Source organism: Anser cygnoides, chromosome 16, assembly GCF_040182565.1.
Source record: "Anser cygnoides isolate HZ-2024a breed goose chromosome 16, Taihu_goose_T2T_genome, whole genome shotgun sequence".
Lineage (NCBI taxonomy): Eukaryota > Metazoa > Chordata > Aves > Anseriformes > Anatidae > Anser > Anser cygnoides.
The window spans coordinates 7,727,512-8,215,098 of NC_089888.1; the positions used below are offsets into that span (position 1 = coordinate 7,727,512).

Consider the following 487,587-nt stretch of genomic DNA (forward strand, 5'->3'; position numbering starts at 1 on the left):
CTGTTTTGCATTATGTCACATCCTCCAGCGTTAAAACCACAGCTTTCCTAACATGATTCATCAGAAATCAGGGGGGAAAAATAGTTGAGATCTGATATACTGAGTACTCTTAAATTACATGGCAGCTTCAAGTATAGTGTATGAGGAGATAGAAGCAGAGTGAATAAGTATGTCTCAGGCTGTCATGTCCATGAACTGGGAAACTCACTGGCTCACTGAATCATTTCCTGGTACTTCTGCTCATCCATCGATACAGAGAGCAACCAGACTGGGTTTACAGAGATGAAAGCCAGAGTAATTCAGAGCCAGCTGTAATTCTTTATAAAACATACACTAAGTATTTTTGTTGACTCCTGCATGACATTTCCAAGGTGGCTGGGAAACCAGGCCATTTGTTACACAGAATCTAGATCAATAAGCACGGAGAAAAACAAGTAAAGTTAACATCCAGTGGAAAGGACAGCACAACTTCCAAGTTTGCACATCTCAGATGTGCACAGTGTACGTTTCATGGGAACATCCTGTTCTTCACTGCATGTAGCAGAACATTGTATTCAATTTACTAAAAAATATTAAGCATGAGGAAAAGCTACTGCCTTATGTATATGTCATTGTCAGGTTTTACCAGTGTATTAAACAGAGGCATTTGCACACACTTTTTCTTCTAGCTTTTCTGTGCAATTGTGATGCCACCCATGTCTTTGTAATACATATTCTGCAAATATTTTGAGTACTCTGACACACCTGAATTCTCACTTCCATGACTGCTGTCTGCCCTATCACTACAAAATTGCTTCATTTTAGCATATAGAATCACAAAGTACAGTAAAACCGAAGTATGTTTTTGATCAGACAAGATCTATCAAGGATAAAAATCATTTGCTACAATATCAGAGCTCAATCTTGCTTAAATTTCATGGTGCAGAGCTTGTTGAATTTAGTGACCTGATGACTCAAAGTTTACAGGGAGTCTGGGCTCATGTTTCAAGACCTGATTTGAGAGCCAAGTTTTCAAACATATCTCATACGTCCAGGCTTTTACTGTATTCTCCATTAAAAAGAGGAGGAAGAAAATAATAAACTCCATTGGTTTGTCTGCTTAAGATTACTTCTTGTTAGGATTTTAAAAAATTAAAACCTGGACTTTGCATGTAAAGGTTTAACTTTTTGATAAACAGCAAACTCATCTACTGCTGTGCTAGCTATTTTTAACCCACCTTGTGAGTATGCTTTTTTATTGCTTTATACAGCATATCTGATTCTCTCTAAAGCACAAACTAAAAAATCTATCCGGCTGTCATTTGCTGCATAGTGCCATCTATCATCATGCAGCTTGGCAGCTGTAGTGCATGAGAGAGGGGGGAGCTGAAGCAGGAGGCACAGTCAAGGACTTTCACATGTAACAAAAAAAAAATCCTTGTCACAATTATTTATGGCTCTTGCTGGGGCACATAATAGGACACATAAAACCTCTGTTTCAGTTTCAAGCACCCTCACATCCCCGCTCCCTTGTCGAAGTTGGTCGCAGGCAGTTTTGCTTTACACATACAATTTCCTGAACAATGCCGAGCACTTGTGAAGTGACAGTGACAAATACTAGAGATGCTGGCTGCAGCTCTGCAGGCCCTTACAGGAGCGGTGGTGTCAATAATCAAGGAAGGCTGCCAATGATACCAAAACGCCAGTGTGATACTCCACTTGTTCAACCAGCTATCTGCAATGCTTTTATTTTGAAGTTGCAGGAAACTTGTTGTGTCCCTGTACTTTCTAGACTGTAAGGAAATAAAGTGTCAGAGGAACCTGTGCCAGGAAATAATTTTTCATTATTTGATCTTCTGTGTAGTTGATTTTGCAGTTGCTAAAATATTGCTATTTCAGAAAGGCTTAATGAACATTTAGCAGTTTCCTATTAGTTTGGCCTTGTGTGAAGTCTTTTTGTTAGGGTCTGTCGTCTGAGCCCTCTGCATGGTGTTCTTGACTTTGTTGTTCATGATATAACCTTTGGTTCAGGTGCCAGATGATGGATTTCATAGAGATTTTTGTCTGCTGCCTCTCTAGATGGCAGGCAATGGAGAACTGTGATGCTAAAGAATCCTTGCTTTAGATAATTAAACATAAAACTTAGGTCCACTCCAATAAATTGTCTTGCCTGCAGTTTCTGAAGAAAGGGTGTAGATAGATATTAACCTTGATGTCCCCGTTAAAGTCCTCTGATGCACTTTTTATTTCCCATATCTGATAGTATTTCTGATCTCCAATGTTAAGGAGCAGGCTGTTAAATTAGCAGCAGAGTGGCCAGGATATATTTGCTGCTATGGAGCAAACCAATTTTGAAGGTAAAATTCAAATTCACAAAAACACCAGGAATACAAATTGAACAGAAGCCTTTGAAAAATGCACCACCTTTAAACACAGCAAATTTTCATTATTCTTAATGCAGCCACGGTGTTCAAATATGCAAAACAACTGTCTGTTGTTAAATGTGCCTATTAATAAATCAGCTATATCTAATTAAGTGAAACACACCTGACCTCTTCCTTAAAATGCAGACAAAGGTGGTAGCTTCTAGGATGTCGCAGTAATTTCAGATGTTAAAACATGCCTAGAAAAAAAAAAAATCTGAAAGACGATGTTAACAAGAGATGAATTGTTGTGGTTTTCTGTGTTTTAGTTCCGTTGTACTGAGAACGCTGTCAATTATATACAGAAGTTCATTCAAACTTATAACTCACATGACCTCATTCCCAGAGCAGTTCCTACAGGTCAAAAGTGCTCTTACATGAAGAAGGGTTGTTTTAGGAAACAGTGGTCCTGCTAGCTCAGTTACATTCCACATCCATCCTCTTGCTGCTGCATAAGAAGTGTTATGAGAAACTGTTCCCATATGGCAAAGCACATCTCTGTTTTCCTGTGACTTTTCATCCCATCATCAAACCTCTCTAATTCTGTAAAGTGAGTTCCTGTTGAGTAGAGGTGGTCTGAATAAGTATAAGTTGAAACAGCTGTGTGCTCTCTACTTCATCTGCCTGCGAATCCTAGCCAGTTTCTGCTCATTGCTTCTTTGTTCCGAACCTAATTAAACCTCTATATGTGCATTTTTTTACTGTATTGTTTCTTTTTAAATTTCCTGCCCTGCTTGGATTTCTTTCCTCACCTTACTGAAAATAAGGGTGGGATCAAATGTTGGTCAGACCATATTTACATCCATTACAGATAAGAAGGTTGTTTCCTTAAGCTCTCTGAAAACTGAAAGAAATATAGCCTCTTTTGCCATTTATCTTAGTAACACCTTCAGGAGATGTGTCTCCTAAGTCCAAGTGATTGCACCATCTCAGAAAATGTTGTCATGATTTTCCTACGTGGGGGCATGGAAGTTAGGATCATTATATATTTTGCAATCATCTGATTAATTGAATGAATGTGCTCGCTTACGGGATGTCTGAGATCATGGAGTTTCAGTCGGGTTTTCTCTGCAGTGCTTTATGAAACCTGGGAAATATCCACTGAAGCTAGCAAAACCAGGTAGATTGAGGAGACCTGACTTTAGATAGCTTTGCCAGTGCTTGCCCTTTTCCAAGAAAAGTATTAGAAACTGTATGAATTCTTTTGCTGCATCTGATTTCGTAAGAGCAATACATTGTGAAATGGGGCTGCTGTAGATCAAACTAATCTTTTATGGATCACCTGTTGTCTTTAATTTCCATTATTTCTTCTCTTTCCTACACACTTGTAACATCTCATGCTTATGGCACTTTTTGAAGACGAAAAATATTTTATTGGAGTTTACAGACATTATGTACAAAAAGCGTAAATACTATTAAGAAACTGCTTTAAAGGAAACAAATTATACTGGTAACTAAATGATCTATATAGCAGAAATGTCCATATCATTTCCGTTTATTTTTAGTGCATTCATTTTTTCTTGAGTTTCTTGCTCTGATGTCTATTTCCATATAATTTGGGGATCTTTAGAATTTGGAATTTTTGGATGTACAACTAAGTAATGTTAGTACTAATGCCTAGCTAAGGAGCTGAAAAAGGGAAGGCTTTTCTTGTGGCATCTCTCATTTTCCTTGCACAGGTTCCCTTTCAGCAGCTCACTTCTGGAGAAATTTCTGCTTTCTGATGCTATTCTTCTGTTGTTTTCTTATTCCAGGTTTCAGTTACTCTGTGTAGAAAAGTGTTCACTGTCCCTCCTTTTCATATGAATTATAATGTGGTAAAAATGTTGCAAAAAATGCTATTTTCCATAGTCTGGGTATGTTGATTCCAGACAAGACAGCTTGAGTGGGACAAAATAATGGCTTATTGGGTCATTTGGGAAAAAGCACAAATATTGAACCACTGTTTGGGCTTTTTTTGTTTTGTTTTGTTTTCTGTTTTTATAGAACTATAGTAAGTCTGTGAGTAGCTATAGAAACGATGTCGGTATTCCTCAGTGTGGTTCATCTTGTAAAATTGATCTTATTCTTCAGCCGCATTCATTGAATTTATTTCATAATCATATAGACACGATTTGGTTGGCTCAGAGTCTAATGTGGAGATATATACCACAGTTAACACTATATATTGAGTAGCATGGCCTTTAAACTGGCATATTTGAAACCCCCCCCTTTAAAAAATTCTGCCCCAGAAAATTCTTGTTGCTGCTAATAAATGCATACCTGAAAAGCAGAGGGGAGAGGAGGTACAACAGGATACAAAAATTGGCATTCTCGATCATTTGCTCACAAACGGTTCCAATAATTGTGCACAAGTGTATTTTCATACTTTGGGGTTTCTGTGAGTGCTCTTATAACCTGTTTCACCTGCTGTAAGGTTGTAAATTACCATATAGTTTAATGTTACATAGCAAAAACATCATTTATCATTTGTATCAATAGGAAGCAAAATAATGCCATGGAACCCCCTCTATTCCTCTGCACAAAACTAGCTGCCAGATAAGTGAAGCACCTGATATTTTCAACAAGCTAAAAAGTAAATTCTTAAAAAAAAAAAAAAAAGCCTTTCAGATTTTTTGAAGGTGAAAGATTTTTATTTACTGTACAGATGCATTTACCAATATGGGCAGCTAGTGACTCTTTCGCAATCAGTGCTTTTCAGTAGGTTATTGCCTCGTGATTTCAGATTTCTTTTTTTAATTATTATTTAATAAACTTTAAGCCTATTTGGGTTTTTATTTCTTTTGATGCCACAACACATTGTTCTTTGCTTGAGATTGACACCAATTTAGTAAGATGTGGCAAACATGCAGCTACCAAGGAAATAGTTTCCGTAGCAACAAGGAACCTATTGACAACGCTCAATGCGGAACCCACTTTAACCCCAATCTGTGGAGTTTGTTTCCTAGCTGTTCTTTGCAGCTGTACAAATCGGATGTTAGAGGCCCGAATTTTGCTCTTATATACACACGGGCAGCGTTGTCTTCAATGTATTTGAAAGCAAGAGTTGGCAAACAACCACTTGCACCATCAAAACTTTTGAATTTAGGATTGCAAGTTAACATGGAAAACGTGCAGTGTGCAAGAATGAGTTTAGGTAAGGTTACACCAACTGTAAGCTGAGACTGACTGATGTATCCAGGATTTAATAAAGTTTAAGGTAAAGTAATAGAAGGAGAAAAGAGTCATGATGTGTACTTCTGACACATTTTTGGCCACGGGATGCTTATATGCCCCTGATGCAAGAAACCTGTGTAAATGAAACATTAAGTTTAGGACCAATAAAAAATACTGGAAGAAGCAAAAGATACGTTTCAAAATATCATGAGGGAATTGTTCCATCTAGCTCATCTACCACATAAAATAGCAATAACAATGCATGTCTTTGTAGGGAGAGGAAAAGACTTAATCCATTTCAATGGAATTCTGGTTTAAAAAAAAAATCCAATACATGTTTAAAAAAAAAATCATTTCATCATGAAACCCCTTGTTGGTTATGTTTATACTGATTGTCTTAATGCATCTCTTATATGTTGTCTACTTTTTTGATTTAGGCCCTAGTATTGTATGCGATGGTCCAGTATTATCCATAGTAGCCTAAACCCAGAGGATATTTGAACGCAAACCCTGGTCTGCCACATCTTTTTTTGTGCAAGTCCCTGTGGACTCAGATTTCTAAAGGGATTAGCAATTCTGAATGTTCCCAATTTGGAACAATCACCTTGGGACCCATTACAAGGATTTGACTTTCAGGAAATATTTAATGCTCTCCCTCTCAAAATCAGATCTCTTTAAACTGTCCCCAGTTAAGCACCCAAATTCAAAACACTGTCTATATAAGAAACCCCAAGAATCTTGGCACAAACTTCTCCAGCAGAGGAGCAAAGCACAGAGACAGCCAAGGCAGAGATACCTCAATCAGCCCCAAACCTGCGATGGGTACTGGAGGGCTGCTCAGTCTTGTGCCCAAGCTGAAGATCCACGCCACGAGGCAGCATGGGGTGAGCAGGGGCAGAACAACATTTCTGCTGGTCTGCAGGTCTGCGGCAGTATTCCTGCCAAGCTGGGCTGCCCGTCGCTCCTAGCAGCCTTCGTGGAGTTAGGTGGGTGCTGGAGGCTCTGCCCCTCGCATCATGAGGGCTCATAGTCCTGCAGCGGGGTACTGCTCACACAGAGGTTTTATTCTGGTGGGTTTTAATGCTGCTCAGGGTAAGGTAACACTGAAGCCATAAATCCTAGTGCTTAATGTATGTGTAGACTACCAGTTTTCTAATTCCAGTGTAGGACTCTGCTCCATACAGAATTGGAAGTTAACAAGGGAAATAGTAGTAGTGTTATTTAAAGGGTAGTCATGTTTAATAATTACATTTTTCTTTTAAAAAGAAGAATACAGAAATGAAATAAGCTTTGTGCCATGCTTTCTCCAACAAAAAGCACTAGGGATTGCCATTAGTGCCACTTCCAGATAGCTTCTAAGTAGAACTCAGTGGTTTGTCTTTGCCAGCTTTTAGAATTAGGACCAAATTTTCAGTAAAGTCTCTTAGGAAATTTGCAGCAGCACATACTAATCTTACAAGAATAGGAATTAGATCCATTTTCTCCATGATCTGTTGCATTGTTTTAACACTCTACAACAAAAAGAAACAATTACAAAGGTGAAAAACAGTATCTGTAGTAGTTCAACCATGAGAATCAGTAAAAACTTTTGAATCAATTGGAACCTTTGTAATGGCTTTGGCCATAATGGTCTGATTTTGAGAATAAAAGTCCTTTTATGTTGTTGTACATGAAGAAACATAGAAGGCATTGAACAAATACCTGTAGAAGTACATTTCTGATCATTAATATTTTCTTAAAGGAAATTATTAGTTTACCATTAATCCCACTCATCTGAAACTACTCATGATGCTTGCTTCATGTTGGGTACATGGAAATTATTTTTCTCTAAGAAAATGTTAACAAAACTGCATTAAAAAAAAAAAAGGTACTTTTGTGTTTTGGTTTTTTTTCATTTCTGTATGCTTTTCTGTACTCAGAAATGTTAAACCTGTGGCATCTATTGAAGAACTTTACTTTTTTGCTGCTAAACTGCTGCAATGAAATTGCTGTATCAGCAGTTCCACATTGAGCATCTCTCTCATTCTGAATGGTTGTGATTTGATTATCTCTTCCATGAACCCTTGCAATTCTGTGGATATGCTTTTGTATAATTAGATGAAGTGTGGTCTGAAAACCAACAGTATTTCCTAGCCACTGGTTTTAGAAATCCTTGCTAGAAAGAACCTCAGTGATAAACCGATTTTTTTTTGTTTTTATGCAAATTACAAGTATTATAATCCACCATACACTTTAGCATCAGTTGTTCTTCAATTTGAGAAAATGCTGATTTAAAGCATAACTTAATACAAATTATTCTGTGAAGCGTAATAGTAAAAAAAAAAAAAAAAAGAAGAAGAGAAACTTTCTTCTTTACAATTATCACAGTCGTTTGGTCAAAGATATAGATTCATTAAAAAATTAACTTTCAGCTAGGGTAGTCTTTAAAAATATATATATATAAAAAATTCTTGCCATGAAAATCACACTAATAATAGTTAAAGAATGTATTTGTAAATACATACCAGACATATAATTTAGGGTCAAATCTGGGCTTTTTTTTTTACTCACTTATTATTTGACTTTAGTAGAGACAAACCAGCTAGTATACTAGTGTACTAGAATAACAAAAAATAATTACAACATAATTTATTCCCTACTCTAACTAATTTCTCTGAGGCCCTTTGCTAAATTGTTTCTACAAACTTATGTTCTGGAATGTTGGCTGCATCTGGAGCCTGAAACTTTGCTGACTTATGCCCAGAATGTATACTGGAGAGGCTTTCTTTCAGATGTGCTGTCAGCTTGTTTCACTCATAGAGATCACCACATTTTCCTCCCTGCTGTATGTATGAAAGACCTGGTTATCAGTCACTCACAAATGTCTATGATCCATACCGCCCCGTCTCTTCCTCTGCGCTTTAAGCTGAGAGATACAGTCTCTCTGTTTCCCCGTGTCCTATTGCACAGGGCACAGTGTCAACTCTAGACATAATAAATACTAATGCAGTCACCTCTTCATGAAGCCAGCAACTAATTTCATTGGTAACTCATCCCCAAAGGCAACTAAAAAGCCTATTTCCAAATGTGTGCCTTTGTGGATGTCAAATAGTGATAATTTCCAATTGACCCCTGCTGGATTTGAACAAGCGAGTTGGAAGGGATTTAACCTAATCCTCATGCAGGTTTCTTGAGCCATTCATTCCCTCACACTCAACCCAGGTGAGACTTCTTTTTTTTCTGGAAACAGACATTTCAATTTCATTCTTTCATCTCTAGTGGATAACGATGCCAAAAAGTAACATTAGGGATACGTTAGTGCTTCAGGTTTTCTGACACTTATTAAAAACTCCATATGACTACACCACTGCCTGTCGAGGTCGCTCAAGCAGAAATTCTATGGCATGCAGCCATTGAAAACTGTGGATTGGGCACTAATGAACTTGTGCGATCAGTCCCGTTATGCTTTAAGCTACAGATGTTGAAATGTTCTCTAACAGCCCAAAAAGGGGATAAGAAAAGGCATGCATCTCTTGTAAAGTTTCTTCCAAATAATGGACCAGAGGAAACTTTGAATTATGAAAGAAGAAGTGGAATCCCCAAAGACAGTTTCTACCAAGGAGGAAAACAGCAGCTATAAAAGTTGCTCCCCGCTCCCAGCTTGATCCACTGTCTGTTGGACAAGAATCAGTGCTTTCTGCTGTTTCTCCAGCTCTACTTTGTGCCCATGCTCACTTCAATGAATGTTAAATAAGAAAACAAATAAATAAATAAATAAAAAGAAAGAATAAAAATCTTCAGTAGCTGTGTTTTGGTAGCAAATAAAAAGTCTTCAGGCAAATTAGAACATGGATTCCTAATATTGCATTATTAAGAGTATTCAACATATACTGGGAGAATTGCATCTTATCAATATGTATATTTCTGTTGCTTTCTGTTTTCTTCATAAATATAGCGGCTTCAAATTCAAGCATTCCGCCTTGAGCAAACTCTACACAAAAATATTAACATTCATTAATAGAACATAGCCTAATATGTAAATGATGATACAAGACAAGCTACTCTTTATAATAATAATTGCTAAACACAAGAGGGTCACGAAAGCTGAAATTTCAGTGAGCAGCAGACCTGGGACATGTAATTGTACTGTAAGCTACTGGTTTTACTAACAACTTCAAAAGCAAAGAAAATCCAGTGACTTGTGGTCTGAGTTGGCTAGAAATTACTGTGTGTTTCTGAGGTTAATGAGAGAGGAATTAAGCACGTTCACATATGTGGTATCTCTGAGCTGTTTCTGTAAGAGCAGTTAATGTAGGACACAAATAATAAACCAATTAAAGGTTCTTAATTATCATTAGAAAATACTACTATCTTTAAATGCAGATGCAAACTGAGGGGAAAAAAATAAAGAACTTTGTTTTCAAATTAGCATGAATTAAATAAAAACACAACAGATTTATTTTTTTTTATTTTTAGCTTTAACTGGGTAAATACTGAATATGCAGTGATTTTTATTTTTATTTTTATTTTTTACATTAATAATAATAGGAAATGGTAGATAGTGGCATCTCAGCACAATTCTAATTTAATGAGAAACAATAAAATAGTTTTCCAAAGGGGCCTATTTAGGCCCAAGAAAGGGGGATATTAAAATTTCAAGATTTATTTTACTTTCGTTAAGGTATGCTGATGTGCATTTTCTATGGCTATCTTCTATCTGCTGATTAGATCTTTTATAATTTCCTTAGTTGGAAAAGAGCTGATAGACTGGATAATTTTAGTTGTGGTTGTGTTGATCTATGCTGTAAAACATTTCCTTTGGCTTGGTACAAGGTGATGTCATGAAAGGAAAGGGAAGCCAATCTGAAGACACTTGCACAAGTCTAGATCTTGTAGAATTTAGAAAAGGAGGAGAATCATAACAAGAAAACCCGGGGAAATATCATACAAGCTTCTTCACACCTCTGCCAGAAAAATTCAAACACGGTGCAGCACACCTCGTAGCAGGTCAGATATAAAGGGAAATGGACTTGCAGTGAGTGGCTAAGTGTCTGTGGGGCAGATCAGAGACATTGCCTTCTACAAAGGAATCTTGCATGAGCTTGCCAAAACTCAATTTGTTTTATACTCCATTAAGCTGATAAAATAGATTTTATTTTCCCTCTCTACCTCTGAGAAAAATTTCTAATAGAAGAAGTAGCTGCACTGCCTTACAGAAGCAATAGTTAAGCTTGTATTCTCCCTGCTGGGTTGGCTTCCTGATGTTTTATATGTATATATACATATATATATATATATATATACACTCACACACACATACATATACATATATATATGTGTGTGTGTATATATGTGTTTTTGTGTGTGCAAATGCGTGTGCATCTGGAATAGAACAGTTCTTGGGTGTGAAAGTAAGGAAGATATCTCAATGAAAGAATAATATATATATAGGGTAGATCACATAAACTTGGAGTCCTGCATAGTGATTGAGGACTTTGCTTTTTTTGTGTGTGTGTACATAATAAGTGTGCAGGAATAAGAAGGAAGCCGTTTGGTTTCTAACCTCTGATGCACTCTGTGTTTCTTAGACATACCGAAATGGCGCCGTGCTTGTCTAAACCATAGGTTCACAAGCCTGCCATGTGTAACTGGTTACTTGACGCACTGCTGTGTGGCTTCCTCATGTTTGTTTGTTGTTGTTTTATTCTAACTTATTTTAAGAATAGAAAATACAATACTGTTGACTGAAGACAGGTTACTTGTAAGGGAATCCGAGGAGCATATTTTCTTCAGTGGTCCAATAGGTGATTAGAGATTTTATTGTATCTTGCTTCCTTTGTAAGTCCCCTTTGTACAGTTTTTAGGCTAAAAAGCTTTAAATCTTTCTTAGGGAACCTCTAGAAATCTCCCTCAAATATTGGAAACATAAGTATTACTATAATTATGTCAATATATCCAAGTATATATTTTTATATCTGAGCATTAATTATTATTTAGTATTTTAACATTTAACCAGTTCTGTGCTAGTTTCTGTAGCATTCTGTGTTTGTTTCCAACCTTTGCCTTATCCTGGAAATCAGCAACGTAACATTTTCTCAAGAACACCAAGAACGATGGTTTTCGATTATTCCTTGCTGACTTTGTTTCAAGTGATTCTGTCTGACGTCGATATCTTGAGAGACCTTCTTGGGTAAATTTCAGTAGACGTCAGTATGATCAAAAATTAATATATATTTATATTGAAAGCACATAATTAACTATTGGAATTCATATTTAAAACATCATTTGTTGGTTTCTATGTTCTGTAATGTCTCTTTAGTTCACATAATTTCTTTTTTGTTCCAAAGGTCTGTGTTAAAAAATGCTCTTTCTTCCGAAGGACACTTGCTGTATAATCCTTTGTTAGGATAACAGGACCATCTGGTCCCATCCATCTCTTTACAATTTGATGCTGGGTTAATTGCACCCTGTCAGCATGCATGATTGACACTGTGTTTTCTCTCTTCACTAAGAGTAGTCTATTAACAATGCAGTTTTTCTGAATTCTAGGAGATCTTTTCACAGCTGCTTGTGTGGGACCATATACTCCTCCTAAGTTTTGCTAGCAGCCATTACAATAAAAATACATAAAAAGTAAATTAACGATAGATATTCTCACATTTGGTGGATAGGTGCAACCCAATGCATTCTTCTCTAAAGTAAAATAAGCTGGTTTTCAATCAGTAAATTAGAGGCTCCATTATTTCTCTAGCAGAACAAGAATGGGTATCTCTCTTAATCCTGTTGTTAGCATACTCTCACTGCAGCATGCCATGAATTAACGGGCACAATTGCTCTGATTTGAAGTGAGTTATATTAATTTATCCTAGCTTTCATTTAACCTCGTGTTGAAAAATACTTAATACTCCATAGTTATAGTTTCTTTGTAAATATAACCGACTGCGTAACAGTCTGGATAAGTGCTCAGTACACCAAATGTCATCTCACTGTTCTGACTTTAGCAAATACCATGACAGATAGGAATGTAATGTTTTTAAGGTTTGTTGAGAAAAGTTTTTCATCTCCAGTATTGTCTGGTCAAAGTAAGACACAGGCTAACACACGAGGTCTTATTAAGAGCAGACATAGCGTTCCTCACGTCCAGGATGAATGTTGTAATCACCCACCAAACAGATATGCTGTGATGAATGGATATCTCTGACTGTGGAGCTGGGGTAAAGCTCTGTATCCCTATAATTGTATATCCAACTGAAACATAGCATACATTGTTTAGTTCATATATTTGCACAAAATTATTCCAAAAGAAGAAATGGAATGATCTCATACAGTATGTCTTTGTAAAACCACAATGCAGAGAACCACGAACTATGGCATCCCACATCCCAACAGGTGCCAAAACACCTAGCTAACATATCATCTGGGGAAAGTATTCTTTTATTTTTTGGGTGAAAGAATGAAAGATTGATGAAAAAAATTAACTCTTAATGAAAGAATGGCAGGAGAAAAAGTAGAGATTTCATTCTGACTGAGAACAGATTTTTTTCTTACCACCTCTACTTTTGATAATTAGTTATTTTTTTCTGCCATAGTTCTCTCCTTCCACAACTTCAGGGAACTATTTATAGATCTCCAAATCCCAATTCTCTGGTACACGCAGCTGAAAAATACTTCTTTATCCTCAGTGAATAATAGGCCTTTACATAACCTCTGAGCTTATCGCATACTTGCTCTAAATTTGGGTTTTATAAATGTATATATATACACCTTATGAAAATGTTAATCTGCAAACCATTTTATAATTTTTTTCTAGTATTACTGGTGGTTATTTATATTGTGAGGTAGTGGTAATTTATGTTGTGAGAGAGCATGAGAGAGGTCATTGTCTCTTTGCGCTAGATACTATAGCTCTTTTAATAGAAAAAAAAATCCTCTTCTTCAAAGATCATTCAGTTAGGAGCTCTAGTTTTGATTGTCACATCCTAACTGACAAGGCAAGTGCTGTTCCCAATTGTGCTGTAACTGAGGCTGGAATGGGGCTCTTTGTTTTCCTCTTAGATGTTGGATAACTGGCACATCTCCATGTGTGAGGAGATGTGAAGGCTCTGCGATATTATCAAACATCATTTCTAAAGGAAATGACAATTCTTTTTGTTACTTTCATTGGTACTTTTACATGGCAGTTGCTATAATTTAATGTAATTACATCTTTCACTGTTTTTTTTTTATTCTTCTTTTGTATATATATTCATGCTTCCTCTGATGATAGTTTTCATTGCAGCTCCTGGTTTTCTTATGGAGAAATTAACTTATTACCTTGCTGCATCTCAGGAGATATGACCCCCTAATATCCTTGCTGGATGTTTTTCCATCTCAGGCTACTCACTGATGAAGCAGTAAGATGCCCTAAACATTTCTATTCATACTAGCTCTGTCCCCTACTGTATTTTGCAATTGTCATGAGAATCGTAGTTCATTGAATTAATCTTGTTCCTAGTCATCAAATTATTATAACTTAGTTTCAGCAAATACAGTAGCTACTCAAAAAACACATTACTTTGTGGAGCTGCTTGAAATATTGTGCACATACAGCAAATGCGACAAAATTTGCCACTTCACTGGGTTTGCAAAAAGGGAGAAAAGGAGAAAGAAATCCCCCCCTTTTTTCCTGCTGTAATATCACTAATTACCTCATTAGCAAAAGGCCATTCCATCAACAAAAATGTGCTTTTTGTACATTTTATGCAAGTGCCCTTGAAAGTTATATATGAAACAGTGGTTTTGTAGCACATTTTTTTGGACCAAAAAAAGCAAGTACCTGATAACGCGAAAGAGAGCAAAGAAGAAATTACTCTAGATTCAGACTGGAGCCAGTAGCAGTGTGCTCAGGGCTGCGGCAGTGCTGGGTATGCCACTAGACCTCAGCTAATTTCCTGTTGTCTTTGTGTCTTTGGGGAGCTCTGTTCATGTTCCTACAACTCCGCTTCTTACTCCAGTCTTCCGTCTATCATGTTAAATTAAATGAGGAGAACTTAGGGGCACAAAATTATCTTTTTATTATTCTTTGTATCTTGCATTTTGTATAATTACAATTTTATTTCAAGTGTCTGGTGGAAGCTATATAGATATAATAATATGAGATGTAACATAATATTCCATAAGTCTATTATAGTATGTTGATTCATACTACCTAAAGAACTGTCCCTCACAATGATTTTCTATGTGTAGGAAATACTCTTTTTCCTGATTTCTGTGGTGAGAATATGAAATACAATGTTGGAAGTAGTGGCAGCCTACCAAGTAAAGCATTGCTCTCATTGCAACATAACATTTACAAAGTTCTACCGATTCCACAGACATTTGCAGATGCTCTGCCTAGTATTTTGGTGCGAGGCAATGTCTTTTATGCTCACCACTACACAGTTGTGCAGAATGTAACCATACAAGATGTGATCATAATGCTATTCATGCCTATTTTGCCAGATAATAAGTATTTGATTATGCCACATATTGTAACAGTAGGTACTACAAAAAGTAGATGAGTTGAAGGCAAAGATTGTGACTGTGCATGTTTCTGCAGTATTCCTGAGACTATAGGTATCATGAATATATGACAGATCACAAAATTAATAATCTACTGACTCAGTTATCTTCATTTTGTGACTCAGCAGCTTGAATGCGTACTGTTCTTGTAAATATAAGGCACTTATTGACCGAGTCTTATTGATATACCCATATTACATGTCAGAAGTTGGTACATTTGATCCTTTCTATGGCAAATAACCATATACACTGCTAGGCTACTCTTGTATTCTTCCAGTTCACATGGATATAAAGCTTACTCTGTCAAGAATTGTAGAATCATTTAGGTTGGAAGACCTATAAGATTCTCATTCAGATGAGACAGGTAAAGAAAATCCTTATATTTTTATGAACCAGCACGAGGTTAATGGCTAAGAATCTGAAATACATGCTCAGAAATCAGTCCTGCCAAAGCAGGAAAAAAAACATAAAATATTATTGGATTATTTACTATTAGATCTAAAGTTACCCACAGAGGTGGGTGGGGTTCTTTTGTTTGTTTTGCTTTGTTTTGTTTTGTTGGGGGGGGGTGGCTATTATCTTACTTAATTGTATTACAGTCAAAATTGTGAATACTTTGAAACAATGGCAAAACATGCTTTTGATGGGATCAAAACCAGAATTTCACTGTTATTTCTGTTACTGATGAAAGTAGTGCTTCAGAATCATGCACCAAGAGAAAATAAATGATCTCTCTATCTCCTTTTCCAGAGAGCTGATCACTGGGACATTTAAGCTTCACTGAGAAAGGTATTTGTAGCTGCTTTCAAACTGATACTCTCAGGAAAGCAAAGTACAATTAGCTAAAATTGCAAATTTAAATCTCCTCTGTAAAATAATTTACATTTCTGAAGTTTCCTATGCAGATAGAATCCAGTTATTTTGTTGTTGTTGTTTTTTTCTTTGTTCTTCTTTTTTTTATATATATATTTTCATACTTAACTCCTGGGACCAAACTGCTCTTGCTAGGTTTAAACTTTCGGCTTAAATAGGGGCTCATGCTTCTGACTATTTGTTGGCTCACAAGTCAGCTTCTGTAAGCAGGTAAAGCAAAAGGGAGAAAGCATCTGGGGAAGGAATGACCAACTTATGCCCAACTTCAGTCTCTACAGACTGGAGCAATCTGACTCGGTTTACAAGACTGAATTAAATCAGAGCTACCAAAACCAGAGAGGTAGCCAGTTACAAGTGGGGAAATACAGAGTCATTCTGTTCGTGTTAATGAAGATAATCTGGGCATGCAGCAGTGGAAAGCCCAGCATTCAATTTTTTGTTGCTTCTGCATACGAAGATTTAAAAAGAAATCAAGTAGCAGGAATTCATATTGGCTTGTCTCCCCTCTCCAAGCAAGTATGAGATGCCCCTGCCTGTGCTTTCTTTCTTACACAAAGCCAAAATGGGCTTTTATTCATGGAAATCAAATGAAGCAATACAGTGGTAAGGAAAAGAGTGTAGGCAGTAAAACATAGCTTATATGGGATCATACATTCCTGCACTAAAAAAATCTAGGTAAGAGTATTTAGCAATAGATGCAGCTTATAAGAACATGCTTTTTTTGTTCTTAAGTCCAGAGACTGTAAGGTTTCACTTTTTGAGACACGGTGATTTTTACAGTGCACTTTCATACTGTCAGAGTTGCTGGGGAAGAAATTCAGTCAGCCATTAAAAGGTGGGAAAGCATCCTGCTGTTATGTATATGAGAGCAGGGCTTTGTCTTGTCACATGTCAGATACGCAGCAGTAGAGGGAGAGAAAATCGTATTGGTATATGATGGAGTTTGCAAGATGTCCTCCAAACCTTAATTATTGGAATGTGTCCTGGGATAAGTGATGCTGTCATTGAACCCTGATTAGTTCAGAGGCAGGGTGTATGCAAGAGGGAGGAAACATAATGTCAGGCTGGTTAATTAGCAAGCAAGTAAGAGCAACCCAAATTGTACAATCTGATGAGCAATTTGTCACCCACTCATTTTAAATGAGAAACGTGGTATCATTTTGCATTTCCTTTATATTTCCCATTTTTGGATCTCTTTATACATGAACTAACTTTGTGACTCCTCTGTGGGGTAAGCAAGCGTTAGCACGCTCACCAACAGATGAGATAAACTGAGGGCTGAGAAGAGTAAGTGGCTTGTCCAGAGGTTACACGGAAAGACCACTAGTGAGAAACCCACAAGTCTAAACTGGCAGCCATGCACTCTACCGTGGCTTAGAGATAAGAAAATATGGTGCAGAAAAATTAGAGAGATGGAGAAGAATGTAAAATTCAAGGTCAGACTGTTTCATGTATAGATTATACTGTCCTCAGCACACTGAAGGTTTCAGTTCATCTAGCATTCCTCACAGACATACCAATTTTTAGGACATGAGCTCGGGGTAAATAAATTTTGTGCTTTCCTGGTGAAACAAAAGATACTGAAAGCTGATTTAACTAATGCACAGGAGTTTCTGTCTGCACACAGATATTCTTCAGTGACACGGTGCTGCCAAATGGCTTCTGTCACACTTTCAGCATCAGGAATCTGCATGGCGGAAACCAGCACTAATGCACTCCTGCACTGTGCAATCTGTAGGGTCTAGAACAACCACACAGAATTGAGAGGAATTTTCTTACTGTAGGGACGAGTCTTGCTCAGAAGCAGAGAAATGCTAAGCATTCTTCCTCCCACCTGTAAATTCCTATGCTACATCTCAGGCACTGTTCAGGACCACTCACAAATGTTAAACTTCTAATATATTTGTGAGCCGTTCTTCCTGACATTAATTATTTGAACATTTCTTGATACTAGTTATTTGAACATTTCACGAAAGCAAACCTAGCTCTCAGCAGACTGCTATTTCTTTGTAAATGCTCAGTAAACATTACCCTTTAAAATGGAGAAGGGTAATCATCCAAACATGTAACTTGGAAGGTGTTCAGCCAAAAAAAAAAGAAGCAAAATTATTTTCTATTGTTCTTTCGCAACAGGAAGATTTTTTTAGCCTTTGAAAAGTACAGAGCACTTTAGTATTTCCTGGATCACTTTTGAAGACTTGCAGCTTCTGAAGGAGTCCAAGGAGTGATCCAAGGAATGAGCATTGCTTTAAAGCATCATATCAAGCTTTTATAATAGTGTCTTCAAGATGGCTATTACATTTGAAGTCTGAAGAAGGGTTTGTCTTTCTGAAAGTTTGTCTTCTTCCTCTATAATCAGTTGATCTAACAAAAAGTATTGCCTTCACCTACAAATTACATATTTATTATACCTTTGGAGCATCTCAACCATCACATTATTACTATTACCACTGTAATAGGTGTATGTGGGCATGAATAACTGTTTCTGGGAAGTATTGTAATTGACCAGTTCAAAGATTTTCTTAAAGAACAAGAGGGGGGAAAACAAAAAAAAAAAAAATGTTAATTATAAAGCAAAATATTTCTTAAGGGTAAAAAATTCCTCTAATAAGTCCGCTGTTGTTACACGATTCAAGAATCATGCACTGTGCTGAACTGTTTTGCCCTTGTAGTACCTAACAGTTTGCTGCTCTTTCAATTTATTAATGCTTGCTGTTGACAATTATTTTGCAGCCCAAAGCTTTGAGCTGGTGTGGGTCTTCTGTACTGAAGACCTTAAGTCTGGGATGCCAGCTATCTTGATCCTTCAGTATTCCCTTCCTTTCTGTATCAATATAACTCAGGATGTGCTTGTGACTTCTGTGTAAGGAGGGAAATATAGGGAAGCCCTCTTTGTATCTACAGAGCTTCAGAGACATATATTAAGAGCCCCTGCATGAACTCAGCTGAGCCCAAAAGACAATATTCGGTGTCGTTCAGGATCTTGGCAAATAGGTTTCTGTGACAATTCCTGGATGTATTCCAATAGGTACAACTGCTCTCCACTACTGAGTAATGAAACGCAGAGTATCTTGTGATAGTCATAGGGTAAATTTTGTTTTTCTTTCAATAATTTTATCCTGGTGATGTATACAAAATGATTATGTGTCTAATGTGATGCTAGACCAAGCTCTGCACACATGGAATGTAATCCCATAGAAGTCATCTGGAATACAAGAGAGAGCTGAATTCAAAAATGATATATAACAAGATAAAGGAGAGGGGAAGGAGTTTCTTTCTCTAAGTCATTCTACGTTTCTTTGTTTTCCCCTAAATCCTTCAACACACTTTGCTTCCAATGCCAGATGAATTTGATAGTAGAACAAATAACATTTATTTCAGAAAATATTGGATTAGATTTCAGATACTGAAAGCAATATGTAACCAGTAAAACCAACATGAATGTAACTAACCATCACCTATTCTTAACCATTAGATGCCTTTCTACCGGTTTTGTGTCTTTACTTATGAAACTCCTAAATAAGTCCTAATCATTACGATTTCAAATAGAAAAACAGAAGTTTGAGGGATTTTGATGTTGGTTCTCCCTTCTAAACTTAAAACTAGGCTGGAGACATACATCTTGCTTGTCTGTCCCCAGACGGTTCTACCTGAGCCCTCCCTCGCTCCGTGATGTTAATGCAGGCTGTGGAAGTCTAGCTGGTGGTTAAACACGTCTCGCTTCAGAGTCCAGAGTCCTGTAGCAAATTCTCCTATGTTGAACGTGAACTACATAGTATGCCTTCCAATTGGCTTTATTTTTGAAGAGATAAAATATGGCATGGTCAGATTTAACCTGATACACTGCTGCACAATTGCTTCTGATTGTTTTAAGTTATTTCAAGTCAGTTACTTATTATCATTTTGGCTAACAAATATTGACACATCAGTATTCCACCCATGGCTGAACTGACATGAGCATATAAATACGATGCTAAGCAAGCTGGCAAGTACCTTTTGTTCACAGCTACTCAAATTAAAGACAGGTACTTTGGTGTGTCTTCAACCAGAAACAAACTGTGAAAATTCATTTCCCAGTGCTATTTGGATATTTTTGTGACTCACTATGATCACACTGCATATGCAGATACAAGTTAAAAATAAGCTTTTCAACTCTTCCTTGTTTACACAATATTAGAAGCACTTTATAAAAGTGGATGTTAATTAATGCTGTATTTTAATGACATTCCTATGAATTTGTAAGTACATTCTGGAGAGACTTTCAAATACAATTTACTTTCAAAACAATTGGGATTATCATGATCAAAATAATTCAAATATTATTTTTTGATTTCCACTACCTTTATAATGAAATTGGTTAGGCTTAGATGTCTCACACACAGAGAAAAGAAAAAAAAAAAAGTTATTTTCTTGCATCTTTTCAAGTGTTTTTAAAATAGACTTTCACCTTCTTCATTTCAATCTACTCTTTTTCAAAGAGAGCTAGGTATGCATTAAGTTTTCAAAAAGATTAGCCACCCATTTGTGCTAATGAAAAAGGCAGTTATATATTAAAGTATCTATTTAAGACATCTCGCATGCACCCAGCTATCAGCCAACTCAACTGATGCAGTCATAGGAATTATTCAAACTTGTTAAGTACAGCAGCACTTACAAAAACCTTCTCCACAGAGATGCACTTTTTGATAACTGTACCTAAAATATTTAGAAGGGCATTTAAATGTTTTCAGAGGAAATTCTTGAAGTTGTTAAAACTGTTGTGCAGGCTAAGGTGTGAACTATCCTGTTTTGGAATGTCTTCTGTAGGATTGAGGGGAGAGCTCTCCAGTGTGAAGTCTTACATTGTGAGCGGCAGAATAACGGGACCATAAACTGCTCCAAACAGTGAAAATATAGGGCTACACCATATTCCATGTCTTTGAGTGCAGCCAAAGGGAAAGGTGGGGAAATGTGGCTTTATGCACAGCTTTAGAACAACCCCTCAGCTCCCCCAAATGCTGTACACCTTTGGCCCATATCTTCATGCTCTCGGTTCCATTATGAACCAAGAGCAGGTGTCATTGTGTAATTGTTCAGGCTTTTGGAGAAAGTGCTCAGGGAAGTGAGTCAGTTAAATTATTTCTTGCTGATAATAGGACCAATTTGGTTAGGATAAATAGTGACCTTAAACTCACCCGAGTATGTCATTTATATTAACTACATTTTTGTATTTTTTTCATACTTGTGATTTCTGGATTGGGCGGAAGCCAAAAATGCCAAAATATTTTGAAACTAACTGTACTTGTGGTCATCTTCTTGTCAGAGCACTTTAGAAATATTAGTAATGATATCTTTTCTCATAAGATTTTTCTCTCTTGCACAAAGAAAATGTTCTGATAAGCAGTCATAGTCCTGGGACCACATCTGAGCAGGCTGCACAACCAGACATAAGCTGTGATCTAAACGATTGCTTAACTATGTGAAGTTTAGACCTTGAGCTGAGCTTAGAGTTTCCATCTCTATTAACAACAGACTGGAACCAAAAATCCTTTATACAAATGTCATTGAACTGCTGAAAGGTTACACACACGTGAAAATACAAGTTCTTTGGTTTAGATCCACCTCTTTTTTTGGGGTATTACTTCCAGGATCCATTTTCAATGTGTTTAACCAATACTGAAAAGACAGTCCCACTGTATAACGACTTCTGGTAATTCTGATAATTCTCCAAAAGTTTAAAGGACATGTGACCAATTTTTATTTGGTTTGGGGAAAAGGAGCATCTAAACTGTGCATCAAGGGCAGGGGATAGCAAACATTTGTACTTCTATGTCTATCTGAAACACAAAGAGAATATTTTGTCCAAAGAAGTAAAATATTAATCTCTCTTTTTAAAGACAGAGCCAAAATCACCTGTTTCTTGTAATTATTTTCCCAAGATTCCTAGGAAATACGGAGGAAGCAGACTTTCAGGAACCACTGAAGGTCATCGGCTTCCAACATTTCTGACTAAGAACTGCATAGGAAGTGCTTCATCTGTTGTCTATTAATTAGAAAGGGAGGTAATGCTTTCAAATCCTACTTTAACTCTTAACTGGAACAAAAGTCTCAGAATTTGTTATCCAGTCTCCATCATTTTTGAAACATCAGGAGGGGAAGGGGACATGTCAAGTGAAGTAAACACAAAGATTGAAACAGCATAGTCAAAAATCTTCAAGAAGTGGTGTGCTCTGTGCAAAAATGATTGCAAATGCAGAGACAATAAAACTTGAAACATGCTAAAATCCAGCACGGTTACACATCCGAGTTTCCATTTATTATGGTTCACTATTTTAAAATGGATCCTGAGTCATAAACATGGCTGCCAGGAGGTCCACCTGGGTCCCATGAAAAAGATAATAAATACCCCTCCCCCGACTTTCTTCTGTCATATTACAGATATTGCAGTGATTGCTTTGGGGCTTTCAACCAGGGCCCTAGGAACTGTGTCCCCTGTGCTTTCCTCTGCTCCATAAGTCGTGGTTATAAAACATTTTCATCTGTGTTCTGTATCAGAAAGCATCTGCATTTTATTATATTTCATCTTTGTGCCAAGAAAGGAATATGTTTTGGAACTTCCGAGCACCATCATATAATTTTCATTAATAAAAGGAGGAGGGAAGTACCATCATCCAGCACTTGAAATGACCTTAAAAGGGGACCCATGCAAAACTGCACAGAAACAAAAGATCTGGACTAGCAGAGCCCAGGCTATTAGTCCCTTGATGTTACACCAATAATCACTTAGTATAAACAAAAGGTATCAATATTTTGATATTAAAAAAAAAAAGGAAAAAAAAAGAAAAAAAAAATTATGCTGATTACTCATAGAACATAAAATACTATATCCTGTAGTAACCATATATCAGCTCTGCTTAGATATGTTCAGCAGTATAACTAAAAAGAGCAATGACTGTCTGCATTTTTTAAATCTTGTAGGAGAAAGCAAAGCCTTTACAATGTTTCTTGGTATCATTCATTTCTAGAATAATATGTCCCAGAATAGTCCACTGTCAGTGAAGAGAAGGCTAAACTCTCCTTTTTATTTTTGGTGGAAGGAAGCCGTTATGGTGCAGCCACAAAACCAAGAAATTCCCTGGCAGGACATTCAGGGATGTTGGCAAGATGTTAACAACATCTTGCTCTTTCTTGGTTTCATCCTTCCATTTGTTTTTGTTTTTTGGTTTTTTTTGGTAGAATAAAGTCTATCGACATGTGCCAGCATGTGGTTTGTGTGGCGTAGACGTTCGCTGGAGCTGCAGAGCTCGATGTGAATGGACCAGCTCTCTGCAACACAGAAGGGTGAGTTCAGCCTAGCTTCCTCCTGTCCTGTTGTGGTTTTTTTTGGTGACATTTATTTTCACCATGACCATAGGAGCTCATTTAATCTACCTCAGTTTCCCAACCTGTAAGATGAAAAAATACTGCTGGTCTTCACTAGACCATTATAAGGGCAAAAAGGTCAATAAGAGCTCTAAGCTGAGCAGTGCTTTGCAAGTGCAAATTATTTTTCTGACATTGACTTTTCTGCAAAGTTATGGAGCTAATATTTTAGCTTTTTTTTTTCCCAGTTTTAAATTGTTATCTTGAAAATGCACAATAGCAAATTTTTACAAACTTTAGCCAATCAGGATCAGCCCTCCCAGATAATGTAAATACAATTAGTTGATTTAAAGCACATTTCATGTTATGCTTATCTGCTAAGTGTTTCGGTTATGGCGTTCATAGAGAATGAGTCACTCATACATATTCCTCAAGGAAGAGCCAAAAGATGGAAGGAAAATACAGCCTGAGGAAAAAGTCTATAAAGATTTCTCGCTTTTCTAATCCCTTCTCTCTAATGTTTCTTTGTAAATTTGTCAGATGGGAATGAAATTGCCTCATAACTCTCCAGACGTGAAGAGCATCACTGCACAAAATTACGTACTTGTCAAAGCAAGGGGGAATTTATGTTGGTGTTCCTGAGATGTGATTTTATTCAGTCTATTTCCTTTGTGCACATCATAGCAACTAGAAAGACAAAAACAACTAGTTTATGTATATCTTCCTTTTTTTTCCCCTTTTTTTCACCTCTGGTGAATTTTTTAGCTTCTATTTTTCCCTTTTGTTTTCTTAAACCTCCCCCCCCCATCCTTTTATCTACTGCTTATTGCTAGTGACAGTAAACTTCCATCCAACAATGCTGTGATGAGAGCAGCTATGATTCTACCAGCACCAGGCAGTTCAGACAAGTACTATGGTAATTTCCCTATGGAGCATGGAGAAAGGTGTGGCTTCTCATCTGGTTAGGAAAGATTTTGATTTATAAATCTGCAACATTTCTTACAGGCAATCAAATAGTTATCTAAGTTAATACTTTCCATTATATATTTTTTTAATTTGAACTTTGTGCATTTTCACTACAAAGCTTCTGCTTTTCTATTTAACCATATCGTTAAATATACTGAAAACTCCTCAAAATATGCAAATCCAGGTTCTTCGTGCTATTTTGGATATTATAGTTCTTGGTCTTTGTGCAGTATTTCTTCCTTAAGTTTAAAGCTCTGCTATTAAATGAAGTCTAAAGCATTAGGTACATAAACTCTGTTGAATTTCAGCTACTCCTGGCCATGACCTTCTCAAGACATTTAAAAAATTCAGCCTTTTAATCCTCCTGTTTGTGTTTCTCCAAAACACCTAAGATAGTTTTAAAACAAGTATTGATGGGGAAGAATCCAACAAAATTAGGTCTTCAAAGCATTATTTGTGGTGGATCTATCAGCCTCTTCCAAGCAGTTGGGATGACTCATCTCACCTAACAGGGCCTTTTAGGCTTCCTCTCGAGGCAGAGGATGAGAAGAGATACAGATATATCCATACTTCATCCTAGCTGTCCTAAATACAGTCCAGGGCTTCCTCCCTTTCATGCACCTTTCTATCATCTATCAGAAGCTGAGGATGTCTAGATGCCTGAGCGTCTTTCAGGTGAGAAGAATCCATATGCAGCTTCTCAACCAGTTTGTTTCATTTTTCTCCATGTCACTCCTCAGCTCTTGTTGGGCCAGGTGCCCCTCTAGTCTTATTTTAGGAATAAGCAAGATCTGGATTTGTGTTACTTTAATAACAAATACAATTTGGCTGTATTGGCGTAGCCAAACATGAAGCTTTGTATAACTGAAAATGGGCCCAAGTTATAAAAATCAAATGCCTCATCCCTCCCCACACACACACAAAATAGTGTTCACTTCTCTGCATCTATTTAAATCTATTCATATTCCAAGAATATTAAAAGGGTAAACTTCAGTTTGCTTGCACACTAAGACCCATCTTGTTTTTACAAGTAAAAGAAATATTCTCAAAATGATGAATGTGGTGATAGAAGAGTAGGTGATATGCTGAGGATGTCGAGTTTTTGCAAGGCAATGTTAGGAAAAAATGATTTAACTGGAAACTAAGTTTTTTGGGAGATGGACTATGAGGTTATTCATTATCTAACAAAACAGTCTCCTGATATATGCTTTTCAGTGCTGTTACAGTATAAAAATAATAGGTAGTAACACCCAATTTTAGTACCATCCCTACTAAGAAGGTGTATGTAAAAATACATTAAAACGACTTCTCACACTGGTTTTAAGCTGCAAACACCTCTTGTGGAGTCACCAACTCAAGGATGATAAACACCTGGGAGGCTATGGATATGGCAGTCTGTGCAGATCCTCTGAATCGAGCATCCTGTCTCTTTTTGTATTACTGGGATCTTCAACTTAGTATGATCTTCCAAATATCCTTATGCAGTCAAAAACAATCACTCATTGTACGTGATCTCCAGAAATAAATGCATGCTGTACTACACAGAGTGGTAATAGGAAAGGTAGTATCTTCTCCTACAGAGTTGCAGCTACTAAGGAATGCATTCAGGCCAGTACCAGCAGTGAAATAACTTGCAGCTGAGAACAGTCAATCACGCCCTGTATACCAGGACAGAGATGCTTTATGCTACCTGTTGGACAAAAGATGAGTGTATTTCTTTTGCCTTCATCGTGGTCTGGTCCTGTAAGTGTCTGTGTGTGAAACGGTCCTTGAAGTCAATGAGCCTTTAATGCTGTTGGTTAATATTAGATACCTATCAGCATTTTATCTTGCTGTGAGTGTAAAATACTGGCTTAGAACAATGAAGTAGAGTTCCTGGAGCCGTCCCAATGACTTCTTAAAGTAGTTTCCCCTGCAGTATATGAGGTATAAAATTATCCCAGCATCTATGGAGGTGTGAGCCTGGTCCTAGCAGCCTTGAAGAGGAGTTCGGATATCCCTGCAGAAAGCATTAAAGTAAATGCCAGGCCACATATTGTAGAGTAACAAGAAGAATTTTTATTATTGCTTTTTCTTCCCTTTTGTATTTTCCTTACCATTTTGATCAGATGTACGTTGTTTATAACCCCTAGTTTACTGGCCCCAAATATCATTACAGCGTCTGCACTATGATATATGTTTGGTTGTTACCCTTTTAATGGATAAAAAAAGATTTAAGTACTTCATTCTGTTGCATTTTGACAGCTGTTAGCCATCATTTTTCCATTCACCTGCATTTAGCAATCCCATAAAGGGAGGCAATCTTAGAACTAACAAGAGCTGGGCACTGCAAGGTGATAATTCTGTATCACTTTGGCCTATAAATACCTGACAGGCTTTGCGCTGAGTCAGCAGTCTGTAACAAAGTGGCAGCCATGCCCTTTTATCTGTGTGAGTGTTTCACAGCAATTGGACTATCAGCCCCTGCAGTGAAAATCCATAGTATCGATCAGGCTATTTCTCCACTGTAATTCTTTTGTAGGAAATCCCTGATGACAAATTTTATCTGCACCACTTTTTGATCGCTGGTTTGATGTAAGCGATCTCCAAGGGCAGAGTTAAGCTCCTGGCCGTTCCACATTATCAAGCACTAGCTTTATTTACTGAAACTACAGTCGTGGTCACCAACAAAAATAAAAAGTGAGAGAGAAAGGAGGAGGCAGAGGAGGACAAAAATTAGTAGTGAAATAATATTTCAAAATACAGGAGTGAAGGGGAAAAAACAGTTGCATCAGCTATTTGATTGTTAAATGTAAGTTATAAAAGCATGTGACGCATTTATAAACACATAAATAGTAGAAATATGTTTTGATAAAAATGTCTGCATGATATAGGGCTGTGTCGCAAAAGTGGAATGGTTTTGGACCTGATCCTGCAAGCTCTTGATCATATGAATGATCCCACAGGTCGCACTAGGACTTCACTGCTAAAAAAGGGCCGTGGACATAAGCAGGAAAAAAGAAAAAGAAAAAGAAAAAAAAAAAGATTTTATTCTGTTTTCAAACTGATAAATATACCTTTTGAGTTGTTTCATTTGTACTTATTGCAGTATGTCTTGGGCCACACAAGACTTTTCTACTGGGTTAAGAATGCACGTTTTTTCAGTAGTCTTGAGGGGTCCGGAGGTGGTTGAGATGTGCATTCAGAAGATGAGATACAAATCTTTTGTTTAAAAGTTTGACATGGTAGAAACTAGTATTAGTGATACCACCCTGTGGGTTAGTTTAGGCTCTTTCAAGTCAAAAATTTGACTTGAAAATCCTACAAATGGAAATCTATGAATTTCCAGCTACTTTTGTTAAGACCAAGAAGCATAGGACATTACAGAACACAGGAAATATTGTTAATGTGGATTCAGGATTTATTCCACGTGTGATTTGAATGTGGGTTATTGTCTTAGCAGAGTTCTTATCCCTTGAACACCATAAGTTTCTAATTTTTCAATTCTTGATGAATGAACCCTTTACTCTTGTGCTCTGAGGGAAGTTTTCTCACTGATAGTTGTTGGGGTACTAGGTTGGTGTTACTTGTCATGACTTTGCAAAGATGTTTTCTTTTTACGTAAGTAATGCAGCATGAGGCAGTGAAATGGTGCCTCATATTTTTATTTATAGCCCTGAGTCATTGACATATCCAAAACCTAGCTTGTAATAGTCTACCTCCAGTTTGTTTTTTTTCACCCAAAGCATGTTAAAAACAAAACTAAAAATATGTTGCATAGCAATGAGTTCTCCATCAAGAAAATATCTGTTTGGATTGCTGGACTCCTGCATACAACTATGTCACTCTGCTAAAATTCAGTTGCCTGGTAAATGTATATCTAAAGATATATGTTTACTGAGCAACGTATATCAGAATAGGCATGGAGACATCCTAATTTCGTGACTACTCCTTTGAAAATTTGTCTGATTAATATTGAGAGGAATAATTCTATGTGAAGGGAATAGTAAACATTACCCACTTGAATGAGTTTTCAGTAGATGATGTGAAATACTCTGTCCATTCAGAACCCTATCCTGAAGAAAGTAATCTTTTTTTTTTTTTCAGCAATAACTCTGATTAAATAAATTTATACATGATTAATACAAATTAAAAATATATAGGAGTAACTATTTTGGCTTTACATATGGTTGAACATGTTCAAAGTTTCAATAAGTTCAATCTATAAAAGCAGAATCATAAAACCAGAAAGAGACAAAAAGATTTTCAGGGGGAATCAAAAGCGTTTCAGAATCAATGAAATCCTTTATTTAGGTTTTATGGACTACACATCTCTATCTGAGATTTTTGTGATAATATAGTGAACAAAATTCAAAGCATACTGTTTAGCCTAATGTCTGTTGTTATTGCTGAATTATCATAAATCCCAAACACACTACACAACAGTTTTCCCTGAATTATCACAGAGTAATCATTCATACTTTCATACGGCCATGAATGCAGTTTTGCCTTGCGCCTAAAAGGTTAGCGTATCTGTGACTGGACTGACCAATGTAAGATCTAATTCATTAATTACCATTATAAGTTCCAACCTTGATTTATAATAAGGCATTTCTAGTGCAGTTGCCTCCAGGATCCTCATAATACCAAAAAGAGAAAGTCTCTTGGGTAGTGCCTAATCCCCTTTATGTCCTTGTAGGTTAATGTCATCTCTGACGTACAGATGACATATCTGAAAGAGGATGTGACATGTATTGTTTATAAATTATTTTGATTTATTTTATGTTTTATCTTTAAATTTATCCCCGATGAAAAGTACTAAATTGACATCAGTAACGACTCCTTTTGTGTGTGTGTGGTATAGACAGGTGTTCAGTAGATGTTACATTAAGACCACCAACCCATGTCACTTAAACTACTGAACAGCCATCAAGTAGTAATAACTTCCAATTACTACTAACCTGAGCTGGAGTTGAACCAGTGACCTTGAAATACTCTGTATCCCATTAACAGTTCCCTAAGCCATCCAGTCCCCTGGTGTTTGATTGTTCTGAATACAACAAAAGAGCTTTCCTTCATTTTTCTTTATTTCATTTTTTAAAACTGCTTAAAATTAGGGGTGGGTAGGTATCGAAATACTCAATTTACAGTTTCTCTGTATCTCTAATACCACGTCTAGAACAGCTTTCATTTTCACTGAGAATGCCTCCCGCTGAAAAGAAATTCTCTTTTCTCAGTCCTTGATGCCTTGTCTGTCACTGATGTATTTTGCACACCTAGATCTCAAGAATCAGTAAAAGCTGCCATGCATCTGCCTTACATTACATTACACTGTGGTCTCAGACTCGCATGTTGAATCCTTGCATATCCTCTCTGTTATGTTAAAAGTGTGTTAAAAGCTGACCAAATAATGAGAAATGATAAATTAGGTGTTAATTCCTGTTTGTGGAATACCTGTCATTAGAGTTTCTTAATCGATTTTTTTTTTTTTATCCATGCTCGGAAACAGGTACTTGAATATTTGATATTTTTCCTAGGTCAAACACCATGCTGGTGTGTTAGAGCCCAGCCCCGGTGCTCCTTGTACCACAGCAAGTGCTTGCAGGGAGGGAGAGGGCAGTGGGCACCGTGGCCAGGGCTGGGCTCGCCTGTTGGGGCGGCTTGGCCTTGCCTTGTGTGTTCAGGTAGGTGACCTGCTAATGGCAGAAGCAAGGGCGGCAAGACCTTCATACTTGCCCATTAAAAAATAAACACTTTCTGTAGCATCCACCCAGCTGTAAGGTTTTGCCAGTTCATTTACACTTTTACAATCTAAAATAGTTTCAGCTGCAGCACTTTGGTGTACCTTTGTGACACCTTCTGTGAAGAAAATGTGTCAGTTCATTATGGTTTGTAACCCACCACCTGCCTGTCTCGTATCCGCATTAAGAGATCTAGTGATATTGCTGGAAACTTTCATCCCACACTTTCTTCTCCAAATTTCTAGTGCTTTGGGGCAAATTCAGTGTCTTCATTAACATTTAAGATAAATCTGGAAAGAGCACAGACATTAATGCAGATTACAGGCCAGAAATGCTAAGCAGTAACAGCTTCCTTTGATCTGCTGAGATATGTCAGTTGTAAATACTTTGCACTCCTGAAAATCAGCACTGTGCAGCCCTTGTCCAGATAAATGGGGAATTCAGCCATCAAAGTCCTGGTAAATCCCGCGCTGCTGAGCACATCTATACTACAGTCCCTTTCCATACCCTGTCATTTGGGTTTGATTCTAGACTGATACAAGGGGAAAAAAAGTGCATTTTGACAGGGATGAGCAGGCCAATATCCACCTCACACCCGAGCGTGATGTTGGTCTCTGGTAAGCAGGTCCCTCTCTGAGGGACTCACTCCAGGAGATGTTTGCATCTCACACTGCCACGTTCTCCCTTTGAAAATGCACCAGCAGCATATGCCCTCTATTACATCATGGGAGGAGGTAGGCAGGTGTCTTTTACATAATAATTCCTCCTTACAGTACTTGCCTAGCAAGCAGCAGACCTGAGCTGAACTGCTTTAACAGAGGGGATTGAATTACATCAGGGCTCCCCCCTGGAAGAACATCCTCCTCCTTCAAACTTTACATTATTTTGCACAGAACAAGGACAATTTCCGGTTTTCCTGCTGAAGCTGTGCTACTCTGCAGAAAAAATAAATAAATAAAATGGGGATTTATAACACTAGAAGGAAACCTACAAGGAGTTTCACAGGCAGTGTACACACCTTGGAAAAAGACCTTCTGAGGGTTTGGGTCACTCCTCCAAGAACTGTGTTTTATTCAGCGGCTCTTTACTGTAAAATGTAGAATCATTCTTTGGAATCATTCCCCCAGATAGCAAGGAAACCACAATTTCTTTTTCAACAACCTCCCATCCCCATCTCCCCCTTTATTAGTCAAGTGAAACCTATGATGAAAACTACCCTTTCTTTCCAAGTCATTTACTGACTGGCCCCAACGGCACTTTCCAGAGGGAGGGAGTTAAACCTGGATCCCCATCTCTGCCTGAGTGTGCATTGATGATGTTATCAAGTTTAAAATAATAATAATAATAAATAGAAGAACTTAAGCCCTCTCTCATTTACAAAAAAAATGTTAGGGATAGTTTTGGACAGAGGATCTTGAGCAGGCAGAGAGCATGAAAGACAGGAATATGATTCTTAAGGGCAGGATTTAAGACTCATTCATGTCCTTATTATTTCCTCATTGTCTGGATTTCTGCTCTTCCATCATGGTACTAGTTTTGGCCCCATTCTCAGGGGTCTTGTACACACCATATACTTTACAGTATGCTTAAGTGCCTAACCAATATATGATTTTACTAGAATAGCCTCAATTTAGGCTTCAAAATTGAATCCTTTCTTTACAAGCACATTAAGAGCAGCAGTGTAAAATACTAAGCACAATACGTGGAACATTATTCACTCTGGAATTTACACCTGGGGCTTGCTGTTCACATGGAGGTCTCTGATTTACCCCTGAAAAGGGAAACAACGCTAATGCAGACAGGGTTTGGAAAGTAAGATGTTTCCTTCCCTGCACCAGACTTCTCATCCTGCGGGTGGGTGTTCCTGGCTACATGTAACATTTGACTACAATTTTAATATGAGACAACAAAGTAGATCCAGTTTGGTCAGGTCTATATAAATACATTCTCAAAGGTTGCTTTACCTTGGCATTTTGTATGAGAGAAAATTGTTCCTTTAAGCACAAGGATGCTTAGCTGGAGCAAAACTAAACTTTTACAGCAAATTTGTCTTCCAATAAAATTACACTTACGAGTTAGGTGGTTTTTTTTCCTTTAACACACAGATGATATTAATTGTAATTGTAAACTATGTCAGGTTTCCTCAGGCCTGTCTTCCAACCATCAGGCAAAAATAGTCCAATGTCAATTTACCAAAGTCCCCCAGCTGCCGGAAATTCCACTTCCCATCTCCAAGTGTTTTTCTTTACCACAAAATAACAAGCAAGTCTCCATGTGTTTGTATCAGTCCTGAAAGTGCTGTCTGTAAAAGTCATGTCATAACCTCAATCAATCACTCACCATTGGCCAACACTTCAGTAGATGATCCAGAAATACTACTTATTGGGATTATACTTCAGGAAATAACGTATTGCTGGCTGACAGCAGCAGCAAAATACTTTATAAAGAGGTCAGATAACCCAAAGTTGTCCAAGTAGTTTCTTTCTGTAGCTTCTGGGGCTGAATCTATTTACACACCCCTAAGTATATGTCACAAAGCACTTGGAAACTGGGTGGCAGGAAGAGCACTTAGGGCTATTTAGTGCCATGAATATATACAACCACTGATGGCAACTACTTTCCAGTATTCCTTATCTTTCCCGAAGGAGTGCTGAACTTCTCAGCAGAGCTACAGAGACAGCACCAAGGACTGTGTGCTATAGAGGGTGACGGAAGCAGGGTGCATTGACGCAGGAAGGAAGTAGGGTGCTGCTGAGCACTGTAAATACAACAGCTCAGCACAGAGAGGGCTGAATCCTTCACGTTGCCATGCTGAAGTGGTCCTTGGTCAGTCTTCAGCCTCCTTGTGATCCTACAGGCAGTCACCAATGTTAGAGTACATGGGAAGTACCTGAGAGCAGCAAATCTACAGCCACTCATTGGAATCACTTTTCTGGAACTATTTCCCTCAAAAATCCATTTCAGAGAGGACTTTAATGTGGATCTCTGAAGCCTGGAAAATAAGTAACAGTTGTGGGGTAATTAACCTAAATTAGCTATTACTAATTTTTTTTGTAGAAGTAAATTCCTAGATGTAGGTAAGTAGTTATTAATTTCTTTCACTTGCTCAGAAATATGCATATTAAATTTTCTAGATGTCAACATAGTTCACTCATTAATTAATCTGTTATGTACTACCAAAATGCCACTGACCATTTAGACCCATGAAAAATGCAACCTGTAGATTTCGAGTCTGCCCTTTCTTAGACTGGATATTCAAAATTTATGGATCTGCCAGTCAAGATATAATAAAATGCAGAAACATGCTTGTAAAAAGAAATGTGATATTTACTGTTCAGCCATGTAATATCTTCTACTTATACATGTCCCTTGAGGATAACTTGATGTTATTGGAAGTGTAGTTTTCTTAGGCATGCTCCATTTTCCTCTTTCAGGTTCTCTTCTTCCTTTTTGTCGTTTTCTCTTTCTTAGAACTCCTTTGGAAAGTGTCAGCCCTTGAAAAAAGTAGCATTGTAATAATAGTAGAAATGAGTAGTGTTTGAAACGTAATAGCAGGCTTATTTTAAATAATTTGAAATATAAAGCTGAAGAGCAATTTAGAATGATTATGTTTAAGATCACTGAAGATTTAAACTTTGGTTCTTACTTACACCAAAGCCAGTCTGAACAGACTATATGCATTTCTGCGATTGCAAAATCAACATAACTAAAGTCAGAATTGGGGCTTTTCGGTGTTTTTCTGATGATTTAAGCCAGTAGATAGGGTTCTGGCTCTGTTTCCCAGCAAACTTTGGGAATTACAGATGTATCACTAGCAGGTTTAAATGAGGTTGAATAGCTGTACACAAACCAGAATACAGTTCTGAATATAAAATCGTCATAAATTGTCTCTGCTACTCTAGCATCCTATACATATAGGAGCCACGAGGTCTCTGGTGTTACATCTGTCTGCATACGTAAGTCTGTCTGTGTATGCACATCATATTCCACATATTGCACGGATGAAAGAATGCCAACTTAAGGTCTTAGAGGAAGCCAACACTGTGTTTTTTGTGATACTCGGTAAAACTGATTGTCGTTTGATAATGCCTGTTGGTGAAAGAACAGAGAATACGCCCTGCTCCATGCTGTAACTTTAGGTCTCCCTGCTTTTATCACTTTACTTGCTTTTATGATGTGTGCAGTGAAAAAAGTCTCTTGTGAATGAAAGTCTAGCTTTCGCTGTAAGGGTTATTAAATGTGGAGAAGCAGTACAGGCCCCTCTGCTACATATAAAAGGTGTTGCTTATGTGGTCAGCCAGCTGGGGAGCAGTATGGGACTGCCTTCTCACCACGAAGCCAGTCTCCATAACAATTTACATAATAGTTTGGGGAAATCCCTGTGATGGGCCAAAGAAGATGAAGTGGATCTGCTCTGACTTGAAGCACTACTACCCAACGCAATAATCTGGTGATGTAACTGCTCTTCCAGCATCCACAAAGGACTACACTGTATGCCAGATTCGTTTCATGACTTTCTTTTCTCATTGCCTTAAGCACAATTACAAATACATTATGCAGTGTGAATTTTCACCCTTTTTTAGCATTCAGTGGTTCTGTGAAACACAGTCCTTTCCCCTTAGTATGCTGGGTTGAAATTAGTGCATTCCCCAAATATCCTGCTGCCTGTGCCATCCCACTGTGACCCAGAGAGGGGATGCTACAACCAAACTGATGGGATTTAGTCAATCACATCCACAATATCTTCTGACCTCAGCTTTCACACAGGTCAGGAATCCAAGTCTGCTGCTGTTCCCAGGTCAGTGCACAATGAGTTGCTGCCAGCCTCTGAGTGATAATAAGCTCTTGATTTTCAACTGGGGGAACAGTATGATGCACAAACCAAAACACAGTCAGACCCGTTTGGTTATTGGAATGGACATATGCTTCTCCCTCCTCCTAGAGGGCTTTGACTGTTCGTTAGATTGCATCCTTTTATGTATATTTTTGGCAGAAAGGCATTGCACAACACCAGGCGTTATGCTCAACTTCAGCGTGGTGCAGAACGTGACATGGTGTATTGGCATCTCCGGCATAAAACAGAATTTGACGGAAATTTAGAAAAAGTTGCCTTTGGATTGAGAGGCAGTGATCAATTCTGACAGCGTCCTGCTCGACTCAATATTATCTCTGAACCGCCTGGAACAAAATGCCAGCGTGCAGTGCATTTCTTCCCAAAGTTCAAGAGGGTAGATGTAAACACAGGCCGTAAAAGACCTGCATGTCTTGAGCTTGTAGGGGTCGTAATTCTTTCCAGCAAAGTTACCTTTCCTGTTTCTATGAATTACTCTTACATTCTTGTAAGAGATACGGTTTGAGGTATTTATGGTGCATTCAATTCTGCTATCATTGATTTACTGGACTAAACCTGCTCCAGGATATGATGTAAAGCCCCTAATTCCAAAAAACTCTTACATCTCAGCGAGAACAGCATTTTCTGCCCTGTTGCCCTCCAGCAGATGACCAACGGAGATAAACAGAGGGCACTCCACTCTCAGTTGCAATGTGCTTGGTGATGTGAAGGAATCAATCAGACAAAAGCAGATTATTAGAGTGTCTGAGAGAGATCAAACATTGCTGGCATCTTCACCCACACACGGTTGATTTACAGGCAAGCTGATAAAGTGCTGCAGCTCACTGTCAGAAGTACATGACAGCTCCTCTAGCTCTATGGATAAATTATTGCTGAAGCCCATGATAACATTTCTCCACCTAGCAACCAAACATAACAGGATGTGGCTTTTAGTACTAGGAGCCAGAATAATACAAAGAGAAAACACAGAAACTCTTCAAGCAGTGAGGTAGCGCACGAAGAAAGGAAGGCATGAATAGATTTTCACGCAAATGCACACGTGCACGTTGTGTATATCTATATCAGCTCTGCCTGCATAAAATCAGTGTTGTGTTACAGCTGTGTATTTGAAAATACACATGCCAAAACGTACATAATTGGTGCAGGCAGTTGCTGCAGAAGCGGGGTGGTAGTGATGGTAATCATGCAAGTGAACACACATGCAAACTGAAACTTAGGGCTATGGGAAGAGTACTTTGGATGTCTGTGACTGTACAGCTCGCATATATGCCCAAGGCTGAACTACACAAGAGCATAAATACATATATGAAAAGCAGTAGGTATTTCCTTTTACTTGGAAAAATGCCAATGATAGGAAACCAGCAAATGAACCGGACTTTAAATAACCCTACCTTGCTTTTTTAAAAAAAGGCAAATCAAAATAGTCTGATTATTCAGAAGACAATGTTAAAGAAAGCTGTAAATCAAATGCTTTATATTTCTCTAATAACTTATAAGATAATAAGAAATATAATCTGCTAAATATTGTATCATGGCTATTTAGACATTAGTATTGCTCTCAAAAATTAAGTTGGGTTAATTAGAGCATGTACTATGTGCCTATAAAAGACTGAATCAGGCTCTGTCTCAGGAGCCAGACGTGAGTGCTTTTCAAAAACTGAATGTGACCCTGACAACTTAAAATGTGAAGTATATTGAAAGTACTTACAGGTTAGAGCTTCTGCTGCATCAGAAGCTCCTTTAACAGGGTTGTTTTGTTTTGTTTTTCATTATTTTGAAAGGTCTTTCCTTACTTAAAAATATTTTTTCTTTAATACTTTAACAGAAATCAACCCACAGAACAGTAGGAAAATGAATATGGAAATACCAGTATGAAAGAAATCAGGAAACCTGTTTATCCGCCGTGTTCTGCCGAATGAACAATCAGAAAATGTGGTGGTTTTTTTCTCCTCATGGCTTTTTCAGTTACAAGAATTTAGGCAAAGTGAGAGGTAAGTGAGAAATTCTGAGATGCAAAAAATGTAAGTTGATGGTATCCCTTATGTAATTCTTCATATTTGTTAGTTTGTCATATTAAGGACTCAGTACTGCTTACATTAAGCAAACTTAGTATTGTTTATCTGAAAAATAAGATCTAAGACCAATTCACATTTGTACATTTTGATTGTGCATCTTTAGTCATTGCTGTGATTGAGAGTAGTGCCAGCAAGCGAGCTTTCCAGTTGGCTTAATTAACCATTTGCACTTGTAAATACCTGCACAACTACATTAGTTGCACACACCCTTATGAAAGTAAGGACCTGACTGGAGTGTTTTCCTTATTAATAAGTATGTTTTTGGCTGGATTACTTGAAGTACATCATGCATTTCTATCACTGGAGGTTAAGTGCAAGGGGGGAACCTGTATTTTCATCACATTTTAAAATCTCCATCTAATTTTAACACGCACTGCACAGACTTGCAGACACATTACAGATCAGTTTCTGCTGGACCTCATGGGGAGGATTTAACAGTGCAACTCCTGTAAAAGTCAACAGAAATTGCATGGCTTAATCCTTGCATGCTGCATTGAAAAATTACCCATAAATATTTCACCATTATGTTTTATTATTACAGTCAAATTTGTTTTATGTACTTATTATTTAAGGGATAATAGGGCAGGTGTCCCATTTTATGAGGCAATAATCTGGTTCACGTTGGCTCCATAGTTTATCCCTACCAGTGAGCTGCATTATCGCCAAGAGACATGGGGAGCCTGTCTTATTATAGTAATAATAATACCTTACATTTCTACAGCACCTTTCCTCTAGAATGATCCTAAAGCACTTTACAAATCCTATTAGATTTTTGACAACTGGGGTCATCTCAAGGATTATTTCAATAATGCCTTTTCTGGAGTCAAGACAGAAACCAGACTTTAGACCATCCAGACAGTCTCTCTTGAATCTCTGAAAACATTTGCTTTTTATACATCTCTTGCTCAGCTGGCTGGGTGTACACATGCAGAGGAAGAGGTTCAAGATATTGATGAATGTCCTGGGCTGTAGGACCAGAGGTTCACATACATTGGAAATTGAACATGATGCTCTTGTTACTCAGATGTCTTGTAAATGTCTCTTTGTAAGGTACATCAGCAACAGCTCTCTGAGGAGAGGTTGTGTGAGCTGGACTGCAGGCGTGCGGAGACAGCCTTCACGTTTATTGGAAGGTTTGCTTGAAACCGGATCAAAGGGGAGTGATTCCCACCCCTTCGTTAGGTAATGTTCTTCCAGATGATTGAGATTACATATCCTCAATCTGGCCATGAGGATAGTTAATGTTAGTGCCCTTCTGGTAGATGCAGGTGCTGCTGACAAAGAAAATCATCCTACTCTCTTCCATGCAGCTTGGCTATGCACTGGTTTGGTTTTACATTAGTGTAATAGCTATATTTAAGTTTGGGCTAGGCTGCTGTTATTTTTCCTGAATACTAGTTTCCTAACACTAGTGACAAGCTAAGGTATGAAAGTGAAGTTGCCTTACAGCCAGATGTGTCTGCGTGTGCCTGTTCCCAGTTCTCATTTATGAATCTGTTCCACATGAAGTCCTGCTTAGGCTCTGAATAACATTATCTAATGTATGTGCCTTGTGTGCCCAGCCCTTTGGCTAATATTGTGTACCACAGTCACAAAGTATGGCATCACTGAATATTTCAAGCCTCTGCATGACTTCAGAGCTTGTGACTGCAGTGGTTCCTCTCGGGTACAGCCTGCCCTAGGGAAAGGAGTTGCCACACTGAGATTAACCTTGCATTTTATCAAAAGTAAAAAAAAGGGGATTTACCTATAAATGTTGTGGCTTTTTGCTTTTTCTGATCCTTCTCTTTTACATTTTTTTTTTCTTCTGTTCTCTTTCTTCAGCTATAAATCCAGAAAGGTAAAATCTTTTATGTTTTGCTGCAATATGAGTATCTGATCATTTTCAGTAATAGAAGTATTTTATTTCTACTTGAAATTTGAAGCCTGCCATGATTAAATTACATATTCTTTGGTTAAATAAGATATATAAGGCTGAGATATAAGGCTGTCTTACCATCCTACAGTCACAAGGGCATTAGCTACTCAGAGACAGTTACTCATTCCTCCTGTAACCAAAATTCCAGTCTGACATGAGAAACCTTAGCAACTGTCACCTCACTGAAATTGCCAGATTTCCAGGCTAAATTATAATTTTACAATTTGAATCTTCTCCACAATAATAATAATAATAATAATAATAATAATCTTAAAACAATTCCAGAGTTTTGTTTACTTGTGTCTCGTATGATTCAGCATTCTCAGAATATACTAATTTTTTTTAGTATTGGAGGAAAAAAGGATTGGTTTCTGCCATCTTCAAAGAGAATTATTTGACCAACCAGATTTTTAAAATATTAGTGCATAACGGTGTTAGCGGTTGTTTAAAAGGATTATTATTGGCCCCTACCTGTGTTTTTGAGTACGTAAACACCTCAGAATGTTTCCTTATAGCAATTCACTCAGGATAAAATACTCCAGCACTGTGGCTAAGGGATAGTGCTTTCATTAGATCTATCATCCATTCACAAAATATAGCTCTGTGCGACATTTACATCAGTAAAACAAATCATACTATGCCTCAACTTTCCCCCATTAGTAACTGAATGGATGTCTTGCCTCACCCAGGCAACAGGATATGTCAAAAGTTCATTGGATTTACGGATAACAAATCACTAGCTATCTTTCAAGCATTGTGCAAATTATCAAACATTATTTTATGTCACAGAGTGAGCTGACTAGGCCATGATTCAGGCATGTGCTGAAGCACCTTGTTGACTTCACCATCTAAATATCTAAAATGTGTATTTAGAATGCAAAAAAGAGATATGCTTTTCTTCGCTGGAATGGTGTGTAGGAGATTAGTTCCTTATCTCATGCCTTTTTTCTTTTCTTTTTTTCTTTGAAATTTTTCTTATTACAAAATTTCATGTTTTCATAACTTCAAGAAAGTTAACATTACAAGAACAAAAAAGTTGCATGTATCTCATTATATTGAAATATTAACATTTCTAATATTTCCTAACATCACCACTGTAAACTAAACAGTGGAATGAAAAGATCTGTGATAAAAGTGGAGCCTAGAGACATTTAATGTGAATGTGCGTTTCTGGGGTAGCTCAGGATTTGTTTGGGGAAAGTATAGAAGATTATAGAAAATTGGTTCAATTATGCCCTCAATTACAATGTGTAAAGTCATTGTACCCTCCAACTGATGGTAGAATTGGGACCAAGCAGTATATATTGAGAAATATGAAGTAGCTTTTATGTTGATTTCATATTTTCTGCCCGTGTATCATGTTCTATGGTACTGTCTGTTATTAATGTGAGACAGTTATCCTTTGTTATCCAACTGTTATTTTTTGAAATAATAACCCCGATAGAGCCTGGAGGGTATGTCTCACGAATACCCATATTACAATGCTTTATTGACTGGTGAAGGTCCCACACCTAGAGGAAACAATGTGTTTTTATGCCACATCCAAGTCCAGGTGTTCAAACTCCATTGAAACCTCTGTTGCGCACAAATGGTAGAACTATTAAAGCAACGGACATGTCTCCTTTTCTCAGAAAACAGCCACAACACAGGCAGTAACGTACAAGCACTTCTTGCACTACCCTGCCCCTATTGCCAATATCCCTTAACCTTCTTGTCTGGAGCAGTCACCTCCGAGCAAGCCAGTCTTTTTAATCTCCAACAACCATTCAAATCCAGCTGCCAATGAAGGTGTGCCACAAGTCGTTTTGCTGGTTTTGTAGGATGGTTTTCTGCTTCATTAGACACTTCTGAGCAACCGTTATTAATAGTCATGGAAATCTCAGCTGTGCTAGGAGACTGACTACGATGGAGGTGATAGGAACTTGACAAACACTGAGGTTTTTGTTAGTGCTCATGTCACGGGACTCAGAACACTCCCAGGAATTAGAAGGTTTTTTGAATTCGATACCTATGGCCAGAGCCAACCAATCCCCAACAAACAAAGCATGCTAGCACATGTACAAAATATGAAACAAGTACTGTGGTTCGTATTTGCAAAGAACATTGTGAACATAAATCACAACTTACAAAGCCAAGGGAAGATGTCAGAACAGTTAACAAATGTTGCTTGTCACCTAAATACTACGTTGATTGGCTCTAAGAATACATGGATTCGTGGTTTTCAGTTAGGCTTGCATGAGTTAGCTAATCATATTTAACAAAATCTGCCAAGATCTTTTTGTACCCCATAAACAAGCTCCCAAAATTTATATCAGATAATAGCCTCCTTTTTTTTTTCTTTTTTTTTTATTCTTTTTTTCTTAATGAAAGTCTCTAGCAGCCAGGAGATTCAACACTTCTCTGAATATTCAGACAATTGAAACATGATTAAATATATATATATATTTTCTGTGGCATCAGGATTTTTTTGAAGCTATGGATATTAGGACTTAGATGTGTGATGCTTGTGTGATCAGCAATACAATTCTATATTCATGAGAAAGTAAAATATGAAGTATAGTGTAAAGTAGCTGTTGGATTCGTGCTTTATCTTGAAGCAGTAATTGAATAGCTGCTAACTGCTGAATTCTGAAGGGAAAAAAAAAAAAAGTATGGTTCCTTGGCATTCTTTTATGCTACAAAAGTTCATCCATCCATCCTAATTTATGAAATGCCTTCATATTTTGTTCTTCCAAAATTTGACCAAATATGTTTCAGAGGTAATGTCTTTATTATCTTGTGCTTTATCAGAGGGGAAGAAGGCACTGAATTTCCATGAATTCTCGTTGTTGTTATCTCTTCGAATATGCAGCCCAGACAAAGAGCCCTTTGAATGTAAAGTAAGAGGAGTGCTAATGCTCAACTATAGGTTGATGCTGAACTCTTACAAGCATGAAAATCCTTCTCACATTTCAGTGCACGCAGCATCTCTGGCTGCTACTATACAATAAAGGAAGGTACAGTGAAGCCCTAGCACCATGGAAAGTTTTTAGTAGTCTGCTGAAGGTGCCATTCATCATGTTATTGAGTGCCTTTGTGATCTGATCGGCTTCCTTGACTCCCATTAAAATGGAAAATAAGGTCTGCATAGGTTCAGTACCTTATAGGTCACCAGAAACTTGCAAAACCTGCATGTCCTAAGGGTGCCTGACCTCCTGTGGAGGGACACTGTGCTTGGGCTAATTTGTCCAGGACAACTTTATTGCTATTTTCTTCTTGGCGCTTGAGCTACTTCAGCACCAGTTCAGATGTTGCTATACTGCTGTGCCGGATGTAAACAAAACTAAATCGTGGTGCTTTTCCAACAGGACTTCTATCCCAACACACCTTTGTTGCCTGCAGTATTTCACAGGAAATGTAAACAGCCTGCCTCTGCCTGGAATTCAGCAATAGCCAAGTTCCTGGCAAAAATATTGACAAAAAACAAAAGCTCCCTGTAGTCACAGAGGGTCTCATACAGCTTAGGTTAGATCTATGGCCTTCCAAACCACTGCAGGCTGAGAGAATTGTGGAATTTGGCTCAGCTGGGCTGCCTCCTTCCTGCACCAAAATTTCAACACAAACATAAAATGAAAATTTCTTTCTTCAAACATACTTAATTGCTTTCAAGTTTTGGCACTTCTGTTACTATTGAATTTCCAGGGTGTCCCATGGTAATGATTAGAACTAAGCAAATACCTCAAAATATTTTCCATAAAAACTCCCTTGAATAAAACATTGAATAGCCTTCAGCTGTGTTCACACCCCTTTCATATTTGCTTTCTCTGAATATTCCAGTGACTGATATATGGGCAGAAATGTTAACTGAAAAAGCAATTTTTAAGGGAATATTGCAGAACATTTATGGAAAGCAGATTTTTAAAACCTTAAGTATGGATATAATAACCAAATGCAGTCTAATTGAAGCAAAAATACCAGGTGATTTGAGTCCACTCAGTGTAAGTAATCCATCTGTGTTCAAAACAGCAAAGATCAATAACAAATAGGTATCTGTCAACCACAAAAACCAAAAATTAGAAGTAGATAAAACTTAGGAGGTTCTTAACAACTTTTGAAAAAGCCCCTGAGCAGCTTTTTTGTCCAACTCCTGTTGACAAAATACCTTTGCATATTTGGTCATAATTCAAAATAAATGTTGGATACAGAATAAAGCTGAAAAAATTTAAAGTAATTCAAAGTTAATTATGAACAAGAGACGAGACTGAGCTCATTTGCTTAGTTGTTTACTAGGAATTAGCTGATTGGCTTTACTAATGATACAAGATTCTTGGTTGCTTCTTCAAGATGTCATTGACAAAGAGCAAATTTTTGTAATTTTTTTCGTATTGCTCTTCAACAACAATAGTTTTTTTTTGAAGATGTCATTAGGAACTACATTTAAAAATCTATAAAGATTGCATGTCTAATTTGCATCAATGACTAATATGTACATAAATCAGGTGAGATCACACAGAAATGACCAGTCATGGCATCCTTGGATGTGTAAGAATATATAGACAACTCACTTTATCAGTTGCATTCAAAAAGGATGAACAGTTTTAAAATACGGTCTTTAAACTCTCTCTCTCTCTCTCTCTTTTTTTCTTTCTTCTTTTTTTTCTTTTTTTTTTTTTTTTGGCATTTGAAGCTCTTATCCATTCTGTAGCATGTTCCAGAGAGAGATAGCTTTTCTAGTACAGAGAACCTTAGAAAGATCTGCATTATTCCCCTATGAGTGCAAAAATATCTTCATGCAATATCTGAAAAACCTCATTTAAATGCTCTGTGAATACAGCCCTTCCCAAAGGCCAGGATGTATTCATGTATTTTGGATGATCTTCAGCTAGAAAACTGTGCAGCTAATGCACCCATCTTACCACGTAAAAGATTTAAACTAAAAAAAAAAAAAAAGTAAATGAGAGAGAAACTGAAAAAGCCAGCCTAAAGCCTCTAACCCAGATTCATGCTTTTAAATAATGATGGTCTGAGTATGTGCTTACTACCCAATTCCAGCAATGGCTAAGGTTCATTCTTCAAAAATGAAGAGCCCCAAAGTATTTTCTTAGGGACACTTACACTATATCGTACCGTTAAACCATTCTAGTAAAATCATTTAAAAATATCAGAATCAAATGACAATTTCAAGGAGGGAGCCTTGTTTTCTTTTTTGCAGAACAACGAATGAAAGGATTTCTAAGGATAGAAGTTACGAATGGCTATTACAGGTTCTTTACCCAAGGACTGGCCAAATTCAAACTGAGACTAGTTATCAGGTTATTAAAGACCAAAGGCTACCATATCTTAGGTAGAATGCATAAACAAACACACTTCAGTTTCCCTTTCCCTTCTTAAAATATAATTTGTTTACTGCCATAATAATCTAAATGAAGTCATGTCTTTCTTTTATTAATAAGACAGCTATTTTCTGAGTATCTTAAATTTTTCTGAATTTTCTTACCACAAACACTGTTCATTTCTTATCCTAAGACTGATAACAGGGTTTCTATAAAAAATGAACATTCATGATCAAAGAGCAACTCTGTATCATAAACAAATTACAACAACTGGGCACGCTTTGAAATAGCTTAACCTAATTAAGCTCAAACACTTTCACAAAAGCTTTAAAAAGAAAAAAAAAAAAAGATTGTAATTGGAGCTCCATTCAGGTTCAGCTGACTTCGTATTTTTAGTTTGGAGTTGTTGTTTGATTTTTTTTTTTCCTTTTAGAGCTTTGCATAAACAAAAGATTTTGACAGTGTTGCCTTCCTGGGAAAAATGTTGTTGATGGTGAAAATTCAAATTTCCAAATAAAATGTCATTCTAATTGCTCACTTTTACAGTCCTTTTAATTCACATGAAGTGTGCATGCCAAATGCAGATCTAACGGCATGTGACTATTTCACAACTGTGCATATCCAGTACTCGTGCAAACCAGTAAGTGTAATGGAGTTCATGCCCGTCGTGTGCTGGAACATCAGTAACTCTGTGTGCATATCTGAAATGCATTTTTCTTATCAAATACATTTAAAAAATAATGGTTTGGTTTTGAGGATTAAAATGGAAATCCCTATGGCATCATCTAATGCCACCGCCTTAAACTGTTTTGTCTTAAGCGTGTTCAAGGGTAGTACATGTTACTCCAGCCACAGGATGCTTTCATCATTTTTGGTGCATGTTGCTGGTTCATCATTCATTCTTTCATTAACATTTAAGCTGAGATAATCAGACACTCAGATTTTGGTATCTAATTTATAAACTCACTTTTTATCTCCATTTTAAAAATGTTGCATAAAACTTCAGGAGTTTATAGATTATAAAACACCAGGTTACCGGGATTGATCATCTCCTTAAGTCTGAATCTAGGCCAATATATGACAGTATTTACAACTGAATCCTTTCTTACACAAGTCTGTCATTTTAAAGGTACAGAAACACCTCCGAATGATAAAATAGCACAGAAAAAAAATCTTTATTGAAGGATCAATTATCTTAAAAGTAGAATGAATAGATCTTTCATAAACTATATAGAGTTCAGTATTTCCTTCATCACCACAAAAAAAATGAATGTTTTCTAGTAGAGCTTTAAGTATCAGTTTTGTTATCTGTTGTGTGTTATCTGGTCTAGTGTAAGATTTCCTGCTTTTGATAAACTTTTAACTTTATTGATTGTTAATGTCATAATGAAAATAATTTTCTATTTGCGTGGCTGTAGAATTTTTTGAATGCTCTTCATTTTTTTCTATGTCTGTTCTGCACTCAGATACTGAAATACAGGCTGTGATTAGTGTGTGGATAAATGTCTGATGAGTACCTCATAATATGTATCTATCAGGAATACTCGTGGAAAAAGAATTTCAAATTCATTCTTATAATCTACCCCTGGTATTCCTGCATAACCTTTAAAACAAACTTTCATTGTTTGCATATACATGCTTGTAAAATTTACTATACCAATGATTACCGAAGGCCTTCATTGAAATAAATTTATGTATTCATTTCAACAGATATTTGTATTCTTAAATGCGCAGTTCCTCCCTATTTATTATTTCTTTTCCATTTCATGAGAAGAAAATCTGCAGTGAAATTTATTTTAATAATTGGAAAGTATTAGAAGTGCTATGCCAAATTACCTGTAATTATATAACCTTCTGATTCTGACTGTGTTTAACAGATTAAATGTTCTGTCTTTACAACTTTCAAGGTTAAGTGCTCATAATGGGACATGCTGGTGAGTAGGTCATATAATCCACAGCAAGTGGTACTCAGCAAACCAAATGGAAGATAGTTATTAAAATCTATAACATACAACTTTAATCTAACACTCAAATTATAAGGGAACCACTTGGAAAGAGCTAAAGGCTATTTGCAGGTTCAATATATTCATTTTGCTCTCAACAGTGATCAAAGTTTGGAACTTCACATGTCTTGGACTGGTGTAAGAGCTAATTTGGAAGAGCTGCAAAAATTCTACTGTTATATCCCCAAGCTACAGTGGTTTCATAATTGGAGTCTCCTACCTGTGAATGAGCAGCTGCTTGCATTACATAGCTCTCAGTAGCCTTACACCATTGTATTTGTAAGGGTTAAAAGTCAGTGAAATGAGTCTGAACACTAAGACAAATTACACTTCTATTTTTTACACACAATTTTCTAACTGAAATAGTTCTTTTTTAATTGTTGAATATTACTTTAAATTGAGATGCAAGATTTAAAGTCTATTTGCAGAGATGTTTCAGTCACTGTCAAGATCTTCAGATAAGTTTCTGTCTGACTTTGTCCCACATATTTTACTTTTTTATCTTGAATTTGCTTTAGTTTACTGATATTTTCTTTTCCTAATCTAACCTGAAAGCCATGTGAAGTCTATAATTCAGGTCCAAAGCCTCCTTAGCCTTGGGGTAGCACATTAAAAAGAGGATGGTTTTCTTTTTTCCAAAAAGGCCAACCTTGTATAACTATCACACTGAAATAAGTACATTGAAAACCCTCTATCAAAACAACCACACCACTTTTGCATTGCTGTTTTTCCTCAGTTGGTCCTTGAAATGACCTTGGTTTAATTACCTGCATCTCAATGAGTGAATCTACATAGAAAGTGAAGGTTAATTAATGAAGGATCGTTTCTGACTTTAAACCCATCAGGCAGTGGCTGACAAGCAAGTCTGGTCCATGCAGTATTATCCTATATCTCATTAGAAATGGTCAGATTGATGTGCTAGCCCTGGTATAGAAAAAGGTACAGGACAGTTTGTTAATGAAGAGAAGTGATGGTACTCTTGCAAAAAATTTGAAAGCCTGTGTAGGAGTCCATTATTACCAGTGTTGTTGCGATTCAACTTCTTTAACTGGCTCTTTAATTTCAAAAGAATTTAATTTACTCCTTTTAAACTTACCAAAGTTTAACGTCTGCCACTTTGGCCAAAACTAACCACAGAATTAGATCCTCTGTCATACATTAGTGTATCTGTCACAAAATCCAGTCAGGTTGCGTCATTTTACCATTGGTGGTTACAAGTATTTATACCTTTGGCCTGTACTTCTATATCTCTGAGGAAATCCTTGCCAAGGAGTGAACAGCTACATTTTAGAGCTGGCTGCAGCTCTGTTAGCATTTCTCATGGTGTCCAGCAACGCATTCACAGCCATGGCTGACCCAGCCTTCCCATTAGGATGGGCCTTCACATACACTCAAGAAAGCTATTTTACAGCTCTATAAAGGCATGAGGAGAAAAGTAAGGAAACAAACTGAGGAGGGTCTTGCTGTCATGCTGTCATTCCTGTAGGTAAATCCATTAAATTAAATAATGGTTACTGTCAGCTACAGCACATTGAGCGATGTGCCACAGTCCAGGCCTCCTAATCCACTACTTCTCTTGTATCCAGCAAAGCAAATTGTATTACTGTGAAAACTCTTTGTTCATTAAAGGTTTTAGGGTTTTTCCTCCAAAACCAAAAAGTAGGTTATTGTGAAGATGACAATGAGATGAATCTTGGAGTTGCACCAAGTCTTGGACAGCACGATGCTTATTGTGGGGCAGCCAGTGGGATCACTCCTAGCAAGGGCTGAGCTTCGAACGGGGGGGTTTATCTGTTAGCTCATATGGCCCTAGCCCACATCCTGCAAATATTTGTTTATTAAACTGTGAATCTTTTTCCATAGAGAAATGTAAAGCCTGACAGATATTCTGCAGTAAATCGTAAGTCATAGCAAATATCTTGGTTAGATAAGTTATTGTCTTATTTGGGTTGACTGTTTTTCATTTGTTAAATAATCTGTTGGATGACAACGTACTGATAATCTTCATGGCGTAAAATACCCACAAAGAATATCAATGGCCAAAACAAAAATCCAAAAAATATGGCTTGGAAGAAGACAGTTTCTCAAAATAAGCAGCTTAAACCGAAGTCCAGAAGTTTTACTGAGAGCCCTAAAAGCCCTCTGTACTTAGACTCATAAAGAGACAGACATGCACCACACATAAATTTTTTATTTCCAATCACTCGTGTTGTCAGTATAAACTAGCATGTTCGTCATTTTAGAAAAACACTTGCAGTTTGTTTATTTTGAGGACCATGGTGGAGAATGTATTTTTAAGACAATAAACACTGTGTCTTACATCTGGCTGTAGCTTAGTATGATAGAGGTAGCTTGGTCATATGTCACAGGGACCTTTTCAAAACATAAAGTGAGACTCAGTTTACACAGGAGGTCTTTTAATAGACATTTGCAGAGAGATGAATTACACCTGCACTGATTAATTGCACTCTTAATAACACATCGGATTGCAGAGCTCAAACCAGAACTTACTCAGACAAAGGACCTAACTTTTAAAAGGCTTTTGACTGGGTTTACAATACCCCACTAGAATAAAGAGCAGGAAGATTTCTAGGCACTGTACTCAGATCAAAGGGATCCAGCTTCATCTATGAAACCATCTTTGGGCATCTTGGGGTGCAGAGCAATGATGTTCTGCAAATGAGATCACAAGTTTTCCTTTTAACCTGGGAGTCAGACTGTGTTCATACCCACCTGCTGTGTGGACACTAGGCACGTGTTTGCCAGTTTTCACTCCGATGATAGTTTTCCAAATCCAAAAGCGGTCAGAGAGGCAAACACTTCTTATGTTAGTGAACAAAGAATATATCTACACCAGAGGTTTATTTGCATGCGTGTTTTGGTTACATTTGATCTTGCAAACATTACAGATTGTGGCTGCTTTGCAGTTTGAGAGGAAAACATCATTTCTTTGCTTTAGACTACACATTGCTCTTCAGCACGTTGTAACGCCTATTTTTACAATCTTCCTTTTTCAGTCTTAACCAGTGATTAAGAAATAATGATGTTAACGAAACAAGTCTGAAAATTTTCATCTTTTTCATCATCTCCTTTGAAGGTTTACATAAAAGAAGGTAGGACTGAGCTTAGACATAAAACTTTTCTTTAATACACTGCATAAAACCATTTTTCTAAAAATATTTAAATGGTAAATTACTCCCACCTTTTCTTAAGTAGAAAATGTCTTGTGAGATCATGCTTCTCTCTTTTCTATAAAACATGATTTTTCTATATGCAGAAATATTAGGAATTGTTTCTGTTTTGGGTATGTGCCAGAATTTAACTCCTCACACTTTTATGTTTTCAAGTACTGAAAGAAAAATGATTTAAAAAAAAAAAAAAGTTTTCTGTGACTGAAACAGAGCTCATTTACCTTTGTAATTTTCTATTAATTTACTACTAGGATTCATTTTGCATTTAATTCAGTCCTCTAATGGCTTAAAACTGTGTCTTTGGTCTTTACACATTTGTGGTCTCAGTCGTGTCAAGCTTTTTCATCTACTTTATGTTCATTTATTTTAACTTTTAGTGGTCTTCTAGCCAATTCTTTATCCTTTTTATTACAAGAGCATGAAATTTTATAATGCCCTAGAGCTTTGTTAGTCAGCTGCTACAAGGTTCTTAACCTTAGTTAATTTATTCTTTCACTTTTGACTTTCAGATATGGAGCATGCTTTAATATTTTGGTTTTGAATATGAAAGCAACTTTTATTAAGTAGGTTTACTGCATTAATAGATCTTTATTTCATTTTACAGTAGTGTTTAGCTATACAATATATCATTTTACATAATAATTTATAATTTGGGGTAATATAATTTAAACTTTTTCTATATTAAAATGTTGCTAATATAAAAATCATAAGAGCATTATGTATTTAAAAAAAAAAACTTATAAACAAGCATAAATATATTCTTTTTCATTGTAATTCCAGATTTTTTTGTTGTTGTTGTTTATGTTAGCAAATCCTAAACAATGGCAGTTTGTTTAAGTGCAAAAAGTAAAAATAAAAAAGGGAGTACCACTAAAATTGTTATCTGCCTTAATTTTACATGATTATTCTGAACATATCTTGTAGCCCCATCCTATGACATAATGCTGGCTGCTCTTGTGATTTGGGTAGTCCCACGAGGATTCATTAAATCCCTACAGCCACATTATTATCCAAGAGTTTCATATTTTTATCTTTCAGAAGTAATTATTAGCATTCCCAGCCTTAGAGCAAAGCTTGGAAATATAAATGTTCATCTCCAACTTGAAAAGACTAATCAAAAACAAAATATTAAAAGAAAAAAATATTAATTTATATTTTTAATTCCCCCTATTTTAAAGCAGATCTTCAAATTCTGTGTAGCTTACATTATACCTGGAGTGGGACCACTGTAATAAATATCAGTATCAAACCCAGCAGAAGGAATTCTGAATTCAGTTAGGAACTAGATTTGGATCTAATTTGAAATGCAGTGAAATGAAGGCAAAGACTTCATTCTGTTACAGACTTTGGGTTCTGACTTAGGCTGTAGGGACTGACTTAATGACCAGTCTGGAAAGATTTTGCTGTGAAATTCAACCTGCTGGGACACAAGCCAGCTTCTCCACAAGCCCCATGCACCATTTTTATACATTATCAATTCTGCTGTAGGTGGCATTGGGTCAGCCTGTGCAGCTTCCGTCTGTGGTTTACTAACAGGGTTTGGAGATCTGGACAGGAGAAAAATAAAGTTGGACAGGAAAAAATAAAGCTGAAGAGCAGGAGATGAATGTGATACTAATGAAAGTAGATATTATTTTACCCAAGTTACCCAAGATGTAACATGATAAAATTCTTGTCTCGTTGGAGAGTGTGTGGAAGAGAGGGGCTCAAAGGAGAAGAGGTTGGAGGTGTCTGAGAGGTGGAGCTGGAATTAAGTTGTAATATATCCATCTCTAAATGTCACAGCCTTTGTCACAGCCAAACGTTATTATTAACACAATACCAACAGACTGTTTTTATTTGCCTTCTGAGTCTTCAGTGTTCACTCCCACTGTACTTCCCTCATAAGGAGGCTTGCTTCATTTTGCCTACAAATCCTGTTAGCCTTGGCTACAGATGCCATGGGAACTCTTTTAAGAAATATTCAGGGACTTTCTAGGGACAGTAATGGGTCTAATCTGCCTGGCTAGTCTATGTGTCCCCTTTGTAAGGGCAGCTGGAGACTGCTAAACTGAGGCAGAGAGACAGGCTCCTTACCCAGCAGAGGTGAACACACTCCTAGGTATGCCTGGAAGTGCAGGGCAAGAGTTGCTTTGCTCCATGGATCCCACTGAACCAGAGCCAGCAAGTGTGGAAACAGCTGGCGGGACCAAGCCTGGAGGGATGTGAGAGAATGGAGTTGTTCAAAATGGGGAAAATGAGCAAGGTCTTGAAGTTCAGTGTTTGGCTTTTTTACTTTACTTTTGGGACAGGATATAGCAAGAGGCCAAAATATCAATTTTATGTTTGCTTCTAACAAGCATGCACACATCCTCCCAAACGTTTAAGCAGGAGGGGCTTTTAACACTGCAGAGAGCATCACCATTACACTGCTTTTTGCTTTGATGAAAGAGGGCTGATGCAAAGGTGAGACCATTTTAGGAAATTAACAGCAAAGGAGAAAAGAGTTCTCCTGACATGCACTGGCTAGACTTACAATAACCAAAGTTCTCTGTATTACTACGTTTTTATACCCTTTGTCTTATACGAATCTCTATTAATCTGTAATTTTAATAAAAATGCATTTTCATTTCAAAACAGATAAGAGTGTTTCCTATAATTCTCATTCTCAATGTGGTATAGTTGTTATTCCACCTACATTATTTACTTGTGTATAAGTATCAAACTGACTCCAATGCCTTGGAGTTTCGTTTCTGTTCTACCGGGAGCTAACATTTAATGTGATTTTATATATATATATATTATATATATATATATATATGAACACTTCTTTGTCAGGTAGAAGCTTTTAGTCATTCTGACATGAGGCTTTCATACAGCAAAAATATTACTAATACTATTTTGCCTCTAAAGTGCATTTGTTATCAATATGCACTTAAACTAGTGATCAAGAGTTGGTGGGAGAGACACCTGCTCTGCATTTCTTATCTTTTTAATACCTTAGGGATACATCACTTAATAATTTAGTGCTAAACCATTTAGCATTTTAGCCCATCATCTCTTATATTACACATAGGATTTCAGTAATGTCTGATAAAATTATGTGTTAGCTGCCTTATGTGTGTGTAAAACTTAATAAGTCTTCTTCCCCCCCTCAAGTTTAATAACTGATTTCTTACATTTATGGATGTGAAATTTTATTGCTCATGGATATAGTTTGAACCTAAATCTTCATATCTTATAAATTGATTTTTAGTTTCCTTTTTGACCTTATGAATTTCAATCAGACATTGACCTCTTGTTGCTCATGAATCTGACTGATTTAATGCCATATAACAATAATACTGTAGAAAAGCATTATCATAAGAGCCCACAGGGTTTGCTGAAACCCATAACTAGATTTTGGAGGCCTCTAGCAATAATAATTCTTGACCCAAGACTATTCTCTAATGCCTTCATCCGTTACTGTTCTGGACTGGCCAATCCTTGTTTTAGTACATTCAAGGAAAGTGGTGGAGACTCCCAGGAGAATAGGAGCTAAAACTGTATGGAGAAGATAATGCTGAATATACTCCAGTAACGTGAAGCTTAGGAAAGACCAATTCTGCCTGAGATCTGTCACATTTTGAAAAGAGAGGGAAAGACTATTTAAAAGGAATCTTTTGTGGCAAAAAATGAGTATTTACTTAGTGTTTAAGATTTTTCAAAAAATAAAAATTTAATACTAATTGTCTTACTGGAATGTATTGTTAATCTTCAGTCTATCATTATGGCTGCAACCTAAATAGAGGACTTGAATGATTACTGCTTTGTTTGCTTGGCTGTGCTAATTTAATTTAATTTAATTTAATTGCTTATATGCTTTGGTTTACTGAATAACTAGATGTTGATGTTCATTATTCCTTATTTAGAATCTTAAAGGGAAAACAAAAGTGTGAAGGACATGTGACTGTGGCATTATTTTGTGAATGTTGCGTGTGACTGACTTTGGGCATGGATGTTTACTCTATTACTATATTTACTGTGTGTGTACGTATATATGTATATGGGAGTTTCATTTATTAACTGATTGTTAGGAAATAAGCAGGGAGTCAGCACCAAAAATCTAGATAAAACTACTTCTGGTAAACGGGGCAGGGGGTTAAGAAACAACGCATGAACTATGAGCTGTGAAATACTCCTTCCAGGCTCCAGCCAAAATTATACAGGTGTTTCAGCATGACAGGGGGCAAACAGATCAAAAGGGCTATAATCAGTTAAAAACTCCTTCTGTTCTAAGGTGATGGCCAGTTTATCAGGGATTTATTTATGAGGAGCAAACTGACACAGTCACTGTCTTGGAGGGCTAGAGGATAATAGGTCTCAGCACCCAGCATTAGGTAAAACTTAGGTAAGAGAGGGAACACTCACATTAAACCTTTTCTTTTATGTTTTGTTATATCTTTAGGTTTAATTGCAACTTCTATCACTTTATGAAAAATGTCTGCTTGCTGTATTATTTACTGATCTGAGTGCCTGAAAGAAGTCAAAGATAGCCAACTGAATTGGGCTGCTTGTATAATATGTTTAAGGCCCAGCTGATGTAGTCAAGACCTAATCTTACAGCAAAAAAGTCTTAGAACCTGCTACAGAGAAAGGCAGAACTTGCACTCTAACTTGAAAATCTGTATCACTCTTCATTTTGGTTGTAGACTTGGATCCAGAACATTTGTAGTTTATGAAAGCCTAGAATTTTCTGATCACTTTATGGTGATCTGTGAAGCAAATCTCCAACCATAGTGTTTCCTGCAGGATAGGTGCTGATCTGGTCCCATCTATGTTATTTATGTTTTATTTTACTCAAGCATATACATATGGAGGTGCTCTTGTATTATAGCTATCAACTGTTGTTTCATGTAGGAAGACAAGAGAAATGGGAGGTGGTCCTGTACATCTCATTAAGGCTATCATGTCCTTGATGCTTTGTATTTAAAAATTAATTAAAAGTGAAGACCTCTTCATGGCAGTCCAAAAATGCATTGGCACAGAGCCATGTCTGTTCATCTTTCTCTAGAGAACTGATCTTTGCATATTGATGGCACAGGACATTATTGACATATTTTATCTGGTTCGTATAACTGTCTGACCAACTTCCCAAAGCTTGCAGTGCAGACTTTAAGGTTAAAACTTGCATTCCCACAGTGTTACTGAAGCTTTATCCAGTCATCGCTTACAAGATGTAGGGTGTAAAATGAAGGTTGAAATTAGTTTTAAATAAAGGATGCCAAGTGTTGTTTGAGAACCAAAAGTTAGACTAGTTGTAATCCAGCAGTGAAATCAGACTATCAGACTTCAGATACTTTTTTTTTTTTAATATAAACAGCACAATGCCACTTCCTCATGCAGTGGGCAGTGAGTTTTTTAAAAGGGAAGTTTGTGTCTGATATACTAATGTTCAAAGGTTTCCAGATTAAACATATAATACAGTAGGTGAGTAGTTTAAAGTACAAATACACAAGTGGAGCTATATGCTATTGCTACTCCATTTAGGATGCTAGAATCAAAACCCAGCTAAGCCATTCTGTTCTCTTATAAACTGATTTATTTATTGTCATATAAAGTTAACAGTTTTCTGTATTTATTCCAGCTTGTGTTGATTTCTGATATGAACAAGGCTCTTTGGACTTTGCATTTTTATCTAATTCTCTCAACATTGGTAATAATTTTGCTGTTTCAAAAACTGATCTTATTCACCTGCTGCTAAAAACACGTGTCATGTTGAATTACATACCCTGCACAGATATTGTTGCAATTAGCAATTCCAAAATATCACAAGAGAAGTGTACAAAGGCTTGGAATCCAAATTTTTAACTGTATGTAATCATGTCCTAATTTGCTTAAGCACGTGCCAAGTAGTCCTGTTCATTTGTACATGCTGTTTATTGATCCGTGTTCACAGATGCAGTAATTTTACATGGAAATCTGGAGCAGTGTGATGCAATCGTATAACCAGAATTCTATATTATGTCCCCGGTGCCCGGCATTTATGGTCGACTGCCACCCAGCCTGTCAGAAACGTAGGGCCTAGGGGCCTGGCATGAACCATCTGAATTCAGTGCATTTGTTTTCTCCATTAGAAGATTGATGAAGATACTTTTCTTAGGATGCTGAGTTTGAGTCATCTCCTGTCCACAATGAAGTATCTCCAAGTATCTTCAACTGATGTTGGAGGTACAAATTAGCTTCCCTCCTCCTTACCACGTCTCCAGTAGTATTCCCAGGTGTGACAGATGTCCCCTTGCACATGACAAGGAAGCAGCTGTGGAACCATGTAACTGCCTTCAGGATGTAGCCAGAAGAAATGCAATTTGAAATTAACCCAATGTAAATAAAATAGATGTTTTTTAGTGAGGCTTCCTGAACCCACCAGAGTCCATCTACCACACAGGTGCCTAGCTTCTCTGTTGGTGTAGCTGCGGGAGGGTCACACAAGGGCAGCATCCCAGCATCCTGCTTTGGTAGTGGGAAATGGAGAGCTGTGCAGATGGAGACTCTGCGGGAAATGCTGGTCCGAGTGAGGATGGACATAGGCTCAGGGAAATTGCCATGTTTGAAAATTAGTCCAGAGTGTGAGGACTTATTTTCCCCTCAGTATATGTAGTGCGCACAGAAATTACCCAAAGAGTGGTGCATATATATGTGTATAATGATTATATATTATCAAGAAAAAACAGATGGAAGGGGAAGGGAGACTTGAAATGTTTTCTTGCTGCTGTTCCCAGCCAGTGTCTTGACACAATACTGAACAGTCAGATACTGGGGATTATCAGATATTTCTTCTTTTTTGGTTCTCCAGCAACTAGAATCTATTTTGATTTCTTGGTGTCCTTTCTAGTTATGCTGTATTACTCATAACTGCAGCGCAGTGGTAGCTGCCAATACAAATTTAGTCTTTTCTGTTTATTCCATACTGTCCTGTCAAAGCAGATAAGTCTGCTTTGCATTAGAGCTCAAAAATTTAATTGTAGGAAAATGATGAGTCACTCCAGCTAAGGTAAACCAATGTCTGTGTCAGAGGACATTCTTTTGATGTACAAAGCAATGATATGGTATTAGAACATGAGCCAAAATCACTAATTCTCACACAAAGGTGTCATTTAAATTTCCCTGGGACAATGAGGCTTTTTGAACCAGAGATAAGATTGGTTTGGGGTCAAGCTGGAAAAAGAGAAAAAAACAAGAAGAGGGAATTTTCCAAGCTTAATTAACAATTCAAGCCACCTACTTTTGAACATCTAATGAAATGCTCTCAAGAGATTTATTTTCCTTCCTTATCACCAAGAGATTTGGAGATTGGTAATGAAACAGTAGGAGTGACCATCTCTAGGAACCAGGAATGCGATGAAGTTGAGAGGAGCACAGTCAGTCCACAGTTTTGACAAAGTTTGTGGGAATTGTGCTGCAACCATCATTTAAGGCTGTTTCTGTCTCCTCCCCAGGAAGGAGGTGTGGCAGCCCTATGGCTGACGTTATATATTCTCTGGCATCATCCTCCATCGCAGAGCTGCATCTCTGAAATCCAGTTCATTTCAAGAGTTACAGCAGTCTGAATAATAGAAGTAATGTACCTTAGGAATCAGAGAATTGGGCCTTCTACCTGTCTGGATGTGCTCTATAAAGGAAGGACTCATATACTAAGGAACCTCAGTCCTGGTGGTTAAATGGGATTTACATGCATAAAGCCAGATTGGCAAACAAGTGTAAGAACCCAAGAACAAAAACTGGAACAGAGTGCCTGAATACATAAATAACTGAAAATCAAACTGATATAGATCCCATCAGATTTCCCTCTACATTTTGAACTTAAATATCAATGATTCCTGCCCTGGTAATTAGTTCTCTTTTAACAAGATTTAACAGTAAACTGTTTAAAGGCTGTGGTCATATAACCATTGTATTGGTCATTTGCAGCATAGCAGTGCCCACATTTATAGAACTGCTTGAAAAACCCAGCCAAGCTGTCCTCCGGTGCTCTCCCTACCTCAGACATACTTGGAATTCCCTCTTTTTTCCAGGTTGAGTGTCACAGTCATAAGTCCTTCAATGAGTACTGGAACCATGGCTGTCATCTAGTTTGGTTTGAGTGCTTGTATTGAATATACGTTGCTGAGCTTCATTTGCCTTCCCCTGCATTCTGGTTTGTTGAAGCAGATCTTTTCAAAGACAAATGTAGCAAGGCACATGACTAAATTTTCTGCAGGATTTCTCTGTGATACGATAAATTTTCAGCAGAAGAAATAGCAGAAATTGAGCAGAAATGCATAGGGAAAGCTCATGAAGGAATGACAGAAATTAATTCAAAACCTTTTGTTCAGCATAATTTGGACAAGACATAATAGAGTCCACAGTTTACAAGTGAGAAGCAATAAGTGAGAAGTATATAACTGGTAAAACAGCACTCAATTAATTTACATTTTCTGTTGCATCTTTATGGTGAAACTCAGCTCTGTGTTAATGGTCCGCAGAAGAATCTAGACAATGCTGATTCTCTACTTATACTTCGTATTAAGGGTAAAATTCACCCTATTGAAGAGGACAAGCTTAAGATCTATGCACCCACTTAGTACCACTTATCCCAATTTTCACTTAACAAGGGCGTAAGTAGTGTATACGTCTGGATTGTCCTTCTGCACTAAAGTGAATTTTCTCCCTAGTAAATTAGATTGGTCTGATGTGTGCTTAAAAGGAAGAAAATCTTTGCTTTCATGAGGGGTTGTTCTGGGAAATTGCTGCTTGACCTATAACTTAAACAAAAAATTTCAGTTCTTTAAAATTGCTTTGACACTCATGCGTGGTGTATTTACATGATTTACCATTTGATCAAACAGCAAAGTTGAAGTAATGGAGCCCATCAATCATGAAGGGGAATGAAGTTTTGAGGGAGCTGTTTGTTCCTTTGCTTTTCAGATCCTTCCTGTGGATGGATTTTTTTTAATTTTTTTTTTTTTATTTGAGTAAAATTGGTATAGAGTGGGTTGAGTAGCATCATAAGACCATAAGCATATCCCTCTGCAGAGAGCACAGAAGAGTGGAAAGTAGTTATATATTTAACTTGGATGTGAGTGAGATAAACATAAACAGGATAGTTTTGCAAGCCAAGAAGTCATGACAAACCTTAATTAAATTGAATGTCTTGTGTGCATGCAGACCTACGCTGACTTTTCTGTGCTCAGTTTGCTACCAAGATAGGCTAGACCCACCTGGGTGTGCATCTATCTTATTTCACAAGTCCTGCAATTGTACAAATACATATTCACCCACGTAGATGCAACTATACAGAGCCCTCTAGCTTCTGACTTTAAAATAGGCAGCTAGTTGGACGCATACACATTAGGGCATGCAGAATACCTTCCTGTGGCCTCAAATACATGTTTTTATTTGCAGGAACACAGGCACTGCAAGATATTCCAGTCACAGTTAATGAAGTCCTTAATGAACTGATGGGCCTGTTTCTTATCTCACTTATGCCAGATTTAAACCTATGTAACTCCATTAACTTGTTGAGTTGATCCTAATTTTATATAAGTGTAAAAAAGATGAGAACCAGACGTTTTATGTCCTCATTATCTGAGAGAATACAAAGTATGAAGTTCTTAAAAACCTTTTTTCTGTTTTCTATCAGTTACACAGAGCCTTATGCACTCACCCACCTTTGACCCTTCCTACTTTCCCTATGTACCAGTTTCTCCAGCTACTTACTGTGTTTTCCCACAGTTACACTGATCATGCAACTTTTGATCTCATTGTGGTTTTGAATCTCCTGAAATGAGTTTTCTAAACTTTATTCCTAGTAAGCATATTCCTTCTCACATGAATCAAAACTCTGCATTCCTCGTCGTTTTCCACAGAGCCCTCTTCTAACATTTCTAGCTTTTCTCTAACGGAAAAAAATTTCCAGTACTGAAATCATTCATATAACATGAGTGTAAAGTTGTGGAATTTAAGACAAAATCTTTTCCCACTTACAGTTTAACTTTGGTAATGTTTGATCTAGTCCTGTTCTCTTCAGCTCATTATGTTGAACTTTCTCTGTCTCCAGTAGTTTACCTTCCACGTGAACTCTGAATTGAAAGATCGGTTTTACTCCAAGGAGACATACTCTGCGTACACAGAGAAAATTATTTCAGATGTTTTGTTTAACTTTTACTCTGTTTTGATATTGCCCTGATATGACTTACAATATGGTAATGTAGTCTACATTTAGGTCTTCATAGCCAAGTTCAAATACCAGCATGAACCTGATCTCCAAGAAATTCAAGGCAATGATTTTTGTAAGAAGCTTACGTATCAGCTACTTTTGCCAGCTTACTCTAAGCATATACAAAACTGAATGGAAGAAGTGGCCAGCAATGCAACAGGAGCCCTAGTGAGACATCTGAAATCCCACAAGCATGAATCTGAGCTGACCTACACCATGTTAGCACTGGAGTAATGCCTCTGACTTTGATGGAGTCACTCATAATTTACAGCTATGTAAGATCAAATATATAGCCCAGAGAACAGAAATGTTAACATGGATAGTCTCAATCAGGGAAGGGATGCTTATTCTAATGGTACCTCCTGTCAGTCAAGTCATAGTCTAGATGTCACTTATGAGGACAATGGGTCACCCTATTTCCTCTATTCTGAATATGATTAAAAATATAAAAATGAGAGTTAGAATGGAAAAATTAACTATTATGGAAATAAATAAGAGGACTGAAAAAAGAAATCAGAAAGGAGAATGAAAGGCAACTGCCCTAAACAGCCCCAAACCAATTACCTCGGGCTTAGCAGAGGGTGAGGTGGTTGTCTGAGCAGCTTGAAATGAACCACATTACTCAGCTGCGTTGCAGTAGTCATTTCCTATTTCATTCTCCCAAGCCTTATGCAAGACTCCTCCAGAAAGTGCCAAGTTTCTGCCAACAGAGGCAATGAGAGCTCCAGGATTCCTCTGCAGCCAAAGCCAATGTGTGATGAGGGCAATCCCCCTCCAAGAGTCACATATGGTGAAATCAGACCAAGTCTGTGAGAACAGAGCAAAGGCCACCTAGTAAAGTTGTGTCAGATATGACTAAATAAATGCAGGATTCAGACCATGATTGAGCTGGGGGAAAAAAAAATCAGAAGGTTAAATTCTGAATAGGTGATTATTTCCCCTTTGTGGTAGTCTTGCAGTTTGTCTGACCCTTTATATTCCTTATAATAGTAACCAAAGGTTCAAGTCAAGATATAACCCTTTGTGATAGCTCATGCATAAAAAAAATAAATAAATTTAAACATTTAAAATAAAAAAAGTAATCTGGAAAAGAAAAGAGGACCCAAGTTTATCACTCATAAGGTTCAGGGCACTGTTCCCAATTGCAGACCTAGTCTGAGATGGCAGCTAGCTCACATCAGTTTAAAGATACATGAATTTTGCTCTCTGTCATAACCTTATGATGCCAAAATGCCTGCAGTTTCAAGTGACTGCTCATCTGATGGGTTTCATTTCTGAAGTCCAAAATGAGATGCCTCTGCTTAAGGACTGACTATTCAGAGATGCACCTGGAGTCCCGCAACTGCTCCTGAAATCAGTGGGAACTTGCTTTAAGCACCTCTGAAATACAGTCTTGGGTCCCTCCTACTGGAATTTTTAAAATTGAAGATACCTGAAAGTTACAGGGCACTTCAAAAAAGGTAAGCTAGAGATGACAGTGCTTTTTAAAGCACAACAATACCTAAGTATGACAAATACTGTAGAAGTGCTAATGCTGTTTGGCAATTTCCTGGAAGGTCTGTGGAGTGGAAATTCTGTTCATTAACTGATGCTGATACCTCCAGAAGTCATTTCAAATTGTTTTCCTGAAATAAGACTTGAACCCAGATGGCAGAGGTGAACCCGCTTCACTAGCCTCCAACAAGAGATGTTATAGGTTCAGAAACAATATTTATATTCCCAAATCTCTCTCTCTCTCTTCCTCTCTCTCTCTTTTTTAAGCTTATTAAAATTAAAAGCATGACCTGCCACATCACATTACATCAAAACATGATGTAACTTCTTAATTTAAAAAAAAAAAAAGTTTTAATTTATGATGTTGCATTATGCCACAAAAAGCTTTTGTTTTCCCCAGAGTAACTATAAATTTTTTACAGCGACTGTTTTTCCAGTATCTTTGGCAGACTGAAACAGTGAGCATTGGCAAAAAGCAGATATTTAACAGCTACTGACGAACAGCTTATGAATCACCAGGCTTGAATCCTGGCACACATCTCCCTGTAGGTACCTTGCTGAAATCACCCATCTTCCCTTCAGCTTCTTCTAACTGCAGTAACATTGAGTAACTGACTGATCCCGAACCACTAAACTTGATCTACTTTATCCTTTCAAGCCTTTATATTTTTGGAGGAAAGTACTCTTGCTGTAAAAGTGCCACTGAAATAACATTCCAGGAGCACAGTGTCCAGCATGGATTTGCCACTAATTCTGAACAACCCACAAAAATATTTTCATTATAACATTTAACATTATTTTGTTTTTCATTTACAGATAGAAAAGTGATTTGCAAAATAGTTTTACCTATACATTTCTGTAGGTGGGGAGAACTGAGACATAAGCAACAGAAGATGTCATCAGTAAAGCCAAAAATAAACAGATCCTGGTCTGCTCTGCTGGTCCATGTATCTTCCAGATGATGAATTCATAATGTTTGGCTTCTTGTTTTACATGCTTCTGCAAGGCAAGCTGGACTATCCATGAAAGGCTGTATATTTGTTGGCCTGGATCTCTTACAGACTGTTTACTTGTCTGGTGCTTTTTCAGGGGATTGTTCTGACTAAAGGAAGGGAAGTTCAATGGAACTTGAGAACAAGGACTACTTGTCCGAACAAGGATTTTCGAGCCCTTGGTTTCCGAACAATTGCTTTATAGGGTGGACTGTGTACCATAAATCTGTAGCATAGGAGTATGGTCATATTGGCTTAACTGTCTTACTAAGACTGGACTTATTTCTCATACAACTGATAAAAGTCATAATGCTGTCAGTCCCTGGTATACTAGCTGTACTCAACTTTTACTGCTTCCTAGTTCCATGATCCATAGTGCACATATGGGGTATAAAGCCTTCTTAAAATCATAGCCCCTTAACTAAAAGCTTTTTCTGAAAGATAGTGTGGTTTGAATTATATTGAGGACCCCAAATAGCAATTGCTCTTGGGCCACTGCCTTTGAAATAGATCTATTTTAGGTAGATATTCCTCTTTTGAAGGGGTACTTTTACCCCTATTTATGAGCCTCAGTGCTTGTACCAAATAACCTACCAGAGGAGTGAAATCTCCCTGAGTATTTTTGATGTAAACGCACCTCAATGATCTTCATCATATGTGATGTGTTGGGTGAAAAAAAGGGCAGTTTTTTCACCATTATGTAGCTGTTGCTTTGGGTGCCCTAGTGAGAACCAAACCAGAGGGCTACGACCTGTTTTGCATGAAAATCCTAGAAGACTGTCTATTTTATCTCAGTGTTGAGCAGAGGAAAGTTCTAATTTAAACAAATGTCCTTGGCTCAGGAAGCCATTCCTTGTGTCATTCCTAGTAACGAGCACCTATTACATTAGTAGCATCTCTCCCAGTGACAGATTGGTGAACTAACCTGCATTGTTTTTACTTGAGATCAAATCTTCAGTATGGTTCAGTGAGTGTGGTGCAAACAATTGCACCAGCAAAACTGTCAGAGCACTGAGTCTGAAATGAGCTGGGGGGCTGTTTAAAACATGTTTGTTAACCTTCACCTAAAATGTGGTTGATGCAATACACCCTAAGACAGAAGACTCAGCCAGTAAGAGCATGATGGAAAAGAGAAGAGGTCTTAGGTGAAAATGTTGGATGAAGCTGAGCTAAAGACTCCAAACTGTCTTGTAAATACGGAAGGAATTTTCTTGAAGGAATCTCCTGTTGACTTGACATAAGCGGTTTCAAGTTTTATGGCATCTTACATTGTTGTTTAAATTTGTTTCAGGCAAGAAACATACTTTTTAAGGTCAGGCATACAGATTTGTTAGATGCTAAGACACCTGAAAAGCAAGAATACAGATTGTAGGATGAATATTTTACGGAGTAATTATTTAAATATATTCAAGTATGAACATCTTTAGATCCTAAATTTAGTATTCCTTAAGAATATAATCTTACAATAAAATCTAGCCCACTCTCCTATTGTTCATACCATTTCAATTTTTTGTTTGAATTAGCTGTTTTTAAAATTTGTTTTTTGATTGTTTATTTAAAGTGCCCCAGATATTTTTGATATTTTTGCCCCATCTTTAATTTTTGGCATAACACTTGCACATATGTTGATGATGATACATGTCTGAAGTTCGCAAAACATGATCACGCACCACGGCTGGTGTGAGAACCACTCAGATGTGATGTGCAGAGGAAGCTCCCTGTTTCCTATAGAGCCCTTGCCTAAGCTGCAGGTTAAGGGCCTGCCTGGGGCACAGAGCAGCAACCCAGTGACTGCAAGATCCTTCAGCAGCTCTGTGTGGCTCAGGAGCAGTCTGTGCATTGAGAATTCCCTTGGTTGGAGACCAGGATCAAGGCTGAGACACAGTGCCTGGAGGGGTCTGACTGAAAGAGATGATGGGTGTAAGTAGTTAAGATATAAGTAGTTGATAGGTCTGCAGATGCTGCTGGACAGAGGGAGTTTGGATTAATATGCAGAAAAGGTGAGAAAAGAAAGGACGGCTACATACCTTCATCTCTACATGTGCCTTGGAAATCAATAAAGAAAAAGTTATCAAGCAGTAACAGCCACTATTGCAAACTCCTTAGTAACCTGGATTTGGGGAACCTCACTGCTGTAACAGAGATAAATCCACTGGCTGCTGTGAATTGCTGGATTATGAATCACATTTTCAGGTAAATTCTCCAGATCTGCACACCAAGTTGAACTCAAATTTTAGGGTTCACCTCTTTTGTTTAGGCACTGTAAACAACTAGATCTCAGAGTTTTATACCTCTGATTGTACCTCTCATACCTCTGAGCTTTATGTCTTGTTATATGGATAAAACAGGCACCTGCAGAAATGTGAGCCTGCCTGCATCTGGCTGAAAACAACACGGCTCAAATTTAACCACACCTGCTCTATTTAAAATCAGTAGTAAATGTTTAATACACTGAAATTGAGATAGCCTCTATTATGTTATGTAAAGATATTATAGAATCACACAAAGATCTTTTGTTATTCTTGGCATCATGAAGCCTAATAAACAGCTTCAATTTCAGTTTTAAGTAGGGACACCTTATTGTCAAGTGTCGGCTGTGGTATTTGTTGATAATTTTTCTGGCCACCTGTTTTCCTGCATGGTCCTTGGTGTGTCCTGACTGAACCTTAGCTTGCTCAGCTGTATCCCAAGATTCTTACTCTGGATCTTCTGCTCTACTATCCCAGCAGGATTAAGTGTAATGAAGGCAAGAACTGAACTTCCTCCGTATGTATCATGCACACTTATTATTTTATATTGTGGCCAGTTGGACAGAAGTAGATGCAGCAGAAACCTTCAGTCTGCCACGTGACCATTTTCTTGGAAGGTCCTTGTAAAATATTTTCAGGGCATTTGCATGTTTCAAATACCATGAAATCAGAGGAATAGTGATGGCAGACAATGGGAGAGTCTAAAGAATAGGTCTATTGCAATGGGTGCACGTACACTATTCCTACATTTCAACTCATTCAGACACAGGACACAGAAGCTTCTAATTCATTAGAACAGTGCTGAACACACAAATATGTGTGTTCACATATGTGCAGCTAGGTCATCATTAAATATATTGACACAAAGATAATTCTGCAGTAAAACAATCACAGAATTGAAAATATACATGTGTATAACCCACTACTTTTAGCTCTCACACTCCTGGATGGGGTGCTGGGAGGTTATGGTACTGCTCATTGTGAGTAAAGCTGGAAGAACCTGAGCCACAAAACTTACTATGTTCTGCTTTGTTTCTGGAGTGTTCAAAACTAAATCTGTGGACAAGACAAAAAGAAAAGAGCTGTGAACTCTTAAAAATGGCAGTTGCGTGGAACTCTGTAGACATTGTTTTCCTAAGTGATGTATTTGGTTCGTAAGAGGATGTGAGTATGAATTTATCCCATTCACCTATTTTGAACCCACAAATTTGGAGATGCAGTCAACTGCCTGCTGTGCGGGTGCAGGCAACAAGTTAATTCCTACAAGTTGTGCTCACAAAATTAATGGCTGTTAAAAAAAAAAAAAAAAAGAGAGAGAGAGAAGGAAAGAAAAAGAAAGAAGGAAAGAACGGAAAGAACGAACAAACAGCCCACACTCCATTAAGTTGTCTCTAGCTTAGTTTGTCAGGGATTTGTCTGAACCAGAGTATGTTCTCCATAAACAAGCCTCTAAAACAGCGAACTGATACCCAGCTCCAGTTGCTCACCTACTTTTTTAGTTCTGCAAAGTAAAATAAGAATTTTTCATTCACCCAGTCAAAAAGTATAACCAAAGTTATCCCTCTTCCAACATTTTGCTCTAAACCAGAAAAGGTATTTTTTTGGCAGACCTGTTACCTCGTAGATGTGCTTTTCCTTTTGCCTCTTAGCCCAGCTTGGCTTCTCCTGCCCTTGTTTCTCCAGTGTACAACTGCTGCAGTTCTGTTTCCTGTACCTCTGCCTCATCAGGTGCCCTCTCTGCATCAGTTTCAAGTAGTGTGCAAAGATGATGGAGATGGTGCAAGAGAGCTCCAAAACTTTCATACCTTCAGTATTATCTGATGTCTTTCTGGCCAGTAAGTCTACCTGATTTGTGAATATCCAGCAGGCATTATATCCTTCACAGCAGGTATTGTATATGTATTCTTAAATTTTCTACTGTAAAACATAATACTGTAGCCAGAGAATGATCACATACACTGTATCACGACCTAGGTCTAGGTTTTGTATCCCCAGTTTTCTGGAAGTAGTAGGTAGGAGTCACAGAAGAAATTCTAGTCTCAGCCCTCCAGGGTGTTAATCAAAGGTTTCCATGTGGACCCTTGTCTTATTTCTCCAATTTGTATCCCTGTTACCATGCCCTCCACTAACCCGAACTGAATCTTCCATAACAAAAAGGCCCTTTCTCAACAAGATTAAAAGCAGAATACTTTAAGTAATTTAGAATACAAATGTGCAATGAAATATCAGCCTGGGTGATGCTATGAGAAGGAAGAGTGTACAGTATGCTTTATGTGCTTTTAGCTGTTCTACCCTACACTGCAACATGTGCACCCACTCTTGTAACCTTTACCGCTGTGCAAAGATGATCTGTCATTTCTATAAAATATATATATATACACACTTACACTGATGCAGCTTTGAATCCGTACTGCCCTCTAGAGAAATTCTGCTAGAAAAGCTCAAACTGACCGAGTCAGCAAAAAATAATTGCAGTCCTAATCTTAATGAAACCAGCTGCGTACAGTGTCTGTAACAAGATCTGTAGACACAGAAATGCACCTAAAAGACCCTTTTTCCCAAGCCTCTTACTGTCACTTGGAGTTGTGGCCAGAGTCGAGCACACTTACCCCATTCACTGCATAGGATAGTTCAGCAAAAAAACAACTTTCTGTTATCCATGGGTTTAACTGAAAAAGAAACTAAAAGATTTTTTTTAGTGAAATTGCAAGGGCAAAAGCTACCTTATGTTCTCACCACCACCAAGGGAAGCTTAAATTATTTAAACTACACATCTGTAACTATACGATTTTACTATGTCATTCTCACACTTCCATCCCATGTTAAACAGGCAAGCCTAGTGGCAGTGGATGAAACCAGCAGTGACTGAGCATGGAGTCGTGCTGCAAGGCTTGAGCAAGCTCTCTTGTAGAAGCTGAACACCTCCTGCGTGGGTAAGTGAGCTCGTAGAGGTACGACTGACCATGTGCACTTATAATTGCAGTCCCAAGAACATCTTTTGATAAGGCATAATTCTGTAAAATCAAAGTATCAGAAGACATGGCAAAAGGTATGTATTTTACCATGCCATGAGAATATTATTTCATCTAGTTGGGCCAACACAGGCAAAACAGCAATCACAATGCTAGCAGTGAGTGATAGCACAGAGCAGCTAAGAATATATTCAGCAAACTGAGATCCTATTTTTACACTGACAAAAAAAAAAAAAAAAAAAAAGAGAAAAAATGTAAAGTGTGTGTCTGTATGTGTATCTTTTTTCCAAAACAGCTGAATCCCACTATCCTGCAGAATCTTATTCATTTAACAGGCTGTCAGTGCAAGTTCCTTTACATAGCTCTGCCTTTTCATGCCTAATGGGGTTTGCCCTGTACCAGACAAAGCCTATTAAACATGGCAGAGAAACAGATGATTTTAGAGGCTACTGGAAGCAGTGTTGACTGCCCTCTAATGGCATGTGTGCCATGAACACACTCCTGAGCTCCCTGGGGACTCCTGCCAGGATGCCAGCATGTTACAGATGTTTTCTCAGGGCGGCTCTGTCCCAGGGTTCCTGGTATTCGCTGCAAGAGAACTGTTCGTATCCAGAGCAAAAATGAAAATTTTGTATCATGCATTCAGTTTTTCAGGCCATGACGGCAGGATAGTTAGAAAACACAGCCCAAAAGCAATGTCAGCACAGAGCAGACGTACAGTCAAGGAGGCCAATGAACTAAAGGACTTGCTTACTTGCAAACAAAAATTGTTCGGTGTGTGAGTACCAAGCACTGTGCCTTGCAGCTAATCTGTCAAGGGAAAACTTTAAATACTGACTAGTGTCAGCATTTCAATTCTTTTGATTCTTGGGGGGGAAATTCAAAAGGTTTATAGGTTGAGATCGAGTTAAAACGCCTAATTCTGAATGTATGCTGAGTCAGATGTTTGTAAATGTTTACCCATCTGGTTTGCATGTGTGAAAATATCATAGCACATAGGTATGAGTTGGGCATTTAGTCCGTAAGTCTATTGAATAATTGTAAAAGCAACTGTATGTACAGAAGAAAATCACACACACCCCAAGCCTGTGAGTGCAAGCCAAGTAAGAATCATCACTCAGAGACACACAAAAAAAAAAAATAGTGACTATTGTTATTGTTGTTTTGTTACAATAGCACTAAGGGATTCAGTGTGCCTCTCTCTACAGTCAGATTCTCTTATACTCTAAATAAATCAGGGCAGAAAAGGAAGTTAAGGCTTCAGTAGTAAATTACTCTGCCCACTCTCTAAGCAGCTCTGTAACAGTGCTTCAAACTGAACCCAGATCTTTGAATCTCAGGTTTTCCTTTATTCACCGGACTTTTAATGTCCTTTCATGTTCTTTGTTTTTTATAATGCTTTACTCACCATGCTGTTTTAAATCTCTGAATCAGGGAGTGAAGAAGAAGCAGAATTATTTTTCATTTCTAGAAAAGATTATTGAAATTTTTCAGAGATTTGAAAAAAAAATCTGCTCAGGAAAAAAAAAAATCTTTGCTCTCAGGCAAAGATGCAGTCAAAATTTTGCTTTATCCGAATCATATCTTATTCCTTATTTTTGTTTATTGGCATTTGTATTGATTCTTTCTCCTCTTCTCCACTGAGTAACCCAGAGGTCTGCAAAGGATGAATTGAGGCTTTGAGCTAACAGACAATTTTAGTAATATTTTTATTTATTTAACCAGTATATTTGCTCTGAAGTGAAGGTTTATTTTGCTCTCTGAATAGAGAACATCATTCTGACTTTGTTATTGCTGCTTAAAAATCATTTCTGAAGATCCTGTGCACAGGGAAATGTTTCCCCCAGTGTGTTGATGTTCTGCAGGTGAGTATTGGTACAGAGACCGAATAAGTACTAGTTCAGAAAGCAAAATTACCATTCCCAAAATGTGTCCTGCTTGTACAAATTAAGTTCGTATGCTCAGGTGTAAGAAGACATTCTCCAGGGCAACACTTAGCTGCACAGGCAGGAGGTTTGATGGTGCACACAGGAATGGTCCAGGGCTATCTGGCTCCACTTAGAAGGAAATTGGTGCCAAGGGGGGAAGAGGACATGATACCTCTGTGCCTTCATCACTGGCAAATGGCATTCCCAAACATCAGTTTTCAAACCGATCACAATTATTCACCTGCGATTTGGCCAATGCAAGCGTGCAATGGGGAATTGTAAAAGTTGGTGGCTGCTGTTGAACTAAATGTGATGTGGAAGTATTGCCTAGTTCCCACCTACCCAGCCAGAACTTCTGGACAGTGTTTTGCTGTGCTGGAAAAAGTATTCCAAATATTCTGATATCTAATTTATTTTCCTCTCTCTATTTGGCCTGTGGAAGGAGAACCTGTGGCAGAGGAATTTTAAACAAGCAACCAACATCGTGGAGGCATCTGAACTCTCATCTCCACCACTGGTGAGTGTCTTAGCTACTTGTGGTTCTGAGGTTTATTTTGCTTTTTACCAGAAAATCTACTTGAAACTCAACAAGTCTTCCTGACAAACATTTATTCAAAACTGACACATTTCCACACAATAAATTGTTTTAAATAATCAGCAATTTCCAATGAATACCTGTTAAGGCAAAAAATAAAAAATAAAAATACCCAGATAGCTCTATTAATTGACCAGTTCCTGCACTGCTAGCAATAACTATGCACATGCTCAGCTCATTAAAAGGACCAACTGTCCACAGAGGAGCTTTGGTCTGGTACCACTGTCTGTCAGCAATCCATTCTCTACTACGCCGTCCCGTCAATAGTCACTGTTGGTTTTAAAATACTTTCTCATCTTTTCATTATTAAATTTTTATCTTTTCCTAAAACCCTTCTAACCTGATTAATAAGGAAAACAGCAGTCTAGTAACTTGTTTGCAAATCAGATAACTTTTCCGTGGCAATTCCTACTGATCTTAAAACAGCAGGACACTCCTCCATTGGTTTCCCAGCATAGCTGAATTTCTGATTAATCTTATCACTGGCATGTTTCAAACAAATGTTTGTATTTATGTCAGACACAGACTAAATTGGATACTTCAAGGTGGTGTCCAACAAAGGCAACTTTTCTTCATGACAGTTGTCAGTCGCGTTATTCAAAACAACTTAATAGTATAAGACTTCTCGCACAAAAATGTAACATGCTGATAATATCCCTTCCCTTCTTTTCTATCTTTGTTTCTCCCCACTATTATAATCCTGTCCTCTAGCTTTTTCTCTGCTGAGCTTTCAGACACCTTCCTAATCAACATTAGACACGGTGGGTAAATGGGTGGCACCAGCACGGGTAAAAGGCTGTATCATAATTTCAGGGGCTCTACAATCATCCTCATGAGTGACGGCACAACCCAAGCAGCAAATAGAGCTCACTCACTCTGGGGAAAAACTATTTGATTTTAGATATAAATGTATTTATATTTATGTGCATATGTTTGTACATGTCAAATATTAATTTCTTTTATTCTATTTTTTTTCTCATTTGCATCTGTCCCAGTGCCTCATCATTCTGGGGCTGGGGTGGCTTTGCACGAGCCTTGCCTTTGAGGTGCCACAGAGCAGCATTACCCCAGTGCAGAAACTGTGGCCCAATTCTCACTCTGTTCATTCTTGTCAAGGGCAACTGGCATGGCTTGGTATGATTCTGTCACCCTGCACACCAACCAGTCACCTCTGTGAAGTATTTGGATAGATGTTTCCAGGTGCAAAGGAGTCAGCCTGAGTGTGCCAAGCTGAACAGATGTGCCAAGGGGTCTTAAACCCCTTGCCATGTATGCACAAGGAGGTTTCCTGCAAGTACCTCGTGCAGATGAGAGCAAACCTGGGAGCACACCCTGATCCAGGCAAGGATCCCAAAGAGGTGCTGTCAGAGCCTAGACATTTCAGTGTGACACAAACCACCTCAGACTATTAGCCCCTATAATTTGTAATGCTTGTAACAAATCTTTCCATTCCTTTTGATCTGTATATGAGATCCTTTTTGTCCTTAACAGAGAAAGAACCACCTTGCTTCCCTCAAAGCTGTACTGGAGGCCACCAGGTTAATTCCGTGTTATATGCATGGATGAAAAGGAGGATAAGAAGAAAGAGCAGGTCATGAAGTGGCAAAGGTTGAGAAGCCCGGCTTTAAACACTTTATGGGAAATTGTAAAACTTCTAAACAATTTAATAGATTAACTTCCCCTTCCAGTGGCATCAGTAAAACTGAATTATCATCCTCACTTTTAACTGATGCCTAGACCCAATACTCATCCATCAGGGATCATTTAGTGATAAAGCAATCAATCCTACCATGGTGCAGAGGGGACAAACTGCAAGATACCATCACCAAATATCCTTTCCACCCCAAAGCATTCTGTGAGTCTTTGTCAATGAAAGTGCATTTGTCTAGTCTTATCTGTTGCAGTATACGTGGAATACAAAGGAAGAAAGTAAAATATGCATTTGATGTACATGTGCAGATGCCAGATTTACAATCAACCCAAGGAGGACTGCCTTTATCCCAGGAACTGAACACGACACCTGAAAACCAGCAACTGCACCACTACCTCAGGTACCAAATTAAAAGAAATTAAAGCAAACGTGAACCTGCCCTAAAATAATGCTGTGACATATGAATGACTGGAGAAAACAATGAGAAATAATGTTTAGGGAAAAAAAGTTTGTCGTACCCTTGTTCTAGGAAGTCTTCTGTGACCTAAGCCAGAATCTCTAACATAGTGGTCATCTTTTCATCATCACAGTATGCAAATATACTTCCCTTTTAATATTCATGACTCCTCACCAGTAACAGCTATGTTTATTGATGTTTCTTTTTCAGATATATTAAAGATTTATATGTGTATTAAGACGATTACAGATCAGAAAGAACTGGTAAAAGTTACAAAACTTTAATTATCTTAATAGACAATTGGATTTTATTAAAGTATGCGTGTTGTGTACAACTGTCCTTTGAAGAAATAACCTACAAGCAATTTTTTTTAATAGAAATATCCCCACTTTGGGTAAGAAATTGTCCGTTTCCACTGCAAAACAGATAGATTTTTAGCAAAAGGAAATTGTGTTTGAAAGAAACCTATAATAACTTATTTTCTAAAACAGAAAGACATGTTTAATTTTCCTGCTAAACGTAATAAAATTTCTATATGATTTTGCTATAGGGTAAAAAAATTGAATAAGTCTATTTGTCAGCCAGATATGAACTTTACTAAGGCTGAACTCCTTGGACGTTTTGTGAATGATAATGTGGCTACTGGAGCAAGATTAAACCTTTACCTACAGCTGCCTAGGAGTTAAGATTTTCATCAACAAACACATTCAGGCTAAATTAAGAGGTTCAGTATAGCAGAGTTCTTCAAAGGCTTTGTAGTTGTTCAACTCCAATTAAAAGTCAATTGAATTGGACACTTAATTCCCATTTGTGCCTATGAAAATCTCTCCTCTATAATGTACTGTGTTACAATTCTAGGCTGAAATGCAGGTACACAGAAATGTATAGAGAACACAAGGCATGTCCTTATTTTAAGGAATAAAGAAAATAATATCTATTATATCAAATCCTCAGTATTTACAATATTTAACAAAGAATAACAACTTAGTAGTACATAAATAACAGGAAAGAAAAAAAATGTTTCTATTTGTGTATGCGATCTATCGCTCAAGTAGCCATATGATTTTATGTCCAGAAAAATTGTTTTATATTCTTTATCAAAGCAATGAACTATCTAGCCCTAAGTAGCATGTGTAAGACAGACAATAGAATCCAGACCTGCTGGTGACACATAACTGAATATCTTTTTAAGGGAATTAACAGGGGCAGCAACTGTAGTGGGGCTCAGAAGTGATGACAATAGAAAATTCTTCAGGGAAGATAGTCTGACTCTGCAAAAAGTTACTGACATATGTAGGACAGTAGAAACAGCCCAAGAGCAAATACAAATCCTATCTGAAGATCATGTGGTGAAATGTATCAGAAGGAATTACAGGAGATGAAAATGCAAAGGTAAAATGCAACACAGAATTGTATGCCTCCTGCTGCAGAGAAAACTGACATATCACATAAATGTGGTCTGAAAGAAGCCAGCAGTGCCAGAACTACAGGAGACATTAGAAAGGTCAAAACCTGATATTCAGTCTCAAATACTTTTGAATTTACATGTGAGTCAAGCCCAAGTGACCAGACCAAAACCCACCCTGGAGGATTTGATTTGGAGAGAGTTTCAAATATGGAGGGACTTTATTTCATGCTTCTGACTTGGATGTGACTGAAAACTCCCAGCAGCAGCCACTCCCAGCAAGTTTCTGTCATTCGGGGCTGAAACACTGGAAGAAATGTTCCTGAAGTTTCAATTCCCCAGACTAGTCTTGAGCAGACCAAGCTGCCAGTTTGTGCACCTAGAGAGGATTACAGCAATCCTAATTCAAATTTCAGGCTTGTAAATCAGTTAAATCCTGAAAAGAAAAAAAAAAAAGAAAAAAGAAAAAAAAGGTGGCTACTGTACTGTTCTCATCATCCTCCTCTGTTACTGAGTAGCATTGGTGTCAACTGCCATGTCTGCCAAAGATCTGCTAATAGGAAACGACCCGCTAGGACAGCTGGGTCTTCTTTGGCTCTCTCCATCCTGACTGTGCTCATGTTGAGTTTCTGAAGGTTACTTCTTGAGTGGTTTTGTGTGGTTTTATTGAACCTGCAGATAAACTGTCTTTAAAGGGACTGTCCAGGCTCTGAGAACAGAACAGTAATTATAAAGAAAATGAATTGCATCCACATCCTTGAGGTGTGACCCTGTTGAGCACCATTTGGTCAGCAGCAGTTTCAGATGCTAACAGCATGAATAAGAAGTCAGCCCCACTGTCTGAAGAATTATTCCTGCAAGCTTGAAGTCTAGTTTTAGACCTGGCAGTGTCAAGCAATAAAAACCTTCTGCTATCAGTATGCTGCTCGCTCATTTTATAGAGGACGCTAACCAACACTTCTCTGTAGAGCAAATACACGAGGCATTTCCTAGTCCTGCTAACCAGTCACTGGCTGATACGGATTTCTGCCAAGAATTTGTTAACAATGTAAAGCAAGCTGGAGAAGCATAAGCATTCCCAGTAATGTAAAGTATGGCATAATATTCGTGCATTTTCTCTTGGCAAACAGAAAGGCACAGACCTATAAGCAAATAAGTGAAAACCTCACAATAAACACAAATGGGGCAAAGAGAAGCACGCGAAGATAAGGAAAATTACTTCTCCAGAAAATCAGACAAGAACCTGGTTGTCATGTTCCTTGGTTGTGGGTGTTCGTTACCTGGGGGAAGCCTGGATGCTCACCCAAGGCAACGCAAACTTAATCTGGGGGCCTGTGGATCTCAGGGCCTATCCCCGTTGTGCCGCACTATGACTGCACTTTCTCCCAAAAGAGCGAGGCAGGAGGAATGTGAAGAGAAGACATGGAGCCTGCAGAGACCCTGCAGGAGCCTCCTACAGCTCCTGGGCTTGTTCCAGCTCTGCGCTGCCAAAGGCAGGCCTGTGTGTCAAACACCCAGTTTATATCCAGCCGATTTTAATTGTTGTTGTCACCAAAGTGTGAGCAGTATCTATATGCATAGGCTGTCATAAAATCTTACTCCAATATATCTTTCTGCAGGCAACTTGTTTCTTAAATAGTTCCCCTGGCCCCCGTGCAACCCTTCCTGAGATCGACTTTTCAATATTTTTAACAGTATTAGAACTGACTTCTTGCCTCTGTGCATACAAATGATTGTAACTATCCTTGTTTATCACTGCGACAGATATGTGCACTAATTAGATATTCTTTTATACATGCAACCATATCCCAACTATTTTGAAAACCAGAGCCTCCATTAAGCTCGCCAGAATGGCTTCTTCCTCTCAGAGCACCCTGCATCCTGCCGCTAGGAAATGGTGATGCTGAGGGTACACGAATGAATGTTGGTCAAGAAGGCCACAATAAAACAAGCTTTTGAAGTGTGATGATTACTAAATATGAGGTAAAACTTACAACTAAGACAAGGAACATTGGGCAGGAGGCAACACGTCGGTGCCCACCACACTAACGACCTCTGTGCTGACTGGGCACAATTAAGAGAGCCAAAAAGGCTCAGGGCTGAGGAGCCTGACTGGCCCCTCAGGACCAGGCGCACGACCACAAGGTTGAAACTCGCAGCAGCTACCACACCACTGGCAGGGAGCGTGTCCCTGCTCGCCTGTGTGGGGGGAAGCTGCAGCCTGTATTTGCCCCACACATTCTGGCAGCAGAAGTGAAAAACGATGAGAATGATTAAAGGTCTTCCAAGAGAAATGTTAGGCTGGTATTTCTCCATGCCAGGCAAGTTCATGCGCTTGAGACTTGATGCACTTTGCAAGAAAGCAATGGAGTGATCCTCACCGAGTGCTCCAGACACTCAAAGGGTTTGGGATCCCACCATAAAAACCTGTGAGGCACTTCCATGCACACGTTGCTCCTAAATGAAATATTTCACTGCCTTCAGTATGAGCAATGGGTTGGGAATATGGCCACTTGGCTTCCAGGACACTGGTATGATTTTGTACTCAGAAGAAATGTGCTTCACTGACCTGTTGGGATGACTTGGAGCCTCCACCACAAGCAGGTGATGGCACCAATATGGACCAAAGTTTGCGTAAACTTGTATGTGAAAGCAAAAGGTACAGAGAAATAGTAGTATTGAAAGAGGACTTGGGATAGCAGATACAGCAACTGGTATTCATTCGCTTTTCAAGCAGAGAACCGACAAAAAATTTCTGCTTCTTGAAGCTGATGGGAATGATGCTGAGCCTTTAGGAACACAGTGCAGAGCGGGGGCACTAATATTTTCTGGGTAGCCCCTGAGAAATGGAAATGATTTTTGGGAACTGATCAGGATCAACAAATATTAAGAGATGTAAATTTGCAAAACACCTTAGGGGCATTTTCTGTATGTTTACTACTCATAATCAACTGTAGATTTCCATAAGCACTTTGTTTCTCTTCAATTAAATAAGTAAGAGCCAACTTTTTCAAAGTGCTTCATATATCCCACCCTGCTGTGATACCATTGCTGAGCTGTTCTGGGAATCTGGCTCCAAGGGTGTGTGGTGAGTACTTGGAAAATATAGCTCATTCAGATCTGGCAGGCTGATTTTGAAATAATATCTGGAAATCCACTTGCAACATTCGTAATAACTATCCATTTGCATATACAAAAGCTGACTTTTGGCATGAATATAATTTTCTTATACCTTTCCTTTGAAAAGCTGATCCAGATTGTCTAGACAAGTCAAAACTCTCATTTGTGCTTAATATTTTATAATTTATTATTTTCCTTTCCTTTCTGATTAATTTGGAAATGTCCTTTAGTAAGATCTAGCGATAGGAGGATATAGTTTTATAGGCTCCTCTCATAATCCCACTGCTCTGGTCATACATATTCTTGGAGTTTGCTCTAAGGCTTACACATGCAAGGTCAGCCTCGTAAATCTAATCCTACGTATTGGCATGCACTTTTAGATATCCACAGTTCATCTGAACACACACTTATATGCATTTGCTTTTTATTTCTTCCTACACTTTTTTCAATAGTAACATTGTAAATGTTTAAACAGGTGAACATTGTAGAGCTAAAAAAAATTTTAATCGTGCCATGTATTTGTTAAGTACAGATACCACGGCAAGACACTGAGACACCTTTAAAAAGGTCTGCCTCTCTTTTTCTCTCTCTTTCTTACTCAAAATACAGCTTTTACAAATATGACATCTTAAAATTAAAATGTTTGTTCTGAAAGTAATAGCCAAGATCATAGAATATTTATGTGATCATTAATATTTGAATTTTGAATAATGCATACTTATATATTTCCACAGAAGAATGCAATGTGTGTTTTATACCAAAGTCATATTATTTTCCCTGTAACAAGTACAGAAGCAGCTTTATTTGCATTACTCACTCGCAGGTATGTAATATCAGATTACACCGTTAATTCTCTTTGTTTCCTGGAAATATCTATGTCAGACTTTTTTACTTTGCACACAGGAGGTCCATATTTTAAAAAGTCTATTTTAAATGTAGAAAAGTTCTGTGCACTTAGCTGATAATTTTGAAGCATTGCAGTTGCTTCTTTTCTCATTCCTTCTATTCCATTTTTTGCTAATTGTATCTGCTTCTTACTAAAAGTTTGTCTCTGGGAAATCTAAACCGTATTCTACTACTTCATCAGTAATGGTACATCTCTGTGCAAGGACACACAGCTGCATATCAAATAGCACTTCCATGCTCTGCCATTCACCATCACTCTTCAGGATGCTGATGAATGTGCTGACAGACAAAGGCTAATTGGCAGACTGTACGGAGTCAGTTTTTGATGACACAGTAGAAATAATAGGAGACGGAGCAGGTAACAAAGAAAGTTTAGAGGGAATAATAAGAGAGATAGACAGAGAGCATTTCATGCAAGGAGAGCATGCAGTCTGAAATACAGCAGGAGGGAACTGAAGAACCCCAGAAAAGCACAAAAGCATGAAAAAGGGAAAAGGTAAAGGGAGCTAACTCTGCACTTACTGCTGTTACAACAGAGACAGAGAAATACTCTGATATGAAACTAGGTTTGGCATTGCACTTTCGAAACTGTGATCTGGTTCACTGAAATGTTTGCTGAGGGTTCATGAACCTACTAAGCAAATGTGAACCCATTTTCGTAACAGTCTGGACTTGATATGTATTTTGTATTTCAAATTGTGGGCTCGATATGTAGCAGTTTCACCTGATTTTTCACCTTGAGATTTGGGTGCAGACACAGTAGTTACAAATGCAAACATTCATTAAAATATTTTTCTGGACTTTCATTGGCAAGCATAATTACGGTGCGTGATTTATAAGCACAAATGTGCTCATGATTTTTCTGAAGCTACTTGTGAATGGGCAGTTCTGAGAGGGTGGACATGGAGTTCATTTGAACACAGTCCAGCTTTTACACTCTTTGATGCTGAAGCTGTCTCCTACTCTGGATTTCTACAGCACAAAGCTCCAGGACAGCTGATGGGGTCTTTTAGCCCAACCATAAAACTAAAAACCTGAGGAAGGAATCCTGTGCAAACACCACCTGAGAAAGATGTTGCAAAATAAAACAAATCCACTAAATCATCCACAGACAGTTCTTCTTTAATTGCAACTGATTGGTGAAGGATTTCCTATACTTAACTCTGTAATTAAAAGATTGACAATCTCTGGTGCATTCTTCCATTAGAAACCTTGTATGTATTTCCAAAGCTGAATTTTAAGCCTTTAGAAAATGAGTTTGAAATATTGGCTAACATAAATCACCTTTTATCCACTACTCTCAGCAAAGCTGCACAAGTTGAGGACACGGACCTGTATTTCTAAATCTGTTATATGCATAAGTGCCTACTAGCAGGAGCGTGGGGAGGGTTTACATGCTCGGTCAACTAATGGATGTAGCTGACTGAAGAAGAACATGTGCATTTGAATTAGTTGAGCCTGTAGCTGAAATCTTTTGCCTTGGTTTCTGAAGGGAGGCAGAGTGCTTGGCATCTCCTTCCCCAGCATAATCCCATTGAGCCAAGCAGACTGTGGCCAGACAAAGCGTCTGCACTGCTGACTGCGCGCTTCCATCAAGGATTTAGACATCTCCCTGATCTAAACTCCAGTTGTAAATAATTGCAGGTGAAATATGCACCCTTAATTATTGTTTTCCTCACACAAAAAAAAATGTTGGCATTTGATCCTTTCTTTCTTTTTTATCATAAAGCACAAACATGAGAAATATACCATCACATGCTGCTCTGTGCACACAGACATTTTATCCTTTAAGCCTCAAAAGAAATATCAGGCCCAAGTAAATGACCTAATTACTGTATCTCCACTCTGTGCGTCCCAGGTCAGTGTGCAGATATATGCATAAAGGCAATAGCAGCTTTGGGAAATAATCTTTTGATTATAAAGCAGCCATATACATGTTCTCTTGTGTGCAAATGTGTGCCACTCACCAAAATGTAATCACACAGTCTTGCTGATTAGGTATCTGAAGGGATGGGGAATATATGTATCTTTAAGAGGGATTTTTTAAGCTATTTCTCTCCTAAATCACAGGGAACATCAAGTCAGTGGGAGTTAGCCTCTTAAAATCTGACCCTTGCATCATGCATAATGTCTTTAAGTTAGATGTTTTTCTCAAGAACATATTCCAGAGGTAGCTGAATAATGCTCTCTGATAAATGTAGCAAATATAATCCATGCATTTACTTTTATTTTCCAGTGTCCATAATTTTCAGGTTTATTGTTCAAAAATGAGCATTTACTACTGCATTGAGGTAACTAAGAAGTCATGTCTTTTTCTCTTCTCTTGGCATATGAATCGGCTTTCTAAAAATTCACTGTAGTAATCACAAAATGCTGCTGCAAAGAATTACTTGATAAAACCTTTTGAGATTTCAGCCTACCTCGTCCCTTTGTTTCATAACTAGAAGGAGTATAATGAATGCAAAAACTCTGTGAATAGAGCTCAGCAGGGCCTACTTTTTTCTCATGACTCCTGTGATTATAATAATTTGATTTTATAGGTGTCTATCCTAAGACCCCAGCTAGGGAGCAATCTTTACTGAGTCATGAACTTTCACATCATTAAATCTCTCCACATTTATTTTAAACATATCAAAAGTGTCAAATAACTTTAGATGTACTAAATTTTATTTGCATTGGGTAAAATGAAGTTTAGCCACTTGGGAAAATAAATGAAATAGTTTCCTTAGCACTCAGGAAGGCAGTTAGGCTCTCAAGTCTGCAATTCCCCCCAAACGGCAGTGCAGCACATCTCCTGTATAGGCCAGGACACATGTTTACAAGGACAGGAATCTGAGTAATTTCCTACCAGTCTGAAGGGAATATTAAACTCTTCTGTCAGTTGGATGTATATTATTTATGTTCCTTTTTTTTATTATTGTTGTTGTTGTTGATTTCAAAAAATATTTCTTTGTTGGTTCAACGCTGACTCCCGATAGAAAGTGATGAAATGCCCAATATGTTAAAAAACCTTATCACTAAATCAGAAGCAGAACTATAAATTTTGGCTTTTGAAACTGAACTGACTGTTGAGGATCATTTTGCTCCTGAAATATTACAGCAGTGATCAATTTGCTGTAAAATTAAGCAGTTTAGCTCTGCAATCTATAGATGGAAAACATGTTGTTCTTGAGCAAAGTTTATGCCCTGCCCAAGGGATAAATTAAATTTTATGGGTAAGACATGCATTATTATATGCTTATCTGTTTAACATATCATTCTTTTCCACATCAGTATTATAAATATTTTTAATCATACATTTGATCTCTTGTGCATATAGTGATATGGTAATTCCCCCTGCCCCCCTCAAAAAATATGACCAAACACAGTTAATTCATCACAGAACAGGGGAGAATATTCTAATCTTCCTAAGAAATATGCTGAAGATTGAGGCAAAGGCACTTAAAATTGGGGCTACTTTGCAATCATTCAGTGGAATAAAATTTTCCTGAAGGAAGGGGTGGATCTACATTACCCATTTTTATTATGGTTATTATTGAATATTTATATTATAAGTCTCTAATCAAAACTGGGGGCAGCAGTCTAAGACAATTCACTTTAAAAAGTTAGGGAAAGCCATCAAATACATGCTGTTAATAACCTCGTTACTGGTTTTAGACTTTCTGCTGATTTTCTTTGAATTGTCTAAACTGGAATCAAAGCTCTCAAACTGACTGTCAGCCCAGCTTTCAACCGCTGGGCAATTCCTCTTAGAAGTTCCAACAGAAATTGGTCTTCTGAAGGAAAGAGAAAGAAGAGTGAGAAGTTGTGAACTCCTTGCCTTTCATATACAAGACAGCACAGCAAAGACACTTACGGTGTTTGTAGGAAAAGGAGAATGAGGAGACCTGATACAGTGGCAAATAAAATCTTAGGTATAATCAGCCGCTCAGCGTTTACAATACGGACACTATAGTGCTCAAATTAGAACCAGAGGAACTCCACTTACCCATATTTTATCAGCCACATAATAGAATATATTAAAAAAAAAGAAGTGAAGGCGGACAAGCTGGGTCAGTCATCTTCAGTATTTTATTTTTTTTTTACTTCTGTTAAAGGATATTAAAGAGGATAGAATCAAACCACCTATTACTAGTTAATTCATTTGGTCAGTTTGACTGGGAAGAATACAGAGCAAAGACATCTTAATTTAGATATTTGCTCACCAAATGCCTTCAGCGTCTGTTATCCCTACTTGATGCTGTGCCTTGTGAATACTCCATGTCATACATGTGGAATCTCTCCCCATATGCAGTTTTGAGTTGAGATACATGCAGATTCCACTAATTTCATTTGGAACTGTGTGGATTAATTCTTTACACAGCTTTGAAAATCTAAAGCGTGGGTCCTTGTAACATCATCTTCATGGTTGACAGCCCTTTTCTGCTCTCACCGCCCACTTGCTTCCTTTCAGTCATACAGATCATCAGTCTTGTAGTTTTGGTGACATGGGTATCACTGACATATTATTTCTAGTCATCTTAATCTGCACTTGTTTCTTACTTTTTCTTTTCCATAGCATGTGCTCCCAGGATTTTTTCTAACCTGATATAAATGCTTTAAACATGTACATTTTAGCCCATATTTTAGGCTGTCTCTAATATTTTTCCATGTGAATAACCTTTTCACATTTTTATGGAAAGAGAAATTTAAGGTGAATATCTTAACAAACAAAAATGGGAAAAAACGCACCTTCCTTCAAGGTGAGACCTATTCCACTGTGGAGGAAGAGCTGGATGATAAACTGTAGGGGACAATTTTGCCTTGTCAGGAAGATGAACATGGTGGAGGTAACTTGCCTTACTGGCATGCTGTGAGGATTAATCAGTTAATGTTTTATAGTCCTTGGAAGTTGTAGAGAGCTATGCAAGTGCTAAATATTATTATTTTATCATATCCTCACACTTTATATTCAAAAGTGAGCCACTTTGAGGAGACAATGCAAATGTGTCGCTTATTATCCCTGTTCTCAATCACTGCAAGGTATTTCTGCAACATACATGCTTCTCAAGAGTATGCTGCTGAAATGTAATTACTGCCGGCGTATAGAAGGGCTGCCTTCTCAGGCTTTTTGGTAAACTTTAATCCTGCTTTTTATAAAATCACTTCTTAAATATAGCTCTCTGGGGCAGGCACTGTCTGTATGATCTGTGTTTGTACAGCTCGGTGGGATCTCGATCTGTGACTCAGTGTCCTGGATACTAGCATACAAAAATAAAACAAAAATATACAAAAATGTTTACTCACTGAGCAGAAGCTTTATCAAGCAAAAGATTAAAGTCCGAAACATAATAAAGTCAAAGTGAATACCATGCTGCAAGAGATTATAACTTGTCTTTGTGAGGGGTGTAGAGCTGATATGAAATTATATTGTGAAAACTGATTTGTAACAAATTTAAGAGCACAGTCATCGTGCATTTGGACTATAAGTACAATCACAATGATTATAGGTAAACAGAAACTATTTTAAAAATGAGCACACAATAAAAGTAGTGTTCTCTAGATAAGCACTCTGATGGCAAATACCTCGGGTAAATGTAAGTGAATAACATTCTTTTACTATGAGGTGATGTGACTGTTTTCTACATTGAAGATCTAGAGAAGAGAACACTGAAATGCTAGAAAGACTTCTGAGGAGATGAAAGAGGAGGACAGTCAGTGTGTTCTGGCATGGGAAGAGGCTCTTCAACTTGTCTGCAAGAAGCATCTCTATTTGGAAGATGACTACAGATCAGGTAAGATGAACACACATATACATATATGAAAAATGTGGTTTTTTGTAAGAAGTAATTTCTCTAAAATACTTTTTAACTGAAAAAAAAAAAAAGACAATGTTGAGTCTCTGCTTGCTAATTAAATAGACTTAAAGAGAATGACACTGATTAAACATGCCAGATCCACTCAGATCTTTTAAATCTCAAGGTCAAGTCTGAAGATAGGAGGATAGCGTGAGCCACCCTAAATGAAATGACACCTGAGACTATGGACCTGAGAAATATGAGGCACCAGCAGACTCCAGACATACTACCCATATGAGATGGGGTTTCTGTCCTACCTTACAAAATAAATATCTATTATAAATTTACAACACATAATGTAGTAATTTCTCATTTGTAAAAGCCTTCCTACGTGACCTACTCAGTCTTCAAATTCCTAAGGTACATGTGTTATGCACTGTGGGCAAGCATGAATTATTGCACCAGGATATTGATAAGGACTTCAGTTCCATGCATTGAAATCAATGATAATTTGCCGTCTTCTTCACTGAAAACTGGAATGAGTGCTCAAACGGGACAGAGAAATACCCTTATACTCCTCCTCATCTCTTGGAGAAGAATGAGACAAAGGAGGTGGTTCCAGGACTCCAATACCTCACACAACTCAACTACACTTGATTATTATTTGCTTCTCACAACCTGAAAAGAAACCTACTACCAGATTTGTCTGTCTCAACCCCGCTGAAGCTGAATACTTTCATACATATGTATGGATAGCTTAAGTTTTTATGAGCATAATTTGGGCTTTTCAAAATAGTGACACAATAACAAAGCAAAATTGAGACATGCATGTAATTTGAATACTGATTTGGTTTTATCTCTTCCTGTTGCTGGCACTTTTGATGCTGTTCTTTTCCATTCCATCTCCTTTCTGTTCTTATTTCCCAATGAATGGAATTAGTCGTGAGTGCATTTGCTGCTTCCACCAAGTGAATATCAAACCTGAGAAAATGTGTATCTGTGACCTCCCTAAGAGTTTTGGACAGTTACTCATTTGCTGCTACCTCTCCGAGTTTTCTGCTGACTACTTAAGGTGCGTTCCTGATCCTCTTCTCAAATAGGAAAATGAGCACTGTCAGATGGCTATCACCACGTTTCTTGGCATTTTCAGCACTATAAGCCCTGATTTTTATTTACAGCTATGCAGCATTTCAAGGAGGTTATTGCAAAGGATGCCTTCTGCTTGTATTTCAGGTCAAATACCCTCAGTAAGCTGTATGCATCAATTTGCAGACTCAGGGCAGTGCTCCCCACGCTGCCTTAGAGTGAACAGAAGGCACTCAACCAGCCATTTACTGTTTCACAGTATTCAGGTTCATGTCTGCCTTTGCTGCTGGATTATGTTGCAACTGTAGAGTTATTAAAGGGTCCTCTATAGTAGAGAATTAGGTCTAATGAAGCTCTGCCATGTCTCCTCACCCTTTCTTGGTGTGTACAAGTAACAGGCAAAAACCCCAGACTTATCACATTTGTGTTAAAGTACAGAGGCTCCTCACAAGCAGCTGCAGCTAGATTTGAACAGTTTAATGTTGCGGAGAATTTGGTCCTAAAAATTATTCATAGAAAGTACTCAGTGAATAATTTCAAAGAGAAAATTAAAAAGTGCTCAGGGGCAATCTATGAAGAACAGAAAAAGGGGGTTAAATTCACCTAATAAATTATTTGCAGACTGAATAATTCATAGAAAATATGGGACACGTTTAGAAGGGCTTGATTCAGTGTGTCAGCCTACTCTGCAAAGTGCAGATACCTCAGAAATTGCATTTTCTAAGGCATCATTTTGGTATGTTACCACAGCTGAATTTCCATCTCGAATCAGACGAGTGCTTCGAGTTTCGTGTACCTGATGGCAGCCAGTACTTGATGTTGGAGGGAAATTGGCAATGAAAGTCTTGTAAGTGGTTTATTCCATCACAATCTAATAAGAACTTCTTTGCATTGGGCAGAAACTAGAATATGGGTTTCTTCATAACTGTATTTCCAACCTGGCAGATATTTCTGCATGTTTCAGAATTTCCGAATTTGAACAGAGATTTGCTCACTTGTTTAAAGTTAAGCAGATAATGTAGATCATGTGCAAGACTACACGTGTATCATTTACTGATTGCCTTATCACTTGAAGAATTGCTACATCCTGGACAGGCAAACTTAAAATTACTCACATGTAAATGTAAATGAACATCTAAGCCAATTTTGAAAGCTGTTAAACACTTGGCTTCATCTTGTGGCAATGAGTTAAGTTCAGCAAAAACACTAAGATTTTTTAATGTTAAATAACATTTTCAAAATGCACATAAAAATAGGCTAAAGTATGTTCAAAACAATTGAAAGCCCAGCATTTTAATACATCAAGTAGGTAACAAAAGAAGCATATGTGACTCTGTAAACAGATATTTTAAAATAAATTTAGTAATAGACTTTTTAAACTCCCAAATCACTGTCAGAGCATATATATGTTAAAAGACCTATAAATATATTTTAAAACAATCTATTTTCCTTTCACTAGCTGCCAAGATCTCCATTAGGAGGTTTGTGTTTCCTCCCAACATTAAAGAATATCTCTAACATCTGTAGCAATGAACGGTGAGGAGTGTCAGTTCTGCTTCTGAAACAAGCAATGCCACCATTTGAAGAAGGAAAAATGTGGCATAATGAATATGCCTTCTGTGAGCAGTCTGTTGTGTAACAGAAGATGTGCAAAGCCTCTTGCTGGGCTTGTTTTCCTGAGTTTGTTCTATACACCTCTAAAGAGTGCAGTCAATTATGCAAAATTTGGTCAGTGGGAAAAGTATTGCCCAGAGATGCTAAACCCAAATATAAAGTGCCAGAGAGCACAATGCAAGAACGCTGGTTGATGTGTCCTTAGGTATCAGGAAGGAGAGAAACCTATCACGTTAAAACAGAGAGCCAATCTCTGCCTAACTGCAGCAGCCATGACTTGAAAGAGCACTTTTTTTTTTTTTTTTATCATGAATATTCCCAGAAAAAAATAGAGAGAGAGAGAGAGAGGAACGTTGTGTTTGCTGGGGATTCGGGAGGTTCATGTTCCCCGTTCTTTTCCACAGTTGCTTTCTGTGTTACTTCGGTCCCTCTGTGCTTCATTTCCCCATCAGTGGACAAAAGCAACATCATTTTCTGATGTTTTAATAGCCATCAATAAACAGGTGGATATATTAATGATTGCAAAATGCTCAGACATTATAATAAAAGGGAGGTATGTACAACTATTGGTGAGTAATAAAAATAATGTCTGCAGGAACTTTACTGGAACCACAGAACAGAGGGCTACAGATCCTGTTATAATCCGATGGGCAATATTTTATCTTTGTAAATATCTTTTAAAAGAAAGTCCCCATGTCTAATCTATAACCAAGAAATGTAATAGGATCTGCAGAATTTACGAAGCAAGTACTATTCACAAACACTTCCGAGCAAAGTGACCTCACCCGATTTCAAGAAAAAAATGCAAACAATTCATGCTAGGTGTTTTCAACTGTGTAAACAATGCCTAACATTCTGAGACAAAGCCAAGAGCTCCTCACTTTTTCTAAAATTGCACAGGTTTTTTTTGGCATAAAGTTTTATACAAATATTTCAGGTTTTCCCAAATTTTATGTGGTAAATTTCTTGCAATTATGCATGGAAATGTATCTTAATCTAGTTGAGGGGTCCCAACACTTCTGCAAGTAACAATGAAAACAGACTTTAGTGACATTCTAGCTTTAAAATAACTAAAATTATAAAACAATTTTTTGACAAAGTTTCCAAAATCTTTGGGTGCACTTTAATCTCAGAATTATATTACCCAGCTGTACTTCCATATGCAAGTGTGTAATTCATAAAGATATAGGGGTATTCAAAGGATATTTGCCAAAATTTTTTAGAACCTGATTCCTAATACTCATGTGTCAAAGACAAAGACTGAAAACCTCAATGGTTAAAAAGAAAGATAATATACTGCTTGCTACTCAACCTGAGCTACAATGGAAGGGGGAAAAATCAGTGTTAATCTTGCTAGTCAAACCTTAATCAATTTTATATTTTGCTTAGCTTTTCCTTTTTCAGCATGTATATAATTTTATATATAATATATGCATGGTTTTACATTTATTATCTGTATGCGTGCTCACCCCAAAACATTAATTCATCCTTAATTTTTTTGGTTAAAGTTACACCCTTAATGTTATTTTAACATAGGGCTTTTTTGTAATGTAATGATATTTAATTTGCATTAGCACAAGTGACATACAATAGATCATGCTATTATCATGATTGATATCAGATGAACTGGCATAAATTCAACATTATAAATTGAGCCTATAAATGAAACTATTATTTTACAGGAATTACTGTAGTAGAAAGGCTAAGGACCCTCAAGTCAACCTTAGTCAAACCCACTCTTTAGAGTTTTATATTTTATGCCTGCAATAAATGCTTTTGTGAAAGCCCATAACCTGAAAAAAAAAAGTCATTGGAAGTCTATTAATTATAATAATACTATCCAAAAAGCTGTGAGGGCTTATTTTTGTGACATCACTCTTTGATTTCTTACTGTCTTAAATTATCCCTTTGTTGGCTGGGTGAGGGTAACAGTCATACTTTTGTCATTAAATATAAGGAGTTTTAAAGCCTGATCCACCTTAGCTCTAATTGATATTGCTTTCATTTGGCAGATAGTGACCTGATTTATAATTTAAATATGCATCATTATATGCACCTCTTCTGTATAATGAAAAAGCGAAGTTACTCTCATCTTTTCCTGCAATGTTAACATCAAGGAAAAGTATCTTTCTTTTTTCCCTTTTATACTCGGAGCCTAATTGAAAACTGTTCATTGAATTTCAACATGATAGAAAAGTCTTTTTATCTCTCAATTTGTCCATTAGCTATTATAATTGAAGTATCTGCTACACAGCTGAATTGATATTGTTCTTGTTTAAATTCTGGATTTCTCTAAATCTTCTATGAGGCATCAACTAAAAAAATATGGGTTAGGAGACATTAGCTAACAATATTGCCTAAATGGGACATTAGACTAGCACTCCACATGTGTAAAGCTACAGAAAGTAGGAAGTCATCTAATTTTACTGGAGAACGTGTTGCATAATAATCTTAACAGCATGACCATAAGGTTTGCTAATTGCCACATCTGTTTAACAGCTGTCAGATGTTTGCCATATGCTGCCATCAATATTACAACAGAGTACATTACAGGGAGTTTTATTGTGTTCGACTGTTATTTATTTGCCACAGACATTACTACAGCCAGTGACGTCTATTTATGTTAGATCACTAATTATATTTTAAAAGCTGCATGCAAAATCCATGTTTTTCAGCTTCCTTAGACCCTATTTCTGATGATGTAACTAATATTTTTTCCTTACAGATCTCTGAACTGATTTATAAATTTCTCTCTTCTTATGGTAAATAATTCTTCAGTAAAATAACTTATTTATGCTGTTTTTGAAGGGTGTTTGTTTCTAAACCCAAGTTATGTTTCAATGGTGATGTTTGTAAGAACTCAAAAATGAATTCCTTTTTCAAAGAGCCCACTTCATCCCATGCTTTTTTTCACCAGTACACAGGTCAGGGATGAAAGATAATTCAGTGCTTACAGCTCGGGAGTTTGGGTACCCTAACTCTAGAACCAATCCCACCATGGACTCATTATATGATTTTGATTCCTCATACGACTTTAATTCTGATTTGTCTGTCTGTAAGCTAAATACCTGCTGTACAGCTGTAACATCAGAACTCATCCATTAGATGTCTAAAAAGTAAAAGGTGATAAAGGAGCATTACCATGAAAGCATAGAAATAGAGTTGATCTTCACTGTTCTTTTAAACATTCTTTCATGTTTTTTTTAAATGACCTTTCAACTGGTCCATGCATTACTTTTTTGTTACATGTAGCTACTACAGCAATGAAATAGGAAGCAGAGATTGACAAAGTGCAGACTAGGCAAAATATGCATGATGTGATTTAATATGAGTTGATAGGTGTCACTGATCTCTATTATAAATAGACTGTGTGAATTCCATATGATGTATTATTTATCTATTGTAGATGCCTTTTTGTTTCATTAATAAAGCTGGAAATCAGACGTATACATTTCCAATGATGAGTTTTTGGCAATAAAAGGCATTGTGGTATTTGTCTGCAATTGCTCAATTATTTTGATGATTTTCTTCTTATTTATGTATAAAAGATTAATGCTTGAGATGTTTGTTCAAGATTATTCTGATTTTAGCTCATTTGTCCAGCTGAATTCTTTTTTTCTTCTCTAATGAAAGAAGATTATTGCAGCGTAAGAACTTCCACTTTGACCTGAATTATAGCTCCTTTGAAACGTTGCACCAGAGTACGCAACGTAGGTCCTCTTACTTAAGTTTGTGAGATCGGATAACTCCAACAAATCTCACATTAACAACGCGTTTTCAGTTTAAGTCTGCTTCAAAGGAGAAACTCTTATGCTCTTGTTCTACCTACAGTTAAAAATGTTCCCCTGGTATGTCTGTGCTTGAGAAAGTTAACAACATACATTGCTGCTTATATAGGTAGGAAAGAAGACAAATTTTTCAAAATTCTGAAGGGAGCAGTAAGCAGCAGCTAGCGCCTTCCGTTTACTCTTTCTAAAGACGTGAAAGCAAAAATATCCTTGAAGACATTAAAGGGCAAAGAGTTTAAAATAAAAGGCAAAACTGCGGGTTATAACTGTGGGAGCCACATTATCAAGCCTCCAAGCCCTCTGAGATGGGCGAGGATGATGGGGGTTCACTGAAGGAGGGCAATGGGGCTGTGTGCTCAGCAAGCACATGCCTTGAGGAGAAGTAGGTGCTCAGTTCCCATGAGAAATCAAACTTCCTTACAAGAACGCCTCCATCAGTAATCTAAAATTTGTCTGCCTTCTGCATTTGATCTCCTTATTTTCTTCTTATATGCCTTTTTAATGCTGTTTGTAGCCATTTCAATTATGTGATTTCCTTATCTGTATACCATAGAGAATACTGTACAAGACTTTATAAACAGCTACTAAGTTTATCTGCCTGTCATTTGGTTTTCATTATGCGAGATAACAATCTTTCTCATATCTTATAAGAAGATATAATGTGATTGTTTCTAAACGGGAAGGGGAAAAAAGTCTAGTCTGCATTATCCTTAGCCTCATAGTATTTTTAATGTTAGTGGTGTCAGCACAATTTCCAACATTTTTCCTTGCTGTGGTCCAGGAAGAATTATCTCTCTAGTTTTTTTGTGTTTGCTGCTATCTGCTCTTTTTCTCCATTTTAGACACAGTGAGTTTCTTATCTGGAGTGTGGTTATGTGGCCGTGGATTTGCCTATATTCAGTCTGATCATTCCTAGCTGTTTCGTGGGGCTGATGCACCGAAGGGAAGGATGAGAGGCAATTGTCAACAGCTCACTGTATTAAATATGGATAGATATTATTCATGTAATTTGACAGTTCTTGACTTTCAGCTGTATAATGACAGTGAAATGGTAGGAATTTCAGCAGCCGAACTTCTGTCTTACTTCAAGATAAGCTTATCAACTGTAGCCTGAATCCATTCAACTCATAAGCAGATCAAAACTCATGTCATGCTGAACTGCTGTACTGATTGCCGCTTCCTACTATTGCTTTACACATCCATATGGTCTTAGTTGTTTGCCATCTTACAGTTATTTTGCGAGGTTTTTAGGAGACAGACTGTCTCTTGTATTTGTTCAGCACCTTGTACAGTGAAGCCATGGATCATGCTTGATGCCACCAAATGCTTGTGTAACACAAATACTATGTAATGAAGTGATCATAGGTAATGGTCAGCACTTGTGTTTTCTTCTCTCTTCACCAGTTGTGTGCTTGAACTACAAAGAGTAGTTGCTTTATTTGGTTTCCCATTTAACATGGAAAACCACCCTGAGGTTTATCTTGTGCTGTTTATCCCAGAGACTCAGCTGGATCTCTGAACAACATGTAGAAATCATGCATTTCATTCACCATTCATGCACTCCCACCACTGCAGCATGGTGTGGCAGCTGCAGACTAAACAATGTCTTTAGCTTAAGGATTGATCAAGTGTCTGTGGAATTTCCATGCGCCGTTACATGCTTTCCAGATTACAGCACTCTTTCCAAACTGGTGGGACTGGGAGGGAGAGGCAGGGGGGGACTGTGGATTTGGAGAACTTTTGGCAGCTGAATGTTCAATTTAAAAATAATTTTAGAAAAACGAATTGTAAAAGCACATGTGAAATCTCTCTTTAGTCATCTCTACCTTCATTTTCTTCTCTACCAGTTCACTGGATTTTGATCTTCTGGGCTGTAAGGTCCTCCAGGCAAGGATTGTCTGTTTCTGCCTGTACAATGAAGAGTGTAAGAACATATAAAAATGTACTGATGTTGCTGATGGCTCAGGCCATGGGCTGGTGTCCTGTCTTCTGTCAGACCTGGTCTGCTTGCCATTTTGTAGTGTCCTACCCATTGTTGGAAATATGGCACACTAAAGGACGATGATTACTACAGACTTCACTTGAACATTTTTCAGTAATTTACATTTATTAACTCATCATTGATGCGTTTTTCTTCTCTGATTTTTTTCTGGTCACTTTTTAAGTACACTTCTGGGTAGCAGTAAACAAAAAAATTATCATTATCAGAATAACTGATGATACAGAAGTTTTGCAATTTCTTAACAGTAGGAAACCCTTAGCTATTTGCCTTTTTACTATAATATATCAGTAGAAATATGACTTCAGGTTTCAGAATTAAATGCATGCCTCAGTGGCTCAGTTTATGCATTCATAATTATATTTACAATTAGAAATAATGTAATCGGGAATAGATTTTTTTTATTTTTTTTTACTGGCTGGCTGCACAAAATGAGTTTGGGAGAAAATGTAGTTTTAAGCCATGCTTTCTTCCCCACAGTTTAGGATCATTTAAGCTTCATCTCCATCATACATAAGGAAATTATAGGCTAATGAAGTCCATATGTGGCTGTATTACATCTGAAGATTGCTGGGTCCCTCACTAGATTCCCCTTTGAACAGCAAAGCCCCAAATACTGAAGATGCAATAGCAAAAAGACATAAAACCACTGCAGTGATTCTGCAGTTACACTGTGCAATGGTTTCCTGTAAATATTTTAATTCCTTTATTAGGGAAAAGAGAAGCGTTAAATGGAAAAGCAGATGGGGAGAGAGTGCATGGCATCATGTAATTGAGAATTCACGTGCCCTGCTAGGCAGGGTTAATGGGCATTGCCCTGCAGTAAACCAGCTCCTGTGAATCTTTGAAATGTCAAAGTGGTACAAAACAAGACTGTGAACCAGGTCCTTCTTGTTTTAAATGGAGGCTGCAGGGCAGCTCTGAACCCAAATGCATATTTTGTAGACACAAGAGGTTATTTACAATTGCTTACCTCTCATTAAGACTAATCAGAATGTTTTTGTCTGTGAAAATTTTATTTTTAATCAAAAAAAAAAAAAGTTAAATCTGTGAACCTGTTTTATTTTTCCTTAAAAAGCTGGAAATATTTCACTGGAAACTGATGGCAAATATCCTTGTTTGCTGACAGTTTCAAAAGTATTGAATGACCTTTTTCTCCCTTCGGCCTTTGTCCAAAATACGCAATGAAAAATATGCATTCACATATTTTGCACAGTGATTTTTGTCAGAAAAGTCATTTCCCATCAAAAAGAAGATTTCAAGGGATATTTTCACTTGCCAGATTGAAAAACACATTAATGCTGGGATGCAAACAGGAGGGCAGACTTGTACAGTGGGCTTCCACACTTCTGATGATACTTTTCAACAGGACTGTCACTAGCAGCACAAGGTGCAGCAATGTCAGTTTTAATTAAAACCTTTCGTTTTACCTACTGCACAGAACAGCTGCAGCATAAACTGAGAAGCAAAGGCACCACAACATGTACAAGTTCAGGTTTTGTTGAACATAAACAGGAGACATTACTAATGTGAACTCTACACAAAGCTGATTAGTCCAATAAATTCTAGAAAATGTTGATTGCATCTCCCTAAAACATTCCACGCAAATGTTTGCTGATTTTCAAAGAATGTTCACTAGAAAAACATGCAGTTTTTTTCCACAAGAAGTAAAAAACAACCATTTTATACCCTAGATGTTCGTGCAACTGGCTCACGTTCTTTACTGCTCACTGCTAGATACCATTAAATAAGAAGTTGCTGAAGCTAATTTAGTAACAATTATAAATTTAAGCTTGCTTCACAGACTTTCCAAATAAAACAATACTTGAGTAGATAATAGTTGTTTGCTATTATTAATCACAGTCTAACTTTGAAGATATTTAAGATGAAAAAGATTTAGGTAATAAATATTTGTAGGTATCAAGTTCTTTTTATATTTCAGCATGACTGACAGATTTGGTAATGCAAAACCTTAAACCTACATAAATACATGGTAACTCTCAGTCTTTACTCAGAACTATCCTGTGTGCCTTCCCTGCTGCGCTGATTCAGCTGTCACCTCTCTAGGATGATCAGCTTTGTATTTTGAAGTGGTCAATATATAGTTCTTCAATTCCCGTAGCCATGGAGTCAGAAGAATGACGTGGGAGTTCTGGGTAAAAAGGCCAACATTAGAATATGTTTTATGCTTCCCCCGTCAAACTTGTTAATTGATCGCCTTGAATTGATTGCCAATTTGAGTATGTGAAGAAGGAGACAGATGAGCAGGTATGAGCAGTGGAGAAGATGTTACCTCCTTCCCTCCCTAGTCACTGCAATGGGGTTAGAAGCCAGGGGTAGGCCCTAATCTCTCCAAGGACCCATTATTAAGTAATTACTACAGGAGATCATAAGCTGGTGTGCCTGATAGTCCTCATCTTCTTATCTGAGTTGTGGCTGTGTGGGCAGAAGCAAAAATGTGCTTCGAAGCAGCCATTTGAGTGGAAAGGCCTACACGGGCCTGGCAGCCAGGCCTCACTGCGGCTTTGGAGCCATCATGTTTCCTAACCCCTTCCCCCAAAACCGATCCAAGTGAGCGAAGGCTAGCTACACAAACATGCAAACTGAAACACAGCAGGGAGCGTTTATGATTACTGCTCTGTTACAACCTGGTGGAGGTGGAAATACCCTCTGTGGGGAGCGGTGACAAAGACCTGAAAATGGCAACATCTTCTTTGGCAGCTCAATCTAAAGGAGGAGGCCATTCGCCTACAGCCTCAGCCCCGCTGCTAAGTCCCTTTTGCCTTGGTTTCCCATTATATGCAAAATCCAGCTAAGCATATTCATCTCCAAGGAGGAGGAGATCATTAATTCAATAATGATAATCAAGCTGTTATAAATTGAAAAATTACTAAGTCCAGTGTGCAGCATATTTGTATTTCTTTGCTTGTTTTTCAGAGATTATTTTTTTCTTTGTGAGCATTCACAGGAATAGTTTTGCTAGATGTTCATCTCATTTTCATGAGAATTTTATGAAAACCCCAGGGAGGAGCAACTATATTACCTGATGTTACCTTTATATCATAAGATATAGGTAGCAACTAGTTAAGAGACACAAAGGACCCTTGGAATTTAAACTTGTTAGGTGTTCTGCCTAATATAGCTGAGCAAGAATTTATACTGGCATTGAAGTTTTCAGAGCTAGCCTATGCTATTTAAAATGGAATTTCACACTAATGAGCCTAAAATAAAATAATGTGTGGAAGGAGATTTCAAAGTATACTCAATTGTATCAGTCATTCCATATAAACAGAAAAAAAATACAAATACAACCAAATAGCACCCTCTTCCGGACAATACCATCCATGCAAAATGTTTTCTCGCACAGATTTTTCAGTCTTAAGAGCTATGCTGGTCCTAAAGGAGAAAGGGAGAGAAGGTAAGATGCTGTAGCTAACCTTTTATATCAGACTTTCCAAGGAAAACACAAGAAAAATGTTACTATACTTTTATTTTTCTGTATGTTTTATATTAAAACATGAAAACTGGATGGAAACAGACTCAAATTTGCTTCAAAAGTAGACCATAGTTATGAAAGGATCATTTTCATTAGTTTTATCTTTACTGTAAGACCTTTCAGACAGGTCACACAACAGATGTGGGTTAATAAGTTTATGTATCCAACAGAATGTTCATTTTTCTCTATTTCTGAACTTATAAAACAGTTTTTTTTTATTTTTATTTTCAGAATATATGTTTTGAAAATAGTTTGTGGAGCTGCATTTTAGTCTATAGTTCTTTATGAGCAACTTGCTTTATGTATCTGATATTCTTCCTTCTTCAGGAAGATGCTCTTATCTTTCTGGTACCTTACTGCATAAATTTAATTCTTAAGTTCAGGTTTCCAATGCAAATTCAAATTTTGCCATCAATGAATATATTGTCACACTCTCTGAAATTCATGAAGCCTGATAATAGATTAATGAATTTGTTACAGGATTCCTAGAAAGAAAACACATATGACCATGGGGAATATTACCGTGATAGAGGGAGATTTAATTGCGAACTGAAAATGAGTAATAGTGGAAGTCAGAAAATATTTCCCTAGCTGTGATTTTTGCATGCAGATATTACTCTAAAATAACTTAAGATGTTACCCCTCACATTTGTTACCCTCTTCATGGTATTTTCAGTGTCTGGAAAAAAAAAAAAAAAGTACATCTTGTGACATGATAAACACCAAGCTAAAGCCTTCTTTCAGAAGGATTTTTTATTTTGTTTTGTTCTTGCATCAGGACTGAACAAGCTAAATACCTTGATATCTACAGATTTGTAGATAAAATTTCCTAGCTTCAATGTCCTCCAAGACTTTGTAAAATAACAAGGAAGATTTGGGAGTCATACTGTCTTTCAGTGTGATGGCCAAGTTAATTAAAATTTGCATGCAAAGAGTATCATATACTTTGTTTATTCTTCTAACAAAATCAAAAACTAATCTACAATAAAGTAGAGAGAAACTCAATTCTTGCTTGTTTGGATAATCCCATTAAACTCTGAAAAGACTTTTCCTGTAAGAAAAATTTGCAGTTGTCAGGAGCTGTAGCTCCAATGCCCAAGTCACATGATATTTAATAAATGATGTATAATTACGCAATACAAAATGATTTTTTTTAATCTGTAATCAGCTAATCTAGCTGAAGAAATTTTTAATTTAGAAGTTGGAAAGGTTTATCTTTACTAGCTAAGATTTAACCAGAAGTTCTTCCTCCTGTCATGACAGTAAAACATTCCTCTTTCGTAGCCCTTTGCGCAAACTGTGGTTGTGAGAAGAGGAAACACAGTAAAGGTGTTTTGAGCAAATTGATAGGCATTGCCTGTACTGAAATTCTGCAGTCTTTTCTATATGCACAGACTTTGTGAAAGATGGTAAGATTTATAGACAAAAACTGAAAGAAGATTATTATTTTTGGTAAGCTTTGGAGTGTATGAATTAATAAATTCTAGTTGTCCTGGCTCCTAGGAATTCCATTCTGTCTAAATTTCAGTTTTGTTTTCTACTTTCCCTCCCCAGTAGAGTTGAACCTGGGAATAGCATCACTCAATGGCTCGTTAGTTTGATAAAGTGGCATAAGTGACTATAGCTACAATGGGTACTTCTAGCTCAGAAGCATTTATAGGTCTCAAGGGAATTCTGAAAAACACCAGAAAGTCTTTAGGTACTGAATCACAGGCAAGTATTTTGAATCTTTAATTTTTTTTATATATTCTTTTCTATGAGAATGTCAGAACTAAAATATGGAATATGCTTTTCCCACTTGGTTTCTATTACTTGTAAAGCATTCAAAAGCTTCTAGAATAAAATTACCTCTATGCCCTGCTAGGGAGCAGGCAAAACTCCACTGAGTATCAAGGGAGTCCCTCTGCTGGTGTTGCTTTCCATTTTTAACCCAAATATAATAATAAAAATGACTAAATATTAGAGTGGAGCTGTAAAATGTTAGATTCTGCATTTATTTGTTATCATGTTTATCCCAGCGGAGTTTTACTGTACTTTTATATTTGTACAGAATGTGCTGAAATAAATTCCACAAATTAACTAGTTTATTTTCAGATGTGGCATATGCATCACCATAATAACTTAAGTTTGCTTTAAAAGTTTGTTCAGAGGATGATAAAAACCAATTTGTATTTAGAAAAAAAAAAAAAAAAAAAAGAAACAGAAATGTAAAGGAATGAGAGGAACAGGAAGGAAAGGCAAGTACTGCCAAGAAACAACTTGCAAAGAAAAAATTGAATTACATATAATAGATTTTGAAAATAAATAAATAAAGTTTCAATTGTAGAATAGTTTAGGGATACTCCAAATCAGCAAAAACCTAAAGTCTATGCAACTCTCAGGAAAAAAAAAAAAAAAGGCACAAAACATTTCCTTAAGGATAATCAAAGCCGGATATCAGAACAGTATTTTCACACACAAAAACCCAGGCCACCAAAGGCTGCCCATGCACCCGGCTTAGGTACACGTCCACTGATGCAACTGGTCATTTGTTCTTGCACCCTGCCACACATCCATCATGCGTACGGCATCTGAACAAGAAGCTTGTGCAAACCAAGGCTGCCAGGCATAGGAAACAGACAATTTATGCTGAGAAGCAACTGCAGATAATCAGAAATTCCCTGAGAAACTGAATTCAATACTGAAACAATAAAGCTAACTTTTCCGATCATAGCTGTGTATTTTCCACTGTGGGACAGATGTTGAAATGCAGTTGCATGGTTAACCCCATAAAACCCTTAAAATTTTCCCTTTGTGGATTTAGGTCTGGTTTCTGACAAAGACTAACTAGACATCTCAACATAAAAATGTATTTCTGTTTTGCTACAGGATTCAATTGAGGCTTAATCACAGTTGTCAATGTGCTATTTCGGTGAATAATATTTTCATTTTGAGTTATTTTACAGCTCCTACAACAGTAAGAAATATCTTAAGGTGCTAGCTGATTATTTAGACTTTATTTATTGTAGAGGAAAGCAATGACATTGAAAATATTGTACAAATAGCTAATACGTTAAACAGCAAAATACCTACTGTGCATTATGAGTTGAAATGACATTATTTTAAAACATTTGAAAAACATCATCATAATTATGTTATCAACACAGAGACAGATTACCTATTAATTTAACATAATTAATTTGAGCTCAGTGGATTTATGTTGCTGTGTATGTCATTATCCATCAATATAATTATGAAATGCTAAAAATTGGTTTTTGAATCTTTAAGTTATTTTAATTGGCTGGGTTTTTTTTGTTTTTTTTTTTTTTTTCCTCTAAATCCACCCTTCATTTGTCTCCATCTTCCATGTCTGAAATTTTTAATTACAATTTATACTTTTTTTTTTTCATCTGTCCCCTAGGCCGCATTTCAATCTCACTTGCGATGTTTTTGCACCATGGCCTTCAAGAGAGATAAGCTTTCCCTCTTCAGTGACCGCAAGCTTAGAACCAAGTTTATATTCTTTTCTTGCAGTACTGTTGGGGTTTTTTTTCACATTTTATTGGTATGTTGTCCTTTGTTTATACTTTTTATACCTCTGCTTTCTATTGTGTGTTGTTTTTTGTTGTTTTTTTTTTCTTTTAAAACTATTCTCCTGCAGCCTGTGTGAAAGGCAAATGAAACAATAAAAGGTGTAATATTTTAAAGGGCTTTCTCTATTTCTCTCCTGTCTAGGCAACTGATAGCTCTCTTCCCATTACTTCAATAAGTTAGGTTTTTTCTTTTTCTCTGAACTTGCAAGGTAGGATACGTTGCCCCTGTGTGATCTCAGATGACAGGGGGCTGGATGGAAACGCTGTGTGAAGGTAGAAGTCTACACATTTCTTGTCGTACATAAATGTCTGTCTCCAGGAGAGCGTTCAGGCCATATCTGTCCAGCACAGTGCCCGGAAATGTCTGTCTCGGAGTCTCTGATGAGGCCTGACTTTTTTGCGCCTCTGTCTGATTTTTTCTTTTTCTCTCATGATTGACATTTGTCTTTTCCGGGCCTTGTTTGCTTGCACTGCACTTGTAGGCAGCCTGAAGCAGTGCAGTATTTTCATTTCAGTCAGGTTAAGGGTGACGAAGATTACACATGCATACTGATTTATGCCTTAAAGGCTGGAAATAGTGTCAAGTGTGATCTCAGCTGAGCTCTGCTCGATGACTCAAGTGCTCAGCACAATGTTATACTCCCAGACATCAATCGTCATCCAGTGAAATGAAAACTCTGTCCAGAACATCGTTCAATAAAGTCCTGATCTGTAAGTGTTATTAGTTATTAATAAGATAATAATGATGCTTTCCATGTTCATGCCAAAGCCTGAATCGAGCCTTTATTGGGCTAAGTACTGCTGAAACACAAGGCAGTGAGCAGTGCCAGCCTCAAAGAGCTCTCAGTGTAAATGTGCACTAGGTAACTGGTATCTCTGCAAGTCATGGTATGCACAACCACATGTGCTCCTGAGAACATTTCACTGTGAAGGCCTTATGCGACGAGGTGATATAGCGGTCAGTCCAGTATCTTTAGAGGTGGGTCCTTACAGAATTATATTTGCAGGTGCCATATATCAGGAGTTCTTTGTAAACAGCAGTGGATCAGATGGTAGATGTTATTTGGAAAAATTAGGCATTTTTTTTAAAATATTTCACAGTCTGTATTATGTTCATCAATGCCTATTGACTGTTTTTTTTTCTCCTCCTTCTTCTAACCATACAGGTAAAACAAAAGCAAAATAAAGGCCAAAGAGAGTGATTGGACAGTTAGTATTCCCCTAAGGGAAAAAAGGTCAAGGAGTTGAACCACAGGCACCAGGATTGCAAGCTACTGGTTATTCTCACGCAGGTGACTGTCCCCCTCTAGTTTAAACCTCACGTAGCTGCATGGACCTGAAAAACTCTTCCCAACACAGACATCACCAAAATTCTAATGGCCGTAGGGAAAGTGTTCATTTGGCCACACCTCCTCTTCCCCCACTGAAAAAAAAAAAAAAAAAAAAGTCAGAAAATTCCCAGCCGAGCTGTATTGCAGCATTCCGGGAAATACCAGAGATGGGAAGAACAATGCACAAGCAGCCAAGACTGAGCACTTCCAATTGCCTTCAGCTCTTGCCAACACAGGGAGCTAAGCAGTTTGCTTTGCTACTGACCAAGCACTTTCTGCAAGATAGCTGGAAAGAACGGTGGAAGGGGGTGGAGGGAATTCCTCTTTCAGATGCCAGTTAGCAGTATATTTAGCTCTGAATCTTTTCCCTTAAGTTAACGTATTTCTTCAAGTGTCCGTCGGAAAAACGAAGCAAATGTTTCTAAAAGAGCTGGTAGCACACCAGACATGCAGTCATTCGTATTTGAATGTAGTGCAACCTCAGATCATTCATGTATCAATTAAATACTGTTACCCTGACACCCAGTCTGAAACAGCAAGTACATCAGCAAGTACAGCTGCAGTGCTCTTACCCTGCTGTATTTGTTCTGGCAATCAAAAGGGGGCACATAGCCTGCCTAACTGTCATTACAGGTCCTTGGATGAGTGAAAATTCACTTTTAACAAAACACAATGACTATTCTTTTCTAATCAAGTCAAGCAGGCTTGTATTCTAATGAAAAGGCATTAAACCAAGGGAGAAATAGATTAAAATAAGTTATGCTATACTCCAAAATACACCTGTGACTGCAACTATAATTGGTGGATAGACAGACAGGCAGTCACTCTGTCAGCTTTGGAAATGGGTCATGGTGTTCTAGAAAAAAAGGCAAAATGAGTTAAAATTCAGCTTTCTGTTCTACAGCTCTGTCTGCACTGTGGAAAAATAGATTCAGGTTGATTGCTCTTACTCAAAGCTGTGATTTCTTTTGGATATACTCCCAAAACAGTCTCATCAGCACTGACCAGATTCCTATTTCTGTTCTATACTTTGTAGGTACTGGCTGTGTAGTCATGCTAACATAAAGCCATCTGTATTTCCTGAATCAATGTAAACTCCTTAATTTTTATTATTTCAGGGGAGAAGGTGTTTCTGAATAAATTTTGAAGCTGCTAGTAATGTTCCACGTTCAATACACATTGTGTGGTGTTCACTTGGCTTCCTTTTTCTTTAGTATTTAATGTATTTATCAAAATTTAAATTTAAAATTGGATTAAAATATACGCGAGGTCTTGAACTGAGATAAATTTGATCTTTGCATCCAGCACTATGATGTGCTATTGAACACAGTTAGCAGGTTTCAAAGGCCGGAACTAGGATTATCACCTTTTGTGTCTTATCTTGGCCCCCTAACAATCCCATGTCTGTGCTATATTGTTTTGGCAAAATGGGTCAACGGAAATGTCAAGCGGACGCCGCTTTCCCAGGAAAATAAAACTTCAACTGTAATATGAACTGGCATCTGAAATTCTGGGTATGTTCAGTGCCTCTGCAAACTATTTTATTAATGAATGTGTATTCATTACACGTTTACGTCTACACGGCTACATCCACACAGCTATAAAATTGTTCAGTAGCAAAATCAAACTCACAAGGAAATACCAGAATACTTGTTTTTTTTTCCCACTTATCTTCAACTGTATTACGTGATCTTCAGTTACCCGTTAGTCCGCCCTGCTCCTGCAGCAGCTTTACGCTCTTATCACCAGGTGTTTTCCTCCCTACTGCTAGATGGAGCACACAGAGCACAGAAGAAACATTGGTGTCTAACACAAGTTTGAAGGTGTCAGGAGCCTGAACTGGATGCAAAGCATGCCTGGATGGATTGTGTCCATCAGAGACTACAGCTGCCACTGATCCTTTACTGACCACAAGCAAATACATTTTTTTGTTTCTTTCAGCTTGGTGAAATTTAAGTAGCAAAAGGAATCTACCAGAACTAAAAGCTATGTGACTTCCAAATTTCCATTTTCTACTTAGTTTACATACAGTGAAGTGAGTCTTCCTTGAATAACTGCATTTTTAATACAGGACAAAGCAACATTTCAATAATGTGGCACTCCAAAACAGCTGAGCCAGTTTGTTGCAGCAAACCACTAAAGGCTATGCTTCAAATAAAAATAAATAAATAGAAAAATAAATAAATAAAGTAATAACTTAAAAAAAAAAAGTTAACACCCCCCTCCACCACCCCTACCCCCATCCCCACCCCACCCCCCCTAAAAATGGTGTCATCTTAGAGGAAAGTTTTCTACAGCCCTAAGTACAAGGAACACCAACTGCCTATAATGGACATTTAGGCCTACATCCAGAAATCCATGCAAATGAAGAGGCTTTCCACTAACTTCAGTGGGCATCAGATTCTTATTGGGCTGTATAAATGATATTAAGTTAGGTTTGTCTTTGAGATTTGGGGTGAACATGACTGAAGGACAGGTGAGGGCTTGGGGAGGACAAACGGCCTGTAAAATGGGAGATGTAGACATGAAGGATGGTTTTCTTGTGATGATAACCATGCAACCAGTTTGGTTCTCAGCAGTTACTGCAGTGTTGTCCTAACAATCAGCAATCTCGCAGTACATGGTTTTGCATGATGACTAACACTGAGCACGAAGCACGACACTTCTACCCAGTCGAGGGAAGTGACTGCCTCACTCTACTCTGCGTTGGTGCAGCCTCACTTTGTGTATTGTGTGCAGCTTTGGGCAACACAGTTTAAGAAGGATGTGAAACTATAGGAGAGCTACAAAGATGGGGAAAGGTCTAGAGGAGAGGACGTATGAGGAGCAGCTGAGGTCCCTTGGTTTGTTCAGCCCAGAGCAGAGCAGGCTGAGCAGAGGCCTCATGGTGGCCTACAGCTCCCTCAGAAAAATCATAGAAAAACAGTTGGAAAGGGCCTACAAAACCATCTAGTCCAACCGTCCTCCTGTCACCAGTAAGCTACTAAATCACATCTCGTAGCACCTCATCCAGGCGCTTCTTGAACACCGCGAGGGACGGTGACTCCACCACCTCCCTGGGCAGGCTGTTCCAGTGCCTGACCACTCTTTGAGAGAACAAGTTTTTCCTGATATCTAATCTAAATCTCCCCAGGCACAACTTGTGGCCATTTCCTCGAGTCCTATTATTAGTTATCTGGGAGAAGAGGCCAACCCCCTCCTCATCACAACCTCCCTTCAGGAAGTTGCAGAGCGCAATGAGGTCTCCCCTGAGCCTCCTCTTCTCCAGACTAAACAACCCCAGCTCCCTCAGCCGCTCCTCATAAGACTTGTGCTCCAGGCCCCTCACCAGTTTTGTTGTCCTTTCTTGTAGTGAGGGGCCCAAAACTTAACACAGCACTCGAGGCGCGGCCTCACCAGAGCTGAGTACAGGGAGATGATCACCTCCCTGCTCCTGGTGTCTACACTATTTCTAATACAGGCCAGGATGCCATTGGCCTTCTTGGCCACCTGGGCACACTGCCGGCTCATGTTCAGCCAAGCATCAGTCAATACTCCCAGGTCCCTTTCCTCTTCACAGTCTTCTAGCCACTCTGCCCCAAGCCTATAGTGCTGCATGGGGTTATCGTGGCCAAAGTGCAGGACCCAGCACTTGGCCTTGTTAAACGTCATCCTATTCACCTCAGCCCAGCAGTCCAGCCTATCCAGATCCCTCTGAAGGGCCACCCTACCCTCAGGCAGATCAACACTACCTCCCAACTTGGTGTCATCTGCAAACTTACTGAGGGTACACTCAATCCCCTCATCTAGGTCATCAATAAAGATAGGAAACAAGATAGGCCCCAATAGCGACCCCTGGGGGACACCACTTTCCTCCTGAGGGAAAGGCATGGAGTTGTGACAGGGGAGGGCCAGGCCTGGTGTTAGGAAAACATTTTTCACTGAGAGGGTGGTCAGGCACTGTAACAGGCTCCACAGGGATGTAGTCATGGCACCAAGCCTGTCGGAGTTTAAAAAGCATTTGGACTATGCTCTGTCATGTGGTCTGAATTGTTGGGTAGACCCTTTATGGAGCCACGAGTTGGACTCGATGATCCTTGTGGGTCCCTTCCAACTATGATTCTATGATTGGGACAACACTGTCAGACACAGGGCCTGATTTTTGGGTGGTCCTGTGTGGAGCCAGAACTTGGGATCGTGATCCTTGTAAGTCCCTTCCAACTTGGGATATTCTATGTTTCTGTGACTAGGCACATGACTGAAGTGAGATAGCCAAAACTGAAAGACTACCTTGAACCGTAATTCTAGCACCTGCCCTGCCTCATTTCCAAATGTGCATTTCCAAATTGACACACGCCCTGCCGGACACAAAAATAGCCCGGCTCAGGACGATGGCCTCGCCAGGAGGTAGGGCTGGCTCACACGAGCCACCTCTGCCTCATGGACACGGCTGCGCAGCGCAGCCGCCTCAGCACTAAGGCTTCACTGCCGGCTTCGTCAGGGCACGGAGCCCGGGCTCATGAGGCCAGCGCAGGCCGTTACGGGGGGCAGGAACGATCGGGCTGAAGAAAAGCCCAAGGAGCCGAGCACGGCGCTGTTGTGAAGGGGTGACATGACGGAGCCCTGAGCGCGGCGGCAGGTGAGGGCAGCCGCAACCTCGCCGCCTCCACTGAGCATGCTCGGCCCCTCCACATCCGCCGCCGCTCGGCCGCCGAGAGGCGCGGGGGGGGAGGTTCCCCGCCGGTAATAAGGCCCTTGGCAGGTGGCAGGGGCGGCGTGCGGGGCTCGCTATCGCCATGAACCCCGGCGGCGGGGCGGGGGCGGCGCCGGCGTTCCCGGGCCCCGTGCAGTGTAAGTGGCGAGGCGCGCCGGGCGGGTTATGCGCGCTCCGGGGCCCGCGAGGCGGAAGCCGGCTCGAACCGGGGCCCGGGCAGGCCCCGAAACCTGAGTAGCGCAAGAAGCGAGGCGGGAGCGGAGGAGCCCGGGAACCTGGCTGGGGGGGAACCCGGGAATCTGGGTGAGCGCCCAGGGGTTGCGGGGCCCGGGCTGGGCCTGGGCAGGGCCCCCCCAGGGGGTCCGGGGCCTGCGGGGAACGTGGCCGCGGGCATGGGCATGGGCCGCAGCGGGCAGCTCCGCCCCTGGGGGCCCCGGGCGCCAGGTGCCGGGGGTGCTGGTCTCCTTAGAGTCATAGAATCACGGAATCACTGCCCCTTCTGCTGTCGTTCCAGTTCCAGGAGGCACCACGGTGCTGGTGGAGCTCACCCCGGACATCCACATCTGTGGCATCTGCAAGCAGCAGTTCAACAACCTCGATGCCTTCGTCGCGCACAAGCAGAGCGGTTGCCAGCTCACAAGTGCGGCAGCTGGGGCCACCAGCACGGTCCAGTTTGTGTCGGAGGAAACGGTGCCCTCGACACAGGCACAAACTGCGGCCAGAACCATCACCTCGGAGACCCAAACCATCACAGGTATCGCAGTGCTTCAGAGCACTCTGCTCGTGCAAAGCAGTGTTACATTGCTCCCTGCACATGTCCCCATCACACTAAGGTGAACAAACTGGTCACATTAGTTGACATATTTGTGCAAAGGAAGGAAGAAAACGAGTGGTGTGCAGCCTCGGTTTTGGTGTGGCAACAGATACGTAATTGAAATACGAGTTCACTTACAATAGCTCTAACATGTTGTATAACCAAGTTGTGCAAACTAATTAAAATTGTCAATACTTAGGAAAAGTAATCAAATTGCTATGCATTTTATTTTTTAAGAGTGTTTTTGATGAGAAACAGACTCAGAATTGCTGTCGGGCTCTAATCCAGGCACTTTTATGTGAGAACACTGCATTCCCTAATATTGCTCCCACAAGTAATTGGCAGAAAAAATATTACTCAAAATTTCTGTGTATGCAAAGGCTTAAGTAAGGTCCTGATCCCGCAAACGTGTAAATAAAACTACAATTTTGTTCAATGTATGAAGATTTGTCCTGCTATATATTGTGAAGTTTTGTTTTAGCTTGGTCTGGGATTTTACTAAAATTCAAATTACATGATTTTAAAGTTGTACAGATAGATTAGGACAGCAAATCTGAAAGAGCAGTGAAGCAAAATGAATTCAGGGCCCACTTCCAGGAATTTTTGTATTATAAGCCCTCAACTCAGTGTGGGTTTTGGATGAGTCACTCTTGTGCTTCGTATTTACTCATCTTTAAAATGAGGGCAATTATATCCTTCTGCCCTTTTGGGGTGTAACGTTTAATTGATTTAAAAGCTGCGACTTTGCCTGACAGTTTTACCCGTTATGAGTAATAGTTAAAAACAGTATAGTTGAAAGAAGCTGAACTTTTTGATTTTTTTTATTTGTTTATTTACGTGATGCCTTTTTGACAATACTAGCCATATAATTTTTTTTTCCCTCCTTTGGGCTGTAGCACAGCCAGTGTTGAAAACCAAAGAGAACTTTATTAATGGAAGACCTGGACAGGCTTCGGAAGAAGCAGAATGTTTTAACAATGCAGTCAGATAGGATTCAAACAGGGAGACAAGTGGGCCTACGTAGGGTCATATGAATCTCAGCATGGCTCATGTGGTCTTTACAGAGTTTTCATCTGATAGCAGGATAGCAAGGGAGAGAAATGCCTTTCTTCTTCCAACTCCCCCATATTAATAAGAAGCCAAGAAGAAAAGTCTTGCTGGAAAAGAAAACAGAGTAGAGGAGTAGTTTATGAGATGGAAAGTAATTAGAAAGGTTTTACTGACTGGACAAGCTAATGTTATCAAACTGAGCTATTTTATGTGTTTAGTTTCTGCACCAGAGTTTGTTTTTGAGCATGGCTATCAAACGTACCTGCCTAGCGAGAGCAGTGAGCCTCCAGCTGCTGCTATTGTCTCTACACCACCAAAAGCACGTTCAAGAAAATCGACTTCCTCGCTTACACAGAAGAAACTAAACTGTTGCTATCCAGGTAAGGTGGATTATGTTGTCTTCATTATAACATTGATAGAATTGGTATAGTTATATACAAAGTAGGTCTGTCTGTCTTAAGCACTTAAGATGCATGAAACTTGGAGGGCAGCCAACAAAGGGTGTGGTATACTACCATTGACATCAGTAGTAGTTTTGCTATTGATTTTGCACGTCCTTAGACTTTGGTCCTGTACGGTGACATACCCTGGTGATGCTCCAGTGGGCTTGCATATTGACACTGGCCTGTGCATACTGGCCCGTGCTGTTGAAGGGCAGAGTCTGGTTTCCTTTTTGCCAGCTGCCATTGTTGCATGCAAAAAATATTATACGTGCATTTTGCATTATATGCTTTGTCTTTGATCAGTTAGCTTGTATACAAAGAGGTCCCTGCCCATGGCAATGGGGTTGGAACTAGATGACCTTTAAGGTCCCTTCTACCCAAACCATTCTATGATACTATGATGGTAGTTTGAACCAAAGTATGTGGAGACCTTAATGAGTAAAAATCATTCAATATGCGATAAATACGTGGAGACAGCCATGTAGATGAGTAGTGATCATTAATGGGAACAGAAGTTGCAGGCTCTTTTTTGCTAGCCTGCCTTCACTTGAAAGGCACAGTTAAGATGTATGGCATTCATTTCTGGGCTTTAAACCTGTAACATTTTCTGCTTGGGCAGAATTCCTGAATGGTGGGCTGTTACCTAAGTTCCCAATAGCACTAACTTGAAATCATATGTGGAATTAATTAGATACCTCTGCATCCCTTGTGTATTTTAAAATGCATCTCAAATCCTAGGCAGAGAGTACAGAGAACTTGTTTCAAAGCTTACAGAAAATGGTAATGTAGAGGGGGAATTGCCTCCCCGGGGAAGCATTAGAAAACTAAAGTTCATAGGTAAGCCAGTTTTAAGCAGTTGTAAGGAAATGAGATGGGGAATTTTTGTTTTTTTGTAAATACTGAATTTTAAAGAAAATCTTACTGAGAAGAAACCTAATGCCCAGAATCATAGAATGGCTCGGGTTGGAAGAGACCTTAAAGATCATCTAGTTCCAACCCCCCCGCCAGAGGCAGGAACGCCACCCACTATATCAGGTTGCCCAGGGCCTCATCTAATATCGTAGTATATTGTTGTTGTTATTTTGTTAAACTGTCCATTAATTTAATGGTGTTCTTTTCTTAATCTTACTACTGTCAGGTTGCCAGTTCAAGACTTCCTATGGTATGAAGGATATGGAACGTCATCTGCGAACCCACACAGGTTTACACAGTCACTATATTTTATTTTTGGTTGGTTTCCTTTCTGGCTTCCTGCTAAAAAGAGTTTTCCTACAAAATAACATCTACAGATAAATCAGATAAGTTATACATGTATATGTATATACTGGAGGTTTAGTTCTTAGTGCCTAGGGAAATGCCTTTTTTGGTAAGCTACGGCCCAACTGGGCCCTAACACTCACAGCTATGAAACATGAGCACTTTACGTAGGTTAAGGCACTATCAAACTTCGTAGATGCAGACCATGTGTTTATCAGGGTGCAGTGTGGTGGTGTGTAAACTTAATTTGCCTTTGATATCAAACAGTGATTTCAACAGTTCACCTGCCATCCCCCAAAACACTAATTCAGAGTTCTGAGGGGAGACTGTGCCAAAAGGCCGCCTCAACTTTCTGCACTTGCATATGCAGCCTTCTGGAGCCTTAGCCGACTGGCTGTCAGCTGAAATCCTATATCCAGTTTTTGAAAACTGGCCACATTGCTATTAAAGTGTTTAGTGTTTTTTGTTTGCTTGTTTGTTATTTAGTAACAACTTTATGATGCAAAAATTCTTCATGTATTGATGCTGTCTTGTTTGTTTTTTGTTTGTTTGTTTGTTTTTTCAGGAGACAAGCCCCATAAATGTGATGTTTGTAACAAATGTTTTAGTCGCAAAGATAAGCTGAAGATGCACATGCGGTCCCATACTGGCGTGAAGCCTTACAAATGTAAACACTGTGACTATGCAGCTGCTGACAGCAGCAGTCTCAACAAGCACCAGCGCATTCACTCCAATGAGCGTCCTTTTAAATGCCAAATCTGTCCTTATGCAAGCCGCAACTCTAGCCAGCTAACTGTACACCTCAGATCCCACACAGGTGAGCTTATACCAAAATTCAGATCTGTAAAAGTTTGGAAGCCATTTGGAGGATTTTAAAAAGGTATACAGGGTGTTAAGATGCCAGGAGGTGCCTACTTGAATTCTCAGAAGCATTTAGGCATCTGGCTTCTCTCAGTCTCTTGGGCATATAATCTAGTAGGGCAAGACAGCTCTCCTGAAAATACCTAGAAGCAATTGGAAGACAGATCTGACTCTTGGTAGTTGTTCTTTTAAATTGACTTTGGAACTGCCTGTTAAGATGTTCTTAAACCAATAGAACTTAATAAATCAATAAATAATTAGGTCCTTGAGAGCGTCTAGGGTCCTATTTGTGTTTCTCAAGTCTGGTCCACCATATAAGAAACACTGAAATTATTTTTGAACTTTGAAATTATAGTTAAACTAGTTGTGTCAGCGGAAACTTAAGATGCATAATTTATATCTCATTAGTAAACTTGCAAGTAATTAGCAATTTAAGTTGCACCTTTTTTGACCTTTCTTTGTGGTGCCTTCCCCGTTCAGGCTAATGGACGTTAACTGTGGAGTATGATCAGTTGGAACTATATTTTTCCCATATCATATTTGTTCTGTGGATAGAAAACTTTGGCCTCCGGGTTTATAAACATTGTATTGTTTTATACTTACACTATTTGTTTGGTTTCCTTTTAATTAGACTTCTCACTTATAGGTTGTTTCTATAAGAGTTTTGCCATAAAGATACTGTTGTACAGTTGTCTTTGTACAATTTTCTCTGTAGGTTGTTTTTCATCTACTCCAGGTTTAGGTTTGTGTGTTGTCTTCTATATATTTGATTAGTTCTGTGAATTTTAGCTGCAAGGTGGTTATGGTTCATTGATTAATAGATTAGCTTTGAACCTATCCTGCGTCTGATTTGGAATTCAAGTACTAAACAACATTAGTTCAGATGTGTGCAAGATGGGATTTATTTCAAACAGATAAAAGAAATAAATCCCTTGTGCATTGTGAAGGAGGGGAGGGTTAAACCAATCTGTCTCTAGCAGAAGAGAATCTTTTATACTTCACAAGTCTGCTGTGATGGAACAGGCAGGATTATCAGGCAGTTGTTTTACAAGCATCCTTCTTTCTGTTGCTCTACAAGATGATGTGATGGTCAGTCAAAATAGTACGGGGTGTTGTGAGAAGGTAGCTGTTAGTAAACACAGTAGTTACAGAATATGATGTTGAGTTTTCCACATGTAATGTAGGAGTGTGCCTGTGTTTGCATTTATGAATGTGGACAGGTATGCTTTGAATTTGGCCGTGGGAGAACCTCTGAATGATGATACTCACGCATTCCCAGTAGAGTTAGATTTTTGTTCCATTAAATATTGTGATAGTTGGAAAGGGTTTCTAGGCTGCCTTCTTTCTTTTTAGCAAATTATTCTGTTGCATTTTAAGCAAACAACGTTGTGCTGAAGTTCAAGCAAGGTGTTAGTTTGCTCGTCTCTTCCATTTCTCTGAAATTAAATCCTTTTGTTGTTTTTTAAAAAGAAGCTTTTTTGATTAACTGAAAGGAGGCACAAGAATTTAGACAGTAATCATTTCATCCTTTTTAGGTTAAAAAGCTGTTATGCACACAGCCAATTTTAGGAGAAAAGTAAGACTGGTTTCTAGAATACATTCCTTACTACAATAAAATTAGTCATTCTGTAGGAGGTGAATGTAATTTACATTGCTCAGAGTCACATCATCTACATGACATTACTTGAACTAGTCATCTGAAGAGCTGTTTCCTGTTAATTTGAGTAGAAATACTATTAAAATTGTTAATTTTAATTCCAGGATCAGACACTCTTTTTTTGTTTGATTCTGTCAGCGTTAATAATAAATGAACAGAAATGTAAAGAAGCAAGTAATAAACCACTCTTAAAGTAAACAGAACAGTCTTTGCTCTATTCAATAAAACTACCAATTCTTTTTCTTATTGTGCTATGCAGTATGTGAAAATTAAGCCATTGAAATACATACAATGCCTTCATCAGTGAAGTAGATAAAAATTTCATGGCAGAGTATGCAGCTGCGACTGTAAAATAAACTAGATGAGCAAACAGTGCATCTTCATTAATAAAAATCTGTTTAATATAGATAATACACTATGTATCTCTATTATTAAACAGATACATGGATTAGCACAGTAGGCCGCAACTTGATATGAAAAATATGCAGCTAAACCTATGACATATGTAGCTGGATAAGCAAATTATGCAAAACTATACAGCTATTGTCATAGCTGTAAGAATTGTATGAAATATTAACTTATAAAATAGCTATTTGTGGTTTTCTTAAAGAAGAAAAGGCTTGTTAAACAAATACACTCTTTCTCCTCCCTCCACCAAGCATGTCTTAGCACTCAGGAACACAGTTCTTCTCTTTCAAAATAACTCTTTTAAACTTTATGCTCAAGTAGTTTAGAAAACTATGTATTTAGATTAAAGAAAATGGTAAAGGACGTTTTTCAATAGGATTGGCTTGCTTGCCCTAGATTTTTTTTCAATGACTTCAGAAAAGAGTCCTTTTTTATGCTGTAATTGACTATATGGATTGACAGATGTACAGCTTATTTTGACCATACATGTGACACAAGCCCGCAAATAAAGAAAATGCAAAACAGTGGCTTAGATTCAGGCAGTTCAAATGGTTATTTGCGTACGTGGTTTGACATAAACAGGCTACTAACGATCTTACAGATGAGTACGTTCATTTTTCATGCTTTAGCAGTTAAGAATTTAACCTAACTTTCAGTTAAATAGGTTTTGGGTCAGGATTGCGCTCATAAAAGTTATGCACTTACGAATATTTTATGTATCTGTTTGCATGAATGTGAACTGATACCACGTGAATACAAACAGATTTTCTTGAATCTGTAGAATATTATTAGGTATGATGTAAATATCTTGGTTGCTGTAATGCTGGAAAAACAAAAGCTGCATGTTATTTCTCTGTATAAACACATTTCCCTGGAGTCCCATACTTGCATGCATATTTCATTAGTCTCCCATTTCTCTCTTGCAGTTACGTTTACGTATCTGTGATTCTTCTGTTTCTGTATAACTGCAGTACCACCGTGGTTTGGCAGCCACCTGACACTCATCAAGATACGGACTTTTGTCCATACAACTCCCCACATTCTGGACAAAAGTTTTCACTGCTTTTCTGTGCATGCCAGCAATAGCATTTGTGCTGCACCACATGAACCAGGGCAAGGAATTAACCAGGCCAGAAAGTAAACCAGACCAGCTTTTCTTGTCAGCTAATTTAATTCACCATGTGAATAAATGTCAGTACAAGAAAGGCAATAAGGACTGTATGGTTGAGCAGTGAGGTTGTTGCCCATTACTTGTCTGCAGTAGCCTGAAACTTACCTAGGCTTAAAGTTAACTTAGGAATCTCACTGTAAATCTTGTACTGTAGACCTGAGACACACATGTGTTTCTGTTGATTTTTTAGACTTGAAAAATGTAGCAGCTGTTACAGTGTTTATTTTAATGAATTTTAAACCCTGGTTGAGGCATACTGTTGCCAAAGAGGGACAAATGAGAAAGAAACTCCAGTTGCTTTTTGTGAGCACACTGTACAGTTTTACAAAGTGAACTAGAAAATGAGAACATCTAAATATGGAAAAAAAATACATAGATGTGGGCAGGCATTCTCTTGGAAAATCTGCATACAGATACGTTAGAGCAGGTGATCAATACTGTGCCCTTAAAGTCCTCTGCATCTTCTAAATACCTGTAAACTCCCAACATATTTTCAACAAGTTGGCTGTGAATGTTTCACTATGACCTTTTGTCTCCCCAGAAATAAAATGGATCTTGGTGTCTCATCTGTAATTTGTAATGTGCTTTTTGTTGACAGGAGATGCTCCTTTCCAGTGTCAGATGTGTCCTGCTAAATTTAAAATCAACTCGGACTTGAAGAGGCACATGCGTGTGCATTCTGGTGAGAAACCTTACAAATGTGAGTTCTGTGAGGTCCGGTGCGCCATGAAAGGAAACTTGAAATCACACATTCGTATCAAACACAGTATGGAAAATACTCTGAAGTGTCCAGAGTGTGAGTTTCAGTGTGGAAACAAAACAAGCCTTCGACACCACATAAGAACTCATCAGCCTGAGCAGCCAGTGAAGTGCTCGGAGTGCAACTACTCTTGTTCCAACAAGGCAGCTCTGAAAGTGCATGAGCGAATTCACTGCAAAGATCGTCCTTTCAAATGTGAATTTTGCAGCTTCGATACCAAGCAGCGGAGCAACCTGACTACTCATGTGAGGAAAGCTCATGGAGACAAAGTCAAGACCAAGAAGCAAACAGTGGAGAAGAAGGAAGGAGACAGGCCAAAGCAAGGTGGCTCCAGGCAAGTTGCCAAATTAGATGCCAAGAAGGCATTTAAGTGTGATTTGTGTGATGCTTCCTTTGTCCGAGAAGATTCTCTTAGGAGTCATAAGAAGCAGCACAGTATGTACAGTGGATCTAAAAATAATGAACTGGCTGTTCTACAGCTCCAGATGGATCCCAGTCGACAGACCAGTGCCCCGATTACTGTCAGTCACCTCCAGGTCCCAATTCAGGCTGCTCAGGTTTCTCCATACAACGAGGGAAGGGTCAAGATCATTGTGGGTCACCAGGTTCCTCAGAGTAACAGCATAGTTCAGGCTGCATCGGTGAATGTTGTGCCCCCCACACTAGTTAGCCAGAACCAGGAAGATCTCTCAGGCAACAGCCGCTTGCAGCTGCTGGGCCAAGTCAGTTTGCTGGCACCACCTCCACCTCCAATATCACAAAGCGAAGCAGTGCCTGTGGCACAGCCAGCAGTTCTTCTAACAACCCATGATCAAACTGATGGAACTGCTTTACATCAAACTCTGATTCCTGCTGCACCTGTCAGCAGTCATGAGGCTTCAGCAAACCAAGCTTTCATCACCAGCTCTGGAATCAGCTGCTCTGACTTAGAAGGCCTTAATGCTTTGATACAAGAAGGAGCAACAGAAGTGACTGTGGTTAGTGATGGAGATCAGAGTATCACGGTGTCCACTTCAGCTCCCCCTCCTCCTATCTTCTCCTCATCTTCTCACACAGAAGCCCCTAAGCAGACCTACTCTATCATTCAAAGTGGACCACACACAGCTTTGCTGTGTCCAGCAGACTCAATACCAGATTAGTCACAAAGTAACTAACAAATTTCAGCCTTGGAGGCACTGGTGATTTCAGCAGAAATGCATAGAACATAAGTGAATACAGAATTTGTCCTACAAAGCCAAATACCTTCCACATACGTGTTCTGCTTGTCTGTACGTGGAAACATACACCTTGTATGTGGCAAAGAGGTTGTGTATGTTTGTGCTTCTATTGAAATCGGAGGCTATGTTCTTCATAAAATCTGAGCATCAAAGCAACTATTGAAAGCTTCACCAAGCAGTAAGCTTCCTGGACCAGGATTCTTGCATTGTGCTGGCAAAAATAAGAAAACCTCACCTTATGATGAAATATCTTCACAGCAGACTTTCATGTATACACAAAAGACAATAGTCCGAGCCATTCCAAGCTATATTTTTAAGTGAGGTCTGTTTTGATTACATGCTATGTATGGATTAACTGAACCTGGCTGGTTGTAGACATTTCTTACAGATCAATAATGGAGCCCTACTGAAGGCCATGGGACCTGTTGCTTAATATGAGTAGAAGTGGGTAGCATGTGACACTTGATCTGGTAATGCTGATGCAGAAGACCAAGTGATGGTTTTTAGAAGACAAAATAATTTTGTCCATCAGTAATAACTAAGTTTGTTAGCAAGAACACTATTGCAAATTATGTATATGGCACAGTGATGTGTCAGAGGCACCTGTGTTTTAAAGAACAAAACAACCACAAATATATTTTTTACAAACACTACTTAAATTTTGTTTTTATTTTGATGTTGCTTGGGTGGAAAAAGTCCATTCCATTTTAGTGCTGTTCTTTTCAGGTTAAAGGGGAAAAAGGAAAAGGTCGAATTCATTCAATTCAAAACAATAATTAAAAAAAGATTCTAATCTGAGGTTTGCAACACTAGCATTAATCAGATTGGATCATGAGATAGACACGCATCATTTACTGCTAAATTAATGAATGAATGCTGGGCTGTATTTTGAATTATACAATATTATAGTCCTATCTGATGAGTATTCCTGTAATGGTAGCTAGTAATATCATCACTACTCTACTATCTAGTTGAAAAACAGAATGTGTAGCTTGAGAAAATAGACAGCTTTATAGGTCCCTGGATCTGCAAAAATGAGTGATCGTTCACAGCCAGACAGTATCCCAAGGACAGTTGTTAATATTTGTGAAGTCTGGAAAGAGACTTATCAAAACCAGCTCTGAGATTCTATCTTGGGGAATCAAAATCAAGTTAAATTTCACAGTATTTGCTAGTGGAAGACATTGAATGATAGCTTTACGTGCTAGAAACATGCTTGGAAAACTTACAGAGAATCACCGAATCAAGATTATATAGCTAGAGCCACTTTCTGAATAGGCCTTGTTTGATTTTTTTTTTTAATTTTTTTTTTTAATCTTTTTACAGACTTTATTTTGCATATCTGGGGGTGTTCCCCCACCACTTCTTTATGTGTGGTATGCACTTTTATGTACAGTGTGAGGCTTTCTGCTTTACAATATGTCCAGGAAAATTCAATCATGGCTTGCAAGCACAAGTTGTTCTTGAAAATGTGACCTTTGTCTTTTGTTGAAAGGTTGCTTAAATCTGAGTCTTCCAGTATCACTGACTTAATAATTTATGGGAAATAATATTTTTTGGAGAGCTATCCTGCCTTCCTAATTCTTGATTCATAATTAATGTTCTTTAAAAAAATAAAATCCAAATAATCCAGGTTTTAAAATCTGATCTTTGATTTGAACTGGCTGACAATGTGTCCTTCCACTTAGGGATGTCAGAAAAGACCACACATCAGTTAGGAGAAACTTCATGAATGCTTAATTAAAGAGGAATTATTAAATATTTATTTTGTTGCCCTATGCTGTATTGAAATGAGAGGTAAAAGTTCTGAGTTCACCGACAGCTGTATTTCAGGGTATATTATTCCCTGCCCTTGTTCTCCAACTTTTCTAGTGGCACAGGTTCATTGCCTGTTGTTAATTATCTCTTCCCTACAGATAACTGATTTCTGGAGCTGACAAGACCCAGTTCCAAGTCCCTAAGCACACGTATTTTTAAATAAATTAGAAGTAGGCGGGAGGGTTTTACTACGTTAGATCACTGCAGAATATTCATTGAGAACAATAAATTGAAAGCCTGGACACTGAATTTTAATGCTGGCATTGGTGTTTTGTGGCTCTCAAGTCATGCTTCATTGTTGTGCCTGTAGCACAGACCTGATCATCACAGCTGTGTTGAAACAGCTTGTAAAGCACTTGGAAGATAAAAGGCATCACAGGTAAGTGCTTGATCTTGTTATGTGTGGTCCCTGATAGCCAGGTTGTAAATGATCACTGTAGTAGCATAGATCAAACATTTTGTGATACCTTTGAATTAAAATGCACGACACAGGAACAGTTCTTTGTTATTAACTCACCTCCAGACATATGTGTACATGCACAAGTTAAACCATTGGGCTGTGTACAGTGTTTCTGTGCACTTCTGTGCAGCAGTTACTGTAAGCACTAGCGATAGATGGTGCACTTCAGTCACACATCAATAAATATGCATTTCTTCCGCAGCTCACTGTGTTTCTAGGCCACATTGCAGGGGAGGTGAAGCTTCCCCAGGAGCAAAACTTACACTACCTTGTAAGTGCAAATATAGTACAGTTTGGCAACTAGAAAGTTACACTGGTTTTCATACTGTCCTTGGTGTATACAAACTCTACGTGCAGGGTTTCGTGAACATGAAATATTTTGTATCATCTATAGGTGGTGCAAGAGATCCAGATAAACTCTAAAGTGTGGTTTGTTCTGCCTGATGATGTTTCCTGTTAAACAGTTCCCTGTTTTTAACTCTACCAGGTTCAGATGGTAAAAATATTTCAAAATCCGCCTTTATAGAAGTTACAGAAAGCTTAGCTGTAAACACTTTCCTTTCACCACTTAAGATAAAAAGCAACTAATAAAAACAATTTTCTGCTGTTAAGATCCCATGAAGCAGATTTATGGCCAGAACTTAATCTCATAATTTAATATTAATTGATAATTTTTGACTCACTGTCAATTAATTTGAGCCTGTATACTGCAGCTGCAGAATTGTAGTACAGTGCAAGAATAATAGGGAGATGTTCACAAAGTGGATGGTCAGAATAGCAATTATCTGTGTTTGCACTTGGCCAGTAGACCTGCACCCAGGGGATGCACCAGTACGTCCAGGAATCTAATGTCACACTTAATGATATACAGCTCTGTTATCTGCATTTCAGTTTTAAAAAAAAAAATAGTTTACCTTCTAAAATAGGAAACCAGTAGATTTGTCATAAGGCAAAGACTAACCTTCATTCTGGTCCTATGTGTGCCTCTAAGATAAAGAGGAAAGATAACAAAATGGTGTGAATGAATAGACGAAGCTTAGTGCTGCTGCTTCAACGTTGTTTAGCTGATTGCATTATGTTTAAGTGAACAATCTAGAGAGACTTCTTCCCTCCACCCCAAAAAAAAAGAAAAAAATGCTGATAAGCAAGGCTGAAGTTGGGGCAATTTTCATCAGTTTTCTGTTCAAATAATCTTGCTTTACTTTTGTGTTTGACAGTAATGGTCTTTGTGTTTTGGAGCTGGTAGAAGCAGATTGTTTTAAACTCTGATATTCATTTAATACATTCTTCATGTTATCAACAGAGCTATCCCTTGAGAGGGCATGGTAATTCATAACAAGTGTCTCTGGTAGAGCTTCCTTGCTTGCATGCATGTAGTAAATAAATCGTATACCTTCCGAGAGTTCTGCCACAGCCACAGAACCCTGTAGCAATTTATCTCTTTCCAGGAGAAAATACTTGGATGGATTTTGTTCCCCTTGCCACGGGATCTCCAGACCCTCTCTGGTAAGACACCCTCTGCTTGTGTGGCACAGAGCAAGCAAACCTGGCTGCTCGTCAGGAGCACATCATGCTGTACAAAATGGATGATGTTTACACGGGGTTATGTTTTCCTCTTAGAGCCAGTTCAGTGCAAAACTCAATAAGCCACAGATAGGTTCCTTCCACACATTCACAGCAGTTTTTGTTCTCTAGATAGCCTGTGTTTTTTGAGGAGTTTGCTTGTGGAGCCCCAGACGTGAGTTACAGTGTGTTACAGTCCTCCCTTTTCTGTGAATGTCTCTGTCTGCTTAAAGAAGTGAGGTTAAACAGCAAGAATGTTAGCAAGAACACTAAGAAAGCAGTGGTGCATAGTGTGTATGCATTTCAGATAAAGCAGATCTTTCTCTTTTTTGCCTCCCAACCTTTTTTGATTTTGTCTTCGTCGTTACTCCATAACACTGCTTTTTAAAAACAGACCTGAGAATCACATGGGCAGAGACTTATCCTCTGCAAGGCCTACCAGAACGTGCTTTCCCTCTGTTTTTGTAAGATTGAAACATGCAGCAGGAAAAAATCCACAGTCTAGAGAAAATTTCGTCTTCAACACCTTTAATTGCCCTTCGGTGTGGCAGTTATCTGTGCGTGATCCTGCACAACGTCCACAGAAAGATGCGGTGTTGAGTTGTAACAATAAACCAGCAGCACCCTGGATTAAGTCCTCTATCAGTGTTACCAGTATCTTATGCGGTTTTGATAAACACTTTTAACTGTCATTTGCATCAAAATGGCAGATTCCTGCTCAAAATCAGCATCAATTTGTCCTGTGCACAGGGGGGTTACTGGGGATGCAGATGCACTCCTAGGTGATTGAATGGGATCAAGTCCTCTTGTGAGAGGAGGCACAGAAATGAGAGAACTTGGCCCAAAGCTAGCTCCTTCAGGATCTGGGGGAAAACCAAACTTACGTTGAACACACATGGGTTTTTTCATTTAAAAAAATAGAATATTTCCCAATCATTTTGGCAAAGTTATTTATTGCTCTTATGATCTGACTGCAGTGGAAAGTACCTTCTGTTTTGGGATTTTAAATTGTTCTTTTTAAATGATAGAAGCATGCCAAAACATTTTTATCTAGAAGACAAACAACTGGGGAAAGCCTCCTTTTTCTAGATGCATTTATTTTATTCCATACTTTTTATTTTGGGGATATTTATTTGTGTTTGCATAGTCTATCATCCTTTTGGAATGTGATGCTCTGGTGTTTGGAAAAAAAAAAATTGCTATGTCCTCAACAGAATGGCTTCTATCCTATAATTTCAGGCATATTGACTGGATACTCTAATGGCCTTTTACATCTCCAGTTGGAAAATCTTTAGCCTTGTTATTTAAATTTTAAGAAGAGAAACCAATATTGTTAAGAGAAACTGATGTCTCCTGTCACTTATCCAGATGACCTTTCATAAGGTGATAAAGGTTTCTATAGTGACCTGAGGAAATAATGTCTCAGGTATCATTGTGAATTAAAAGTCTGCAGCAGGAAAAGCTTTCTTCTCTCTCTCAGGTATCCAGTTCTGCCTTCGCCTTTATTCCAGTTGCTAGACACGGAGAAGGTCTCATAAAACATACAGTATTTGGTTACATGGCTGTCTTTCATCTTTTAGAGACTTCACAATGTTGTAGGGAAGTGGAAAAAAAAAAAGTATGACAAAGCAAAGGGTTTTTTAATGCTATGTACTATTAGAATAGCATATAATATGTATGTTCGGGGTCACATTGTCTGCTGCTGTGAAGCCACTGAACTTTGTGACCCATGATATGAGGTAAATTGTTGCATAAGCTTCAGGATTTTGGTTTGCATCTATAAGAAAGAGGAATTATCTAGTATTGCAGATTCAGCTTTGGCAAAGTTGTTGTGGGGATTGTTCTCAGTCCCTGCTCTCAGACTTCAAGTAAACTTGTTTTTAATGCCTGAAAGTGAAAACTTTCCCAGTTAGTGCTAACAGTGGGTGAATTCTGCAGGTAAAAGTTGAATGTTATCTGGAAAATAATTCTTTGGGGACCTGAGGCTTTTTTGTTTGTTTGTGTTTAAGTTTACAAGGATAGAATTAAGCCTTCTCCTCCTCCTACATGAAATACTGTATAATGCCATGAATGCCTTTCAGTTTATCAAACCCAATATGACAGATGCCTAAAACAAAGCTTGGAGAAGCCCCCAACATTTTCAATTTGACTTTTCCATTGATACCTTCCAAAATGGAAGAGAACTGTTAAAATATTTGTTAAAGGCGATACTTGGAAATAAAGGCTGGCCCTATAAAACAGCTGTACACTACATATCTCTGTTGGTCAGAGCTCTTGAGACAATTGTCTAACAATTTTATTTTGTTCGCAAAATGGAAGCTTAGCAAAGCTGGAAGTCCCTGTCCCTTTTTTAGATGTCAGGTTCTGAAAGAAAATATCCACCCTCCACCTCTTCTTAAGCCAGATCAGAATTTCATACTTCCAAAGTGTGTCTGCACTTACTGGACATGTTTATTGTTATGTTAGTCATATGTGTATTGGAATAGTGCTGCTGAATTGCCCACCCAGAGAAGTGACGTGCATCTCAGAAGTATGTTATGAGGCTGAGTATAACTTGGATACCTCAGTGATGAGCAAGACGCAAATACCTAGATGGATACTAGAGATAGTCACAGCTCACGGTGGCCTAGAGGAAAATTTGAAAGAACAGGAATGCATAAAGCTGAACTGCATAATGCATAACAATCATAATTAATAGATTAAAGTTCTTTGCGAAACAAGCTTTTTATTTTAATAAAGGAAAGGGACTACAAATTGTGACATCGTTTGAGAAAAACAACAATGTAAGATGCTGTGTGAATGTTGTAAAGCTAAGTAGGTGTAGAAAATGTACCTTGTTTTTAAATTTTTGCAAGACTGACTTAAAGTTTATCACCTGAAGTAGTAGCATTTTCCCTCATCTTGAGGCACATAGGATCATTTTGTTTCTGCAAGTACATACAGTTGCTGAGGGGTTATGAAGATATTACCAATCTTTGCTTCTTGTTTCCTTAAAAAATAATAATAATAATAATAAAACTTCAGGATGTATCATACGAATCAATTTACCTAAGCAACGTTATTTTTTTTCTTAGTTGTAAAATCACATAGATCAGCCATTGATATAACTTTAATTGGATAGGGATATTTGTGATTCTTTTTTCTTTTTTTTTTTTTTAAAAAAAAGCCTGCCAGCAAAATTGCTTTTTGGTGATGACTCTGCTTGAAAAGTGCTCTGCAGGGGCCCATTCCCAATTGATTATCTTTCACAGCTAATAGCTTCAAAGGCTATTTGGTGGACAGTCCAGTTTTACATTTAAATGTAAATCTTGATAGCCTTGACAGACTGATGATCAGAAAAAAGGGAGGAAAAAACAGTAAAATAAATGTACAGCTGGTATAACTTTCACCAGCTCCTCCAGGGGCAATTGTAGTAAAATTAAAATGGTTACAGTTTGACAAAGCTCTTTATAGTGGATGGTTAGTGAAAACTTTCCTCAAAAGATCCAGCATTAATAAGTTGCTAAATAGCGTGTCAGCCCTAAAAGTTCAGTACAGTGTCAATGGCTCCCATTTGTGCTTCATTTGGATTCAGGAGTAAAGTTCAAAGCACTGGAGCCACCACCGGGGTAAAGCCAGTCTTTTGATGAAGCTGCAGCGGAGAAGGCCTCTGGTAAAAACCAAGTTCACTTTTGCAGCCAAGAACTGGTAGCGGCCCAGGTGGTAGCGGTGTGAGAAGACGCGGGGCCTTGCCACCATTTCCTGTGGAATGGGAGAGGTGCCTCAGCTCTGCCTTGGTCCTAGCTGGTTCTACCTTTCGGGCACACTTAGAGCTGAGCTGTTGCATCGATGTCACAAATTATATATGTATTTTTCCCCACCATGGTCATATGTGCAGCTGCAGTGGGGTTTGGTTTCACATTGTACCAGAAGGAGGGCTGGCGGCCTGGCCGTGCCCTGGTGGGAGTAGGCACTAGGCCTGGATTTGTGGAGGCACAGCCTGGGGTTTGACAGCTCTGAAAAGACTTGCCCATGTGGCCCTGGACCAAAGCTAACAATGATTGGAGAGGGCCAATTTTATGAATTGGGGGAGATTTTGGCATGGGGACATATAGATTTCAAACTTCTGTTGCTCTTCGCAACAGAAAACTACTGATATAAAATCTTGTCCAAAAGTAATTCAACTTTCTTACTTCATCGTTCCCATCTTGTTTAATATCTAGTGTGCTCTAGGACTCCTTGCATAGCAGCAAAGTGAGTTTTGAGCTGTTTGTGTGAGTCAGTGGTGGGTCCTTGACTACCAGCACTGCTTGCAGGGTTACAAATGCAACGGTTTCTCTGACCTCCTTAGACATCCTCTCCACCTGCTCCCCCTGGTTACATAAAATGCTCTGAAACTGTTGTTAGTCAGGAGCGTTACCTCCGTCTGGCACCAAAGTGTGCTGTAGAGAAGCTGTAATCTCAGCCTGAGAGTCTGTGTGCGTGCTGCTGCTCCCTGTGCTGTGCTTCCACAGTCTGTGGGAGAAAAGGTGGTAAAGGAATTCATCTCTAAAACATCCCAACAACTATGAGTAGATGTCTTTTTTTTTTTTTTAATATTTATTACCATGGAAACTGAGCCACAGACACTCACTGAACATTTTCTCCTACTTAGTCCTCATGTATCCAGACACTCAAGAATACCAGTTAACCGCTGTCTGGCATTTTCCGGACTTCTGAAGGAAGAAAAAAGGGGACAAATAGGGCAAAATGCTTAGTACAGAAGCCACCAAGGAACAGGAGATCAGGGAAAGAAAGTGTCTCTTGCAAAGAAAAATGGGAGTGTAAAGACTTAGGGATACTTGGTGATGAGGAGAGAAAAAAAGTGTTGACCCTGAGCATGGGACTGGCACACAATTCCTGCATAGCAAAGATCATCTAAGCCTATTAAAAAAAAAAATAAATCCATAAATTCTTTGTGATAAATCACATATTCCCCAGAAGCAATGACTAGTGCTCAGACCACAGTAAAGTAGTATCAAACCCATCCAAAACCTCACCTGCCTCCTTAGTCTTCCTTCAGTCCTATAAGGCAGGACTGTGAATTAGTAATGACACCTTCCCCACAGTGAAATCCTAGCCCCCTTCCAATATAAAACTAAGACAAGTACATAAAGCATGTTTAACAAAAACTGACATGTACCCCCTCTCCTCCCTGCTGAATTCACTCTTTGGCTTTTCTATTTACTCAGGATGTACAGAGCCAAGCAGCCAACACAAAAAAAAAAAAAAAAAACCCTCACCTCATTGATTGGCTACAGCATTGAAAAGGCCCAAAATGAATAGTCTTATGTCAGGAGAGAAATCAGAATATGTTTTTTTTTGAGCCTGACCCTCTCCAGGTGCTGTAACATTAAATGTCTCCTGGCACAGGCTCTGCCAGGGGTTTCCTCATGCCAGGGCTGGGTGCATCCCTTGGGTGGAAGCCCCCACATGCGGAGACCATGGCTGGAACAAGAAGCCAGCTGGGTCTGTGCACAGTTAATGAATTCCTGCTAGCACTGAGCAGTTGCAGAAAATTATTTAAATTTGAATTAATCCTCTTTTCCTTCCCTTATAGATAAGTCTTTAATAATAAATCCAACTATCAATCTGGCTTATATGGAAAGGCATGATCTATAAAATCCATGTGCAGCAATAGAAAACTCTCTCTATATTAAGCTCTGAATACAAGCTCTCGCTATATTAAGCTCTGAAAATATTGTTCATGTGGTCACTGAACTATGTATGAATCTCTTCCATTGACTTCTCTGGGCTCTGTGTTAGATCCTAGTTAAAATGTGCTTGGTGGTATGGTTGGTACAGAAACTAGCAGTAAGTAAAAACAAAATAAAACAAAAGGAGTTTGTTTTACTTGTTCCTTTTGACATACCACTTTCCTGTTCTGGGATAGGTTTTCAAAATATTTGTTTCACAATTTATTGATTCATGCATGCATAATTAGTCTGTTTGGACATGCAAATTTCTATTATTTGCCATGCGTCTGCATGTTCCATTGTATGCACTCAGTGTTTGCATTTGTTAAACAGAAATACTTTGCATTTGGAGGAAGACTATACTTCCATCACAGTTCTTCTATATACATAGATATACATGATATCTAATAACAAGCACGCACACATACACAAAACACTCAACATTACAGGAGTATTAATTCATGAAGAAAATCAAATTCATCCAAAGGTTCTCCAGTCTGTACCTACTATCCATGCTTTAAAGATGTTAATTTGTTTAAATCACAAAGACTATCATTATTTTAGTTCATATTTAGACATAAAGGTTTTACCACAAATTAAAGCATTTTCCTCTCTTTCTTTCTGCACTGTTATTAGGGGAAAAATAAGAAAGCACAATTTCTCTGGAGAGGACTTCTCAAAAACTTAATCCTTATTCCTTTTCATTTTGAAGACTGTCTGTTTAAATGGTGTATATATTTTTCTTTGTTCATGCTTGGTAAAAATCTGGGTTCTAACCAATGGAAAATATTATGTGACCCTTGTTCTCCTTGTTCTTTGAGCTAGCTTGTCTGAAGGAAGAAGGTCTCACTATGGTAATTGAGAACAGTTTAGCAATAAGGGGCCAGTTAGCATGGCTGATGAGTTATGCCATCGATACCAAACTGATTTCTAAGATAAATATAACCCTGAGGCATAACAAAGCACAAGTTATGGCCAACTGTCTCTGTATGTGATCATCTTATAGTGATAATACAGCTTAAAGCTGCTTTTATCACTAGCATTGTGAAGCATTTATTGTGTTTTTTTGAAAGAAAAAGATCAAATTAAAAAGACAGTGCAGTGTTACCAGCTAAATTCTTTAGTTCAGCTCCTAACAGTTGAACAAGTGGCCCAGCTGACACTAAATGAGACCAAGAAAAATTGTAATATAAATGATTTGTTAGAAAAGCAAATAATTTGGGTTACAGTTACAGAGATGGAATTTGAGGCCCCCCAGTGACCACATCATCTTCAATGTACAAACAGTTGATAATCTTATCAATGCAAAGTTGCCTCCGTGCTGCATTTAAAAGCAAGTTACCTTTATTCCAGCTTCCACTCCATTGAAATCTGCTATAAATACCTACTTTATAACACTGACCCAATATATAAATTACTTAGTTCAAAAGAAAAGCTTTTTTGGAGGAAGGGGGGAATGGAGTAAACACAGTGTGTTGTAAAAGCTAAGTGGTTTTATTGGCACTTTAAAATACCCTTTTATGCTGAACTCTATCAGCTCTGATTATATATAACAACAGTAGTTATGTATTAAAAATGTGTGTCAATAGTTCCACTAACATTGTGATTTGTCATTTCTGTGCCAGAGGTCCCAACAGGCTTGATTGACAAAATCTACCCCCGGCTCAAAGGGATCAGATGCTGGAGTGTGTTGTTTGTTCAGTAAATTGATAAGAGGTACCATCTCTGTTATTTAAATAAAAAACTTAATATGTCAACCAAAAAAATGCTAAAGCGTTCTGCGCTCACAAACCTCTCATGGGTGCCCATTTGTGATGCCAGCAGAAGAGTCCAAAACTGAAGTATCATGTCAGCGTGCCTGGTACAGGAGGTTCTGGTAGGAAGTTTATCAATCAAATAATAAATTAAACCTCTAGTAAAGCCTAAGGAATAAGTTTACTTGTGTTTACGTAGAGTGGCTGATACTCTCCTGTGCTCAGTGGTTTAGTACCTGCCCACATAGCTGTGTGGCTAGATATCAGGGACTAGAGAGCCTACGAACTCTTGCTCCCAAAACATTTGCACTGCAGGAGATAAGTGCGTGTCTCACTAAGGTATTAAGCTTTATATTTTCCATAGGTGAACAACTCAAAAGTAGCATGCATTTTTTGTGTGACTGACAAGGCAGAGCGCTACTTGCACTGCAGCCAGGATGCAGGCACGCAGACGACTTGTCTCACCTCTGCTTCCTAAAGAAGCAGCATTTAAAGCAAGCAATAACACCAGTGCCTGCAAGACCAGTCAAGCTTTTAAAGGGATAGTTTTCAGGCAGTACTGTGTATAAAATTGAAACTAAAGTTTTATTGCACTTGACACAAATGAAGATCCCCTCGGACAGCAGGTGCTGAGCCTTGTTGTTCAGTGAGGGGAACCTCCCCTGTAACTGCCTCATCCTGCCTGTGTGCGAATGCACAGGCTGCGAGCTGCAGCATCCCTCAGGACAGCTTGTTCTGTGAATTCTCTCTGTGTATAAATTACGATACTCTGAGACCAGAGGAAGTAATTTAATGATAGAATTCTCCAAAAAGTTTTGCCGAGGTGTAGCTATGTTATACCATGCATATAAAGCAGTGGGGTTTGATGACCCTCTCTTCTTTGCAGTCATAACTACTCTCCTGAGAATTAGATCAGTGGCTTTATATTGAGAATTGTGGGGTACTTGCTACTTCATTTTCTTTTCATACCACCCTCAGCTGAAGGCCAAGCAGAGTGATGCCTGCAGGGGCAACCAGCTGCTTCTCACCCTTAGTGAGTGACCAACGGGCCAGAGCTGGGGAACGTGCACCTTCCTTCCCTATATATACCAGCTCCCACCACAGCTGAAGTCATGTATTTAGGTAAATCATCCTGTCTCATCTCATCCTTGTGGTATACAGTGATGAAAATCTTCCCTGCTGCACAGCTTTTTGTTACCTCCTGAGGCACAGGTACTCTGCTGGTGGCTGGAGCTAGTTGTACGCAATATTTGGCTGCCTTGCTGTTGTTCAGATTTTTTTTTTTTTTTTTTTAAGAAAATAATGTTGTCTTCAGTGGTTAGAGCTATTGTGCTGAGCAGTGATGTTTTAGCTCCTTCTGGGAGCCTCTCAGCTCCCTGCCTGAGCTTTGGGGTGGCTCCAGGAGGGAACATCTTGTCATACGCTATTAGTGGCTGATAACAATAATTCCCATGCAGATGGGAAGTTTTCAGGATTATTTCCTTAGGGTGACAGCAGTGGACTTGCTCTATTTGTAGCGTACCTACTACTCTTTTAGTCACTTACAAATAGAAGGTAAAAGAAATACTCATTACAAAGTACTTTTGTTTTTAAATGCCATTTATAACTTTGCAATCTGGACCACTGGGGATAGTCACAAAGGCTGGGCATCACCTAATGTGGCTAATCACACCCTGACGCTCTGTGTCAGTGGAGGGAAGCAGTTTTCTCCGGGGCTGAGTCAGCACAATGTTAGCTTTGACTCACCCATTGGAAATGGTCACCTCTTTGCATTGATGCAGGGTGAAATTAAGCTTGTGTGGCTCGAGCTGTGCTTTGCAAATATTCCTTGTAAAGACAAGAGACATTGGAGAATTTCTTCCTCTACCCATGTATGCTTAGTTTAGATGCACTCTTTGTCAGTTTTATGAGTAGAAAGGCTGTTAAATGATGACTTTGATTTTGAAATCAGCTGAGTTTTCTTTGAGCTGCGTGCCTCAGCAGCAGCCCCTGGGTACCATGCCTGGTGATCAAGCAATGCCCAGGTGCTTCTGGCTGCAAATACCCTGAGGAACAACGATATTCTTGTTCTTATGTGCAAAATGCAGCAAAGAAAATACATAGCCAGTTCTGTAAGTAGCCTTAAGATGTCACTAACTGACTTGGCCTTGGCTTTTTCCGCTGGTTTGCAGCAGAGCTCGGGCTGGAGAAGCGGAAATAGGCTGTTATTTTTAACACATCTCCCCCTCCTACAGTGAGTGACAGACAAGGTGCTGATGTCAATTGGCTAGTGTTACAGGCATTAATTAAGTCAACTAAAAGTCCTCTTAGTTTCTATTTCCTTCTGCAGGGACAACTAACCTGCAGAAAGGGGAAGCGCAAAAGGCGAGGGGGAGCTCAGGGTGAGCCGCATGAAACAGCATGCTGCGAGGGGCAGCTGAGCGCTGCTGTACTGTGTAAGCTTTTGGTGGTTCTTTTACTCCTCTTGCTTTCAGCCCCCCCAACTTTTGTTGTTTCCATTTCCCACCATTCCATGATCTCCTCGTGCCTTGTACTGAGTTGTCAAAGTTACCCCTGATGTTTTAGCCTTCAATTCTGCTCATTTCAAGAGTTTGCTGATTTCCCCTGTTTTGCCTTAATTGAGTCCTGGTCACAATGCAGTTCCCTTGGATGCAGTGCTGTGATGGCTTTTCAGTTTCTGCACTGAGATATTTGTATTGGGACAGTGTAAGGATGGATAAGACTGGAGGCAGGTATAAAGCTCCTGTGTAGGAGCCTGCTCCCAAGGGGTCCTTGCAGCACCTGGCACCGCAGGATGCTGTAGGGGGTCTTCTGGGTGCCTGGATGAACCTCCTGGAGTCAGCCAAAGGTTGGCACAACCTTACTCCTTATCCCTTGTGCTGCTGCAACTGACTATAAGGATGGCAGCTGTGGTAAAATCCACAAGTGCAAACCCCTGTAAACAGTGCTGATGGTCTATTTTACATCTGCGGTGATCTAAGCCCATCCTAAACCAGCTGATGTGTGATAACCAGCACCAGGCCTTGGACTGCTGATTCTTTAGTTCTTCATTGCTTCAAATCTTGTTGGTAAAGTTCGGGATGGTACCAATGTAAGAGAGACCGCCAACAAATTCCAGTGATCATAAAATGAGATCTGCAGTAGCAACCATCATGCTGACGTCCGTGTAGCTGGGAAGGGTGCCGGAATTGTTTTTTCAGTTACCAAGTGGTTGGGTGCTACGAAGGCATGAAAGTAGCACAAAGCTGCTACTATAGTGCATCAGGACTCTGCATCTCTCCTGAGCACCAGGCAAACAACTTGGGAAAAATATTCTCTCTGTTCTTTTACCTATATCTGAATCTATATAATATATAATATATATTATTTATATCATACTTCTGTAAAAAAAGTCATTATGACTTTTCCTAATGTCTTGTCAGATCCTACAGTTCCAGCTGACCCTGCACTAAATTACTACTTCCTCTCTAGCCAAAATAACATAGTATGAGCAATTCCATATCTGTACCTTCATATAACAGGTAAGATATACCTATAACTTTCCAAGCTTAAAGCATATTTCACTGAGGTACAAAGCCTGTCAAATCTGTTAATCTCTAGTTGTTCTCCTACTCCACTACCCTGTCTCACAGAAACATTAGCCCTACGCTATTTTTGTATAATTCTGTGGATGTTTAATTAGTTGGCGTCTGGTCTGCATGCTAATTCTTTACCAGTAGAACTATTTCATGTGTTTTTAGGCATCACCTAGTGCCTTTTGCAAGAGATGTCTGCTGTTCCTGTATAATATATTCCCAGTAGCAAACAGGACAGCCATGAGTTGAATATTAGAAGCTGAGGTGACGTGACAAGTCATAAGTCAACAAGGCCATCAACACACAGCTCAAGTTCTGCCTCTTTCACTCAAAAATGACTCACAGCACACGTATCTTGGCACCGGTTTGCCAGCACAGAAAATGCTGTGGTCAGATTCCTATCTTTACTGGGGGAAAATAAGCAAGAATAAAAATAAGTGCTTTTGTTTTGTAAAGTGAAATCTTAAAATGTGTTAAAAGTTTAGATCTTTAAGAAATAAATGTATTCACGCTTTGTAAGCTTTGTTGCATGGTTGTTTGTTTTTTTTTTTTTAATAGTAAACAGCAGGCAATGTAGAAAAGCATAGTAAGAGAGAGCATACTGGCTCTGGGTTATAGCAGAGGTCTCTGATTCAAGGTTTACTGCTCTACCATGCTTTCGTGAACCTTTTTGTGACCCCAAGCAAGTTACTCCCATCTCACTATTCTTCTATTTCCTCTTTCTGTAAAATGATATTAATAGCACTTCAGCTGCAGAGCAGGTTTATTGTACATGGCTTAATGAATGTTTGTCTCTCTCTGATTGAGATTCTTTCCTGCTGGAGGCAAGAATTTTAAGCAGGTTGATTAAATATAAAAGGGCTCTAACTCTGAAGCTGCTATTAAAAGTAGAAGGAATGATTTCTCGGGGAATTCTTAATTTGATGTCTATTAGAACTGTCTAAAACACAGCAGCTTCAGTTCTTCTGTTATTTACCATCTTTAATTTTAATCCCCATGGGAATTCTGCTGAGGGGTGCTCTGACTGTTGAAGTGATCCAAGACACAGCCTTGACAGACACTGCTAAACCGTTATTGCCCTGAGGAAGAGCAAATCACAGCAGTTATGTGGTCAAAAATGTGTGACTGTATGAGCACTACATCTGGAGTTCTTGGAGTTGCAGGAAAAAATGAGTGTTTGGCCAGATCCAATCCCTATCCCGGAGGCACGAGGCTGTGATATTGGTGTAACGCCTCTGGCATGAGGGCTCAAATGCTGCCAGAGGTGCGAGGCCTCTTGGTGGCTGCAGAGAGAGCATTCAGCAGCCCATGACAAGATGGATGAAAAAGGTTGTGCGAGTATGGAGCACTAACTAAATTGGGCCAATAGGAAATGCTGAGGATAACTTCAGTACATCCCAAAAACTCTGTGGAGAGCAGTGTGGTACCTGTGTTCACACATGGCTGAAAACCCAGAAAGATAATAAAAATCTTCCTTGTTGGAAGAGGGTTCATCCTCTTCCTTTAGAAGAATGCTGCCAAGAGATATGGTTATATACTCCTCTGTGTTATTTTCTCAGTGATGGCTCTTTCCAGCAGCTTGTGACTTCTACTTTCTGTTGCGAGGGACTTGGATGCAGCTTCATCCACCAGTGCACTGTGTGCTATGAGCTGGGCAGCCCTTCTATTGCAAGAAACACACAGATACAGGTCTTGGGGCCCTGTTTCTATGGCTTTCTGTGCCTTATGTTGAACCGTCTTTGGACAAAATATAGAAAGAGTCCTAGAAGCAGGGGCCCAAGCCCAAGGGCTTGCCCTCCTCAGGTGGCACCTGCAGAGCTGTGGCAGCCCAGGAGGTGAAGCTCTGGCAGCATGTGGTTCCCTGGGCTTGCGTGTTGTACAGCTCATCTTGGCACAGCCCATGTTGCAACTCAACAGCTGATTTCTGTATCATACATGGAGTTTCTCCTCTGAAAAAGAAGCTGTTTCCTGGCCCTTGTTCCCTACTGTAAAGTTCACGGCTGATTCCCTAGCATTAATTGCATCAATTATTTATCTGGTCATTTTCTTTCCCCATTTCATGTTGTCACTTAGATATCTTTTGCCACCGTAAATGTTAGTTAAGTGACTGGTCCTGTTATTGCACCACTTTTCTGGGAGAAGGAAAAGTATCAGGCCTCTAAAGTGAGTTCTTAATCATCTCTTCTCATCTCTTCTCATGAGATTAGTGTGTAGCTCACAGAAGAATATGAAGTAGGCATAGCATGAATTTAATTTTATGCATACTACTCTTGTGTATTTTGCAGCTGTGGGCGAGTAGGATCTCCAAGAGCCAGGCTGCCCACCATGGAAGTGGTATGTGGTCACTCTGTTCACCCTCTGCTCAACCCAGCAGCATGCTCAAAAAACAATTGTGTTAATATTAAATTTCATGCATACCCAGGAACCTGCTACAGGAGCTGAACACAGCTCTACCACTTCTGAGAATTGTACTTTATAGGTATTGCATACTCCATAAGTATGCCTCCATAAAAATAAAGTCATCTTTATCACAGTAATAAAAGCATAACTATGGGATCCTGTCTTGCTTCTTTGTCATGAAAGTAGGAAATTGTAAACACTCCTTAAACTTTCAAAGAAAACATTAAGAAATTCCCTAAAATCTAAGCATTTAAAATGTTTTCATTCCTTTCTGATATCGGTTCCCTTTGACTGTGAGATGAAACAGTAAAGGTTCTTAAATATGCACATACAGGCTGTTTTCACACTTGTATATAGTGTTCTTCATAACTAATGACTGGCAGCAAATCAGTTTTTGTAGGGAAGTCTTAGGGCCAGATCTCCTTCAACTGCAGTTTGTACAAGCAATGAATCACAGCAGACTGCACCTCTGACTGTAACACATGTTTAGGCAAGGAGTTAGACTTAATGGTCTTCACTGGATTCAGATATTTATCAAAAAACTGACCTACAGGCTTGACTAAGCAATTTTTACAAGCAGCTGTATGAACTGAAGTTAGCAGTTATATGAATTTAATCTCTCTTCTGTGCATATGATGAAAAGCTTGGCAAGAATTTAGACAGTAGCTAAGGCAGATCACCACTGTGGTTAAGGGATTATATAGCTGCTGCTGGTAGCCAGAGACAAAAGATGTGATGTTTTAAGTTAGCCCAAATAGAAACCACAATGTTTCCATTATTATACAATCAGGGCTTAAAGTCCTTGCCTTTCTTCCTGATGTGTTAAAAGCAATTACACTGGTTAATAAAATTCAGGGATGAGTTTTGTTTTTCTCAGAAAATGGAGTGTGTGGAATCTCTTTAGAAATCTGTATGATGTAATTTTGCTAATATCTGCAACTTTATAACTAAGAAAACAAGTTCACATGTTTCTCATGTTAAAAACAGAATGGCCAACAGAGGCTCTATAAACCAGGTAAAGGGAGGAATGCCCAAGGGAATGTATAAAGGAAGATTTTGCTTTGGGAGCGACAGCTTTAATACACAACACACACGTGGACAGCAAACCTTCCATTTTTTCTACTTCTCTTTGATTCGGTGACCTCACATTTACTCCTAAGCCTAATCTTCCTCTCTTGTTCAAGATATCAACTACAGAATAAATAGATCAATGGGGGGAGTCAGCGTGATGACATGGGAGCAGTGCTTAAAGTGGCGGGATTTATAGGTGGTCAACGGAGGCAGATATACAACACGCTGGTGAGGACGTCGGCAGCTTTTATACCAATGGGCTGGGAAGGCAGGAACTACAATGCACCTATGAACCCCCAATAAAGCAAGGAAGTGTGTTTTCTGTCCTCCCTCCTTAGGTATACAAAAAAATGGCAGAAATTACTGAAATCATCTTCTGTTATCAAGCCTATGAAGAGAACGGTCTTGTGCAATAATCCCTGTATGCATCTGGAAGGCTGTTGTTTTACAGCTGTGCAGAACGATTACCATAAAATCTAAACGGTGCCAGTTTTGTTGGTTTGGATTCCAAGTAACAAATTAGATTCAGTTCAGTGAGAAGACTTTTGAGGTTTTAAATGAATTCATCCTTTACTTATATTTCTGAATTAAAAGTAATATGTGTTTTTTTTTTTCTGTTTGGCAAAGAAGCATGTAGTCAAACAGTTTAGTGTCAGCTTAATCCTTCTGACGTTTGAGAGTCATTCATTTAAGAAATCCTCAGGTTCTTCATACCATGCTCATGTAACGTTAGTTTAACATTAGTATCAAATCTCCCAATAGAAATTGGGGTTTCATGGAGCTTTTGCTATGAAAGAATAATAACAATGATCATTCCTTGAAACTTGACCAGAATCACATATTAAGTTTCGGATGTACTAAAAAAAATCAAATAGATCTTACCTGTCATTCAATTCACTTGAAATAAATTGTGAGGGTTGCTCTGGTAGCCTAATTCATAGCTTTTTTTTTTTTTCTTTTTTTCTCCATTACATTTTGGCATGCTTAGGCAATAACACCAATAATCAACCCCAAGTAAAAAAAAAAAAAGAAAATTAATAAGTTATGAAACTACGTTCTGTTCTATCTTGCCTGTTGTGGGGATCTTTCAGCATCAGTGCAGAACTGCACATACAGAAATGTATGCAAATGGACTCTGGACTTTTTTTTTTAACTATCTTCTTTCCCTTTTTTTTTTTTAGGTTGTCTACAGAGGTGTCAGAAACTATTAAAAACAAATTTAATTTTTTTACCATCCTTTACCTAGTCTTCAATTTTTCAGACATGAATAGAGAGGTTGTGCCTTCTTAACAATTGTAGTAGATGGTTAGAGGCGAACTGCACATCTATGAAGACACTTCAATACAAGTTTTTGTTACAGGTTTATTAAAGGCATGTTTTCTGGCACATATCTTTAGAAAAATAGCCCATATTTGTAGTTTTCCTTGCCTATATATATATGTATTTTAGTTGCTGTTTTCTCTCTAACTATTGCATTCCCAATCACTTTTCTTCCATCAGAGGAAGCAATCAGAAAAAGCTGTCATTGCCCCTCAAGGTTTCTTCTTGGCTAATTGGAGTTTTTGGCTCTTTATCCTGATGATTAAAAGAACAGCTGAGTGGAAGTCAGAATGCATTTACAGAGCTGGCACACCCAGCTCTGCTGTTTGGTTTACTCTGATTAATTTAGCAAATGAAACTCCTGTAAACTCACATAACATTTTGCCTATACAAAACTACTGTTGCTATATAGTTCTAAGTGAGTATTGGGTAAACTATCCTGTAGATAACTAAATCAGTATAACAAAAGCTTTTGTTGAAAAGTGGTTTTCTGTAAAGTAACATTTTGTGCTGGGGCATATAGATTGCATGAAATGGAACAGCTCTTTTAAAGAAGCTGCCTTTATTTTAGTGTATGAGAAAAACAACTGTTACTGTTTACACTCTTCAATCAAGGTAAGCATGTTTGTCTAAAGTATTACTACAGCTTGGCTTGCAAACACTTCAGGATTGCTTACCATTTTTCTATATTTAGACTACTCTGTGAAATTGTCTTTATCAAAACTTTTGAGAAAATCTTTAACAGAATCTGAGGAACTTGCCTAATTTATGCAGCCATCTATTCTCCTTCTATTGATTCCCTACATGATATATGTTTATCCTCCCTGCCTGTGAAAACCTAGAATTAAAACCGAATCATTTCTATTTTATCTCTGTAATTGCTGGTAGAAAACAGATGTGATGTTTTTTTGTGAGTAAAAGCCATAATCTGTTTAGTGAGCTTTAAAAACAAATATCTTGTGAAACCGAATACAACTCTATCCCAAGTGTGCAAGGCAGAAATTTCCAAGCAGACAGAGACTTACTTCACTGCGATTTTTTAGAAAGTGCTTTTAAAGATCTAACCATTCACACACCTTTTGTAATGAAATAACACAAAGTGAAGCAGCCAGCTCCTTGGGTTTGAGAGGAGAGAGTGTTGGGGACGTGGTCCCCACATCAAAACTGTCCTGGAGAGATCAACCATTGATGATTTAAATCTTCACTACTTTATCTCTTTGTTTGCTGCTTGGAATGCTATTGATACCTTCTTTGTCTTTGTAATTGTTTTAATTAGCCACCCAGCATGGGCCCCTGACAGTGCTTGTGATAGAGTATTATGGACAACCCAGCAGGACAGTGAGCCTGTTAACATGAAACACAGACATTATGGCAAGCTTAATTTCTTTTATTTGTGTCATTTTTTCCCTCTCTTCTTTGTGTGTGTGTGCATGCGTTATTACTTGTAGAAGGAAAATAACTTCCCAAGTACTTTGCCATTTAAGGGGGAAAAGAAGCGTGAAAACACCATCACAAATATTTCTCGGAGATTGTACAATTAAAGCTGATATTACCACATATCATTTCTGGAGTCAGACAAACAATGAAACGTTGACCATATTGATTAGTCTTTTCATGCGTCATGTCTTCAGCAATTAGACCGATATTTATGTCAGTTACTGTACTCTCGACTCTGCAAATTTCTTCTTAATTATTATTTTTTTGGCTCTGTGGCAGTATTTGTTCTTGTTGACCACATCCTTCTTTTGTAAATGGAAATCTGGATGTTCAATTATGATGCAGATCTGCAACTCATTAGCAGTAAGCTTTGGTACTGTTGCCATTTGAAGACAGCTCTGTCATTTAACTTGTGGGAACTTTTGGCAACGTGTATGTTCTGGGGAAAAAAAAACAAAACCCCAAAGTTCGTTTTTAGAGGACTGATTCAACAATGTCAAAACCTCAAATCCTTTCGTAGTATAGATTTAAAAAAAATAATAATAATTTTGTGCTTGGAATAGCGGGATGTGAATAGAAAGAGAAGTGCTTCATGAAAGCACAAGTTTCCTTTGAATTTAGTTTGTTCAAATTAGCCCAAGGTCAGTCCCTGCCAATTATTGCCCCACTTCAGTTGTTCTCTGGACATTAATAAAAGCATCTGCTTTATTAACCAGGAATCTAGATTTGCACCTTCAAAGCAAGGAGTTTTTGTTGTTGTTGTTTTCCCCACTGTGCTGAGTTTCTTCCTTGTTAGCCTATTTGTTTCATTTTGTCAGCCTCCTTGAAAAATATCTATGATAAAGTATTACTTTGTGACTTGATGGACCAGATTGAAATCACTCTCCAATGTGGTAGAGCTGAATGTAAATCCTAAACGCCTGGGAGTTCCTATGTTGTGTTAACCTAAAGGCACTGCTTGTTTTCAGTGTTGCAAACTCTTGCACTTTTTCCACATCCCTCAAGCACAAGGAAAAGGTGTGCAGCGGGGGAAGGATCGAAAGGGAGCGAGGGGTGTTTCTTAAGGAAGATTTCAATTGTGACTCTTTTGAAGAGAAGCTGAAATACTGCCTGTAGTGTCCAATGCAAGCAAAAGGGAAACTTGCATGGAGGAAAGGAGAGGGAAGAAGGGGCCTGCAATACCGAGGTTTCATTTCAGTGTTCATTGTACACTGAACTGAAATCTTGAAATCAAAGGATATCACCCCAGAGCAGAGGGCAGCACAGGAAGCATATCTGCTCCTTCCACAGTTTGCAGCTCAGCATTTGGAGGTGAATTATCCTTTCCTATTTATGTTAACATACCAGCCATGGTGGTGGGCTCCGAGCCCTGGTCCAGCTGGATGGAGCAGCAGCCAGAGCCTTTTTGGCTTCTGTTAGCGCTGTAAGTCAAATGCATGTTGGCCAGACCTCCATAATAAAATATTTGAGATAACCTATTTACATTGGGAGGGTTAGAAACCTCCATTGTCATTAAAGTAGTGAAGAAATGTCCTTTATTACAGCAAGATGACAAATAATGTTGCCTTACATCCATTGTGAGGGTTCCTTTACGAAAGCAAGCAGGAAGATATTCACTGGGCACATTTGACCCATCCTCAAGCTAATCTAAAATGTGATAATGTTAAGTTTCTCTGCATCACGGCCCCGTTTCCTTTGCTGGCAGATATGAGGGGAAGGAGACCTCTGTAGTTTTTCTCAGCACAGCTCACTTGCACTAGTGGGGGTGGTGTATGGCGGAAATTAAGTTGTCTTGAGATTTGGTAATTTTTATTTAAAAGGCACAAGCAGCGTATCAGCCTTGTCACAGATTCCTTTTTTCACCTTGGGCAATTTACACAGCCCACCGTGTACTTTAGCCTTCTCCCCTATAGTGTAGATGCCGCTTTTTGTTTTTCTAGATTGTTATAAGACTAAAAAGCCACTAACGATTGCAAAGAGCTCAGAGGCTGCTTTAAAGAAGGCTGTTGGGGCTGAATAGAAGGGAACTGATAGTATCTCTGACTCCAGTACTTAGCCATCCTTTACAGTAAAAATATATCATCTTTTTATGTCTGTTTATGTCTATTTGTCATCTTCAAACAGAAACATTACTCTTTCGTAGCATATGGAATAGCTGTGGCATGTCATGCTTGCCAAACTGAAATCCAAAGTACACATGGTATTTCAGTATTTTAATTTAAAAAAATAGCTACAATTGCAAACATCTTCATTCTGTGAAATTGTTACTCCTGCAAACTTTGATTTTTTGAATTTTTGAAGTCTCCATTCTGATTACTTTGAATTAGGATGTGCATTTATTTGCAAGCATCAAATGGCAGTGCTAATTAGACAATTACACTTAGGTTTTGATTGACTCATTTCTTTATCTAGTCATGGAAAAGGGATGCACAAGTTACAGGTACAACTTGGTGGTTAGTGCTTTCTATTTCCCCAATACTGTACCTACTATTTTTGATAAACCTGGCTGATTGTAATGTAAATATTGCAATTTATGTGATACCATAAACGCAGCTGGCTGTAGGTAGCATGAGTTCAGCCATACCATTGCTTTAATTAGCTTGGATTCAAAATTACTTATTTGGAACCCACAGAAGTCAGTGATCCTTCTTTCACTGGTCCCACCTCATGGGTGCTGAGGCTGCTTGGGGCACCTCAGCTCGTGCATTGAAATGGAAAATTGAAACTGCAAATGGAAATTGAACTGCAAGGAAATAGTAGCTTCATCAGCAGCCCATTTCTCCATCATTTTCAATCTCACTGCTGTGTGCTGGCCCCTCTGGTAGGTCAATACAGTTGCTAGGCTGTGTTGAGAAGCAGCTTGAGGAAAATAAATTGGCCTAAAAAAGTGCCGATTTTTTTTTTTTTCTGTTTGGACCACTTTCTTGGTAGAGTTCACAGCGCAGCTGAATGGGAGGGATGGAAAGATGGAGGGCAGGGCCAAACGTGAGGGACAGTTGAGATGACAATGCCACCATAAACTGTTTATCCTTGCTGAACGGTTTGTGATATTGGACCAATGTTTAAAGTGGACATCCTTCAGGATGCCCTACAAAGTCAACAGGAAGAGATGGGCACCCTCGGAGAAAGTGGCTGAGCACCTGAGTTAAAGGCCTACTTTGAAAATGTGCAAGCAAAACCAGAGCAAACTAAAGCTGAAAGAAATACCTTGCACTCTAAAAGCGTGAGGAAGGAGGCAGAATTTGTCCAGTTTAAATGAAGTTTGATGTACTGTTAGGAGACTCTTAAGCTCTGTGTGATTAAGACAGGGTCACTGGTCTGGAGATGATTTTTGGTTCAGAACAACAAACTTTGCTCACTGGCTATTTACTGGATGATGAAGGCTCCTCTAAAGCACCAGTAGAAAGGGTTTTTTTGTCTCTATATCTGACTCATGATTTATAAATAATAGCTGTGTTTACAAATCAACAATGAGCAGAACTCTCCTGGGTAAGCAGAGACAGTTTAATTAGTTCTTACTCAACAATTGGTAGGCAACAAAGGCCCATCCCAATGCCAGTGGAAAATACACTTTGTCTTCATGGGATGCCGGATTAGCAATCTGATTTGACCGCTTTGGATGAGGAATTCTATTTTTGTCAGAAAACTTGTGTGGGAAAGCCTTGGAAGTAACCCATAAACTCCAGACATTGGCACATATTAACCTAGCCTGAATCATCTGGGTGACTCTTCTCCTCAGGCAAACTCACATGTTGTAGAATTTAATAAGGGAAATAATATCTTGTACATCATGGCTTGAAGTCCTCTAGTAGCAATAGCTACTAGAATGTATTTAATCTTGGATGCCCATTTTTGTACTGATTAATGTTCAGGCCTGTTATTAACGACCACACTATGTGGGCTCCCAGTGGCCAGCTGCAGACTGGGGCCATCAAGATGCCCTTCACAGGGACATATGTGGGGGGGAGCCACTCTGGGATGTGGCATGGTGGAGCGGGCAATTCCTCTCCACCTTGGAGAAACAAACAGCTTGAAAGACGCTTCCATGGCAGAGAACAGATTTCTTGTTCTCCAAGCAGTGAGGAAGCTCTTGGTAAACCTGTTGGGCAGAATGGATTTATTTCTGAAACAGGAGTAATACATGACATAGCTAAAGCTATTAATTTCTTACACAAGAATTCCTGTAGTAATGCATTTACCAAAAGGCAGCTTGAGTGTAAACAACTAATTGTAAAGGCTGAGTGATTATTTTCTGGTTTTCATTTTGAACTAGATGGTGAAATGTTTACATCTCCTATAGATATGATTGATGTGGAGAGCAAACAAGAAAAAATCTTTTACTGGGTCAACAGGTTACTTAGAAATGTGTGGAAAGGTTAATCCCAAAGCTTCTGTCCTTCTTAAGTGACCATTGTTATTTATGTATTCATAACCCTGGAAAAATCATAAAGACCTTTCCCCCCACTCCAGGAAGTTATACTCATGCATTTACCTGTTACAAATGACTAACTAAAGTAATCCACAATTTTTATGACCTCTCACTGCACTTTCAAATGAGGTTTTTTCTTTGTGAGAGCTTGGTGAGGTATTACTTTCTGCTCAGGTGTAACTGAAATCCTGGGTCATCTATTCAAGAATGTTGTTGCCTACAAGATATTAATTGCTTCTCAAACCTTAGAACTATTCCAACTTCCAAAGGTTAATGGAGCAGATAGATTTAGGACATGTTCCTAACCACACAGGTTATCCTCCCTTCCAGAAATATGACACTTGCTGGAGATGGGTCATTCATTTTTATTGTTTAAAATGTAACGAAGCATGGCATTTATAATCTGCTGGCTGGGAACATCTTACTTGTGAAAAAAGAGGCCACAGTATACGCTGCTTTTATGGATGCTAGCACATCCACCTCTGTTCCCGTTCCTTGGAAACTGGCCACAGAGGCACGTGTTCTGGTCAGTGTCTGGTTACCCTTGCAGGGCAGGCCTGGTGTGCCCAGCTGGGACACTGGTGCCCACAGCCCTTTCCCCGCTAGGTGGTTCCCCAGCCGATGAGAGCTGCAGAAGCTGGACTGATGAGGAACTCAAAAATGTACAATAAGCGAATATGCCAACGAGTTAGTACTAGTGAAAAGTAGCTAATTTAGCTCTGCAGGTACTGAATGTAGTGGCTTGTCTGCTTTGTTTATAAGCGAAGTCCTCCAGTGTCGATGTTTGTGAAGTTCCCAAGCTTTCCTGGAGTAGCCTTACACCGGACAGTGGTGTGCTCTGGGTTACATTACACTTGGTTGACACAAGCTTGCTTTTCTCTAGTGTAAAATATACTCTGCTGAAATTTGGAGTGTAATGTTAGTTTCTTTAAATATCAGTAGGCCAGGACCCTTGAACTCTGCGCCAGACGACACTCTTGAACAGCAACAACAAATTCCTCATGTGAACTTCATTATCCACTCCTAATTTTTAGAAGTTATCTAAATTCTATCTATCATAAACCTTTGGCAAAACAACTGCTAAGTTTTGATAAATATTTGATAAGCCTCAGGATTTACTAGGAAGATTCATGAGGGTCCCCTCATCCCTCCCACACACACTATAGGCTCTGGAATTCTCAAAATATTTGCACAGGTTGTGTGCAAGCAGTGCGTGTGGACACGTGGCTGCCCACTGCATGGATAACCTCCAGCTTCTTGTCTTTGTTTAATACAAACGGATGCAGTATTTTGGCTTGCCAAATTCTCCAACCCACTGTGTACTGAAATAAGATTGGGAAGGTGAAAAAAAGTTTTGTATTAGTTTAAAACCATATTTCTTTGTCCCAGTTGATGTTTTGACTAGTAAACTTAATCTGTGCTCCATGCGAAATAATAGAAATAGTTTACCTTCTGTGTATGTCAGTGAAGTCAGATAATTTAGTAGGCTGAAACTGTGATATAAAATACCTGTTTAATAACCTGTCATACCTGTTGTTATAACAGGTTATTAAAAATAATGATTAAAGATATTTTCAGAATGATATGGAAACAAGAGAGAATCTTGCTCTTGGTTTGGGAGAGATCTTTGCACGCATTCAGCATCAGTTACCATCCCAGGGAAAGCAGTCAAATTCTGTGTAAAAGCAGGTGTCATCCAAACTTTTTTCTTTCTCTTCTTGATGAAGGCCCAGATAAAGACTTCCCTCAAGTCTGACAGTTATTTTTCTTGGGAGCTGCTTCCAAGCTTTATGCTTCAGAATTTGATCAAGCAGAAAGGTTGTCCGGCATGTTTGACTGCAGTGCCTCGGTGCACTACAGGCTGCTTCACAGGTTCTACCTATCTTGAGGTAGAAACAAGAGTTTTTCATGTGTTGCTCATTAATTCTCAAGAATATTCAATGTAGTCTTACTTAGAAAATTTATTTTTTGAAGTTTTTATTTAATGTATTCAAATTTCTGAATTTTGAGTGTATTCACCTTTTCCAAGCATCTTAAAAGATTTAGGATTACGTTAAAACTCCATTTCTGTTGCAATAAATAATGGACTTAGGGAGACTGTTGAAGAACTTGGATCCAGCACTACAATTTCACTATAGATCTGTTATAAGAGCCTACAAGCTTTTGCTGAGGACTGCCTGTCCTCCTGGCCAAGGACACTAGGAGTGGGAAGACCACAGGGATCTCAGTTTCCCATAGGGCATTACGTGCTATTTAATACGAAAACCTAACCTGGTAGACTAAAAAGCTGAGTAATACATTGCAAAGTCTGAAGGGGGAAACTTTGCGTCTTCATTTCAGATGATTTTAATACTTAGGACAAATAGTAAGTGGGAGGTCAGTAGATAAAGAGATGAAGAGCGCTCAAAAGGTCAGCACATCTTACTGTGGAGCCAGGAAGAAAGTAGATGAAAGAGATAAGAGTGCTAAAGAGTGAGATGTTTGCTGGCTCCTGATACAGTACGAGCTGCCTCTACAGCTGCTTGAAACATAGCCCCATCAGGGTAGTACAGAGTTACATAGATCACAAGAAGAGAGCAGTTGTTTAACAGAATTTCTTCACTACTGCATTTGGATTAATTGAATCCTGTGCAAGACCTTATCAGGAAGAGCTGTCAGCAAAGAATTCCAATAATCCAATCAGGAGGTCACAAGTGCAAGAATAAGTATCTACAAATCGGATTGGGAGAGCCAAACCTGAAGCCAAGCAATATTCCAGAGATGACAGAATAGATGATTTCACCACATTGCTGATATAATTAATGGAGATTGATAAGTTCATCACAACACCCACATTTTGTTTGTTGTGCTGGAAAGGTGGTAATCTAAAACTCTGACAAAAAGGCAACAGAACAAAACAAGAAGAGTAAATCAGGTAAAAATAGCAGCTAAACAATTGTCTGTCATGTTAGATATGTCAAAAATTATGACTATCAGATATTTTTAAGTAGGTGGGCCCCATGCTAACCACAACATTAAGTACAAAGATAGAGTGGTAGATGAGTTAGAGATTATAATTAAAAATAATAATAATAAAATAATAGGACTGTGTCAAATAGTCATTTAAAATCAACAGTTACTCTGCAGTTTAGATATTTATGAATATTGTATCAAACTATTCTTGGGAAGGAAGAAATATTTCAAGTGGATGACTCAAACCTTAGTCACTTCTCACAGCTCCTACGTGTTTCCTGTTGTATATATCAGAGAAGTCACTTATTCTGAGATATTTTATATAAAAATAAGGCTGTCCATAACTGAATGAAAAACAGTAAATCCAACTTTTCCCAGTCTGTTGATGCAAGGTGTTTTGTTTTTTCATATAGAAAAGGTTAGTCTCAAAAAGGAAAAGGCAAAGTGTGCTCAGGACCAGGTCGTGACTAATGAAAGCAATGTGAATAATGTGTATAATTTTTGGCCCAATTGAAAGCTGGTATTCAACCAGAATGTGGGGATTCCTGGCTTGAAAGGAAAGGAGGATAAAAGCTCTCTGATTTGGAGCAACATTAGCTCCGTGAATTACCAAGGCGTAAGAAAATGCCATGATATATGCTGTGAATAGGTCTTCCCTGACCTATGTTTGTTGAAGCAGTATAATGTGATGTTCTTTAATTTTATGACTACAGATGCAGAAACTATAAACGTACACCTACACGTTGTTTGTTTTATTTCTGTTTGAGTGTTGCAAGATAGTAAAATCTGCCTGTGCCAATAAAACAAAATGAACCAAACATGAGAACAAGGGAAATATGTTAAGTTCAACTTCCCTCTCACAGGGAGAAACTTTGTGATTTAACCCAGTGTGACTGAGGGGTGATTTGGTCTGTTGCTGACTGCAGAAAGGTTTTCCTGATCCAAGAGGTGCCTCTGTATTGTAAAACCTTGTATTTCTAACCTTTAACATCTTTCCAAGAATACTGTCCATTGCTTTCACATCATTATCTGAGTTTAAATACCTCTGATCTGAGCTTGTTCTTCCTTAATCTTTAAACCTTGCTTAGTGCTACCTTCATACTTAATCATTCTCCCACCTTGCAAAGCATTTGGGGATCATTCCGATGATAAATTTCAGCTTCATCAGCTACTGACCCACATACGCTCTGCAGCCAGACTGCAACCGCTTGTCCCTGTAGGTCCTGGGGTAATGGTATAGTTAAAGAGCAGCTGCTGGCATATATATGCTCTGTCATCAAAGGGCAACTGATGTCCCACATTAACCAAATGGACCTCTAAGGAATTTCAGTGATAGAAATCAACTTTCCTTCCCAGGAGAAATTATAGCACATCTGCTTTATCACGGCTGGACACTGCGCTTATCCTGACAGTTGTCTCATCCAACACTACAGCTGTGCCTATAGGTATGGCACTGAGGTTTTGACAGTACACGGGGACCTCCATTCATCTTGCTAGGATTCCCCATGACTGTCAGAGATGTTTCTCTGTGTGTCACCAATAAAACAATGTAGTTAATAACATGCATCTAATGATTAAAAATAAGTGGCAGTTGAATTTAAAATGTCTTTTTACATGTCGACAAAAATGCATAAAAGAAAATAATCTTGTGCTTGGTATATGATTAACCTGTGGAATTTACTGCAGTGGATATTACTGAGGCAAATAGTTTAGTAGGATTTAAGGATTAGACACATGAATAAGAAGAGCATTTGCTAGTTACCTTTTCTAGATTTGAGAAAGGTAATTTCTTCCTGGTGCAATTTGATACATAAGGTGAGCAAATGATCACTACATAAGGCTGGGTAATGTTTTCTCCAGCCCATGATTCCCGGCAGGTCTCCAAGACAAAGGTTCTTCCTTCCTGGAGGAGGAAAAGGTATCAATGTGCTTGTCAATCAGGCAAAATACTGTACTGGGTGCACAACTGCTCTCTTCTGTTGAGGGATTATTTTGTGCCTGTGGGTCAGGTCAGGACTATTTCACAGCTCCAGCAGTTCAGGGGTTTGCCCTCCCACCTTTTCTTTTTCCTTTCATAATTTCAGAAAGCCTGACAGTGTGGCCAACGCCCTTCCTCAACGCTCATTATAACTAATGGACAAGCCTATTTATTATAAAGTCTGTTAAAGAGTAGTTAACAAGCCCTGATTTCTATTTAACTGTCACTCTGTAACCTGCTTAAGAGCAGAGCTGCACTCTAAACATAATCACCTCTTAATGCTTCTTATTTATTTATTTAGAGCCAGTATAAACACCATAGGGCAAAACCTCGGCTGATACATCAGCGCGCCCCCAGCAGCAAGGGTCTGTTGAAATCAATGGGGCTTTGCTGATTTACATCCCCTGAGAATCTCCACATAAAATAAATTCCGTCCAGGAGGTATGAGATACATGTATATGCAGAAGTCAGATAAATTGGTGTGTTTGTGTGACACACAGCCGTTTCAGGGTCAATGGTATGTACAGAAATCAGGGTTCCTTTAAAAGAAAACTTAACGACTAATCCAACTTATTAAACCTGATTTATGTTTGTTAAAAAACAGTCAGGTGACAACTAACTGATGCATATCTTTATTTGCTTTGGTGTAATCCTGCGTTTTTGTTTTGCACTAGTAGATATGATGTTTCACTGTTTTAAGGTCAGAGTCTAATTTCAGATGTCACAAGAAAGGTAGTGTACTAAAAAGCACACTGCAGCTTTGTGTGCATGCAAAGAAAAACAGATATTTTGCAACACCGAACTTCTCTGCAGTCACGGTAGATATAAACTGTCCTGTCAACCTTAAAAACAACAAAAATACCTTTAAATCAAGAACTTGCAAAATGTTTTTAAAGCTGTCATCCTAGCCAGCCAAATTTTTAGTAAGTTGCAAAAGTACTAATTTATTTATTTTACTTGTTGATGTTAGTCTTCAGAAAAATATGTGAAGATTTTGTTCTAACGGAAATGAACGTGCGTCCAGTTTTGGGGGGCCATGGTCCATGACGTGCACAATTAGAAGTGTAAGTTGAAATAGGTGGATTTCTATGAAGTAACATTACCATTTGTATATATGAAGTATCTTGACTAATTTTTCTGCTGCTTCCTCCCCTCCCCCAGGAAGAAAAGACAAACGGAAACTTTTGACATAATTATTTTTGTGTTTTTAGTGATATAGCCCTGACCCTCAAAACATGACTACTGTACTATGACTTATTATAATGCCGTGCCATGAAACACCTCATAAAAATAATGTTATTTCCTCTGCTTTCTTCTGGACCTTTACAGGAAAATTGCTCTCAGTCTGCTTAAATCCTGTTACTTTTCATAACAACCTCCTACAAATAAAAGCAGCGTAGTTAGCTAGGTTGACATGCACAAAACAGAAAAATAAGGTAGAAGTTTGAATTTTTTCCCCGTTTTGTTTATTGCTTTGTCACTAACCAACAGTTGGAAGAAAAAAAAAAAAGTAATTGGATGTTTTATAATTTGTGACCATTTAAAAGAATAAATGACCTGAATCAAAGGTCAAAGCCTTTGTGCTTTCTGCAGTAGAGAGGTTTTTGTTTTGTTTTCCCCTGAATCTTGTTATACTGGAAAAAAAAAAAAAAATGAGGCAGACTAAAATAAAAATCTCCCCTGTGCAGATTCCCTCCCAAAGACAATTCGTAAAGGATCTTTAAAGCTTCTGATTGAAACGCCTTTTTCCTTAAAGGTTGCAAATATCAACAACATTCCTGCACACTGTAATCAAATACTTTCCCAAAAAGCCATGGAATGTGCCATAATTTGTCAAAGATCCTCACTGACAAGTTTTTAGTAAAGTCCACTACAGCAAACCCTCCTCGGCCCCCTTGACCCACGTAGCAAGGGACCTTTGACCTGATTTGGGCCTCTTTTATGAGCTTCTTTCACTCTGACCAGATGGCTAAACTATCAAAGGTTTTTATGAGTAAAAACTGCTTTTCAAACTTGCAAGTTGTATATTTCTCTCCATGTTAATGTGAACTATCAACCCAGAGGCTTTAAATTGAAAACACAAAAGGTGCTCTGCAGCTGCCCGCTCTGCAGCAGCACCTCGCATTGTGCTGGCTGGGTGGGGATGTTTGCAGAGTAAACAGCTGATGTCCAGATGAAGACAGTTTAAGGCCAGATAGTTTAAAAAACACCCATCGAAACCCTAATAAATTATTTCTTCCCTCCTCCGCCTCCCCCCCTCCGGATATAGTTTTGAGCCTCTAATGTTGTGTTTGCATATTCATTCACAGCTACTGCCAGCCCACCCTCTCCTCTGCGCAGAGACCACTACCGTGAGAGGCAAATTGGGACTAATTAGACCAAATTGTGTCAGAAACAAAAATAGGGAGATTACAGACTTCTCAATCAGTTTGAATTTCAGTACAAACATCTCTGAACACCTGGGCATCGCTTTCTTAAAGGCAACTGCGCTGTGGCGTTCCTTGCTGTCCGTGTGTTTTCAGAGAACCTCTGGCTCTGATTTTTGATCTAAGATCATTAATGGAGGTTTGTCATTACTGTACCATTCATCTGGTCCACATTATTTCTTTACAGAAAAGAAAATCAACATCTTTTAAAAATGTATTATACTCTTATACTTTTATATAAAATAGTAATACACAACGTATATTTTACAGCATCTGACCTCCCTTTTTTTTCTTTTTAACAGATATTTAATAATTTTAAAATCAAGCTAATATAAATCATGGAGGGATTAATAAAGAATAATCATACCTTCATAGGGTTTCCCAAGAGAACTAGAAATATAATCTGCTCTTCCTCTTTCTCACAGGTTTCCAACAGCTCTTTTTTTAACCCTTCAGGTTCTGGCATGCTTTTCTTGCCATGTTGTATTTGTGTACATTACTGGAAAGTCAGATATTGTCAAAGTTGCATAAATGCACGTAGTACAAATTTGGGAACAACCTTATTTTAATATTGTTAATCAAATGTCTCTCATGAAGGGTATATCTCTAATTCAGTTTGAAATGAGGGCCTTAAATAGTTCTGTATTTTTAAAGTCTACTGTCCTTTCTCTTACTTTAAATCACAAAAGGTTTTGTTCAAATGGAAATAATGGTGTCAGAGTAGGATTAAAAAAAAAAAAAGTGTAGGTTAGAAGTGTCTGCTTAGTGAAGCCAAGGTGGCTGCTAACATCACACTCCTAGCTCGTACAGTTGTCCATGCATTCCAGAACCACGTAGACCATTCCTGTGTCTTCTCTTCAGTAGTTATTCAGACCTACTGTACTTAGAGCTGTCAGTCATGCCAGCATATTACAAGTGACAATAATGTAGAGAAAAATGTGTAAAAATATTTTTTTCTCTTACCTCAGAGAAAAATTCAGCTTATCCTTACCTTCTGTCTAAAGCTTTTCACTTTCTCAGATTTCTTTACATGTGACTTGTTAATCCATCAGTCTTGTTTATCCAACCAGGTTTATTAATGACAAATGTTGCTGGCCTTGCTGAGTTATGACTGTAAACTGAAAGAATATGAGGGCCAAGGTGAAAAGGTGATTTCTTTATAACAGCTGTAATTTATCCTGGGCTTTGGCCAGGCCTTTGATTTTGGACTGGCCCTGGATATAGTATTCCTACTGATTGCATTAGAATAGCCCTCAGGGGTCATGCTGAATTCCAGGGCCCTGGAACCAGTTAGAAGAATGGAAGATGACCATATGTGCAGGGTTAGAGAATGATAATAAGGTGCAGCACAATACAAGCCCTGGTGTTGTGGAAATCCTCTGCTATGCCTTGTGCATGCTGTCATTCATACAAGCATTGCATAAGAAATGCATCCCAGCTTGGGCAAGAGGAGGAGAAAAGAAAGCAGGAAAAAAGAAATTAAGTCTCTTAGTTAGTCTGTGGGTTCATTAAATGTCTCCTGCAATGAGAAGTTTTAAGTATTGTGTTACTTCTGTTTAGATTTTGAAAGGATGGGAGAGGCCAGTGCCACCTAAAGCAGTTTCAGCAATTGTTGTTTCCAAGTGTTGCTTCTTGCGCAAAAGCCATGCGGTCCTTGTCCTGCAAAGAAGGAAGAGATGGAGAACATGAGGGCCTCTTCTCTGGTTTTCACTTACTTTGGCAGTCCTGAAGTCAGGTTATGTCCTGTTTTATTGCCAGCGCTTGTTTTAGAGACAGGACCTCAGTTTGTCTGGAGGTGATCCTCTCCATCCTTCCCAGCTGTGGTTCTTCACTTGTTTCACTTCTCATGGAGTAAAAGGAAAAAACAGTTGCATGTATTATTGTACTCCTAGTTTTCCTAACTAGGGGCTAGGGCACTGTCTTGGGAGTCTTGCTTCAGCAAATATTTACATATTTTTTATTAAGCAGTCACAGGTAAGTTACCACAGGAACTTTCTTCATCTTTTAATGGTCCATTCTATGCAATAAAATCATAAGAAACTTCAGGAAACATGTCTGGGCTCACCTGTCCTGAAGTCAGCTGGATTGCAACTTTGTAGGTGCAAACAGATGATTACACTGCCCTAACAATTGTACAATTCAATGATACATACTACCATAGACAAGTTTTCACAGGTGCAAGATTGCCTTTGAAGAGAGATCAATCCAACCTCTTAAAGTACAGTTTTATTAACTGTTGACAATTCCCATTATTTTTCAGGCATGGCTGATTACACTGTCACTTTTGGCAAAAGCTAAAATAGCTCGTGATCTCTGCAGACTTCAAAGGCTTTGGAGCAGGGCAATACTGTACCTGAATTCTACAAAATGCATCTGGTGCCTCAATGAGGGCAAAACTGTTAATTGCAGGACTATAGGTCTAGGTCTCTGGCTACGTCCATGGTACCGCTAATCCCTCTACCTGCCAACCTGTCATTAAGTGTCGAAACCATGATTTGCAGCCATCAGACATGCTTGCCATGACTCAAGTGACCACTTTCACATGAGATCAGTATTGCAGTCAGTCTGTATTATGACACTTCATTAGCTCTTCCTTGTATAGGCTGCCTTTTAGCCTCTGCAAAGTTTTATCACTGTTACCATATATTAAATTATTAATGGTCCAGACTTTATCTGCTGTCAGTGTGAACCTACACTTTCTAAGTTCTCACATAGTTGACCTTGGCAGGAAGCATCTGAACATCTTCTAGCAGTGCAATAGTAACGTCCCTCATTGTCATAGTGCATTTGTCCTCCTCCCTCCAAGGAAAAACATATATGATGGAATAGCTTGCTTTCAGGATGGAGAGATAGGGTTTTTTTGAGAGGTGGGAAGGAGAGGGTAAATATTCATAGTGTACTTACTGCAGTAATGTACTTTACAAAGGCATTCAAGCCTTTGGACAGTTCCTAAAAAAAAAAAAAAAAAAAAAAGGCTACTGCCCACATACCTTCCCCCCAGATGCTTTTCTGATCCTGTGAGAGGTGTCAGTAAATGACAAGACAGAGATATGAGTAGCAGAGGGAGAGCTGTACTCGAAGAGGCATGTGATTGCACGGGCAATTGCATACTTCATTTGCACAGGATGACTCTTTCAGCTCCTGGCGAAACAATTGCTCTTGCAATGTGCCAAGAGAGCAATAAACAGCTGTGGTCATTGTTTGGGCCAAATGCTAGTGGTTGTGTTCTTCACAACCAATATTTCAGAAAATGCAGCTTTGAATTCCTTTGTGTTCAGAAGGCAAAATGAACAGTAAGGCATCAATCTTCATTGGCAGAAGCACTGCAAGTCATTTGAAGTTTTGTTAAAAAGTATATTACGGCTATAGTTTTTCATCTTAAAAAAAAAAAATCTAATTCTAATGAAGAGCACTAGAAAAACAATAACCTTCATTATACGTTCCTCCTTCTGTCCTCTCCTATTATCTGTAGTACCCACAGACTAAAGGCAAGGCAATAAGGAATACCTGAAAATTCGGAGAGTGGACACAGAATGATCTTGCTTGCTGGAAATGCTAGACAGGAAACATGTATAACTGATCCAAGTATTAACATCTCCTGTCAGGCATCATTTTAAATAATGAGATTTAAAAAATGACTCAATAATTTTTTACTTTGTTCTATCATTTTTGAGCCCTTTCTTGATACATGTTACAGTTTGTCTTTCCATCAGGCATGCAGAAAAGATCATCTTTTTCTTAACAAAAACTAAAATTTTTAATTCACTTTTGCACCAATTTCTCTTAAAATGAGGAGAGTTAACACTGCTTTGGTACAATGCAGCTATGTTTCCAAACCATTGTACAATTAAGGTGTAGACGAAAGTACCTGAACAAGAGCAGGCCACAACTGGGATGCCAGAGCTGCAGTAGTCAGGACAAAGAGCACTGACTGACAGACTCTTGCAGCCCACGCCGTTCCTGCCGGCTGCTCTTGGTGATAACTAGTTGAGAGGTGGGAGCAAACAAACAGGGGTGGTAATTTCTCCAATTATTTCAGATAGATCCATTCAAAAAGTGCCAGCCTGCATCCTGATGTGGGCTCAGTCTGTTGAGACTTTTTTTTCCCCCTTCTCTGAATTTTGTAGCAACTATTTTAAACAGCCCTTAAAAAGAGCAGTAACAAAACTCCATTTCTCAATTCAGTTCCTAGGAGGGTTGGGCAGAACACTGAAAAGAATGAAATGAAATCCCTCCACAGGTAACTGCACCATGGGCTCACATAATGTGAAGCTGTTGTTTTATCTTCTCATCTGACATACCACTAGCCTTATTTGCAGAAAGCTGACCTTGTGTCAAACAAGATGATCTGACTGACATTTTCTATTTCTGGAAATGATTAATCTGTTTATAAAAAGTTCAGCTAAGAAAACCCTTGATGTTTCCCTCTACATTTTCATTGATTTCTTAAAGCTTGAGTTACATTTTCCATTTGTTAGAAGATGTAGAACTCATTATTCAAAGAAATGCTGATCCCGGTGCTCGGCACATACAATGACTGGACGGCTGCTCTCTTACGCTAGGGCATGAGTTACTTATCCTGAGCAGCCAGTTTGTGCCAGCACTATGACACATTTCTCCATAACCAGCAGAGGCTTTTCGTTCCAAGCATGGTTGAAAATTTCACAGTGAAACACTAACAAAAAACATTCTCTCCCTTCATACTTGTAAAAATCCCACTTGGAAGTTAATTTGTGTAAGCCTGTTGACTACACTCAAATGTTCACAGGCACAGCTGGATCTCTTGGACCATGTCCTCTCCAGAGAAACTCAACTCTTGTCTGAAGTTTGTAGTCATGTATAAGGAATGGAGCTCCTTCAGCATTTGTCAGCAACTGTAGCTTTATTTTTATTTTCATATACAGTCTGGATAACAGTCCTGTCTACTCAAAAGCCATGTGATGCCTCCTTCACCCCACAGAATGGCAGTATGTGTTCTCTTCACATTTGTTCATATTTTATTTTTTAGCCTCTTCTGAGCTATAAATACTCTCAGGATCCATTAGGCTCATTTGGACTTATTCATATTTCCTCTTCTTGTGGCATTCCAGTTCCTAGCTGAATCTGATAAGCACATTAGTCACTGCTATGTCAGCAAGGAAGAGCAATGTTGTACCTTAATATTTGTCATCGTTACCCAACACACTCATGCAAAGCAAGCTGTGAGGAATGCAGGTTTTCATGCTTTATCAGCTCTAACTAAACATCTGGTTACTAAAAAAAAAATATATATATCACTCAAAGTTAATGAAGGTTATGATTTCATATAATCCCTTTCAAGCAAAACAAATTCCATTGGAAGAATATAATAGATTGACTGTGGAACTGAATCAATTGAGGTTTTAACATCAGTGTTATTTACAACCCATCCATTTTCCATTCTAAGCTCAAACTTTGTTTTGTCATTGCCAGCAGGGCTTTTACACTTCTCTTTAAAAGCCCCCTAAAATGCCTTCATTTTGTAGTTTCTTAGAAATATAACCACTATTCTAACCGTGAGTTCAAACAAATTAATTCACTTTGCATTACTGAAACGCTGACTTAACAAAGCAAAAGAAAACACCTACATTGTTTAAATTCAGGTCTCGTGCATTCATGGTGTAGGGTCCAGCTGCAGATGAGGAGTAATATGGCCTTGTATAGCATCGCTAATCAGTTTGAAGATCTTAGCGATGTCCTGCCCACATGAAGAAGGAAAACTTAACTTCCCTTTTGTAGGTGGGAGGAACTGGGGCATGTGCTGCAAGAGGCGGGAATAGCTGAAGCTGGCAGAGCTGTGCACGGAAGGAGGCCGCCATTCCCTGGGGACATGAGGTGATTGTACTCCTCATGTGTATGTTTGTGTGCCCATCTCCCTTATCCTCCTCTGCACTGCAAGACTTTGGCCAATTTCAACCAAGTTGGAGAGACAAATAGAAGTCCCAAAGGAAGATCAGTTTCCTAAGGTTTCTGTGAGTGGAGTGGAGTGAAGGAGATGACTTGTTAGGGCAGTGTGCTGATGGAGGCAGTGGCATCTGTCTGGGTTTTCCTTGATAGAAACAGAAAAAACACGGGGGGGGGAGGAAAAGCATCTGTGTTCCCTGTGCATTTGTGTTGTTTTTAGTTTGTGGCATGATAGCATTGTAGGTGCTCGAGGTAGGAATCAAAGGCAAAAGCCCAAGTGACTGTTGACCAAACCCATCCCTCAGCTGCACCCTGTAATTCCATTCCCAGCCATTGCTTCCTGGTCCAGGAGAAGCTGGGAACAAGCACATTTATCCAGACATCTATCCTTGCTTTTAGTGAGTACAAGGGGATTGTTGTGACATGGAAGGAGGTAATAGCACAGAAGCGTGGTACAGCATCAAGGAAAAAGCTGCTGTGAATGTGTACATGCTGCTGGGAAGTCAAGGGCACCGCAGCATTACGCATTCTTCCAGCTGTCAGCAGAAATGATGGTGTGTGGACTGGTAGATGATGGAGCTTCACTTTGCTACCCATCATTACAAATTGAGAAAGCAGGGAGATATTTCATGCTGCTGCTGTGTAGGAGGTGGCTGGAAGTGTTAAAAGAGCAGAAGAGAGGATAGGCAGTCTGACGGCAGCCTTGAGCTGGGCAGGAACAACAAATGGCAGTGTCATGTTTTTTTTGGTGACAGGGAGCAAAATAAGAGAAGAGCAGCCTTTTAAATTAAAAAGGGATGTAAAGTACTTTAAAATCATAAAACAAATATTTTTTTCCTGGAAAACTGGTAAGAAACAATTCTGGAAGATATGGCAGGGAGGAAATCTACTTCAGCAAAACCCTTGACTTTCACTCATTATCAAATTATGATTTGTCTAAACATACCTTAGACTATTAATTTCATTTATTTTTAAAGCAAAGCTGTATGAAATTACCAGTTTCTTAAGAATGCTGCTCTCTGCACCCCTGAGTCTGGGATTTAGCAGACTAATGGGATCAGTCATCTCCTACTTAAATACATCCTGGGCAGCATTCACAGGAATGTCCTTGTTTGTGTCTAAAATGCACTGATGTCCTCTTTTTAGCATCTCTGAAAATAAGTGAAAATCACAGCATCTGTAGACCACACCAGGTTTTGGCAGGCGGTGCCATCCCGCTACGCCTGCAGGAACACCTCTCCCACCATACTGGCCAGGAGTCTCTGCTGTCCTTGGCTTATCCTTGTATCTCCTTGGGGTTTATAACCTGAGTTCAGCAGGCCCAAACCCTTCCCTGCAGGCCCAAATTCTTCCCTGTACATTGCTGGTGTCACAGTTTCAGACATTGCCCCCCGCTCTGTACTGGTCCTAATGTACTCGTCACAAGTGGGGCCATGCCAGCTGCCACCCTGGGGTGGGAGTAGGTGGGTGACAGACATGAATGCCTGGATTAGGAGATAGGCAACAGGTAAAGCCTCCCTGCATAATGGTAGGAAAAATGCATTGGCATCCACTCTGAAAGAGAAAATACTTCCTGAGTCCTGACAAACTTGGCTTGGCTGAAACACTGGGTAATTTATGTTAAAAAAAAAAAAAAAAACAGTTTGGATACACAGCAATTCAGCTTCTGACCCCTAGTAGTAAACTAGAAGTTCTAAGCGGAGAAATCCCACTGGGCTCAGCTCTGCCTTGTCGTGCTGTGATACAAATTCAGAAAAGTTTGTTTTAATGAATCTGAGGACAGAAAAATGTCATTCAGCATCAACTGAAATTAATTGTTTAGTGGGGAAGCACAAAAACAAATAGATTCAGGACCCTTCTGGAAGTAGAATATGAGCCACAAACACAGACATGCTTTAACAGCCACCTTTTGCTGGATAGAGTTTCACATCCTCCCAAATGACACCCAGTTGTCTTCACAGCGTAGCAAAGATCTCCAACTTCTTTCACAAAGCTTCCATGACTTATCTATTTTTGTTTTTTCCCAGCTGTTGTTGTAAAATCTGTTATCTTTAATGTATTACCCTGAAAAACAACACACCTTTGAGAAGGCCAGTGGACTGTGACATAATTAGATGCAAAATGCACATCTAAAAGCTGTTTACTTCCTGTAACACTAGGATAACTACTAATGAATCACCGACTCTGGGGATTCTCAGTTTGTAACTGGATACTCCACAAACTTCTTATCAGATCAACAATGATTTCTGTCAAAAAAAAAAAAAAAAAGAAAAGAAAAAGTGGGGGTGGGAGGTTTTTTCTCCCTCAAACCAGAGTTTAGCCTATATGCACCAATTCTAAAGCATTTTTAGCATGTCAGGCAGAGTAGTCATGGTGAGTTTGAAGGGATAAGGGAAGATAAAGTGTATCAAAGCAGGATCTGACATTCGTGATGCTATGCAGACCTTTCTTTCTGAGAGCATCTTGCAGGCCGGACTGACAGCAGGGATTAATCCATGCAATGGCAATAAACAATAGTTGAAGTGGGGTTGAGGCCTAACACCTGGATGTTATGTTGCCATCAGTAAAGAAGCCTGTTTCATGCTGTGGATGAATATATATGATCCTGGCACTGTTGCTTTCACAACGACAGGTAAGGCTTCTCAGATCTCTTTTGTGAACTGATATTTTTTTCCTTTTTGTATGCGAGAAAGCTGCAGGCTGTCCAATTTGAATTAAATGCTTCAGGATGCTTTGTATATGACCCTCGTTGCCAGGTGTGAGCAGCTTAAATGCATGGGCCAACATTTTATGCTTATCTATATGCGTGTATTTACTCTTTTTAAACCAACTCTTGCCAAATGAGAAGGAGCGAGCATTCCCTTGCTGGACATTCACACTTCCAGGTTGTTCAGGTGGCTCTGAGGGGCACATTTGGGGTTTTTGTGCAGGACACTGGGAATGTCCACCCGGCAGAGCAGGCAAGGCGTGCCAGAGCCACCAGGGCCACGGCGTCGCGTTGTCCTCAGCACAAGCGAGTTTGGCACATCCGCTCAAGCGTGCCGGCATTGCGGAGGGACGAACTAATGACAGTATGAGGAAATCTTCCCTTGTTGCCCTCTCACTCAAGTTACCCTTTTTGGCAATAAAACATGCCAAAAATTTATGTAAAGAATCTGAGAGGCCTTTAAAAGGACACAGAGAGGTTGAAACTTATCCGCGAGCCAAGCAGCTCTCAGGAAGTCGTGGCCCAGCAAAACCTTGCCAGGACGTTAGCCGCATGGGGGCCTTTTTCACTATTTTTGACCTCATTTACTCTGGTGTATTATCTCTGAGTTCTCAGGGTCAGCCTATGTAGGTCAGGGATTCATTGACATAGATGTTCATCTCTCTTTTTTACAAGAAAAAAAAAAAAAAAGGCAGGGGGAGAAAAGAGAAAGTGGGTTGGACAGATTGACAGAAGGCCCCAACAACCATGTCCAGAAACCAGGCCTGTGAGAGGCCATAAGTGCAGGCATGGTAGGGGGGGAGGGCATGAAGGAAAGGAAAACGTGCTTCAAGGGGCCCTTTGAGCCAAGCAGTGGAAAAAAACATGCATGTAGGAGCTGATTGGGAAGTACTTCACCTGGGCCATCCCCACACAGACCTGGGCCTACTAGCCTGGCAGCACAGAACTGGAGACATGGCACGCAAAGAGCACCAGCTTGCTCCTATTCTTACCATGTCAGACTCTCATTTGCTTTATGAGAAAAACTCATCAGCCAGAAAACTTCCAGGCAGAAGGTTGTGGAGAAGCAGAAATGTCAGTGAAGGTTTCTCAGTGAAACACTGCCTCCTCTTGGAGCCAGTTCTGTGTGCTAAAATGGGAAAAATGAGAGTGGTCCTGCTTTGAGTTTTGAATTTTCAGATGAAGAGACATGTATCTGATGGTGCTATAGGGTTTCAAATCTCAAAAGCAGACACAAAAATGGCATTAAAAGGATTTGCTATTTTACAGTGTGTTTTCCAGAAAGCAGAAATAAAGCTCATCTCGTACAACATGTTTTATGAGCTTACTCAAATGATGGATGCTGGTCCAGATCCAGACTGCACCAAATTCCCAAATGTAATTTCTCATGTAGTTCATTTTGCAATCTCTTGGCAATGAGCTGCCGCTAGTCCTGGCCATGGAGGTGGCAGTCACTGCCTGACGGGCCAAGCAGACCTGGGGCTGTGTTGCTCTTCCAGCTAGCTGGCTTCAATAAAGTTACGCAGAGGATTTAATTATCCTAGCCATGTACCAGGTTATCCCCTGTGAAAATAAAGGGAAATGCAATGGATTTGTCAATTTTGTGCTTTGATGCAAACATGTTTTGCATTCAACATCCCTAGACTATATTTATCAAGGGTCCAATTTTGAAGTTGCTTGGCCAAGATCAAGGAAGATTTTGCTTAGAAAAGTGGGGAAATAAAACCTGATTTCCCAAAGCCATGCACTAACTCCACCCTCGCCAGTCGGGACTCATCCACACTAAATATAAATCAACATTTAACAAGGAACAAGATAGCTTTCAGCCATAGTTGTCATCAAGAGGTACAAATGGCTCTTCCACTTTCACCTACCTCATCTAGCTCTTTATAACTAGCAAGTCCTTCATCAGAAATACCACTGGAAAATATTAAATGTGACTTCTTTGTGAACTGTTCCATTTGTGCCAGCTCCTGCAGAGTCATTCATTTAAATAAGTAGCTATGATGTTGTTTTCTTCCATCCGTTTCTCTGCCTAGACAGATACTTAATACAGTTTTGCCTCCTTCCTCCGCTAGTTGGCTGGTGTATTTAGATGTTACAGAAGAGATTTTAAACATTTTGAATGCTTTCGAGGGCCAAGATCTCAGGCTGGTAGCCACTGGGGTATCTGGAATATAGAAGTCAGTCTGACTAATTCAGTCCTGCTCATCTGTTACTGGAAGCTTTTCTGCTAAATTCAGGCTTACGATCAGCCTGTTAATGTTTACAATGTGGCTCTTTTGGAATAGATGGGAAGGATTTGCAAAGTGAATGTGCCTATAAAATCTCGTATTTACATGCATCATTTGAGTGATTGTGTGTGCAGAAGGACAATGACGTGAGTTGTTTCCTATGCAGTGTATTCAGCAGTCTTTTTCATGCAGCAGCGTGGGCACAATGGGTTTTTCGGGGCATTCATTGTGCCCTCCTCTGTAACCCGCCTCACACAGCTTACAGCAACTTGATGCCAGTGTGTTAGACTTCCTCCATGCCGAGCAAAAAAATGCACCAAGCAAGGCTTGGAAATCTGGCCAGGTAGGGCATTGCTGTAGCACCTGGGCAGGCATCCCATCGACTTCTGACAAGGCTGTCTGCAGTGGATTGTGCTCCGGCCCTCCACATCCAGAGACAGAGCTGTATGGCTGCTGTCTGCACCTCTTCTGGGTCTTGGGGTTTATTTTCCCCAGGTCCTTCAGTTGTTTAAAAGGCTGTTTTTAGAAAGAGTCTGTGCTTGGGAAGGGCACATCCTTGTTGTGGTTATGAACAGGGAGATCACTGCTGGATGAGAGCCAGGTTCAGCTGCAATTAATAGGTAACCATGCTGCGAAAAGTCCAGTGGTGAAGCAGAACGAGGACCCTGGTGATGTGGGTTTTATCCTTGGCTGTTTTCCAAAACACTTTGTAACTGAGGTACCAACTCATGCCCTTCTCCTCTCCCAGCCTTTGCCTCTCTGGTCCTTCCATGAGGGCACAAGATGGATGGCTCATGCTCATTCACATGGGCTGAACGGCACCCAGCACACACAACCTGATCTGAAAACTCTGGAAGCTGTTGTCATACAGGTAATATATTTGTAGTATTGGCTGACCATATATATCTAATGAAACCTTTAGGCTAAAGAAGCTCTAGCAGCAGATAGATGCAAATCTCACTCCCAAAATTTTATATAGGATTTATTTCTTGATCTAATAATAATACAGTTTCACAAATCTATAATTCTTTTTCTATTCTGTTCCAAAATACTTTCAAAACATTTATTGCTAAGGTCTTACACCAGCCCTGAACGGTAGATACCCATCTCATTCACTTACATTAATTGACCTACTGTATTAAAAATAAATAAATAAATAATCTGCATTCAGTTCTACTCAGTGATGAAACCCTCTTGTCACTGCAACGGAAATTAACCTTTTGTCAACAACTGTTAACAGGAGGTTTGCAAAGACCCTGACTTTCCAAACTGCGGAAATAGCAGAGAAGCAGCAGTACTCTGACATCTGAATTTTAATACACCAACTCCTTAGGAAGCTTATCAGAAGGGTAGGGGGAAGTATTTGTGCAAAATGCTTTTATTCGACTGTTTTCTCTCCATTCAAAGAGAGTAGTTGCTCTAACAATGGCATGAATCCAGTGTATCGGTGAGTTGTATCCCTTGAACTCCAACTTACAGAACAAAAGACTTCTAAGAAGCATCCATGCAGCAGATGTTTAGTTATCTGAAGTGTCAGAATGCCAATTAGATATTGAACATGGCAGGAGGAGGGTGGAGTTTCCAAAACAAATGAATGATGAATAGGAACAGTTCCCGAGTTTGGTCTAAAGTCCTGCTGTTCTTTTGTAAAATGATTTGTGGCAAATTTGTTTTGTCACTGAGGCATAGTTCCCCTTCAGGATTTAAGTGATTTTTATAATCACTCCAAGGAAACTTTAAAAAAATAATAATAATAAAAGAAAGAATATGAGGATAGAATACCCTATTTGTTCTGAAGAACAGGCTCTAAAAATGAACGTGATTTAAAGTGTAACCAAATAATCCTGTCTTCCATGTGGTTCATACATAGGGGCTACTCCCCCACAGTGAAATCCTAGCCTTGTATTGAAATAGAGGATTCTTTTTGGGGGGTCAAACATGAATGGATTTAGTGAAAATTCTTTGTTTCAGAGATTAAATTTAAAATTTAATTTTAATTTGGTTGCTCCTCAGTGCCAGGGTAATCTTGTACAGCATGAAGGGGGTTAAAAAAAAATCAACTGGGTTACAAAATGCCTCTATAGCTGACTTGTATTTTTATTGTCATTGACCTCAGTAAATCATTGTTAGAAATTAATATAACGTGGACATTTTTAGTTCAGCGTTTTACGTGGCATTGGGTTTAAAATAGTCTTCTCTGACTTGCAAAATGCTCTGGATTATTCTTGCTTAATAATCACAAACAACTTGTAAATGTACTTAGGACAACTAGTTCTGTGTGTGTCTCTGTCAAATAAGAATAATACTGGACAGTATAAAATACCAGGCAAAGCAGCAGAGAGGAAATTGGACTTGCATTGACTTAAATAAGCAAGTGCTGTGACAAAATTGTTTAGTTCTCTTTTGACCTTTTGAGGTCACGTTTGACTATTTATGCTATCTCCTAATGCTCTACTTCGCCCTGCCTGGTAACAATTATGTGTTTATGCTGTTCTTTGCCTTCCCAGTTGGTATATTAAACAATTGCTAATTACTGCATAAAAATATACATTCCTGTTTTGGAGCTTCCTGTAAACAGCAAGCTACTTCCAAATACCTTATTTAAACAGCTGGATGAAAACCTGCATGTTTTATCTATTTTGGTTTATTTTTGGTTTATTTGTTTAAAATTACATATAAGCCGAAATATTAAAAATTGACATAAATTGATTTTCCATCCAGGTATTGACTATACAGAATTAATAGCAAAAACTATTCTGGGGAGGGTGGAGACAAAGCTGAATGATTTAGGCAGATCGAGATTTTGTTCTTGGTAGTGTTAACAGAGGAAAAACTCAGCTGAGCACAAGATTAGCATATGTTTTGTGATCATCTTTATTAAGGGAGGTATTTGGCACTTTTTCCTAAGGTGGAGTATTGCTAAGTCTGAGCGTAAAACCTCTCTTACAGTCCTACGTATGGCCATTCCTGTCAACCTCAATGGAAAAGGCAATAAGAATTAAAGGTTTCAGGACTTTCTTTAAGAACTTGATCTTATAAAGTGCTGAGTGAGTTCTGCTGTTTCAGAGCGTTCTCCATTCCCATTGATTTCTACAGATGTCACTTAATTCAAAAGGCCACCAAGCCAAAGCTTTAAAGTACAGCTAATTTGAAGTTGGATCTTGAGACTCATAGTTAAGTACTCCAGTGAAAGAGATTTGATATTTAAGATATTTGGAGATCTCATCTTCTACTAACTCCATAAAAGCAGTTACCGAATACTGGTAATACTTACTGGTGATAAGTTTTATGTAAGGTATCTGGAAAACTTGATTTATTTCTTCTTTTTTTTTTAATTATTTTATTGTATGTCATGTAGTTCAGTGCTGCAATTTTAAAATTGTTCAGGCAACTTATAGTTTCTCGCATGCGGAGCCAGAGCCAGCAATTCCACCAATCTCAGTATCTCAATGCATTTCAATAAGATTGTTAAGCACCAAATGGGTCATGCACTTTGCCCACCTGGTTCTTTGTGCTAGTGCTTAAAAGCATTGAAGTCTCATGGAAAATTGTTTACAAAATACAAATTCTTGTCTTGCACTCTTAGTTTATGGACTCTACTTCCAAACTGAATGTTCCTTTAGAAAAAATTAGTTTGTGAAAATGAAAATGCCAGGTGAATCATCTGCTTCCTGGCTAGACTAAATCTTTCCGCTTTTACTTTTAAAAATGTATGCAAGGGCAAATTGTTCAAAGTGAGCATTAGTTGTGTCTAACCAGCTCAAACATGTCTAGTTTTTCAGTTAACCACATAAACGAATCACTGTTGAAAACTGAACATGTCTCTTGCTGTCTTGTACTGAAATTAAATCAACACTGTGTCTTTTAATAGATCATCTTAGTAATACAGCAGCGGAGAACAAAGAGATATGACATGCACACCCCAAATCAAGTATGCCAACATAAACTGACAGAATCTCTGCACTCGATGACGTTACAGTACGTAAAGCAGTGAAATGGGACAGGAAAGCCATTTCCCATGCTATTTCCTGATTTCCTGCTCTCTGCATTCCTGCACATAAACCTTTAATTCATTTCAGAATGCAGAGGTCATGACAAAAAGTCAGAGGATAAATATACCCTTTTGACAAACAGAAGGTTGACAGCAATTTTTACCCGAATGTTTCTGAGGCCAGGTGTTTCCCATATACTGTATTGAAATGTGTACCTCTAAATGTGTTGTTAGTATTTTAACTGTAAACACTCTTAAGCATTATGCTCAAAAATAATTTCTCTGTGGAAAGCAGTAACATTCACATCTGTATTTGTGCAAGACCAGTGGTCTATAATACCAAAGAGATCTGGTGCTCCAGTGAGCTAGGGATTGCACGGTATAAAACAAATGTCCCATTTGAACACCATGTATGGCAACTAATTACACACGTAATGTTCTCTTAGTATTAATCAAAGCAGATATGTGAATATTTTTTGAGTAGCACAGCTGCTATCATGAAGGAGATACCAGTGTTGAAAAAGAAGCACCCTGCTCTCACCAGTATCCTGCCACTCCTGGGGTCCACAGAAGACAAACGCGGACTCTAGGGCAGAGTCCCACAACAGTGGGCTCTATGTACCCTTTGCAGCCTGTCAAGCCTTTTATAAATGCACAGAAAATAAACTTTTAATTGTGGAAGCTGTGGCAGCTACAAGGATTCCCTGGATGTGTATGAGAGGCCAAGGCTGAGAGCCATCCAGAGAGCACGCCGGAGCCCGGGGTGTCCTCCCCCTGCGGCCAGGCTGTTCACCCATTAAACCTTCCCCCTGTGTACAGTATTTTGGAAACTTTTGTTGGCCTTCATGTCCTGCACAGCTTAATATCTCAGCAGCACTGCACATTGCAAAACTGCATTTGCCTCTGTGAAAATATAGCAGGGTGAGAAAACATTCATTTTGTCAAGATCGGTATGTGTAAGATGCACTTGTTGGCAGGTGTCACAGAATCACAGAATCATGCCTGCTCTAAGGAACCTGCTTTGGCAGGGGGGTTGGACCCGATGATCTTTCGAGGTCCCTTCCAACCCCTACAATTCTGTGATTCTGTGAATTTACTGCAAATATTCAATTTCTATAATATCCATATTTAATTCTGCTAATAGCAACTGCAAGAAATGCTCTCCTAAGAATTTTTCTCCCTGTTTACAGACTCTTTACTGTCCACAGCTGCAAAGTATGAATGAAAAATGGGGTAAAATAATAACAAATCCAAATGAAGGAGAGGAACCAGCTAAAAGTTTGCTGTGATTGCCTCACATGACAAAGAACTACCAAATGCTTTCAGTATATTGATCTTTGATTGAGTTTCAGCATAGCAAAAATGATTTAAATAATATAACTTGGAATCCCCAGGTCATTACATTGAAGTTTTTTTTTTTATTATTCTGGTTCCTGGTGAGAACACTCTTGTTCTCATAGTCAGCAGGAGAATGCATACATGCACCATCCCACTGCTGTCACCACTGTGAAGCAAACGAAATGTCGTACTTGCAGCGTGGTCCTTTGCTACCATCCCCTATAGAGAATGGATGGCAAAAGAAAAATGTGTTCATAATCTTTACCTGTTCTATTTAGCTTCTTTTTCAACCTTCTCAGGAGTGTATATTTGTAAAGCTATCCCCGTGCTGAGGATTTACAGCCATACATGGGACACAACTGAGTTTCACACAAGAAGGGAAGGGTGGCTGGCAGTGAGGAGCTGTTATTGCCCAGATAATTGCGTCCTGCAATCAAAACCCCTGAACTTTTCTTGAAATGAATTGATAGCAACTGTCTGAATGTCATTGGCTCCCTGGCATTAGCCCTCCTAGCATGCATCTTCCAGAGTGACTTTTCCCCTTGAAAATTAAAGACTATTATCCTGCTTAGTCTCATACATTAGGTCTCCCAAGGAACATCTGTGAATTGCTGGGCCTTAATTTGGCAAGGGTGTTTGTAATGGCTGACCTACTCAAACACCCTCTGCAAAAGGTAAATCCTGTGTATAGCTCCAGCCTGTTTCAAAACTTGTTTGATGAAGCCTGGAAAATACTATGGAAATAATAAAACAATACTCTTTGCACATAATTATTATTTGCTTTAGAAGTCAACTTAGTTTCATTAGATACCAAAGTTTGAAAGCAGCCTTCAAAGACAACCCTCCTTGCCCCCATTCCCGAATAAAATGTGAAGGAGATAAATAGATTAGGGTCCTGTTTGCATATTGATAAGAAAAAGTACATTTACATCAATGTAACCACATATCTTATCACAGCCATTACAGACTTCAAGGTCTCTATTAATATGAAGGGAGGGAAAATCTTCAGTGGCGAAATCAGTGAATTCAACAGGGTGGTTTTGGTCCTCTTCAGTTTTTATGATGTGATGTGAATTACTCTGTCATGGGTTAAATGAATTTGTGGTATCCTCTCCGATTATTCAACTGACCTAAGGCTCCTTAAATTCCTCATGTGCTTTAAAATGACTCATGCACAGAAATGTTTCCCCCCATTTTTGCAGCAGGGCCACTCTGGTTTCTGTGAGACTGGACCTGGTGTTTTGTCTGTGCTGTAAGGAAGACCTCACAGCCTCTTCCCACAACGGTGGGCTTTGATTTTTAAAAGATTTTCGGCTAGTAGGCGACAAGGGATATACAAAGGAAACATATATGATAAACTCCACAGGATAATGAGGAACTACATGAAATTCTGGCATGTTTCTGGCAATTTTTAATGGATTCTAATGGCTGTAAAGCAGGATATGGAGTGTTATTTGGGGTTTGTTTCTCTTCATTTCTTATGATTTAAATCCAGAACCTTGAATCGTGATGTGATTGCTTGGAATGCATTTTCAAGTGTTGTGTTAAATTTTGTGAAACTAGAAAAAGTAGAGAGGGAGAAGACCTACTAGATTAAGAATTTTCTTTTCCTTTCAATACCATCTCCAGCGGTCTGGCTAAAGAGGTGTGAGGGGATAAGAAGAGGACTTCCTCAGGTGGTACACTGCAGCCTCCTTGGTGACAGGGTTAGGCTGAGGGCTAGAAAATATTTTGGTTTCTTTAAGACATCTTATGACATCTTTCTGAGAAAAGCCACCGGCCTCTAGGGACCAGGTGCCTTTCTGAGCACCGTTTCTGTCTTGTCAAATGAAAAAATCACTATAACCCCTTTCCCAAAACAAGACATTCATAGAGGAATAACTGTAGATAGGAACTTGCTGACATTATTAGGTCTCTTTGAGTTTGCTCTGGACATGCAGCAATCCCTGAAAGCCATTCTCATTTTCTTACTATTTAATGGTCTACTCTAAGACAATGGTAGTCTCACACTAACTGCTGTGTAACATTTTTATTGTTGCTGTTATTGACAATTTTATTAGGGAGTTTATGGAGTATTAAACAGCTTTCTTCTCAGTAAGGTGAGGACCTCTCTGGGACAGGACAAGTCAGACTGACCTGAGGGACTGTTATCGGTTTTAGGTACGTAATGCATGCTCCATCTTTAAGCTGCCAGTTTCGCATCTTTCGTTGCCATCAGTTTCTGGCCATTTTTTTTTCCAAATGTCTGCAATCCACAATGTGGTTATTATCTGACCCCAACCTCCTCTGGAGTAATATGTAATTAACAGATAAGTTACAGGCTGTGAAACAGTTCTGCTGATGCACTCTGGAATAATAACTTACACTGGGAAAGCAAGTCTGAAACGTTTTAGGTGCTACCTGTAGAACTGGCATGACAAGGAGGTGCTTTCCATGACAGACTCTTATGGCTTAAATATACCAGCACAATGACACTGTCATGAAAACTGTGCCCAGGGTCCGCTTACTGCCTTGCATGTCTTCAGCTCACAAACTGGTCGTAACTATGAACAAACCCCCGTGTTTGCCCCTGGCAAACAGCAGTTTATGACATTGACATAAACCATCAAGCCTTACCTGCTACAGAGAAAGGACAAATAGATTTTATTCTCTGCTCCTGTGCACCAAATTTGAGGTTCTGCTTTATTCTCCATCTAACCTTCAAAACAGAGAGGTGGTCCTGTTGACTCTAAATTCACGAACAATTGTGTAGATGAGAAAAGCTGTCCTGCATATATTCTGCAAGGCTAAAAGGAGTAAAACGGTATCTTAGACACTGGAGTAATCAGGTACAATTTAAAATATGTTCCAAAAGATGGATTGTGTCCCAAATTTGGCAGAAATTTGGCACTGCGATTCACAGAAACCTACTGAAATGAGAATAATTCTTGTAAGGTCTGAACCAGTGCAAGAAACAGAACTTCAGGGCACAAAAATGCTTCGTTGTGTGGCTGCTTCTCAGAGTACAAACTCTGTAAAGCAAGTTCTTCTGTTAATTTTTGTAATGCTGTAAGGTAATGTCAGTACTGGATAAGTTCCCAATACAGTAATTTAACTTCAAAATGCACTTAGTTTATTTCTCTGTAAGAAAATTATCAGCAGCACACAGCTCTGTTCCCACTCTCACATAAGCTAGATGTCACAAATTATCTTCTGAAGGAATAGAGTTAGTTTTTCTATACATATTAGTGTATTTCAGAAGATTAGCACATCATTGAAAACGCACAACTTCTATTGCTTCTGTTGGCTCCAAGAAATCATTGGGGTACCGTCTCCTTCGCTAACTCTTTAGAGGAAATGTTGTGTAATTCAAAAACAAAAATGCATGGGAACTAGTGGCATATGAGTCTTCACAAGCTCAGGGCTTGTATCCACTGTAGATAAGTGTGTTTTTCCCAAATCTCTCAACCTCCTGAGTCTGCAGAATTGGGCCAGAAAATCTCATTTGAAAACAAATGGTTGCTTTTTTGTTTTATTTAAGTTTAATAACACGTTTTAGATCCAGACCAAGTAGCATTCTCTCATCAAGTTTCAGAGCGCATGTAAATATGAAAGTGGTTTATACCTGGGCTTCACCAGAGCTCAACCAGAGCTCACTGAAATTATGAAAGCATGACAGCAAAGACAGATCTTCTTCAAAGGGCTTTGGGACAGCTCTCTGAGTTTTCAGACCTCCAGGGCAGGCTGGCAGTTTCACTCCCAAATTGCATAGACATTTCCCAGACCAGTAAATGAGGATGGAGAAGGGGAGTTGCAAAACGTTGCTTTAATTCAAACTACAGAAAACCATAAGGGGGGATAGGGGAGAGAAATTTCCACTTCATTTCTATTTCCCTTTCTCTGCTGAGGTCCGTATTATTTTTGGACGACCAGTCTGTGAGTCTTGGCATTGAACATCTGTAGCTGTACAGGCCAGCTGTACTGGGACCAGGGCAACTGGGACTCCTGGTTCCTTCCCACCCAGCTGGGAGCCAGGATGAAGGTCTCCAGCTCAGAGCAGATCTCTCTAAATCTCTTTCCCCCTTCCTAGAAAACAGGAGAGTTGTTTCTACTGGGAGGGTGGCCAGCAGAGCAGCCAGCAGAGCAGCATCTCGTTCATTCAGTGACTACTTAAGACTAAGGCACCCTAGTTATGTATTCAGGATTTCTTTTTTTGGAGGCTGAAGGGAATTTAATGTCTTTGGGAGAGGAATTTCTAAGTCCCGGATGTCAGTGTTGCGAGAAGGAAGTTGTGGGCTTTGTTCAGCTCTTCATCTGACTTGGTTTTCCTGTCCAGCCACCTCTACAGCTTCTGGTTTTGTCCTTTTCTCTGGACAGTAAGAGATTTGGTGTCCCTTCTGTGCATTATCTTTCTCAGCTCCAGTGGTACAAACTGAGTGCAGCATTTCTATGCAGATACTGTTTCTAATGTCAGTGATGATTTCTTTCAGTGTTGATTGTTTTCTGCCTGAAACAACCACCAGGAGCTAAACAATAACAGTTGGTGGTTTTCATATTTTTGTTGTCGTTGTTCTGTTTGTGTGTGTGGTGTGATATTTAACATTCAATGCAAGAGCTGTAAAGAAATTACTATCTAGGAAATGGTCAGACACGAAAACAAGTTTTGTGACCTTCCTTCTTCCTCTCTCCTTCACAAATTGGGTAACACAAAGGAATTCAGCTCAGGGCTTGCGCTTTAAACATTTGTGACAGTTTTCAATTTCCAAATTTCCCCTGAAAAATAATGAAGTGACTGTAGGAGTGTTGTGGGTTCTGACACAAAGAAAACCTGCAAGACTGCTCTCAGAAAAATGATAGAAAAATAGGTAAAAACAAAACTTGTCTATATTTAACAAAGATCTAGCTGGAGCTTTAGAGAACTAAAAACCAAACCCCATGTATCAACAGGGGTTGATGTGTCAGCCTGTCCTTTCCAAACCAGATCTGAGTGAGGAGCTGTCCCGGGGAACAGGAAAGCAATGTTTTCAAAGTTTCCTTTTTCCGTCCCGCCTCAGAAAATCCGGGACTCCAACCTGAATGATTGTTTCATGCTAAATAATATTAGCATTTAAATGGCCCAGCATTGTAGTTCACAACAGGGTGAGAGTAATAGGAGGATGGCAGCGCTGGGTTCACACCTCTGTCCCTGGCCCTTGGTCTGGAGATCACTGCCTCCTCCTACCCTCAACCATGTACACAGGAGGCAGCACGTCTGCCCCTTTGTTTGAGCTTTTTGCCGGGATAATGAAGATCCCACTGCAGCTATAAAAGGCCAAAATCCTAGCCCTGTGTTTAGGTTTTGCTTACAACCATGTACAAGCTCATGTCTTCTGCCTGAGATATTGCTCTGATCAAGTAACTCACAACAAACTGCTTGAAAGATGTTTCAAAATTCTCTTTTTGCTTCATTTAATAAGCTTGACATGCTTTTGCCTATAAAGAGACTACACAGAATACATGTATACTCAGGTGTCCTTATTGTCACAGTTAATATGTTGCCATGGAGGAAGCCTGTTAATAAGAGGACATTAAATTAGATCACCTCTGTGTGCATTTATCTGCACCCAGCGCAGCTCCAGTCTTAAGGAGAAGGAGTTCTTGTGGGAAAGCAATTAATAGATGCAGGTGCACAGAAAAAAAATGCATTTCTTATACACCTCTGAAAGATGCAGATGGTATTTGGGCATATGCTACTCCTTGGCATGCTAATCACTTCACCAGATTTCACAGATACAAGGTGATTTATCTCACACAATTTTATAATTAGCAAAACTTTTTTTTTTTCCAGAGTTGTCTTCAGGAGATAACAGAGATGCAGTTGTTTAAGAAGGTAAATCATTTGCAGTTTGAGTGGAAGCCTGCTAAAGACATCATAGTCTTGTCTGATGCAGTGTCCCACAGCAGTCTGTCGGATACAAAAGGTGTCCTGATTCCAAAAAATCCTGAGGTCTTGGCACAGCTAAGAGTGGTGAGGGCAACCTGGGAAAGATTTAAGTGTGTGATTAGCCGGGGAGAAGCCTGCATTTAAAAGACTATGGATCTTCTGAAACATGGACAGGAGTCCACAAGAAGGGTCTTTGTGTCAAGGAGAACTTCCTGCCTCAGGTCTATGGCCACGAAGATGAGACATGGATGAAATCTAAACCAGATCCTCAGTGCAGATAGATCCAATGCTTTTGTTTCTTTCTGTCGCATCTTTAGCAGCATCTCAGCCCATAATATGTGAGTGTAAAGCACTGGCAGAAGAATTAATCCCATGAATGTGCAGCTGATAGGCTAAAGCAGAGGACTGTTATCCCAGCGCAGGCACCTCATGAGTGCAGGCTGGGAGCAGATGTGATGGCCGCAGCTGGCCGAGAAGTGTGCGACAGTGACTGAGCACGTAGCGGTTCGTTCAGGTTTCTAGATAACATGGGGAGCAGTAACCCCTGGCCCAGAGATCAAAATACCAAAGATTGTGGTAGTCGTGTCTTTAATTATGTATTTTTTAGTAAATAGGCCCTGAGCACAGTTTCACGTGACAGTAGCGGCCACGGAAAGCGGTCGCAGTGTATCTGTGAGGAGAGGCCCTGTGGGACCATCTCACCTATGCGGGGGTGACCAGCGGCTCCCCTGCCTTGGGAAGAGGGGACCGTAGGGTGTCCAGACTGCAGATCAGATCGGGGATTGGGCCAAGCAATGCTAGCTTAACATTAATACAAAATTAATAATTAAATGAATATGTAATTAATACACAGTGGCTCTCCAAGGAGACAGTTAACTCACTAAAATGGAGGAAGATGGTTTTAGGAGAAAGGTTTTTCTTGTTTGTCTGTTTGTTTTCCTTCCAACTTGAAGGAGTTAAATTTGCTCCTGGAGTGGGCAGAGCAGGGCAGGATCCGTCCCTGGGAGCGGGACCCTCCTTGGTGAAGGCCACCCCTGAGCACAGCGCCCCGGTGCCCAGGCGCCTCTGGGAGCTGTTTCATGTATGGATTTCCATCCTTTTGATTCCGTTAACGAGGTAGGGAGACTAATTATTAGCCTTTTGAATCTCTGACCAATCAATTCCTAGTCCGTGACAATGATTAGCACTTATTTTGCTTCATGGAACGACAGATGAAATATTTTATAACTGGAGGAAATTGCCCTCAGTTTGAAAACAAGAAAATTGAACCCCAAGGTCACCAGAATGACAAAGTCAGGTACAACACAAGGTTGTACATATATGTGGTAAAAACTCACATTGTGAACTGCGAGCTCAGTAAGAAATGGAACAAACCGTTTATTCTAGAAGTAAAATCAGTAAATTATGGAAAGAAAAAAAAAAGCAAAAACCCTTAATTCATACCTAATACATATATTAATACATATATTACACAGTAACAGTGTTTTAACAATGAGAAAATACAATAGGTAGAGCTGACTTAGGTACCTAAGTTTCCCTAAAAATTAGCGATTTTTTTAAATGACTCTTGGACTTCTAAGTTTCTTAGGATGTGTATTCAAATTAACTTGCTATAAAAGAAATGTACAGTATGTTTTCTGAGGTTTTGTGACAAAGGAGAATTAATTAATGGCAACTTTTCTTTCTTTCTCTGCTCAGGCGTAATCCAGTCAAAATCTGTACAATAAATTTTGCTTCTGGGCTGAAATCCTGTATGACAGCTTGCAGCCCAGAGCGAGATTTCAGAGATGAGCCATGTAAGCCCTGAAAATAGGAGCTGATAATGATAACAATCACTGACCAACCTTTAACTATGCCTGCGCTAGTGTGTGTCACTATAATACAATTTTGTATGTTAAACAACAGATGTCAAACAGAAGAAAGGAAAGAGGCCTTTGCTTTTCTTCTGTTGTGGACCTTGTTCTTCCAAAGCAGCCATTTTTTCAGTTGCCATGACAGTGTTAATAGGAGTTTATCATTTTCCCATGCCTGCTGCATACTAATGAGGGATCAATTCATGAATGTTATCTGTAAGGCTAAGAAGGGTCCAGCGCCACAATCTCGGGTGCATTCAGTGCTTGGCGTGGCACCCCTGTTCGCAGCCCTTCGGCTGCAGCACGGTGTTGCACAGAGCAGGGTTTCTGCTCCTCAACTTTTATTTGTGGCAAGATTGGGATATGCAGCAGACCGACCGAATGACTGCATTGACCAAAAAGTTTGACTCACTATTTCCTGATTTGTCATGGGGAAAAACAGCTGTGAAGTATTCACAAAGATAAGGGAATGGCTTCAGATGTATGTCAGAGGGAAAGCCGAGATTTCTCTCATTTGGGCATAACTTTGGGAGCTGGAAACTTTTAAGTTTCTGGTATTTGAGCACTTCATTTTAGGTGGTCAGTAAAAAAGCAAATCACACCTTATGCAGGAAAGCACTGGGGCCTCAGATCATGCATTTCAGCAGTGTATTGTGTGCTGTGGGATTGATCCTGCCCCTGCCAGCCATTTTCCTCAACTCCCAGTGATGAAAATAGATGAAGAAACCCAGAGATTAGGAGCTGATTGGAGAATTGGTGGAGGTGCAGTTAAGCAATGATAAGCAGTTTTTCTTTAAAAGTTAAGGAAAATACTGCAAATTCCACACTGCAAACACAGCATAGCAGCATACACTGGAAGATCTCTGTCCCACATAAAGGTTTTGGGATTTATTTCCTTCATCAGTTATCAGCTGCGCTGAGAAAAAGCTTTTGAATTAATTATTATTCATAATGATGTTATAATGTATTATAGGTAGCAAACTGAGAGCCAAATGAGCTACATAAGACTTTTCAAATACATTTTTTATTATCATATTTCTCATTCCATTGATTTCTATATGTAAACCTTTTCAGCTTTGTGAGTTCTGGTTATATGGTTTTGTTTGTTTGTTTGTTTTTGCTGTTTTGGTTTTCCTTATAAAAAGCCAAAGAAGTGAGGGGACAGAGGTTTCCCCTTTTCTCCACACCCATCACCCCATCAATTATTTAAAAAGAAATCTTAAGGCATTTGGGGCTTTTCTTTTTTTGTTATTTGCAGTTGTTCTTTTATCATTATCTTCAGGAAGCAGCATTACCATGTTGCAGATAAGAGGCACATCCAGATGTGCATATCAAAGGATGAACAACTACTTATTAAGAAAAACTTCTTTTACGCCAAGCAAGGTTCAAAGGAATAGTAAAGTCTATGGCATAAGCGACAAAACTGTCTGGCAATCCTGTGCATTGTCAACCTAATGCACAGAACTGGGAGAGAAAACACTTTCATCAAAAAGAAATGGTGGCGAAATGCATGTAGAAAGAAGAAAAGGCACTCAGCTTAAAGGGCAAACACCCTTCTAAGCAGTGACAATATTAGCCATTTTCTTAATGCTTGTGCAATTAAAAAAAAATCACCATAATTTATATTTAAAAAAAAAAAAGTTAAAGTACCTTTGTTGAAACGTTTATATATATATATATATAAATTAGCTTTAACAGAACGTTCTGAAAGTATTCAAAGTCTTTCATGCCTATATCAAAAGATGTGTTACACCCACTTTAACTATACAGAATATTTATTCATTTAGGTGAAAGGCAGATTAAGAGACTTGTGTTCTTGTTTGTATGATACTGGGAAATGTATGAGATTGCAATGAATGTACGCATATGTATGCAACATATTCAGGTATTATTTGTCATCTTCAAAACGGATTGTGTTTTCTCTTTAAAACAAAAGGAAACACATATTTAATTGGATGCGGAACTATGCAGCTCTGTAATCATGGCATAGGTTGGAGTTTAGGTCTGGACTTGGAGTGATCTGAAACAGGGTGATCCCTTCTCCAGCTCTGCTGAGTACAAGCAGTGCCTTGGTGCCCCTGACTCTGCCTTGCTGAATGAGCACAGCACACAGACAAGGTGATGTTAAATTGTTTTACTGATAAATTGGTTGCAAACACACTTTTTTTTTTCTTTTTCTTCCCCACCTCCTAATAAGCCACAGACAGTGCAAGAAAACTCCTCCTCCTTTCTTTGTGGTTGCCTATCACAGGCGTAAGGGGGCAAGGAGAAGATTTAAGGAAGTGCTGCTCCTTCTTATTCACTCCCAGGATTTGGTCACTGATATAGCGTTTTATTTAGCACACTCAACTTAAACTGGAGCTAAAGTAATGAATTAACCTCCATTTCATGTTCAGTGTTAGAGGTTTAAATTTGCTAAAGCGGGTGAAAAATCAGTTTTTGTTTTTTTTTTTTCCTCTCTCTGTTTCACTGTATTCAACCAAAAGGTTGGGAAGATGTCTGCATGGAGAGACTGTATTGTATTAGGTGGAATCACTGCTTTCTGATAGTCTTTCTCTGTTGATGCAATAGCTGGACTCTGAATGTCCAAACCGACATGCCACATTTAGGGCCTGATGCATGTAAAATTGCTGTTGGGGTTCAGAAGTCCAAGATTAGCTTTGGGGGGGATGTGTGTTGAGGTGAGCAGAATACACTCAGGAATCATCTTGGAAAGTGCTGGGTGAAACTCAGTTGCAAGCAGACATATTGTTCATAGCTATTTGAAAGACCTTTTAACAGATTGATCGTTTGTAATCAATCTTTCATTGTGAGTAAATTGAAATAAAATCATATTCAGATTCCCATCCAAGCAACAGCAGAAAATACGATAGTTTAGCACCTGGCACAATCATTCCAAGTTCCCAAGTTTTTGTTGTTTTTTTTTTTTTTTCCTTTTTAGCTCTGTTGAAAATATGAGATTGCATAATGCACTGCAGTTTATATAACATCTTCACATGGCTTTACATTATAATTTCACATCAGTTTTACCTCAGAGTTTCTAACAGGTCAAGTAACCTTCTGATTTCATTTAAAGTTTCCATTATTCTCTCCTGAAAGGGAAAATCTAGCTCTTGTTTGGACAGCTTTGGTAACTCCAAAGAAAAAATTGGGCATTATAGTGAATACAAAAGATTCACTTTCCATGCATTAGGCTTTTCAATTGCTTTCTTAATGCAAAGTTGGACAGGAGAGTATAGGCAAGAAAAAAAAGATCATTTTGTGTCCATGGTCAGATGTCAATATTGACAAAAATAAATGGAATGTAACAATAGATTCTTGCAAAGATGAAGGTCATATGACCAAAATGTCTAACTAGACCTTGCACTATAGCTGTATCTTATTGCTGTTTGTGAAAAATTGTTATTTTTTGTAGTTTTCCCCCCGTAGTTTAAAACATGCAAAAAGAGAGCACGTCTAGAATTTTTAAATTAGCCCACTTTAGGCAATAATATTGAAGGCAAATCAGAAATGAAGTACTTAGAGAATTAAAAATTAAAAGAAAAAGAAAAAAAGCCTAGGAAGGTCAAGAATGTCCATCCCCATTGAGGTCTGTGCACATCATTCCCATCTGCATTTTTCAAAATTTCTTTCTTCAAAACTTCGATGATGCAAGCTGCTGCCTCTGCCCTGGGGGAATGGGCTGAGTTCCAGTTTGTATATTGGCTTAATTAGTGATAGTCTGAAGGGTCATTGTGTCTTAAACTGAGCATTTTCTTCACTTCAGATTTTCTTGCCTAAGTCAAACTATTTATGAAATCAGCCTTTGAGATTCTTCTGTTTTGTTTTTTTTGTGTGTGTGTGTGTTTTTGGTTTTGTTTTTGTTTTTTAGTTAACATCATTGTTTTAAACTCAGAACACAAAGATATTACTTAGATGCTGTTCAGCATTCAAGCCTTTTCCCCTAGAGATATTTCCCAATTGTGGCAGCAAAATGTAGCCCTGCGTAGTAGCTTCAATCTGGCTGAAATGTATGTCTGTGTAGATAACTTCTGACCACATCTGTAGTATCACTGAGAGAGTGAACAAAGATTACATGTCAAGCAAATCCTGCTTTGGTTCACAGAGGTAATAGAAAACTTCATTCATATTTACAAATTATTTGGGCCCTTTGATTCAGAGACTTAAGAATTTTGAAGTGCTGTAATTTATTTAGTATACAAGTTCAGTTTCTCTCCTTAGTGCTGCAGCATCTCGTCATTGCTGTTCCTACCTCTTTTTCTCTTACTATGTAAAGGTCTATAATACAGGCATCACTTGTTTATCTGAATGCTTGGATATCTCTTGTGAGACTAAAAAATAAACCCTTAGACCCCCATTGTTCCCTGTTCAGAAATATGGATAGATACACAATGTAAGCCAATTTTTAAAAAGGACTTTTAATTTGTGGCTGATTTAAAGATTTCATGAAAGCTATTTTCTCAACATGAAATATTTTTAAAAAACAAATCACTAAATTTTTGTTACCACTAAAGTCTGAAACATTCCTTGTGTCTTTTCTTGTATGTGGAAAAATCGACCATCAACTTAACTCCTGAGGACAAAGCAGTAGGAAAGGTTTCCTAACCATAGCATTGTCCTTCCAGAGCACTGAACAGCCCCACCAAGTTTGTTTCAATTACGCTGCCATTTCCTAGCTGAATCCAAAATATTTCTTCAAAAGGCTCGTCTGGTTGAGGGTCATGATCATAGGTGGAAGGTCAGTTAGTCATTTGCTGAGACATTCACTTCTCACTCTAATAATCTTTCATAAATCTTAAAGGAATGCAACAGTTTATGCCAGAAGTAGGGGAGGTGGATGGGAAGATGGGGTAAAAACATTTACACAAAACACATTTCTTCAAATACAGTAAGTATCAGTTTTTCCTCTTTGTTGCTGTGAAAATGAGTTTGTTTTCTCACTTCCAAAAATGAAGCAACTACATTGCTCCTAAGAACAAGAAGCTTCTGTCCAGCCCAGGCAGGGTCTGCCTGGAGGCGTAGGTCAGTGTGCATATATTTGCTGGTTACATGCACATACATGTGCATACAATTGTGCTGGTTTTATTGTCCTAGTACAGCTATCCTCATGACATACAGAAAATAAGACTGTGGGAAAGATCCACCTGAAAATTCAGCAAAAAACACATGTGCATCCTTATCCAATGTCCTTATAAGCAATGTCAGGCTACAAGGGGGTGCTCCAAACTGCGACCTCCTCTCTGACCACCAACAGGACCTCAGATGCTATTTTAACAGTGCTGCTAATTAATCATTTTGGGTAGAAAAGGGTGCCTGGTTTCATCCCTGATGGGAATCTTCGATGGGAAATTTCCAAGTACTGCCGATTTTAATGCAATACCAACACGCTTTTCAGACAGCTTCATTTCTCTGTTTCTGAATTTGAATAGTAACACTACAGGAAATTCTTATTCTAAATGCGACCAGTCTGGCTTCTGGATTGCAGTAAGTGAGCCTGGTGCTTATCTGATCTTGGTGTAAATACTGTGTGTCTGTCCTGGACGCCAACCAGGCTGTCACTGAATGACAAAAGAAAAGCATGTTAAATAGATGGTAAAATAAACTATTTATCAGATGCAAATAGCAGAGGAAAAAATTCTAGTGTACTGCTTGTTGTCCTGGAAAATGTACAGAAACTGTCTCAATGTTTCAGTTTTCTCATGTAGGTAGATTTAATTATAATCGTTTTTATATTCATTTCACATGTTTGTTTGTTTGTTTGTTTTCTCACATGCAATACTTTGTAAAGTTTGTTAGATGAAAGCTGCTAGAAAAGATGTCAAATATTAGTACCAATATATCAGTATTGGCTTTGTTGCTGAAAAAAAATACTGACTTCATAAATCTATAGCTTATCTATACTATAGATTTATCCACAGAAAGCACATTTTGGTTCCTCTAATAGAAAATATATGGGCTGATTTCCTCCTCATGATTATCAGCAGCATACAACAAAAGAGTTCTCCACAGTGTTTCTGAGCATGAATTTGATGATGAGGTGTGAAATGTTTCAGTGATTTGTTTTGTGTTTGTTCCTTTCATTTCTAGATCACTCATGACAAATAGCAATGTATCAGCAGTATGAGACAATTTACCACTGCATGAGCTAAAAGGTGAAAAATGTTCCATACATTTTATATCCCTTTTGTAGTCACTATACTGCACTAAAGATGACCGTGGGTCACAGTGCTTGTACTCAGCATAGTTTATGTGTTAATAACTTATTCGGATGATCTCACCTTATTTATTTTAGGGTCCTTAGATAAGGATGACTGTTGCCTGGGCTTTCTTCCATAACAACCCTTTTCTTGACATGATTCAAAAGAAAACAACCTGGGCTGAAGTTTTTTTTTTTTCCCCCCTTCTCAACTAAATGGATTTTTCCTTTGTTTGTACATGACAATTGAGGGGGGGATTTTACGCTTAGACTACTCATGTGACTAAGTCACACGCACACCAGCTACAAAAGGAGCTTTGCCATGTTATGTGTAAATCTCCATTAATTGAGAAAATAGGAAACTTTTACGTGACTGGTATGTTGTTCACAATAATTAACTTATTATCTATCTCAAACCACAATACAATCAAGGTCAAAACAACTAGGCAAACAAAACATTGTGGTCATGCTGTGGTACCTACAGGAATAGCCAGCGTTAGTATTGTCAGTCTCTAGTTTCATATCATAAGATAAGTGTTTGTAAATTTAAAGCCTTTTGTTCTGATTTATGCAGGAAAGGAGAGCTGTGTGATGACACAAGCTTTCTGTAGACATTTCTCCTCAACTAACTCCAGAAATTGTTTTCTGGTCTGACCTAAGTTAGACAGAAGCAGAAGTCTCAGAGATCACGGCTCATTTAATGAATCAACTGGATATAACAGGACATCTCTACTTTTGGATTGCAGAAAGGGTTGTAACGTTCACTTTTTATTGGACTGTAGACTATCCAACTGCATGATATACAGGAAACCTTTATTGCTTTAAATGCTTGTGCCCAGAGCAAAAGCTGAGTGAAATGCAGTGGATAGATGTCCCCTCCCAGTCTGGGGCCTACTAACGAGGCTACAGCTCTTGGCAGCTTGTCCTGCAGGTCCTCTGATGCCCCCACGAGCAGGTTTGGCTTGAGCTTTGCTAGCTCCTGGCTAGTCGGCTTCATCCTGAGCTCAGCAGACTGCAGTGGGAGGCCTACCTGTGACTCCTGTGACTGACCTGAAGGAATTCCTCATACAGAACTTCAGGTACAGATATTTACTTATCTCTGTGTTAAATATGCACACTCTGTCTTTAGAGGAAACACCAAGCCCGGTTTTCAACATTGCTTTAAATCTGCATGTAACTGTAGAGACCCAGACTTCATCACAGGCTGTTGTACACCCAAACACGTGCACAGCCACGGAGCAAGGATGTCTGATGCCTCCTCCCCTGCCTGTGCTGGTCACCCCATGATGAGTGTGTGACCAAGAGCACACAGGTCTCCACCTTGTTGTCTCACTCAAAGTCCCGATCGCATGCTTGTGCTCTCATCATAAAAAGACACCCTTATCTTGGTGACAACAAAGTCCCCAGTTCAGACAAGCTTGGAAATCTGGACAGGTTCAGAGGCACATGAGCATGCAGTAGAGTCCCACAATGTCAGAGGCGAAGTGTTCATCCCAAAGTAGGCCATAATCACATCTCCAATGTAAATACTCTGTGTTATTAGTTTAAAAGTTGTCTTCTCTAAATAATCCCTTTTATATCAACAGCTGCTCTTTCTGTGAGGTTTTTCCAGCAAGCAAATCTCTTACAGGAGGCAAACACACAAGGACATGGGGACAAACAAGTAAAATTGCCATGTATTTTCTTAATTTGAAGCAAATACTGAGGTTTGTTCCCAGCCCTCCATCTGCAGAAAACACATGAGCTCTTTCATTTCCCACCACATAAAACCAAAAAGAAGAAAATTACTGAAACAGCTTGGCAATCTTCAATTAATCTATTAGCATTTTACATTGATTTTAAGTTAAAACTTTGCAAAAGACAAGCCCCACTCTGCGCAGGTAACCTCTTCTTGGTCACCCATCGTAACTCTGCTGTAGGAAGCTGACTGCTAAGGCAAGATTCCTGCTTCAATATGATGGGAACCCATCACAATTTTCAGTGTTTTTTTAGGGCTGAAGTACTGCTCTAATGTTTTAGGCTTATCAGATTTGTTTTCCCTCTTTCAGCAGAGCATTTATGTCGGCCTACACTCGCCTCTGTGTGCGTGGATGGAGGTCTGAGCGATGTTACTCTTCCAGACAGAGAGAAGAGAAGACCGACTGCTTCAGCCAGGTACCCAGATTTGCTTTCCCTTCCACTTGTGGCACAGACGCCGTAGCCAAGTGTTGTTGTCATTAAGCTGTAAAAGCAGGAGTCCTCATGAGAAGGAAATGGGCACATAAAGCCATCCCATACAAAAGGCGACACCCCTGAGATTATTCCTGCTTTAAGAGTCTTTCTAATTTGTAGATTGGTGAAAGGAAGCCCAGCTTTTGTACAAAGGTTGGGATAAATCTTTTTACAACAAGCAGCACTAAACCTGTGGCGGGGGCAAGTCCTGTGCAGGTGTGAAAAGGGAGCGCGGCCAATGGAGCCACGCGGAGTGGTGTCAGCTGAGGGTACCAGCTCTGCTGGAGAGCTGAGCAAAGCACAGCCTGGCCTCCAAACAGCTTTGACAAAACAGGTTTTTCTCAATATCACGGCCAGGGTGGGCAAGTCTCAGAGACAGGCTTCTGTTTTCATGACATGTTAATAATGTTGGAACAAGGTTGAATCAGGTGTTGAAGGTGAAAAATAACGAGTATGTGTTATCCCAAGCAGCCTGTGTCGGTGTCTGCACAATTTCCACTTGCAATGAGTTTGCTCTAACACTTGTGACTGTAATTCATTGCCAGTGGTATGACACAGTCTGCTTGTGCGTTATCCCCAGTGGGAGTCACAGGAGATGGCGCACCCTTCCCTAACTGTGTGTTCCCTAAAAACTTGGGGGACCACATCCACCCTCCTACCCTTTGAAAATGGAGCTAAAGCATGCTCCTTTGTGTAGGGAGGGAATTCAACCGGCGAGCACAGACTGTGGGTAACCACTCCGGCATTCCCACGCATTGCCAAGCACCAGCAAGCCTTGAATTTACGAGCTCAGTCTGAGTTGCAAATTGAACGAGACCTGCTTCTTTTGAACTTCCTAGCTTCATAGTTTTGATCCTTATGTTTCATTATATTAAATCCTTTCTTGTTTGGGACAGTATAAAACTTCTGCTTTCTTTTTCTGCATTAGCAAGAAAGAATCACTTTCTGGGTGTTTTGCAAAAGAAGTTTAACTGAAATTGTTGTTTATAGTCATAACCGAAAAGCACTTCCTTTCATGTTTCATTTTAAATGCAGCTCTGATGCTCGCTAATAATAAAATACAAACTCATCCTTGCAGTTGCAAAAGTTGGTAAAGCACATATGCAATTCTGGGATTTTCTTGTTTCCATTAAAAATGCCCAATGTCTTGTATTTGCATGGTTGCTAACATGATTTAGATCTGGCCTGCTAAGCTCTTTTCAGCATACTGTAGGTCTAATTGTACAATTTTCCCAAAGAGGAACACCAGCTTTTCCCTTTTCTGTGACAGAAACGCTCCCGCTGTGAACCTGCAGCAGGGCTCGGCTCCCCGGCGGGGCACGGGGGGGGGCACTTCCAGCCCCATTTCCTCCGCCAGGCAGGGAGCAGGGGGTCCCCAGGGCTTCCCCGGCTCTCCTTGGGGCTCTGCCTCACCGGCAGTTGCCAGCTTGCAGCCACACCTTCTCAGGGCCACTAAACTGTTTTATGAGAAAAGCAGCTTAATATCTTCCAGTAAAAATCATTTTGGAGGTTCCCTCCCCCTGAGCCTCCTTTTCCTTTCACCCCTGCCTCTCCTGCAGGCTCGGTGCAAACCTAGTTCCCCGCGAGCGTGAACAATCCCATCTCTGGTTTTTATACATTTGGTATAAACATTTCCTGAAGCTCATAAACACCTTTGTCATTTATCAGTGCAGTGAAAGATGTTTATTGCCTAAATATGAAAACTGTGATGGGATTAGTGGTTAAAGAGGCTCGCCGCCTGATCCTGTATGGTGATGTTCTCCAAATGAAGGGCGACTTTGGGGCCGGGTTTTCATTGTGAATACAGAGGCCCCCACTTTTTAATTACTGGTAGCATTGATTGCAACTTCCAGCATTAAATGGCGAGCACTGTCTGAGCAAAGCTCATTTTACAGCAGTTCTGGTATGTACCAAATTGAAGGAGGTAAAAGAAAATGGTCGGGGTGGTGGGGGAGGAAGAGATCTATAACTGGCATGTTAATAAATCTCCAGTTTGTCACTTCAGCAGCACACCCTGAGTGTAATAACTAAGCTTCCTTTCTATACCCCCTATGAGTCCCTTTGTATTGACAGATGCCATTTGTTCATTTACGACGTGATAATAAAAACCTTCAGTTTTACTGAATGTTGTTCTTTTCCTCCCCTGACACTGGGGCACCAAATGGTTTGTACTGCACTCAGCAGGCACTTTTCATTAGAGATCATGGCATGAAAATGAACTGTATTTGAAAACCATTTAGTAGCAAAAGTTCTGGTATTGAATAGGCTGCATATAAATCTTCCCTACCTAGGAAGCGGCTTCCTAGGTGCCTCGGCACACACTAGCACGCATTTACAGATGCATGCTGAAATAATGGGTGTCTTTATGTCAAGCAGCGCCACTGCATTTGAGAGTCCAAGTGCTCGGATTCCTGTAGTAATGATTGTATGTTGGTATCAGTTTCCTGTGATTTTTTTTTTTTTTTTAATCTCCATCCAGCTTTAAATGGCTCAGAAACATTTCTTTTGGTTTATCCGTATTTCTTTAAACTCATGATTTCAAATGTTTCCACAAGTTTTCTCACACACACACACAAATTAAGCCAAAACTGTAAATTTAGATGTCTGGAAACTAGCATCTGAATTGATAATTAAGCCTTTATTCAGGAATGCTTGTAAACATCAGCTCAAAGTTTATTTTAAGCACTATTCAGAACTCAGGCTTACAACACCTAAAAATGTAACTTGGTTTTCAAAGACACTGAATGCTCAGCATTCCCACTAACGTGAAAAAAATATAAGTGCATAATTTGTGTTTGATTCACCTTTGAAACCGGTGGCCATAAGTTAGAGATATTTTGTCCAAAATGTAACATTATAAAATGAGTATTAAAAAAAAAAATAATAATAATAAAAACAGATAAGCAAAGTAATGGACATAATTTGTTCTTTTTTTTTTTTAAAAAAAAAAAAAAGCTTGGAGGATAAATAGTATTTCTTTCTCACTCTGAAGTCAGTTATAAATTCAGTGGCTATCTATATGTTTTTCTGTGAATAGTACAGTTAAGTTTATCATAACTACTAATCCATAGCAATAATCCATATTGGTTATTCACAACTAAACCAAAAATGTGATTATTAAACCAAAAAAAGTTTGGCCAAAGTGGAACACAGCCACATACTGTGCTCTTCATGTGCTAATAAGAGTGTTCTCTGCATTCTTCCCAAGGCAAAATTCTAGCAACATATCACAACATTCTGCAATATGACAATGTTACTCTTTTTAATTATTATTTTATTTGAATCCCTCGTATTTCATTGCATTTGGCAAAATGTCTGTAAAAGAAATATGTACTAACCACAAGAAAGGTAATAATAACTGTTATCATCCTTCCCTGATCATCCAGGAGAGACTTTTATCACTAACATTATCACTTGTTGCCAAACAAGTACAGAGATGTTAGCCCGGAGGATGAAATAGTTTAATCATGGGGAAACAATTTGCAGTGCACAGATCTCAGCTGGTTCCCCTTTCATCTGCTCTCAGTTACTAAGCGACTTCTGAAAATCTGTTTTGTAGCTGTAATAAAATTCATTCTATGGTCTCGCAAGCACACACCAAATGGTTTACCTAATTCAGAAGTGTTACAATCATCTGGAACAAAGAGAGAATTCATAAGTTTTATGGGGGGTTATATTTTTTTTTAATCAAATAAATATAATCCTTGGTTTAAAAAAAAAAAAAAAGAAAGAAAAAAAGACAAAAAGAAGAGAAAAGGAACAAAAAATAATGGGGGGGCTGCTTGCCCCCTCTTTCTGAAGAAAAGATCTGTGGTGAAGTTATACAAATTGTTGCAAAGCACATCAGCTTCAGATTTAATGTGGCCTGAAAATCTCAGTATTCATAGTTCATAAAGTGTCACAGTAACACAGCATTTTAAGTATGTATCAACACGTGCCTCCTGCAATATATTTTCCATATTAAATAAATACTATTTTTAATCTAAAAAAAAAAAAAAAAAAGAATTTTCATATTCCTAGTACTCCAGAAAGGCAGGAAATTTCAGGTATTAGCGCAGGTAAAAACCTATGTGAAATCTCTGTCCCATCTAGAATTCTGTGGATTTCTTCACAACTTTTTTTTGAATCTGTGCTCTTGGTGTTAATCCAGTGCCAAAACATCTCCTGACTCAAAGGACAATATATTCTAATATAGCATTTGTACTTCAGCTCTGTGTCCTTCATTTACAGCATGTAAGTAATTTCTTAGCTTAAGAACCTTGGTGAATTGGTACTAACCCAAGCATATCACACTGACAAATGATCAGAAAGTGCTTCTGTTGCACTGGAAGCGAAGCTTCCCTTGGACTTCATCTGTCTGCTGCTCACTTGAAGGGTTTTTCTGTGAAGTTAGCACGGTTACATCAGCTTAACATGTGGTGCTTTTTCTCTGTTTCCGCGTGTGGTATCAAGAGCAGACTGCCATAAAATTATTTTAATGTAATTTTTATACTATATTATGTATCATTTAGATTAAAGCTTGTAACTTAACAGTTTGTACATGAACTTCAGTCCTGGTACAAGTCTTGCAGTTGTTAAGTACATTGGAAGTGCAGACAGAATGAGGAAGTGGGAAATGTGCTCATGGATCATTTGTCAGCAGGTAGGTTTGGGTTTGGTTTCATAGTTTCTCAATAGTCTTCACTGAAAGCCACCAACACTGAGTGTGTGCCTTGAAATAACCAAATGTTGGGCTCTGATACGCTTGCATTGAATACAGCTTCATGTCAGAAGCAACCCTGTTGAATTAAAAGCCTTTTTTTGTTTGCTTGTTCACATAGAGAATAAATTGGGACTATTTTTTTTTTCATTTTTTAGCCAAATGATCATATAATCCATATTACATGTGTTTCCTCCTCTGTGTGGTTTGGTTTTGACTACTAAAAAATGACAGGTATATTGATTCAATAGTTATATTTTCTTTGGATGCCCACAAGTACTTACTTATCTGAGAGTTTTTGCTAGAATAAAAAATATTTCTGTTTAGTTGGAAGAGCCTATTAATTTCTAATTTACTACCTGAGTATGACTGTATGTCTTTCATAATGCATCTTAAGAAATTGCACTATAATGCTGTTTAAACCAATGTACACATGAAAACAAGAAATGGAAATAAATGTCTAATGTTTTTCATGTCTTATCTCTTCGTCTTGCACAAAAATGACTTTTGCTGAGCAACAGATAACATCTCTCTCTGAGCACAAAGCGCTGGGGTTAATTCAAAGAGCTCCTCACTCTTCTCAGGCTCAACTGCTCGTCAGCGTACTGTAGGCCGTTATTGTGGTCATGCAGTAACCAAAAAGAGAAAGTGCTCAGTGCACCCTGAAAAAGGAACTGGTAGAAACCTATCTGCAACAAATCACAGATACAACACTGCAGGTAGGACCGGTGTACAAAGGAGCGCAGAGGGAACCTTCTAATTCTTGCTAGCAAAAGCAAGGAAGTTCAGTTAGGTCAGGAGGCCTCTCCATCGTCAGCATGTCAGTTTGTGTCTATGAGTTACATCGGTCCCTGAAGAAAGATTTATTGATTACTTCTTTAAAAGGAGACGTATAAGTTTCATATAAGAGCAACATTTTCTATCAGTTACAGCAGTACGGCTGCCTTTACCCCACCTCATGCCTTTTGTCTCTTTATCCACCACACTTACACTTTTGAAATCCTGCACTGAGTCTCCCAGTGCGATGACTTCAGCAGTGATGATAGGCAGGTCCAGCCCACGACTGACTCTTCCAGCTGTATAAAACACAAACAGCAGATTATTGACAGCTGAGCAGGAAGGCATAGTCTACCTCTCAGTCTGCATGGGTGTGTTGATACCAAATGTGCTGTTAAAATCCATGATTTGCTCACCACTGCGTGGGAGGAGTCGTTGGGCGCAGGTTCCATAAGGAACATGAGTGGTGTGCGTAAGGGACAGTGGGAGCCTTCTGTGGACTTCTAGCAGCAATTTGTCCATCAGATATAACATTTCCATGTACTCTACACAGCTCACTAGACACCATCATTAATGAAAATCTCACAGGCATCGGTTTAGAGAGGAAGAGCTGCGCAGCGAGTGGGATGTTGGCTGAGGACTGACAATTTCCTGGGCAACTTTGAGCAAACTACCTGTTCTCTCCTTGCTTGCCCCAGTTTCACCCTTTATACGGGGAAATGCACAGATTATAATGTTTCCCAATGTCAGTGTGATGTTGTGACATATCATAGTCAGATACTGAGTAATGGGGACACTATAAATTCCATAGCTACTTTATCTGATCCAGCAGTCATGAGGCTGCCTGTCTGAAAGTGGCTGCTGTTGATAAGAAAACATTCCTGCTCTTGAAATTCCTTTTTGAGAAAAGAGTAAGGAAGGTCTCAGTCATGTTCTGGTGAGCAGGTGCCTTTGCTGCGGCAATGTAATGGTCACATGCTGTGTGCTGTCCCACACTTTGCTGGGTGAGAGTCTCTGTACGTGTGCGCCAGGGTCACCTGGAGAAGGGGAAGTTGTTGGGGAGGCGTCTTCTGCTGCCCTTCTGCAGGGCTGAGGTGGCCCTGGAGCCCAAACCATTGCATCATTTCTTTACAACAAACTGTGCAGAAATTTTAAGGAACTGTTCTCGTGGTTTTTTTTTTGTTTGTTTGTTTGTTTTTCCTGTGTGTTTGTTTTTGTTTTGGGCGTGATTTTTTTTTCTGAAATAGCAAAACAATGGAAATTGATTATCATAATCCCACTTGAAAATTATTTCTTTCTGTATTTAAATATGTATAAAAGGTCTAGTCATACAGAGTCGTACAAAATATATTTGCTCTAGTCGTAGCAGTTTTGCACCAAGTTTTAGCACAATGCAATACATCTATAATCCTCTGAATGTCTTTGTTCATTATGGGCTGACAGCTGACTCTTAAATCTAATATGGTGCCCTATTATTTATCCTCTGGTGTCAAACTAGCCAAAAGAATTCCAGAACACACACATATATTACTGTATGTGCAAACAAAAAGAGGTTTCCAGGTTACAAATACCAATGGCAACACTGGAGGATTCTCAGCTAGGCAAACATCATGACAGTGACCATTCAAACACTTGGAGAAAAGCCATTAGTTCTACTTCTGTGGAGTCAAAGAATTGGCAGCTTCAATACTGTCTGTACACCTGAGTTTCTGATCCCATGACAGCAAAGTCAGAGAGATTTGTAGTTTTCATATGTTTATTACAAAATTCTCACCTTTCCTCTCTGTCTTTTCATTTCACCTTCATATAGCCAGCCCTACAGGGTTAATTTAAATAACACATTTATTACTTCAGCAGTTCACAAGAAACATGACTTGTCTAGTTCTGTTTATAGAGCATGTAATCATTAGAGTAAAATAACAACAAAGATCAAAACTCTTAAATCACCATCTGTATTTAAAACTGACCTCAAGTCTTTCCTGTAACAGAAATACTGCTGTGAGCACTTCTGAAGCTTTTGGGACCTAAACTACAGTATTTTCCATTTTTAACAATATACATCATTATCTTTTGTTATGGTGGATTTTGCTATGTACATTTATTTATACTTTGTTGCTATGGTAGTTGCTACTGGTTTTGAAAGGTAGGGATGTATTATCAGTCAACTAAAATCAGATTAATTGAGCTCCTTCTGATATAAAGATCGCAAATCAATACAGTGTTCCCCCTGTAAAATGCCCAATTTTTGTGTTTTCTTTCATGCCTCCTGAGATCCGATGCATTAAAATCCACGTGGAACTAACTTTTCTTTCTCTTCTCACCCCCACACTTCCCCATATGTGGTTCTGATTTTCCCCTCAGGGTACCTATGGGAGGTCTGGAAAACTCTTGGGAGCTTTCACAGAATGTTAATATGTATAACACTGCATTTTTAGTTTTAAATAAAACATGTAAAGGTTTTTCTTTCTGAGCATAAACAAATAAAACTGCTAGTTAAAAACTATTTGTGAGAGAAAGTTCTCTTTTATCATAAAAAGCTTAATAACAGTTAATTGTATCTCATAGCATTTGGCACCCATGGTATTAAGCATTTACAATTCCTTGTAAAATGTCTGGGCAACACTGGCTTTTAATTCTCCTGATTATTTTTTTTCCCCTCTTGATAAGAAATTTCTACCTAATGGTCCAATCTAGCATTTGCTATTCGATCCTTAAGCATTTTGTTTGCCTAAGAGCAGAATCTGCTCCCTGATATCTACACTGATTTTTATAAACCTCATCTTTGTGCTGTGATATTTATTGTGAGTACCATGACTGCAATCACAACTGGGAGCAGAACTTTCTGCTATAAGTAATTCTACAGTTAACAAGAATAAGCATTTACAAGATCAAACTCTCAAGCTCAAGCACATATACCAGCACGGCGACACAGGCACCTCTGGATAGATGACAATTCTTTGGTGTCAATCAACATGCATTAAGTTATTGGTTATAGCTGCACTCCCTCATTTTACCCTCACTTGAAAAGTTAGCTAGTCAGTGCTTCAGATAAAGGCTGTGAAATTTGATCACTGGAACTAAAATGGATGGCTTAGCTGCCTAATCTCCTCCATCCCGTTATCATCAGCTCCCAATCCCCTCCCCACACCATCTTCAAAATTGGGAAATAGCCACAGACTTATGGAAATATTGTGCTGAGCTAAAGGAAACAGTTCTTCAGGATTGTGCAGCCTCAACCAGCACCCATGGGTGGACCTGATGATGAGACCCAAAAAGGGAAAATTGACTGTAGGAGAGATATCACCAATTTGTCTGTCAGATCAGCTTGTTAAAATTGATAACTGTGTTGATAGTATCTGAAAATATCTGATTATATATTCCTAATTTGTTTAATCTGTGTTTATTTGAGCAAATGAGCTCTGAAGACTACATTCTGACTGAGAACGTATGCCGTTTTCATTAAGAATTTTAGCCAGGAGAATTGAAACTGCCTCATCAACACAGTGCACCCATCTGCACAGCACATGGACGGGGGAAGAAGACATGTTTGGATGTCTGAGTGGTGTCCCACAATGGAGATCAGATTGCGTTTCTCATGCATGACCCAGAAGCAGGGGGAGGCCCAGCTGCTCCCCTGGTACTGCTAACGGCACAACCAGGGCCAGGTCCCCACCTCCTGCTGCAGGAGATGCAGAGCACCTGGGGGTTGGCCCCTAAAAACAGCCACTGTGGTACCCACAGAGCCATCTCTGCCTCCCCAGCCCCTATGGCTGCTTCTGAAGCCCACCAGAGTGTAAGAGTTCCGTGTGCCCCGCAGGACCAATGTTGCTTCTCTGCAAAGTCTTTTCTATAGATATAGCAGGCAGTCCTAGACTTATGGAATCCTTCCTCTTTTTTTTTTTTTTTCCAACAGAAACTATTTCTCTGTAAGTACAAATCAAGTTCATTTTGTGCACTGTGTTGGAGGACCATTCCTTCTCTGTGAATACACAAAGAAGCCAAAATTAAGGTGAGGAATAAATTCTAGCTGTGTTTCACTTCTGAGCTTCACTGGAAGGGATTGTGTGCACTCATACTTCTTCCAAGGGAAACTCTTTCCAGCTTTGCTAAATGCACACAGACTTGCTATCTTGTCAGTGCATTTGTGTTGTTAATGGAAGTTCATTTACCAGAATTGCTGAACAAGAAGACAAAATAATAAAATTACTACTGACATCACATCCATTTTACATTCATAGACCTTACAGAGGTGAAAAACAGTTACTTACACTTTTCTTGATACTGTAAATTGCAACTAAAATCCCAGTTTAATAACAGGTGTTTATTCCATACTGTAGCAGCACACGGGTACTCTCATCCCACATTTAAACTGTGTTAGATGCTGGAAATAACTATAACAAAAAAGTGTTTCATTTTCCAATTAGTTGCAATCCCTGAATAAGATAACACAGTAGGACAAAAAACTGATGGATTGGGCTAATAGTCTGAACCTCTGGGAGCTTCAGCAATATGTATACATTTATTATTAGGTTTTAACAGGACATTTTATTGGTGATAAAGTATCACCCTTTACGTTCTGTACTAAAGTGTTTCCAGAACATGTGAGCTGCTGCCAATTAATCTAGTTCTGATTATCTGAAGTGTTTTTACAGTAATGTTATTTTTGCCAGTTTGCCACTGGTCTGTCAGGTATGGGCTCCTGCTTCTGGCTGAGAGCAACAGCTGAACTCCGGACAATAGTGAAAATCTCCCAGGTAAATGTGTAATGTTGAATGTGGAACTGGGGAGTTGGCTTTAGTCCTCACCTGTGGCATAAGGATTACTGTGAGAGTAAGTAAACGATGGTCTATTATTATTCTACCTTTTACATTCTATTTAAATTCAAATTGAATGTCCTTTATCAAAAAAAAAAAAAAAAGAGAGGTATTTCCTACTCTGCACTCCCCATCCCCCTTACACAACCAAGGACATTTTTAAAACTTAAGGGCAAATGTTCCATAAAACACTGCCCAACCCTTTGCAAATTCCCTGCATAACTCTCACATGCATCCTCTAACTTTAGTCCATCCCTACTCCAAAGTTGTAATTTGCCCTCCAGTCCTTTTCTCTCTCTCCCTCTCTCTTTTAAAACAATCTTTGAGATGGCAATTAGCTCAAGAGAAGCACTTAGAGCTTTGCTTCAATTACAGATCCTTCCATCTCAAGTTATATGTTTGGCTGTTTTATGCTAATTTGAATGTCGTTTTGCATGAAACATCACTCTGAATTCTCTAATTGTTCCCTCCTTATCTGAGATTCGTCTCATGCTTTCCACCCATGGGTGTGGTGATCTACATCCCCCATAGATGCAAAGACTAACTCCTTCACCCAAAACTAGGTTTTGTTAAAGAAAATCCCTTTAGGCAGAACTGCTAAAGCTAAAGAAGAAATAGAAGTATTAGCACTGACCATTAATACAGTCCTTTTCTCTCTATAGATCTCACAAAGCTTCACAAAGAGAAGTAAATGTTTCCATCTGCATTTTACAGGTACACAAAGAGGGGAAGAGTACATCTGGACCAAGACAAATCTGATACAGAGTCATAGAGGTTTGGGGTATTCATCGGGTTTGAGGACGCTTCTTTAAATGATTATACTTATCATAAGGGTGATATAGCTGGGGAGAGCTACCATGGTTATCATGATTTTCCTTTCTCCTGTATGCTCAACATTTTTTGTGAGTTTTGTCTTAAATACATGCATCTGATAACTTGAATTAATTGTTATTCATGGTGTGAACCTCAAAATTTCTGTCCAGTTTAACTCTATCAGCGCTACCTATCCCACTCTCCAAAGATATCCAATATTTCTTTCCATGAAAACACCTTGGAGCAGAATAGATTTAAGTAGTGTGTTGGGGGAGAAAATTAGGTTGGGATACCAGATATTGGGTTGCCAAGTGCTGTGAAGCACTCACTGGAAGAAGCAGTATGAGATGTCCTTGAGAACTTCAAGGAAGCAAAGGCTGCCTGTCTTCATGGCAGTAATCCTGTCTGAGAAAAATGACACTGGAGTTAAAATTGTACGTGACACTTTCATTCTTGGTCTTCCTCTTCACCCCTCAAATTTCTGCTGCTGTATATTAAGTACCCCCCTTGTGAAGTTAAAGTAGCTCATAAAAGTGTTAAGTAAAAAGTCAAAACTTACATGGGAACTGTTACATTTTCTCTGTGTGGCCATAATGAGGTTATTTATGGTACATGTAGGAAAGATTAAAGGTTTTCATAATAAAGGAAAGCAAGAGCTCAAGAATTGGGTGCCTCCTAACAGCACTGACTCTCAAGACAGGATAAATCACCCAAGCAACCATTAAAACTTCAAGAAGATTGCTTGTAAACCTCCAAGCAATGCCAATAAAGCATATTCCTTGCCATATAGCAGTCCATATGGTGGAGCTCAGCAGTTTTTCAAAACTAAGGGCTATTCACAATTTAACCCTACTGTCTTTTTTTTTTTATAGGGCATAGTGCCAATGAACCACTATCAAATCAATGTGATCTTTAAATGTGGGAGGGTGGGGGACCTGGGGAGCAGACTGCAGTCTCAGGAAAAGTTAACTTATCGGGAAGCAGGCTTCCCGAGACCGTGAAGATGTTTTTGATTCCTGTGTTTAGGAACTCAGCACCATTTTTCATTATGCTGCTTCTTGGGGGTCTCACATCATAACAAAATATTAGAGGCACATTTTATGGGCTATCAGGAAGCTAGGAAAATAGTCCAAGGCCCCTCAAGGTTCTGGTTCATTTGCATTTTAAAAAAACTCAAGTCTGCCCATTCCTTCCACTCTGAAAGGCCAAGGTAGTGAAAACTGCAATAAATCACAATGTAAGCTTGCGTGTGGCATAACATCAGCAACTGCATCGGACAGAGCCAGAAATGACCCCTCTAGTTTTACAGCAGAGGAAAAAAGGCCAAAGCTAATGATATTCTTTCTCTTTCTTATTCTTTTATTTTTTTATTTTTTCCTCCCAGTACTTATCAGGAACCTCAGACCAGGAGATTTGATCCTACTAGCTCAGGCTGTATGAAGGTAAGCACTGAGGAAACTGATGTAGGAAATAATATGGGTCAGCACTGGCCGAAGTGATGCCCAGAGATGGATCACACGGTTTTGCAGACCCAGGGGATTTTATTTATTTTGTTTCTTTTTCAATCCTTCCTCAAGGGAAGTTACCGAGTGTGATCTTCATGTTATTCATAACCTTGATTTAAGAGAGTACCACAAATTTATTAAGAGTCTTAATTCTGCAGACTCCAGGCTCCACGTGGTGATCTCCAGTATGTTTCTGGGGGACTTCTCATAACAGAGTTGTTTCCCACGTGGACAGCTCGATTCTCACTGGAGGAATTTCTAGTGTTGTTACACAATAAATAACAATGATGATAATAAAATAAGGAATACCTAGTGGTATTCAAACAATGCAGATTTAAGCAAATGCTCAGCTTATGAGAAATGTTTTTTTCCAACCCACTTTATAAGAAAAATATTTTTGGAGGGAAAGAAGTAAACCTAAATCTCATATGAATACATCAATATTAGACACTCATGTAAGTCAGTTGGACTCAACATCAGCTGATATAAATTGTCATCATTCTGTTAGTTTTTCATCGAGTTATTCTAGAGCTGTGCTGGAGTAATTTTTTTACTCAGTCAAAGTCAGTGGACTTATTCAAGCTGTGACTTTGGTGCCTACGTGGACTGGGATTTATCTATAGGAATCCAAAACTTCTGGCCATACAAACTAGAGAGTAAAGCAGACTCCAGTGCAATCTTCAGATATTATTGTGGTTCCTACCATAGACTACCTGCAGATCTGACTTTAAAAAGTAATGAGCTTTCAAGCCCCCCACACTCCCAGCAAAACTGAGGAATGCTTTAGGTGTTTAAACCTGTGTAAATTGGGTGCTATCATGATAGACTAATCAAGCCAGAATCCTGCATCTGCCTGGGAAGGAAAAGAAAGAAACATCAGAGCTGAAATTGTCAGGTCTCAGCACGTGTTTCTCTTTCCACTGTCAGCTTGGGTACCAGTACCCCCTGGGACATGATTGCAGGGATCGTACCTGATCTGGTGATCCTGAAGGCTGTGGGGGGATACCTGGGAGTGAGCCTCTCCAGCAATATCGGTACAGCGGGGGCACTGAGGTGGTGTGGCTGGAGGGGGCAATGGCCTTGACACTCCAGCGATGCTCTGAAGTTCTGCTCTCGCCATTGCTTGCGCTAATCTAGTCCAGCACTTATCATAAATGGGAAGAAAATTTATTGTCTGAGGACACCAAACTGCATTTCAGGCATAGCCGAGATGTGTTTTCTTTGTCTGTGGGAAGGGCAAAAGTACTCAAGAGTCAGACCTACAGTAAGACCAAAGAAGGGGAATGAATTGGGAACTAATATTAAAAAAATTGTGGCAAATGTGATGCAAGTCCACTAAATTCTCATTCCTATTTATTTCACTCCCCTTACTCTTCAGAAATCCATGCATTCCCAACACAGTATCTTATTCTTTTTATTTTATTTTTTTAAGTGCCCTTCTGAATTAACCATCTTATTCACATAGCAAAATCATTCAGCTATCCATCCAGAAACGCCCATGAGATTTGAAGTTAGCCTGGAAATCTTTCAAAGGACACCAAAGATAACTACACTGGGTCTTCTATTGCATTTCCATTTTATGGCATCTTTTTATATTCTGTAGTAGGCTTTTCTGAATAAAAATGAGACAGCCTCTTAAGAGGCCTTTTTATTATTTGCATTTGGCAAAAACAGCCTTAATGAGCTGTTAAGAGTCATTCCCCAGTCCTATTGTTGGCGATGCATGGGAGCCTGTAAAGTGTTGAAAAGCCAAAAGACAATTTATGATCCCTGATGCTATCCCTTCCTGAGACAATTCTTCAGAAAGGAAGATATCTGGGGAGTAGGAAGTCCCATTATTTAAATGCCTGAATAACTTTTACTGGAGTCATAACTGTGGAATTTGCTATTTTAATTTCGGACCTGTTTACACTCTGTGTTCCCTAAAAGCAGCAATGTCATGCGTGCGCTGCATGGTCATTCAGATCTGCAGCACTGGAGATTAGGAAGATGACTCAAGTAAAATTCACCATTCATTCCCAGGACTGAATAAATAGCACAAAATTCCAAGCAGGCACTAATCAACTTACAGAATTCTTAATATTTTTTTTTTCAGACACTGCTCATGCTTAATATCTGGAGGCAGTGGTCTATTTGTCAGCGCTAGTTGTATTAGCCTGGTCCACACAGATCTGGAAAGTGTAAAGGAACTAAAATTCACTGACATACGGGACAAGCGGGTTATTCAGAACAGTGGGAAAAAAATGAAACAAAGAGTTTCACAAGTTTCTGAAGCAGATGGATGTGTGGTTCTTGGCATTGTTTTGTTTTTTTTTTTTTTTTGAAAATGGACAGCAGCCAGTGAGTGTCGGAGGTGTTTGTTATTGACTGAGGGTGCTGAAAAGACAATCAAATATTTGTGACAAAGGCAAAGACCTTGGATGTTATCGTTGACACCCAGACATCTCAAGAAAAGAGCAAATATTGCATTCATTGTATTGTCTCTTCCTGTAAATGGCAAAATGACATCTTTTACCAGACTCGTGTATTGATCTGCTTCAGCCCTTACTAACTTAAATACTGTAAATGGGTGAGGGATAGGTTTGTCTGTTTGACTTTAATTAAGTGATACTCTCTCTGTCTGAACAAAGGGATGACCCAATGAGGCCTTAAGGTAGTGCAATTTTTCCTGTTTTGAGAAAGCAATAATCACCTGCATTGTTAATAAAAACAAGGAAGGCATTAAACTAGTGCAAGATTAAAAACTCTCTTTAAGACAGCTTTTATTTGCAATATATTCTCTTTCAATACAATATTTAAAAAGAAAAAACGAACAGTATCCTCCACTGTGATATTTCCATTGCATGCCTTGCCATACGATCTCAGCACAACGCAGGTGTACGATGAACATCCCGTACACAGAATTGAAGCATGATATTGAAGAAGAGGGAAAAGTCATTTAGAAGGTTAACTAAAGCACCTGGGAGAGCTTGATACAGTGACTGCCCAATGGGTAAATAAAGAAATGACTTGCAAAGAAAGAAAGGAAAAAAGAGAAAAGGCTCCAAACACTGTTCTGCCTCTGACAAGAAATCCTCTATTCTGATCAGCCAGGTGAAGATATCTGCATGCCACCCCCAGTTGCTGAGTGGGCAACAGTAAAAAAGAGAAAGAAAGAGCAGAATGAACCCAAAGCTGCTATAAAGGGGATTTGTAGCCAGCTCCAAGCCCCCCAGCTAAAAAGGAGGTGGTTCATGGCCTGATTCTGGTGTGTGGCTCTGCACCCTCTGGGACAATTACGATGCAGCATGATAGGAAGAGCCCCAGCAAGCAGGAGCCCTGGGGTGAGAGGCGAGGGGGACCAGACCCGTGCCTTCCCTCTGCTCCTTCCAGGCAGTGCCATCTCCTCTCAGCAGGCTTTGGGTACCGTCCTGGCAGGAATCAAGGCACAACGAGAGCCGGGCAGTGAGATTTCAGGCCATTGTTACATTCAGCTTTTCATCTGGTTTCAAAAGGCATGCCACGTGCTTTATTTGGATTTGGATGTATAATGTACAAGCTATTTTTGACTAAATAATCAAATGTGTGTAATTTGATTGCCTTCCTTTTATTGGTACACATAATAGTCACTTATGTTCTACGGTAAGAGAACAAAGTTTCCAAAAATAAAGCAACTTAGTCTTACTAAAGGTGCCAGCATGGGTACTACTTTTTACTCCTATCTGCTAGGAGGGCCAATAAAGTATGCAGTCCTGCAGTGACTCCAGATCAAATTTCAATTGATTCTCGCCCGTGCCCAATATCTTTCTTTTTTTTCAGACACAATCATATTTTTCTCTTTGATTTTTGAAATCCCTTGAAATGTCAGGGTCTGATTCTGGCCTCACATCTTAAAATCAGAAGAGTGACTTTGACTCACTTCTTCCATTAATAGCAATATAACTGCAGTATAATTTTTCTTCCATCGGGGAAATATTGCCGTGCTGTTTTGTTAACGCTGGAGTCCTTTGTCTGAAATGTAATCATCAGCAATTACCCATGTGCAGAGCATTTTGTCACAGTTACTTACTGCTCACAAGCCAGCCGTACATAGTAAACAGTCAGACCCAGGGCCAGACTCTTGCTGGTGCAAGCGGCTGTAAGAAGTGTGACAATAAAGCTATGCAAATTTGCAACAGCTGGATTCTTGGCTCCTCACTTGGCTTCTGATTATTTAAAAATGTTCTTTCCTTCTGTAATTTTATTTGCATAAAAACACAACACAATAATTTGACGACTACTCACCCTCACGCTGTGCATAGAAGCAAAACAGCTTACGACTAAACCGAGCAATCAATTTTTATTTTTTTTTCTGAAATCACACATCTTTCACTTTCTTTTCTATGCTGTGACTTACAAAAGTGACTTACAGTGCGGCTGGGTTATGTGGTAAAATGAGTAATTCAGAGTTGTTAAAAGAGAAGGATTATTCTTCTGTTAGCTCGTGGAACAAAGCTTCCCAATAAATGTCGTATTCTGCTGTGCACTGAGTGCTTTTGTCCAGTTCATAGCGCAAATCATACTGTTCCCAAGTGCTCATCCACAGCAGTATTCTTTAATGCTTAACTCAGTGACCTCACAAAAATAATTGGTGTGAAGCAAATTTACTTAGCCCTCTGCCTTTATTTGCAGACTGAATGGCTCAGAGAACTGTGCATATTGTTTATGGAAATGAAGAGGGAGAAAAGAAAACAGAACATTACTCTCCAGATAAAGATGGGCCCATGCACAGAAGGAACACAGGGGCTTAGCATGATGTCCCTGCCTGCATGAGAGACACCTAATGAAAGAGGCTGATAGACTAATACAGCTGCAAATCAGTCCAGTGACTGTGAAAATCCAATCCAGCTGCTCTGAGTTAAAACAGTTAGCATTTCTGACATTATTCCTAAGTTAAAATTTCGGGTTTAACTGTGAACTTTGACTAATAATTATCCCCCAGATGCAAACAGCAATACTTTATAAGCAGATTTCTGTTGCCTTGCAGGTGAAAGGACAGATTCTCACTTCTCTGTATAAATCTGAAAAAAATAAATCCTAGCATAGCCCTAAGTGAAATTTTGGGGATTTTCAGCAAAAACTATGTTCCAAACCCAGGCCATTGTTCCCAACTTTATCTTCCCTCTGTGCCGCAGCTGGTACCAGCGCATCTGGCAGCTCCTTGCGTACTGAGCTCCTGCAGAGGAAGGCAGAGAAGGGGGCAGGAAGGGTGTTGTGGGTCAAAACGCTGGCTATTTGTGTGCATCTATATTTATGTGTATACAGATGTAAATCTTCCCTATGGAAAAAAAAAAATACAATCACACAGTTTAGAACAGGGTGATAGACATAACAGAATAGTTGTGCTTGATGTGCATGTGATATAACCATAGCACAAAAGAAGCTTACCAAACAGCTTGCAGAGATTAGCGAACAAGAACTAAGCTATTCTTTTCAGGAGGTGTTATTAGCATATTTTTCATCAATACTATACTTAACAGCTACTACATAGCAGGAAGTGGTATTTAACCTCTTGTTGCAATGTAACGAGATTACTTTGTATGGTTATGTTACATTCCATTCATAAAGGCCCTCCTGTGTCCAGTTAATTAGATTCACTGTTTGGCAGCATTAGGTTGAAGAAAATGTAACAAAATGTATTTGGAATATTTAAATTTTAAGCTTTTGTTTTGCCTTTCTTTCTCGAAGGCTGTATTGAGAGCTATGTAAAACTTGATTTGGAGAGATTGGCATTCATTACAGCCTTCTGCCAGGGGCTGATCAACGTGGACATTTAACCACTTAAATCCCCGAAGTCTAAAGGAAAGCTAATCCTCAAAGTTATAGTCATCCAAAATAGATGACGATCACCTGATTTCAGAATCAAAACCAGGTGAAACTATTTTTTTTTCCTTGATTTGGCTGCAAAAGTGTGAGCAATGCCATGAGTTAGAGGGGACTTTCTTGTTTCAAGTTTTGCTTTTCATTGAGTTCAGGCTCACTTTGGAAAATAGCCGGAGCGCTGGGAAGAAATTGATCTGAATTCAGAGCCTGGAGTAAAAGAATAAACCAGGTGAGTCTTGTGGAATGTCATATTTCTGTTTTAAACAACTTCTGTGGTCCTGGTAATTTTTCCATGAAGAAATGACTGTGGGGTGCTTTTATTTTTTATTAATTTTTTTTGGTAATCTTTTTCCTATTTTCCTAAAGATTTCCTTGGTTGCACAACTAGTGCCAGGAGTGCTATTTATTTAAAAGACCCAGTATTAGTTAACAATAAATAATTTAAAAGAAAAAAAAAATAAACATGCAACAGCTGCATATAGTTTAGCAGAGAGTTACAGCAAACAAAGAGGAATCAGCATCTCCCTCTTGCAGAAGCTGTTCTGTGCTTCTACAATAACAACAACAAAAATCTTGAAAAATAGTTAAACAAGGCTGTTTTTTCCTATTTCTGTAAAAACATGATTTTACCTCTGAGTAAAAAAAAGGGGGGGGGGCAGGGAGGAGGGGGGAAAAAACACTAATGAAATTCAGCAATCCAACTTAACAATGCCACTATTTTGCTTTTTGGCCATACAAAGCATGCCTGGCTGCAGTATTACAGGCAGCAGTTTCTGTGCTGCAGCACAAAAGACAAATCACTTTTTTTTTTTTCCCCTGCCTTCCGCCCACCTTCCTAAGACTCATCAGCACAGCCTTTACCCTCTGTACTTTTTTTAAAGCCAAAGAAAAATTTACAAGAGAAGAGAGAAAAGGTGTTTTCATGCCTAAGATTTAAAAAAAAAAAAAGGGGGGGGGGGGGGGAAATAAAAAGGAAAAAATGTGTAGCTGAGATTTTTTTCTGAAAACCTGAAAAACATTTAAAATACTGATTTGTCTTTAAAAAAAATATTCTGAAAGTGCTAGCATGCCCTCATGAATATTATGTAGTGCCTTGCTGGGTTGCACAGTTAGATGAGCTAATGTCCTGAAGCCAGACAGAGATTCACCTTTTAGGAGCACATCGGCATGGACAGAATCCACAGGCAGATTCATGTCCTCGAGGAAGGGGACGAGTGGCCACGTGGCTGTGCCTCTGCAGCCTGCCCTTGCCTCTCTGTTGTCCATCTCCCCACTGACAGCCCCTCTCAGGCAGCCCCCAACTGCAAATCACCACCCCACTACCGAAGGGTCTTGGGTTCCCGATCCTTTCCAGTGCAAAGGCCGCTCAGTCTGGCATCAGCAGTGACTCTCGGGGCTGCTGGATGGAGGCCTGGAGGCCGAGGGGCATCCTGTGAGAGGGGACCCGTGGCCTGCAGAGCCTCAGCACCCTCCCAGTCCGCCCTGCCAGAGGGAACCCCACCAGCATGGTGAAATGAGCCTCATGTTTGTGTTTCACACGCCACTGCTGCCAGCAAATGTCATAAAGCAAAGGAGCTTTCACCGCCAGCCTCCCAGCTGCCCCACTTCTGTCCTCCTCGCCCAGGCCGGGGGACACGGGTGGGTGGCAGAGGGCGCAGCCGGCAGGCCCTGCGCAGAGCCCTCACGGACTTCTTCCCCAGCACGGCACGAGCCATGCAGGGCAGCAAACTCCAGCTTTGCCACTACTTCTTGTTCAGATAAGAAATTTGTTAAAACATTTTGTTTGTGTGCTTCCAGACTGCAAAATTAATTTAAAGGGACACTGCCAAGGTTAGCATCCTCAGAATTTGATTTGACCAACTGGGCATGTTTCCTAATAACTTTGAAAAGTCTGCACAGTTCTTTATATACAGTCCTTTATTTTTTTTTCCTTCCCTCTCAAGACAAAAAATATTTCTCTAGGGAAAATATTATCAAAGCTGAAGGTCTGTCTGTCTTCATGGGCAACCCTGCTAAATCTGCCCAGCGTTCATACATAATAGACAGAAAACAAATTAGAATGAAAGCAAGCTTCCTTTTCAAGCTTTCCAAAGGAGTGAGTTTATTTTAAAGAGGAAAAACAAAAAAAAAAAAAAGCTGAACCAAGAGTTAGATTTTATAAATGGTGTACAACTCTTTAAGCAAAGCTCTTTGAAATTTAAAAACCAAACAACCATAGCAAGTATTTGTCAGTGGATTATGTGGCACTTATTGACTCCTATAGCAGTTCCCATACTTCCCAGGGTCACACTCAGTCTCCCATCTGCTTCAGCCCTTCCAGATATAGCAGACAAATCCTGACATCCACACTTCTCCACTGTAATTGCTGCTTGCAGGACTTATCAATTATTCAATCGATAGCTTGTAAGATGTGTGTCCTCCTATATGCAGTCGCAGAAACTTCTTTTCCCCTGCTATTGTGACATTGCTTGATGAAACAAGATGGTGAAGCTTTGGGGTTCCTTGCTGGCCTTGCCCTCAGTGCATGTACTCAAACTTCATTACATGTGACTTTTAGCTCTGGAAGCATACACCATCTAAATATTTTACTAATGGCATGGTTGTTCCAGCCAACTGATTGCAGAAACGGCCTGCTTGAAATAACAGGGCAAGCCATGGAAACTTCCTAAAGATAAGGTGATCTGCTCTTGAACTGTGATATATCAAAGAATCAGCTACAAATAACATCATCTCCAAGGTAAACGTACCTATTCCTAGGGCATCGTTTCAGAATGGAAAGTTACCAAAATATGTTCATGTAGTTCAATTAAAGAGGTAATGTTACCTCTACCACTTCTGAATTTTCCTAAAGCCAGTAAAAGCCATTTTTCTATAACATTTTCTTACAGCTTTTCCAGCCATTTCCAGTATCTAGTTTGTGGTGGTGTTTTTTGGTGGTGCCGGTGGTGTGTTTTGTTGTTGTTTTGTTTTGTTGAATGAAATAAGGACCAACAACAGGTAGGTGCATAACTGAGGCACCTGCTGAGGCATTTTGACTCCTTAGCATCTGTACTAGAACTGTCTCCTTATAATATGGATGACATGTTTGTTACTTATTTTTAAACTCTGTGGAGTATGGATATTATTAACAAATTCAATGCCTTGTAGTACTTCATACAATGCTCTAAGAATTGTTTCCCAAGTTTCATCTCATTTCTCAGGTCTTTGTACACAACCTGCTTCTCTTAAAAAAATACCACTCACATTGCTCCTGTTGGTCAGCTCAGCGAGCATCTTTTATACGCTGTTTACCAGGAGCAGACCCACAGTGTTTTCTCTTACATAGAGATAAAATATTCTGCTTCTGCAGGTACAAAACAGTACTCCAGAACTGTTAGAAACACTGCAAATGAAAACTGTGAAAATGTGAATTTCATTGAAAAGTTCCCTTTCAAGTGAAAATTTATTTTTCCATGAAAAGGATGATCAAACTAGATCAGACTCTAGCTTTTCCGTTCTTCTTTCCTTTTTTTTTTTCTTTTTTCTCATTTCCCCATTCTACAGTGAAGATAGGGAGTAAAAGAAAACACTTTTAAAAGACTGCACTTTTTTCTTAAAAGAAGTAGTACTATTCTTGTAACTTCTGAAAATAAGCTTCAAACCAAATATCTTCACTTTGCTTTTGAGACCTCACGTTTATTCTTTGCATTCAAAGTACGGCCAAATCCTATGGAATTCTTTCTGTAAATTCACAAAAGCAGAGCACCCTCGCTACCTTTCCAACTGGGTTCTCTTGCAGCTGCCAGTGGGACGCGCGATGGGCTGGCACGGCACAGCATGGCTTCCCGGGCGCCGGGCAGGAGCTGTCCAGCAAGGCCCGGGTGGCTGTCGAGCTTTCAGCTGCTCTTGGAAGCCACCGGCACGCTGCTTGGCTGCTTTATACCAGGCAAACATCAGGGACTGTCTGTGTTCATCTGCCTTAAATTTTACAGAGTTGCATCTGCTTCCCAAAGCAAGGGAGACGATGCAGGGTGTGAGCTCTCCCTGTGAGCGTGAACGCGCAGACACCGCATGTTTACAGCGTCGGTGTTTGTGCTGAACAAACGTCCCGCAGCCCCTGCTCGTCCTCATTCAGCCTCCTCTCGCACCCTAAATCATTCCTGAAAGGGAAGTGTTCACCTGCAGGGCCACTGCGGGAAATACAGTTCTGTTTAACCTTCTGTAAAACCCTCTGTAATTTCATTATAATTTTTCAAAGGCTTCATTGTATCATGTATGCTAAAGGAGTACCTGAAGGAGCTATCTGTAATCCTCTTCTGTAGGATTTTCTCAAGTATCTTTTCTCCCACCTAGGTTTTAAGACCCTTCCCATTTCACCTCAGACTGGTAAACCATTAAGCTGAACATCAAAAAGCAACGTGACTGCTCCACTTGTCCTGTGAAAGATAAGGGGTAACTATATAGGTTGGATCAATTATTTGGCTGTAATTCAGGAACATACCGAGTCGCACACCAAAATTTAAACACACGTGTTCTGCTGGGATTACTCACGTGCTTAAAGTTGGGCACATGAGTAAGTAGTTTGTTGAATCAGGGCCTAAAATGGCATGCTATTTCTCAGTATAAGTTATAGTTTAAAGCTCATTCTAGACCACCATGGCAAAATAAATCTTTATCTTAGCTACTTAGTACTAATGAAAAACAATATTATTGGTATTTTTCCTATAGCAATTCACTTAAAGAGAAATGTTGTACAATTACAGAGAATGGCTAACCGTGCTTCTTGATCAACCTGATAATTAATAGGAATAGAAGAAAAAGCCCTGTATTTCTGAGTGCCGATCAGGCAGCAAAGGCACTCCAAACATCTGAAGAAAAAACAGTTTGTTAATTGCTGTCTAGACAGTTTATTGCTGCAATAAGATCAAAACACAGAATACTGAGGTTTGTGGTATGAATCATGCAGACTAAACAATTGTTTTATTGCATTTACAGAGCACTTGATTTATAATGCAGTCAGTTTGGTAATAAAATTCCTCCATTGTATATCCTGAATAATTTCACCTCTTTTTGCATCTGTCTTTTAATTCTATATCAAGATGGTTTAAAAACGTCTGTATGGAGGGGGGATTACTGTCATGTGTATAGGAGGTTACTTATCTTGGATCCCTGTTACATCGTCACCGAGCATACAGCACTCAGCTGAGCCTTGATCAGCTGGTGGTATTATGGGCACACCGAAGAACAGATTTATTGGGCTGCAGTGAGCACACTAGAGGAAAAGTAAGGCTGTCCCATTGTAAGAGGTTTTGTTCCACTTGAACCAAAAGAGATCAATCAGGCAAGTGGCATATTTTTTTCAAAAAAAAAAAAAAAAAGTTATTACTCTGCAAAACTTTTTTCCTGAGAGGAGTGATTCATCGCTCCTCTTCTGTGGTTATCTCTGGAAGACTGAGGTTTAAGGGAATTTCTCTGTGAACCCAGAATCTTTTGGGATGAAGAAAGTTACTCTTGTCTTTACCGAGTGTCTGAGCTGGGATAGGGGGGTAGTAGCATTAAACATTAAATTGTCCTGGGAACATAAAGTATTGTTGTCTTTGTATAAGAGAACTTTGTATTTTTTTTTCATTTGCCAGCTTTGACCAACTATAATCATCCATGTATCTATGAAAAGCAGACAAATATTGGATCAGAATGTAGTTCTGGAGCAAAACCAAAAGAGAGCCCTAGAGCTTGATGTTCCTAATTTCACAAATTGCAGACTGAAATCCTGGTCCCATCGAGTTTGGTGGAAATGTTGCCATTGATTTCATTGGGTCACAGTTGCACCTACAAATTTAGTGAACTACTTATTGATAAATCTGACAGTGCTGGGGGGAGCACAATGATATTTGTCACTTTATAAAGACCTGATTACATAAGATTTTGAACTGGAAGTTTTTTGGGTAAGTTTAGATAAGTATCTTTTGTACTTTGACTTAATATTGGGGGGGAGGTGGGATCCTTCTGTGCAGTAATCCCCTGATTAAGGAGATCTGTTCTCTCTCATTGTAATATCTTAACTTGAATACCCTCACTGTAGTTGTATTTGAAGTTAAGCTCTTTAAGAAGGCAGGCCAGCCAGGCTTGACTGGTACGATATGTCTGAACTGGAGGTATTTTTGCATATACCCACACTTGGCTTAATTCCCCCCAGTAAAAACTGATGTTCCTGGTGGTCAAATGAAATTACTTCTGACGATAGCACAAGGCTTGTACGGAGCCTGCTCCACCCACCAAGTGTACTGTACAGGCTCTTCATTATCTCCTAATACAAGCTGCATTCCAGGGAAATGACAGAAAATGCTCTGGTATAAATTTTGACCCCAGCTGCCCATACTCACAGTGAGTGGAGATCAGCCCTAGCTCTTTAAAAGCTCCAAGCATTGCTTTGCCTGTCTGCCTTGCAATTCCTCTCGCAGCCATGCAGGAAGACCTGAGTGGCCCCATTTCAAGCTGCATTTGGACCTCAAGCTTTCACCCAGGGCAGAACGAACCTGCTGAATGTCCCAAGCACATGAAGAGCCGAATTTACAGGGGACAGATGGAGATGTGCACTGGCCAGAGTACAGGGGAGGAGCCAGCCTAAGAAAAGGTAGGGCTCTGGGGACAACCCAGACAGCTTCTGACTGTAGCTGATCCTATGGACTGTGTGTGCCTGCAAGGCAGGAGTCTCAGCAGCATGCTCAGGTGAGGAGCTTGTGGAAGGCAGGGGGCTCATTCAGTGCACTTCCAAGAGAGACCCAGAGCAACTCTGACACAGAGCTGGGTAAAGAAGGGAAAGACGTTCAGGCAGGTACCATGTTACACATTTCCCAAAATACCACTCCACAGCCCCCTTCCTTTCTTCTCTAAATGACAGAGGAACATACAAGCAGAGAAGAAGGCGCCTTTTTACACAGATGGTTTATTTAACAAATAGGTAGTGATAGTTGTAGACAAAAGCAAATTCTAAAAGCCACCATGACAGGGCAGGCCGAGCCCAGTGGGCTTCCAGCAGCATAAATCAATGCACAGCGAACAGAGAGAGGCTGAAAGAGTGCCTGTGATGCAAACAGCATTCAGTAATCTTGCAAGCAATCTGGTAACCGATCATTTAGACTGGAGGATTTTCATGAATAAAATGGTAAAGTAAATCTATAGCACTGATGCCAATAATGCAGAACTACTGTTTTCCAGTTTGGAGAGTCCAGGTAAATTATTTGGTCACTTTCTGCAGAAAGAGAAAAGCTGTTGCTGTTTGAGAGGATTTGGCATAAATTACCTTGTGGGAATAGCAGAAGAAGCTCTTTTCAGAATCCAACTTCTCTACTGATATTTTTTAAAGCTGAGCAAATACTTCTAAAAAGGGTTCCTTGCTTCCTTTATGGTAGGACACTGGTCCGCACCACACAAGGGAGGTAGCTGCCAGAGCGTGCTGGTACCAATTCAGGCAGTTTTCTCCTCTGGTTCTCTAATGCTTCATGTGCAGCAATACGTCAGTCACCAGCATGTTAAGAAAAATTTGGGGTGCCATTCCTGTACATGTTGCCCAAGATGCTCCAGAGTCCATCCCTTAGTGCAGAGGACCCAGCAGATGGCTCTTACCCCCTCTACTACAAATGGCCAAATGCACTGACGAGCATGGAGGTATTTGTATGACGAACTTAGGAGAAAATGTTAGGAATCATTTTCCTCACTTTTTGGTCAAACGTCAGCCCACTGGCTTTAGGTGTGTTGTTCTGGAGGATGCATTTCCCCACCTGCTCAGTGTGAATCCAGGCAGGAGGGCGGTGCAGTGGGCACAGACGAGGTGTCCTCTGCTCCAAAACCACCCTTGGGACAAAGAGTGGGGGAATTTATGGTGCGGAAAGGCAGAGCAAGAGAAGGGTTATGTCTAAAACAAGGCACCAAAATGTTGTAGATACTGTGAGCAACAAACGCAGATGCTGACTGGCATTGGAGACCAAAGACCCGGGGAGTTACAGCACAGCAGCCAGCATGCGATCCCCCCAGACAGCTCTGTGCCCCCCTCCTCCAGCAAAGCACCTTCTCTCCCATCAGAGCTATGCAAGCTGTTACAAGCACACGTACTCGAGGCAGTCAGCGCTTTGTGCTCTCTTTTACATGGCTTTAAATGCTGCTAGAAGTATTTCTGTTGTTTATTGCTGCTCAATAAAGTTTTATCTTGTGAAAGTCATGATTTATTTACTCCATCTTGCAGAATAGACATGTGCGCTCTCCCACCTCAGCACCCCTTTACCAGATTCATAAAATGTGTTAACAATTCATTTAAAATTCATATACAAGCCAAGTACAGTTCCTTCACAAAGCTGCACCAAGTAATATAAAGCAGCACGCACCCTGACATATGGCACACTGTCAACGTGTGCTCTTAAGGCCTCCCTTAGCTGTAAGTACTTCAGCGTGCTCTTGTAATTGCTCGTGTCCAGCCAGTCAAACAGCATCTTCCCATTTTCCAATTACCATGGAGTTTTTTCTAATTTTCCCTCTCAGCTACCAGGAAAACACAGGCTGTGAGGATAGGTGGTTTAGAGAGAGACTGGTCAAAGTTTATCTTCAGCTTTAAAGTTTATAAACTGCCTGTGTAACAGGGGCTTTCACCTGCCCAGACAAGACGTGTCTCTTTGCTGGTCTGTGTGTGAGTTATGCAAGGAAAAAGGTAAGGTGGGAATCAAAATAAGAATTTCTATCCCAGTGTGCCCCTCTGGGAAAATCATCTTTGCTGGTAGCTCTTGTGACAGTCCTCATTCTGAAAGGTGCAGTCGCCATGTGCCTTCAGTCACCTTTTACTAATAGCCGTGAAACATCTCTGGCTCTTCCCTTTCCCTGGTATATTCAGTTTTCTTGCAGCAGACTCACTCACATCACTGTTATTTTCATTTCCCAGCACCGAAGAGCTGTGGCTGTGAACCTGACCCAAGCACATCTCCCCTCCGGGCTCCTCGCAGCAAGAAGCCCTGCTCCAGTCTGTGCCAGGAAAAGACAGCTACGGGGATGTAACCTCAGGCTTCAACATCCTCTGGTACCTCACAACATTTGCATAATTCCCAACTGAATGAGACGCAAGGGATCTGTGGTGTCTCTGCCACATGCTTTTTTGTTTCTGTTCCTATTTTAATAGTGCCATGCACAGGGAAAGGCATGTTTGGGGATTCCAGAGAGAAATCTATTGGCAGTTCTGTGCTGGCCCAAACAGTACCAATAAAATGTTGGGGTGTGGACAGGTCCCAGGCGTGTGCTTCAGGCCGTGGCTCTTCAAAAGAGCACCCAGCTGGGCGGCTCTGCTCTGTGTGAAGTTGGGCAGAGTCCTTGCTGCATTCCTCACGATGTTGCTACACACATTTGTGCAATATTTGGCTTATTTGTGCAACGTAATTAATGAAACATGTCTCATTGGCACCAACATCCCTAGGGACCTAAAGCAAATGGGAGCCTTTGAAGCCTTAAAGGGTCTTAAAAGCAGAAAATATTTACCACAAGTTTATTAAATCAAGCTTTACTGGTAATAAATTAGCAGCCTGTAGACGTGCCTTTTTCTTGAGGATCTGACATTAATCTTCTAGAAAAATACAGTAACGATTTACAATTTTCATAACACCTTTCCTTCTTTCAGTTCTCAGGCATTTCGCCTCCAGAACTCCTACGTTTGTTCAGGTCTCCCTACGGTGAGTTTCCTGCATGAGAGAGGGACCCCCGTTCGTGTGCCATTCTCAGGAAGTCCGTGAGAGACATCAAGCCTTACACCGTGCTTACAGGCGCATGCGAGCAAAACTCCACACGTAATACTCATGTTATTCCTTTTCACGTAGCCACTGATCCATGACACTGGAAGTATTTTAAAGACATTGACCCAGAGTCTCCATAATGGAGCTGGGGGTGGCTGAAATGCCCATTCTGCTCCTACATCTGCAGTTTAGGTTATGTGAGCTTACCGTGCTGTTTCAAACCCAGAAAACACTGGGGGGGTGTTTACAGATTTGCACATCTCTCACACTGCGCCATTGTATGGTAAATTACATTGGAGCCTCTCCTGAGCTCATTAACAAAAGCCCATTGTGTGAGGGTGTTATATATCCCGCGTGCTTGGCCTGGGACTTATATGTGTGTCATGGAAGTGTTGGTAAGCTCGCATGAGAACTGCTTTCTAGTATTTCTGTTTGGATTTTTAATGACATTTGTGCAGGTGCACAGCTTATAAAAGGAATCTTTTCTCAGTCCATGGAGTTGTTCCACAATTCAGCTGGAGCAACAGGCATTCTTAGCAAATCTTGATTTTTAGTGGTGACCTCCAAAATTGTTGCTGCATCACTTAGAATTACTCATTTTTATTTATTAAGGGTGTGCTTGAGTATCTTCCCATTAAAAAGGGAATATTCTGTACACAGCTGGGGGAGGGCTTGTCCAGTTCAACAAAAGCTAAATCAAGACCAGGCAATTGTACTCGAAGACACGAGCAGATGTGAATAAGCTTACCTTTTCAGCATAGTGCTGTTTTACAGTAATAGATGATTAAGTTTTATTGCAAGATCAAACCTTCTGTGTCATGTAGTATATTCCTGGCTGTGTTTGACACAGCTTGATAACTGCTCAGAGGGATACCTGTGGCATCTGTGAGCTTAGGGGACATAGTTTAGTGGGTGGTAGGGGGATGGTTGGCCCAGATGATCTTGGAGGTCTTTTCCCACCTTAATGATTGTATGATTCATGCTTTCATGACAGAAAGGGCTCAGTGACAGGGCTGGCCTCAACTGTTCTTGCCCAGTTACACCTTCCCCAGTTCCCACCCCAAGCTGGCTCTCCACCTTTATTTTTTTCCTGTTTATTTTTAAGTTGGATCAGTTCCCTGAACTGGACCATAGACTGGTTGCCTAAGCAGATGGACCAACACAAAAAGGACTGTGGTGCAGAGAAGAGGAGAAAAGAAAAGGAAAAAAAAAAAAAAAAAGCAGAAGGAGTCCTGGAGTATTGGAAACCACAACGGCCTCAAGAGTCTCCGTAATGTGAAACTGCAGATAAGGTTGGTCATAGCCCGTGACGTGCAGCTGACAGCTGAGCCCATGGGAGAAGAGCCTCCCAGCAGCATTGTGCAAGGGACTGATACTGCGTCCTCCTAAATCTTGGAGGGCTGAAGCTTATTTGTACAACAAACAAGGCCCGACTGGAGTTTAGTGTGCAGAATTGTGCCTCTGTAACGCAGTTCAGCTGTGTGTGTATTTCATGGCAAAGAAAATATAGTGATGACTTCCACTGGGTTTCTTCATCAGTGGCCATTGCTTTAATGCTCGTTTGACTTGTTTAGGTTAAAAGAAGTGCATTGGGCAGGATTCTGAATAAATGTAAATTAGAATTGACTCATTAAAATATTTGGAGTTACAGGCACAAACGGGATCAGAGTCAAGCCACTTGTCCTAGTTTCTGTCACACAAACACTAACCCTTTATAAATCATTAATTTCCAGACTGTTTATTATCCAGGGGAAGTAACAAAACAGTAGTATCACATAACACATCCTAAGAATGCCTTGTTCATTTTAAGAGCAAATAAAACTAAATAGCACCAAGTTGTTAGTGATGCAGCCTACGAGACCAAGCAGAAAGACAAAAAGGGGAGCTTTATCAGGCTGAGGCCACAAAATAAACAGGGGAATGGGTTTAAAAAAAAAAAAAAATAGTAGTACAAGAGTGACTTCACATAGAGTATCTTCACATAGATATTCTTTGTTTACTATCACATGGAAATTCCCTGCTCATTACATGGTGGTGCTTTCACTGGGGATGCCACAGCCGTGCTATCGGAGTGTGAATGCTTTCCACAGCTGCTGTTACCCTTCGTCAGCTTTCTCCACAGGCAGAGAACAGAGTGAAGCCACCCTTTCAAAAAATAATAGTCAAAATTAATTACTCTGTCGAGAAAACAACCTTTTTGTTGTTTCATTTACTATCCCCCTCTTCTAATGTGTTTGTCACGTGTTGCCCAGAAGCCACCCGTGATGAGGAAATGACATTAGTGCACAGCTGAGGATGAGGCAGAGAAAGTGAGCACCATGTCTGTCCTCGCTAGGACTGTGCTGAAGTTCACGGCTTGCCTTTCCATGGGGCAGAGGGACCTGCCTGGCCGCAGGAGCCCACCCTCTTGTGCCATGGGAGCCCACCCGGCTGCACCAGGCAGGCTGCTGAGGCTCCCAGCCGTGCAACCTGCTTGAAAGCACAGGGATGGAGGTGCAAGTACGAAAGTGGGAGTTAGACAAAACAAGGTTTTTCTCATCTATTTTGTATCATTTCGATGGATAGTGCTGACAGCTGAGAGTGCACAGCTATTTATTCCTTGCACTTTTGCTAATAGCAGCAACGCCAGACACCGTACTGCTTCAGTACCATCGAGCCTTGCTAGCACAGGCTGTATTGGCTTGTTGTCAATTTAGCTTAAATCTGTTCCCAGTTTCACTAGTAAAAAGTCCTTTTCTAGCCAATATTACTGAGCTTATATTGAGCTGGCTTTTTTGCTAGTCTTACTTGTCAGTAAAGTATCGTACTTCTAAAAGTGATGTTAGCAAAACCGTAATCCAGGCCTCACAGATGATTTGGGTCCATATGTTATTTATTTTAATCTCTTAAGGTTCCAAAACACTATATATTTACAGTCACTCTTTAAAGTTATTGTTAGTTACAAAATATTAGAAACATAGTTTCATCTATAAAATGCGTGATTAATTTAATCTTTACCATATTTTTTTTCCATCATACAGGAAACATTTTAGCCTGATGAATACCGTGGATGTATAATTAGTACTTTATACAGTAAACTTGATTATAACTTACACTGTCCACCCTGGCTCCAAAAATCCCTGCAGATTTTAATTCAATTGCTGCACTTTATCTGGATGAAAGCATTTGAATTCAATTATTATTATTCTGCGTGCATTTCTGCCTTTATATGGGTTAGATGTGGTAGTAGTTTTAAAACAAGTTTAGTGGAAGTCTCAAATTAGGCATTAGAGTCTATATTTAGGCATCTATCAGATTTTAAATGCTGACCATCTGATTTTCCTAGCTGAGGTTTGCCTAAGTTGGGGTTTAATGGGCATTGAGACTGGAAGATAAAATTAAAGGGAAACAAATTTTGAGGTGTTTCTGAATTTTGATGGGAATTAGGCACCTGACCTGCCTGGACTATTGTGAATGCCCCGTAACCTGCTTATCTGTACCTGTCAATGCTCAAATACCTTTAAAATCTTGGCGGGATGCTTTGGATACCCACGTAACGGCAAACCCATTAAAAATCTCCTTGCTCATTTGATTTCTTCTTTCCATGGCTGAGAAACTTTTCGACATTTTTGGCATCGAGACATCTCTTGAGGTAGCTCTGCCCTTTTTCATTTTAGCTGAAGATAACCTAGATGTTTTCGCAAGTTTAAGACATTTTTAAAAATGGGATCCTCAAATTGGCCACATGCTCCTGTATTTAGCTACCTCCTGGGTTTAAACACTGGCCAAGGGGCCAGATCCGTGCAGGTTGGTGCCCTTGGCAAGGAGGAGGCAGAGGCAGCAGTGCAGCAGCCTGGGCGCTGGCTGCTGGAGGAAGCAGAGGCAGGCCATTCATTCTCCTATTACAGGCCATTCCTGTGTTTATACCATCTTGTTTAGCTTACTCCTAATGCACATCCTAAGACGTACCTCTAATACACATCCTAAGACATGTTTATGAAAATTCTTTATAAGCAAAATATTTTACTTCCATTGAGTAAGTTCAGATACAGAACAGCCTCAGCACTGCGCCTGGTTCAACTGCACTCCTGCTCTCTCTCTCCCCGTGCATCTTTTCTTTGAAAATTCAGCCTTCAGCCCACCCACATTACCACAGCAAGACCCAATAATTGTAACATATGGATTCTCGGCCAATCTTGTTTTGTTCTTGCTAACATGTTTACAAGCAGTAATTATTCTTCAGAAGATTAAATACTGCTTAGGGCTGCAGAAGGTAAATTGTTAGCTGGAGAACCAGCAACTGGATTTTGGATCCATTTTTGGTTTTAATTCTTTAAAGGCTTCTTCAGAGCAGATCCCATATCCTTTCATGAAGCACATACTCCCTAGGTGTGATCCTCAAATCAGCGGCATCATTGAACTGGCATAAAACATAAAACTAAACATAAAGAATATGCCTTGGTCTGAAAAAGATTTCGAACATTTACAAAACCCATTGACTCCATTTGTGGGTGTTCAGCACTTCTGAAAATCAGGCAAGAAGCTTTTAAAGATGAAACAATAGCCCGACTCCAGCAGGAAGGAAAATAATTTAAAATTTCAAGAGAGACACATAAAAAGGGGACATGACATTCAAGAGATATTTTATTACGTTAGACAGCAAATTCATAGGAAATGCTTTTTTCTGGGAAGTGATTTATAGTACTGTGGGACTCATGGCCACAGAGACAAGGATTTTAAAAGTTTCATGCGCAGACTGGATGACAGAACTATCTTTGTTTAACTGTAATTGCTAATAGCATTTCTGCAAGGGTTGTTTAACCTCAGGCTTCACAGCCTAATCTATACTCTGATTTTCAGGTCAAGATGAAACCTAATGTGGTGGCTGATTATCTTGCATCAACTTAATGCAAGGTCTTTTACACTGTCTGCTCTGAGCATCCACTGCTGTCCAGTATCAAGAGTGGTTATTGAACTAGATAGGGACCTCCCCCCTTTTAGTCCCACGCAGCAATTTCTGCTGGTCTAAAATCAAGTGTTGGTGTTCAGACGCAGCAGGGAAGGTACTGTGCAAACGCCCTGCAGAAGGATTCTGTCTGTAGGAGACAAGAGATTATGAGCTCTGTGAGCACAGCAATACCAGGCTACTTAGATAAAAGTTTTCTGCCCTGCATGCTGTGATTTGTCCTTAAAGTCTCAGTCCACACAGGCCCGATCCCACATGCCCAGATCTCACATTCATCATCTCACGTTCAGGTGGGTGCAGCTTCCCACACTGCTGAACTCAGCCTTTTCCTACATTATTTATGGTTATTCTGTTTGGGGGAAGAAGAAAAAAAAAAGTACAAATATTTTACATCCTTTTAAAGCTCATAAATATAATGAATCAAAGGCAATTTGGCAAATCTGCTTTATAGCTAGGGACCTTGGATCTGCTCACTTAGTTAAACTCAGTCTTGCTGAGGCATCTTTCTACGTCCGACGAATCTGTCGCTTTGAGCCAATCGATCACGGTGACGTGCTGTTCCTCCCCCGTGTCAGGACGCTTGTTTCTTTTTATTTACCCATTACTTCGCTTCCTGCCATCTGGCTCCTCTGAGCTTTTTTTTCCTTATTTTTAATACCTGTTCCAAGTTGTATCGCCACCATCTATTTGCCCACTGTGATCATCAGACTAAAAGCAGAAAGAGACTGAAGCTCCTATTGCCATCAGGCCAAAATCTGATTTCCTGTGCCTTTTTTATTCATGTATCATCGACAGTATCTGGAAAACTGAATATGCACTGGGTTTGAAGGAATACATCTCACATAATGGTGAGATAAACATAGCATTCTGCCTCACAGGTATTTTAAGAAAAAAATGTGCAGGTATTAGCTTCAATTTCCCAAAAAATCTCCACAATAAGCCCTCTGAGATTTATACAAATATATGTAATGTTCTATTTACTTTCTGGGGGTTGTGACCTTAGGGTGAACCCCACAGAGACCCCACATTTTCAAGATTTTCTTTGTTATCATGTGTTTTAAGATTACTTTACAGATCCACAGAAGAAAGGCTTCTCATACAACCATTTGTTTCTCTAGGAACTCCAGTTCTAAATGAAACATCAAATATCGTGGGAGTTAGTAACCTGAAACCGAACAGCTCCTATCAAGAAACTGCTTGATACAACATTGAGTGCTCTGAATAGCAGTCATTCATTTTCAGAAGTGCCATCAGCTGAAGTGCCATGTAAAAGTCGGATCCCAAAATTACAGAAATGTTCAGAAATATATCCTCAAGTGAATTTGAACTTTTTCCCTTTTTTCTTGTGAATGCATGGATGGACTTTCCATAACGTTTTGTAGATAACAAAGAATTCCATGTAAGGCTTGATTAAATAAAATCAGCGTTTCTTGAATGAATGTTGAAAGTAGGGAGCAAGGTGGGAGAGCAGCTGACGGCTGTTGGTGCTGCGGCCAGAGCTCAGCTGTTACACGTCACGCCACCGATGTCGGAGCCCATTTATACCCACACCCAGGCCCTGGGGGTTCCTTACTAAGGACCATGCCAAAGGGTGGGAGAAGGTGCTCTTCTCTGGCTGCAGAGGTGTGTCCCAAAGGAAGAGCTGGCAATCTCCTGCCTTGGGATTTGTGAAGACTGCACAGGTGAAATTTATGGGTGTTTTTTTGTATTCCTCTCTTGTATTAGTAATGTGCTTTTGCTAGGTGAACTAGCAAGAAACAAAGTACACTTGTGGTTTTCAGTGGTGCAAATTCAGCCCAGAGCTGTGCAGAGACTGGGGGACAGGCTATAACACCCCTGGGAAAAGCAAACCTGGGGGCTGCACTATGGCATGTACGTGGGCTTCAACGCTGTCAATCCTTTCTTTGTTTCACTAATTTTCAAGTTCCTTGTAAGTTTTTACATAAAGCCTTATTTTGGTGTCACTTCTCCTGATAAATCTCAGTAGATACCTAAATATTCAAAAAGCTGCTTAACCCCAGGAACACCCCCAGTGCCTCACTGGAAAAAGATGGGGCAGGCTATTTAAAAAAAAAAAAAAAAGGGAAAGAAAAAAGGGGGGGTGGGAGGAGTGCCCATACTATACAATTTACTATACAATTCCATGACTTGAGGTAAATCCACCGAGCCTGGGAAACTGTATCCTGGGTTACTCATTCAGAGTATTTCTTCCTGAGAGGCTGGTTGTTTGTGTATGGCTGCCCCAGGCTATTGCAGCAAAATTCCTTGTGCTGAAGCAACTCCATTCATACAGGCAGGGCCTGAAATAATGTGCACCAAGGCTAACACACAGCTGATCCTGCTCGGGGAGCTGCAGATTTGCATCCCAACTGATCTGACTGCAGTCAGACACAGCCCTACCAATGGAATTGAAAATAGAGGGAAATTCCCAGCACTTATATCTACGCTGTGCATCCAACAGCCCTCTCTCCTTTCTCAGAAGGTTACAGAATGTATTAATTGAGCTTCAGAGTGACTGATAATTGCCTAATTGCTGACTAATTTCCCTTTCCTAGAGGTGACATTACATTAGTAGCAAAAAATAAAAATCCTGCACAGCTTCCTCGAAAGTGCTCCTGGATACAAGACCTGATCCCGTCCTGACTGCAGCCATGCTGGTGAGAACCCGATAAAAGTGAGAGAATTTGATGGGAATTTTTCTGGCTGGGTCCTTTCTGTGCTAATTGATGCTCTCTACCTTGCTACACCAGATCTGTCCCAGGGATGTGGCAGGAGGCTGCAGCTCATGCCTAGCCTAGCCTGCTGGACCCACAAGATTTTTTTTTGTTTTGGTGGTTGTGGTCTGAGGAAATAATCCAGTTGAGTTATGAACTCCTTACCGGCTATTTTTCAGCCAATGCAGCATAAAAAGAACAAAAGAGGTGGGAGCACCTAGCTATGCTGCTGTTTAGGGCTGATACCAAATGTCACCAAGCTAAACTGGGAGGTCTTGGCTCTGTGAACAAGAAAACCCATCTGAAGTCGTGTTGCCACCCAAGGGAGAAGGCTTTAGTCTTCTCCCATCTTTACTCTGTAGCTTCACCCTGAGAGAAAACACTGGGTCTCCTGACTGCATCTTTGTCCTCTTCTGTGTTTATACAGTCCTGAGCGTACCAACTGCCCAAAATAGCAGGGGAAATGCAGGTGATAGACTGCTCGCTGGTTATTGTAGGTGGCTGTGCCATTTCTGAGACCTGATGTGCCACGCCACGTGCATTGCCTCATTTTGAGGGAAAGCCCTGCAAGTTGATGATGCCTGATCAAGTCTTTCAACCCTCGGGCAGCGACAACTTTATACCTTCTTTGACACAGCTGTAGGCATGATAAATATACGTGCATTTTTTAAGATAATTTCAGGTCTCTGAAAGCCAAAGCTTTCTAATCTTTTGCTTTTTCCGGAAATAATACTACATAAAGGATTACCTCCATCTTAAAACCTATCAGGAGGCCTATTGCTTCAGACTCAAAATTGCAACTTGAGAAGGCTTGTAAGGAAACAAGTCTGCAAATGTATTTAGTATATGAAAAATGATTTTCTTAAAAACATACAAAATGTTCTTTCACCTAATTCTGTATTGATTCCTGTAGCATCATCATCTTTTTCTTTTTCTTCTCTTAATGCATTTCTATTTCTCCCAAACACACAAAAAAACTGTTTCCTTTACAAAACAGAACAAAGAAGTTTTCCTTCCCAATCAGTAATTTTGTTTTCTTTTGTAATTGTAAAAAGAAACTCTTGAAAAATCAATATATCGTTGCCAAGTCATACACAATCAGGAATGGAGCAAGCTTAGTAAATAAAGGAAATTGCAATTTTTTTCCTCTATTTGGTCAGCCTTTAGTACATTCAAGGTGACTGCCAATCTCTTCTGTGTTTCTGGCTTGTTCCTCCCTGCAAATTTAAAAGTTAATCTTGGAGATGAAAAGAGAAGTTTGAAAAGAATTGTTCTTGGAGTCAAAATTCCTGATGTCCTAAATTACAGCAACCCCCACCCCGAAGTGATTGGCTCCTTGAAGTAATCTGACCTCTCTCAATTAACTAGCACAGAGATAAAGATTGTTCATGCTAAAGTTGTCACATAACACCAGGCTTAGAAATTGGAAAATCTCAAAAGAAAGATACCTTTTCAGCTGTATCTGTAGTTTCAGCATATATCAATATTTGGATTTGGTTTACTCTCTTGATGTGCAAAATTGAGGGAATTTATGTAGTGAAACCTAGCAAAAGACTTTTCAGTGAATAACCATATTAATTAAAATGTAGAAGAAAGCATTTACTAGCTGAACGTTTGCAAGCTGGGGTCTATGTTGTTTTTTCAAGGCACAACTGTCACCTGCAAAATATATGCAGAGTTTTGGAGCTGAGATGTGAACTGCTTACAAACCCAAGCAGGGGGAGAAAAAGATGTTTTAACGAGTTGATTTGCACCTGCAATTAAACAGACACACAGGCTAGTCTAATTTACACTGAAACTTAATTGCAAGCATAAATCTTGTGTATACATGTGACATAAATAAAAACCTCTCCTAGCTATTCATGATCTCTTACAAAAGAGCCAAGAGTCCCATAGCTCTTTTTTTTCCATGGTTATAGGTCTCATTTTTGGATTTGGAATTGCTCTAATGCATTTGTCTTCTTCCCTGAAAATACTTAATTGTGGAGTGTCAAAAAAAATAAATCAGCATCCAATTTGTCTTGGAGTACCTCTAAACACGGGTGTCACTAACAGTTAATCAGCAAAAGTATGGGGAAACACAGGCATGTGTGCTATAATTTATTAAATGTAATTCCAGCTTCTTTGAGCATCCTGCAAAGGTGCTCTGCTTTTGCATATTTGTGGAGGGAGCCAGGATTGAGAGTGTTACAGGGAATGGCTGAAGGGATTATAGATTTGCTGAGGTCACTTTTATCTTCTAAACAATATTTCATGTGCGGAAAGGCACTTTGAAACTCCTAGGGTGAGCAGCATATGACACTGGGTCAGCAGTCTTTACACAAGTGGCAACTTTTTGATGAAACCTAAAGGAGAAAGTATAAAAGAAACATCCAGAAATCAAAAAGAAAGAAACCCAAGCTGGGTGTTTTCACCCAAGAATACCTCTTGCATAACAATTTATTTCCGTATAAGCTTGAATATTTCAAGGCTTTTGAGGAGCCTAGATAAGGAGATTGAGGCTAAGATGTAGAAGGCTCAGGAGACCTTAAGTCTGGACAACAATGGAGCACCATAGCCACCCTCTGAATAATGTTAATATCTTTATGGAGACTCCTATAGAAATAGGACTAGATACTTTGAGGGTTGAATTCTAATTTCAATTTTGAGAAATGGCCAGTCAGTTAAGAGGCTGCAGATTTGTTTTGTTTCTCTTGCAAAATAAATTCTCTACGTTTTTCCTATTTGAATTGTGAACCTGCTGTTATTCTGATAAGCCTGTTTATGGTGTGACCTACTTAACCAGAGCTCTGGTGGCTCAAGGCTCACAGTAGTGCAAAGACTAAAGGCCCCAAACAGGAAAAGATATCATATGAAAAAAAAGTTTTCAAGCCTTTGTCCTTTACATGCTGCAAGGTGTCAAGCACTGAACCAGTGCAGAAACCATTGTTCAACCAACTGCTCTTTTCAAATGGAAATGTCTGCAAAAGCCATGTCAGCAAAAGGAATTCGTTGCTTAAACTGTGCCTCCTAGCTTATATCCTACAATAAAACCTGTGGCGTATTAGTCCATACTTAGGACTTGTTACTAGGTTTTAAAGCTCCTTTCAGGCACAGTTTTAGCCTAATCTGGCTGGATCACTAGCACGGGCAAGATTACGAAACTGCAAGGTTATGTTGCCTTTGACTTGTGAATGTATGTCAAAAGTCTGGTTTATAGTTTCCACCAACACAATTGTCTTTTAAATAATATCTTTCTGCTGAAGGCTCTGCAATGGTACAGGACTAGCTACATCTACACAGGAAACAGAATCAAGGTTTTCCATAAGTCTGTTGATTTTTCAGCTTCCATGCTCTGAAGATATATTTCCTTTGAAGTGTCTCAAATAGGGTAGTATCCAATTATATTTGTAATCCCAATCTAATTCAATCAGGGACTCCAATTATAGCTGATCTGTCTTTTAATCTAGTTAAAGTCTGTAGAGTAGACTGCACCTTAGCTAGCATAACAAAATAAAAATTCAAGCTGTTGAACACTTGTAATCAGGGATAACCAAGTTACAGATGCAACTAGCTGAAAAGTGGGAGGCTTGCAGGGAAGAAAAGCCTATCTTCATTTAATGTCCAAACATTGCATCAGTTTAACTTGAAGCTTGGCTGAGAGCTAGCTGCTAATTACAAAGGACTGTAAGAAGCACTTTTGGATTGAGCCAGATACAACAAATTTTTTTTGCCTAGTTTTCTTCCTCCAGAAAGCTTCATCCTGGCTCCTCAACAGTGGGCTGAGGAGCAGTAATGCAGCACCACTTTCACAAATGCATCACCTTGCAAGTCTCTGGAGCAAGTGGCTTCGCAGTTGCTTGGCATCTTTCCTGCTTACTGTAAGGCCACAGCATACCTGGAACAACTGGTCAGACACCCAGGTCTCAAATAAATCCACCCTCTTCTGCACACCTCCACTGAAAAGCCTGACCTGAAAAGCCTCTGTGCAGTACACCCTGAGGGACAGCAGCTGACCCGACATGCACGGACACACATGGTGATGGTGCACCATTTACACTAGGAGAGGGAAAAATCAGCACTAAGGGGCTTGTAGATACAGGAGAAGATACTGTAAAAGAGCTGAAAGGGGAGCTTTACATATGGAGACAGCTCTGCTAGCTGGTCCTGCTGCATCGGTATAACTTCAGAAAATACATCACTCTAGTTAATTAACCAGCGTTGAAAACAGAAGGTCCTAAACCAGTCTGATTATCCAGTGTAAATGGGGTTACAATGAAACAACCGAGTTTCCTAGGCAGAAAAATATTCGAGTTTGTTTGTAATTTATACCAGAATTGACTGGCTGAAGTGACCTTGGCCAGCAAAACAGCAAAGATGTCCTATTGTGTTTAATCATACTTGGGGACAGCTATTAAACTTAATCAGTTCTGTCCCAAATCTCACTTGCTCAGTTTCAGTGTATTTATCTACCAATTCCAGGTCCCTTCTTTCATTTCTAAGGGTTGTACTTAAACTGCCTTGATGGTGACTAAAGTCTGTTTCAGCCATTTTGGGAGATGATGCATGAACCATGTATGACCTAACACTAAAAAAATAATTTTCTTTGAAGAGAAAACTGAGTAGCTATACTTTTTTTTTTTTTTGCTTAAAGTGGTGTTTGACAGAAGAAACGCTTTGCAGAAAGTGGCAGTTTACAATACTTTGGCCTGAATTTTCTGATCTGTCTTAACAAAATACATATGCTGTAATTTTAAAATACAGTAATGTAGACACATGGCTACACCGCATCTAAACTGAATATTCACTCTGGGCTTTAAATCTTGGTGATTTATTTTCTTGTGTAAGGAAATTCCAATGCAATTTTTAGTTGTCCTATCTAAGCAGAGATACTGAATAATATCAAATGTGGAGTCTTATCTTCAGTGGGCTCACGGTTCACTGCTGTGTACTTCAACATCTGCATAATAGCCAGATCAAAACCAAAGAGTTGCTTGAAAGAGCGTTACTTGCAGCAGGCAGAACTTACTGCCATCTTCAAGACTTGCCCAAGAATCAATCTGTAAGAAAGCTGGAATGAGGCAAAAGGGTGACATTCTTCCAAAGTTTATGCTCAGCACACGATCCATAAATTGTGAAAACAGTAAATTATTCAGATGTTCAAGAGTGATCATACTGTTATATCCCCTCCATTTTCCACCTTATATTCATAGTGTAAGAAGTAGAGTACTAAGCCTAATCCTGTTAGATATTTAATTCATCATTCTACACATAAACTAACGCTTCACAAGAAGTGCAATTCATAGATTTCTGTCCCATTTTCTTTTAGGCTGTCATTCAGATAGCTTGGTGTTGGCTTCATTCTATCCATTGTTTTAAGTGTTAATGTTTACTTATTTTTTTTTCCCTTGTCTTCCAACCATAACAACCAAAACCAGGGTGCTTGGTTGCCTTTTTTTTTTTTAATAAAAGTTGAGCTATCAAAGACCAGATAGCACTCCCAAACCTGCTAATGCTCTGAAATCTCCACTAACAATTGGTTGTCAGCCCTTCATTAGGAATGGCATGAACCAAAGTCACCCACATGGAAACCAGCCAAATTTAGGACTAGGATATAACTGATGAAAGTAGTGGGAAAAAAACTGCTGTAGCAAAAGAAATGGAATTAGGTCTATAACACCAAATACATATATTACTAATCATAGTCATAAAAGCAGAAAGTGAGAGCTAATTTTACTAAGTAGAAGATCCCTGCTAAGTGGTATTTTGACATCTGAAAATAATTCAATTTCGATCTTGGTGCTTCATTGACATGAACAGGAAATGCATAATTCTCTGAGCTGTTGTTTCAAGCCTACCCTGCATAAACTCACAAATGCCCAGCAGACTTTCTTGGCAACCTGGTAGGGGTCAACCCTTTGCCAAGACAGACATTCATGAGCTTTTCATAGAGCGCAGGGAGCTACTTTTTGGGAATCATAGAATCATTTAAGTTGGAAAAGACCTCTAAGATCGAGTCCAGCCGTTAACATAATGGCACAATGTATTGACAAGTTATGAAATGATACCACATGCAAGTCTCTCATGGTTATTCAAGATGGTAAGTGTACAGGGGAAGTCATCCTAATTAGTTACTTACTGAATAGCATTTAGCATTGCCACCAGATTAAATATTTTACAATGACCTTTGGATATGGTTTGCGCTTCATTCAAAAAAAAACAACTCATGATCAAACCCTATTGGGCTCAATTTGTAATTCTGAAGGAGACTTACCACCGAAAAATGCCAGCCCTGAGGCAGCTGTGATGGCCTGGACACACGGTTAATCTGGGGCCCCCTTACACCGCTGCCTGCATTCTCGCCTGTAAAAGGGACAATAATTAGACATTTCTGATGGCTCCATTACAGCTTAGTGTTAAAAGAGTTTGTGTACCTTGTCTGGAAGGAAGTGATCTCACAGGATTCTTGTTACTATCTGGGATGTATCATTCAGTCATGAAATTCAATGAAGGCAGCACCACAATGACAAGTTACGCTTACCTCTGATCTTAGTGTTTATTCAGAAGCAACTAGGTGTTTGCAAATGAATAAATATTGCAAAGTGGGAGACTGCTATTCACTTAACACACAGTTAATCCATTCCTTAAAATATTTGGTTTGTATTCTTGGGCAGAGGTGTATCCCTCTCTCTCCAGATTGCATCTGCCATCTAATACAAGATATTACACTAGGACACTTCTCATGCTGTGAGAAATAGAGCTGATAGTGTTTACTCTTGCCTAGATGAAACACTTGGGCATTTTAACAAACATCCACAGATTTGTTTGTTTACCTGCCTATCCCACATGCCTCTCATTCCTCCAGGCTGGGGAGCCAGTTGGTGGCTCTTTCAAAAAGTTACAATTCCTGCGTTATTCCGCAGCTTGCTTGGGACATGTAACTTCCATTCAAGCTGCTTCCTGCGTCTTCAGTCAGACACATCTTTTATAAAATGCAGTCTAGATGTAACAGCACAGAACCCATGGGAATCAGCAGTCCATTAGCTGCATTAGGAGTACTGCTGTGAAGGTGGTACTTCTGTTGTGTTTATAAAATGTTTTAGAATTAGCAGCGTGGTCAGCCTGAGTAGGAGAAACTGTTTACAAGTAAGGAGGGAGGGTAACCATGAACACATCTTACACACACACCGTTGTGCTTCTTTCTCCTTTACCTTCCCACGCTCTAATGGAGGTGTGAAGATTTCACCACCTCAAGACTCCTCATCCTCTCTTCAGCCCCATCATCCATGTCTAAATATTGTTCCTAAAACATAATGCAAAATAATATAATCTCTTCAGGGAAATCCCAGCTAATGGAGCTGGAGTAGACACTGGGAATGGGGGGCAATCAGACGGCTATGCAGAATCACAACTACTAAAACAGGGTTTGTTCCCATCTTTAACATGAGCATTAAAATAGTGTGAACATTGGCTCACACTTAACAACTTGTTATTCGTGAATAACTGTTCTCTGATGCTGTTACCTGGACACTACATTCAGTGTACAGAAAATATGAAGCTCTGTTAATACCCTGGTAGCAGCTTTCATCACTTTTACTTAGTATTTTAGCTCTTAAATGTCAGTAATGCCAGTGTCTGGATCCTTTTAGGATGTTCAAAAGATTTGGCCTCACAGATTTTAGCCCTGTGTTTGAGAAACTGGAAGCAAATTCAGGAGTTCCTAAATTTAAAGTTTATTCATGAACAGGTGTACCCCTTAATTATTTTGCCCTGCAAATACATATAAGGTATTGTTCTAGTGAGGGTAGTTGTATTAATTCCTGCACAGAAAGTACTTAAGCTGTGTACAGTGCCTTTATTAACAGGAGCCATAATAATTGGCCTGATAGGTCGATAAGAAAGCTGTCCCTGTGCAGCAGGCTAAGGAAGCCTGTTTCTAAAGCTTTCTGCTCCATTATTCTCCTCTTCCTTGGTGTTTCACCTGCTCAGTCCTTGATGTGTTTGGGTGGCTGGTGCCAGCGTGTGTGTGCAGACCTGGAGCTACAAGTTGGGTGGTGGGCCAGCAGTGCTAACATGCTGCCTGGCTGCCATGCAGGTGGGGGTTGAACCACAGCTCTCTCTTTCAGTGAAGACACAATGTGCATCTTTCCTCCCTGTTTAGATGCTAATTGTCACACAGTTTCCAAGAACTCATGTTTTTTGAAACTGCTGTCCTACTGCCAGCTTGGACAGAAACAGGCAGCAGGCTCAGGACTCATTTGAAAGATTGGATGAATAGACTGTGGAAAAACATAATGCTTATTTTGTTAAAAAGTAGGAGAAGAAAAAAACATCCTTTAATTATCATAGTTATAGTGGTATAAAAACAGTCTCAAGAGTGTGTCTCCTCACTTTGGATTCAAGTAAAATCTAGTTTGGGAGTCAAAAATACCAACATGGAATTTAACATACTTATTAACCAGCTCTGAATTTGAATGTCTGGGACTCAATATTCAATCCTGATTAACTGCCCCAACAATGAACATTAATTAGCCTGATTTACATTAGCTACAGAGCTATGGTCGACTTCATATCAGCAAACTTGAGGCTTCCTAAACACGTCAAACTGGTAACATTCAAGTCATCTTCAATGTAGTGGAGATAAGCCCTGAGAGCCTGCAGTAAGGTGTGGTGGGAAGAATACAGGAGGAAAGTGAACTGGTGTGCCTCAGAGTATGTCAAGGCTTTTTTCCCTCCCCTCTCCAAGCTTAAAAAAAAAAAAAAAAAAAAAAAAAAAAAAGTAGGTAAACCATAGCACAGCTTAGAAAAAGACATTTATATTTTAACTCTAAATTTAGAAAGAAAGATTATGTTGTAAATGTGTACATCCTTCCCAGAAATAAACTGGACTGATCAGAATAGGATCAGCAAAGGATTTAAGAAAATATTCTCTACCTTGGTGGGAGTTAGTGTGTATGTATGGAGATATATATACACACGTATACCAACATGTATACATAAATGTATGTATCACCACAAACATACTTGTCAGATCTGCCACAGTCCTAATCATTTGGCAGTGACATTCCTGAAGAGAGGAATTTCCAGGGCTGGGCAGAGCCGTGGTTCCTGCTGCTGGAAGCAGTTTCTTGTGGCAATGAATTCCACGTGCTCATAATGCACAGCATTAAAAAAGCTTCCTTTTATCAGCCTCGAGGGTGGGGCTGGGCTGCTGTTGGAAGTATGCCTATCACGAATGATGCCTCAGCTCTGTTGGTGGTAGAAGCCCAGAGTTCCTCTGGACTTTTCTTAAAAAAATAAATAAATGTCAAGCCAGAAAAGGAAGCCTGCTATTTTTCAAATCCAGAAGCTGTAATCATGCTAATCCATATGATCGTGCTAAAGTCAAGTAACATGCCTTTTGCATATGATGTAATCATGCAGCACAGCCTATTTATAATCACTGCTAGCTGGAGGTGCCTTCTGAGAAAAGTTTTTTTGGTCACATTTCCCCTCTTCCTATATTTTCCAGTCAGTTGTGCTTTCTCCTACTTTTGCTGTCTTCCCAGCCTTAAATACAGCAATGTGTATTGCTTTTTTATTTTTCATGTTAATGCTTTCCAACACGCCTTCTGCTCTCAGTGTGATAGAGTCATACCAACTGAAATCCCAGTACTCTGAAATCAATACCAAAACTTCCATTGATTTCATATAATATATTCTTTTAAATTCAGTACAAATTCTCCACATGAAACGCTTATTTTAAATATGGATCTACTGTACAGGGCTGTCTGTCTCAGCTTGATACATAAAACAGCATGTTTAATAAATTCGCTGGTGTGGGCTGGCAGCATTATGTGTAATAAATGAAAATCTGTTGGTTATATTGAGCATATCAAGTGTAAAAGGAGAAAATTCATCAATGTAAATACCTATCTGTGGATCAATTGCTATCAATCTTGTTTAACAGTCTATTTCCTGAGGACACACTTTGGAAACAAAGAGCATTTCAAACTGCTGGTTAAACAAACAAATATATAGAAGCTCTTTGGGAAACAGGGTGGAGTAATCACCAGATAAAAATGGTCAGAGTGATTTCAAATACCTGTTAATCTCTTCTATTTTATATTAGTAAATGCAAAGTTTCTGATGGAACATGTCCATTCAGAGTACCCCAACAAGAGTAGGGGTTTGTGAGACAATGATTTGCTTGCAGAGGAAATGGCAAGAGAAGTGGCCTGAAAAACAAAATTTGTCCCCTGACCTCCACGTTCAATAATTGTCCAAGGAGGAGGGCGATACCTTCTGCTCTGCAAGAATTTTTCTAAGATTTGTATTATCCTTAGCTAAATAGACCCCCTTAAGAGACACTATAAAAACACAACAAAACCCCAAGAGGATATATAACTAATGAGATCATGATGCACTGTTTACCTTGCTCTACGACGTTAAGATCTTTTCATGGCTGTCATGTACAAACTACAGCTCCCCCCTCCTGAAGCATCACAAAAAAAAGTCAAACCTGAACTATACCACGGGCACTTGGCATAACTGTGTTCACAAACGCAAACGTTAGGATATAATAAATGTACAAAACGCAGGTTTTTTAAAGTTAAAAATGCTGGTGAATTTACCAGTAAAATGAGACTGCAGTATTGTGCAATTGTGTCTGTGGCAGTTGCGTGGCCTCATTACGTACTATTGTTTCCTCCCAACCTTCGTGCTGTCTACCCAGATTCAGGTTTTCCACCCTAAATCACCCTCCTGACACACGCACACAATAATCTATAGATCCATGCGTGGATGTTTGCCCTCACAACAGCTCTGCAGCTGCGGAAATGCCATCCTCATTTTACAAGAGGGAAACTGAGGCACAGACCCTAGCAAAATGTGAACGCACTGGCAAGTGCATGTCGAGTCCGACTTTGAACCTAAATCTGAATTCAACACAAAATCACCTCTCAGCCAACCCAATATCTCACCGAAAAATCCCTGGAGGGGATTCAGTAGGAAAACAAAAGAAATCAAGTCTCCCCCACAGATTTTGCAATCCCCATCTCCAAATGCTTAAGGAGCCTCACACTTTTGCTTGTGCAATGTCCAGCTGCCTTCAGTGGGGATCGGAGGGGTGGAGGTGACCGCTCTGTAACTCCCTGGGGCTTTGCAGTGAAGTAAATCTGAGGCTCAGCAAAGCGGGGTGCAGCAAGCCGAGGGAGCCACGGGGACTGTGCCTCCAGCATGCCACCAAACGCCAGGGGCCACCCAGGCGGCCCTCGTGGGGAGCATTAATGGGGCATTTTTACGTGGAATCGGACAAAATGGAAATGACCCAACCAACTTGGCTCCCGTGGCCACTTTCAAAGCGCAATTTTTTCACTTGCTTCAAGTTTTTTTTTTTCGCGTGAATCTTTTCCATGACTAACGTTTTTATTTGCTTTTCAAAATACTGTCGGCTCAATTTTGTCGGCTTCCCGGAAAGTGAGACTTAAAAGCAGATTTTGCACAAACGCCGGCCGGAGCCGCCTGTAAAGCCCCTTAACTCGCCACGTCGGGAGCCCGGCTTCGCCTCCCCCGGACAATCGGGGCTCTTTCCTTTCCCACCTTATCTCCCGCTTTGGGATTAGCATTGTCCCGGGTTTCTGCTCGCTTTAGGGAGAAACCCCAAATCTCCCGAAGTACAATATAAAAAGCGCAGGTGAGATAACAAAGGTATTGTCCCTCGGCAGCCCGCCGGCTCGCTTGTTTACTCGGGGGGCCGGATCCTGCCCCTTGCCCGCAGCCCGGGGGGGCTGCCCCGGCCCCCGGCAGGACGCACGCCTTTGTCGGCCGGGCCGGGCCGGGCCGGGCCGAGCCGTGCCGGGACTACATCGCCCAGCGTGCCCCGCTGCGCCCTGATCAATGGACCTTATTTGAATAATCTGTGAGCCCTTGGACTCAGGCCAATCAGCTGTCAGGGACCCATGATAAATCGCAATGCATTATTGATAATCATAATTACTCTGACATGCGCATTCCGCCCAATGGGGGTAATTTCCCAACTCTAGGAATTTGTTGTGAAGAGGAAAAATAATTGCTACTATTTTGCTCCCGATGCTGGTGCACCATGTCGCGACGGAAGCAGGCGAAGCCCCAGCACATCAACTCCGAGGAGCAGCCCCCAGATGCTGCAAGTGGTAAGGCGCGCAGCCCCGGCGCCCCCCAGCTCCGCTGATGCACGGAGGAGGCAGAGGGGCTCTTGGTGTGGGGGGGGGATTTTTCAACCCTCGTGTTTCACCCCCCCCCCCCCCCCCCCTCGGGCTCCCACAGGGTCCCCGTTGGCTTTTTAGGGCGCTTACATCTCTGGAGTTGTTCCGCGGGGCTGGGGGGTCTCGGTGTTTCCCCAGGGGGGTCGACTTGGGGCTGCCCTGCAGCGCTGCCCGAGGGGTCCCCCAATGTCCCCCCCCTCCCCGAACCCCCCCACGGGGGCACCCCGGTCCCGCGGAACTCGCGCGGGTCCCCGCGTGGGGTGCGCGCTCGGGGCGCAGCCCCATGGGGGGCGAACCCCAAACCCCGCCTGGGGCGGAAAGGATTTTTTTTTTTGGGGGGGGGGGGGGGGGGTTAGGGGGGGAAAGAGGAAGGAATTGCGAACCGTCTTCTCAGGGGTAGGAAATGACTCGAGCTAGGTTTCCCCGATTTCTCTATTTAAGACTTTCTCGGTAGTTCTACGAAGATTTTTTTTGTGGGGTTTTTCGGAAAAAAAAAAAAAAAAAGCGTTCGGACTATTTTTGTTGGAGATCACAATCGCCCTGGACCTTTTGTAGCTTGACCTCCAGCCATCTTTGATTTCCGACTTCCTAAAATAACTCCGGTGAGCTGACGCGGGGTGTGCGCGAGCGCTTTGTATCTGGGTGGCGGGGGGGGGGCTTTGTGCTCCCGCAAATCACGGTGCCTCCTTTTCGGGGAGCTCGCAGCCCTCTGCCTTGCGAAGGGAAGAGGAAAAGTCTCGATTTGAACTCAAAATTATCCCGGAGCCCTGGGTGGGCGTGCAGGGGAAAGGGTGGAGGGGGGCGGTTGTTCGCCCCCGTCCCCCACGGGAGCGGGGAAGGGTCGGGGCCGCCGTGCCCCGCAGCATCGTCCCGGCACCCTGGGCTCGGGCAGGGGCTCTCACCCCTCTGTTAACAGCCTTGTGGCGGGGGGGGGCAAGTTCCTGGGGCACTTCCCCGCGGGGGGAGGCTGCTCGGTCCCCGGAGCCGCTGCGACCCCCAGGGGGAGCGTGCGGGGCGCGTCGCGGGTGGGGAAGGGGAGGCTGGGTGTTAGCAGCCCGAGCACTTCTGTAGGTGTCCCCCCCCCCCCCCCCGAACTTTTGGGGGGTTTCTGCCTTTTTAAAGGGCTGGTTTCGTGTGGGGTTTTTCCGTCCCTGGAGCTGATCGATACCAGCGCACGTTCCAGGAGCTGCTGATTCCCAAACCGCAGGAGGTTCGGGCTGTTGGTTTTTTTTTTTTTCCTCCTCCCCCCTCTCTTCTTTGATTCGAAATGTGCGATTGTTGGGTCCGGTTAATGGTGACTTAAGAATCGGCAAGCTGGCCAGAAGGCAATAAATCCCATGTTTAATGCATGACTGTTTTCCTTTGTGCATATGGTTAGGTTGGGGGATGGAGGTGATGTTTCCACATGTAAATCTCTGCCCACTGCTGGAAAGGCACCTCCGGGGCTGCGCTGAAACAAAAGGGTTAATAACTCCTGATGCGGCCCGCTTGGGGCGGGGGGGCGTGCGGGGAGGGGACGGAGGGTCGCTCCGCACCGCTCTTCTGGGCAGCTGCTGTGCGCTTGGTGGGGGGGCTTTTTTATTTATTTTTTTCTCTTTTTAAACAACAAAACCCTCGATGAAAATTACACCCCCCCCCCCCCCCCCCCCGTTCTCCGGGAGCCGGAGCAGTGATTGCATGGGCCGGGGGGTGGAGGTAGGGGGCTCCTTTTGGAGGTCGCGGTGGTCACCGCGAGGGGAGCGGCGCTACCGGGAGCCCCCCGGGGCCGGTGCGGGGCCCCCCGGTGCCACCCCCGCTGTCGGTGGCCGCTCTCGGAGAGCCACCTCGCGGCTGCGACACCCGCGGCTCTTATCGCCCGCAAATCTCCCTGCCCGGCCCCGTCTTCCCCGCTCCAGGTGTGTCCGTAAATACCAAGTGATGAAGCTGCATAACAAAGTCGAAATACCCCGGGGATTTGTCTGGGACATTATCGGGTATATACACAACCGTAATAATAAAATCAAGCCCTTATCTCCTTCTTCGCAAGTGCTCCTTTTTTTTTTTTTTTTTTAATTTTTGTACAAAGCGATTTGGGACCCACCTCTGCGAACAATGCGGCGCGTTGAGAAACGGTTTCTGCTAACCTGAGGATCGATTAACAGGTCAAAAAATCAGCAGGTGGTCACCGGAGAATAATACTACACAGCGAAAATTAGCATTTTCACAAAGGGCTTGAAAATGCCCATTGTGCTGGACTGCTGCCGTTAAAAAAAAAAAAAAAAATCAGGTTCGTTCTTAAAAATACAGTATGAACCGGCAACTTTTTTTCCGGGCAAAAAAATTGGAGATCCCCTTTATTCCAATCCCAGGTCGAGCCGTGTTGATGCTGCGAGGGAGGTGTTGAGCGAGGAGGAGAGCGAAGTTGCTCGGTAGTGCTGCTCTGATTTTTATTAATTATTATTATTATTATTATTTCTCGGAGCTCGCCCGCTGGCCGGGCTGGGAGCGGGACAGGCACGGGCCGGGCCGGGCCGGGACAGGGGGGACCCAGGAGCGGTGTGAAGGGTGAGGGTGCCCGGGGGTGGGCGATGCCCTCTTGTTTTTCCTTTTACGTAAGTGAAACATTAGAGTGGTTGTAGTGCCGGAGCCCGGCTGGGCTCGGCGGCATGTGACGTTTTGACAGAGCTGCTGCTCTAACCTTTGCCTCCTCCCGCTTGCCGTGGGTGGTAAGTTGATGTCAGGCTCACAATTAGGACTCTCATGCAATTGACCTTGGCAGCGGGGTTTGCGCCGTTTAGCCGGGTCTTAAACACTGTACTAGTGTTAAGTGTGCTCCGGGGCCGCCCTGCTTCCAGCTGCGGCCGCGCCGCTGGGAGGACCGAGAGCCGCGGAGGCTCCGCCGCCGAGCAGGTAGGGCCGAGGGCGGCCTATACCGCTGCCTCCAGGGGGGAGGCTGCTCGGCTGCCCGCAGCCTCTGGAGGACCCCCCCCCCACACACACTTTTCCGTAGAAGCCCCAAGAAGGGGGGGGTGACGCTCGGGGATGCGGAGCTCAGGTGGGTGCGCGGCGGGAGAGGCTGAGCCCCGGGGAGGCTGAGCCGGGGGTCCCGGGGGGAGGCCGCGGCCCCGTGCGGTGCGGGACGGGAGTGCCCCCCGCCGGCCGGCCCCGCCGCTGGGGCCGCGGTGGTGCCCCGGCAGGTAGCCCGCGGACATTTTCAAGGGGGTTGTCCAGGAATTTGGGGGTTTAAAGCCCTTTGAAACCTCGTCGGAACGTGGAGCGGGGCTGGGGGCTTGTACTGGAGGCTGTGCCCGGGGCTGGGGGCAGTGCTGCTCGCCTGGAGGTTTCCTCGGGGTTTTAGGGCTGCTCGCTCACGTGGGGCTGTGTACCATTATTCTGTCCTCTGTTCCTCTGTCCGGGTGTTCCTCCTGGGGAGGTGGGTGAGCAGAGCTCAGATGGGCGACCCGGGAGGTAGGTAATGAGATGTTGCTAGAGCCTGGACAAAACCTGAAAACACGGGAAGCCCTAATGGTTAGGGGCAGCACAGCGTGTCCTTGGGTGGAAAAGTGCTGAGATAAATTCAGGATGCAAACCATCGAGGCCTCTGGAATAATTCTGTAACTTGCCAGCCACGTATTTGCTAACTCAAACAAGTGTTTCTTGGTTATGGCTAAAACTTGAAGTGGAGTAGGGGAAGAAGGGAAATTTTGGACAGTTTAATGTTCTTGAAATGCCCTACGTTTTCAGCTGGGAACAGGGGAGGGGGGAAATTCGGGAAGCACTGTGCCTGAGGGGACCGGGGAGCTGATGGCAGAGCTGGGGCTGCAGTGGGTGCTTACTGATCCTTCACAAAATAATACTCAGGTGGAAGTGCGTGGTTACAGTAAAGCATTAGAAATTGATCAACCCTAGTCTGTGGGGGGAAAAAGTAAACTCACCAGAGGTATTGAACTATTAAAAAAGGGAAAAAGACAAAAAATAGCTTTTCCTCCTCATTCAGGTGAAATAATCTTCTCACAGTAGAAAAAAATTAGGTCGCTAATTGCTCAGATGAGTGGTAGACCAGCAGCACCCTTTTGAAATCAAATCAAACCAGATAAGACTTACTTCTCTCTTTTACTCATTCCCTCAAAAAAAATTAATTCGAGCTGTGTGGATTTTATCAGCCCTCCTTGTCGATGACCGCCTTGTCCTACACAATAGTGGATTTTTTCCATCCATTTGCCAGTGATTCAATCTAACCCCCCTGCTGGGTTTACTGCATTCTTCTAACTTATTGGATAACTAGATGCTGAGAGATAACATTCCTGAAATTCGGGGGTGGGGAGATAAAAAAAAAAAAAAAAAAGTCCTATCCCTGGGAAGTCTTTGGAGAGGGTTAACTTGAGTGCACAAGCAATTGTTCTGGCAGGGCTCTCGCTCCTCCACCAGTGCTCTTACAGTATTTGGGCTGAGCTGGCAGCAGATGCACAGGGAGGCTTCTGGGCAGGGAGGTAGCCTGGGGTTAAGCCCACTACCCCCGTGTGTGGTAGCTGGGGTGAGTGGGGTGCTCTGCTGGCTGCCTAGCACTCCTGCAGGGCTGGGTGGACTGGAACAGGCTTCCCAGGGCAGTGATCACAGCACCGAGCCTGCTGGAGTTCAAGAAGCACTGGGACAACACTCTCAGACGCATGGCCTCGTTTTGTTTTTTTTTTTTTTTTTGGGGGGGGGGGGGAGTGGTCCCCAAAGGACTTGATGATCCTTGTGGGTCCTTTCCAACTTGGATATTCTATGATAAATTGAGATGAAGAGTTTATAGAGATGGGTTTTGTAAAGAAACAGTCAATTGCTGTTTTGTTATTACAGCTACGGCACAATAAGCAAGCACCTTGTTCCTACTGACTATGTCTTTTAAAAACAAAATGTTGTAGATAGGGGAAGCGTTATGCTCAGTTTTGCTGAGGTGGAAGGGAAAATAAGGCATAATGCTTCCCTGCTTGTCATGCAGCAAGTCACTACAAGCTGGGAATTGAATTCGTTTGGAGTCCTCCCTTCGTGTCTTACTGTCAAACAGGGGAACTGGAAACTAAAATGTGACAGTGACAGCGCTGGTGTCTGCAGGCAGGCTGCTTTCCCAACACAGGTACCTGCAGCTTACTGCAGATGCCCTCTGAGGTGGCAGCTCATTTATAAAACCAAAAAGGCCGCTTCTGGAGCTCCTCAGTGTTACAAAAATGGGGAAGGTGGACTGTTATGTGGAGGGGGAGGAAAGGGCTTTGAATTTAATACGGTCTTATCAGTGGAAAAATAAGGTACTCCCAATGGAAAGGGATAAATAACGATCATGTGTTTTGAAGCAGTTAAAATTTGAGGACTTGTCTAGACATAGTTATCCTGGAATCCATAGTTATCCATCCATATATATATATATATATATATATCCATAGTTATCCTTGGGGTGGGGTATAGTCTTTCATGCAGCCGTTTCTGTTCCACTTGAAGCATTTTGCATTGCCACCACGGAGGTGCAAACTGCAGTGTGAAATGCGTGTGCTCACAGATGAGAGACTGGAAGAAAGCTTTGTGTTTTCTAAAGTAAAACCTAATGTTACTGTGCAACACAGGGAAAGTTAAAACCTTAAAGAATTTGGAAAAGACGTTTTGGTGTTTTAGGCTGTGGTCTGTAAAGTACCTGTTGGATGGGAATAGTTGTGAAAATAGTCAAGTAAAGACCTGGAGTCAGTGTGCAACATTCTTATGGAAACTTCTTGTCTTTTTTTCCACTGTCTAGTACTTTCTTTCCCGTTTTATCTGCTCGCACTTCTGCAAAGATGGGAGTTTAAAAACGTTCAGTCTTGACCTCAGTCGACCCTATTTATTGACAAAGTTCTGCATCATGTACTTCTTGTACTTAAATAGTCAGCAGAGTAGATTTTGTCCGTAGTTAAATTAACTTCAGAGGCATCAATTTAATATTTGGAGCGGGAAATGTATGCAATTCTCATTACCTTCTCATTACCTTCATCTATGAGGGTTGTTTGGGCTGAAGGAGGGAGGGGAAAAAGTGTTTCAGTCTCCCTGTAGGACTGTTTGGATATGAGTGATCCAAATGGTTATGATCACAAACGTACCAAGAACGTCTCTTCTCCTCATTCAAAGGCGACTTTGACTTGTAACCTTGAAATCTGTGGTTAACAGTGTTATATACGTACAGATTTGGATTTACTGCTCTGCAGACTGTAGCATAAGGGGCCTCTATTTGTGTTTTGTAGTTGATCTATTTTTTTAAAAGAAAACTTTAACGTGTACTTTCCACCACTCAACACATTAAGCAGTTGAAGTTTTGATTAGTTCGCTATATCTATCCATCTATATAAAATATGTAATACTCTCGTTACCCTTACAAATGTCAAAGTTTACAATATCCTCCCCCACAGAGATTACACTTCCCCGAAACAGTAAGTGAACGTGCTCAGGTTGTTGCTTGGACATGCTCGCCCTCCGCCCTGCCATGTACAGGATATACACATGTATCAGATGTGTGGTTCAGTTACACCTTTAAAATGAAAGCCGCAAATAGCTCCTGTGCTTGCAGAGTCTTTGGTTCCATTTTTGAGACAGTGTGGACTAGCAGCGTGGAATCGGAGCTGAGCCCTGGGGTGAACTACTGGAGGTGCAGGCCCCAAATATGAGGCCCCGTAGTACAAATTTTCTGTTGTGACTGAGGCCTGCAGAGTGCCCCTGATGCCTCCGTGTGTGGGAGGCGAGCAGGGGCAGTGAGGCACTTGGTTACTGCACCCTTGACACCCATTAAAATGGGACCAATTACTGTGAGTTACAGGACGCTTCACCTAGTGTGGGCCATGAATTATCCGAGGTCCTCCGTGCTCTCCCCTCAGCTGTACGGGCCTCAGGCTTTACCCCCTGCACGCTCCCAAACACCCACCCGCCTCGAGCTCAGTGTGAGTTTGTTTGAAAGATAGCTAGATTGAACAAAAACATCCTGTTTTGGTTTAGAATTTCTCTTAACCTCTCTTCCCATTCTGGTATTTCCCTGAATCATGTTTTCTGCGTGTCCGCATGCAAGTTGTGCTCAGTTGGTGGGGCACTGGCAGAGGGAGGGCAGGAGTGGACTTGCAGGCTGGCTTTGCTCTCCTTCCCCCTCCCTAAAAGGGGGGGCAAGTTACAAACACACCTAAATCCAGCATCCTTACCGTGTCCGGAACTGCTTTGTGAGTGTTGCAAGCAGGGCCTACTGCTTGGCTCGCTAGTAATTGTCAGTATCAACATAAGCTTATTCCTGCGTGTGGGATTCTTGTAAGTTAATCATCTTTTCTTTACTGCTGTGACTTTGTAGAGGATTATTTTCATGCAAGTTGGCTTTTGAAGTGTTTCAAAGCTAATATTGGACTTGAATTTTGTTTCTGTCAGCCCTCTTTGGGAGCAATTACCTCCATAACGGAGCAGTGAATGTCATTTAATGTATCAGTGTATGATTAAGAACTGCGCTTGAAGTTCTTGTGTTAACAACCATATATGAGTTTCTGAGACCGTTAACTATGAATTCTGAGCTGATGTTTAAAAAAAAAAAAAAAAAAAAAAAAAAAAAAAAACAAACACAAACTAAGCTTATGAGAATCAGGTTTTTCCTATGTAATGATGCCTTCTGTCTTGCTTGGGTCATGTTCCATTTAGCTGTATTGCAGGAACTAGCTGATTTGCTCCACTGTTTCATTTCTACCTGTAAAGGTAGAAAAGGGGATTTAAGGGATGTAAAAGGGATTTGCAACAAACTTCTTTCCCTCAAGCCTTGTGAGACTCTTCTTATTGTTTTCATGGAAAACAGAACTGCCGTGTAGATTTCCTTGGGCTGCCAGTGAACTGGTAGCAAAACAGCATAGGACTTCAGATCAATCTGCAAACTTGATTTTTGGCACTTGAAAAGTGCCTTGTATCTTAACTTGAAATTCTGGTGAAGTCAGTCTAAATTGAGCTATTAATGATGTGACTTTTTTTTATTTTAAGGGAGTCCACAAGACGTCCCAGGTGACGGAGATGGTGAAATGAGTTCCAAAAGGTGCCGAACAGAGGAAACTAAAATCTGTGAGAAATGCTGTGCAGAATTCTTTGATCTCTCTGAATTCCTTGAGCATAAGAAAAATTGCACTAAAAATCCACCTGTCCTAATCATGAATGACAGTGAGGGAGCAGTACCTCCTGAAAGCTTCTCTGAAGCTTCTGTAGGGAGCTTCCCAACCGACCGAATGGATAGCAGGACACGCAAGGACACTCAGGCAAAGGGCTGCACTGGTTCTACGGAAAAGAGAGAAGGAAAAATGGATGCCGAATCGGTAGGAGGAATGTACCTTAAAATAGAACCCCCTGCTGCGCCTGCGACTCCTGGGCTAAGCTATCTACCAAAATCTAAAGTACCAAACACTAATGTGACTTTGCAGACGATACGTGGCACTAAAGTGGCTGTGAACCAACGTACCTCCGATGCCATCTCTTCTTCAGCAGCCAGTTTTAATGCTATTCCGATGATCCTGGAGCAGCTCGTGTGTTTGCAGCAGCAGCAGCTCCAGCAAATCCAGCTGACGGAGCAAATTCGCATTCAGATTGCCATGATGGCTCCCCATGCCCTGCATCCTTCTATAGCTGCTGCTGCTGATCCGCTGAAAGCTCTGGGTGCTCACATGTCTCAGCAGCTGTCGGCTGCTGTTGCTTTAATCGGACAAAAAGCTGGAAGCCAGAGCCTATCACTGGAATCCTTGAAGCAAGGAAAACTACCTCATTCTAACACTGGCGTTGCGGCCGCTGGCTCGCTGGCTGCCGGGCTTTCCTCCTCCTTCCCCTTGAAGCCGGAGGCAAGCAGAAGCTTCCCCGGCTCTATTTCTCGGTTCCCGAATCCTTTGCTACCTCAATCCTCCCACTCCGTCATCTTCCAAAATCCACTTTCGGCTGTGTCTTCTGTAATAGATTCCTCAAAGAGGGTGAAGGGGAAACCTCCCAATATTTGCGTGTCTGAAAGCAAATCGAATGCAGAAGAGCCGTTCTTCAAACACAAGTGTAAATTCTGCGGCAAGGTCTTTGGCAATGACAGTGCTCTGCAGATTCACCTCCGTTCCCACACCGGTGAGAGACCCTACAAGTGTAACATTTGTGGCAACCGCTTTACAACCAAAGGAAACCTTAAAGTGCATTTTCAGCGTCACAAAGACAAATATCCCCACATAAAGATGAATCCGTACCCGGTTCCTGAGCACCTGGACAATGTTCCCACTAGCAGCGGAATCCCCTATGGGATGTCTGTGCCACTGGATGAGTCCAACCTAATCGTGGATAGCAAACCTCTCCTAACAACCCTGCCTACCTCTGCGGCGACCAGCGCACCTCAGAATGTCTCCAACCTAGCAGGCATTAAGGAGTCCCTGCCCGGTACGTTCTCTGGTGACCTGCAGTCAAGGCCTTCTCCAGAAAGCGAAGGTGGCTCTTCCTCATCAGGGGCGGTCGGTCACGAATCGGGAACAGAGCAGAGCTTGAGTTCACCACAAGCTGCCTGTAGCGGGAGCATCTTCCACGCGGGTGGGTCCAACGAGCAAGGCTCTGAAACATCGAAGCTTCAGCAGCTGGTTGAAAACATCGACAAATCCACTGCTGACCCCAATGAGTGTCTGATCTGTCACAGAGTGCTGAGCTGTCAAAGCTCACTCAAAATGCATTATCGTACTCACACTGGAGAGAGGCCGTTCAAGTGTAAGATCTGTGGTCGTGCCTTCTCCACTAAAGGGAACCTTAAAACTCACTATGGTGTCCACCGAGCCAATACTCCTCTGAAGATGCAACATTCGTGTCCTATTTGCCAGAAGAAGTTTACAAACGCAGTTGTGCTGCAGCAGCACATCCGCATGCATATGGGGGGACAGATACCTAATACACCCATGCCCGAAAACACCTCTGACAACACTGATGTGGATCCTGCTGTAGCTGAGAAGAACGGAGACGTCAGCCGCCCAGATGAGAACGTGGAGAACATAGAGATGGAAGAGGACCTGGAGTCTCAGGATGGCCCTAGGAGTTCCTCAAAACCTCCTACTCCATACGATGCACAATCAGAATCACCAGCCACGGCATCTGGCTTCTCTGGTATTGCAGCACTGGAGAATCAAATGAAGATTGTCAGCTCTACTTTGAACTTGCAACGGCAAAGCAGCTTGAAGTCCAGCGACAATGGCTCGGCAGAAAGCGATGGCATGACAAACGATTCATCTTCTGTGGCAGGAGATCCGGATTACCAGAACGGCAGGAGCCCTGCTGCCTCTGAGTCTGCATCGCTCCAGGCTCTGTCCCCAGCCAACAGCCAAGCTGAGAGTGTGAGGTCGAAGTCACCTAGCTTCAACAGTCAGGAAGATGCAGGCACGGGAAATAAATCTGAGGGTCCTGAAAATGCTTCAGGAGAAATGGAAGGAGTTGTTGCTTTGGATTTAACTTACGGCAATATTGGTCGGAAGGTCATTAAAGAAGAACCTGGCTTACACTTTGCAAATGGAGAATATGGTGAGTAATTTGAGATGCTGGGGTGGGGGAGTAGGACTGGAGGAAATCTTTCTCTAAAAGGATCAACAGGAGCCAAAACCACCTTGATTTTCCCCTATTCCTTCTCTGTTAGCAAAGGAGTGCATGCCCTGGAGAGTTTTTGTGACTCAGACTCAAAATTAAAAGACTTAAGTGCTGTCCTCTCCTGCAAGGGGGAGTACAGAGGTACTAAAAGTAGACAGGGGCTATGCACTTACTGCCTTTCATGGACTTGCCTGATACCTCCCTATAGCTCTCTAAAGATACACATTGGTGTTTCCTGGAAAATAATTTAACCTGAGTGTGGCATGTTGCTGCAATGTTTTGTGGGGGTTTGAGCTCTTTACCACTGAAAGACCTATATTTGATCAGAAAGTGAGGCTTCTTAACTCTTAAGCTCACTAACAAAAACAGGGATAAGTCAATGTCTTCCTGGGCCTAGTAGCAACCCTACTGCACGGCTTTACAGGGCTCAGCAAGTGTGCTGCTCAGGTGTGGTGACTCCAAAGGCGAGGACTTCGGTATCTCAGCCAGATTTAAGCTTGGCCACAGGAGATGAGATAAGTGTTATCTATCTGTTCTTTCTCTCCAGGTCGAACTAGTATTCCAGCTGCTTTTGTTAGGGCCCCGCCAGCCCTCATAAAAATGGAAATGCCGAGCGAGCGTCCCATTAGCACTAGCCATTTCATTGGCCCACCAGCTCTCTCCCCTGGTGTTGCCCCTCTCCTCGTGCCACGACCAAAATTCTGCCGTCCAGCCAAACAGCACATCTGCACTACGTGTGGGAAGAACTTCTCCTCTGCCAGCGCCCTGCAGATTCACGAACGGACCCATACCGGTGAGAAGCCATTTGCCTGCACCATCTGTGGGAGAGCCTTTACAACGAAAGGAAACCTGAAGGTAAGCCATCTCTTGGGTTGTGATTCCCTTTTGTTGGGGAAAGTCTTACTGGAGTGGAAAAGACTATTGCTAATGTTTGTCCTGCCTTTGGGGACAACCTAGATATTTCTTTTAGTTCTTCAGATGGTCATCTTTGACTTCTGTCCCCTTCCTGAGTTTGTTCAGACAGCTGGCTTGCTTAACTGTGCAGAAGTCTGCTGCTGTCCTTGATTTCTTTTCCTTTCTTGATAATAGGGGAGGTTTAGCCTTTACTGAGCCAATTACTTGATTTCTGTTTGGATTTGGAGATGTCAAGACAGTCATTTTGTAGTTTAAATGCTACAGAATGATGTTTACAGAATACATGCACTTCACTGCATGGTTTGGAACATCATGCAGGACAAGACAGACTTGCAGTACTTCTCTAACTTTATTGTCAGATTAATCTATTTGCTCTGACTTGCAGCTCCCTCTCACACAGTGGCTTTTCTGTTCCCATGAGAAACCCTTTAAAGCTCTTCAGTTTTCTTGCATAAAAGCTGATGGGGAGGGAGGACTTCCAGCTTTACAGTTTGTGAGCAATTGTGGCACTGAAGCTTTTAGTCTAGGTGTAATGCTTCTTTCAAATTACTTGGTGATTTTTTTCATCAACTAGTATGTTTTTTTTCAGTGCAGTCTGTTCACAGCAAGTGTGGCTCTTTTTGGGTGGTTAGAATGCCAATGTCATTTAAAGTAAGTGTAAGAAACCAGTCCTCCAAATATTTCAGTAGTAAACTCTGAAGAGCCGTGGTGATATAAGGCTCACGAATGGCTCTCTTACACATGGAAGGATGAGGACAAATACAAGAACTAACCAGCCTAAATACTGACCTGAGTGCACACTGAGTATACTTATCTTCTGAGCAGCTTAGCTGCAAGCAAAGTAGAACTTGGGTTTGTCATAAAAGAACTGCAGTGTTAACAATTCTCTTTACTTGTTTCCCCCCCTCTGAAAGGTCCATGTAGGAACTCACATGTGGAATAACTCTGCCAGGCGGGGAAGAAGGCTTTCAATTGATAACCCCATGGCTCTGCTGGGGAATGATCCCAAGAAGGTATCTGAAATGTTTCCAAAGGATATAATGCCTCCTTCAGTGAGCATTGACCCCACAGTATGGAATCAGTATGCAGCGGTACTCAGCAATGGCATAGCAATGAAGACTAACGAGATCTCAGTGATCCAGAGCGGTGGCTTACCTACCCTTCCAGTCACCATTGGGGGTGGTTCGGCAATAAATACTGCTACAGTTTCCAAAATAGATGGGACCCAGTCTGGGACTGGTTCTGATACGGAGAAGGCCAGTGGTGCTGCTGCAGACAATGTGCCAAAACATCAGTTCCCTCATTTCATGGAGGAGAACAAAATTGCTGTTAGCTAAAAACTCTAGTGAAGTTGACGTACAGAAAGAACAAAGATATATATACACAAACATATATTTTTAAGAGATTCCACTTCAGCCTCCTATTTTCCTATTGACGTGCAAATGATTTTATGGTTGTCTTTGTAAGAGTTGCCCAGAGTACAATCATGATATTGCTTTGCAAATAGTAAATAATAAAGAATAGGATTTCCTTCTATTTGGAAAGATGCGGGTCTTGCAAAGTAGTTCTTACATGTGACTTTAATGTGTACAGCCTTACAGAAGTTTCTACAACTTGAAATTCCAAAGGTTAGAATATTTACCTCTTTGTTTAGAGTGAAATACTTGGGGGTTTTGAATAGAGTGGAAACAACCTACTGTTGATGGAAAAGCTTATATTTACTGATGAGAAATGAAAACTATTAATGCGGGTAAATATCCTAGAATGTCTGCCACCCTCTTAGAAGTAGTTTTTCTGTTTGGATTTTTGGCTCTGTGTGGTTTCTGAATGTACTTTTTACTATAATGGGTATAAGAACTACAAAGTCTTTTTTTTAATTCCTTTTTGCCTCAGAAGTTCTATGAAAGGAAGTTGCTGTTTTTCTTTAATCACTGCTTCTAAGGAATTGATTCTCTGTATTGTTGACTGCTGCTTATTTAATACTACTACTAGGACAGTCCTCCAAGTGTAGTGCCAAAACTCCTACTTCCAAAGATGTGCAGTTTTTTCTAGATGTTTTATTTCAATACCAAGAGCCCCAAACAAACATGGGTGGGTATGTATATACTTTTTTTTCCTCTCTTGAAAGGGAAGACTTGCCTTGGGAAGTCAGGTCTAAAAGCTCTGCAAGGAATCTCAGGTGACTGTTGCAATTAGGCATGGGAACTGGTTTCCTTAGCAAGAGACTTCATTTTTTTTTTTTTAATTTGGGTAATTTAGAAGATCAGTCTGTGTAAACCTGTATTTAAATATGAAGTATTCATGCTTAGGTTAAATGTTTTGTGGGTTTTTTGGATGGCATTCCTACTCTGGTCATTAAGTTTCTTGGTGGTCTGTGAACTTGCATTCTGCCAAAATGGTAATTAATGATCCATGTGTATTGTATGAAGGTTGCTGGGATGGTCATCTGGATTCTAAGTTATCTACCTCATTTTTTTCCTTTTGTAGATGTAGTGTCTATTTTTCTATTAATGACCACTGTAATGAACTGAGATTCAAGCAGATGCTTCCATGCACTATCTGAAACCAAAACCTGATGTATTAGTGGAAGCACCTGAAGACTTACTGGACTGACCTTTCACTATTCCTCTAACGTCTGCTGGAACTGTGTAGTGGGATCTAAACCAGACTGGAAACTGAGCATTTGGTATGGAAGGACTGAACAATGGAAAGAAGTCTTCTGACTGCAGGAAATCAAGTCCAGTCTCTGTTGTGGAAGGCCCCAAAAATGCAGATTACCAAAAGTTTGTGTAATGTTGTTGCACCTGATTCTTGCTTATGATCTCTGTATGCCGAGTTGTGCCTTTCCTGCTGGACTTGTAAGTAAGAACATACCAGTACCTGTTTACACTGTAAGATGGATATTGTTACATAGAACATGCAAAAGGCATCCCAATTGTCAAGTTTTCTGCATTGTGAATGTATGACTTTTAAGAACTCTGTAGTTTTGAGTATCTACTGATGCGTTTCTGTTGACATTTTGAGAATAAATTTTGGGATGGCTTTTTCACACTCTTTCTGGTAATGCATTTGTCTCCTGAAGAGCAAGTTTGGTATGTGGCACCCTGTCACAGTCCCGTGACTATTCAAATTCATCATCCTGGGTTGTGCTTTTTTGTTTGTTACTTGCAGTCCTAGATCAACTATTTAAGAATATTGGGGTTCAGTTAAAGGTGACAATACAGGGTAGTAGGTGTGCAGGAAGGTAGAAGACATAAAACATACAAATGGTCTACAGATCCAGAAGACAAAATAGTTGGGGGCAAGAGAAAATGACCTTTATCAGCTCAGGGAAACTAGGTGATTACAGCCTGAACCACTGCTGTTGAGGATTATAGCAAGAGGTCTTTCAGTGGTGATGAGTAAAAATAAACTGTAGTCCACGCACATTAGTACTAGCACAGGTACTGTGGTCAAGCACTAGGAGCAGTGGTGCTCTGGGTGCCTTTATGAGCTTGTGGCCAGAGCTGATGCTACAGTTCTGCCTGGTTGTTCAAGCACCTTGGGCTGGGCACCACATTTAGGGCTGATTTCAGCCACACTGGGAGCAATATGGTGTGAAAGAGGAGGCGGTGGGTTTATGGGACTAGTAGGGCAAGTCTTTGTGAACTAACAGGGAAATTGATTTCTAGCAGGGGCCAACCAGAGGTAGTGTGAAGGGGGGGGGCTCACTTCACTAGAGGCTGTATTAACAAGGCTGGCTTCTAATAAAGGCTTGATACAAAGTGGTGTCATGATGCCATGGAAATATGACAGTAGCAGGAGAAAACAGCTGTGCTAGGAGGAAGACAACCCAAGCTGCCATCTTGGGGCTTTGCCCTGTAGTAGCTTTGGCTATGTACTCATTCACGTAGATCCTGACGTGGGGTCTCTTGTTCAATGCAGCTTCTGAGCATGTCCCATGACAGCAAGCTGTCATTGCAGCTTTACCGCAATGGGGGCTCTGACTGTCTTTGCATTACCCGCTATAAGAATGTGTATTTGGATCTCTGCTGTCTTTAATTATATTGGTGAACAGGTGGGAAATAAGTGGGAAGGAGTTAAAGCATAAGCTCTGCTCTAGATGAACTAATGCGGTACTTTGTTGAGAAACCAGGGCAAGAGTTTTGGCAAATAGTTCTCCCTAGCCTGTGGTTGCCCAGGGTTTAGGGTGGATGTGGCTGGGACCTGCCGCAGCCAGGCGGATGGCTGTGAGAATGAACAAGGAGGCCTGGCAAGCACTGCTGTGGGGATTTACCCTTCAGGCCATGGTATGGAGCTCTTGTTGTGCCTGCAGCTGGATCTCACAGCTGGGTGACGAAGGTGCTCGGGGCTGGAGCACTTGCCCTGGCTCTTATCACAGGACCTGAAGAAGGGCTGGGACCTTTCTGATGACTGTCACCATGCAGAAAGCAGTTGGTGCAACAGAGTGTTTGGGGTAATTCTGCTGTATGTGGTGGCACCAGAGGCTGCGTTTCTGGAGCACACAGGGCTGGGAGTTAACTGCTGTCCTGCCCGCGAGAGCTGAACCAATGCTAACCACTCAGCATGCTGGAGCTCACCCACTGGCAAGTGGGAATGCTTTAAAGCAACACTTCACAATTAAAATAGACAGCTGATTCTTTTCTTCATTATGTTGTTGTAAATGAGGGACAAGTTTACCGAAGCTAATAAAGCCACACTGGTGTTAGAGCAGACCGAGCACGGTATGTGTACTGTCTCTGCTCATCAGCCTCTCTTCTTGCCTGAAGGATTTTCCTGTTCTTGTTTGTTAGTGCTTGCTTAGCTCATTGCATAGAGGATTTGGCTGTGCTGTTGAAAGCAGCATACTTATGCACATGAGCTAAGGTAAAATTGGCTTATTTAAAAGGTTAAATTTGAACTTGTAGGTTGCATTGATTTAAAAGAACTGAAGTGCACTAGGTTTGTAATATATGGGCTCTATTCCTCTAGAGAAATGTTTCCCTTGACCTATCCCTTTTGTCCAAAAGTTTCCAAAAAGTCAGTGTGTGCTTCAAGGGGCAAGGTTGTCTTTAAACCATGTAAATAAGTGGCTCTCCAGGCTGACCTCAGCGACAGCTGATCCAGCAGCTGGCAGTGGGGAGGCAGGAGCCTTCTCAGGGCTTGTAAGTACAACCTGGAGCAAAGTAGGAATGGCCAAGGAGCTTGGATCCACAGAGGCTGAGGTGCTTGAGCCACTGGGAGGGCAGAGAAGCTGAAATGAAGGAAAGGGGATGGGTATTGCATTCATTTGTAATGTTTTCCTGTTGAAAACCATTGTTCTTATTGCAGAGTTTGTAGTACATTTGGAATTAGGAAAAACAACGTCCTGTGTTAGTGAAATAACAATTTAGGTAGGAGGCTTTGTTAGTGTTTGTGATCCAATTCCTGCTCCAGTGCTGAGGCTTTCTCAGTCTCTTGTGTTGGGCTCCGAGTGCTCCTGAGTGTGCTTCCTGCAGCCTCCCTGCTTGCCGTGAGTGTTCTGCTTTGGTGCTGCGTGGGCGAGCGCTGGACTCACGTTTGGCTCCATCTCACATTCATCACTGACCTAGAAAAGTGTCTTACTGCACACCCAGCAGGACAGGAAACATAACTCGGAAGCAGAAAATGGAACCATCAATTCCACACTCCTGCATGTTATAATATAATCTGTTTTGTTGTTGTGTTTTCTATTTTCCGAACTTTTAGTTAATTGCTATAAAGGGTAGTATTTTTTGGTAGCATTCTGACTTCTGTTAATGCCACTGCTACTTCAGAAGGTGTCTGACAGATGCTGATTTATTGGAAAGCATGCTTTTTAAAGCCTATTTTAACTGAATTATGTGCTGGCCATCCCAGCCAATCCAATGCAGCATCCTTCTGCTTTCACAGTTCTTTATTAGCCTCTCTGGCTGTCACATCTTGCAGCCCAAAGCTTAACTTGTTTGATTAAATTACTTTGTGCAGAAAATGTCTCAATTCAGAATGAGAACAGGTGGATTTCACTGTGTGCCTTATTTTCCAATACTTTGTTTAGGCAAAATCCAGACATTATTAAAAGCTTATATAAAAGCATCTCTCTAAAGAAAACTGAAAAACAAACGAAGTAAAACTCAGAGCACCTAGCGGTATTTTATATAATTAAAAGTACCCATTTGAAACCACTGTGTGAGGAGCACTACCGTGACTGTTACATATATTGCCTATTACATACATTGAGCTGACTATTTTATGTATTAAGGAAGGATCCTTATAAGTAATGAAAATTCCTGTCACCTCATGCACTTTTTGTCTTTAGAGGTTGTTGCAGTCCTTCCTCATTCAAATAGCCAGAGGAACTTGGAAAGTCACTCTGCTTAGAAAACACCTTTTTTTTTTCCCAATGTAGAATATAAATATGTGAGGGAAAATCAGGGGTACTGTCTGTGACGTCAACACAATACCTAGAACTACAAAAGCAAAAGGGGAGAATGGGTGAAACCTAAAGACCACAGCCTCAAGCAGGGCGAGGAATACAAACGCACCCAGGCAGTGTTTGTGTCTCTGAACAGGGAGCACAGTCACTGCTTCTGTGCACTTGGAAGCGTGAAAACCATCTTTGCTGATAGTTTGCTGTCAAACTGATGCTCGCCCAGGGACTGCTGGAGGAGGGAAAGGGAGCAAGCTGAAGCCTGCCTGCCTGCCTTCAGGGAGATGTTCCTCGGCTGCTCGCAGATGCCAGGGGCTGGCTTCGGTAGGTATATACCACAGGGAGTGCTGGCGGTGTGTCGGGATGCTTCTGTATTCCCTCCCAGTCTGGCTGAGCTAGACACTGAACAACACAAAAAAAGCCTTTTTGGAAAACTGGTAACTGTTGTGTAAAGATGATTCTATGCTTTTGCTTAGATAGATTTAAGGGCAAATACGATGCAGAGCATAAATAAGAGAGCATTTTTATTACAGCTGGTCTCAGCCATTTGTCTATACTTCAGTCAGCTCATTTGAGCTTTCAAAATGAAATCAATGCTGTGAGCTGACCAAAAGTCAAAGCACCTGGTTTATGAAACTATGGGAAGCTGAGGGCCAGCTGCACAAAATGTGGTGCGTGGTGAACAGAAAGGTGGTGCAGGAGGAATGCATGGGGCTGATAGCTGCCTGACAAATAACTTGCATTCTTAGTGCAGTAAGGCAGAATCTATCTATCCAGAAACCTTTCATGGATATTATCTTCCCAGATCCTCAATGGCTTTGCAATCCCACGGACACGATGACAGAGGACGCTTTTTAATCAAGTTAACTGAATTGGCTTAACAGCCCCTTACACTCCTGGGGCTTTGCAAATTTGCTTCAGAAAAAATAATGTCCCTACACAGTCTGTATGTTCAGAATACCAAATGTATAATTTTTTTTGGCCACACTAGTTGTTTCAGGGAAGCCAGATTGATTTCTTAGGTTCTTAAGCAGACATTCAAATGATTTGCAGGTTTGAGGTACCTGAATCTCTGTACATGTTCTCAGCTCGTGATGTCCAGATTTGGAAAATTTCCTCATGATCAATTCCTCTGTTCTTCTTATCAGTTCTTTCAAACTGACATAATAACCACTTCAGGTACATAATTTTCATAAAATTTTCAAACATAAAATGTAAAACAAATATTGATTTATTCTCAGTTTAAAGCTTTACCTTTTTTTTTTTTTAATCACACCCACAGGATGTGTAACAAATAAAAATAGGTATGGTGAGAGCTTATAAAACAGATAAAGCTAATACTAAAATCATTTCAAGAGCTAACAAAATGAAATGTGTGTTTATTTTTCTAAAAATCAGCACCTTTTTCTTTCTTTTTTTCTTATATTCAACAGCCATCCTGGGTGAATGGCTGTTTGACAATATTCTTGTTTTGAAAATTAGGTACTGAGGGGTTTTCCTCTTGATCTACAACATATAATTGTGCAGGGAAGAAAAAGATCCTATACAAATACTGCACTTCCTCAGCTCAACATGAAAAGTATCTGCTCTGCAGCTTCATTATGAGAATGCCAAATGTTCCCTCGATAACAGAGCCTATGGCAGTATGAGCTTTATTGTAGTTTCCCTTAGCAAGTGTTGATGGATTTATGGAGGCCTTCATTAAATATAGGCTTAAAGGATATCCGCTATCGCCCACTTGTCAAAAGAAAAAATAATATCAAAGCCATCCGTGCAGATCAGAGATGCAGGTGTTAACAGTGCATTATAATCTGGTAGTGTTTAACTTGCCAATTAATTGCAGTAGTCTTGTCTGAGTTCAGACGCTTGACAGATAAATTTAAAAGATGAATGCATCTCATGTAGGCTTAGGGCACATGTACACGGATACCATATTGCTAATGATTCCTGCTTTGGCATCCCTGTTCACGTTTGCATTTCTCTTACAGAAACGTTCCTTCCTGGCAATGACGGTGTGCGTGTGCAGCCGGTGCCCCCCAGGAGCAGGCAGTTTCTGCATGTTTGCTCTTGTTTTGAGTGAAGGCAATAGCCCGCGTCTGTCCCAGTGCTGCCTCGCAAGGGTGACGTTTCACCTCACCGAAGCTGCCTGTTTCCTTCTCATCTGTGAATCGGTAGCATGGGGAAGGCACGCAGCGTACGGGCTGCCTGCTGCACAGCTTCTACACGCTGGCGAGTTTGCAAATCCCTGGCAACCGGGTCCCTGCTCCTGCACTCCTGCCTGCCTTGCAAATGGTGCCACTGCATGCACAGCACCGAAACGAAGCTGAAAATATCATCTGCACTCGGTTATGTTTTCAGACTCAGGAGGCGCATCCTGGTATTTGTAAAACATGCAGTTGTGAAACAGGTAATAATAGGTACAAAGCATAGTGTCACAATTTGAGTTGCCTGTGGAATCATTGGCATTTTGTGCAACCAGTTACACATGAGCCATCTCCTTAGATGTCAGAATTACCTATAATTTGATACTTGGGTGGGGATGTGGGTAGGGAAGCAATAAACAAAATAAGCAAAAGCTAATGTAGTCCCAAATCTGTATTGCTCTTTCAGCATATAAAAGGTCAAGTAGAATATTATTATTGTGACCTTTTACAGGGTTCATCAGGTGAAAACACAGGAGTCCTATGCATAAAAGACTCCATCATTTATTTAGTAATGCAACCAAAATTGGATAAAATCTATGGCATATTGTGCTAAGTAGGTAGTGAGTACAATCTGTAAATGTGCCGCCCAAGCTAACATCCACGGTTTGAGTGGGGAACTGGCACTAGGGCTTGCTCCTTGGAGGAATTTAGGCACCACCCTGTAAGAGCTTATTATTCACATGTTCTTTAATCGGTGGAGGGTAGAGACCTAGCTAGACGTGAGGACTGGCGAAACACTCGGTGAAGGCATCACCTGCGGGTGAGCAGCTGGGGTCACAGGCAGCAGATGCAGAGTCGCGAGGAAGAGGAGGTGGCAGTGCTGTGTGACGGGGTAATGGAGAAGTGGGGGAGAAGGGCAAAGGGATGAGGCAGGAAGGCTCTCTTCCAAAAACGGAGAAGCACTACAGTAAGGGCTTGCTTGATTTTTCTCAATGTACAGGTGGTTCAAAGCATTTGCAATCTAAAGTATTTGTGTAAAATAATTTTTAATACAAATTATATTGATTTCTCAGCGCTTGGTTTGCATTTGCTGTTAGGAAAGGGGACTGAAATGATCAGGTTATTTTAACTTTATTCCTTTTATGATCCAGGCATCGGTGGGCAGCCAGTCATGTACGCAGGCTGTTCTTTGCCAGACTGAACTTTCACTTGTCTTCACAGACTTGAATGGCAGACCACAAGAGACTCATGACTATTCAGGGTATAAAATATAATCCCACTTGCAAAACAAGTGTGCTTGCACTGCCTGCTCTGGGAAAAGATGCTAAATCATTCTAATCAACCACCTGGCAGTTTTGTACAGCCCTTTGCATTACAAATGGGGGCTCAACCTTGGACTTTCTGATTTCTGCTTTTGAAACAGGGTCTGTAATGTGCAGTGACAAAAACACCGGCACTATTAGATAAACTCTGCCTACAGGACAGACCCAGAGGAGACCAAGTGCTCCAGATTTGGCTCTACGACAAAGAATGCAGGGAAAAAAAAAAAAAAACACCTGCTTGCTGTGGTCTTCATTTAATCACCTGGGGAAAAAAAAAAGTTAGCAAATCATAGATAATGATTTAAAATATGAAAAACAAATTAGCTTCTTTTAGTTAGCAGTTGTCAAATTCTCTGCTTGCAAAAATAGAGCATCAACTGAATAAGCCAGTGTCATCAGAGAAACCAAAATAGGCTTTATTTCACTTGATTTAACAAGCCTTGAGAAGTTAGACTGGAGGCTTTCCTTTGGACATTCCTTCTCAACAGGCAAATGAAAGGTTTGGGAATCAGGGGAGCACATACCTGCCATGAATGGTGAGATCTGATGCAAAATCTCTATAGCAAGGCTAATGCTACAGAAGAAATATATCAAGGAGTGGGTTTAGTTCACTGTGCTACAGGCTAGTCTGGATTGTTCACTGTGATTTTCTAACTAAAATCAAACACATTACAACACAGGGCAGCAAATGAGAGTGCCCGCAAGGAAGGCTCTGAAAGCTTGTTTGAATCCTGAGGTGCTGTGGGAGCAAGTCTGCAGACTGCACAATCACAATTGCTTGATTTCTGGCACAGTTTGCCACATTCATACTAGCCGATTATGCAGGTACGTGTAAACCTGGCTGTGCATCCCTTTATCTACTCCACGTAAAGGAGCGATGGCATTCATTTCTGTCCTGTATCACACAGGTGTCAAGGGCCAAAATGTGGTGCTAAAAAAGAATGCTGGCAACATTAAAATTCAGTGCAACTTCAGAACAAGCAACACTGATATTTGAGAAGTTTTATTTATTATACAGACTGAGACTAAAGGCTTGAGGCTATGGTTATCATTTCAGCCAGTCACAGCATTGGGCCAGTGGTTTTGTGGCAATGGTGATAACATTCGTGACAGTTTTGGTTACATAAAACATCCTGTTTAGGTGCTGCAGTTGCTCCCTTTATTACATTATCATTTGAAGTGGATTCTATCATTGTATATTTTCTCTCATTAAAAGAAAAAAAATAATATATATATATATCTTTCTATTCCTGCAGTTGAATATGAGAAAACCGGAGCAAATGGGTTTCATGAGCTGAAATGTCTGTAGGAGGAGAAGGAATTTCTACTTCTATTTCTTTTGCCCCCACGAGTGGATAAAAACGATAGATTGAGAAGTAAGAAATTAAAACATGATATTACTATATTGAAATACAGTATGATCTTCTTGGCATAAGACTTCCCTAGCTCAAATAGCACTGAAAATATCTACCTAAACGGTCTCAGTGGTGGTGCCTGAAACTGGTATAACTATTAATTACATTGCTGAAATGTCCTTGTTACAAAATGTCCGGATGACTGCTGCAACTGTACAGAAAAAAATTAAATGACAACTGCAGTTTTTGTGCTGTTGTAATCCGTAGTATGACCTGAGCTAGAACTCAGCAAGGACAGGAAATAAAACAGAGCTACCCAGAAACGCTGATGGGGCTCACTATTCTTTGTTCTTCTTTTCCCTTTTTTCTTTTTTTCTTTTTTTTCTTCTTTTTCTTCTCTTTTTCTTTTTCCTTTTCTTTTTCTTTTTCTCTTGCATGAGAACTTCTCATCTTAAAAAAAATATTCAATCTATTTGGTGTATGCTATGCTAACAAATGTTTTTTTGGTAGATGAAATTACACTATTAGTGAGATGCTAATCAGAGTTTTCATTTAAGTGTTATTAGTCTACATCACTCTGATGTTAGGCACTTTCCACCAAAAAAAAAAAGCGCAAGATCTAAGAGTTAGCACTTGTGATACCACTACGCATGTCTTCTACTCATGTTTTTCTCTGCGTTCTTGCAAAGCAATTGTGTTCCTTCTCTAGGAGAAGAATCGCTCATATTTTTGCAAATAAGTATTCATAAAAGACTAGTAAATTATTTAAGAAATTAAATATTAGTATTATAAAGAAATCATTAAATAATTTTGAACAACAAAACTGGCAGGTCACATGATTTTCTCAAATATTTCACGTTGAAAATAGGACTTACCACTCTGTAGGATGTGAACGTGGCACTGAAGGATTAGGGTGCATGTTGTTAGCTTTGGGGACAGGTGCTGCATCCTTCAGAATACATACATTTTGTCTCTAACAGGTATTTTAAAGACTGTCATTTAAATGCCATAGTTTTTATATTACTATACACAACATGCTGCTGCTTAGTAATGAGACTCATCATTTTTTATCATGTATTTTTCTCACCCAGGATCCCAAGATGAAATGTGGCAGGAAAGTACAGACTGTGAGTAACGTACACTTTGAACTTACACGTGGGTTACTCACACTCTGCTCTTGGTCCCTGTCATTGTGGCATTTTAGCTGGGCAGCACAGCGAGCAGCCTGGAGCAGCCGTGCAGGCAGATGCGTGCCAGCAGCCCGGGCAGCAGAGAGCGGTATCGCACGTGTTCATGGCACAGCTGCATGCGTGTGTAGGCACTGAGTTTTTGCCCAGTGAGCATTTCCAGGAAGGTTACTCGTTAAGGGAAAGGTTTTGCCACCAGCCTGCCAATGGAAGAGGAAAAGCTGGCCTTGCTCTAGAAAGAGGTTCACATTTTGTGGTGACCAGGACTGCAGTGTAAGAGGCTGCGATGGATACGTAGCTCTGTTTTATACGATCCTTATCTGCGCTGGGCATTTCCTCCATCTGTAGAGGTGCACCGGTGTAAATCTTTGTGGTTTCAAACAGGAAGGAGCTACACTGACACAAACAACAGCCTCCAGCACATTTGCTGCGCAGGCGGCAGGAGCAAACTTCGGGCAGTGGCCAGGGCAGCCGGAGCGCTCTTACCCAGCAATAACCTTGTCGTCAGCTGGCTGCAGTCAGCACCTAGGGCACGGCCAGTGCTCAGTGCAGGCAAGGTTTTGGTTACAGCCGATATCCAACACCCAGGCTGTGATTCCCCAGGAGGTGAGGTCCTGGTGCAGCAGCATGCTCCCTGAGCTGCTCGGCTGCCCGCAGGCTGTGCTCTCATCCAACTTCCCATGGGATATGAAATAAAGAAATAACGGCACTCTCCCAGACAGATGTTTTTTGTAAAAGCAGCCACTTTGCCCAGCTGATTTAGAGCACTGCCACACAGCGAGGTACGTGGTACAGGGGCACGACGAAGCAGGAGGAAGCGATGTGTAAGGGGTATGGGCTGGATCTGCACTGACCAGCTGTGACACCGGGACACGGAGCCATTGCCTCTCTGGTTACAGAATTTGAAGTATTTTTTCTTTGTTTTTATTACTGAGATTTTTCTCAATCACTTGTTGGCTTTCTTCGCTGACTTTCACCAAGCTTCCACCAGGCTATCATCACAATTTCTGGTGGCTGACCAGATACCATTAGCCCTGTTAGACTTCCCTATTTGCGGCTTTCTAGATATTTTTAACATTTAAAAAGGATGTTGTAGAGGAGCATTTGTCTTGCCCATTTTTTTTCACAACAACATCACTAGCAATGTATACATCATTTAAATGGGACCACGACAGTACCACTTCACAGTCTTCGTTACGAAATACATCTTTGCCACTGGGAATTTTGTTTCTCATGTTTGAGTGAAGAACAAGGTCAGCAGCAGGAAAGGTGTGTGGGCTGCAGGTGAACAGGGTGTACGGGTCTTCAATGATTCCTTTGCTTCCTTGTTTATGGCAAAGAATGTGAAGATATGGAGATGGCAGGCAGAAAATGCAATGGAGATGGGAGAGGTGGAGTGAAGCAAGACAGATGAATGGAGAGGACAGAGCAGCTGGCAGATGACCTGTTGGGCTGGGGCAGGAACGTGAAGCAGCTGTGGGAAGGCCTGTGGCTGCGTCCCTGCCTGACAAAACGCGCACAGGCCAAGCACAAGCAAATCTCTTCAAAGTCTCAGCTGCTGCCGTCCAGCACGTTATTGGAATCTGGTTTGTACACCCAGCTATGATGGAGAGTTTATTTAGGTGATTTTTTTACAGAAAAACTGGAAGTCACAAACAGAGCGGACATGTCGGAACAATTTCTGCCCGGATTTACAGAGGAAATCCGGGTCAGGACCCAGAAGCGAGCATTGCCACGCGTGGGTGACAGTCCCCGGTCCCTGCACGAGCGGGGTGCGAGGTGGGCGCAGGCTCGGGGCGCCCCCCACACCCCTGCCCGCTGGGGGGGCCTCGGCTGCGGGCACGGCGGTGCCGAGGGTCGGGGCCCCGAGGGGGCGAGGCAGGGGGCGGCGTAAAGCAGCGGGGGCAGGCCGGGGCCGAACCGGGCCGAACCGGGCCGGGGGCAGGCCGGAGGCGAGGCGGGGCGAACCGGGGCGGGCGGAGCGGGCGCGGCACCTGCGTGCTGCGAGCCCGGCCCCTCGGCGAGCCGAGCCGAGCCCGGCCGAGCCGTGCCGAGCCGAGCGAGGCGCTGCTGGGAAGCGCATCCCGCCCCGCTCCGCCCCGCCGGCCGCGGCCATGACCGACAACATCCCGCTGCAGCCCGTCCGGCAGAAGAAGCGGATGGACAGCAAGCACCGCGGCGGGTGAGCTCTCCCCGGGGGCGGCTGCTGGGCTGCCTTCATCCCCCCCGCCTTCATCCCTCCCTGCCCGCTGCCTTCATCCTCCCCCGGCCTCATCCTCCTCCTGCCCGCTGCCTTCATCCCCCCCCCCCGCCCGCTGCCTGTGCTCGGGGTGTGGGTGGGGGGCGCCGCGCCCTGGTCCGAGCCCGGAGGAGGAGATGAGGATGAGGAGGATGAGGAAGATGAGGAGGAGGCGCTGACAGGTTGCTCCTGACGCCATTGCCGCGGCACGCCCGGCGGAGGGAAGGCTCCTGCCGGGGCCGGGGGAGCGCGGCCGGTCCCTGCGTGGGGAGGAAGCAGCCCGGCTTCCCTCATCCCCATCCCCGGGCTGCTGCAGCCCGCAGAGCCCGGCGGACAAAGCGGTGCTGGGCGGCAGCGAGAGCCCCCGGGGGTCCCCTTGTCCCCCCCCCGCCCGCCCTCCCCGTCGCTTCCCCGCCGGGTGGGGAATTGGGGCTGGGGTGGGGAATGGTGCTGCTGCCCCAGCCCGCGGCCTCTGCTTGGGGATAGTGTTGGCCCGGCACCAGTGTTTGCGGATCTGTGACAAAGGTCTTGGACTAAATGCGCTATAACTGTGTCAGTGACAGCAATACAATGTCCCTGCTCGGCGATGTTGCAGCGTTCGGAACGTGGGATGTGTTCCTAGAGATGCCTCTGGGTATTCATGCAGATATTTCCACCCAGGAAGCTAAATAGGAGCGATGAGCCTCGAACACTGTTTGCGTAGGAAATGGCCCCGCTGCCAGACAGGTTGGTTTGTACGCAGCAGAGCGTGCGGGGTACCGAGTTACCTGGCTGTCAGGAATTGCTGTGCAGGTCTTGGACGTGTGTGCTTCTAAATGTGACGAGTGATGGGAAAATAAAGCAAAATCTCCAGGGAAATTACACCTGTCAGAACAAGAGGAAATTGTTACTTTTTCATTGTTTATTTTTTGTTGGTTGATGGTTCTGATTGGGGTTCCTTTAATTGAAGTTCTTTTCTGTAGTTTATTTGAATTATTCCTTGTTATCAACATTGTTTCTATTAGCTGGCACGGATGTTGCCACATCAGCCTAGGCTGAGCTGGGAGGTATGTGTGATGCAGCAAATAATTCCCCAGCCGCTGTGTAGCATGCATGGCTGGACAAGTTCCACAAGGTGCAGCCACCGTGGCATTCAATTTAGCGATGTGATTGAAAGGGATCAGAGAGAGGAGGCAGCGGCCAGAGAAATTTCTCAAAGGTTCTTGAATCATTTGGTTTCAGAAAGTGCTCCAAGCTCTAGCAAGCCCCTGTTAGCAGTGTCTGACCGAAATAACCCTCATCTAACCTAAGCTACGGTTCGTTGGTTATGGACCTTACCTGGTGAGCAGTCACAGAGATGATGCTTCCTGTGCTAGTAAGAAATTTTGGCAGCATGAAGTTGTGAAGGAAGATGAACATGGGATTTTTCTTACTAGCAGTCTGAGTAACTGGGATTTGGGTTTTCTGTTTGGTGCAGTAACTGGGGATGTGATTGCATCCTGGGAACTCTTGTCTTGTTTTACTGATCAGTAGGCTGTGATAGCTCAGTAATTCAATTGGATGATAGATTAGATTGCACTGAGGTGAGGCAAATCCAAAATACTGTTAGCAACTGAAGGACGAATCAGCCAGCAGCTGAGAAGGGTCCTGGGGTCAGATCCAGGATGGAGTCCTGGGAGCCGTAAGCCATAATCAAGACCTTCTTACTTCCGTTTCCTCTGAGAAAAACACAAACAAAGACACTTGAAAGTCACCTTCGTTTATACATATGAAAACCCAGTGGTAACCAAGCCTAGAAAGCGTTCACCTTAACATAGCCCTGACTGCAGTTTGTAGAGTGTCAGTTTTTCCCCCAGTGGGGACAAGTTCTTGGGCAGATTTTGTCAGCTTGGTCTTCTGGAGTCGGAAACAGATTTCTCTTCCTGTACTGAATGGCTTCATAGAAATCCTTGTGTGTGTTAGCAAAACAGAAATAAATGCCTAATTCTCCCATTGGCAGCCAGGGGCAGGTGTCATCCAAGCACAGCTTTGATTACAGCCTCAGTCTGTAGCGTACTTTGAAGAGAAGCCAGGGAGGAACTCCCACAGTAGCCTTGCAGAGATGAATAATGGTCCAGACAGCTGAGATCTGTGTCAAAGAGAGAAAGCATGTGCTTAATAAACCAGTGGGAGTAGTGGTTATCTGTTCCTGAGCATAACTTTAATGTGGGTCTTCCTGGCCACAATCAAAGACTGTGCTCTGTGTTCTCCTTGAATTCAGCTGTATTCATCCAAATGCTTTGCAGCACTCTGAAAACCACTATGAAGTATGTGCCAATTAGGAAGGAAGGATAGCATTAACTAATGGGACTGCTGGTGCTGTGGCATGGGAGCCCGAGCTTCCCAGGGGCTGCGCTCTGACGGGAAGTGAGCTGCAAGTTCCTGAAGCACCCCAGATGCTCCGTTCAGTGCATGACACAAGTTTTTCCCTAAATAGCTTATGGTCTCAGTCCACAATCCTGCAAGGCCTTTTTTGAAACCAGCAAACTGCTGCGCTCACGCTGCCTCTGCAATGGAAAAAGGCCTCGATCCAGAAACACGGGGGGAAGGACAGGGAAGGAGGAGCTTTCCAGCATGCGCATGTGGGCTCTTCTGGTCTGTTTAAAATGGCAAATTCCATTTCAAAGTCAACAGAGAGAGACGGGAGCTCCTGGCAGCCACCTGCCTGCGTGTGGGTGTGCCAGGGCAGGGCCCGCTGGCTGCCTGCAGTCGGGGGGAGCTGCAGAGATGCAGTGCTGCCCGTCCTTCCCCAGCCGCCCTGAGACAGGGCACCCACCCGTTGGGTGACATGGAGGTGTGTGAAGAGGTGAGGTGGTCATGCACAGCTCTGATTTCTTTTTTCTTTTAAATTAATGGATAATTCTTCATATGCTTTTACAATAATGAAATGTAGGAGATGGGTTTGTATATTAAAGGTGCCAGGGGATTAACAGCACTGCCTGTGGAAAACGTAGAAGCATCATCTGAGAAATGTGATTGTTGTTGTAGGAATGATTGAATGCATGGAGGAACTTCAGCAGTAATTTGACCAAAAACTATCACTGTATTAAGAAAATGTGGCACTTTTTTCATTAGGTTTTGCTTTCATAAGCATTTTTAATTTTCTCCCTAAAATATTTCTCTGTCAGACATGACACATTTATAAATAAAAACTGCCTCTTGGTGTAGTGGCTGTTAGTTGGACATCTGACAGTCAATCTCTCATATTACTGTTTCTTACATCATTACTAAGAATGCATTTTTGTAACTGAATATAATCCCATGTGAAATACACATTAAACCTTTCTGATCTTTACCAGCTCATGTTCATTCAGATCCCTGTGCAGATGAAAAGCCGTATCACCTATAGGACTCAAAGTTCAGGATGCTGCTCGCATCAAAAAAGAGATGCTTTTGAATGATTTTGGTGACTTTAGAGTGTTGTTTTGTTTCTCAAGTTGTGATTTAGAATGTGAATGGCACAATGCTGTATAAACTTCCCCATATAAGTTGTCTTCATGCACTTTTTCATGTTATTTCTGTAAGATACTCATTTATAAAGTTCATGGTATACAGTGGTTTGTTAATTTGCCACACTTCAGGAGCTCTTACAATACTGTCCTCCCATACTTCAGTTGCAAAACAGAGTAGGAGAAATGTTTAGAAATATTTAGAAATGCGTATTCCTAAACTTTTATAGAAAATTACTCGCATTTCTGTAACTTTGATTCCTGTTCCTGGAAAGTGCATGCTAATTTTATCAGCATCTCTGAGCAGCAGTGAGGAAATGATGTAAGCTGTTCTTTAATAAAATCTTTTTCTATTTTCAAGGATATAGTCCCTTGACTTCCTGCTGGAAAAATATTTTATTATTCCTAATAATGCAGATAATTGTCTCCTAGAAGAAACAGACAGCTTCCTGCAGTGACACTGACCTTTCCCTGAACACAAACTGTGGAGTAACGTGATGGCCTGAGCAGCCCCTTCCCTCAAAGTATAGGGCCTTAAGCTTGATACCCCAAAATAGGGATGGCGTCCAGAGAAATGGTAGATCACAGAGCTGTGCATGGCCAATAAAATTATTAAAGGGAAGAACAAGTAAGTCAGGTAGAAAAGCTGATAGCCCCAATCTAAAGGGTTTATTTAATGAGCACCAGGATAATCTGAAAGTACATTTGTGTACTTGCTTGTGTGTGCCCAGAGTACTTGATTAACAAATCCTTTCAGTTGGACACCAGAAACAATGTGTGTTTGTTTGTTTGTTTTTTTGAGGTTAAGTTTACTCTTCCTCTCTTCTCCTCTGGGAAATGAATAGACTGCCTGAAATGTTTCTTAGGAAGTTCACCATCAGTCTTTTGCATCTTTTTTCCCTTTTGCACTTGGTATGAGTTGTTTTGTTGGTAGAAACCCTGTTCTGTCATCCAAGCACGTGGGTATCCCAAGTTTCATATTGAGGAATGTGCACCCGTAGCATGGCAATCTCTTCCCTGGTGCAAGCCCTCAGCAGCTTTAGGGTTTTTGCTTTGGCGGCTGTACGTGCACAGCAGCGGTGCAGCAGGGGGTGAGCACTGTGCTGTCACCCCACGTGCTCCGCCAATACAGCCCGGTGCAGTAATAAAAGTCCCCATGAAAACTGGTGTTTATTCACTTCGTAACATCAGCACATGTAAGACAAAAAGGGTTCGGGTAGTGAAATTGTCCTGCCTGCACGTGACGTTGGGTGCGTTGATGAAACCTGCCATTAGTCTGTTAAAACACAAACTGCCATTGCAGCCACTTCTGTTTGTGTAAGGCAGTTTGTAAGGATCGCATATGGCGTATGGAGGATTTTCAGTCAGAACTAATGAGCTTAAATATGTATTCTTCATTAATGAAGTTTAAACACCATCGAAGAGTTAAATAAAACGATGACCCTTGAATATCTTTTAGGTTGGGGAGATAAGCATCGGTCTGTAAGAACGAGCACCTTGTTCTGTTCTTGAGACATCTGCATCCTTGCCAAGAGCTCCATTTCTAACATTGCAACAGGCTGTGGGCTGGCACTTGCACAATTAGTGTGCAGAGATAGTTGGCACCACCAGCAGTCCTGCCAGCCCCGGCTTTGGGCTGTGGCTTTCTGCTCTGCTCACTCGGCAAAACGGGCGGAGTGCAGGCGGTTGGTGGGACAAAAGGGAAAAACAAGGTTAGGGAACAGGCAGAAGTTAAATGCCAGCACTGGGGTTGACAACATGCTTTCATTTAAAAAAAATAAATAAATAATATATTTATCTTTGGGGATCTTCTTTAATATCTGAGATAAAGATCAGCATTTGTACTGCCAGGGTTTTCAGCTGCGGGTGCATGAGTTCCCAGCTCAGCACTGCACGCCCTGGAAGAGGCTGCGAGCAGTGACGTAGCGGGATTCCTGGGTTTGCTGATAAACCTCCCCGCAGTTGTTGCAACATGCGACTTTGTTATTGCTGGTTGTAGTGCTGTGTTTCATTGGCTGGACTTTTTTTTTTTTTTTTTTTTTGGACAAATTCCTTTACGTTGCATAGGAACCCTGTGTTAAAAGGCTATGTAGAAGACTTTGTGGTAGAAATGCTGGATATTCTTTGCTTGAGCATTGATACTACTGATAATCGCCTTCAAAAACTTGCTAGGCAGGAAGTTTTTCTTTTGTTTGTCTAATTAGGTTTTCAGTTTGCTTTCCCTGTAATTCAGGAGGTTTTGAAAGCTCTGACTGTAGCCAGGGAGGAATTTCACAAAACTGTTATTTTACACAGCAGATTCTCCCATGCCCTTTCTTGTTTATACTTAGAACTGCATTATTTTTAGACTGATTCTCAAACCTTATAGTAACACATCATTTGGAAATTAAAATTCCTCCAGCAACAGGTTTCTCTGTGGTGGGAATGCTGTGAGAGGTCATGGCTTTGATTGCAGAACATGTGCTAAATTTGGGGTTATTTCACTTTTGTGAAATTGCTTTGTACATCCATACCTTCACAGGTGCTGTCAGTCTTGGCTGCCATCTCATTTGAGAAAGCACAACTGTAAGCAGTTTTGCAGTGCTAGGTGTTAGTTTTAAAAGTATTGAATTCATAGTTATTTGGAAAAGAAAAGATTAGGAGCATTGTAAGTGTATGTAAACAGCTGGGTGGAGCACACTCTTCTAAAGGTAAAATGTTCTGCATAGTTTGTGGATTCATTTGCCATTTTATTTTACATGCACGATGAAACAGGCTGATAAGTTATTGAACTTCTTAAAATGTCTGGAAGTCTGCTTTGGAAACTTAAATATTGGCTTGAAAATCTGCCCTGATATTTAGATTTCTTTTTTTTTGAGCTTACAGATGAATATTACATTGTAAAAATTAACAGCACAAGTAAATTATCTATTAAACTATAGTAGTACCCTGTCAAAGCCTTATCCTGTAGTGAATATTACAATATAGGTACCTAGCTCTTTCTGCTGTTCAGTAGGATCCTGAAAAGAGGCCCAACCTAAAAAATAAACAAAGGTAACTGGTTTCAGATGTCTGACTGGAAGGGCTGAGCAACTCCCTCTGTAGCTGGGAAGCACGTCTGATGAAACCGGGTGTGTGAACACCAGGTTTGCTCCCTTGGGCAAAGCCCCTTGTTTGGAGCTTTATCATAGGGGTCATTCTAAATTCACAGTAGTTAAAACATGAAATCAAGGCTAATCTTCTGTGGTTTTCTCCATCATGAAAAAAGGGAAAATACGTTTTTTCCATAGACCACATCAATTTTCTATTGCAATCCAAACACAACCATTTTCACCATTTTCGTTTAAAATTGGAATACAAGTTTCTCTTAAAGCGACTATTGGTTTTAGCTCTTCATTTGCAAACACAAAAGGGAACTGCAATTAAAAGTTACCAAGCTACTAAAATATATTGCTGGGGTAGAGTTTGTGAATTGGAGTGTGTAACACCAGCTTTACTGTTTGTGCCATGTTGGTGACAGCTTTTCTGATGTGGGTATTATACACAGTCATGTGGGGAAGAAGGATTTTCTCTTTAGTTTTCTTAACAAGAAAAAAAAAAGTTTGTGTATTTGACAAAAATCAATAGTTTCAGGAGCAAGTGTAACTTTGGAAGTGGGTTATATTTGGGCTACTGATGTTACTTACATTTTTTTATGGTACTACCTGGCAAATTGTCAATGATGGAAGTTCACTGAGAAATATTACAAATCATAGGGGACGTCCCTGCGTAAAGGAAAGCAGAGATGGCAGCAATGGTGCTGCAAGTCCATAGAAAGTCGGATGCCTCTTCTAGATACTCGAACATCAAAGCATCTCCAATTATTTTATTCCAGTAATTTGATCTAGGTGATTATTACTATTAGTCTTTCGAGCTGTTCTCATTACCCACTGTGTTTATTTTTGTCAGATTTTCCTGCGTTTTCTCTTCAGCAAATGAACAGTTTACAAAGTCCTCAGGTATTGAGGGTTTCGCTTACCTGGAGCCGGTAAGCAGCTATTCAGCACCATCCAAAATTTGTCATTTCCCAGTACCGTGTGCTATGTAGTGCTCTGCGATCCTGTCAGCATCTGTCTGAGAGCTGCTCTGAGTGAGAAAAGCATCCTTCCCGTGTCTGCTGGCAGCTCTGTGCAAATGGCCTAGGTTGGTCAGGCTGGAGAGCCCACCTCTTCAGGGCTCATCTGCCACTCTTCTTGAAATGGAAAAATGTTAATGTACTTTGATTATGGAAAAAAAAAAACTAATAATAATATCTTTTGTATGGTTTTAAAAGCTTATGAGGAAATTCTCCTGCAAGTCAGCCTTGTGAGGTTAATACCTGTGTATGAAACACGTGAGGAGACCTGGTCTTTACTTCTGGAAGCAAAGTTGACTTTTATTACCCTATATACTGAAGGAAGTTACTTAACTGATAACATTTCTTTCTTTATTTGCATCCAGCAGGTACAGACAAACAAACAAACAAAAAGCTATTCTTGTAGAAGACCACATTCTGTGTGGTAAATTGTAAACTGTTCCTCATGCTGCATGCATCTTTCTGGCAAGACAACAACTCCAAGAGCTGAATACTTTGTGTTCTTGCTTGAATAGTTATTTACTTTTTCATTTAGTTAGGTGTGTATTTAACTAAAATTCTGCATTATGGTGCCATGAACCAAGGCAGATCTTAGCAGTGTTTTCTGGAAAGACTTTTTGCAAGAGCTCTGAAGCTCTTAGTTCACAGACTGGCTGGTGGTAGCTTTCCCAAATGTCTATGAAATCCAACAGGACTATTTCTAAATAAAGGGGGGAAAAAAAGGTAGGAAAACAAGGGGAATCAGGAAGAGATTGGCTTTCAGTGAGAAACGGTGACAACAGAACAATGACTCTTTTGGGATTTGGGAGGTTGTAGTGCTGCCATTTTGAACAGAAAGCGTGGTGCTGGGGCCTGCGTGGCTTTGTGGCCATGTTTTGTTTCAGTACCAGCTCCAGCCCTGCCTGAGGTGTTGGCTCGTGGCCCGGCAAGCTGTGAGGCAGGTCTGCAGGGCTCCAGCTGGCAAGGAGTCAAGCTCTTGGCTTGAAGATGCTCATAGCATGGTGGATACCTGGCAGATGAGAGGTGGCTGGTGATGGATCAAGGAGCAATCCTCAGATGTTCTTCCCAGCTGGTGGAGAGGGTCTGGGGTGCGTGTGTGTAAGTCAGGATTAAAGATTTACTTCTTGATTTAAAGTTAGATATTCCTTCCATAGGTGTTGTGAGTGCCTAAGATGCTGCGGGAGAAGAGACCCAAGGCCTCGTACGGTTTGGCTTGGTCATCCAGAGAAGAGAGACCAGAGATACCCTCGCAATGTTATCAACAATCAGAAATACAACTTTTTTACGTTTCTCCCTGGGGTAAGTGTGAAGAAAGTTGCTTCTCATCCCACCGCAATGCAGTGCCCAATTTCAGCGCTTCTGCAGTAGGGAAGTGCAGAACCTGGAGCTGGAGGAAATGAATAATGTTCACGTTGCGTTTGGAGTGGGCTCCTGCAAAGGCTGAAGGGAGCTGCAGCAGGACAGACCCGTGCCTGGTGGGATGAAGTGGTGAGGAGGGCTCCACCGCTCTACCTGCACCAAGGCCCTGCCAATGCCGAGAGGAGCCTGGGCACGTGGTATGCAGCAGCTCCTTGGTGTCCTCTCTTCCTGGGAGGAGCATCTGGATTATCTATCCTATGCATTCTTCTGGTGGCAGCAGGAGAAACAAGTCTGGTTCACTCTGCTTTTAAAGTCAGAAGCCAGTCACTGACTGGTTGGGTGTAAAAAAGAGCCATGCTCAAGTTTTCTGAGTTAGTTGGGTTCCTCTGATGTCTACAGCATGATTTTGCAAACAAAAATCCTGTAGCTGGTTATGTTTCTGTTTACTGTGAGCATCCCTTTGCAGAGTGGGGATTGTTAGAAGTTTAATTTAAAAGCAAAATGATTTATTTGTGTTAAAGATTTAGGCCCAGCTACATGTCAGTGTTATTCAACAGGCAGAGTAAGTTGATCTTCAGCAATGAATTTCCAGACTACTGTAAGTGAGCATTTAGACGCCAGAGGAGCAAGCAAAAATGTTTCAGATTTAGTTTAATTTGTATAACTTCTGAACTCCATAATGTTTTTCTTTCTCTCTTTTTTTTTAAGGTGTTATTTAACCAGTTCAAATACTTCTTCAACCTTTACTTCTTGCTGTTGGCCTGCTCTCAATTTGTCGTTGAAATGAGGCTTGGTGCGCTTTACACATACTGGGTTCCTCTGGTAGGTAGTTTAAGGTTTATTTATTCCAGAAAGTTTCAGTGTTTGACTCAATTTCTTTTGCTGCATTTTTTCTAGGGTGTGAATCTACACTTCAAATCATGTTGTGAGCTTACTCTTTCAGGATTATCTTGTACATATTGTAGGATAGATGCCTATTTTGGTTTTAAACTCTCTTTTGTAAAGGTAGGACCAGGATGAGAGAGGACTATGCCTTCACCTTGTTTGTTGTCTTTTTAAGATAAAAGCCATATATAAAAATATATATAAACATACTTGTACAGCCTCATACTTGCTCAAGGTGCAGATACTCATTGCCTCCTGCAACCATTTACCCTTTTCTTTTGATAGCTATATGTTTCACCTGCGTTCAAAGGAAATCAATAACAATCAACTTTGAAGCACAAACTCCAGTGCTGTCAAAGGATGTAATGAGGAATAGTTGTGTGGGCTTGTTAGATTTCTAAAATGTGCTGTATGAGCCAATGAAAACCATGTAAATGCTTAAATATAGGTAGCTGTATTTTTTTTTTCTTCAGCTTTTATCCTAGTTAAACTGTTATTTCTCTCTTTATGTAAATATCTTTTCTGCTGTGCTTCAGCTTATAGCGTTACAGAATAATTTTGATTCAGAGGCACCTCTGGTCCAACTGCCTGCTCAAAGCAGGGCTGTCTTTAAACTTAGGTTGGTTTAACTCATCTAACTGAGTTTTGAAAACCTCCAAGGATAGGCATCTTTTTTTACTTTAAAGAAATGACACAAAATCAACTGAAAGTTGATTATAAAAGCACAATGTTTTAAGGCACTACTTGTTTGCTCTTTTGTGAAATGGTGGTGGCAAAAATCCATGGCTCAATTGAGGCAGGGTGAGGAGGGGCAAAGAAAATTTTTCTTGCCTTTCAGACTTCCAGTACAGTGAAATCCCTGGCAAAAGTCAGAAAGAAGTAAAAGGGCAGCTTCAGGACATTGCTTCTAAAACTCTGTTTGTATCATAGCCCAGATCGCACTGAATTCTCTCTCAAGCATGTGCTTAGAATTGTATTTGCAGTATGAATTCAACACGACTTTCCCAAGATCCTGTCCTATAAATAAAGTACACAGGAGCTCCCTTTCTGGCTTTTGTATAGGCAACTGTGAATTGTCTGTGCCAGGTGAGCAATTAGGGTTTGGCATATGAGTTGCCAGAAAGCAGCATAAGAAAGGTCTTTGTTCACTACTGGCTGCTAGTATGAGTTCTGGGGATAGGATGACATGTGATGGCATAGTGAGACTGAACATGTGGGAATATTTTGAGGTTATTATTCAAAGACTCTTTAAGTAGCTAAAACATAAGCTGAAAATAGCAAATACTTTTTTTTTTTAAAAAAAAAAAAAAGATAGGAATTTCTAGGTAAGCACACAAATGCAGTTTGCATGTGGAAGAGAAATGCTCATTTTCTCAATTTGTTGCTTACCATAATGAGAGAACTTCTGTGGTGGTGCAAAACATGCTGGTGATACTGAACAGTGGGGTGAAATGCTTCTCCGAAAAGACTGAATTCTTGTCTTCTTAGTTTCAGTGTTTGTGAAAACAACTGAATACCTGCATTAAAAAAAATAATAATTAAATGCCTTACTTGCAACTTTCTACATGCAGTTCTTGTTAAGGAAACCAGGCAGGTTTGCAGAAAAATCGGACTTAACACATGTGATCCTCATTGTTCTTTGTATGGCAGAAATGTTGTTTTATATTTGTTGTAGGAACTTTCCCTCCCAGTTGATAAATATTGTCTCTTCCCAAACGTATATAGATGCAGCTGAAAGGTTAGGGGAATAATATTTAAATTTCATTTTAAGGCCATAAGGGAAAGAGATTTAATTAAGACAAATATAATACCCTTTTGAAGGGTCATTTGCATTCTTAGATCTTCTTTATTTCTGCATTTTTAAAAAGTGCCAAAAAATACAGCATCGCATTTCACAATTAACTTTATTTTTCCCTGATCTAGGTCATGCATTTTGACACTACGAATATACTAGAACTAATGAAATTTAGTTTTATTATAGGACTGTACGAGCAGGCGGGTGAAGCGTATCTCAGTCCCTTTATTAATTACAGAAACTGCTCTCTTGCACTCTCAGTAGCTTTCAGGTCATTCGTCATTGTTCTCCTTTATTTAAAAAAAAAAAGTGAGAATTTGATTCTTACTGGTTTGGGTAGTGTTGTTAGCAGCGCTACGCAGCAAGACTTTCCTGAAGTGGTCGTGGAGTTCAGGGTCACAAGTTCTTTGTGCCTGACTTAAAAACTTGTACACAACTTTTTTTGGAGGTGTGTGCACAGCTGTTCTTTCTAAAAATGAAGTTGGAAATTCCAACCCGTTGGCCAAATCTTCTGTTTGGATAGATTGATGTTTACAAACATTTTCTTAAACATTATTGAAAGAGCAACACACATGTTGTTGACAGAGATAATGAGTGCATGGTTGCAATTTTGTATAATACGGGCTGTAAAAAGTTTATATTTCTTTTGTACAGACATGTTTTCACTTTTTAGTGAGTCCAAGCTTAATAGTGTCTAATAAAAATAACTTCATGGTACTAGTCTCATAAAGAATTATTTTGCATTAAGTTAGTTTTTTTATAGTGAAGGGAGTGATGTGGGCATTTTCCTTGTGACATGAGGAAATGACTTCCACAGAAGTCATCCACAGAAAACGAGGACTAAATCCCTAATCAGCTAAATAGGTAATTATACAATGAGTATTTCATCTCGGTGTGTTTAAGGTGCTTATACATGCACTCAGTTTACCAGCATGATTATGTACACAGTAATGTACAGACACATTATATATGTGTATGTGTGTATATATATAAAAATCTCGGATATATTAAATCTTTATGTAGATTATATAAGCATACAAAAAAATTGCCAAATTAGGTAAATTAACTGTAATTGTTCTATTTTGGAAGGAGAACTGAGATTTGAGGGATTGTCTTATACTGGACTTGTGTAACCTCCTTCAGTTGTGGTTACTCACCTGTGAAGTGAAATGAAATATTTTCACACTTAGAAAAAGTGCACAAAGATTGGCTTGGGAAATACTGGCAGATCATCATGGTAAAGGTGAAAAGCACAACTGCATTTTTCTTAAGTGGCAGGTCTAGCGTGCATTTGCTGTCAGGAGTCCTGGACAGAACCACCTATCACTGTAATGATTTAGCAAGAGAAAATAGGATAAGGAAATGCAGATTGTTGACATTGGTGCTGATAAATATCATGCATCACTCTTATTAGAGGCAGATGTGTTTTTTCCTGGCCTTTTCATCCATTCTCTTTCCCCTCCCGTGCTCTTTTCAGGGATTTGTGCTTGCTGTTACCGTCATCCGAGAGGCCGCAGAGGAGATCAGATGTTACATGCGCGACAAGGAAGTGAACTCGCAGATCTACAGCAAGCTCACAGCGAGAGGTCGGCTCCGTGGCTCCAGCACGGCCGGGGCTCGCCGCTCGGTCGCATGCTGCTGGGGCTGGCCAGGCTGGGTGGCAGCGGGCACTGGGCTTTGGGGGGCTTTCCTGGGGAGGCACAGGGCTGCTGCACTGCTCAGTTGTTTCAAATAACTGCCCAGCATCATCTTGCAGCGTGGGGGGCTCACCGCAGCCAGCCCTGGGCAGGGAGGATTTCCAAGCAGCTGAGGTTTTTCCCTTCTGCAGAGCTGTGACATGAGAGAAGCGCTCCGTAATGGTGCATGGGTGAAGGCAGGAGAGGCAAACAGCATAGTAGGAAGAAAACGAGTGGGGCTATAATAGATATGTTGTATGGATTTTTTTTGTTGTTGTTGCTTTCCTTTCCATTTTGGTAACGGTACATCTGTCTTTCCCCTCACATGTGTTTTTGCTTGGTCACCATGTGGGGAAGAGAAACAGATAAAGGAGGATTCCTATAAAGTAGCACTTCGTATTCCTTAATGGAAACAACAAATGTATGCCTAAAAAAGAGAGGAGGATCTACATCGTCAGATTACTTGCAAAAGTACTTTACTAAAAAAGTAAACTGTGAAATTGTCAGAAGATGCTTAATGCAAAAGGAGATTCAGCTAATGAGGGGGGTGAAAGTGGTCTGTGTTGTAGTGTCTAATACTGGGATCCCCTTCAGCACAGATACTGCAAACCATAGTTAAGTACAAGTACTCTATACTGATGGAGCTTGTAAGTGCACGTGTTATATTTAGGGCGACTTGCTTGACATGCTGACACATTCTGTCCCTTAATGAACATGCAATACCAGTTGAGTTTCATAGTTCTTTCTGGGTTGTACCTGACAGGGACTTGCATAATGCAAGTCCTTTGCTAAAAGAGTTTGTGCATGTCTGCTGTTACCACATCTTCTGTGTGTTTCTGTTAGCAGCAACTGAGGTAGTTCCTTAGTATTGATAATGTCTTCTCATGTATTTTTGTACGCATCTTCTTTAGCCACTTCCTCCAGCAGTGAGGAATTCAGAGTCCCCAGGCTGCAGATCAGCTGTGTCTGCTCACTGGCTCTGGCCATTGTTTACAACTTGGTAGCACCTAACAAAGACATTTAAATTCTCATTTGAAAAATTGAATGCTGCCTCACTGTGGAGTTGCTGTTAATACCATGACAATGTCGGTGAGGCCAGGGTTTTGTTTTTAAAAAGGGAATGAACTGAATTTAAGCAACTTATTTTTTTTTTCATTTCTAGTTTCTTTGTTATAAAAGTTTATACCCATGAATTAAGATGCAGTGAACTAGGTGTATTAAAACTGCGCTGCTTTCAACACTTGTGTGTTTAAGAATAAGCCTGCTTTTTAAGCATAATTGCTTAAGGCTGTATATATTTCACATGCCAGGAATTATGAGACAACTCCAAACTAGGGAATTTGAGTTTCTGAATATTAAATCCCCCTTTAATAACATGTTCTTACTACAACACTTAAAATGCTTGGCAACCAACAAAAGCCCCATCCAAGAGGGGTGTACTACATCTATTTAAAAATATAAAAGAGTTGCCTTCTGGATTCTATTCAATGATCTATAAGGGGCCTGACCTCTCCTTTAGTTCTTTTCATATTGCTATTACGTTTCCCATGAATGATTTCCCTCCCCCCCAGTCCTTTAACTTCTCTAATTTTGTGAAAGAAACCAAGGAGGATTGGCAGCTGGGCACTGGCTGAAAATCTTAAGCCACTTTGTTTTTAACACACATTTGGTGTAGAAACAGTAATGAGACGCTAGCAGTATAGCCTAGAGTAGGAAAAATACAGAAAATTATTTCTGATTGCCTAGTGGCTTGGGGAGCAAAGCCACTTTCTGTCTCTCACTGCCTCCACTTTTTGACTGATTAAAACCTTAGCACCTCTGAGAATCATCTATGAATGTGGGAGTAGCTTGTGATGCCAGCATGGCTGGGCAAAGGATAGGTGTTTTATTTTTGTGTGCTTATGCCTACTAGAACAGAAGAAAACATAGGCAAGCTTTGGAGCAAGGGCTTCATTGGGTCAGAAGTAAAAGCAGTTAGTACCAAAGTTAGGGTAAGTTGAGAGCAACTGAACTTAACCATTGATTTTCAGTGCAGCTGACAAATCTCCAGGTAGGACTTGTTTCCTTTTTTGTTGCATGGCACAGTTCATGCTTCAGGAGGTTGGCACAGTCCTGTACTGAAAAGGGGCAGTGCAGAAGGGTGCACAAAAACTCTCTGAAATGTTGCTGGCTGGGCTAAGCCTCACAATAGTTTCACCTCTAAAGCCAGTGCTTAGGAGGGGAGAGATTAGGTGAGGCCTGATGCTGAGCACTGCTGTTCTTGGAGATTGGCTATAATGGATCTAATGGATCGCTGTAGCTTTCTCCAAGCTATTTTTATTTCCCCTGAGTAATTGCACTAAGCTGCCATTAAGGTGACTGGAGAATAGTTTTCCAGTCCTCAGCCTCAGCCTCCCACTGCAACCTCAGGGCTGTAAATACATTCTCTGCTCTAAATGAAGGCAGGGGGACTTAAGCACAAGCTTGTATGCTGTTTTGAATAAGGACAGAGGTAAACAGAGATATGAGTGCTTTCCTGGATCAGGATCCTCAGTTTCCCTTGGGCGTGCTTGCCCGTGCCGAGTCCTGGGGCAGGGGTCCTCCAGCCCCACTGCCAGCCCGCACCCCACTGCTTGGAGCTGCCTCTAGCACACAGCATCGCTCCTGTGCGTGGGGCTTCGTGATGCATAATTCCTGCTCAGCTTTGTAAGCTTCACGCAGCTGCTTTATTTGTAGAGAAGGAAGAATCCTCTTTGGATAACCTCTTATTTTGAATATAGTTGCTAAATTGCAGTGACTGTAGTCTTTTTGGAGGCCAGCGTGATGCAGAGCCAGCAGGTATTTTCTGTGTTCATTTATTTTACATAACATCATAAGGAGGAAAAAAAAAAAAGCACCCTGAACCTTTCTTTTCTTTCTACCATTATGATCCATTTATGTTCCAAAATGTTGAAACCAGAAGGTTTTTTTTAATAGAAAGCTCTTTATTTAAAAGACAGTTGTTTGGATTGTAATAAAAAATAATCAAATTTCAATCCCCTATTCATAAACCTACAAGCCTCCTTGTGTTCAAAAGTCTGTGTGCTGACTTTCTGCTTGATAGAAAGCTAGAACTGTGCTTGCAAATTCTTGGTTTGTTTTTCTTCTCTCTCACTCCCCCTCCCTGGGTAACACTGCATAATAGAGAGAAACTACAGAAAGCAATGGGAAGAGACCTCCTACTGAGGGGTGCTACTTAAGATACAGATCATTGGCATTTACCAGCCATATAAAAACAATATTTTCCCAAACCCTCTGAGTCCTGCTCCACAGTTTATACAGCATAAAGCTGCAGAAGCCAAAAGTTTGTTGCAGCACATCCAAACCACCCTTTTGTTTCTTCAGATGCATTTGACTTGTTTTAATAAACCTCTGGCTTAATCTTTAATTCCAAATTAAGTATTTTGAACCAAGCCGTAGAAGCTGTGCGTATTTATTGTGAGATCTTGACTTTAATACTCACTTGGTAGAAACAGGTTTCTCTCCTGGCTAGTATATTTGATACTTTAAATAATCTGCTTTGTTATATCCCTCACACTGCAAATTTTGTGGTGATTCCAAAGGCCGTAGATGAAGTTGGAACAAAGTACTTGCACTATATTGTTTCCCTGTCTATTATCAAAAAAAAAAAAAAAAAAAAACCAACAAACATCAGAACATAGCAGAGAATGAAGCAAGTGTCAAGCAAATTTTAAGAACTTAACTTAATTTAACATAAGAGATCAAGACTTTTTTTAAATTTTGTTAACCACTGACTTTATTCTGATTAACTTTTGAAAATATGAACTGGAAACAATGTAAATGCTAAATACACCTAGGTGTGTGTGGAAGAAAGCACTTCTAGATGTATTTATAAAAGCAGTAATTTGTTATTACAAAAATATTTTAATAGTAGAGCAATATTGAGAAATGAAGCAGTTGTGTTATTAGCTAGTTTCTTAAACGTGTGAGAAAACATCCAATGTTTAGGAGCTAGTTTCCCCACAGAAAGAAAAAGGAATTACAGAATTCCCAAGATCAAAATAAAACTAATTCAAGTAAGTTGCTTTATGGGAGTCCTGAGTCAAAGGAAACATCTGGTCCTGCGCCTTCTTAGTGGGACATATGGTACATACTGCAGAGATGTCATCCACAAGAGTCCAGGAGTAGGGCTGGAAAAGCAGAATTAGCTTTGCTGCCTGAAAAGGGCATCTCACATATACAAGAGTTATAAAAATGCATATTGGTTAGAAAGGTCCTCTCCTTCTTTTACTTAAAACCAGCTGAGGTTGGGAGGATAATTGAGAGTTATCGATACAAGGCAGATCTGTTCCAGTTGCTTTTTTTTTTTTTTAATGGAAAAAATTTTGGAGCAGTTAACATTGTTTTCAGAACAGTGATCCAGAAAGCCCTTTACATGCATAACGGTAGGAAATAATGGTATTGTAACTTTGCCCAATTTTATTTTTCATCATGAATTTATTTCATTAAGTGATACAAAATTTTCCATGCCTGAGCCCTGCAAGTAGTGCTGCCTATACTGGCAGTCACCAGCTCAATCCTTGTGATCTTTAAGAGAAATACATAAAATATGGTTGAACGCACCTATACTGCCAAGAACTTTTCTTAGCGCAGTGGCGCAGGAGTTGCGGTGCCTGTGTGCAGAGGGCTCGGTTCGTGTCCTCCTTTGCACAGAAGAATATTCAAAAGCACTTTTTGTTGTTTCATGAATAACCGTATTAAAAGGGGAGGAAGAGATGTTATCTGTCAGACCCTTTTAGTGTCAGAGTACCTAACTTTGTATAGCCCATACAGAGGACTGCCAGGGATGCTTTTTGGGATCCTCTCTGAGTGCGGCTTTTCTTTTCAAGCCTCTGCGTAATGGACTCTTAATCCCCCGTATGCTTCCTGCCCCAGCAGAGATGTCTTTAGCCCAGCATTCGTTTTGTTTACTTTTTTTCAACTAAAACTCTCACAAGGCAAAACCCAGAATCTGCAAAAGACCTATGAGATATTTGTGAAATGGGCCATGACTGCTTATAATTTGTAGGAATAATTACAGCATGTAAGGAAGTCTGCATTTATTAGCAGCAGTGATGAAGCATGTTGTTAAGCCCGCAGTGTGTCACCAAAGCAGCAGGCTGCCGGGAGCCCAGAAAGGCTTTCATTGTTAATTTGGAGCAGAAACACTGAAGCATATCCTGAGAAGGATGCTAATGAAGGGACTGCCAGTAGTAAAATCCTAGTGACCTTTGTGCTTTGTGCTAATTTCTGCTCCCCTCCCTTCCCCCTTCTCCTTTCCCCCTGAGCTGCTATCTGGCCAGTTAGCCCCTGAATTTGGAGGTACAGTAGGAGTGTTGTCCGTGCCGGGGTGAGCTCCCACGTGCCTCCCCCACTTCCACTCAAATCACAGCAGATTAAAGAGGCTTTTGTTGAAATATAACAGACAGACACTTAGAGGCAGGGTTCAAATTAACTGATTATAAATCACTAGTTAGTCTGCGAAGTCAAATCTAGAGCTGGCTAATGATTTGAAATTACTAGCCAATTGTGAAATTAATCCCCTGTTTTAAAGCAACTGGGAAATGCTTGAGAGCTGCAAAGAAATAAATACATAGGTGTTTTCTGGGGGACTCGTGCTCTGTGGGGTTTGTTCGGGCTGTGTCCACACAGAGGCCGAGGAGAGGAGGTCGAGCTGAGCCAGACACGAGAGCTGTGGCGCAGGAGGAAATGAGCCTGGTTTTTAAGATGTGCCCCTTTTAATTGTGGCTTCCAGGTCTTGCTTCGGAGAGTTCAGCTTTAAATTTTCATCCACTTGGGGAAGAGGGGTCATGAGCTCATGGTTCCCTATTGTAGCTTTCCTGGGTTTGCACTATTGTCTGCCTGGCGCATGCTGGAAGTGTTTTCAGATTCCCGGGTTTGATGGCTTGTGTCAGAGTTGTCACTAGAGGGTGACAGGCAGCACCCCGAGCCCCGTCCTGCTGCTGCGAGGCGTGGCTGTGATGTACTGGTGTCTTTCCTCTGCAGGGACTGTGAAGGTGAAGAGCTCTAATATACAAGTAGGCGACCTCATCATTGTTGAAAAGGTTAGCCTCTACATGTCTATCTTTTTTGTAAAGTATGTTTCTTGCAAGACCATTGAAAATGAGATATTTTGAAGTTGTATTTGTTTTATGGTAGGTTCAGAATATTGAGTGTTGAACATTAGTTATGATATTTAATCACTTTTCAGGGTCTCGCCCTTCTTCCCCCCAGCCCTGGAAATAGCATCATTGTCCTTAAAAATGAGAGCAAATCTGTGGATAAGCTATGTTTTCCTATTGCAGTATAGCAAGATAAAGACTCTCTGGCCCTTACCTTTGACTGTTGGACACGGGTTAAATGCCTGATACAACTGCAACATCATAATGTTGCTTGGTGTAACCAACACAAGTATGGGGAGAGGGATCCATTTGCAGGCACTGGAGTGTACAAGTGTATTCTCCCTTTTGTACAAGTTTATGTTTTTTTCATCTGTTTATTTTCTTCACACACACGCTCCGTGCAAATATCTATGTTCTCTAAAACTGTTAGGATGAACATATTCAGTCAAAAAAAAAAAAGAGCTGGTACCTGTTAGATTTCAGATACTTGCTTTCTTCTAGCGTAGGGCTTCTTGGCTTCTTGGAAGGAAGCCGGCTTTAGTTTGAAATTTCTTCTTCTAGAATTACTCACTAGCTCTTTTGTAAACCTAGACATTGGCCAGTCTGGTCAGTGGGAGCTGGCACCAGTTATTATTCTGCAGGGAAGCAAATTTAGGATTCAAAGCAAAATGAATACCAACCTTCAGTCTGACAAAGAAATACTTTCTCCTCCATAGCCCCTTTGCTTGTCACTGGGGCTGTGGAAGGAGGCTGCACACGCGTGCAGGGTCTATGCACAATAATGGCCTTTCTTCTTGTAACAGAACCAGCGGGTCCCTGCTGACATGATCTTCCTGAGGACGTCGGAGAAGAATGGTAAACATCTGGAACCAATTGTCAAAATAGCCATTAACCTTTCACTGGTTGTTTAGAGAAAATTATCTTTTGGAAATGTGAAAGAAATAGATAATAGTAAAATTTTGGAGCGACCGGGAATTCAAAGGCTTTGATGGACTGCCAGTTTTCAGGATGTAACACTCTGGTTTTGTTTGCTAATCCAAGAATGTAGTTATTTGAACCCAGAGTAAATGAATGGGGTTGCAAAATGCTGTGCGTTATAGATGTAAATCATTTTACTTGCTGTTCAGGGTTGTTTTGTCAAGTGTGGGATAAGGAAATGCTTGATTGGAAGGTTTACAAAACATGACTAATAAGAATATTTCAAATGTCTTAAAGATACAGAGCAGAGTCTCACTGTTTTGGACTAGTGGAAGGAAACGGATGTGTGATGCAAGAATATAATTCCTTGATTCTTACCTTATTAATAAGTACTACTTTAAATCAGATACCAAAGAAAGAAAGGTGTGCTAGGAACAAAAACATTTCAAGAGCTGTAGGTGTACATAAGGGAGATCTAGAAAGAGCACTAACTGTTGTTGAAACTCCCCAGGGTCTTGCTTCCTCCGCACTGACCAGCTGGATGGCGAGACAGACTGGAAACTGCGGCTGCCAGTTACCTGTACTCAGAGATTGCCAACTGCTTCTGTAAGCTGCCTTTTTAAAAATACTCTAGTTGTTAAATATACATGTCTGATTTTCCTGAAAAGTGTTCAGGTGCTTCAGTTAATGGGCTGTTTCGAGAAGCAGGTTAATTTAGCATTGTTTTGCACAGGGCTCAGTGCATGTTCCAGGCTAGCTCTGGCAGCAAAGAGTGTCTGGTACTGAAAATAAGAGTAAAACAGCTCTTCCTGAGTTCCAGGCAAGATGTCAGGTAAGGTGAAGCTGGGTGTCTCGGTGCCACACGGCTGTCACTGCAAAGCTGCATGGACAGAAGGGCGCTGGGGCTGGCAGCTAGGGAGTGGCTTCGCAGCAGGAGGTGACTCATGGCAGGGTGCTCCTGTTTTCTTTTTACTTTCCAGAGACCATTGCAGTAACTTACTACAGGGTAGGTCTTACTGCAGCATAGGTACCCTTGTACTTCTCAAATTCCCCCTTTCATTCACTGGAGCGCAGTATACTGAGACACAAGTCATCCGATTTCATGAAATGGCTTCAGAAGTTAAACTTGCATTACTCTCTGCCATAAAAGGAGGGATCGTCACCATGGATGCTCCACTGTATGATCCGAAACAAGTGTATAACCTCCATCAGACGTGCTGTTTCCTAACTAAACTACTCTCTAGCTAAAGTAATTTACCCTAGCTGACTACTCTCTAGCTAAGGAAGTTTGTGTCTGTAAAAAAAAAAAAAAGAAAGAAAAGAAAAAGGGGGAATCTGTGTACCTATTTTATTGATGTTCTGTCTGTAAAAAGTGCAAGAAGTTTATTTTATACCAAGGCTTTGAAGAGAAATGTTCTCTCCATGATGGAGTGAATAGTTCACAAGTGTAGGAGTCAGCAGTGGAAGTTCTTTTCAGAATTGGCATATCTCTTGTCACCGTAGAACTGTTCCCAGTGACACTAGCACCTCAAACTGAATACCTACTGGTAGGATGTTCCTTGGTTGCCTTGGAAAACTAATCCAAATCTTTTTTTTGATAAACAGTAGTAAGTGTTTTAGGCTAGCTTGATTACTCAGGCTGAAATTGCTTGTCTGGGGCACCAACAACTAAGTAGTTCCCAGGAGCCTTTGTTATTGTTTCAGTAAATATTCTCAGATAAGTACTTTTCAGTAAAGCTGGTATAACAGTTGTATTTTCTCTTAGCTAAACTCAAGTAAGGAGTATAATTTAATTATTATCTTAACTTGATTAAGTAACTCTTGCTCAAAGTATTTTGTTAGAAACATTGATACATTATTAAAATGTGGTTATCTAACTGCCTGCTAAAACACGTCTGTTTTTAGGACCTACTGCAAATCCGATCCTATGTATATGCAGAAGAGCCCAATATTGATATACATAATTTTGTGGGGACCTTCACAAGGGTAAGTCCTACTTAGATATGCTTGAAATAATTTATGTAGTGTTTTCTGTGCAAACCTGCTGAATCACAGGATGCCAGACTTTTTCAGGAGAAATGGTGAAGTCTTGTCATTCCTTGTGCCCTTTCTTTGTTTTTGTTTTTGCACCCTCCATAAAATACTTGTAATAAATCTGATATAAAAATATGTTTATTGAAGCTTTGACTTGGAAACAACATAATAGACTGTTTGAGATTAGGGTTCTTACTCTTAAAGTATTAGGTCTGAACATTTGGACTTACATTGGTAGTTACATGTGTATGGTGTTCAGAATGAAATCTGGACCACCACAATCACTGCAGGATTAAAATTGTTTACTGGTGAAAAAGTAGAGGTTCTTGGATAGATCAGTCTTAATTGTGAGTCAATTGGTTTTTTGCCTTCAGTTGTTGCATGCAACCTGTGTGAACTTAGTTATATGTGCCCTCAGAGGGCAGTGGCTCAGACCCTCTGTGAAGTATCACAGAATATGTGTCTTTTGACTTCTTGGGAAGATGTGCTGCCTATTTGGGGCAAAAGGTTGTGGTGATTTTTTTTTTTCCCTCTCTCCTTCCCTTCCATCTCACTGGGATTATGAAAACATTAAGAAATACATCTACCCTTGGGGAATTTTCAGAGGACAAATGCTTTTATAACAAATGGGAGACAGTTACAGCTTGTAGTTGTTTGCTAGTATTTCAGTTCAAAATTGTAAGTTTTGCTCTTTTTATCTGCGAGGCATGGTTTAATCTGATTAATGGTGGTAGTATGGATTAGAAGTTTGGGTGGCTTATTTAGGCAGTTGTTGTATAAACCCTGGGCATATGTTAATTTACTTGCTTATGCAAAAGTACGGTCCCGTAGAATTAATCTTTTGGTGCCTAAGAGGAATCAGATTTTCTTGAAACTGTTCTCTGGCATGCATCAGACAAGTTTCCGGGCCATCACTGAGCAGTCCAAATTGGATCTCAGTGAGGTCTCACAGTAGAAGGCAAAATGCTATTAATCTGCATGGACCAAGTGAGGAAAACATTTCCCTGTAGTCCCTGGTGAGCTTCTGACAAATCCCTTTCTCGTTTCTGATTCCCAGGGTCCTTCAGCAGGAACAGGTATCTTAATAGATTTATTTTTTTTCCACCCCTTCCTTTCTCCACTGAAATCAAGTGTTGGTTTTTAACCTAGCCAGAGATTTAACTGTGTTTCTGAAAATCCTCAATCTTATCTAGAAGCTCTCTATCAATTCCCCCAGTATTGCTCTGCAAACACCTGTGTGTAACTCTGTCATCCAGTAGTCTTTTAAATTACTGACATGTTTTTTTATTTTTGTTGTAGGAGGACAGTGACCCTTCTGTGAATGAAAGTTTAAGCATAGAAAACACTCTATGGGCCAGCACAGTGATTGCATCAGGTAAGATGGAGGCATGTGTCAATTTTTTTTTAAGGGAATATGTTAACAATTTTTAAAGGTCTTTTTGTAATGAAATAATCTCTGTCAGTTGGAGAAATTAGCAGTCAGAGTGAGGTTTCCCACTTGTCCTAACACCTCTGGGGAGCAAGACTGACATCTAATTGCCTCTTGGACATTCCTAGATGAGAAAGAATTGGAGTGGCCTTTGGGCACGTCTTTAGCATCTAGGACCAGAATAGCACTTAATTGCTCTCCGCATTGACATCCTAATCTGTAACAGAAATGGTGTCAAATAGATTCTGGTAACAGAAGCTAAGATGAAAGATTTCCAGGTAACTGCTTCCATTGAGTTTGTCTTACGTATTTTTAAAAAGAAAAAAATAAAATCTTTGACACGTTTTCGTAGATGTATACAATAAGCTCGCAAGGCCTGAGATTAATCAATGCTCTCTTGTAGAGGTCTGTCAAAATAAAAGCCTTGCTCTTCTCCTGCCTAGCATGCCCGCAAGATTTACAGGACAGTAGCTGAAGGAGAGTGAAATTCTGTAATGCAGTGGTGGAATTGAAGCTGTTGAATGGAGGGACTTCAGAGTGCTGTATCAAGGTGTACATGGAATTAATAATAATGGGAAGGAATATGAACTTCAAAAGACTTTGTGAAGCATCGAAAAGATTTTGATTTGCTCTTTTAAAAAAGCAGAATATAATAAATAGATTTTATTCCTGTATGTTTCCATCTACACCTGCTCAGACTCCTAGTTGAAACACATCTCAGTATTGTCACAGGATGTGACCAAAGGGTCATAAAAATCTACTTGGCCAAGTATTATTTAGTCAAGTAAATTATATTTAGGGATGAGTAATTGTTATGCAGTAGGAAACCTGCCTTCCTCCCTTCTGAGTGTAAAACCAGTCAGATGTTTTGGGACTGGCAGTTTCACATATCGAACAGGCTGCTTAATGCATGAGCCTCAGTCCATCCTGCTTTGGAACAAATACATGGGAAAGGAAAGCCACTTTCCTTGTGATTCTGACTTGTATCGCAATTTTCCCTGCAGCCCTCTTTCCCACAGGGGCTTTCTTACCTCTTGCATGGAAGCTTTTGGGCTGATGCCACAGCTGAGCATAGCGCAGGTGTGTGCTGCCACGAGCAGTGCGGCTGACGGGAGGAAGATGCTGTCCTGCCCTAAGCAGGCTCACAGCCAGCTTGCTGAGGGTGAAATCTAACCCTCCTTTCTCAGTATGTACAAAGTTATTTGTAGATAGATATCTTTCGGAGTTCAGCTAGTAAGAATAATGTTTGCAGATGTTCTTGTAATTTCAGCTGGTTTGTACAATGAAGTCTGTTTTGGATAGCCATAAAATGATTAGAAACACTATTTATACACGTACCACCATGTCTTCAAGCTGTTTTCTAGCCCTGGTAGTTTTTTTCCCCTTATTTCGACCGACTTGATCAATTTAAGTTCAGTTTTGTTTTTCCTATGGCAATAATAAATAGCGTGGTGGAGGTCATTTCTGTAAGGAAAACCTATTGGTTTGGAGAAAATGTGGATATCATATTTCTTCTTCTGTAAGCAAAAGCTGTCAAGTCATAGTGATGCCATCTCACTCGGGCAGCTTTTGCTTGTAAGGTAAAGCAGAGCTATGTGACTTTCTCCATCTGCTGCTGTAGTAGGAGCGGGTCTGACTCTGCAGTTGATTTGGAGTAGCTGTGCCATCTGCTGATTTGAATTGTGATGATCTTACCACCTCCTGCCATCTGGCTCCAGTGACTTCTTGTTGTGCTGTGTGTTTTTTTTTTTTCCAAAGGAATGTTTCCCAGCATTTTTAGAAACCACCTCTTTTGAATTAATCTTATTTGATAATAATTCACTTGCAGCTTGTTAAAACTTCTGTCGCTAATGGGAGCGGGGGAATAGTGGAGTATAAAATGGCAATGTATTAGCAACAGAGCAACAGTGTTTTTTTTTCCCAGTGTTGTTTTTATCCATTTTTATAGACCCCTAAAATTTTCTAGTAGAAACTTTGACTTCAGCAATAGCAGCTTTAAAACTCTTGACTGTAGCTAGCTTTTTCTTAATGGCTTTTTGCAAAGGCTTTAAGAAAAACCTGTAGAAAAACAGTGGTTTATGGTACTAAACTGCATTATCTTTCTGCAGTAAGAAAAGAGAGCAAAAGAGAGCTCTTCAGAAACTGTGGAACATAGCATTAAAATACATAGATGGGCTCCCAGCAGCTCCATCTTTTGCAGTAAGGTGGGAGTTGGTATGATTTGCCTTTCTGCTATTAAACAAATACTTAATTTAAACTAAAACATAGATTTTAAAATAAGGTAATTCTATCTATAAAAGCTGTTGGAAATAATTGGTTTTACTCTGATTGTGGCAGACTTCACCAATAAAGAACAACTACAGTCCAGAGCACTAATTTAAATGCACTTACAATGGAGGACCACTGTCTGAAGTAAGGCAAACTTAGCACACCTGAGTGAGGTTCAAAGTGGTGGGAGGAAACACAAGAAATCCTTCTTCCTCAGCAGCTTTTATTTATGTTGAGGAACAACAGCTTACATCTAAAGGGGTTAAGGAGAAGCCAAGAGAGCCAAACTCTTGATTTCTCTTTCCATGCTCTTTAGCTGCTGCAGTCTGTCCAACCCAGTTGGAACAAGTCCAATCATAAGGGCAGTGTGGTTGAAGACTTGCTGACTTCCAGTAGGATGTCTTCTGTTCAGCATCTGTTTTCATGGATTTTATATTTCAAGTGCTGGCCTTTCTAGTCTGATTGTTATTGCGTTAGAAATTAACCTGCTAAAAGTCCATTTCAACTGTAGAGCATATGTATCTAACAAGCATTTTTCAGAGAAAACAAGTGGAGATTGTTTTTCTTAGGCTGATGTATGTTTTGTTCAGGTACTGTTGTGGGAGTTGTCCTCTACACTGGAAGGGAACTGCGCAGTGTGATGAATACTTCAAACCCAAGAAGTAAGGTAGGGTAAGGATAGTAAGTAATAATTATCTTATAATAAAAAGGGGCAGAAATTTATCATTTAAAAAAAATATATATATATATTTCCAAATGCTGTATGTACACACTGTAGGAACAACATCCTACAAATGATTTATATCTTCCAACCTATGATTTAAGATAGTTACCGTTATCAGAGACCTATTTTATTTTTTTGATCCTAACTACAAGTATCTGCTCACTTTTTGACAATGGTAACACTTTTATTTTCTGTGGCTATAATAAAATAGACCCAGATAGAATGGGAAGGTTTATTTTGCTGCATTCTTCCATTATAGCAAAGTTAAGACAAGGTGTGGGTATGTTTATATAGTCTGCAGCTTTTGACAGCATGAGTCTTTCACACCTCTTCATGCACTCCTCAGCTTCCAAAGGATGGAACTCTTATTTAGTAAGCTGGAACAGTATCGTTTATAAATTTAAATATGTTTATAGTGTTTTATATGATAAAAGTTAATGACTGTTGAGGGACAGCTCGTTGGATATAGCAGCTCGTTCTCTTTGTGAATATTAAATGGAGCTAACACCTGTACTAGTGTGATTGAAATGTCTCAATTTTATTTCTTTAGATTGGTCTCTTTGATTTGGAAGTGAACTGTCTTACCAAGATCCTGTTTGGGGCTCTTGTCGTGGTCTCGCTTGTCATGGTGGCCCTTCAGCATTTTGCTGGCCGTTGGTATCTTCAGATCATAAGATTTCTCCTTCTGTTCTCGAACATTATTCCTATTAGGTGAGTCGACTGCTAGTTCTCCCAGCAAGACACTGCTTCCTTTGCATCCTCCTCCACACTTCTAATGTGAACAGTCATGTACAGTCTTATGTGTTCCTCATTTGACAACTAAATAAATTTAGAAATAGAAATCAAATTACTGTTAAAAGTTTTTTGTTGTTTCTGCTGAATTTGTTTAGTGTTTTAGCCTGTCTGTGCTCGCTAATTTAGGCTGCAGATTAGTCATTTAAGGCCCCTGTCTCTGTGTTCAGGCTGCCTGGTTACTCTGATAAGAGCAGAACTAGAGGAGAGAAATTTATGCAGCATGTAGTATAATAGGATTCAACTGCCTTTAAAAATGGGCTGAAATTTTAATATTTAATTGTGCTATATTAATAAGCAGATTGTTATTTTCAGTGTAGGTCAGGGATTCGTTTCAGTTCCATTTTTAACCTGCTGTCTGCTTATCAATCACACTGTCCTTATGTGTCTGTGTGTCCATCATCCTCTCAAATTATATCCGTTCTCAATGTAATTTTGTCATATATCCGTTTGAGTCACAGTACCACTGCAGCAGTGCGCAGTTCTCCCCATCTGCCACTCAACCACTCATTCTGAATATACTTCTCCCTAAATTCCCTCTTTGGCTGCTCAAATTCAGTATGGAAGGCCTGTCCTTCTATTGCATTGTCGCAATTCACAGTGATTTTTTCCGAAGTTTTAATGCAGATACACTTCCTTTTTCTTTTTTCCATTCCTCCTGCATAGTTTGCGTGTGAATCTGGACATGGGGAAAATTGTCTATAGCTGGGTGATCCGCAGAGATTCCAAAATCCCTGGGACTGTGGTTCGATCCAGCACTATACCGGAGCAGCTGGGGAGGATATCCTATTTGCTCACAGACAAAACAGGTATCTATGTAGAAAATACAGTTTGGAGTCGTGGTATGTTGTTCTTTTGTTATGTTTTTGACTAGCCACTGATCATAATGTAGGATTTCTTTGGGCAGGGAGAAATATGCACTTACTGCCACTTTGACAATATGATTTCATCATTTTGAAATATTTTTTTGGACTTTTGTTGTTCTGAACACATCGTAAATAAGAGAGGACAGGAGTACTATGCTACTTTAAAGAAGGCTTAAAGTGTGATATTAAACCAAAAGTAGGGGTTAGACTTAAAATCAAAAGCAACTTTTAGAGTTAATTTTTAAAGCTGGATGAAGATAACGTACACATTTGGGTAGAAACATACCATCAGTCTGCCTTCTGCTATCCTTACTTTTTACAGTTGAGTTGATTACAAAGGACTAATCTGTAAACAAAAGCTTTGTCTGACATAAGCTGGTTCTGTTGAAGGTGTTCCAAGAAATTTTCTTTGGTTCCAGCAGGACCAGAGCTACACCTGCCGCTCTTTCTGGCATCAACTTTTGGGTGAATGATCTCATTCTTTCTTACTGGCACAGTGATGTGCACCACAGCTTCCCAGGAGATTCTGCCCTGAGTTTTTTTAACGCTGTCACCTTTGGCCTCAGCCTGTGCTGAGAGCCTTGTGCAGTGACTGATTGAGCTTCTGGACCAGTTTCTCTTGGAGCTGGGATACAGCAAGGACAAGAACATGCCCCGGGCGATAGACGTGTTGGTTCATGTTCCATGTTGGTGCTGCTTCTGTTACAGGAACTCTTACGCAGAATGAGATGGTCTTCAAGAGACTTCATCTGGGCACAGTGGCTTATGGCCTGGACTCCATGGATGAAGTGCAGAGCCACATATTCAGCATATACACGCAGGTAGAATTAAATTGGATTTCTTAACTCTTTGTTAAAGTTTTCTAGATCACTGGGCTAATGGTGAATTAATGTCAGGGATCTGCCTATTAAATGTTATTTGTTAGAGAAGTCTGAAGACCATTGGGTGCTTAATCCAAAAATACTAGCCTGATTGCATATTACATTCATGGGTTGTTTTGCATCCACCAGTCTTCGAACTCCAATTGCCACAGCACTTGCACGGGTCTGTAAGTGTAAGCACATGTACGTGCCTGTGTCTTTTTACTGAGGTCTGATCGTAGGATAGCATACTTTTATTTGGGTATTTACCACTTACAGCAGCCACACCATTTGCTTCACTGGAAAATTGACACAGGGTGATGTGTAGTGGATTAAATTGCTGTTTGAAACGCTGTGTACTGGGGAAGTAATAAAGGAAGAGGAGCCATCGGTATTCAATAAGCAGTAACAGAGAACAGTGGGCCATTGCTGCTGCTCTAGGCCTGGTGGTTAAAAAAGAAAATGGTGAAAGTGGGATTATTTCCACAGTGCACCAGTGGCTTCTGAAAGTCTCATATGGCACATAACTGATGTGTGCTTTGAAAAATATCTATAGCTAAAGAAGGTGGCAAAGTCAAGATGTAAAGTATAGAACAGGAAAATCCTGGTTTGGAAATCTTTCCCTTGCATTCCTCTTTCAGTGTAACTGGATGAGTGAGCATCCAAAAAGTCTTCATCTTTGGATGAAATTCTAAGAATAACTTCTTAGAATTTATTTGTTTTATCTGATAACCAGGTGGTGCCATGAGATCTGTCTGGATCAGCAAACTGTATTTCCTTAGCATATTACAGTGGACATTTATCAGCTGAAATTTCATATAGATGCATGACGTTCTTTCTTATAGCAAGAGATGAACTTTTACTTAAAAATACTGTAATACTGGGGGCTGGGGAGGGATCAGCTGTCTACAGCTGATGTTCCAGCCACCCCTCTGAGCAGTACTTATAAAAAGATTTAAGAATTGTCACTAATAACGTAATCATGGAAGCATTATTTTTCATTTTCTGCTAATAACTGTTTTCTCAACTGTAGTTAGAAATAACTTTTTTTGTGACTTAACGACAGTTGAATTTTCTTTTGTAAAATGTGATTCAACAGAAGCAATCTGCGGAGGTTAGTGATGGGTTACTAGTCCTGCATTGTGTGTCAAGCCTTTTCATGTCTCAATAGTTGTGGTATTGCTTCATTCCTACAGAAACCACAGAAGTGGTTTTCAAGGTACCTGTGCTTTTCCTTGAGCATGAACACCCCGTGTAGTGAACTGGATTTTTCGTGTCACATTGTTCTTGTTTTGTTCTAGAGATTTTAGACTCAAGTGCATTTTCTGTAACCCAACAAACTGAAACATGAAGCCAACATTCTTGCCTGGAAAAAGGCACTACCATAAATAGGATTTTTATTTTTTGATTTTGTTCATGGTGGTAAAGATACACAGCATTTTTCCTTGACCTCAGTAATCTGTCTGGTGGCCTAGCTTTTTTTCCGGGCAGACTGTCAGGCTACCGTATCCTTTTAACCAAGCATATTATGATTGCTAAATACTTGGTATTTTGAGTAATTATCTTTTTCACTGACATGTGTCTCAGGTAGCTTTAACTCCTGTAGCCATCTCTCTTTCCCTCCTCTGCTTTCACAGCCCTTAATAGCATCTGCTTCTTCTCTTGCTGTTGAGACTCTTAAATGACTGAACTGTACATTTTTTGCTAAATACAAAACAACAACAACAAAAAACTAACAAAAAAAACCAGACTTCAATTTATTTGCCATCATTTTGTACTCAATCTCCAGAGAAGACTACTGGTTAATTATTTGCCAAACTATTCAATATTTGTTAAGAATGTTGTGATGACTGTGAGTCGTCCAGTATGTGAATAGTTGTACATCAATCTAAGTGTACTTGAGCTGAGGGTTTGCTATTGTTTGGTTTGTTTAAAGCCTGTTGCAAAAGTGCTGATGCGCTGCAACAGTAAATTTGAAAATCTTGTGTGTCCTAATCACTAGAATGTGGAAAGTAGCACGTGGAATTACACTGGTAAAGGACGTGTCTCATAAAACGTTTATCATTACAAAGTCAGATTTCTTATAATGAGAAGCATTTGCAGGCAATGATTCATTTTGAACTGTAGTTCTTATTCTGTGCTCTTATTTTTACCATGTTGTGGCCTTTGACCTGGAAGCGAAACTTTTGTCCTCTTGACACTAAAGGTTAACAGACCAGGAAACTAGATCACTGTGTGTCCCCTCTTCAACCAGGATAATTTAGTAATTGTGCAATTATCTGAAGAGTCCCATTCTGATACTAAAAATAGTATTAAAAATTAAATGAATGTAATTAAGATTTTCTAGGTCCATACAAGTCATCTGTTTTCTGTTTTCAGCAATTATATGCTCTTGCGCATGAAACCCAGCTGAGGCTAAACTTTCAGAGCCGTTGGTCTTTTGTGGAGCGAAAAGTGGTTTCACCAAGTCTTCTGACTTTGGTCTTGCATCCACTGGTGTTTGGTAGATCTGTAACAGAGGGCCCTTTATTCCATGTACCATTATAAAAATTTAGGTGAATTTTTTGTGGGCATCTTCCTCCACCACTAATTGTGATACATAAATTGAATTAGTGTATTCCTGGTCAGAGTTAGAGTACAGTGAGCACGTCTCATTACAAGGGACATAAGAGTCTGCAAAACTACTATAGTACATATATACTCTTCACTGAAGTAAAGTTTCAGTTTGAATCTTTTTCTCTCCAATAAGACTCTATTCCTTTTTTTTTTTTTGTAAGCAATCTCAGGACCCACCTGCTGTGAAAGGCCTTACCTTAGCCACCAAGGTGCGTAAAACCATGAGCAGCCGAGTGCACGAGGCTGTGAAGGCAATTGCGCTGTGCCACAACGTGACGCCAGTGTACGAGTCCAATGGGGTGACAGACCAGGCTGAAGCCGAAAGACACTACGAGGATTCCTGCAGGGTGTACCAGGCCTCTAGTCCTGATGAGGTCAGTTTGCGGAGTTTGGTTCATGTTTCTGCACTCGTGATTTGTCCAGGATGTATTTTGTAGGTCAGTATTTTAAGTTCCTCTGACAACATTTAGCAAATTATAGGCAATGGTGTCTTGGGAACTTGTGGAAGGTGGTTGGAGCACTCTCATCAGCCAGCTTGTCCCTTGTTGGCAACGTTTTCAAACTTCTAGACGGAGTTCAAAGTTGGAAGTCTTGCTGGGTCTCATGTCTTACCCAGGAGGCATCCCTTGCCGTGCAGATGGGACAGACCTGGAGCCTGAGTTAGCTCTGCAGGGTAACCAAAGTGAACCGGAGTTGGTCTTGAAGCAAATCTGTGCTGTACTATTTCTCCACCAGCACCTAGTCCAGCCAGGTCTACGTGTAGGGGTACAGCAGAGGGGAAATTTGCAGTTCTCCAGAGGATTGGTGGAGACTCTTACTGGGCACTATAGAGCAGATTGAGTACATAATTGATGATATAGTAATCTCTGCCATGCTCTGCAATATTTGAAAAATTAGTGCTAGCGTATGATTACTGTGACGCATCTTCTTGAGTGCAACTATGCTAAAACAATTTATCTGTTAACTTGTATAAGTACATTTGGTTTATGCCATTGAAAGACTGGAGTTTTAAACTTTCCATAAGAATCCTACTGAGATCATATCAGCCATTGGACTACATTTGGAGGATTCTTCCATGTATTGCCCCAAATAAAATTCCCTCTGGTAATAAACTTCTCACCTTTGACATCAGAAGAAACTAGCTTCCCTTATAGCTAAAGACGAGAAATTGTTTGCATAGAAATCAACATATAGGTAAAAATCCTCAAATAGACGGGTTTCTGAGATTGTTGTGTGTGTATTATTGAAAGATTGGCATACAGAGCTAGGCTCCCCATTTTGTGCCATTCAAAATATTCCTTATAGCGTTCTTCTTCCCAAGCATGCAGTTCATTCATTTCATGTAATGTGGTTTTGTCTGTATTATACAAAAGCTGCATCTTTTTTTTTTTCCCCCACTCCGTTGGTATGCCTACAGTGACAACAAATGCTTACCCCTCCCTGGCTTTGAGATGGCGAGCAGATCCCACACCATGACCAAAGTCTTGTGTTTTGCTTACCTGCTTTTCTCCTCTAATGTGTTGCTCTCCCCCATGAAGGCAGCTTTACAGAAAGCAACTGCCTTTGGATTGAAATGAGATCTGAATGATTTCCAGATGGTAATTTTTGTGATCTGTATTTAAGTTTTTTCTTTCCTTTTTTCCCCCCAAAGCACTTACTGGCTATTTTTGCACAATCCTCTGTTTATTTACATGTATGCTGTGGTGTATAGTGAAGTCGGTGATTTTTCTTTTCCTTTTTTGCTTTGTATTATTCTGTCTTTAAAATATTTATGCAGCAATTTGTCTCAAATACCTAAGGGATTATTGTTTGTTTGTTTATTTCACTATAGCATGATAAGTAATCCTTCCAACATTATTGTTTAAATTCTTTTTTCTTTCTTGTGGTGTCTTAAGTAGAGAATTACAGTGAGTTCAGAAATCAGATATGCTTTGCTGCATTGAGGAAATCTCGTCTGTAGGTCTTAGATATACAAATATTGTTTAGACGTGCTCTGTGTATGTCATACTAGATGGTACAATATGCAGGATCAGCACAAGTCAAGTCCTAGAGAAGAGAGTGATGCTGTTAAATAACATTCCCTGTAGGGGAATGGTTTTGGACTCCTGTTAAAGCCAGCCTTTGAAATTCTATATCAATAAAATATTACCATGGCAGGGAAGGTCAGTTTATGAAATGAGTACAAAAACTTGTATTCTCTTTACTTTAACAGCAAGGGTAATTTCTACCAGTTGGCATAGGATTCATTTCCTGTAACAGAAAGCAGGATTTCCTAAATTTGTTTCCTGTGCACACTGCTGTTTAGAAGACTTGAAGTATCTTTATTCAGGTATCAGTTACAGCCTTGGGGCTCTGCAAGCGTGTCAGTTGTAGCCATACAGTAACTAACAGGGGAAATGAAATAGATATAATCTGATCAGAGATAAGAGTGCCTGGGATTCCTGGGCAAACAGTCTTTAACCCTGACAGCCCACCGCAGCTGCCAGGACATGAAAGGGTGCTCCGATCAATGGGTTTCTGCCTGTTGTCTGTGTGCCTAGGCAACCCTAAATGGGACATTTGTGGAGCAACTCATAGCACAGAAGGATCAATTTGTCCCTTTGGAATGAAATTTATTAGTCGATATCCACTTCAGCGGTGGCTTGGGTAATTTAATTGTCAGAAAGAGCAAAGTTGAGGGGATGGTACAGCGGGCTCCTGTAGCTGCTCTGCTCTGTAATGCACGGATCTTTGTCTAACTTGGCCAGGACAGAGCTACAAACTCCCGGAGTGCTCTCAGGAACCTTGCTGACTTCTCATCAGTCAGCATGGGCTCACGAAAAGGTATATGAGTGTTTTCCATCCTGGTTAAAGTTGCCAACGTATCTTTGCATCTTCCATGTTTTGCATCTTTTTGCTGTGATCAGGAAACCCTCCAGTTACTGATTTATGGGGTGTGGAGTAAAGTTCTTCTGTGCCATGCTGCTCTGGAAGCGCATTGCCTGGCCAGGTGCCCTGGCCCTGCAGGAGAACTGGTGGCTTGTTGTCCTTGGTGTCATCCCCCGGTGTTCAGGGCCGATCACATTGTGCTTCGTGGTGAATGGGGACAACAATTTCAGTGCTTGTAGTGGCTCTGATGGGAACACTTCAAAATGATACCACTTTTCCTCTCTGGTAATTCATGAAGCACTGCAGAGGCTGGGAGGTGGCAAGTTAAAAGGGGTCAGCCCCACTTCCCCGTGCTGAATGGGCTTCACCTGGAGGGCCATTAAGGGCTGAAAGAAGTAGAGCTCCTGGGCCCAGCAGCAAGGGAGAGGGGGGATTTCCTTCATTATTCTTCCCCTTCTGCCGACATGCCTTTTTGTGGTCTCAGGGCCATCCAAAATGAGTGGCAGCGCACGATGAAATGCAGTCAGTTGTGGTATGACGTGTGCAGCATAGCAGGTATCCTCCGCTGCTCTTCCAGTTGCTACTGTGTGCCAGGCTTTTCTTTCAGGAGGTTTGAATGCTTCCTGACATAGAATTGAAATGAGATGCTGGCAGGGAAGGAGGGATCTGTGAAAGAAAGTAGCAATGGAGATGCTTTAACAGCCTGAGGTAGGAGCAGAGCTTTATGTCTTCAGACATTTGCAGCTCACCAACATGGGCAGATGAGCATCTAGTGTTATGTACACCAAGCAAGTCTTTGTGTAACATCACACTGTGAAAAATTCTCAATCATTATTAACCAGCGTATTAGAAACCTGAGCTCAATCTCTGCGCTGGGAGGTAGTTAGGAGGATTATCCAACTGCATACTTTAATGCACTAAGGATGTCTTGAAGAAACTTTTGAAAAAGAATCTTGAAAGATCCTTTGATTTGTTGTAACCTTTGTGAATAAGCCTGCAAAAACTTGCTAATATTAAAACAAATATTGATTTAAAGGCCTTTAAAGACAAAGCCAACTCAGCTATTTTTTTTTTTCATCTGATGATTTAAGACTACCTTAAGAAATAAAAGGATTTATTTTAGGTTGTTTTTTAAACCTAATTGTGGATGAAAGGGAGCCGAGATCATAAAAGATTGCCTGATTAGACCAATTGTATCAACTTTCCTAGTAAAACCTTGACTCGATGCAAGTATTTATAGATTTCATTTCTCTCTGTGTCTAGTGTATGTGATTTCCCAAAATAAATCCCACTTTTATGTAAGGTATTTGTGGTAATAGGCAATAAAAGCAGAACCTGAAATGCCCAAGGAATAATTAACCTTCAAGTCAGCAGCAACCATGTGCCACACATTCTCACACTTCTGAGAATGTCACTGTAAAATACTTCTAGCATTTTGTATTTGTTTGGGGAAAGTATCCCTTGATCCCTCCTGGAGGCACGTGATATATGGGCTTATGTCAGCTGCTGCTCCCATCCGTTACTGCCAGGACAGCTTCTAGAGCTAAATGCCTGTATCTCAGCAGGATCATTCCTAGATGGCTATGTCAGCTGAGGTGGGGAGACAGGAACAGCGCTGGGGGAGCAAAATGAAGTCTTTGGTCTTCTGTTGTGACTTGGTTGTAATTTAGTGAATGCTTGTAAGGAAATCAGTGTTGCAGGTCCTCAAATACTGAAAGCGGCAGTCAAAATGATAGTTGTATAAGCTCAATTAAATGAGTACTTCTGTGTGTTGAAAAATATGTTTATTATTATTATTATTTGTTTGTTTACTTTAATGTGTGGGGCGAAGGAGCTCCGCTAAGAAGCGCCTGCAAGCCAGCCTTCAGCTGCTTTGCTGCTCAGTACAGAGATTGCAAATTGCTGATGAACTGTTTTTACCCGAGTACAACACAGCTCATTTTCCTGTGTTTTTTAACGTGAATTTTTAGTGATCTGTGTTAGCATTTCAGACTTTGATATTGTAAATCCAGGGTGAAAGCATCATTTTGAATTCTTGATTTCATAAACAGCAAGCTGTGAAACAGCACATTCAAAAAGTTAGGTTTTTGTGAACAGATTTTCCTAATGTGCCCCTACAGAGGTTTGGGTGCCCTAGAGCTGGGCGGAGGGTACCGGTGCCTCCATTTGCTGAATGTTTTCCTTCTGGACACTGCAGCCAGAGGCAGGGAGGTGGCGGCCGCCTCCTGCTAAGGGCCTAGGAAGCCTTTGCAGCTGACTCAGGAGTTGGCCTGCCCAAACCACAAAATTACTCTTAGTAAATGCGCAATGTCAGGAAAAGCCCATTATATTGAGCCGTATCAGAGCACCTGTGTAAAAAATGTATCATTAACATTAGGTGGAGATCTCAGCAGCCTGATCCGCAGCCCACCAGTTTTTCTGGAAAGCTTGGGCTCCACTTACGTGCCAGACCCAGAACCACGGTTAGGGTGCTAGGCCTGGACAGGCATTTCCTTTTTTGCCTCGGTGAATGGGAACGGTTTTAATTCATGATACAGCATAAGTTTCAGAGCAGATTACAACCTGCTGTGCCTTTCCTCTCAGGTGGCCCTGGTGCAGTGGACCGAGAGCGTGGGCTTAACGCTGGTGGGCAGAGACCAGTCCTCCATGCAGCTGAGGACACCAGGCGGCCACATCCTGAACTTCACCATCCTCCAGATCTTCCCCTTCACTTACGAAAGCAAGCGCATGGGGATCATCGTCCGGGTAAGTGGCTTCAGTTCACGCTTCTGTCTTTGTGATTCTCCTGCGAATGTAACGTGGAAGGTACAAAACATTTGCTCTCAGGAGTGGTGTTCCTCCTCAGGCTATAAAGTGGTTCTGTGTTTTGAGCTAATAACATCTTGCTGCTGGGTTAGTTTGGTGATGTATGCTTTTACTTCATCTTCAATTTATTGAACTTTAGTCCCTCATTTAAAATGACAGCAAAAGGGAGGAGTGAGCTGACGCTTCAGGCACTGCGTGCGTGTGTCCTCCGCAGCTCCATCTGCCTCTGGCTTCTCCTTCCTGCTCATGTTTTTAATTTCTATCATGGATTTCAGCTGTGGGTCCAGCTTGTGCTCGGTCTCCGCAGTAGTTGTGGTGGTACAACAGGGGGAGATAGAGACAGCAGCAACTGGGAAGGAGTGGGGCATTGTGGACCGATGCCACAGCAAACAACTTCAGCAGATTGGTAGTGGTAGTGTGGTGCTGCCCTGATCTCTGCCAGGCACTGAAACTCTGTCAGACGCCATGGAAGTACAAGACTGCTGGAGAGGGCACTTGCTGTAGATGCAGGGAATGGTGGAGGTCTTTCTGAGCTGTTTAACATCTCAAAGCCATGCTGAGAATGTTATATCATGAGCAGATTTTGAAAATAGCTCATTTAAGGTAAAAGGGTACATCTGTGCATGCAGGTAATTTTATCAGCAGGGGCAGGCACTGCACAGGCTAAATATGTGCTCAGCTGAAATTGCACACATACCTTTGTGATTCTGTCTGCAAATGCAATAGAAGATCACACTTCCAGAAGTTAATTACCTTGAAAAAGAAAGAATAAGAAAGCATGGATGTTCTAAAAACAGTAGAAATGAGTTTTCACCATTATCATCATTAGTTTTCCAGATACTGCTAGGGAATCGATGTTAGAAAAATAAATCAACCCAGCTGAAGCAAGGCACTTCCATTTTCCTGCAAAGCAAACAAGGTGAAGCAGTTTGAATATTTCTTTTGGAGATAATTAAAACATTGCTGTTATTTTTTTTACTGAAAGTACAGACATATAATTGGTACCAGGAATTTAAAACATCAATAGGAAACCTATAATCCAGGGCAAGATATGATTTACTGTATCATTGCATAGGATCTGCAGCCTTGTTATTTAGGGTGGGGATAATGGGTAAGATTGATCCTTGCCTCCTTTTGCTTTGTGCTAAAACTAGGTTGCTGCATATTTATTTGGGGGTATCTGGAAAGAGGGTGTAAGATTATCTTCTGCCTTGTATATTTTAAGCTACAACAGTAGGTGGAATAGCCCTTGTTATCATTAGAAGCAGTTGGGACCAGTGTATTGTACATGGGCCTCTTCTATAGGAGATTTATTTGGCCTGCTTCATTGGCTGATGTTTGGAGGCTTCTCAAATCTGAACTTCTCTGGCTGTCTGGCAGAGCACAGCCTCTGTCAGAAACAGCATTATGAAGGAATAATGTCACGGAGAACTTCAAATCTCTCAGTAATAGGAATATTGGTGATAAAGATGGAACTGTAATATGTGCACACAATAGCTTTTGCAAACCCATGCATGACAATCTGTGTTTCATACAGATTGAAATTCATTAAAGCTCATGCAAATGGCTGTATTTGCATTATTCCACCTGAGTATTTTGGACCTGGATCTCCCATTACTCAAGGAACTGCTTTTAAATGCCAGATTGCAGGCCTCAGTACAGTGGCACAAATACGTATTTCAAGTTGTTCCAGGCTTTGGAATATTAAAACTTGCCTGAGGGCAGGAATGCTGGTTGAAATGGGCTGATAGGCTGAGCATGTACAAAGTAATCAGTGTGTTAAATCTGTGAGTCCAGAGAGCTGACTGAATGTGTTTGAACATAGAGTCCCACAAATGTGTCCTGCTGCATGGGATATGATAGCTGCAGCAAGGGTGTACCTTTAAATACAGCGAGCATAATTTCTTCAGATGGATTATTTTTTTTTTATGGTGAAAGTGATGTGGAGCCTTCAGGCAACCTTTTTGAGTCCTAAAAGAAAAAGATGAGCAATAAAAGGTGGAGGAATAAACAACCTCTCCCCACCATTGCTTATAAGTACATTTTTTTGAGAAACTGTTATATCAAAAGTTTAAGAAGTGGGCTAACCATCAGAACAAGAGAACACTTCTTTTAAATTGTGTTTGTGTGCTCAACAGAGAAACAGATGCTCTGAAATTTTCTCATCTAACAAAAAGTAGAAAAGTATCGAAGTAGAAAGGAGATCTTTTTTTCCCCCCTTTATGTACGATAAAATGACAAGATGCAAGGCAGTGATTTGAAGCTTGTGCCTTTTAAAACAACCATTAGCTACATTCCTCCCATTTAGGAAGAAAAAGTTTCCTATTGTGCATTTCTGTATTTAATGTAGTACTGCTGAAAAAAACAACAAAACTCCCGCTGGTGGTCAGTGGGAGCAATATCAGGCCCAGATCCTAAGTCTGTAAGACAGGTTTGTGTTGCTAATAAAAGCGCTGCCTCCATCGTGCTTGTTAGCTAAGTGTATTTTGCAGCTGGTGAGCTGCTGCTAAGCCACTGTACAGCCTCCTATACACCCTATGCGGAGCCAGGTTTTGAGTAGCAGATGCTGGCTGGCTGCCTGTCTGCTACCTTAGCATGTTCCTATATACTCCAAAATATTATCTTCGAGCAGGGTTTACATTTACATTAAAAAACAGTTTAAAAATCAGTAACTGTCAAATAAAATGTTCTTTTATTGAATGTGCATGTATGTAGGTGTAGGCAGTCATGTTGGTTTTGATACACAACTTGCAAAGGTGGTTAGTTACCTCTTCAGCAGATCTTCTAAAATTGTGCTACTTGTCCAAGGATCAGAAGAAAGGGAGGGGAAAATAGCATAAAGTGTCCAGAAGACAACAGAAGCAGTGTGCAGGAGGGGAGAAGAGAGCAGCTGTAGAATGAAACCACACTCAGAAATGCAGTGAGTAGAATTAAAATGGTAATATTTTCTGCTCAGCCATACAGATATTGCCCGTTCTTAGAAAATGCCATTTTTCCAGCTAGCAGGAGCCATTGCGATTGTCTTGCCAGCATAATCTGGGTATAGAATTTCAGCAAGTGATTCATGCATCAAGCTCAGCAATGCTGTTACCAAACTCTTTGGCAGGGACGCCCGTCTCCCCTGCTGGTCCAGTCCTCTCTGGCTCTCATAAAAAGATCTCCTTCAACACACAAATTTTAGTAAATAAAATAGTAGTTAATATTGAAAACAAGTAGCAGATGTTGCCTCATTTGGGATATTTTTGCAATATCTGCTAGTTATATGTGATCAAACTGTCATCTCTGTAGCTGATTATTTCAGTTCTAAGAAGTCCCGTTTTAACAAAGCAGCCGCTCTTTACAGTACTGTTTACTTACTTATCTTCTTGAAAAGAGGCCTGTTTGTTTGACCACAACATTTTCCATTCTTCTTTCTCTCTGCTTTTTTCCCCTTACCCATGTGGAATGGTCTTTGTTGCAAAGCGAAGATAGTGCTATTGTCATATCTGGAATTGAAAGAAGCCTTTGAACTGTGGCCAGAATCAGACCACGGTGGAAAAAGATGCCTCTCCAAAACAATATAACTGGCAAATCTTTGTGTAGATTTATAGTGTGATCTTACCATAATATGAGAACGCACTAACCTCCTACTGAACTCGGTGAGAGGAAATGACTAATGCAAGGAGATAGCTGATACAGTATTTATATTGGACAAAAACTCTAAACTATCTTAAGCCAGTTCTGCAGCACGGGAAGTAGAGTCCTTATGCAGTTTCCTACAGAGATGTTGTTAGACACTTTTTAATCAAATAATTTAATAGATAAACCCTTACCTTTTGCCAGTGCCAGAAGTGTTATGTTTTATTTAAGCAGATTCTGTTTGTTTTGGTAGTTGCACGCATTCTGCTTTGGGGGAGGTGGGATGTGTGGGTATCAGTATGCGAAGGCTAAACCTTTCAGGGCTTTGGAAAACATTCTTAGGCTTAATCATAAGAATCTTACCTGTGAAGATCTTTGAGCTTGGCAAAGATGTTCAGTAAGGGATCTTCATTATCCTTGTCCACTTATTAGTTGTCCTAGCCAAGACACTTATTTCTCTTCCTTGGGTTTTTAGTATCTGCATCAGGTGCTGCTTTTTCTTGCTGTGCAAGTAAACTGTTTTGCCACAGGATGTCAGGCTTTTAATCTATCAACTTGTACTCCTCGTGTGTGAGAGCCTAACCACTAATTTCTGTAATGGCAGAACAAATTGACACCTATATTAAATAGTGTAAAAACAAAGCAGTGTTCATTGTGCTTTTCTTTAATTTCTCTTTTTACCTAAAGTATTTCTTCCCCTTTGTTCATGGCTGTCTATTTCCAGACCTTTCTAGACTTCTTGCTCTTGCGTGTTAAGTTTATTTTCTTCCTATCCCTGGTGGCTATCTTCGTTTACAGAGCAGTTTGTTCCTTACTCATTGTTTTGTCTCCTTTGAGGAAATTGCCAGGGTTTCCATTAGCTTGTAATACTAATAGCTGTGACCTCCTTAGGTATCTGCCTGGTTAGAAGGGATTTTTTAATTTGTGGTAATGTAAATATGCTTTGCTTGCAGCCTACAAATTACTTCTATCAGATAAGGCAAGCAGCAATCTAACCTTTCTGCGGCAAGCATAAACTTTAATTATGCTTATGTTGTATAATGTAACAGAGTAAATTGAAGTGACTTTTACTCTGTTAATTTTTGTGCATCTGTTTTATTGTTTCAGGTAAGTATGAAGCAGGTTTTCAGGGTGAGGGCTAGAGGTTATTCCAAAGGCACATGCTGTTGGGATTGAGAGGTGGCTGCACAGGGATCACATGTTGCTGATTAAGAAGCTGATCATACTTGTCTAAATTCCTGCTGCAAGTAGCCGAACTGTAATTGAATAGGCATCTCCTTCTGGCCCTGAGACAAGATGCTGGGCCAGATGGACCTTCAGCCTGACCCTGTGCAGACATTTTTGTGACTGTTGTGTAAAAAACCTAATCACTTAGCTTGCTGAGACCACTCCAAATGTGCTAATAATGGCCCAACTTTGACTGTTCTGCTTCTCAACTTCAGGATGAATCAACGGGAGAGATCACCTTCTATATGAAGGGCGCTGACGTGGTGATGGCTGGGATTGTGCAGTACAACGACTGGCTGGAAGAAGAGGTACGGGGCGGTCTGTCTTGGTACTGAGGGTTCCTCCCATGAGTGCTTTTCCCCTTCCAGAGCAACACCTGACAAAGCTTCTGTTGTCAGTGTGCCAAAATGGACACAAGTGCTAAAACACCTGCAGGCCAAAAGATCATGTATCATGGTGATCCACTAGGTTAGTCTTCAGCTTTGTTACTTCAGTGGTAACAAGGAAGTCAGGTGGCAAGTTCAGCATATTTAGTGCAGAATAATTTCTAAAAATAAAATGGATTTTGCTCCAGACGGATTGCCATTCAGGATCACCTAATTTGTCATGGGCTTGATCCTGTGTCTGGATTTATTTTAGACTGAAAGGTCTGATTTCAAAACTCCATTTGGCAGCTTTGTACTTGGATGCGTTTGTCAGGTTAGCAGTAATGTCGACAGAGTTCATAACAGTAGCTTCATTTACTGGTATTCTTCAGCCCCACGCCCCAGGGTTCATAGAAATAATGGATTGGTCTTATTTTAAAGGGTTTGTGGCCAAAGCTTCCAAGTCCTTAAACCAAAGGCTTGTGTCCTTTTACTTAGAGATGGAGAAAATGAAATCAATGGGGCTGTTTTTGCCATGTTGATATGGCAGAGGGGACAGTTTTGTTTCTGATCACTGGGATAGATTACAAACCATTGCAGATCTCCTTTTTTCCTCTCGAGTTTATCATGCACTTTATCAGATGTTATAGACCTGCTGGGGTTGCTCGAATGGTAAGGTTATTTTCTTAACCTGCTATCTTGCATTGCAATCTCTGAAATGCTGTGCATAAATCATCTTACTTGAGATGCAGTTTATGGTTTACAATGTGATACTTCTTTCCAGTGTGGTAACATGGCTAGGGAAGGCCTGAGGGTTCTCGTTGTAGCCAAGAAGTCTCTGACGGAAGAGCAGTATCAAGACTTTGAAGTAAGTTCTTTGTTTTTTTTTTTTTTGCTTTGTTTTTAAACAAATAATCACTGAAGTGATTCTCACAGACCTCTAATGATAATGCCGCCTCTCATCTCCATACTCCTTCTGTTAGAACCGCCATTTTTCAGTGTCTTGCTGTTCTTTTAATCAAAGTGCCTTTTAAAGTGATATGTAGGAAACTGGATCCCATCCAGGACTCCAAAACAGTTCCTGAATCCTGCCTTCTAATCTTCTGTGGTTATAAATTCTGCAAATATCCATCATTTGTTAGACAAGTTGTGTTTGTTTGAGGCAATGTATTGGCTTTTAATTTTCATTGTTGCATTCTGGCATCCAGGGAAACTACATACATCCCACATTATATATATACATACATATATACATATACATACATACGTACAGCCAGGCTTCATGGAAACACAAGCTTCGTGCGTGGGGTTTGTTAGATGGGTCTCTACACACAGTGCTAACTTTTGTACCCCAAGCAGGCAAAATGTGAAGTAAAACTGTTTGGTTAAATGCAGAGGCAAGATGGTGGGAAGGTTTAGGATTCTTTGTGGTCCTTGTTTGGAGACGTGTTAGTCACAAAAGCAGTGGTTGGACCTGTGGCGTGATGGCATCGTTCCCAGGTTTTTGTGTGTGTGCCACGCTGTGTGCTGTGCCGGCTGGCTGGCATGGGACAGCGGCAGAATAACAAAAACTTCCTGAAACATTTTCTGGCCCATTCTGTAACAGCACCCTGTGCTCGTGGGCCATTACAGCTGACACCTCTGAATGACAGTCAACAGATAGCCAACACGACCCCCCAGAGCCAACCCTGTATTGCACAAAAATGCAAGCTGACCATTCACGTGGCTGTGGCTACCTCTGCTCTGTCCTCAGGCACGCTACGTGCAGGCGAAGCTGAGCGTGCACGATCGCTCCCTGAAGGTGGCCACGGTCATCGAGAGCCTGGAGATGGAGATGGAGCTGCTGTGTCTCACTGGTGTGGAGGATCAGCTGCAGGCAGATGTCAGGCCCACTCTGGAGACCCTGAGAAATGCTGGCATTAAGGTTTGCCGAATTTAATATTACCCCTGACAGGAACACTTAGGCTCTCAGGAGTCCACTGTCCTGCAGACAGAAAATGACAGTTTGGGGCGCTGTCAATTAAATGTTCTAGCAAGTGCCCTTTAGGAGCAGGAACAGTGAGGCTAGCTGATGCATTTGAGCACGACTTTGGGTACAGAACATGCGGGAAATGTTAAAAGTTAACTGAACACGTGAGAGCGTGTCATCTTCTGTGCTTTTCTTCCCCCAGCCTGTTCTGGCTCCTTCCGCCGAGAAACTGGGTGCATGTGCAGGAGGGGAGCTGGAGGCGACTTTGGGGGTTGCATGAAACAACAGGGCTGTTGTGGGGTTTAGTGAGTGACATTGGTGGTAGGGTGATGGTTGGACCAGATGGTCCTGAAGGTCTCTTCCAACCTTTATCACTCTGGCACACGGTGGAGCTGGGGTGAAGCGCTCGGCTGTGGAGGTCAATGCTTTGCAGCAGCCACTAGAGGGTGCCTGAGCCAAGAGAATGAGAGGCTGGAAACCCTTCCATTTTTTTGGGCTCCTGCATCTGAGACGCAGGCACTTATGGCCCCAGCTGTGCTTGGCAGCGAAGGATTCCTGCTCAGTTTTCCTCTCTCAGAACTTGTCATTCAGATTCTGGACTTGCAAAAGGGAAAAAATAAAAAGACTAAACATTCAGATTTGGGCAATAAAGTAGGTAAAACGTTCTGCCTGTGGCTTCTCTGCTTTAAATATAAAAGTGAGCAAAATATTGAGCTGTGCTGTAAATCCAAAAGGAGGGAGGGCTGTGTGTTGAAATTTAGATAGGAGTCGGGATTCCAGGCTTAGGACAGTGTTCCAGAAGTGGTTTCTGTTTGGAGCCATCCCTTTAAACAACAGGATCTCAAGCTACAAAGTGAGATGAGCAGGATAAAACAGTCAGTCAGCAGTGCTGTGGCTTTATCTGATATAGATCTGGCCAGTAACTCCGGATCAGTTCAATTTTGTCTTCTCACCTTGGCTGCAGTGGGCATTGTGGTGCAGCGTGGGTCATGCAGGGCTCTGCTTCTGCCCGCTTGTCATGGCAGTATGTTCGTTAGGGTATGGCATGCAAAAAGCAAATCAGAACCGAAGGCAGTCTTGTAATTCATTACAGGGACCATCTTGTTAAGATCAAATCATTTTCCAACCTCAGATTATTAAATAAATGAGTCCCTGTGCATTTTTAAAAAAGTTTAGTTAAATATTCTTAGGCGTTGTCTTGAAAGAATAAAAACGCTGAAACACTGGGGGGGGGGGGGGGGGAATAGAGGGAAAAAAAAAAAGAAAAGAAAAAATATATATTTACAGTATTGAGGGAATTCCCTGCCAGATTATAATATATTATTGCTGCTGAATATTGCTGCTGACATTGTTTTCAAATGCCCCCCCACCAGCAGAAAATAAAAAGAGCAGTGTGTGTGTATATATATTTAAAAAAAAAGAAAAGAGACTAACACAAAACCAACTCAGTCTGTTCCAGACGCACACATCAGCAGTGAGCTAACCCCAGTTGCATCATCCACATTTGAGGCAGGGCCATGAGGGATATTTCTGCAGCGAGGCCTGCTTATTTCAGCGTACAAGAAATAGCTGGGGTGGGACACATTAACACACGCATACACATTCTTTAGCTTGCATTTTGTGGGTTTTATCAGCAGAATCTTGAAATATTGCAGGTGGAAAAATGCTATTCAGCTTGTAACCTCTTTTGCAATTCAGCCTCTTTAAAAGCTTTGCTTTTTTTTCATCTGTGAGAATTTTCTTGTACATATTAAAATAGGGCTTTTTTAGAGAAATAATTTGTATATATATTTCCTAACAGTCCTTTTCCATGCCTGAACTGGTAGGTGGTAATTTTAGATGTCTTACAGACGTGGCTGTTAAGTTTTGTGTTTAATATGTTACATACTTGGATTTTAGGTGTGGATGCTGACAGGGGATAAGCTAGAGACAGCCACGTGTACAGCGAAGAACGCTCATTTGGTGACGCGGACGCAGGACATCCATATATTCAGACTAGTGAGTAATACCCGTGTACACCTCTCAAGACCTGTTCAGGTCACCAAATTCCAGGACAGGAGGGGTGCTGAGATCAGAGCTCTGTTCCTGCAGAAGACACAGACTATTTATGTTTTTTTTGACCCAGCTTTCTATCCCCTTGAGGTTTTGTTTATCAGTGTGCTGCCTGCCCATATTGCTTTTGCTCCCTTTGAGACTTGTTTGTTTGTTTTCACCCCAACAAAGCAAACTCTTCCTCCCTGCCCTGTTTTTCTCCAGGTGACTAACCGTGGAGAAGCCCATCTCGAGCTGAATGCCTTCCGCCGGAAACATGACTGCGCACTTGTTATTTCTGGCGACTCGCTGGAGGTAGGCTGCGAGCTCGCCGGGCTGCTCAGGAGCAGCCCCAACACCCTGTGGCTGACTTCTGATTTGTAAAGAAACATAGCACAAACGTAGTGATTGATGCTTATGATCTCTGTAAATTAGGTGTGTCTGAAATACTATGAGTATGAGTTCATGGAGCTGGCTTGCCAGTGCCCTGCTGTTGTCTGCTGCAGATGTGCTCCAACGCAGAAAGCCCAGATCGTGCGTTTGCTTCAGGAAAGGACTGGCAAGCTCACCTGTGCCGTAGGTAAGGGACTTGAGAGAAACTTGAAAAACGGTTTTGCCTCCCTTTTGGTCTGCTCAACCTCTTGTTCATACATCAGGCAGAGTCTAAGATTTTGTGTCTGTGGGGACATCTGTGGCTGGTATGAAAAGACTGAAACGTGTTTAAGCATGTGAACTGTTGCTTTTCTTTAAAAGCCTGACTTATGTCAGCTTCAGGCTGCAAGCAGCCAGAGGTTGAAGTCAGAAAAGTGTGTTTTGGCTATGCAGCTGTGCAATAAGAAATCTGTTATACCTGTTTCAGAAGCAGCGACCGCTCTAGTTAGGGTTGAGTGGCCGTGTAGGATGGAGTCTTTTTTTTTTTTGTGTGAACAGTCCTGTGTCATCCTGTAACATCTGGAAATGCTGAGCTAAGGAACAGGTTCTTTGTTTTTTTTCTGGGGGGAGGATGATTGGTAAAATCAAGTTTTGCATATGGAAACTCATAAATATTTGGGGTGGTACCTTTGCAGAACAGAGTTTGAACTTTGTCAGATACAGTGCTATTGTTAATGGGAGCTTTATTTAATCATTGTATGTAAAATGGTACACCTACCAGTCAGAGTAACTGATCAGTGTCCTTGAATTCATACAGGTCTATTAGAAAAAAAAAAAACACAACAAAAACAAACAAAAAACACACACAAACAAACCACTTCTTTAATAATAATTCAAATTCCCAATTTCTGTTTAAATTCCTGCTTTTGTTAATAGGGTTCAGTGTTTCTTCTAGTGTTACAGCCTGGCCCAGATGCCTTTGGTTAGGTTGCAAGTTGCATCTGTTGCTTAACTACCAATGTCATTCATCTGTGCTGTGACCTGCAGGTGATGGAGGGAATGATGTTAGCATGATTCAAGAGGCTGACTGTGGTGTCGGAGTTGAAGGAAAGGTGAGATTCTCATGCTCAATAAAACTTCCTATGGCAATTCAGAAACTAGTTAGCAAGTATCTCTTAAGTAAATCCTCAGAAATTTGTGCAGGAAAGTGAGAAGCTTCCACAAGAATAATCATCCAACCAAAAATGAAGTGACAAATAGTTTAGTAGAGTTGAAGTTTCTAATTCGATTCTTGGGAGGTTCCTTGAACTTGAACCACCATGGTTAATTTGGGGTTTTTAATCATGTGTTTGTGCTCCAAATGCTGGAGTTATGATTGCTCTTAGAATTAAAAATGGGTTATATTTTATCTGTAGAGTGTGTATTGTTTTAGAAAGCAAACTTCAGAATTCTAGTTCCTGCATGTGGAGTTGTTTTGAGCGAAAGGACTGAATTTAATAGGGGTGGAAAGACTCTGCTTGCAGTATGCCAAAACATGAAAATTGAGTGAACTGTTGAGACTGAAAATTTGTGTTCAAAACTGACCTGGTATAAAATGAGTGTCAGGTTAACATACATGTTGTGAATCACAGTCCAGAGGGTTGCTTAGAATCAGAGGCCAGGGTTCAGATGGGAATTCTTTTCATATTTTTGCTCTTTAAGTAAAGGCTGTGGTGGAAGGCAGAAATGCTGAGGTAATACTCTTACCCACCTAATGTATTGCAATTTTTCCGGGAAATTCTGTTGTGATAACTAATAAATAATATATATATATATATATTTCCAATAATAAAATGATCTCCCTATAATTTTGCTTACTATTGTACACAGGAAGGCAAACAAGCATCACTTGCAGCAGATTTCTCTATCACTCAGTTTAAACATCTGGGTCGTTTGCTGATGGTGCATGGACGGAACAGCTACAAGCGGTCAGCAGCTCTCAGTCAGTTTGTAATCCACAGGAGCTTGTGCATCAGTACAATGCAGGTCAGTGGGCTGTCGTGTGGGCTTTTCCGTTGAAGTGGTGGATAAAAAAATCAAAAAGCAAAGGTTCTGCTTTTCAGATTGCATGCAGCTATTTCTTCTGAAAAATTTCTTGGGTTGGAACTTCAGACTGTTACTTTGTTATGAAAACACACGAGGTCTTGGTATTGGGTGAAGATCAGTAAGTTTTCCAAAACTGGACAGACAGTATTCTGCCTTAGGAAACACTGCTGTGATACAGTATGGCATTGCTTTTTTTTTTTTTAGTAATGCCATGAAATACTGAAAATCTGAAGGAGAATAATATTCTGCTGAGTAAGTGCACTTACTTCCAGGTGTGTTTTAGGTAAGGACTTCAAATAGTGGGACTGTAGTTAAGCATCTGGCTGAGGACCTGGCTCAGAACCTGATGAGGTTCCCGAAAGCTTGGTCTGATGTGGTGCAGAGTGTTCCCAGGAGGCTGCTGAAGCACATATTAACCTTCCCAAGTGCTCAGCAGCTTGCTAACAGCAATGTGGAGGCAGTCTGTTCCAGTTCGTTCCAAAGAGAACCTTAGAAACAGATTTAGTAGTCCCAAAATTTATGTTGTTCGTGTGTGCAGAGCCCCAGTGTAACAAAAATGCAATTGCCAGTTGACAGGGAGAGCTGAAAGAGATTTTAAGAGTTCGTAATCCATATTCTGTTCTTAGCTGTGGTGACTTGAGTGAAAGTTGCAGTTAAGGATGGAGGTTCTCTTTGGGACTTGTATTTCCACGCTGTAGAGTATAATTGCATTCCTTAAAAATACTAAAGCTTTTTAGTAAAGCACTTGATATTTTTCAGAAGGCTCATTCTTCCTTTCCACCTTTTTTAGAATAAATGTGTTGAAGAGGGATAACTGGAGACAAAAGGCTCAAACTTAAGAGGATGGTCTAGCTTTCCCTGCAGCATAGACAACCTAAGAGGCATCCCAAGCTAAAAACAAGATCAGAAAACAAACCCATGATTTCTGTAACTGACAAAAATTATTTTTACATTGTGCAGGCATAATCTAGGGAACGAGGCATAAATAAGTATGCACCTGTCCTTCACAACATCTGGATGACTTTGATCAAAAGAGTGGGCTTTGAAGGAAACTCTTTATGCTCTTTTCTGTGGAATTATATTACAGAAAATTTTCCAAGTCTAGTTCTTCAGTGTTTGCTCTTAAACATAGTTTTCATCCAAGGTTTGCGTAGGAATAAAAGGGTTGATATTACATTCTTTTTAGTTTCGGGAATTTGGAGAACCCACTGAAAGTACTTTCCAGTTTGAACAGGATATATTTTTAAGCTGTTACATTAACTGCATTATTTAATGCCTGAAAAGTTTCTATTTTCTTTTCTAGGCTGTTTTCTCATCCGTATTTTACTTTGCTTCAGTTCCTCTCTACCAAGGCTTTCTCATCATTGGGTAAGAGCTCACTTTTTTTATTAATAGTGTGGAAAACATATGCGTAATGATAGATTTGGGCTAATTAACATGCAAGGCATGCACATCTCTGCTCTGCATATTTCACAACACTGCTTCAGAAGGCAGGTGTGATCTGTGTCCCTCTGTGCTGAACAAAGCCACTGAGGCAGTGCAATCACGTCTAGAAGCCTTTCCAGAAGGAGAATGTGTCAAATTCAGAATATCAGAAGGTTACAGCAGTCCATCTTCCAGGAGGAGCTCCTTCAATCCTGGTAAAAGTAGAGAGACAGTCATGGTGCTCTGGTGGCTGTGCAGCAATGAGAGCCAGTGCCCAGCTCCTGACAGTTTCATTTTAAGGGGACAACACAAAGTCTTTAATGGGAGGAATCAGCTGATACAGTAAACTGAGAGATACCAGTAAAATATACTGGTATTGCACTTACAATCCCACGACTCTATAAGCTATCCATTATGTGATTAAAAAACAAACAGCAAATTCATCTCCACTCCCTTCTGGTGCAAACAGGACTCAGCCCGAACTGTGGAGTGGAATTTAGGGTGGGGACAGGTCTGTCCTTGGCTCCATTAATAAACCTATAACACCAGTTGCAGTGCTTGAAACAGTCATCTAGCTATGAATGTTTCTAATCAAAAGCTATTCAGGAAGCAAATCCTGCAGGTTTTTCCTACATGCAAAACTCTAGTGTGTTCCATTTGCAAGTTTTTATAATACAGACATTATTTAGTACTTTGAGTTTACAGTACTGTACTTTCTTTCTGAAGGTTAGCATTTTTGTTTGCTCATCTAGATCTTAGATAATTTTTGGTCTTTAACCTTCTTCACAGGTACTCCACAATTTACACAATGTTTCCAGTGTTTTCCCTAGTCCTGGACAAGGATGTTAAATCTGAAGTTGCAATGTTGTACCCAGAACTCTACAAAGATCTTCTTAAGGTGTGGGAGACTCTTGTTTGTCCGTTCTGGTTTCAGACAAAATCCCTGTTTTGATTAGAAACTCTCTAAATGTTTTAAATCAAATGTATTTTCAGTAGATACAGAACTCATCATTGGACATATATATTTTCAAGCAAAATTGTTTTAAAGGCAAATTTGAATTAATGGATATAACCAGATTTCCGTGCAGTTTGCTATTGAATGCTGCATAAAATACAACTTATTAAAAATGGCTGGGAAGTAATAGTTGCATTCTGCAGGAAATTCAAAGTATTTAATATTACTGATCTGTTCCAAAATAAAGGGAGAAGAAAAATTGTCAGGGAATTTGCACTCTCCGGAAGCCAGAAAAGGGGTTGGGGGTCACAGGGGTAAGGGATCTATTAATTTCATGAGGGAAGGAGGTTATCACATAGTTTCTTGAATGGAAATTTGCCTTAAGGATCATCTAAGGGGATCATCTAAAAGTTTGGTTGCTGTGCCTTTTGTTGTTGCTTGAGCATGAAAGACAGAGTTCCTTCTCCTTAGACAAAGGAAACTTTATTTGATATTTACCATAGAAATATTGGGAAGGTAAATCTTGTCTTTGGTTCCCTTTTTTTCTTTTCTGGAAAATTTTTTGAATAACTGAGTATGTGGACTGGGAACATCTTTCTTAATTGAAGGAAAGGATGGACTGAGTCTTCAACAGATCCTTTCCCTCAAGGATTTCTGTTAAACAGATACTCTCAGAAGCAAAGCCTGTTTTTCCAACAGTCTGAATAAGTCTCCATCTGGTTTCACTTGTATGTTGTCTCTGATGTCATAAACCACTAATTCTCCAACCATCCTTAGGCCTGGTCTAAACATAGGTTTTTTTGTACTGGTATAGCGGTGTTGGCTGAAGAAGCTTTTTTTTTTTTAAACCTATCTGCCTTCAATATGATGTGATTTGTGTGTTTATAGAAATATAATATTAATATATACATATATTTGTGTATACACACATCTTATATTTCACAGTACAGTGACTAAACTCATGAGAGACATCTTTGCATTGAATTAATTGTGTGTGCAGTAAGGAAGAGGTACTGTGCAAGCAGTGAGCTTCCACAGTCCCAGGCGTCCTCTGCACATCATGAAAAATGAGAATAAAGAGACAGTACCTCAGGGTTGGTTGGTTTGGTTTGGTTTCTTTCCAAATCACCTTCAAATTCCCTTTTATTAATTGGTGGGTTGACCTGTAAGTGAATGTTCATAAAATAAAAGCCTAACAGAGCTTTGTCTTTCTTTTCATTCTCCCTTTTAGGGACGACCGTTGTCATACAAAACATTTTTGATATGGGTCTTAATAAGCATCTATCAAGGTAAGAAATCAGCTTCTGCTTATGCCTTTACAAGTTTTGATGAGTACAGAATATCTAATTGTTTATGCTGTGAGAAGCTAAGGAAGTGAATTTAGCAATGGATCCTTAGGTTATTGAATCAATATTTTTTGTTTGTTTCAGAAAATTTGGGTAGTATTCCCAAAGCAAAAAACAATTTAAAGCTAAATACTGGCAGCAACTGATCAACAATGTCATAGTGGTATGATGTCGAAGTTCAAAGCATTGTGCCCTTTTCCATCGGGACAACCCTTTGTGATTTTGTGAAAGTTCCTTTTGGTGCTGTAATTGTTCCATCTGTATAGTACAGCCAAACTACTGTAAGAGAGTTTTCTCTAAAACTCTACCATAAGAGACTCTTCCTTTGTTTTGAAAAAGGTTTCCAAATGTATGGGTTATGCTGGTTAGTCAGTATGCAAAACAGAATCTGTGGATTAGTGTATTTTATCCTAACCCTGTTTATTAGTAGTGGCAATAGTTCTGGTTACTTCATAGCCATTTGTAATTAAGGATTAGAGTAGAGCTCAAGGTCTTGATCATATCACATACACTCTACTTAGCCTGCTAAGAGAGTTGAGCAAATGCCTTAATTACAATGCATCCATTTTACAAAAGTGGATGTGGTGATTGGGGTATATGACTCTAAGAAGTCCTTTTCTTTCAATTTGTCTTTTTTTTTTTTTTTAAATTAAGTAACTTCAAACTCCAATACTTTAACTGTTAATCAGGGAATCATGGAAAATGTGTACATAATGCTGAGCTATAAAGCTAAAAATGGTAACATGATCCTGTGACAAAATTTCTTGTTTTCCAAAACTCCTTTATCAACAACAGTCAGCATAAATGTGCCAAAATAAGCAGCTAGTTCTTACTGATTTAAATGATGTTACCATCCTCTGTAGGGAGTGAAGCCAAGAATACAAAAGCTCTCTTAGCATTATCTTCTGAAATCTAATACAGTAGAACCCTTTGACAGGGCTAACGGTCTTCTGTTGCTGTATAAATATGATGGCAAAGCCAAGGCATTTATAGAAAACTCACAAGTGGTGGAAAGCTACAGCCAGAGGGTGATGCATTGAGGGAAAGATTTATCCTTGAGCTAAGACCACTATCTCGTTACAATATTTGGTTAAAGTGACTTCACTTCTGATGTGCTAAATAACTAAAAAACATCAGGCCAAACAATTGGACTAGTTGCTAGCAGAGATGAGCCTAACCAAAAACTTGAGCAGCCCTAAATTTTGGAAAGTTCACAGCTGGATTTGAACTCTGTGGCTCGAGCTCTAGTCACTTGCAGGTTTTCCCTTCCGAAACTAGCCTAGTGTGATGGATGTTGGTGCAGATTACTCATGCTGCTAACATGAGTTATTTATGCAGGTGGCTGTGCAGGGTGTTTTGAGCATTCCCTGGCTTATAGCTAGAATAGAAGCACACAACAATACATCATTAATGGTGTGCTTTAATGTGTCCTTCTTTTAGGGGAAAGTGTCAAGGGGAGAGAACTTGGCCAAAGTAGTGCAAAAGAGAAGCTAACTTGTATCAACTGAGCTTCACACCACCTTACTTCCATCTGGGCACTGAGGCAATGCAGTGGGGTTTAGAAGTATTTGATATCTTTAAGCTTCTGAGTAGTGACCAGCTGCTTTTCTGGAAGGGTAGAGTTTCGTGATGCTAGAAGTCACCAGCTGCCAAAATAGTGTGCGTTAATTTCCTATTTCCATGTGTCTAAGAGTATGATAGACTATCGTAAAAGTCTGGGCACCTCTGCAGTAACTTTTCCTTATCTTATCAGTTGTCTCCTAAATAGTAACTGAGTCATTGTCATTACATTTAACAGGTTTCATGACTATGTTTCAGCCTTTCCAAGACCTGGCAGTGGGTTTTAGAGCTTCAACTGGTGTTTAAAAAATATCCAAATTGTTCTACTCTTTTGCAGGTAGCATCATTATGTACGGAGCACTTCTCCTCTTTGAATCTGAATTTGTCCACATTGTCGCCATTTCCTTCACATCTTTGATTCTCACCGAGTTGCTGATGGTAGCATTGACAATCCAGACATGGCACTGGCTCATGATAGTGGCTGAGCTGCTTAGTCTCTCCTGCTACATAGCTTCCCTGGTCTTCTTACATGAGTTTATTGGTAAGGTTAAATGCCTTTTTTCACCAAGCAGTTGCTTCATGACCTGGATAGTAACAGGACTGTAAGGACATGAACTCAATTTAAAGGCTGTTGAGGAAGTTAACATGGTTATAATGACAGTGGTTCTGACCAGAACAAGCTCTCTTTGATTTTTAAGGGTATTTTATGGTTCCTTCTCATAGCAAAACACTAGAGGAGAAAAAGGTAAGGTAGTCAGTAAGCTTTGTGCGGCTCAGTGAATCTCATCCTTGCTTTCAGAGCTCCACTGTGTATCACCTTCATGTGCAGTAGTGGTCTTTTATTTCCATGTGGGAACTGAACTTGAAACTAAAAATGTTATCCTCTCTTGTTGGTTTGAAAGATGCTATCTTCTAACTGGATGAAGTAAAGTTACCCAATTCTGTCTCCTTCAATGGGGGCTCTTCTCTTGTGTTTTTTGTTGTTGTTTTGTTTGTTTGCCTTTTTTTAAAATTTACCTGGAAGACAGCTAATCATTTTAGTTCCCCTGGCTAAAGGGAAAAAGGTGAGGAATTCTAAAATTCCAGATTTACTCTGGTAGTTGTCTATTTGCAAGTGTCAGGTCCATACGGTTTGATCCAGGGTTTGTTCAGGAAGCCACAAGATGTCACTACTTCTTCCATAAACTCTTTGCGTCCTCTGAAGACAATGAGGATAACTTCCCAATGGGCTAGATCTGTGTCATGAATATGGGTATACCAGCTCTATTTTGAACAACACTTCAGCTATTTTTGTAATGCTTCTGAGATATCATGACTGAGTTAAGAGATGTGTTTGCTGGACTACCAGCCACGTAGCAGAGGACAAGTCCCAGAGTACAAGTAGTCCATTTAAAGGAAGCTCAGTATCGCCAGCAGATGGATAGCCCAGTTTCAGATGGGGAATATATGTGTGCTTGCCTGTGATGGGTTACATGGCCTGCTGGAATCCTACAGGGAATGTGTTATACAGAAAGCTGAATCTTCTGTGAAAGAGAAGGGCAGAAAAGTGAGGAACCAGGGACTGCAGGAGCTTTGAAATTCTGTGCGTGGGGAGAAGGTGAGGCTGTTTAAGCTGCGTTGTTAGATTATATTGCTTTTCTGTACCTCTTCCCAGAACGTGCTTCCCTTCTTTCTTGACTCTGTGTTCTTCTCTGTTTACAGATGTTTACTTCATTGCAACTTTGTCATTCTTGTGGAAAGTCACCGTCATCACTCTGGTGAGCTGCCTTCCCCTCTACGTCCTGAAGTACCTGAGGCGAAGGTTTTCTCCCCCAAGCTATTCAAAGCTCACATCTTAGGGCTGCTTTTCTTGCACACCAGAGACGAATATTGCACATGGCTGAGAGACAAAAATCATGTAGTTGTTACTATAATGAATACGTCTGATATTTGCATAAGGATCATGTAGTAATCTCTATTACATGCTGCTTTATTGAAAAAGACTTCACAACTACTACAAACGGAAACCTAACGATACAAGGGAAGGATTCTTTGAGGGTGGAGGCACTTGTTAGTTCATCCACTTTTTGTCACTTTTGTTCAATTTAACTGGGGTCAAATGCATGCAACTGCAATGATGATTGGTTCCTCATGTGTGGTTAAAAGTACCAAAAGCTGCTAACTGACCTTGGAATATATGTTTGAGAATTTTTAAGTTACTTTTTAAAATATCTGTGGTGTTCCTTGCATTGTGTAACATAGTTTTATTATTTATTTTTTTGATTCAAGTAGGTACATTCTTTTTACATCTTGGAAATCCCTTAATGTAGGTGATGCACTATGCTGCTGACAGCTGATTCCTGATTTATGGTATGCTGTTCCCATAATGGGGCTCCAGCACGTCGAATCTACACACACTGGAGAATCTGAGCATGTCTGAGATTTTCCTTCAGATGAAATGTGGTCACCCTAGTGATTTTGGTGGTATCCAGCCATGGATAAATACAGAGAAATGTAATCTAAAATGAAGAAACTCAGTTCTGTTTAGTTCTTGTGCTTCCTGTTAAAAGGAGCTGGTGACATAATAACTTTACTCTGTATTTATTTGTATAGGAGAAAATTATCTAAACTAAAGCAAATCGTCTTTGGAAAAGAAATTTGCACTTGATCAGATTTGAAATGTGTTGACAACGTGAGAAGAGACTTGTACTGTTCCGCAGACAATGTGGCAGACATGTCTTGAATCCTTGGAGACTGAAAGGAAAGGTCACAGAGCTGCTACTCCTTACAACTACACAAAATCTGTTTCCTGTTAGGGTGAAACAGTGAAGATGAGCTGCAAATAAGCTGAGGCACTCCTAGGTGGATGTCATTCTTGACACCCTCCCTGCAGAGGCAGTTTTTGAGAACCTTGCACTTGCGTTGCTCTAAAACCAAAACTTGAATTGGAAGCAGGAGCAGGGTCTGTACAAAGGTATTAGGCTCATGTGCAGAGCAAAATACTTGTTTTTAATTTTCAAAAACTCAATTAGTTTTGTTTTCCTAATAAGCGTTGATCCCCATTATAACACAGTGAGGAGGGCAACACATGCACAGGCTGTTCAGGAGAATGACAGGGTTGCAGAAACCATTCACCATTGGATCTGTGCATCGAGCATGGCTGAGCTTCTGTAGTGGCAGCCATCCTCATCTAATGGCTGTTTAGTCTGTGATAAATTAGTTGCTTGCTGTCTTGTTCCCACATCATAAAAACCACTGTCGTGGCGGGCACAGCCTGGCGCCGTTGCTGGTCAGCTGCACGGAGGGACAGGGAACGGCAGAGCCCAGAGCCTGAACTCCCCCTTGTCTCTTGAGGCAGCCCCTCCAGGTCCGGGCAACAGCGCTGGTGTGAGGAGCAGAAGCTCCCTGGTTGCCTCTGTGCCATACCGAACCCCTTTAATAGACTGCCAACTTCTGTTGCCATTGCTACAGACACTGTCGCAAGCAGCACAGTGCTGTATGAAAAGCTCTGGTGTGAAAATCAGTGGAAAATCCGAGTGTTGTTTTAAAGGGAGAGCTGGAGTCTGCACTGATCCATAGCGGTGCATCTTGGATTTTCAGACCTAAGATTGCCGTGGCTTATGCGGTTGATTTTTGGTAATTTCTCTGAGGAATGCTTTGGACAACCTGACCTGCCTTCCTTGTTCTCAGTTACTGAGAGGAAATATGAAAGAGAGGAAGCAAGTTCCAAAAGCTATATAGAGAAATTCATAATGCATGTAGCTTGGGGTGAGAGGAAGGTGCAAGTCCATATGGCCATGTCATTAGTTCATGTGGGGGAAACCCTCGTAATTTAGGAAGTTATGTTTCAAAATCCTTCAGGAATAAGAACAGCCAACACCCTTTAATTTAAGACAATGCTTTTTTCTTTTGTGCCAGTCTTCTGATTAGGCACTTGTCTGAAATCCTAATACATGACAACCACCTTTAGAAACAACCTACTGACCAAGGAAATGTAGCTAATTCTTAGCAGTCACCTTTTAATAATAATTTGTAAATTTGCCTTTCATTCTCTTCTAATTTTTCCTAATAATAATAATAATATATATTCCTACTCCTTTGACATGCATGTTCATATTGGGTAAGGGCTTCAAAGTCCTATACTTCTCATTGATTTGTCTCAAAGAAGAAAAGCAGTGCCTGAACAGCCCTATGTTGGAACAGCTGGGCTAGCAGCCTTTTGTGAATTATGGCCAAAAGGTACCTCATATTGTCTTTATTGTGACTCGCTACAGTTCCTGAATAGTGTCAGACATGCAGCTGTTCTGGAGTCCCCAGTCAACATTTGATTTAAATAGGTTTAAAGACAAGAATCAATATTTTTTTTTTGGCAGCTTCTTGTGACTGAGAAGTCAAGTACCTCTTGTCTTTTGGAAAATACATCATGGTACACATCTTTGTAAAATCCCAGTCCCTATGTAGAGTGTATTAGTAGTTCAATGTCCTGCAAGAATAACAGTGCCATGCTACTGTATGTAAATATTTGAGACGTATGTATGGTAGAATTCACTGTTTCCTGAAGTCAATACAGTTTACACTGAGTGGACCATATTCGCAAAATATTAGCTTACACCAAGAAAGGGAGTGAATTGTGATTTCAGTAATATTTATTGAATCATAACTTTAATAACAAATGCGTATTTAGTGGCATTGAGACTAATCTGTAGCTGTGTCCTGGGGTGGGGATTATGTTTCTTTGCAGCTAGTTTTTTTGCACAAGGTTGTAAATCCAGGAAGTAATTTGTCTCTGAGTATACACTGCATTTTTTAAAGCAATCAGAAAATTAAAACTGCCATCTAACAAACAGCAGGAGAGAGGAATGATTGTTGTATTTTTCAAGTTTAGCACTTTGTCTGAAATCTATTTCTCTTAAGTTATTTAAAAATGTTTTTAAAAGCAAAGTTTAATACATATGTTCATACTGTACATCTGAATAAATGTATTCTCTGCTGGAAATTTATATTAATCTTTTTCATCTAGTATGCTCATCATTTGTGCTTATTGAGAGTGAAGCATTGTTTTCTTGTATGTAGTATCTTGTTTGTAGATTTAGTGTTCTTTTTGTTCCTTTTTTGTTGTTGTTCTGGTTTAACGTACTGCGGCAGTTCGTATAACTTGTGAGCTTTGGGACTGCGCTACAAGTGATGCTGTAGGATAGCAGTGTGTGTCTTGGTGTGTTCTTGTTTCTCCTGGCTGCTGTAGGGAAGCCTGTGCTCTGTGATGTGCTGCTTTGGTGGTTAGTTACGTGCAGATTTTGTGATATGCACTGTTCTCTTCTTGCATCACTGCAGTAATTCCAGGTGCATAACAACCTCTTTTTTTTTTCCTTTTCTTTTCTTTTACTCTTGGATATGTTTCCTCTGTAGGGTTTGCCCTATTTCTCTTTGCAAACACTTGCTTTGTTCAGCTCATACTGCAATTGAAATGCAACATTCTCTGTTCAGCAGCTTAAATATGTGCAGGGTCTTATCAGAACTGGACTGGGGAGTGATGAGTGGCATCCCTGGTGTCCCTTCAGAGTTGAGAGCTACATGCTGAGAGGTACAGCTGTGGTCGGACCAAACTGAGTAGCACCAAAGGCGTTTTTCTGCAGTCTGCTGAACTATCACAATTAAATACTGTGACAAACTCTCTTGCTCTCTGCACCTCTTGATGGAAATTTTTCTGTGGATGGGCTGTTTGTCAGGGAGCCCTGGTGAGTTAGACGTGTGAATCCCTAAAGCTTGTGTTCTGGCTCTATCTTTTAAAGAGAGCATCTGCATTGTCAGATGCATCATAAATCCTTAGTTTGCATAGGCAGTGCTCTGAATCAGGTATGTGAACTATATTGCGTGCAGCTCACCATCACACATTCTTTGTGCACAGCTGTTCAGATGGGGATTGACTCATCTCCACAGTTGCATAGCTAGGGCCAGCTGAGCGCCCTCTAGAATCGTCAGTGTGAGCAGGATGGGCTCTTTTTATTTTTATTTATTATTAGTTATTTCAAAGTTAATAAACTCTGATTTGCACGAAATCCTGGGTTCTACAGCTTTGCCAATATGGTCCATTACTACTGCCTACTACAACTTGTGTACTTATATGCCTTTGAGAACATTTTTAATTGTTAAAATTTGTTAAAAATTAATGTTAATTTAATTTAATTTTTAATTGGGGAAATGGATTCTGTTGTCAAAAGGATATTTACTGTGATGCTGATGTTTTGTACTTGTCATCTACTTAAACAACATGTAAATACTCTTGATTCAAGAGAAATATGAATGCCAATTATTTATTGTTCTGTGGAGTTATATGTTGCAGATGTGTAAGAACTTAAAAGGGAATGTTGTAAAACAAGGTGGAAAAATAAATTTTATGCAACTTCTCTATTTCATCCATATATGCCAGGTATGATGCACCTGAGTTAGTCCTGCATTGATCAGTCCAAGATGTGTTTTGACAGAATTAAGTGTAGAGATTAAGCTAAATTGTGGCCCTTTAATGTGGCTACATGGGAAATGCACATGAGAAATGATCAGTGTTCCCTGCTGATCAGTGTAGACCTGCTTTATTAGTTTTTGCTATAAACAGTTTGCTAGCTGTCTTCACAGGAAGCTTAAAGCGTATCGGAGATAGCAGCTTTTGCTGTCCTTCGCTTTATCAGTGGCTTCTTGCAAGACTGCAGCTTCACGCAGGATTGCTTTCTGCAAGCTGTCTAAGCTTTGTATCGCAATGTAAAGGTATTCATCAGCCCTGGGGAGCGTAGGAGTGGCTGCAGGTGCCACCTGTGTTACAACAAGGTGGAAATTTGGGTGCCACCGCATTCCTGGCCCAGGCAGCCCCGGGTGCCTGCCTGTTTGAAAAGCCATTTTCAGGAGACCCGGCTCGTTCGGGAAGACTGGTCGAGTTAGCCTCAAGAGTTTTTTAAGCTGGTGTAACCCCAGTGAGGGAGAAGATGGTTGGTACTGGTGATTCCCACTGGCGTGAGTTAGGAGGCGCGGGCCTTTCGCTTGAAACATGTATGTGCTGCTCTTGGAAAAGCAGTGACGCAACAGCAGTAGGAGCAGCTATTTTTGGCATGTTCTCATCACTCGAACGTTTGATTAAGGAACTCGCTCTGCACACAGCAGTCACACACAGGGCTGGCTGCCGCGTTTGTGTCAGAAATGGAGGGAGAGGAAGGAATTTAATGCTGAATATTCTCTGCAGAGGAAACTGCAATAACATTAAGGACACAATGCAGTGTTTTTCTACCAAAATGTAATAGAACTATAAACACTCTCAAATAAAAATGAAAAATAGAATTAGATAAAGTAAATCCATAACTTGGGAGATTATTTAACTCCAAGCAGTGATTAAAAACTATTCCCTCAGACTCCTAAATATATATTAAAAAGCTTTTCTTTTAGGTTCTATAGGAGACAGATGCCAGCATATTAACCTCTCTCATGATCGACATTCTTTTGTGTAAGATAGTTAATGCAAATGTTAAATACGCAATTTTTGTGATGTTTGCACACATCAAATGAACGCTGTGGACTTCAAAAATTACAGTAACAGACTTCACTCCCAAGTGTTACCAATTTCCCACTCCAAATGGGTTACATAAGCCCTAGTTAGTGGTTCTTTTAATTTATGGACGGTTTCTTTTTAATGGTGAAATGTGTAATTAAAAAAAGCTAGAAATAGTTTTTCTAAACTCACTCTGGAAAGGGAAGGAGAATTTCTGCAATTTTTTTTTTCACCCAAACATTGCATAATAGTAGAAATGTCAAAGATTTCCATGGGGTTTAATTTCATTCTTCATGTGGCTGTGGTCATACAAGAAGTTTGAACACTGCAGGGGTTGGCAGATTTTTGGAAGATCACGCATCCTGGGATAAGTTTTCAGCTTAAGCTTTACTAAAGAATGCCAGTGGCCTTATTTTTCAAATTGTGGTTGTATTATATACTAGTGTCTTTTTTTCTTTAAAGGGAGGGGAGGAGGGGAAAAAAAAAGGTGCTGTCTGGTAATTGGGTTTCGTATTATGGCCCTGAGTCTTACGTGTGGCACGAAGACATACAGAACCTCACCTTAAGCCATTCATAAAGAAGAAAATCTTGTTGATATGCCCTCTGTCTTTTCCTTCCGATGGCTCCAGTTAATGACAGCTGTACTTCTGTACTCTGCTGCTTCTCCATTGCATTAGCACGGCATTAAATATCGTTGTCATGATAACTGTTTACTAGAGGAAGGTAGCTGCTGCTGTTCCTGTTTCACAGATAGGAAATGGGGGCAGGCACAGAGAACCTGGGGTCTCTGGGCTGTACCCAAAACCCACGGCAAAGTGTGGTGTACAAAATTATTTTCCTGTTTGATTATTGGACTTTCTCCCCACCTTAGAGTCAATCATATAGGAAAGATACTTGTTCCATGGTGTATCCAAATGTTTGTTTTTAATTTAGGAATGTGATTGGAAGTTTAAAAAAAAAGCAAACACAAAAACTGCTGTTATTTGGAGTTTTGATAAACCTCAATTTAACAATTTTGCTGGCTTGTTCTGTCTTGAAATTGGGACTGCGGATCAGGGCTAGTGTTTTGCAACTCCATGGTAAAGTGGTGAGTTTGAGAATGTGAGCAGCAGTTAATTGCAGAAATGGCTTTGCTGTAACTGCAAAAAGGTAATGCAAGGAAGAAGTTTGCTGCACGTGGCAGCAGTGATTAGCAGCACTAAGTCCTGGTCCAGCACTTACGTAAAGTCGGTAACAAAACTGCATCAGCCTAATGTCTGCTTAGCTGCCATGGCTTCCTGGGGCTACAAGCGAGCATCTCCTTGCCCTAAAACTCTGGGTGGTATGGGGCTCTCTAGGTTACACAGTGAATCTCTTGAGTTTCTGCTTCTTGTAATTAAATTTATAGATGATCAGCAACTTGCAGGATTTGGCCTTCAGAAAAATGTCTTTCCCTCTTTTGCTTTTTCTCCCTTTGTGGCCTAGGACCTAACTGTTATTGACTGAGTGGGTTACAAAAAAGGGCTTTAAAATCATAGCATTCCCACTTTAAAGTCTCCTTCTTTTGGCTTGCTGTAATTGTGCACGTAAGGAGGAATATTGTGTGCTGTTCAGATTCTCTCACAGAAAGAAGTAGTAACAAGAACAATCTGTGCGAAAGAATTTAGCGCATTAAAGATGGGGGTAATAGTCATTCTCATTTGTCCTTTTATGTGAAACAGATTTTATTTTAAATGTACACTCTGAGTAGTTTAACCATGTCCAGAGACTTGTTTACCAGGGTAAAAGTAGAATTACCCACAATATAAATTAAGAGTATTGAATAGAGGTGGATTGATGGTGCTACATGATTCTGCTTAGTCAGCTCAGACGTGGTCCTGGGGCACGCACCTTGGTGGGCACGCGGGACGGGGGCATCTCCCGTGCTCGTGATTTCATCAGACAGTATATTTAGTCATGTGTTGTGCATCTGCTCCAAAAAAGTTGTGTTGCAGCTCTGCTGTAGGCATTGTATTTCTCTGCCTTTAGATATGGATCTGTCTCGTGCCGGCTCTTACACTTTTAAGACATGTCACTTCCGATTTATGTTGTACAGTGGCAGACTTCACCATCGTGTAACTTGTCAAAAAGTGACACAAATCGCTATTGATCAGATTTCCTATTTAAAATGAGACTTGGTGTGACTATTATATGAAATGCCACAGGTCTCGATGGAGCACGTTAACCCGTTCCAACTGCCATGAGAAGAAATGCCGTCTGGTGCTGAGCCTATCAAAAAGGCCAAGGGGATGCTGTCTGCAGAGGTGGAATTCCTCTGTACTGTTTGTAAGTTCAATATAAAGGTTGTGACTAAAAGGCACCATTATACCGATCGGCATTGCCTCTGTCAGATGGCATCTCTGTCCTGACACAGTCCCCGGCGCCTCACCACACCCTGCAGCTGCTGCTGCACCTGAGGCCTGGGCCAGCGCCACAGAGCCCGTCACAGCGGGCAGCAAGCTCTGCGTCTCAGCCCGCTCTCCTGGGCACCTCAGGGTGCTGATTCACATCTGGGAGCTTGAGTGGGTTGCTCTTACTGTGTTTTATTCCCTTCGGTCTCGTTCCAAGAGTTGACAAGATCGGACCCTTGAGGAGAGGCCTGGGCTGCGGCGGGCGGTGAAGCAGCTCATCATCGTCCACCGAGGGCTGGCGGCGCTGCCAGCGGGCCCCTTGGCCCTTACGAGGTAGGATCTTTCTTTGCCCTGGAGATGTTGCTGGAAATGTTTATTGCTCTCTCCAGCTGCACCTCTATTAGGCTCCATCCTGTTCTCCTTACGTTTGACAACCAGCACACCCTGAGCTGTAAAGTTTCAGAGGCCCAGTGAAAAGCAGCCAGTGTTTTAACCACTCTCTTGCCAAGGCTTCCTTGGCGCGAGCCTGCAATGTGAGCGAGGAGGGTGCATGCTGTTGGAGCTGCTCTGGTTAGTAAGCCCCAGGAAACACCAGCACCCACCCTGCCCAGCCAGGGCTTACCTCCGCGGCTGCCCTGGGCTGTGGTGTGGGTGTCAGTTGTCACAGGGCTCCTGCCTGGGCACCGAGACGTATTTACAAGTCACTCGGTCTGCACTCGGGATCCTTAATTTAATTTTTGAAAGTAACTGGAGCAGTCGCATCCTGTTGTTTATTAATGTAGCTTTAAATATTTAATAGGCCATCTTGGCTTCTTTCTAGCGTGCAGCAATTACTTCAAGACCAATGACAAACAGAAGAGTGATTTTCATGTTTGAAGGTGAATAAAATTAAACGAGGGCAAGCAATCTTTCCCCCTGAAGTGTGAGCTGGAAACTAATAACCAATTCTTCCCTTCATCTCTATTTGTCCATGTCCAAGGTAAGTAAAATCCCTGGAGAAGGAGAAAGAGAAGATAAGTTTTAAATAGGTTCCACGCCATTGTCGTCTGCTAAGAGCTACTCTAAAGAAGCATTTATCAATGATGCACAGAGTGGCATAGAAACTTGGGCCTTCTCCACCCTGATGGCTAGGCTGTAAAATGAAGAAGTTTCTAAAAGGCAAAGGTTAGATGTTCTCAACCCTCATATTTTTCTTTCCCCAGATACACCCCTTTCTAGTCTTTAGCATCCTCCTTTTTGTTTATCTGAAAGTATTGCTGCCTTTTGGCTGGATCCAGATAAATTAACCCGAGTGACAGTTTACATTTTAGGTTACAACCAGTGCCAGAATTTCTTAGGCAAATGTCTATGGGCTAAAGTTTGATTAAAAGCTGCCCAGTTTTGCTTCTAGGCAGCCTCAGGCTCTTGCTGATCACATTTTGACATCTGATCTTTCCTATATACAAAGAGAAATGATCCAGAAAACAAATTTGCAAAGTAAAATTGCTGTTTGCAACACTAATCCCTTAGGGAGAAAATCGTTCCAAAATCAGATGCATTGACAGATGCATCATGTTGATATTTTGGTGGAAGATCCGTGGCTGGTGTGCGCTGAGGGGGTTGCGCTCCTTGGCACCTCCAGGGAATCTGGCTGGTTTTGTTTAAGTTTAATTCTTTTGAGTCCTTGTTACTGAAGTGTGGAACTAATTTTTACAGGTGCAGTGCTCACCATAAATAGTCTTCAACAGAAAGAAACATCTTGTATTTCACATCTGAGTGACAGCTATTTCCTTCAGCAGCCCTCATATGTCTTTTGTGATCTTTCACCATAAGGATGCATGTGGGGCAGTGATTTATAAATGTTCCCGCTCTTCTTTCTTTCAGCTCCTGTTGCCATTCCGGCTTCGAAGAACATAATGCGACAAAGCCTTCAGTAAAACCAGAGCCTGAAGGAAATATCAGGTGTTAACATCCAATAAAAAGCTAACACGCTTGAATGAACTAGGATTGCAAGGCTTGTATGGCTCAAGCAAGAACTGACCAAATGCAGCATTTTTATGATGGTGGCAGGTAAGCACTAATTATAGACCCTGGACTCCATCATGAGCTGACTTGTCAAGTTAACTTACTGTCCAAAGTACCTGCAATTATATTGTGAAGGCTCTCTACTTCTTTCTATAACTGAATGCAGTTGCTCCTGAAGAAACATAGGGAGTAAATCTGAGGTGCTGAAAGAAATACTGCACTAGAAATTACTCTGTAGGGAACGTTTTATATGCTTTGGGGTAAATTAATGACTGGGTTTGGATTTTTTTAGGAAAAAAAAAAACTTTGTGCACAAATACATACTTTAAAATATATTTTCTTTCGAACACCAACCATTTTAACAACAGTGTAAATCAGATTTTACAGACCACATATTTCAAGTATGAAGTTCATTAAATGTGTGAAATTCTAGATTAGCTGCCGGGTGTGGCCAGAGCCCCAGTAATGAATCGTAAATTGTGTTTAGGATGTAATATCAGATTCCCTTGCCCTGGCGGCAATATTAAAGGCATAGAACCACCTTTTCAAAAACAGTCATAACCTTTCTTTATTATCATTATTTAGTTTAGCCATCATATGATATAGTAGCTGATTGCATCAGTGTTTCCATCCTAAACTTACTGTGCAGGTGTCTAATTGGATTAGTTCATTGTTGTTGTTATTAATAAGCCAACTTCAGACTTAATGTAACTAAAACTAATGCAATCTATTTATATCTGTATTTTTGCCAGTGCCCTGATAGCAAGTGGTAGTTTTGTATTTAGATACACTTGAATCTATAGTTCACTCTGACCTTGCGTGAAAGAATCACTTTATGTAGTGAGACAGCAGCATGATGTTGGTTTGAGTTATCCACCAGCACAGCTGTATTCTGTGGCTGAGAGGTATGGGTGTTGGAGCCCAGGGATTCTGCGAGCATGGTGGGTTTCGTTGTCTAGGTTTGCTGAGTGAAGTCCTTCCTGGGCTAGCTTTCAGCCGTGAATGCTTTCCTTTTCTGAAAGTTCTGCAGGCCCTCATGCCAGCCCCGCAGGACAGCTGCTGCTGCAGCCCGGCTCTTGCAGGCAGGTCACTGCAGGATCTTGGCCACACAGCAGGCAGGGGAGGGTGCCCAGGGTCCGCCAGCCCCTCTGCTCTCAGCCCCAGGTGTGCAAGGGGCGGCGGTGCAGAGGGTGTCCTCTGCTGTGCAGAGGGCAGGAGGTTCACGAGGCAGTTCTAATCCTGATATGATCAATAATGGGAGTTTCCCAGGTAGCAATTTGATGGGGCTAAAAAATCCAACATTAAGGAGTTCAAAAACAGGCATTCACCTGTGTGGCTGTTTGCTGGAAAGCCCAAAATGTGGGCTGGTGACTGCTGTCACAGGGGCTCAGGCTCTAAAAGAAAGAGGTAAATGTTTGCGTGCTGTTTACTTGCCATCCCTGCACAGAGAAGCACCTCTCCAGCTCCCAAACATGACTAATGTTCTTCCTAATTATTGCAGTGAGTAATTGCTCCTTTCAGCCGTCTCTCTCTTCTGAACCTCAGCTTCAAATCTTGGAAAACAAAAACAAAGAACGCCCCATGGTTTTCTTTTCTTAAAGAGAAAATATCTTTGGCAAGAAACCAGTATCTTTATGGTGTTTTCTAGGGTTCTTATTTGCTTAACTAGTCTTGCTTAAAAAAAAAAAGTTATAGTTCAATTTTATCCTACCTGCTTGTTTGCAAAGAGCCTCAGAGCTGCTAACCTCGTCATTGATAGTGGTTTTTAAGGCAGTGCCAATCTGGAAGGCTTAAGTGTTCCCTGCAAACAATGTTTGATGTTTGGATAAAAGCATAAATCATGGCGCATAAACATCCGTCTCTGCACGAGTTTGCTAAATCAGGGCGCCAGGAGAATTTCAGCTTTGGAGAAGACCTAGTGCCACTTACAAGGCAGTAAATCAATCCGTTGCTTTTATTTCCAAGCTGTTGTGTCTGGGTGCTGCATGCAAAGTTCACAATCCACCTGTACCTTCCCTGTTCCTTGCCCTTCCTGGCTGACTCCCTCATCCTGCCGCAAGCTAAATCTTCCCTACTGAGCATGGAAAACCCTTGTAAACCCGCAGGTTTTTGGCTGCATGATCGGGTTTGCCCCTGCCCTGGCATGTGTCAGGCGGTGGTGGGGTCAGGCTTGGTGCCCCCAGCCCCAGCTGTTCCGGTGCTCGGTGCAGTGCTGCAAACTCCTCAAGGTCAAAAAGAGCCTCCCGGGGAGAAAATTATTCCCTTCTGTCCTACCTAGGGTCACTCCACCTTGTTTCGTCTCTCATGCAAATTAATTTCCATGCCTTTAAAATTCCCTATTTGAGATTCAGTGTAGGCTCTCTGCAGATCGAAGGGGCCGGGGTCGGTCTGAGTGGGGATTTCGGTAAGAGTTGGGCTGCGATGCTGGGTCGTGGTGGGCACGTTTTGGGGTGCTGGCGGGGCCGGAGGATGCTGCGGGGCCATCCCAAAGGGGACAAGTGCCGGTCAACTGCCCTGGGAGCACCTGTGCTGCATCCGGGCTGTGTGGTTTGGCTTTAGCCTTAGGGGGAGAATGAGGTTTCAGGTTTTTAAAATCTAAAATCATTTTTTTAGGAGGCTGAAGCTCAGAACAGGTTTTTCTGCAGGTGCAGATCCGTTACTCCTTTCACAAGCAACCTGACGTGAGGGTGTTAGACGTTTCCGTATACAAGTGGTTCTGAAGTCATGCGACTGCTTTGCAAATATGCTTTGCTGTCTGTCTGGAATCCTAAATGCTTCTAGGAGACAGACAGGGTAATAGGTAAAGCGGAACACTGAAGCCTGGGATGGAATTGTATTGGGCCAGCTGAAATAATTACATCCTCCTGGTCCCATAAGAGGACACTAATTCAAGAGCTGCCTGACTAAAGACAGTGAGAGTGGGGCCCTATTGTTCTGTGAGTGAGTCGAAAGACATTTATTTTTTCCTTTACAGGAAACTTTTGAGGGGAGGGGGAAGAGAAAGAATGTTCTCTACACTTTCTTCAATATCTTTTTTATTTGTGGTTTTGTTTTCTGAAACTGCCTTTGTTGAGGGGGAAAAAAAATAAAAATCATTCTTCACTTATAAAAATTATTTTTAATTTTCACAAACAGAATCCTTTTGCTAAAAGCCAGTTCTTAGGAAAAAAAAAAAAACACTATAACTCAAAAAATAGCCTTTCGGTTTATTGAGTTTTTATAGAAAAAAACAACACAAAATTTTGACCAATTTTCATTTTAGATGAAAAGCTATTTTTCATTTGGAAAAAATGCTCTGATGGGAAAAATTCAAGCAGCTCTAGTTCCAATCTCTCGGAGCTGTATGTGGGTGGATTCCCTGGGCCACGTGGAGCTCATTACAAGATCAGACACTCCGTTTGTAACTTAATTGAGTGAGTGAATATGTTATTCAGACAAGTGCATTGTCAGAAATAAGCTGGTACCGTGCTTTCTGTAGTCACGGTGCTCTAGGACTGTTATGAATACGGAGGAAGATGCCAGTTAGCACTGCTTAAGCAGGCCGAGCTGCAGCTAGTGAATTGTTTGGTCCCTGTCGGGCTCGGTTTGGGAGCCCGGGCTAGGTGTAGTGACGATACCCAGGTGCCTAAATGTGGTGTTCGGGCACCGCTCTGCCTACGGCCTGCAATGCATCGAGCTCAGTGTGCGTTGTGCATTGCGGCAGATTCGGAGAGAACTGTATTTACTTTGGAAAGGTGATCAGCTTTTGTCAAAAATACTTATTGTTGCTGTGAGCCTGAAATACCTTTGCAAGTGGAAAACAGAGATGTCTCCATGAAGTCTATTATGATAAACTCTCCGGGCAGCTGCCCCGATGGCCTGAGAGCACATCCTCAGGAAGCCTTGATGTCTTATCTCCTGCAGAGCATGAGAATTTATGTTTTTTTAAAGCTATTTCATTTTTACTGCCAATCAACAGCGTGGAGCTGACGGGGCAGCAGCATCCCCTGGTAGGAGGTGCAGCGGGGCGATGTCGGGACCCCCAGGACCCAGCTCCCCGCTCCTCGGGCCAGCTCCTGGCTCTCCCCAGCTGCCCGCAGCTCTCCTCTCGCGGGCAGGGAGCTCCTTGCTCAGCCTCCTCGGCTGGGCGCCCGCCACTGAGGACGGGTTGCTCCCGGGGACAGCAGCGGCTTCCAAACCTGCCTGCAGGCCAGGGCTGGGAGATGTGCTCCCTCCCCTCTGCTCCGTCCCCCAAAGCCGGGCATCCTCTTGGTAAACCCTGGGGGCTGCCGTGCGCAAGGTGGGGAGGTGGGTCTGTTATTGGGGGGTAGGGATGCGGTCCAAAATATGCCCCTGAAAGGAAGAGGAAGTATTCTCCTAAAGAGGGAATAAATAGTTATAAATATTAGCTATTAATAGCTCCCTACCTCCAAAAATAAAATCCCTTAGTGATACCAAAATAAGAAAGCAAAGGAAAGTCGGAGGTATTTGGCCTTCCTTTGAAAAGGAAGCTAAAAATAACTATATATATATAAAAATCTCTCGTTTCTAGGGAAAGTCTCTGCCCCCGCATCCAGCCTGCACAGTTATATAAGACTTGAACTATATCCCCCTTCTCCTCCGCAGCCGCTCACAACGCGCTGCGAGCCGGAGCCAGATGGAGAAAGGTTCCGTCAGGAAAGTTTAACTCAGCGGGGAAGCTGCAGCCAGTGGAGGACACGATTCTCTCGCTGAACTCTCCAAAAGCCTTGGAAATCTTACAGTTGTGTCATATGCTGGTTTGGGGAATGCTAGCAGTCCGGAGGCAGCCGCCAGCCCTCTTTCACTTCTTTCTTTATTTATTTTTTTTTCGCCTTGCACTGAGTTTAATTTGGGTAGCAGGATTCAGCATTTTTAAGTTGGAAAAAACTTGGTGGAAGAAGATATTTTAGGAAAACCCTGTCATGTGAACTAGCGGGAGCCGATCAAACTGAGCTATTAAAAGAAAGACATTGTATTTTTAAACGGTCCAGACTAGGGAAGCCAACCTGTGTGCCATAACCGCTGAGCCGTGACTGCTCCCCCGATTATAGCTCAGCGTGGGATGAGGCGAAGCTTTCCATCGGGGTCGCCCATTCTCCACTCACTCTGGGATACCCTTGGCAGGGACTGGTGCCCTTGGCCCCCCCAGGCTGTCCCCCCCCCCATCCTGTACCCAGCTGCTCCCTCTGCTCGCCCCGGCTGTGATCCTGTACCCCAGCTCTGCTGCAGTGCTCCCCCTGGCCTGAAGCCCCCTCCCCAGTCCCTCTCTGCATTTCCCAGTGCAAGCATAGCAGGTGATGCTGGGGGCGGTGGGTAGTGCTGTGGTAAGGAGTTTGGGGGCGTGGGGGTGCAAGTCATGCAAAAACAGTGATTCTGCACTTCTCTCCAAGCAAGGCAGTGATCTCGTCACCCCCTTAATGTTTGGAAATAGAAACCACGTGGCTCTGACTTTGCTTCAAGTGATGCAAATGGTGGATCTGGTCATGAACTAGCTTGGAGCATGTGCCAAACCAGCTTTAGGCATGAAACTTCTCCTCTCTGAAAAGGGGCAGAGCTGCTGGGTGCAGCAGCACCGGCCCCATCCTGCAGGGGAGCTGGGGGTCCAGGGGTGCACTCGCACCCACCTCTTGGGGCCAGTGCATGGGGGGGTTGCAGGATCTCGCTCCTAAATATCAGGGCTGCTCTGCAGCCCGTGGGGAGGGCTGGTAAAGGACAAATCCTCCAGGGTGAGGTTTGGTGTGAGGCACAGCTTTTTGGTGCTTCCCTGCCTGCTGTTCCATCCCCCAGCACCACGCTGCGTGCCTGGGGCTTTGTGATGGCTTCGCTGTGCGGGTGCAATGCGAAGGAAAAGCTCTGCCAGACAGCAGCCAAAAAGCGAGGCCTGCAACCAGCTTTGCTGCTCAGAGAGCAGTGGGGTCACGGGGCTTGGCCTCTGCAGGATGAGGAGGAAAGGTTTCCCTAAAAGCCCCCCGCAGCAGGTGGGTGTGCGAGAGGGATGCTCCCTTCCCGGGGGGGCTGGTGCTCGCTGCGAGCCCCGCTCAGCCCCACGGGGTGATGGTGCTGTGCCGCGGGAGGGGGCTCCCCGGCACCTTCAGGGTTCAGTGGAAGCACATTGCATTAACAGGGCGAGGAGCTGGGGAAGGTATTTCCGCCTCTGCACGTCCAAAAATGACAAAGGCTAGGAAAGTGAGGTGTGCTGAGTTTCCCTGGCCTGCCTGCAGTTGCTAGCCTGCAAGACAACAAACTAGAGAAGCAGAAAGTTTGATTGTGATACCTCCTTCGAGTCGATTTTGGGACTCAGAGAGTGAAAAATGGAAACGCCGTGCGGGTGCCAGCCAGCCCTCCGTGCAGCGCCGGGCCAAGTCCCTGTGCAGTGACTCACTCCCCGCTGCTGCCCAGGGCTCCAGCTGACCCCGGCAGCCACCCCGGCTCACAGGGTACGTACGTTGCAGCCTTCGGTGGGGTTAGACACGAACACCGAGGAGCTGCAGAGCTCTCCCGATCCCCGAGGCAGCAGTTTACGTATGTGAGCTCGTGATCGCTTCTGGAAAAAAATATATGCAAGTCCAGTTGCATGCAGGCACTGAACCCGTACAGAATCAAGAGGCAGATGCTTGTTAACACGCCAGTGAAAACTATACGTTGTGAGACAGCACACGGTTCGCATCTCTGGCTTTATTTTCCTGTTTTCTTTTGCTTTATTTTCCTGTTTATACATAGTATGTGTAAACACACACGGGTTGTCTTGGTTTCAGAGGCTTCTTTGGCTATTTCATTCTTGCTAAGCTCCACGTGTATCAATGGAAATCCATGGGGTTGCTCCTCTCTCTTCTAAATGGATCTAAAAATAGAAACAGAGAGGTCTGTGAAATGCCACTAAACAAATTAACTGATTTTTTTTCATCTTCTCCGTGAAGAATTGAACCAGTGGTAATTAGAAGCCAAAGCCTGTGCCAGTAACAAGATGGGTATTAATAGAGTGCTGGCAAATTTAAAAGACGTAAATATAAGCTTGGGACCTGAGTTTTCTGAATGATTTATTCAAAGGTAAAAGCAGCAGCAGCCCGAGCTTGTCTCTGCTGGGAAGAAGGAAAACTTCTGCACAGAAGCCCCGTTGCTTTGAAAGGCTTTGCAGTGCCTGCAAGTTTTGTTTAAAAAGCACACACTGGGATTTTTAACATCATCCATATTTCTTTCTTTCTCGCTCTCTAACTTTCTGCTCAACAATTAAGTGCTTGTGCTGCAGACTGAGAAAGCCGCAGAGCTGCCTTGGCCCGGAGCTGGAGACGTCATGGATTCCTGAGTGTGAAGCTTGCAGGAAAGCCCTCAGTTTGGGAGATGGCGGCCATCCAGGAGTTTCCATGGCACTGGGATAAACAGGAGGAAACAGTGAGGGAATCCCGTTATTTTACAGCATTCAAAGACTATAAACACTCGGAGCAGGGAAGGAAGTGGCCTTTCCCTCTCTAGTAACCCTCATCTCAGAGCAGAGAACTGACTTCACTTCAGGAACAAGCTCAGCCCAGTTCGGATCCCTCTTTGCACCTCCAAACACTTACGGAGGAGGCGAGCAAGAGGGGTTCCCTCTGTCTGGGCGGCACTGGTTGAACATGGTTTAAAGAAGACTTTTTTTTTCTTTTTTTCTTTTTTCCCTGCTATTGATTTATTTTTTATTTTTTATTTTTATTTTTCAATTCCTGATGCAGAGAGAAACTGCCTGCAGGCTGGTACATTACCACCACATCATGAGGTCTATGGATCAAGGTAGGGTCTTACTCGGGTGCTGCGTGTCTGTGTGCTGTGTGCGTGCCCTCCCGTGCCTTTCCCTTTCCCAGGGCCGTGCGGGGGTCTCCCCGTGGACCAGGTGCCTCCCGCCGGCTTTCGGCTCGCTCGGCAGGGTGGGCAGGAGGGCTCTCAGGGCGACAAGGTCCCTCGGGGCAGGGACGGGACCGGGTTTGGGTTTGAGTCGAAGCGCGCTCTGCGAAGGCGCTCCAAAGCTGCCTGGAGAACCCTCCTTTAAACCTCAGCCAGAGGGACTCCTCTTGCAAGCCAGCACCCGAGGAGCTCGCTGACACCCCCCCGGGCCGCTTAACCCTTCCGCCCCTGCCCCCGGCCGCATCTCCGGGCACCGCCGGCGGCTTCCCCGGCACCGCTGGGCTCGGGCCGGGGATTGCGCGGGGGGCGCCCGCGGCTGCCCCGGGGGGGGAGCAGCGGGGCCGGGTGGGGTGGGGGCTCGTCGCCCCCGTTCCTCCCGGCCCCCCTGCGGGCGGCGGTGCCGGTGGCTGCAGGAGTTAAGCGCGGCGAGAGGCGGAGCCGCCCCCGCCGCCAGCGCTCGGTGCGCGCCCCCCGCGCGGTGCGCAACTTTCCGCTGCGCCCCGGGGCCGAGCCGGCAGCCCGCGGAGACGGCCCCCGGCCGCCGTCCCTTGGCCCCTGCCCCTTTCCTAGAGCCCGGCGCCGCCTAGGAGGGGCTGCGGCATCCTCCGCGGGGTCCCCCCCATCCCATCCCCGCGGCGGCGGGGCTGGGGCAGGGCGCGGAGGGGTGCAAGGGGCAGGGGGTAACGGGGCATGGGACGGGGCTCCGGGGAGGGGGGGGCTCCGTGCCCGGAGCTCTCGGGAGCGGGTCCAAGCGGAGGATGCTCCGCGCTGGGAAAGCCCTCCCCGGGGGAAAGCACCGCTGGGGGGGGGGTGGAGGCGGGGGGCCGCCGGCTGCTCCCCCCGCTCCCGCAGCCCCCGAGCCGCGGCGGGGGGGGGCAGCGCAGGTGAGTTGCGGTTTTCAAAGAGCGGCGGGCTGCCGCTCTCCGTGCCGGGAGAGGGGCGGGAGGCGGGGGGGGGGGGGGGGGGGGGGGAAGCGTTTTTCCACGGCCTCGCTCCATTTTAGGTCCCGCCCGGCCCCGCAGCCTCCCGGCCCGCTCCCGCCCCTGGCCGCCAGCGCTGGCCCTGCCGCCGGCCGCTGACTCAGAGCCGCAGGCTCGGGCGCTGCCGGGGCCGGCGGAGGGGATGCTCGGGCTACCGGGTAGGAGGCGTTTGAAGGGCTCTTAGCAGCGGCTGTTTTATTTTCTCCTGCCTTAGCGAGCTTCCCCAGGCACCTGCCAAAACACACTCGTTAACGCGTACGCCCAAAAGGGCTCATCCGAGCACTCGCTAGCGCCAATGGAAAGCCTCCGACTGGCTTTGCACCGCCTTAGGATCAGGCCATCGCCTTGCCTCCTGCTCCTCGGCTTCCTCCAGCCACAACTCCCTCTCTCCTGAGCACCTCAGCTGCTCTTAGTCACTCTCACAACACCACAGAGAAGTTATTTTGCTGCAGAGAAGGCAGGAAGGGGGAAGATGCGAGGCTTCTTGCTCTTCTGGGTGTTGGCAAGGTCACGCTCTCACCTCCTGTAGGGTAGTGGTGTACCAAAGCACAGGGCAGAGCTCTGATGGCACCTACCACAATTTCTTCCGTTATTATGCATCCCCGCTTTCCCCAGGAGCGGATGTTCCCCAGAGCCCTGCAGTCACCGACTGAAAAGAAAAGCACTGATTTTTTTTCCAGATCAAATATTTGAGACCACAGTAGCCAGACAAGCAGTGCAGTCAGCTACACGACACAGCCTGGAGACGCTCCAGAAAGAATATGCTCCTGGGCCCAGGCATGTGTTTTTCCCTTAGGCAAAATGCTTGCTTCTGTCCGTGGCACAGCAGCGATGGGAGCAGAGTCTGACAGTGGCTCGGCTTCGTGTCTGGCTCCCAACCTGTCCCCAGAGAAATAGCTGCATGAAACTGCTAGGAGTGAATAATAGCACGTGGCGCTTTCAGGATCAGGCTCTGGGTTTGGGAGGATTTCTGCACCCACAGCACAGTGCAGGAGTCTCATTAATGTAGGGTGTGTAAAAGATAGGTTAGTAATTGTGGGCTCTAGCCCCGTTTTATTAGAGCAGGTTCAGAATGGGGGATGAAGATTTTGCATAGCCTAACGCTGTTAGCAAAAGGATGCTTCAGCAGCTTTGCTCCCCTGTGCTGTGCTTCTGCAACTGTCAGCAGGACGTACTAGACACAGCAGAGATTTTCATCAGGCGACTGAGTCCCTGTGTCATCCTGTTTTCCCACATCGCTCGCTGCTCTGTCGCTCCAGGTAGCCCCTTCCTATGGGTAAGCATGCAAGGCGAGACAGTTACACCAGCTAGCAGTCAGTGAATCATTTCAGAGTCTCTCTTACGGGGCAGAAATCACATTCACAGATGGGACACTGACATAATTGGAGCACTCTTTTATGACATTCCAATAGATATTCTAACTGAAATGTTTCATCATTCATTTTTTGGAAATAGCCAAGGATAATAATATCCTAGAGCTTCTTTTCCACTACTGGCTTAATCTATTTTTTTAAACTATGATATGTGCATTCCTTTGGTTTGCACAGCAGACTTAAGAACTTAATGGGAACACGGAGATATGAGCAATTTTTCCATTGTCCTTTCTTGCCAAACCACTTTAAGCCTAAAATTGGGGGGTAATATCTCTGACTCAACCTGACCCCAAAATTGAATAGTAGCGTGTGCATGTGTGTCTTTTAAAGGAAGTACCAGAATATTTCTCCCTGCTCTTTTTTTTTCTCTAATAGCCCTCCCCACACTCCAGACTGAGCAACCAGTCACTCAGAGTCTGAGCTCATTTTAAAGACCTTGGATTAAGTCCATCTACAAGTTTTAGCTGCCTGTTAAATTTCTAATGCTTGCCACATACACCAGTAGAACTCTCAGATTTTTTAAGACAATATTGACTTGTATTTTCTCTGGGTTTTAGCTGCTAAATAGCGGTGCAGCATTTTTAATACATTTTTTCTCAACTTCTTTTTCTTTTAAAATGTTTAACATGAGGCTTTAAAATACAGTTTTACAGATCCAGTTACATTTCATGTGGTCCACATAATAATTAGCAGAGTCACCATATTTCTGAGAAGATTGTCTAAATCTTTCTTCAGCTTGGAACATCATCCACTCACTTGCATAAGTGAAGTTATTGGTGTAGGAAATACAATGGAACAGTGTAAGTAGAAATTGAAAACTGGAAATGATAAATTAGATCTGCAGTGAATTTAAACACTGAGAAATACATGAAGCACTTTTTAAATCATAGTTTGTATTACACTAGAAAATACTCTTTCTTAGCTTTGTTTTTGGACTTCTCGTCCCCAAGTATCTAGGTAGTCCAGTATTCACATACTTTTAAAGTTTATTAAGCAAAGCCCTGCCAAGGGCAAGCACCGATCCAACTATGTGGAAAAGGACTCCTTCCATTCTCCAGTTCCCTGAAATGGCAGCGCAATGTATTTCCAGTTCTGCTCTGTGTAGAGGCTGCTGCAAGTATACGTGGCTGCAATTTTTGTTAATGCTGCCAAGGACAGATTTTGCTTAACTTCTTGAAACACCTTTCTGGCTGATGAAAATGGCTTTGCAGAAAGATAGGAGTTGATGCTGAGTCCCAGAGCTCTCATGTGGGTGCTACGGGCCCAAGCGGAGCTGTGAGCGAGGCTGGGGACTTGCAGCTGTGTCGCCTTTTGAGAGCAGTGAAAGGAGAAAACATGGAGAAGCCTTGCAGAAAGGAAGTGTTCCTGATACGGAAAAGACTGAGAATTAGGGAAAGCAGCTAGTATTTCCGGTCCTTGGACGCTGTATTCTAGCCTTTTTCTCCAGCCTTAATGGAAAACAAGCACTAGGAAGTGTTTGTCACATTGTTTGGGTTTTTCCTTTGATTTGGAGTGGCTGGATGCCTTTTCTGAGTGCATGCATTGAGCAGAAGAGTCCATGCACTACTTAAGCCTAGCAGTTTTCCTGTCTTTTCTCCATTGCTAATTATTAATGACAGACTGAGGGCAGTATTTGTAAGTTATGTAGTTATAACAGCTACAATTTAAACAATTTATAATGTTTTATTCTCACTGTTGGCTCAAGAGCATGTTTTGGGTCTCAGCAAAACTATGCTCAGTCCTTGGAGGTCTCCAAAAACTACAGCTGTCACTTGATCTGAACTCTGCAGCTGCTTGCACCTAGTAATGGTTTCATGCATTTCTATTTAGGCCAGATCTGTATTTTGTGGATTTGGACCACTTCTGCTCAAAATAACACATTGGTAGGTTCCAAGGCAGCCCACAGGGTATAACGTTATAACTCACACCTCTACACACTCAGAGTCTGTGGAAACTGCAATTCCTGTGTGATACTGCTCAGTGGGCATATGGGACCAATGTCCTCATGTGCCCCGTGAGCTGCAGATGGAAGCAGAGGAACGCAGTCAGTTGTGTGCCTGGTGGCTATTGCTCCTTGACATCTGTCAGGTTGTCTGCTGGGAGAGAAAAAAAAAAAAGTTGAATCCTACAAGCTGAGCTAATTCCTACGTTTCTCTAACACTTCTCTCATTGCTGTCTTGTCACCCTAATTCCTCGCCAGTGTCAGAATTTATGATTCGATGAATTAGCAGTGAAGCTATTTCGAATGACATGGTCCTCTTGGAAAGCAGAAGGTACATTTTCCGTTTGTGGAATATTACTAATTCTAGGAGTAGCTAAGGATAATTTTAAAACTTCACATTCTTAACGGATTGCAGGCAAGCTAGGAAATATAGGATGAAGGATCGGATAAAGATTTAGCAGAAGTTGGGGTCATTTCCCCATGCTCTCCTGCCAGTCACCCATATCTTATTTAAAAAGGCCAATATTATCATTTACATATTTTCTTTTTGTGGCTAATATAAATGATGCTATCCAATCATGCTCCATGTGTTGTTAGCTGGAAGGATGACAGCTCTCTTTAGTGCTAAGCCAAGATCAGCAAGTATATTTAGTTTTTCTAATGAATTTTAAATAGAAGGGCTAATGATAAAAGGCTAGTGCTCCAGCAAATGGTAAGCATCATTTTAGAATAGATACATAAATACACCAATTTAATATATTTTTTCCTTCAAATTTAAACAGTTCAGAAGGAATCAAGCCCTCAGACACAGCAGCACATGTTCCCCAAGGAGCCGGCAGCCTGCCGTTCCCCATGCACGTTCCTGAGGGTAGGAGCTCAACCCCATCTGCAGCTTCCTGGGGTGGCCTCATTTCTGAATCCCAGTAGCGAAGACCGCTAATCAGCGGCTGCGCAGGCTTCCTGGTCTGTGCCCGGCGGCAGCAGAGCCCCGTCTCTGGCTGAACCAGTAAGAAGCTACAGTGCGAGCGCCTCGTATAGTATTAAGAAGCACTGCAGCAGATGAGGTAGACTTAACTGTGGTCTCCAGCTCGACCACAGAGAGAGCACTGGATCCTTTTCAAAACAGGCTTCAGCAGTCCCCGCACCAGGCAAGCAGCCACATCGGGCCAGAAAGCAGCGTCGTGTGGCACAAAGGGAGATGTACACAGCCTGTGGGCTCTTCACGCCGCTTGTACACATGCGCGTGCACACACAAAGCTGCCTGCTGACCATGCGGAAACCCAGCTAATTGCTGTTCCTGGCTGCTTTGGCAGGGTGCGCAGGAGAAAGTTCAAATAGCTTGGTCCTAGGAAGCTATTGTATTACTACGTATATTGTGTGTTCACGAGAAAAAAATATTGTCCTTTTAGTCTCTGCTGAGTTAAAACCTGGCACTGACTGCAGTGAAATCGCTCGTTAAGCTGGTGGCTGTGAATGTGGACTAGTGGCTTTCCTCTCCCTGTTCAAATTGCGCCCCAGCGGTACGTGTATAGACAGAACATACCAGCAGGGATCCCGGTATTTCCAGCTAACCATCTCCTGTAAATACCTTAGTAAAAAACCCAGCCCATCAGGTCTGCCGGATCGCCTGCCCTTTCTAGGTCTAGGTTTCTAGGTCTGCTACCCCTATCCCTTGCCACTTTCAGGTAAAGAATTAATGCCATAAAGGCCTAATTCCCGCCTGATTGCTCCCCACCTGCCTTTATGCAGTCACAAAAGCAGAGCCCTTGGAGTTACCCTCACTCTCCCTTCACACCAGAAAGCCTGGTGCAGTGTTTCCAGTCACCAATAGGTGCCTCTAACATGTCCCAGTAGCTGCCGCTGGGCGACTGGCTGGTACAGGGCTTGCTGCGGGCTTCTGCAGCAGCTCAGCGTAGAAAGTGGCTTCAAAGCACAGGAGAAGTCCAGTTCTCGCACTCTGAACTGGCAAAGGATGGAGCAAAAGAGTGTGATGAGAAGGTGATGATGTGGCTGGCCATATTAACGATGAAGGTGGCAGGTTATAAGCCTCAACGTAGAGATCCTGGTTGATGTGAGCTATGAAACAGACTTTAGGCAAGTAACTTAGGGTCAGATTTGTAGGCTTTTTAGGCTTAGCAAATAAAAACAAATTGAAGTAAACGCTAAAATACCTTTGTAATGGTCTTGGTCTCTCTGCCTTTGCCTCCCTACCATGTCTACAGACTAAGAGCGCTTTTCAAAGCCACAGACCCAGTGACAGCAATCCGTTCAGTAATAAAGGGAACCATACAAACAGGTAAGAGAGGGAACAGAGTCTTCTGACCACAGATGCTCTAAACACACAAATTTAGGATCTCCAGGTACCCATGAGTGAAGCCTGCTCATAGCAGCAGCCGTCAGAGGGGCACAGGGCTATTGGCAGGAGGCGACCAGCCCCTGGAAGTGCCCGGGGCAGACAAGATGAATGCAGCCAATGTGGCCCAGGTGGCCGAGGGGTACCCAGGGAAGCTGGCAGCGCTGGTGCTGTGGTCAGCGGGGAAGGCGGCGAGGCCCACTGGGTGAAATGCTGTTTGTGAGCAATGCAGGGAAGAACAGAGGCCTTGTGCATGACAGGCTTTGCGTTTTTAAAGGCGTTCTAGTGAAGGGAGGTCAGTCTGTGCCTGCAGGAGCTGCTCCCAGAAACCTGCCTGTGGCGAGGGGAAGGAGCACATGGCCCGGGATGTGTGAAGCCTGGAGGAGGCTAGGGCAGCACCTGAGCTGCCCACAGCCCCTGCCAACCTCAGCAGCAAGCCTTGGGGTAACAGGGCAGGGAGCAGCTCAGGCAATGGGAGCTCCCCAGCACTGCGCGAGGCCGTTTCCCTGCTCTTCCCTTTCCGCGCTCTTCCCTTTCCCCTCTCCTTCCTCCTCCCAGGGGCCCCGCTCGGCCACCAGCACCCCGGCCGGAGCCACCCTTCCCGGGGCCGGTGCGGTGCAGCCGGGCCGAGCTCCTCCTCCGCGGGGGCGGCCCCGGGCGGCAGGTGGCTGCTCGGGAGCAGGAAGCAGCCGCTGCTCATCTCGCCATCCCCTCGTGGGCCGCCGCAGGGCTTCCTCGCCCGCACCCCGCCGTCGGGGGCAGCCGCGCCGGCCTCTGCGCGACCCCTGCGAGAGTTTTTTTTTTCCCTCTACTTCTTTTTTTTTTCCCTCTCCCTCTTTTATTTTATTTTTTTTCTCTCTCTCTTTTATTCCCCACCCTCTCATCCCCTGTAATTCCTGTAATTCTCTCCGCTCGCTGTTGAAGGCCACCTCCGGGGCTCCCCGCCGCTGCCCGCCGGGCTCTGGCCGCGATGAGCGCCGCTGCCCGGGCTCCGCAGCCCGAGCCGCAGGAAGGGGGCCCCGGGCCAGGCCCCGGGCCGGCCCGGGATGGCAGCCCCCAGGAGGAGTTTGACTTCTCCATCCTCTTCGACTACGACTACCTGAAGCCGATCGAAGGTTGGTGAGGAGCCGGGCGCCGCCGCCTCGCCCCGACGGGGGCCGCCGCTGCCGGACCCGGCGGCCCCCGGGGACCGGGCCGGGGGGAAAAGGAAGGGGCCGGGGGTGCTGCCGGCCCCTGCCCGCCCCGCCGAGCCCCTGGCCGGGATGGCGGCTGGGTGCGATGCCCCGCTGCCTCCCGGTGAGGGATGCGGGGCCGCTCTGGCCGCGCCCGTCCGGGCTGCAGCAGGCGGCGGTGCCTCGGTGGTGGCCGGAGCGATGCTGGGACTCGCCTGGTAGTGACAAAGTCCTGCCCCCGCGGATCGCAGGGCTTGGGGAAGGAGAAGGAGAAGCGCCCGGCTCGGTTGGTTTCCTTGTGGCCGTCCTCACGGCGGCAGAGGGTGCGCTGGGAGCTCCCTGCCCAGGAGGAGAGTTAGGGAGCTGGCGTGGGGCTGCCCAGCCCGCTGGGGTGGCAGGGAGCCCTGCCGAGCTGGTTGTCAGTTTGGGTTCAAACACCATAAACTTTGGTTAAACTGAAAAAGATAAATTTGTTTAAAAAAGTGATAGGTTGTTCTCCTACTTTCCCAACTTTATGCAAGTCTGCGGTACTAAAAGTATTGTGACAAGTGTTCCCTGACTTTCTAAATGATGATTCTGTCTGCTAATGATACTAAAAAGCGATACTTCCAGCTCCATAAAATACAGATCTGTGTAAACCAGATGAAAGAGACCGGACCCAGAGGAAAGAAGTGCTGGGATGTCGTTTCTAAGACACGCTCGTTTTGATTCTGAACAGTAGAGGTGGCGTTTTGTTAGGGCGTTTGAAGAAAGATGCTGTGTTCCTAGGGAATGGTGCAGGTGAAGGAGACCCAATAGGCCTGAATTGTGGCATCGTTAGCAAAATGGAGAGCAGTTACTGAGGTTTAGTCTTTGTTTACATGTGTGCATATACAAACGTGCACCAGCATGGCAGCTGAGTTAGGGGGGCTAGTGTCATCCAATGTCCAAAGCTGAATTTTCTTTTGAGGTTTAATGTACATCAAACCATGCTAAAATAGATCCATGATGGGAAGAGGTCAGTGATTTTAATGAAAATACATTCGCTCTCAGTGAAAGTTTCAGATACTATTTTTTTCACATCTTTGCAATAGAGAGTACTGCTGTGAGGCCTTAGGTGGGAAGTTCCACAGAATATAACAGTGCGTAGGTGGGGGGTAGAAAGTTTAATCTTCTCAACCACATAAACGCAGAGCAGTGTACGCCTGTAGTAGAAGTAACTTCCTTCTTGAGCCTGCTTTCTCCACATTTGAATGACTGGAAACCATAATTAGTAGTAATTTTGTTTGTTCCAAAGATGGAAATCATTAGCATAAAAAAAATCACAGCCATATATACTGGCATTGTAATCTGGAGAACATTCTCTCTTGCTTTGAAAAGGCACCAGCTCGAGTCTGTAAGCAATCCAGTATACATCCGTGACCTTTAATGTACAAAAGATTAAAGCATGTTTACACGAGAACAGAAAATGTTCAAATGTTGAGGAAGGGCTTTATCCACATGCTGGTGGTAAATGATGCTTGTTGTTCATGTGAGATTCTGGCCTCATCTGAACTGCAGTTAGGAAAACAAGTCCCTTTCAGTGGAGGATTCAAAATGGAACCAAAACCATAGGACTGTCTGAGCGAGGATCCCCGTATTTGAGTCTGGTTCCTACGTTCAAAGCCCGTTTGAAAGAGGCTCTGGTTTCCTCAGTCTGGGCAGCTCCACCCACAGCTCACGACAAGTCCTATAATAACAAATCTCTGCAAACATGCTAAAAGTAATTAAAAATAGTTAATGAAACAAATGGAAATCTGGGGCTCTAGACATGAATTGGGACAAAAGTTTATTCCTGATAAACAATTTTTTAAGAGGTTTTGATTTGACAGTATCCACCTAAGCTTGTGTTTTAAAAGTAGGATCTATATCACAACTTGTTGCCATGGAAATGCCAGAAATATTCTTACTGAAAGCAGCTGGCATTCAGGAGTGCTTATGTGTGCCTGAGACAACAGGAACATGGACTGCTATAAAAGCAACAGAGGAAAAAAGGGTAAATAAAAATCCTACGGTCAATATTATTAATATTAGATATTCCTCTTGAAGCCAACCATTTCCATAAGCAGGAGTGTTGTACACAGTGCCATTTTCCATGTGCCTTTTACTTTCACCCTTACTTGCCAGACTTTAATTAGCTATCTTCTCCTTGGTATTTTCAAACCAGACATGTCTGCCTTTAGCAGGCTGAACTCCAAGAAGTGCCCAGGTGAATGGCTTTGGAACTTGTGCAAAGCCGGTGTCCTGGCTGCTAGGTTGAAGTCATGGTTTCACTTGGGCGCGGAAGATGCTTACTGTCCTTTTAAACTATGTGTTAGATTCATGCCCTTCAAAGAGACATGTGGAGGCATTGCTAGTGGTATCCCAAGTTTTATCTAATTTCAAATTTGAAACGTGCTGAATATCTTTGTTTCTCAGAGGGGATTGACAGAAAGTAGTTGCACCTGCTGAACCTCCCAGCAAGGTTACAACTCCTGTGCAAGAGGAATGGCAGACCCTAAATGAGAATTTGAACTAGCTTCTGCAAATAGGATTCCCTGATGAATACGTTCTGACAAACGTTTTGTATGTTATTCCATGCTAATTCCATAATGTCTCTCCACTATGAGAGACAAAAAACCTGAAAACCAGACCTCTGCTCTGCTTTTGCAGGTCAATTCTTGTATTTTTGTTCTGTGTTCACCACGGGATGATTGATCCACCGATAGATAGCACTAGCACATCTTTTTTTGATACTTGAGGTTAACCCTTCTGTGAAGTGATCCTCTGAGTGGAGTTCTGAAACTTAAAATTCAAACAAAACCCACCTTTTAATAAGATTCCAGACAAATCCTGCCCTAAGACAACAGGTGAGAGTGGCAGTCAGAAGGAGGATTTTCTCATAGGCTCAAGCCTTTGCTGTAGTTTAGCAGCCTTTGCATTGATTCTTGCAATAAGAATCTTCAAGCAAGTGGCTATGTATATTATAGAGAGGAGAAGCAGGGAGCATCTGTAAATATTAATATTCTTCCAAATGCTTGTTTTCATGTAGATAGACTCACAGGGACATTGCTACCTCTTGTAGTTGTCAAACGCTGTATAATTTGATTGCCTCATTCCTTCTTTTTCTCCCCAAGTACAAATCTATTAAAAGGGGAAAAATGCTTGCTGGTAACTGCCTCGGTAACACAGGACGCAGTGTTCAGCAGCAGCCGTACAGTAAGGAAACAAATATGCACATGTAACAGAGAATACCAAATTTCACTCAGGAAACCAACTTTCACTTTGAGCTTCCAGGCAGCTAGAGTAAATATCAGAATACTCAGCTTTTGAAAAATGAAAAAAAGCTCCAGACTGGCCATGAAATTATATTAAGTAATTAAAAATTTTTAGGACTGTCTTACTTATGCAAATAAGTAACTCCATTTAAATCATAGCAAACGGGTGTGAGGTCAAAACCGAGCTTCTCCCCTGCGTTCCCTTGGCTCCCTTGTCCCGCACACGGCTATCTTTAGCTTCTCTTAGATGATGATTTGTATGAACCCCTTGTGGAATGCAGTTGCTCTGGTGATCTGTTATTCCCTAATTTCATGCTAATTGGCAAGGTCACATTTGGCTGACTGAATGGCTTTGAAGTTGCTGCCTTGTTTAACAAACAGCACAGGGTGGGCCGCTGCAAACCCATGTGTGCACGCACTGGCGTGCGTCGGGCCAGACTTGGGAAATCTCCTGGGCCCGGCAGGCCTCGGTACAGGTTTTCCTCTTTCAGAGGTGTGTGAAAAGTTAAATCCTTTGAAACTTAAATCCATTGATCTCTTTCACCTTTTTACTCTTTGTGGTAATTGCTCCCAATGTGAGCACCTGGGGAGGTGGCCCAGCCACCAGATGGTTAGTTGAGCTGCCTGCAGCATTCGTGTGTCTATAGGAGCTGGCGTGCTGTTTATTTATAAGGTGGTAGCATACAGAGTTCTGCTTCCATTTCCTATTGTGAGAAGAGGAAAGATCATCTTGTGAACTTTTAACTGAATAAAGACTGAGGAACAAAGCGGGAAATAAAGAGCTGTCAGCTTGGATGCGATCCCTCCCGCAGGGCTTGGAGGTAGGCCTTCGCTAGCCATGAGGCTTGGGTACCAGAGGGGAGTAGTGAAGTCAGTCTGCTGACAGTTTGCACTGACGCTGACTGAGGATGTGGGGAGGCACCAGTGCTGTTTGGATGTGAAGCTTTCTTTCTTTTAACTCCCTTTTAAGCAAGAAGGATATTTTGTTAGTGAATCAGAGGATGAGTCAGCAGTGAAAGCTAAGGCTGAGAGACTGAGCAGTGCCCAAGTGAAGGGAGGTGGGGAAGCCCTGTAGTGACAGGGGCAGAAAGAGGGGTGTCAGGGGAGCTGTGCTGTGCTGCTCTGGGTTGCTCCCCTAGATGTCTGTCCAGCTGCAGTCAGAAAAGCAGTGGAGAGGGCAGTCCTTCACAAGAAGAGCTCTGTCTGTGTGCTGGGATGCAGGAGTAGATGAATCCTTGAAGGTGGCACAACACTGGCTGCAAAGCTGTGCCACCAGGACTTCCACACAGGTTGCAAAGCTACTTCAGTTCTTGTAGAACACACGTGCTAGGTCCATTGATCATAATGGTCCCCTTGTAGGGGGATGCAATGGCCCCTCGCCTCCTCAGGGAGCCCTGCAGGGGGCTGTGCTCTGCTCCTGTCACCCTAACCAAGCTCATGGGGGCAGCTTTTCCTCCCCATGCCAGGGAGAAGCACCCGTGAGATACACTGCCATCCCTGGGGCCGTGCCTGGGGCTGCTCTACATTCAGGCTGGTGCCTGTGAATGCAGAGGGAAAGCAGGAGGGGAACAACCTTTCCCTGACCCCTGCCTCCCCTGTCTCCTGACGTTGTTTGGGAAAATAAACTCCCATGGCACTTGCATGGGGAAGTGGGATGTTGGCTTGCGTCCTCCCCTTCCCTGAGTGGATCCTGGGCACATCAGCAGCGAGCTGAGCAGCCAGTCCTGCTCCTGCTGAAGCATGAGCCAAAATTTCTGCTGCTGTCAGTGGAAGAGCCGTTTATTTCAGGAACGCAGCACTCACTGCTTCACCCAAGCGCCCCTTCTCCCTCCCCCGTGAAGTCAGAGTGTTGCCTTGTAGCATCACAGGCGTTTCTGCGGCAACAGACTGTGACGCCACAGGCGTGGGCAACAGCGCCTGGGACAGTGATTTCATTGTAGCTCTGAAGCTACGCAGGCCCGGGAGATCTCCCAAAAAAACCCTCAAGCCCCGGGTCCAGCAGAAGCCAGGCCGATGCGTCAGGGCCCGGCAGCGTCTCCAGGCCGCATGGAGCCGCCCCCGCCCCGAGCCCAGGGGCTCCCTGACCTGACGCGGGCCACAGGCCGAGCCGTACTCATCTGCAGCACTGCCCACATCCCAGTGCTGCCGCCCGCTTTATCGATAATTCAACGTGTGTGTATGTGTGTGTATAGCGGGGGGGAAGCTAAATATTTTTGCTCTGAGGAAGGCTGTGGGTGTTGTCTGCTTGGCAAAGGGTGCCTCCCTGGCTCACTCCCGGCTAGCGAGGGGTGAGCAATCCCAGCTTGCGTGGCCTGTGAAGCACTTTGGAGTGCTCTGGGAAGAATGCTGCATGAAGACAAGGTCGTGTTGCAGCTTGCTGTTGTGCCGAAATATTGTCATTAATATCTGGGGCATGGATCCTCTCGGAGGGTGGATAGCCAGGATGAAAGTGCTTGTATTGAAGGTGCTTAATAACACATTATTTCAGGAAAAAGGAAAGAAAAAAATATAAATAATCTAAAGCCTGGTTTTTAATGAGCAAAATGCAGGATGTATGTGTTTGCTATTCACAAAACTTTAAAAGTTACACATGCACACATAAATATGTTGTTGTTGTCCCCCTATCCCCTCGACACAAATCTGAACACGCTGGCTTCACTGCGTAACATACGTTGTGAGGAGCTGTTGTTATTTCCCTCTTGTATGTTTACCTGGCAGCTAATGGCATAGATAGTAGGGTTTAACGTGTGCGGTGGGGGCAGCTATTACAGTAGTCTTTTGAATGGGGAACTGAAACGGCCGCCTGTTCCTTGATGTGAAGCTGCTCAGCCCGGAGAGCTTTTATGCGATTACTGATCGCTGTGTGACTCCTGTCTCGAGTCTTGATGTCAATCTTTGCTCTGTTTGGTGCTGATTTTGCTTGCTTGCATCAATTTGAATCTGAATGATTCTTCTGAAAGCAGTGGGAGTGATGTTTTGTGTGACTGTGGGGAGGCGTGTTGCTCTGTTGAGCCCTAAGGAGGGATGAGTTTAATTCACAGTGAATCATAGCACCAATATCTAGGCATGATGTGACAGAATTTGAGTGATGTGAATGGCACATGAATTCCTGTGAATGCCAAAGCTCTGATATCTGAGATAACGGTGCTACAAAATGTTCAGCTCAAAATTCAGTTACTCGTTGCTGTTTTCCCTATTCCCCAAGCAGCTACGTGCTGGGATTAAAAGCCAGAAGGAACCTTAAGGACTCTGCAAGCTGGACTCTTCCAGTTGTCTCTGATCCTGTCACGTAGAAATTCTGTGTGTTGGTTTGTTTGGTTGGCAGGCTGGTGTTGTCCAATAAACACTAAAGTTCAGCATTTCCTGCTAAATTTTTCTTTAAGTGGAGTTTTCTCCAGGTTTTGCAAAACTTTCAGCACAAAAAGTAGTAGTAGTAGTAGTAGTAGTCCACACTGAGACTCTGTCTTCATTTACACAATCTTAAAGCTGAGTTAATTTTAAGAAAAAATCCCTAATGGAGCTAATGACTAGGGAAATACTGCCACTTTGGAGGAGAAAAACAGGTTCATAATCAAAAAATAAAGATGGCTTTGAACTTTTCACTGCAGACCCAATCTGTGGTGGATTTTGCTTTCACATTAAGAAGGATTTAAAACTGAAAGATACCAGAAAACCCCTGAAATTAAATGACAGTCTCTGTGTAGAAATTTCACTATGGCCTTTTGCTGCTTTTGCAAAAAGTACGGTTGGCTCCTACCTGGCTTTATGGACAATGCTATTGCTCAGAGGAAATGCTGTCTCATGTAGGACTTAGAGAAAATGTTGGAACCAAAAAACTCTTTGCCTGTGACACATACTGATCTGTGCCCAAGGGTGAACAGATAAAGCAAATTAATTTCAAACCGTGCTGTTTCAAGTATTTCCTGCTGGATACATTAAAGTCTTTAAAAACATAAAATTCCTGGTGATAGCCTGCATGTTCTTGTGTAATGACAAATATTATTCAGCTCCTAGGCTAGGGAAACTACTGGAGCTGATGTTCATCAAGGAGTCTGTCCCAGGGATACCTGGCATGCTTCACTCTCAGATGCCCCTGGCATTAAGCGCCCGATGGGGTGCTGGGACGAGATCCAGGCTGGGCTCAGTGATACTGGTGGGAATTCTGCTCTTGCCTAGAAGCGTCCCTATGCTCTGCAGTCTGGGGGCAGTTTGCAAAATGGAGAATCTCTAAGAATTGAGAATTTTTGTACCAGGAGTGAGGGTTCCACTGAACACTTACCTGTTTTTCTGTACTTTATAATCTTCCTCTGAGCTGAAATTAGAAAGTGATTGCCTGTAAACATGGGTTGGATTCTATCTCTTTCTTTTCTAACAAATCTTTGTGAATGTGTTTTCTGATCATCCGTTGATTTTTTATGTGAAACCTGTTACCAAAACTTGTTGACATGGTATGGAGCCAAACAAATCTTCACACAGAATTGACTTTTTAATGCTGAGCTTGAACTCAGCATTGGTTTCATGAAACCTTTTTTGGCTGGGCTTTACTGTGTAAGAAACACTTTCCTTTTTCACCAAAAGCTGTTCCTTAACCTTTTGGTTTTATGTAGATCTATTTGGAAGGGGTTTCATGATGTGATGGTCTCACTCCAGCTTGTAGCTGACAAAAATTGACCGGCATCACAACATTTCAGTTGATGCTAATGGACATAGTTGGCAAAATGAGTAGGAAGGCCCATGTCTAAATGGGCAGAGAGGCTGATGTGCTGCCTACCCTTCCAGGTGACCCCTCTAGCTCAGGTAGTGGGAGCCCGACAGGGCAGCGTGGAGGAGTTTGCAGTGCTTCTGTCCATGCTGCATCTGCTCTGAGCACTTGAGCTTCCCTGGCTCTTAATCCAGTACTTTTCACAAGCATTAATTGCAGTTAAAATTAAACAAATATTTACCTAATATCAGATCACAGTCAGTTTATAAATATGCATATTTTAATCCATGATTGCTCAGCTTCTGTAATAATATTTATAGTCTTAAAGAGACCCTTCTTTTTCCAGAAGAACCGACTCCACATAAAACCAACAGCCCACCCTCTGGAGTTGCATACGCTCATGATGTCTTGGACTGTGGCCTCAAGCCATGCCCCCTGCCTTTTTCTAGCCTTTCTGCAGATCCCATGGGCAGATATGGACAGCCAGATAGCATAGGGACAACACCTACAAACCCTGCCAACGCTGCAGGGGCCTCTGCTCCGAGCCCTAGGATTGAAATTACTCCATATCCTGAACTGATTCATTCAGGGGGTCCCTACCGCAGCAGAGACACAGATGTTCTTTTGGTAGAACATCAGTCAAACTCAGCTACCGCTAGCCCGAGGGTTACCCTGCCTGTCCCTGGCTTTGAGGGCTACAGAGAACCACTGTGTTTGAGCCCAGCTAGTAGCGGCTCCTCTGCAAGTTTCATTTCAGAGACAAATTTATCTCCTTGCACATCACCATGTGTTTCACCAAATAATGGTCCTAGTGATGACCTTTGTCCGCAGTTTCAAAACATCCATACTCATTATTCTCCTAGAACCTCTCCAATAATGTCACCACGAACAAGCATCACGGAGGAAACCTGCTTGGGACAACATTCACCATCACCCCGTCCCAACTCAAGGTCTTCGTCACCAGGTGCAAAACGGAGGTACTCTTGCACTGAGCTCTACAATACTCAGCTGCCTTCCACTTCTCCACGACAGTCAAGGACCCCCTCTCCACAATCCTCTCCTCGCATCCCACTGAGGGAAGACAGCTCTTCAGTTACTTACACGCAGTTGCCCACCGCTTCTATTTCCATGGATGCTATGAACAGCCTCCCTACAGATCCTTCCTGTGGTGTTCCCACGAAAATTTGGAAAACCAGCCCTGACCCTTCGTCCATGCCTTCCCACAAAAACAGCATTCCATGTCACGTCTTTCAGACTGTTGACTTCCACGGGCCTTGCGAGCAGGAGGACAGGAGAAACTCAGCCCCAGAATCGATTTTGTTGGTTCCTCCATCCTGGACAAAACAACTGATGCCGGCAATTCCTATCTGCAGGTATATAATGCTTCTTGTGGCTGTGTGTTTTCTCATGGTATGATGCCCTGTCTAGTGTATGATGATCCCTAGGGAGTTTTCCTGTGGGCCAGATCCTGCTGCAGAGCAAAGCTAAGTGCTCAGGGATGGCCCTGGTTCATGTGAACCCAATCCCTCCAAGAGATGAAGGATCTGGGTTTGGAAGAAGCATCATCGAAGTGGTTCATTGGTACCACATCATGCAACAAATTCATATCAGTTTGCTAAACTATTTATATAAAAAGCAGATTCCAAACAGCCTTTGACAAAGGGTAAATGTTCTCATTCCATCCAGCTACTTTTAAAGAGAATGGTTTGGTTGTTTTTTTAAATTCAGCGAATGTCTTGCTTACACATTTCCATAAAGGATAAAAATACTTTAAATATTTCCCAAGTCAGAATAGAGCATGCTGCTCCAAGTCAGGCTGAACATTCGTGCTGCTCCAAGTGACTTATTGTTGGTTGTTAATTTGTAAATTGCCATCTAACCAAAATCTCAGTCACTTGCATGACCCTCTTTAACTCCATTATCTGGCACTGGCAGCACCCAGCAGCACACCAGTTTGGACCCTGTTTGTTGTGTATCTGCCAGAATGGTGATTTCCAAATTTGTGACTCCACCTCCAGTCGCATCTGGAATCCCATCAGACCTGCTATCCCTTGTGTCAGCACAGTTGTCCCCACGCTGGGGTTACCCCGTGCTGCTCCGGTCATGGGAAACGCAAATTGCAAGAGGAAGAAGTCACATAGATTGTGACTTTCTGTGACTTGTTAGATCAGTCCTGGCAGCAGTTTATACTCACAAAGTTGGAGTTGGTTAAAATGCAGTGCAAGCTCAAATTGTATGTTTCACTGTATTCATCTCATGTGGTAAGCTCTTGTGTATTTTGATAACAGGAGAACTATTATCAGGAAAGACTATTTTGCACTTTATTCTTCTGCGTCTTATTAGTTGTGAAAATCATACAGTGTTACTAATTTACACAACTAGTAAGTAATGGCAAATGGAGATAATGTTTCACAGTGCATACTACCCATGTTCAAAACTCAAGACGCGCAGCAAAGTTAGATAAAAGAGGGGGATCTTTGAAATAATGCGACAGGTATGGATATCTCTATTTAAGAACATGGAGGTGCCTTACTTCTGCCAGGTGGGCCCACAGAAATTACTGTGTTTGTCCTGAATTTCATCTAGGGTTGTAATCAAACGTGAGCAGGACAGCATGCGATCACTGAAACTAATAACAAACTCCTGAACTTGTTAGCAGGAGCAGCCCATTGGTGTTCTCGGAGGACAAACAGCTCAGGTCTTTGGGAAAAAAAGTGCTGAAAGGCTTCAGCTTATCTGGTCTCTCTCTGTCCAGTTTGCCCGTCCAGTCGCTCCCACCCCTCGAGTGGCCTCTCTCCAGCCAGTCCGGCTCCTACGAGCTGCGGATCGAAGTGCAGCCCAAGCCTCACCACCGTGCGCACTACGAGACGGAGGGGAGCCGAGGGGCCGTCAAGGCACCGACCGGAGGCCATCCCGTCGTTCAGGTAAGGGTCTGGAGATTACTTGCATGGAGAAAAAAATGGGGCTGGCCTTATTTTTGAAACTCTTGCTGGGGGCTTTTCCCCCGAAACAGGGGAGCTTGTGGTACTGCATGTGTTTGTAGTAGGCGTGCATAAAATGTCTGAAGTTGAATGGCGGTGAATTTCCAGAAGTTTGAAAAGTTAGTTTGGATTGGCTTGTGGAAGCTTAGAAACTGCACAAAAATATTTGCTACCTTTTCTGGGCTAGATGTTAAAAGTCCTTTGACTGTCCCAGCTCTGTCATAAGGTGTCCAGATGCCCTGTATTCCACCTGAACCTGTTTTATCTTGAGAACAGACTTGTCTGTCCCTGCAGCAGGGAGGTGCTATTGGTATTCCTGGCTGTATCGAACTTCAACTCCTCTCCGGTCCATACAACCAAATTGTGTGAGACTCACACAAGTTCCCTTGAAGTTTAAAGGAAGGCAAAGCTGCCCTCTGGCTGTAGGGCCTTCCAATTTAAATGTAGGTCAGAGAACTTCACCAGTGTGGGATCCAAGCACTAGGCACATCCATTTCAGTCCTCTCCTGTTTTTATGTCACTTGCTTATGCTGTGTCCCACCTTGCATGCTGTTCTGCTCGTCATCTGTGGTAACACTGCCTTCTTTTTGTCCTGGATGTGTGACACCAATAGGAAATTGCACTAGCTGTAGCTGTTGTGTGATAAGGAGATAGGAGGGCAACAAATTATGTAGCAATGGGGATGAGTTCAAGAAAAAGTTTGGCCTCTCTAAAGGCTGTGACTGCAGAGAGGATGTGTTTACTGACTGTAACTCTGTAGAGAAAGGGTGAATGAGTTTAAGCAGGAATTCCCTCCTGAATTGGGCTGATGTCAGTATAGAAACAAAATTTTATCTCTCTGAGGTATTACTTATTGCTACTAGGAGTTCAGTTCTGGTCCTAGCTATGCTTGAGAGAAGGGAACTCGTGCTACTGAAATCAGTGAACAGAATCCAAGCTGACAGGCTGGAAGTGACAAAATTTGGCCCTCTGAGCTGATTCATTATTCTGCTGAAGAGGGTGAAGGGGCTTTTCCTTTGCCGTGCAAAGTCCAAGGTATAAAATTGGCTGGGTAGCCCGACAGTAGCCATTTGGGGCCACATCAGGTTTTTTACTCATCTCCTCCTTATTTCAGACAGTGCCATTCCGGAAGGAAAGCCAAGCTTTTGGCCAGGGTTGCAAGGTGTTCGTGTGATATTGCTGGTAATGACGTATAGCAACTGTCCAGATCAGCTACAGCTTTCAATAAGCAAAGTCAGGGTGCATCCTACAGATGTTCCCATCACACTCATGACTTTCTATGGCAAGCCTGAGACAGGAAAATGCTGAAGTTTATGCTCAATTTTAAGCATATGATCAATACCAGTAATTCCACTGGTTTGATTTGTGTTTAACTTCAAACACTAAATATTATGCTGCAGGCTCAGCCCCTTTTAAAATCAAGCCATTAATTGTTAAATCAATGAATTTGTTTATTTCTGTTGAGCTGGACTTGCATATATGGACTGGATACTTGAGCAAAGGGTGCAGGATAATAAATAGTAATCACATTTGCCGTAACTTAATATATACAATTTTTTTAGTCCATAAATCTGACCAACCCACCACAGTGTGTTGGAAGCTACATGGAAACATGAACAGTGTGTCCAGTCAGCACTTGCTCATTTCTCAGTTTGCTTACATATAATATCATTTACCTTTCCAATATGTTCCTATCAACCGGATGTTTATTACAGCGAATGACTTTCTTGTCACATGGGGAAATAAGTGTTTTGTTTCCTTCCTGTAATCAATATCTGTCAAAAAAGGGATTTATATTTTCTGTTGGAGATAGGAGCTGATATTCCTAGTTTTATCACAATTTGCTATCCAGCTTAAAGATCTAAAACTGTAAATACAAAGATCCACGGTAAAGTCTCCCAAGCAGATGTACCTCTGCACAGCTGTGCCTGCATGTGGGGGGGAATATGGACAGTTTCTTTATGAAGGTTTATTATAAACCTGGAAGTATTTGTTGGATTTGTGTTCACTTTAACATAACAGAGATCATATGGGTACTATGAGCAATGAGATAGTTGCACCTGTATGGTTTATGACATCTGAAACTCATGAAGGCTAGTAAAATCCAAAGCTTTCATCTCATAAGTTATTTGGCTTCAAGCTTCTCTTCTTCTTTCCCCTCAGTGCATTTTAACTTTTGTGTTCCTGTCAGATTCCAACAGTACAGCAACAGACAAAATGAAACAGGAGAGATTTTTAAAGCTGAGGAAAGCGTGCTTGAGTTAGAGGCAACTGGTTGCAAGGAAACTAAATTACATTACTTTTCAACAAGTTGTATCTGTTTTCAGCCCCAGAGCAGGAATGGCAATGTTTACACAGGGATGACGGGGCTGCAGTTCTCCTGCGGGCTGCAGACCTTATGCTGGGGACTTGCTGCACTCCCAAAATGTCAGACATGAGCACACCAACCGCCTTTTTTTTTGTTGTTTTGGTTTGTGTTTTCTGTTTGTTTAGGTTTTTTTGAGCGCTAGGACCCCTCCATGCCAACTTTCTTGAATCCAGTGCTGTCTCTTAAGCATTTGGACTTAAACACTGAGCAGCCAAACTTGCCCCAAGTGTGAGAACCCCACCAAAGCGGTGGGATTTATACTGAGGCTGAACGTCCCATTCACGTTACTATGTTTTACAACCACTTTCAATAGACTGCTTATTTTGATTACCTTTTCTAATGACTTAATTTTTTTTCTGACTTTTCTGATTTCCCATAAAATTAACCCTTCATGTGACTATCCAGCCGAGCCTTCTGGAGGAAGAAATGTTGGCTAGTTTTTCCAGCATGATGTTAGTTTGCAATATTTATTTTTTGAAAACTGCATTTTGCATGCAAGTTTCTTCTTTTGGGTGTGCTGAAGCTACAGACCAGCAGATCTCATATCCTCTAGGCCTTATCTTGTGGTTTATCTTTCTGATGCTGCTTCCTCTTTTTCACGTGTCTAGCCCCGAGAGTTTGTGCTCTGCACCAAGTTGTGCACTCCAAGTTTGGCAGGAGAAGTGTCTGATTAATCAAAATGTCTGGTTAGCTGGGCCATACGGAAGAGGCCATTTACTTTGTTTACCTGGGGAAGGAAGAAAGAAGCCATTCATCCCATGTAATGTTCACACCATCGAACTTCAGAGAACTTCTAGAGACATGGAGAAGTGTAGGCTTCCAGTTTAGGTGTTCTGAATCTTTCTTTGGGGAAAACTGCAGTTTGCTATTAACTACAGAGAAACTTAAGCTTGCATTTTAGAGATGTTATTTGAATGCGAACACTTAGACATCTGGTGGACACACACTGGCACATCACTGAAAACAGCAAGGAAATCCCAAGTAGCAAGGATAAAGCTGAAGTTTGCACGCAGTTACCTTCTTGCAGGGCCATCCAGTTGCTGAAATAGCAGAGGAGGGGTAGACATGATTGTTTTCTTCCTTCCCAACTCCTTTTCATTGAAGTTGAGGATCAACTGCTTGCATCAAGACTCTGAAAGAGGCTGTCCACTAGGTAGAGGCTGCTTCTGCGTAAAGAGTTTATGGATGTGATGGGGTTTGAGATGGCAATGCAAAAACAAACCTAGCTCAGTCCAAGTTCACCCCGCAGTAGTGCTGCCTGCTCAGAGGAGTACAGTCTCATTCTTTGCATGCTTTTAAAACATCTACTGGGAAGTACATGGATATATTTGTATTCTGCCTGGGACAGGAGACATGAACTAGATAATTCCATGAGATCTCACCCAGCATTATAGGAACTCCCACCTCTTTGAAGAAATCAAAATTTTGGTGTTGTTAGCATTTCTTGCTATCCTGTTTTCAAGAGGAAGCAGGACATGTGGTAGCATTTGAGTAACACTGGATGCTGGCATAGGTGTATTTCTACTGCGCACAGGAAAATGTCACAGTAAGAACCTCTCTGTTTCAGGGAGACAGATGTTCAGTTCTTCAGCAAAGGTTCTCCTGTATTTGAACTGTTTAAGATGGTGTTGAAAAGGAAAGACCTTTTCAGTAGCAAAGACTGGATATGAATGAACTTCACCCCATTGAGCAGAGCGTCTGGTCCCTTAAAAGCCATAAAAGTATTGTTTTAAATATATTTGGAAAGCTTGGTGGTTCTGTTTTTGTCCTATTGCTTTGCATGGAAGCAGACTTTTTTCAAGATGGAAATTAAGTTTCACACAATAGTGTGATATTTCAGGGAGTTCTAAGTGGAGCCCTTTTCCTTTCCCTTTCACTTGCCTTGAAGGAAAGACAAGTTTTAAAGGAAGATGAGCACTTGATTTATGCAAATAATTGTGCACATACTCTGGATCTGTACTTGCTCCGTTAGAAATGGTTGCATTTACATATGTTGCGGTCCACGTGTATAAAAGACAGTCCCATTTCACATAATTGTTTTCCCACATTCTGAAGTACTCAGGGTCCTTGCAGTTGATCAGTTCTGATAAATGTGTGATTTACTGCTGCATATAATTGAGAGCAGTGGTACAGGGCATCAGTTTCAGTTGTGTATCTGCCATGGTCTATAGAGATGCCAAAGTATATTATTTTGTTGAGAATCTGTTTCAGAACTCAGCTAAGTCTTGGGGGTCAGAGAGGTAAATAAGATTTTTTTTTTTAAAAACTCTTTGTTTCTAATTTTTCCCCCAAATGCCTGTGTGTTTTGGACTTGTCTTGCTGTAAACAGTCCCCAGTGTTTTACACAGCTCTTCGGCGCATTAATTTGTAGTAATTTTCTCAAAGGAGCATGCCTAACTCTGGTATTTTGTTTTTTATTGCCATCTTAGCAAAGCCTTCCCTGATGTATTAACTTCTCTAATTTATCTTTACAAAAGGCTCAAAGCCTTCTGAATGAAAACAAGCACAGAGGTAATCGGTAACTTATTTGCATCTCTCACTCTCACGCTCTCGCTGCATTAACTCAGTTTTTCATCTACAAACCCGTCATTTTCCACCGCTTGTGTCAGGTAACTGAATCGATTCAGCACAACCAATTTGCAAAGCAGCCGAGCACGCTTGTCTCTCGGGCCCCCATTTTTAAAGGCAGCGCCCTACCCACGGCGCACAGCCTGACCGGAGCAGCCAGCCGGCTGGGGCTGGGGCCTGCTCGGTGTTCGGGGAGAGCGGAGCCTTTGCAGTGAGCAGCCGTGGCGGCCTGTCTGCGAGGCTGGCGCCAGGGGCCGAGTGGTGCTGGGACCGTGCTCCCGCCTCGAAGTCGCATCGCAGCGGTTTGGGCGCTTCCCCAGGAAGTGGCAGCCCCGCGCTTGGGCCCAGCTCCGCTGCAGGGCTCGGCGGCTTCACATGCGCACCCCACGCAGCTTTCTCCTGCCTCCTCTGGAGCCCTCGGCCCCTGTGGGCAGGGGAACAAGCTCCCTGCGACTGCTTCCGCTGCTGCGAAGTCCTGGGGTCGGTGTTGAGTCGAACATGATGGGTTAAGCTGAGCGATGAGGCCGAGAGACAGGAGGAGATCTGTCCTCCAGGTCAGAGCTTCGGGGGCACCTCCTTCCCCCACTTCCTCCTCAGAGCGGGGCGGGGAGAAATCTCAAGTGCTCTGAGACTTCAGCCCCTGCCAATATCCTCAAATCACCCGGGAGTTGTATTTATTTAACAAGAGCCCTGCCAGCACAGATGTCTAGGACACCAGTGAGGTCCTCAGTCTCCTCTGCTCTTGGCACACACGATGTCAGAAGCTGCTGACAGTTCGTCTGACAGAGGTTTAGGAGCAGTGACTTCCAGCATGGCAGCAATGGGCAAAGAGGGCACAAGACGACCCTCAGCTGTGTGGAAATGGATGTCCCCTGTGGGCCTCATTTCAGAGGCCAAGCGGGGGGAGGCAATCCTGGTATGAGCTATCATCCCACTGCCATAATTACATCTCCTTTATGGGCTTGATTGTAATGGTAAAAATAAAATGTGTTACCCAAATGTTGAATTTAGTACAGCATCCAAATATAGACCAGGTCTACAAAGCACCAGTGCTGGGACAGAGGCAGCGCAGGGCCCCGTCACAGCCGGTGCTGTGCCACGCGTGCTGGGCTCCTCCTTGCTTCTGGTCTTTTAGGCAGGGAAGCTGCAGGGAGGGGACAGAGGGGGGGACCCAGTCAGCACAGCGCACCCCTCCTCCCCCTGGGTTTTAACTTTTAAAACTGTGGTGCCTTTCACTGCCTCTCTCTCTCTCTTTATTATTATTTTTTATTATTAAAAAGAGGCTGTAATTGTGGAGTTGTTACTGGAACACACGGGAGCTGCTTTGAAATAACAAATGTATGTTCACTTTCCTTTTATATTTGAATTTTGCCGTATGTGTTTTCTTGTGGTTTCCAAGTCAAAGATGACTTTGTTTTCTAGGCTAGGCTTCCCATGGGGCCTTGAGTTGTGAGTGTGTGTGACTTCCAACATTCAACTAATTATTTTGCTTATTAGTGAAACCAGAACCTTTGATGGAAACTCAAAACCAAATCACAGCTTGATATCGTAATTCACACTCTCACAAGCAGGGCTAGATTAGAGATGTGTTCCTGCTGAAATGAAAACTAGCCTGCCCAGATGATTTACCGCTGGGGACATAGGGGTGGTTGGGTTTCTCTTTCTCTGCCCATCCTCCTGTTCAGTGAAGGGGAAGTCAGAGGTCCAGGATGAAGGGGGGTGTTTGCACTTCCCTAAGTGTTTGGCCTCCGCGAGCTGCCCTGGACGTGTGCAGCTAAGCTGGCTCGTGCTGTGCCATGTCTCTGTACTGATCTAGCTGCCTTTACTTCCTTTTTGTAGCGAGTGGGAGCCTTGTGTTGGCTCCTCGCTGCTTTTGGACCTTGCAGGGATTCTGCCTCCAACTTGAGAACAGCGTGTGACAAATTGTCTGCATGCATCATGCCTAATTAACCTGCAGGATTACTGGGCTTGTTTGCACAACTGTGGTGATTGATTGCATGTGCCTTTTGAGCTCTGAGCTGTTGGTTCGTGGGTACATTTACGGTGTTTACATGTGCTATTGCAGGGATCGATGTGCAGTTCTGAAAGTGTAGACCTTGGTTTTAGGAATATCTGAGAAATTCTCTTTAAAGCTACTATACTGTCAAATGCACGGGGAGATGAGTTGGTACCCCTCACACTGTCATGGTAGCGTACTGGTAGCATGGCTGTACCTTCGGATCTGTCTAACTGAGAGTTCGCTGGAAACACTGAGGAAATTAAATTACTAGATAAATCGGAAGTAGCGTAGGAAAACATGATTGAGCCTGAAAGTGGCTTTTGTTAAGATATGGGACTGGACTGAATAATAGGGAATATTAAATATGATATCTAATAAACAAAGATAAGAGGAAGAGCTGGCTCATATGCCTTCTCTACCATTAATGCAAGAGGAGAACTGCTGGACAACAGTAAGGGTAATTAGCTACTGGGAGAATTTACCTGGAGTTAAGCTGCATCCTCTGTTGCTTGAAGTTGTTAAACTGGGTCTGCATGCCCCTGTGAAAGGGATGCTGTCCCTCACAAAGAGGTTACGTGCTGAACGAGTGCATCTCGCCCCTAGCAGAGAGCCAGGGAGGATCTCTCCCTTTTACAGTTGGGGTGCAGAGATGCAGGTGACCAGAGAACCACGTACCTCAAGGGAGCAGCTGGATCTTACCATGTGTCTTGTGTTAGAGATGACCGAATGGTTCTCATTGCAACTTTTTGTCTCAGAATGAAAATGGAGCCCAAGTCAAAATACATTGCTTTTGATGGAAAGTAGTTTTGGCAGAGGTGAGGGGAAGGCAAGTATACCAGCCAAGTCTGAGGATGATGCCTGTGAGATGCAGGCGGCCTCAGTTATTCCTTGTCCGGATTAGGCAGATCCAAGATTTAGGCTACTCTTTCATGTGTTCTTTAACTGACAGACTGTACATGCAGGAGTCAGTGTGCAGCAAACCAGAGGCTGAATTCGTGGCTGTTTGCCATAAATGTGGACACACACAGCAGTAACGCCTACATAACTCATCCTGTTCAGGCTGCGCTCAAGTATCTGCAGAAGTTGTTCATGCAGAGCAGCTAGCATCCTCTAAATTCACATCTGGGCACTCTGTGCATGGGCTCCACCATGCAGCAAAGCCTCCAGTTTCCCTCTCCTTCTCTCAAGACCCATTCCTATTTAATAGAAAGTGCCTTGCTCTGAGCGAGGACCTGCATATGGGTGTCTGTGTCTCTGGGGAGAGTCATGTCACTGGGCTTATGCCTGCTTGGGGGGAAAGGGGCTGGGCTCCTCCTGGAGCTTCTTGGTGAAAATTTTCTAGGGTCTCTCTATTTCTTTCTGAAACAACTGTTGAAACCTTGAGGCTTCCAGCAGATTCCAAGATGCTCTTGCTGCTGCCTCTGTCCCATTTCTCCCCTTATCTTGGTTGCTCTCAAACTTTGTGCCACTTCTTGGTTGCACAGCGTGCTCTACCTGGGACTGTGTACTCTGCCAGGAAGGGCAAAATAATTGTGGCAGGGGAAGCTGCAGGGTTATGTGACAGAAAAACATCTCTGCTTGCTACCTTCATTCTGCTCCAACCTGGTTGAGGCCAGTCCCCACCGAGCCTCCCGCAGCTGGCAAGGAATGACGTGGCTAGCTGGTGGCAGAGCTCTGTGCTGGGAGATGGCAGTGCAATTCTGGTGAAATCAGCAGATTTGCATCCTCTGCTTTGCTTGTGGCAGAGAGTTCTTTCTTGCTCAGGGAAGTTGAAATCTTTTGTCTTGAGTGTGCATGGAAGCTGACTAACTACGCGGATGGTTTTCTTAGTATGAAAAAAATTGTATTTTCACCCAAATATAAAAATCCTACCTTCCCAGTCTCCACATCAGTGAGATGCAGTCAGATGCATAGTGTCTATTTTTTTTAAACTTTAAGCAATGAAAGTCAAAGCACCTTGAAAACAAGCAGCTCTTCATAGACATAGGGAAACTGAGGCACAAAGAGGCAAAAGCTTGCCCATGTTGCAAAGTGTGGTCAGTATCAAAATGATTTGGAACCGAAGCCTGCTTTGACCCTTAAGTGCTTTTTCCTGAGACCTGCCTTCTCTGCCCCAGGCTGCTGTTTTAACCCCTGGTGGAAGCAGAACGCCCAGTTAGGCACTGGGAGCCTGGTTGTCATTTACTGTAAGGAACAGCAGTGTAAATGAGATTCAGTCCTTGGAATTCTGACAAAATTGTCACCAAAATAAGGAATGTTTAAAATCAAATATAATAAAAACTCATCATTTAGCAGAATCAGATGTTCAAAGGATTATCTTCTGAGGCCTTTTTAGACTGCTTCAGTGAGGAGTAAAAAGAACCGAGGCAGGGATTTCCTTCTGGTTTGCGTTCTTTTGCTATGTCTCAAGTACATCAAATTGAACAAAAACATGTGACAAGTTTCAACTTTATTGCTCAATGGCAGCTCGAACGAAAGCAGGCAGGCAAGCCACTACATGTTACAGTGTCTGGATGAGGTCTTTGTGTTAATTACTGACAGCTATTGATATGCCACTCTCCCGAGACAATATAAATTTCCATCTCAGAGTACTGTTGAATAAAGACCCCCCAAAAAATCCTTGAAATTGTTGCAGCCAAAAAGTATTAATGATAGGAATTAATGATCAAATCCAAAACACAAAGTTCCTTCAACCAGGAAACCAACTGAAGAGGCGCCGCAGAAATGCTGTGGCAAGCAGAGGCTACTGAGACAAGCACATCTTCCTCTGCTCTCCTGCGGATTGTCCTAAAATGCTTTCTGGCATGGAAAACAGCATCAGGGCTGATGAAGAGTCTGGGCAGGGGAATAATTTGTGGTGTCAAATCCCTTGAGGCACAGGCTTAGCTCTGCAGTCTGGCTGCTTCAGGAGGAAGGTGGGAGTTGGGAGTGGGGGCTCCTTCCTCCAGCAGCCGGCGCCGAGACCTCATGCTGCTCCTTGTGCACCGAGGGGCGAGCCTGTAAGTGCTTTCTTATCTTCTCCTATACAGCAGGAAAAGGGAAGCAGTAGGAGGAAGCGATTTCTCACGCGGCTTTGTATTTGCTTCTAATTAAACGTTGCCAGTCGAGCTCTGTTTTCCCACTTTTCACCAACGGCTGATGACCATCTCTCTGAATCACCACGGCGTTATTTTCAAAGCTGACCACACACATGCACACCCCGTTCAGAGGGAAGCTGAAATGACTTCCATGGGGAGATAGCAAGTAATATGCAGCAGTTAATAGACCAAGCCTCTTGTTATGGTGAGGTGCAACAAGCAGGAGAGCTGATTAGTTTCAGGCAAATAAAAACACCATGGCTAGTGAATTCATTCCCCAGTTTTATACTCTCCTTTTGGCAGTAGCTTGTGTTGTCTAGACAGGAAGATGTGCACAATCAGCTTTAAAGATGCAGCTTTATACCCCACAGGGGAAAAAGACCTCAATCCCTGACAAGCAAAGCTCTGCTGGGTTGGATGGGAAACAAATTATTCCATTCTGCTCTCGAAGGCGATCAGAGTCTGTAGCGCACAGACTGCATCGCGCAGGTTCTCAATGGGGCTCTCCGAAGGTGCATTTAAGACTTGCAGATGCTCCTGCTGTTGTCTCACAAAGTCCATCCCTGTTTGAAAGCAGACCAGATACCTAGCTTGCAGATGTGCAACACTGAGCTAGAAATTCTCAAGAAAATTTGGCTCTGAAACCTGTCAATTAAAAAGGGAAGTGCAGAAACTAGCAATAATAGCAGAAAACAAGGTTGTACAGCTGGTGAGGGGTGTTAGCACAATCAGTGCTCATGGTAGAAAGAGGTTGGCAGCCCCTGCAGTGAAGCAGAGCATGGCAGGGATGGGACCTCTGATTTCTTACCGTGCTAATCCCCTGTGGGGCCTGGCAAATCACTGCATCTCTATGCCTTGGCTTCCCCATTTAAGAATACTTCCCCCCTGTCTGCTCTTCCTATCTCTTGCTAATAATGCAGTTCTCTATATACTACATTAATATTTAAATTCAAGTACATATGTCCAAGATTCAAAGATCTAAATTCCAAAGTTCCTAAGTTCCCTCTTTATGTGCATATGTTGTATCTGTTGGTGACCACCTATAGAATCTTAAGGAATTCACCCTTCTTTTTGACTCTGCTGTCAGTTTATCACTCAGTTACCAGAAAACATAGCTAAGCGGTGTTGCAGACTTTGCTTCTGCAATGAGATTTGCTGTTTACACAGTACTGCAAAGGTGAACCAATGTTTTTAAATCCCCACAGCCAGAGATTATGCAAACTGCAGCTGCAGGGTTTGTTTTATCTGAATACTGGAACAGGGATTGATTTAGACTTGATTTTCAAACTTGCTCAGTAAGTGGCTTATGTATTTGGGGCCGGGCTCTCAATTTGTAAGAGGACATGAATTTAGAAATAGTTCAGGAAAAAAAAAAAACATTCTTTCACGTGCCTAATGCGCGTGGTCTCAGTGGTGGTCTTAATGGCTGTGGTTCCCTGTACCATCACAGGAATTGTGTTTGGGTGGGTAACTGGACTGCCCACGCACAGCAGCTAATGGCATATCTGCTCATGTTTTGCATGCAGAATTGCATATGTGCCGTTCTGAAAATGGCAGTTAACTACCCCCTCTCCCAAATTTGACTGTTATTGATCCATGGATGAAGTGTAGAATGAATGAATTTTGTTTATGCAGAGGTGAGCTGATGATTCTGATCATGCCACAAATTTCATGCCACAAATTTCCATTTTGTTTTGAAACCCAATCATAGCAGCAAACCGAGCAAGAAAAGTCTCCTTGTTTTCTGAATGATGTTATTTGTTTATCTGCCAAAGTGCTTTGCATTTCCTCAGGTCACAGACCAGCCCATGTCTGGCTATGTTAATATTATAAGAGTTATGCAAAAGTAAAGTTTAAGAAAAATCTTTCAACTGAAAGAAATAGGATCTTAAAATCCCAAAATAGAGTATGGAAAGGTACACATCATGTCTGGCTTCTCTTTCCCCTTGTGGCAAATGTGACTCAAAGGTGTTGGTTTTTTTCCAGCTCGATCTGTATACAGTTTGGGGGAGTTTTATTGTGAATAGCTCACCTTATAATACACAAAATTATTTCCTTCCAGAGTTCTCTATTCATAAATCTTTCTTGATTCTCACTCTCTCAAAACTGAAATCCAGATGAATTCTTTTTCTTCACTGAAACAAGTGAGAAAGATGGTAAGAAAGCACCTTGGCACAGTGCTGGTCCCCCGCTCTTGTCTCTGGTGAATCTCCCACTTCGCTTGAGTGAGCAGCAAAGCGTTGGGCGCTCCCCTTGGGCAGTTGCAGCTTGCTGCAGTGCGTGCTGGGCTCTCCCTTTCCGAGAGATGAGCAAAAGAGTGGAGTGGGAAACGGAGACGTTACAGGGGCTTGGTTGTTGCTGAGGAAGGAAAAGATGAACATCAGAGTTGTTATTTGAAAATGTCTTAAGTCTTTGCTTCTCTGTAGGGTTCTTTCAGGGTTGCTTTTTCTCCTTCTTTGTGCCACCAAAGGAAGGATCGGCTTTCTGGTTAAGTTGTAAAGTAGCTGCCTAGCGTGGCGGAGGTGAGTGTTTGTGGAGAGTAGCAGTCTCTCCCGGTTCAGTTTTGAGGAAAGGTGTATCTGAAACAAAGCCCTAATGTGTTCTTTCATTCTAGCTCACAATGAATTTCTCTGTATAAAAATGCAGCACAAAATATTAACTCCTTCCTGTCCTCATGAAAAAGGGTTAGCATCACTATTGCCCTGTTACAAATAAACAGAGAGGTTATATGACATGACCAAAGCTATATAGTGAATTATTGGCAAAACTGTGTGTAAAACTCTGACTTTAATGTGCCTGGAGCAGTTCTGTGAGCTGTCCATCTTCAGTCTTTGTTCCTAAGTCATCCTGATGTATTCTTAGCATATGAATGATAGATGGAAATGCTTATGCTAAAAGATCACCTTTACTTATTATCCTTTAAAATGTAAAATATAAACAATTAAGATAAGGACGTACACTTTTAAATTGGGGTGCTTGATGCTTTCTTGTATTTTTCTCGTTGTATTTGCTTTTTATAATGCTATTTTGATTTTATGGTGATGTCATCCCAAAGCATTGTCATAATGTCATAAATTACCAAGTAATTACCTTACTTTCTTCCACTGATCAAGCGATTTATTTAAAGTCTTGTTCTGTGAAGGACCAGAAGTTCTTTTACTTTGTGTTTTGTACCCCCTTGTCCCACAGGTGACACAGATGTTGCCATATGAACAGACAGTCGACTCCTTTCCTTTTTTAACTATGTATACATTTACGCAGACACACAACTATGAACATTCTTATTATTAGAAGACCAGGAATAGTTTTTACCTTGGGAACTCACTCTATACATGAGGAAAAACACCACTTACAATTAGTTTTAAAGTTGGCCAGTTTTAAAACCTGTGTACGTTGCCAGTTCTGTTACAGCTGCTACTGACTGTGCTCACTTGGGGCAAATTTTCTTTTGTAATTTATTACCTGTTTTCTTCCATTCCAGTCTCCCATCAATAACTCTGGGGTTTTGCTCTGCCAGTTTGTAGACAGAACGAGTGCTGTGTTGCTGTCGCTGTAGCCACTGTTCCAGTCCAAAGAGTCCTCTCGTCATCCCAGCTGGATTGACAATTATTCCATCAGGCATGACAATAACCATGCTTAGTACTTAAAAGCTCCTCCTCTCTTCTCCCTCTCCCCTTGTAAAGACAATATGGCCTTTTCTGATACAATGGCTTTTCACTGAAGGCCAGGAAATCTTGGATTTTGAAACTACTGTGCTTAGGCTGGGTTTCAGTATGGCTCCCAGAGGACCTGGGCTTACCGGGCCTCCTCATGGGTAAGCAGGGGATAATTTGTACATTCAGGTCTGTTCCCAATAGATCTGTCATTGTGACCTCTGACAGCTTTAGTCCTCTAACTTTTCACCTCACTCGGCACATTTCTGAATCTCCTCATGGCCATCATTCTTGGCAACGCTGCTCCTTCAACACCAAGCCTTGCCCTTGGAGTCCAGCTCTGCTCCTCCGCCGCCTCACTCTAAGAGCCTAGCAGCACATTGGTGCAGACTTGGATCCTTTTTTCCCCTCCTAACAGCCTACTGAAGTACTTGTGTGACTGAGTTATTATAGGTGTATGGTCTGTGGCAGGGACGGGTTCTGTAATTCTTCCATGCACGACCTGTTCTCAAGGCCTGTTGGCTTCAGTGGAGGTATTCATGTGAATGGAGGCTGCACATTTGGGCCCTTGGGTTGCAAGATCTCTGGGGCGTAGACCCTGTCTTCGTGTGCCTTGCAAGTATGTGCTCGAAAATAATGATAGCTCAGAAGAGTGAGTGTCGCTTTACATTTGCCATACTGAAGGAAGGCTGCCAGGATTGCATTGATGCTGCATGTGGTCCCCTTGCAGGGGGTGAATTAGTCCTTCTGTGCAGAGATACCTCCTGCTGACTGGTAAAAATTAAAAAAAAATAAAAAATAAAAAAAAAGGTTTGGCCATGAATACCATTAGCTTGATCTTCCTTTTCTGTGATCTTCCAGTACTATTTGCTTTGTATGGCTTCATCAAGGTTTTGTATGTGGACAGAATAATTGAAAACAAATTCAGTGAGTCTCAGACCATAAAGTTCCCTTTCAGCTAGATCATTGGCTATGTGGTAAATAAATGTCTGTTTTTCATTTTTGGTTATGTGAAAAATTCAGAATGGTTTGATTTGTGATTTTGAATGTTAATAGAGAAGAAGATATTTCCTTGTCTCCTGGCCTATGGAGAAATTCTGGCTTTATTGGTTCTCTTGCAGCAAATACTGTTTAGGAGCATGTCATTTGGTACAGAAGTGTCTGTTAATGTCTTTGAACTGTAGAGGTCCCCACCTCTAAGGTCAGCCAAGACCTCCTTGTGTCACAGAGCAAAAAGGCCATCTCTACCTGTACAGATAGTATTTTAATGTAAGGCAAGAAAAGTGGCTGAAGGTGAACCATCCCAAGGGAAGAATGAGTTGCAAGGAGCAGTGACTCAAGCCCACATAAGTGATTTCATGAAAAAAAGAACATATTTCCTATTAAGACTATTTAAGAATCTTGGAGACAGAGAGCTTTGTAGCGTAGAGATGTGGATGTTAAAAGGGAACATCCTCCCTGACAGAAGAGGCAGGTGGGCAGAAAATACAATGCTGCGAGCATTTGAGAAGCTGATGCTGGCGTTTAGGACTGGATTTGGGAAGTTTGGGAAAATACGTTCATAACTGGGTAGAAGATGAGAGGACAAAGAGAAGGGCAGAGCTATGAAGATGAAGGCAGGCATCTTGTGTCAGTTGTGAGGTAAACAGGGAAATGGGAGAGCTGTGGAGTTTGGGCCTTACACATGCCAAGGCCGGAGAAAGAGACGTGACAGGGATTGTTAATTTCTGAAATGTTTATACATAGTTTAACATTTCAGTTCTCAAAATCACAGACACAATTGCTAGATACCTCCTGTTAAGGGTTTTTAAAAGTATTTTTTACAGCAGTTGAAGAAGGAATCATAAGCTGTGCAGAGGCAAAGTCATTTTACTGTATGCTAGGCTGGACAGACACCAGGGTTTACAAGTTGAATGTTACACAGGGCCCAGTTCAAAGACCCCTAACTCCAATACCTTTAATAAGGTCTGTAGAAGGTACAATTTATACCTGCAGGAATGTAATCAGGGGACTCTGTTCTTGCTGTGTTTCCTGCTGATGGGAAGCAGGAAGCCCTGCCCAGGGCTGCAGGTGCAGGGGACCACCTCTGCTTTTGCACCTTTGTCCACCTCACAGAGAAAAATCTTTTGAACCTCGTTTAGGATTCAGTCACTGCGAAATGCACAAATGTACTAAAAAATGTGCCTTTTGAGGGTATTTATCAAAACATTTTGGAGACAACCAGCAAATTTCTGGTAATGGAGAGCTTGTCTGGAATTTTTTCCTTCTTGATATATCTAGTACTATAACCATTATTTTCCATTAACTCCTTTCCCTGGTACAATGTACAAGAAAGTACTCTTAAGAGGTTGTCTGTCCCTGAGAGTAGGGAAGAGTCTGTACTACATGTGTAGTTCTATCTATCTATATCTCCATGTCTGTGTAGATGTCTGTAGATCTGTTTAGTTTCCTGAAATGAGAGCATTGCAACCCCCGTGTGTGATAATAGATTTTTAATGTCTTGCCAGCTTCATGGTTACATGGAGAACAAACCCTTGGGTCTTCAGATCTTCATTGGGACAGCAGACGAACGGATACTTAAACCCCATGCTTTCTATCAAGTCCATCGCATTACAGGAAAAACTGTCACCACCACGAGCTATGAAAAAATCATAGGCAACACCAAAGTTTTAGAGATCCCACTGGAACCCAAAAACAACATGAAAGCAACGTAAGCATTTTTATTTTTATTAGCAAAGTTGTGGCATGTTGAAATTCCTGCTCCTATGGAAAGCAGTCACTTAAATGAATAAAGATGTCTGCTCTGGAAGGACTCCCCTTTCCAAAGCATGAATTTAAGACTCTTTTTACAAAGGTATGAACAGACAGTTACAAGCACCTGGTTAAAGCTGCTCAAAGAGTTACCATGTATGCATTTTTGCTATTTGCCCCAACTGCTTCAGGAACTACACTGTAATTGCCAGTCATATTCAAAGTTAGAATGGCTTGGTATGGCACTAAGGAAAATGAGACACGAATCTCAAGTCCATAAAGTCCATATGCTGCAGGGACACAATGAGAAACAAGGAGCAGTAAGTAGACAGTGCATGAAAAGTGTACATTACATTTTACAACAGTTAACGGAATAGAAAACATCTCTCCTGAACTCAGCCAAGTGCTCTGGCCATGAAATCGCCCTCTCCTGTTGTAATAGTTTACCAGAAAAGCAAGTACAGGCACATCTTTAATGTATTATTTCTTCCAGTTTTATGGAGGCAGAGGGATGAAGTGGGCACCAGTCTGAAACTTTGGGCTTGAATGTGTGCCAGGCAGCACGAGAGTGATTGCTCTGCAGAGGGAAGAGCTGTATCTCCATCCTTCAGAGGATACTGACAAACTTGGCAGAGCAGCTATGTTTTTAAGCCCCCCTACTTCATCGCAAAATCCACATTCTTTCTTTGTATATCTTTTTTTTTTTTTTTTTTTCCCCCAGAATATATACCTCATTTCTCCCTTTCCTTCAGGCTTATCCTTCCCTCTGCACCCAAGGAAATAAATAAAAGCCCACATCTCAAATTTAAGCAGCCAAGTGCTAAATGGAACGTGATTGTCTGTTCCTAACAAGTAACCCTGGAATAATAAAGCCCTGCACATATACAGTGGTGAGGAACAGTGTGGGTGTAGGAAACAGCTCGGGGTGTATCCTCACCAAATGTGATTTTAATTCATATGAAATGTATGCTGTCTTTCAAATTGATATCAAACCAGTTTGGCAGTGCCTGTTAATACTCACTGCACCCTCTGAGGACTGTTGCTGAGCTCAGATCCTGTAACTGTTAATTGGTGCTTCTTCTTGCCCGGGCTCTGCTGTAGACAAGTTTGCTAGGCTACGTGGGGTTCCTGAGAAGTTAACCAGTGTGTATGTACTGGTTAATGTTAAGTAGCAATGCTGGTTTCAGCAGCCCTCATCCTCTCATTGCCGTTCAGCCCTGTCCTTCTCCTGACATCCTCCCTTTGTGAAGGGCTGTGGTGAATGGGAGCAGAGAAGAATCTTCTTTGCTACCAGGCTGTGCCTGCTCTGAATAGTTTGTATGTTTGGCAGCATCGACTGTGCTGGGATTTTGAAGCTGAGGAACGCGGACATTGAGCTGCGTAAGGGCGAGACAGACATTGGCAGGAAGAACACCCGCGTCCGGCTCGTCTTCCGCGTGCACATCCCCGAGTCCAACGGCAGGATCATCTCTCTGCAAGCAGCATCAAACCCCATTGAATGCTGTAAGTACCTCCTGAGATTTGTAGGCAGCCAGTGTGGGTGTGCATATGGGGCTTATATGCATCCTGCCTGTTTGTGCAGGAGTGTGCACACTGCCTGCCTTCCCGGGAGTGGTCATACTTGTAGTAGCGGCACAACCAGAACTTGTTATCTACAAGCTGGTGGTTGGAGGCTTTGAATACAGACATGGGGTGGCAAATGAAATGGAGAACAGGTTGGATTTCAAGGCTTGAGCACATACTGGTTGTTGTTTTTTCTAGGTGATGGTGCTGAGGGGTGTGCAGCTCAGGAGGCTGCAGCTGAAGGAGGGAAAGCCCAGGTTATTCTGGTATTCCCCTGAGGGACAGAAGAAAGCTTGCAGTTTTGATTTCTGGGGAGCAAATTTTATAAGTGTGTAAACTGAGAAACCTGCACCTCCCACTCATTTTAACGTACTGGATCCTGAGAAAGAGAGGCCTCCAGCAAGGTGCCCCCAGGGTCGAAGTCATTTCTGGAAGGGCTCCACCCACTGCGCTGGTTTATGTGCATCCTGTGATGCTTTTTGTTGATAAATGGTGCCTTTTCAGTGGTTTGGGGATTTCACAAATACAAAATGAACAGTTTTCCTCTCCCTTTGCTGAATGACTCACCCCTTTAGCAGAACCTATCTTGCCATAAGTTATGTGAAGAAAGTCATTGAAGAGTTTCTCGTGTGTATTTATTGAGATGCAGGCTTTACTTAAATAACAACTACTTATTATAAGAGAGGAGCCAACTTTGGATATAAAATCAAGACAAATTGTGACTAGTGAATTATTGAAAAAAACAGTAGAAGCGAATAAACAAGGCAAGACTAAGGAGAGGATGATGGATATGTATGATCTCTTGGCAATTTTTATGAGAGGATACCAACTCTCAGCATTTTACCATCTGTGTGAAGTCTCTGGGCACTGTGATGGGAAGGGAGAACAGTGGGAGTAGCCACCACCTGTCTCCATAGGAAACAAGATCCTCTATGGGACCAGATGCCTGAAACAATAGCAGCCTCCACCCCAGACATGTCCTTGCTGAAACAAAGGCCTATTTGCTAAAGGAAACATTCAGTAAACTGCAAATATTGTTGATAAGAAGGGAATCACAGTGAAGGATCACCTGGCTTCTCCCTCAATTTCTTTTCCAAGTGAAAGCAGCCCATGTCTGCCTGCAATGGGGACTTACTTGGGTGGGGGAACTCTGGGTGTGACTTTTACATCCACTGTACAGATAACCAGCATGGGTCCAGAGCAGAAGGTAGATGGGCCCTGGGTTTTTTTTGAGCCCACCGATCACCGTTATTCCAGTCTCCTACAGTAAAAGCAAACACTGCTTTCAGGAAGAGTGAGCTAGGCATTTCTAGTACCCACGACAGCACACTGTATTTGTGCCCATCATCAAAGAGCGTTCAAGCAGAAATCCGGTCACGGTTTACAGAATAAGATCACATTTTCCGAATGGTATGTGCACACCTCATTTGCCTGTGCAATGACTGCTATTCGCAACGGCTTGTTTAAGATGTCTAGGCACTTATTCTGAGATGTGTTTGCTTTGATGAGTCCTAGAGGCATAAAAGAAGCCAAGAGTCAGGTTATTAGTTTGTGGCTTATTTATAAGTTTATTATAATTAAATTGAAAATAAGAAAATGTTGGGCTGCTTAGCAGACAACAAAGGACATATGGGAACAGTGCTTTTCTGAATTCACGGAAATAGAGTGTAAAGTAACCTGGAGAAGTAAGCCTCTTCCATTTAGAATGTATGTTACATATTTACAGTGTTTTTGCATTTCACTAGCACTTTCTGATCGCAGCCAGGTTCTAGGAAGAAGGTTAAAAATATTAATTGGTTCAGCCAGCGCTCGTAATGCAGGCTAAATCACACTAGAGGTGATATTCTAAGTTTCTCACAGGCAGCACTGAGATAAGCCCAGGAGACTTGCTGATGAGCCCTGGTGTAGCAGAAGGGGCACGCTGGGACTTCGAGACGTTTTGTCCTTGCATCCCATCCCCCCCTTTCTGTGCTGCTGGGATTCTCTGTTTCATCACTGTTTGCTTTTCATTTTTTTGACGTGGCCACTTGGGAGCCCTTGTCCCTGGAGCCTCTCTCCTGAGATCTCTCCTGTCTGGTAGCTGTTAATAACATCCCACTGGGAAAGCCTCAGTAAGTAGCAGCTTTAAGATAACTGGCCTCACCAGTGGGGTTCCCTCGAGAGCGCTGTTGCTACCAACAGAACATCTGAGTGCTCTCCTCAGCAGAAGCAGATCCCAGCTAAACACTCCCACTGGTGTCAGCAGATCATTAGCTGCAATGAAGCAAGAACTGCGAAGTATCTGCTTTTCTAGGGGGCGATTTGGTTCCACCTCATCTGTGTCACATTCAGCACTTGACAGGTTTTAGGAGGGGATTTCACAGGTTCAAAGAATCATCCGGAGCAAGTTCCTCCCCAGGCAGCTGTGTGGGAGGACCATGAAGGTGCTATGTTGTTAAATGGTAAGTTATGCCTCAAAATGGACCTCATATCCAGACATGCCTGCACATTCAGCAGCTTGCAGCTTTTCTCTCCTTTTGCCTGTTGATTCACTCTGAAGCCACTGAGGAGACAAAGGCATTTGAAAGTCCTCTGATAATTGTAGCAACAGGCTATCACTCAGGTAGGGATAAAAAAAGCCACTGTCTTTGAGGTGTGGTGCTGGAAAGGTGAGAAAAATCTCTTCTCCTGGTTGTTGTCCACGCTGACACCCTGCAATGGCAGCAAGCCCACAGGAGCTAGGTGAGTTGTCCCCATGATCTCAGCCACTGGGTCCGTGCAGCATCATGTAGCATGGCCCCACTCCCTGCCTGTGCATGTCTGCAGGGTTATTCCTGCTGCAGCTGTACATGTCCACATGCACATCCCTGACTGTGCAGATCTGTTTTAGGCATATGGTTAACTCATGAGGGTGAGCTCTTGCCGGGACAGGCAGGGCTTGCTCTGAACCTGGTGCAGAGGCAGGGCAAGAATGCTCCAGCAGCACGGGGTGCAGGTGCTTGCATGTGAGTATCCCCTGGCCACCATCCTGTGCTGCAGTAAAGAGCTGCTGCTCAGGCATAAGCATCTTGGATCTGAAAACTTGACAGAAATGACCTGAAGTCTGAGTCTAAATGTGAATTCTAATCTCTCAATGTCTTGAAAATATAATTAGAACTAAGCAGTTTTCAATCACAGTTCTTTGGTGCCAAAATACAATATTGTCATCAGCACCGCAGCATGTCTGAAATCTGAGTGGCTATCACAGAACTGCTAACACGCAGCTGCTGTGACACAAGGGATTGAAGGGTTACAGAGTTAACTTGTCCGTTCACATGCAGCCCTAATAAAAAGCCACTCAGTGAATTGCCGCAGAGGGTTTTTGGTATTTGCAGACCTGATCATTATTCTCAAACTATTCAGACAACATCTGCAATATTATTTCTGTTTGTTTCCTTTGATTTGCTGTTCAGTGTGAGCTGAGGCTCATTTCTTGGTGAGTATCAGTGGAGTCATATCTCTACTCCTCAGCTGAAATATCCGTGGAGCAGGAAAGAAGCGACATTGAAGGGATTTCAGAGTAGCCACATAAGCACCCGTGAGGCTGCCTGGTTTACTCCATGCTGCTGGCAACCAAAAATCGCTCTATGCAAATGTCTTTGAGATGTGAATGTAAGATGAGGAGTACCACTCATACTGTGTCATAGTTTTTATTCTAATGGATTGTGCTTAAAGCTTCCCAAAGTGTCTCACGGTTCTTGTTTCATATAATCCATGTTTGCTGAAACTAAACTGAGCTCGTGAATGCAGTAAAATGCAAATGATGGCACTTGGCATGAGAGAGAGAAAGGTTCTAAAATCTTGTTCTTATAATAGATATTCCACGGTGGTAAAAACAAAACAAACAAAACTTATTACTAAAGAACAGTGTGTCCATCCGAGGAATTTAAAATAGTTTCTATTATTGACAGTATTTTGTTCCATTAAATTGGGTCAAATATCTAATTTCCCTTTAATCAATTTCCCTGGAAGTTTCCTTTATTTTTCTCTCCTTCTAGTAGATTTTCCCATCGTATTAGACAATCTGAGCCTATGATACTTGACACATTAATAACTACAGAGGAAAGAGCTAGTCATTCAAAAGAATGTTGTCTTGGCAAAGCAGGGAGTGCTTTTCCTCGGCCGTGAGTTGTGCCGGTTGGAATACAACAGCAGGCAAGAAGCAGGTCTGGTTTACTGAGATAAAAAAGCAGAAGCAAATGGTCTATTTGCACCTGAGAGGTGCCCATTGCAATTTTACCCAGAAGCAAGATTATTGTGAGAGTAGCATGGTTTCCAGATGAATTAAAGGATTTTTTTCCCCCTTTCATTTCAACTTCAAGACAGCCATGCAGTTTGCCGTAAATACAGCTGACACAAAACCTGGTGCCTTTCCTAAAGTAAAATTTCTCTCTCCTAATTTAAAGTTAATTCTGACATCTTTTGCCACTTTTAACATGCCATTAAAAGATTTTAACCTGGAAAGTCTGTCAGAAGGAAAATGCTCACCCTTTTTGCAGTAGTGCTGCTGGTAAAAGCAAGCGACCCAGCTTATTACGCAGACCATGGATTTCTGAGCATAATTTAAGCTCAGCAGATCTCCTCCACAAGGGATTAAAGGGAAATGCTGTGCATACCCGCAGAGATGATCGACAGAGAAGTGAACCGAGGCCATGGTTTTCCTGTCATTAATCACATGCTGTTTTGGTGAGCTGGCTGCAGTTCATAGAAAGTATCATACTTATCTGACACTGCTGCCATCAGTGCTTGTCACTCCTCCTTCGCAAGGGCATCATAAAATAAATTATGTGCAGAGAAGGAGGTGGAGAAAAGCCCTCTATTTTTGGTGCTTTTTTCTTGGATGGCTCTGTACAAACTGCTGATTAAGTCTTGCTGGCAACAAATTGGAAACTGTTGTCATCCCATATGGGGGTTCTTCTTTTGGTAGCATTTGAATCACATTTTCAAGGTTTCACATCACAAGGGCTGGGAGTTTGCTTTATTTACTTGATTCTCACTTAAGCCTTCAGCTCCCCAACACTCCTACCAGGAGGTAATCCTCCCACCCCTCCAATTACGAGGTTGTTCCTCAATGGGGTGCATTGCTGGTGCCTGCCTGCCTGCTAGAGATGTCTCCTCTCCTTGGTCCTCCCCCAGCTCCCACGCTGCAGCTCCCCGGCCTTTGCTTCTGTGCCCACCCTGAGAGCTCAGGGTGCTTCAGCAAGTGATGAATGGGATCAGAGGCTCTCAGGACGTTAACATGTTGGATAGGCACTGGGCACAGGAGCACTGCTCCTATCAATCCTACCGCAGGCAAGCAGTTCACAGTAAATAAACACAGTGTGACAGGAGGAAAGAGATATTTACTTTGGCTCATTAAGGTTTGCACTGAGGTGGAAGAATTAATCCCACAACAAATTATGCTGCTGTTAAGTCTCTGCTATTGCTTCTAGAGTTTGGGATTTACTTATTTATTTATTTATTTAACCGTCAGACAGGCAGCTCTACTTGCCCTTCTCCAATCCAAGAGGAATCAGTCGCTTGAGCCAAGAGCCTCTGGGGGTTTGGAAAGACATGTTAGGGGCAGTGAGTCACGGCTCAAAGGCTTCCAGAAAGCTGGGTGAGCCCAGGACAGGGTGTCCAGAGAGAGACCTGGACATTTGGCCTGGGGGGGACCGCTGTGCTGGGATGCAAGTTCTGACCCCCCCCCCCCCCCCCCTTTTGAATATCCAAGTTTTAGTTTACTTGGCTTGTGAAGGCAGTTAGAGGTAATTAGGGGTAATGCTAGCTTTGTCCTTGCTGCGCTGCAGGTGGTCCTCAGCCCTGCTCCTTGTGACCACCCAGAATATGATCTCTCCTGAACTGCGCTCAACTATAGAGTCAGTTATAGGGACAACACGTCAATTTAAGCTCTGGATCTGGTGTTGCAGGTGTCAGGTGGCATGGAGAAGCTATTCTTTGGCCTCAACGTACACAGAAGTCTGCATGGAGGCCCTTCAGTCAGTCCACAGACTAAGATATTGAGAAGCTGTGCTAATACATGGGGGCTATGGAGTATCTGCTCTGCAAGTGACTGTCAGACCCACTGCTCTGCACAGAGTTCACAAGCCTGTTCCTCCCGAGAAGCAGATCGTGTAAATTCCCTGATCTGGCCCTTGCTCTTCTTGCACATGCAGGGAGAAAGGTTGCCTAGACGGTTCCTCTCCAGAGGCTGTTAAGATACATTTAGCTTCAGTTAAGACTCCTCATAAAACGAGTCAGCCTTTGGGCAAGACAAGGCAGTGCTTGGAAGCTCTCCAAGCCGGTGGAAGGAAACACGATGCTCAGGCAGAGCTGGAGCTGCTCATCAAGGGGACGCGTGGAGGAGCACTGATGGGGAGCAAGAGGGGCTCTCAGGCAGAATTGTGATTCCCTAAGGGGCACGTACAGGTAACACTCCCCTGGGGAGAATTTGGAGCCACAATAGATGTATCCAAGTAGTCAGTTGTCTCAAAATATCCCTTTTTCTTCCTCGAAGCCCAGTAACCTCTGACAAAAAAGGAGTGATTGTAGGTGCTGTGAGCAGGTGGGGAAGCAAGAAACACCACCTCCGAGCCTTGGCACATTTTCTTGTGGTCAGCCTGCAGGCTTGTGCATCCCATGTGCATAACTTGGCCCACCAGCCCAGATGTTTAGGCTGTCTTTACGCTTCCTCCACCAGCTGGCACAGGGATGGAGACCAAGGGGACAAGCCTCACGGCCTGGCAGCGACATGCAGGCCCCTGGGTGCTGTGGGCAGGGGAGGAGGTGCAGGGGCCACATCCCTCCTGGCTGGGGGTGCCTGGAGGTGGTGCAGTGGCTGGGACAGCAGCTGCCTTTCTCTCTCTCATGTCACTGTGCGCATTGTGTTTCTTGGCACTGTGCATCCATGACATCTTGATTTGCAGACAGTCAAATAAAATAGAAAAATAATGTCCCCTGTTAATAGGTTGACACACTGCTTCAGGCCAAGTGTGAGTATTTCTATAGCATTTGCTTTGCTGCCTTATGTCAGTAACTGTTGCTATTGAAAGTAAACACCCCAACTGGTTAAATCAACAGCGTTTTGTTTATTCAAAGCTCATAAACTCCAGTAGCTGTAGGTCACTTTATGAAGTGCCAACCCCTGGGGGAAGAGAAGGAATAGTGTGAAATTATTGCATGCAGTCCACCCATCGTGAGCCTTAGAGGAAGGGGATTTATTGGCAATTAATATTTCTTGCAGAGAAAAATAAAGTGATCCTATTGAGGCAGCTCCATGCTGAACCTTGAGCCTCCTTTTTAGTGAAAATGGGAAATAGGGGAGTCTCCTTGCAGACCTGGGAGAAAAATAAGATCTTGGAAAATTAAATTTTTAAATTTTTTTACAAAATGGTTTGCAAACCACCCAGTGGGAGAAGAGTGCAGACAAAACATGTAGTGGGAAGCCTGATGCTCAGTAGGTACCTGAATTTCTCCACCTTTAGCCCATTCTTCCCATTAGCATGATGTCTGCACTGTGAAACTCAGCTGGAAGATTTCTAAATGACATTGTTCTGCTGCACATCTAAAGCAGATGTGGGTTTTTACACCTACGGGTATGACTAATTCTGGGCCTGGGTGAAAGCACTTCTGGAGATGCCAGTAGCCTGCTTGTGCTGTAGCTGTGCCTGAATGTAGCTTTGCACCAGCCTGTCTACTGGTGGCCAGCATGGGGCTGCATCAGGGAAACCCCAACGCTCCTCTGCCCACTGCAGGCTTCCAGGCAGTGCTGCTTGGCTGCCCAGCTCAGCTGAGGAGAGCAGCAGGGTTTGGGGTTTCTGAGGAGCATGGATGAACAGGCTCCCCAGTGAACCTGCTGTCCTCCCCAGCTCCCTGGTAGGTTGCAGCATACACAAACACTGCGCTCTATGGAAGTTGGATAGAGACTTGGTTTTCGGCAGTGATTTCCAGCTTGCCTAGTTCCAGATGTATTTAAGATGAGTCAGATGGTTATTTCCAGGCTAAAATGTGTCCTTCCTCATCCTGAAAAAGCCTTGAGAACCACTGGTCAGTGGGATGTCAGGTACAAAGCTCTCTATTAAGACACTAAATCTGCAGGAGACGTAGTTTAATCTGCAATTTTGACAATTTGGGACTGTCTCGAAGTGAAACTTGTGGATTGAATAGGAATAAAGAGCATTCAGGGCAAAGTTTAAATACATTTTCTCTTGAGCGTTGTAGACATGGTTTTGGTTATTGCTATTTACTTGTAAGCCTTTGAGGTTACAAACCTTTGTGATAAATCCAATTATGAACTCATCAAAAGCATGAGTATTTAGGGATAGGAATTAATCATGGAGCCATGTGAAAGAAATTAGCAGCTTCTGTGAAAATAATCTGAATATATATTCTTAATTGGCAGTATCTTAGCCCAGCTGTTGTAATATATTTGAAGGGAACAATGAGTCATAAGGTTGTTTTAAATAGATTTTAAAAAATGCCTCTCAAACGGCACAAGAAAGTTACGAATATTGACTTATCTGTATTTCTAACAAGAGAAAAAAAGCCTTGTTCCCTTCTCCCACAGACACCTGTCTGCACGGTTTAACGTTTATGTTTTCCCACCAAATACCCCAGCTTTGTTTTTGATGCAGTGAGAGAGTTTGTGCAGCTCTTGCTGCAGCCAAGAGCCATTGGATTTTCGGCTCTCTGAAGGTTTCAGAGCAGTAAAAGGGTGCCTGGACCACAGCCTTGCCTGTGTGCGAGTGGAGGCCCAGCACTGAACATACAGGTTAACATTTCTTTAGTTTTGGCTCAGTGGTGAATGGTGTTCAGTGAAGACACAAACGCTCGGGGTCTCGTGGGAACAGGCTCTTTGTCAGAGAAAGTTAAAACCCAGCCAAGGCAGCTGTTAAATAGATGAGCGGCATCCTCTGGAGGCCTTTCCAGTTGGGGTGGATGAATCTGGAGGAGTTTGAGTGCAGGTCATGAACTCGCAGTTCACCAGACCCAAATTGCTGCCCACCTGGTCTGCTCGCAGGGAAGCTCCTGATATTTTCCAGCTGTCTGTGTTGCAGGGAACAATTCTCGCATCTTCACTTTGTTCGGCTCCTGCTGCTTGTTAGCAAAGAGTTGAAACAGGATCGTAGGGATGGTAACCAGGACTCTCCAAAGCTTTCCTGACCATGCAAATGGCCATTTTAATGGGTTGAGAGGACCAAAGTTGGAGAGATGGTGCTGTCCTGGTTTTCTGACTGACGAGGAAAAGAATAATAAAGCTGGGGCCTGCTTGTACACATGCAGCTTTGTGATTGCCCCTCTGGTTGTGTGTGAGGCCTGCTGTGTGCACATGGAGACGGTGATTCTGTTGGCAACCAGGCTGTGCCAGGCCCAACATTGGGCCTGGTCTCTGTGAGAAGCATTGGGCTTTTGTAGAAAGGGTTTATTTTTATTTTTTTTCTGAAGGAATTCAGTGTTATTCAGTGGAATCCTCTCTGCAGGTGGAATTTTTGGGCTCCAGGACTGTAGTGTGCCTGCACTTGAAAATTTGGCTATTTATTTGGAAACAGACATGGGCAAGTTCCAGCTCATTCATCCAAGCTGTCCTTTTTCAAGGACAAGGAGTAAGGCCAGCACAGCTGAATCGCTGCAGCCAGCTCCTGAATGTTTCCAAATAAAATGCCTTGAGTAAGTTTATTTTTCCCTCTCAAACCTAAATTTAGCACCCTGGAGAAGCTGCTTTGGCAGTCAGTGGATGGTAACGATGACAAGATCGATCTGTGGATAGTTCTGGGAAGATTTGGAAAGTGCTGGTAAAACAGAGTTGATTTCATTCATGTCTGTATTTTGTCCACAGCCCAAAGGTCTGCTCATGAACTTCCAATGGTTGAAAGACAAGATATTGACAGCTGCCTTGTGTATGGAGGACAACAGATGATTCTGACTGGACAAAATTTCACAGCAGAGTCCAAGGTTGTGTTTACAGAGAAAACTTCAGGTAGGGCATTTTTTTTTCCTCACTTTCCCTAATGTGATAAGGCAAACCTGCAGTACTGTTGTGTCTCATGATATTGTTCTAAGACTTTTGCTCGTGAGTAACTCTACTCCAGTGAGTAATCCCATTCAAGTTCTGCCAAGTAAAACCAAATCTCGTGAGGTAACCTTGTGAGTAAAATTAGCCCTGGGAGCTCACATCTGCATCGTTGGCCTTGCAGGCACTGTTGGAAAGTAAATCAAAGCCATGTCATGGGGAAGGTTCACAAGAATATAGACATTGGGAATCAGCAGAAAAAGGGTACATTATCAAAGAAATTAAATGACCGTTACATGTTCCCTTATGCTTATTTAATCTCATGTTTTGTAAACATTACTGTAGAAATAACAATTGAAATGACCATTTTTATTGAAGTGAACTATAGTCAGAGGTTGGGGCTTCTGTCCTTAGAAGTCTGTGAGAGAAAAATGTGTGTAATATGTATTTTGATATCAAAGTAAAATTATTTTTATACACATATTGAGACACAAGAACACATCACTGCATCTTCCATATTTTTTCAGATATTTTCAACATTGATAGTTTCCACATTGATAGTTTTCATATCACTTCTTATAAAGAACCCTCTTAAGCATAAACAGAAATATATATTTCCCCACAGTGTGAAGGGAAACAGTGCCTCCACAGGCAAATGAAATTCAAGCCTGTGAAACATGCTGAGATTAAATGGAAAATAATCCAAAATGTCACAAAACACATATAAAAATATATTTTATTGAGTAAGGGCCTGCTTCTGTAAAGCTTCTTTCTCTTTCAATTATCCCCAGGCAGGCCGCTGCTCAGCTCTCTGAAGGATTTGTCTCTCACTTTACCACATACCCCTGAAATACAGTCGAAATTTGCACTGCTTCCACGTGTACAGGTTTGCATCACCTCAGCATTGCCATTGCAAACCGAGGCATCAGGTTAAATCATGCAGCTATCTAAGCCTGTGCACACCCATGCATCTGTCCTGCTGTCTGTGCAGGCTGGCACTGCACAACCATGTACATCAGATACATGAAGAACTCACAAAAGGAAGGCTCAGACTTGTAGCAAAACAAATTCAGAGAGAAAAGTTCCCTGTTGTAGCACAATATTTTTTTCCAATAGAGCTGCATGTTTTAAAATATGTTTTGCCAATTTTTTGGGGTATTATTGCTAGCTCTTGAGCAGTCACAAAGAGGAATGACTAGCAGATTACAGATTATCTCTCTTTTCATCTTGGCTGTTTATTTGCTTAACTTGCACAGAGACAATACAAGATGGTCCCAAGCCCTAGTTGGTGTTGGATGAATATAAATAATAGGAATAATGACTGGTTACCGGGAGTTATTTGGTTGCCTAGCATCACCTCTACTGCCTTTGCTGAACTCTCTTTATTGTGTTTTCACAATGGCATGCCGTAATAAATACCACTTGATTTCTGACTCAAAGAATACCTTACCCTAGAAAATATGCTTAGCATGGTCTAATGGTTCAGGTGGGCAGTAGAAATCCAGATTTTCTTGTTTACAGGTGGAAACACAAACAAATGCATTCTGCTGTAGTTAGTTACCTGTTTACTCAGAGCAGAATTGTTTCTTTTCTAATATCATATGCATACAGGCATTTCCTCTCACCTCACTAGGCAGTATGTGTATTTTATTGGATTTCTTAGGGCTTTTGCAAAATGACATTTGTTTCTTTGTAAATGGTCTGGACTTGTTTAACTTACCCTTCATTAGGCTTGATTTTTGTGTTTGGAATAATGTGCTCTGCAAGGATAATAACAGCATCCAGGGATCAGAAAAGCATCTTGCAATATGAAAGACCAGACTCTGCCATCCTTTACTCCTGTTTGTTTTAGTGAGACAAAGGACTCTGCAGTACAAAAGAGCAGCAAGAGTAAAAATAATAAAAAAAGTAAAAGAGCAATTTTATTTAAACTTCACAGTCCCTTTGCATTGCTAAGAAAACACGCTGTTCCTAAGTTTTCTGTCAGTAAACTAAGGCAGAGAAAGCCTAAGCAATATATCCAGTGACCTGCAAGAAGGGATTTAAGAAATAGCATCACCCAAGTGAACAGCATGTGGGTGATTTATGGGGTAATGCTTTTGGCAAAAAGCAAGCCAAACATTAATGTACGTGGGCATCAGCTGGTGAAGTGGGGGAACAAAAACCCATGCTGGAGGCCCCACTTTCTTCCCACAGCTCCAGCAAGCCATGCTGTTTCCCAGCAAGAAGGAGAGCTGCTAGGCCACTAGGCCTCTGAACTGTGAAGGTTCTGATGAGCCTGTGCAGTCAGAGCAATTTTCTTGGCACCCTTTATATCCTTTTAAGACCATGTATTAATTCCTTCCCACTGTGCTGCCACTGTTCCGTCGATGTCAGCGAATCATGAAGGTGCATGGGAACATGCTTGGCAGCCCACAACGGTACCTGTCCCAAGAATGTTTTGCAGTAACTAAAGGAGATGATACACTAAAAAAGAGGTAGCTCTTAATGCCATTTCGAGGAAACATCTGAAATGCCCAGCCCCTATTTCCATATGAGAGCAGAGAAGGCTTTGGCTGGAACAGATGTTAGAAAGTAAAAAGAACAACAACATTTTCCACACTAAATCTAAAGCTTTTCTTCACTGCTGGGGAAACTGCATTTTTTTGTTTCTTTTTTTACCTCCTGGTAGTGGAGAGCCATGGCTTATCCCAGCAGCAGTGCCCAGTCTGGAGCAGAGATTTGCATGCCGGTGTTCCGTATCCTGCACTGCTCCCTGGCCATCTCTGTGGTCAGTCTCAGGCTACCGGACTTTGAATAAATGATTGGCAAAGGGGGAATTTAGAGGACGGGAGACCTGATTCAAGGCTTTGGTCTGGATGAGAAGTGTGTGCATGGTGGTATGTAGTGTGTCTAGGGGACTCTGCGCCATGCTGCAGGCTTGATAGCTCTGTGTGTCCATGCACCATTTTATAATGTAGCAATGCCTCTTGCAGATATGCCATGAAGTGCTTTTAATGTGAAGATCGCTTTCTTTAATAGGTGTACATTAAGGCAAGGAACGTTAAAGCTTATCTGGATATGCAAATCACGCAGGGGCTGATGTGACTTCAACTGACTGCAGTAGATGGAGAATTAGGCCTTTGTGCATGGCTTGTAGAGGTTATCAAGTGTCCCAGAGAGCCTGAAAGTTAGGATCTTACACACCTGGGACTTTCAGCTTCTCCCTTTATAAACTGTAGGCTATTTTAATTATTACCATGGCCTTACTTAGTTGTTGTTGCATTAGACTGCAGGAACACAGAACAAAAAGGGCTGGTTCTACAGCCCAATTCTCAATTAGAAATGTCGCTGGGTGGAAGGAGGAGGTGGATATTGCACTCACCTCGGAGAGCTTGCTCGCTGCAGCTCCTGTCTGCACAGCATTGTGCAGAAAGCTCTGATAAGCTGCTCAGCAGCAAACTAAGCCACAATAAACATTCTGGTGGGTGGATAGCACGCTGCTCGCGTGACCCTGCCATTGTCGCGTCCTCTCCCAGCTGTCAGCGCTGCCCCAGGGAGCCTCAGAAAGAACTGTACCTCTGTGAAGGCAGGAAGGTGCACCACCTCTCGGGGAAACGCAGTTTTCTCTGAGTTTCATTTTAGCAGCTCACAAGCCTTGTCTGTGCTAGAAAGTGGTGTTTGATTTCGCACTTTTGACAACAGTTTTAGCTCTAGCAGTAATGGCAAGGGAGAGAGCAGCAGTGTGGAAAAGCATCTAATAGCTTTCAGCATGTTGTACTCTGCAGAGGGCCTTGGCTAGGCTTGTTTGCCTGGTGTTTAAGATGAGAGTAGCAAGACTTTTTTTTTTTTTTTGTCCCTTAAAAAAAACCTCTGTGCAGCGAGATGTTCTCCTGTTCAGTGTTTCACAGATGCTCTACCATCTGGGTGTACCTTGAGCGTGGGGTCTGGATTAGTGTCTGCAACGATCCAGGTGCTGAGATCGAAGTCTCTGTGACTTACACAACTGAGTAAACTGCTCTTGGGGGTTCACAGTTGTAAATTAGGTTTTACCCTTCAGATGAATGCTCAAAACATACTTCAGTTTCCCCTGGATTTTGTAGGCAATTCTTCACTCACTATTTTTGACAGAGAGAATTGTAGAACTGTTCATACTTGTGACCAAAATACAACATGCTCCTAAGAACAATAATGAATACTTTTTACTTCTCTATAACATATGTATATTTTCCACTAGAAATACCTGGAAAATAAAGAATATTCCCAAAATTATGCTGGGATGTCATTATGAAAATAGCTGCCCTTTTGTATTATACTAAAACTAGTGCAATTAACTCGCCACCAAGAAGTCTGTAAAAGACTCATTTTAGGCTTGCGACAGGAAATGGCAGCAGGAAGCGAACTGAAGGGGCTGGAGCTCAGTGCTTTGTCTGTGAGCAGGGGGATAAAGCGCTTGTGTTTGAACTGCTGATGACTAAATGACATTAATTTTCTTAATGATAAGGTTTACCAACATGCAAGCATTATAGTTTTAGGTTCTTTTTAAGGTTACTTATTTCTGATGAACAATTGTAATCCTCAGCTGCTGCAGGGCAGAGGAGCTCATGAATTAGAGAGTCAGGACACAAAAGCAGAATTGGGTTCAAGGAGTTAGAAGATCTGAACTCAGAGAAACCTAACTGAGTGCATCTGAATAAAAATAGGTCAGGGGAAGCAACTGGATGGGATTGTACAGAGAGATTTTGCAAGTGCATGTATTCTTTCAGTTGTGATCTGGAAAGAGAGCTTGGAAAGCAGTCTTGTGGCTGTTAAGGGTTTTGAATATGCTGAAGGTCGAGGGTGTTAGTTAGAGCCTGTATTTTACAATGCAGTAAAAAAAAAGAAAAAAAAAAAGGTTTGGAATCCCCCTTCTTATTTGTTTTAATTATCACGTAATAATTTGCAAATCAGATGCAGTTGGTTGCATTCTGTTTATTCCCATTTGTGTACTGGTTACTGCTGCTGTGCTGTGAGTGATAGAGAAGTTTCGTGTTGGTCCAGGAGAAAAGTGCAAATGGACTGTGCTTTCCCCTGCCAAACTCTTATGGTGGCCACATGGACATCATGAATCATCGCTAGGACAATGTGGGTGGTGGAGGAACAACCCAAACAGAAAGCGTACATCTTTGGAGTAGATCCACCATAAATCTTTCAATTCAGCTACACAGTGTAAAAAGAGGAGGTGGTGCTCTCTGCACCCTTTGAACTGATGCAGCTGTCAAGGGCGCTGAAGCATGGACACTCAAAGTCCATTTAACTAAAATAAATCCTTCCATCCTCTAGATTCAAGCAATGGAGTTCTAGTTTCTTTTTCCCGTGGGTTCCTTTATGTGTCTGTCTGTCACCTCAGGGATGTTCCTATGACTGTGGTTTCTTAGGACGCTAATAGGTAGAGCAGGTGAACATACTTGAACATCTGCCAGTTTCAGGAGACCTCACCGCAGGGCAGGATCAGGACTGCTTTTTCAATGTGCACACCCAGCTGCACTGGAAATTGGTGTCCGTGGCAAGCTGAAGCTTTTGTCTGCACAGTGTGCAAAATGGAGGTGGGCTCTCTTTGCACGTCCACCTATACTAACTGCAGTGCGTCACGTGCGCAGAAGCACTTATGTTTTTGCCATGGCTTGCCTATTACTGAAATAACAATAATGACAATAACTGTTCTAGTGATATCTGTACTTCTTTACACTGTCTTTCTGATTTCCAGCACTTCTGTACATCTCTCATTGCAGATGTGCTTTATTTTAACTCTGGGCAAATCATTTCTTTGAAATATGCTCCTTTCAGTTTTAAAAGCAAACGAGCAGGGATTGTTTTGTAGGGATTTTGCTCTTAGACTTGCACTTTTCAGTATTCCTTTTGCGTTGCAAGCTAGCAGATTTTGAGATTTACACTCTCTAGAAAAATTCTTGTTTATAAAACACAAGAAGTTGGACCCAATTATGCTATCAATCTGAGTCCAGAGTCAGTGTTGCTCCAGACCCAGGAATCCCAAGGCACATACTGTCTGACACTTTATTATGAGTAAAGCTCCTATTGCATGTTCTTATCTATGCAGTAGATGCCTTTTACAGCCCATACTTGTTTTAATTGTGTAAGTTGATATGTATCTGCTCGAAATCAGTCAAATGACTTGGAGTATGAGACAGTCTTCTGGACAAGACAATTCGCTGTAGAAAACTGTGATGGGAAGGCATTATGACACATATAATGTGAAAAGTAGGTGGCTTGTATATTGGTTTTGATAATAGTGAGGAACCAGGGTTGAAGATTAGAATCTTTTGTGAGAGTTGTGAAAGGAAACTGTAAGACTGGCAAGAGTAATGTTCCCCTATTCTGTTATGTCAAGTCTGAAATTTCTCACCGTGCCCCAAACAGGGAACTAGATGCCAGTTAGTAGTCTGACAATTTCTTGAATGATCAAAAAAATGTCCTGGGGAATGCAAAAAATAGCAAACTATTTTCGACAATTATCTCTTTGAACTTAATGATGCAAAATTAATGATGCAATTTACTCAGACAAATTAAAGATAAAAGAGAAACCTAAAACATTTTAAAACTTTCATTTTTTTCTCATATCCATCCAACAGAGATGTTTTCTGTCTGAATCCAGCAAATAACCGTAAATCTTTCATGCAAGCTCCAAGCTCCAATTCTCTTACTGAATTTCTAAACTAATGAACTGAAAAAGAAGATTTAAGTTGTGGAGAATTGAGGGGAACAGGACATATCTTAGAACCTGGATCCTAACTCAGCCACACACGCTGATGAACATCCATTACAGTGTAGGTTTTTAAGGTATCTTAACCTGAGACAAAAGCCCAGCATCTAGGGAAAAAGCAAAGAAACAAACTACTGTGGTTTTCTTGTTTGTTCATTTGTTTTTATGGAAAAGTCTGAGGAAGAAAGCACAAGTCTTTGGGAGTAGTTACAGAGTTAGCAAAAGCGAGAGTGATACTGCAATCTGAAATGATTCCATTTGTTTGCAACATGAAGTTCTGTAGACAGTATATGAAATATATTTGCTATCTTGCTCTTTGCTTAGTAGTTCAGACAGCGCACACGCACCACCACTTTCTCTGCTCTGCTCAGTTTGTGGCTGGAGCCTAGCATTTAAAGCTGGGTGCTGGATCCACCCTAAATCGACAGAGCGATGGATTGAACCAGTGGAGTACATTATTGATCTCTGTGTTGAGAGGCACATCTGATTTTTACATTAGCTAAAGGTGATCACCTTACAGGTTAATCTCCCGTCCTTATTATGCCTTGCAGTGCAGCACATTGAAGTGGCTGCAAACCAGAGCAGAGGACCTGCTTGGTAGTTGTTCATGCAAAAAGATGTCAGAACTGGGGAGGGTCAGGATGGTTTTATTTTCTTTGGGTTTCTGCTCTGTTTGCTCTTTCTAAGCAAAAGAGGAAGGCATACAGCAAAACCCATCATTTTGAAGAGTGACAAGTGTATAAAATAAGGCAGATTTGAGTTTTCCCTTTTTTGCTATGTAGACAAAAGGGTTTCAAGGTAAATGTGACACCTTCTGCTTTTTCTTGATATTGCTGATGAAAGCCCAGCAGATCTTTCTGCCCACAGGTTTACCCCATGGCTGAAATGTGCTGCCTGCCCCAGGTGTTCTTGTAATCCCTCAGGACAATTGTTAGGCATTAAGCTGGGGATCTCAGAAAAACACTGCAAAACAGGAAAAAATCTAAGGATCACGCACACAAAAATGCAAAAGTGTGTGGCTGCAGAAACGGAGTTGCCATAGCTGTTAGAGACTCAGCGAGACAGGGTGGAATCCAGTGTTTTGGAAGGTTTCCCCGTATGACACAAGATTTTGGAATTTTACAGCTGGTAAATCCTTATTAACACAGGCAGCCACTACTGGCCTGGATTCCCTGGCTTGCTGTTTACTATGGGGGCGCCTAGTGGAAGTGTGCCTGGTCCTGATTATTCAGCTTTGAATCTTAATTGTTTAAAGAGAATATTAAATAATAATAACAATTCTGGGAATAAGCAAAAGGCAGAGAGACAAGCTCCCATCACCTGTTGACAGAAAATTGATCATGTAAAAAGCTGGCACGGGGAGTGGAATTCCCTATTCTCCCACTTAGTCATCACATCCTGGTGTGACTCATTTTATTACATGGAGGTTCCCAGTGGTTTTATTTTGAGACGAGCTTTTGTTTAATAATTTATACACAGACACACACAAACACACACGTATAATCTTAAAAAAACAACAAATCTATTTTGATGAATTGGCATAAGGAATTATTTGGAAGAGCTCTGGGATGACAGACTGCCCCTGCTGCTTCACTGCTCAACTACTGTATTTATGTTTTATTTTAGTGTGAATTGAATTCCTCAACAATAGCTGGGGAGAAATCTTCTCTAGACTTGTTCTCACTGTGCAAAATGTCAGATTTGGGGCTGGGCTGGATGGCGGATGACTAATCCATTGGCCTTTTACCTCCCAGACCTTGACTTGTATCTTTGGCCTTGGTGACTCAAACTCACGTCCTCAGTAAAATGAAGGCACTGGCCTCAGCTCACCATAAACAGAGCTTCACTAACTGCAGTGGGCAGTCTCGCTTCAGCAAGAAAAAGAAATCCACAGAAATCAGAGTCAGTGAAAAAGTCAATAGCTCTTCTTTTGCAAGTTGTAAATTCATTCATGCTGCGTTTGCTCTAAAGTTTGAAAACTATTCTGAAGTAAAAGCTTAGGAAGCAGCAACTGCTCAGGTGTAATGCTGAGCAACCTTGCACTGACATGAAGCAGAATAACTCCCCAGCTGAAACCAGAATTCATCCCCCAAAAGAGCAAGAGATTTTGTGTGCGTTTTCCCCTGCCTATAAGTTTTCCACATCCCAGAAGTAGTGTCTGTTTTTCTGGAAAGCATTCGTTGTTACTAGCTTTGTTCTTGGGGTGGCTTAAAAAGACTTGCCTGTTTTCCAGAGATGCCTGTCATGTACCGATAAAACCTCACGGAGATAATTGCTGTGCGTTTTTGGAGGACTTTCCAAAAATCACAGTGAATAGGGACAATTCATTGCAAGCCCAAAGGGAACTCCGCAGAAATGTGTAGCGAGGGCAGCTGCCCCACTGGCTACCAGGCTCCATTTCTTTGGGGAACTCGCATGGTTTGCTGCCTGGGAAAAAGGTAACAGGTTGTTCATTAAGTAATTTGTGTAATGCTTGACTGAAAAAGCAATGTACATTTTCAAGCATAAAATCACATGCAGGCACAGAATCACATACAGAGTCGGCACAATAGTGCACTTAGTCTTCAGTTGGAGAGAGCTGCAAAGAAAATTTCCTGAACCTCTCAGTCCATCAGTCATGCTTGTTCAAATAAAGCAGTAAGTTTGTTTCTCTGCTAGTTACTGACCCCAGAGTCATGAGTAAGAGATCGTGAATAATGTGTAAAGGCTGTAACTGGTTCAGAAAACCTTTAATTGGCTAATTAAAAAAAGCCCTATATGGGGCTGCAGAGAATCACCCAAAATGTTCCTAATGCAGACTGACGTTTTGATTTTCCCCAAAGTTTGGAGCAAGACTTTTGGTATGATCATGGTTTGAGCTAGAGAGGGTAGAATTACTTTCTTCCAACAACTCATTCATTCCTCCAAAGAGTGCTGACACAATCAGATCTCTCATCGGGGTTTAATGCTAAGTCTCATAGCCCTGAAGCAGCACAAAAATCTCTATTTCCTGAACATTTAACTGACCTGTGGTGTTAAAGACTTGCCAACTAAGACAAACCATTAAACGAGCAGGGAACCACAACAGTAAAAATATTGCGTGAGGCAGCCATGGCTGGTGAGACCTCAGGGTCCACATCCAAAAATATTTTATCATCTTGAGTGGAACTACCGCTCTTTTCAGAGACATGGATTGAATTCCCCATTGGGGAGGTGGAATTTGAGACACACCACACACGTGGACCTGGCACTGAGCTCCCACGTGATCCCTGCACATACCAGGACATCCTTGCAGTGCTCTGGCTGGCGCGTATCGCTCCCAGGACAGCCCAGCACACGCTCTCTGCATCTTTAAAATACTTCAGCAAAAATGATGCTGTTGTGCTTTTGTAGTTTTCTTACTTTTTTGCTGTTAGTGCAGGTTTAATTATACACAATTATCTGTACTTGTAGACTTTATATTAAGTTACCAGTAAAGCTGGGGATTAATCTTCTCTGTCTGCAAGCAGGGAGAGGACCAGTCATTTACCCCGTATGTGGCATGACAGAATTATGGGATAATTAAAGCCAGAATGGACCTCCGGAGGTTGTTGAGCCCAGCCTCCTGCTCAGAACAAAATGCACATGCGGCCTTTAGGCACCACTTGGGTTGCAACCCTGATGCTGGAGAAAAGGGCTCCTGAGCGTGCACATTGTGACGCTGTTTTTGTACTGGGTCCGTGCTCCACCATCATATCAGCAGTGTGGTTTTTAGCACATCCTTACAGTAAAAATCACATTTTTGCTGATGACTTCCTTGAAACATTCACTCTACTTTTCCCCTCCCTCAAAAAGCTCCAATTTATGCGCATTAAAAAAAATTACTAATGTGCTGACAGTTTGGTGCAAGTTTTCTCTGTTCAAAATTTCCTTTAATTGTCCTACAGGTGGACCTTAGAATTCTTCTTAATTTACTGTTCCTGCTGTCTGTTAACTGTCTGAGTGCGAGTAATCAAAAGATTTACCCTTGATTATAGAAGGATAGGTTAGATCAGAGAGGTATTTCTGCACGTGCTTGTATTTTTCATTTTATTCACAGCTTCCCGTATCCTTCTGCCAAAAGCTCACTGTAACATGCCTATCCAGAGGGATTAAAGGAAAAGCAAATACTAATTACCTCGAACTAAAGTTTGTACATTCATAACTATAAAAGTGAAGCAGTGAGACAGATGGAGCCACATCATGATATTTAAGCATAAAGGTCAGCAAGTAAGCTGTGGAGTGCTTATATTCAACAGGGCTTCGGAGCTTAAAGAACAGGGGCGATGCTGCTGACAGACTTGTTAGGAACCTGTTTAGCCCGCTGCAAGCATGAATATATCCAAACAGAAGCATCCATCATCATTAGGATGATAACCCCTAATACATTTATTTCTTGTTCGGTTGGGCTTATTCTCATTCTTAATCCCCCTAGACTTTGGACTCTGCCTAAACATCATTTGATTTTTATGGTTGGCTTCATTAGCTTTTAGTGCAATTTCAGTGGCTCAGTTACTAAACCAAATCAACTGTGATTGTGGTTGCATATGCTTCACAGGCCTCGTGAGTACGGCAGATGACTTTGAGGCCTCTTTCTCCTTTATTTTTTGCATTTTGGAAATCCTTTTGATTTCTACCTTCCATGTGAAGTTAGTGCTGCTGCATCTGCACAGACTGTTTGAATTTAGCAGTACAGGAACAAAGATGAAAACATTATGCCTGGAGGAAAAACAGTGTCAAGTATTCTCACTTGGCTGGCCTTGCTGTCAGGACATCTTCATATTGCATTGCTTAGACTGTTCCTGATGCACATCTCTATTAGAGCTCTTATTTTGTCGTGTCTTCTGGTTTTCTTTTACCACCTCTCTTCCTCAAAGTACTATAAAAATTTCTCTTTTGGGGTTGTTTTGGGGGATGTGGGGAGGTTCCTTAACAGCTATTGTGATGGTTTCTTTTCACAAAAATCATCTCGAAGGGGAATCCCCCCATTAAGTATTAATTGTGCTGTCATCAGATGGTGCATTTAGTATCTGCAGGATTAAACCCACAGCCTCCCACTTTTCCGAAGTGTTTACCATTCCAGCCACGGTGAAGCATTAGCTGCATTAACAGGGGTATGGATTTAACCTGGAACAGTCCAGAGCAGTGGCCGAAGCAAATGCTTATTATTAAATAATGGAATACTTTCCATTCATTTGCACAGCGGTCCTCTGGGATGTTAGGGCTAAACAGCAAACCAGGCGAGAGGCTTGCTGGCTCTAATTGCAGCGCTCGCTCTGGCCGTTCCTCCCTGCCTGCCGTCACCGATCCACATGCTAGCGTGGAGAAGACGACTGACTCACAGGGGAGGGACTTGAGATGCTGAAAAGAGAGAAAAGTCAGAGTTATTTTGTGTTTTCTCTGTGCACCAAAATGCGGTGGCAGTACAGGAGCAAGGTGTTTGGACGTCATGCTGCAGCGGTGCTGTTTTGTGTGTGCGTGCAAGCAAGAAATGCGCGGAGCTAAAGGAAACACCCGGGGACCGGGCAGGATTGGAGGGAGGAAGGGGCACACTGTGGGCAACTGATCCAGGGAAACCCTCCTCCTCCTCGTGAGTGTTTGGGGGCCAGAATGTAGCAGAGGTTTCTTGGGGATGGGATACCAGGGGAGGCATGGTCCTGCCGGGTTCACTGGGCACACTGGGGCCCAGGGATGAAGCGATGGAGTGTCTGTGGTGCGGAGCAGCAGCTTGAGCCCTTCTCCGGGAGATGCTGTCCTGAGAGCCAAGCACATCTGTCAGCTCATTGTCTGCGGAGCAGAGAACAAAGAGAAAGCAACAGAAAAAATGCAAAATGCATTTAAAAATACTCTTTCATTTCCCTTTTCGCCAGAAGCAGAAGTGCTTAAATAACAGAGGACAAAAGCAGCTCTTGCAGAATTTCCAAGAATCAGGAAAAATAAAAAGTCCTCTGAGAAGCGTTTTTATGAGCCTTTACCCTGTGCTGCCAGACCTGGGCAAGCAGGAGGGGAACCCCCGCGACTCCCCCCCCTTTAGCACAAACACCAGCCCAGCGGCTGCGGTACTTCAGAGCCCGTCAGTTAGCTTGGCTACGTGTCCCCTGTTCATTTTAAAATCAAACTTTCAGAAAGGTACGAGGCAAATTTTTTTTTCCCATTGGTATTTTTCTTCTGAAAATTAATTGGCTGAAAGACTCGGCAGAATTTAAAATCAAAGGGGTGGAGATTAAAATCTAAAAACCAATAAGGAAGGCATTGCTAAGAAGTGTTTCTGGGAATTGTGAGCGACAGTAGATTTAAGAAACCTTTGTAGCCAGGCGAAGCACCCTGTCTGGGTACAAATGTCCTGTGACTGCTCATGTGCTTACAGCACTGGGTTACTTTGGCATTACATACAAGGGGACTATATTTTATTTTGCTTTATAAATACCATTTTGTGTAACTCAGAATGGGTACGAGCTACAGTGTAATTAAGAGCAGGAAGACTTCCTGTGGGCTGGAGGCAGAGGCTGTTGTACGTGTCGTGAGGTGCTTTTACTCCAAGCCTGGTGAATATTTGGTCCTGTGCAGGGACTTCAGGCAGGACTGCTGGTGGCTTTTCTATAACAGTGGTGGCAGCAAAAAGGTGCAGATCCACTGGTGGAGGTGTTGGGCTTGTTCCTTGGTCAGAGGAGTTGTATTGTTTGGTGTCGTGCGCTGAGGTTTCATATTGCACATACGAGAAATGAGTATAAATAGTGAGAAGGCATGCAAATAGAAATCAAGCATCCTACGTATCTGGTTTCCCAATTACAGCAAGAATCTGTCCCTGTTGAACTACTTCTAGAAAAACCTAAGCTCCGGTGAGAATTCAGAGCATCTGCCAGTTTCAGTGTGCACCAGCTCTACAAGTCAGCCCCGAAGCGGCTCAGTTTGCATGCTTCAGTCTCCATGCAACCAGTGCCAGAGCTGGATTTCTATCTAGTCCTTTCTTCTCCTCCTCACCCAGCCTGTCTCCTACCACACTGGTGGGGAGCTATGTTAGCTTAAAACAGCAAAACATTTGCTGAGCCCTTGACCCACTATGACCATTAATGAGTTATTTGACCTTCTGGTGCCCTCCATCAAGTAAATTTGGCTGAAATCAAGTCTGGCAAAAAGCAGATGGTGCACCTGCGCAGAATGTTTCATTCCTCGGTTTGCTTAATTTCTACATAAACATTTAATTTTAATATGTACGTAAGTCTTTTCCTGGCGAGAGAAGTGTTCAATGATGTGTTTAAATTAAATGCTATTCCTTTTGGTTATAACTGGGAAGGTTCTTGAAATTAAGTAAATTTTGAGAGTTTTGCTGACCTGATGCCCTTAATTTGTCCTTGATTTTTTTTTATTTTTTTTACTTTTTAAGTCAAGCTTTATGATTAAAAAAAAAAAGGTACATTAATACTGTGATATTCTTCCAGATGGACAGCAGATCTGGGAAATGGAGGCAACAGTGGATAAAGATAAGAGCCAGCCTGTAAGTATGCAAAACATTGGATGTCCTCTCCTTGAGCTTCTCAGACAGCAACTTGTATTCAAGGGATAGTTTTCAAAGAGCGTCTCAAAAGCAGAAAGAGCAGCTATCTGACTGCTGTGATGACCAAATGTCAAATGCTTCAGCAGTAGATGTGTTGCAAAAAGAAACTATTCATTTAGCAGTAACCCACAGCAAATTGAATAACTGCTAGATTTTGTGTTCTTGCAGAAGACTCTATTGTATCAGCCCAGTTTTGAAAGAGTCCTCTGCAGGATGCTGGCTATACTAACTTCCTTTTGCCTGTATGGAAGTCTTGGGTACTCTGTACTGTGGAGGACAGGATTTGCACTACAGTATTTAAAATTAACGTTGATCTTTCAACGGAATAGGCCTCATTGTTCACTTTGCTTAATGGGACCTTACTGTAGTTGTTCAGTGCATTTAGGAGCTAGCACTTGCATTGCCATGGGCCATGCCTGTCCTTGCGGAAGAGAATGAGACGCTGTTAATTTCCATGGAAGCAGGATACGGCTGTCTATAAGTAAGAAGCCTATAGAATAATCTAGTTTATTCTAACACATGGGGGGAAATCTGCAATATTTGTTGCATTTGCCATAAGGAAATATTTTGTTGCATTTCCCATAAATTTAAGGGGACAGTTGTCTTGGCAATGGGCTGATCCCGCTTCATTCACCTGATGGGAGTTTGCCAACAATACTTGTTTATCAAGCACAGAATGGCTAACAGCACTGCTGTATTTACTACCATTCTGCGTGTTTTATTTGTAGCTGAGACTTCTCTCTCCAAGTTCAGGACAACATCAAGTACCACAGAGGATACAGTACATAGAAACCATAATACCAAAAATCTTGCAGTTTTTCACCATCTGCCCTTTTTTCCTTTCTTCCTCACATACCCTTCTTTGTAGGGATGAATTGGAAGGTTTACCTTCCTTTACCTCTGGACATGCAATGTGAGAGACACACCCAACAATCTGCTGTCAGCCTCAGTTACTAACTCTATACTGTCACCTTTCATTGTTTCAGAGCATGCTTTTTGTAGAAATACCAGAGTACCGGAACAAGCACATTCGCACACCTGTGAAGGTGAATTTCTATGTCATCAATGGTAAAAGAAAAAGAAGCCAGCCCCAGCATTTTACCTATCACCCAGGTAATTGTCAGGGACAGAGCAAGTGGTTGCCTTGTTCTCATGAGCAAGATTTTATTTTCTGCTATGTTGTTTTGTTGCCATTATCTGAGGATCTAAATGTTACTGTTTTAATCAGCTGAGTGCAGCTAAGCATCAGCTACTGTTTGGTTTAAAGGGTGCATGTGATTTAGGATCAGGAATTTCCCATAAATTTAAGGGGACAGTTATCTTGGCAATGAGCTGATTCTGCCTGATTCACTTGATGGGAGTTTGCCAGCAACTTCAGTGGGAGCAGTACACAGTTGACGTGTACGACAGTAAGATAACATCAGATCTGGGAAAATGTAACAAGGGCTTGGTATGGAGGAAGAAGAGCAATATATATTCTTCAGAATGAGGCTGGTTGAGAAAAATATGAATGCTTTTCTGATGTTCTTCCTCTTGGGAACTGGTGAGCAATCTCACAATAAACGCAACAGGATTACTAATGAGATTCCCAGAATTTCTCAGCTTTGGCTAGGATAAAAATATTGTGAGAAAATTGGAGTATTGTGCTTGTGGAAACCAGAAAGCATAAAATAATAGTACCAGATTTTTTTCAAGCTTTAAAATGATGTCTTAATTTGGCTGGTTTCTAAGAACAGGCAAACATTCATTCTGGTTCTTGATTTCAGTCTCCTCTAGCCTAAAAATTTTTGCTCCTCTCCCCAAATTTAAGAGCTGTATTAGGACATCACTGATGTAAAGGTTTCATATAGTTGCTAAATTGTTCTCCTATAGAATAGGAGAACAGTATTGAGAAGTACAATACTATTTCAATACAATCTCTGAAATAGACCACTTCAGAGTAGAAAACCTTATACTTCCCCAAAATAACCCTGTTGCATGACCATTATATAGTTTCCATTGCGTGGTATTTCTGTATCGAATTTTGATGAAGATTTGACAGAATGAGCATTAGAAATGTCAGAATTTGTCTTTAGAGGACCATCGTTTATCCACACCAAGATTCATACAACTTGTACTAAATCATGGTCTTTTAAACGATGGTGTCAGAAAGGTCTTCAGCTCTCAGTGCTGGGGAAGTTACATGTAACAAAGGAACTAAAAGAAAGCCCTAAAATAATTAAATTCTGCTTTTGGTCACTTAGCTAAATGTTTGACAGAAAAATTAGTAGTTGTTGATGTCATAGGATTTCTATTTACTCAGTCTTGCTTTGAGATGCAAGTACTACAAGAAACACTTATCTATGGGCTTGTTATTTTGCATGTGTTCCAGAATGGCCCTACAGTGAGTTAACATATGAGCTAAAATATTGTACTTTTCAAATTTCAGAAATTTGTGGTTAAATAGTTGATTAAAGATTTTCAGGAATATCTTAGTACAAAGCGCTTTCAAGAGAAAGCCTCCCTTGATTGCATATTTATTAAGCTCAATGCCTGTGAGATACGAGCTCGCACATGCAAATCTTGTAAATGGCTTAAGTCTCTTATTACTCCAAGGAAAACCTCTCTGTTCCTCATCAGCCTGTTACAAATAACATCCTTTGCATGCTTTGTTCTAGTACCATCAATCAAAACAGAGCCCATTGATGACTATGATCCAGCCTTAATCTGCAATACAGTACACAGTGGTCTGGGAACAGTAACACAGCCGTACTATTCACAGCACACAATGGTCACCGAATCCCCTTCCTGTCTTGTGGCCACTATGGCTCCCTGCCAGCAGTTGCGCTCAGGCCTTTCTTCTCCTGATTCGCGATACCATCAGCAGAATCCAGCTGCTGTAATATACCAAAGAAGCAAGAGCCTTAGCCCAAGCCAACTGGGCTACCAGCAATCCAGTTTGATGGCTACACCAGTTGCTATTTCAGATGCCCATAGGTCAGTGTTGGTGCATGCTGGTTCTCCAGGCCAAACTTCAGCAGTGCTCCACCACTCTCCAGGCAACCAGCAGTCCTCTCCAGTGATTCACTATTCTCCAACCAACCAGCAGCTGAGGTGTGGAAGTCACCAAGAATTTCAGCACATCATGTGCTGTGAAAATTTCACATCCAATGTTGCAAGACCCAGCCAGCCCCAAGTTAGTCAAGCACAGAGGTTAAGTCCGAGTTCGTATCCTACCGTGATCCAGCAGCAGACAGCTTCAGGCCAACGAGCAGCGAAAAATGGACCACCAGTCAGCGACCAGAAAGAAGTATTACCAGCTGGAGTCACTATTAAACAGGAACAGAACCTGGACCAAGCATATCTGGACGACGGTAAGCACTGCTCATCTCTTGTATGGGTTCATTGGTTCATTGGAGGGAGGGGGAAAGTTCATGACTTAGAGATCACACCTGTTCCTTGTCACAAAAACAATGTGGCCTCCTTTTGATGTGTATTTGCTGTTTGCTCATAAAAGTAAGTTTTGGTCTTTCATCAGTTGCATTTTTGGTAGATGGCAATGGACTCTGGCAAATGAGCAAAAAACAGAGTGTTCTGCAGAAACCGTCTGTCTTGCTTTGTGACATGGAGTGAGCTGTCAGGTTTCAAGCTGTTGCCATTTTGTTTCCCTTTGCCAAGCATTAGTTTGGAAAATGGAGAAACTGAAACGAAATGCACTTTTAAATTATTTTTTATTATTCATATCAGAGCAAAGTCCACTCTGTAAAACGCTTTTGTACATTTTGTACCAAAAAAAGCCCATTGAAGAGTCTATCAAGGCCTGTAATGAATGGGGTAGTGCTGCAGGCAAAACTATTGCAGATGTTCTAGATGAACAGTAGGACATTGATAAGTAAAACAATGCTGTTTCTTTGTGGTGAGCCCAGCAGATTTAGCCTTTAGGAATGAATATAAGTTAGAGTAAAGCTTTCTTTGAACATATCCTGCTTATTCTTAGGTAGGCAGCTATTGGCAAACTGGTTGATTGGTTCTTTCATTAAAGTAGTGTCACTGTTCCTTGCAAGAGGAAATCAATGCAAGGTTAGTATTTGGAGCTGGCTGCTGCAATCATAACGGCAAGTAGCAAAACCTACATTGATTTTAGTGGAGCAGAGTGCGGTTGCTGGATATATTGCTGCAAATATATGATGCTTTTACTCATAGCATACAGACCTGACTTTCACATATATTCACTGCTCCTGTCCTTACAGTCTAGGTAACTGCATGCATGATTTGATCCTGTGAATGTGCACAGTTTTGTGGTTTGCAAGCACCCAGTAGTCTGGGATTTTTCCTGCAGTTACCTACCTAGAGTTGTGAAATTGTGCCTGTGGAAGTTTTATTTTCTTAGATTCAGGTACTGAGTGCTCTGTGGTTGTATCATCTACAGTCTTCCTTGCTGCTTTTGTGGGCAGAGTAGAGCCCGTTAGTCGAGCAGTCGAGTCTGTTTCTCTCTGTTTGAAATGCAGGTGATACATTTTGGGTGCCACGACTGTAAAATGTGGAGAGTTTTTACTAGTATCTTTGTCTGAAGAGAAGTGTTGAATTGGGCTTTAACTGTGAATTTGATTTAGGAGATTTGCTAGATCTGCAAGAAAACAGCTAAGAAAAATCCACTTCCCGTTCAAGGAATGGGGCATGATAAGAAAGCAAGATAATCTTTCTGATGATAAAACTGAACTCTCTGTTCTGAGGTACTTTTAATATGAGAAACTGAGAGCTTCTTCCACATCTCTAGAAATACTCGCTACAAACCTTGTAAAAGAAATAAAAAGAGTGAAACTTGAAGTTAAAGCTAGCAGACTTTAGAGTAGAGCCAAAGTCCACTTAAATGAACTCCCAAAATGGACTGCGAAATTAATTTCAATGGGTTTTGAATCAGGCCAGAAACATGTAAATAGAGCATGGCTCACATGGGATGTGCTTGACCTCTGCTAAGAGGAGCCATTAGGCAGAATAGCAGCAAGTTAGAAATGAAATTCCAGGCTTCTGCTTGGCTGACTGGGTCATTCCGAACTGATTTCAGACTAGAGATTAATTTATCAATTCTGCCACTCAAGTCGAGCAAGGTGAGTTTGGTTACATACAGCCTCCTTACTGACCTCAGTGAGTTTACATTAGTTAAACGTCTGACTCGGAAAACTGTGATTTACTTTAGGACTTTGTAAAACATTTGATTCTGAAATGTTCAAGGCTTGAATTGAAAAGCCACTCTGTTTGCTGCTGGGGGAAAATGACTCAGAACTTAACAAAAGCCATATTTTTCCTAACTAGAAAGTTTATTTTTGTGCTTTATAGTATTAAAAGAAACCAAACCCAAAGGATTATGGAGGCTTTACCCTCAAATCCCTTTTATCCAGAAAGCTATTCTGAGATAAAGTGAGCTGTTAGGCCTTGCTGTGATTTTTCGTGGATAGATGCTGAGATGATGGTTCCCCAGCTAGGCTTGGCATGAGTGCGCTGCAGTGCCACTGGTGTACAGACTCTTAGGCAATGGCTGTTTTGGTGTCTCTCGCTTCCCTTCTCTCCTCTTCCCTTCCCCCATCTTCCTCCTCCCTCTTCTTTGTTCTTCTTTCTCCATATTTCTGCTGACAGTCCAGCTTTCGACCCTCTCTGTAGTTCTGACCTCCTCTTCTCAGCTCTCGTCCTTTGCCTTCGTGGTTAGCGCACAGCCCTGCTGTTCTGGGCTTTGCTTCTATTCTCAGCTCTGCCATGAACTTCTTGTGTGACCTGGGACGAGCCCTGCTCCCTCAGTTCCTCATTGCTGGAGCTGTTCCCTCTCACAGAGGGTACAGTGTCCCATTGTTTGAGCTCTCCTGGAAGTGACCAAGAATAACATCTCATAGATAACACAATTACTGTTTCTATTTACTTCTTCCAACTGCCATTGCTGGCAGGACCCTTCACTATTTTCTTCTCTGCTGCTGCTGAAAAAAAAAAGGTATTTGGCCTTCTTTCTGAGCCCATGGTTTGTTCTTTTCTCAGAGTCTTCACTGCTCCACGGGGCACATAAGATTCGGGGCTTAGCACACCTAATCTCTCTTTACATCCTGCCGTGTAAAGATAACAGCCAGTTCCACCTCCACAGGAGGATTACCGCCAAACATGTGACCGTAGCTCTCGAGGCTGTAAGCTCTTCAGGTTGAGTAGCACAGCTGAAACAGTGAGGACCTTAAGGCAGGCAAAGGCGAACGTTTACCTGTCTTCTCAGGTTGGTTGTGCTGTGTGCAAGGAGCTCTGCGCACAGCAGCTGCGTAACTGGTACCAGCCATACTGGCTACCTTAGTGACAACTTCAGCGTGTCTGTAACACATTTCTGACCATACTGCAGATGTGGAGATCTGTCATGTGCTTTGTTTGAAGGAGACCTTTGTCCTTTTCTCCTCTTACCTGTGCTTCCTTAGGGCAGCAGGTGCCCTGCCCAGCCTATGCAGCCCACTTGCAATTTCTCACCTTGCCCCTGCAAGGCCAAATGGCAAAGTGTGTGGTTGCTGGAAGGAAGGCTGGAGGTCTAGAGTCCCAGAGGCTGGGTTTGGAAAAGCAGCCAGCAGGGAGACTGATGCAGGTTGGACGTTGCCTCCCATATGTGTATCTCCATATACATATTCCTCCATGCACCATTTCTCTGTCCAACAAACAACACATAGATAGATAGATCTGTAACTTTTTGATATGAAAAAGTGAAGAGGGATCCCCAGAGGAAAGGACTATGCATGAAAGATTGGCAGAGAAGCATTTATTACACACTTCTGCTTCAGAGGCCCATTACTGTTGGAAATATTTTGGGAGAGAGGATAAGCCATGGTCAGGAAAACCCTCAGGACTCAACAGGTAATGCTGGCAAGAAGCGATTAGTTAGTTCAAATGCAAGTGAATACCGTAGGAAAAGAGTGCTCAGCATGTTTCAGATGAGGCCTCGTTTTCATATTGTTCATAACCAAAGCCAGCCACAGTGGTAAACGCTACACCACCAAGCACAAAACCTTAACAAGTAGAGCTGCGTTCTTCCGGGACGTTCAGAACAATCGGCTTAGCTATTTAAAGCAAAAGTCCTGTAAAAAAATATAATTATTTCCAGCACCACCCAAAATCCATCGGTGCTGACTTCTGTAGGGGCAGGATGGAGAGCGAGGGTGGCCGGGGCTGGGGGCTGCGGCCGTGCCCTGTGCCCCTGCTGCAGATCCAGGGGTTTGCTGCACAGCCTGGGGCAGCTGCTCAGCCGCCGTGTGCTGCAGTTCCCATCTGGGACACAGAGAGACAGCGATCGTGTGACAAGAGCAATTGGAGGGGAAATGCATCGCAGACAAAGCTCTCAGATGCGACACGATCTACAAGTGCCTCATAGAGGTTCAGTGTAAAGCATGGGGTTAGGTCTTCCCATACAAATAAACAGACGTGTAGCTGTTGTCTTGCATGTTACCAACTTGCCTGCCTCAGATTTAGTCCTTCCTTTAGGTTCGGCTGTCATGTTGTGCGCTTTTTACTTTACAAAGAAAAACGATTGTCATTATTCAAATGATAACTATCTAACCACATCTGACACTCAGAACTGCCTGTTTGATACAGGATCTCTAAATTATTTTTGGTGCACCAGTAATCTTTAATGGGGAGGAGAGAAGCAAGGCAGATGGTTGTGTAGTGGTTAATCAGACTGCTGATCAGCAGAGATGCTTTAGAGTGAATTCATGTATTTCACAGAAAATTTCAGATGCGGCAGATAGTTCTTCAGAAAATGAATTTGCAGTGTGTGCAGTGTGGTGCCTGTAAATCACCCGGCACTTTCAATCACCTTCACTACAAGCAACCTGTTAGTTTGGGAGTTCTGCTCGCCACCGCAGTAACCATTGCCCTTACTCGGAACGTGCCAGGTCTCTCCTTTTTCTTTTTGTGTTCTTTCTTTCATTCAACTGCAAGAAAATGCACAGTCTGAACCCACAGTGGCATGAAATCAAATGCGAATCTCTTCTTTCCTCCGTGGAGAGGAAAAACCCTTTCCGAGCAGCATTTCTCTCCGTAGCCACGTAGCTGTCAGGCCCAGGGCTGAGCACCTCCAGGAAACCCCAGCTCCCCTGGGGAAGCAAAGCTACTGTGTCAGCCCTGCATAAGCAGCAGCCAGGCTCTGACCTCCTTCCTGCCAGCGCTGGTCTCTCGCTGCCTACTCTGCATCTGCGCTGGTCCCACATGTGCCTCGGGAGCGTGCATCCACCGACACGTGTGCGGATGAGAGGAGAGGGTGAGCACAGGCTGGGGGAAGGAGGATGCTCTGCCACTGTCTGCAGGGCACCGTCCTCACCTCAAAGCCAGAAGTCTTTTGGGGTTTCAGCTCAGGTGGCAGCATGGCACGAGCATCCTCACCCTCCCCAGTCCCTGCATGGCGAGGGTGGCACAGAGCCACCAACCCTCTCAGCTTGGTGTCAGCTGGGGATTTCCCTGTGCAGGGGGATCCTCAACTGCAAGGTGAAGGCAATTTACACCCTCCGTGCATTATAGAGCAGCGGAGCAGCACTAACAGAGGGCAGGGATCCGGCCAGCTGCAGAGAAGCTGCCTTTCTCTTGTAGCACTGTATTGATCTCCTGGCCAGGAAGCACAGAAGATGGTGGCTGTGGGAACACGTTTTAGTTTGATTTATATTTGTCTTCATCGTGCATCTACGCTCATCAAATGCACAGAAGAGAAGAGCAATCCAGGGCAGGGGGGAAATGTTCCTGTTTCCTGGTGCTTTAGACAGGAGGGAATTTGCATGTTGCAAATGGGCTGTCGTTCAGTAAGGGCAACAGTTTGCATCAAAAAAAGGCACGCTCTGTTTTTAATTAGAACTACTTTTCATAGAAGGTGTGGTCATTTCTGCTCAGACAGGGTTTGACTAAGAGTGAAGCATGTACGTTCTCCACCGTGTTTTGCTCAAGCACTCTAGCAAATCAGGGTATTCATCAGACTCATTCTTGATGCTCTGACTCACTTTATTCCAGATTTTCTGTTCTCTACTGGGACTTGATGCCACTCCTTGGGTACACTACATGCTTTATTTCTGGATCACTGTTATTGTATGCTTGTGTTAGGACCTAAGTCCCTCATTCGTGTTCCAGAGTCTTGCTTTTGCTAGATGTGATGTGAAAAAAGAACAAAAAGGTGGCTCTGCTCCCCAGAGCCCGTGGTTTGCTGGTAGGAAGTAGAAGGATCTTTCTATCAAGAGGCAGGTCTCCTGGGTTGTGTCTGAGCATGGTCTTTCAGCAACGTATTTTACTTCTCTGTACCTCAGTTTACCATTAATAAAATTAATCTTGTCATCCTTTCTTCTAGTACAGTTAAGTATTTAATTAATTCATGTTACTAAAACTCACATGGACTCTCAGGAAGAAAAGAAATGGCTGCATACTTGAATAAGAGCTAAGTATTTGTGTTGTTATGGCAGACAGGCATCTGATGTTGCTCTTCACCTCTAGAAATAATTCACTATTTGAAAATTTAGCCCTTTTTCAAAAACGCTCTTTTCCCAGTAGTTCTGAGTGACTGTCCTGCCACCTAAAAACATGCAAAACAAAGCAAAGTGAGAAAAAAAAAAACAACACATACATCTAAAATCAGCAGTGGAGGAAGGAAGAAAATGAATCAAGTGATTAAAACCATAGTTCCACTGGCACCTCTTTGTTCTCGAGCTCAGGAATCTTTAATTGGTGCAGTAAGTGCCCACAGGCAAGTTGTGTTACAAAGCGTTTCCTGTTCGAAAGAACATGCAGACTCCATTAGGAGACCACAGGCACCGCCGCCAAGAACTGACAGTGCAGGATGGGTACGTGAAAGCTTGCTCCGTGCCTCAGTGGGCAGGGTCCCACCAGCAACCCATGCACCAAGACAATAAAGCCCAATCCTGGCGATTTGCTGGTGGAAGGCATGCCACCGTTTGAAGACTTAAACAGCGGACTGTTATCAGCAGCAAGCACTTAGTTTTCAGAAGGCATCAAGCAATTTTCAATGATAGTTTTGAAATACTGGCAGAATTACTTGAAAAAAAGAACTTGTTCATGCAGTTGGGAATTGAAAGCTTCTAAACCACAATAAAGTCCTTTCCCAGACTTGCTGTCCATTTACTCCACGCTCATGGCATTCCTTAGACGGTCTGAATCACAGACAGCAGACAGCTCTTATAAAGACGACCATAGACACCCATCTGTTGGAAGACATCTGCCAAAACAGACCATACATCTACTTTTATTCCTTCAATCCACTTTCAGTTTAAAGGGATAACAACAATAACATTTTTCAGTCCAGTGACACTGTTCGTTCAGTGCAGAGGAACAGTAATGAATTAAAACAATTCCACAGCAGAAAGAAGCAGGAAAGGCTTTCCTCCAGCTCTTACAAGCTGGACAAAGCGGGGGCATGGAGCTGCTGAGGTGCCCAAGGTGATGCAGAACAAGGCTGCTAAAACCAAACTAGCCTCGAGCATCCTACGCTGCCAGGTCCCCCAGCCACGTCCTTCCTGCAGATGTGGGGGTACCAACAGCACGTTGGGGCCGTTGCCTGGAAATGCCCCCCAGGCTGTGAAAGCACACAGGTACCGACGGGAGGCACGGCAAAGCTACTCGCTCCTTTTTCTGTCTTTCCATCAGACTCACTCTTTTCATACCGTGTATATCAAAGTGTGCTATCCGCTTTCTAGAAGTGAATGAGTGACTGCTGGCAAGCAGTACGTTACCTGTCACTGAGAACAGGTGTGGCTGTTAGAAACACCCTCATTTCTTAGGGCAAAGCTTGGAGAAAGAGCAAAGCTGTCACACGAGCAAATACAGGGTGTAAGAAAAATGAATCAGTGGTCTTCCTGTCAGCTAGGGGTGACACTGAGGGCTCTACACAGAAAGTCTTTTAGTTCAGGCAAAGTCATGACTGTTTTGACAATATTATTTTTAAATGGGCCTTTGGAAATGAGACGCAAGAAATGTGCAGATAGCACTTTTATAAGAAAAGTGTGCAAAAGCAGGAAAGGGGGTTAACTCCTTCTAGAGCTGAATTCACCGTTTTGCCTTGAACCAGAGGAGTGCTTTCTGGAAGCCTTTAACAAGGCTTGATTTACACTTAGGCAGCTTACCACAGAACTATGCTGGTTAAGGTGGTTGATTTTTTTTCTTTTGCTAACACAGCTATTATGGTATGAGCCCTTGTAGAGACACAGCTCCGTCGGTGTAAAAGCGCTGGGATCAGCACAGCCGGTGCCAAGGCAGGGAACCACCACCAGCTGCTCCACTGAAAGCCTTTTGTACATCCGCATGGGGAGGGCTTCACCGGCAGCACCAGTGCCGCTCAGCTGGCTGAGCTTGTCGGGGTAGCTGCAGCCTACGTAACCCAATGGATTCGCATACGCAACATGGGCAGTAATTGCACCAGCGCAGCTTTGTGCCTTTACCACCTCAAAATGAATCCTGACGTTGGTAACTCCCAGCAAAGGTGATGCAACGTGCTGGGTTCGTTTATTAAAAAGATGCGCTGCGGGGGGGAGCTGTGCCCTCCCTGAGAGCTAAACTAGCAGCTAGGTGTGTGCTTGTCCTCATGGTTTATCTTGTTATCTCCCCTTTAAAAATAGTACTGTGTAACTGAATATACATGTGAACAGGCTTGCATCCACATGGCAGCTCAAAGATTTTGCTCATTCTTTGCAATTTCATTGTGAGCCTTGGAACATTCTTAGTGATTTAAAGTCCCTGTGCAGGTGACTGCAGCAAAATATGAGAGGTTTTTGTTCTTAGTGATCTTTTCAAGTCTAAGCCAAGAAAATACAAAACATTAAAATTAGGAGCCTCAGTGTTTTGATCTTTCAAAACCCAGGCAGGCAAAAATGATGCAATTTTGGGGGCGGGGGGGTGATTGCCTGCTTTTAAAACCAATCTCATGATTATTAGGTTTCTGACTCATGAGCCCTGAGCGCCTGCATTTGGCGTTGCTGCTCTTTGCAGTTTCATTTGTCACAAATTGAGTTCATGTTAAGAATGTGCAAAGGTAGGAGAAGGAAGTTTTCTCCCCTTCCAGCACAGTATAATGGGAGGATTCTGCTCCCGCTGAGAGGGCGAGTGAAAAGGCAGCTCAAGCCATCTTCAAACTGCACTTCTGAAATCTTGCAAGCAGCTGCAAAGAGCCCTGCTGCTTTGAAAAGTTTGGACAACATCTGCACGTTTAACTATTGTGAAATAAGATGCCTGGCAAAATTAACCATCTTAAAGATATACAGGCTATTTATGGTGCAAGCTGAAAGCCAGTTATAAAGTCTAAAGCTACAGAAGAATAGCTGGATTCGCAGCGTTATTCACACAAACAGAACCCTTCCAGCTGAGTACTGCCAGGCAGCGTGGATAGCTGGTATGGGGCTTCTGGTCCATATAGATTTTTTTTCACACAAGAGTGAAGCCCTATAGGTGGTTAATTTAAAATTCTTTCTTTTTTTTCCGTCTGGTTTTCATACTTTATTTCTTAAAAAATACAATACTGATTATTTATAAATCCCTGAGCATTTAAAAAAAGAGGATAAATCATCTGAATTTCCCATGAAACACAATATTCTTACAAGAGCTCTAAATAATGAAAGCTAATTTAGCTCTAATTAGTGAGAGCTTTTCTGCCCAGCAGAAGCTGCTATGGCCTTATACTTGCAGATCATTTTATAGTGCTGCTTACTCACCAGTTCCAAGAGACTTCTCTGCTCTAATTTGGATGCAGTGTGTTTTTAGAGGAATTTTAAAAGCAGACTGGACAAATGCACAAGAAGACAATTCTGCATTGGCTATGAGAGGTACTAAATGACCTAATAGGTCATTTCTACTTCTGTGATTTGAAAAACAAGCAGCACATCTGTAGTCCTGCCAGCAGGAGAGGCAGAGATAGGGGGAGCAAAGCAAATTTGTGAAGACCATGAAACGCCCTTCCCAGCATATTAGCTTCTAATTTGAATTTCCATCCAGCTGCTAACTTTCACACTCTTTCTCTGTGTTTACCAAGAAGAAAACAGAGGAAGGTAAAAGCCAAGCTAAAATGCATAAACAATGCAGTTGTGTCTGAGTCATCACTCCAAGTCCCCATGCTTCAATTTTGCAAGCACAGAAATCTGGGCGTACATCCAGCTGTGAATTTCACAGATGGATCCTCTCTCTGAAAGGGGTCTGTGCAAAAACCCTAAATCCAAGTACTCCCGACTTTGGAAGCTTTCCTGTTCTCCAGTTTAGGTGCACGTCTACTATGAAAACTACATTCTGTTCGGCAATTAAATATCTGAGCTCTCTATTCATGTGACTAATGGCCTGATAACGTTGACTTTGAACCTGGGTTAGATTTAACCAGTGGATTTTGTGAGATACAGAAGAGTTAAATCTTCAGCTACTCTAACCTGGAGTAAGAGCACTGGGGATCAAAGGACTTCAAGGGTGATGCCTACGTGACTCAGCAGAGCAACACTAACTCGCTAAGTGAGAAGCTGGCCTAACACTCTTCATCTTCCTGCAGGTTCTCCTAATCCACGCAGTTCCCATTTTAATCACGCCATGTCCTTTTGTGGGTTTTTAATTTGGAGTCTGTTTGCATTCCAAAACACAGACTAAACTCTGCCCTCAGCTGAACAAACACGATTTCTTTAGAGTGAAATCGTAATTGAACTAGATTTAGTGAGAAAACTTATTGACTTTTGCCCATGGACACTGGAGGGATACGTTTGCATCTGAGGGAGAGTTTTTCCACGTGGATAATTGTCAGGTGTCAAAGTAAAGGTCAGAGCGGGCCGTCCTGTGCTGCCATCCAGCTGCCTGTGTTGGCCGTGCCTTGACTCCTGGCTGGTGGGGGGGCACTGGCAGCACAGACATATGCCAGCCCTGTTTGTGCACCAGGGTGCACTGCTTGACCAGAAAACCTCGAGGCCGTGCAGAAATAACCAGGTGATATCACAGCAAAGTGACAGCATCATTTAGTCCTTTTTCAGTGCTTATGCTTGCTCTTCCTTTGTGCAGGGACTCTGAACCTTCGCTTTTAACGCACAAAGAATAATTTGGACCAGGGCGAAAGAAGCAGTAAATTAGAGGAGTGTGAGTTTGCAATCATCCCCTCTGATCTTCTCTGCCAGGGGAGCCTAGTCAAAGATTCCCAAATTGTGGTGTGGTTTGGTTTGGTTTCTTAATGATGAATGACTTCATCATTCGTGAATGAATCGAGTCAAATGTAGGACAAATAGTGAGACGCATGAATGACTCTTATGACATTTGCAGTGTCTCAATTGGTGCTGGTTTATTTAGGTGGTTTCTAAGTTTCTTTGGAAAGAGTGAGAATGACTAAATGAAGGGGGAGCCACTTCAGAAGTATGGGAGTCGGTGGTGAAAGTATTGTGACAGTTAAACCTCCCTGGGTGAAATGGCTGGCATTATGAGCAACGCGGCATCGGTTACTTTTTAAGAGCTCAGCTCCGGGAGCCTCGGGAGCCACAAGGCCAGAGGAAGCCGGGTGATGTGCCAGGCACTGCCTTGCCTTTACGGTCAGACACCTCCCGGTGCTCGGGCCAGGTACTCACCAGCCCCCTCTGGGATTCCAGCTCCTACCGGGAGGCAGCAGGGCGCTTCTCCGGAGGTGTCTGTGAAGGTCCCGGTGTTGGAGGGCTCCTGAAATCAGACGCTCTGTGCAGCTCTCTGCTTCCAGCCTGCCCACGGGCAGCACCTTCAGCCTCTGCTTGCAGGGGAAGGGGCACATGGGGCACAGCACCCAATTCACAGGTCAGCCAAAACCCCAAAATAAGGCCCAGCATTTCTGTAGGTAAGTGGTTGCCAACCTAGTAAGTTGTCTGTATGGCTTTGAGGAGTCCCCTGGTTCAAGTCCTTGGATATGAAGTAATTGTAAATTTGTACAAACTGGTGCTTGCAAAAGGCTGGAAATAGTCTGTGAACGTGAGCACTGACCACACAGGGCAGGTCTGGGGAGCAAACTGGCTTGGCTGAAATCAGAGGACTGAGGCAAATCAGAGCAGAACTTTAAAGATCTGTAGTTTTTTAGTTATCTTCTGGTTTGTGCATCTTTTTTCTTTAAAATCATTTCAATTTTCCTTGTGCACAAGGAAAGGCACACATACGTTTGCTTTGAGTGGGGTGCTGTTTTCTTCCTTGGAAAGCACACCAGGGTACTGATTACCAGCGGACAAACTCTGGGGGGAGATTTTCGGCGAGGTGGGCTGCCTTGGGCCTCTCCTAAGGTCTTCCTGCAGCCTCATGTCTTCAAATAGCTTCTACAGACATTTTCTTTTAAAAAATACCGTGGATTTCAATACCCTTCTTCTTCCATATAATTTTTATAGGTTATTATTAAAATAAAAAGCCCACAAAATGATTGTTATGTCAGTTTTTAAAATTACTACCTATGGAGCTTTGTTTTACACTTGATGACATTTCATAGCTCTTCCCAACTTCCAGACTAGTGCAAGTTTCAGATCAAGATTAAGACTTACCCAAAATTCAGGCGGTTCTGCTAGTGGTCTTGGTGTAGATGTAGCTTTTAGCGCTCCTCCAGCCTAGTCTGTCATGCAGAAAATCATCTCTGCTTTTCAGAAACCACTGCTGAGCGTGAGTGTCCGTGCAGGAGGGCTGGAAGGAGCCTTTCCTGCATGTGACATTCCAGCGCAGCTCTCGAGGGGCCGCGTACCCCGGCCATGCAAGCAATCTAGCCCTTAATCACAGTTAGACTGTAATATTTACAAGCATTTCAACAGACTGTGGTCAATAGAACAAGACATTCATTTCCTCCCGTGAATGCAACGAGAGATGCATGCAGTTGATGGCTGGTTTATTACAGGAAGCACGCGTTGCCACACAGCCACGCTCTGCTCGGGCTGCCTCCCAGGCCAAGGAACGAGAGCAATTAGCCAGGGCCCGGCTCTGCCCCTGCCTCTGCAGCGAAGGGAGCTCTGTCATGCCGTGTACACGGACCAAAACCTCTCGAGGTTTTTTTCTTTTTGAGATGCACACCGCCTTCAGCCGACCGGCAGATGCACCAGTTATCTGGGGAGTCCCTGTCTGTGGCACCTGGACAAAAATGCTCTGGCTGACAAAGAAGTGAGAAAATTAATTTTCTTTTCTTCAGAAAACAGTGCGCGCCATCGTGCCTGGATAGATCAAATTTGTTTTGATAGCAAAACAAGTTCTATGGAAACCATTGTGAACCCTGGAGTGAGGCTGCCCAGGAGAGTTGGGGAAAGCCGCTTTTGTTTGTTGTGCTTGGCATCATTTTGCTCTGGATGAAGATGCTTTAATTTTGTGGGGAGACCCAAGAGAGCATTCCTCTTTTTCCATACCAGAAAGCCTTCCAAGCTGGCATAAACGTCCCCTCTTTCCAGCTGCTCCTTTCCAAACACACTGTGCCTCCTAAAGATAGTCTTTACAGTGGCTGGGGCTGGTGGAAAACATGAAGCCTGCATGGATTAGCACAGGAATTCATTTGGGCTGACGAATTGGGTTTCCCTCTATAAACAGCACTAGTGTTTTCATCTTCTGGACAGCACAGCAAACTTCACGTCCTCTCACTCCTCGGCCCGCCTCTCCCGCGCTGTGCATGCATCCAGGCCAGCCTCAGTGAAAGACACACAAAGTCCTGCTTATGGGGGAAAGCAAAGAGCACGCGTCCAGCGAGGCGCTCTCGACTGTCCCCCTTCTCAGAGAGGGTTTTTTTTCCAGCTCTTTAAAGTGATGCTGAGGTTATTTGGTTTTCTCAGTTTATTTTTGTTTCCAGGTAAAAGGGAAATTAAAGTAATCCCTTCTCCTCTGGGTTAGTGACCTTCCAAGCAGCCCACACTATATATTTACGCATTTACTTTTCAGCTTTGTTTATCTTCTGCTATGATGTGCTTATCTGCAGGAGGCAGGGATTCGCTAAAGAGAGTTTTGTCTACTCCTTTTCCCCCCGGGACTGAGGGCACTCAGAGGCTGGGTTGCAGGGGCACGTCCCTGCCTGCTGGGCTGTCCTACCCCCGCCAGGGATGCACAGGTACTGCTTCTCCAGCCACGTGGAAAACAAAGTTTGCTCTTTTCCCAGCATTTCTCCTGTTGGTTTGCAGGATAGTGCTGAGCACCCGCCTAGCACGCCTCTGAATGCCTCTCCCGCAACAAAGGCACTTGTACAGCTTATGCTTTCTCTTAGAGCTTACTTGGTAAATCTCATCATCAGGGGTTATTAATCACCCCACTTTGTTTCCATCATTGCTTGGGAGGAACGGGAAAGACGTGGAAGGGCCGATGATGTGATCAGGCTACGTTTAGCAGGGGTTGTGTTTACCTGACTGTTCAGTGCAGGATGATTTTGTCCATGTCACTGAGAGACTTAGTATAGAATAAAGTTGTGTGGATAAAAACTGGGTACTTGGGGTTCAGCTGTCACATGGAAGTTATTTCAAGAATAAAGCCCCATCCTTAACTTTACTTAATCACTGTGTTTTCACATGTGTAACCCACACCCCATTCTAAGTTCATTCCTTGGAAGTCTCTGCACACTCTCCTGCCCTTTCAAGGCACTCTGCACGCTCTCCTGCTATTCTCTGGCTGTAGCAGGGGGTGTCTGCTCTGGGGTCAGGGGAAAAATGAGGACATTATTGTGGTCTCAGGAGAGAGCAGGCAACTGCAATGGGCGTGGGAGAAGTAGTGGAAGGGACGTGTGCTGGGTAAATTCATCACCCACATTCACGTATAACCTGTCCTGCTGCTGAATCAGGGCCTTTTTACAGATAACATAGATTATACTCATAACAGTATGGGATTAAAAAAAAAAAAGGAATCAGAAAACCTGCAAGCAATGCCACAGTGTTTGAAAGTTTATCAATCTGCAGTACGTTTATTATGCTGCATTTCGTGGTGTAGGCATTGTGATACTTTCACAAAAAGCAGAAGCTGTTGGGGTCAAGATGCAGTTGGCTGCAACCAAAATACTTTCTCTGCCACGTCATTTGCTGGAGACACCTACTGTGTAGGTCCTGACTACCTCGCTGTCCTCTGGTGTGGTTATGGTGGAGTTGAGCACTGTTCCCCTTAGGGTGATGAAGAGGCTGCCCCCAGGACCCCAGGAGAGGAAGGTGCTGGCTGGGACATGGACTTTTCTGCAGAGCTGCTTTAAGCAGGCTCACTGGCAGCTGAGGTTTTGCAGCTGGAGCATCAGCCATGCTGAACCACACGAGGAAAACAAAACCGAGCAGATTTCCAAAATACTAACAGCTGGATGCAGATGACATTTCGGAATGAAAAAAAAAAAAAAAAAAAAGAACAAACCAAACAAACCGCTCTCGTGTTGCTCTTTCCCCCTTCTGATGCTGCCCCCATGCAGTTGAGTGCCTTGTCCAGGCAGGCAAACAAGAACTGCAAGCAGGGGACATTTCTGGGACACCCCATCTGGGAGAGAAGGGGGGAGTGCCTACTGGAGATGGCCAGCCTCTTGAACCATAAAAATTGCCTGCCTTTGCAGGTGAGAGGCTGCAGCCCTCTATATCTAGGTCACCCTTCAGATCTCAGCCAGGGTCAGCAGTGACCAAACCCTCTCTGGAGACTCAGCTGGCTGTCACTATTTGCAGCAGCGATTTACAGCCCCAGTATAAACGGTGCCGTTATTCTCAGTGTTGCTTCCAGCCGTGCCTGGGGCAGCCCCAGGAGGAAAGCTCCCTTCGTGACCTGCAGGGCATCACCCGTGCATGCTGACGGCCCCGCGGGGATGCCGGCTGCTGGCTTGGCTGTGGATGAAATGCTTGCTGCTCAGCGGGGCTCCCCGCAGGTGACCGGCCACCCGCAACACAGCGTGGGGAGCTTTCAGCTCTGCGAGGCTCCTTTCACCCTCTCCCAGCACCCACAGCAGTGTGAGCCCGCTCTGAAATCGTTGTGGCTTCGCCACCCACTAAAACCGGGAGCGTGTTTTATCTTCTTGGCTGCAAAAGGGAAAGACCCAGCTTCTTGGACAGTTTATCTTTTCCCACCAGTAATTACTTTCATTTTCAGGTCTCTTGAGGAGGTGTTTTTTCATACCTGAAATCTTCCCTTCCCTTTACTGGGCACCTGCCTGTTTTCCTGCTGCTGGGCTCAGGTTATGGCAGCACTGTGCAGTGGCGGTCTGTGGTGGTGCTGCACTGTGAGCCTTCCTCGTGGTGATGCTGCAAGGAGCCTGCAAGCAGGCAGCACTGATTCAGCCCTTGCTGCTACAAAAACCTTCCCATCTCTCCTCGGCATCCTAAAAGACAACCCTCAGTTCCTCTTGTAGGATTTCTCTGTTGTTCACCAACATTTGTTCCATCTTCTCTGTCATGGTGGTACAGGTTGGGCCAGATTCTGAGAGGCGATGCATGCTCGTGTCTTTGTATAATTGATTATTTTTTAAAGTGGGTAGATATCTCATCCACAGTGATTTAGCTGACAGTTAGCTACCCAGATAGCTTTAAAAATCTGGCCTTGAGGAAGATACCAGTGGCTTCATATTATTCTGTTATGCTGTGTGTGTTAACCAGGGCATTTCATCCGTGTTGGCAATTGCTCTCCTTCTGAGACCACTCAGAAAGAGTTATTGTGAGCTTGGCCTTCAAATTTGCTACTGCTGTGTCTTCCAGCTGTCTGTGGCTGGTTCCCCAACTGCAGGACGAGCAGTGTTCCCGTTCAGTCCACGTTCCTTGCCGAAGGAATGGCCTGCCAATTGCTTTTGAAAGTGTTCTGTAGTCAGATGAGATCATATCACACGTAAGAAAGTTTTATCTTTATTTTAGGCAAGAGGGTGTTTTATCACAATGTGGTTCCAAAGCCTTCGCCATTCGGTTGGAATTCACCCAGGAAATGTAGCAATGGATGGTTAAATGCAAACTAATAGGTTCAATATGAGCTACAGACGCGGGGCTCGTGAGCTGGCTGTGCAAACTCGTGCATAAAGGAGAACGTTGTCATACAGCTGATGAGAACTTGGGACGGATTAGGACGGTCTTGCTAGGTACTTACAGCGTGCCCCTGAGACGCGGCGCTGAGCAGAGCGCCTCGCATCCTGCCTGGGTCGCACGGGGATGCACACAGCTCGGAGACCTCACAGTTGGAAAATTCAGGACGGCTCATTACATCCGGGGAAGGATTCCCTGGGGCAGTCTCTTTGGGTGGTTGTTCCTATGTCTTGATCTAGAATTGGGATGGGAGGTCTGCAAATAATTGAGGGCTAATGTCTGAAAAAATGTAGGTTATTGCTATTGTGGTGAGGTTGGAAATTGCCCAGCCTCCATAGCTCTGGCTGCTCTTCAGCTTAAGATAGTCACCTCAGCAGCTATTGGACATGGAGGAGCTCAGCTCTGTTTCTGGTAATTTATATCCCCCCTTCTCTTTTCTTTTCATATTGAGAACAAAAGTTTTATTGTTTGTGTCATTGACTCAAACTGAAAGTTTTAAGTCTACAGATGATGCACATGCATTTTTCTTATGTTCTCAGGCCATTTACTGTCAGAGCTTCCCGGCCTTCGTGAGGTGAGATGCAAAATGAGTTACAGTATCCGCTCCCCGTACTCTTTGCACTCCTTTTTGGAGTTACAGGTGTCTCTTATAACTAGTTCTCCCTCTCGCTTCATCACAGTCTCTATTCTGTCCGTACGCTCCATAGTATTATTTTTATCATTGTATTTTGGTACGGTAGAAAACCCGTCATGGATGAGCTCTGCATTGTGACAGACGCTGTATTGACTCCTAAGATAAAAAACCAACACAACAACAAACAGTTGCTGCCTCAAAGGGCTTACAGTCAAAGAGCAAAATAAAAGCTAACAGATGGATGTGGGCCAACACGCAGCATGTTGTATGTGGCACCTCCTTGACATTGTTTTATGTGAATTGAAACACTCTGTCAATAACCACTTAAATACTTAATGGTCTGGCTTCTTTCCAGTGAACTTGGGGCGTGTAACTGTAGCCCCAAAGTTACTTGCTCTGTTGTCTTGGGCTCCCATTACCAAGACCTGCAGACCTCCCTACCCTGTCCCTTTCCATCACCTGCCGAGGCAGTTCCTGACAGCAGTGCTCTGAAAACAGCACTCACCACTCGGTGCCTAATGCAGAGGGGAAGAACCTGCTCCCAAGCATGCATTTGCTGAAGGATGTGGAATTGTGATAGAAAAGTAATCTATGCAAAAGTGATTTCAGATGTTCCCATGCTCAGTGTTTTGCACTAAGAACAGTATGCCTACTGCCCCAAATCCTCTTTAAAATAAGGCACATAAGAAACATATGCCTTCTTCGTGCTCGCTGTTCCGAAGTTGTTTGTGAAAGCAGAGTAATTGCAAGCAGAAGGTCATTTGCATGCCTGTTGCATAGGAAGGCTTGGTCTATCTCGCAGTTGTTCATAGGCCATTTGCGCATCTCTCCTGTTCCCTTGGGCAACGGCTTTCTGCTGGCTGTTTTCTCCTGAGAACCAGCTTCAAAACTCAGTTTAGACACGTTCGTAAGGAAACCTGGTTTGCTGGAGAGGACCAGATTCTGCAAGAATCCACAAGCCCTTCAGCAGGGACGCTTACAAAGTTAAGACGCTGCAGAAGATAAGATGCCAGAGAATTAGAGCCAGTAAATAGTTGTCTGGATTAATAGACATAAGCACAAGTGCTCAAGGGAGGAAAATAGATTACATTATTGACTGTTCATCCCCTGCAAAACTGCCTTAAGGGAAGGGTAGTATGGTTTGTTTCCCCTCAATTAAATATTTGTTAAATGGTTTGTTTCCCCTCAATTAAATATTTGTTCTGGTAGTTCCTTTGTGACAGAAATATAAAAAGCAGCAGCATTGCCTATTCTCGTTACTTTCAACTAATCCTGAACATGCTGTAACTATTCTTTGGTTCCTACCCCCCAATTATTTCCTGTAAAACATAGCTTTCTCCCATCCATTCTTTTTTCTGTCTGTTTTTCAAACACTTCGCTGAATGACTCATATCACCTTTCAGTAAATAGGTTAAGTCTAGGAGAATGATGAAACTGCAAAGTGCCATGCGAATAAACAGTGCTGTCTCTTTTGTGCTTTTCCTGCCGGCAGGTACTATTTTAGAGGCATTGCGGTATCTGCTACAAATTTCATTAGTGTTCAGACCACGAGGTGCAAGCTACTGTAGGAAAAAATCATCACCAACCTCCTTTGGTTTTGCTGTTTTTAATCTAAAAGAAATAGATACTAATACCAAATGGCGCTGCTTATCTCAGCAGTTTTGTAGCAAATTCACAAGGTCCAAGCCCCGCTCACAGAAATAGATGCGAGCACAGTTCCCCCCCCCGTGCTTTGCAGCAGCAGCCACAGAGTTAGATCAAGAGTTAGGAGTGAGAAAGTGGAGCCTCCTGCCTTGTATTTTTCAAGCTTCAGTCCATCAGTGTAGAATTTCTGTATTTGTTTAGCCAACTAATGTGGCTTAAGAAAATGAACTCCATCCCGTTCTGGTATAAGTTTTTGTATATGTATTTATGATGTGCATCTTCTGCTTGGAATATTTCACTTGGTCTCATTGCATGTTAACTAAAACTAAATACAAACTTCATTTTTTCTCAGTAACTTACTAACTATCAACTAGAGAGAGCCAACTGCATGACTCAAACACGTGTCCACCCCTTACAGTTTCAGCCAAAACTATCTGGCACCAGAGTATTGCAGAATGAAAGTCATATCTAAATATATGTGAGCAGAAAGAAAGTCAGTTAAAAAAAGACTTTGTTATGGAAAGCTACTACAAACCAAATCCACGGTGGCCTGGAGTTCCTCCTCACACCCAGGCTGATCTAGTTTTCCACTTTCAAGGTATGCTTCCCAAAGTGGCTACTTAGACTCCTAGAAGAACTTCACCAAGCTGTCAGACGCTATGGAATGCCTTACACAAAGTGACCGAGCAGACTTAAGGGGTTTATCTCGTAAACAAACAGCATATTTATTGTCCTCTCAGCAAATTTAATAATACAAGAGTTTTTGCTTTTTATTCATATGGTTCCTGGCAGCGTCACCACTAACATTCAGAGGCAGTCCCGTGTCAGGTAACCCAGGCCTGGTGCTGGGGACCACCCCAGTTGCCATCACTCGCATTTGGTCTCAGCATGCGCAGTGCTGAGGAGGAGGGAGAAAAAGGGTGCTGAGACTGGTACTTACAGAAACACCCCAGTTCGATGGGGCGCCTCTCCTCATTGTAGCCATGCAGTGACCGAGATGAGGTACTCTACAGTAAGGGTTTTTATACCAGTGTGAAAAGTGACCCTGCAGATGAGCTCCAAAGGCTTCCTGCAGTGGTAGAGCTCCCAGGGCAGGAGGGAAAGTGCACAGTGTTTTGCCTGAAGGTGCACTTTTCTCATTGCCAGCTGGCATGGATTCCTCCTCCAGTCGATGTGTAAACAGAGTTTGCACCTATCTTAGAATCTTCAGATTAAAAAAATGATGTTTAAATAGTGAAATTCATCAAGCGAACAGGAAATCACACTCTGGAGCAAAATTTGCTCTTTCTCTTGCCATTCCAGTCAACAACCCAGGATGAGAAAGCTAGGGCGTGTGTATCCTGCAGATACCGAGTAACCCTGTTTCCTGGTTCATGGAGAAAGTGCCTAGAAAACTCAGCTCATCGATTTCTAATAGATTGAAACAAGGATTCAACTGGGTTCAGTAGGAGAAACCACCACAGATGGCACCTGATCAGTCCTCGAATTCCTTCCTTCAGCTCACCTTAGTGCAACATTTGGTACCTGTTTCTCCAGGACAGAATGCCATTTGTAGGCAATATAATTCTTCCATTCATTGTTTGCACTTCTGATTTCAGTCCTCTTGTTATGGGGGTCTCAATAAACTGGTCTACCAGGGAATTAAACAACCCGTTAACACCCAGTTCTCTTCTTAACTGATTAACTGTGTGAAAGTCCTCTGGCCATGGAAGTGTAATGATTTTTTACTAATCACTTACAGGTTCAGGTGCAACTTATTACTGATTTACAAGATCGTAACCATTTGTGTAACGGGCTGAAGTGAAGCATGGCAAACCGGGACAGACCCCATGGCGTGTAGTACAGGGAAAGCAGTGCGAGTTCCACGTTATCTCCACGCGTGCTAAGTGCTCTGTGTTCCTTCCCCTGGAACTGCTCACTTTGCTTCGTATCACTGGGAAGAAAGTGCCTGGAGGGCGCAGTTTGCGGAGTAACAACTTCTGCCTGAGGATTGTGCATGGATAAACAAAAGCAGGGGGATGCCCATCTGAAGGAAGGTACTCAGGGTACCTGCTGCCCTGGGATGCCAGGCCCCGGCTTCCCACACCCTCAGTGAGGGAGCAGCCAGCTTCATACAATGGTACCCAGGGGCTCCCAGGACATGGCGTCCCCGGGGTGAGGGATGCTCCGTAGTCTCCTGGCTTTGGATGCCATAAAACGAAGCCAGATCACTGTCTTCAGAGTGCTCTTGGTAACCTGTGTTGGCTCAATGTTGATCATCCCAGTAGAAATACTTAGGACCTAATTTTTAGAGATAGTGAGTGCTCCAACCCTGACTGATGATTGTGGGTTTAGAGGCATTATTTTGCTGTCTTACCTTGGTGGCTATCAGGATGCTTAGAGTGCCTGAGCTCAGCACCTCATGCCTTTGGTTGTTTGGGATTCAAGCTACCTAAGGACTTTATAGCATCCCTGTAGGAGTATTTTGAAAATGAAGTGCTCTCCACTATGTCCACACGCTCCGTACAGGCTCATTCTGTGTCATCATCACACAGGCTCCTTTCCTTCCAGGTCGTCATCATCCCAGGCTGTTTTTTTCTCTGTTAGACTTTTGTTAAATACTTCTGTGAAGTATTTAAGTTCCCCAAGTGTGACCTTCACAGTCTGCCTGCATTTTTCAGACTCAAGCAAACCTTTGATAGAGCTGGTCCTTTGGGAACACTTTGGACTTGGCCAGCGCGACAAGGCAAGATGACGGCATAGCAGAGCTCCAGGCTGCGAGTCCCACTGTCCAGTTGTGCCTTAACCACTAGGTCACACTTTTTCCTCACAGTTTTAACACAGATGTTTCATAGCAATAGGCTTTTGGTCTTTTCTGGAAGCAGGCTGACAATAGTGGAAGTGCTTAGAAAATCCTTAAAAGCTCGGGGGTGTCGTCATGGAGAGATTTGCGTATTGAGTGTTTCCTTCTTGATACTTTTGATGTACAGTGAAGATGTACAGTGAATTTAGGACACTTTTTTTTTTTTTTTAATAGCAATGCTATCTTTATTTTCTGCTCTTTTGCTGCAGAAACACGCAGTTTCCTGTTAAAGATTTTGGGTAGGATGGCACCCTAGATAGCGATCTTTTTTTTTTACACCTCACTCTGGAAGCTTACCGAAATAGAAGGGGAGGTTAGTTAAATGGCTTGAGCGAAATACAGATCCTGTGAATCGCAAGGAGTTTAGCTATTGATTTCAGTTGGGACAGGCTTTAGCCAAAAATATGTATTTTATTTAGATTCTGTTTTCCATCAGATATCTATATTATGATGTTAAATTCATGGAAAGATGCCGATGGCTTTTCAGTCTATTGAAACTATTGTAGCAAAAATGCATCACGGGACTTGACTCAGTTTGGGGCTCACTTAGTTTGAGATCAGTAACTTCTTCCAAGAGTTTGCATAAGTAACAGAGATGACACGATTGCTGTTGAGCTGGATGGCGTTAAAGAGGCTTATAGTTCACACAGATAGATTACAATACAGGCCAAAGAAGTTCCAGGGTGCTTCTCCTGACATTATTTCAATAAGGAGAAAAAACCTTTGGAGAGGTGGAGATGCAATTAAAGCAAAGCTTTACAGCTGAGCACCTCTTGGCAGTTATCTGTCCCAATTTTCCAGAAAAAGCCTTTCATTGCTGTTGATTTACAAAAACATCCCCCCATCCCGGTATTTTTCCCCAAGACAGTTTGTTGGACTTGGGCTCCTTGTGCCTGATACACCTAAGTTTGTATTTACCAGTCAATTAGTTGCTCTGCTTGCATGTGCAGAGGCTGATTTTCCAGGATGCAGAATATAAAATAGGCTGCGTACTGAGTGGTAGGTTCCAGTGTATGATACGTGGCTGCACAATCTGAGGGAGCCAACTAAAATATTTCTCTTCTATATATAGTCACCTGAAATCCAGCAGCAAAGGCACTTCTGAATCTTGTACTCAAAACTAGCTTAGTTTTTAAGAAGCACTTTTTCCTCCTTAATATTGGAATAATTTTTTAATTTCCACATGGTTTTGTGGGAAGTGCCAAATGCTTTCATGATGCATTCAGAAGAAATCTAAAAAGATCAGATAGAAAAAAAAAAGATTCAGAATCTTAAATATTGCCATTTTGTGAGAAAAAAAAATCTTCATTTGTATTTGAAGGAAAGACTGTAACTTGCATAACTTCTTTGCACATATCTTTCCTGTTCCTTACAACTCAAGCAAAGTGTAATTTACACAGCCACTGTGCTTAGATCTCTTATTTGAAAGAAGGGACTGACTTTTGATCTGACATAAATGTGTCATGCTTTATTTGGGCCACGAAGATGATAATACAACTGAGTTTTGCAAAAGGCAGTGACTAGTCTTTGACCTGACTCACAGACACATGGACCTCCTGTGCTTCTGAAGTCTCAGATCAAATTACCAGCATTTCTCGTATGTTTTCTGATCAATTTAGGAGTGTAATTTTTTGCATACTTATTTTTAGATAATATCAGTTGAGAAAAGAGGGGAAAAAAAGTAAAATCTAGTGCTGGATCTGAGCAAACAGAAAGGTCAGTGGTTACGTTCTGCCTTATGTATTGTATATGCTGAAATGTCCTTTTAATAAAATTAAAGCACAAAATGAAAGAGTAGCTGAAAACTGTAACATTTGGCCTTGCAACATAGGCCAAAGGTTACTTTTTTTTTCTCAAAAATGGTTTTGCAAATCTTTTTCAGAGCTGATAGATACACACCTTAGCTGGATACAAAACATTATATGAAAAAGAATGACTGTGATCTTTGATCCAAGCAATCAAAAAGAAAGGTAATTGGTATTTTTCTGCCTTTTCTCCAGCTGTGTGTTTCTCTTAACCTTTATTTATTTTTTTTTTCAATTAAAAAGTTATGCCCCTTTTTATTTGGCTTAGAGGGTTTAAAATCTTATTTAATTTACTTTAATTTTTTTCATTCTTTTTCTTCCCTACGTGTGTACCACGGAGCTGTCCTGCATTAGCCGGGGCTTGGTGGGCAGGAAAGGAGAGACGGGGCTGTGCATGCTGGGCCGAAGCATCCTGCTTTCCCCAGGCAGCAGCCAGAACCACGCTAGGACCACAGTTTGCCTGGTCACGTCTTCATGGCACGCTAAAAGCTCAGGGTTCAACTTCCCTCCCTGGTCCCTGAAATGCCATCAGTCCCTCCCCGTGAGCCTTGTGTTGGCTGCACACATAAAATGCCTCTTGGCCACACTGGCAGAGCGAAGGGGAATGTGTGGGATCCGTGCCCAGCAGCGTGGTGCAGGGAGCGACCCACGGGAGGTTGGCTTTGCCTCCTCTGATGGGACCTTCGCTTTAAGAGGATCCCAAAACCCGACGCTGCAGCGGATACAGTGCTGTGACAGCGTTGACTCCGTTGGTGTTATTCCAGACACACGGAATAATGCTAGTAGAGTTGTTATTCCAATGCGTGTGTGGATGTGTGTGCGCGCACGCATGCATATGCGTGTGTGCATGTATATAATCAATTACAAGGAGCCTGACTCTTTGCCAGCTAAAACTGGAGACTGTTTTCTGTCTCTGGACTACTAGTCGAAGCTCGGTATTTAATACAACCCACTATCATCCCACAAGCGAATACACTCCAGATTTCTATCTGAGAGGATGCGAATTAGAGTCTTAAACGTCTCTGAGAAGCGGAGCCTGAGAGACTGACTGTAACCCATCAAAGCTGGGTGATTAGAAAAACGCAGACATCCCCCTGTGATTTTAGCCAGTCTCCCAAGCTGACTTGGGGATCTCCAAGCACCAGAGCTGTTGCAGTACCCATACAACAGCAGTATCTAACAGGATATGCTGAAGAGATTCAGGCCTCACTAGGCATTTCCTTGGTCTGGGCGGCTGACGTCAGCTGTAATTTCAATACATTTTTTATGATTTAATCTTTCATAATCTTTGCATATGTCCTCATGTCCCCATGTAATTAGTTCTCGCTCATTAAATGGATCAACAGCAGTGTGCTCCAGAGCTGCCACATGCCAGGCACCTTAAATAACATTTTATTTATTAATCACATTATCTCTATTTCCTCGCAGCTAGAAATGAGCAAATAATGAGAACCGATACTTGAGAGACATTTTAACCATGTTACCAAAAAAAGATAGGTGGGACTTCAGAATAGCAAGTTCCGTGCATGATCTCAGCTTCCTCTGAAGTTTAGATATGTCTCAGTTTGCTGGTTTTGTTCACCCTGCTATTGAAACCCAAGTCGCTGAGATTACACCTCAGTCTGGATCCAAGTGCTCCCAAAATCTCTGGAGCAGATGCGCTGAAGATGGGTGATGTCACCAGGCTGTGTGGAAGTGACTCCAAGCTGGGAAAGCGATACCTGCCTTGGGATCCACTCCTGTTACATGTCTATTAGGTTTAGGGGCTCTGGGTGTAGATTAGGGCTTTTTGTGCTTGGGCAGTCATTGACTGACACGTCCTTCCCTTGGAGCTCCAGTGTAGCCGAGCCTAAATTGCCCCTCACTCCCCTCACCACATGGATTTAGCTGGAATTCAGGGTGAGTACAGGACATTCAGGCCAACTGATGACAGGGAGCGACCTTGTCATTCAGATACAACAAAACCCCAATTTGCAACCTGTAAGAGCTCACAGAGAGAGAGTCCAGCTGTGCCCTCGAGCGTGGTCCTGCAGCCCCTCTACAGGGCGGATGTTCCACGTCCCCCTGCAACTCGAGCTCTCTCAGATTGCTGTCCATCTATAACCTCAGCCCACAAAACCCACCGCCGACCTCCAAGGCAGCGTGCAGGAGGGAAAGTGAAGGCTGCAGGCTGAGTAAGCCCGTCACCACATCGTCCCACCTGCCTGGAGCCGCGAGTGGGACCGCGCTGGCTGGGCTCGGCGCTCGCGGTTTGCTATTGCTGCTCGACAGCTTTCGCTTCACCTGAAGCTCAGCCTGAGAAATGCACCAGAAAGGGACCCCTCAGAAGGCTATGGAGTTAGCAAACGCCATTAATTACCTGCTCATTCACCTAATATTTAACCCATCTTAGACCAAGATGACTTGGCTCTGATGTTTCCATAAGTGGTAGCTGCATTGTATGAAAGGAAACTCGTACACAGCATTTTTGGTGTGCTGGCAGCTCAAACAAACCTGTCAATAAATAAATCGGCCTGCAGCCTCAGCCCACTTGTTTTTAGAAAGGAAATGACCCTGTGAGAGTGGGTGCCCACTTCTTTTACCTCACTGCTATTTTTAGCAGAGACTGTGAAAAATTTCCATTGAAGACCTGCTCCTCTCATTTCCTGGGTAGAGCAAACAGGAAGCTCTTCTGACTGAGCTGCAGGAGGGCTTTGCCTGAAAGTAGACCAACCTCACCTCCCTCTGGTTGCTTGCTTGCACTGCAGAGCAGCAATAACCAAATCCCCCACCGCGATGTGCTTCACGGGCATGGATTCACCCAAAAGGCTGAGGGCAGAGGCCACCAGGTGACAGCGGCAGCAGAAAGCTGGGCAGCAGGAGAGGCCAGGCTGTCAGACACCTATTTTTGGTCCATGTGCTCCTCAGCAGGCACCAATCTGATTGAAACCAGGCATTTCCTGGCTGGAATGAGAAAGAAGAGCTGAAATCCAGGCTGCTCACAGGGGGATTTTTGAGCACGGAGGGATGAAATGAGCCTTGTGTCAGGGCACACGGCAGAGACCAGGGCAGCTCACCGCACTGCTGTGCTCCCCAGCCCATGGGTGGGCTTCTCCAGTGAGACCCTGCAGAGCCTTCAGCCCCCTCCTCATCCTCCATCAGCACAGGGCATGGGGCACCTGGAAACTCAGAAGACTGCTGCCGTGCTCCTCCCACCCAGCACCTACACTGCTCTGTGCAGACGTGCAGTCCTTGAGAAGTACATCCAACCACACCAGATAGCTGTATAGCAACAGTGTTGAGCTTCGCATAAACCATAGATTTTATTTTTTTCTGAGATAAATTCCATTGTTGTTAGAAAGGAAATGACCCTGTGAGAGTGGGTGCCCGCTTCTTTTATCTCACTGCTAGTACTAGTATTAGTCATACTGTTATAAATTAATGCGTGTGTTCTCCCAGAGACAGTACGAGATTGGGCACCATATTTACTTGCTGGTGAAATACTATGTTAATTACTATTTTTCATAATCATTTGTTAGAAACAAGCTTAAGTGTTGTGGAGTCTTACAGCTTCATACCTGACAGTTAATCAGGCTTGGGTGAGGATCTGCTCAGCTTTGACTTAGTCCTTGTCTTAGCCCTGAAATATCAATGGGGTGAAATCATTTAGATTCAGGATCTGAAACCTTAGAAAATTTGGTCTTTGTTTTTAAGGCAAATTTCTTAGAGTAAATAAGCAGTTTCCAAAGTTGGCAATCCCCCCCTGCCCCTGTGAATACAGTGCCAAGGGGCTACGTGGAAACGGAGCCCCCAGACAGGCAGTCCTGGAGTTTTGCACCAACACACTCACGTGTTAGGTCTCTCTCTTAACGAAATCACTGCCTAGAAAGAAAAGTTGTGCCAGGAGGTACCAAAGGGTACTTCAGGCAAGCATGTGAAAGGTGTACAGGAGAGGACAGCTGTTGTGTACAAAATGTAATGCTGTTCAGTTCTTTTTAAACAGAGAATGAAGTGATTCAGTGTCTTCTCTTGAGCTTTATTTCCAAGCCTGTCCCCAGACTCTTACAGCATTGTATGGAAGTTCGCTTATGCTACAATCTACAAACAAACTAGAATGAAAATATAGATCAAATAAAGTCTACAGTGAGATTTTTCAAAAGAAAATGAACACAAAAAAGCCAATGCTTTTTTGCACCTGAATTGCAGTCTCAGTGTTTTCAGCACTATCCACTATATTTTGTCCAAATCTGGCCCTTCTCTTTTCAGAATACTCTCATTTAATCCTAGTGAAAAATGTTAAAATGCTCAGACACTTAGAGATTTTTATTTATTTATTTATTTTATGCAGGTAAAGGAAATGTCTGTGAAGGAGTTGTGTTACATAGGGGACGTAGCATGTACTAGACACATGGTACAAGTTGTCAGTTGTGTTTTCATGGTACTTGAAGCATGCCAAACACTGTGTAAACCCTCTCTCTCCTCTCCTTCCCCCTTGCTTACCAAAAATATGTAGCCTGCATTATCAGGCTAAAATTTTAACATTTAAATCAAAAGAATTATGTTATCAATAGAGAGGGGACGTTTTCAGCTTAACAGCAAACTGCCCAAGGATTGCTTTTACTTCTCATGACTTTGAAAGTGCTCTAACATTTCTTCCTCTTTCTTTTACTTCACAGTTAATGAAATTATCAGGAAGGAATTTTCTGGACTCCCTGCCAGAAGTCAGACATAGAAGAAGAGATTTGTGAGACAACTTCTACCGAATCCTTCCATAACTGACCTCTTAGATACTTCCAGTGCCCCTGCAACCTCCTGCTTCCTTAACTGTTCATCTCAAGGCACCAATTCAATGCAAGGAACAATGTATTGGCATCAAGCTGACAGCCTTGACTAAGCAACTCGCCACCTCTCTCTGTAAACACCGAAAAGGACACCCTTCCTTTTGTCCCAAGATCGTATTGTTCTCATGTAACGGAGCATCTGCCTGAGGAAACTCTTCAAGCCTGCTGCAAAATATCTAGCTATGTATCGATCAATCTATCTGAGTAATAAGGGAGAAGTAAGATGTCACTCCTGAACGCCACACAAAGCAAGGGAGATTATATATTAGTGCTTATTTGGGTGGGGTGGGAAATGAGGGAAGAAAGAGTAACATATTCCATAACAGAATAGCAACATTTTGCAGTTCACTAACAATGATTTGCCCTCCAGGTCACAAAGCACTTCTGAAAAAATTTTTTGTTGTAGGAAACTGAGGCAGCCCAAGCTTACTCGGCCTTTATCCAACGTGGGAGCAAAAGCTGTATTTTCTGACCCTGAGCACTGTGATCGGTATTTCAAACAGTAGCTATCAGCTGAATCCAGGAGTCTTCTCCATTTTTTTCTTGTCTAACTGGATAGGAATTTGACGGAGAAGGATGCTTGCAGAAAACCAGTGAAAAGACCAATTCAGTAGTTGTAACACCTGTCCCAAGGTAAAATAAACTCACATAAAATAGACAATATATAGGAGTTACAGTAAACCCAAAGATTTTTATGATTTACTCTCATTAATATTTAGGCTGTGTATCAACACATCTTAGATATTTTCTCCCTTATAAATTGTTGCTGTTTCTTTTCACACAGAACCTGCTGTTGGCTGGTACCTTGTCTCAGCAGCTGTAACATTTAACCACTCAAAGCTGCGAAAATATTTGCATTTTACAGAAGCCATATGTTCCAGAAAAAGTATACACTTCCTTATACACACCTTGTCTCTTTAGCTTTGCAAAGCTACCAGCAACTTCTGGAAAGGTTAAATTTCCACACAAGTTAGTATGTTTGTTATGTTTTGCTTCATGTGTCTGAATATAATGTAGTGACACACGCTTATCACAATAAGAGAGAACTTCTGCCACTTGCAGTTGTACAGCTAGCAAGTTTATAACATTTCGGTGTGTCTTTGGTACCCCACTGTTATAAAAAGGTATCCAGAGTCAATAAAAAATCTGCAGTAAAAAGTCACCATAATATTGTAGGCAGTACATAGTAATCTTTAGTGGTTTTGTAAAAGAGGAAAGCTGGTATTTGTTATGAGTGCAGAGCCTGAGCTCTGTTCTAGAAAACACAGTGAAACTACCCTGTTCTCAGTTGTTTCACAGCAGACTTTGCTGATTACCAATGTGCCCACATGCTCACAGTAGGAATTAGGTTATATGAGTACAGAAGACCAGCAGAGCAGCTGCCTACTCGCACAAACCCTACAGACTCAGTTCAACAGAAATCTTTTCAGGAGTATTGAGAAAAAAAAATTCTGCTACTTAAAGGTGACACTCAAACTCTGCAAGGAGAGAGATGGAAGTGAGGGACAGAAGCATGAGACTTTCCAGAACATCCGACCCTAGCCTGAGCTACAATCTTAACCTGAAAGCTGAATTTCACAAGAGCAGCTCTAAGCTCTGGTTTCAACTAAGTCTAGATCCATAACCAGAGCAGAGCCATTCTTCATTGCAAATCTCAAACTCACATTAATATCACGGCTTGAGAAGTTTGCTTCTTTTCCCCCTTGAAGCAGGCGTTACCTGCTTGGTGAGACTGAAATCTTTTGTCGCAGAACAAGTCCCCTGGCTCCCATTTCAGCGACACCAAAGAGCAGTCCCTGCAGGCCTCTGGCTGAGGATGACAGATGCTGGTGCTCATGTGAGCACCGTGTGCTGCACCGGGAAGTACAGCTGCCAGCGGAGCCGAGCCTCAGCCTGTCACTGCAGAAGTCAATGGCCTTTTTCCTACTGACTTTTGCAGGAACAAAACTGAGGCTTGGGCTAGCTGAAATGGCCTCAGTATGGGGGAGTTAGTGATTGTTAAACAGCACTTATACTGTATAGCATTTCAGCTGGCTCACATGCCTCAAATAAGCTATTTTGAATTGTTTTTAAACTGCCATATTGCCAGAATCTGCCGTATATTATGGATTTTTAATGCAGTTTGACATTTTGGACAATTTTGAAAAATTCCTAAGGACAAAAGTTGCCTGTCAGAAGTTCTTTAGTGCGGCTGAGCAAAGGAACAGCTTCACAGGGTTCACTGCCAAAAATGACCATCTAGTTTTCCCCAATCCAACCTGCAAGATTAAGGTATAGGAGAAATTTAAAAAACAAAACAAAACAAAACAAACCCATTCACAATAAATAAATAAATCCCCAAATAAGTGACAGAAACATTTCTCTTGCTGGATTTCAAATAAAATATCAAAGAATGTGAACTTCTTTGCAAATCTCTAGACACATAGATGTGGTCTGAACATATTACTGCTTATCTGGCGATTGCCAATAGTAACTGACTGTCAATAATCCTCATTATACAGATGAACCTCTGATCTTTAAGTCAGATCGCTGCACACCAAATCCACTAGCAACTTTCCTCCCGCAACATGCAACTGTAGTATGTGTGTTCAGGATCTGGACTGACTTTAATTTTAAATTTTTGCCTCTGTCCCCAGGTGATCATTTAAGCATCCTTCTCCCCTTTTTTCTATGAAGCATAAATGTATAAAGCAGACAAGAAAAGTACGGACCCATAGCAAAAGCTTTTAAGCTTTGAAAGGGATGCATGCAGGCAGACGCCCTGAGCCCCTGCAGTGCTCCACTGAAGCTACTGTGCAGGATGCACCATTAAACATGAGATCTACAACTGAAAGATAAGATATACACTGCTTGTATGTGTTCTTTCAGGCAGTTTGCTGAAGAGAGAGGGAGAGGAATTTATTTTTTTTTTAAATATATATGCTACAAGTGCTTTACTCGTGCTTGCACTAGCAGTATTTCTTCCTCATTTTTAAGGCATAGATACTAATCTGGATGTGTGTTTGTGTAGGTGCATATACATGCATAATTATATAATATAACCATATAAGTATATATGGTTATAATATATATACACACACATATATGCTTCTGTATGAACACACACAGCATTACAAACTTGGATCACAATCCTATAATTGGCTCCAGTCAGGCAGACCTATGCAGGTACATGGAGCCAGCTAGTGGATCAAGTGTTCAAAAGATGTATATAATATAGACTACATTTTAGTGGTTTTATTTACAGCTACATGAGGTCAGGCTGTGCTACTCTATCTGCTCTTATGTGCCACCATTAGTTAAATAATACAGCTTTAATCAGCTTTATATTTATTTCTGGAGAAAAGGAGTATCCTCAGACATAGCGTTATGCATTGTTGTCTCTTTTTTTAAGAAGAAAACTGCTATGTTAAAATTATATAGCTAGGCTGAAGAACTTCAAAATATACAGTACTAAATTATTTCCTGTTCTTGCTGAGCAGTGTTTTTCCAGTATTAATATTTTGTTGCATAATACACCTTGCTCTCTTTCTGTAGAAGCATTAGCTTAACCTTGGAAGAGTTAATACCATTTTATGAGTAATTTGTTCTCACTTTATCTGGAAGATAGCCATATTTGCACATGAGGAAACTCTGTCTTTCCTCAGTTATCTGAATGTTTCACCACAGTGCCTTCCTGCCATTGTACCAAAGGCCTCCAAATATATTGTCTACAGGGTGAACAACTCTAATGCATTTTCCATCAAAGTTATACCATGTGAAGTACATGGGGCTCATTGGAACTCAAAGTTCATCTCTTTTTTTTTTTTTTTGTGCGTGTGTGTGCATTTTTTTTTTAACTTCCATTTTTCCATCAAAGCTTTGGCTGCAAATACAGGATGAGCTTCTATAAACGTCTGCATCAAATATATGAATACGTAGAATAAAATCATCATTCATGATATGTAAACAGTCTAAGAGTGGAATGGGAGTGGACAGATATCAGGAAGATTTTTTTTTTGTCAGTTATGGATGTTGGAAGAACGGTTTGCCAGAAGAGTAATTGCTTGTGAAGATACTTGCAATGAAATATGAAGTCCTGTTTTTGTTTTTCTCCATGAGAATGAGCAAAATGTAAGATCTGAACAGCAATGGAATGAAAGTGTCTAATGTATGTGTTTTTATTGGTAGAAAGAATGTAGAAGAGCCATGGTTTTTGCACTTGCTTTATTTGTATCCATGTAAATATGTATCACTCCATTCTTCTGGTAGGAATACAGCATTTTCTGAATGTAGAATATTTCCAAAACCAGCACTATGTTATTCTCTATTGTATAAAATGCTGCTGCTTGATAACATATCTAAAACAGTTCTCAAATTAGCTAGCATGTTTTTTAAAGTATATTTTGTAATCCATATCTTTACAAAAAAAGTCTATGCTTTTTGTCTGACCAAATATGCAACACCTTTTGGATTAAGGATAGTATTTATAAAGGATCAATTTTCATTTTTCTGAGTGTATTAATTTTCTATGCAATTGCTGTTGAATTGTTATTGTCCTAAAAAAAATGTATTTGATACATTTTCCAAAGACTTCAAAGACAGCTTAAAACACTTCAGAAGTATGTTTCTAAATATTTCAATCTGACTTTTTTTCCCTGCGTTTCTTTCCAAATTGCTTCTTAATAGAGAACAATTATCTGCCATCTGGGATTCAAGAAAATGAGTATCTTAATTTCAAATCTTAAGTCGATTCACATCTTCATAAATCTTGCACCACATAAAATCACCTGAAGTTCCAGTTTACCTGCAATTCCAAGTGTTTGTTATTTATATTACATACTCCTATGCAATAGGAAGAGGTGCCTACGTCAGGTGAAGAACGGGTGAACTGCAAATTCTCTAGAAATCAACTGTTTGTTTTCCTTGTCGTTTACATTGCAGTGATTTCGTACATGTAAATGTAAGGCAGCTATCTGCCACCAAACATGGGAAATTATAGTTCTTTATTCATCTCAGTTCAGAATGAATAACCCACATTTTGAATGTTGGCATCAGTCTTTAATGTCTGCTACTTTATAACTGCAGCAGGTGATAGCCGGTAGTAATTTCTTTAACTGCCAATCAGTGTCTAATCCATTATGGTCTGTTTAAGATTTGCTTAACCATTTTCATTGTTCCTCATGTAGATAAAAATAATGAAATAATTTAAAAAATGGGGACCTGACCCACGCTACAATAAAAATTTGAAATGAAGATGCTGGTACATCATATAGTCTAATACTTCATATAGGCTGTGAGTGAGTGGTTATCTGGGGAGAAGTTAATATTTTAAGTTTCTTTTCAATAACTCTCTTAAAATAGCGAAATTGAGTAGAAAGTTCTGGAATGACTGAGTCACAAAAATGGATAATGATCCCTGTGTTTGTATTATGTCAGACGTACCCAGATACGTGATGGTAGAATAACCAGTTATTCTTGCAGAGCTCTAAGGATTAAACTGCCATCATTTTACCGGTGCTGGTTCAGTGCCTTACTACAGCAGTGCGGTGAGACCTGGGAACACAGTCAAGGTACTGCAGAGTCTTAATAGTGGTGGCCTAACTGGGAGCCGTGTGTGTGTGTGTGTGCGCGCGTGTAATTATGAATTGTTCCCCCCCACCTCAAGAAGTCCAAGTGTCCTTGTTGAAGCCCTGCCCATGTGTCAAGGAAAAACCCGACGTTAACAGATACGCATCTCTCAAATTATTCTAACAGATGTCTTTTTAATTAAACTGTTTGTTCGAAAGACTAATTTTAAGAACTGAAAAAGGGTTTATATAATTCACATTCCTATGACAACATTGTTAACCTCCAATGTAATAATTTTTTTGCTATCATCTGTAAAATATTTTTTATATATTGCCTGTACTACGGTAGTTTAGCAATAAATGAGAGGATATCATCTGCTGCATGAGTGTTTGGTTTATTCTTAAATACCTTTATCTTCCTTTATAAACTAATGCCAAGTCACCCAGTCTTCTTGCCTTCACCATCCTCCTAAACACAACGGCGTGCCTTAGGATTTCAGAGTATGGAGTGCTTCTTTGGAAATGTGATGCCCAGTATCCCTATGAATTAAGATCCCATTCAGCATCTGTAGATGAGATTGATTCATACAGCGTTAACTTAATGAACTTCTTCATTTGCTATTCCCCCAGCCCAGTAAAAAGCATGAGACAATCCACATCAGCAGGTACTCCACAGGGGTTTTGCCCTGCTATAGCATTAATTTGTCTAAGTGTCCTTCCATAGTCGTCTAAGTTTTTTAGAGACTGGGGATGTGCTCCGTTAAATTTTTGTTCAAATAAATCTTAATTCTGCATTTCTGTATTGGAGACACCAAAAGATATGTTTTCATACTGCTGTGCTGGAAGGATGCCCAGAGCCCATTATGTCTCGGTAACAGTCAAGTTTATATAGCATACAATTAAAGACATTTACCTTAACAGAATCAATATTATCCTTTGCATTTAAAAACAGAGAATTCAAACCGTATTTGATGCGTTTGTTGGACACAGAGCAAGCGCTTTGCTTTGCTTATTCACAAAAGCCTCAGAGCAAGAGCCATGTGGAAGTTCTTAACTCCCAGTACGCTGTACAAAGGCTGGGAAGCTCATAAACCAGACAGGCTTCGCCAACAAAGAAGCTGTTACTGGCTAGGAGAGAACATTTTATGATGAGCAAATATATGGCACACAGGATTTTAGCTTTATTCAGCAACAGGAAAATTTAAGTAACTTAACCTGGAAATTCCACAGCTAAGGGCTGAGAACTTGAGCACCTGACCCGATACTCTGGCTTTAATTTATATCTTGGGTCCAAATTACAGAACTACCATAGTACCCCAGATTTTTAGTCTTAACGGGAAATTTCCTGGATTTTGTAGACTTAACTCACTCCTTTATACCCCTTCAACATAGCTGACTTTTTTCCCAGTTTACTTTTCATGGTAGCAGCAAGGAAGAACAATTCACGTTTCTAATGAACATCTGGGTTTCTTACGAGACCTTGCTTGCTCGCGTGCTCAATTGTGTAAATACGTGATTTACAAGTTCTTTTTTTTGTTGTTTTTAATACAAACGTAATTTACTCGATTTAAGAAGCTGCCTTTCAGCTTCATACCAGATTCTTTTCTAAATACATCATCACTGGCTTGCTCAGGTGGCCACACTCAACCGCTAACAGTGTGTGGCTCAGAAAAGATGAGCTCCCCATGAACCTATTCTTGTCATCTCTGTCCCTGCTGACCCCCTTCTTGTCTGGACCCTCTGCTCTGCAGGCAGCTGGCATCTCCGTGAAGTCATGTTGGACAGGGGCTGGAATTATTTTTATTTATGCAGAGACTTAGGGCAGGGGAGCCCATACAGAGGATTTCAGCTCCTGCTAAACCAAAGGGCAAGACTGCTGGCACAGCAAAATTGCTGAGGTTGTGAGGAACCACTTAACCTAAAGGCCTGGGGGAAGGGGGAGGCGGGAAAGGCTGGCAGGAGCAGCGCTGCACACAAATTGGCCAAATATATCCACTGGAGGTGACTGCAGTACAAAGGCACCTCTTTATTCAGCCAAGGGTAGGACCGAAATTGCAGCCGAAATCAAGTGGGAGAGTACGGAGCCAGAGCACAGCAAGAAAGGCAGGCAAATGAAACAGAACCAACATCTGCCACAGGCATATAAATAGTAAAAGGATGGCTTTATTTGTGCATTACAGTCAGTTTGCTAACTAGTTCTGAGAGCTCACCTTTGCTTAGGGATTTTGGATGAAATGGACTTTCAGGCCCAAACCTACAGGCCACAGCTAGGGCATGGGGCACAAGCAGCCTCGGTTCCTTGAGAAACCAAACGAAAAGTGCAACAAAACTTCCTCCACCAGCTGTGGCATTTATGCCCTGCGATGGGAGGCCCCTCCTCTCCCGACGCGCTGCTGGAGGCTGGCAGCAGACAGGGACACGCGGTGGGGAGCCCTCCCCGTCCCTGCTGGGGGAAATCCGCCAGCGCTGAGCTGCGCCGCGGGTGCTGTGAGCTTGTGGCAGAGCTTTAATGACAGCCTGAGGTAACCGCAGGGGGAGGCGAGTTTGATCCGTATTAGTCCTGACAGATGATATCAGTGACTTTTTTGTCAACTACATCATTTTTTGCTTTTTTTTTGTAATGGCAGAAGTTGTCACAAATCCATGTGACAACTTTTCACATCAAGTGAACATGAGGCATTCACAGCCATCAAAAATTCAGAAGCCTGTAGCCCCTCCCAGCTGCCAACAGGCATCCTCACGTCTCATTGCCTGTGCAGGAAGGACAAATGGGCTTGGCAGGCTTGCTGCAACTACCATCAAACTTTGCCCATCCCAAACTAAAATTAAAGGATTTCCAGATTATGCTGAAAGCCCATGGGAAATGGGGCTTCATTTGTGTCATTTCTGTGCAGCGGGAGCCCTGGGCTAGTCCTGCTCATTCACAAAGCTTCCCAGGCTAATTTATAAAGTGGAGTCCTCCCGGCCTATAGCGCAGGCGCTGCGGGCGCTAACAGCCAGCAGCTCAGGAGCCTGCTCGGGTGTTGTACGGGGACCCCCAAGGGCAGCACAGCTGCTGGGCCTCACAGAGCATGACAAATGGGCTACGCCAGCCCAGCGCAGTGCTGGGTAAGAGTACACGGCCCTGACAGTGAGGAGAATTTATTCATCTCCTATGCCACCGGCTACAGCCCAGTGGAAGTGAAGCAGTGCTGACTGCCAGGATCCTGCCTCTGCATGATACGAAGGGCTCCAGTGTGACCTGCTCCCTGTGGCCACTCTTCATTTATCAAATACTTGGTGGGGCCTTACGGCTGGTGGGAGGAACAGTCCGGAAGGTTTATGTCGGCCTAAGTAAATTTTTCATGGCCACTTTATATAACCTTATTGAAAGTAGGGTATTGTCAGGAAAACCTTCTCAGATGGCTGATTATATCAGCACGGGCAAGCCACTGAAAGCTGAGCCTAACAGATGTTTAATTTCTAAGCTTTTTCATGTCAGGCTTCACTAAAGGCAAGGGGAGGAGAGAAGCAGAGACCTTTCCTTTCTGAGTTGAAATCTCTACCGAATAGCTTAGTCTACCATTAAGCACCGAAGTGCCCTTCTTTCCCTATTATTTTTCTTTTTCCCCATTCTAAACTCAAATAGTTCCATAAATCGGGATCCTTGCTGGCTATGTATGTAGGGCTTTTGCAAGAAATCGTTTTGGCTTCATTTACTTTTCAAAAGGCCATATAATACAAGAAATAAGTGGAAGGAAGAAATGTAATTGAACCATGCCCACATATCTTACATTTCCTAGGCTTTTGTACGGGACTGGGATATGTAATCCCGAGCCTTACAACAGCACTGCTCCCTCTGGGCTGAGGCTGGGGCCAAAGCAAAGGCTGTATACAATTTGCTCTTTAGGTTGTACTTTTTTTTTTTTTTTTTTTTTGCCCCCCTTAGCAAGGAAGCAGTGCGAGGCAGCGCCCGGCCGCAGCCCAGCAGAGCACTGCCACCTGCAGGGCAGCGCTCACCGCTGCCGCACGGCGCCGCCCGCGGCACCCCCGGCCCCGCTGCAGCCGGGGCTGCGGGGACAGGCGGCGGCACGGGGCCTGCTGGCAGCACGCCTGGTGCAGCCTGCGTGGTGCACGGAGCACCGCTGCACGCGGGCATGCAGCACCCTTACATGCAGCACCCTCGCATGCAGCACCCTTGTACCCCACATGCTTGCATGCAGCACCCTCGCACGCTGCGCCGTCACACATCGCACCCTCAGCCCGTGCCCCAGCTGCGTTTGCTGGCAGAGTTTGCTTCCTCCCCAGCAAAAGGCAGCAAGCAGCACTGCCAGGCGAAGCTCTGGGGGTTACTCCCCCAGCAGACAGACACCCACTTCTCCAGGCACACTGCATTTCCAATGCCGAGACGTGGGCAAGCAGACAAGCCCCCCACCCGCCCCTGCAGGGCTTCCCAGCCATCCTTCCCCAGCTCGCGCAAGGCCATGCCAAGACTAGTAAGCGTTTCATGATTGTGAAAACTATTTTGTCTGGAAAACCTTGTTTTTCCAGTCTTCCATGCAGCTTGATCCACCTCGTGCCAGTTAGTTCCCTCCTAAGAAAGCGGCGCGTTTCACCGGGCTGAGCTCTGCCACCCTGTCTCATGCAGCAGGCAGCAGGCGATGAGAGTGGGTGATGCTTTTTCTATTAATTGCAGCAGCCCTTTATTAAACCACTGTTTACACAGCTGCTGCAATGGCTGTGTGACTTCCTGGCCTTTTTCTCCTCTCCTTTCCCCCGTACCGCACACTCCTGTCAGCCGCCAGGTGCCAATAGCCCCATTTCACAGATGGGAAAACCGTAGGGGAAGGGCCCGCCAGCCAGGACACACCGCAGCCGCGGGGCAGGAGGCGCAGCGCTGCGGGCTGGAGGGCTGCCACGGCCTCCAGTGGTGGTGCAAAGCAGAGCTGTTGTGAACATGAACGCAAGAAGGACAGGCTCTGAATTCAGCCCCCACAATTTCTCTGGGTCACAAAAAACCAAGTGGGTTTGGCAGCAATTAACCTTTTCTTTAATTATCCCTCCATTCTTTAGAGACAGGTTAAACTAAACATGTGTTTTTTATAACTAAAGAGCTACAACTAAACAAGATCTATTTTGTATTCATTATGGTCCAGGACAAATCTGCTTTCCTAAAGCTGTATCTGATAAAGCCAGATCTTGCTGGCCAGCCTCAGGCACTCCGAAATACGACTAATGAAGAAGGCTTAGCTGCTTTGCTTTTCTTACCCAGGGACATGGCGAGAGCTCCATCAGGAGAACTTAGGAAATAAAAGGGATTTGCTGAGCGAAGAGAAAATCTGAGGACAAGGGTGCTTTTTTTTTTTTTTTTTTTTTTTTTTGAGACAATACCTGCTCAGTGTCATACTGGTTCATACTGGTTTTTATTCTCAGTCGAGAAAAAAAATGCAGCATGGAGAATAACCAGGCATCTTCTCCATCCTCCAAACCTGAGTGACAAATTTTGTTTCAAATATGTGACACCAGGTTTGAGTGTGAACTCTCCCTGGCTGGCACTCCAGGGTACCACCTTCAACCCTGCTGGACGCTTTGGCCCGTTGAAACCTTTGGACCTGCCCCTGACAGAGAAGCAGCCCCGTCTGGGGACCAGGAGCCCATCGTGTGCCTGATGAGATCTCCTCTGCATTGTGTTTCTTTAGTTTCAGAAATAAGAAGGTTTGAAACGTGACAGGCTGTTGTAGAAAAGGTGTCAAAGTCCTTCGGGAGCCACTCACCTCCTGTTTGCAGCTGGTGGTGGCTCTCGCCTCGTGTCCCCCAGGTGCTGGTACGGCTCCAGGCGTGGAACTGACTGAAGGTGAGGATGGTTCACTTCTGAGGGTCACCTGGCAGATGGTTCATAAGCAACTGCAGTCAGGGGCTGACCTGGTGACAGCCGAAAATTAACCTGACCACCACTTTACTCAGCACATTGTTCAGTGATGGAAGAATCCGAGTGAAACTGCAACAGAAGAGACCTAAAATGCTGTTTGGAGACGCAACAATTTAAGAATGGCTGCAGGATAAGATGGATCCCTTAAAGAATTATGCACACTCACATGCTTGTAAGTATTTAGTAGGAAGTCCACCTGGTTATGCTTTTGGAGACAAGATGCTCTTCTAGCCAATAAACTCTTATATGAATCAATATACCCAATCTTCCATGTGGGAACCTAAGCCAAATTAAGCCCCCCTGCATTAGCTGTCAATCACAGAGAAATGAAAACATTGTAAAATTTTAAAATTACAAAATTCCTTGGTTTTATCCAGTGCTCTTCATCCACACAGCATAAATTTCTCAAGGAAACGTTATAACCTTGGTTGCACAGATGGCAAACCTGAGGCATGGGGAAGGGACTCACCAAAGTGCCAGCTCCAGCAACTGGAATAACCAGGGACAAAACCCAGTTAACCATAGTCTGAGCCCAGATCAAGAGCCATGCTCCTTCTGCCCCCGATTTATTAAGTATGAGAAGGCTGCAAGCATCTTGTACTGAGGAATGGCCCAAAAAAGACAGGGGGCTGGCAAGCATGGGCTGGCGCTGAGCGCTGAAAGGTAAGCAACCGCCACACCAGAGACCCGTATAATAGTCTGGCACGGAAACCACAGTTCATATTGACATTGTTGCTGTTGGCACCAGGTGCCTGGTACACGAGAAGGAGAAACACCACCCTGTTATTCTTCTGTCTTTTGTTTCTGATTTATGGCTCCCTCTAAAGTACAAGTGAAAGGTATTCACTTTACTTATGGTATGTGGTAGAAAGTGGGATTGCGAGAATGGCCAAAATACCTTCTACATTTGCTGCAAAGACAGCAAATTCCAAGTTTATTTCCTCTTCAATGGGTACAAAATTTGCATGCTAATAAAGAAGGCACTGGGGAGTTGTTATGAGTAGAAATTCAAGATATATTTTCCACCCTGTAATAATGTGGTTTTGTTAATCAATGTTCAGTCCCAGATCTTGCTCTTTCAGATGCTGGGATTACGCTCCACATATATTGACATTATACCTGCCCAGCTGAACTGCTTCCCTTGCTGCTCACCACTGGTTTGCGGATTATTTTTTTCTTCTCTTCTGCAGGATTAAAGCAATCTGAATGGAAGCATGAGCTCAGGACAGGAGATGGTTTGCAAGTCTCTGATTTGGATTCTATAGTACAAACCAAATTTCCAAGGGAGAATGGGGTATCCCGTCACAGTGGGACACTGAAAAATATGGTAATAGGCAACAAATGTTAGGGAGTAAATCTGTATTAGCAGGCTGAAATGAACAAGACATGTCCCTGTACGGATTTGCTCATTCTGATCCAGTTCATTTTCTTGAGCTTGCATTAGAATTTATAGGTGTTAATAATGCTTAATAAAACTTGGCATTTTTCCCTCTGCAGTGCTACAGCTGACCAAGATGCAGAATCTGTTGGTCTGGAAGCTTGAGTTAAAACTTGCATGAATTACAGAGGCTTATTTATTACTTTAATTGGATTCTGACTTCTCACATGCCTCATACCATCTCTTGGTTCCTACTTTCCTTTACACTTATTCTATATGAGAGCACAGGGATTGTTTTAGTCCCAACAGTTTATCTGTCTTATTACAGGAACTCTCTCATACAGTTTCCATGTGATTTAATTTTATTTCAGGCTTAACCATTGAAGACTTTTCTTTCCTTTCAAATTGTATTGGGGACATTAGTCCAGTCCTTAATGAGGAAAACATTGATGTCACCACTGCATCAGTAATCACAGGTGGCAGCAAGTGTAGGAGCCTCAGCAGTGGCGAGTGAGAGCCATGAAGTGGGGAGTCTGGGCTGTACGTACTTCTCACCTTGCTGCAGACCCAGCCCAGAACTTACCAACACTGGAGGCAAACTGCATTTTGTCAAACTTAGCATACAGGGCTGGGTCCAGCTGCATTCCCACTGTGGGAAGGAAAGGAGAAGGCTGGGGGTGATATGGGCACGGTGGGGAGAACAGCAGCAGAGCCAGCTTCTCCCCCAGGGCTCTCTCGGCAAGCTGCCTCACCTGGCTTCACCCAGGACCAGAAGCAGGATCAGTCCTACCCAAAACCATCCATAAGAGAGCCTCTGGCACAGAGGCTTTTGGAGAGCTGGCACCATGTGGCAGACAAGCTTCTCTCCCTGACTGGCAAGCCAGGACCCCTCATCTGCACTGTGCTTATGTGGAGCAATGTTTAAAGCCTATTTCATTAACCTGTCACATTTTTTCTTGTTCATCTTTGTGTAATTTTAAGTATACCTCTCTAGAGCAGTGACTCTCTGAGATGTACTGCAGCTGAATTGTCAGCACCGTCCCTTCAGTCATCGTGTTGCACATCAGCATGCACAGAATCAGCCCACTGATAGCATCGGGCTAGTGTCCCAAATCTATTTTCATTAGCTGTAAAAAGAGAAAAGAGGGGAAGGAGGAGAATTTCATCCCATGAAACATTTTTCATGGTTGCTGAGAGACATCTAACTTTAAATCTCCCTAACGAATAAACACGGTGCACTTAATTTTGTTTATGAAAACAGATTTATTGTGATGGCAAAAAGCATGAGTCAGTGCCCTGACTGAAGGGGTGTGCTGCAGCTGGAGACACTCACTGAAAAGCAATGCCTCGGAAAACAGAAGAACTCTCTTCCCGACCAGTGCCAAAAGATGCAATTTCTCCTTTAACAAAAACCATGAGGATCCAGGGGTAGGGATCAGGCTTCCTCATGGCCTGGCAGTGGGTCGTTGAGCAAGCATTGCCATTGCTATGAAAAAGCTAAGAATTTGTGAATGAGCAGCATGTGCTAGCTGACAGTGCGTGCCATGCACCCAGCCCAGCAGCATCCTAAGGATGCTCCTCATGAACATGAAGTTGGCCTGAGCCTGGCTTGCAGGTATGGGCAAGAGCTGCTGCTGGTCCCTCCATAACACACAGCAGAGAGACAGAAGAGAAGGTGTGTGTGTATATATATATATATATATATATATATATGAGCCCCCAAATGGGGCAAATTGCTGACTCCAATGAGCATGTTTTCCATTCTTCACTTCCTCTCAGACATTTGCGAGGACATTTATTTTACTTGGACAAAATGAACATTGCTACAGTGAGATCAAAAGCAGGTGAAGAAACACAGGGATCTGGAACTATCACTGGGGCTCCCTGGCCTCGTTAAGGTCCTGAGGTTTCAAACAAGGAAGTGCAACAGCAACACTATTTCCTTTAACTCATTTTATTGTCTGTACTCACCATTAGACTTACTTCCCATACACGTGCCCCATTTTTTGAAGCGGAGCGTCTAGTGTTCAAAATGCCTTTAAGGAGCCCTGAGTTGCTGAGCATGTTTGTCCTTGCTGCAGCCACCAGCTGTGTGTCACTCTGCCACCAGCACCCTTGCAGGGCGAGCCGAGAGGCCAGGCTGATCAGATCTTCATCTCACCCTCAGCACATTACTGGCGCTTCATAAATAATGACAGCCCTTCCTTCAGATCATGGGCCTTTTGTTTTTATTCCTCAGTTTCAATGATGTAAATCTGCCATGTATGCATGAGGCCGTGCCATGGTGATGAATGATCCTGAATAAGGACCCACTTAGCCAATTCACTGTACAGAGTTTCATTGTGCGGAGGAGGGTTAACACACAGGGCTCTGTTCAAACAAAATGAGGTAAACAGAAGTTCAATGCTTTTCCTTCCTTCCTTCCAGAAAAAGAAAAAAAAATAAATTTCAAAGGCCAAGCATGGAGGAAGGAAAGATATTTCAATTCAAAAACTAAAATTGCTCATCCTACATTGGTGCCTAAGTCAGATACACAGGCAAATATACTGGACATAAGCATGAACAGCATCAAGAGGAAGGTTTTTAGACACCACAGGGAAGGCAGAAACAGATGCCACTACATCTACCCAGAAGGCATATCAAGCTACCCAAGCTCCCTAAAAATGTCCCCAAAGGACTAAACAGGCAGTGATTTAAAACTCTGCGTGTTCCACTTTCCATGTAGGGTGGACAAGAGCCCATCGCTCCTTAGGGGGTGGCAGCCCCAAGCCCACACAGCGGCTGTTGCTGGCATCACCACCGGCGCTTCAGTCCCCTCAGCTGCTCAGTGCCCCGTACAAACACGGCTGCCAGCTTTCAGCAGGGCTGAACACAAAAACACCGCAGCTGCAGCCTCCGACTATTACATGCTTTTAAACATCCAGTCCACTTGGACTGGGACCCTAAAAATTGAAGATAGTGAATAAATTAGTAGATTTTCCATACAGAGACTGTAGTTAATATCGATGCTGTCTAAACAACTAATGAGAATAGAGTGATAAGATTTTAGCTATTAATAGCTATTTAGCTATTTACTATTGAGGTCTGTGCTCTGCCCTACAACCAGACAGTCATTTAATATTTTCAACTATTAAAACACGCTCTCTAACAAGCTGCAGTAAGTACATCACACATGCTCACAGAGGAAGGCAGGGCTGAGATGGGACTGGTGCAATTACATCACTAAAGCCTAGTATCCTGGATGAAAACCACCAGCTGTAGAAAATCTGCACAAAACAATGCCCTACAGGAAAAAGGAGAACTTGGACAAGTTGAAAGGTCAGCGTCCTGCCACAGGCAACGCACCGTGAGAGGGAGCGGGGCACAGGGATGTCAGTGCAGTGGGGCCAGGTGACAAGATGGCAGCTGGGAGGCAAGATGGCAGCTGGGGCAGCAAAATGGCGGCTGAGGGGGACAAATGGCAGCTGGAGGGAGACAAAATGGTGGCTGGGGGGAGACAAAATGGCGGCTAGGGGGAGACAAAATGGCGGCTGGGGGGACAAATGGCAGCTGGGGGGAGACAAAATGGCGGCTGGGGGAGACAAAATGGCGGCTGGGGGAGACAAAATGGCGGCTGGGGGGACAAATGGCAGCTGGGGGGAGACAAAATGGCGGTTGGGGGAGACAAAATGGTGGCTAGGGGGAGACAAAATGGCGGCTGGGGGCAAGATGGCGGCTGGGGGAGACAAAATGGTGGCTGCGGGGGGCAAGATGGCGACTGAGGGGACAAAATGGCGGCTGCGAGGGGCAAGATGGAGGCTGGGGGTACAAAATGGTGGCTGCAGAGGGCAAGATGGTGGCTGGGGGGGTGTCAAGATGGCGGCTGGGAGGGGCAAGATGGCACTGGGTTTGCAGCACCTTGTGGATGTGGCCACTGTGGCTGTCATGTACACAAGGCCAACCCAGGGATTTCAAACTGATTTTGCACGAACGTATGTTAACATATAGGTACAAAGCACTGAGGTGCATTGAAGGCTGGTGGTGTTCCTGATGTGGTAGTTTAGTTGCTTGTACCTTTACTTGGTTAATAGTATAATTTGTTCTCTTTCTCACCCAGCAATGCCCCAACCCAAGTTGACCATGTTAAAAGGAAACAGCAATTTCAGAGGGTTTTCAGCATCCTTCAGCAACAGTAACTGTATGTTCTGCTTAATAATTCTATTAAAAGTCTGTTATGCCTAAATCGGAGCCTTAAGTAAATGAAGGATAAGAAGCAATACTAGAATTCCCTCAGTAGACCACGCAAGTCACAGGTTGGTGCTTTCTGTTACTGTAATTCACGGGAAAATTGCCTTAAGAAAATTAAAACTCTGTAAGCCAAGACTTTTTCCTCTTTTTGGTACCATATTTGTCCCCCAAAGCTTAAGATGGTTGAAACACACAGACCCTTTTTCAGTTCCTTTTAAGTCTCTGATTAAACAATGACTTTTCCTTTATCTTCACTACAAAACCAATTCTTCATCTGCCACCAAGACACCAAAGGAAGAGGATGTGACACCAGCCCAAATAAAATGCCAGAAGTTTCATGCAAAACCTGTGGAAATCACTTCTCTAGTTCTTACAAAAGGCACTTTCCTGATTCCCTGGTTCCAGAGCATGAAGCAGAGGCACCCAGCAGTGTCCCTGACACCACACGGGCCTGGGTATGTGATTTGCCATTTACTTGGGCTATAATGCACCTGGAACAATGAGGTCTTGGTCCTTTGTAATAGTCATACATGAGACACTAGTACAAAGAAATAATGGTGAATAATAATTTTCCCACAAGATCTATTTGAAATAGTTTGTATCCAAAAGTACTTATAATTCAGGGGGAAAAAAATTATTAAAAACTAGTTCTGTGGTACTAAACTTGGCTCAAACCAGCCTCTTAAAAAACAAAAATAAAAACCTAAGTACTGTAGATTAGTTGGCTTTTCACCAACCAAGTCTTGATTGAAAATCAAATGCAGATGTGAACAGAAAAAAGCAATTTCAGCTCTCACAGCAGCCGCTTGTTGTTGGCATGCTCCAGAAAAATATCAGTGCAAACTGGTACCGTCTGGACCACTCTGTAGCCTTCGTGGCAATTATGCAGCCAGAGTGTTCCTGCTGTCCCTATTAAGATAAACAGTGCTTTTCTGCAACGAAGAGAAAGGAGGGATTAAGACAAGAAAAAAAGGACTCAGACGGGAAAGCTTAGTTTTCTTACAGCTAAAGGGTATGTGTGCAACTCAGTGCTAAGAGTGAAAGCATAAGCCAAGAAATTCATCCTCTGGCTTGTTCCTGACAATGCCTGGATGGGAGGAGTCCTCCTGCACATGGCAAATGGGGGCTCTATCACCCCAAATTGTAACCACCGGCCAGAGAACAGCAGCTGACTGGGAAGGGGGAAGATGAGCTCTAAAGAGTTCTAAACTCCTTTAATTTAAAAAATAAATGATGAAGAGAGTGCGATGATAAAAGATGTTTTGTGCTGTACTGGCAGAGGAGCAGAATTGATGATGTGATGAGTCAGTTCCCTCTCCATCATTAACAATCCTCAACATGCATCTTCCAAAAGCAGCCTCTGTTTCAGATGCCTTACTGTAATATCAGCCATACTTTCCTTGGGACAAGGATCTGTCTTCTCTCAAACTTTACTGTTCTATTGGGGGAAAAGTATCTTTTTTTGTTGTTGTTTCTATCACCATTACAAATTCCTTTGGGGACAGACAAGCTGGTTAAGTAGCTGGTTGTCTGTAGGGCAAGAGAGAACATTTTGTATCAAAATAAATTTCATGTGAATGATACTGTTTATTGTGCTAATCTCGGACTATTCTAATTTGCCATACCCAGAAATACTAAGAAAATTAAACATGAAACGTTGAAAACCATATCCATTTCCACATGCAGAGTCTGACTTTGCTGGATTCACTTTTTTTTTAGTTCTTGCCATAAGCTACCCGGCATTCCCAAACACCCACTCCCTTGCATACGATGCTTGCAGTGGCTATCATACAAATGACACGTTGTCTTTTGGCAAAAAGTTGCACGAAGTGAGGCTTGACTCAGAGACCTGTTCACCAGCAACAGCAAGAAGTCTCCTCAAAGTTTCCTACAGAAGCAGAGCCAGAAGGTCTCTCTCTTAATTAATTCTCTCTAGAGAGTGGGAATTTGGAACATCTCCGCAACACTAACTAGCAGTTTTTAAAAAGAAAATTACTGTCTACAAATACAAACAGCCCCGGATGCATTGGTTTTCTTCCTTCATTTTGTCCCATATACCTACAACAAAATAATCTGAGAACGGAAATACCATTAAAACAGAAAACTGGAAAAAAGTTCCTTACATTTGAAAACCATTCACTAACATGGCCATGGATAAAATACAAGCTCTGGTTCATGACTCATCTCTGAATCTATAACTATTTAAATACCAAAGTACTTTGAATTTTATGTAGTCATGATGAATAGCAACAGGCAACTGAATTCACATCCTTAATGTGAAATATTTTATTAAAGAAAGTTCTCCACCTAGCCATCTGCTCTCTCTCCCATCTTTCCTTTTTCTTGTTTCTTCATTTTGGACTCCTACCTCTTTTTTCTCCCAAGAGAGCATCCAACTCCAAAAAGCACTCACAACATTGCAGAACCATCTTGAAAGAAATGTGGAAATATTCTACAATTTTTACAGGAACAGCTTCTGTACACTTTACACAATAAGATACTGCATATTTCTTAAGAATAAATTCTTTGAAGCTATCTCCGTATTGTTCAGCCATCACTGTCATCAGCCTCAGCAAAAGAAGAACAAAGTTAGCACTACTTAATTGCCACGTCACTCTGAAAACAGAGATTTTCTCTACTTTTGACTCTGGTATCTCCTGGGTTATCTTTTTCACACAATAACAATCCCACTTTGAAGCTTCCTTCCCAGGCCACAAGAGCTGAACAATAAATTAATTATGCTATTCCAAATAATTGTGTACTGTGGTTGCACTCCTAGTTCTTTCCTGAGGGCCACCAGGCACCTTGCAAGTGATTTGCTTAGAAACTGTCAGTTTGAGCAGCTCCAGATCTCCTGTGAAGGACCAACATGCTCTCTGTGCCCCACGTGGGGGGCTGCCAGAGGTTAATTTGGTCTCAGTGCTAAAGTGCCATGACTTCTACAGGCTGCTGTCACTGGCACGAGGACACACCTTTCCCTGCATGGTACCTGAGAATGAGAAGGTAGAAGTGGAGATGGAGACAGCTGAGCTATAGCTGCCCAGCATGAGGCAGGAACAGCCCAGGGACAGGGTGGTGGGAGAAGCATTGCAGAGGTGACCAGACATTCTTCTACGCACCCTTTGCCTCCATTTTGCCTGCAGACTTTGGGCACTGCAGGCAGAAACTTAGTGTACAATGATTCACATCAGGGACACCAGCAAGGAAGCATGCTGGCTTCACTCTTTGAATAAAAATAACTGTTTCAACATTACACAATAAGCACAATCTTGCTGCAGAGAACAGTTGCTAAGCCAGCTTCAGATCTTTACAAGCCTGCAATCCTCAAAAGAGAAAGGGAGGGAATTCAATTTGGAGTTAGGGATCTGTGAATACCTATTTCTGCTGGGGAGACCTGCAGGACACCGGGCTAGGGAGAGAGCACGGTGAATGCGGAGGAGTTATTGTGGGCGGCCAGAAGTGGCTCACACTGGCTGCAATTCAAAGCAAAATATGTCATAATGAAAACAGAAGGAACAGGACTTGTTTTTTTCCCCACCTATTAACTCTTCAGTGCTTTTCTGCTTCTCCAATTTACACTTACAAACATACACATATTCAGTGTTAAGGCAAGGTCTAATTCATCACCAGTGAAACCCCAAAACACAGGTCACTGGAGGGCTTGGAAGCTCTACATAAATATTATTTTACCTGCACTAACACACTTCAATCATTTGAGCTCAGTCAGATGGGATGGTACCATCTATTTTAAAGAGCAAATGGATGTATCACAAGGCAAGCCACTAACAATGCTCATTAGCACGAACGAATTAAAGCCAGGAGTCCTGGCTTATAGTCTTTCCCCTCCCAACTGGAATCTCTGCCTAATCAGGTTCTTTTCCTCCCATCATGACAATGGCATATCAGAGATCTTTTCCAGCCCTGTAAGTAACCATTACTCCATGAAAACTGTATTTCCTAGTTTATTTTTTCCATCCGACTTGCTTTGTGCAGGGGGTGCATTCAGACCGCTGCAGCTGCCATACCCTGACAGCAGCCTTTCCTGCCCCGCTGCAGGCAGCAAGGGCCTCTCGCCAACCCAGCCCCTGATGCCACAGCTCAGACAAGGTGCCGGTATTTCACAGGTAGCCCCTCAGATACCCAAGGGTTTAAACTGTCACAGAAAGGACAGCCTGGATGTCTAGTCCTCTAGATTATGGGAAAAATCCATCTTCCCCAAAGGTTAACGCAAAAACATTTGGTCTCAGAGCCTGTCTGCAGACAGGCTGTGTGCAGTGAGCACAGACACAGGGGACAATCTCCATGACGTATAAGTTTCTGCTCACTTGGCAGGCTGCTGGCCTGACGATAATTTGGGTCCAGTATACACACACAGTGTTTCAATCCAAGCTCAGGATTCATGCTGGAAAGCTGAACTCGTATATGCACAGCCCTGCTTTTGTCTAATCCACCCAGACTGTGCTGATGAGAGCCTGGGTCTCTACAAAGACACCCATTTTGCTCAAACTCATGCCTCAAGACAGTGAGAGCTGGATGCAAGCCTGCGCCAGAGCCAGGATGAAAGCAAGCTGCTCGTGGACAAGTCTGGACTTGGACATGGACTTGAACATATGGTCCGTTAACAGCATAAGCCTACCCCAAAAGCTGGGTGATCTGGCTCCTCTGAGCTTGATGCCTGTTGACCCTAAAACCTAGAGATCAATCATGATTTCAATGGCAATAATTTTAGCAGAGCCTTCCAGCTCTTCTGGAGCTGGATTGTCAGCTTTTCTCCTGTTGCCAGAATGGACACCAGTGCTTGCACTAAACCCAAATCCTTTCAGCTCCTTTGCTATGCAGCTCTGTCCTGCACTAGGACAGCCCAAGCCCAAAACTGCTTGCCAGCTCATGGAGCATGGCCGGGGCCTCCACCCAGCAGGATTCAGCTCCTTTTCTGCACCATCTGCCAGTTGTTACCTGTTTGCTTTGGGGCACTAAGTTTCTATCAAACTGTATGGCTCCGCCACTTATCTCCCACGTGTCAAAACATGCATCCAGACAGAAGTACGTGCAGTATTTGTGCTACCACGTTCACAATGAGAAACCGACCATGTGTGGGGATTTGGACCAGATGAGTGCTGTTTCAGCATGAGGCTGTATCAGTCTAAGCCACTCAGGTTACATCCCTACCTCCTCGAGTGGGACGCAGTATGTGCACTGCTCACTTTGTCGTTCTCTAAGGGAACGCATGGCATCTGTAATACATTACCATCTTTTCAAAGAAATGTTGTCTACATTAAGTAGAAGTATTTAATTAGCACTTCATTTAGAGCATGTGGTACAGCTCACAGTTCCATTTTGGGCCAGAGATGATTTTCAAGGGTGGGTGGAAAACAGCCGAAAATGCCAGGAGGCCAGAGTAGTTTGCAACAATCACTCACCGCTTTTTTCTGTTTTCACATTATTGCAAACTTTGCAGGGAAGCAGCCATGGTTCGTAGCACTGGTGATGTAAAAACAGAACCTGAAAGCAAACACACAATGTCATAGTAGTAACATTTACAAATGCCATGTCTCACCTTGATCCTGTTTCTCACCCGTGGCTACTCTGCAAGTGCAAGGTCCTTTAAGCAGGAGGCTGTCCCTGGGCCTGCAGGTCTGCAGAGCTGGAAGCAGCTTCTCACCAGCCTTTCCCCGTCCCTGGAGCCCCGACATGTGGACAGGCCGTATGCATGAGTCCCAGCCTCGCCCAGGGGAAGCCCTGATGATTCAGACACCCCTCTGAGTCACGCTCCCTCCCCAGGGAGAGGCTAGGTTGTTGGCTGGCCAAAGCTAGTAACAGTTTGTAAACCCTGGGCTTGGACAGCACGGTGGGTGGTGACACCCCATCTCCAGCGTGGAGCTCAGCTCCTCCACACCCTGCTCCAGCAGGTAGCTCACCCCCGCACACAGATTTCTTGCTTCCCTTGGAGATAAACAGCCAGACTCCCTCGTGCACGACCGAGTTCTAAGTAACTAAACACAAAATGCTCCAGTATTGTTTAATGGAACTTGTCCATAATTTTATCAGTTCCTATGAGGACTGGGATTCAAGTGTCCATATTGGCCTAAATATTCCTCCTTGGATGGAGAGCCAAAACCTCAAACAGGAGCTTCTTGCCAAGATCAAAATCAAGTCAAAAGACATCTTACAAACAGAGAAGCAAAATCATCGCGCTAGATCTGCTGGAGTGATCTGGCTATGTATTTTGCACTTCTCAGGCTGAAATCTTGATCTGACTAGCCTCAGATTTTTTGCATTTTTTCCAACCTCCCAGATGAGCTACCTATTACCTTCCTGGTACCTATAATAAATTAATAATAAAAAATCAGTACATCTAATAAATATAATATTATCAGAAAAAACCTCTATCAGGCATTATGGCAAAAGGACAGGACCAACCAGCTGTGGTTTTCTGTGTTTCGTATACATGCACATGCATCTATTCATATATAGATAGAGATATATCTATTTATAGATACACGATAAAAACTATTCCTTGGCTATGTACATATAACAGCTATTAAAGTCAGTGTGACTTTGGTGAATATGCATGTACAATCATTCATCATCATCATCACCTATTTTATGTGCAGTGTTTCAACAGTTTGCTATACTGTGGCAATGTACTATGCCATCTTTTTGCACAAGTTTTGCTACAAGTGACACCAGTAATCTGATAAATTTTTCACATTTAATTGTGTTAGCAAGTGTCAAAATCTATGAGAAAGAATTTGGCCATTACAATCCAGTTATCACTTGAGAAACTACATAAACAATACATGGACAAGCAGGACTGCTGTCATTTTGATGATGAGAGATTCTCAAAAAATGTAAATGTTAATACTAGTTGGAAGGCAACACACATCTCTGGAAATTCAGATTTCTGATATCCAAAATACAGCTAACAGAATACTAAGGCTGCTGCAAAATCTTAAGTTCAGGCTATAAAGCAACCTTCTGAGACTCATATTTTATACTCTGGTCTGCACTGCCAAACAGCTTATAACTGTCTCCATTCTGTGTGTGTATATCTTGCACTTCTGAAACCCTAGGGCTGCATTTGCAAAGTAGACACTCTACAACTTTCTTTTTTGTGTGCACTGATGCTTGTCTATATGTAGCTATACAGACTTTTTCTTTGGCAGGAAGTTCCAAACACGCTATTATTATGGGCACAAACTTGGATTTCCTTTGACAATATAGTCTGTAATGTTTCATGAGGTAGAACTTCTAATGCTGTATCTAACACTGGGAAGCTTTGTTCTCTGCAGTGGTATTTGAGCTCATGCCTGTTTGAAGGCTGCCATATTAAGGAGCTGCTCTGTGCCTCATGTGGGATTATATATCTCATAGCAGTGTGTAATTTAGTGACTCCGCTCCAGCAAATTATAAAGTCCAAGTCAGACTCTGGTCAGACCCGAAGAAGTGAACAATGTGTGCCACCAGCACAGCTCTCCTGGGGTCTCTTAGCAAATTAAAAGGTTGGCTCCAATTTACCCAAATGTAAATGCAAAAGGTGCTTGTCCTGATATTTGCAATTATTCTGACTATGTGTCTGCTTATGGTAAATGCAGCTGGAAAAGGCTAAATTTGCTTTTTAGAATTACATAATTCAAATCACTCATACATGCTCCTGGGAAAAGCATGGCTGTTCGGCTCCAGTCTACTCTTGCGGAAGTCCGTAACCAAGTATGAGCACTAGCAGATGCAGGATCAGCAGCACTTCAACGCTGAGCATCTCTGTAGCTGCTTCCTTGCAGCCGCAGCAACGGCAGTTGTTGAGTGTTGGAAAGCAGCAGCACATGGAGTTGTTTTCTTGGGGAAGCAAGGGTGAAGAAAGTGAATATAAGGGCAAGAGATCTCATGGGAAAGAAACTCTGATTTACATTCTCTGAAGACACAGAGATAGGAGATAATGAGGAGAGAGGAAAGACATCTTAAGCCACGATTCTGCTGGCTTTCCTTCTCCTCTCTGCATATTCCCTGGAAGATTTCCTGGTGGCACAAACTGCTTCATGTGTATCTTGTTTATTTTTGGACTGCATAACTTCCTTTGGAGTCAGCCCAGCCCCTGTTGGGAACATACGATAAATCTGGATTCATTTGAAACTCCCTTTTGGAATAGGCAGAGGTGTCCCTGTCAACATGTCAGATTAGGAATGCTCCGTTTGGTTTAATGGAGCTGGTTTTTGGTTTAATCCAAAAAGCTCCATAAACTTCCATTGTCATTTGTGCTCCAAAACTTGCAGTCTTCAGAATTACAGATTTTTATTTTTTTTCATTTTTTAAAGATAGTGGCTTCCTTGTTAAATTGAATTCCTTTGTTGCTTGTTTTGATAGTAAATCAAGTCAATCGTATCCACCAGAGATGAAGTCAATCATACCCAGCAGAGATGCTCCATTTATTCTGGCATATAGGAAGGTATTTTTATCAATCTGAAGCCAATATAATTTTAATTATCTGCAAAGTTAAAAAATGTGTCAAAGAATGGGGGAAAACTAAAGAAGGAATTTTAAAAGAAGGATACCCCAAAATTATTACAGTACAGAGTGGAATCAGAATTATTCCTTATAACACAGACTTCTCGGATGTTATTGGCAAGTCAATTCAGATGTGCTTTAACATCTACTTCTCAAAAGGCACTCAGATTATTATTACGTTGTAAAAGACTACAGTCATTCATTCCTAAAGGAGGTGACCTGGGTAATAATAATAGTCTTTTCCATTAGTAAACTGTAGGGTTCTCTGAAGTGTCATTTTATGGCAGCTGAAACTTTCAAACTACTGAATCAATCAGAAAGCCTTATTTGATGTATTTTTTTTTTGAGAGAGAGAATGGATAATGATGAATGTTGTGCATTGGGCTGGCACTCAGGACATCTGGGTTGAAATCCCATCCCTGGCACAGACAGCATCTGGCACCCACAGAGTCTATTGTGTGACTTCAGTGAGTAACCGTCTTCCATTCCCCAGCCCATGGAAGAGGGATAATAACACTTCCTCATGCTCCCATTTTTCTGCCTGATCCAGTTAGGTGAAAAATTCATCAGATCAGGCCTGTCTTTTCATAGGCACTAACTGGCTAAGTGGCACCTGGTCAGCTCGGATTCTGTCCACATAACTTGTCCGATATAACATGTTTTTCAGAGATTGCTCAACATTTTTGGAGGAGGCATCTTGCTCCATTTTGAAACCATATAAACCAAGCTTTGTCACGCAGAGGGCTTGCTCCCTCACTTGTGTCACACTGAAAGGGCAGAGTTTCTCACGGAAACACTGCTGCAGCTCTACCAGCATTTCGCAGTCAAGCTGCCATAGTGTGAGGAAATTACTGTTTGTGACAGAAAGTGGTCAAAGACGGACGAAGCCAGTAAAATGTAAAAATTTCTTACATTTATGCAGAACCTCAGCCCTGTCTACAATAAGTAGAGTGAACAGCAGGGCGAAGGGAAGGGTGGTGGTTTTCTGTCCTCAGATTGCAGATAGGTAGTTCCCATGACTGTCAATCCACACAGCTCTTCCCAGACATAACCATAGGCCTCTCTGCCTAAGGAGGGGCAGACACCACACCCCTGCAACTGTATCAGAGTCTTGCTTTTGAAAATGCTTTGTAAACAAATAGGAAGAAGGATTTGGATAGGTCCAATGTCTCTACAACTGGATCTTTTGGCATTGCCCAATTGTAAGGGCTCTTTCACTCCCCGAAGTATTGCTCTAAGCCTGATTTTGCATTACTTGTTTCCTTTCTGAGAAATGCCTTCAGCCAGCGAATACCCAAATCTCTAGCAGAGGACAGACTCTATAAAGGGGCATCTGCAGGTCCCTGGCCTGAACCTGCTGGATGCTGCCTTCATGGGATTCTCTGTGGCAGCCAGTGGTGCTCCCAAGGAGGCTGGGTCTATTGGGAGGTTAGGGCCTGGGTAAACTGAGCAGAAGATCAGCTGCCAGCCACACAACATCCCAGGGGCTCTCTGCTCCAGTGCCAGGCTGCTATTTCTATACTGCAATAGATGTTAGCAGTCCTGGCCCCTCTGCTTCCCTTCCCACTTCCCCATGCACAGAAGGCTCTGTGGGAGCCCTTCTCCCTTTTATAAGTGAAAGAGTATGTAGCAGCCCACTTTGTCTCACGAACTGGCAAATACTCAAACTGAGCTGCCAAACCTTTGTCCTTAAAAGAGCTGCCCCCTGCACCTTGCCTCCTTGTGCCAACAGGACAGGGCAATGACCTGGATTGCTACTGCACCCATCAGACATGCTTATGGTCATTTAAAATTTGCATTTAATTCTTTCTTTTTTTCTTAGTCCAAGGTATTTGAAATTTATAAAAGCTGACTTCTAGGTTGCCTGCTCTAGTTTTCATTCATAAAAAATATGCTCAGAGCTCCCAGGATGCTGATTCTGTACTGCCCAGCCGATGAGCTGCCAGGCAAAAATGTTTGTTTTCTCTTTATATGTACACAAGCAATTCCTGGAAACCAAATCCGATTCAAAGGAACTTGACTGCATCATTAACATGGAGACGTTTAGTTCCTGGCTGACCACAGACACACTGCTCGCCGTTTTAGCATGATGGGCAGCATGACCTTGTTGCGAGTTGTGCTGCAAAATTAATGCCAATAGGATAAAGAAAAAAAAAATTAATCCCTATAGAGCAATATACAGAGAGGATTTTTCGATATCTGCTCAGTTCCTTGAGGAAAAACAAAAACAAAAACAACAAAAAAAACACAGATGCATTTCAAATGAAATTCTCATATGATGGGTTCTCTGACAGGCCAGTGTTCAGGTATTAATTTAAGCCTGATTGCTCATTTAGATGGTAAAATTAGTTTTTGGAAGTATGTAAAAGATCACTGCAACAAAAGCATATCAAATACTATATCTTTGTGCCAGCAAAGCAAAATAGAGAAAGTAATTAGAAGGAGATCAAAAGAAACCATACTTTCCTTACAACGTAGGCAACTTAGAATATGTAAATTAAACACCTCATAAAGGGCAGCAGCACTGCTGATCATCTGCTTTGATAATTGCAGATGAATCCAGAGCAAAAGGTATAAAATTAAAGGTGAAACGCAAAGGGAGTTATTAAATCCTTCTAGCTTAAATACACAAATTCCAAAATTACTGATGAGAATTGGCTGGAGGTTACTACAAAAACATTATCTTTAGCTTCACTTTCGACAAATCTAGTTCCTAAAAATACATTTACCATAAAATGACTTAGATAGTAACTAAGGCAATGAAAGAAGTTGTCACAGGGGCTCTAAAACCCTGAGTGAAAGAATTTTGTAGCTGCTATTTTTGGAATGGGTACATCAACTGCATTTGTGGGGCACTGCATGCGGCCGTGCATCAGGCTGGATGCCCTTTTCCTAGTTCAGCACCTGAATGACACTCAGAAAGCTCAGCCCATTCAGAGAAACGTTCACCCATAATTCTTAGAGCTGGAACAAATAAAGCTGTCATACATTTTTAATATTTCTCAGCTATTTAGAATGTGAATATTCATCATTCTTGCAAACCAGAGCCTAATTAGATTCATAAATTATTATTGCTTCAATGTAGAGCAGAAAAGCAGCAAGCATTTCTGAAGCTCATTTCACCTAGAGGAGCCCTGGTTATTTCATGCACATTAATGAGATAACAAGCATGCATAAGTTTACCTCTTTGTAGAGCACTAAAAGGCAAACACAAAGCTGAGAAGAGGAACTCCACAAACCATGCCATCCTTGGGCCCTCCTGCCACCCCCTGCAGCAGCTTCATTGACGTCGCAGGCACCTCTGGGACTGTTCGCTCTGCTCCTGCTCAGGTTTTGGTTAACACATCCCTGGTGCTAAGGCCTGATGTATGCTGGGAGCAGCACCACGAGGTCAAAGCAAGACCAACAGCATAGGCAGGACACAATGGACGGGGTGGGATAAAGGTTATCAGGCAGCCACCATCACCTTCTGCATCCTTGCTTATTGTTTGTCTCGAAGTTTCTCCTGAATCCAGAAACTTACGGAAATGGTATAGTCCAAACTTTCAAGCCGAAAGATACAAATAATCAGCTTACCCCCAAAACCTTATGAAGTGGATCCAACAGAGGCCAAGCTGGCTTTCATGCTACCTGCTGTGATACAGAGGACTCCTGTGCCATGAGGCGGAGGAAGGATGAGTGCTCTCACAGTGGGCCAGGGAACTATTATGTGCATTGGCATGCGGGTTACAAGTTGTGAATTAGAAAACTTGTGAGTTAAAAACTCCCTGAATTCATGAAGTGCTGAATTAGTAAATTCATGTTAGACTAGTCTGTACAAATGGGATTAAGCCCTTGTTTGATGTGTTCATTTTCTTTCCTCATTAGCTTATAAATTTTAATTTACAGAGTAAGTCATCCTGTAAATCTGAGAGATCCAAACGGATCATAGAAAACTCTCAAGCAAAAAGGATAAAACCAAGCATATAAGATTCGTAGGATCGAGCTGACCTTGTTAGCTATATCATGCCTATGGAACAAATAGTCTATTCCAGCACAGAGCAGAGGACAGATTTTTTTTGGTGTGTTAGTCCAGAGTTATGCCCAGAATGAGAATTCAGTAGTCAAAAGTGCAAAGTCCCTTGCTGGCATTTGCTCAAGTGTCACATTTCAGCAGGGAGCTGATCTACAAGCTAGTGGCTGTAGGCACAAATGACAATTTCCAAATTTCTTTATCCAAGTAGACAAAGCTATCGGTTTCATTGGGCCTACTCACATGAGGACAAGCAGGATTTTATCTTTAATACTGACTGTTGTCAGAAAAATCATCTTTTCTCTTGTGCCATATACACTCATCCCAAGAAAAGGTATTGACTGAGATGGGCTTCAACAAAAAGAAAAATGGGGAGGAGTCTGATCTGGGTTTTAGGTTCAGAGATGTGCCACCACCTGGTCAACCCCTTGCTGAGTGTGCCCAGGAGGAGCTGAAGGGCTCCTGGTGGTGATCCTTGCTCTCTTCTCCTCACAAGACACTTCCTCTGAGATGGATTTGAGGTGGAATGGCATCTGCATTTTACAGCCCAAGTTTCTCCTGTTCAGCCGTATACCTACAGAGAACTTGAGTGAAACACAGCCATTTCATGGTAAAATGTAAAGTGAAATGTAAAAAAAATAAAATAAAAAAAAAAGTAAAATGGCCCCCATTTTAACTTCTTGCAGCACTGAAGATACAGTTTTCTATTTTCATTGTTAGAGAACTACATGCATTGCTTCTTTAAAAAAAAAAAAAGATCTGCAAAGGATCCCCAAACCTCTTAATCTAGGTGGCTGGGGATTACCAGGGGAACTTCACAGCAATCCGTGGTGAGCTGCAAATTGCACAGACAGAGCCCTCGAGTGTCCTTCACTCCTCCTGGAGTGGTTGCTCAGAGCAGGTTGAGTGTCCAAATGCGGCAGGGTGAAATTGCCTTCTGTGGAACATATTTGCCTATCAGAGGGAAGAACAAATACTTGGCTGTGCTGCGGTTATAGCTGCAGCTCCCGAGAAGCCCTCTGTGCAGCTAAGGGCATGCATAATGCATGTGGACTAAACACACATAATATAAATTTGGGGATATTTCCAGCTCTCAAGGTTTCTGATTTTTTTTTCTTTTGCAGACAGGCATGCTCAGTTCCCTGGTGGCAGTGCCCTACTAAGGTACCTCTGCTCCAGAGAGACACCAATGAAAGTCAGAACGATAATTTGGGTACAGCTGCTGAGGAATTTGCCACCAGTAACACCTACAGCTTTGTCAGCTGTGAGATTCTTAGTTGGGCATGAGAGAGGAGGGGGAGGCTCTGGCTCTCCTGCCCCAGGTAACAGTGCAGAAAATTTGTTCTGCAAAGCTGTCTTTATCTTTCAGTGTATTGTCTTCTTTAGCAGCACCCAAAGCAGAACGTTGTCAAAGACAGGACGCACAAACAGAGCATATTCTCAATCCATATTCTCATGGATGCCATGAATTTTCCTGTTCTTGCCCTAACGCAAAGATAATTCCATTTCCGTCCCACTTCAAAGTCTTTTTGATTAGGAAAATTCAACTCTACTCTGCATAGCAAAAATGATAGGCCTTACTGGCACAGACTAATAATTAAAAGAAAACAGTTCTACTACTACATATTTCAAGCAATTAGGCTGAATGTACCTCATTTTAAAGATCATTCATTATTATTCATTGAATCATGAGAGATGCTGCAAATTATAAAAAAGGTAAGTCTTCCTCAATAGAGAAATCTACTTTGGGATTTGTTTGTATTTGGATTTTCATTACATGAAAGACTTCCCATTTTAGCTTCTTTAGATAATAAAAATAGCACCAGTGTTAAAATTAAAATATAAATCTGTTCTATTTGTGTTAACAACAGTTCTAATTTCAGGCTGCCTTCTTCCTGAGCTACACTTTACTGTATTTCCTTTTGACAACTGGCCAAGATCATAACCTTGAATTCAAAACTTCTACTGTTTTCATGTGGGTCCAGTTGAAATCCCAGTATCAAATTATTTCCTGTAATTTAAGTCTCTCTACAATAGATAAAACAGAATTAAGTAAAAATCAGATAATTTAACATATTTTTTTAAATAAACAAATTTGAAAACTAAATCTGAGATAAAACCTTTGAGATAAAAACTCAATATATTGAGATATAAACTTAATAGCTACTTACATTTTTATACATATTTATTTACTTTTGAAATAATACATCTTTGCTGCTGCTATTGTGAAGGAAGTCAAGCAGTTATTCTCCAAAAAGCTGGCCATTTAAAAAAGTAATTGAACTCTACTTCAAATAGCATTTGTTTCTTTTGTAGGAACACAGAGGAAAGAAAATTCAGTGTATTTGAATTTCAGTATATTTGTGTTCGATGAGTGGGTTATTCAACACTGAGAAACTAGCTAGGAGTTGAAAAGGCAAAAAAGTTTGTTTTCTTCTTCCAATTTATGCATACAAATGAGGTGTGGGAGCCTGAGCTCTGTTAGCTCAAAAATTTTGGCAGACACATTGACAAGAAACAATTGGTTCAATTTACTGACTCCGAGTAGAACTTCCCTCCTTTAATAACTGCATTCCTTTAATTGTGAAACAGAGTTAGGTAAACTTACTTCTTTTCTTTCTGAGGGGTCCAAAGTATTTGAAGGCAGCTTTTAACTAATAATTTTAAACTGTTGCCTTAAACATTTACCAATAAAGCCTTTCCTCAGGGAGCACACAGAACAAGCAAAATGCATCTAGCACATACAAATTAAGATAGGATTTTTGAAGCACAAAAGCAAAACAGCTTTAAATCAGTTCTTTAAAGCTAACATTTCTGACGGCTTGATTTAGATCATGACTTTTATTTACAATTTAAATAACTTAAATCAGTTCACTCCAAATACTTCCCTTCACCCCAAAGCAAACACAGCAGCTATTAAAGAGCTCGTTGGCATACGGCTGCAGCACAACAGAGGGCAAAGCTCTGTGCCATAGTTTACGTGGAAGATAACTGGAATTTTATAATTTATTTACATTCCTCTAAGTAGAAAAGTGCAGAATACTGTGCAGAAAAATGTCATTCTCCTCTAGAGCCACAAGAGGGGAGCCTTTTCCTTTTGTAACTCAGAGAAACTCCTGCTAGACAAATCACCACCTGGAAACCATTGACTTTAAGAGGGAAAGTCAGCTCCTTTGATCTAGCAGAAAAGTTTGGCATCATTTCCAAAGTCAATAAATACACACAGAGAGTCAATTAAAAAGAAACCAACCAACTTATAACTACACTAATTATTTATATATGCATGTTAAAGACTCATTGTTCAAAGGCTTTTACATGAAAAATTAATTTATATAGAAGCCTGCAACTATTTTTCACCATCGTGTAAGAGTGTCTGCAAACCCCACGTTGTTATTCAGAGCGTTGTGGTCATTGGGGAATCCATGGTCTTCTGCTAAAAAGCCAAATATTTTGTTTTGAAGTTGCGTGTTCAGCAACAGAGGACAGGCTTGCAGTAGGCTGGGAACTCATTAATTGTAGGCTCTAATGTCATGCCCGCTATTAAAGCTGTCTAAGCAGCTCATTCTGTATGTTGCAATAGCAGGCCTTGAGGTCTAAGAGGGTCTCACCACGACAAGAACAGTTAATGCACTGTAGGCACTAATTCTGTGCCCCTCCCAGGCCCCACGAACATGCTGGGAGCCTCTGTCACAGCTCAAACCCGAAACACGCGGCTCAGCTCAGAGGGAGCCTTGCCAGGCTGGGAACCAGGAACACGAGTGTTACTCTACATCCACAAATTCACCTTTTTTTTTAAAAAATAAATCCTCTGTAGGAAGCCTTAGGTAATTCCTGCCTAATTCCTTTCCCAGCTGCAGGCGAATGCCCTCACCGAGGCGGAGGTGAAGGAGGATTACCCGGTGAGCGCCGCCTGCCCAGATGAAGGAGAAACCAAGGACTCAGAGTACAAAGGTAAAGGATGCTCCAAGGTATGAGCAGGAAATATTAAGCATTAAAAAGGGAAGGAAGGTGTGAGCTATGTTGTTTTTCTAATTCAATAAATAGACTGAAACTCAAATATGTCTCTGTTTTCTGGATAGAAGGTGGCCCAGCTAGACATTCAGATTCCCTGAAACTGTGCTTGTACCTCCGGACAGAGCAGCACGAGTCTGATAATGGTCTGGGTACTAGTCACATTGCTAACACGTCTCTTTGCGGCTACAGAAGAGCTATTTACCTCTCCCTCAAATCAAACGCTGCGTGAGCAGGCCCTGGTGAAGCAGAGGCAGCACCAGCAGCCAGCGCTTGCTGCCCTGCCAAGAGCTGCTGGTAGCCCCTCTCAAGCTCTGCTTTATACCACCTCCAGAAGTTTGGACACGGATGGGACAACCTGCCTCCTGTGTCCATGTGCCATCCCTCCTCTGTGGGGCCAGGCTGAGGTTAAGGGGCAGAGTTAAAGGGCAGGCATCCCCCGGATGGGACTGAGGCTGGTCTGGGCTTCAGGCGCTGCTTTGCTGCAGCCCCGTACCAGGGCTGGATTTGCCCTGTAGTGTTTTCACCCGAGCTATGTCCTTGCGTGTCCCTGCATCAGGATTAGCTGCTGACTGCTTAAGAGCCGTAGCGTGAGTATCTGGATACTATATCTCCTTTATTCTACTTACAATTCAATCTCCTGAGCTTAAGGACAGCTTTTCTCCCTCCTCCCACGCCCCCCTCCCTCCTGAAGCTATAGAGTCAGAGAGCAGTTATGTTACCATAACATTTGATAAGCTCGGTAAAAATATCAGAGAACATTTAGTACCTGAAGGAATACAATGGGATTTTCATCCATCACTCTGCCTTTGTACAAGGCTATTATCTACAGAGCACCAAGCAATGATCTAGCACTAATAGACATCTTCACAATAGTCTGAATCGAGCTGTGACATAAAAGTTTCAGGTGACACAGCCTCTACCACGACTATTTAATCCAGAGCCCATTACCTTTTAATATACACAGTGGGTTGCTGGAAAGACCAAAGCATGCAACGGCTGTCTGTCAGTGGAGAAATATGTGAGACCTCTGGTTTTCACTGACTGAAATTTCAAGAGCATAAATTATCTGAAGTAGTTTAAAGAGTCTTTATAAAGCCAGCTCTGAGCACAAGCCTACTCAGCAGCCGTTCTGATGGCTTTCCAACTTCTCACTGGGAACCCCGTTGTCTTCTCACCACAACATAATTTTTACATAGTAAACGGGCGTGGGACATCATTCTTGCTGTGCGCTGCACATGTACAACCCTTTGTGCAGTGTAAATCATAAGGCTGTGAATGAAGAAGCACAGCCTTGACTGCTGGATTGTCAGAATTTATGGAACAAAGCTTACCCAAAAGTAGAATTACTTTTTATTACCAGTGCAATTATTTTTTTTCAAAGAAACTAAGCATAACAAAAAAAAAAAACCTCACTTAAAACAGGAAGAGAAATATAATTGAGATCGCGTTCTTTATTTATCATCAGAAAGGGATGAGGTTTTAAAGTGTTTTTGTTCTTCTTTACAACTGCTATCAATTCTGACCTTCCCATATAACTCATCACCAATCTCTGATTCAGACTCTTCTCCCTTTTTAAATAAAGGGAAAGAAGTAATGAATTTTAACAAAGACATCTTTATGCCTCAGAGTTTCTCAGAAGTCTGAGTTAGAGCAGCATTAACAAAAACCAAAGAGCTTCAGATAGTCTGAAAAAAGTTCTCACCATGGATCAAGGCTTTATTTGCACAGTATTTCTCACTTCATCACCCAGTATCATCAGTGACCACACACTGATTTACTTCTGAAAATCAGGTGCCTTTTTAGAGGGACGATAGAGCCTTACTAAGAAGTAAACCGTATTTAGCTTCAATGGCAGAAGCCCTGGCCCCAAGACTTTGGCCGCCTTGCAGTAGTGCACGCTGATGGTGAGCAGATTTCAGGTGCTTTCCTGCAGCAGCTCTCCCACCCCTTGTGGCAACGCTTCTGAACACATCCCTTAATGAGTTACTTGGGTGAAAACAAGTTCAAGCCGTTGCCTAGTGAGATATCAATCCTTCTGCATAATTAGTGGCTGTCTCTTGATGGTATAAATAGTATTATTAATTACACTGATATTAATACTGCCACTAACATTATAAGGTTTCATTATGGATACAAATTGGGTTTGCTGCAGGATCACAAGTCATTAACAGAAGAAATTGGCGATTCAACCTTCTCTGCTTCCCTAAGCAGAACACAGATGCGGACACCGGAATGTGTCCCATGCTACAGGCTGTTGCCTTTTTAATTTTCAGTCCATCACCACCCTTTTTCACTGGAAAAAGGGCAGACCAACCATCACTGAAGAAGCTGAGCCTTGTTTCTATTTTGCCTGCTGAAATCAAGTGAGGGAAGGGTGTAGCCAACAAACACTGAGCCTTTAGGAAATACCAGAGGAGCGAATACCCGGTACCATTTTCATGCTTTGCTACCAGATTCTCATTTGCCCTCAAGACACCTGTTGGTCCTATTTATTTGAGCAGACAAGTAGGCCAGCAGCTGGCGTGGCAGAATCTCCCTAATTCACTTCCTTCCCTAAATGCATTTCCATGTATTTAAATTTCCCTCGTAAGTTGGACAGACATTGGAAAAATGTATGCTTGTCTTTCCTACCTATGCAAAGCAATCTCAGAATTTCAGTTTGCATAAACACCCAGAAGCAAAGCTGCCTCTCCCTGCTCTTTAATGACCTCAAGAAAAAAGCCCCATTAAGATTACTGGTTGACTGCATGTACCGTCAGGTCAGAAATTCCTCCTTCTGACAATATTTTGCTGTATTTACCAGTTCCTGTCCTTGGCCCTAACTGGAACCAGGCACAAAGGAAGGAAATTCTTGCAGAGATCAGTGGGGTAGGAAAAAGGACCCACAATCGGGCAGAAACTAAAGAAACCTCATTAATGTCAAAGTCTGCAAGGAGGCTGGCATTCTGTTTCTTTGGCTTTAGTCATTAATCTGTTTTTATTACTTTCATGACTATTGTCATCTACGCTTCTGCTACTTTATTATACTTTGCCAAATTAATTAATGCTAAAGTTTAAAATGCACCTGCATAAAACATCTTACTAGGATACAACATTCTAGAACTAAAGTTTTATGAAAGAACCAGTTCAAGAAGAGCAGGTCAAGCAATATTATTAGATGCCAGAAGCGAGGCAATCTTCCTAGAGGACAATGGATCTCGGGAACCTCTCATTTGTGAGGCAGATCAGGAAAACCAAGAAAAAACAGCAGATCTCTTTCCTGGTTAAAAACTGTTTAAATACTACCCGTACTTGTACAGCATTTGGGAACATAAGGATACAAAGGGCCCCAGCCCAGCATGTAGCCAGTGGACTGCTTTGCATCGTGCCCAGGGATAACAACCCCAGACTGAAATCCCTGGGGTTCTGCAGGGCTGGAAACTGCACAGGCAACTCCAGCCTCAAGTTGCTGCTGGCTTGTAGCCCAGCTGTGATTAATCACTGCTATCAGCATCCCTTAGCTGTTCTGTGACTCAGGGCTTGGTGTAAGCACATTCATTTGAATTCATGTCGCTCATAAAATTGTGCATCTAATTACCATTTGCAAGCATGCACGTTGTGGTAGACAATTAGGAAGCTGTTGATCTTCATGCAACAAACATTAATGCAACAAATATTTGGGGACATTCTAAAGCTCATTAAAAAGAAAGGTTTGTAATAATATTTAATATAAAAATCTCAACTTTCAGACATCAGAAACTGTGAAACAGGTGGGTAAGTGAGGATAAACCCATATACTACACTTACAAAACAATTGTGCCTAGGAAGAGGCAAATTAGAATTCGCAAGGTCATTATGCTGGAAGAATTAACCAAGCATTTTAAGTATTAATAAAACTTTACAGTCCTGAATTGTTGAAGGGGGTAGGGAAAAGAAGAATAAACACAAAAATGCTGGGAGTAGTGCTAAATGCATAAATTGGCATGTTTGTAGCTATTTCCATTCTGTTTGTATTTCTGAATTCATTCAGTATTCCTTAAAAAAATAATACCAGCCTCAAAGAGAGCTGCAGAGAGGTAGATATGGTTTCAAGCCATGGCACAGGATTGGTGGGGACTGCCTGGTGCAGTGGGGAGCACAGGTGCGAGGAGGGGACAGCCCGGTGAGGGCTCCAGAAGCACCCACCTCCTGACCTCCCTCCTGTCCCCACACTCCCCTCGACAGCAAAACTGCTGCAGGAAAAAACCTTGTCATCTTCTTCTTCACCCACAGGACCAAGCTGCACTGCCTGCCATCTGACACTCTCCGAATAATTGGAAAACCACCATCCGGAGAAATTGGCTGGTGCTTTTTCTTGCTGCCTTTTCAAGAGTTCACACAACGGCAAGGTTTCCTCTGATGAGAGAGAAGGCTTTCTTTTTAGCTCTGACCTGGAGCTGGCTAAGATAGCAGCAATGCAGCAAAGACGTTCGCAGCAGGTGCTCCCACCCTGCATACATAATGCACGGCAGCGATACAGGGCAGCCACAGCATCACACGTTTTTTCTATACTAATGATGCGGTGCAGCCTGGCATGAAAAATGGGAAAAAAAATGAAAATAGAATAGGGAAACAAAACAGGTGATTAAAAAAACTGTCAGCAACACCTAGGCTTGATCGATCAGCTATATACTCAGGTAAAATTAATACTGTAAAAGGGTTCCTGTGCTTACAGTACAGTAAAATCCATGCTGCAGACCTCCAGGGGCTCACAAGCCATGCTTTTGAAGCTAGAAAATGTGATATTTATCTTCAAAGAATTTAGTCCTATCATGTTAATGCTTTGGTATAAGTAATCACACAGTATTTCCCACTGTGCATCAAAATGAACAACAGTTTTTTTCTAATAATATACAAGCGAGTAAATGTTTGCAGAGGCATTCTGCACTGTACAATAGCTGAGATGGATGACGATGTCATGAAGTCACAATCTCAGGAGAAAAGAAAGAAGGAAAGAAAGGAAGAAAAGATCAAAATTAAGATCTTTGCAGCTTTAATCTAACACCTTATACCCTGAAATTACAGCATTTCCCTCCGGAGTCAAATGAGAGGGGATACCAGATACAAAGTCCAACTAGATCTATTTTTTTTTTCCAACTATTTTCTTACAAACATGAGGGAAGGCCCTTTTTGCTGCACTGAGTTACACACCCATACAGGCACACAAGTCACCGGCAAGGTGACAATCCCACAGACCCGCTGTCACCCCTTGAGCAGTGACCTCCCTGGCCACACTCCGGAGCATGCCGAGTGCCAGCGCCGCCCCTCGGCCAGCCCCAAACCACACCGAAATAACCCCAATACACTCTGTATTCCAGCCACAGGTTAGCTGGCAGTCTTTGGCTTTGAAACTTCCACCAGCCTTGTGTTTGCGAGGATTTTACCTCAAGCTAATCAGTTAATTGGAGTTAGGCACTCTAGGAGGTTACGCATGCCTCTGCTAATGAAGAGGCAGCGGCCGCCAGCCGGCTTGCACAGTCTGCTGGCAGCTCCCTGCCCTCCAGCGTGCTCAGCATTACAAGCTGAGCGAATTGAGAGGCTTTCCATCGAATCCAGGGGGTTTTCCAGGCCAAATGCTTGAACACTGTTCATTGGATGCACGAGGCTGGGGAGTTGCAGAACTTCATCGCAGAACTGAATCTTTGAGGCTTTCTCCCTGTTGGTGCCTCCTGCCCACGAGCTGGAGTTTGGCATGAACATGCAGCAAGTCTCCAAGATTCGCTTCTTTAGAGCAGAACCTCGTGGGGCAGCAAGTCACATAGAAAAGATCTTTTGGTCCAAGCTGCTGTTAGTAATAACTGATGGAAAATTATCACTCTGGCATGGAATTAATCATAAAAAATAGTACCACCTCACTGCTCATATACAAGGGGTTTCATCCACAGTTTAAACTACCTCAAGCACCAGTCAGGTGCTTGAAGTTGCCAATGCTGAGCCCTGTGGTGGCGGGACACAATGAACCTGTTATAGCAAAAAAAGACCAGAAAAGAGTCTATCCTGCCTCTATAAAAATTCCTTTCCCACATAGCAATATCCACTGAAATGACGCAGCAAGCATTGGTGGTAGGGAAAGAGAATAATCTGAAGAAGATAAACAGTTTACAAATCATCCTGCTTTGCTGGAAAGCAAACCCGTTCAGAGCTCCAGAACTGATGTTCTGGGCAACTTCTGGGCAACACATGCAACCTGTAAATCAGGGGACATGCAAGCGACCCCGATCACGAAAGTGCCATGGCCTTTTGTTAACAAATGCCAGGACAGCTCCTAATTTTCCGGTGATAGTCCCAGGAGGGAAGGATTCCAGAAAGCCAAAGTCAGAATACAGGGAAAAAAAAAAAAAAAAAAAAAAAAGGGATTTTGAGAATAGTCTCTTTGGAAAAAAAAAACACATTAAACCTGCAAAAACCTGCTAGGACAGTCTCTGTCAAATGGTTAATGTAGCACTTCCTTCACTGAATACCTCTTCAAGCATGAAATAATCTAAATCTATACCTCTCATCCCACATCAGGTTTACACTGCATTAATTCATTGATGTTTCTTCCAAACTTAGAATTAGGCATCTTGATCTCTTATGCAGTTTAAACACTAACCTACATACCACATTTTACCTGCTCTCACCCCAAACTAGAAAAACAATGTTTTTTTGTTTGGCAGCATACTTTGCAATGCGCTTATTTCCTATCTAATTTTCTTCATCTATCTCAGGAAGTATGAGGTCTTGTTCTGTAGTTTATAAAGATTAGTGAAAATAAAGATCCTCCAAGGATATTTTCACTCTTTGTCTCTTTAGGCCTAGGTACGTCCAAGCTAGGCATGTGCTTAAAATACTAAGCACAGGGATTCACTGAAGCCAACTAACCTGTCTACATGTGTAATGAGAGGCACAAAGAAAGTGTTGCTGAAATAAGACCTAAATGATTTGACCGATGTGACAGGTGTAGGTTTGTAGCAGAACCAGGACATGAGCTTAGCTTTTTGCAGCATCCCAGACTGGTATTTTAACTTTCTTTTGACTTCTTCTAAGCCCCTGCTATCATCATACCGAAGTTCCCAAGGCATTTCTTTGAATCACACACCCTGAAATAGATCATGAGATGTTCAAGGGTTTTGAAGATGAATGTTTTCATTCTGTAAGTTTTGATTCTTTTTCCCACCTTGCTGCTAAAAATGCTGCACCAAGAGAGAAGCATTGCTTTTTTTCTAAAGTCCATACAGCTGCAATAATTAAAATGTTTAAATCTTTAAAGTTCCAGTTGTATGCTTTGTTGTTTGTTTGTTTTACGATTAAAAAAGATAGTTACAGCTTGCCATTCACCCTCTTCTATACTGCCATAACTCATCCTGCAGCTGCGTTTTGGTTCCAGGTCCCCATGTCCCTGTTAGGAGCTCTTGTGCAGTCTCAGAAAACAGGGCAAGCAGAGCAATAGGCGACAGCATACAACAATACGTGCTAGGAGAAGGAAGCAGTTATTGATCGTTAACGCATCAACAAGACACAAAGGGCCAACAATTTGTGGTTCAGTGAAAGTGTTCCTTCTCCTTCACCTTTACTCCCTGTGAGCACCTTCCCTTCCCCTCCTCCGCTTGCTCCTGCTACCCACTGCTTGGGCTTTCAGAGCCATAAATGCAGCGGTATGTGTTTGAACCCATCGTTTATTTGGGGTGAACACTGGAGCATCATCATTTGCAGATGCAAAAGATCACCCACAGAAATGTCGGCTGGGATTTGGTGTGTGATCCTGCTGCAGAGCACTGCGTCTAGCTTCCACTTTATATTGCACATTACTTGAAGTTACTTGAGGGTGAATAGCTCCCCTCAGCTTTCAGACCTGAGAATTTTATGGCTCAGTGACTGTCTTCAGAGAGCGTAAGACAATTCACTTCTTTACTGCAATGTGCCTCAGCCCAGGGATTTCCAGCTCTGAAAAGGAGATGAATGCTGGAAATCCAAATTCCACAGCTCTATTTCTAAGAGAAGCTGAATGTTTTCATTCAAATGCAGGTATTTAGTTATTTTATTCTTTTCTACACAGCAATAAACACATTCCTTTTGCAGCCTGAGGATAGGTAGCTGCCAAACACAACATCCAGGTTTTGACACAAAGCTTGAAAAAATGCTAAAGATTTCTAAGGATCATGAAAAACAATGCAAGCTGAATCCGATAAAACCTGTTGGCATCTCTTTTTACAGCTTCCCTCTTAAGATAAAACATACAGTTTAGTATCAAAGCTAAGTTTTACTGTTTGGAAAGATGAGGGATATAATAGTAGGAGAGCAAGCACTTTGCTCTCAAGGCAGCAGCAGCACCAAGCCAGGCACAGTCCCAGTCCAGGTTCATTGCTGGCAGGAGTGCTGTATGAAACAGAGCAAACAGAGCCTGAATTACAAGAAACAGGCTGAGCAGAAAGCCACAGAGATAGAAAAAACAAACAAACAAACAAAAACACTGTTTTTGACTTGTAAACTGAATATATTTGATACAGAAGTGGTAGCTGGAGAATAAGAGGCAGAAGCTTCATGTTTGTGCCTTTACAACTTAAAGTTTTGAAAATTGTAACCTGTTTAAAAAATAGATTTTAGATATTTTATGAACATCTAAAACTTTGAGAAAAAAAGATCTGAAGGAAAATCACTCAATAGCAGTCAAAAACCCCAGGCCTAGACCTGTGCTACTTGGTTCAAATGCAAAGATAGGTATGAGATACTGTTATAGAAACATGATTTTCAATCTTTCTTTGTGGTTTCGTGGGGTCTTCTGAAGATACCTGGAAAGCCAAGGTTTGTAAGACCTCATTTTCCTCCATACTAATATTCCTGCATCCAAAGAGACAAGTCCCAGCTCCCCCATGCAGAGGAACACAGAACTGTTTGTCTGCCACTCGCTTGTAAAACAACCAGTATTTTTAGAAATCTCACTTACAAAAAATGCTGCTCCTCAACTTGTGAGGAAAGATACCAGTTGGCTGGAAGCTGCCCAGAAGGAAAAGAGGAATTGACTTTCCTGCTTCAAAGAAAAAGCTTCTTAACAATTGCATTCCAGTAAAGACCAAAAGCCACTGACCAAGCAGATCACGTTAAATCACTGACTTTAGAGTTATGCCTACAGGGAGCACAGCACTCTGACTTTTGGCCAAAAATATTGATACTTCCTTTCTTTTTCTTCTTTTTTCTTTTCCTTTTCCTTTTCTTTTTCTTCTCTCTCTCTCTCTTTTTTTTTTTCCCCACATCTGGAGGAGACAGAGGGTAAAGGGTGTTTTCAGAAACCATTTTCCTATGCACTGGCAATTTAATTCCTTGGCATGCAGCTGTACGGAGATGAAGAGGCTGAGGTGCAGGGAAAGCTTTATAGTTTCCCAGTGGATGGTTCCTCACCCACCCCCAGGGTGGCCGAATTACAAAATCTCCCGTTTGTTGTGAATTTCAGCCTTCTGTTTTTTCTGTCACTCTCTGTAGCACATAGGAGCATTTCAATGTGTGCAATCCTTAAATGTCAGCATAATGGAAAGCAGATGAGTCTTTTATGACTGCAATTTTTCACTCGTTTTTCTTGCTAAAACTATGCAGTGGGAATAAAAAAAAAAGATTTAGATGGTGAAAATTGTGGTTTAAGTCAGACACCACCTATTGCTCATTGCTTTTGCCATGTGAGGCACACAAACACATTCAGGTATCAGTCTCCTTTCAGACTGCTCTGATGCAAACAAAACTTACGAAGTCAAATGTGAATTCCTCATTAGCATTGTCCAGCCTTTCTGCCAGTCAAGCTTTGTTATGAACTTAATTAATTATCTGGTGCCACTACATGCTACAAGGCTCCCAGGGTGTTGCACAGGCTACTTCACATGAGTGACAGTGTGTGACCAGACAGCAATGCATCACAGGGTATACCAGTGTGAAGGGTAAGCAATTTTTATCCTGTTCCTCCTCCTGCCGTGCTTCCAGAATTTTGTATGTGGCACTTGCACAGCCTGCAGAAGGAGCCAAAGATTTAATGAGCATTTTAAAGTTAAATAATTTGTAGATGTGACTGTTCTGAAGCCTCTGCAGAGAGCCAAAAAAAAGCTATGTCTCTGTACGCAGATGAAGCTGAATTACTAAACACTTATCCAAAAATGTCTTCAGAAAGTACGGGAACTGCCAATCGAGACAGACACGCAACATGTTTAGGAAGGTCACTGCCTAAGGATATCCTATTGTTGCACATATGAATGAATGAAGATATGCAAAATTATGAGCATATAAATTAGCATTTAAAAGGTGGAAAATATACAACAAAAACAGATGATTCCTTGTCAAAAACAATAGCCCAATGATCTTTCTTTGAAAATGAATCAAAGGAACATTTCAGAGTAATGCAGTTGTATAGTTTTGTATTTTGTTATTTAGTGTTTTTCGCTGGGGGAAGCTGCAATCAATCACTGAGAAATTGAAATAGCTCCCTTTGAATAAGTGCAAAACTTCATTTGTGTGAAAAAGTCAAATTTTCTGCATCCCTTCCTCTAGTGGTAAGTATCCCTGCCCATGGCAGTGGGGTTGGAAGGAGGTGCTCTTTAAGATCCCTTCCAACTCAAACCAGCCTAAGATTCTATGATCTGTGTACTGCAGAAGTAAACATAACACTTATTTTCTTTCCACACTTCTGAAAACTTTAGAATTTAAACAGTTAACTTTAAAATTTAAACAGATCTAAACTTAAATGCCTTTTTAAGAAAGTTCATGTGATATTCCTCACATAGTTGCATTCATTGCCTGTAAAAATGGGAACTGGATCCTAAATCACCATGAGTAAGCTTTTAAAATGTGGCTCTGAGACTAAGGCCTTTTGGTAAAGGTGACCTACAAGTACCTACACTAACGAGACTTAAGTGTTTCCCCAGTTGATAAGAATCAGCTCCAGTTTTTCTGACTGTTCCAGAGCAAGGCTGCTCTGGCCAAGGAATATGTACTCAGACTAAACCTGGATTTGTGGATGTTACACCCAACCTGGTAATAAGCTGTGTATGCCTTGTCCTCCTTGAGCTCAACTGACTTTGATCAAAGGATCAAGACTTGTTTAAGAGATGTCTAGTCTGCATAAGACAAAGTTACAGGCAACTAATCCTGATTAAAATGTGCCTCCTAGGTTTACCAATGGGAGGACTCATCTCCTTGCTTCAGAAGATCTTCAAGCACCCATAATGCATCAAGTGTCTGTTTTGCTCTCTCTTTTTTTTTCTTCTTCTGACCCAACACTTACTGCTGTATAGGCAGCAAACAGCAGAGATTGCTGCTGCAGCTACCCGTAAGGGACATCAGCCACACATTTCATTTCACATTTCATCACTGCCACACAAACACATCCAAACAGACATACAGACACTGCAGGCCTAGGAAATTGTATCTTTGAATTTCAAATATGTTCTGAAAGAAACGTAACGGGATCTGGATCTGATCCTGGGTTTCTAACCTGTCTTGTCACCCACATGCACGTAAGATTTTACAGTGCAGAACTGCAGTCTTGTTTTCAAGACTTCATAACTTTTCAGCAATGCTTATTGAAATGACACAAAAAACATCCTTAGTTTTTCTACACGCCTAGAATATTTGTCACAAAGTTATGATCTTTGAGAAGAACCAGACGGGAGCTGCTTTGTTTATGCACTGCGCAAGAGAAAATCTGCCCAAACGCCTCTGCCTTGCAACACTCGCCTCCCTGTCAGACACCGGCATGTAGTGGTTAGAGACCAAGAGGCCAGCTTCCAGGGCTTTCCCTTCTTTTGAGCTCCTGTTTAAAGAAATTACATTCTAATTACAGCAGCCCTTCCTTCAGACGAACCAGACTATGGCAGGATGGGAGGCAGTAAGGTAGCACAAGCGTGACATGCAGCCTGCTCTTCTGAGCCACGGCGGCTCTCATGGGGTGCTCCAGGGTGAAATCGGAGTGGACTCAGCAGCCAGGTGATGCTGACACAGGGTCTGTTCACCAGTCCTGAGCCATGCAAGGAAACACATTCACAGTGCAAACAGCTGCCAGGGTAAACCCACCCGTTTACCCACGCTCCTTCTGACCCAGTCAGCCTCGGCCTACCCCAGTGTGGGGCCCCGGAGAGATGCTGTCATCTCCCAGCTCCCCCCCACACCACACACACATCCCGTGGCTCTCCAGCACCCACGAGCTTTGCTCTCAGATTCATAGGTTCAGCAAGGTGTCGGGGATGCTGTGCGATCCTCAGTCAGACCGAGCATGTAACGAGGTCACGGGGTGAGGGTGGACTCTGTTGTTCCCTCCAGACTGCCTCAGCGCAGTCCTGCCTGCCTGCTGTTGCTACACAAAGGTCTTCAAAAGCTCTTGCTGGGATGTACAAAGCAATCAGGCAGGCTTGAAAGGGACTGCTATGGACACCGCACTTGTTTCCTCTAAGGCCTGCCACTTTACTTCTTGTTTAATCAGTTACTAAATAAAACCCACACTTTCCTACGTTCTGTTTACTCAAAAGAGCTAATGAAACCACTTCAGGAGGTAGCTTAACCCTTTAGGCAGTCACCTAAAGCAACTGCAGATAAAAATCTGCCTGTAACTGACCAAATCTGCAGTAATACTTCAGACTTGGAGGGAGAACAGGACTCCCCCTGTTACCTTATAATTTGAAGATGGCTGACAAATGAATGTCAGAAAATTGAATAGATGATCTGTCCAACGTAGCAACTTTTTAATTTACCCTGCCTTGGTTATGAATAAGATCTTTACGGTGCTGAGCCACCTAAAGAGGCAGCATTATTCAGCTGCACAATTGGAACAAAACAACAAACAGTCCAAATTAATTCTGTATAAAGGCAGAACAAATTGTGTCATTTGCAATGCAAATGTGATTTCAAGCTTCATTAGCATTTTCTTTAAGGTCTAGTGCCTCAGTACTTGGATGGAGTGATGCTTCCGTAACTCTCAGACTTGTGCCAAACACCCTGCCCACTTCTTAGCTCCTTAGATCAAGGAAGATAACAGAGGAACACAATGAGGATCAAAAGCCAATGGTGATAACATACATTGCTTTGCTCCAATTTGGAACTAAACCCCAAAGGCTAGTTTTCATTTTAGTAGAGTAAATTCTTGATGAACTCTCAACATTTCCATGTACTCTGCCTTTGCTCAAAGAGCCTCCAGAAAAGTAAATGTGGATGAACTCGTGTATTGATTTCCTCAGAACCAACCCACACCCCTACAAGCTTTCTTTTACTTTCAGGCGTGCAAATGGAAAAAAGTGAGAAAAAAAAAGTTTTTAAACATGGAAATATGAAATAAGAGCTCCAGGATTTGACTGCTCCCACCCTGCTTTTCCCCTGGGTGCCCCTTGCAGTTAGAGTAAGGAGATCAAATTCCTCCACAACGTGGAAGCACAGCAACGAACTGTGGGGTTATGCCCCTGGGGACCTGAGCAGGGGTGGCAACACCAAAGCTGCACAGCAATAAAAAGCAATGGGCATGTGGCAGGGTTGGTCAGGACAGGTACAGCACTGCATTGGTCCAGGCCTCTCAACACACTCTGGGAACAGATATCCTATGGGAGGACACGTGATGGATATATAATATGTAATTTAATATCGAATAAGTACATTTAATGGAATATCTGGGAACAAACCTACTAGTAGATATTTTGGAAAGACAATATTAGAGATTTTCAAAAGCTACTAAAAGGGGAAAATATACTGTTTAAGTTGGTTTGTGAATTCAAGCTGATATTGATACACTAGAGTAGTTTTCCATGGGGTATATGATGTATAAAACTCCATGTAACAGAGGTATTTTGTCAACTTACGTAACTTTATTTGTATAACTGGAAAAAATTTCCTTTCCAGGCAAGCCCTCAAGGATGGTTGAAGGGTATAGAAATACTGGTGTTTTGACACAGCAGTCCACTAGAGGTCCTGCTCAACTCAGAATGATCTAAACATGCTTTTCTAAACCTGCCTCAGTTAAATGTGATAAAATGCAAATGAAAACATGCCCAAATCGTGCACACAGACTGGATACATAGATGCATACACTAAATTTAGGATATGCAAATTTGTATCTGATTCATATGCCCAACGACTGCCAGTGCAGAAATAAATCAGTTAATTGGCTAAGGCCAAAGAAGCGACAAGGTAGCCAAAACACTGACCGCTGACCAGTCCAGGTACGTAATCACAACAGCTGTACACAAAATTGAATAAACACCTTTCAGGAAATTGGGCTCTGTACCACTGGAAAAGAAAGCTGAATGCCTGGGGGCATCTTCTGTCTTACGTTAAATAAAATCTTACCTTGGGTTCACTGAACAGTTTGCCAAGGTTCAGCACAGGGCTGGTAGGAGCCCATCTGGCATTTGGGATTCTTGCGTGGAACTGGGCGCAAATAGTGCGTCTACCACGAGTCAGACACCGTCAGGAAGCAAGATGTGAAAATCAGGCTCTGCTCACAGTCCCAGAATAGCTGGGTGTGAGTAGCTGTAAAGATAGCTGATGGCACCAGTTACGCAGCTAAGGCAGAAGGTCTCTTCAGTGATGCTGAGGCTGAAGCACACAAATAAAAAGTTGGTTGCACAGCACACCAGGAACTGTTCTGAGAGAACAAAAAAAGTCTGAATGGAGAAATAAAATGTGGATTACATCCAAAGATAAATACGTGCCCTTAGATGGCGTGTTGGACCTGGGTCAGCAGGGCTGGAGTTCAGCCGGTTTGGGAGCTGATGTGTCCCCCTTCAACCATTCACTCTTTGGAAAATTGACCCGTGGTTGTTTTTCTGATGGGGAGCAGTGGAAAACCAAGAGGGCAAGCACGGTGTGTTGCAGAGGAGCGGGGTGCACAGGGTGCTGCGAATGCACGGCACTTTCTGCCCTCTCACAGCCCACATTAAATCTTGCTCTGAGACCAGTAGAGCAGAACAGCTTTACTCAGCTCCTGTTTTTCTCCTTAAGTCATAACTTTTTATTTTATTGACAAAATCAAGCTTTCTACCTTCTCGGCACTGCAGAACCAACACAGGGAGCAGACTCCCCTGCATGCATCACGAAGACACAGCACAGCTCTTGCTGCCAGTAGCTTTTTCAGAGGAATGGCAGATGCAGACAAACAAATACCAGCTGGTAGAAAAATCGAGTCCTGAAGTCTCATCTGGGGCTTCATTTTTTACCTTCTCATTTGAGACATTCCTTTAAATCAATACAAGAGGCCTTCCAAAGCTGCACACATGCCATTGCTCCAAAAACTTCTCTAATCGTATCTTGTGAAGACGTGAGTCATGAGCAAAATTCTGAAAGCCAAGAAGGCTTTAAAATTAATCTCAGTAATCATCACATTACCATCAGTGCTGCCTAAATCCTTCCTACAACTCACTTTGACATTTTACAAATAAAGATAAGGGACATTACAGAGTCCAGCTGGCCAGCTACCTTAGCCTGCAGGTAGAGATATGGGAGGAGAAAAGCAGAATAATATTGAGGGTTAGCTGAAAATGAGCTAGTAACCTGGGGGAAGGGAGAGGTAGAGAAAGAAGGGGAAGCAACTAAATTCTATGGTTTTTTCCCCCTAGAATGTTTGCCTAGTTTGAAACCTAAGCATCCAGAAAAGGAAAAAAATCTAAACAGAAAAATTCAGGGTTGCATCTTTTTGCATTAAAAAATGCTTCCCCCCCATCCCCTTCTATTTTCATCACATTTATTTGGCTTGTTCAAGTAAGCTATGTCCAGAACCCCTGCAAAGCTGTGGTAACAGACCCAGCCACAGCCGGGACGTGGGTACGTGCAGGGCTTTGGCACAGCCTCTCTCTTCTGCAGGAGCCGCTGTACCCAAACACCCACTGCCTGTCCATCCCTTGGCGACAGCCTCTCGGAGCATCCTGCCTGCGGTCTGGACAACTTTGCATCCCGAGTGGAGGAACATTGCCCAGCAGAGTGAAAACAAAAGAAATTATAGGAACCAAGGTGGGCAAAGGCCAGAAATTTATCGCTTTTGGAGCTTTGTTTGCAATAACTCAGGAAGAAGGTCACAGAGCAGAGAACCCTATTAAGCTGAACTGACCTGAGCGAAGCCCAGTATCCAGAGGCGAAAGACAAAAACAAGGATGAGGGAGTTTTAATACCATAGCCACAGCCCTCAGAATTGGAGGTGCGAGTGTGCAAGGACTGCAGCAAATATGGGAGGAATTTGGGATTCAGGAGGTGTTGATCTAGCTCACAAACTTCCTGCAGTGTTTTGCTGATACAAAATAAGGTCTCTCGTGTCACTTCAAACTTCCATAAAGTATTAATATGAACACACTCCATTCCCGCAGAAAGTCCCATGGAAACGGGTCACAATCTTCTTGTCAGATCACATCTAACAGGTACTATACATATATTTATTTCTATCTATTTATATAGCCTCCATCACCATAGTAACTTATCCATCTGTTAATACTACACGATCTCTTCCTTTATTCAAGAGAGATAAAATACAGTTTTCCATTATCAGCCCTCAAGGTTACTGCACCATTTTGACAAGTGATTCCAAGAGCACATCACAGCCTGCCAAATTCTGCACTGCCGGTGATGCCCGCTGATTACTTTGGCGTGGGACAGGAGCAGGGAAAGGAAGCTGTCCTCCAGCAGGGCTTCAGAAAGAAGCCTGCACTGGAGCACAGAAAAGAGCAATATTAATTCCTGCATTCTGTTCCATCTCATGCCAAATCAACTGCTCTAAATATTGATTTTTTTTCTAATGCTTAAACTAAAAAAAGAAAAAAAAAAGAAAAAAAAAAGGCAAAAGAGAGAATCTGAGTCCAAAGAGAGGCTGTGGGCACCAGTTGCTGCACATAATCATTGAAAGCTGTAGCACTGTGAATATATTTCTGATTATGTTTCAGTTCTTCATTATTAAAAACGGACTGCAGTTGATTCATAGTTTTGCTGCAATCAGCTGAAACCCAATTACCATCACAGCACGAACCACTTCTGATACGGACTCTCAGACCACCAGGAAGAAATACTGCTGTATTTCTAAAGCCTACTTTCCCCCAGTGGCAAATATAACTCATTTGTTTTTATACAGTTTGGGAATTTTCTACAAAACTTTGTACAACTAAATACTACACTGACAATTATACAGTGTCCAGACTACTACACGGAGCTGGATTTTTCCTTTCCAAGCTTTGACTCCAGCCATGGCCCTGTATTACAGCAACACCAAACCATAATCTTTTCCCTGCAGGAGGGAGTTTGTCCTTGGCCTCCTGCAACAGCAGAACCCACTCCCCACAGCCTACCTGTGCCCTGCTGATCAAAATCCTGCTTTTTCATGTCAAACCCATTGTGACAGGTCCACCAATTTTCTTTCACGACATCACGGTTAGCAGCAGGGTGGGGAGCAAGGTTTACTCTTTTGCCAGACGTTCCACATAAAATTATTATTATAATCCATGAGCAATAATGGCTTGCCACCCTGCCCAACGGTTTCTCCTCTCCTCCCTCCAACATGTCACTTTTCTTTGGGATTGGAAGGATAGGAAATTACTTTAGTTTTCCCTGAATATTAGAAACAAATTTCTCTACGCACATACTTTTGGTCGATCCTTCCTGCAGAAATACAGCCCAAAGGCTGTTGATACGTGGCCATGCAGCCCAGTTTAAGAAAGAAGAGAGATTTGTGCATCGGTTGAAGGTCAGGATGCAGCACAGAGCGCAGGGTATGGCAGAACAGGGTTATTAGGAAGTGGGCAGCAGAAGGAAAATAAAGCCACACTGTGTCTTCATGTTTCTGTCCTTCTTCAGAGGTTGTTAGTGAAGTCATATCTCTATTGGCAACATCACAGTCGTCTCCACAGCAACCGATGTGATGCTGCAGAATGCCAAAACGTCTGGTTTTAAAAAAGGTAGGAGGAAAACACAAGCGTGGAGCATGTAGGGGTTGAACAGCCACACGGGCCTAATGACTGTAATGGGAGGTGCATAAAAATACTGCCTGAAAAAGAAGTCGAGCAAAATGAGCTTCTGAAAATCTGTGTAACATCTTCCAGCCCCCTTGTTACATCTAGTGGGCAAAGACAGCAAAGAAGCCACAGAGGCAGCAAAATAATCCCACAGCTGGCATCGCTGCCTCTCTTTCTGGATGCTCCCGGGTCCTGCACAGCCAAGCGAGGCAGCTGCCAGGAGCAGCACTGCACAACTGTGAATGAAATACCGAAGTGAGAGGGACTGCCTGCGGAAAGGCCAGTGTGAGCCCGTGTTTTACACTGTGCTAAAGAGCGGTTGCTTTTCTGAGAGGGAGATCCCTTATCCTTTAAAGGACCTAAGAAGGATTTGCAACCATAAAACTTTAGGGGATTAAAGCAGAAGGAATTTTATTTTCCAAGTCCAATCTAGATGCAGCCAAAATACTGTAAAAGCATTGCTGTTAAGTTTGTTTAGCTGTTGCTAAAAATCCTAGGAAATTTCTGTTTCTCCTCCATCCCCAGATGATTCTCTAACACTTTGCCAAGAGGCCCTGTGGGGCTTCCTACAGAAAGCAGAGATGGGTGCACCCCCTTCTCTTCACTCCCCTGTTTGCGATTCCAGTCATGTTCTTCCTCGTGCACGGAAAAGCAGGCAGGCCCCTCGGATTCAGCACGCACACGGTTCGGTGTCACAGCTCCTTTCCACCACCTCTACCAGCACGCACTTACAAAAAGAGCCCAGATGCCCCAAAAAAAAAGCTCGTGGTAAGAACGGATTTGGGCCAGTGAGCAGTAACCTGCAATGCCCCAAATCCCTTATATCACATTCTAGATAACATTTCTGTTCTCTGTGTTTGTGAACTGCAAATTATTATAATCCAATTCATGGAAAACAGAATCCTAAAAAGATGAAAAGGCAATGTTTAGAATTTATATAAGAAATATAGCACCGTAAATATTTTTAATTGGTACTATGAATTACATTTGGTTTATGCTGCTTGTACTGTGCACTGCACATGTTTTGAAATCAGTAGTTTATGACTGAGGCTGGCTCATGGTTTCCACCGAATGCACACTAACAAGAACTGGGATATGAGAGTACAATAAATACTGCTGAATAAATGGGAAAACTTTTCACTGCAGAAGTAATGTATTTTTCCTGAGTCTCTCTCCTCCTTATCTTGACAACAGAATTTGATTGTCTTCAACCTATCTGGAAAAAAAATAAATCAGAAAATGCCAATTTTTCAAAGAAGAGAGGGAAATGTTTGCTCTGCTGGCCAAGGGTGTCTGAAATCCAGGTTTAAATTCCTTTTCTCTCTAAATCAACCTAAATGGGTTGGTTAGCTACGTTTTGCCAAGCAGGCAGGTAACCTTTGAAGTTTTGAGGCTTTTAGCGTCACCCTAGAGCACAGCTCAAGTGTTTGGTGGTTTTTTTTTCCCCAATGAAAATATCTTTTGAGGATGAGAAATCAGTTTCCTTCTCAACTCCATTTTTAAACAGCAAGTCAGAACAAAGCTATCTACTTCCTTCATGCTTTTAAGAGGTTTCTCTTTCTCTGCACCTTGTAATAACAGCAATTCAGAGGCGTATAAGAAGTGACAAATAAGAAGCTAATGGCACAGGGGTGTTCTCCTTCCTACAACAGTACAGCCAGCTGCCTACAAGAAGGGAGAAAGGCAGAAGAGAAAGTTAGACCACCCCTCACTTTCTTGTGTGGATGAACCCCAAAGGCTTTCAGTCTCACCCAAATCAGGCCTACTGGCGCATAGGGCAGGTACACGGCCGTGGCACACGCACACTACAAGGACAACTTCTGCATTCAGAATCGTGCATTAAATTTTGAAAAAGTCTGACCCCAAATTATCAGATCTTCATAAACTGGAAAAAACATTTCTTTAAGGTAGCCAGGCTTGCATAACAAAGCTAACGCATGCCCTTCACACAACATCAGTGAAAGCTCAGTGAATTGTTAAATGCATTTAAATTCGATTGCATCAGGAAGATGAATCCTCTCCACAAAAGATTTTCAATAACCCTGAAATGGCAAAAGAGTGAAATTACTCTGCTAAAATCTAAGGCACTCTGAGTTTTTCTCACATTTTTGTTTATGGCGTTAAGCTGCCAGGTAGGGCTGCCGCAGCAGCCCACAGAGCAGCGCAAGATAATGCTCTGCGTTCAGTAACGCAAGTGTGCGCCAAGAAGTAGTCAGCTGGAGCATATCAAAACAGCTCCAGGGACCTTCAACAGCAAGAGCTCTTAGAAAGAAGCCCTTAAGCATTGAACTGAGACAGTGAACTCTGATGGACCGCCCAGGCCACCCCAGGAAACTAATAGCTGTGCCCACTGTAGGTGATCCATGCTTTATCTTATCAAAACGACATGCATCTGTAGAGGTTCAAAGACATCTCTTGTGCACTTCTTGGAAAACAACTGCACAATCGTTCTTGTTGGCTGAACTGTCATTAGTAACAGCCTCCTTTCCACTCCTCTTCCTGAAAGCAATGGAACTACCTCAGAATACAAAAACCTGCAATGTGCTAGTAAGGATATAGTCTCAGAGGTGTATTTTCAATCCTCCAGCATCCCAATCCTCTGCTGTTGCAGTTTTACCCTCTGCGTCCACGTATGTGCATCAGCCCTGAGGTCTGTGTGACTGCCACCTACCAGCACGTAGGTGGGATTGGTTTCCCTCATTCAGCCGTGGGTGCAAAATATTTCTCCTTTTCTGCAGACAGATATTTTGAGACCTACCTCTCTTCTTGGTGACATTAGCTTATCTCTTAGTTTTATATTGATAACAGAGCATTAGCATGCACAACTGCAATTCATATTTTATTATTTTCCTACCTCATAAAATATAGAAATTTAAATCACCAAGGAATTAGAGGAATGAAAGGAGCATTATGTTTAAGCAGCTACAAAATGTGGTTTACATCATGTAATGGGACATGTTTAATGTGGTTTTACACAGCAACCTTTCATCATTTACATTTGCCTCTGGCTTAATAAACTCTGTCATTCTGTTTATGTTTGTTACAGTTGGATATAAATGCTTCCCAGGCAGCATCCCCATGAATCACACCTGGAACATGGAAATTGGCAATCAACATTTTCATACATCACTTATGTGCTTCTGCCTCTCAGCCTTAAGCTTTAATATTTTATTTAGGAGTGTGCCAAGTGCTTTCAATTATACTTGATGGCCAGCCACGAGCACTGATATCAAACAGTGTGAAGTGATGTAAGGTTTCAGCCTGCCAACCTCACTCTGAATTATATCCTGTTCCAGGAGTCATCATGCTGATGGGGCTGCATACATCCTCTGGCTTACTGAAGGAGGTGAAACGCGGTCTGTGATATGCATTTTGTGGTAACTACAACAGCTAAGTGTCCTTCTCCACAAAAGGTGATGGGCTCAGTGACAGCCCCCCATTGGTTCCAACAGGGACAGGAATTTACCTCCAAGCTTCCGGGTACTTCGGGCATGGACAACAGCAGCGAGTAGAGACATGTTACTGAAGATGGTTCATCTGGGAGGTCATATTTCCAGATAAAGCCTTGCCTCTGTGCAGTAGCCTTCAGGTGCTGAGAAAGTCCTCCCCAAATAGCCAGGTTGGAATGCCCATATGGAGCAGTACCTCCTGAAGACATCGCAGGAGCTCAGCCTACGCTGCGATCAGTTGACTCAACATATATTTTTAAGCCTACAACCACAGTGGGATTTCACAAAAGACAGAATACATATTTGGAAACTGTCAAGAAACAGCCACCTTCACGTTGCAGCTGCCTTTGGTACGTTGGAGCTGTCGGAAGTAACAGAACTGGAAATGGGGAGGCTGGAAACACTGCGTAGGACCCACTTCTAACCCCAAGCTGCTGCAGAAGCAGCCTTTCTGGTGCTTTTTGGCATGTGCATTGAGATTTCCTGTGCAACAGCTGAGCCAAAGCTTCACTGCAGGTAGCTGTGACGTGTGTCCATGCACAAAGACTCGCTGCACAGGGACAGCCATGGCCGCTGCAGCACGGGGAGGTGGCCCTGGTGCTCCCCAGCCTTGAGCAGTGAGGGGTCTGTGGAGCTCACAGACCTCAGCACCCCTGGCTGCCTTGTGCTGTGGGGTAGCTGAGTAGGGACTTGGTGTTACAAGCACAAACTGAACGGCACGCAGAGGTTGTGCTGCTCTTGTAGCAGGGGCATGGCAATAACCTGCCCCAGCAAGTCCATGGCAGCCAGAAAATGGAAATGCCTTGACAAGCTGTTTTCCATAAATCCAAGAACATCCAGAAAGTATTAGATACAGCAATTTCACATCCAATAAAACAAGAGTAAACATTATCGATTTCTCTAAAAATCGCCTTTCATGGGCATTTTTATGCAGAAGCAGTTTTTATGTGTAGAAAAATATTCACTCTATAAAAGAGATTACAAGCACATAGATACCTAATCTCTTTCATCAGTTTTCATTAAAAATCAGTAGTGCAGGGTTGAAAGTTCTCCAAGATTTTATTAAGTTGGGCAAAGCTGGAGGAAGAATAACAAGCATGTTCACAGGAAAGAAGTTTTGGTCTTATTATCTGAACTTCCACATTTTCCACTAGTTTCTGGGCTTCTATTCTTTTCCTCCAGCACTTTCTGGCTCCTGCTCATTTTGATGTTCATAGTCTTAATTTAAATCTAGATACACTGTTTATGATACGGCATAACAAAGATTACAAATCTTGTTTGGAAGTTGCATTTTTATAGGCATGTCAAGGAATTACTTTCATAAAAATCTTCCCAAAAATGCACTTTACATTTAAATAATAGACCAACCAAGTCAGCATAATAGTAGCAAAAGAGGGTGAAAGAAAGGAAGAAAAAAAAAAAAGGAAATGAAACAGGTAATAAAAGACATTTTTAAATGAGATTTGGAATCAAAAGCAGTGCCAAGAACATATCTCAATGGAAAGGAACTACCCTGCCTATTAGAGACAGCAGAGGAGAAGGCTCTTGTATAAGTCTTATAGTAGAGTAGGAGTACAGGCAAAAATCACAGTCTATATGGAAAATCACTACGGCAAGGGTAATTCTGGGATGAGAGGAGAGCCTAGTGAAGGACATGGCTGCATGTCTACATCTACAGCATCTACATCTACAGCATGCCCAGAATGGCAGGGATAACATGAAGCATGTGGAGAAAGGCATGAGTTCTCAGTTAGGCACTGGTAAACTCCAAACACAACTAAATCTCTACCCAGGACAAGACAAGAGAGGAATTTAAGACAGTAAGACATTAAGACTATGAGCAGTGTTGGCAAAAGAAATGAAGTCAAAAAAGAAATGGGCAGGCAATAAAACTTTGCTTTTAGTCTAATCACTCTCTGAAGGAGATTGCACTGTACTCAGTAACAGCATGGATAGCTTCCACTCACAGCAAACTTCATTTCATTCCAAATAATTATCAAAGACAGATTACAGCTGCTGTACTAACACATGCGTACTCTATTAAGGTATAAGAGGGAGGAGGCCACAAAAGCAGATAGCACTTCTGCATTACTTCCACATTTGCAGTCACTGCAGTTAATCAAAACTCATCAAGAAAACACTGTCAATGAAATCAGGAGAAATATTACTTGAGTAACTCTTGAGACAAGATTGAAGATTTTTGCAGTACTACATTATTAAAAATGATGGGCAAGTACTGATCATTTTCTAATAACATCAAGTATAGTAATCTGCATGTTTTTAGTAGCTGCTTTTATCCAGTTTAACTGCAAAATCACTGATAACAGTAAGCTGTCAATCTCTAGCAGGTTTGGAAACCCCACTGAAACAGAAACTGTTGAATTTAAGTTTTCAAAGTATCATGAGAAAACAGTAGGAAAACATTTTTTTACTAGCTCTCACCCATGTTTTATATGACAAAAACGACTGCAAAGTAGAGCATATGATTTGAAATGCTAGATGCTTAATATGACCCAAAGTGACAAGCGTTATCAACAAGACCTTCACTAGACTTACAAGTAAATAGAATAGCACCTAGATTAAACATGTTGTAGTCAAAGTTTAAAAATTTTGTCTACTTACTGAAGATTTGACAGTGGATTTACAAAATCCACTGCAGCTTCCTGCTGTCTAAATCTTTTTTGGGTATGTCAGGACCTATTTCTAACAAAACACTGCAAGAAATATTATGATAAATCCATTATATGTTGGCTCTGATGCATTGTGCTCATGATTTGCAATGATAAAATACCCCTAATGCAACATTTTATTGCTTTCATAAATCAAATTCACAATGTCAATTACATTTGTGGTAACCTACTGTGAAAGATCTCACTCTTTTATTAGACAGATCTATTTCGGTGCAAAATACAGTGTACTCCTACCATATATCATAAAAAAACACTTCCAAAAAGTTTCTCAATGCCTGGAGTTTTCATCCAGTCTTTCTGAGCACTGGCTAATCATGTTTATCAAAGCAACAATAATTTGCAGTGAGATGGAATAGGCTTTGTTTTGCTTTGTTTTAATTTCATTAAACTCAACCTAGAGACAGACTCATTGTACCATGAAGATAGAAATCTCAACAGGTTTGAAATCTCATGTCTGAAAATCTGAGATTTCAAATAGTCAGCTTTTTCAGGCAGGATCCAGAATTTGGTTAGACTCACTACAAGCTGAAGTTATTCAGTAGAGCTATGATGATAGTTCTTTGTTCTGAGACATGCACAATTAGCCATGCTGTCCATGTATGGCACTGCTTCAATTCCCTCCATCTGTATTTCCACTGTCACACCATGTATAACCAATGTTCTTATCATCTTATCTTATGAACATGGATCCAGCTTGATGGGGAGCACTGGTTTTTCTGTGTTAAGAGAATCTTCACTTCCAGACTGGGTAGAAATCTGAACTTACAGAGAAATGCGGAAATAATTAAACTAGGGGAAAAAACTACTCATGTTTAAATTTCATGCTTAGGTTCATTCACAGTTTGAAATGAAGGCATGAGTCATCAGTTCTTATTTTATTCAAACCAGGCCCCTGGAGAGTGTTAGATTACACCAAGTTACACTCTGTACTCTGGCAATTAACCAGGTTTGTTTATTGGCTGCCATTTTTCTGATCCTTCATACCAGAGTAGTAGCCTAAATTGCAGGAGCCAAAAAGCAGTGCCCATGTTACGGCACAGTGCAGCCTCCAAACAGAATGGCCACGCTGTCCCCGGGCTGCTGGAACCTCGGGGCTTCATCTTTATTAACCTGGGGCTGAAGGCCCCTGAGAGGCTCTGAACACTTTCGAGGACGTGAAGGACTGTGCACAGCTTATCACAAGAGCTGAGGCTTCAGGGTTTTTGGCTCCAACAACTTACAGGAAGCACATCCACAGAGGAATGAAGTAAAGAGAAGAGCTGCTCATCTGTCTCCGGAGCACCCGTTCCCTTTGCAACGCTAATGCCTCAGGGTGCAGAGAAAACTGTTGGATGTCACATACAACCAAGGATTAACCACAGCTTCTGAAGTTCAGACAATGCCCTTTCCTAAAGCACACGATTTTCTGACAAAAGTACTTGTAAATTAGAAGGGGCTTGTCTGTATTTAAAGGTTCCGGTAGGAAGAGACATGGGATTTTTCTTTGCTGTACATCATTATTTGTATCGAAGACATTTCCTCATTGTAATTCTGAATGAGAATGAGCACTGCTATTCACAGAATTCTCTGCACAGTCTCAGAGCTTTTCCTTTCATATGCTCCTTCAAAAAAAAAAATTTAATGTAGTGCAATTTGGTATCAACAAGAAAGAAAGCAAGAAAGAGCCCATTTCAGCATAGAGCCAAAATCCTCCTCCCAACTCAGCCCCCTGCAAAAAGACATGTATTATGGCTTTAGCTAGAGAAGACAGAATGACATTTTCCTAAATTCCTGAAAGGCATCATGTCACTTCACAGTATAATCATACAGCAAGAGCACAAAAGTCACAGAGACCTCTTGGTCACACAGGATATGGCTACAGCTCCAACTCAAGACAAATGAGATGGTGAGACTGTGATTCTGTCCTGGGTGTCCAGTGGCACCCATAAAACAGAAACTCCCAAGCAAACACGAATTTAAAGAGTTAGCTCGGCCCAACAGTTGTCTGAGATGATCTAAAGAGCCTGGGTGCACTTTTCTGTATATGGACTAGATTTCCTCACTATGTGATGAATACTGATCAGCTACACAGCCACAGAAGCATATTTCATTTGAAAGATGGAGCTGCTTGCTATATCCATAGAGAAGGGGTTTCAATAAATGCAACATATGAGACGTGGGGCTGATATATTTTTTCTTATTTGCCTACATGTCATTTTTGCACATGTACATGAGTAATAACAAAGAGGGTTAGGTTGTTAATGATCAGATTTCTGTTTCCTCAAACAGCTCCGGTGCCTTTCAATTAGTTGTTTTAACAGGAATGGGAACCCAATAAAGTTAAAGCTTCATGAATAATTTGGACTTAATTGTCATACTTCATAACAAATCACTTCACTTATACTTTCATGCTCTATTCTGTCTAAGCTTTCATTACCTTTCATACAGCATACATTTTATTCTTTAAGAATGTGACTGTGATGTTAAACAATTGCCCTCAACAGAAACATTCCTGATGGTGGGCTGTACCTTGTACCTGTCTGAGGTCATCAGAGGCTTTCATAGACTTTTACATTATGATTTAATAATCATATTTCACTATGTTCTAGTATTATTTTTAATAATACTTTGCATAGAATGTATGCTTGATTTGTATCTATTTTTGGTTAAAAAGGAAGGATCTGAGCCCTGCCATCCATTACACACTTTGTTATCTTCCACAAGACAGCCTTAAACAAACAAATGCTAAACTCATGTCTGCCAGTGCCTCAATACGTTGTGAGTTTGGTTATTTATTATTGTGTCTTGGTTTATTACTATAGCACCAGCACACATTAGGCTTGTTCTTTCCAACCTTCCCTCAGGCTGCTGCGACAGGAGAATGACTAATCAGTGGGGACTGCTGCTGGGCTTCTGCCTCTGCCCAGCACACAGCACGTACCTGGAAGCAAGGGGACACGCTCTGCTGAGAACTAGGATAGCCTGGTCACCACTTCATTGGCATTCCCTTCTAGTCAAATACACGCAGTCCCAGCTGAAATAAAAACTCCACAGAAAATAAGACAGAGAAGGAATTACACCAAGATAAATTCTCATCTATGAGAAGCATCTCAAAAGCAGGAAGAGTGAGGTTCCTTTTTCATTCAGATCTACAGGCCTCAAAAATCTCCTCTGAACTCTACCCTGTATGTGCCAGCACATGGCAAATCATCACATTTAGCAGTGAAAAACAATTTCCAAAATGGGAAACATTTTAATTCATCATTAGAAACTTTTTCATCAGCTTGCCCAGACCACTTCATAGAATTTATGAGCTTCATACCCATCAACACTCATTTCACTGCCAGCCTCTGACAGGCTTTTCATCTTCGGACCATTAGACCTCCGCAGTGAAGCACAAGCCTTATTTGACCCACAAACATTTTTTTTTCCACTCTCTTCCTCCAGCAGAGTTGAGTGTTTGGGGCGCTTTTTTACAAGGGCTTCATCTTCAAAGAATCAAGGCCTGGCTGCACTGTCCGTATCTTCAGCCATCTAAAAGTTAGACATCTCATCCAGCACTGGCAGTGAGCCTAAGCTCCCTCTACATTTAAAAAAGAAAAAGAAGTGCATTGTATGGGTAATTCATCATCTTGTGAAGACTTCACTTCTTGCTGTTGCCTACTGAGGGAACCCAGAACCTAGTTTAGCTGAGGGGTCTTGTGCCTGGATGGTGGCTGGGAGGAGTGGAGTAAGCAGCCACTTATTTCTACCACGGCATGTGTACTGGTTTGCACACGCACAGCTCCGCTCACTGTGCACAAATCAAGCTGTACATTCACTGAAGCCTGTATTCCCCCAAAATACAATCACATGAATGTACATGCATATTTCTGGAAATAATTATAACTTTCTTGACGATATGGTGCCTGACGCACAGTCTAAAAATGCTTTTGAAAATCAACCTCCCTCTGGCAAGAGTCAAAAGAGAGGATTACATGTGCTACCTGCTAGTCAAGGATCTAACTAGTCATTCGTGTTGGCAGTTGAATGGAATGAAATACATCAGCTTACATGTAATAATTGGGTAAATCATTCTGCACCTACAATCCCAAAAGAATATTTCAAAAAAGAGACCGAAGCAAGTGAAGACACACAGAGCACCCAGGAAATGTATGTGAAGCCCCTGAGGCTTTGGGTCTCATGAAGAGTTTTGGTGTTTATTTAAAAGATTGGATTTATTTATTTTTAAAATCAGCTGCCCACATCCACTTTTCTTAGTTTTAAAATGTAAATGTTTCTTGTAATCTAAAAGCGGGCAGCATCAATAAGTAGCATTACAGGAATAAAACAGTACATCCAGTTTGCTGTCAATATAATGAAGTTTACAAGTGACAGATATCTGAACCACCCTCCAGGTGAGATCACTCACTTGGTAGCCCAGATTCACGAACAGCATTTTTCACTTTAATAAGACGAAGAAGAACAAGCAACCACATATTTCAGAGTATGAAGCTGGAATTGCAATTAGAAGATTTTTTAAAAGAGAGAGATTGCATGTTGAGTGCTGCTGAATGAGTCATATGTCAAGACTCCAATGTAGGGAGGATGTAGGAAGAAATTCAGCATGCTGATTTCAGCATCTCCAGAATTACAAACAATTTCTACAACTGACAGATATTCAAAGATTATCTATAAACCTAAAACACAAAGGGTGATAATACATTTCTTATTAATTCAAAGCGATCTGTTTCAGAAACAGTTCAGCTCTCCTAGAACTATACCATTGCTTCTGCCCAATAGAATTGGATAAATCAGTATAGATTTGATGATGCTTTGTCTGTATAATCATATAGATTGTTAACTCCTGGGGCAGGGAGTGAATTCATTACAAATTTAAAAAGCTCAGCAAATAAAATATTAAATACTATGTTGATCACAGTCATTATCCAATAGCACTAGACCCATTACATGGTGTACCACAGGGCCAGTGGGCAGGATATTTCAAATTAGTCAATGCTATGGCTTTTTGTTACTATGATTAATGACATTTGCATGCTGCAGAAGGATCCAGTTCAGTTCCCACTGTGCCACATTCATTTCTCCAACAAAGATTACACATGCTGCCAAACCCTACCCTGTGGTCCTCTTAGTCTTTTCTTCAGGCAAAATCCCAGTAAATGCCACTGGAAGCTTTTCCTGACTAAGAACTTCATTATCTGACCTTTAATGTTATGCATGAGCATTTTGTGAGTAATGCAATTCACTAGTAACACTTTCCATCATACGATCCTACAAAAAATTCTTCTCCATCTCTTAGGATAAATTCAGCAACAAGCAATGTGAACTAGCATTGATGCCTAATGGGAAGCTCTGATCACTAACATTTGTCGTGCTGCCTCGTTCTTTGGCTTTTGGCCAGCCACTTGAGCAGTCTTTGCCTCAGTTTCTCTACCAGTGCCACATGACATTAAAGGCGGTGAAGGAATTAGCTTATCTGCAGAGCTGCTTAAAAAGCAAAAAATGAATAAAGGCCATAACCTAGTTAGGAATTAGCATTAAATATAGATTGAGAATTTCAGTTTCCTGGTTTGCTCTCATCCCCAGTACAGACTGGTGCAAGGCCAGTTACAGCTTGGGTCCAATGTATCAAGAACTGGGCCCTCAAGAAAACAGAGAAGCAGCTTCAGCCCACATGTCTGCAGCACAGGTTAAATTCACTGGAGTTGATTCTACCCAGCATTCAGGCACTGCACTTACTCAGATGTGATTTTTTTTTTTTTTTTTATCCTGCTCACAGCAAAGACTGATCTCATGATATTTCGAGCTAGAGGTAAGAGAATCTTTACCTTGAGCTAACCAGTGCAGCTCTGGAAGCACCGCCATGGCTTACCTGTGTTCACCGGCTGAAGTTCAGCTGGGATGCACGCTGAAGAACAGGCTGGATGGACACAATTGCAAAAATTGGACAAGCACCATTAGAAGGGACTCCAAGCTCCTCTTTCAGATCATCAGGAAGTGGGAAAAAGTGCAAGAAGTAAAAGGATGCCTTTTAAGAGAAACAGTGAAGTATTCTTTGACTAGAATGAATGTATGAAAGGAAGGCAAGTTTCCAACACCATAAAACTCCAGCTTTTAGCTGCTTCACAAGTTCTCACAATGATGGCCCTTAAAAGCAAGTTTGGGGTTTCATCTTCAAATTGAATGAGGGAAGAAAAAACTATACCAATGATACAAAGAGACAGGGCTAATTAGAATTTCAATCTAAAGCCCAGGTATGTCCCAGATAAGAACAAAAAATGAAACAATAGCAGAAAGCAATCGTACAATAACAGCCACCTCACTTATATGCTAATAGGATCACCACAGCCTGCAGTAATACGTGGAGTAGGGCAGCATCTCATTTTGGATCATTTGCTTTTTCCAGACTCAGAGTTCACATAGTTCTTCTCAACTCATCCCTGCTGCTCTTCCTTGCTCACCTCCATACAACCATCCCCGAGATCAGGGAGGTTTTAGTGAGTGAGCTACTCAAAACACCACTTCAGACAACAGATTTTCCAAAGCCTAAGGTGAGAAAGAATTAACTTGTTTTATCTAAAGCACTAGGTGTCAGTGCTTTCTAGAGTACTCAGCTCTGATTACTGCAGCTGACTGACCCAACCGCATACAAATACACACTGTCGCGAGCTAAGGAGACGGGAGCCTTATTTTTTGGCAGAAAAGATCGCAGATCACACAGGAGGATGAGAGAAGGTTAACACAGCAAAGCTGCCTCTGTTTCCCAACAGCCTCATGAATTCACAAGTAGTCAGCCACAAAAAAGGACAGCTAGAAATTCCTGAGTCTGAGTTCTACTCTAGCCCTCTAACTTGGAAGAAGAATCTATTAATTAAAATATAGCTACAAAAAGCCACAAGAAGCTGCCGTTTAGAGGCAGAGATGCTTAATTATGCTGTTGAGAATAGCAAGGCAGGCAGACCACATGAACAGAGGGGTTAAAGATACAGGCTGAGAAAAAAAGATTGCAGTGGTCCTTTGCCTGGCTGACTGAGTGACTTGGCTAAGTTGCTTCATCTCAGTAAAATGAGGCTTGCGTTGAGGAATACTGCCCGTACTTTCAAAGCACGTCACAGAAGGTAACATACAAGGAGCTCCACAGGAATAAAAGTAACAGTATTCAATTCTCTTTTGTTATTAATACTGTATTTCCTTTTCCTAACAAGCCAGTATGTGTGTATATAGATATATATTTTTTTTTTTTTCTGCACAGAAGTCCCAAATACCATAACACCAGAGAATCCTCAGAATAAAACACAGGCTTTAAAAATGATGGCCTGTTTAATCCCATCATTTAATCAATTTAGAAGAAGAAGGAAAGCAGGAAAAAATGGGAACAAGAGGCTGTGAAAGAATGAATACATGGGGGGGAGGGGGGGGGGAAGTCTCACACCTTGATTATGGCTCTTATTTCTCAGTTTAGAAAGCAGCTGGCTTCCATGTGTCCTAATCCCTGGCCTTCTTAAAAGCAAATATCACCACTGCTGCTTGACTGCAGATGATGGCTGTGCTGCACGAAGAGGAGTGAATTCCAGCAGTACCTCATCAGTCATCCCTTCTAACTCAGCAGCAGGGACAGCCCAGAGCATCAATCCGGTGACATTTGGGCTCCAATTATATATCATCGCATTAAAAGCTCAAGAGCTGATCTCGCAGCATTGTTCTTTCACATGGCACCCATGGATGAGATTCCTAAATGGTTTTTAAAACAAAGATAAGAGGACAGCTATAACAATTACAAGAAACTAGCCACTTTGAAGGACAATTTGCTGCGGCATTTGGTAGGGCCTCGCACTTGTGTTTCTGGGCCTTTTGAAGCTTGTTGTTGAATAAGAATTGTAAATGCTACATAGCAGAGGTACAGCCCTCTCCAGCCTACATGAAAGCTGGCAATTACACAGCTGCAGGCAACATAAAAAGCCTTTAAAAAAAATAAAAAGAATGACACGTATAGTTTAATAACACCTCAGCCTCCTTGCTGCTCTGAAATGAGGTGCTGCTTCAGAGGCTCTGCTCCCGCCCGGCTACATCTCCAGATCTCGGTAGGGACGAGGGCCGCCGAAGGGAAGGCCCCAGGGCCTGGCTCCCCGCGGTGGCCACGCTCAGCATCCTGCAGCAAGGGACAAGGGATGGGCAGGCCAAGGCTGTGCCCTCCCCGCAGCCCCCTCTGCCTCCCCAAATTCCTCCTCTTCTCTAAGAAACCTAATTATCGAAAGAGAACTGCAGGGGCCTAGGAATCGCTTGTGTTCTTGCGGCGCTCAACTGCCGTGCAGCTCCTGTTAATTAATGCTCTTGATTTGCATTTGCATTGGGCCTAACTTGATTACACACTTTGTTCCATCACCAGGGGACCGTGTAATTCCCCTGTTCAATTGCAGAGATGGGGGTATTGCTTTTCATTGATCACGATGCTGTAATTCAGGTGCAGCACGGCCCTTCACGTCAGGCCAGTGACAGATTACTTTGGTTGCCCTGTGCCATGCCTCTTTCCAGCAGCACATTACACAGCTAAGATCTTAGGGTCTCTAAAAATAAAATTGTTTCTTTCTCCCTTATTCTCTCTTCCCCGCATTTCCCCTCAAAACACACGTTCCCTCTTCCTTCCAAGAGTGCTTACAGCAAAATAGTATACACAAAATAGGAATAAAAAACACTGAATGCTAGTGAAGAGTCTTTCTCTTAACAGGCTTTCAAGACTTCTGTGCATAAACCCACCAAGATAATGAACTTTTCCATATGCTTTCTTGCAGCTCTAGCCCAAAGAGTTAATGGTGACAGAAGCATCCACACGCCCGTTTTGCAGCTTAAGGAACAAAGCCAGAAAGCCAAGGAGACTGGACCGGCACGCACCGACATCGTTACCTTTTGTCCATACCAGCTGTGAGTGCCCGTACGGACATTCGCAGAGTCTCTGGCAGGTTTAGTAGGAAATCTGATTCTTCCCTCTCCCTGCACCCTGCAATCCGTTGGGACTGAGTAGCCCGTACGGACAAATTGCTGCCTCGAGCACTTCTCCAGCTTTGCGCTCAGCAGGAGTCAGAATATTTTCCTCGGCCAAGCCTAACTTAACCTCCACTTTCTCCCGTATGTCATCACTCGATCAGCATGACACTACCACTCAT

The 487,587-nt window shown here is 41.7% G+C and overlaps 4 protein-coding genes and 5 long non-coding RNA genes across 27 annotated transcripts; 7 read left to right on the forward strand and 2 right to left on the reverse strand.

Moving 5' to 3' along the window:
* Positions 1–104,637: 104,637 nt before the first annotated feature.
* Positions 104,638–116,828, forward strand: ZFP64 (ZFP64 zinc finger protein). The gene is made up of 6 exons (XM_048072544.2): positions 104,638–104,806; positions 105,184–105,423; positions 106,752–106,913; positions 108,115–108,177; positions 108,799–109,050; positions 112,929–116,828. Exons 1-6 carry the CDS (start codon positions 104,752–104,754, stop codon positions 114,227–114,229), a joined length of 2,073 nt encoding a protein of 690 aa, XP_047928501.2. The 5' UTR covers positions 104,638–104,751; the 3' UTR covers positions 114,230–116,828.
* A 62,562-nt stretch (positions 116,829–179,390) lies between these two features.
* Positions 179,391–191,308, forward strand: LOC106041659 (uncharacterized). Of its 2 annotated transcripts, XR_007166440.2 has the most exons (4): positions 179,391–179,501; positions 188,948–189,043; positions 189,705–189,788; positions 190,563–191,308. It is a non-coding gene; the product is annotated as an uncharacterized lncRNA (long non-coding RNA). The 2 variants fall into 2 exon arrangements; XR_010825393.1 differs by lacking the exon at positions 190,563–191,308 and having other exon boundaries at positions 189,705–189,899.
* Positions 191,309–198,110: 6,802 nt separating this feature from the next.
* Positions 198,111–209,557, forward strand: LOC106041646 (uncharacterized). Its single transcript, XR_010825313.1, has 4 exons — positions 198,111–198,236; positions 204,448–204,620; positions 206,916–207,050; positions 207,642–209,557. It is a non-coding gene; the product is annotated as an uncharacterized lncRNA (long non-coding RNA).
* Positions 209,558–219,832: 10,275 nt separating this feature from the next.
* LOC106041654 (uncharacterized) lies at positions 219,833–227,163 on the reverse strand. Its single transcript, XR_001210583.3, has 5 exons — positions 226,972–227,163; positions 225,805–225,865; positions 222,603–222,694; positions 221,666–221,754; positions 219,833–220,462 (listed from the first exon to the last, which is right to left on the reverse strand). It is a non-coding gene; the product is annotated as an uncharacterized lncRNA (long non-coding RNA).
* A 6-nt stretch (positions 227,164–227,169) lies between these two features.
* On the forward strand, positions 227,170–242,156 carry SALL4 (spalt like transcription factor 4). Of its 5 annotated transcripts, XM_013190206.3 has the most exons (5): positions 227,170–227,543; positions 235,596–238,127; positions 238,738–239,045; positions 240,020–240,118; positions 241,593–242,156. In XM_013190206.3, exons 1-5 carry the CDS (start codon positions 227,474–227,476, stop codon positions 241,596–241,598), a joined length of 3,015 nt encoding a protein of 1,004 aa, XP_013045660.1. In that variant the 5' UTR covers positions 227,170–227,473; the 3' UTR covers positions 241,599–242,156. The 5 variants fall into 5 exon arrangements, with proteins under 5 accessions (XP_013045660.1, XP_013045656.1, XP_047928562.1 ...); XM_013190202.3 differs by having other exon boundaries at positions 240,020–242,156; XM_048072605.2 differs by lacking the exon at positions 227,170–227,543 and adding an exon at positions 228,017–228,217 and having other exon boundaries at positions 240,020–242,156.
* Positions 242,157–253,520: 11,364 nt separating this feature from the next.
* ATP9A (ATPase phospholipid transporting 9A (putative)) lies at positions 253,521–314,689 on the forward strand. Its single transcript, XM_048072475.2, has 28 exons — positions 253,521–253,701; positions 262,473–262,617; positions 263,386–263,499; positions 266,835–266,943; positions 273,058–273,116; positions 273,977–274,028; positions 274,603–274,697; positions 275,997–276,077; positions 277,425–277,500; positions 280,413–280,489; positions 281,097–281,257; positions 282,005–282,147; positions 282,913–283,025; positions 285,842–286,054; positions 291,132–291,293; positions 296,414–296,506; positions 297,348–297,431; positions 298,317–298,487; positions 300,432–300,530; positions 300,789–300,878; positions 300,999–301,143; positions 301,983–302,047; positions 302,805–302,960; positions 304,324–304,388; positions 305,235–305,343; positions 306,632–306,689; positions 308,644–308,847; positions 310,008–314,689. The coding sequence occupies exons 1-28, from the start codon at positions 253,634–253,636 to the stop codon at positions 310,142–310,144; spliced, it is 3,144 nt and encodes a 1,047-aa protein (XP_047928432.1). The 5' UTR covers positions 253,521–253,633; the 3' UTR covers positions 310,145–314,689.
* Positions 314,690–314,838: 149 nt separating this feature from the next.
* Positions 314,839–426,708, forward strand: NFATC2 (nuclear factor of activated T cells 2). 11 transcript variants are annotated; one of them, XM_066978140.1, is made up of 12 exons: positions 314,839–318,518; positions 320,049–320,234; positions 324,721–327,953; positions 344,208–345,234; positions 346,617–346,785; positions 363,015–363,217; positions 364,589–364,761; positions 374,654–374,794; positions 389,003–389,058; positions 390,105–390,231; positions 391,776–392,471; positions 420,615–426,708. In XM_066978140.1, the coding sequence occupies exons 3-12, from the start codon at positions 327,890–327,892 to the stop codon at positions 420,668–420,670; spliced, it is 2,712 nt and encodes a 903-aa protein (XP_066834241.1). In that variant the 5' UTR covers positions 314,839–318,518; positions 320,049–320,234; positions 324,721–327,889; the 3' UTR covers positions 420,671–426,708. The 11 variants fall into 11 exon arrangements, with proteins under 11 accessions (XP_066834241.1, XP_066834242.1, XP_066834247.1 ...); XM_066978141.1 differs by having other exon boundaries at positions 344,211–345,234; XM_066978146.1 differs by having other exon boundaries at positions 344,725–345,234.
* A 151-nt stretch (positions 426,709–426,859) lies between these two features.
* On the reverse strand, positions 426,860–475,640 carry LOC106041591 (uncharacterized). 4 transcript variants are annotated; one of them, XR_010825218.1, is made up of 7 exons: positions 471,940–475,640; positions 468,668–468,965; positions 445,487–445,674; positions 443,259–443,340; positions 435,583–435,981; positions 434,598–434,738; positions 426,860–433,548 (listed from the first exon to the last, which is right to left on the reverse strand). It is a non-coding gene; the product is annotated as an uncharacterized lncRNA (long non-coding RNA). The 4 variants fall into 4 exon arrangements; XR_010825219.1 differs by lacking the exon at positions 468,668–468,965; XR_010825220.1 differs by lacking the exon at positions 435,583–435,981.
* Positions 472,176–476,648, forward strand: LOC136786475 (uncharacterized). Its single transcript, XR_010825221.1, has 2 exons — positions 472,176–472,251; positions 475,605–476,648. It is a non-coding gene; the product is annotated as an uncharacterized lncRNA (long non-coding RNA).
* The last annotated feature ends 10,939 nt before the right edge of the window (positions 476,649–487,587 follow it).

Coding starts and splice junctions, on each gene's coding strand:
- ZFP64 (XM_048072544.2), top strand. CDS start 104,752: ATGAACCCCGGCGGCGGGGCGGGGGCGGCGCCGGCGTTCCCGGGCCCC. Junction 105,424..106,751: donor GGAGACCCAAACCATCACAG/GTATCGCAGTGC, acceptor TTATGTGTTTAG/TTTCTGCACCAGAGTTTGTT. Junction 106,914..108,114: donor ACTAAACTGTTGCTATCCAG/GTAAGGTGGATT, acceptor TACTACTGTCAG/GTTGCCAGTTCAAGACTTCC.
- SALL4 (XM_013190202.3), top strand. CDS start 227,474: ATGTCGCGACGGAAGCAGGCGAAGCCCCAGCACATCAACTCCGAGGAG. Junction 227,544..235,595: donor GCCCCCAGATGCTGCAAGTG/GTAAGGCGCGCA, acceptor TTTTATTTTAAG/GGAGTCCACAAGACGTCCCA. Junction 238,128..238,737: donor CTTTGCAAATGGAGAATATG/GTGAGTAATTTG, acceptor CTTTCTCTCCAG/GTCGAACTAGTATTCCAGCT.
- ATP9A (XM_048072475.2), top strand. CDS start 253,634: ATGACCGACAACATCCCGCTGCAGCCCGTCCGGCAGAAGAAGCGGATG. Junction 300,879..300,998: donor TTTCTGGCGACTCGCTGGAG/GTAGGCTGCGAG, acceptor TCTGTAAATTAG/GTGTGTCTGAAATACTATGA. Junction 308,848..310,007: donor CTTCTTACATGAGTTTATTG/GTAAGGTTAAAT, acceptor CTCTGTTTACAG/ATGTTTACTTCATTGCAACT.
- NFATC2 (XM_048072477.2), top strand. CDS start 335,683: ATGAGCGCCGCTGCCCGGGCTCCGCAGCCCGAGCCGCAGGAAGGGGGC. Junction 345,235..346,616: donor CCGGCAATTCCTATCTGCAG/GTATATAATGCT, acceptor CTCTCTGTCCAG/TTTGCCCGTCCAGTCGCTCC. Junction 364,762..374,653: donor ATCAAACCCCATTGAATGCT/GTAAGTACCTCC, acceptor TTTTGTCCACAG/CCCAAAGGTCTGCTCATGAA.